Here is a 495,945-nt window from a genome sequence, read left to right on the forward strand (position 1 = left end):
AGAAATCAATGATATAAAAAGTTGAAAACCTATAGAGAAAAATGAATGAAATTGTGAGCTGGTTCTTCAAAAAGAACAATAGAACTGACTAACCTCTTACAAAACTGACAAAGCAAAAATAGACAAAATAGACAAAGACAAAAATTACCAATATCCAAAATGAAATAGTGATGTCATAACAGACCTGCAAGCATCAAAAGGATAATAAGAAAATATCACAAAGAACCCTGCCCACACAAACCTGACAATTTGGATAAAATGGTGCAATATCTCAAAAAACGCAAACTACCATAACTCATAATATGAAATAGATAATATCCAACATAATCATAATTACCTTAGACTGAATAACCCATCATTTAAAAAACTCCAAATGTAATAAATCTCCTGGCGCAGGAGTCTACCAAATGTTTAAATAAGAATTGACACAAACTCTGCACAACCTTTTCCAGAAAAGAGAAGAGGATGGAACACTTCACAATTTATTTAATGAAGTTAATAATAGCCTGACACCAAAATAAAAAAACAGTATATTGAAAGAAAACTACAGACCACTATCCCTCATGAGTATAGATGCAAACATCCTTAAAGTATTAGTAAATAGAATTCAGCAATATATAAAAAGGTTTTTTTCTCTATGATCAATGGGGTTTATTCCAGGGATACAAGTCTGGTTCAATATTTGAAAATCAATTTACTCCTTCATTATTAACAAGATAAAGAAAAATCACTAGATCATAATGGTCAATGCATAAAAAACATCTGGCAAAATTCAATACTCATTTTATAATTTAAAAAAACTCAGAAAAATGAGAATAGAAGGAGCTTCTTCAACTTGACAGAATATATACAAAAACCTACAGCCCACATTACAGTCAATGATAAAACAGAAGGGAGAAACAGTGAGAAATCCCTAAGACAGGGAACAAGTAAAGCAATGTCTTCTCTACACTACTTCTATTTAACATAGCCGGTGGAATGGTAGAAAAAACAAAATGCACAGAAACTAAAAAGAAAGAAAACTGTCTCTATTTCCAGATGATATGATTGTCTACATAGAAAAGCCCAAGGAATCCACAAAAAACTTCCAGAATAATTTCAGCAAGGTTGCAGGATATAAGATAAACACACAAAAACCAACTGTACTACTATATACTAGAGATAACCACATAGACACAAAATGTGAAAAGTACAGTACCTTTTATAACCATTCAAGAAAAATGTATAAACCTAACAAGTTATAAATCTAACAAGAATACAGTACTTGCATGCTGAAAATACAAAATGGTGATGAGATAAAAATCCTAAATAAATGCAGAAACACACTGTATTCATGTATTAGAAGACACAATATAGCAGCGATTTCAATAGTCTCCACACTGATATTCAAACTTAATTCAGTTCCTATCAAAAATCCCAGCAGGAATTTTTATAGATATAGGTGAGATTATTCTAAAATTTTTATGAAGAGTAAAGAAACTAGAAAAACTAAAACAACTTTGTAAAAATAAAGTGAGAGGAATAGAATGCCCATTTTCAAGGCATTATATAGACACAGTAATCAGGACGTTATGATATTAGATAAGGGATACACAGATAGATCAATGGAATACAAATAAGAACCAAGAAACATACCATACAAATGTGCACAACTGATTTTTGACTAAAACGTAAAAACAATTCCATGAAGCAAAGATAGCTGTTTCAGCAAATGATGCTGGACCAATTTGGTGTCCATTAACACCCCCTGACTCCCACCAGAAAAGAATTTATCTAAGTTTCACACCTCATACAAAAATTAAATCAAAATCAATCATGGGTTTCAGTGTAAAATATAAAGCTATAAAACTTCAGTGCCATTGAATAAACCAGATTTTACATTGTTTTGGAAACAACCCAGACGTCCTTCAATGGGTGAAAGGTTAAACAATCACAGTGGCACATCCATATTATGGAATACTAGTCAGCCATAAAAAGTAACAAACTACTGATACATGCAACAACTCTCTGGATGAATCCGGATGCTGGGTTATGCTGTGTGTGTGTGTTGGGGGGGGAGGGAACATTCCCAAAAGGTTACATACTGTATGATTCCATTTATATAACATTCTTTAAATGACAAAACTGAAGAAATGGAGAACAGATTAGCTGTTTGTTGTAGGGTTACGGGAAGGCGGTGGGAAACGAAGTAGCTGTGGCTGTGTCAGGTTAACATGAGGGATCCTTATAGTGATGGAAATGTTCTGTATCTTGACTGTTTTAACATCAATTGTTCTAGGTAGGATATTGTACTATATAGTTTCTCAACATGCTATAATTGATGGGAACTGGGTAAAAGTTACACTCTCTGGTAGTATTATTACTTAAAACTACATGTAAATCTACAATTATCTCAAAATAAATGTTCACTTCAAGAAATAAGAAAAAAAACCAAACGACAAAATACTTCTGCCTAAGAAATCTTTGTACTATATGAAATGATAATTTTATTGTTTATATTTTATTCTCTGTGTTGGATAATTAATTTTGATGGAGACAAAAAATAATTTGAATAAAATACCAATGTTGAATATAGCATAACTGATTAAATTTAGCAAAATATGTAAAATATTCATTTAAAACTGACAACATAAAAAATGGTATTTCATAGTCTTGTAGGCAAAAAGATATGTCTACGCTTCTTCTCATATTTCAGACTTTTATGCAAGAAGATTTTTCCCCTTAAAAACCACCTTATAATGGGCCTCTATTATATTAAGTTTCTTCCAGCAATACCTCATGACATTGCTGATCCTAGTTAATCTTATAAGCATTCTCATCAGTGTCAAGGGAAACTACATTGAAGTAACCATCTGTTAGAAATGGAAATCTTAAAACTCTCTACAAAAGTAATTAGCGGGACACTTTTAGATTTCTAGACTTTTTTTTTTTTTAATCAACTGCATACAAACACCATTTGCTAGCCTTGATCTTGACCAATTAATTTAAGTCCACTGAGTGAGTGTCAGTTTCTTCATACTATAATATGGGGTACTTCTTACGACAAATGACAAAAATAAACTACAAGTATAGAAGTGGTTAGTAATAATATCTCACAGGGAACAGTCATTTAATAAAGTTTAATAATAGCTGATACTTCTGGGGTAAGGCATAAATAATATAACATAGGTATAAATTATATCATGCTGCTTTTTAAAATCTCTTGAACCAAATAAAGTTTCCTTTTTGGGAAGGGGATCAGATTGTTGGAGTTGTCTTCACAAACTAGCCCAATTAGAGTAAAATCATAAGGAGGTATTTGTAAATCTTTTCTAGTGTAGACTATGTCACAATACCTGTGACACTCCTCATGATGTTCACTAGCACTGACACAGTCATCGTGTGGTAAGAAACCAAAAACTGGAACTCTTCCTCTTTCCATGCATGTTTTAGTTATGTCTTCTTTTTAGGCAAGAGGACTAAATGAGATAACTATCACTTTGGAGTACACACAGAGTGGCTTCAAAGAAAGGAACCAAAGTTTACTTTGCACATAATTTCCCTTCTATATAATGCTAGTGTTAGATGCTAAAGGCAGGCAAAATGCAAAGTTGTTAAGAACAAGAGGCCTGAGGGTGAAAATGCCTGGGTTTAAATCCAGTCTCCACCACTTCCCAGCTGTAAGATTTGATCAATTTACATCATATCTCTACAGTAGAATTTCCTCATCTACAAAAAGTGGCAAGAATACATAATATATATAAAGTTCTTTGCATAAATAAATACTTTCAGATATTAAGAGTAAAATTAATGTTATTAATAATAATAAAACAATCTTACCTAATACAACTGCTTAAGTATAAAAGTGATAATTACTACTGTGGCATCTAAAATATCTTTTCTGACAAGGTGAGATGTAAGGATTAAAACACAAACCACAAAAGGGTCACTAGAACTGAAATAATTTTCAGGGTGACTTTGCATGAATATGGTCATTATTCTAAGAAAGTATTATGTACTCTGCTCCATTTATATCTGATAAAAGAACCATAATTTCCTTTTTAGCTTATTGATGGCAATTTTCAAGCATAAAATTTAAAAAAATTGCTACTTATTTAATAATCATCTTCATATTCAACAATTTATTTAGAAAAACTTTTAAAAATTATTTATGCTACCTAGAATATTAGTCAATTCAGAGAGAGAGTAAGAATTTTATAAACATATGAATCTATGAATCAGTCTCCTTAACAGTCAAACTGAACTGATCTTTAGAAATCAAATTGTGATAAACAAACTACATTATGAATACTTTAAGATTAGAAATTAGATCTCATTTGGGCCTGGGAAGGAGAAATTAACTAAGAAATTCTATAATTGTAAGTAACAGCTGCACAGTCAATATTTAATCACTATATTGTGAGACAGTTCAGTAGTGGAAGACAGGATTAACATATTGCTTTAAAACATTCCATTACTTTCTGCATCTGTTTACTGATAATAAAAGACACAGCTGTTCTAAACGAAACACACTAACAGGTGTAAAGTGCCAATTTGGCATTTTACATAAAAGTTACTCCTCATTTCCTTTTGGAATACTCTAAAATTATACTGTAAGAACAGCTACCAATAACTTAGAGAATTTCTTATACTAACTTGGATCATTCTAGTCATTGTGGAAAAGATACACTTCTTTCTTCATGAATTCAAGATTATTTTTAAACAATACACATCCTGAACTAATTATAATTACCCCAGATGTTTTCCATAAAAATGGTCACACATCTGAACAGGGTTTCTTTAGCAACTGTTCTATATCAAATTTACTGCAAAGAGCATCAAAATTATGAAGTAACACTGTATCAGATTTGTTATGTTTAAACTACAAATGATAATGAAGCTTGAGCTTATAATTTATTTTGACAAGTATTCAGCTAATCTGTAGCCATATATATTTAATCCAAGGCCACATAAGGAAGTTCAGTATTTTTATAATAAATTCTCAATAATCACTCACCTAAAGCAAGTCAGAGTAACCAAAGTTTGTGAATACCACATAACATTAACCAAATAGTTTTTTTATTTTTTTGTTTGCTCGTTTTTAAAACATCATATGCCACAATCAACTTAAAATATCTCAAGTAAAAGAACTAACTTTATTCTAGGAATTTAATAAACATGGATAATTAATTTTTAGATTTTATAAACTATAACGGTGACATTATGGGACAATCACAAAATCAAGGTCAATGAAAATACTAACGTATTGGTGATAAGAAAGAACACTGAAATATTTTAATTTGGTTATTATATTTACTTTAATATATAAAACTTGGAGAGGAAATGTTAAGGTAGGATATCAAAGAAGTCCAAAGCATTCCAATCTCTTTCTTTTCTTTTCCTAAAATAAAGACATTTGTCAAATTAGCTTCAGAAAAAGAGGTTCACTAACATTTACAAATACTTAAGAGAGTCCTTGAGACTATGTCTATATTTTGAGATATACACCTAGGGAAAAACATGTAAGATATATACATTTTAATTATTTAAGATTATATAAAGACTTCAGCTCTTTCCCCAATAGTTCTGTTTCCTTGTTAGCTAAGTTACAAATTTAAACAAAATACTCTACAGCTTTGCCATAAAGTGTCCTCAGTCAGGTCATTTAGTTACAACTGCTTTATGGTCCTTCTGGAAACAAGTTATGCTCAGTGAAAATTCTATTAGTTTGCTGCTTAAGTTTTGAAAAGAAACACAGGAAGCAAAGTTTTACATCAAAAGAATACAGAAAAACATCAATTTTACTGCAGAATCTAACAAAGCTTAACTCTGTCTATAATGTGGTAAAATCATGTTACCGTAGAAACATACCACGGGATTTTCTGATTTGTAAAATAAATCAAAGTATATAGTCAATAATCCAAATCATATGATAATGATATTCGGGAGTTGTTTATATACATTTCATAAGGCTCTCAGTCTTCATAAATTTAGTTACTGTATATAATGATTTATCCAAGCTATCTTAATCTTTATCATATTTATCAAGAAAGGCTTTTATTATTTGGAATTTCATAGAAGTATATGCTGTGGTATACTAAATACAAAAGCACAATGTAGACCTTAAAGAATTTTTAAATTTCTTTCTCATACAAGATTATGTTAAATTGTTTAATTTTAATAATTTTAATTATTATATTCTAATAATTACATATTTATTTTGCAGTCTTATTATGTTCATAAGGAATTGTGGACCGACCAATTTGTGTTAATAAAAGAAGCAACTGATATAGATATAAAAGAAAAACTATGAGAGGAAAGAATCAAATAGAGCCTCCCTTAAGAAAACTGAGATTTTAAAGTACTTGCTAAAGCAGTTAGGTGACCTAACACCATTTTGTCTCTAACAAAATCACTTGTCAATTCATTAAAGACAGTAGGAATGACAGTTCAATGCCTTAAAAAGAATTAGCCTTTAAAGAAATTACAGAATGAGTGTTTCTAACAATGAAAAACTACTGCATTTTAAAAAGCCATATCGTATAAATTTAGTCAAATTTCTACATTAGGTATAGGTATGGGGAGAATCATGAGATCCCGGCATGGGGTTACATTACATAGCACTTGAGTAGCCACTGCACTTCACCTAACAATCAAGTAGTGAGTTACAGCTGTGGCTTGAAAAATTTCAGGATGGTAAGAAATCAATAAATTCTCTAAATCTCTTTCATAATTTAATAATCTTACTGCATGTATCTCCTACTTCAATCTTAAAAACTAATATATTTGCTCCCAAATTAGTTACAAATACATAATTAGAATCAGATGTTCAACTAGGTTCTAATAAAATGGTATGTTAAGACTAGCAAAGCTCAACTTCTTTGTTCTATACAATTTCTTTTAAAATATCCCTAAGTATTGATTGTTATTTCTAAAACTATGATGTGGTTATCCATTGTAAATTCTGAGAGCATTATTAAGTCTAACTAGTGTGCTTTCCGTCTACTTACTATGCCATTATTTCTTCAGATGAAGTAAATTCTTCCTCCCATTCATTCTCTGTTTTTCAAAGACTCAAAAGTTTGCATCAGTATATAAATCCATGTAGAGTAATACATAGAAGACTTCATTTTGGAAGGGTATATTAGAACCTTAACTTAAACGCATGGAATTAATTCTGCCTTTACTTGAGATGTGAACAGTGCTTAAAAAGGAAACAGAGATTGAGGTACATATAGTTTATGTCAGATTACCTCCAATCTTTAGTGAAAAGAGTAAATTACAAAATACTGCTTATAAGTACCATTCAAAAACTTACATATGTTACATATCACCTTGTTTTATATCCCAAAACAAAAGCCGTGTCTTTGTTTTCACTGAAAATTTAAATAAATAGCTTTATTTGCTCCCATATTAGCAATTTAGTTTCTGATTTGAATATTGATTAAATTAAATACTGATTAACAGTAAAGGAAATTTAATTATGCTTTAATTATTATAATTAAATAAAATAAGACACTCATAAATATAACAGACTACTGATACATATTAATCCAAAGAGAACTATTTTTAGTAGTAAATAAGTGAATTTTAAAGAACTAAAATTTCACTGTTAAGTGTACAGTATCAGAATAGGTGAAAATATTACCTACTAAAAATCAAAAGGGATTTTCAAATTGTTCTATGACTGTGTCATTTGAATTTTTCCAGGTTAAAAAAATCATATAAAATAAAAACAGAGAGGAAGACAAACCATAAAAGACTCTTAGATAGAACAAACTGAGGATTGTTGGAGGGGTATTGGGAGAGGGGATGAGCTAAATGGGTGGTGGGCATTAAGGAGGGCACTTGTTGGGATGAGCACTGGGTGTTATATGTAAGTGATGAATCACTAAATTCTACTCCTGAAACCATTATTACACTATATGTTAACTAACTAGGATTTAAATAAAAGAAAAAAAAATAAGGCATGACATTAAATAAGAGAAGGCATGACATAACTCAACAACAAAACTATAGGGTTGCTATTATGATGCACTTATGTAAATATTTTTATAATCATCAACTTCTTGACGTGGAGTGGTCTGCTGATCACAGAGTAATGCCTCCCCATTACCAACCTGTAGTACCAAAACAAGCTGAGGTGTCCTGACAGGTATTTAGTAGCTTTCTAAGGGCCTTTCTAAGGGCCTGTTTTGTGCCAGTGCTGCTCCAAATACTGTCATAACGATTCTTCTGACCAAAGCATATATTGTGGATAAATACTGAGCCTTTATTACTTCTGTAGACAGAACAATGAATAAAGTCATGAACATAGTATGCTAGTGTGGCTAAAAGTTTGGTTGATGTAAAATATCTTGCCCTGATGGTGATACATGGCCAAAATTAAGTGAAAATGTGTTTATGTTCTTACATACTTGTTAATATATAATGCCTTAAAATTTTTTTTAATGTTTATTTTTGAGAGAGAGAGACAGAGCATGAGCGGAGGAGGAACAGAGAGAGAGGGAGACACAGAATCCGAAGCAGGCTCCAGGCTCTGAGCTGTCAGCACAGAGCCTGATGCGGGGCTCGAACTCATGAACCGTGAGATCATGACCTGCGCTGAAGTCGGACACTTAACCAATGAGCCACCTAAGCGCTCCAATATATAATGCTTTTACAATTCAAAACAGATCAGCCTCCACTAAAATTTTTCTATATTAATACCTGTGATTCTTCATAAAGTATATCCTTAATTTTTTAAATTAGTAAGGTGGTTGTAATGACATGGATGGAGCTACAGAGTTATGCTAAGCGAAATAAGTCAGAGAAAGACAAATACCATATGATTTCACTCATATGTGGAATTTAAGAAACAAAACAAATCAGCAAAGGGACAGAGAGAGAGAGAGATAAACCAAGAGACAGACTCTTAATTAAAGAGAACACACTGATGGTTACCAGAGGGGAGGTGGGTGAGGGGCTGGGTGAAAGAGGTTATGGGGATATAGGAGGGCACTTGTAATGAGCACCAGGTGTTGTACGGAATTGTGGAATCACTATATTGTACACTTGAAATTAATATTACACTATGTCTTAACTAAGTGAAATTTCAATAAAAACTTTAGGGGTGCTTAGGTGGCTCAGTCGGTTAAGCATCCAGCTCTCAGTTTCAGCTCAGGCCATGATCTCATGGTTTTGGGAGTTTGAGCCCCACATCAGGCTCTGTGCTGACAGCATGGAACCCGCTTGGGATTTTCTCTCTCCCTCTCTCTCTACCCCTCCTCCACTCATGCTGTCTCTCTCTTTCAAAATACATAAATAAAACTAAAAAAAAACTTTTAAAAAAGCAATTAAAAATATAAACTCAGATGTCGTATATGACATATTTATTGCACAAACTGAAAGATCATCAATGCATTAGTCTGGGTGTCAAAGGGAGGGAATAGAGATAGATTAAGAGAGAGATCAACAGACAGATGGAGGGAACAGATACAGACCTTGGAGTAAACTTTTTTTGTTTGGTGATTTCTGAATACATTTCAAATTCTTATGATAGTACAATTTGGGAAAGTATAGTTCACTATGGAGCTATTGGCTTAAATTCAAATTGGCCTGCCTAGGTCCACTTTTAAGAGAGTATTCAGGTGAGTGTAACAACACTGTGAATCAAGACTTTTGTGATACTATGAAGCCAAAACAAACAAGCAAACAAACAAACAAAAAACAATAAAGAAATACACTGTAACCAATGCTGGGATAAGGCTGCAACTGTTAACTTTAACCTTGTTAAAATTAGTTACCAAAAACATTCTCTTATTCTCAAACATTCCCTATATAAAAAGTAGAGGTTATAAATTACCATGGCTTTTATGTAAACAGTGCCTCTAATGTTCTAAAGTCATTAAAATAGGGGCACCTGGGTGGCTAAGTTGGTTAAGCCTCCCACTTCAGTCCAGGTCATGATCTCATGGTTCCTGAGTGTGAGCCACGCATCAGGCTCTGTGCTAACAGCTCAGAGCCTGGAGCCTGCTTCAGATTCTGTGTCTCCCTCTCTCTCTGCCCCTCCCCTGTTCATGCTCTGTCTCTGTCTCTCTCTCTGTCTCAAAAGTAAATAAACCTTAAAAAAAATTTTAAGTCATTAAAATAGCTTTCATTTGTATATTGATTAATTTATTTTTTGAATGCTTATTTTTGAGAGAGACAGCAAGTGCGGGGAGGTGCAGAGAGATGGAGACAGACTCCAAAGCAGGCTCCAGGCTCTGAGCAGGCTCCAGAGCCAGATGCAGGGCTTGAAACATGAGCTGTGGGATCATGACCTGAGCTGAAGTCAGATGTTAAACCCACTGAGTCACCCAGGCGCCCCTGTAATATTTATTTAGCAAAATTTCATAATTCAAAGGTAAATGCCCTATCCATTTCAAATGATAAGTTCTTAAATGAATAAAATTTGTATCAGAAAGCTAAACTCAAAATATGCCCAATTTCAGAATAATTTATTCATAGGGGGCTAATTCAAACATAGAGCTAAAGCAAAACATATTTGTTCTAGCTAGACATTGGACCCGTGTCACAGAAAACATTTTTATACATGAAAAAACACCTTTAACACAACTCTAAATGTAAAAGTTTTATAACTATCACTACTGAAATCAGTAGCTTTCATAAAGGGTTTGAGGTACATACAAAACATATTAATAACCATTAATATCAATAATTTTTTGTATATAAATATCATTGCTTACCATGTCGATATTGACTTCTTGGCCTAAAAATAAAAGATAATTCAGATATCAAATGATATTAAATATTGTCAGATAGTGGATCCAATTTTAAAAACTGGAAGATGGGGGGATGGGTTAAATGGACGATGGGCATTAAGGAGGGCACCTGTTGGGATGAGTACTGAATGTTGTGTGATGAATTGCTAAATTCTATTCCTGAAATCATTATTACACTATATGTTAACTAACTTGGATTTCAATTAAAAAAAGAATAAATAAGTAAAAATAAAAACTGGAAGAAATACATCAATATTTACATAAGCAATCTAAGCTGTTCCTTACAGTAGCTATCATTATTGAGCACTATCTATGTGTGCCAAGTGCTGTGTATATAAGTCTTTACCTGGATTATTTGTAACCTTTAGGTTATCTCTGCAAGACTGGCATTTTCCAAAATTTATAAATAAGGGAACCATGAGATTAACTGAAAAAATTGGTACATTTCTCAGAATAAAGGCAAAAGGCATAGTTATGCTTGGAATACAGGTGTTTTAGGAAAACTACAATACGTGGTCACCATACCAATGAAGAAACTGCCTCAGACAGACTCATTCAAAATACATTCAATGGACATTTATTGAACAAATTTTGCACAGTGTGTTAGTTAATGGGAAGGGCACTCCGACTTTGCAGAGCAGGTAACTGTCATATTTGCTTTCGAAGCCTCACCTCTAATCACTATATATACTACCTACAACTCATAAATAATTTGTATCTCTAAGGCTTTATGTTTTTCCAAATATTTTCACATTCATATACCCTTTGATTTTAAAGGTATACTTATATATTACCTGTTCACTTCAACCAATAACTCTTATACTTAAAAAGTCCTCTTAGAAGTCTGATATACATTTTTATTTTCTACTAGTTTTGCTCTAGTTTGACATTATATATATATATAATTTAATACACCCAGAACTTTGAAACACAGTATGAGATAGGATTCTAAGCTTTTTTGTCCAAATTAATAATGTAATGCCTGAATATGGTTCTGAATAAATCATTACTTCACCAATGATTTATAGCACTTGCTTTTTCATTCTCGTAGGTTAAATCTGAGTCACCAATTTCATTCCATTGATATCTGTTTAATCCCATGTTATTAATATATTATCTTATCTACTGAAACTATGTTATTATTACTTGGCCCTACTACTCCTTCTATACTTGCTATTTTTGTCTATTTATTTTTGTAGATTAAAGTTTCAATCAAGATAATCAAATTTGAAGAAAAAAACAAAAATTGAAAAAAAAATGAGACAAAAAGACAGTTGTAAGTATGAATGGTAAACACAGAAGCTGATAAAATGTTGGTTAATTTAACAACTGATATAACATTACTAAGTTTTGTGTTAAAATACTGAAACAAATGCTAGATAAAATATTTTAACAAGAAACAGCCTTGGGGGCTCTATGGGTAAAGTTAAATTTATGTAATTCAGGGGGAGGAGAGATGTTGACTAATTTTGTTAAAAAAATGTATAGTCCAGGATATATTTTAAACATTTAAAGGTAACCATTAAAAATAAAAAAACAACAAACACCAAGAACAACAACCAAACAAAAAACAGAAATAAAGTCCATAGCTTCCAAACTAAGGGAAACTGAAAAAGGGAAAGTAAACTTAATTCTTTTAAGCAGAAAGCATTAATTGAGAGAAAGAACACACACACACACACACACACACACACACACAAAACAAAAAGCATAAAATAAGATAATGGCAATATGTCCAAATACATCAGTAATCCCAATAATTATTTATTATTTTTTGTAATTATTTATTTTTTATTTATTTAAAAAAATTTTAAATGTTTATCTAGTTTTGAAAAAGAGAAAGAGACCGCATAAACAGGGGAGGGGCAGAGAGAGAGGGAGACACAGAATCTGAAGCAGGCTCCAGGTTCTGAGTTGTCAGCACAGGGCCCAGTGCAGGGCTCAAATTCACAAACCGCGAGACTGTGACCTGAGCCAAAGTTAGACACTTAGTCTACTGAGCCACCCAAGTGCCCCATAAATGTAATTATTTAAATTCACCCATTAGCAATATCATATTGTCAAGGAGATTCACAAGTTATATCCCCAATATTGCTAAAAGACTGGAGATAGAGAGAAACCATGCTGCCACCTGGTTTCAATCTTTTATACAAAATAATTTAAGTATAAGATGGTACAGATGCTCTTCTAAGATATTATTATCCCCTCTTCTCCTCACCAAAACACTATCACCCAAACTGAATATAAAGATCTCTTATATTGGAAACTGGATTTCCAAAATGCTGGTAGCCAGGTTTACCCTTTAAGAAGGAAATTAAACTATTCTTCCTTGGGAATATAACCAGCCCAAAGAAAAGACCTGAATTCTGGCCTGGTCCACAAAGGAACAGTTGTCAAATAACCATTTAACGAAGCCTTCAATAAACAAGTCCCACCCAACCAGCTATTTAATGTGTCTTATTCTTAGTATAAACAGGCAGCCAAGGATAAGAAGACATCTGAGAAAAGACACTAACATAAAAGACTGAACTGCAAACTAAAAGAGGAACTCAGAAGGAACAAAGGGATATGAAACCTTCAAAAGAACTCAAATTGCCTATGAAGAAAGACGCTCATTCATTTATTATTGATGGAGGTGCAAAATGGTAGAACCCCTATTGATAGGGTTTGGCTAGATCTAACAAAATTTTAAATGTATTTACCCTTTGACCCAGTGTTCCTATTTCAAGGATCCATCCTGAATATACATCTCCACCAGTAAAAAATGACATAGGCACAAAGTTATTCATTAAGGCATTATTTGTAATAACAAAGACCAGAGCAATACAAATAAACATATTAGGGTACTAGTTGAATAAACTGTAAAATCTCGATATAATAATATGCAGCCATAAAAATAGAGTGAGGAAATGATGTGCTAATTTGGAGCCATTTCCATGATATATTGTTAAATGAAAAAAAGCAAGATGCAATACAAGCTTGTCTCAAGAAACAAAAAAAAAGCTCAAATAAACCTAGTCTTATACTTAAAAGAGCTAGAGAAAAAGAACAAAGCCCAAAGCTACTAGAAGGAGGGAATAATAAATATTACAACAGAAATAAATGAAAGACTAAAAAAAAAAAAAGAAAAGATCAATGAAACAAGAAGCTGGTTCTTTGAAAAGATAAGCAAAATTGATAAACTTTTAGCATAACTCATCAAGAAAAAAAAGAGAAAACTCAAATAAATAAAATCAGAAATGGAAAAAGAACAACTGACACCACAGAAATACAAAGAATTTTAAGAGATTGCTATAGATAAATGCCAACAAATTGGACAATCTAAAGGAAATGAATAAATTCCTAAAAACAGATCTTCCAACAGTGAAACAGGAAGAAATAGAAAATTTGAACAGATTATAAGAAATAATTTTGAAGTGATTGTAAGAAATGAAATTGAATTGGCAATTAAAAAACTACCAATAATAAAAAAATCCAGGACCACATGGTTTCACAGGTGAATTCTACCAAACATTTAAAAGAGTTAATACCTACTCTTCTCTAACTATTCCACAAATAGAAGAGGAAGGAAAACTTCCAAACTCATTCTACAAAGCCAGCATTACCCTGATACCAAAACCAAAGATGCTATGAAAAAAGAAAACTATGGGCTGATATCTCTAATGAACAAAGATGCAAAAATCCTCAACAAAATACTAGCAAACCAAAGTCAACAAAACATTAAAAAAAAAAAAAATTCACCATAATCAAACTGGATTTATTCTAGGGATGCAAAGGTGGTTTAATATTCACAAATCAATTGATGTGATATGTCACATTAAAAGAAAGCACTTACCAAATATAACATCCATTCATCTCAATAACGTGGGTCTAGATGGAACACACCTCAACATAGAGGTCATATATGAAAACCTCACAGCTAACATCATCCTCAATGGTAAAAAACTTAAACCTTTTCCTTTAAGATCAAAAATAAGACATGGATGTCTACCCTCACCACTTTTATTCAACTTAATACGGGAAGTCCTACTTTCAGCAATCAAACAAGAAAAAGAAATAAAAAGAATCCATACTGGGGCACCTGGGTGGCTCAGTCGGTTAAGCATCCAACTCTTGGTTTCGGCTCAGGTCATGATTGTGTAGTTTATGAGTTCAAGCCCTGCATTAGGCTCTGTGCTGACAGTGCAGAGCCTGTTGGGGTTTTCTCTCTGCCCCTCCTCCACTTGTACACACTCTCTCTCAAAATAAATAAATAAATGTAAAAAGAAAATAATCCTTACTGGTAAAAAGTAAGTAAAACAGTCACTATTTGCAGATGACATGATATTATGCATAGAAAATCCTAAAGACCACCAAAAAACTATTAGAACTAATAAATGAATTCAGTAAAGTCACAGGATACAAAATTAATAGAATTTTATTGCCTTTCTATACACTAATAATGACACAGCAGAAAGAGAAATTAAGAAAACAATCCCATTTGCAACTGCCCCCAAAAGAATAAAATACCTAGGAATAACTTAACCAAGGAGATGAAAGACTTGTACTTTGAAAATTGTAAAATATCAATGAAAGATGACACAAATTGAATAATAATCCACACTAATAGATTGGAAGAATACTGTTAAAATATACTACACAAAGCAAGCTATATTCAAAGCAATGCACATCAAAATACCAACAACATTCTTTACAGAACTAGAACAAATAAAAACTAACATTTGTATAGAACCATAAAATACCCTGAATACCCAAAGCAATCTTGAGAAAAAGGAACAAAACTGGAGGCATCACAATCCCAGATTTCAAGATATACTAGAAAGCTATAATAATCAAAAGAATATGATACTGTAACAAAAACACACACATAGATCAATGGAACACATAGAGAGCCCAGAAATAAGCCTATGATTATATGGTCAACTATATATGACAAAGAAGGCAAGAATATACAGTGGGGAAAAGACAATGTCTTTAATAAATGATGTTGGGAAAACTGGATAGCTACATGCAAAAGAATGAAATTGGACCATTTTCTTATACCATACATGAAAATAAATTCAAAATGGATTAAAGACCTAAATGTGAGACCTAAAGCCACAAAACTTTTAAAAAATATAGGCAGTAATTTCTTTGATGTAGTCCTTTGCAACATTTTTCTAGGTGTCTCCTCAGGCAAGGGAAACAAAAGCAAGAATAAACTACTGGGACTAAACCAAAATGAAAAGCTTTTGCACAGCAAAGGAGACCATCAACAAATGAAAAGACAATCTACAAAATGGGAGAAAATACTCGCAAAAGATATATCTGATAAATGACTAATATCCCAAAACACAGAGAACTTCTACAACTCAACATCAAAAATACAAATGACCCAATTAAAAAAATGGGCATAGGACCTGAATAGACATTTTTCCAAAGAACATATACAGATGACCCAACAGGCACATTAAATTTTTTTTTAATGTTTATTTATTTTTGACAGAGAGAGAGATAGAGACAGAGCATGAGTGGGGGAGGGGCAGAGGGAGACACAGAATCTGAAGCAGGCTCTAGGCTCCGAGCTGAGCTGTCAGCACAGAACCTCATGCGGGGCTCAAACTCAAAACTGTGAGATCACGACCTGAGCCGAAGTCGGATGCTCAAGTGACTGAGCCACCCAGGCATTCCTCACAGGCACATTAAAAGATGCTCACTATCGGGGCGCCTGGGTGGCGCAGTCGGTTAAGCGTCCGACTTCAGCCAGGTCACGATCTCGCGGTCCGTGAGCTCGAGCCCCGCGTCAGGCTCTGGGCTGATGGCTCAGAGCCTGGAGCCTGTTTCCGATTCTGTGTCTCCCTCTCTCTCTGCCCCTCCCCCGTTCATGCTCTGTCTCTCTCTGTCCCAAAAATAAATAAAAAAACGTTGAAAAGATGCTCACTATCACTACTCATCAGGGAAATGTAAATCAGGACTACAATGAGATATTACCTTATACCTGTCAGAATGACTAGAATCAAAAAGACAAAGACTAACTAGTGTTGGTAAGGATGTGGAGAAAGAGAAACACTTGTTCACCATGGGTGGGAATGTAAATTGGTAGAGCCACTGTGGAAAACACTATGGAGGTTTCTCAAAAAATTAAAAATAGAAATATCATATAATCCAGTAATTCCACTATGAGGTATTTACCCAAAGGGGGAAAAAACACTAATTCAAAAAGACATATATATATTCCTATGTTTATTGTAGCATTAGCTACAATAGCCAAGGATGCAAGCAACCCAAGTGTCAATGAATGGATAATGAAGATGTGGTAAACACACAGACACACACACACATATTCCTTAGCCATTAAAAACATGAGATCTTATCCTTTAAGACAACATGGATTAAGGATATTATAATAAGGGAAATAAGTCAAATAAAGACAGACAAATACTATTTAATTTCACTTATATGAGGAATCTAAAAACAAAATAAATGAACAAAGAAACAACAACAAAAACACTCTTTTTTTAAAAGCTATTTTTTATTTATTTTGAGAGAAAGAGAGAGCCTGCGAGCAGGGGAGGGGTAGAGAGAGGAGGAAAGAGAGAGAATCCCAAGCAAGCCCCGCACTGTCAACATGGAGCCTGACGTGGGGCTCGAACCCATGAACTATAAGATCATGACCTGAGCCAAAACCAAGAGTTGGATGCCTAACTGACTGAGCCACCCAGGTGCCCCCAAAACTTTCTTTCAAATACAGAGAAGAAACTAGTGGTTGCCAGAGGGGAGCTGGATGGAGGGATGGGTGAAATAAGTAAAGGGGAGTAAGAGGTACAAACTTGCAGTTATAAAATAAAGAAGTCATGGAGATGAAAAATACAGCATAGAAAATACAGTCAAAATTATTATAATAATGTATGGTGACAAATGGTGACTACACTTATCATGGTGAGCAATGTACAGAATTACTGAGTCAATAAGTTGTACACTTGAAACTAATATTGTATGTATATTATACTTCAATTAAAAAAATCAAGGTGCAGAACAGTGAATAAAATATGCTGCCTTTTACTCAGCAAGTAGGAATAAATTACACATATGTATATATGTATTTGGGTATTTTTGCAAAGAGAAACAATGGAAATATACAAAACTAATAAAAATGATTCTCTATAACAATGTCTATAAGAATGGGATGGTGGAGGGGAGGGAATGGAAGACTTCTTTAAATATATTTTTAATTTAGCTTTTGACTTTGAATATTAAAAAAATGTTTTATATAGCTTAAAATAAAATTAAACTGTGAAACTGAAAGCAAATTGAAGCAAAAAAACAAAAACAAAAAATCCCAAACTCTGTTACAAAACCACCCGTAAAACCACACAAAAGTCATATCAAATATTCTTACAATACTGACTTTCTTTTAGATATAAACAAAACATGTGAAAAAGTCTTAAATTTCCATCAGCACTTTCACAGTTGGCAATAACCTTGGTATTGACTTCTAAAAGTAATTTTACATACATTGTAAAATAAAACAAAATAACATGTTATGTTACAAGAACTCATATTTTTAGGGTAAGAAAAAAATTAAATATGAAAACAAAGCAGTAAAATAAAACCCTGAAATATTTTAGTTGAGTTAGAAATTATTTATTTGAACTCAAGAGTTTTTTTTTAAAAAAAGACATGGGTGGTATGTATCTCTACCCATCCTTGCCACTCAGGAAGTCAAAAATTATTAAGATCATCCCAGTGAAGGAGTACATCTAAAACACCTGCCATGAGGTTCCATATGCCATTCTGAACAAAAAGAACCAGGAAACATGGCTGATTTACAGGGGCGAGGGAAGTACAAGATGAGCCTGGGCATCATATATGTGAAAAAACAGTGATGTGCTCAAAGACTATATAACAGGACATGTCAGAAGGACATAAAACCAGCTTGAAAGGACTTTTAATGGCTAGGTTTGGGACCATTTTAGTTTAAAAGAGTATTTGTGGTTGGCGCTAAGATACTAAATTAATAAACATTCAAGAATCCATAGTACCAGTTAAAGGGAAAGGAAGAAAAAACCCCTCATCTGCCACCATAGAAGAGAAATATCATATGACTTTTATAGTGAAAATTGGTAAATGTTCCAGAATTAGACATTCATCCTGTTTTTTGTTTTTACCCTAGCTGATGAGGGAGAGCTCTACCTTACAGAAATAAAAGAAATCAGCTAATAAATATAAAAAGAACAATCCAATTAGAAATTGCTATTCTGGGGGCACCTGGGTGGCTCAGCCGGTTGAGCATCTGACTCTTGCTATTGGCTCAGATCATGATCCCACGGTTATGGGATTGAGCCCCATGTCAGGCTACACACTGAGCATGGAGTCTACTTAAGATTCTCTCTCTCTCTCTCTCTCTCTCTCTCTCTCTCTCTCTCTCTCTCATCCTCCTGCCCCTCCTCCTTGCTCATGCGCGCTCTGTCTCAAAGAAAAAAAAAGAAATTGCCAGTCTGTAACCTCCAGTGTAATAACCCATTTAGGAATATTTGCACAATACCAAAGTATCTTCCCACAGATTACTCACTAATTTCAAAGGGAAAGGCTATCTTTACAATGATGAGGTCAAGTAGTCACCACCTTCACCAAACGATCAAACTTAGCATCAAGTGGAACAACCTGGTATTACACCCTTTTGCTATATGTAAGATGAAATACCCAGTATCACCTATGAAGTATTCTTGCCAAAAAGATTTAACCTGAATCTAATCAAATTATTTGACCTTAGAAATACAAAGCATAGAACAAGTAGAAGAAAACCAAGAGAAAACAAACAAATCCAGGATATAATTCTTTCCTCAAGACAACTTTCTTGGTCTCCTTAAAAGGGCAAAGCCATATAAAAAAATGAGAGAACTGTTCAATATGAAATGAAACTAAGATAAAACAGCCAATGCAATAAATGAATCTAACTGGATATGAATCCTAAAAAATCAGTTCCACAAGACATTTTTGGATTGGGAAAATCTGAATATGGATGGATAATCGGTGATTTAAGACATTTATATTAATTTTCTTACATGTGACACCAATTTTATTTTTGAATAATGTTCTTATTTCTAGGAAATGCATTCTATTAGGAGACACATCTTGAAGTACTTCAAGATCAAGTGTCATGAGGATTACATCTTTCAAATAGTTTAGAAAAAAATACAAATGTGGATAAATATGGCAAATGTTAAAAACTGTAAGTCAAGAAGGTGAGAATATGGGTAATCATAGTACTGTTCTTTCAGTTTTTCTATATGTTTAAAAATGTTCATAAATTATTTGAAAAATTTGGATATGAACAGTTGATATTAATAATAGATTAGCACAAATCTTTTTAAAGTTGGAAAATAAAGTTGAGAAAATTTAGAAAATACAGCATAAAGGCAAAGAGACAGAAAATTATCCATATATATGCACATGTGTATATGTGTGCATGCATTATCTATCAATGTATACATCAATTGAAGAAAAATTTCATAAAACAAATTTAAGAGAATACACACAGAAAGAAACCAACTAAAAAATAAGGAAATATCTCAGACTAAAGAACATAAATTTAAAACTGAAAAGGCACATGGAGTGCTCAGCACAATGATAAAATCAAATCCTCACCAAGACACATTATCAGGAAATTCCAGAATAGTTAGGATAAAGAAAAGGTCCTACAAGTTTCAAGAGAGAATAAACAAGTCAGATACAAAAACGATTAAGACTTAAAATGGCTTCAGACAGCACCACTAAAAGCTAAGACAAAAAAAAAAAAGTAATGCCTTTAAAGTTCTGTGAGAATTTTTTTTTTCCATACTAGAATTCTATATCCTGCTGAGTAAAAGCAATCAGATGTAAGTGATTTCAGGCATGGGAGATCTGAAAAACTTTCTTATGTACCATTTCTCAAGAAATGACTGGAGGACATGCCTCACTAAAAAAGGTAGAAAACAGGAAAGAGAAAGACATTGGAATTCATGAAACTAGACCGAACTCCAGAGAGATGTAAAATGAAGCCCCAGATGATGTTAGATCCCTGGGAAACAGCTGGGTATGAGGCATAGAGAATGACCAATTCAAAGTACAGCAGGTCAGAAGCCTCCAGTGAGGTAACTTTAAGAAAATAAAAATGATAGATTACATAATATGTGTAAATGTACTGAAAAGCAATTTAGACACTTGGGAAGACTTGGGGAATAAGTGAATGACAGACGTAAAAACCCCAAAAGAAAAAAACACACAAAGAAAATATTTTTATATTTGATCTTCAAATAGGAAAAAGTTCTTTGAAAAAGAACTTATTATTTAATTTCTTCTTGGTCTATAGACCCCTTGATTATGATACAATGTCCTTCTTCATCTCTTGTTACAGCCTTTAAAGTCTAGTTTGTCTGAGTATGGCTACTCCAGCTTTCTTTTGACTTCCAGTAGCATGATAGATAGTTCTCCATCCCCTCACTTTCAATCTGAAGGTCTCCTCAGGTCTAAAATGAGTCTCTTGTAGACAGAAAATAGATGGGTCTTGTCTTTTGGTTGGAGCATTTAGTCCATTTACAGTGTTATTATTGAAAGATATGGGTTTAGAGTCATTGTGATGTCTGTAGGTTTCGGGCTTGTAGTGATGTCTCTGGTACTTTGTGGTCCTTGCAACGTTTTACTCACGGAGTCCCCCTTAGGATCTCTTGTAGGGCTGGTTTAGTGGTGATGAATTCCTTCAGTTTTTGTTTGTTTGGGAAAACCTTTATCTCTCCTTCTATTCTGAATGACAGACTTGCTGGATAAAGGATTCTTGGCTGCATATTTTTTTCTCTTCATCACATTGAAGATTTCCTGCCATTCTTTTCTGGCCTGCCAAGTTTCAGTAGATAGGTCTGCAACTACCCTTATGTGTCTACCTTTGTATGTTAGGACCTATTTACCCCTAGCTGCTTTCAGAATTCTCTCTTTATCCTTGTATTTTGCCAGTTTCACTATGATATGTCATGCTGAAGATCGATTCAAATTACATCTGAAGGAAGTTCTCTGTGCCTCTTGTATTTCAATGCCTGTGTCCTTCCCCCACATCAGGGAATTTCTCAGCTATGATTTGTTCAAGTACACCTTCAGCCCCTTTCTCTCTTCTGGAATTCCTATGATACGGATATTGTTCCGTTTGATTGCATCATTTAGTTCTCTATTTCTCCCCTCATACTCTATGATTTTTTTAATCTTTTTCTCAGCTTCCTCTTTTTCCATAATTTTATCTTCTAATTCACCTAGTCTCTGCCTCTTCAATCCGTGCTATGGATGCCTCCATTTTATTTTGAACCTCATTTATAGCATATTTTAGTTCCTCATGACTATTTTTTAGTCCCTTGATCTCTGTAGCAATAGATTCTCTGCTGTCCTCTATGCTTTTCTCAAGCCCAGCGATTAATTTTATGACTATTATTTTAAATTCCTGTTCCATTATATTGCTTAAATCGTTTTTGATCAATTTGTTAGCTGTTGCTACTTCCTGGAGTTTCTTTTGAGGAGAATTCTTCCGTTTTGTCATTTTGGGTGGTCCCTGCAGTAGTTCCAAACTGCAGGGCACTTCCCCTGTGCTGTCTGGAGAAACGTGTGTTGGTGGGCGGGGCCGCAGTCAGACCCAATATCTGCCCCCAGCCCACCTCTGGGGCCACAGTCAGACTCGTGTGTACCTTATCTCCCCCTCTCCCAGGGGCAGGACTCACTGTGGAGTGGTGTGGCCCCTGTCGGGGCTGCTTGCACACTGCCAGGCTTGTGGTGCTGCTTTGATGGGATGTGGCTAAGGGTGTATTAGATGGGGTGGATCCGCAAGGTGCACAGGGGCGGGAAAGGCAGGCTTAGAGCTAGCTTTACCACTGGTGGTCCCCTGTGGGAGGGGCCCTGCAGCACCAGGAGGGAAGCAGGCCCATTGGAGGGATGGATCCACAGAAGCACAGCGTTGGGCGTTTGCACGGTGCAAGCAAATTCGGTGACAGGAACTGGTTCCCTTTGGAATTTTGGCTGGGGGATGGGAGAGGGAAATGGCACTTGCCAGCGCCTTTGTTCCCCCATCAATCTCTGTCCTTTTGGGACTCAACAACCCTCCCTTCTGGTGTCCTCTTGCCCTCCCCGCTCTCTGAGAGCAGAGCTGTTGACTTTTAACATTCCAGATGTTAGTCCCACTGGCTGTCAGAACTCACGGAGTCTGGCCCCTCCGCTTTCGCAAGCCAGACTTTCGGGTCTCTGGCTTGCCTGGCTGGCTGCCCCTCCACTGCCCCAGCTCCCTCCTGCCAGTCCTTGTAGCACGCACTGCCTCTCTGCCCTTCCTATCCTCTTCTGTGGGCCTCTTGTCTACGCTTGGCTCCGGAGAGTCCGTTCTGCTAGACTTCTGGCGATTTTCTGGGTTATTCAGGCAGATGTGGGTGGAATCTAAGCAATCAGCAGGACGAGGTGAGCCCAGCGTCCTCCTACACTGCCATCTTCTCAGCTATATCTCCTGTTGGATTTCTGATAGGGATTGCATTAAATCAGAAGATTGCTTTGGGTATAGTATAGACATTTTAATAGTATTTTTCTAATCCATGAGCATGGAATATCTTTCCATTTCTTTGTGTCACCTTCAATTTCTTTCATTAATGTTTTATTACTTTCAGAATACAGGGTTTTGACTTCTTTAGTTAGGTTTATTCCTTTGGCTAGGTTTATTATTTTTGGTGCAATTATAAAGGGGATTATTTTCTTAATTTCTCTTTCTTCTTTTTCATTACTGGTAATAAATCTATTGGCAATAGATTTCTATACACTGATTTTGTATTGAGCAACTCTACTGAATTCATTTATCAGCTCTAGTTTTCTTGTGGTCTTTAGGTTTTCTGTGTATATTATGTCATCTGCAAATAGGGCAAGTTTTACTTCTTCCTTACCAATTTGTATGCCTTTTATTTCTTTTTGTTATCTGATTACTGTGGCTGGGTCTACTAGAACTATGTTGAATAAAAATGGTGAGAGTGGACAACCGTGTCTTATTGCTGACCTTAGGGGAAAAGCTGTTTTTTCTCATTAAGGATGATGTTAGCTGTAGGTTTTTTATGTATGGCCTTATGTTGAGGTATGTTTCCTCTAAACCTACTTTGTTGAGTGTTTTTCTTTTTTTTTTTTTTTTTTTATCATGAATGGATGTTGTACTTTGTCAAAAGCTTTTTCTGCATCTGCTGAAATGATCACATGGTTCTTACCCTTTCTTTCTTTTTTTTAAAACTTTATTATTTGAGAGAGAGAGAAAGAAAGAGAGTGAGAGAGCACACACATGGGGGAAGGGCAGAGAGACAGGGAGAGAATCCCAAGGAGGCTCCACATTGTCAGCACAAGCCTAGTGTGGGCCTTGATCTCACGAACCATGAGATCACGACCCAAGCAGAAATCAGGAGTCAGACGCCCAACTGACCTAGCCACCCAGTCGCCCCTCCTTTCTCATATTGATGCAATTGATGTATCACGTCGATTGATTTGAGAATACTAAACCATCCTTACAACCCAGGAATGAGTCCCATTTGATAGTGGTGAATGACTTTTTTAAGTGTATTGTTGAACATGGTTTGCCAGTATTTTGTTGAGGATTTTTCCATCTATATTCATCAGGGATACTGGTCCATAGTTCTCTTTTGTGGTGTCTTTATCTGGTTTTGATATCAAGGTAAGTTTGGCCTCATACAATGGATTTGAAAGTTTTCCTTCCTTTTCTATTTGTTAGACAAACTTAAAAAGAGTATTAACTCTTTTTGGTAGAATTTGCCTGTGAAGTCATCTGGTCCTGGACGTTTGTGTGTTAGGATTTTTTATTTTTAATCAATGATTCATTTTCTTTGCTGGTTATCCATCCATCTGTTCAAATTTTCTATTTCTTTTTATGTGTATTTTTCTGTTGTATTCTGCATTCTTCAAATTTTCTACAGTGAACTGGAATTAATTTTATAATTTAAAAAGTTTCATGTTTGCAAAAATTAAGAAACACACAGAATTGAAAGATAAATTCAAATGACTTATATGATACTAACCAGTTGTTTCTTAGACTAATTTCTCTCTTAAATATTCATTTCCTCCCTTTAAAAATGAGAATAATTTCACATTCAAAGAATGACTCGGAATAGTATATGCATGAGTGCACTCACATAATTCCTAACATATTCAATGCTTGATAAATATGTTGAAAGAAATACAAAAATCTAATGGTCTGAGAATGCATATTTCAAGTAAAATGCAAACTCTCCCATGAAGACCTGAATCAAAACAAGTGAAAAATGTTATTCATTCTTTCACTCTGTTCACTCTTACCTGCAATCCAGTTCAAATTGGACAAAAACATACCACTCTAAATTTAATATAAAAGGCAAACCAAATTGCTACCTTCCTTCCTTGGGGCATCTGTCTGTGTAAAGTCCTCCCTTATACTGGAAAGAAATTTTCAAATTTTGCTCTAAAATTCTCTCTTCCTAAAGTTGAATGTAAATGCTAGAGAGGACTTATTCAAATCCACATTTGTTCAAGCAGATGCTGAATGAAAGTCACTGAAGCACAATTTCCCACAGCTGATGAGAGCTTGGAAATTCATACACAGTACTGATTCAATTAAACAGATAATTATCAACTGACCATAGACTGGGATGGAAGCACTTTTAACATAATAAATACCTAAAATTTTAATAGTGGTCAAGGATTCAAGGTTTTTTAATTGTAGACTATAGATATTAAAGACAAAAGATAAGAATTTTCTTTCACTAGAAGAATCTAAAATTACCTTATGTGCTACAGGATTTTTTTCCCATTATGTCGAGTTTCAGATTTTATTGTGTGGCAGGTATGGGAATTGTGAATATCAGTTTTATGACAAATGCATGATTCTTGCTATATCCTTTATTCATTCAGCCCCTGAGCTAGGTAAATGTCTTCATTTTCACACTTCTAAAATAAATAATACAGTTCAAAATATTTCTCTAAGCACGGAGACAAATGGAAACCTGAGTCACGGTGTACTTACAACAAACCATCAACTTCTTAGGAAATACAACTGCAGCAGTCCTTAGCTTCACAAGACTAAAAATCCAGATTTAGAAGACAAATAAATTATGACATAATTGTATCTTACTCTTATCAAACACTTTATCAAACTTTCTTTTAGGTGAAAATTTTATTCCTGAATTTCTTTATTTGTAAATCTTACTTATTGGTGATAGAGTTTTAAAATCAGAGAGGAGTTTTAATCTCATCCTTTTGGAGAGAAAAATGACAGAGTCACAGAAGTATAGTTTTTAGAAGCAATAAATGAAAAAAAAAAAAACAACCCTATATAGTGTTTTGACATATATGATCTTGTTTCACCTGGACAATCCTATCAGATGATAGCAGTATTCGTTTTTTTAAGTAAGAAACTAAGGTTCAAAGAGGACAAATGACTTTCTTTAGGTCAATGAACTAGAAAGCACCGGAGCCATGATTTGAACACAGGTCTTTTCACTCTAAACAGTGTCCTTTGTAGTATACAAAATCATTTCTTCTGTGCCATATTTTCTCTCAGGGTAGTTTGTGTAAATGCAAGGATTAAATGCCAAAGTCTACTAATGTTAATAACTGCACCATCATTTAGAAAACCATTCCTTATTTTCAAATATCTTTTCCCAAAAGTGACTCTAAAAAACAGGTTCTGGCCTCAACATGGCCAAGATGACTCACTAGTAAATTGTTTTTGCATTTCTCATTAAGGAATCCAGTTAGGTAATCTTTTCCCATTCTGTGTTAACAACTTTCATATATTCAGAGATGACTAAAAGAAACAAATAACTTGTCCTTATAACAAAGTATAAATGTAACCATAATTTTGTAAACAACTCTGCAGAATGTTAGCATGGTGGGAAGGGAGGTGAATCAAGAGAAAAGAGATCTGCCGGGAAAAACCTTGGGTTAGTCACTTCCAACATGCTGTGCTTCATCTGCAAAACAGAGTAATGACCTATAGTATATCTGTGAGAATTACACAAAAATGTATATGATGGCAATTTGTAAGGCATCTAGCACTGTATAAATGTAAGAAAACAGAATTCATGATTTTTTCATGTATTGCCTAATGCAGATACTAACCACCATTTAATCAAAATATATAGTTGAACCTATTTGAAACTATACAAGAGTTACTAAAAAGTGTACAGAAATCAAAGAAAGCAAATCTTGAATAATCTTTTCACTTATATATATTACTTGTAAATTAAAATTTTTACATATTAAGAATGACTCTAAAATGCTAAGTTTACTTTCTATAAATAATATGCATTATCAGTCTCATCACTTATTATCTGAAGTGTGTCCTAACAGGCAATGTATCATCTCTTTTTCCAATATAGAATGATCTAAAAATTTGAATTAATCTAATGTTTACACATAAAAGGCATTCAAATATTTACTGACTCTAATGGTGATGTTAACTATCAATTCTCAAAGAATTAAAATATAATGAATGAGATATACTTAATACAAATTACAATAAAAAAACTTAATTTTCCTTAAATGATAGAAACTTCTCTTCAAGATCTTCCCTTGCTCTAAGAATTATTGCTATGTATACAAATTATTGTGCAGTATTTTAATAATAATTCAGCTATCTATGACTTGTGGTTAGAAATTTAATTTATAAGTGTGTTTAATATAAGTTAATAAATGCAATCATATTATTTTCCATATTGTTAATATTATTATTAAGTTTATTTTTTTTATTTTGAGAGAGAGAGTACAAGCAGGGGAAGGTAAGGGAGAGGGGGAGAGAATCCCAAGCAGGATTTGTGCTGTCAGCACAGAACTGGATGCAATCTCAGGAACTGTGAGATCACGACCTGAGCCAAGATCAAGAGTCGGATGCTTAACCATCTAAGCGACCCAGGCATCCCTCTTCTATTATTTTGGATTAAACTTATCCTATATAACCTCCCACAATAATTAAAATTAAACCCAGTAATATATTCTGTATGTAAAGTTTTTATATCTTTCAAAGAAAATTATGCAACACAATATATAGTTATGTAACATATGCAGCTATCTTGCTCAACTTTTATTTGCTGACCTTCCATTTATAAATATTTCCTCTATAGTTTACACTTCCAGTTTTTCTTATACTCAAGATCCTTAAAAAAACCTACTTTACAGTACCTTCTAATATAATTCTATTAAACCATGCTATTTCCTTCCTTCCTCATTCCCCAATTATTAGTTTCTTTCTCTTCAGTTTATCTTATCAACTCCTTAAGAGATAATTAACAAAGAATCATTTTTGTTTAATGCACTTGAACAAGGAAAAGGGAAGAGAATACGTGCTGCTAAGATGTGCAGGAAAACTGATATCCTTCCTATTGTTGGTCTTCCCTACTGACTAAATTCAAACAAAAATTTTGGGTCATGAAAAAAAGAGATAGCAAAAGTTGAACACCAAAGTATGGACTTTCCATGGCTGACCGAAGAAAAAGATAATTCTGATACCTATTACTTATAAATTGTGTTTATGTCCTACACATGTCTACTTTAACATTTTGAAAGCACTCACTTTTAATAGGGACAGTACATACCAGTTGACATATTGAATCCAAAGCTTTAAGGAAAAAATAAAGAAAAGCTTTTTGAGAAATTTCTAACTATGCAACTATCATGTAGCAAGTATTTCAGATTTTGCATTAAAAAAAGACTTTTTAGATTAGAAAGGCAGGAATTACCAAGAATTTTCTGGTGGTTTTCTGAATTCTTCATTTGTAATTATACCAAACTTCTTAATTCTCATATTAAGTCTCTGAAAATGAATAAAATATTTTATAAGTTTAAGAAACTGTAGTTACATTGGAAACAAAAGATAACTAAAGACAATATTCCTAGTAATAATTCTCAGGAAAAACAACAGATAAAATAATTAAGAACAGTATTTAGAATAGTCAGATATCTATATAATATGTAGAGAATAGTAAAGAAATATACGATTTTCATAGATTAAGATGAATATAATCTCTTAGACTTCAAAGAATCATAAAGATGGAAAATTTGGCCTACCATATATTAAAATTTCTCATATTGCAATAATTATAAAAAGTTTAGATCTGAAAACAAAATAGACTCAACATTATTAACCAAATAACATTAATTTGGTTAATAATAACATTATTAACCAAAAATAATAACTCATTTATTGGGCATATAGTATGAGTTAATCAATGTGTTAAATGGTATATATGTCTTATTCATATTTACATTTGATTTAATGACATATTTAGCTCTTGAAAAAAATTTATTATCTCCATTTTATGGATAAAAAAAAGCGCAGAGGTTAAGTAACTTAATCAAGGGCATAGAGCTAATATGCTTGAGTGCATAATAATTTAGCATATGATCTAGGCATTTCAGGTAAACATGAATTATTAAGAGACAAATGGCTAACATTTTAGAAAAGAAGATATCCATGTCATTTCTCATACCAAATGAATTTTCATAAAGATTTTCATTAATAATGTAAAAGTAGCAGAAAAAAAATAATATACATTTATATAATTTTTAATTGTGATTATTTTTGTTAGAATACCAAGGGAAAAAAATTTTAAAAAGCCTCTAAAATATTTGATTACATAAAACCTTAAAACATCTCTGTGGCAAAATATATTACCATCAAGTTAAATACAAATAATAAACTGGTAATATTATTTTCAACAAAATAGAACAAAGTTTTACTCTGTCCAGCAGAGTAGTTTTAGAAATAATAAAACTACTGGTACTCTAAATAGAAAAAGAAATTGGTAAAAAACAGAACAGGGCATTCACAAAAGAAGACACAGAATGCTCAATTAACATACAAAAATATTTCATATTCACTAGTAATCAATAAAATGCATACTAAAATAACAGCAAGATATTTTACTTGCCTGATGAGCAAAGATAACTGGCATTGGCAAAGGTGTGGTAAAATCTCCACTGACAATTACTGCTGATGTGAGAGTTAACTACTACCATCTTTTCTGGGAGTAAATGTGGTAACGTATAAAACATCTTTTTAAAATAGTCATATTCTTAGGTGTAAAATTGCACATCTTACAAATTTATCCTAAGCAAATAAATAGGCACATATTTTTATAAAAAAGTTTGTGGGCTGCATTGTTTATAATGGAGAGAAATAACTGGAAGCAAACAAAAATGCAACAATTCGATATTGTTTAAATAAGTTCACACAAATCTATATGATATACTATGCTATGATTTAAATGGTAACACAGATCTTTACTGATATGGTAAACACATATTTACTGAACTGGTAACTGAAATGGCAACACATATTTACTGATACGACAATGTGTTCATGATTACTGATCAGGGAAGCAAGACATAGACCCCCATGTTTAATATTATTTTAATTTCATGAATGCTGTCTATGTGCATACAAAAAAAAAAAAAAAAAAGACCTTTTAAAAGAACAGAAATTGGGCCTGGGTAGGAATTTAGGTAACCTTTTCCCTTTTGGTTTTGAATTTTTCACCTTCTCTAAAATGAATAGCAACACTTACACAAATTAATCTAAAAAACAAACAGGAGGTAAAAAGGAGAGAAGCAAATACAGATAATGCTTTTATAATAACAGGTTATAAAGGAGAGAGAGAATGAAGGTGATAGACAATGGGGTAATAGATGAATAAAAAAGAGAGACAGTAGATTCACAGATACCAGAGTTGAGAAAGGACAATAGCCAAACAAAGGAAAACACACAGCTTGGACCATAGAAAAAAAATATTTCAAAATTATTATACAAATAGGTTTGAATCCATGGTCAAAGACCCTTGAACAATTATAGATAAAAAAAAAGAGTGGATGCAAAAAATCCACTTATTACCCTATTTCTGACAATATAGTTACCAATGATCTCAATAAAAATAATAATGTCATGGCTCAGGAAACATATGACTTAATATTTTCCAAGAATCTATATGAAGGACAGAAATGAACATAAAACAGAATGATTAAGCTCATTCATATGAAAGTACTTTGTAAACTGCTCAGATTTACAGCAGTGATACTACTAATCTGTAAAAACTGAGTCTTTGAAGTCAGCCCAGAATGAGAACTGATTTATGAAAACTATCGAGGCAATGTAAGAAACTTTTTAGATATGCTTAGAGCAGGAAGTGAACAAAAAAGACCTGTTTATTTCAAATGATATGTAACTCTGAGGAAGTTGACCTAGATAAAACAACATAGATAAGCTTCTGCTCTGCTTCCTTTTCCTTGCCATATTAAAAAAAAATTCAAATTGGAAAAGGTGGAACAATTATGCAAAACTGACACTGTAGATACAATGTAGATACATTACAGAATCCTATAAATTCTTTGAATTAAAAGTCTCCAAGTGGAGTACCTGGGTGGCTCAGTCGGTTAAGTGTCTGACTCTTGGTCTCAGCTCAGGTCTTGATCTCAGGGTTGTGATTCAAGCCCTGAACTGGGGCCCACAGTGGGCATGGAGCCTACTTAAAAAAAAAAAAAAAAAAAAAAAAAAAAAAGACAAAGGAAAAAGAAAAAAGTCTCCAAGGAAATCCCAGATCATCCTGACATGAAAAATAGGTGATGATAATACACTGGCAGCTCAGAAGATCTTTAACCCTTCAGAAGCAGGGATATATATATATATATATTATATCTCCATGCCCCAGTTCTCGACAAAGAAAAATCAGTAAATGGTATCCTCTAGAACTAATGTAACTTTCATGTACATGGGCACACTGAATCATGGTCTATGAGAAGAATATCCAAATTTCTTGGAACACTAAATGACTGAGGTCTAAAGGGAAGTCTCCATTCCTTGCAGTGAGAAATAGTTTCAAGTACTCACAAGAAGCTAGACAGACATGAAGAAAATGAAGAAAAGATGAAATCTGTTTTTCTTCTACCAGCAGTTAAAATGTTTCCCAAAATTAAAGTTACTAGATGATGTATATCACTCTGCAATTAAACAGAGCTAAGGTGTGTACCTGACCTCCACTAGAAAGTGGTCCTAATGCTCCATTCCCTCCATCAGTTCCTATCTTTATTTCCTCCTATCCTGCTGGATCCCATGTCTATCTTATTCTGTTAATGATTCCCTCTCTTCTGTACTTTTACACATTCTTCTCTATGCCTCTTCCTAATATATAAACATGTTCAAAGGGTTGGGTTTTTTTTTTCTTTTTAGTATATTTAAAACAAAAATTCTCACTTGGCTTCGTGTCCTACTTTGGCTAACACACTCTATCCTCATTATATTATGCTTCAGGTGTACACTCTTCTTTTCTCATAAACTTGTCAACCCTCTAAAATAAGATATACATTCTTTCTGGTCTACTGAAAGTACTCCTGCTAAGTTCACCAATGGTCTCTAACCTATTGAAACTAAAGGATATTCTGCAATCCTTGTCTTATTTGACCTCTCCTAAGCATTTAATACTGACTTTACCCTTCTTCCTGAAGTTATCATTTCCCTTGGCTTTTGGGATGACTGTTGCTTGATCTCCCCTGCCTCTGCAACATTTTTTTTTTGGTTGCCTCATCTCAACAATATAGATGGGCTCATCCTGTTCCTTAAAATATTAGTGTTGCTCAGGATTCCATTCTTATTTTCTAAATAAATGTATAAATAAATGTAGTTCTAAATTTTCTTCCTCTCAGTATGCTCTTTGAATAACTTATCTACACCAGAGGCTTCACTTACACGACAATTATTTCAAGTCTGCATTTTCAGCTACATCCTCTGCTCCAAGTCATATACATGGTTTACTAAATATCTAAATGTGCATGGTCCCTAGGCACTTAATGGGGATAAAACCAAAACAAAACCAGAGTGTAACTTTCAAATTAGTACAAAACAAATACACAAAAACCTTCCACTGGAACCAAAAGTAAAAACATCCACAATCACAGTAAAACATTTTAACATCCTCTTTCAGTACTCAATATCTAACAAAAAAGCAAAAGTTCATGCATGTTTGTGTTAACACAATTAACAAGCCTCAGCTGATCTAATGAAAGGGTGTATGTAGTGTGTGTGTATGTGTGTGTGTGTGTGTGTGTGTGTGTGTGTGTGTGTGTATAAATCCGCACTCAACAAATGGATGTTCTTTTCAAGAACATTTGTAACAAGTTTATTTTCTAAAGCTATAATAATTAAAAACTGTGTATTAACTCTAAGACAAACAAAACCAATGAAATAGAATAGGGAATTCAAAAATCAGTGGAGGTAGGATATGCCTCAGTAATAAATATCATTAGGATAACTGAAAACTGATAATCTGTATGATAAAAAATATTTGAATACATACAAAATAAATTCTAGATGAACTCAATTCTTAAGTGTGGCAATGTTGAACTTTAGCTGAACCCTGTGTTCTCTGAAAGGAGTGGTAGTTGAAAAATGCCTCCACTTTTTTTGTTTCCAGAACGAATTAACTACAAAAGATCACTCTGTTCTAACTTATTGCCAGATATGACCCACTTCTACCCCTCCTCAGTGACTATAACTTCCTTGTTTACCTGCCTTTATAAAATTCAGGTCCCCTTCTTTTGAGATGTTCCTAATGAATGTTGTCACTCCTGCAATACCCTCAATAAAATCATCTTTTTAATTTCTGGTGACTCTAACAAGTATGAAAAACAAAGTAGAAGAACTGTTGAAAGAAAACATGAGAGAAAATCTTATTAACACTGGGGCAAGTAAGAATTTCCTGACTGACGTGGATAAACTTCAAAAATACCGTTCAAGTGAAAAAAGTTGCAGAAAAAACTCTGCATTTATATATTATATAAAGTTTAAAAAGTCTGTGTGCATGTGTGTAATTAGTGATACAAAACTATGTGATAAAAATTTAAACTATGGACAAAAAGGATACATATCAACTTTAGAATAGTTATTAACTGTTGTGAGAGAGGGAAGTGAATAGCATGGGAGGGGAGCAAGTTTTGCTGGATATATATCTTCCTCTTTTTTTAAATATGAAACTTATTGTCAAATTGGTTTCCATACAACACCCAGTGCTCGTCCCAACAGGTTCCCTCCTCAATGCCCATCACCCACTTTCCCCTCCCTCTCACCCCCCATCAACTCTCAGTTTATTCTCTGTTTTTAAGAGTCTCTTATGGTTTGCCTCCCTCCCTCCCTCCCTCTTTTTTTTCCTTCCCCTCCCCCATGGCTTAAAGTTTCTCAGGATCCACATAAGAGTGAAAACATATGGTATCTGTCTTTCTCTGTATGACTTATTTCACTTAGCATAACACTCTCCAGTCCCATCCACATTGCTACAAAACGCCATATTTCATTCTTTCTCATTGCCAAATAGTATTCCACTGTATATACAAACCACAACTTTTTTTTTTTTTTTTTTTAATATATGAAATTTACTGTCAAATTGGTTTCCATACAACACCCAGTGCTCATCCCAAAAGGTGCCCTCCTCAGTACCCATCACCCACCCTGCCCTCCCTCCCACCCTGCCCTCCCTCCCACCCCCCATCAACCCTCAGTTTGTTCTCAGTTTTTAACAGTCTCTTATGCTTTGGCTCTCTCCCACTCTAACCTCTTTTTTTTTTTTTTTTTTTTTTTTTTTTTTTTTTTCCCTTCCCCTCCCCCATGGGTTTCTGTTATGTTTCTCAGGATCCACATAAGAGTGAAACCATATGGTATCTGTCTTTCTCTGTATGGCTTATTTCACTTAGCATCACACTCTCCAGTTCCATCCATGTTGCTACAAAAGGCCATATTTCATTTTTTCTCATTGCCACGTAGTATTCCATTGTGTATATAAACCACAATTTCTTTATCCATTCATCAGTTGATGGACATTTAGGCTCTTTCCATAATTTGGCTATTGTTGAGAGTGCTGCTGTAAACATTGGGGTACAAGTGCCCCTATGCATCAGCACTCCTGTATGCCTTGGGTAAATTCCTAGCAGTGCTATTGCTGGGTCATAGGGTAGATCTATTTTTAATTTTTTGAGGAACCTCCACACTGTTTTCCAGAGTGGCTGCACCAATTTGCATTCCCACCAACAGTGCAAGAGGGTTCCTGTTTCTCCACATCCTTGCCAGCATCTACAGTCTCCTGATTTGTTCATTTTAGCCACTCTGACTGGCGTGAGGTGGTATCTGAGTGTGGTTTTGATTTGTATTTCCCTGACGAGGAGTGACGTTGAGCATCTGTTCCTGTGCCTGTTGGCCATCTGGATGTCTTCTTTAGAGAAGTGTTTATTCATGTCTTCTGCCCATTTCTTCACTGGATTATTTGGTTTTTGGGTGTGGAGTTTGGTGAGTTCCTTATAGATTTTGGATACTAGCCCTCTGTCTGATATATCATTTGCAAATATCTTTTTTTGATTCCCAAACCAGACAGAGACCAAGCAAAAAAAGAGAACTACAGGCCAAAATCCCTGATGAATATGGATGCAAAAATTCTCAACAAGATACTAGCAAATCAAATTCAATAGCATATAAAAAGAATTATTCACCATGATCAAGTGGGATTCATTCCTGGGCTGCAGGGCTGATTCAATATTCGCAAATCAATCAATGTGATATATCACATTAATAAAAGAAAAGATAAGAACCATATGATCTTGTCACTGATGCAGAAAAAGCATTTGACAAAATTCAGCATCCTTTCTTAATAAAAACCCTCGAGGAAGTCGGGATAGAAGGAACATACTGAAACATCATAAAAGCCATTTATGAAAAGCCCAAAGCTAGTATCATCCTCAATGGGGAAAAACTGAGAACTTTCCCCTGAGATCAGGAACACGACAGGGATGTCCACTCTCACCGCTGTTGCTTAATGTAGTGTTGGAAGTTCTAGCATCAGCAATCAGACAACAAAAGGAAATAAAAGGCATCAAAATTGGCAAAGATGAAGTCAAGCTTTCACTTTTTGCAGATGACATGATATTATACATAGAAAACCCGACAGGCTCTACCAAAAGTCTGCTAGAACTGATACATGAATTCAGCAAAGTCGCAGGATACAAAATTAATGTACAGAAATCAGTTGCATTCTTATATGCTAATATTATGAAGCAATAGAAAGACAAATAAAGAAACTGATCCCATTCACAATTGCACCAAGAATCATAAACTACCTGGGAAGAAACCTAACCAAAGAGGTAAAAGATCTGTATGCTGAAAACTATAGAAAGCTTATGAAGGAAATTGAAGAAGATACAAAGAAATGGAGAAACATTCTGTGCTCATGGATTGCAAGAATAAATATTGTTAAAATGTCAATACTACCCAAAGCAATCTACACGTTCAATGCAATCCCTATCAAGCATTCTTCTCGAGGCTAGAACAAGCAGTCCTAAAATTTGTATGAAACCACAGAAGACCCCGAATAGCCAAAGTAATATTGAAGAAGAAGACCAAAGCGGGAGGCATCACAATCCCAGGCTTTAGCCTCTACTACAAAGCTGTAATCATCAAGACAGCATGGTATCGGCACAAAAACAGACACATAGACCAATGGAATAGAACAGAGACTCCAGAACTGAACCCACAAAAGTATGGCTAACTAATCATTGACAAAGCAGGGAAGAATATCCATGGAAAAAAGACAATCTCTTTAACAAATGGTGCTGGGAAAACTGGACAGCAACATGCAGAAGAATGAAACCAGACCACTTTCTTACACCATTCACAAAAATAAACTCAAAATGGATGAAGGACCTGAATGTGAGACAGGAAACCATCGAAACCCTAGAGGAGAAAGCAGGAAAAAGCCTCTCTGACCTCAGCCGCAGCAATTTCTTAACTTGACACATCCCCAAAGGCAAGGGAATTAAAACCAAAAATGAACTATTGGGACCTCATGAAGATAAAAAGCTTCTGCACTGCAAAGGAAACCATCAACAAAACTATATCTTCCTTTTAAAAAGGATTTACAGAAGAGACACCTGGGTGGCTCAGTCAGCTGAGTGTCTCACTTTGGCTCAAGTCATGATGTCACAGTTCTGAGTCTGAGCCCTGCATTGGGCTCTGCGCTGACAGCATGGAGCCCACTTTGTATCCTCTGCCCCTGACCTCTCTGCACCTCCCGCACTCTCTCTCTCTCTCAAAATTAAATAAACCTTTTTTAAAAAAGGGTTTACAGGGAGTCTGGGTGGCTCAGTTGGGTAAGCGTCCGACTTGGTTAAGCATCCGACTTCAGCTCAGGTCATGATCTCGTGGTTTGTGAGTTCGAGCCCCACGTTGGGCTCTGTGCTGACAGCTCAGAACCTGGAGCCTGCTTCAGATTCTCTCTCCATCTCTCGGCCCCTCCCCTGCTCATGCTCTGTGTCTCTCTGCCTCTCAATAATAAATAAACGTTGAAAAATAATTTAAAAAGTTAAAAAAAAAAGGATTTACAGCAAAGTTTCAAATAGCTAAGGAATTTTGTTAAAACACAGAATTGTGATTCAATAGGTTGGGAATGGGGGGTAGGCTGAGATTCTGCATTTCTAATAAACTCCCAGGTGATATGTTAATGCTGCTAGGCCAAGGACCACACTTTAGATCCTTGAATTTAAAGAAAATACGGCTAACTTGATTAAACCTAAACGGTGAGCATAAAAGTCTATTATATTCTGGTATGTTTGAATTAACTCATAAATAAATATGAAGTTGAAGAGAACTTCTGGCAGCCTCCTTGAGGCACCACAACACAGTAGTAAATAATCCCTGTCTCAACTGTATATACATACATTTAAGGCTGTTCTCATTTTGTGACACAGACAATATGTTTACAAATACACAAACACATAAAAAAAGGAAATTACCTGAGATTCTAAAAAAATGTCAGGAGAGTAGCTTAAATTCTTATAACACTAATTATTAATAAAATCATTAATATGTTATTAATAATTAATTAGTGGTAAAATTTTACTTTTTTTTCATTTAGTTACTAAAGTTGACAAATTTCTTAGTTAATTTAATCCTAACCTCTTCATCTGTCATTGATGAGATACTCCTGAGGGACACTTTTTGAGGTGTTCTTACACTATTAAAAAAATGGAATAGCATTAATTCAGATTAACATTTAGAATATAATAATTCAGATTAATTTGTAAAGTGACATAAGTAAATGACTTCACTAAAATCTCTGCTTAATAATTGTATATTTTCTTTACTTGAAGATGTGGGTTTAGGAAGTTTACATCAATTGATTAAGACGATCATTAAGCATAGAGTATAAAGTCTCTGAAGGCCAGAGCTTTGGTGTGGTTTGTTCTCTATTTCTTAGCATCTAAAACACTCCTGGTATATAAAAGCCCTTAACAAATAACTGTAAAATAAATAAATAAATTTCATTTAGTGATTCCAGTGTACCAGGATGTTTTAAAGGCTCTAAAGATAAAAACAAAATATGGCTTGTCCTTCAGGTGTCAAAATTTGGTGGGGATGATGGACACATAATTTTTATCTTATATATTATAAAATTATACATGTAAACAATATTGATGTATTTAGAAACCTATATATTTTTATACAGTAGGGAAAAAAAGGAAGGTCATGTAAAAAAGGAGGAAATATATATTCAGAGAGAGGAACTATATATAAAGAAGTGTATAATGTGAAAATAGGTGAGGTGGTAAGGATGGTAAAATAGGTACAAGATGCTATGAAAACATAATAGGGAGAGAATGCTCAATTTGCTCAAGAAGATCAAGAATTAATTCTCAAGAATTAACATTAATTTTGAGTGTTGCAGGATAAATCAAAGTTTGATGGGTGACTCTGAACTGACCTGGGATAGAGTGGAGCAGGAGGTAGCAGGTAGCAGAAAGTAGGGAGACAGATATTCTAAAGAGAGGAATGTGTAGAAAAGCAGGAAAACCAAGGAGTATTTTAGAAAATGTCAAGCAATTTAGCATGTCAAAACTTGGGGTAGAAGAGAAAAAAATGATTGGAAATGAACTGAAAATATAGAAGCCAGGCTATGACGTGCTTGATACATCATACTAAGAATTTTGATTTATAACAATGATTATAAGCAAGAAGAATGGTTTGATTAGATTTGTATTTGAGAGTCTTTGGTAGCAACAGGAAATATGAATAAGTAGGTAGGACTAAAGAAAAAAAGAGGTCTTTCAATATGGTTGAGGCCAAAAGTGATTAGAGTTTGGACTAGGACAGTAGTTTTGATGAGTGAAGCAATTCAAGAGCTTTTTGGAGGTAGAATGGACAAGATGATCATGGAGATGTTAAAACAGCTGCCATATTCCTGACTTGGGAGATTGAGCGCAGTGTGCAATAGTGATTATATGTATACAGATGCATGTGTGCTAAAAGCATATATATACATTAAGACAAAACATGTGAACAGAGAAGCGTGTGGGCACACAAGAAAGATGGAGAAGACAACATATAAAATGAAGTATATATAATGTGTATGTGAGAGAAAAGATGGAAACAGATGGAAAAATATGTTTGTGGGGATGCCTCTTTTTTTTTTCTTTTTAAGCAGTCCTCATTTTCACTTCAAATCACCTAAAAGCTGTACTTACAATTCAGGCAATGTCTAGTTCTCTAAATGAGTTAACATATATAAAGGGCTTGGAGTGCCTGGGAGGATCAGTTGGTTGAGCGTCTAACTTCAGCTCAGGTCATGATCTCATGGTTTGTGAGTTTGAGCCCCACATGAGGCTCGCTGCTGTCAGTGCAGAGTCCGCTTTGGATCTTCTGTCCCCCTCTCTCTGTGCCCCTTCCCTGCTTGTGCTCTCTCTAAAATAAATAAATCTTAAAAAAAAACATATGCAAAGGGATTAGAATAGTATCTAGTAAATATAAGTTTTGAATTAATTTTAACTATTTTATTATTACCCTGAACCCTTGGAGAGCTTTAGTCCCTACTCTCACTTTTCTACTTCATTCCATTCTGAGTTCAAAAGATTTGGTACAATCTCTAGGTTACATGTAACTTTTAAATTCTTCAATACTGTCACCCAATTAAAGCATTTTGTTGAAATAAAGATGATCTGCTTATTCAAAACACGGAGAAGCTGGAAGAAGAGCTTTCATGAATTGTCGATTTGCTCCCGGAAATATATAAAACTTATGCACCCCAAGTAGGTTATTACAGTGACAGTGGTTTCAGATCTGGCTTAGAAAGATACTTTATGTCATTGAGAGTTGATGCAATCTGTTTCTAAAATGGAGTTATCAGTAAGAGAAAAATTTGAGAAGAAAAAGATAAAGAAATTCAATACATTTCCAGAGATGCTTGAAATGGACCTTCAAAATGTTCTCTTCTTTTCTTTGAAGAGTTAGGAATAATCAGACCAAAAATATCCATATAGTACAGCAAACTTCAATGAAAATATAAATTATTTTTAACTACACAGGAGCTCTCTTTCATTAGCTTAGTAGAAAATTAACTGTAAATTCATACTATCAAATTATTGTCAGCATCTAATCATTAATGGTTTCTGACTCTAAGATACTGTCATGATGAGTTACTTACCAAAAATGATACACATTTGTTATACTTCGGTGCACAGTGAAAGATTAAGCATTTTTAAAATACTTTTTAAAAAAAGGAAGGAAGGAAGGAAGGAAGGAAGGAAGGAAGGAAGGAAGGGCAAGGCAAGCAGGCAAAAAATAAATAAAATGCTTTGGTTTTTAACTGTTATATTCCCTTAAGAAATAGGACAAAAGAATAAGGGATGTGAACTCATATTCACTGAGTATCTACTATGTCCTAGGTATTGTACTAGTTGCTTTACATTTCCCTTATTTTGTCTTTACAAAACTTGGCAAAGTAAATTATTTTCCCCATACAACACAGAGGATACACATAGAAGTTGAATAGTCTACAGTAACAGCTAATAAAAGATAAAGCTGGAATTTAAACCTGAAGCTTTCCAACTCAAAGGCCCACATTCTACTCTACTGGTGATTCGTAAATATAGGACATACATGTCTTATATTTGAATAAAGTTATAGATTTTAAAGAAATTTGTGTATTTCACTGACATATCATGTGCTTCTTTTGAACTACCATCTTCACTTATAGTTTCTGTTTCTTCCTCCTTTGGGGAAAAGAAAAATGCGTATTAGGATCAGGGTTAACATGTATATGAGAGTATGCAATTCTCTCCCAAAATGTATATCCCTAAATTGCCTGAAATTCAATTATTTATAGAGATTAATTTCAGGGCAACTGATTCATTTTAAAATCCAAATATCCTAGTCATCCACACCATAGTTTTTCTCCCGTTATGATAGAATGTATCTTTATATCATTCACATTAATACAAGTCCCTTTCAACCTAATTCTTTTTAACAATTGGCCAAGATCAACCAAATTAAGAGAGAGTAAGTATAATTGGTAGTTGGGAAAGAAAAGAACAAACAAGAGGTGATCTGGAAATATTCAGGCCTCTGTAGAACGCAGGAGAAAGTATAGAGACTACAATAAGAATATGGAGCCCAGAAAGGCTATAGAGAAGGATAATAAAATATACATTTCCCCCAGGCAAAACATCAGAAATTTGCTATTATGAAAATCAAGGTAAATTAAATGAATTTAAAGCATCTTTTTGTCCATGTGCACCATGAACTCGACATTCTTGTTAAGTATGGTTTGATCATCATCCAGAGTCACTAATTAACACATTTTACTGGCTGAAAAATGAAGGGGTCCCTGGCTGGCTCAGTCAGAAGAACATGCAACTCTTGACCTCGGGTCATGAGTTCAAGCTCCACATTGGGTATAGAGATTACTAAAAAAAAATAAAATAAAGTTTTGAAAAAAAAAAGAATGATTTAGAACTGAAAAATACAAAATAAAAATATATGCCTTAAAATTTACTTTGATTGAATTTAAGTTTTGAATAATGTATTTTTATACCTCAAGAATGTCAAATTCTTCAAGCTCTTCTAAAGAAACTTCTTCTATGTTGAATGAACACAATGAACATGAGATTACTAAGACACTTAAGATATAATGTAAATGGAATTTTGCAGTGTGATTTTTTTCAACTAACCTCATCTCTATTCTTATCCATTCCAATTCATTTTCAACATGTTTTAAATTAATATTCTTAACACACAGTTCTGATTATGTTACTTCCCTGCTTAAAAATTTTTAGCTGCTCTTACTAAAGTTGAAAATATTTAGCCTGATATTCAAGGCCCTTCAAAATTTGCTTCCAAATGAACCTCTAATCTTATTTCCTAGGACTCTCCTTTGGATGGGGAGTAAGAATAGTATTGGTTTGTCAATACCTCCAGATTTGAAATTAAAGGGAGAGTGTGCTAAATAAAATGTCATCATTCAAATATACAGATAATTATAGATTGTTTTGTGGGTTAGGCACCATGCTAGGTGATAAAGATAAGCAGAGATAAAATTATACCCAAGAAAAATTACAATACTAAGTGACTTTAATACTAAGTATACTAAGCATTAAATAAATGGCAAACAAAATAAGTGCTAGGGTTTAGAGTTTACCTCACTGTTTTGGAAAACACACACACACACACACACACACACACACACACACACACACACACAGGAGATTTTGGCCAGCTGAAGGATGTCCAGGCACTGGGATTAATTATTAGTGCAGAGTCCTATAAGGTATGGGTGAGGAGGAGAAAGGGAAGAACTTTGGCAGTGATCAAACAATACAGGTTCCCTCCAACCCGAGGGCCTCTTCCTTTCTTCCTATTGACTCTGGCTGTGCTCTCCACCCAGAGAGCATTTTCATCTTGTCTTTTCTGTATTCTTTCACTTTCTTTTTCCTTTACTATTTAATTTGAATGTCTTCATCTATGTTAATGGTTTTGATCTCATTTTATTTGTTCTTTAATGGTAATCATTGCAAGTCCTTTTTGGAAATAAACAGTGTTCAAGTCACCTTTTCTTTCCTGTTCCAATTTTTTTTCCTTTAAAAAGCAAACAAACCAATTAAAAAATGGGCAGGGTATCTGAACAGACATTTTTCCAAAGAAGACATACAGATGCTCACGTGTACATGAAAAGATGCTCAACACCATTAATCATCAGGGAAATGCAAATAAAAACCACAATGAGATATCACCTCACACCTATTAGAATAGCTGTTGTCAAAAAGACAAGAAATAACAAGTGTAGGCAAGGATGTGGAGAGAAGGGGACCCTTGTGCACTGCTGATGGGAATGTAAATTGGTACAACCACATGCAAACAGTATAGAGATTCCTCAAAAAATTAAAAATATAATTACCATATGGTCCAACAATCCCTATTCTGGGTATATATCCCCTCAAAAATAAAACTCTTATTTGAAAAGATATATGCACCCCCATGTTCACTGTAGCATTATTTACCAAGCCAAAATATGTAAGCAACCTAAGTGTCTACTAATGAATGAATGGATAAAAAAATTGTGGTTTATATATATAATGGAATATTATTTAGCCATAAAAAACATTTGTAACATTTGTCAGTTGTAATAACATGGACGGACCTAGAAGGTATTATGCTAAGTGAAATAAGTCAGAGAATGATAAATACCATGTGATCTCTTACATGTGGAATCTAAAAAACTAATAGGTACAGATTGCAAATTGGTGGTTGTAGAGGCTAGGGGTGGGGAGTTGGAAAAATGGGTGAACTGCTTTTTTAAAATTTAAATAAATGGAATAAAAATTATGTTAAAAGTATACTCAACATAATATAACCCATGATGAAAGAATGTGAAAATATTTCATTAAAAGTGAGAAGTGGGAAAAAATAAAGCAAACAAAAAACCATGCCTACAAGATAAATTCCCAGCCCACAGCCCAGCTGTGCAATTTTCTTTGTGAAGCTGATCACCCTTACTGATGTGATTTTCATTTATTCTGAACTTCCCTGCATTTTTATTCCTCTCATTCAAAAATACTGATTCTAATAGAGTTATTTGTGGACTATTCTCTTTTAATAGACTAAATCTTCCTAAAGGCAGAGATTATGTTTTATTTAATTTTGACTCCCTCTGGGTCTTGAATTCCCTAAGGTGGTTTATGACAGATGTCTGATAAAAATGGAGTGAGTGAATAAATTTTAAAATGTCACTAAAATCATTCTTTATGAAAGTGGTAAAGTGCCCAAAGGAGATTCCTTTAAGAAACTATTGTGGAGAGCAATATATAGACAAATCATAGCATGAATCAAAGAAAAAAGAAAAGTTAATATTCAGTAAACAATATTAATCTTTTTCTCACTCATAGTTTGATCCCATGGATAGGTGACAACATGGACAGGTGAAAATGGAAAATTCTCATGATATGTGGAAGAGCTGAAAATCAGATATTTAAATAATCCTCAAAAGTAGTATTATCTCCAATCTCAAAAGCATGATCACAAAACATAAATATAAATTCCTTAATGCTAGAACATTTTTATGAGAAGAAATTAAAATGCCAGATATTTCATAAATAAATTTATATTAAAAAAGACAATATTTTGTATGAAAATTTCAGATGAATTTGCAACTCCTATATTGATCATTTTCTGAAAGATCAACAGAACATTTTAATAATAAGTCTCCTCAAACTGGCATAATATAAGTGTTCTGTCTCTGTATAATAAACCACTTCAGGGGCGCTTGGGTGGCTCAGTCGGCTAAGTGTCTAACTTAGGCTCAGGTCAGGATCTCACATTTCATGAGTTCCAGTCCCGCGCGGGCTCTGTGCTGACAGCTCAGTCTGGAGCCTGCTTCAGATTTTGTCTCCCTGTCTCTCTGCCCCTCCCCTGCTCGCACTCTGTCTCTCTCTCCCTCAAAATAAATAAACATTAAAAAAATTTTAAAAACCACCTCAAAACTTAGTGGTTTAACAATTTATCTTTTGTGGTTCTGAGGGCTGAAGAGCTCAGCTGGGCAGTTCTCACTGGGGGTGTTTCATATAGTTGTAAACAGATGATAGCTGAGGCTAGAGACATCTGAAGGCATCTTCCCTCAATGTCTGACACCTGAGCTTAGGATGGTTCAACAACTGGGAAAAAAGTAGTCAAGCATCTTTTCTCCACCTGGCTAGCTTGTGTTTTCTAAAACAGACTCAACATAGAAAGAATGACTTCTTCTGAGTTCCCCAGGGAAGCTGTTTCAAGCGAGCCTGCAGGAAAGCTACGAAGCTTCTATGACTTCGTCTTAGAAGGCATATAGTGTCACTTATAATCTAATGGTCAAAGTAATCATAAACTAGCTCAGATTCAAAGAAGTGGAGGAACATTCTTCACCTCTTAATGGGGGAATGGCTTGTGGGTACAAGAAGGTAAGAATTGATGGGGGCCATTTTGGAGCCAGCTACCTCAGTAACATTTCTGAGAATATAGAAGTCCAACTTCTTAAATAAAGAATGATGTCCCGTAAGAAAATCTAAATCTAACTTCCCAATGGAAATTGAGCATAGAGAACCATAAACAGAGTCATAATTCTGATTATTTGATTTTCAGTATATGTTTGTATTAAAAAATGTATCTGTATTCTATTTCAAGAATCTAGCATTTAGCCAAAGGATTATATGCACTCTTATTAACCCAGTGCACATAAATTGTGTTAACAAATAGAAATGTGAGAAATGCAGAATATCAGATCCTACTCCAGACTATCTGAGCCAGTAGAAATGTCAGAATATCAGATCCTACTCCAGAACTACTGAATCAGACATGAATTTTCAGAAGATGTCCAAAAGATTCAAATGCACAGTAAAGTTTTGAGAAGTGTTGACTTGGGGCCATACTCTTACACTAGTATATACAGGGCATCCTCAAACTTCTCATCTGAAGAAATCTAGAAAATATGAAGTATCCTTCTTCCAACTTGGAAGCAGAGAAGTGCTGTACATTCAATTTTGGTTTTAAGTGGAAAAAATAGCTACAATCTGATTGTGCCTATAAAAAATCTTTGACAAATTAGAAACTACATGTATGGAGGGGAATCTTACTTTTTATGTGGGACATCAAGGATCGTCACTATGTATGTGGGAAAATGTTTGATCTATGATAGTTCTTTTTATGTAATTAGGGAAGCTAAGGAAGTGCAAGGAACTTAAAAATAGGTAATAAGGAACTTATGTACATTTAGCTATTTATATATAAAGACACACAGAAATGTTTTTTGATATTATTATTAGTGAATTACTTAAAATATATTTTGGGGCAGAATAGGATCATTGTCCTGCAAGTTAACTTGCTGTTATTTATCAACATCTTTAGATAAAATGAAAGCAAATTTAAAACCAAAAATGTCTTTTAAAGGAATAAACTTTTGAAAACATACCATTTTCTTCCAAAAATATATTCAATCCATTCACAATTTCTTGTTTGCTTCTTAACTCATCACTCATTTCTATGATCTAAATTATAAAACATAAAATGCCTATGAGAGAGTTCTTCAAAATCAAATCAGTTCAGCATGACATATAATTTTAAATTTGACAACTATTATTTTGTTTTGCTAATCATCTGAACGTAAATTTTCTAGGAAATTATATTTGAATTATTGAAGTCCTTTATAAGTAAAACTATTTAAGGAACAACTAGAAACTTTAGGTTGATTTCCAAAAGGCCCCAGATACAAGCCTAGATTACAACTTAAACACCTGATCTAATAATTTTTTTAAAAAGGGGGGTGCCTGGGTGGCTCATTTGGTTAAGCATCCAACTTTGGCTCAGGTCATGATCTCACAGCTCGTGAGTTTTAGTCCCTGCATCAGGCTCTGTGCTGACAGCTTAGAGCCTGGAGCCTGCTTCGGATTTTGCGTCTCCCCCTCTCTCTTTCCCTCCCCTGCTCCCATTCTTTCTTCTGCTCTCAAAAATAAATAAAACATTAATTTTTTTTTTTCCTTTTTATAAGATACTGAATGATTTTCCTAGTCCGTGAGAAACTCAGAACGATTAGCTGAAATTACTCTGACTTCTTAGTGTAGGAAGGAAAGCCAAAGGAGCCTCCATTCTTCTAGTAATGTTATCACCATAAATTAGCCAAATGAGAGACTTCTTTTCCACTTTAATTCTATTATGGTATCATCCCATGTGGGGGCAAACTGAAAACCCCCACAAGGCTATGAGGGCCTAATACCTGTCAAATAGACTCTGTTAGCCTCCACAGAACCTTTATCTCTTTTCATTTGGATCACTCACATTGTCTGAATTCTGAAGTAGCCCGCTAACTTGCTCTATCTGGTTTTAACTTGGCTAAAGTCTTCTGAACCTTACTGTGTACTTACCTGCTCTGAAATTTTAATGGATTTTCACAACACTTATGATAAAATTTCCCAAATCCTTAGAGGCCTCAGACCCTTTATGATCAAGGTACTGCCTATTATTCTAATCAAATCTCCATTTACTCCTCAAGATCCAATGATGTAGAATTCCTTGCATTCATCAATGCACTGGCACATGCTGTACCGTCTGCCTGAAATACCCTTCTTTTCTTTCTTCTCCCAGCTAATTCTTTATCAAGGCTCAGCTTACTAGTTTCTCCAAGTTGAAATGGGTGCCCCTTTAAACTCCTGTAGTATATACTACATATCCTCCTAACATTCATCATATTAGATTGCAATAGTTTTTCTCCTCTAGAGGGCAAAGAATGTCTTCTCTTTTCAGCACTGAGCATGACACTTGGTAAATGTTATTGAAAAAACAAGGAAATGAATATACAATTAGAGATGGAGGAATTTGTTGAGTGATTTCTAGTCCACTTTGAGTAGGGTGGAAGAAATCTATTCCACTCACCCCTGCCACTGATTAATTTAAAATATTTTATGGAAAAAGTGGGCTAGTTCAGAGGTACTTAAATATGGTCAGTAGTAACACAGGGATTAACTCAATTAAATAACTGCAACAAGGTTATTCCAGGTCCTGCTAATGAACATTCAAGACAACATAGAAAGAAACAAAATCATAGAATGTTAGAAATGATTGTGTACTTGGGGGTCAAGTTCAACATCTTTACTACAGAGATGAAAAAATAAGGAGCTAAAAGGAATGAACTTGAGATTGTTGGGAGAGCTCTGATATAGGATAGGGTAGTGGTTCCAATTTGTATGGCTCAAATTTGATAACCACTGGGACAGGAGTTTAAAAACTAGAGAAAGTATCCTTACATGAATCTGTAGTGGTTTAAGGAGTAATAAAAAGTGTAATAAAAAATAAGCAGAGAAAACAATCTCAAGGCAATAGTGGTGAGAGTTAAGTGGTGTGTTGTTAGTATTACTGGAAACAGTAAAGGTTTAGAATATTAAAAAATTTTTAAGTTTAGGTTGAGATCAACCAACAGATCTAGACCAAGGTAACAGTTAATTCTTAATCATTGATGCTTATGATAGGAAGTAATTGACAATATCAAATCAGTTTTTATTTGGCTTTGCAGTACAAATTTATTTTTTCTTTCACTACTTACCTTTCTTTGTTTTGTTTATGGTAATGACATTTGAGGTAGAACTAGTACAGTACTAGATCATCTGTGGACACTCAGGCAAATCATTTAATTATTTGTCTGCAAAATTGGGTTGGATTAGACCACCTCAAAGATTCTTTTTATTAACTATGAATCCACCAATACTGGTTTGCCATAGTCAATCTAGAACGCTCCAATTCCAAGAATAAGTCTAATTCATTTAAATACCTTAATATTATTGGTATTTTAATTTGCCCGGCAACTTTGGTTTTTAAGTTAGTGGGTCAAAATTTGGGGGCCCAATAAATAGGTCATATTTACATTTTTACTTAAGAAATGCAGGCTGCTGGTGAGATAGTTGGCAATTTCTAGGCAGAAAATGTGCATAAGATCACAGAGAATCAAATAGCCAGTGAAAATAACAACAAAAACCTGTCCATCTGAATTAGGGCCTAACATTTTTCAGGTTAAACTAAACGTCGTAGGCACTGCCGGACCACGCGTGGCTACCCTCAAAGCAAAAGGGCCAAGCAAGAGAGGCCTGCAAGCCTCGCCTCTGCATGGCTTTGGCGTCACTTCTGCGCTCCAGCTATGGGTGGGATCTTAAACTAAGCCCTTGGGTCTCAAGAGCACTTTAAGAATTCACTCCCTGAGGGTCGTCCCTCTCCCGGGCCAAACCGCAAGCTAGTGAGAAAAATGGGCAATTTGGGGTGGGCTTTTCTTTCTCTCTAGATCTCCTCCCCTTGCCCGTAATGCCTAGCGCCAGCTGACCAAAATGCATCAGCCGTTACCTCCATCCTGGGAGCCAGGGCTTGGCCATCGCTGCCACCCGCTCCCGCCATTTTGTCCGGTGGGGCCACGGCAGCCGCAAGGGCTTGTGGGGGATGGGGAAGGAAGCCCGGCAGTGCGTTGGGGCGGGGCTTCCGCAGACTCCTAAGATGCCCAGAGAAGGGGCCTCTTCTGGACCAACCGCGATCCCACCCACCAGACTCGCTGAGAAAGCGTTGCAGCCCAAAGGTGATGTAGCATTCCTTACAGCGGCGCCAGGAAATGTTTTGTAGTTTTCATTTTACCCCTTATGTTTTTGTTGCCCCTAATGACTCTTGAGGGCCATTTCTCATGGCAGGATGTGTAATAGCGATAGGATTAGAGTCTCAATAGTACTTACAATCTTAAATTTGTTGTGAAGATTAAATGAGATCATACAAGGTAAGTGCGTAGTGTATCTAGCAAATAGGTAATAAATACCTGCCGTCATTACTACTAGTCTCATCGGGCGTGACCCATAAGTGCAAAGAAAAAGCTTTGTTTTAGAGGCCATTGTAGGACCTTTTGCAACAACTGACTGTTATCAGCTACAAAATGAGTACTAAATTTTGCTTACATACATTTGCTGGTACAAATGTATGATGCAAATTTCATCTTTTATGTCTCTGTAGGCTTCTCTCTTTCTTCAATTTACCCAGTGTTTTAAAAAGGATTACTGGGGCGCCTGGGTGGCTCAGTCGGTTAAGCGTCCGACTTCAGCTCAGGTCACGATCTCGCGGTCCGTGAGTTCGAGCCCCGCGTCGGGCTCTGGGTTGATGGCTCCGGAGCCTGGAGCCTGCTTCCGATTCTGTCTCCCTCTCTCTTTGCCCCTCCCCCGTTCATGCTCTGCCTCTCTCTGTCTCAAAAATAAATAAAACGTTAAAAACAAAAAAAAATTTAAAAAGGATTACTACCGGGGCGCCTGGGTGGCTCAGTCGGTTAAGCGTCCGACTTCAGCTCAGGTCATGATCTCACAGTCCGTGAGTTCGAGCCCTGCGTCAGGCTCTGTGCTAACAGCTCAGAGCCTGGAGCCTGTTTCAGATTCTGTGTCTCCCTCTCTCTCTGAACCTCCCCCCGTTCATGCTCTCTGTCTCAAAGATCAATAAAGGTTAAAAAATTTAAAAAAATTAAAAAAAAAAAAAAAAGATTACTACCAGAAATGTCTCCAAGAGAGGGGCCCCAAACTTTGAAAGGAGGTAATGGAAAAAATACATACTATTTAGGTTATGGGTAAGAGGACTGTGCTGGCAGGAAAAAAGGACCCTCTACAGGTAGATTTCTAGGGTATCACAATTTGTACCTCTTAACACAAGGGTCTTAAGAATTTAAAACTTCTTGGGGCGCCTGGGTGGCTCAGTCGGTTGAGCAGCCGACTTCGGTTCAGGTCATGATCTCGTGGTCTGTGAGTTCGAGCCCCACGTCGGGCTCTGTGCTGACAGCTCAGAGCCTGAAGCCTGTTTCGGATTCTGTGTCTCCTTCTCTCTGACCCTCCCCTGTTCATGCTCTGTCTCTTCCTGTCTCAAAAATAAATAAAAGGTTAAAAAAAATATATAGAATAAAACATGAGGAAAGGTCTTTGTGATCTTTGCTTAGAAAAATAATTTAAAAAAAAAATTTAAAACTTTTTGGGGCGCCTGGGTGGCTCCATTGGTTAAGCGTCTGACTTCAGCTCAGGTCATGATCTTACGGTTTGTGAGTTGGAGCCCCGCACCTGGCTCTGTGCTGACCGCTCAGAGCCTGGAGCCTGCTTTGTGTCTCCTCTCTCTCTCAAAAAAAAAAAAAAATTAAAAAAAAGTTTTTTAGGGGCACCTGGGTGGCTCAGTCGGTTGAGCGTCCGACTTCGGCTCAGGTCATTATCTCATGGTCTGTGAGTTCGAGGCCCACGTCGGGCTCTGTGCCGACAGCTGGGAGCCTGGAGCCTGTTTCGGATTCTGTGTCTCCCTCTCTCGCTGACCCACCCCATTCATGCTCTGTCTCTGTCTCAAAAAAAAAAATAAATAAACGTTAAAAAAAATTTTTTAAAAATTAAAAAAAAAATTTAAACTTGAGATGATATGGAATACGGAGATAATGTATCCAGTATAGAACATTTTACTTTATAAAACAAACTTTTTGCAAATTAAGTGTTTTGGTGCACTGGGGGATCTAGTTTTTGAAAGGACACAAACACAATGAATAACGTTAACCTAAATTTTGTTAAATCTCTGGATCTTCCCATGTTCTCTGACAAATGTTGACCCCCAAACCCAATAATTTCCATTTAAGAGACAGCAATTTCTAAACTGTTACCCCAAAATAGAGGTAAATGGCAGGATTTTGAAAGCTAAACTTCTTTTCCTCTAAACTTCATTTTCTCACTTTCTCCCACTCCCTGTCTCCCCATCACACTTTAAACAACATTGATAACTTCTATCAGATATGCCAGCTCAGTCTGTGTGATTTCTCTCTGCATGGGACTGACCCAGTGTAAAAGTCCACTCAGGCTGCCATAACAAAATACCACAGACTGGTGGCTTAAAAGCACAACATTTATTTTCTCACAGTTCTAGAGGCTAGAAGTCCAAGATCAAGGTGTCAGCATGGTTTGTGGTGAGATCTCTATTACTGGATCATGAAGGGCCACCTTCTCACTGTATCTTCACATGGGGGTTGGTAGGAGAAAAGGAGAGGGTGAGCAAAAGCTCTGGTGTCTCTTCTTATAAGGGCACTAATCCTACCATGAGGGCCCTTACTCTTATGACTTCATCTAAACCTAATTACCTCCTAAAAGACCCTATTTCCAAATACCATCACACTAGGGGTTAGGACTTCAACATATAAATTTTAGGGACATGATTTAGTCCACAGCCCTTAGTAAATCAACCACCCAAGAATACTAGGTATTTGGAGTTCGGGGTTTACAACCAATAATTATTATGACAGCTGGTTCTTCAGAATAAAATGAACAGTCAATGTTAGTTTATTTAAGTTTTCCAGTTTTTGAATCCTTTTTCAAAATGCAAGTCAGTAAATCCTCACTTATAAAATAACCATTTAATACATGATAATACAAAGATGGTTTAAAACTGACTCGTTTTATTATCAATTTTAATAGGAACAAATTTCTTAAACATATTTAATTAGGTAGCTTCTGGAATATGGATTAAATGATGAAAAAATGGGCGACCATGAACACACCCTTTAATTTCATTTCTAAATTCGTGCTTCATTCTGTACATAATGTCTTGGATGTCCTCTTTTGACAAGTACATCGGCAACTGTCTAGATAGACGCACTGCTTCTCCCTGTGAAGAGAAAGCCATACATTTTACCATGATACACCCTGAAGCAGAAAACCTGTTATTTCTGGCAAGAGAGAAGGCAGAAAACTGATTATATTCTTTTTATTACTCATTTACATATGAAGCACAAATTATGTTAGTCATTATTGTAGGTTCTACACATAGAGAAGAATAAGACAAACAACATCCTTGTTCTTGTGAAATTTATATTCTATTCTAGTGCAGAGAAACAAAACATAAAAAGACAAAGAAAATTTCAGTAAGTAATAGTGTGCAAAATTAAACTGGGCAACAAGATAGAGAGTGATTGTGTGGTTACGGAAAGCTTCTTCAAGGTGACATTTAAGTTTCAATTTAAATAAGAAATAATGCAAAGATCATGGGGTAAGAAAAGCATTTCAGGCAGAAGTAACAGAAAGAACTGAATGGTCACTGTGGGTGTAGCATAGTTACTAAGTAGAAAAGGGAAACAAGAAAGGGAGTTAAGTAGGGGCCAGATCACCCTTTAGGACAGGATGAATGCACAGGGAAATAACCAGGGGGTTTTAAAGCAAGAGCCTAATATTTGCTTCACATTTTAAAACAATCAGTTTTGCTGTTCTGTGAAGTATGGTTTGAGGCAGGTCAAGAAGAGAAGCAGTCTTGCAGGCAATTACTACAGTCCTGGTGAGTCTTTGACAAAGGTGATAGCAGTGGAGATGGAAGGAGGTTTAAAGACTCCTGACACGAGCAGGAGGTAGAGTCAAGACTTGCTGGTGGACTAGTTATGATGGATATAGATCCAAGGATAATGTTTGCATTTTCAGTATGGTGATGCTGTTTTCTGAGATAGGAAAAACTGAGCGTTTAGGGGTAAATAGTATTAGCAAAGCTAGCTTTTTTTAAGATTTATTTAAAAAAAATTCTTGGGGGCGCCTGGGTGGCGCAGTCGGTTAAGCGTCCGACTTCAGCCAGGTCACGATCTCGCGGTCCGTGAGTTCGAGCCCCGCGTCAGGCTCTGGGCTGATGGCTCGGAGCCTGGAGCCTGTTTCCGATTCTGTGTCTCCCTCTCTCTCTGCCCCTCCCCTGTTCATGCTCTGTCTCTCTCTGTCCCAAAAATAAATAAAAAACGTTGAAAAAAAAAAAAATTAAAAAAAAAAATTCTTGTACTTCAAAGAACTTGAGCCTAAGGGTACCTGGGTAGCTCAGCTGATTAAGCGTCCAACTTCAGCTCAGGTCATGATCTCAAGGCTCATGGGTTTGAGCCCTGAGTCTGGCTGGCAGTTTGGAGCGTGGAGCCTGCTTTGGATTCTGTGTCTCCCTCTTCTCTCTGCCCCTCCTCATCTCACACTCTTTCTCTCTCTCTCAAAAATAAACATTAAAATTTTTTTTTCAAAGAAGGTGAGCCTAATATTATTCTCTGCAACCACACACCCTCTTCCCTTTATCTTTCCAACCATCCTATTCCTTTCTAACTAAACCTATTCTTTTCTTTAATTTGACCTGTAATCTCCTCAATCCCTCCTTAATTTTCTGCCTCACCAGCACCTTTCTTATCTTTCCCTACTTAAGGTCCTGAATAGTTAGTGAGACATTAAGGATATTATCTCCAGCTTCCTGCATTCATTTTTGATTCCTACTAGAACCTAATTCATCTTTAGGTTCCTCTAGGAACCATATTTATTCCTCTAGGACATAACACAGTTTCTTGTATATACACTATGGGTTCAAATTTGCTCACTCACCCCCTTGTTCTACATATTCATCTTGCTAATTGCTACAGCTGGATAAATTGTACCAAGCACTGTTAGAAAATTTCCAAACTGTCCTGGCTGGATCCAATACCAGTGTTAACTCTTATGAGTCCTCAATGCCATTTGGACATCTTATTCTTCTCTAATCAACCTTCTCTTACAGTACCTACAACTCTTATTTTCAGATATTCTCTACTACAATCAAATCCCCATTGCCTCCCCAGCCTCTTCACTCTCAGCAGATAACTTTTCCTACTCCTTCCCCACATGGATCACATACATCACTTCTCTCAAGTTTACCTCAAAATATTTTTACTTTTATTTTCCCTCTCTTCTGCTCTTAAGAGAACAGTTTCTCCTTTCTAAAGCTTATATCTTTTATCCCATCTTCCTTCCTGCCTCTTTTGGAACATCCGCTCTCTAATCTTTTATGTCAGTCTTTCCCATCAACAACACAGAAACACAGACAAGCTAATCTCTCTTTTTTTAACACCATGTGACTTGCAGCCTACACTTTTTCACCACTGCTCCACTGTTCGGCCATTGGCAAGTCTTCTCCTGACTATTTTTCTATTATTACTGCTATCTAGCAGCCATACCTGATGGTCTTCTAGCAACTATTACCCTATAGAGAATATGATACTAATTACTCATTTTTAAATTTCTTTCGTTCCTTAACTTTTATATGTACCTCTGTTTGGTTTTTCTTTTATTCTCCTATCTTTTATTTCTGATTCATCTTATTCAGCTTGACCTTAAATGTTAATATGCCTGTAGATCTTATGGAAGTTCTTTTTTTCCCAGGCTCTCTTCCTTAACAATCAATCCACAATTGCCTCAATGTAATGAGAAGTATAATATTAGTAAAAATATTTATATCTAAATATCCAACCATTTTTGTTATTTTTGAAATCGTATTTCTTTCCACATGGTTCTTCAATACCCAAAACATGCCCCTCAACTCCTTCAACCTTCGTTTAAGTTTATACTACCTCTTTCGTAAGAAAAGATTCCTTTGAAGCCATTAGAAACTATCCGTGTTAAATTGCTCCCACAATAGGCTAGGAAGTTCCACAAGGCAAAGCTCTTGAAGGACTCAATGAATACTATTGAATAAAATCTTCAGAAAGGGTAAAAAGTGGACTTTCCAAAAGTCTGACCCTCAGAATGCAATGGGCACACACCATGGTAAAAGTCTAACCAAAAATGGCCCATTTTTTTTTTAAAGGGAGAAAACAGATTTTATTTACATTCAGGTTTGTTTTTAAAATACCAAACTTAAGGGATAGAACTTCAAACACAGACAATCACTATTGTTTTCCCACTACTATCATATACTTGAACATTTAAAACCTTATAAGCTTCTTCCATCCTCTATTACTTTAGAATTCATTTTTTAACCCACTGTTTTATTTCTTATTTGTGGTAAATATTCCTAAAAAACTAAAATTTCCATTTATTCAATAATCTACATCTTTCACTTACTCTCCCTTTTTGCTTTTGAAGAGATCAGGGCTTAAAATCCTTTATAGACAGGTATTTGGTGTAAAAGTGGAGAAATTTTGAATCCTTTCTTAAAAATCAGAAAAACTACTCCAAACAAAAAACAAAAACAAACAAACAAAAAACCTCAGAAAAACCATCACTATAAAGGGTGTCATTCATAGGGCTCTTCCTCAATATGTACTCAGGAAATAATGTTATGGTAAGGATCCATGATAGAGTTTACTACAACCAGTTTATGATGTCAAACTTTTAATGAAGTTTTCTTTTTTTGGTAGTATTTCTTCTTGCAAACATATAATAAACCTAATAGAAACTTTACTATTTTGGATGTTTACTATTTTATTGATAAACAGTTAAGTATCTTAAAACCTAAACAACCTACATAATCTAATAATGCATACCTCCAAATAACTTATCACTTTACGAGGTCTACATTCATAAACTTCCTTTGCATTTTTGTTTAATATGGCATTAAGAATTTCTTTTAAGTCCATCACTCCATAGAATGGGAGACAATTAGCCATTTCTTCTATTTCCAAGTAGTCTTCAGCAATGGAAACACCTAAAAGAAAAATAAATAAAACCACATGTAGATATAGTTAGTTTTGTTTGAATTATATTCCAGAAAATGCCTATTAAAAACAAAATCACTGTGAAAACATTTAGTGAACCTTCCTTAGAATTTAATATAGTCAGGACAAAGTTTTGTTCCTTAGTTGGAGAACAAATGATAATTTCCCATAGGATTTCACATTAAGTCATAAGTGCTCATAGACACCACATGTGCTTTGTATCTCTGTTATTGCACTTCTGTTCTCTCCATTTGTGTAGAACACTTCCTACTTTGGAGAGAAAATGGAGTCCCATGATATTTATTAAAATAAAATTGATTTAAGTGTTTTAACAACTGTTGCTGTTCAAATTCTATTCTATTAGGTTAATATCTAGCTTAAAGGCCTGAATTATCTCTGTGACTATTTTAACTTAATTATAAAAATATTCATAGTAATTTATTTTTTCCAACTTTATTGAGATATAATTGATAAACACTATACAAATTTATGGTTTACAAAGTATTGACTTGATACACTTATATATTACAAATGATTACCACTATACTAACTTATTAATATATCACTAACTTGAGAAAATGAAATACTAATGTTTTAAATGTTTTAAAATATTTTAGTGAAACAATATTTAAAGCTGACATTATTTATTAAACTACTTTAATTTAGTGATTAAAATAAAACTAAAAACTAGATTGGATATATAATGGGGTAAAATACCCATAACAATGTAAATTCCAAAGGATCAAATTTGGCTTTAGAATGCATTTTAAAATGCTGCAAAATAGCAGAGATTGTCTTCTTTGGCTCTGTGTAACACTGTTAATATTGAATTTCATACCATGGTTAGCTAGAAGTAAAGAAAATGAGACAGTCCAATGTTGGATAAGTGGTAGCTATCAATAGATGAAAAAAAAAGGAGTGATGTAGCTTGAAGAGTTTCAGATCCTGAGATGTCAGTGATCCTATACCCAATCTGTTTCCAGTTACAGATCAGTTCCTTGACCTGGATAAGATGCAGTGGTGGTATAATAGAGGAGGCATCCTATGTTCCTCCTTGGAAACAACTATAGAGTAACAGAAGAATATCTATAATTAAACATTAAGGGATAAAACACAAGAGTTGAATGAAGGGAAATAAAAGGGGAATTTAAATGGGACTTGATACAGGGTTTAGGTAGGCAAAGAGGAAGAAGCAGAATATTCTAGTTCACATATTTTTACACATATATACAGATAAGTAAATTACAAAAACATCAGCTAAGAGACTTCACTATGCTGGTTCTATACTTTTTATGCTATGATTAGACTGAAAAGTCTAATACTACATTTGCCCTGGAAAATAATACACATTTCACACAATTACTTGTGGATGTGAATAAAGTATTTGGCAACAGATGAGGAAATTAAGCAATATTTTAATTTCTAGATTTGAAACATTCAGATATAGGAAACTTAGCCCATCTTGGGACTCAAACCCACGAATTGTGAGATCATAACCTGAGCTGAAATCAAGAGTCAGATGGATGCTTAACCAACTGAGCCACCCAGGTGCCCCGACAAGTTTCCACCTCCTACAATATGGAATTCTTGTTGATGTAAAACAAAACGCTATTCCCATTAACAAGCAAAATTCTTAGGATCACATTCAGAACCTTCCCTCAAAGCCAGATGTATTATTCTTCCTCTTTTTTAAATGTCTTTATTCAACGATGTTTTCTGACAACTGGCAAACTGTTTATCCAAAGTTAGTCTAAGACAACAAACTCTAAAAAAAAAGTGGTCTTTAGGAAAACATGACATAAAAATTAATGAAGGGAAAAAAAGGGCTTAAAAAAGAAAAGAACATGAGAGTTTTTAATCTGATGTGTTTGTTATTGGTAAGATAAATAATGCTGATGACAATCTAAGTAAAGTTAATTCTAATCAAATCAAGTCAGTTTGCAGATAAGTCTTATTCATTTTTATCTCTGGTGCCATGCAAGGTACCTGGTATTCCAAAGGCCTTAAAAAACACTTCCACAAAGCTAAGAGCTGAAAGCATCTGTCAGATAGAAACTTACTGGGTAACTCAAAAATAAAAAAATAAAAAGTTAGCTATCCTAACTTAAAAAAAAATTGCTGTGAACCTGCGGAATTCTGTGGTTCAAGTTGTGCAGATTGCTGTGTTAATCCTCAAATCAGTTTTATAGGTGTGCAAGATGGCTTGGTGTTTGGTGTTGATTTGGCTGCATTCAGGGATGAGAAATGCAAAAAAAAAAAAAAAAAAAAATTGCTGTGATAACATCTTTCATGAAAAAAAAAAAAAAAATGGCACCTGCCAGCAATACCACATTGTTAATCAGAAAAATAGATTAAGAAAAAAATATTTAACTACATATATACATACACACACCCCTAGCTTCACACTTCAAATAAATTAAAAAGATGTTAGGGGTCCCAAGGAAGAAAGATTTCTATGACTAAAAGAAATGAGGACAAGTCCTTTCAGAAAGGGGTACTGGAAGATGGGAAGAAAAGAGAATATTCAAACACCTACCACTGTCAAATACTATGCGTATTGATTTCTGTAAGTACCTAGTTAAGTGCTAACTACTTTATAAAGTAAATATCTCCACTTTATTTATTTATTTTTTTAACATTTTTATTCATTCTTGAGACAGAGAGAGACAGAGCATGAACGGGGGAGGGGCAGAGAGAGAGGGAGACACAGAATCGGAAGCAGGCTCCAGGCTCTGAGCCATCAGCCCAGGGCCGGACGCGGGGCTTGAACTCGCAGACCGCGAGATCGTGACCTGAGCTGAAGTCGGATGCTTAACCGACTGAGCCACCCAGGCGCCCCAATATCTCCACTTTAAAAGAAGCAATATAATAAATTAGTTAAAAGGTAGCCTATAAAGATGCTTGGGTTTAAATCCTTGTTCTACCACTAACCGTGTATCCTTAAGCAAACTTCGTTGTGCCTTGATTTTTCCATCTATAAGATGGAGACAGCAATAGAACATACTTAATAGGGCTATTAGGAAGATTAAATTAATACATTTATATTTAGAATCGTGCCCTGTACATTATAATTATTCAATAATTATTAGTTGTTATAATGAGAAAATATTGAGGCCAAATGACTTTCCCAAGAAAACCCTTTAAATGGCAGAGTTGAGATTTGGACTAGCTTTTCACTCCAAATCTAAATATCCAGACTGAGGTAGGAGGTAAGAAATTTCACGGTAGGTGTTCCTAAAACTGCAAAAGTCAATGAAGTTAAAGTTTGTTGCACCAAAACATTTTCTGTATATATCTAATTTCATAGTTTTGTACATTGTTTTTACTTATTTTCTTTTTATGTCTCAGTAAAACATTCCTGTAAAAATTTTCAACACTGTTTTGGTTGAACTTTATTTTTCTACACCTTGGTCATGACAGCTTTAGGGACAAACAGGAGAGGGGACAGTGGGATGACTCTATGCAGCACCTCTGATACCAGATGAAGGGAAAGTAGTAGGACAAGACCAACATAGGAAGTTAGGGCAGAAAAGAGTTAAATATGGAAGCTATGAAAGAAGAGAGAAAGGGCCAACCAGGAAAACTGAAGTCTCCTAGCCAGAAGGATTTACTTTTCTCTCCACCCAGTGAATTGCCATACAAAGTAAATAGTTTTATCACAGTCTTTTTAGCAAAGCAATGGAATCAAATCACTCACTCTCCAAATAGTAAGATTGCTGATGTTACAAACCCAACTGGCAAAACAAGTAAAAATCCTTTTAAAAAGGTAAGAGAGGTCCACTTTTGTTAGACCTTTCCAATATACTATGTATATCTTTCCCATCTAAAGGAGTATTAAATAATTTAAACAAAGTAGGCAGTTTGCATTTTGTGACAAAAGAGGTCAAACATTACACTTTTGTAAGGTCCACTTTTGTTAGACCTTTCCAATATACTATGTATATCTTTCCCATCTAAAGGAGTGTTAAATAATTTAAACAAAGTAGGCAGTTTGCATTTTGTGACAAAAGAGGTCAAACATTACAATGAAACTACTCGATTAGTTATGAAAACACAAATGCCAGGTAATATACTGAAAGAGATGCCAAGGTTGCTTGTTTCCAACAGAAGTGACCTTTTTGAAATATGACTTTTTACATACATAGCTGATGCTGTACTTTTCATGAAATAAAAATATACCATGATATGTACATTATGAAACTCAAATGTAACTTCTGGAACAAGACTTATTTCCAAGTCAGGAAATATTAAATCACATTATCATACCTGGTATTAATTTTATCTTGAAACCATTTGCTGTAAGACGAGGATCAGACAGGTAAGTTGATCCACTGTGTCTCTGATCATCTGTGGTCATTTTACATAAAATCTCTAAGTAATGAGATCCATTAAAAAGACTGAAAAAGAAATTAATGGTCTTTTAACTTATTAAATATGTAAAATTAAATAAGAGGATTTATGGGAAAAAGTTAACCCAAGGGCCCTCTAAAAATCATCAGTAACCAAAATACAAAGATATAACTAACCCCTAACCCTGTAAGAAACTTTATTTTTTTACATTTCTGTATCTTTAGAAGACCTACTGTATACAGGGAACAGAAAGGAGGAAGACTAGTCATAAAAGACAGTTTCTATCTTTCAGAACATGACAAACTAAATGTGAAATCAAAAACTGTGCTCTCTCAAATCATATAATTGAAAACTTTATAAATAATGCCATAGCTATATTATTGTATCATAAGGTTGTTGTGAAAATCAAAGGGTTTAGTAAAGCTCTTGTAAGTCCTCAACAAACATTAGCCATTGTTATTGCTATTATTGAGCTCTTATTTTTTATTTATAGAAATCTAAATTACTCCATTCCTGCATTACAACCATAGTGAGAGGGGTGCCTGGGTGGCTCAGTCGGTTGAGCAGCTGACTTCGGCTCAGGTCATGATCTCACAGCTCCTGGGTCTGAGCCCCGTGTTAGGCTCTGTGCTGACAGCTCAGAGCCTGGAGCCTGCTTTGGATTCTGTGTCTCCCTCTCTCTCTGCCCCTCCCCTGCTCGAGCTCTGGCTCTCTCTCTCTCTCGCTCTCAAAAAATAAACATAAAAAAAAAAAAAAAAAAGAAAAAAAAAAAAAAAAGAACCATAGTGAGAAAACTAAGCCCAGCCCATAACTACCCTGTCTTTGACACAGTTATGAAAAACTTACATTCATTGTGGTGGGGATGTCACATTTGATAAGAAGGGTGAAAACAATTTTGAATTCAGCTTTGTTGCAGTTCATGTTCAAATAAGAAAGCTTTTTTTCAGGGTAGTATGGGCCTCCAAAAATAATTTTTAATGTATTTGGTTTTGAAAAACAGAATGTAACAGGAAAATATTTTTTAAAACATATAATTTGTACAAGCACACAAAATGAATTTTGAACTTTAAATGAAAGTTCACAAATACCATTTAGAAAAGCAATCAAGTTTAAAATTTCAGATACACTCTAGCTCTTTTTAAGGGGAGAAAAGAGAAAGTACGATCAGATTTCTGAACTGTTTAATATACCCCAAATCTGTATTAATTCTTTTTCTAATTCTTCAACAGTTTCCTAAGCCAATCTTAAAAGAATACTACAAAAGGATTCTACTACGAAAGAATACTATGCTGGATTTTAGTGAATGTGATTACCATTGCCTTAATTAAAAAGGTAGCCTTGGGACAAATGTTTTCCTGTGCCCTGGCCCTATTTTTTATTCTGGTGGCAGGGTTTTTAACACAAGTGTTTTAATATATTGTATAAAAGATTTTGTTGTAATTTATTCTTGGGAGTTCTGAAACAATTACCTAGTGATGTGTCCTAGAGAACAAATCCTCAATATCTTTCTAATTTCAGGTTTTTAATCTCCTTTATCATACATAAGATTCTCTCCTGTGTCAGACTAAAAAAGAAGTATTAAATATAAAAAAGGCAAATGTTAATAGTTATTAGTCTCTTTTACAGAAAATACTTTGCTCATGTAGGATAAAAGGGAAATACCCCATTTTGCAAAGTATAATAAAATCAGTTCAGGAAACAATCATCAATGGATGAATCCATTAAATGGAAAGGTTGATAGGGAATTTTAAGGTATAAGAGTAGGCTGTCAATGGCTGAACCCAGTGATAAGTGCCTTTTGATGTGATGAAATACAAAGCACATAGCACAACCTATTGAACTGTGATACTAAAAAGGATAATTTAAATCTATTCAATCCTCTCGAGCTGTCTTCGGTTTAAATATGGGAGAGGGAGAAACAAGTTAAACACCACCTTAAGAAGCAAAGGGTCAAACTGAGATAACAGGATATTCTAATGAACAAATGACTGTTATCAACAATAAGTTAATGGTGTGATATTTAGAAGAGATTTAAGAGACATAACAAAATGTGATGGCTGGACCTTGTTTAGATAAAAATTAAACTTGATAAATTAAAAACTATAAAAAAGAGGGGTGTTTGGGTGGCTCAGTCAGTTGGGTGTCTGACTTCGGCTCAGGGCACGATCTTGCAGTTACTGAGTTGGAGCCCTGTGTTGGGCTCTATGCTTGGAGCCTGGAGCCTGCTTCAGATTCTGTTTCCTTCTCTCTCTGCCCCTCCCCCACTCACACTGTCTTTCTCTCTCAAAATAAATAAGCATTAAAAAAAATTAAAAAAAAAAACTATAAAAAAAGACATTTTGAGACCATGAAGAACGCTTTCAAGGAATTAATATTGTGAAAGATAGGAACTGTAGTTAGGTAAGTCATTTTTATATTTTTTTGGCTTTGTCTGTAAGACAATAACACGGAACTTGTAAACATGTCTATTCATATCTCAATGGTCCAGTTCAATTACCTGGGCTCAAAGAGACAGAGTTTGGAAACATATTCTCTGACTGGGCAGCCATGCATACAGCTAAGAAGGGGAAGGGGAAGGAGAAAGTGTAAGTAGAGAAGGGAGACTGGATCCTGAACAGGGGTATTGGTCTCCTCTCGATGCTGGATACCTGTTATGTACTGTTTTGAGCAGTACATAACAAAGCATGACCATTCCAGCCAGTTATCATGTCTTTGCAGAGGCCAAAGAAAGCAGCTGATCATCCCTTGTCTCTTTCCAAAGCCCTTTAGGTAAGTCATTTTTAAGAGAAAGATACTGAAAGATGTTTGGGTGGGAACTGTCTAAAAAATACTTAGGAAAGAAAATATGTATGTACACACACACACAACATACATACATATACACACAGCATACATATATATTTGAAAGGATAAGTAGACAAATGTGGGAAAATCTTGATAATTGTTCATCAAGGCATTCATTGTATAATTCAATTTTGGTATATGTTTAAAATGTTAGAAGAGTGTACAATGAAAGAGAGTCATGGCAACCTAACTTCAAAATTACCCTTAGGAAAGTCACTGTGTACAGAAGAATTGAGGTTATTTATTAATTGCAGAAGTAAACTATCTAGCATACTCTAAAATTAGTAATTTAAAAACAATTCCATTAAAGATTAGAAAATCAAATTTTAAAAAGATTTCTTTAAATAAATCTTTTCCCTACTAGGAAACTTTTCCCTACTAGAAACACTTCCAACTTGTTACTTTCAATTTCTAATCTAGTATGGATTGATAAATGTTTTGAGAGTTAAAAAAAAAGAATTATATTATTTCACCATACCTCTCTGTTAATATAATGGGCTTTTCCAGTGGCTCTGCAGGAAGTTTATGATTCTCAATAAGTCTTTTAAATAGGAGGGCTTCTTCTACTCTGTAAGGATTTAATAACATTACCTCTGTTTTGGATGTAATTAGCCACCCATCAGGAAACTTGAGATTGTGGATCAAGCAAAATTCGTCCTTCTCTTCTAAGTCAAATTTATGTTTCTCAAAATTTTTTTTTAAGTTTTCCATAGAAAAGGGGATCTGAACTATTTTAACATTTTGGTTCTTTCTTTTTTCAATTTGGCACTGAAAAAGGTCTTCAAGTTTTGGCTGATTCGATAATGAAGTTTTCAGTTTGTGCTTCTGTGCCAAATGCCATGCACTGGTGGGCTTTATCTTTTTTCTGCCATCTTTTAATGATATTTGTGACTCTTGTTCAATGGCTCTCTTGATTTGCTTATTGTATCGTTCCAAATCTTTAGTAGCCTTCTCTTCATATCTATGAATAAAGATAAAATATAACTAATGAGGCCATAATCAGGAATATATTAATCATCTGAAGTAAATTTTATAAAAAGTAAAGATCTGGTATTCTAAATCTGATAATGATGAAAGAACTTCTATTGGACTAACCCTCCCATACATAACTATGATAAACTCTGCACAAAATACAGAAAACAACTATTTAAAATAGGCATGAAGAGCAACCAAAAACAGGCAGATATTGGAATAAATTTGACATTTGAAAAAAGAGATCCAGGGGTGCCTGGGTGGCTCAATTGGTCAAGTGTCCAACTTTGACTCAGGTCATGATCTCATGGTTTGGGGTTTGAGCCTCATGTTGGGCTCTGCAAGTGGGGAGCCTGCTTGGGATTCTCTCTCTCTGCCCCTCCCCAGCTTATGCTTTCTCTATTTCCCAAAATAAAGTTAAAAAAAAAAAAGATATCCATATTTATACAGATGTTACACAGAAGACAGCCCCCAGCATTAAGGGGAAGTGGCAAAAACTCAAGAAATAAGCTGCACTTTAAAAAAATTTTTTATGATTTTTATTATTTATTTTTATATCACATAATATTATAAGTTGCACTCTTATTAGCTTGAATCACCAGAACAGAGTTCCTTGCTTCCAAAACAAATGGAAATTGAAGGAGAAAATCCCGTTTGTGGCAACCCAGAGGAAAACAACTGCTAGAATGTTAAATGAGCTAAAAAGAGATTTTAGTGACTACCACTCCAGGGTAAATGGAGTTTTGAGTTTGAATTCTACATAATTAGATAGCTTAGTAAACACTTTGGATTTTAAATTAAAACTGGAGTAGGGCCAGGGTAAGGAAAAAATTATGTCTTAGAACTAAGGAAGCTAGGATTTGCCCTAGGATTAAGGGGGAAATTTAAACACTCTAAGGATATATAAAACAGCCTCCACAAGCTCAACATGATCTGTCAGTAATTTAAATGCTTGGTAGAAAAAAACATGAATACGTTTCAGAAGAAGATAACAAAACCTACAGTTTCTTCAACAGATCACCCACAACGTCCATTATATAATCAAAAGTTACCATTCAAGCAATAAGACGAGAAAATGAGAGTCACAGTCAAGAGAAAAAGTGGTCAGTAAAACCAACCTCAAGATCATTCACTCAGATGTTGGAATTTGCAAAAAAGAAAAAAATTTTTTTAAAAATAGGTTTTAATAAATATTTAAGGACTTAGGGCAAAAGAAGATCATAATGAGAGAAAAGAAGGGGAATCTAAACAGAGAAGGGACGTTACAAAGAACCAAATGGAAACGGAAATTCTAGAACTAAAAAATACAGTATTTGAAATGAAAAACTCCCTGGGTAGGCTTAGCAGATCAGGGATGGCAAAAGAAGGGTTAGCAAACTTGAAGACAGATTAGTAGAAATGATCCAATCTGAACAATGGAAAGAAATAATGAAGATTAAAAAAAAAAAATCTCAGTGGCCTATGGCACAACAACCTCACATATATGTAATTGGGAGTCCCAGATAAAAACCGTAATAGTGAGGGAAAAAAAAATTGAAGAAATTATAGCATGGATGTTGTAATTTATATAAATGAAACCTTTTACAGATCCAAAAAGGTCAGTGAACCCCAAGCAGAATAAATACAAAGTCCACAGCTAGGCATATGAAAATGAAATTGCTCAGAACCAAAGATAAACACGAAATTCTGAAAGCACTGAGAGGGGGAAAAAAAGACAATACAAAAAAGAATACCACAAAAGATGGATATAAATTCTCATCAGAAGCAATGTAAAGCCAAATGACAGTGAAAAACATCTTTTAAGTGCCAACAGAATACAGATTTCAATGCTACAAAGCCAAAGGTCTTTCGAAAATGAAGATGATACAAACATTTTCAGATAAAAGCTTAGAATCTTTTGCCAACAATAACTGCACTGTTAAGGGCTGATACCAGATAGAAATTCTGATCTATAGGAAAAAATGATGAGCCCCAAAAAATGGTAACTATGTAGGTAAAAAAGAAAAAGGATCTTTTAATATGATTCTCAGGGCTTCTGGGTGGCTCAGTCAATTGAGCGTCTGACACTTGATCTTGGCTCAGGTCATGATCGCAGGGTCGCCGGTACAAGTCTTCCATCAGGCTCTGCGCTGACCATGGAGCCTACTTAAGATTCTGTCTGTCTGTCTCTCCCTCTGCCCCCCTCCTCGTTGTTCTCCCTCTCTCTCTCTCTCTCTCTCTCTCTTACTCTCTAAAAAAAGTTTTTTTTAGGGGGTGCCTGGGTGGCTCAGTTGGTTAAGCATCCACCTTCGGCTCAGGTCATGATTTCATGGTTTGTGTCAAGCCCCATGTTGTGCTCTGGGCTGACAGCTCAGAGCCTGGAGCCTGTTTCAGATTCTGTGTCTCCTGCTCTCTGTGTCCCTCCTCCCCTGCTCATGCTCTCTCTCTCTCAAAATATAAAATAAACATTAAAACAATTTTTTTAAAGATGTAACTAAATAAAATAGTCAATTCTACATCTGAAGAGTTCCTTACACATTTACTGTAATATCAACATGGAATAAACAATTCCCTGAGCACTATGTAAGAAAATGCATACACTTTAATACTCCATGTACTAAATAGATACTAGTAAAATTAAAAGTCACTATGATAGCATGCAAAATAAAAATTTTATGATTAAATTTATAATGATTCATACTTAAATATTAATTTTTTCAGTTGCTATTTGTTTCTCATTTTAGAGTCATCAGTGAAAAAATAAATTCAAATAAACTCAACACATCCAAACCATTTAATTTAGTTCATTTCAAAGGTACAAGATAATGAATATTTTAAAATTATACTGGGTAAAATGTCTAGAGATCTTTTCTTTTGGCGGGGGGGGGGGGTGGTTAATGATAGCAGGAATAAAATGAAACTTCTAGAGCAAATCAAAGGCAGCCTAACATTATGATTATATAACCCTTTCCTAAAAAAATGAGATGCCAGAGTCCTACTCTCAGATTTTCTAATTGTCCAGGCCTAGGTTGAGGTTGAACAGCACTGTTTTTAAAAGGCTCCATGGGTGCTTGCTTCGGCAGCACATATACTAAAATTGGAACTATACAGAGAAGATTAGCATGGCCCCTGCGCAAGGATGACACGCAAATTTGTGAAGCGTTCCATATTTTAAAAAAAAAAAAAAAGGCTCCATAGGTGATTCTAATGCATACCCAGACCGAACTGAACTTTGGTGTCCAGCAAAGTGTAATAGTCAAGAGCACAGACCCTGGAGACAGACTCTCTGGTCTGGTTCTGCCACTTGGTAGCTCTGTAAACCTACGCAAATTATTTAATTTTTCTGTGCCTCAGGATAATTGCCTGTAATATATAATTAACCTACATCTACTTTACAGTTTTGATGTGAGCAATAAAATGAGTTACAATGTGTCGAGTACTTACAAAGTAATGCTTGGCACCACAGTAAAGGATTACAAATGTTTGCTATCATTTTCTATCAAGAAATACATCTTATAATGAATGGGGGAACATGACTGACTACAGTTTGGTAATTATTTAAGCAACTTTACTAAAAAAATTTTAAATGCAGTTTTAAATTTGAGACTGGAAAATTAACATTATTTCTAATCTTAAGTAACTCTTAAGAAACTAAGTTCTATTGTAGGTAATATACATGAAACATTTTAAAGGAGAAATTTAGATATGTGTTAGCAAGTAATGATATTTTGGGAGAACTATATTAAATGTTAAAGGTGAGACTAAGAGATAAGAGACTACAACATATCGTGCAGTTTGTACTCAGTACATGTTTGTTAAATGCAGGAATGTTAGCTGGATAGGAAGTTAAGAAAGACCTTGTTTCGCTGTAAACTAGATTAAAAAAAAAATTATCTCTGGTTACTTACCAGGCTATACTCATAAAATTTTGTACCTAATTTTCTCCTACTTCTACTTAGAATCTGAAGTTCTGGATTAGCTATACAAAACACACAATTTTTGACAGTTTATTTTCAATAAGTACTATAAAAATAAGTATTTTTAGCTCTTGGATATTCGAATGCAAGATTTTTCCCTTACAGTGAAAAATGAGTTCAAGATGAAGGTCACCATTTGTAATTAATTATAATGTGCAAATTTTCACATATGGTACTAATCTTGTGATTTACTCAAGAAGTCAATTTAATTAGTTCCTTGGGAAATATAAAAAGCTATGTCCAAAGGAATATTAAGTAAATGTTAAGTAAAAACAGCTGCTACCTTTGACTTAATGTCATTAAGGGATTCAGTAACCTGAATGGAAAATATTAATTCTGATTTGACCAGTAATCAATTCAAATGTTTTTGTAACTACAGGTTACCTGTAATTATGTATATCATCTTCAATACTCCAACTAAATATTATTATTTTTTATTTTAGGTAAAAATATGTTCATAGTTACTATAAATGAAAAGTTCAAATTAACATCAATTGACTGAAACCCCGGTGACAGGGCACATGGTCTAAATATGGTTTCTAATTCATATTTAGAAATGAAAGGAGAAGAAAGGAAAGGAAAAGAAAGCAAAGGAAAATATATCCAGAAAGGAAGAACTAAAAAATGAAGTACCCCTACTCCAAAGTCTGTCCTATGCTCTCAGCAGAAAAACCCTGATCCTAGACCTTATCAAACTCTGTTATGGCTTACAGAACCTTCCATAATCTGGCCTGCCTTCCCTCCACTTACTTTACTATACTCTCTCATATTCTGTTCTTGTCAAAGTGGCATCTTTTATTTCCTCAATAACACTACTTTCCTTCTAGCTTCTGAGCCTTATGTACCATTTTATCTAGAAAATTCCCTACACCTTTCTGATTAATTTCTATTCAGGGAATCATTCATTTCCTGTCTCGTAGATGACATTAAGTCCAACTGCTAAGTATTTTCATAACTCCTTGTGTTTATTTTAAAACTCATTGTCTTCTATGATTACTGTTAGTTTGTGTCTTCCTCACTATACTGCATCATTTAGGAGAAAGTATATTTTATTTATCACTGTATCTGAAATGATTAGCTAGAGTACATAGGTCCTTGTATGCAGAATGTCTTTAATAAATACTCTAACTGAAGACAGGAAGGAAAGGAGGGAAGGAGGAAGAAGAAAAGGAGAAGGGAAAAGGAAGGGAAAAGGAAGGGAAAGGAGGAGGAGAAGGAAGAAGGGAAAGAAACAATTAAGAAAAAGAAGGGAAGGGAAAGGAGGAAGAGAAGAAGAAGGGAAAGAAACAGAAGGAATAGGACAAAAAATGAAGGGAGGATAGATGGAAAGTCCATAGAAGTCTCTTATCCATAGAAGAGGAGTCTACTCTGATATCCCTTAGCACTTCTTACAGAATTTAGGATCACGCAAAGAATTCCAAAGTAAATACTACAAAAAAGTGGTAGTTACTGTGATTGCTGAGTGTGATCTCATTTTTGCTCTACTTTCTCACTAATCATAATTGGACACAGCCCTCATGGTCCCAAAACCCCTGGCCCTGGAAGATTCTAACACAACATTTTGTGACACACTGTAGCTCTCTGATTCCAAAATACCTGTATTTTCTTCTATTTCTGGCCTCCAAATTAATCTTGATTAAGCAAGCGAAAAATATTGTCAGTAACAAGTTTTCTGTTCACAGATTAAAAACTGAGTAAGATCATGAACAATTATTTACTATGTGCCATTTTTCTTTAACACACAAAATCTTATTTAATCCTTCCAACAACCCAAGAGATACTGCCCACACATTTTTAGAAAAAGTCAGCAGAGAAAGAAACTCAAATTAAAACCTGGTGTAGTTCCAGAGGTCTGCTCTTGACCAACACTGCCTCTTTTGTCTACCTGATGGCAGTAAGACAGAGAAGATTCTGGATTCGAGAATACTGTCTGATGATAAACATATTTTTAGATGAGTTCTATTAACCATAATCTTCTACCTTGAGGCCTACAAAAAGAAACAATGGTGACACACACTCCCCAAAAGTCAACAGGAATAATACCTGCTGTTGGGTTGTAAGGGAATGGCTATTCTAAGCTGTTATACTGTCACTACCTTCCAGGAAAGGGAAGCATCTATGCCTTTTTTTCCCTATTCTCAGATAATACTCAACTCATCATCTCTCTGCTGGTCAATGCAATTCAACTTTTGTGGGCCTGCTGTACTAAAAGTTAAAAGCACTGATCTTTAAAGTGCCTGTATCACTTAGATAAAACTAAAGACAATCACAATGTGTGAACCTTATTTGCAGCCTGATTTAAATAAACAAACTTAAAAATTTGATATTTATGAAGTAATCAGAAATCCAAACACTGAATATTTGAGGATATTAAGCAATTCTTGTTTTAAAAATTATCATGACTGTAGTAGGGCTATATTTAAAATAAGAGTATCTTATTATACATGCTAAAATGTTTATGAAATATATGATACTATCCTAGGATGTGCTTCAGAATAATAATGGTAAAAAGGAAAAGTGAAGTGCATAGAGGTACAGATGAAACGAAACTGACCACAAGATGATGGTTCGTGAAACAAGGTATGGGTTCATTGTCTGCTTAGTCTATTTTTGTGTATGTCTGGGAAAAGAAAAATACAACCATCCCCACCAAAAAAGAAAGAAAAATAAATAAAAAGTAAAGAGAGAAGATAATTTATGGAGGCTTTGCCTACTGGTGTTAATCATTATTCTTTTAAATTGAGGGTGTGTAAGATTGAATAAGTTAATGAAAAAGTAAACAAAACAAAACAAAAAACTGATCTAGTATCCACGTAATTTGTCAGTCTAAATGGTAAGTTGCATTTAAATTGTTTTCCAGATGTTTCATGTAATATTGATATGCCCCAAATAAGAATACATAATTGGAAGTATAATTCCACTCTTTCATTTTCTGGTGGGCTAGATCACTTAAGACATAGTACTTTGTATTTATAGTAAGTGCCCTCAGTCAACTATAAACACTCATCATATTATTTTATGATATTTATTTAGATCATCTGATCTAAAGATGGCACGTAATATGTAGTTATTTTAATCAAAGACAGATCAAACCACCTATTTACCTACCAAAAAACTCACCATAGTTTATTAGTTGCCAACGAATAAATAAAAGATTTTAGAAGGAATCCTTGAGTTGTACTGAAGAGGGATAGCATTAACCGCACTAAACCGAATCTGCAAAAATATTGTAATTTTTATACTGTGTTACATATTTTGAAGACCAATTTAAAAAGGGGAATGGTCAAGATATTTCTTAAAACTGCCACTGCTATAGCTGTTTTAATGCATAAGCTTTAAAAAGAGAAAATCCTGTCATAGAAAGATTGTTTAAGATAAAATAAGAAACAGAAGAAAACAGTAGTTTTAAATTAAGAAGAATGGAAAACCTTGAACTTCAAATTTCAATAATAAGACAGTAGTTAAGGCTTGTACCAAAAACAAAAAACAAAACAAAAAACTAAAAACCTCTAAATTTAAAAAAGTGATGCCAAAATAGGTACTCTAGCCAAACCAAAAGGTATTTTCCATTCTGCTTTTCCATAAATAAGAAGTTTAATTTTTTTTTTTTTTAACCCAGTGAGTCATATAGAATGGAAATATCTCAGCATCAGGTCACATGCAAGCTCTGGAAACTTACTTCAGTTTTTCCTCTTCACTCAATGTCTTCCACAGTTCTTCAATTTGTACTGTTGCATCCTCCAGCTTTTCTGTGAGAAACTGAGCACGATGATCTTGAACAAAAAGGGCACTTGCTGACATGGGTTTCTTGATTACTCGATTGCTAATTAAATCATAAGCTGTAAGCTGTCCAGATTTGTTGTCTACCACATTTGATTTTTTGTTACAGGAACCTTCACTGAGATTCTTTTGTTCAGGGCTTGGAGAAGTATTATTACTTAATTTACACGCTGAACTTTCTTGAGGCACTAAAATTTTCACGGGTTCAATGTTTTCTCCCATTGAATTTTTAAGTGTATTTCCCTTGCTCCAGTCATCTGCACAGATTTCCAAAGACTTCTCAGGACCTGCTGCTTCCTTATTGTTCCCACTCTCATCTCTATTGCTTTTATTGCCATTTTCTGATTGGGTGTGCTTAACAGAATCTACAAAACAAATTTCACTACATTCCTTCTGAGCATCCTCACATGATAAATTATTCACTGGGATCTCCTGAAATGTATTTCTAGTGTTCTTATCAATGTTAGAATTTTCACTATTAAAATGATCATCATAATGGTCATCAACATGTAGCTGATGACTTAAACAATAATTAGTGTTTTTCCCAGATTTATCATTATGCACATCATTTTGGAAAGGAATGGCTGAAGTATCAACATTTGGATAATTATTTCCAGATGATTCCATCTTATTAAAAAGCACATCTGTTTCTGTTGTATTACTAACAACCATGTCAGCTGAGGAAACATCTGTTTTATTATTTTCATTTGTACCAGGTAGTGATCCGTAACAAGTCGTCATCAGATTTTCAAGAGCAATTAAAACAGATTCCTAAAAATATAAATTAACAAATGTTACAGAAAATTATAAAAATAATAAATAAGTTAGATTTAAAATATTTAAAAATACATAAAAACTCTCACACATGAAAATGGTTAGAGCTGCATAAGATTATAAATAACATAAATTTTAAAAAATCATCCAAAATTACCTTATTCTGTAATAATACTTGACTTTTATCTGGTGTTAAATTTACATCCACATCAGCTGTAGGAACATCAATTTTCAGAAAGAAAATGGGATACAAACGAGTGGATTCCTTTAGGCACTTCAGATTGTAATAATGTCGGATTAGCTAGAAATAAAAATACCATGTATATAAGTATAGTATTGCCATCCTTAAATACAACCAAAAGAAGTATAGTCAGCTGAGAAACTGAGTGGATGTAACTTCTTGTTAGGAAAAGCAGTATCTAAATGGTAATACTCATTTAGAGCCCTTGAACTTGCATGAAATACAAGTATATTCATTAGGAAGTACAAATATTCAATGTAACTGGCCTCATGGTTAAAAGATCATAGTGTCATGGATGTTATCAAAATCCAGGCTTCAAATCCAAACTCTGTTACTTCCTGGCTACAGTGGGCTACGAAAGTCACTAACATTTCAGTTTCTTCACTATAAATAAGGATAACAGTTCATCACAGAATTGTTGTGAAGTCCTATGTAAGACACCTAGCACAATGCTTAAAAAATATTACTGTATCTCTTTTTCTTTTCCTTATATTTTAGAGCAAATCCTTAGAAGTAGTCCTCATAATAAGCTGACAAATGACAGAGCTAGTTTTCATTTCTGATTCCAAGCAATATTTTTTTCCCAAAGTAGATTACCTTTAATATGTCTTTTTGATGTATTGGTCGACTGTTTATAAAGATAAAACTCCTTTCTGGGGTTGAAAGACTTGTAAAAGAGTGGTCTGCATCTTGCTTTGGAAGAAATCCACTTAGATAAATCTGCAATTATAATAAATAATTACAGAATTAATGTGCATTGTCAACAATGACTGTGGTTCCAGGGGTCTGGCTATATATAAGAGATATAAAAAAACAAAATGGATTTTCATCTTACGGTCTCAAGAGTTATATACTTGCTGATAACCATGCCTTGAACATTAACCTTAAATGAAATACTGAAGCATATATTACATTGATGTTCTCAGTCTCTCTTTCGACAACTCTATTTTAAGGAAAAATTAGCATTCATAAAAGCTTCATGAATGAGCATATGCCTTACTGTCACAGACATACAGCATAAATACTGATCTCTGTTCAACCCTATCTTCTTTAGACTTTTAAAAATTTCTTTTAACATTTAAAAATTCTTCATATTGTGACTTTCTTTTAGCTATTTGTCCTTTTTAGCCAGCTCTTCATGTAGAGAAGTGACTGGTTTATATCTTTATTCTGAGTGGGCTGTGAAGTCAATCTGAGTTTTCATTTCTCAATTAAAAAACGTCTTTTACTCTTTGACACTGATTGCAATACTTTATTTCCATTCTTGTTTAGAGAACCTATCTACAATCAAACCAATTATTTTTATGCTTTCTCTATTTTACAAATGTATGAAGAGGAGACAGAAAATGATGAAGGATCCTAGAAAAAAAATACCAGAGAGAAGAGAGAGATTGAGGAGATAGAAGGCAAGGAAAATGCTCCTACTTTTTACCTTTAAAGATAATATAGAGAATTGTTAAGAATACAGGATAGAGCCAGACTGACATGATTTAAATCCCAGCTCCACTACTAACTACGGGACCTTGGTCAAGTTATTTAAAATACAAGCCCTATACTCTCTTATATGGAACAACTAGTAACAGATGTATTTATATTAACCTGTTTAAAAAAAACCCACTAATAGTAAAATTTCAGCTTAGGTTTAGGAAAGTGAGACTGTCAGTGGAGATGCTATTTTTAGGTAAGCAGAAACCACGAGGCTCTTCACTAACATAGTGAGTAGGCTGCCATCTAAGTCTATGGCTATCCCTCCCCTTGGAAGTAAGTGTTTAAGGAGCTGCATTACCAACTTTAGAACACTAAGTGCATTACTGTCACAGTGCCAAACTGTGCCAATTTAAAAAATAAATTAATAAAGCTGGATAATCCATTACAAAATACTACTTAATTAACTGTAAAACTTCACAGCATTTATAAATGGTTGTATCATATACCAGGTAACTTGAGACCCTTCTTTAAGTACCTGCTGAGCATCAGAAAGCACCTGTTTAGTCTCTGAAAGACTTACTGGGTTTGTGGACTTAAAACAAAAAAACCTTCCCCAAATAGGTAAGAATAAAAAATAAAATGAAGAAAAAACTGGTGATATTACTAATGTTTTATTTTTATACCATCTTAGCTGTCCACTGAATAATTATTATTATTACCAAATACTGAGCTTTAAAAATGGCTTAGGATAACCTTAAGAACTAACGAAGTATTATTTAAGTTATACAAAAAAAGTAAAATCAAAGAGTAGTCTTAAAGTGCTCCAAAAATGAAAATCATGGTAGTTTATGGAAAAAGAATGACTGTTAGACCAAATCAGTGCAACCAAATAAAAAATCTGACTATACAGGACTCTCTGCCTAAGTATTCCTCAACCTAGAAAGCAAAAAAAAAGAAAAAGAAAAGCAAAACATAAATACTTCTCCCCTGATTACTCTTCAACTGTAGACCTCTCCCTCTTTACCCTCATCTCCAACCTCCTATAATCTGGCTACTACTACATCTCCAATGGACACTCAGTCCACTTTTTGACTCTCTGCAGATCTTGACACCATAATTCTTTAATTTGGGAAGCATCACTCTGCTTCAGCCTTCTCTTTTCATCTTTCTGCTTCCCCCCAACACTTCCTCTTAGTCTGGTTTGCTGATTTCTCTCCCTTTGCTTACCGCCTATAAATGATGATGGGCCTGAGTTCTATCATCAGAGCCTTTTTTCTTGGTCTCTACTCTCCAAGTAATATCATTCACATCTATATAGATACACCAGCGATACTAAGATAAAGATGTACAGCCTGTATTTCTTTCACCCCCAAATGCTTTCTATTTTTAACTAGCTGTCACAAAAATCTTCTCAATCTCACCACATTCAAAACTTGATAAAATACTTCACCCCATTGCTTTCCTGCTGCACAACTGGTTTCTCCTATATTCCCTTAGCATGATAATGAGCCCTGCCACCTATCCAATCTGTCAAACCTATCTCCTTTCCTCTACTCTGATTCTGTTCAAGTAACCCTGACTGGTGTCCTAACAGTAGTCTCCTCTTTCAGTAAGCCTCAAGAACACCAAGGAGTTCTATTTCTAAAGTAATAATTTAAGTATTTCTGCTCAGGACACTGGAATAAGTTCATGAAGGAACTCCCTTCTCCCCACCCCATCACAACTGCAAATATATAGCAGTGATAGATAAAATCAACTTATACAAAAATTTCAAAAGACTGAACCATTTAAAAGTAAGACAAATACAAAGATGTTATGGATGCAAACCATAACAGAAAGTGATGGCTGAAATCAAAAGCCCTATGTGCTCTAGGATCACAAACCAGCTGTCAGAAAAAAAAAATTTTTGTAACTATGTGTAGTAATGGATGTAACTAGACTTACTGTGGTGATCATTTTGTAATACATACGTATTTTGTTGTACACTTGAAACTAATATAATGTTATATGTCAACTATATCTCAACTTAAGAAAGAAACCATTTATGCCAGTTAGAATTTAAATTCTGATGTGGAAACAGGGACAGAAAATACAAGGCAAGAGATCAAAATCAGTCTTTCCATATGAAATGGGCTGCTGAGACACCGCCCTTTCGCCCCTTCAAAAATGCTTAAAAATACTGTGACCACGGTTTGTGGAGCTGCTTGCAAGGATTATAGGAAAGAGTGTGGATAACTCCAAAATCAAAAAATAAAGCTAAGCCAAGTCAGCTAGGAAAAGAGGTCTGTAAAATCTTGGCAGGATGAAAGACATGAACTACCTGGTTTTAAAATGGGGCCTGGAGGTTGGTGGTATCTGCCAAACCACAGGGAGGAAGAAGGTCGAGTGGGTAAAAACAAAATAACAAAAACAATAAATTTGCATTCATGATGACTGTGCAAATTAAAATTTCAAAGCATATAAAACAGCAGAGAATGAAAGAACATTCTCCCACGAAAGTAGAAACAGTACAGCAATATGAAAAGAACTTTGAAATTAGTATGTGTACCATACTTTTAAGAGTGAAGAAAAAGCAGGGGTACCATCCAGGTATCAAAAGCGTCCAACTTTTGATCTCAGCTCAAGTCTTTTTTTTTTTTTATTTTTAAAAATACTTATTCATTTTTGAAAGACAGAGAGAGATAGAGCACAAGCAGCGGGGGTGTCAAAGAGAAAGGGAGACACAGAATCTGAAGCAGGGTCCAGGCTCTGAGCTGTCAGCACAGATCCCAATGTGGGGCTCGAACTCACAGACTCGAGATCATGACCTGAGCCGAAGTCAGATGCTCAACCGACTGAGCCACCCAGGAACCCCACAGTTATAATTAAGTTTAAAAGAGAAGAGGAAAATGAATAAATTCTAAATCCTGGAAATACACAGACTTGGGAATAAAAATCAGACAGCACTGAGGAATTCACCAAGAACTTGGCATGGAACAATGCAGAGATAAAAAATATCCAGAGAAGACAGATGCCAAAAAACAAACATGAAACAAAATAAAGCTTTAGGAGCTCCCTTAAGCCAACAAAGCCACACTGGGAAACTCCTAATAAATGCTACCACAGCAGCAGTATAGCTGGGATAACCACCCATAATTAAGAGACTGTACAACATGGAGTGGCTGTAGTTAAGAAACGGACCTTCAACATTGTAGGAAGAGATATATAAAGATTCTCTATACCCAAGGTTCCCAATGACCAATGTGTTTGCCATCCCAGTACAGTGAAGGGGCCTTGGTGGTAAGTGTCACAACTTGAAGGTATGTAATGGGATAGAAGTGAGGTGAGGGGGGACAACTATTAGCAGTTGACAAGCAACTTAAGATTGATTTTGGGCAGGAATGAGAAGAGGCCAAAGAAACTCTGATATAGGACAACCCTCCTTACAAGCCCAGGAAGCATGGAGTGGTGATGGGTGGCTACTGGCAACATAAATATAGCACCTATTTAAATACGCAGTACACAAATAGAACAGGGATTTGGTTAGATGATCACTCACTAGAGACACACTTAAAAGGTTATTATTCTGACAACTCATGGAACTGGAACGATTCAGCAACACATGCTTTCTAAATTACCCTATTCCTCCATGCAAGAATAACCACATGAAGGTGTAGCAAAAGTTTTGATATCCAAGATGGATTACCAGCAGTCCGCACACAATTCTATCTCAAGAGAAAATTAAGGGGCGCCTGGGTGGCTCAGTCAGTTAAGCGTCTGACTTTGGCTCAGGTCATGATCTCACGGTTCGTGGGTTCGAGCCCGGCGTCGGACTCTGTGCTGACAGCTCAGAGCCTGGAGCTTACTTCGGATTCTGTGTCTCCTCCTCTCACTCTGCCCCTCCCCTGCTCATGCTCTGTCTCTATCTCTCAAGAATAAATAAACTTTAAAAAAAAAAAAAAGAGAGAATTAAAAAAAAGAGAAAATTAAAAAAAACAATGGGCAAGCACAGATATGGCAATACATCTCAATACAGATCAGGGGAAAAAATTCTCAATTGCAAAACTAATGGGATAGTTCCAATCACACATGAAATCATAACTGACCAAGGTCTAAATCTGTTTTTCATACTTGAATGTGCACCTGGGAACCTTGTTAAAATGCATGTCCTGATTCAGTATTCTGGGACGAGGCCAGAGATCCTTCACTTCTAACAAGCATACAAGTAACGCCAATGCTGCTGGTCTTCAGACCAAACTATGGCAGCTAGAATCTCTAGAGCACAATACCAAAGACCTGGAGTCTGGATCTCCTGTCATAAGCTTCCTGGGTTACCAGTGTCAACAACAAAGTCCCACGAAGCCACGAGGAACACAGGGGAATTTACTAGCCCAAGACAGTACCTTTACTATCCCAAGTCAGCCACCATAACCAGACTAAGGTGGCACTAGGTTATATTGAAACCACTGAACAACTATTAAGGGAGCTCTGAAAAACAGAACACATGTCAGATCATGGCCATGCTCCAGGTACTATAGCTGGCCGGTAAGGATGGCCTGAATTGTTCCTCAGGCAGAGAACATTAACTGAGTATAAACTCCCACCTAAGGCTAATAAAATGATAATAATTAAGAACTCAATACTGCAAGAAAAATAGAAGAACTAGTAGTAGAAAAGAGATTTCAACAAATTATGAAAAAAGAAGAATAGAACAGAGAAACCAACTGCCTAGCACAACAGAGAGCCTTCAGGTTTAAGGTCAACAGACCAGCAAAAACAAACAGATTCTATTTTATAGACTCTTCTGTAAAGAAACTAAGAATAATTATAGACTCTTCTATAAAGACACTGAATAAGGACAACTGATCTAATTTTGTGCTAGAAAGGAAAAAAAAAAGAGAGAAAAAGAAGAAGAAAGGGAATGGAGGGGGCAGGGAAGGGAAAGAAATGAAATGAATTTCCTGAGAACTAGAACAGTGAGTATGAGTGCAGTGGGGTAAGCCCCCACCCCATGATGGTATTTGTGACTCCCCCAGAGTCTGGGAACAGGAACAGGATCTTGATTAATTAATAGTCAAGTAAAGCCTAATAGTCAATAAGTCTAGCCACAAACACTGAGTTCCCAATTAGATTTCTTATTCACACAAAAAGATGGCTTGGAGGTAAAAGACCTGAAAAGCAAAACAAAATTGACCTCCTAAGCAATAGATAGTTTAAGAAACAACTTTAAAATAGAAACAAAACTTAGCATCTCTAAAGATTCAAGATTTTGTATCCACAAAACAGTAAGAAGTTGTGAAAAAACGGTAGATTTAAAAATGCTCTTGGAAATTAAACATAAAGGTTTCAAAATATTCAGAAGGGGCAAGAGAGGGTCAGACATCTCCAAAAACTTACAGAAAAAAGATGAAAACCTGAGAAAAATAGTAAGAGAAAAATAAGAGGAAGTCCTAAATCAATAATAAGGAGTTTAATTAAAAGACACAAATTATCGAGGTGCCTGAGTGGCTCAGTTGGTTCAGCGCCTGACTTCGGGTCAGGTCACGATCCCACAGCTTGTGGTTTGAGCCCCGTGTCAGGCTCTGTGCTGAGAGCTCAGAGCCTGGAGCCTGCTTTGGATTCTGTGTCTCCCTCTCTCTCTCTGCCCCTCCCCCACTCATGCTCTGTCTCTCAAAAAAAAGAGAAAAATTATCAAAGTTATGACAGCTAGAAGTATATAACCCAGAGCTGAAAAAGATATAGGAGTATTCAGACTCAAGAAGTCTCAAACCAAGTGTTCAGCATAAAAAGCAAATGAGTAATAAAAGACACATCTATAGACATGCTTAAAAAACTGAACACAAAGATCCTAAAAAAAGTTCAGAAAAAAAAAAAATACAGATCAGCTAGAAAGAAAGAATTGGAATGCATACATCTTCCCATCAGCCACAGTGAATGGTCAAAGACATTAAATGCCTTTAAACTTATTTTCTCTGCTAGAACTGATACATGAATTTAGCAAAGTTGCAGGATACAAAATCAATGTACAGAAATCAGTTGCATTCTTATACACTAATAATGAAACAACAGAAAGACAAATAAAGAAACTGATCCCGGGGCACCTGAGTGGCTCAGTCGGTTAAGTGTCCGACTTCAGCTCAGGTCACGATCTCCCGGTCCGTGAGTTCAAGCCCCGCGTCGGGCTCTGGGCTGATGGCTCAGAGCCTGGAGCCTGCTTCAGATTCTGTGTCTCCCCTCTGCCCCTCCCCTGTTCATGCTCTGTCTCTCTCTGTCTCAAAAATAAATTTAAAAAAACGTTAAAAAAAAATTAAAAAAAAAAAAAAAGAAAGAAACTGATCCCATTCACAATTGCACCAAGAAGCATAAAATACCTAGGAATAAATCTAACCAAAGATGTAAAAGATCTGTATGCTGAAAACTATAGAAAGCTTATGAAGGAAATTGAAGAAGATATAAAGAAATGGAAAGACATTTCGTGCTCATGGATTGGAAGAATAAATATTGTCAAAATGTCAATACCACCCAAAGCTATCTACACATTCAATGCGATCCCAATCAAAATTGCACCAGCATTCTTCTCGAAACTAGAACAAGCAATCCTAAAATTCATATGGAACCACAAAAGGCCCCAAATAGCCAAAGTAATATTGAAGAAGACCACCAAAGCAGGAGGCATCACAATCCCAGACTTTAGCCTCTACTACAAAGCTGTAATCATCAAGACAGCATGGTATTGGCACAAAAACAGACACATAGACCAATGGAATAGAATAGAAACCCCAGAACTAGACCCACAAACGTATGGCCAACTAATCTTTGACAAAGCAGGAAAGAACATCCAATGGAAAAAAGTCTCTTTAACAAATGGGGCTGGGAGAACTGGACAGCAACATGCAGAAGATTGAAACTAGACCACTTTCTCACACCATTCACAAAAATAAACTCAAAATGGATAAAGGACCTGAATGTGAGGAAACTATCAAAACCCTAGAGGAGAAAGCAGGAAAAGACCTCTCTGACCTCAGCCGTAGCAATCTCTTACTTGACACATCCCCAAAGGCAAGGGAATTAAAAGCAAAAATGAACTACTGGGACCTTGTGAAAATAAAAAGCTTCTGCACAGCAAAGGAAACAACCAACAAAACTAAAAGGCAACCAATGGAATGGGAAAAGATATTTGCAAATGACATATCGGACAAAGGGCTAGTATCCAAAATCTATAAAGAGCTCACCAAACTCTACACCCGAAAAACAACCCAGTGAAGAAATGGGCAGAAAACATGAATAGACACTTCTCTAAAGAAGACATCCAGATGGCCAACAGGCACATGAAAAGATGCTCAACGTCGCTCCTCATCAGGGAAATACAAATCAAAACCACACTCAGATATCACCTCACGCCAGTCAGATTGGCCAAAATGAACAAATCAGGGGACTATAGATGCTGGCGAGGATGTGGAGAAACGGGAACCCTTTTGCACTGTTGGTGGGAATGCAAACTGGTGCAGCCACTCTGGAAAACAGTGTGGAGGTTCCTCAAAAAATTAAAAATAGACCTACCCTATGACCCAGCAATAGCACGGCTAGGAATTTACCCAAGGGATACAGGAGTGCTGATGCATAGGGGCACTTGTACCCCAATGTTTATAGCAGCACTCTCAACAATAGCCAAATTATGGAAAGAGACTAAATGTCCATCAACTGATGAATGGATAAAGAAATTGTGGTTTATATACACAATGGAGTACTACGTGGCAATGAGAAAGAATGAAATATGGCCCTTTGTAACAACATGGATGGAACTGAAGAGTGTTATGCTGAGTGAAATAAGCCATACAGAGAAAGACAGATACCATATGTTTTCACTCTTATGTGGATCCTGAGAAACTTAACAGAAACCCATGGGGGAGGGGAAGGAAAAAAAAAAAAGAGGTTAGAGTGGAAGAGAGCCAAAGCATAAGAGACTCTTAAAAACTGAGAACAAACTGAGGGTTGATGGGGAGTGGGAGGGAGGGGAGGGTGGGTGATGGGTATTGAGGAGGGCACCTTTTGGGATGAATACTGGGTGTTATGGAAACCAATTTGACAATAAACTTCATATATTGAAAAAAAAAAACCATAAAAAAAAACTTATTTTCAACCTAGAATTCTAACTCTACCAGACTATCAAGAGAAGTACAAAATAAAGTCATTCTTGTATATAAAAGTCTACCTCTCATATCCCCTTTCTGTGGAAGTTAACTAAAGATGTATATGAGAAAAATGATAACAAAGACTAAGAAAGAAAAAGGCATGGGATATAAGAAATAGTGGAAACAACTAGTACTCCTATGAAAAAAAAATTCCATTCCAGGATAAGATCTGTGCAGAATGCCTGATATGTGATCAGTCCAAATAAGAAATTGGGTTCTAAATCTAATTATTTAAAAAAAAAAAATGGAACTCTAGCTATAGTTGGAGTAAGTAAAAGTGCTGGATTTTATTGCTGACAAGATGAAGAAAAGTTTCTTCACTTAAAAAAGGGAAAAAACCCAGATCTTAGAAACTCCAGCAAGAAAACAAGAAACTATATAAGAGTTCACAGATAAAGAAAAACATGACATTTTGAGCAATAAATAGGACAACAAGAAAGGATATTCTATTTAATTGGGACAATAGAAATAGTCTCATTTGTATGGCATGGATATATAACGTGGATTCTTAAGAAATGTGATCCTAGAACAATACTAGGCTTTACAATGTAAATTATTTGTAGCCATAGTAATATACTCCATATAAGTTTTCAACTTTTAGAATCAATTTTCAAACAAAAGATGGAAAACTTAAAAATGGTTATAAAAGAAAACAAATTGCTTGACAACATAAAAGTAGAGTGGACACAATTGAGAGAGGGAAGAGCAAGTAAGAGTTGGAGTGTTCGTAACCTCATCTAACATTATAAGAACTCAAAAAGCACTGTCTGAAGCTAGAGATCAAGAAAAGAAAGATGCAGAATCTATTTAGAATAGGAAAGGGAAAACAAAGGTAAGAGAACTCAACTCTTCTTTAATACTGAAATGTAAACAGATAAGATACTCAATTGAAAATCATTATAAAAAAAATAATGGAACCACAATGCTTAAAATTAAAAACAAATAACAAAGATAAAAACAGGAAGTAGGGATAGGGAGAGAGGGTTAAATATAAGCTGTAAATGTTATGTTCTTTTTTTACCTATACATATATTTAAGTAAAATGTTACAAGAACTTATTGCCACCTCAACTCCCCAGAAGAAAAATAATTGAGTTTCATTGGTAAACCAGAATTATTAAAGAACACTTTGTTGTATACCTGAGATTCTTCACAGTGGTACTGAAAGGATTCCATGTTGCCCATAACAGCAGTCCCCAGAACAGACATGAGAGCCATCTTATGATCAGATACTCTAGTTTTCTGCCAAATAACCGCCTAAGGACAAAAGACACAGACAACTTTGAATACAATTTAGATTTACTTAACTCAAGTACTACACCATTTATTTCTGTATTTAGCATTCATCCCCAGCTTGTATTTTCAATATCATTTAGAAGAGAAGCATGGGCTATACAGTCAGTCAGAACTCTGGTTCTGAATTTTAGTAACTGTATATGTTACAGCATAAAATCTATTTAACTTCCCCTAACCTCGGTGTTCTCTCTACAAGATGACTAACAATATTTATCTCCCAGAATTGTTGAAAGATGAAAATATACAATGTAGGCAAACACAAAGGCCAGTACCTAATCCTAAACTTTAGAATATATAATTCAAAGTACATTTAAATTGTTAAGCTAAATGATTTCTGTAAAGAAACTCCTATAAAAATTTGAGATAATGCATGCTCTTTAAAATTATCTTTGGGGCGCCTGGGTGGCTCAGTCAGTTAAGCGTCCAACTTCAGCTCAGGTCATGATCTCACAGTTTGTGGGTTTGAGCCCCACGTCGGGCTCTGTGCTGACAGCTCAGAGCCGGGTGGCTGTTTCAGATTCTGGGTCTTCCTCTCTCTCTGCCCCTCCCCTGTTCATGCTCTGTCTCTGTCTCAAGAATAAATGTTAAAAAAATTTTTTTTAAATAAAAAAAAAAATAAAATAAAATTATCTTTCTATGTTACTTCTCTCCCGACTTTCTCCAGGGTTTTTATTAAGAAAGGATGCTGAATTTTGTCAAATGCTTTTTCTGCATCGATTGACAGGATCATATAGTTCTTATCTTTTCTTTTATTAATGTGATGTATCACATTGGTTGATTTGCAAATATTGAACTAGCCCTGCAGCCCAGGAATGAATCCCACTTGATCACGGTGAATAATTTTTTTTATATGCTGTTGAATTCGATTTGCTAGCATCTTGTTGAGAATTTTTGCATCCATATTCATCAGGGATATTGGCCTATAGTTCTCTTTTTTTGCTGGGTCTCTGTCTGGTTTGGGAATCAAACTAATGCTGGCTTCATAAAATAAGCCTGGAAGTTTCCCTTCCCTTTCTAATGAAAAGCCCACAGCTAATATCATCCTCAATGGGGAAAAACTGAGAACTTTTCCCCGGAGATCAGGAACATGACAGGGATGTCCACTCTCACCGCTGTTGTTTAATGTAGTGTTGGAAATTCTAGCATCAGCAATCAGACAACAAAATGAAATCAAAGGCATCAAATTTGGCAAAGATGAAGTCAAGCTTTCACTTTTTGCAGATGACATGATATTATACATGGAAAACCTGACAGACTCCACCAAAAGTCTGCTAGAACTGATACATGAATTCAGCAAAGTCGCAGGATACAAAATTAACGTACAGAAATCAGGTGCATTCTTATACACTAATAATGAAGCAACAGAAAGACAAATAAAGAAACTGATCCCATTCACAATTGTACCAAGAAGCATAAACTACCCGGAATAAACCTAACCAAAGAGGTAAAAGATCTGTATGTTGAAAACTATAGAAAGCTTATGAAGAAAACTGAAGAAGATACAAAGAAATGGAAAAACAGTCTGTGCTCATGGATTGGAAGAATAATATTGTTAAAATGTCAATACTACCCAAAGCAATCTACACGTTCAATGCAATCCCTATCAAAATTGCACCAGCATTCTTCTTGAGGCTAGAACAAGCAGTCCTAAATTTTTTTTTTTTAACGTTTATTTATTTTTGAGACAGAGAGAGACAGAGCGAGACAGAGCATGAACGGGGGAGGGTCAGAGAGAGAGGGAGACACAGAATCGGAAGCAGGCTCCAGGCTCTGAGCCATCGGCCCAGAGTCTGACGCGGGGCTCGAACTCACGGACCGTGACATCGTGACCTGAGCTGAAGTCGGACGCTTAACCGACTGAGCCACCCAGGCACCCCAAGCAGTCCTAAAATTTGTATGGAACCACAAAAGACCCCGAATAGCCAAAGTAATACTGAAGAAGACCACCAAAGCAGAAGGTATCACAATCCCAGGCTTTAGCCTCTACCACAAAGCTGTAATCATCAAGACAGCATGGTACTGGCACAAAAACAGACACATAGACCAATGGAATAGAACAGAGACTCCAGAACTGAACCCACAAAAGTATGGACAACTAATCTTTGACAAACCAGGAAAGAACATCCAATGGAAAAAAAGACAATCTCTTTAACAAATGGTGCTGGGAGAACTGGACAGCAACATGCAGAAGGATGAAACTAGATCACTTTCTTACACCATTCACAAAATAAACTCAAAATGGATAAAGGACCTGAATGTGAGACAGGAAACCATCAAAACCCTAGAGGAGAAAGCAGGAAAAAACCTCTCTGACCTCAGCCACGGCAATTTCTTGCTTGACACATCTCCAAAGGCAAGGGACTTAATACCAAAAATGAACTATTGGGACCTCATGAAAATAAAAAGCTTCTGCAAAGCAAAGGAAACAACCAACAAAACTAAAAGGCAACCAATGGAATGGGAAAAGATATTTGCAAATGACATATCGGACAAAGGGCTAGTATCTAAAATCTGTAAGGAACTCACCAAACTCCACACCCAAAAACCAAATAATCCAGTGAAGAAATGGGCAGAAAACATGAATAGACACTTCTCTAAAGAAGACATCCAGATGGCCAACAGGCACAAGAACAAATGCTCAATGTCACTCCTCATTAGGGAAATACAAATCAAAACCACACTCAGATATCACCTCACGTCAGTCAGATTGGCCAAAATGAACAAATCAGGAGACTATAGATGCTGGCGAGGATGTGGAGAAATGGGAACCCTCCTGCGCTGTTGGTGGGAATGCAAATTGGTGCAGCCACTCTGGAAAACAGTGTGGAGGTTCCTCAAAAAATTAAAAATAGATCTACTCTATGACCCAGCAATAATACTGCTAGGAATTTACCCAAGGCACACAGGAGTGCTGATGCATAGGGGCACTTGTACCCCAATGTTTATAGCAGCACTTTCAACAATAGCCAAATTATGGGAAGAGCCTAAATGTCAACTGATGAATGGATAAAGAAGTTGTGGTTTATATATACAATGGAATACTATTTGGCAATGAGAAAGAATGAAATATGGCCTTTTGTAGCAACGTGGATGGAACTGGAGAGTGTGATGCTAAGTGAAATAAGTCATTACAGAGAAAGATAGATACCATGTTTTCACTCTTATGTGGATCCTGAGAAACTTAACAGAAGACCATGGGGGAGGGGAAGGGGAAAAAAAAAAGTTAGCGAGGGATGGAGGCAAACCATAAGACACTCTTAAAAACTGAGAATAAACTGAGGTTTGATGGGAGGGAGGGGAAAGTGGGTGATGGGCACTGAGGAGGGCACCTGTTGGGATGAGCATTGGGTGTTGTATGGAAACCAATCTGACAATAAATTTCATATTAAAAAAATGAAATAAAATAAAATTGTCTTTGTAATTACCTTTTATATACAGAACACTTACAAAAAGCTAAGTGAACCTCACAGACATAAAAGCTGAATAACGAGCCCAGATTTTTTCCACTGCAAATATGTAGTAGGGTAGTTTAAAAGAATCATGGTCCCAAGAGACTAACCAAAGTTTGACTGTGAAGTGCACCATCAGGTATGATATACTGCAATTTCTTCAGTTAACAAGATCCAATTATAGTCAAATCTCTGGAGACCATCAATACAGTCATAAGTTGTTCACTCAACAAATATTTACATGGCACTTCCTAAATCCTGAGAAAAATGTGTAAAGGGGCTAGGAGAAAACATTAACATTCAAGGGACCTGCAGAGGAAAAACAGACTGAAAAGGAGTGGCCACAAAGGCAGGAAGAGCTACCAAACAGTATGGTACACAGAACAAGAAAAATTTTTAAGAAGAAAGCAGTCATATTTGACCAATGTCAAGAGTCCAATGTCAAGAGTATGCAAAGATGTGGCCACAGGATTTAGCAATCAGTTCCAGGAAAGGAGAGTAAATAAAGCCAAATTTCAATGGCTGGATAGTGATTAAAGTGAGGACATTAAAAAAAAAAATGAACCTAGATAGTATTTCAGAAAGTTTGGCTGTAGGGGTTTCTGGGTGGCTCAGTTGGTTAAGTGTCCACCTCTTGATTTCAGCTCAGGTCACGATCTTACAGCTCAAGAGACTGAGTCCCATGTCAGGCTCTGCACTGACAGCGTGGAGCCTGTTGGGATTCTCTGTCTCTCTCTCTCTCTGCCCACCCCCCCACTCATGCATACACTCTCTCTCATTCTCTATCAAAATAAATAAACATTTAGACAGTTTGGCTATAAACTGAAAGCAGAGGAATAATTGAGGCAAGTGTGGATCAAGGGTGGGTCTTAATATGACACACTTGAATCAGAAGCAATGAAGAAGAATGGGTCACACACAGGTAGGTTTATAGATTCAATGACTGGAGGTTGATAAGTTCCTCTTTGTTCTATTTTTTTTTTTCCCCTGTAATGTAGAAAAGTTACTGGTTGTGAGTGAAAACATACCGATTTAAATATCTGATTGCAGAGAAGGCTTGAGAGAGAGAGAGAGAGAGAGAGAGAGAGAGAGAGAGAGAGAGAGAGAGACAGAGAAAGAGAGGTTCTGACTTGACCAAAAGAGAGACCTTCTGACTGGCCAAACAAGCTCCTTAACATGACCAGGAACTTACACAGGCAGTTTTAAGTACTAACAATATTATATATACTAAAATGAAAGGTGAAGTAAATAGATTCATGTTGTCCTCTAACTGGCAGGTTAGGGGATAGTAATGAAGGAAAGTGCTCTTCTGGACATAACAATTAGCACTGACTCTGCATGTTGATGTTTATCATCTGTAAAGCACTGTTTTTAGAATCTTAAAGACAAACCTGCTTGGGAAAACACAGGTAGTACTCAATAAGACAAACTACCTGATATTTAACAGGAAAAACTTATTCCTAGCATTTTATTAATACTAATTCAACAGGAGTTATGATTTAGGAAAAACTTAATTGACACTACTATCATAGAAACTACTGTTAATTTTCACAACTATTTCATGTAGGTATTATTATCTCATTATGTAAATGAGGAAACTGAAGCTGATACTGACTGATTTACCCAAAGAAACTTAGATAGCAGGTCACGGAACCATGATTTATACCCAACTTTTATGGCTACAAACTCACTGTTTTTACTTTGCTAACATCCCTCCCCTCTCTAGTTAAAAACAGTAATAAGCTAGAGCCGATGCCAGACCCTAATTGGGAATTCTTAAAGAGAAATGCATTTTCATGTATAATTACCCTCCATGGCTATGTGATAACTATCTGTCTAATTAACTTGAGGGTATTAATGTATTCTCAAACCAAAATTATTTTTAATCTATTCACTTAAAGGTAAATAATTGGGGTCCCCCCCCAAAAAAGAACACATACCAGAATAATGAAATCCAAAAAGATAGGGAACTACTATCCTATAATCCTAAAATCACAGTATTTTTCAGACTACAGCTGTCAGTACCAACCTTAATCTTATTATAACAGAGCCTTATACCTAAGGATTTCTAAATTTCCAATAATTTTCATTCATTAATATACATATAAATATAGATGTGCAGTAATTAGGCCCAAAGTGCACAGCAAAATGACAGAATGAGGAAGACAATTTAGGTATTGTTCCATCCTAAATTTCAACATCTCACTGTTATGTATTGCTTTGAAAGTGACCTGAATTAGAAAAAAATATACAAACTACATGAAATCTAAGTATTAAAAAATAGTAAACAATTAAAAACTGAGGTATAGGTTTAATGTGTATATTTCTAAATAAAAAATTATGTCTTGGTAACTACATTTATACTTAAAGGACAATACACTGGACTATTTAAAACTGTCACTGCTCCAGGAAACATGGGATGAAGAATCACAAGAACATTTTTAATCTTTAATTTCATTACATACAAAATATACTTATCCCAATTAATTAGAGAAACTGATTTTGAATTTTTTCAGCAAATATTTAGTGAGCATTAACTTCATACCAGATTCCATGCTAAAAGCTGGGAATACAAAGATGAAAGGATAAGGAACTGGCTCTCAACAAGCTAAAAATATAAAAGGAAAACAAAATATTAAAATAATTATAATGCATAATACCTCCCAAAAAACAAAAATCCAGGGCTGGATGGTTTTCCAGGGGAATTCTCAAACATTTAAAGAAGAGTTAACACCTATTCTTTTGAAGCTGTTCCAGAAAATAGAAATGGAAGGAAAACTTCAAACTCATTCTATGAGGCCAGCATTACCTTGATTCCAAAACCAGACAAGGACCCCACTAAAAAGGAGAACTATAGACCAATTTCCCTGATGAACATGAATGCAAAAATTCTCAACAAGATACTAGCTAACCAGATCCAACAGTACATTAAAAGAATTATTCACCACAATCAAGTGGGACTTATACCTGGGATGCAAGGTTGGTTTAATGTCCGCAAATCAATGTGATATATTGCGTTAATAAAATAAAGAGTAAGAACCACATGATCCTCTCAATAGATGCAGAGAAAGCATTCAACAAAATACAGCATCCTTTCTTGATAAAAACCCTCAAGAAAGTAGGGATAGAAGGATCATACCTCAAGATCACAGAAGCCATATATGAGAGACCCACTGCTAATATCATCCTCAATGGGGAAAAACTGACAGCTTCCCCCTTAGGTCAGGAACATGACAGGGATGTCCACTCATACCACTGTTATTCAATACAGTATTGGAAGTCTTAGCCTCAGCAATCAGACAACACAAAGGAATAAAAGATACCCAAACTGGCAAGGAGGAAGTCAAACTTGCACTCTTCGCAGATGACATGATATTCTATACAGAAAACCCAAAAGATTCTACCAAAAAACTGAGCTAGAATTGATTCATGAATTCAGCAAAGTTGTAGGATATAAAATCAATGCACAGAAATCAGTTGCATTTCTATACACCAATAATGAAGCAACAGAAGGAGAATTCAAAGAATTGATCCCATTTACAATTGCACCAAAACTCATAAAATACCTACAAATAAACCTAACCAAAGAGGTGAAAAATCTATACACTGAAAACTATAGAAAGCTTGTAAAAGAAACTTAAGAAGACACACACACACACACACACACACACACAAAGGAAAAATATTCCATGCTCATGGATTGGAAGAACAAATATTGTTAAAATGTCAATACTACCCAAAGCAATCTACATATTTAATGCCATACCTATGAAAACAACACCAGCATTCTTCACAGAGCTAGAACAAACAATCCTAAAATTTGTATGGGATCAGAAAAGCCAAAGCAATCCTGAAAAAGAAAACCAAAGCTGGAGGCATCACAATTCTGGTTTTCAAGCTGTATTACAAAGCTATAATCATCAAGACAGTATATAGTGGCACAGAAACAGACACTCAGATCGATGGAACAGAATAGAGAACCCAGAAATGGACCCACAAACATATGCCCAACTAATCTTTGACAAAGCTGGAAAGAATACCCAATGGAATAAAGACAGTCTCTTCAGCAAATGGTGTTGGGGAAACGGGACAGCCAAATGCAGAATGAACCTGGACCATTTTCTTACACCATACACAAAAATAAACTCAAAATGGATGAAAGACCTAAAAATAAAACAGGAAGTCATCAAAATCCTCGAGGAGAAAGCAGGCAAAAACCTCTTTGACTTCGGCCACAGCAACTTCTTACTCAACACATCTCTGGAGGAAAGGGAAACAAAAGCAAAAATGAACTATTGGGACCTCATCAAAATAAAAAGCTTCTGCACAGCGAAAGAAACAATCAGCAAAACTAAAAGGCAACCAACAGAATGGGAGAAGATATTTGCAAATGACATATCAGATAAAAGGTTAGTATCCAAAATCTATAAAGAACTTACAAAACTCAACACCTGAAAAACAAAGAATTCAGTGAAGAAATGGGCAAAAGACATGAACAGACACTGTTCAAAATAAGACATCCATATGGCTAACAGACACATGAAAAAATGCTCAACATCACTCATCATCTGGGAAATACAAATCAAAACCACAATGAGATAACACCTCACACCTGTCAGAATGGCTAACGTTAACAACTCTGGCAACAACAGATGTTGGTGAGGATGCAGAGAAAGAAGATCTCTTTTGCACTGCTAGTGGGAATGCAAACTGATGCAGCCATTCTGGAAAAGAGTATGGAGGTTCCTCAAAAAATTAAAAATAGAACTACCCAACGACCCAGCAATTACACTACTAGGTATTTATCCAAAGGATAAAGGTGTGCTGTTTCGAAGGGACACATGCACCCCAATGTTTGTAGCAGTGCTCTCAACAATAGCCAAAGTATGGAAAGAGCCCAAATGTCCATCAACAGATGACTGGATAAAGAAGATGTGGTATATGTATAAAATGGAGTAGGGGCGCCTGGGTGGCTCAGTCGGTTAAGTGGCTGACTTCGGCTCAGGTCACGATCTCGCGGTCCGTGAGTTCGAGCCCCGCGTCGGACTCTGTGCTGACCGCTCAGAGCCTGGAGCCTGTTTCGGATTCTGTGTCTCCCTCTCTCTCTGATCCTCCCCCGTTCATGCTCTGTCTCTCTCTGTCTCAAAAATAAATAAACGTTAAAAAAAAAATTTTAAAAAAAAGGGAGTATTACTCGGCAATCAAAAAGAATGAAATCTTGCCATTTGCAACTATGTGGATGGAACTAGAGGGTATTATGCTAAGTGAAATTAGTCAAAGACAAGTATCATATGACTTCACTCATATGTGGAATTTAAATACAAAACAGATGAACACAGGAGAAGGGAAGCAAAAATGATATAAAAACAGGGAGGGGGACAAAACATAAGAGACTCTTAAATACAGAGAACTGAGGGTTGCTGGAGGGGTTGTGGACAAGAGGCATAGAAGAAGACACTTGTTGGGATGAGCAATGGGTGTTATACGTAGGGGGTGAATCACTGCATTCCACTCCTGAAATCATTATTGCACTATATGCTAACTAACTTTGATGTAAATTAAATAAAAATAAATAAAAATTATAATGCATTATAAAAACTGCTATTACAAAACACAGAGGAGGCATTGTAGAAGAAACCTAGGTCTACTTCACAGAGCCAAATGCATGTGCAGTGAGACCTGAAAGGAGCTGGCCATCCACAAATCATGGGAAGGGCAATGCTGACAGACAGAAGGGCACATGCAACACATGGAAGCATAGAGAATATGCCTTTGCTGGGGATGGAAGCTGGACAGAAAGGAGCAAGATCCTGAATGAACTATCATATCATGGAAGCAAGTTTATAGTTTATCTTACATGCAACGCAGAGTCACTGGAGAAACACATCTAGTTGGGAAAATGCCTGATCACACATAGATATCAGAAAAAGATCTTTGGATTTTAAGGACATTATGTTAAGTGAGAGAAGTCAGACAAAGATAAATACTGTATGATATCATTCATATATGGAATGTAAAGACAAACTTGTAGAAATCAGAGAATAAAATGGTAGTTACTAGGGGATGGGGAAATAGGACAGATGTTGTTTAAAGGTACAAACTTGCAACAAGTAGTAAATAAGTCCTAGAGATCTAATGCATAATATAGCAAATACTGACAACAGTATTGCATAATAATCATTAAACTTATTATGAGAGCAGAACCTAATTATCCCAACCACTAAAGAAAATTATGTAATATGACAGAAATACTTATTATTGCTACAATGGTAACTATATTACAATATATAAATGTATCATTTAACATGCTGTACATCTTTCTTTTTAATTAAAAAAAATTTTTTTTTACATTTCATTTTTGAGAGAGAGACAGACAGACCACAAGTGGGGGAGGGGCAGAGAGAGAGAGAGAGGGAGACACAGAATCCAAAGCAGGCTCCAGGCTCTGAGCTGTCAGCACAGAGCCCGATGCGGGGCTTGACCCACAGACCGTGAGATCATGACCTGAGCCGAAGTCAGATGCTCAACCAACTGAGCCACCTAGGTGCCCCATAACATGCTGTATATATCTTAAATTTATGTAATAGGTAAATTGTATTTAAATCAAAATGATCTTTTATAACAATGATTTATTGAGAACTGAAACTAAAGTAATATGGATTTTTAAAAATGTGATTGTATTAATCCAACTCAAAGTGTCTCAACTTATACTGAGGACATGCAAAATTGATGAAGTCCACATTCATAAAATATTCCCATTAAGCCCTGAGGACTGTGTGTGATTCCTGGCACACTAGCTGTAAAGCTACCAATTTTTCTTCCACTTACCAAAAAACAAAGTGGAATACAAGTTAGTGAAAATGACATTTACAGGATTATTCCTCTAGTTTTTTTTTTTTAAGGTAAAACAATTGCAATCTCTGGTATTTTACTAATATTAATACTGTGGTTGAGACTGGTCTAGGTAATAGAACCACACATATTGCTAAGAGGGGAAGAGAACACGGATAAACTAAAGGACATGAAATAGACTTAATGTGACTTGGTGACTGACTGCATGTGGAGAGGAAGAAAAGAAGAATCAGGAATGTAATGGTGTCCCTGGTATCAAGAACACTGTCATATACCCAATAGGGCACAACAAACAATTTGTTGAAGGAGTGAACATTTGTAGAATACATTTTTCTAGAGAAAAGTAACCTGAGTGGAATTGAAAACTACTTCTTTATTTTTAAAAATTAAGACTGTGGGTTGTCATCTCACTACATGGGTTAGAAATTATAGTCTTTGGGGCACCTGGATGGTTCAGTAGGTTAAGCATCTGACTCATGATCTCAGCTCAGGTCTTGAACTCAGGGTAGTGAGTTCAAGCCCCAAGTTAAGCTCCATGCTGGGTGTGGGGGCTTAAAAAAAAAAAAAAAGGAAAGAAATTATAGTCTTTGTTTACTAATTTACTTTAGGAAATCCAAAGGCACCTCTATTTTTCTTTCATTTTTTAAATATTACACTTTTATTGAGATACAATTCATAAATCATACAAATTCTCCCATTTTAAGTGTATAAGACAATGGTTTTCAGTATATTTACAAGGTTATGCAACTATCACAACTAATTTTAGAACAATTTTATCATTCCAAAGAGAAACCCTGTACCCATTAACACCCTCCATTCTCTGCCACCTTTACCCAAGGTGATCACTAATTTACCTTCTGTCTCTATAAATTTGCCTACTTGGGGTTATTCATATAAATGGAATCATACAATACATAGTTTTTTGTGAGTGGTTTCTTTCACTTAATGTAACATTTTCAAGGCTTATCCATGTTGTACCAGTGCCCCCCTGTTGTTGTTGTTTTGAAGGAGATTTCACGATGTTTGGCTTTAGATGTCTGTGAGATTTTTCCCTAGATCACATGAGATTTGTCAATAGGGAATGGGGGGAGGATTAGGGGGAGAGGGAGAGAGAATTTTAAGCAGGTTCCATACCCACTGCAGAGCAGAGCCCAGCATGGGGCTCAATCTCACAAACCATGAAACGATGACCTGAGTTGAAATCAAGAGTCAGACACTTAATCAACTGAGCCATCCAGGTGGCACTCTCCTTCCTTTTTTAATGATCAAGTAATATTCCATTGTATGGATATATTTTTCAACTATCCTTTCACTGGATGATATATGTTTGGATTATTTCTACCTTTTGGCTATTATGAATGATGTGGATATGAACATTCATGTGCAAGTTTTTGTGTGAAATACGTTTCCATTTCTCTTGGGTATGTTCCTAGAAGTGAAATTGCTGGGTAATATGGTAACTATTTTTTGAGGAAATGCCAGACTGCAATCTTTACATTTCCTGTATGTTTGCACGTAAAAAGACAAAGAACTGCTGGATTCTTTTTCTTTTTTTTTTTAATGTTTCTTTATTCATTTTTGAGAGAGAGAGAGAGAGAGAGCAGAGGAGGGGCAGAGAGAGAGAGGGAGAGAGAGAATCCAAGCAGGCTGTCTGTGCAGAGCCTGTTGCGGGGCTCCAACTCACAAACTGTGAGATCATGACCTGAGCTGACATTAAGAGTCGGCCGCTTAAACAACTGAGCCACCCCAGTGCCCCTGCTGGCTTTCTGAATTATAGCTGTTATTTTAAGCCAGCTATTAGCTGGTGTTTTAAGGAATATTCAAAATAACAGAAAGTAGGTAAAGTTCTGAATAATGTACGGGAATGAAGTGCCCCTGCTTCAAACTTTCCATATCACAAGTTACTCTAAACAAGGAACAGTTGAGCAATAACAATTTATTCACAAAAAGTTTCTCTCTTTAAAGCTACATCTCTGATATATACATGTAAAGATGTTTTAAAAAGTAGTCAAGAAAATATTTCAAGAAAATTAATGTTTTAAGATTTCTAAATTTCCTGCACTGAATACACATAAAACTTGTAATACTTCTAATGTAAATATATTATTTTAGTTTGTATTAGAGTGCTGCCTCAGGTGATGCCTAAAGATATAATTCTTAGCTGCTGATTAATCCAAACATGTTATTTCACTGCCTGACCTGATAAATAGCTAGTGCACAGGATTGCAAAAAGATCACTTGAAGAAATGGGTTCTAAAAAAGCTATCAAACATAAGAATCATTAAATGTAGAATTTCTTTTCTTAAAGTGAACATGGCTAGTAGTTCTGGAACAACATTTCACAGTAGGCGATTATTGCATCAGATCAATGGGGCTAATTTAGGAGCATTTTCTAAATGAGTTACAGTTGGGATAGCAATAAATGATAAAGAGGTCTGCCAACAAATTAAATCTTCACTTCAACTTAGGCAAAGTAAAATTCATTTTCAAAAAAAAGAACCCATTGTGAAAACAATGGATGAAAAATTTTTTAAACGTGGTAATTAAAAATTAAGGATCTTTGTTTTTAAAGAAACTCAATTTTTAAATACTGTATTTTCTACAGCAAATAGTTTTTAGTTTAGTTTTCTCCACCATTTCATCAATCCTGTATTCTTTTCTAAAAGAGATTTTCTTTTCACTTCTTGAAGTTTTGCATATATTTTGCCCTAAGGCTGAAAGCTTAACATGTGCTAAAAATACACACACATACCCCCATATGTTTTCTATCTAGGTCACACAAAGTTGGAGCATCTGGATGTGCCAAGTAAGAATCTGACTCTAGTCAGTACGATGACAGTGCAAAAACACCTCAATAAAAAATATATTATTACATGCACATTAAGTAATTGATTGACATTAGCCAAATATATCTTGTCACTCTTCCTATTTCATTGACATACACTATTTGAAGGAAGTGATTAGATGAGATACTCAGTATTAAAGTAGTAAGCCTCAACTGTGAAGTCAATTTGCAATAGCAGGAAAAAGGAGGCTGCACACAGGTGATGTACAATTAACTAAAAAATGCATTGCTACTAACACTGCCTGACCAAAGGTGACTCATTCTAGAATATGAAATAAAAAGTATACATATTGGCCTAGACTGCAATCAAACCTTTGAAACAGATAATATGCACAGATATACTAATAAGTTCCCATCTGAATTTCTTTAAAAAAGCTTTAACTACTTCCAATATAATTATCACTACTGCTAAAAGAATATCACATTGTATTAACATCATAAACATTCATATGACTTGATTCTTGCTAAGTACCCACAGACTAAAATAGGAAGAGTAAAATTTATTCAACACAAGTCTGAATTTAGTATCTCTTATCCTTACTTTTACTCAGCTTCAATGTCTCTTATTTTATATTCATTTTTTGAAATAGAGTATACATAATAATTTTTCCTGAAGATTACAAAGAAATTAGTACCAGTAACTTCACCTATGGGAGGGGAGGCTTATAGGAGCTAATTAAGAGTAATTTTTTCACTGTACCTTTTCTTATTATTTTTTGGTTTTTGAACCCTGTAAAGATAGGATTTTTCAAAAAGTTAAATAAAAATTTAAAAACATGAAATTAATCTTTACATAACTTTCAAAGGAAGATTGTAGACACTCTTTGTGGTCTTTAAAACAAGGAGGATTATTTCCAAGATTTGATTAATCTTATTAGAAATGTTTTTCTAATAATCTTTCAGATTAGCCTTTCTGAAAGCGCTTTCATCTTGGAACCCTGAACCATCACTTCCATCCATATTTAACTTTACAGAAAAGGTTATGTGCAAATCAAGTTGCTTTTGCTTTGTAACTATTTGATTTCAGCTTTTCCTCTTTATTCTCACTGAATAGAATACCTTTTCTATTACAATTGATTTTTCACGAGATATTTCTTCTCCAAACTTGCTGATACTTCTAAGTGAAGCTATCCCAGCCATCTCGTCTGCAATGCAACTCCATCCTCCACATGGTTCTCTAGGTCTCTTTGCAGATAAAGACCAATAATGAATAGAAAATCCAGACAGAAGATCAATAAGGAAATGGAAGACCTGAACATTACAGACCAAACAGACCTAACAGACCTATACAGAACAATCCACTCAACAGCAGAATACATCATCTTCTCAAGGTCACATGGATCTTTCTCCAGGACAGATCAAGTGTTAAGACAAAACAAGTCTTAACAAATTTAGGCAGACTGAAACATATCAAGGAATTTTTTCTGACCACAATGGAATGAAACTAGAAATCAACAGGAAGAAAAGTAGAAAAGTCACAGTATGTGGAAATTAAATAACACACTCCTATACAACCACTGAGTCAAAGACACAAGAATATCAGAAAATACTTTAAGGTAAATGAAAGACAATGTACCAAAACTTATGGGATGCAGTAAAAGCAGTACAGTTTATCCAGAGCAATAACACATTAAAAAAGAAAGATGTCAAATAAACAACCTAACTAGCCCAACCAACCAACTTTTCTAGCACCTGAAGGAGCTAGAAAAACAATAAACTAAGAGCAAAGTTAGCAGAAGGAAGGAAATAAAGATTAGAACAGAGCAGAAATAAATTAAAGAGAAAATAGAAAAACAGCAGAAAAAAAACCTAAGAGTTGGTTTTTTTGATACAGTATATTAACAAAATAAAGAATAAAAATTGCATGATTGTCTCAACAGGTGCAGAAAAAGCATTTGATAGAACTCAACACCATTTCATGATTAAAAATTTAATAAACTAGGAATAGGAGGAAAGTACCTCAACATAATAAAAGCCATCTATGAAAATCCCATAGCAGCCATTACACTCCATGGTAAAAAACTAAGTTTGTTTTTTTTTTTTTGAGATCAGGAACAAGACAAGGATGCCTGTTTCTGCCACTTCTATTCATCATACAACTTAAAGTCCTGGCTAAAGCAATTAGGCAAGAAAAAGAAATAAAAGGCATCCAAACCAGAAAGGAAGAAGTAAAATTGTCCATGTTTGCAGACGACATGATCCTATACATAGAAAACCCTGAAGACTCCATCAAAAACCTGTTAGGGGGTACGTAAGTGGGTCAGTTGGGTTAGCATCTGACTCTTAATTTCAGCCCAGGTCATGATCTCATGGTTCATGGGTTTGAGACCCATGTTGGGCTCTGCACTGACAGCACAGAGCCTACTTGGAATTCTCTCTCCCTTTCTCTTTGCCTCTCCTCTGCTCTTTCTCTCTCTCAAAATAACAAAAATATCATATTAAAAAAAAACTTAGAACTAATAAATTCAGTAAAGTTGCGAGATACAAAATCAACATACAAAACCAGCTACGTTCCTATCCACTAACAATGAGCTATCTGAAAAAGAATTAGAAAAGCAATACCATTTGCAAGAGCACCAAAAAGGAAAAAAATACTTAGGAATAAATTTAAAAGGTGAAAGACTTGTAGGCTGAGAACTACAAAACACTGACAAAAGAAATTAAAGATGACAAATGGGAAGGCATCCTGTGTTCATGGATCAGAAGATTTAGTGTTATTAAAATGTCCATATTACCCAAAGCACTCTACAAATTCAATGCAAATCCTACCAAAAATCCTAATGTCATTCTTTATAGAAATAGAAAAACACAATTCTAAAACTCATGGAACCACAAAAGACCACAAAGTCATATCAATCCAGAGGTAAAGAACAAAACTGGAGACATCACACTACCTACTTTCAAAATATATTACTACAGTAAACACAACAGTATGGTACTGGCATAAAGACAATCATAAAGGCAGATGGAAAAGAGTAGAAAGCCCAGAAATAAATCCATGCATATATGGTCAACTGATATCTGATGAGGGTGTCAAGAACACACAATGCAGAAAGGAGAGTCTCTTCAACCAACAGGGCTGGAAAAATGATATCCATATACGAAAGAACGAAGTTGGACCCTTATCTTACATTATACACAGAAATCAATTTAAAATGAATTAAAGACTTAAATATAAGACCAAAAATTGTAAAACTCCTAAAAGAGAAGACAGGAGAAAATCTTCATGATGCTGATCTTGGCAATGATTTCTTTGATATTACACCAAAAGCACAAGCAACAAAGAAAAACAGACAAGAGGGACTAATCAAACTAAAATGCTTCTGCACAGCTAAGGAAGCTATCAACAGAATGAAAAGGCAACCCATGGAATGGTAGAAAACATGTATAAACTATATATCTAATGATTAATCTCCAAAGTATGTAAGGCACTCCTACAACTCCCTAACAAAAACACTAATACCAACAAAAAAATGGGTGAAGACCTTGAACAGACATTTCTCCAAAGAAGAAAATATAAAAGGCCATCAGATATGTGAAAAAATGCTCAATCTCACTAATCATCAGGTAAATGCAAATTAAAACCACAATGAGGTATCACCTCACACCTGTCAGGATGGCTATTATCAAAAACTGAAAAGATAAATATTGAGGAAGATGTGGAAAAACTGGAGCCCTTGTATACTATTCATGAGGATGCAAATACTATGGAAATAGTATGGAGGTACCTCAAAATATTAAAAACAGAACTACTATATGATCTAGGAATCCAATCTCATGACAGAGTATTTATTCAAAGGAATTGAAAGCAGGCTCTGAAAGTGGTATTAGCACTCACATTCAGTGCAGTATTACATACAACAGCCAGGATGTGGAAACAACTTAAATGTCCACTGACAGATCAATGGTTAAAGAAAATGTTGTATATCCATTTGATAGAATATTATTCAGCCTTAAAAAAGGAAATTCTGTAATATGTGACAACATGGAGGATTCTTGGGGATATTATGCCAAGTGAAATAAGCCAGTCACAGAAAGACAAATACATGATTCTGCTTATATGAGGCATTTAAAATAGTTAAGTTCATTAAATCAAAGAATGGAATGGTAGTTATCCAGGGGATGGGGGGGGAGGGGAAAATAGGGAGTTACTAATGAATGGGCATCAAATTTCAGTTAAACACAATTAAGTTCTAAAGATCTGCTGTGTAACATTGTACCTCTAGTCAACAATATTGCACTGTATACTAAAAAGATTAAGAGGTAGCTCTCATGTTAAGTGTTCTTGACAAAATAATGCTTAGAAAGAAAGAGATAAACACCAAATCCAGAGATTCTGAGCTTCTAATACTCCCATCAGCTGGCTCCTGGTGTTTCCCTGATGGTACTTCTCTTCCCAAGCATCCTGTTTTATTCAGGCAAATGTCCTGGTGATAGATAACCTTATTTTCTAATTTTATGCCTTTTGAGAGAGGGAGGGAGACAGAAATTGTATGCCCGCATAGGGGTGGGACAGGTAGGGGGGAGAGGGAGAGACAGAGAGAGAGACAGAGAGAGAGAGAGAGAGAGAGAGAGAGAGAGAGAGAGAGAGAGAGAAAATATCTTAAGCAGGATCCATGCCCATGCCCATAACACAGTGCAACACGGGGCTTGATCTCACAACCGTGAGGTCATGATCTGAGCCAAAATCAAGAGTTGGAGGCTTAACCAACTGAGCACCCAGGTGCCCCTTGTGCCTCTTTTTAAAAACAAGCAGTAAGTTTTGGGGCACCTGGGTGGCTCAGTCGGTTGAGCGTCTGACTTTGACTCAGGTCATGATCTCGCGGTTTGTGAGCTCGAGCCCCGCATCGGGCTCTGTGCTGACAGCTCAAAGCCTGGAGCCTGCTTCAGATTCTATGTCTCACTCTCTCTCTGCCCCTCCCCTGCTCATGCTCTGTCTCTGTCTCAAAAATAAAAAAACACTTAAAAAAAAAAAAAAAAAAGCAGTAAGGTTTAAAGCTAACAACGAACATCCAACTTGGAGATGATTAACTTTCCTTTCTTAATTGACTAGTTACCAAAACCTTTATTGATGAGGTAACAATAACTTCACTTCAAAACCTCATTTTTTGTTTGTATTAGATTCTTTTTTTTTTTTAATTTTTTTAATGTTTATTTATTTCTGAGACAGAGCATGAGTTGGGGAAGGGTGGAGAGAGAGGGAGAAACAGGATCCGAAGCAGGCTCCGGGCTCTGAGCTGTCTGCACAGAGCCTGATGTGGGGCTCGAACTCACAGACCGCAGACCGCGAGGTCATGACCTGAGCCAAAGTCGGACGCTCAACCAACTGAGCCACCCAGGCGCCCCAGTATTAGATTCTTTTTAAAGTGAAATCAAAATTATGTCAGAGTAATACATGAAGGTAACTACATATTAAAAGTGAAAGTCAGATACACCCATCCAGGGATATAAAAGGGATGTAGCATTATCATTTTCCTAGGCATGTAAGTTAAATAAATCAGATACCCTCAGATCTTTTGTGTTCATTTTCCACATGCAGTCAACCAGTCTCATTGATTCTTCCTTATAATTGCTATCACAGACACCCTTTGCTTTCTTTGTCAATGTATTTATCCTTATTCAGGCCCAAGGTGCCTGGACTTTTGTTACAGCTTAAAGCTGTAACACTTACTGCTCAAAGCCTCCTACAATTCTTTCCTGCACACTACTGCCAAACTAATGTCAGAGTTAACACCTTGATCATTTCCCTATTCCCAATTTTCTATTAAAAAGAAACAAAAAAGACTCAGCCTAGCATTCTTTTATATTCTTTTTATATTCTTTTATAATCTAGCCTCAAATTATCTTTCACTTATCTATCTTCCTCTACTTCTCTATATAAAATACCTGACTCACCTAAACTGATTTAACTGCCTCTAAATGTGCTCTGTACTTACCTACCTATACCTTTTATCTTCACACTATTTCTCTACCTAGAATGACTTGATCCATTTATCCATATTAGCAAATTCTATAATATAGACTCACCCACCTGGGGCGGGGGGGGGGGGCCTAGATGAAATTACAAGTTGTGTCTACTTCACTACAGGTTGTGTCTACTTCAATAATATCCACATCGCCTAGAGACCAAAGTCAGCCCTCCCTTTTCTCAGACTTTCTATGAGTTCCCCAGAAGGAAAAGGAAGTGTTTCAGGTCTAAGAGCCGATACTTGCTATTTTGCTACCTCTCTGTTCCAGTTGCTGTCTTTAATCTTTAGTGACCTCATCAGCCTGTATCATAAGTGCTTAACTACCTACATTCACAATTTAGTATGCACTAGTGCCACTCATGTGATGGAGCACTCCTGTCCTCCATGCTCTGAACCCTTGATTACATTCATTTACCACCTATTTTTTTTGAGCACCTACATGAAATACTACTGTAGGCTCTAGGAGTACAGCAGTGAGACAGTAGTAAAACACCTTTCCTCTCATGGAAATTATATTCTAGAGAAGAGAAAGAATAAATCAAGATAAGTACAATATATAGCATATTAGATGGTTATGAGTTTTAAGAAGAAAAATAGAGCAGGAAAATGTGTGTGGGACAGGGGAAATGACTGCAATTTTAGGGTGGCTAAAGAAAGCCTGAGAAGTTTTAAAAGATGAGATTGAGCCAAATGTATACAAAAATGTTCTAGGCAAAGGAACTACAAACACAAAGGTCCTGAATTGGAAGTATGACTAACAAGTTCAAGGAACAACAAGGAGGCTAGTTCAACTGAAACAAAGTGAGTAAGAGGAAAGAAATAAATGACATCAGATGAAATGGTGAATCAGATCATCTACAAAAGGGAAGCAAACTACAGGCCAAGGGGTTGATTGCCTTTAAATTTTCCTTTTGAAGTTTTCCAGTCTGTGGCTGCTTTCATGCTACAAAGGCAAAGCTGAAGAGTTGTAAGAGACTGTATAGCCCCCAAACCCCAAAATATTTACTATATAATTCTTTTTTTTAAACAAAGTTTACTGACCTAGATGTAAAATTGATAGGCCATTTACAAAGGCTTTGATTTTACTCTGATATGGAAACTCATTAAAGAGGAGTTGCATGATCTGACTTACATTTTTACAGAATCACTCTAGTTATTGGGCAGTAAACAGACTTAAAACAGCAAAGAAGGAAGTGGAGAGATCCAATTAGGATACTATTAAAAAAACCCAGGTGAGAGATGATGGTGGCTTGAACCACAGTGGTAGTCACTGACATAGTGAAATCTGGTTAGGTTTTACATATATTTTGAAGGTAGGCCTACAGAATTTACTCTTCAATCAAAGTGAAAGAGAATCAATAGTCAAGGATAATCTTAAGGCATTTGGTTTGCCACCTAGAAATACAGAATTCTCATATATTGATGGGAAAGGCTGTGGAAAAAGTTCCAGAAGAGGAGATACAAAGCTCAGTTTTTGACAAGTTAAATGTGTCAAATTATCATTACCAAATACACAGAGGATTTCTGGGTGGTAATCGGAGTTTGGAGTTCAGGGGAGAGTTATAGAATGGAAATAAAAATTTAGGAGTCATCAATGGATAAATGATATGTAAAGTCATTTGAATAAGAACACTATGAAAATGTGTATATATACACATACACATATATACAAGAGAGTAAATTGTAGGACACTAAAAGTTTAGAAGTTAGGATATGAAATGCAACTAGAGGACTGATGTAGAAAGAGAGATAGGAAAAAAACAAGTTGTGCAGACTTAGAAGCCAAGTTAAAAAGTGTTTCAAGGATGGGAAGATCAACTGTGGCAAATGCTAACTAAGATAAGGACTGAGAAGTGACTACTGGATTTAGCAATGTGGAGGTAAATGGTCCCTGACAAGAGCAGTTTTGGGAGAGTGGTAGAGAAAAACTGAGAGAAAATAGGTTCAAGAGAGAATGGGAGGACAGTAACTGGAGAAAATGAATAAAGACAACTATTTCTAGAAGAGGTGCCCAAGTCAGCTTTTCCTAGGAACGTGGGGAGTACATCTATAGTGATGGAAAGGAAGGCTGATGTATGGACACAGCTGCAGATAGGTGGATAGATTTGTGGAAGTCCTTTCCTGATTGCCTCAATTTTCTCACTAAAATAGGATGTAAGGTCAGATGACAGTGAAGATGGAAAAGAAGGTGTTGGCTGTCTGAGGACAGGATAGATGAAATGGCCATTTGGGACCTTGCCAATCAATGTGTAGTTCATGGACAGCAGCAACCACATCATTTGGAGGCTTGTTGAGAATGTACAATCTCAGGCCCTTTCTAACTTACTAAATCAGAATCTGCATCCTGAAATCCCAGGTGATCTACATACACATTACAGTCTGTTTAAAGCACTGATGTAGGAGATCAGGAGAGAAAAATGCACTAGAGAAACACAGTATGACTGCCAGGCAGCACTAAAATTAGTGATCATGAATTTAAAGTCATGATGGGTGTGTATTTTCTTCTACAACATTCAGCTTGGTTCAGGCACCAAGAGGACAAAAAGATGGCTTTCACCAGGATTTGGTTAGTCAAACAAGCACAGTTCAGTGAGAGAGAAGCAAGAAACTAAGGGAGTACCCAAGGACAGCATGGTAATTATGGACCTTATAATTTAAGCAGAGAAATGAGGAAAAAATGGATAAAAAACAATTAAAAGATGGTAGGATCAATGGATCCAGTAGAGTCTGAAGGTTGCTGGATGGAATAAGCTGGGGACACAGGAGGTCATGGTCAGAGAGTGAAATACTTAACAATGAAATTATGGAGGAAGTGGTTTTTGGCAATAACAAAGTCTATGGTATAGCCACTGATTTAATAGCTACAGTAGGGTGGAAAGAACAATCACTGGAGAAAAGGTAAAAAATTTGAGAAGCTAGAAAGGACTATGAGGATACTGAAATCACAGAGTGATAGTGATCTAGGGATCTAAAGACATGAAATTAAAATCTGAATGAGATTTTGGGTTGGAGAGAAAAAGGAATGGTCTGGAAGTTGCAATGAGGAACAAGGAAGTGAGAAACAGATGAGAGAAATCAGTCACCATTTGAAAGGGCTGCAGAGGATATAGTGTTCTCAGGGAAAGTCAGATTCCAGAGCAAGAAAAGGCTAAGGACACAGAGGATTTTACTTGTGACTAATCATGAAATGGGACATTTCAGGACATGGGGATGTGTAAGAGACAAATGATTTGGATGAGAAAAAGAGTCCAGGGTGATAAAGAATGAGTTGAGAGACTCAGCCTTCTTGAGTTGATTGACATAAAAGGGAATAGAAACATGATGAGATTAGGGCTGGCAGTCCCAAAGCACTTCACAGTTGCAAGACTTTGACTCTTAAGGGAAAGACTAGAGAGGTCTTGCCAGGATTGAGAGTTCTGGAAATACCATCTGACACATACAGATAAAAGCATGGAGGAGAGAGAGATGGTCTTAAAGATTCCCTGTTGGTAACTACCAATGGACATCTACACCTCACTGCTCTGGGCTCTCATCTGGCTCCTATCAATAAAAAAACCTAAGGAGAAGTTTTGCTTTCTGTCCAGATCAGATACCTTCACTTACTCATAGGGTTTTTTTCAGAAATTCTGCTGACCCTCTCCTGCCTCACCATCTACATTTAGTATGGAGCTGAATTCCAGCTATAAAGAGGTTTTAAGTTGATTTTCATGAAGCTCTTAGGCTTTAGGCAAGTTCTCTAAACATTTTGTTACAGGTAAAGTGACATTTTATCTATTCAGAGCAAGAAAGAACTCTTGTTCATGGGGGTCAGACCTATCTCCACACACACTGATCTACACCAGCATCAGCTCCAGTCCAGCCAAGACATTTGTTAAACATCCACAGAAAGATACAGATCAAAATACATCCACCATGAAGTCTTCCTTGACTATTCTAGCCTGAAGTAACCTTTCCCTTTTCATAGTATTTACCAATATCATTTGATAATCAGTAACTTTTCATTATTCTTTTCATCTATTTAAACGTTCATACACTTTCACATCTTCCTCACTTATTCTGTAAACTCCTATCATGTAATTATTCCATAGGCTATCACATAATTATTCCATAGCACATACTCAAAGCTCTGTATCTAGTAGCTGTGGAAAAGCTATAGCAAAGGAGAATAAATATTGCATTAAGAGCTAAGAGAATTGAACTTTAGCTCATCTTATGCTACATTAAACATTTAAGTTATTAGGCAATCCACTCACATGGTCACGTGAAGATAAAATGGGAAGGGATAGGGATAAAAATACTCTATTTGCTAAAAGGTTTAAGACAGGACAAAAAAGATTTTCAGTGGTCTTTTCTAGATGTAAAGACCTAAAAATCTAGGAGGCATAAATGCTTATATTTTGTGATTTGATATATAAATCACCTTCTTAGAACTTCTAAGTGATGGAAATGTGAAGCTCCAATTTTTTAAGAAATGAAGTGCTTAAGATTTATGTAGACATCCTTAAAAATCAAAGAGGTTTAGAGTTGAAAAGGACCTTAGAGATCATGTGATCAACTTTTACTGGCCTAAGCTCAAAAAGCTAGATTTGTGCAGAATTCTCTGGAAATTACTGATCAGAAGAGAAATCTACTGTTTTGAAGTAGAGAAATGTATTAGGATAAATAGTAACTGTAAGATGTATTTGGTTAGAGAATTTGTAAAGGAATAATCATATAGTTCCATTTAACTAAGTTAATAGAAACAAAATATATTAAATTGATAACTTAAAGACTATGTCCCTGTCAAGTGTTTCCCTCTCACTGTCCCTCCATGCAATCTTTATGTATTTCCTAACTAGTTCTAATGAAGACATATCAATGACTTACATGCCAAGAAAAGAGACTAGAACAGTATATATGAATACAAGTGAGAATATACTCTGTAAATATCTAAGAGGTCACTGAAGAATCTAAAAGGATGAATCCTCATATTTATAAAATGAATCCTTTTTTGAGGATTCATCCTATTGGATTCTCCAGTGACACCTGTTCTGAAAGAGGCCAGAGTGTTCAAAACTGGAGTTTTATAAATTTATGTGATTTTGATTTTAGCACCATGTATTTCATTTAGTATTTTACTGTGTGCTATGCACTGAGTATTAAGGGGAATATGAATTAGATGCAGTTCTCCCTCCCACAAGAGTCTGCTGAGAAGGAAAGACAGTACACAAATCATTGCCAACAAAGCAAAAATGACATAATAGAAATATGCAAATAATGTTACAGAAGAAGACGAAGAATAACTATGTCTTGCTGGGGATAGGGGAAGAATTCAGAGATTCCTTCAATATGGATAGTATGGATAAACATCGAGATAAAAAATAAACTACAGTAGGGGTGCCTGGGTGACTCATTCCACTGAATATCTGACTATTGATTTCGGCTCTGGTCCTGATCTTAACGGTTCGTGAGATCAAGCCCTGTGTTGGGCTCTGTGCTGACAGCACGGAGTCTGCTTGGGATTCCCTGTTTCCTTCTCTCTCTGCCCCTTTCCACTCATGTGTGTGTGTGTGTGTGTGTGTGTGTGTGTGTGTGCGCGCGCGCTCTCTCTTTCTCTCAAAATAAATAAAAAATAAAAATAATAAATAAGCTTAAAAAAAACTACTATAAAATGTGACTTATGTATGTCTTTCATCTTTTCTATATAATAGTTAACAGAAACTAGGTGAAAAGTAAAAGAATATAATAAAGAAAAAAACAGAACCATTTAAAGAATTTAGTTATCATTAATTTGCAGGCAGCAAAAAAACAAAACAAAACACAACATCACCAAAAAATCCCAACCAACCAATCAAGACTGATAATCAACCTCAAGCTAACCTGAAAACTATATCTGAATGGACCTCCACCTTCATTAATTAAAAACAAAACAAAACAAAAAACAAAACCCACTCAAACTTTCAAAGTTGGAACTAGAAGAAAGAAAGGGAATTTAAGGAAAGGGCATTTGAACTACAGTCTTGAACTGGAATTTCCTGTTGACTATACTGCCTCCATAACCTTGCTTGGGATGTGGGTAATACTGGCCCAACTGTGGACTTTTTCTTGATTCCTCATATAGTACAGCTGAAACAAAACTGAGACATTTAACAATATTTGTGTAAAAGGCTTAAGAGTTGAAAAAAAAATAATAATACAATGAACAAAGAGAATATCATGAATGTTGGGGATACATATTATAAACTACTACTTTTTAATCTTCAGTTTATAATCTAATAAACATGTCCCTTCTTTCTCATTCTTGGTCACCCCCTTCCTCCTACATCTTCAGCCACCACCACAAAAGAGTACCCTCCTAGCGACCCAGAAAACTATGTCAAGAGAGGAAGCCACTACACACACTACCAAATCTCTATGGCCAGTTTTCTGGGTTTCTGTTTCCAGCTAAGGTCCTGCCTCTTCCCAGATTGACTGATGCCAGAGATATTCAACTCTTCAAAGCTGTGTCATCATTCTTCCAGACCTTAAAAATAAACTGATCCCAATAAGCTTTTAGACTAATGTGACATGGAGGTAGGGTAGGTAGATGGAAAGTCACTCCTTAAATTACTATTCTCTTGTAACAGTTAAAACCTTCTCGTATCAATGATAATCCAATTCAGCTTTTCAATACTGTGGGCCTCTAATTATCAAAACAAAATTCAATTCAAAACAATTTTTACAACCATAAATAGTATTTTAGTCAGAAGAACACATTCACAAAAACCAACAACCATGAAATATGAAAGTACCCCTTATTTGAAATCACAATTTAACATTATATTCTAAACTAGTCGTCTACAGAACTATTCATGCATATATGAAAGAGCTAGAATACTAAATTGGTTTCATATAATCACACTGAGAAAATTTTTTAGTTCTAGGAAATAACTACATTATAAATGAAAATGTACACAGCAGGACTTCACAGGAATTCAGTTATTACAACTAAAGCTGAAGATTATAGTGCTTGTTTAAGGAATGGCTCTAACATTTCTCCAAATAATATCTACTTTAAATAAAGTCACTGAATCCACTTGTAAATTATTTCCCTTTGGCTGTCTCATTATTCAATACGCTTTCAAGGAACATGGTGATGAAAGAAGAAAAATACCTCTTTCTAACATAACCATACTGGCAAGAACATCAACATTATCAGTATTCAAAGAATGTCTTGGCAGGTTAAACCTTCATAAAAAGAAGGAACACTATCTAATCCAAGATGTCAAAATAGCAATAGTACTTCTCATATTATGTGCAATATGATTGTTTGTTTATAAAGCAGAAAAAAATTTCAAGAAAAGATGTCAATATAGTCATTTTTAAATTTCAAGCAGAGGCAAAAAATTCTTCCGAAAAGCACATAAATAATGATAAACATGTTTAAAAGAAAAAGGCTAAGAGGAGAGCAGGACTCAATGTTCAAAGAGATTTATGATATGTGCCACTGCCATTCTGGGAGGTTTAACAATATATTTCAGCATTTGAGGCACAACAGCACTACTAAGAAAGAAAAAAGTGGCACAATAATTTGTACTAAGAGAAGGAAGCTTGAAGACAGAGTGCTTGTTCTAATTCAGTCCTTGATCTTGTGTAATAATACTAATACTTAATTTTACTGTAAGATTTTTGATAATCTCACATTATTTTCATGGTAAAATACTCTCAGCATACTCTTTAGGATTTGAACTGAATCTGAAATTACTGAAGGCTATCAAGGGACTTGTGTTTATTCAATGTAAGTTCAGATGTGCTGTCCTCAAAAAATAATAAAATGCAGCATATTATAAAATACTACCTTCCATTCTCAAAAGATAATGCCTGTACTGGTGATCGTACAGTGGTTGGAAAATAATATAAACTTATCCAAAACTTAGAAAATATATATTTGACTTTAAATACTCATTTCTATTACATGAGGCAGAAATCTTGTTTTATTCTATTTTCTTATTGTTGCTTTTCTTTAAAAAAAAGAAGTTCCTATCTTCATATTTTACCTTTTTCATATGTTTTCCCTTCCCAATCACTTTCTTCTGTCCTTGATCTTTTCTTAACTTGGGTATATTCAGCTTTTAATTGCTAAATGTCCTTTGGATAAAGAGGTCATAGGGTTATTTATACTACCGGGATGAGCCTCCATCTATCAACATCCTGAGGAATCATAGCATGGTAGAGCAGGAAGAGATCTCAAGGTATCATGTGGTTGAGTTCTATGGTAGCAGGAATAGGTGGCTGACTAATCTTAATGTTTTTCTTTCTTTTCTGTTTTTTTTTTAAATGACCAAAGATTTTGATCATAAATATTCCACCATGGTTTGGTTTAAGACAGAATCATCTTAATAACAAGTAAAAAGACACAGAATAGAAAGAATGCTGGATGAAAAAGGATTCTGACCCCAGTACTACTAATTACTGTAAAGTATATAACAATTTCTTTGATTACTCTGAGCTTTAAGTTCCTCCTACAAATAGAAATAATGCTGCTTAACTTACAAAGTTATTAGTAAGTGTTCTGAAACCTGGAAAAGAACTATATATACAAAAGGTATTAAAATGAAAAGACAAGACAGCAGAGTGGAAATAGCCTGCAGTCTGTAGGCATGTTAAGTTTCAAATCCCATCTCAACAATTTACTAGCTGTGCAACACAGAGCAAAGTATTAAACCTCTCTTGAGTTCAGTCCAGAGGACAATGGTAAATTGATATGTCTACTTCACTCAGTTGTTGCTGTGGATCATAGGAGTTTAATGTACCTAGGATATGATGTTGTAGCATTGTGTAGGGCCTCAATAAATGTTAACTCTCAACTCCCCATTGGGTTTCCATACTTCTGCTTTCCTCTCTTAAATATTCAAGTGCACATGTGGAATTTTATGAAAAACAGAATAATCAGAAAATACCTTTCATTCTATCAAGATTCATCACGCAACAAGAATTTCTTAATCAGCCTCACTTGAAAACTGGGAAGAAATGAGGTAGTTTCCTTTAAAAAACAAAAAAAACTCTTCCAAAGGAGAAACAGTTTGTAATAGAAGGTGAAAAATGTCACTAAATTGTGAACTCCTTAAAGGAAAAGAACAAGTCTTATACATCTGCATATTTAGGTAGCACTCAAATATTTCTTGGATGTCTACTGGCAAAATCCCTGATCTCAGAAATTATGAAAGGTTCAATCAGATTTCATCTAGATGTCAGATAAGAAAGTAAAGAGGTTCTTTATATAATAAACTAAACAAATTGTGGACAAATTTTTGCAAGAAGACTTTACATATCTGATTTTGATAAAATTGTGCCTTTATAATATCATATACCAAAAAATCTTATAGAAACATAATAATACTTACCTTGTTATGTATAAAAACAATCCTTAAGTCAGGTTTAAGTATACCATAGCTTATGAGGAGATCCTGGATCTTTTTTATTTCATCTTTACATTTTTTAGCAGTTGAGTAAAACTGCTTTCTTACAGGTAGATTCTTAAACAATCTTAAAGCAGTTACAGTTGTACCTGTTGGCAGATAAGAGGAAAGCACATTTAGATGTGAAAAGAACTTCACACATCTTCAAATCTGTATACAATATATTCAACCCCTTCTATCACTGAAGGCCAGTCCTCTCCCAACTCCGGGAACCCAAGGTGGCTCAACTTTGCAACTTATTCTGATCCTCTGCTAGACTCCTCTATTTGTAACTGGACTGACTTGGCTAAGTATTATCTCTTCTGTGTGATCTAAACAAGAATAATCTGATTTCTACCACCACACAGAAACATGGGCTCACCAGAATGCAGTATCTTAATAATTTGCTGGTATTCAAACCACCTGGAATGATGCTTAGTCTGCACCTTAAAATACAATATATAGGTGGTATAAGGCTAAAATATAGCAAATGTGATAACCTTAATTACTACACTAAAAATTCTTATCTGAAATAATGTCTAATTGTCTGGTTTAATTTCATCTTCTGAACAACAAATATTCAAAACACAGTATAATCTAACACAAAGATTTTCTTTTTACTAGTGTAGTAACTAAAAAGTTGAATTAAAGTATAAATATTATAATGCTTACATATCAGATTAATAACCAGCTTTTGTTAAACACACACACACACACACACACACACACACACACACACACAATTAGGCCTGGATATTTTCTCATTACTATACCATAAATCTTTGTTTTTTAAACATTGAGGAACTTTTAAAACTACCAGTCATGAGCTAATCTCAACTTAGTAAATCAATCCTCTCATGTGATTCTAATGGCTGTACTGCCAGGGTTGAGAAACAAAGCACTGAGAAGTAAAAAAATCAATTTAGTGTACAGTTTTCAACTTGGCATTACTGACATTTGTTGAGGGGGCTGTCCTGTGCATTGTAGGATGTGTAATTGTATCTCCGGCCTCTACCCATTAGATGCCAGCAGTATCCAACTCAGTCATGACAATAAAAATGTCTCCACACAATGCCAAATGTCTCTTGGGAGGCAAAACTGTCCTTGATTGAGAATCACTGATTTAGTATATATAGCAACTAGTATTTTTTTAAAATTAAATAAAGTCTAGAATATACTAAACAAGAGCAGAAAATAGAGTGCATCACACATAGTAAGAGTATATACTGCATCAAGAATTTTTTGCTTTGATTAGATTTGTATGATTAAAATGTACTATGTGAACGAAAGTCAGAAAGGCTAAAAGTTGCTGCAATAGGTCAATCTTTGACCTACCGCTCACAAAAAAGAACAAAACAGAATGGCAATCATGAGGAAAATATAAGACTTAGAAACCCTAGCATAAAATCAGGAGTTCCAGGAAGAGAAAAAGAAACAAATACAGGTTTAACTAAACAGAAGAAAATTTTCTTGAGTTAAAGTCTTTAGTACAAATTTCAAGAGCTTACTACAAGCAGGAATATTTGTGTGTGTGTGTGTGTGTGTGTGTGTGTGTGTGTGTGTGTGTGTGTGTGTATGGAGAAAGAGACACCACACTTCCACTGGAAATCCTAAATTTTAGGATTAATTTAAGGGCAAGGAAAAAATTTTAGAAACTTTCAGAGACAGTAAGTTCCTTATGAGGAAATGTTAGCATCAAATTTCTTAACTATAACACTAGAAGACAATCTACAAATGATTGAGGGGTAATTAAGAAACTTACACCCAGTAGGGCTATGTATAAGGATAAAATGAAGACACTGCAAGGATTCAGAAGTTCATTCCCCAAGTACATTTTATTAAAACAGTGGTGGATGAGCACTAGCCAAATGAGAATTATATCAAAATAGAAATTTTATGACAGAAGAAGATGAGAAAATAAAATTGATAAGCAAAGAGTTTTAGCCAAATGTAAACATAATATGGCAACCTGGCTGGCATTTGCAATGTAACTGTGAAATAGGAATTATTGAAATGAAAGAGATGTAGGGGAGGGCCTAACAGTAGCATGAAACTGTTTTACACTATTATTAATAACACTGGATAACTGGAGTAAAGGGGTTGGGAATGAAAAGGGCTAAAGCTTATATGGACCTATATATTCTTGACTATGGCAAGTTCCTTTCCTACCAATGTTCTCCTTCTGGTGTGTCCTCCAACACATCATACTTATTTGCACCTCAGAACTTTTGCATATGGTGTTTCCCCTACTACCTTTTGCATGGCTAACTCCTTTATCAACTTTCAGATCCTAACCTAAGTATCACCTCTTTAAAGAATCCATCCCTGAATGCCCTATCAAAGACTGGTTCTCCCAAAGTGAAACCATGTTTTATTTCTTCCTAGAAATTATCAATATTTGAAAAAATTTGTGTCCACCTCCCCTTTTAGAATACAACAAGAAGCATAAGAGCAAATGATTATGTACCATGTATGACATTACAGCCCCAGCACCTCAATGACTAATAACCTACAGGCATTTAACAAAAAAGTTTTGAATAACAAATAGAAATGCATGCACAGAAATGAATGCATAGAAGAAAAAAATACAAATGTGGTAATAAGAATAAACCCCAAATTTGTTTGGACTGTTTTCTTAGTTATAAGGAACACATGGTGTTTTTATAATTTTTGAAACTTTATTTTATAAATATATACAATTTTTTTTATCTTAGGAAAAAAAGATCTTTGAGGGAAAAAAAAAAAACAAGGGAAAAGCTGTATTTCTATTTTGCTCACATTTGATGTTTTCCTGCTTCTTTTCTGTTGATCAGGTAAGTTCATCAGCATATTACGTTACTAACAATTTAATTAAAAATTTTTTTTGCTTTCCTCCATTTTTAGGTAGGTATTTTTTTGGCCTAAATTTAACATGTCACCTTCACACACAGAATTAAAGTCCTTGGAACACCATGGTATTTCTCACTTGTAACACTGTGGTGCTACATTTTCTGCCTTAGGAAAGTAAACAGGCTACTACCAAATTCACATTGAGGTGAAGTCGACAGAGATCAAGGAGTGCACATGCCCAGCAATCACAACAGGTATGCACTCTGCCTTCCTGCTAAACAAAGGACACACTCAGAGCAGAGTGTATCAGACCCTATCATCAGAGACCTCTTATGCCTTTTTCTCATTTCACTCTATGTTCTTTCTAGATATTTCCTCCACGCCCAAAGTTTCAACTACTACATGTATGCCAATGATTCTTGATCAAAGTTATAAGAAACACTATACTTTTATGAATCTCTGAAAAAGAAAATATATGCCAAATAATTCATGATACAATGCCTTAACAACAGTCCTGTGCAATACATGAATTGGTCCACACCAGCCTCTCACTGCTTAGATATTTCTTTTATCTATCCTCACTGATATGGCAATTTCCTCTTGTGTCTTCAATTTCAGTGCCTGGCATGTGATAGCAAACCTTTTGAACTTAACCCAGCTTTTTTCACTTGTGGCTATATTCTCTTTTTAGGTCTCACAAAGCATTTGTTGTTTTGCAAAAAAAAATATGAAACTGTTGTTTATTCTTGCAATCAACACATGAATTATCAATAATGCACAAAACTTCCCATCCAAAAAGGATTTGGGGAGGCCATTAATTACAAGCCATGACCTGTTTTTAGAGACGTCAAAATGAGAGAAAACACACATCTTAGAATTTACTAAAGATATACATATGAAACTGACAGCATTCAAGTTATAAATAAATGCTCACTCAATATCACCTGAATGTCCCAAAGCCACCTCAAATCAACCACACCCAGACCTGAACTCATTCTTTTCCTTCTTACGTCTGATACTTACACTTAATCCTCTTTCTCATATAACACTAACATCCAACAGTTTCCAAAGGCAGATACTCTAGATTTAACTGATTCTTCCCTCTCCCTCTTACTGCCAATATTGTGTAAGTCTTTTAGGCCTGTTCTATCCTAAAAATCTGTTTCAGATCTATGTCAAGTCCCTTTCCCTCCTTCAAAACTTAGTTCAAGATAACATTTCTTATAATAAGACATAGTTTATGGTAGGAGTTACAGTGTTCTAATTAATTTTATAAATACCATGACATTCACCCTCTACCTAAAAAGGTTCAGTGGCTCACTGCTGGTTATAAGAAATAAACTTTTACTTTCAGTTTTAGAAATTTCACTTGGTTCTTTTTTAGAGTTCCATTTCTCTGCTGAAATTGTCTACCTTTTTAGCAATTTTGACCATCTTTTCCTCTAAATTCTTTAACATAGTTGTTTTAAGTTCTTGTCTGCTAATTCAAATATGAGGTCATGTTTGTTTTCTTATATCAACTATTTTTTTCTCTTATAGATCCCATTTTCCTTTGTTTCTTAATATTTTTATTTTTGCCAGATATTGCATAGATACATAAGTAAATGAAAGAAAAATAGATACGTAAGTAGATATTTTCCCCCAGAGAAGGCAGTTTATTTCCTCTGTCAAGTAGCTAAAGAGAGAATCTCTTCAATATAATTAGGAATGTATCTGGGTTGGAGCTGAGCTGTCCCTTTATTTAGCTCTAGTTCACTTCTCGTTTCAAATGTCTTAAAGATGGAATGGGGTCTTTTCTTCTAGCAAGGTTTTGGGATCTCTAGCACTGCAAAACTTTGTCTCTCTAGCTCAGTCCTAATTTTCTTTATCACTGCTTACTAAGCGTAAGTCCTGATGAGATCTGGCATCTGAGGTGAACCAACTCTGTCTGAGGACCCCATCCTCCAATATCTCATGTCAGCTTACATATGGCTGTTAAAGAAGTTCAGCTGGTTCCTCCTAGGGCCATAAAAGATGCCTTGTTCATGGCAGACTTGTTCCTTTGCCCACCTATGCCCCCAGACTCAGTTAATGCTCCCAGGGATGCAAGTACTTTTCTTGTCTACTCACCTTTCTCTTGAACCTAACTCATTTAACTTCCTTTTTTGCCCTCCAAGTTTTTATTAAATTTTATTTAGCTAAAATACAGTGTAATATTAGTTTCAGGTACAGGATTTGGTAATTCATCTCTTACATACCACACCCAGTGCTCATCACAAGTGCCTTCCTTAATACCCTTCACCCATTTCATCCCCCTGCCCACCTCCCTTCCAGCAACCCTCATTCGTTCTTCATAATTAGGAGTCTGTTTTATGGTTTGCCTCTCTTTTTTCTCCCCATGTTCATCTGTTTTGTTTCTTAAATTCCACATATGAGTGAAATCATATGGTATTTGTCTTCTTTGTGACATAGTTCTTCAATTGGTGCTTTTCCTCTTCATCTTTCTTCTCTTGCTACAAGGTTAAACCCCCACCCCTTCTTACCTACCATCTTCAAACTCAAATGATAACTTTTCTGAAAAACTCCCTAACCTTCCTCTAGGCAGCTGGTGGCTTCTTTTTACTGTCATTACTTAGTCATCTGTGTTCTCCACTACTCTGTGAGTTCCTTTAACTCATCTGTGTTCTCCACTAGCCTGTGACAAATATAATAGCATGTACTGTAGCTGTGGTGACAATATATCTGGGTATATCTGTGTATCTGTGGACAGATGGTGAGAAGGAAGGCAGGCAGAAATCAATAAAGCAAAATACAAATGTACGAAAAGGTACTTGTTGATTTTTAAATATGTTATACGTGAAAGACCACACTATAATTAATCCATATATTAACTGATAAATTATTGCTTCAGCAGTTAAAAATGTTCTCTTAGAGCAAACTGAGATTTAACAATAAGCCAAGAATTATATATGTTTGAATAAAACTTAATGATGGAAAACTATGTTGATTCTAAATGAAATGTGTATCCTTAAAAAAAGTACCAAGTAATATTGGCCAATAGGGAGGAGGCCCTAGTATACTATCATATTTTACAAGAGAACTGCTCAGCTCTCTAACTTTAGCACATTCTACAAACACCAGAATTAAACTGCAATCCTATAATATGTTCCCTGTTATATTTTTACATGACCCTATGTTATGCCACTTATAAAGGCAGCTAGCTATTTATATTCCTAATGTAAAGAGGTATGGTTGCTTGAATATATCAAACTTTTTAAAAACTATTTAATGAATAAAGTTTCAGTCTCAAGATGAAAAAAATCTTCCAATGCATGCACAATCATACTTAACAGGGATTTACAAAGAACACGATGCTCTACTCTAGTAACAGGGTAAGGAAAGGAATGACCCTGATCAGAGTACTTTAAATATACTATTTTTGATACCTGAGAAATTCCTACGGCAGAAGTACTAGGATATGTTAAAAGAATTTGCCAGGAGGGTAAATCAATTTAGAAAGCTTACTACTGATTATCTAGGGTAAAGGAAATGGAAGTAATAACAGAAAAAAGATATGATTACAACAAATAATTTAGTAAGTTATTGTAAGATAATTTAAAATTATTTTTACATTCCTTATAAATTTTTAAGTATCTTAAAACAGAAGTGAACAGAAGGGTAATTTAAAATGACACGCTATTAAGCACATACATCATTTTTTTTTTTTTTTTTAATATATGAAATTTACTGTCAAATTGGTTTCCATACAACACCCAGTGCTCATCCCAAAAGGTTCCCTCCTCAATACCCATCACCCACCCTGCCCTCCCTCCCACCCCCCATCAGCCCTCAGTTTGTTCTCAGTTTTTAACAGTCTCTTATGCTTTGGCTCTCTCCCACTCTAACCTCTTTTTTTTTTTTTTTTTTTCCCTTCCCCTCCCCCATGGGTTTCTGTTATGTTTCTCAGGATCCACATAAGAGTGAAACCATATGGTATCTGTCTTTCTCTGTATGGCTTATTTCACTTAGCATCACACTCTCCAGTTCCATCCACGTTGCTACAAAAGGCCATATTTCATTTTTTCTCATTGCCACGTAGTATTCCATTGTGTATATAAACCACAATTTCTTTATCCATTCATCAGTTGATGGACATTTAGGCTCTTTCCATAATTTGGCTATTGTTGAGAGTGCCGCTATAAACATTGGGGTACAGGTGCCCCTATGCATCAGTACTCCTGTATCCCTTGGATAAATTCCTAGCAAGCACATACATCATTTTAAAGGGCTAAATTAATCCACAAAACGAATACCTACACCCAGAAAAACCAGAATTGAAATCTCCAGTAAACTATTTTTAAACATCTTAAATATGGTTTTTAAAGGGGTAACAGGGGTGCCTGGGTGGCTCAGTTGGTTAAGCGTCTGACTTCAGCTCAGGTCATGATCTCACTGAGTTCCAGCCCCATGTCCAGCTCTGTGCTGACAGCTCGGAGCCTGGAGCTACTTCAGATTCTTTGTCTCCCTTTCTCTGGGCCCCTCCCCTACTCACACTCTGTCTCTCTCTCAAAAATGAATAAATGTTAAAAAAAAAAAAAAAATTAAAGGGGTAACAAATTTTCCAGTGTCTAAAAAAGATTTTGCTTTAAGTTGTCCCGGCACCTACAGTTAGGTGTCATCTTCTGATCAGATGATATGAAGAGTAACTGTGAAGCAAGGATGTTCACACCACTGCAGAAATTTATCTACAAGAACCCTAAATGCACAGGTACTAATTAGGATGGTTGTACTGTAGTTTTATCTTACACAGAAAATATTTAAATGGAAGTTGAATGACAGCTGGTAGTGAAATGTGAGTCTGTGATCCAATCACTCAAAAACTATCAGCACTAAGGCAATATAAATGTAAAAAGCTTTTAAAAGTGCTTGTAGATTTCTATAATATGTCCATATACAGAAATTTAAAAGTAAGAGCTTGATTCTTTGTTGTTTTCCTAGCCAACCAACTATAACTAGGAAATAAAAATGTATCATGAAAGGCAATTACTAGTTTCACAACTACTGACCTTCCAAGTATGTTGTTTCTTAAGATAAAAGGAATATGCTAAAGAAAATAAGGTTCATTTACTGACTACAGAAGTTCCTTAATATGCATACCTAGTCTCACTCAAAGTAGAAGACTTGGGTCAGCAAGAAAAGAAAAATCAATCAACAAATGGGCAGAGATCAGAAGGATTCCATATTTAAGTATTGCTATTTCATAGTTCCCATGGTGATGAACACAGAAAAGCATGAGAAGTATGAGTGATGCAGAGCAACAGGCCATCCAGATTAGACTGGCTACTACTAAGATAAAAATAAATACATTTAAGTTTTATAAGGTGACTAGATTACTTCAAAGTACTCTACTGGAGAGCCACCCAAATATCTCCTAATGGCCTCCTAATTTGAACTCCTCAGAATTGGGGTCAGAACATTTCTGGAAAGGGACTATACTAAAAAAAAAAAAAGCCTTCTCCTTTGTAACCTTCAGTACATAAAAAAGAAAAAGAATCACAGTCTATTATTTTTAAGTAAAATATGTACAATATTATCATACATCAAATTAAACAGCTACAAGATGAGCTCATTTTTATTAACTGAGTAAATGCCAAAAAAAAGTGTTTTCTTAGAAGTTCCAACTGACTCTTTCCTTTGTGTGGATATAAAAATATAAATTCTTAATATGCAAATTAATCAGCAATTTGAAGATTAAAAAATAAGAGAAAAAGTGAATTTGGTATCAGTATTAAGACGTAATAAATATATTTTAATGAAAAAAGATGGTAATTATTAAAAAGATAGATCTAATAATTTAATATTAAAATTAGAGGGAAGAAACTAACGAAAAAATATAGTACTTCAATAAATTACAATGAGGGACCACAAAATTAAAAAATGAATTTATAATTCAATTGGAAAAGAAGGGCAAACAGCAGCAAATCCTTTCAGATCAAATAATTCTTTTGGACATGACTAAAGAGGTCATACCTTCAACATTCTCTCAACTTTAAACACTCATTACCGGAAGTTAGCGGTATGGAAACAATTAAAGGAGATACATGAAACTCAAGCCTGAAGAGCTTTTCTTTTTTGTTGTAAGTGGACAGTAAAGGAACATAAAAACATAAGATGTCAACTAAAATGTAATAAAATTACTTAAGTGTATAAAACACGAAAGAACTGTAATAATAATTAATAGAGCAATATTATTAGATGAAGTAACATTAGCAATGAGCTAAGAGTTGTTGCAATTGAGTGATGGGTACATTATTCTATTTATTTGCACATACATTTCAAGTTTTCCATAAACAGATATATTTTAATTATTTAATCAAAGAATCTTAATTATATGGTTTATTACAATTACCAAATCAATAATGTTTTAGGCATTTCAATAAAATATCCTTCACATATTAAGAGGACACTAAGTGATCCAACAATAGCAAAATAATTGCTCTTACAGTTTTAACAGAAGAGTAATCCATGTTTTTGTCCATAGTCTGTTTTTAAAAATTAATTTATTTAAATTCAAGTTAGTTAGTATACAGTGTAGTATTGGTTTCAGGAGAACCCAGTGATTCATCTTTTACATATAATACTCAGTGCTCATCCCAACAAATGCCCTTCTTAAAGTCCATCACCCATTTAGCCCATCTTATCAAACACCTCCCCTCCAGCAATCCTCAGTTTGTTCCACAGCTAATATCATCCTCAATGGGGAAAAACCTGAGAGCTTTCCCCCTAAGGTCAGGAACACAACAGGGATGTCCATTCTCACCACTGTTGTTCAACACAGTACTGTGAGCCCTAGCCTCAGCAATCAGACAACAGAAAGAAATAAAAGGCATACAAACTGAAAAAGAAGTCAAACTTTCACTCTTAACAGATGACATGATACTCTATATGGATAACCCAAAAGACTCCACCAAAAAATTGCTAGAACTGATACGTGAATTCAGTAAAGTCATAGGATATAAGATCAACGTGCAGAAATCGATTACATTTCTATATACCAATAATAAAGCATCAGAAAAAGGAATCAAGGAATTGATCCCATTTACAACTGCACCAAAAACAATAAGATACCCAGGAATAAACCTAACCAAAGACATAAAAGATCTGTATACTGAAAACTATAGAAAGCTTATGAAAGAAATTAAAAAGACACAAAGAAATAGCAAAACATTCCATGCTCAAGATTGGAAGAACAAATACTGTTAAAATGTCTATACTCTCCATAGTCTTTTAACAGTCTCTCTTTAGAAAACTAAGTATTTAAGAGATTGGTGACTAAAGTAGGGGTTGAATATTCACTTGGAAGTTAACTACCCTTTATCATGAGCAAACCTGAAGTAATGCATCTGATTTTGAGGTGTAACAATTTTTAAAAAAATAAACAAGAAAAAATAAAATAAACAAGAAAGAAAAGGCAAAACTACAAAGCTACTCTCTTACCTTGACCAAGATGTGAAGGTTTTTGAGAAATTATGTGGCCGCTGCCATCCAAAACATACTGGGTGCTAAAATTATCAGAAGCTGTCCTTGTTGTAATCAAAACCTGGAATATAAAAAAACTAATAAAATTATGATTTTAGATTTTGCAGTGGACTCATTATCAAATTAAATTTAAAATGATTATACATTTACTTAAGATTGAAAAAAAGTTTGGGGCACCTGAGTGGCTCAGTTGGTTAAGCATCTAACTCTTGATTTCAGCTCAGGTCATGATCTCAGTTTGTGAGATCGAGCCCCATGTTGGGCTCCATACTCAGTGTGGAGCCTGCTGAAGATTCCAGCTCTCTTTCTCCCTCTGCCCCTCTCCCCTGCTTGCGCTTGCAGTCTCCCTCTCCCTCTTTAAAATTAAAAAAAAAGAAAAATTAAAGTTAGGGGCGCCTGGGTGGCTCAGTCGATTAAGCATCCGACTTCAGCTCAGATCATGATCTCAAGGTTTGGGAGTTCGAGCCCTGCGTCAGGCTCTGTGCTGACAGTTCAGAGCCTGGAGCCTGCTTCAGATTCTGTGTCTCCCTTTCTCTCTGCCCCTCTCCTGCTCCCATTCTGTCTCTCTCTCTCTCTCAAAAATAAACATTAAAAAAAAAAAATTTTTTTTAAATAGTAGGCTACTTTATATTTTTTATGTGGCAAATTACTGATTTTTGAGTATTTAACTTTAACTAAAATACTCATACACAAATCTATACATCTGAAATGTACTGGTTATTTGTATATATGACTGAAATGGCTATTTGTATTATATGACTTACATCTGTAAAATCAAATACTGTAACTGCATTAGGGAAACTTCTTTTTGTTTATTTACTTTGAGAGGGAGAGAGAGAGCACACGAGCAAGGGAGGGGCAGAAAGAGAGGGAGGGAAAGAATCCCAAGCAGGCTCTGCACTGTCAGTGCAGAGCCCAATGCAGGGTTCAATTTCACAAACCGTGAGATCATGACCTGAGCCAAAATGAGGAGTCGAACGCTCAAATGACTGAGCTACCCAGGCACTCTGGGAAACTTGCTTTTTAAAAGACAATTTCCATAAATTTGTTGGTAATGTGAAAAAGCCTTTTGTAAAATGATCGTTCTTTTTATAATCTGTATAAAACTGCACTTCTGTATTTCAAGGTAATGGTTCAAAAGAATAAAAAAATATAAATCATACACACGTATATTTGTGGACAATTTTTTCTTAAAACCAAGCTATTTAAATGTAATTTAAATGTAGTTTAAATGCTTAAAACCTGAACTATTTAAATGTAATTTTTTTGTTAAATGGAGAAGATATTAGCACTAAGACATTTATGTGTAAGAAAGGATTTCACTGAGCATGAAAATATTTCCTAAGGTGTTATAGTCACATAAATATAAATTTAAGAATGTCTGCATTCTTCTGAGGTACCCTCACCCTTGGCTTTCTGTTTACCTACTCTGTGAGATTAGTGGGAGAGCATGACAATAGAAAACCATTCCACTGTCAGAAAATAACAGGCAGGGAGTGGGCATATTTCTTCAGGAAAGCACAATGGATTCAGAAAAGGATGCCCTCCTTACACTTTTTGTGAGCAATAATGATCCAAAATTGGGAGCAATCTTTCTTGGCCATCTGTGAACTCAGGAGAGTTATCTGAAACTTATATTTAAGAAAGAAGCCACAAAGATCCAGCTCCACTGCTGGAACTCATCTAGGTCCAGTTGGATCTACATTGGATTTGATGGTTCTGACACCCCACCCTAAACATGCACTAATTTACAGCAGGCCATATGGCTATAAAACATGTAGATACCAGGCAGGGAATAGCAGAGTCACCATTACGTGCACAAACACACACAAACACACACACACACCTTCTCTAGCTCACAATATTAGAATCTATTAGACTCTAAGGGTAATGTCCATAAAATTCCTCACCAGAAGCACTGCCTTAAGCTGTTTTCCAAAAACATACAGCTAAATCAAAGTTGTGAGCCTCTGTATAACCTTAAGTGATTCTTCTACTTCTTCCAAAATTATATTCCGTGGTTCAAAAGTTGTATAACTTTAAAAGTTTTCCTGATAACCAATTTTAATCTTCCCTGCTACATCCCCAACTCTATTTTGTCCAGTAGTGATTTTCTCTAATAAACTCTGTTTAAAAACAAAGAGTACAGAAAATTTCTTTCCTGTCTCTTAATTTAATTACTCTATGATTGTCCCTGTAAAAACAATTCTACATTTAACCATTTTTCAAAAATGCCAAGGTCAACTGAATTCTATTTCTATTCTCCAAAGAGCTAGCCACCTGACCTAAAGTTGGTGTTATTAAGCAAAAGTAGTCCTAGAACTCTGACTTCTAGTACTAATTAAGCCAGTGGCTTGTTAGATGGTCCTGAATAAATGATTACTCTATCATCTTTAAGGAAGTGCAATGATAAGATGAAAATGATACTAATACTCCACAAGGTTATATGGATTTTTGTTTTAACTACTTTCAAAGCATTTTATAAATATTAACTTGTTCATCCTTTAAACATATTAGTTAATAGCAAAATACCCCAACTTAGATGAATAAACTGATGTGCTAAAAAGTAAAATAGGACCTTACTGGTCATAAATGTAACATTTGTATTAAAGTAAAAAAAAAATACACTATTGTTTTCCAATATTAATTTTTTTGAATTAGAATGTGTAAGGGTACTGTGAAAATTTATCTTGATAGGAAATGCTTCACAATTCACTGCTAAAGACAGTGAAGGACAACACAGGTTAGCATGTTTCACAAATTCGTTAAATACAATGTGCTCCTCAGAGGAAGGAACTGTATTTCAAGAGTTCATTTCATATGACCCTGTGTCCTGGACAGCAAACCTTTTTTTGGACCAGGCACAGGCTTAGAATGTGTTAGCTCTGCAGCAGTTAACATATTTGAACCTTCAGTAACTCCACCATCAGATGCATCTCTAATATTACAAATTTTTACTTGTGCTTCTTACTAGAGACACTAATGAACTATGGCAGAATGAATATAGTGGTGTCAAGGGAAGAACTAAAATTTATTTAAAGAATTTTAAAAGGAGAAGTTTATTTTAAAAGGTAAAGTTTTAAGAGTTCTCAGAGAACCTTACAGATTATATTGGCTATCAGTTATGAAAAACTGTCTTTTTGGTCTAGTTACTGAGTTTCAAAAATCATATAATACTAATACAAAGTTAAAATGCACAGAATTCATAAAAGCATCTAAACTTTAGATAAGCATAAGTTTTCTCAATGTTTTAGATAAAACTCAATTAAAACTTTAGGATACATCCTGTCAATTCATGCAAAAAAACCTTTCTTGACAAAAATTCATTTAAGACAATTATGTTAAAGTTTGTTCTTATTTTTTATTTTTATTTTTTGCTGATTTTTGGATGAACACCTTGGCACAGACACAGGAGTCTGAAAACTAAGGTAAATGGTCTTCATGATTCAGCTGAAATATCAATTTTGCCTGGACCACTGAAATGTCTTTCTTTCTGTGAGTCTGCCTGCCTATGCATAGTTGTACACTAATATAAGAGCTCTGACTTCATAACCTTCTCCCAGATACTTCACTGAGGGAGACTAGCAATAGGAAAATCTTGGCCCTGGCTTTTCTCCTTAGAACAGAGTTCTATTACCTGTGAGGAGGCTACACTTTAGAAAGCAGGATACCTACCCTACTCTTCAAAAGTTCCTGTGCCTATTTTAATTACAGCTCTGTCACCATGGCTCTAAAGAACATGAAAGGTACTCTATCTACACTGTGGAACAGGAGGCAGAAAACATCAAAATGATGCTAGCAGCTTCCTCCTACCTTTTTACAGCTACGGGGGCCCACAATTAAGGAAGTCCCAACCTTCATCTTTAAAACAGAATGACATAGCTTCTCATTCTGCCCCTTTTGAGCCATGGAGGTTTAATGAAATTTTAAAAAACAAACCCACACATGATGTCATCTCATCACAAAATTGTGTAAAATAAACTTGGTAGATCAGAGTAATACCCAGCACATTGTAACTAATTAAAAAATGGAGGAATGAATCCATAAACATTAGTGTTATACAAAGGATGGCTGGCACCTCTGTTAGTTCTTCGGAGGAATAAACAAGAGAAAATAATGAACTTAGGCTACAGAATAAAGACCTTTTGTGAGAAATAGAAGGAATTTATGTAGGAATGTCTGTTAAACTTTAGAAAGGATTTCCCAAAAATGTTGAGTTGTCTGCATAAACTTTGAAAGGGTGAAATACTGCTTGTCAACAAGAAAATGAGCAAGTATGATGATATTATCAACTTTATGATAAAGGTACATACTACTTTTCACATTCAAGTCCAGACTGAAAGTAACTTTCATTTGTATGGCACATGACCGTATTAAAGATACTTTAATATGTATTATTTCAATTGACTCTCAAATCATTATCCTCACACGACTCTCAGAAAAGTTAACCTGCTTTATGCCTTTGGCCAAGTCTCTTATGCAAAGACTTGAGAATTAGGGTTCTGACTTTTCATTGAGTTTGTTTTGATTTTAAGAAAACAAAACTGTTCTGTATTTCTCCTAAAACTGAAGTGTAACTTAGCCTCCACTTAAAATCCGGTTCAAAAAATGTATAACTTTCTTAAACATTTCTCTGGAAAGGAAAAAGATCATTTTTTAATAAATATATAAAATATCTACCTAAAAAGAAATAAAATCTTTTATTATGTGTTTTATTATGTGATAAGAATATATACAAAGTCTTCACAAAAGATTTTATGAACAGCTCAAAACAGAATTTTCACTACCTCTAGCTCATTTTAGTCAGTATGCTTTTTAATCAGTACCAGGAATTTAACACTGAAGAAAACAAGTATCTCCAAATTATTGCTCTACAAACAACAATAAATTTCAAGATTTTAAAGAAAACCGTACCAATTTGTGTCAGTAACTGATACATTCATCATGGATTTATCAAGCGTAATTACATTTTCAAACGCCAACAGGATACTCTGAAGGTATAAAAACAATGGTTTACTCCTTTGGACTGTTTAATTCTAAGACTGGAAGTCATTTTAAAATTGACAAATTAGGAAAACTGCCCATTCTTTTAAAGTGTGTCAATAAAGAATATAGAATAAGATATGTTTTAAATTCCTCCAATTTTGCTAAAAACCTACTTAATTTTGTTTTTGTAACTAAAATTATTAACATCTTTAATAAGAATACTTTCAATAATCAGAATTTTCGGTGATGGCCATTTAATAGTGTGACAAAACTATATTCCAGATACAAATTATCAATCTACTGAGCCTGAGATAATTTACATCTTTATGACTTTAAAATTGTCTGCATCAGTTAATCTGGCAGATAAAATAACCAAATTGCTAATTTTTATTATGTAACTATAATCTCTGTCCAAAGATTTTCAAAATAAATTGGAGCCTTTAAAAATAAACATGCAACTTCTATACATAAAACTTCAATTCTTTCTGAGTGGTAAAGAATACTCATTACATTTAAAAAGTAAGCTTTTTTCTCCAAGAAGCACTCATTAATAATTAATAACAATAAATCCTGAATAACAATTTTTTATATCTAATTGACCTTAACAAGCATATATTACTTTCTGTATTTCTGAAATACTGTTCAGAATCCTTTCACGTAAGTTTCAACTTGACTACTCTTTGATACCATCTACTGAGCCTACCACTGCAGGCCTGGATATATTTATTATTTTAATATGAAGTAATTTTAAACTAATAGATACCTCTCTAACCATGCTAGTAAGACGGAAGCATGACCTACTGTGGAAAATTCAGTACTGGGAGACATGATATTGGAAATGAATTCTTGGCTTTGCCATGGACACATTATATGTCCCTAAATAGGTCACAATTTTCATATTCCATTTACTGCACTGTGCACAGTTCTTCTAAAGTGAACTACTTAGCAAAGCACCCTGCAAACAACACACAATGAAACAGTAACTGACTGATTATTAGATTATATTTTGAAGTTGGAGTAAGAAGACCTAGCATTTGGCTACATAAGACCTCAGTTTCCTTATCAATAATATGAGAAGACAGATCCATAGAAGACCTACATTTTAGGGTGGCTACTCATGAAGCAGACTGAGACGGAGACTAGTGAGCAGGAAGTTCACTGGGGGTGCTCCAGAGATGATCAGCTGTGAGGGCAGGACAGAAAAAGAAGTGGGGCTCTGTAGTCACAAACAAGGACTTGGCTGACCCTGATGGGAGCTGGGGGGGGGGGGGGGGGGCGGGTAGCCACTCTGGACCAGAGATAGCATGGCAGAGTTGTTCTAAATTGGAATAGAATCTTTATAACCCCTCATTAGTCAGTCACTGGATGCAGGTTGCCCTGCACAATATGGGTAAGTTACCGCTGTACAAATGAGGTAAGGGCAATCGCCAGAGAGAGACACAGCTTTGAGCATTCAGTTACCAATGCTTGGCAGCTAGAGGGGTGAGTTTTCAGTCCTGTCATGGGGGATCTGCCAGTGAACCAGGGGCCACTACTACTACCAAGATCCCTTCCAGTTCTAGATTTTTTGGTGATGCTTTGGCTTTCAGAAACAAGCTCAAATCATCATCAAAACATCTGTGACAAAATAATATATACTGTAAGATTTCATTTAGATCAAGTTCAAGAACAGGTAGAACTAATCTATGTTGACAGAGGTCATAACAACTATTACCTCTGAGAAATACTAACTGGGACAGGGAATGAGAGAACCTTCAGGGGTGCTGATCATAGTATATACCTTGCCCTGGAGTATGTAAAATACACACACACACCTATGTGAGGGTTTCCCAAAGATTTACAAAAAAAGAGATTTACATAAAATGCTGTTAATATTCTATAAAATAAACACCTGACATTACAATGTGTAAACTGAATATAATTTTTAAAAAGTTTACAGTTTTAGATTATGCTGATAGTTGGACAATTCCTTTACTTCTCTTGTAATTTTGGTATACAAATTACTTCAAGTATTTATACTCAAGGCATTAAAATGCATCAAAAATGAAACAAAAGACAAAATGACAAACTTGGATATCAAGTGGGCCTAAGTCATCAAAAAAAGAAACAAAATAGAGAACACCACTGGACACAGACTTGCAAAACTGCCATTTAAAATCAGAACTACAGTAAAGATTTGAGTAAATCATATGGCTTATTACCATGTATTTTAAAAGACTAAGTATAGTGCTGCCACCTAGTAGACAAAGCTGATAATAACCAATTTCAGTTCTAAAAAGTTATATATATCTTATAGGAAATACAGAAATGCCTTTTTTTTCTGTTTATTCATTTGTGGGTTTTTTTATCCCTTAGATTCCACCTCTGAGTGAAAGGAGATAATGGCTTTCGATTATGGAATGATTAAGTCATAGGGAATAAAAGGCACAGCATAAGGAATATAGTCAATGATACTGTAATAGCGATATATTAAGACATGTTAGCTATAGTTGTAGTGAAGACAACATGATTTATAAACTTGTCAAATCACTATGCTGCATACCCGAAACTAATGTCATCAGCTATACTCAAATAAAAAAATCAATTAATTTTTAAAAACCCAGAAAAGCTGTATATTATTCAACAATACTCTGCCAAAATACACCTTAAAGACTACCACGTTTGGACAACAGCTAAAAAATCAAATAATTATGTTTTCAAATAAATTGTATGATTTCTAAAATAGCTACCAAAAGCTCAAACAATAGTATGTGCTAGTACTGGGAGTTTGAGAGGTTCCCCGATACAAATCTGACCCCATTCTAGAAACAAACACTTTCTACAAGATCCCAGGGCTATAGGTTCCCAGATACAGTCTCTAGGGAGGAAGAAGGGCAATGTCCAGTTAGTTGTACCCTCTAGTTGCTCTTCCCTAAAATATATTTGGAGACTCAGTGAACTCTAAATAAAGTGTTTTGGATAAAGGTTTTAAGCAGAATGCACGTAAGGAAGGACAAGGCCTTTTCTCCTCTACCAATGTGTGAACATCTAGATTCTAACACACAAGGGCCCCTAGTCTTACCCCTAGTACTAGAAGAGTAAACTCTCCCACTTTAAACTCTACCTTGTCCTCTACCCACAATTTTTCTTTGTTAGTTAGGTATCACTTTACAGAGCCCCAAAGTCAAAGAGAAAAGTAGATACTGTGCTGGGACTCTTCATAAAAAAATGGAGAAAATCTACACTATGCCAGCACTCTAAGGGCAGAAGGAAAAAGGGAAGACCACAATAAGCATGGAGATTATATGACTGCCAGGGAGATGAGGCTGGCTACCTAACAGATGCCCAAAGAATGGATGACAAGAGAGCAACATTATCTCATATACATGACACTTTTCTGGGACAAGAGGTACAAAGTCCTATCATTTAATTGTACCTGAGCATTCTCACCCAAATAGAGTCTACAAGCCAAAGCACAAATGGAGGGATACACAGCCAGTGAGCACACATGGGAAACATACCATCACACTATAAAACAGAGCCTGACATACAGAGTAACAGTAGAGCACAAAGAACCTAGTACAGAGTAGTGTGATCAAATGTAAGTGAGACACATGGAAATGAACAAATCAAAGTTTTAGATAGGTTTTGCCACAAACTAGTTATGAAATCTAGTGCAGAGGCAGAGAAGTATAAATGGTACTACGCAAACAAGTTGCTCAGGCACTGAAATGAGGGGTTACCAACACTGAAAGCACCCAACCAGGATCAGGAGAGCAAAGTCCTGGGATCCAGTCTGCCTCTGATTAGCTAGGGTTTAGAACAAGTCAATTCACATCTCTAGAATCAATCTATCTGTATTTACTAGAGAGGTATTTCCAGAGTGGGTTCCACAGTACAATAACAACAAAACAGTGAAATGCTTACCAATAAAAGGATTTCATAGTCAAGTACGCATAGGGAAATGTAACTACTATAAAGCCACCACTCTTAGAGATTCACAATGAACTTTACTACAGTAAAATCTCTAAGAAGAGCTTATAATTAAGATAGCGGTTTAATTTTAATACATTTTTTCAAAGTCAATGGGTCATTAAAGTACTTTTTCTTTTTATAAACATTAACATTGTAGCACTTCCTGGGTGGCTCAGTCCGTTAAGCGTCTGACTCTGGATTTCAGCTCAGGTCACGATCTCACAGTTCGTGAATTCGAGCCCTGCTTAGGATTCTCTCTCTGCCCCTCGTCTACTCGCACATGTGCTCTCTCTCAAAATAAATAAACTTAAAACAAAATATTAACGTTGCAAAACACACTTTGCCTTTCCTCAAAAGATCAGACAGAATTACCATGATACAGCAATTCCACTTCTGGATTTTTACTCAAAAGAAGTGAAAGCAGGGACTTCAACAGACATTTGCACACCCACATTCACAGTAGCATTATTCACAATGGCCAAAAGGTGGAAATAACCCAAATGTCCATCAACAAATAAAAGGATAAACAAAAACATGATTTAAACATACCACAGAGGATCATTCAGCCTTAAGAAGAAATAAAATTCCAATACATGTTATAAGATGTAGAAGACATTTTGCTAAATGAAATAAGCCAGACACAAAAGGTCAAATATTATATGACTCCATTAGTCAAATTCATGGAGACAGAAAGTAGAATAGTGGTTACAAGGGATTGGAGGTGGAGAAGGACAATGGGGACTAACCATTAAATGGGCACAGAGTTTTAGTTTGGAGTGATGTCAAAGTTCTGGAAATGGATGGCAATGATGGCTACACATGCTTAAAATCACTGAACTGTACACTTAAAAATGGCTTAAATGGTAAATTTTATGTTATGTATATTCTACTACAATAAAGAAAAACTACACTCTGCCAAATCCTGGGTTAGTTTTCTCTTAATGCTACCATTCTGAGTGTGAAATCACTAAAAAAAGTCAATATAAATTACCTTACCTCAGCTACACAACAAATTGACCCCAATGCTTCTCCACGAAAACCGTAAGTTGTCAAATTTTCAAGATCTTCATGACTATTTATTTTTGAAGTGTAGTATTTCATTGCCATTACAGGTGCATCAGTGGCCTTGATACCCTCACCATTGTCTCGCACCTCAATTTTATCAAATCCATAGTTCTCCTATAAAAAGTTAAAGAATACTTTTAGTACATACAGTAAACTGTTGTCACAGAAACAGAAAGCAACATAAGAGAAACAGTTGTGTCATTTATTTACCTTTTGTGGAATCTTAATATTAAGAAAGTAAGAGTTCAAATTGTTAACTCTATCAATTCCTAACTATGGTACAATGGGGAAGCCCCTTGTTTTCCCTGAACTCAGATTCAATTGTAAAATAAAGAAGTCAGTCTAATTGTAAAATAAAGAAGTCAGTTCCCTTGAAGTATTTCAGCACCATTGGATGTTTGTGTTTAAATTTACATTTAAACTTGACTAAGAAAATTCTACTAAATTATATACGCTTTTGCATATATAATCTCTCAAAAAAACAAAACTGAATACTATCACCTTCAAAAACAGCAGCTGATTCTACCCACCAAGAGTCTAGCAATTATCCTTATTCAACCTTTTAATACTTTTCAATACTTTCTCCCTTTAACTATTTACTGCTTTCATAAGAATTTTAAATATTTAGTATAACTTTCTAAAGTTCTTTTTGCAAATAGTCACTGAACAGAAAAATGCTGAGAAAATACATTAAATTTGGCAATCTCTGTGAGTTCTTTACTTGAAAAATGAGGAAAAAAACCGCAACTCAATTCATAGCTTAGTATTTGTAGGCTAATACTAAAAGTATGCATACATAACAAAAACAAAATCTAGGGACACCTGAGTGGCTCAGCTGGTTAAGTGTATGACTCTTGATCTCAGCTCAGGTCATGATTTCAGTTTGCAAGTTCCAGCCCCATGATGCGGCTCGGGATTCAGTCTCTCTCCCTTTCTCTGCCCCCCACCCCCCTCTCAAAATAAATTAAAATAAACATTTAAAAAAAGGTTCAAAAACAAAATCTAAATCCCTATAGAGATCTTCCTGCAATTACAATCACTCTAGTATTTTAAAATAATACAGTTTTTTAATAACCTGAATTTAAGTAATACTGTGTAAGTACTTTTTAGGTAAATTAGATGTCAGGTGTTGGAGGGAGACCCTTAAGAATTAGTTCCTCATCTCTCTCAATCCACAATTAACATCCTAGAAACAGTTTGGCTGCTTCATTTTATAGAAAAATCATTAACTACAGAAAACTAATCTTGCAATACAAATACAACTCCAGACATGTGAGTAAAATAATACAAAGATCTGTTTAAAATTTTAAAATAAGATCAACTTTAATTATGAAAACATTCCTAGTCAGGATAGTTATTATTGTATGAAATCATAATAAAACAAGTCTTATCATGTACAGCAACACAGTCATTTATTTTAAAACTCTACAAAGCAGAAACTGGTAAATATCAAGATACTAAAATATACAGCCAGATAAAAATGTGTACTTTACTTTTATCAGAAGACTTCTGTAGGCTGCCTAACACTATTTTTAAAAACGTGCTTTTCTTTCAGAGAGCTTTAAGAATAAAGTATGTCTGCCTAAGATTCAGGAGTGAAATATGTCAAATATAATTATCTAATCCTATTTATTATCAATTGTATTCTAATCAGAATCAGTCACTATAGTATACAAAATACCTTAAAAAACATAAATTGCCTTTCTTTGGGTTTAATAAATATTTTCCATGTTTATAAAGGTTACAATACGTTGACCCTTGAACACAAGAATTAGGGGTGCTGACTCCCACATTGTCAAAAATCCATGTATAATTTTTGACTTCTCAAGAACTTAATAGCCTATTTTTTAAAAAATTTTTAATTCTAGCAGAGTTAACATAGCATTATACGTTCAAGTGTACAATGTAGTGATTCAGTACTTTCATCTATTACTTGGTGCTCATCAAGACAAGTGTGCTGTTAATCCCCTTCACCTATTTCATCATAGGGTAGTCCTATTTTTAACTTTTTGATGAACCTCAATATTGTTTTCCACAGTGCCTGCACCAGTCTGCATTCCCACCAAGAGTGCAAGAGGGTTCCTTTTTCTCCACACCTTCAACACTTTGCTTCTTGTGTTGGTGATTTTAGCCATTCTAACAGGTGTGAGGTGATCTCTCATTGCAGTTTTGATTTGCGTTTCTCTGATGATGCTGAACATCATTTCATGTTTGTTAGTCATCTGTACTTCTTCTTTGGAAAAATGTTCATGTATTCTATTTTTTAAGTGGATTATTTGGGGTTTTGGTGTTGAGTTGTAGCAGTTCTCTATACATTTTGGATATGCCATTTGCAAATATCTTCACCCATTTGGTGGGTTGCCTTCTAGTTTTATTGTTTTCTTTGCTGTGCAGAAGCTTTTTATTATGATGTTGTGCTAATAGCTTATTTTTGCTTTTACTTCACTGGTCTGATAAGACGTATCTAGAAAAATGTTACAGCCAAAGTCTGACAAATTATGTCTGACTTTGTGTGCTCTTACAAGAGTTTATGGTTTCAGGTCTCACATTTAGATCTTTAATCCATTTTTGAATTTATGGTTTAAGAAAGTGGTGCAGTTTCTTTCGCATGTAGCTGTCCAGTTTTCCCAGCACTATTTATTGAAGAGACTGTCTTTTTCCCATTGCATTTTTCTTGCTTCCTTTGTGGAAGATTAATTAACCATAAAATTATGGGTTTACTTCTGGGTTTTCTGTTCTGTTTTACTGATCTATGTGTCTATTTTTGTACTGGTACCATAGTGTTTTGATTACTACAGCTTTGTAATATAACTTGAAAGTTTGGGATTATGATCCTTCCAGTTTTGTATTTCTTTTTCAAGACTGCTTTGGCTATTCAGGGTCTTTGTGATTCCATACAAATTTTAGGACTGTTTATTCCCGTTCTGTGAAAAATGGTGTTGTTATTTTGATGGGGATTGTATTAAATTTGTAGATTGCTTTGGGTAGCATGAACATTTTAACATTTGTTCTCCTAACCCATAAACATGGACTGTCTCTCCACTTCTTCATGTCTTCAATTTCTTCCAACAGAGTTTATAGTTTTCAGAGTATAGATCTTTCACTTCCTTGGTTAACTTTATTCTTAGGTACCTTATTATTTTAGGTGCGGTTGTAGATGGGATTTTTTGAAATTTCTTTCTGCTACTTCATTATTAGTATACAGAAGTGAAACAGATTTCTGTATGTTGATTTTGTATTGTGTGACTTTACTGAATTCATTTATGGTAGTTCTAGCAGTTTTTGGAGGAGTCTTTAGGGTTTTTAAAATATAGTATCATGTCATCTGCAAATTGTGAAAGTTTTATTTCCTCTTTACCAATTTGGATGCCTTTTATTATTTTCTGTTGTCTGACTACCTATTGTCTGATACCTAGGACTTCCAGCAACATGTGAATAAAGGTGGTGAGAGTGGACATCCTTGTCTTGTTCCTGACCTTAGGGGAAAAGCTCTCAGTTCTTCTCCATTACTATGTCAGTGGTATTATATTGAGTTATGTTCTGTCTAAACCTACTCTAGTGATGGTTTGTTGTTGCTGTTGAAGGCTTTTATCATGAATGGATATTGTATTTTGTCAAATACTTTTCCTGCATCTATTGAAATAATACGGTTTTTATCCTCTCATTGATTTATCACATTGACTGATTCTCAAATATTGAAAAACCCTTGCAACCCAAGAATAAATCCCACTTGATCATGGTGAATAAATTTTTTAAATGTTGCCCCTCCCCTGCTCATACTCTCTGTCTCAAAAATAAATAAAACATTAAAAAAAATAAAAATAATAAAGGGGGGGGGTGCGCCTGGGTGGCTCAGTCGGTTGGGCTTCCAACTTTGGTTGGCTCAGGTTATGATCTCGCAGTTTGTGAGTTCAAGCCCCGGGTTGGACTGTGTGCTGACGGCTCAGAGCCTGGAGCCTGCTTCAGATTCTGTGTCTCCTCTCTCTCTGCCCCTCCCCTGCTCATGCTCTGTCTCTCTCTGTCTCAAAAATAAATAAAACATTAAAAAAAATTTTTTTTAATGTTTATTTATTCTTGAGGTCAGGGAAGGGGCAGAGAGGGACAGAGGATCCAAAGTGGGCTCTGTGCTGACAGCAGCAGATAGCCTGATGTGGTGCTTGAACTCACAAAGTGGAGATCATGACCTGAGCTGAAGTCAGATGCTTAACCAACTGAACTACCCAGGCATCTCCCATGGTGAATGATTTTTTTAAATGTACTGTTGGATTCTCTTTGCTAATATTTTGTTGAGGATTTTGGCATCTATGTTCATCAGAGATTTTGGCTTGCAGTTCTCTTTAATTGTGATGTCTTTATCTGGCTTTGGTGACAGGGTAATGCTGACCTCATATAATAAATTTGGAAGTTTTCCTTCCTCTATTTTTGTGGAATAGTTTGAGAGTAGGTATTAACTCCTAAAATGTTTAGAAGAATTCCCCTGTAAAGCCAGTTCATTTGCAATTTTTGTCTGTTGGGAGTTTTTTGATTACTGATTCAATTTCACTGCTGGTAATCAGTCTATTCAAATTTTTTATATCTTCCTTTTTGCAGTTTTTGGTAGTTCATAAATTTCTAGGAATTTATGTTTCTTCTAGGTTCTACAATTTGTTGGCATATACTTTTTCATAATATTCTAATTGTATTTCTGTGGTGTTTGTTATTTCTCTTCATTTGTGATTTTATTTTTTTTTTCTTTTTTGATGAGTCTAACTAGAGGCTTACCAATCTTTTTGATCCTTTCTAAAAACCAGCTCCTAAACTGACATTTTATTACTTTTTTAGTTTGTGTCATTTATTTCTGCTCTAATCTTTATATCTCCTTTCTTCTACTCATTTTGGGTTTTGTTTGTTCTTTTTCTAGCTCCTTTAGGTATAAGGTTAGGTTGTTTGAAATTTTTCTTGCTTCTTGAGGTAAGCCTGTATTGCTATAAACTTCCATCTTAGATCCACTTTTGCTGCATCCCAAAGATTTTAGACTGCTGCATTTTCATTTGTCTCCATGGTTTTTTTTGTTTTTTTTTTTTTGTTTTGTTTTGTTTTTAATTTCTTTGATTTCTTGGCTGACCTATTCATTGTTTGGTAGCATGTTATTTAACTTCTATGTATTTGTGCTCTTTCCAGATTCTTTGTGTTTATTTGGTTTCATTATGGTCAGAAAAGATGCATGGTATGACTTTGTTCTTTCTGAATGTTGACACTTGTCTTGTGGCCTAATATGTGATCCATTCTGGAGAATGTGTGATGAACACTTGAAAAGAAAGTGTATTCTGCTGTTTTAGGATGGAATATGAAAAGAAAGTCTATTCTGCTGTTTTAGAATGGACTGTCCTAAATATATCTGTTAAATCCATCTGGTCCAGTGTGTCATTCAAAGCTACTGTTTCCCTGTTGATTTTCCTAGATTATCTGTCCACTGATGTAAGTGAAGTGTTAAAGTCCTCTATGTTATTTTATTACTATCAATTAGTTCCTGTTTCTTTTTAACTATTTTACTCATTTAAGTGCTATGTTGGGTGCGTAAATATTTACAGTTGTTACACCTTCTTGCTGGATTGTCCTCTTTACAATTATAGAGTGCCCTTGTCTCTTGTTACTGTCTTGGTTTTAAAGTCTATTTTGTCCGACATAAATCATTGCTACCCCTGCTTTCTTTTGACATCATATACATGAAATATGTTTCTCCATCCCCCACTTCCAATCTGCAGATGTTTTTAGATCTGAAATGAGTCTCTTGTTGGCAGAAAATAGACTGGTCTTGGGTTTTTATCAATTCCGTCACCCTACATCTTTTGATTTGAACATTTAGTCCATTTATATTCAAAGTAATTATTGATATTTATTGCCATTTTGTTACTTGTTTTGTGGCTGTTTTTGTAGTTCTCTGATACTTTCTTCTCTTGCTCTCTTTCAAGGTTTGCTGGCTTTCTTTAAAATTATATACCTGGATTCTTATCTCTTTATTTTTTGCATTTTTATTACTGGCTTTTTGGGTTTTTGCATATAGCAGTCTATATTAAGCTGACTGATGGTCACTTAAGTCTGAACCATTTCTTCTCTCTCCAAATGTTTTAGGTATATGGTGTCATATTTTACATCCTTTTGTGAATCTCTTGACTGATTTTTATTTTATTTTTATTTAAATGTTTATTTATTTTTGAAAGACAGAATGCGAGCGGGGGTGGGGCAGAGAGGCAGAGAGACACAGAATCTGAAGCAGGCTCCAGGCTCTGAGCTGTCAGCACAGAGCCCCATGTGGAGCTTGAGCTCACAAGCTGTGAGATCATGACGTAAGCTGAAGTCAGCTGCCCAACCGGCTGAGCCACCCAGGCACCCCACTCTCGACCAATTTTTAAAGACATACTTATTTTTACTGCTTTAGTGCTTCTCAATTTTTTTACTCCTACTTTTGCTCTTCCCTTTCCACTCAAAGACTCCCCTTTAACATTTTTTTTTATTAAAAAAAAAATTTTTTAACGTTTATTTATTTTTGAGACAGAGAGAGACAGAGCATGAACAGGGGAGGGTCAGAGAGAGGGAGACACAGAATCTGAAACAGGCTCCAGGCTCTGAGCTGTCAGCACAGGGGCCCGATGCGGGGCTCAAACACATGGACCGTGAGATCGTGACCTGAGCCGAAGTCGGCCGCTCAACCGACTGAGCCACCCAGGTGCCCCATCCCCTTTAACATTTCTTATAGGAGGGTTGGTTTAGTGGTCATGAATTCCTTTTTCTCTCTCCTATTCTGAATGATTGCCTTGATGAATAGAGTACTCTTGGCTGTAGGTTTTTTCCTTTCAGCACTTTGACTATATCATGCCACTCTCTTCTGGCCTGCCAAGTTTCTACTGACAAACCTGCTGATAGCCTTATGGGGTTTCCCTTATATGGAACTGGCTTCTCTTACTGCTTTTAAAATTCTCTATCACTACTTTTTGCCATTTTAATTACTATATGTCTTTATGTATGCCTCCTTGGGTTGATTTTGTTGAGGGATCTCTGTGCCTCCTGCATGTGGACCTCTGTTTCCTTTCCCAGATTAAGGACATTTTCAGCTATTATTTCTTCAAATATATTTTCTTCCCCCTTTTCTCTTCTTCTAGGATCCCTATAGTACAAATATTATGCTTGATGGAGTCACTGACTTCTCTAAGTCCATTCTCATTTTGAATAATTTTTTCTCTCACCGTTTGGCTTGATTACTTTCTAAGATTCTGTGCTCCAGGTTGCTAATTTGCTCCTCTGCATCCTCTAGCCTGCTGTTATTCAATCTATTGTTTCTTAAACTTCATTTACTGTGTTATTTATAGCTGGTTCTTTTTTTCTCTCTTTGTTAAGGACCTCACTGATGTCCTCCACTCTTTTCTCAAGTCCAGGATCTTTATGATCATTACTTTAAATTCTCTATCAGGCATATTACTTGTATCTGTTTCTCCGAGGTTTCTTCCTGTGGTTTGGCCTTGCTCTTTCATTCAGTACATATATCCTGTCTCTTCATTGTGTCTAGCTCTCTGTGTCTGTTTCTGTGTGTTAGGAAAGTCAACCACAGTGCAGTGTCCCCTATTCACCAGAACGTGTCACTTCAGGAGTGTCTCCTATGTTGGCCTGCTGTTGTATCCTGGCTGCTTTTTCCTTTGCTGCAGTACCCTGCAGAGACTCTCCTTGACTGTTGTGGGCACTATTTGGTCCCTGGCTGCCGTGGGGCACACAGTTTTAACAAGATGAGTGCTGGTCTGCTTGCAAAACAAGACCTGCTGCCGCTGCTAGACTGAAGCCCCACATAGTGCATAGGCTGGAAGATATAGTGTTGGGAAGGTTTGCACTGGTCTTCTGGGAGAGGGGACTCAAAATGCCAGAACTGAGGCATATGTGACTGGGAAGTGTGGATCTGCTGAAGTGCAGTGTTGGGGCAGGGGCCATGGGGTAAGCAAGTTAGGTAGTGTCAGTGCCACGCTGGTTCTCACATGTGGCCATGTGTTTACACTGGGGCATATGGGAGAGAAATGGTATCTGCCCATTCCTTTTTTCCGGGAGGAGACCCACAGTGATCCCTGCTGTCCGGGACATGCTCTGAAATGAGTAAACTACTCTCCCTCCCATTTTCAAACTGCTGTTTCTATGCTGTAACTCCAAGGGCTGTTGGTTGTGCTCTCTTTAAGGGCAGGGACTCCACTTCCTATTGTTATCCAGGCTCTCCCAGAATGTGGCTTTTTAAAATTCCATGCTTTAGGTCCTGCTGGCTTTAAGAATTCATGGAATTCGGCCCCTCTGGCTTTCAAAGCCACATATTTGGGGCTTCATCTTCCCCATGCAGGTTGCCTAGTGCAATATAGTCTATTTCTCCTCCCTCTTCATATCTGCAGTTCTCTCCCCTCCATGGAGCACTCCCCACCACGTCTCTGCTCTTCCTACCCTCTTTGATGTGGCCTCTTGTCTACCACTTCTCTTTAGCTGTGGAGTTTGTTTTGCCAGCCTTCAAGTCTGCTCCGGGTTATTTACACTGATGTGAGTGTTACCTAGTTGTATCTGTGGAACTAGGTGAGCTTAGGGTCCTCTTACTCCGCCATGTTCCCAGCCTCCTCTTAATAGCCTCATATTGACTAGCAGCTTCACCAATAACACAAAAAGTCAATTAACACACATTTTGTATGTTACATATAGTATATGCTATATATTCTTACAATAAAATAAATTCAGAAAAAGACAATGTTATTAAAATCGTAAGGAAAAGAAAATATATTTGCGGTACTGTACTATATTTATCAAATAAAAAATCCACATCAAAGTGGACTCATGCAGTTCAAACCTGTGTTATTCAAGGGCCAACTGTATATTGTTGAAAACAAATACAGGTTTGGGGCACCTGGATGGCTCAGTCGGTTGAGCGTCCAACTTCGGCTCAGGTCACGATCTCACAGTTTGTGAGTTCGAGCCCCACGTTGGGCTCTGTGCTGACAACTCAGAGCCTGGAGCCTGCTTTGGATTCTGTCTGTCTGTCTGTCTCTCTCTCTCTCTGCCCCTCCCCCACTAGTGCTCTGTCTCTCAAAAATAAAGAAAGAAAGATCTGAACTGCAATCTGATTCACTACTTACTAATTATAGGACTTTGGGAAAAGTTCTCAGAACCTTAATTACTTGTAAAACAGGTATAGTAGTAGATAATTCAGAGTTTTTATTAGGAGCAATTACAACTACATGTATATGTAGTTCACATACAAACTATAAAATATATATATACATATACATATATGAAAAAAGGAAAGTCTTTGCTATAAAGATTTTTATCAGTATCATTTCTTATGCTGTCATACTAACTGTAAATACCTGATAATTAGAAGATTATAAAAATGTATTCCTACATTCACTCAAACAATTTATTCACCATTATGTACCAGGCAATGGCCAGGTATGAAGCACACAAAAAATGAAAAAATGTATACCTTACCTCTATGAGCTAGTAGTTTATAATAAGGGAGATAGACACGCAAACTAATTGTAATAAATCAATATCGTAAGTCATATTAACTCATGATTTAATATATAGCACTTAAAATTTTTTAATGTGACAACTATGACACAAGGGAAATAGTTTTGAAATTAGGTTTGTGGAAAAGATAAAATGCAAATGAGCATAAAACAAGTAAATAACCAAGCATAACCAAAGAATAATAGTAGAAAATACGGACAAATTAGATTCATGTTTTTGGTGATGGAGTCCTAAAGAATAACTTTTCTTTTAAAATTTCCTTTAGTGTTACTGTAATATTGACTTAAGTTAAAATTTATTTTTAAGAATTTACTCTTAAGAAAGTAAAACATGCAATGTCCTAAGAATAATTCACTAATACATAGAAAGAGAAAGATAACAGCTGTAAGGAGAACTCATCTGCCCAGCCCTTTTTTGCTTTAAAGGTATTTGGCTTTTCAGGGACACTCACCAGTTTAACATCTATGCTTGTGGCACCTGCATCCAAGGAGTTTTCAATGAGCTCTTTCACAACACTGACCACTGAAGTGATTATCTGAGAACTTGAAAGGAGGCGCACTGTTGCTGCAGGCAACTGTTTCATTCTAGCTTTTAGCAGAGTAGCTAAAGATAAAATGTAAGTTATAAAAATAAACATTATTAAACATTCCTAACAGATCTGATAGTAACAATAATTAATAGCAGCTCACATTTACTGAACTTCCCAGTATGCCAGGTTCTATTTTAAGCACACAGTATTAAATCATTTATTTCTTACAATATTCTTTAAAATAGAAATCTCACCTCCATCTTACAAGACTGAGGCACAGAGAAGTTAGCTAGTATATCACACTATGGTAATAATTAAACAACAATAAGAAGAATTGTGCTATAATGTGTGTAGTATATGATCTACCAAGCTAGGAATGACCAGGTGGATCCTTGGGATGTGGGTGACATCAGTCAGTCATAAGCCTTAATGGCATTCTCAAACATCATTAATCATCTATACATTATGATGAGTCCAATGCCTTTTTCAGTTACTGAGCTCTATTGCAATTAGGGTGCCTAGACCCTAGCATTACCATTAATATAAACTACTCAGATCTCAGACATATCAGATAGCTATCTTCTATACTACCGTGCCTAAAACATCATTCCAATCATGGAGCTTTCCAAGACAAAGCTCCAATCTCTATGCTGGCATTCAAGGTCCTTTACATGCAGTCGAACCTATATATCCAAAATCTCTTTGCCACTAAATGTTTTAGCTAAAAAAGCCTTTGTCTAGGGGCACCTGAGTGGCTCAGTTGAGTGCCTGACTCTTAATTTCAGCTCAGGTCATGATCACAGGCTCGTGAGATTGAGCCCCTTATCAAGGTCCACACTGAGCATGGAACCTGCTTGAGATTCTCTCTTCCCCACTCTGCCGCTGTCCCCTACTCACTAAAAAAATTTTTAAGTAAATTTAAAAAACCCTTTGTCTAATAAAACCCTTTCAAACAAAGAAACAAAAAAAAACCTCATATGGAAATCCCATATGTAAAGCATACAGGGAGTAAGGTTTGCATCTGCCTTAATGCTTAATTTCAGAAGAGATTTCAGGAAAAGAAAAAACAGTAACTTGAAAGAGTGCAATTCTTCTATTGCAAGACCCAAAAATGGGAAAGAGGGGAACCCTAGGTACTTCTTTAATTTACCATGATTCACATGCTCACATGATTTGATCCTATGGAATCTAAATCTAAATGAAAGCAATGCCAGCAATGCCAAACAAAATAAAAAGATATCCATTTAGGATCCTTTCTCAGGCAAATTAAAACATAAACAGCACAGTCACGTAAAGAATAGGTAAACAAGAAATGGAGAGTAGCCACTAGAACAATTACATAGGAATTTAGGGGATGCATTTATGGGAAGAGGCCAACATACTGAGTTCTGAGCAATATTAACTGATCACCGTTAATAAATAGAACTATATTATGCTTTGTACAAGGCAAATCTGATTAGCACAGCAGAAAAACATACCAGATTGGAGTCTTTAAAAAACGTGTTTGGAGGTTCATCTTTATTACATGTTAACTGAAATCACTTACCTTTCTGTATAAAATCAATTCATTACCTGTATCAATGGGGATAGTGTCTCACTGGTTTGTTGTGAGGATCAAATAAGCAAGCTATATGAAGTTTTCTGTAAATGACAAGGCTACAGAAAATGTACAGTATTGTGATATGGGGTCATTATGGAATGGAATGATGGGAATTTTTAATACTAACAATTAACTTCTAATTAAGCTGCATATTTGATTTAGTTTTGGGGTACATAGTTTTAGGGAGAGTGGCTTTGTAAACAACCATCTCTCAATTTTTTTTGTGGCTCTCAAGGGCTGGGAGGCTATTCTAGTCTGGAAAACAGTGTGGACAGTTAGGCCACTCCACTCTCATACCATTCAGACAAATTAGTGCTATCATAGCAAAAGGCACCCTCTGCACTCTACCCAAGGTTCTGACTGGACACAGGTCTGAGGATATAGAGCCGCACTATCCAACATGGTAGCCACTAGGCAAATGTGACTACTCAGCACTTGAAATGTGGCTACTCCAAATTAAGATATTCTAATACAATCTGGGTTTCAAACTCAATATAAAAAAAACATATACAATATACACTTTTATTAAGTTCTTATATGGACCTTAAGATAAAATGATGTTCTGAATATACTGGCTTACCTCAGTATTAAAATTAACTTCATTTTTAAAATTTGTTTTAATATGATTATGAGAACATCTAAAATTATACATGGCATACATTATAGTTCTATTGGACAGAGACATACAGAGTAGTGGTTAACAGAGCAGGCTCTGAAATCACACTACTTTCGTTATATCCTAGCTCGTATGCTAATAAAATTAAAATCTAGAACTCAATCACCTAATCTATAGAAACGGAGAGGATAATAATATATGGTTTTGGTGAGAAGTAAATAAGATAATGAATACAACTTATTACAACGTTTCACATACACATTTTAAAGATCCCAGGATACCTGGACTACATTGAGTTCCTCCAAACACCTAAATGAATACCGTCCCTACCCTCACCTTCGAATCCTTACTTCACAGAGGTTAATCCATGGCCTGGAATCAGGTCAGGCTTGGGTTCAAGAGGTCTTCTACTTTAGTTTGAGAATCCCAAGGATCTAAGAAAAACAAATCAAACTTTGGGGTATAACTTTAGCACCACCTCACCTTTTACTCTTTCTGGGAAATCTTATTAATCCTCAGCATCTTTGCCTCATTCTCTGCAATCTGTCTTACAAAATTTACTATTTTTCTCCCCAAGTCCCTAATTTCATCCTAATCTTCCAGTTTACTGAGGTCAAGGCAGACCACAGCATGCACTCTTCTATCTTCACACACATCTTACCTCCTCCACCCCACTATGTCCTCTGGTTTCTTAAAAATGTTTACACCTTTGCCCATACTCTACTTCCCTAACTCCCAAGTCAATGTCTCTTCCTCCTAAGAACTTTCATCTACTTTCTTTATCCAGTCCTCCCACAGGCATCTTGACCTTCAAAGCAAAAGCAAAAAAATTCTTACCTCAACCCTATTACCCCAATGATTATCTTGTTTCTTTATGATGCCAAACATCTAAATCTATAACCACAACAGAGATCTCTCTTCTCTTCCCACATTAAAACAGTCATTTTTTTTTCTTTAAGCTTATTTATTTTGAGGGGGAGAGAGAGAACGAGAGTGAGCAGGGGAGGAGCAGAGAGAGACAAAGAGGGAGAGAATCCTAAGCAGGCACCTCGCTGTCAGCACAGAGCCTAACATGGGGCTCAAACTCATGACCAGTGAGATCATGACCTGAGCCAAAATAAAAAGTCTGATGCTTAACTGACTGATACACCCAGGCACCCCCAAAACAGCCTTTTCTAATAATCAGTGTCAAAGTGACCTCAAGATAAGTACTTGTAAAACAGAATTTATCATCCTGCACCCCTTCCCATGCCCTCTACTTCACTTTGCTGTTTCTCTTAGTAACACACTGTTCTTAGTGACTCAAGTCAAAAACCTCAATCTTCTTTTGCCATCAATCCCATTATTTGCATCTCTACTTCCTAGTGCGATCCTATCTATCAATCTAGACTCAGTTCCAAAGTCATTTGTAACATGGTCCCTTCTGATCACTCAACCAAGAATGATCCTTTCCTCCCCCTACATTCTTAAAGAACTTGGCTTGCATCACTCACGGGATGTTTATCACACCTGTCTTGACCTGTACAACTTCTGAATGCAGGTAATCATATATTATGTATTTCTGGATGCAGCGCAGAACAATCATAGTACTTCACTCACAGCAAGCACTTGGAAGGATACTAATCAAGGGCCACAAAGAACAATTCGATCAGCAAGCCAATGTAAACATTAGGAAAAGTGTCCTCCTTCCTAGCAAGTCACACTCTGTTTTAACTGGCTTCCATATCATCCCCTACCTCACCCGTATCTCCTAATCAGACTTTTTTCTGGACTGAAGGACTTTATTTCCAAGAACTTTCTAAATATCATCATTTAGATAACATGTCCCAAATTGACCTCAGATCCTTCTCTAATTAACTATCTTCCCATAGACCTTATGAAGATAAAAAGCTTCTGCACAGCAAAGGAAACAACCAACAAAACTAAAAGGCAACCAATGGAATGGGAAAAGATATTTGCAAATGACATATCAGACAAAGGGCTAGTATCCAAAATCTATAAAGAGCTCACCAAACTCCACACCCGAAAAACAAATAATCCAGTGAAGAAATGGGCAGAAAACATGAATAGACACTTCTCTAAAGAAGACACCCAGATGGCCAACAGGCACATGAAAAGATGCTTAACATCACTCCTCATCAGGGAAATACAAATCAAAACCACACTCAGATATCACTTCACGCCAGTCAGAGTGGCTAAAATGAACAAATCAGGAGACTATAGATGCTGGCGAGGATGTGGAGAAACGGGAACCCTCTTGCACTGTTGGTGGGAATGCAAACTGGTGCAGCCACTCTGGAAAACAGTGTGGAGGTTCCTCAAAAAATTAAAAATAGACCTACCCTATGACCCAGCAATAGCACTGCTAGGAATTTACCCAAGGGATACAGGAGTGCTGATGCATAGGGGCACTTGTACCCCAATGTTTATAGCAGCACTCTCAACAATAGCCAAATTATGGAAAGAGACTAAATGTCCATCAACTGATGAATGGATAAAGAAATTGTGGTTTATATACACAATGGAGTACTACGTGGCAATGAGAAAGAATGAAATATGGCCCTTTGTAGCAACGTGGATGGAACTGGAGAGTGTGATGCTAAGTGAAATAAGCCATACAGAGAAAGACAGATACCATATGGTTTCACTCTTATGTGGATCCTGAGAAACTTAACAGAAACCCAAGGGGGAGGGGAAGAAAAAAAAAAAGAGGTTAGAGTGGGAGAGAGCTAAAGCATAAGAGACTCTTAAAAACTGAGAACAAACTGAGGGTTGGTGGGGGGTGGGAGGGAGGGGAGGGTAGGTGATGGGCATTGAAGAGGGCATCTTTTGGGATGAGCACTGGGTGTTGTATGGAAACAAATTTGACAATAAATTTCATATATTAAAAAAAAAACTCTCTTCCCATATTTGGTAATAAAAACAGCACCATAAGCAATTTCATATAGATATGTATATATATGTATATATCTATATACATACACACACACACCCACATAATTCCCATTAGTCCTTACAACAACCCTATCATTCCTCTATCACAAATGAAATTTGAAAGTTTTATGAGAACAAGATCAGAAGATTCATGATCACAAAACTAGTCTGTGATGGATACACACCTGCATATCTTGGCATGTTTCACTCAAAGGCAATGCTCAGCTCATCCACTCTCACATGTAAAAATTAAAAATCCTGAAATCATCCTAAAAATTCTACTTTTTCTATATTCTGCCACTCAGTCCTATCTATCCTACTACCTAAATATTTCTTACTAGTCCTCTCTATACCTATGACCTCTGTTTAGCCCTTAAACATTTCTCTCCTAATGCACTGCAATAACCACCTTATTGATATTCTGCCTCAATCTCAACCAATGATAGGGTTCTTTCTATATTTAAATTTCATCATGTTGCTACCCTACTTAAAATTTTATAAAGAGTTCCAACTGATGGGGCGCCTGGGTGGCTCAGTCGGTTGAGCATCCAACTTCGGCTCAGGTCATGATCTCCCAGCTCATGAGTTTGAGCCCTGAGTTGGGCTCTATGCTGACACCTCGGAGCCTGGAGCCTGCTTCGGATTCTGTGTCTCCCTCTCTCTCTCTCTGCCCCTAACCCACTCGCATTCTGTCTCTGTCTTTCAAAAATAAATAAACATTAAAAAAAAATTTTTTTTTAATTAAAAAAAAAAAAAAAAAAAGAGTTCCAACTGCTAACCAGGTAAGGTCCAAAATCCTTAGCTGGACCTTTATCTTTCTAACCTCATCCCACTGTTCTACAAATGCACAGTAAGCCTGTCATACTGCACAACCTGTCTCTCTTAATGTGGTGGCACTCACTGGTTCCTTAGCTCACAAGGTTCCCTTTCTATACGAATGACTTCTAATCATCCTTCCAGATTTAGTTCAGGTATCACCTCCTCAAGGAAGCCCTTCTTAACCACTCCAACATCAACCCTCTCCCACTGAACAGATTAGGCATTTCTTTGTACTCCCATAGCACCTTTTCCTTAGAGCTAACGGAAACTCATCATAGGCTATTCTAACCATTGTTTTTCTGTCTCTTCCTCCTGGCTCAGAGTTCTCTGAGGACAGAGATTTTATATTAATCTCATATCCTTAGCATAACCTGTTGAACACAGCCAGCATTCCACCATATATATGCTAAATGACACATTCTGAAAAGTGAAAGAGTTGCAGTCAGGCTTACATCACAGCATAGAATGTGTGAAATTATCAGGAATCAGTCTTCCATATTTGATGGGAAGGAAATCAAACACTCCTGAAAGTACTTCCAGGAAAGTCATTTAAGGACAACAAAGTACCTAAAAAAGAAGCAGAGAACTTAATAGGCTTTAGGGAAACACAGTGAAATAATTTACTTTGAAAACATGATAAATGTAGGGCACCTGGGGTCTCAGTCAGTTTGTCCTCCAACTCTTGATTTCAGCTCTGATCATCATCTCACTGGATTGGGATCTGGCCAGCGTGGGGCTCTGCACTGAGCACGGAGCCTGCTTGGCATTTTCCTCTCTCGGCTCCCTTCCCCCGCCCCCCCCCCCCCACTACAGCTCTCTCAAAATAAATAAATACACATTTTTAAAAACAAGGAAAAACTAAAGTGGAAAAAGAACCATAATAAATATAACCCAATAGTTTCATAGAACCAATAGAAATGCAAGACACATACATAGCTATAACCAACCTTCTTTTACACTAATTTTGAAATATTACTGAAAGTTACTTCAGGAATACAAATCACAAACTTTGTGAACTGACGAGGTAATGAAATTCGCTGTCAGAGATGATTTCAAATAATCTTAACTTTTCCTCTCCGTTCTCAAATAAGATAAATTTTTGAAATTCACATTTCCTCAGCAGGTATTACAAGTGCCTGTCTTCAACGTGTGGATACACCCAGAATGACACCAGTAAAAACCATGGTTAAGTGAGAGTTTGCTTGCCTCAGCTGTAGGACACCACAACATACAACCTAAACCACACTCACGAGTTACGGCTGTCCGGGGCTAAAATGTCTGCCTGGCAGACAACTTTAAGTCCTGCACTCAGAAGGATCTGGGAAATGGGCTGCAACAAAGGCCTAAACACGGTTTGGTCAGGAATGGCCACACCAGACATTAGCTAGCCCAGACCTGCTCAAAGACCGCCCTCCACGCGTGCGCGCCTAAGAGCCTGGCTTTGGGCCGCTTCCCGCCCCTCTGTTGGTGGAGGGGAGGAGGGCACACGGCGGCCAGTGGCGCTTGCACGCCGACCGGGACAAGTTGAGGAGAAGGGACTCCCGAGACTACGAGAAGATAAGAATGAATGCCCGTTAGTCACACAACACTACCTTCTTGCTCGCGGGAGGCAGGCAATTACCATCCACCGTCGGACCTGACAGCGCCCCGCAAGGTTCACGGGCCCAGCCTCGAGGATCTCGGACTCGCCCCCAGCGTGCACGGCGGGGTGGGCCCTAGGCGCGCAGCACTTAGTCCCGCCCTTCCCGAGGAACGTGGGATTGGCGCTGTCCGCGGCCAATCCCCTGACGGCGCGTTCGGCTCTGAAAGCTTCCGCAAGCTGCGCTGCGCTGCGCTGGGGTTGATCATTGGCATTCGGCTTGGGAGAGACGCCGTCGCCGCGGAGCTAGTTCTGCTCCCAGCTGGCCGCCAGGAGTAGGGCGGCGGGTGAGTGGTCAAGAACGGCTGTAGGGGATGTGCTGCTAGGTAGGGAGCTGCTAGCCGGCCAGGGTAGGCTTGAGGGGAGAGAGTGAACTACGGTTGCGTCCGGGGCTCCCAGTCTGGCCGTGCGGGTCTAGTGGCCACCGAGGCTTGCCCCCACATTCTCGTCGTCTTGCCGTGGTACTGGCGGGATGTGTAGCTCTGAGAAGGACGGGGAGGGTGGAGGAGGCCCTGCGGGGGGTAGCAGCAGCGGCTTTTGCTGAGCTTTCACTGGCCAGGCGCTCCAGCATTCGGGGAAAGCTGCCCGTGGTTGTCTGGCTGGCGATGGAGTCCCCAAGAGGGTCCTAGCGGGTCGCAGCCCTCGGGGCACTCGCGTAGGCAGACAATGTCGGAAGTCTTTGTCCTGAAGTGGCGCGGCTGCCTTCTTGCAAAGATTTTGTGAACCGGGGTAGGGTCCGTACCACACCAGCTTTGCCTTCCAGGCTAGATATAAATTTTAAGCCTTTTTCGAGCTTTATTTTTTCCCCCTCCATCCTGTAGAAAAATGGAAAAGTATCTTGAGTTGTGGTATCTTTTAAATATAACCTATAGCTCATGAAAATAATGTGCGATGCAAAGTAGATGTGTTTAGGTTAGAAGAAGTATTTACACACGTAAATTTGAGACTTTAGCTTCTTTAGTGCAACCAACTTTCATCACCATAAACCTTGATGCGTGCGTTTTCCATAGATTTTTGGAAAGAGAATGAGGCATTTTACTCTGGCAACACTTGTTGCATGCAGTTATGGGAAATTCCTCTCTCAGTGCCAACTCTGTTATGGAAAGGGTTCATTTATTTCTAAATCAGCTGTTCCAAATATACTTTCACCATGTCCCCCTTTCAGTCTCACTGGTTGGTTTTTACTGGGATGATAGGTGTTCTTCAAGACAGTTATACTTTGTTCAAGGGATTCTTAGAACCAAGCAAATGCCAGCATTAAATTAACTGGGAACCAGTAATCCATTTCTCCTTTGGTGTTCCACTTGAATGCAATAAAGGGAAAAACTTAGAAAACGAAAGAAAAAAAACACTAAAATTTAAGGAGAGTTGACAAGTTAAAGGAGGAAAGAATCACTGTTGTAACCTTACTGTACCAGGGGACAGAAACAAGCTTTATCCCTTGACCATATAAATTTTTCACCACATTATGTTCCTCCCAGGTTCAGTATTTAAAAAGAAGTGAATTGAACCTGACCACTCTTTTTGGAAACAACATTACATTATATGTAAGAGTCTGGCTACTCATAATAGACTAGCTGCATCTACTTTACTTGTTTTTTTTGTCATCTTTAATTCAAGTGTGTAATTAACATACAGTTTTCTATTTAGTTTCAGTGTACAATATAATGATTTAACAATTCTGTACATTTCTCAGTGATCATCAAAATAAGTGTACTTTTAATCCCCTCTATTTATTTCATCCATCTCCCCACAAACCTCCTCTCTGGCAACCACCACCAGTTTGTTCTCTGTGTTTATATGTCTTTTTTTTGGTTGTGTGTGTGTGTGTGTGTGTGTGTGTTTTGTTTCTTAAATTCCACATGTAAGTGAAACCATATGGCATTTGTCATTCTCTGACTTATTTCACTTAGCAGTATATTGTCTAGGTTCATCAATGTTGTTGCAAATGACAAGATTTCATTCTCTTTTATGGCTGAGTAATATTCTATTATATACATACATCACATCTTCTCTATACATTCATCTGTGGATAGACACTTGGGTTGGTTCCATATTTTGGCTGTTATAAATAATGCTGCAGATTTGGTCCTTTTTTTTTATATTGGTCTTTTCTGTTGGTATGTTTAGCTCCTGAGCTTTCACTTTGGTCTCATAAGAAAATGTAGGTTTTCTTTCAGTTGAGTTTTCCTGTCCGTTACTTCATTTAGTAAAACCAGCATGCTAGAAGACAAGCTTTAGGAAAGGGATTTTAATTGCTTATTTTATCAATAAGAACTGTAAAAATAAGTTGTTAGTCTTATCATGAAGTCAGATTTAAAAATTATTTACTGCTTTTATTAGCAGATCTGCAAATAGCATGTTTTGGTGAGCGTGTTTATTTTATTTCAGAACAACCAGAGGAAAATGATCCTAGTAACACACTTATTTTGTCATGTGAGAGTAGAGTATTTAAGTTTCCAGTTCTGTCAGTGTTGATTCATTTCATTGCTTTCCTGCAGAGCAAACATGAATGTTGGAGTTGCCCACAGTGAGGTGAATCCAAATACCCGTGTAATGAACAGCCGGGGTATGTGGCTGACATATGCCTTGGGAGTTGGCTTGCTTCATATTGTTCTACTTAGTATTCCCTTCTTCAGTGTTCCTGTTGCTTGGACCTTGACAAATGTGATACATAATCTGGTAAGAATTTCACCTTATATAAAGCGGTTAAAAGCCTATGCTTTAGTGCTTACCGGGGGCTGAGGGAGAAAGAAATGGGGAGTTGCTGTTTAATGAGTACAGTTTCAGTTTTGCAAGATGAAAAGAGTTCTAGAGATAGATGGTGGTGATAGTTGCATAACAGTGTGAATGTACTTAATGCCACTGAACTGTACACTTAAAAATGATTAAGATGATATATTTTATGTTATGTGTATTTAAAAACAATTTGCTAAAAGCTTAAATCTTTATGTTAAAGAAAAGAAAAACATGGGGCGCCTGGGTGGCCCAGTCGGTTGAGCTTCCGATTTCAGCTCAGGTCATGCTCTCACAGTTTGTGGGTTTGAGCCCCACATTGGGCCCAGTGCTGACAGCTCAGAACCTGGAGCCTGCTTCAGATTCTTTGTCTCCCTCTCTCTCTCTCTGCCCTTCTCCTCACACTGTCTCTCTGTTTCTCAAAAATAAATAAACATTAAAAAAAATTTTGTTTTTCTACCACAAAATTAAAAAAAAGAAAAACACCACTTAGTTTAAAAGTTTTATTGAGGTATAATTTTTAATGTATGTAACATAAAATTTGCTGACTTAAAAGTGTACAGTTCAGTAATTTTTAGCATATATGATAACTTTGAAGATATCCATATCTAATATGGGATAGATAGGGTTATCTATTAATTCTTTATATTTAAACATTGGCCCTTTCTCTAAGCCTTTTTTTCTCCTTTTGGTTTCATAGGATCTAGAAAATAGGCCATTTTAGCAACACTTCCAAGATACTGTAATTCAGGCTACTATAGTATTAAAGAGAATGCTTCAGAAGAAGTTATGGTTTTTGATTAACTGGAGTCTAATAAACATCTTCGGTTTCAATCCTTGTTAGAAACTTTTCTAAATTGTTTAAATATACTTTCCTGGTTCAGTATAGAAATTTTGAGCTTAATCATACGTTATTGAGGATCTTATAGTGCCTTAGCTTCTTCATGTTGACTGTGGGTCTTCTGTACTATAGGATAGCTCTACAAAGTATCAGAGATTCAGTTGACTCTATTGACCATATGACGCAGCCCTGGAAATTATCTGTTTAAAAAAAGAACAACTGATAGTGACTTTTCTTATCTTTAACAGCCTATGAAAGCAGAATGAAAGGGGAGAAATACAATTAATTCAAATTTTTAATTGAATCCAGATTAACTATGTATTTCTTTATTCCCTGTCTTCTGAAGAGTATTTGAATTTGACTGGAGGAGGACAGGATAATGTGGTAAAAATAAGTGAATGTCCATTTAGTACATTTTATGCAATGGACTTTGATAGGGCGAACACTAATTTTAAGTAGCAACTTCTCTGAAATATTTGACAAGAATTATATCTTTTACTAGAATTCCTTTCCTTTGGCTTCCATGGGATCACTTTTTCCTAGATACTTCTGATTTTTCCTTTTTTGTTTCTTGTACAGTCTTCTATTTTCGTCTCCTAAATATTGCTGTCTCCAAGGTTTGTTTTTTCATCTCTTTTTATTCTATGTATTGTGCCTAGGGTATTTCATCTATCCATATTTTCGGTTTCTACCCTAGAACAAACAAATATAAATTGAACTCATTCCTGATCTCTTACCACTCATGACCCGTTCCTCTGGCTTTATTCCTTATCTAATCTAAAGGCACCACTGTATGCCCAATAAGTCAAGCCAGATAGCTTCAAAGGTAAAGTGATTCATATAATGTATTATCGAAACTGAGTCTGTTTTGAGAGTAAAAGGGAACTCTAGTAATAACTAATCCAAGAAAATAGGTATAAATCAGGACCATCCGTGCCAACTAGGATATATGGTCACTCTAGTTTTAGGTTAACTGCTTTTCCTTTATCTTCCATATCCATATAGTCAAAGACCTGTCTGTTCTGCTTTACTGTCTCTCAACTTGGTCCCCACAGATATTACTGTAATTTATACCCTTACTTTTTTCTCAGGTGGATTACTCCAGTAGATCAAATGGTCTCCTTGATGTTCTTCTATTCTACTCTCCTCCATTCCAAGTTGGCACAGTTATTTTTAAAATGCATATATGCTTAAGTCATGCTCTTAAGTCCTTTTATGATTCCCCATTACATTCATAATAAAATAACAAGTTTATTATGTGGCATATAAGACCAGTTGAATAGTATAGAGGCAAGAAAAGGACTCAATCTTATATCAGCCCATCTCCAAACAGGAATTTTTCTCTAACAATAATGAAAATGATCTTGCTTTCACCTTTTTTTGCTTTGGCTTAGGCTCTTTTTCCACTATTTTAATACCCCTTCCTCCATCCCCCTCTGCCAGGCTGATTCTTGGTGCAGGAAAACTACTCAAATATCACCTCCAGAAAACTACAAAACTCCCATCCTACATTCTTTTATCCTTTATTTATCATAGTTTTATAATTAGGAATTTATCTTTTTATTTTCCATATCTCTAAAGACTTATGTAAATGTTTGCTGAATTAATTAGTCTGTATTGTCATGTAATTTTCTCTTCTCCAATGAGACATGTATTAAATGTACTTTAGAAGTCACCCCCTCCCCCGCCCTATGTTTTCAATTGGCTAACTGATATTAAAACACAATATATGGCCACATGGTAATTGACAACACGTAGGGAGGCAAACTTCTGACTTATTAGTTCACCACACTAAAGACCTAAGTACCAGCCATAGATGTAAGCAATTACATGACTCCAAATTTAAGTTTCTTTTGAAGATAGCCCACTTTAAACCAATTAAAAATGTGAAATATATTCTGAATGCTTTTAAATGGGAAAGTAGACCTGGTTGTTGTCCCTGGTTAGAAAAAACACAGTCTTTGCCTTTTGGGTCACATACTCTTCAGAATGTAAAAGCGTGTAATTTCTGTTTTATTGTCTCCCGTAAAGCCCATGTGAATATGGTTTCTTTGTGCTTACAGAATAAATATCCCTTAGCTTACCTTCATCTTGGCTTAATGTCTAATACTTGCTATATACCAGCCCTTGTTCCTGAGGTATTCAGGCTAATGGAAAAATAAACATGTAAACAATTCCAACAATATGTTGTGCTATAAATAAAGTATTTTCAATAAAATTCTATACAAGCACATAGGCTACTAACGAGGAGGGCCTCATTAAGGATTGTCATTTGAGCTGAACCTTCAAGAATGAGGTAGCTGACAAGGTAGCATCACAGCTTTTGCCTCAGCAACAAGGAACCTTTCCCTCTTTTGTATTTGCTGAATACTCTGATTGTACCTGTGATAGCAATTTCTGATCTACATTCTAATTGCTTATGCATATCTTTTTTTTTTTTCTCATTGTCTCTTAGAAGATTGAGTTTTTTTCAAGACTGTGGACATGTTTTACTCAATTTCATAAAATGCATACATGTCCTGTGTCCTATACACATAAGCCACTTGATAAATTTGTTGAGTTAATCCATTTGAACATGAGTGTTTCTATATAGTTTAGGTGTTATTGCAGCCAAACAACTTTGTAATTGCCTAGTGGAATAACTAGTAAGTAGGCTAAGCTTTGAGAAGGAGGGCTGTCTTAACCTAGTTAATAATATAAAATTTCAAATCACAAGTTTTTCTTTTCTTCCCATACATTTATTGAAAGTTGAAATAGAAAAAAATGATACCTCGTTATGACTTCTAGTGGGAAAAACTGTTTCATGATAATATTTAGGCAGGAATATTCTGTTACTGGTGCCTCAGACAGTGATCCTGCAATGTAGTACTACTAGTGATCTGAATGGATATCATAATCTCAAGGAAACCAAATCTAGTATATATTGGTTTTTACCTAATCACAAAATTAGATGTTCAAACATATCCCTGAACAGAATGGCTTTTAGTAAGACTTTTTACTTTAAAAAAGAAAACAAAACAAAAACAAAAAACACAACTACAAAAGAAACTCCATTGGGGCACAGTGGTGATTTTAAAAGCAAATTGAGTTGAAAATTATTCTTACTACATAACCATCTTTCTCGCTTTAGAAGAAAACCATTGAGACAAACACAGTCCTAATATTAAGTATTATCAAACCCATTTTCCCCTGATACAGAAATTTTGTTTATTATTATTTACCAATTTGTATGTTTTTGTCATTTTAGAAGTATCATCAGATTTACTAATGTGACACTGAACATTCCTATACATCAAGGATAAGATAATCCTATTTCCTAATAAGAAGGGAATTAGAAAATCTAAATGTAATGATGTAAAGCTATCCTCATTTTTTGTGTGTGTGCATTTCAATTTAATAGGAGATGAAAACAGGTTACTTTTTTTGGTTGACCTTTTACTGGTTTTCACCAAAGATTTTTTATATGCCCCTGAAAGTTTTATTTTACTATGAAGAAACTGGTCTTTCACAAATAGTATGAAAGCTTAAAACTTGAACTGTTAAATCACCCATGCTGCCATAAGCAGTATGGAACTATCTTAATGCTTACTGACAAGTACTAATTTTATGTTTGATATTGCTTGTTTTTCAGGGGATGTATGTATTTTTGCATGCAGTAAAAGGAACGCCTTTTGAAACTCCTGACCAGGGTAAAGCACGGCTCCTAACTCATTGGGAACAGCTGGACTATGGAGTACAGTTTACATCTTCACGGAAGTTTTTCACAATTTCTCCAATAATTCTGTAAGTGATGGAAATTTTTAGGTATGAAGAAGATTGGATAAGAGGAAGCTGTCCTTTTATTAGGTTGAATTTCAGTTAGAATATTTGTTGAAACCTCTACCAATAAATAGCTAACTCAGAGCATAAAATACAGGCAAATTTAACAAGCTGGTGATAAACTGTTTTTACGTCAGTCAGTAATACATGGAGACAACAACAATAATGTGCTCATCAGTATGTTTAGACCTAGGATACACAGATCAAATATGTTGTAGTTCGTATCCTTAAGTTGCTTACAAGAAAGCTAAATGCATAATCTTATTTTATATTCCACTATTAGATTAATCACCCTAACCAAGGATTTGGGTGATTTCAGATGAATTTCATTGACCACCCACCTCCCCCAGTTTGGATGTTCAAGCTCCTTGGGAGAGATTGCTGTATAGTTTATAGATAAAAGAAGTTAGGCTTTCATCATAGGACAGACCTGGGTTGAATCCTGTTTATCGCACCACCTACTTGGTTTGCTTATGGATAAAATTCTAGCCAATACTACATAATTCAATTGGATGCCTTAAGAAATAAATGAGATAATATCTGTCTGTAAAGCATTTAACCTTAAATTTCCTCCTATTGCCTGACATTCAGGGCCCTCCACAAAATGGTTCCTACCTTATTTTTCCTTTATGTGAATATTTTACCCCCACCCAACTCCCACCTGGTCAAGCTCTTCTAAGCAGCATTTTTTTTTTAATGCTTCGTGCATAGTCCTATTTCTATGCCTTTGTTCAAATCATTTCTCCTACCTGAAATACCTTCTCCATTCTTAATTTATCTTACTCTTCTTTCAGTATTTAAATTCTGCCTTCTCATGCGGTCTTCTCCTTAGCACCCAACCTTAAGAAATAATGCCTGTTTTGAACTCCTTTAGTAGTTATTACACATCCCTTATTTATGCCAGTTTGCATTATTTCTGTTATTATAAATGTTTTATTTCTGCAAAGAATTTATAAATGTGTAGATTGCTTTGAATTCCACACTCAGTATTGTTGCATGCATATAATGGATGTTTTACATCTACTTTAAGCAAACACTGTATACCATATAGCTCATTTATAATAACATATCCATGATTTAGAATCAGTGCAGTCTGGAGTAAGTGGAAAGACTCCTTGGAGACTAAATTAGGATTCCTTAAACTGAGACTTAGGGAAGGTAGATTTCAGGAAAAGGAAGGCATTTTTAAATGAAAAGAATAAATTGATCATAAAGTGGTAGTTTTTTTTTTTTTTTATGTTGTTAGGACTTTGAGGAAATTTTTTAAATTTTTGTTTGAGCCCTATATAAAATTAATGTCAAAAGAGAAATGATTTGTATGATCTAACAAAGATAAACACAGTAACAGGAATAATAGTTATTCAAACAGCCCTAAATTTGGACTGCTTTCTAGCTTTGTGACTTTTGGCCATTTCTTTGAAGCCTCATTTCCTCATCTGTAAAATGTTGAGGATTGCATTATAATTAATGTAAAAAGCCTGACATGTATACTGAATTTTCAATAACAGCTATCACAAAATTGTCAACTAAGATGTACCTGTGTACAACATCCATATTTCTAAAAATATATTTTTGACCCACAGGTATGATTTCAAATATTCTGTGATTAAATTCCTTATATAACTGAAGAAACAACACTAAAGCCATCTATATAGCACTGATACTTTTCAGAGTGCTTTCACGTTTTCTTATTTGATCATTTGTCAGGTAGGTAGGATATGCAGTGTTATCCCAAATTTTTGGATAAAGGAACAGACTCAAATGCATTACCTTGTTCCAGATCTTGCAACTGGTTGGAGTCAAGAGCCCAGATGAAATCCTAAACTTCTAGTGCCTAATACACGTCCCTTTCCAGTATATACTTCGGCATATAAATGCTATTACATGACTCCCACCTCGGTTTAGCATCCCCTCAGAGGGTTGTCTAGGTTTTTGTAAGAACCTGTAATTTTCATATAATTTACACATAAAATTAGTTTCTATTAAACGACAAAGGGGACAGTATGATGCATACAATATATGCTACAGTATGATGAGGAGGAGCCATTCCAAAAATACTTATTTCCAACACGTCAAGTTATGGGTTAACCCATATTGATTATAGGAAATCAAATGAGCTTACTAAATGCAAGTGGTAGGAAGTATAAACACAGTCTTCAAATATACGAAAGCTGGAAGAAAGGGTTTAAACTAAAGATTGAAGAATATGGTTTATTCTTGAAGAATTTTCTGATTATAGTTTGTGAAATAGGTGGAAGATTATAGAATTTCTCAATATAGATGGCTCTGAAAATGATGTATACAGCTCTGTGTGATGTTTTTAGTTATACTTCAAAATAGCTATTCTTTTCTAACCATATTACACAAGATAATTTATCTCCTCTTACTAGAAATTAATGACCATACTTAGAGGAAAGGCTATTAGAATACTTTACTGTGTACTCTAAAAGTACCAATTAGACAAACACCCATACATAGACTAACTTCTTAGTCGTGATCAAGTAAAGTATGATGTTTTATTCTTTTTAATTTTTTATTATTATTATTTTAATGTTTATTTTTGAGAGAGAAAGAGCATGAAGGGGGAGGGGCAGAGAGAGATGGAAACACAGAATCTGAAGCAGGCTCCAGGCACTGAGCTGTCAGCACAGAGCCCGATGTGGGGCTTGAACTCACGGACCGTGGGATCATGACCTGAGCTGAAGTCGGACGCTTAACCGACTGAGCCACCCAGATGCCCCAATGTTTTATTCTTAAATCCTGTCTATATTAGGATATTCTCAGTGTCCAAATGATGTGTCTGCACTCTGATGTGCACTTGGGTAAAACTAGACATTCTGACTTGATGCTTTATGGTCCTAAAGGTAGCTTAGGCTTGTTAAAACAAATTCTTAGATATTGGATGTCTTTGAATGTGTACATATGGTCAGTTACAGCAAAACAGCTGGAATGTTACAACAGTGGTTTCCAGATTTCCAGTTAAACTGGTTATCAACCTGTTTGGCTACAATAAACATCAAAAAAAGGCAACCAAGTACTTGTTTTCTTTCAAAGATACTGAATTGTATTAATCTACTAACACCCCATTTTTCACAACTTTATAGCAGTAGTTTTTAACCTTTTGGTGGGTCACAAACCCTTTAAGACTCTGATAGATGCTTTGGGTCTGGATCTTCTCTTCAGAAACATACACATAAATACAAAACTGTACCTGAAATTTCAGAGTATACGAACCCTAGTTTAAAGAAGAGTTAAACCCTTCTTTAAAGGATGCTAAGTAGCAAACACATTCTTTTAAATGCATTTCACATGATTGCAGAAATGCAAAATGTGCATATATGCCTCCATTAAATAAAATTTTAAATCCCGAATGAATTTAGACCCCCATCTGGTGCCTCCTGTTTTAGTGCTCAAAAGTGATCCTGTTTTTAGGTATTTATGTTTCAGTGGCTTTTTTTACCTTTAAATTTTTTAATAAATTCTAAGTAATTTCATTTTTAGATGTTATATATATTTTAACTTTTATTTCTACAGATATTTTCTGGCAAGTTTCTATACGAAGTATGATCCAACTCACTTCATCCTAAACACAGCTTCTCTCCTGAGTGTACTAATTCCCAAAATGCCACAGCTACATGGTGTTCGGATCTTTGGAATTAATAAGTATTGAAATGTTTTGAAATGGAACAGAAAATTTTTACAGCTACTGAATTTTCTGTAAGGAAGGAGTGGTTAGTAAACTGCACTGTTTCCGTGATATTGTGAAATGAGAAGTATTTACATTGAAGGGCCAGTTGCTGGTTCTTCACATGCTGTTTTGAAGTGCAGGTATTTACTAGAAGATGCCTCTGTTTAATGCATCTGGTATCTTTCTGAAGAGAGGTGTTATAGGCAGGCTGGGCAGGCCCAGCTTATAAGTTAAATGGCTGTACACTGAAGGATTAGTAGATGAATTCAAAGAAATGAGAGATTTATAAGAAAACAAGACCAGCTTAGCTTATAATGAATGGGCATTATGTTAGGAGAAGAAAATTTCCAATCATTCAGTCATGGTCAGTTTAAGCAGACTTAACCTGTAAACCAGAATCATCTCTTTACAAGTTTATTATAGATTGTTTTTATTACCATACATGTTCCTCTTGTGTTGTAGAGGAGGATATTTCTCTCTTGTTTTATACAATCCAATCCTTACCTTATGATTGTACTTTTTTTGCTTTTGCTGGCTCAACATTGTGTTGATAGATTGAGGTCATTTTTACATTTATTAATTAATGAGTTACATTTATTAGTTAATGAGTTCATGAAGGTCCACCTTCATGACTGGTGACAGAAGATAGCTAGGCATCTTACAAACAGCCTCTGAATCAACCTTCTAATTTTGGAACAGAATGAGTTTTGTTGCCTTTCCAGACACAAGGCTGCTAAACCAATTAAGAAAATAATTTATTTCACACAGTTAGAGTATATGGTAATTTAGAGGTCTCTGCTTATTTGGTTGATCAATCTAATTGTTAAAGTCTGCTGTTATTTAGAAAAGGAAACATAAAGTGGACAACTATATAGCCAACCTGTGGTCTGGCAGAAACTGCTTCTCTAGCAGTAGTACCATAGTAAATAATGGAGTCTTCTTTAGCAGGTCTACAGCAAAAGAAAACATCTTTCCTTAGTCCCCCTGCTCTCACTCCCCATATTTTGCTCATTAATGTTTGGCCTTTCAGTTCATGGGTCTTGGTGTAGATAACCCAAAGTGGTAACTCTTTCCAAAACAGCAACCATATTGAATTCTTGTGACTTAGAGAAGCTTCCTATAATTGATATTAATTAGTTGCAAAAAATAACTGCATACTACTTTGAGAAGTAAACATGTCAAAACCAAAGTTCTGATATGGGATGAGACTGAAATATCCAGTAACGTTTGTAAACAAAACTGAGTGACGAGTTATAGACCAACTGAAAAATCAATTTGTTTCAATAAACTGACTTATGGGGGTAATGATCATTGTTTTGTATTTCAAAAGTATTGAGTTTAGAACTCCATTGTATGATATGCGTTTGTATGTTTGTCTTTTACCCATGTATTTTTTAGTTAGTAATCTATACTTGAATAAAACTTTTCTTTGGTGTAAGATTATTGTAAATCTCCAAATTCAGTCAGCAATGTCACATTTTTCAAGTTGTGTTTAAGCAACTGAATTTCATTAAGGTAGTTAAAAATGTTGCTTTGTTTTTCTTCATTTTAATTTTTTTTTCATGTTTATTTATTTTTGAGAAAAAGAGTGTGAGCAGGAGAGAGAGAGAGAGGGAGACACAAAAGCTGAAGCAGGCTCCAGACTCTGAGGTGTCAGCACAGAGCCCGACACGGGGCTCAAACTCGTGAACCGTGAGATCATGACCTGAGCCAAAGTTGGGTGTTTAACCAACTGAGCCACCTAGGTGCTCCTCTTTTTCTTCATTTTAAAGTTTACCTCAAAAGGCTTACTTTTTGCACAGACTTCAGAGATAGAAATCTTCTGTTAATGCAGGCCTTCTGCTTCCCCCACTCTTCATCCTATAATGTTTTAAAAATATTTATTCAGAGGGCCCACTCTGTTGTGGGTATTGTTTTAGGTATTGTGGATACAGTTTGCAAGCAAGACATTATTTTTGACTCATTTATTATATGTTCTCCAATTTGAATATAAGCTTATTAAAATCTTTTCCCTTAATAAGCTTATATTCAAATTGGAGAACATAATAAATGAGTCAAAAATACATATCATTTCATGTAGTGATAAATGCCATGGGAAAAAAATTAAGCAGGTGAAAGGCAGGGAGTCTACCTCAGAAAGGTCTTCCCTAATGTTCGTAAGGTGATATTTAGACACAGAGCTTACTGACCTAAAGGAGCAAGCAGTACAAACATCTGGGGAAAGAGGCTTCCCAGTGTAGGTAATGATAATATTAAAAGCTCTGGGGCAGGAATAAGGGTGTGTTTTTAAGGAAAAACAAGACAGCCACTGGGACTAGCAAGGAGTGATAAACAAGGAGGATGAGAATGCTAACAAATGAGGTCAGAGAAGTAGGTGTGGGTCAGATCATATAGGGCTGTATTGACCAAGGTTATAAGCAAATTTTTTCTAAGCTTGACAAGGGCATTGGATGGTTTTATATTAGAGATTAAAGGGATCTGATTTTATTTTAAAGGTTACTGGCTAATGTTGAGAATAGAGGGTAAAGGAATAGGAAGCAGGAGGAATAGTTGGCAAACTACTACATACAACAGGTAGCTCAGACTAGGGGAATGGCTGATGAAGTGGTGAGTAGTGGTCAAATTTGGGATATGCTTTTTTGGTCTTAACACTAGGTGAATGGTTGTGTTAAATATGCAAACTTCCCAATTTCACAAGTTTAAACAGTTTAATATAAAAAACAAACTTTTTTAAAAAAATTCCATAATGACTTGTTATTTGGAACAAAACTAACTGCTAATGCTGTAATTGCTCCTAATTTCAAGTCAGGAAACGGTGGCAGTTTCTAAATATGCATGAGCTCAGAAGTACCACTAATTTCAGCGTTCATTGATGAATGTTTCCTGCAACATCTATTACTGTGGAGTTCCATGGTGATTTTCTATTTACCTCATTTCCCCTACATTTATTTATTGGATTCTGTAAGGAAGATTTTTCCCTTCTCCATTTATTTATTCAATTACTTATATAATTTTGGACCTACAGATATCTTATTCTTTGGTTTACAATCCATTATCATCATTATTAATTTGTTGTTTAAATTGTCCTCCATATTTGGCCTTTGGAAGTCAGAGTTTGCAATGATAATTTCCAGGTTGGCTTCTGTGTCTTTTTGACCTGCCCCACCTTCCCTCCCCTCTTTTTTTCTTAAGCATAGGACTGTATTTCTTAGGTTTATGGCACTATGGTCTATTAAACTATAAGGATCCTAAAGGGCATAATATCTCCTTAACTAATGTTTGCATGAATTACACTTGTGGAGTTACATGATGCTAAGAGTTGGAAAAGACCTAGGAGGCTATATAATTTCAACCCCTTACCATACCTTGAGTTTTCATTAACTGCCACACCACCATTCATTTCTGCATTAATGCTAATAAAAGAGGATTTAAACTTACAAGGCTGCATTTTTGTAATGGAATTTATAACTTGTTTTAAATTGAGCCAAAATCTATCCTTATTCTACATAAGGCTTCAATTGTTTAACTTTTTTCAACGTTTTTGTTTTTTTTTTTTTATTTTTGGGACAGAGAGAGACAGAGCATGAACGGGGGAGGGGCAGACAGAGAGGGAGACACAGAATCGGAAACAGGCTCCAGGCTCCGAGCCATCAGCCCAGAGCCTGACGCGGGGCTCGAACTCACGGACCGCGAGATCGTGACCTGGCTGGACGCTTAACCGACTGCGCCACCCAGGCACCCCCAATTGTTTAACTTTTAAACTGTTATCAGAAGCACTGAATAAACATTACCAGAGCCTTCACCATTTTCCAACTGATACTGTTTCAAATTTCTCCTGCTATCCTGGTAATGCTGTTCTGAGTTGCAGTTCATTATTATATGGCACTAGAGCTAACTACAGGAGGTGATAAGATGTGGTGTCACTACAACAGTACCTCTTTCCGTATTCTGGATTCTCTTCCTCCCCCTGCCCTTTTTTTTTTTTTTAATTTTTTTTTTAACATTTATTTATTTTTGAGAGAGAGAGCATGAACAGGGGAGGGTCAGGGAAAGAGGGAGACACAGAATCTGAAACAGGCTCCAGGCTCTGAGCTGTCAGCACAGAGCCCGACGCAGGGCTCGAACCCACGGACTGCGAGATCATGACCTGAGCCCAAGTCGGACGCTTAACCGACTGAGCCACCCAGGCGCCCCCCCCCCCACCCTTTTTAATATAACTTCATACTTTAGCTATTTTGACAGCCACATACCACTGATTCACCTTACAGTCACGAAAACCTCAACTCTCCAACATGTAGTATCATTAAATGATGGCTTTCCCTTCACATACTTAATGGATTTATTAAGCCAAGTCTAAGATTTCTTTTTCCTGTGGAACCCCATCTTGTTAGGTTTTAACCTGTTAATTTATCTTGTCTAGCTCAAGTTGAATCTTGACTGCCATGCAATATATTTCTCCTATATCTTCTTTATTAATATGTTACCAGTAAATATGATGCCAGAATACTCTCATACTAATCCTGAAGAAGACAAATACAGCAACCCAGTATAGACTAGGGCAGTTTTGTAATCCTCCTCATAGGACAGATATAAAAGTAATTTTAAAATTATTTTCATGGATATTACATGTTGATGTAGAAAATGTAAACAGGTGCAGTACTGGGAAGACAGGTCTAAGTAAAACAATCTAGAAGCGAGTTTGGAGTAGCACTGGGCAGGGAAAGAAGGTAGGTAAGAGAATAGCAAAGATAAACCTTCATTTTGCCTAATGTCAAAAAGAAAAGCTATGAAAGGCCTCGGGTTTTTATTTTAGTCCACAATTTCAGTTCCAGTTAAAAATGATTCAGCAGGTAGTTTGATATTTGGGGTTTAAAATTTTTCATTTCACTTCAAATGAACACAGGAGAATTATAAACTCAAATTTAGAATACTGAATATCTTAGGTAAATAGCATACAGAAGGCTTCAACTGCTTTGGGTGATGTTTTTTCTCTTGAATGAGGGTTGGGTTCACAGAAGTTGATTATAGTATTCTTGACACTTTCATAATCTGAAATATTTCATAACTAAAACAGTTTAGTAGAAATATATTCAGATTCTATGTTAAGCATAGTAGTTTAGTTCCATTTCTTAACTCGTTTAAGCCGTTAATAATCAACTAATCATTATGGAAGTGGCTCAGCCTGTAGCACTGAAGTTCTATATAATTCTAAGTTTAGCAGATAGGCCAAGTTTATCACTATGTTCACTCTTAACTGTATAATTATATTGATAAAAATAAATTCTCAATTATAAGAACTATAGTAAACTGCATTAGTACTGTACAATGAACTCTTCTTATGACAGGAATTTTATAGTATTTAAATCTCTGATTTTCCAAATAATGTATTAAAAAATTTCTATTGACAACACTTTTTGGAAAACATTCAGATTCTGAAAAAGAAAAACAAAACAAAAAGAAAAACTTGAGCATATTATCAAGAAGATAAGCATGCATTATTCATGTTACAATTTCTTAAATGGGAACAGAAAAGCCAGATGATTAACTGGCATTTCTGAGAAAATACCAGTATATACCAGAAAATACCTACTACATAAAAACCTTATACAGTGATTCTGCTTTGAAACATAGGTCCCTCCTATGAATTATCAAATCCTATGTTTCTGTTATGGCACTTAACATATGGGAGTAACAAAAAAATTTACCCTTTCCCTCCCCTGCCAAAAATATACATACCCCACACACTTGAAAACTGAGACCGTTTGGATCTGGCAATTTCTCAAAACATTGAACAGATTTACCATATGATCCAGTAGTTCCAATTCTGGATATGTACCCAAGAGAAGTGAAAGCAGGGATTTGAAAAGATATTTATACAACCCATGTCTGTAGAAGCATTATTCACTATAGTTAGAAGGTGAAAAGAACCGAAGTGACCATTGACAGATGAATGGATAAACAAAATGTGGTATATACAAACAATAGAATATTAGTCTACTTTAAAAGAAATTGTGACACATGCTACAACATTGGCTGAACCTTGACATTAATGCTAATAAGTGAAATAAGCCAGTCACAAAAGGACAAATATTGTATGATCCACTTATATGAGGTACTTGGTAGTCAGAGAGAAAGAACAGTGGTTTCCAGGGGCTGGCAAGAAGGGGAAATGGAGAATTCGTGGTTAATGGGTACAGTTTCAGTTGGGGAAGATGAAGAAGTTTTGTAGATGGATGGTAAAGACGGTTGCACAACAATGTGACTATACTTAATGCCATTGAACTGTACACCTAAAAATAGTTAAAATGATAAATTTTGTTGCATGTATTTCACCACAATAAAATAAATCAGCTGAGTAAACTTGTAAAATAAGCATAGTGGCTAAGCAACTAAGGTAAAAAGCAAAATATCTTCCAAGGATGAGACCTGATTGACAGTATTACCATTAATGAAAGAATGTTCCACATCAAAGATTTTTCAACAAAAAAAGCTCTTTAAAAAGGAAGAAAGCAAATGACAGCGTATTTTTAGCACAATCCAACCCATGAAGCATGTAAGACAGGTGATTCAAATGGAAACATGCATCGGGCCTGAAACATTAACCATTAGAAGCGCCAAACTCATTTCTATTGCATTCATTCCATATTTACCAAACAATCTGATTGTAATTTGATTCTGGCTTTCATTGTAATTTGCTCAATACAGAGAAGGTAAGGACCAGCAAGCTTAGGTAACCTAGCTCCATCATTACATTTCTCATACATTAACACATTAGTGTTATGGTTTTTACAATTTCTTAGCAGAGGGAGCATGTGACTCAGCACCCCAGAGTCCAGTCACTTCCAGATCTGATAAACCAATTTCAAGCCTAGAAGACAATGAGATGTTGAAACCCAGTAATCACACCCAGGTCCTGCTAGGCTGTGGATACATCTGTGGCAAGCTACACCATCTTCTCCCAGCAACTTCCCACTCTCAATGCATACAATAATGCTGTATTGTAATTACGCCATTAGACTCAGTTCCTTGAGGATAGGGAGTGAATCTTATCTTTTATCCCCAACAACTAATAAAGTTCCCAGCTGAAAGGGAAGAACCCAATAAATACATGGTAAATGAAAATAAAATCCAATTTAGTAATACATAATTAGGAAATGAATATTGTAAAGGTTCTTCTGTATGTAATTTTCCTCAAAAGCTTACAAATGAAAACGTGGGCAATAGCACTGACAAAATAGCATGTTTCAATTCAGTTGGAACTCTGGATTCAAGTGGAAGTTACAGTAGTTAGGTCATATTTTGTTGAGAATGTCCACCAGTGGCATTCAAACTATGAAATGATCTGTATGGAAGCTCAGATCTCAGAGAGCATAAATGCCTTTCCACCAATAATTTTTCCTCTAGTACAATAAAGAAGATGGAAAATGTATACCTTCACTTGCCAAATATGTGGTATTAGTATAAGTGCCTTTTCTTTCTGCTACTCACATGAAATCAATCAGAAGAATAAAATTCCTTCCTACTGTGTCCTAGAGCTCTGCTGTTTCACATAATGCAGCGTTAAGACTCAACACTAGCCAAAAGTTCCTGGGTGAGGAATCTACCAGTGATTCCAACACATACAAAAGGGATAACTCCTGACACATTCTTGCAAAGGAGGGCTTTGAGACACACTTGCTGAACATAATTCAAATTGCAAAAAAATGCCAGATGTGAAAGTTTTTATGTTCAGACTAGATTTCAGCATATAAAATAACCTCTAACAAATCATTTGCAATTAGGATAACATTTTTCTTCACTTTTTGGTCTTAATTTTTCTTTTTTCCTTTTTGTGGGTAAGCCACATATACTAGAGAAAATATGGGTTATTTTTTCTTCTAGAAATTAAGGAAACAAGTTTCCAGAACCGTATGGCCTAACTTCTTAGCTTTGCATTTACTAGCTGTGTGACCTGCAAATCATCAAATTCTCATCTATAAAATAAGGACAGTAGCTACCTCACCGGATTGTAGTGAGGATTAAATAATCTGCAACACTGCCTGGCACAACAACAGTGCCACTTTATTGTTAATTAGCTGCTATTATCATAAGTGAAATTTTTGAAAGCATCAGTTCCACCTAAAAAAAACCTCAATAACATTCTGGTAATTATGAATATATATATTTGTGTCTTATTGCTAGACTCTAACTGTGGCTTCCCAACCATGATTCACTTCTTTTATACCAAGAGCTTCTTGCCATTCAAGATGTAGATATACGTGACAGCCTATCGAACCTTGCATATATGAAGTCCTTGCTTAGTAAAACCTTAAGGTCTAGCAGGGAAGAAGAGAGCCTTTTGGGATAAATGTATTCATACAAATGACAACAAGTTCACGTACCAATAATATAATAATAATAATAATAATAATAATAATAGAGACTGAAAAAGGTCCAAGAATATGAGTACATATTACTCTGAATTCTGCATACATAGTAAGCAAAAACCATCCAATGCATTGCGAAAATAGGATAATTTTTTAATGTTAAATGAATATGTACCATATCCTCCTCCTCTTTTTAATCACAAAAACGGACTAGCCCCACACCTTTTACTCTAAAAAGCGGGAGTAGCGGTTTAGACTATCCGATCAGAAGCGCTTCCGTTCCCTCGGAACCTTGTACAATCAAGTCCTTGGTGTCGTCCCTACTTTCCACTCTGCTTCTGAAAGTACTAGCTGTTTCAGGCCACAACTTGTAGATTTGATGATAGTTCCTCTAAAATGGAATGACGAATAATCTCCATCCTTTTCTCACAGTGGCGTCCAAATTCCAGCCAAAGACAGACAAAATTGTCTTTTAGTGTAGCGTAGTGTTTAGAACTTAATGCTGTGTAGTCAGACAAATCTGCGTTCGGCCTCCGCTAGATCGGTCATTAGCCGTGTGATGTTGTAAAAGTCTTGTTACTACAAACCTAAGGGAAGCGCGTGAGTACACGCACTGAATCTTGGACAAAGACAGCATTTATACTTTTTTTTAACTGAATTAAGTGTAACGCCCTCTAGGTTTATAGCAGCTAGTCCTGGGGACGAGACGCGGGACTGTGTTGATGACATCACTTCCGGGGCGACAAGGTCGGTCTCTGCCTCCTGCTATAACGCAGCGACTGACTTTGCTAGGGAAAGGACGCCTCTACTAGCTACTGTCATTCACGAGGAAGGTGGGTGAAATTGCTCACCCCTCTCTTACTGGTTCTTTCGTGTGCCTGGAAGAAGGATTCCAGTAGAAGCCCTTCGCCTTCCTACAACAGAGATTTGTACTGGCCAAGTTCCCTGGGTTCACTTGGGAGTCTTCTTGGCCCAAAGACAAATGCTCAGCACAGGCAGCCTTGCGTGGGTTTTGTGACTGCAAAGTTCTCCAGGTGTGTCTTTCTGTGCTACCTTCCCCACAGCTCCCCTCTGCGAGGTTTTTCATCAGTCTCATCCCTGGATGCCGTTTGCCCCAGTGGAACAATAAAAATTCCAATATTCTCTCGTTTACCCATTTTGTCCATTAGTGTGTAGGGAAAGGACCTATTTAAGCATCCAGAAAGTTCTAGGACAGATGATTTAGAGTCATGAAACTAGATACTTGGAAGTGTGAAGATACCAGAGTGCTTTAGTGATGGACTGCTTTTATGTGAGGGGGGAAAAGGGATTTGGGGGAGATCCTTATGATAAACTTGTGGTGAAATGGAGATTGAGTTAGAGAAATTGAAATTAATGGATAAAATGGGTATTAGGTTGCAGTTGTTTTAGATAAGAAGTGGTTCTTTTAAGATGAGCTTCATAAGAACACTTGTTTCCAAAGTAGATGACTAAAATGTGTGTCTTTAATGTGAATTCTTGTTTTCAAACTAAATTATCAAATTTTATTTTGAAAGATATTTTCAGGAAATAGAATGCATTTATTTTTATCTGTTCTGTCTTGCCTTTATTATTTTTTAAAACCAATTCTATCTTAGTTAATAGCTATCAAACAATAAATAGCACTTTTCAGATAACTATCCATGCGACTATTAGCTGTTTTATAAAGAATAATGAATAGTTTGCTAAGAACAGCATGATAGTAATACTAAAAAATTTTATATCTGACTTCCCTGTTTTCCCCCTTAAAGAACATTATATTCATTCCTACTGTCATTGATATTAATGGGTTGCTACAGCCTTTAAAATTTTTTGCTAACTTTTCCAAAACTTTCCTATAATTTTACAAAATTATTATATTGAAAAATAAATCAAGTTTTTTAGAATTTTGCTTACCTAAATGGGTTAGTGGGCAATGTCCGTTCCCAATAATTGTTTCTTCATTTCTTTTCCAGGAATTATCTATAGAGTAAGTATGCTAATATTGAATAAGGCAGCAGGAGTTTTTTCTAAACCATCAAGAAGGGAAATTTTTGAATTTTTAAGAAGTTTTAATTTTCGTCCTGGAAACGTATTTCTTCATAAACTAGTATTGGGGATTGAAACCAGTTGTGATGATACGGCAGCTGCTGTGGTGGATGAAACTGGAAATGTTTTGGGAGAAGCAATACATTCCCAAACTGAAGTTCATTTAAAGTAAGTAGACATTATCTTTGTAGTTCCCAATTTTGGTGGGGGGGGGGGGGGAAGTAAAATAAAATAATTCTTTTCTAAAAGCTCAGTATATATAAAAGCTCAGTTTTAAGAGCTCATTTCTTTTGTGTGAAAACTTCTAATAACTGCTGTAGAAAACCTGAAGCCCTTCAACCTGGTTTCTAAGGCTCTCCACAATAAAGTCCAACTTTAGCTAATCCTGTTGCCAAAAAAAACTAAACTCATTCCCAACTCCGATATTTATCCATAATTTCTCCTCAGTAATTTCTCTTCTTTTGCTCACCTGTATGTTTCTTGGTCTCGACTGAAGTCCTTGGAGAGTATGACCCTACCTCTAACCTGTGTTGATCACTGGAAAAAAAAAATTCCTATTCACATGTATACATAAAACTCATGTTGACACTTAAATAAATAATATACTACTGTATTAAACCACAGAATGGTGCAAGGTTTATAAACTCATCTGTTTGCAGAGGACCACTAGTCGGGTTATATAGATAAGTGGGCTGGATATAAAGTGGAAGATATCTGGAGAGGGTCACTACTCACCTCCAGCCAATTGTTGCCATGCAGAAATGTAGGCCCTGTGTTATTTGATCATCAGAATTTTCTAGAGAAAATGGAAATCCAGAATGTAACTGTAATATCTCCAGATTTTTAAAATTAGTAGCTAGCTTGAACTATATTAAAATACTGAACAGATAAAATATGCCTTCAGGCCATCAATTTATAACATCTGCGTAGTGAAAAAGGTTGGTATTTTGAGATCACAGACTTGTATTTGAATTATGAATTAGGTGCTTGGTATTGGCTCTGATTTTAGGCAAGTTCCTTACCCTCTCTGATTATGTTTTCATATCTGTAAAATGGGAAAGATAATGCTTCCCTTACAGGATTGTGGGGAGCATAATCGAAATAATATATGTGAAGAGACAGAATAGGCCTCTAAGAGTTACACACTATGTAAAAGGGACTGCAGCAGGCATTAATAAGGCGTGGTGAAGTACTAGAAAGTCCTTACCTTCAAGGAGCCTCACCTAATCTCATCATATATAGACCTGAAAGGAAACATACAACATACAGTACAAGACAGCATAAAGTATGAAACCAGTGCAAACAGTAAGTGTTACTACCATGCCCCAGTTCCATGGTTCTTTCAGTATTTCCGAGAGTTCTGGACATTTGAACGTGGAAATGTTAACTGCACAGAAAGGCCTCTCCTAACCACTTTATCTAAATTAGGTACTCCTACCATGTTTATTGCATGTTATCTCACCCTGCTTATCTTCTTCATCATCCTTTTGATAATTTTTACATTTGTTTACTTATGTATACTCTTTCCCCCAATAGACTCTAAGCTCTATGGTGACAGGGGCTGTGTCTGTATTAATCACTATACCATGCCTTGATACCCAGAGTAGCATCTGATATGTTGCATCTGATATTAGTGGCCTTGAAAAATAGGCCTTCAATGAATGGAGATGAAAAAAATATTGTTGTATGAGTAAGCATCATAGTGAAGGCAAAGAGGTGAGAAAATACCAGACATTCAGTTTAGTTAGTGCATAGGTTACTTGAGAGGAATACACAGGCAAGCAAACTATGGTACCATCTGCACAGCTCATCTCTGCATTTATTGAAATCCTACAGTTTCCTGGCAGCATTTGGCTCCAGCTTTGAGGCCAGATGGTTTTCCTGCCTCTTTGTTAGCTTTTTGGTCACTCAGTTACCTACTCTCCATACTGTGTACAAATTAATTCTTTTGAGAATAAAGCCATGGTCTTATTCATCTCTTTTGTCTCTGGTCCTTAGCTAGCATAATCCTTTGAAGGTAAAATATATAGAAGATGCACAGAAAGGAAGGGAGGCAAGCAAGTGGGAGAAGGAAGAAAGAAGTGGGAGGGAGAGGATTTGCCCTTAAATCACCTAAATTTCAATAAAGTAAACACTTTTGAGTAGGAGAGTTATGGGGTCAGCATTGTGCTTTATTTTCTGGTAATACAATATAGAATAGACTCCAAGGATCAGAAAATCTGTCTGGGGGAACTGCAGTTAGTAGACTTTGAATAGACTGAGATAATGAGAGTTTTTGAACTTGGGAATGGTGATATATTTAATGTGGACAGTGAGATAAAGGAGATAAAGATGAAACCTGAAACCCAAGTGATTAGGAGGTTTGATGTCATTAACAGAGTTGAAGAATATAAGAGAAAAAGTACCTCTGAAGAACTGAGGCAAATATGGGGCGCCTGAGTGGCTCAGTCGGTTAAGTGTCTGACTCTTGATTTTGGCTCAGGTTATGATCTCAGAGTTCATGAGTTTGAGCCCCACGTCTGGCTCTGCACTGACAACGTGGAGTTTACTTGGGATTCTCTCTCTGCCTCTCTCCCTGTCTCTATCTCTCTCTAACAAAATAAATAAACTTAAAAACAAACAAACTGAAAACAACCAGCAAAAAAAAAAAAATTAAAATAGTATTACTATGTGGATGTGTTGAAATAAGATGGTTTCTTTTGTTTCCCTCATTACCTGACACGATACATATTATAACTGTTAAATAAATTAAAAAAAATTTTTTTAACGTTTATTCATTTTTGGGAGACAGAGAGAGACAGAGCATGAGGGGGAGGGGCAGAGAGAGGGGGAGACACAGAATCTGAAGCAGGCTCCAGGCTCTGAGCTGTCAGCACAGAGCCAGACGCGGGGCTTGAACTCATAGACCACGAAATCATGACCTGAGCTGAAGTCAGATGCTTAACTGACTGAGCCACCCAGGCATCCCAGTTAAATAAATATTAATTGAATGTTCTTACTGATGATTTTCTTTCTTTTTTTTTTAGTTTATTTATTTTAAGAGAAAGTGTGCACATGCAAGAGAGAGTGGGGGAGGGGCAGAGAGAGAATCCCAAGCAAGCTCCACACTGTCAGCACAGAGCCCAATGCAGCGCTTGATCCCATGAACCATGAGATCATGACCTGAGCTGAAACCAAGAGTCAGACACTTACCTGACTGACTCACCCAGGCACCCTAGGATTTTCACTTCTATGTCTAGAACTAGCAGCATCAAATATTCAAAGATTTTTTTGAGGTTAGAGGTATATTTTGTAGACCCTATATTTTATTGCTCTGCCTTTATGATTGTAAGTCAGTCTCATTCTGGCAAACTTTTTCTAGCAACTACTTATTTACTCTTGACATTTGGAGTGGTTATCCACTGTTTGTCCTGCATAGACCAAAAATCAAAATGATCAGCTGTAAGCACTAGATTCCCACACTGTATTTCAAGGTTGCAAGCTGTCTACTGTCCTGCCATGACCTTAATCAAGTGCAACGTGTTTAAAAATAAACTCACCTTCTTCACAAAACTGTCTTCATGTTTCTCTCTGTTAGTATTTCTTTTCTCCCAGTCATTCCAGCTCGATATCTGAATCATCTTGGATGCCTTGGTCCCCTTTCCCCTTATATCCAGTCTAACTTAACAGTTTTCAAGGCTCTCTTCCCCATTCTTTCACTTCCCATGATCACATAATATAAGATGTAATCATCTTACACAAATACTTTTATAATAACCTTAAAAAAAATCTCCCTGTCTTCAGAGAGATAATTTTTCTAAAATCCAATTTTATCCTGGCCTTTTCTTGTTCAAGACATCTTCATTAGAATGCTTCTTAAGATTATTTTGGTGATTCCGTATATTAACAAATCCATAGGAATTTGTTGTGTACAATTTTTTTTAAATTTTTTTTTAACGTTTATTTATTTTTGAGACAGAGAGAGACAGAGCATGAATGGGGGAGGGTCAGAGAGAGGGAGACACAGAATCTGAAACAGGCTCCAGGCCCTGAGCTGTCAGCACAGAGCCCGACGCGGGGCTCGAACTCACGGACCGCGAGATCATGACCTGAGCCGAAGTCGGCCGTTTAACCGACTGAGCCACCCAGGCGCCCCTGTTGTGTACAATTTTGAAGTCAGAGACATTACACCCTTAATCCCTGCATATTGAATTCTTATATTGTGTTGCATTATAAGGCACACATATTTGAATGTATGACTAACATTTTTAGCTATATAATGATTAATTTGAAAACATGCCTTCAGCCCTAATACAAAACTTTTCTTAGTCTATTTTCACAATCTTAAAATTACAAAAAGCTGTTTGTTTGTTTTTTCCCCAGAACAGGTGGAATTGTTCCTCCAGTAGCTCAACAGCTTCACAGAGAAAATATTCAACGAATAGTGCAAGAAGCTCTCTCTATCAGTAAAGTCTCTCCAAGTGAACTCTCAGCAATTGCAACTACCGTCAAACCAGGACTTGCTTTAAGCTTGGGCGTAGGCTTATCATTTAGCTTACAACTGGTAGACCAATTAAAAAAACCCTTTATTCCCATTCATCATATGGAGGCTCATGCACTTACTATTAGGTTATTAAATAAAGTAGAATTTCCCTTTTTAGTTCTTTTGATTTCTGGAGGTCATTGTCTATTGGCATTAGTTAGAGGAGTTTCAGATTTTCTGCTTCTGGGAAAATCTTTGGACATAGCACCAGGTGACATGCTTGACAAGGTAATTATTAAAGAATTAATTTCTCTTTTCTGTTATGGTGTCTGTTTCAATCAAATATTAAGAGATGCACTACACTACCATTTATCTAAATATTTCTGATAAACAGACTGAAAAAAATTTATATGCAATAAGAAAAAAGAAAAAGAGTAGTACATAGTTTTATAAAAGATTCTTACCCATTATTAATAAAATGGTAAGAGGTTTAGATTAGTACATAAAGGCTCAAATAGTTTGCAGATGCAGTTATGTTTTTAATCAAAAAAGACGTGAAAGAAATTGCCAAGTAAAGTACTATAAAAATGTGAAATAAGATATATAAAGATAACATAAAGACATTAAAGATGCACAAAGTTTTGTGATTAAACATCACAGTTGTTGACACCACTACCAAGCAGGTTTCTTTTTTCTTTGTTTCTGAATTGTACAGAGCCTACTGCTATATGCAAAAATCCTGCTGCCAACAGCAGAAATGATTAGAAGAAATGGGCAGGTTCTAATATTTGAAGTTTATCATTAAGCGGTCATTGTGAATTTCAAACTTATTTTTCATCCCCAGTAGAAGAGCAGGAGTAGATAGGGAAGCAGTGATTGGCCACTATTGATAAGGTTGTCAGGAGTAAGTCTGTCTTTACTGGCTTGCTAGCTATAGTCCATATTTGTACAAGTATAGCATGTCTTATTCATCCAGTTTTGTTTTGTTTTAGTAAATTTCATTTCCTTTGCACTTTGGTTTCAAAATGTGCCATTTTATGACTCATTACAAAATTTTTGTTTGTTTTTGAAAGGTAGCAAGAAGACTTTCTTTGATAAAACATCCAGAGTGCTCTACCATGAGTGGTGGGAAAGCTATAGAACATTTGGCCAAACAAGGAAATAAACTGCATTTTGATTTCAAACCTCCCATGCAACGAGCTAAAAATTGTGATTTTTCTTTTACTGGACTTCAACATGTTATTGATAAGATAATAACACAAAAGGAAAAAGAGGAAGGTATATTTCTAATTTGTAGAGTTGGAAAAATAAGTAATCCTGGATTGTGCCTAAAAACTCCTATGTTTCTGCAGGGATCCAGAAGGGGCAAATCCTGTCTTCGGCTGCACACATTGCTGCTGCAGTACAGCACACAACAGCGTGCCACATTGCAAAAAGAACACATCGTGCCATTCTGTTTTGCAAGCAGAGAGATTTGTTATCTCAAAGTAATGCAGTGCTGGTAAGTTTTGTTATTGCCTCTAACAATAATAGTAACACTTTATAGTATGTTATTTTTCTTCTAGGAACTTAATTGATCCTGTGCATAGAATATGATATCTTTATGTCCTGTGCTAGCCCTGACAGAATGAAATTATGCAGAATAAAAACTAACAGCCATTTCTCGTACAGCTTCTATGGCAGCTTTATGGGACATCTTTACAGACTGTGTCGCAAAAAACTCCAAGGCTGCCTCTTATTGAATTTAAAAGTGGGTTTGCAATAAGAAATGAAATACAGTAACTGTTACTGTTATTTTAGAAAAATAAGCTAGTTTCCTTGAAATTTGTGTTCCTTTGATGAAATCCATTTAAATCTGCATGTAAGCCTTGGTAAACTTCCTGTTTAACTGTATCTTAAAATTCATCCTTTTGAAACTTATAAAATGAGAAAATATTTAAATGATGGTAGATTCACAAAATAGAATATTATGTGAATATTAAAGGTAATAGCTTTTTAAGAATAATATAAAATGAAAAAATTGCTTATAAGTAAAAACAACAGGGTCTAACATATTGTTGTACTATGATTATAATTAGAAAAATGTTAGAAGAAAATGTATAAAAATAATAGTGATGCTGGTATTGAAATTATTGATTTTCTTTTCCTCCAATTTTTTATCATATAGCTATATCGCTTGCCTGTTCCCCACCTATCAAAATGTAATATTTTCTTATTGTATAATGCTTGTATTTTCCCCAGGTTTAGCTAACAGTTTGGCTCATATCCTTATGTAGTATTTGTTGATTTGGGTCTTCTCAATTCCTTCAGGTTGTATCTGGAGGCGTTGCAAGTAACCTATATATCCGAAAAGCTCTGGAAATTGTAACAAATGCAACACAATGCACTTTGTTATGTCCTCCTCCCAAACTGTGCACTGACAATGGCATTATGATTGCATGGTAAGCCACAGGATATATGTGCTTCACTCATAATTATGTAAATATTAATTTCTATTTCATCATGTTAAGTCTTCTTCCTTTAAACCCTGGTCTATTTATTTTATTTTAATGGTTCTTATTTAGGAATGGTATTGAAAGATTGCGTGCTGGCTTGGGCATTTTACACAACACAGAAGGCATCCGCTATGAACCAAAGTATGTAGTACCGTTTATAATCTCTATGCAAGTTGCAGTATAAAATTCAAAGCCTTTTATATATGAGGTTTTCATCAATATTCTGGTGGTACCTGAATAAAGATTATATTATTTCATGAAATTTCTTCTTAATAAATATTTTTGCTACAGTATCAAATCATAAACATTTTGACAAATCAGGTTAGAAATAGGTGGGTGGGTAGGGATGATGAATACCCTCATTTACTAGCAGAATGGAAACCATGTCCATGGCCTGGACTTTTGCAATATCAAAGCAATCTCAGGACCAGCTGGTATGCTGGGAAACTTCAGAAAAATGTGTAAAAAGCAGTCAGGCCTGAGACTGGGTTGTGAGTATGCTCCTCCACAGGCAGCTGAAAAATGGCCAAGAGTTAGCTACTTTCTGAAAGCCTTATTTCCTCTACCAAATCAGAGTTCCAAAGAATAGCACAGTGTTTCAATTAGTTATCAAGTTCTGGTCTAAGTTATTTCTGGAATAGTAAAAATAGTAAAGGATGATTATGTTTCATAATCTACTATAATTCTATTTTCCACATGATTTCATTTAATGTTTTAAAACTTTTCAGTATTTTAGTCCATAACTATTGCTACATGAACCACAGAGTATTAAGGCTATAAACGAACAGAGTTTAATTAGTTGTGTGAGAAGGAATCTCCTATGATGATGGCCTACCCTCAGGTAGAATATAATGTCTGATCCAGTGTTGCCTTCTTGTGGCAGTGTTGAGGCTGGAGGTGATGACTTTTTTCACATTAGGGTCCAGTTGAAGCCTTACGTTGGGCAACGTTGCTAAAAAGCAGAAATCTGAGGCCAAAATTATTTACTGGGAAAGCACAGAGAAAGAGGGTTGGATCTAAGACCTCTCCTGCCGGTAGCGACGGAGGAAGGTGGAAAAAGAAACAACCCAGCTTTTGAAACCTCAAAGAAGAATCAGTAAAAACCTGGAGAATTTCTAAAGTAGGAATGGCTGTAGATTTGACTTTAGCTGTATGGTGAACTGTTTTTACCCTTTCAGCTTTGTAGAGAATTATAAGGTATTTTTGTTGTTGTTTTTTTTTTATTTCAAGTTTTTATTTATTTACAGTATGAGAGCAGAACTATTTCTTTCAAAAACTTCTCAATCCTCAAACTCATTGAATTGTATACATTAAAGATGTATAGCTTTTCACATGTCAACTATACCTCAAAGTGGTTTAAAAAATTACGAAATTTAGAGTTCTTGTTAAAGGAACTGGCCTTTTCTTCACCCATTATTCCTGCTGTATTTATATTCAAGAACCATCATCACATATGATTAACTGTACATTAGATATGTATACTGTTTGTCAGAATTCAAAGCAAATAGTGACAGATCAGGATGCAAATATTTGAAATAATATGATTTGTCTGATTGTGATGCAGATGTCCTCTTGGAGTAGATATATCAAAAGAAGTTGGAGAAGCTGCCATAAAAGTACCACGATTAAAAATGAAGATTTGATTTTTGCTTTTCAAACAATCTCTTAAGGTAGGATTTCAACATTAAGTTGTGATTTTTTTTGTATATCAAATTGTGGAAGATACACAATATTAATTGTTCATCAAGACTTTCTTATGTTATTCCTTTTCTTATATTTGATGTTTAACCTGGTCTTCTGAGAGACAAATAATATGTTATAGTCTTATAAGGTAGTATAGGTTTTTTATTATCAAAAGTAAAATAAAACATCTTGTGGGGAGAAGAATGTACTGCTATTGGTAGGTAGAAAGAAAACCTTGGACTATATACAATGATTCTGTTAAATCCTGGCCCCATATTATACAGGCCTAGATCTTTCTATCTTCTCATATCAGGATACTAAAAGCTATTTTTTTACATTATCTTCTATTTATTTTATTTTATTAAATGTATTTATTTATTTAAGAGCACACGTGTGAGTTGGGGAGGGGCAGAGGGAGAGGGAGAGAGAGAATCTTAAGCAGGCTCCATATCCAGCACAGACCTCAACGTGGGTCTCGATCCCACAGCCCTAGGATCATGACCTGAGCCGAAATCAAGAGTTGAACGCTTAACCAGCTGAGCCACCCAGGTGCCCCTAAATTTATTTATTTTTAATTGAACTGTAATTGACGTACAATATTATGTTAATTTGAGGTGTACAACATAGTGATTCAACATCGATATGTATTATAACACCATGATAAGTATAGTTCTACCATCTGTACCATACAAAGTTATTACAGTATTATTGACTATATCCTCTAGGCTGTACTTTTCATCCCATGACAAATTTATCTTATAATTGGAAGTCTGTACCTCTTAATCACCTTCACTTATTTCACCCATTGCCTGTGTACCCCGCCCCTACCCTCACCCCTGGCAAAAAGGTGGTTACCAGTAGAAGCTATTTTTTTGACTCCTGCTGAAACATTAGCCTAACTTTACTAATGAGAGAGAAATTTTAGAAATGTAGCCAGGTCAAAGTCATGTCAAATCAGAGAATTCTAAATGAAGGCAAAAGGTGACTCTAACAGAATGCATGTTATTAATTATGACAATATATGTTATTAGGTATATTCCCTGGAGCAATTGGGATATCTATACATTTCTTAAAATCCATCTGAGATTTTAAATAATCCTTCTAGTATGTACTGTACTTTTTAGTTGACCACATATATTTATATCCATTATTTTAGAAATTGTATTTAATCAATGAAAGTAAATGAAATGTAAAGGTTTTCGGTTTTGTTTTTAGATAATTTCCTCTGATTTTGAATCTTTATACAAGTTTATCACTTTTTTTCTGCCTAGATTAAAGTAACTAAATGTACTGTGCTTTGAATATAAAGATGATGCTGCTGATTTTAATGTCCTTTGAGAGATTTTACCAGTAAAGAGTTATATCACATCATCCATACTGGACCAGGTTGTTAGCTTTCTACTCAATGACTTTCTTTGTTCAGAAAATAGGGGGTAAGGATAAAAATCGAAAATGAAAAGACTTCTTATTTTAATCCTGCCTTAAGGTGACCTCTTTCTTGGGAAATTCCATAAGTAATTCCTTTTTTTTTTTTTTTTTTAAGAATTGTAATCATAGAATACTGCTTTTGGATCATCCATTCGAGAATAAAAAAATATACTTTATATGAGGGAACATATAGAAACAGCCAATATTTATACAACTTTGCATTCTTTGCTGTTGAAGTATAGCTATGATAGAATTGGTTTGTAAATATTATTTAGAAGAAACTATTAGTTTGTGAATTCACAGTTTTCATTTAAATTTGTATTCTGTATCATATGAACCTGAATTCACAAAGAAGCAGTTATCAGTATTTCCTGTGGCTCACACAATCAGAGTGCATATAAACTATGGAAAGAAATTGACCAAAATTTCTTCCCGCTGTCACAAATATTATAAAATGGGGATATCTATAATCTAAGTTCTTAAAATTTTTAAGTATCAAAACTGCTACAGGTGCTTCAATACAAGCATACTTGTTAACATTGAGTTCATGATATAAATAAGAGAAACTACAGATAAAGAAAAAGCAATTTTTAGAAACATTCCATATCTGTAGGCCTCTCGATAAGTACTTGGCCAGAGGGAAGGAAGGAAGGGAAAGAAGGGAAAAGGTGAAAAGGAAAAGGAAGGGAAAAACGTTGAACTCTATATGGGCAAGCATATTTACCAAAGTTAGCTAATAGTACAGGTAAAAGGCAATTTGCTGAAATACTCTGTTACTCAGTTATATGTATTTTACCAGAATTAGATTAAAATTAAAGGTAAAAAAATTGGGGGGCATCTGGATGGCTCAGTCAGTAGAGCATGTGACTCTTGGTCTCAGGGTGGTGAGTTTGAGCCCCGTGTTGGATATAGAGATTACTTAAAATCTTAAAAAAAAAAAAAATTAAAAAGATTGCTCAGGAATTCTTCTATACGTTCATTCTAATGCTTTTATTAGCCTTCGGTAGGCTCTGGATTAGCTTTCTGCACATGTTTCCCTAGTTGGCTCAAGAACACTATTCTTGGTCTTGATACTTCTGTGATATCTGATGAAGTTGCAGATGAAAAGGAAAAAACATTGTGAGAAACAGTGGTCTTTTTTGTTGTGTTGAAGAGTCCCATGAAATTTGTTACAGGAGGTATCAAAGTCAAAGAATCTCTTGGTTGAATTTTAGGTTTTAATTTTCTTCGGTGCTCTTTCCCTAAAAATGAGAGAGGCACAATTAAATGTCTCTTTCTTGAGCCCAAAAGCCCTAGATACATTCTCATTGCTCTTGGTTCTGTATAGTTCTATTCTGTCCAAATCACTAAAACGTAATAAGAGAATGGCTCAGTAGCTTCCAGACTTGTAGACGTCAGAGTGCAAAAATTTGTGGGGGCCAAAATATGGTTCCAGCTTGTTATTATGCCAAGTTGAGACTAATAAAAGAACAAATGCCAACACAATTTTATAAAACAAGAGATATTTTAATACCCAAAAGAAACTATAAAAGGCGCTATCTCAAAATGACACATTTAATATTGAATGAAATTAACTTTATCAGAAACTTGCTATATTGTCCTTATGTTTTCTTATGTTATCATAAACCCGTGAAAACATTATCAGACCATTATTGGTAAACAGATTGCTATTTAGAAACCAATATTAAAGTGAAGAAAAAAATGGGATTGACTTTATTCCTTTATGTAAATTACTCTTACACTAAAGAAGCTATACAAAAAATATTCTTCTACCCATGATATTCAGAAATATAGCCTCCCCCACACATCTAGCTTTCCTCAGAAACTCCCTGAATAAGTGAAGTTCTCTCTTGTCCTTGTATTCTCTTTTTTTCTCTCCCTTTCCATTTGTGACACCTACAAACTGATTGTGACTTTTGAATGGTTCTATCCTTGCATTTGATTATAGGATAATATACCAAGGCTGATATTGGTCCTACACTAAACACACATGAACAAGCACTAAGTATATAAATGAAATAAAAAAGTAAATTTCTTTTCCCTCTTTCATATCTAATAGTAACCTTATAAGATCTGGGCTCTGATTTTACAGGCCTAAGTCACTCAGCCATCATCTGCCAAATATATATAAAACTATAGAGTATCAGTGGAAAAAATGTGATCTCTGCCCTAAGAACCCACAGACAAGTTGTACATGAAACAAAACAATAGAAATATTGTAATTTAAGCCATACTTACATGTTGTTTCAATAATGACCTATTTCTATGCATGGCTTATGAGAAAAAGCAAACAGAGAAGGATTTATGTCAAGTGATATAGTAGGAAAGGCCTTAAAAGAAATGATTAACATGGTCTTATAAATGGGAAGGTATTTTAAGTATACAGAATGACAAAAGCAGAGTTTACAGGTAAACTTTTTAGGGGGTAAACCTCTACAGTTTGAATTTTTAGAAATGGAACACAGAATTGTAAAGTGTCAGGTCTAGGAGGTACCTCAGAGATGAAAGAAAAATCAATTACCTTTCTTAAAGACAGGAGTTATGGATGGTCCTCCATTTTTCTCTAGACTAAAAGGAAAACATGTATCACAAAAACTAGGAATATATAAAGACTTTAGTACACCCAGGGAATAAATTCCATACCCATTGGCCTAATTTATATGTTACCTGTACTAACTATGCATGTTACCTGTAGGTATTTTATATTCAGTCACTCATTTACGCACTTATCACTCAAACATTTGGAACGTTAAATCTGCTTGAAGTGATCAGTGAAAACTTCATGGGAAAAGAGACACTTCAGCTAGGTTTTGAAGAAAATAGGTCTTCAAATGAATGAGACAGAGGGAATAGGATATGAAAAATTATAGTACTATAAAACAGCATGGCATGTTCAGAGAATACTAAGTAGTCTAGCATGGTTGGAATTAAAGGTATCTAGAGATATATGATGGAAGATAGGTTGGAGAAAGGTCATTTTAGGTATTAAGAATACAACAAAATTTAAACTTTATTTTCAAAGCAATGGTTTACCAATGAAGTGTTTCAAGCTAAACAAGGTGTACCTAGTTAATATAGGGGTGTGTGTGGGGGGGGGGGATTTAAAAGCAATTATTTTAAATCATCATCCTGTATGTGTAACATAGTTACAGAATTTCCTTGGTAATAATATTTAAGTCTTGCCTAAAGCTAATATATTAAAGGTGGTTATCACAAATGTGTAACTGGCTAATTTGATGAGGAACATTTGCTCTGTCCACTTTAATGAGGCATAGGCTTCAATCTGTCCATATGCCAACTTGATGGCTACAGGGTAACATTTAGGCTAGCATGTAGGCTCAGAGTGTTTCCATACAGGTTCAGTTAACACCAGTAAAATTATGTCTCTCCATATTTCAAAATTTCCATATACAAAGACTTTTCTAATCTGCTACTCTTGGGGCTGGATGGGGGCATGGGAATAGAGAAGTGATATGTACACCAAAAAAATGCTATGATGATCCCAACCACAATCATTCATTGTACTTTCCAGTAGTGGTATCAAGGAATATTTTGTGGAAGGGTATTGTTGTCTATCCCAAAGTTTCCAAACTGATTTTAATAATCTTTTAGCACATTTCCTATAGTTTCATTTAACCAAACTCATTCACTGAGTTGTTACGAAAATTAAAGGGAATAGTCCATATAAATACTCTAAGGAGAGTTCTTAACACTGTTAATTATGGGAGTAATTATTATTTGCTTACTAGCTTCACCTCACCTGGTAATCATTCTTACAAGTTTACTGACCACTGGTCACTACTTACAATCCTAAAAGTTGGGTGCTCGCTTCGGTAGCACATGTAGAATCCTAAAAGTTGGGTGTTCACAGCTCCAGGGGCTGCCATTCATCCTTGGTCACTGTAGATTGGTATAGTTTTTACACCTATTTTCCAGTAGATGACAGTAAAGTACCCAAGGAAGGGACATCTTTTTGTAATTCCCAAAAAGTTGCTATGTAGGCTAGTTGGGGGAGTGACTGTGTAAAATAATACTTTTCATTATTTATCCTAAATTGATTTTTGAGCCAGTAAATATTATTTTTAACAATGTGAATTATAGGGGTGCTTGGGTGGCTCAGTCGGTTAAGCATCCGACTTCGGCTCAGGTCATGATCTCACAGTCCGTGAGTTCGAGCCCTGCGTCGGGCTCTGTGCTGACAGCTCAGAGCCTGGAGCCTGCTTTGGATGCTGTGTCTCCCTTTCTCTAATCCTCCCCCGTTCATGTTCTCTGTCTCAAAAATAAATAAACATTAAAATTTTTTTTAAAAAATGTCAATTATAGCAATTTAATTTAGATTTCCCTGGCTTATTATATAAAATTAGGTACTCAGTTTTGGGTTATCAGTTTTTCAAAGACTTAAAATGAAGATGTACTAAAAATTGGTTTATAGAACCATGATGTATTGGATCTTATTCTTTTCTATTACTATAGAGTTAATACTGTACCTTGAATAGTTCTGTTTCCTACACATAAATAGTGCTAGTTGCAGAGACTTGTAATGCAGCTACATCTACTAAAGAAAAGAAAATGTGCCCATTCTAAGGAGATTCTCCTCTCCCTTTTGCAGATGCTTAAGCTAAATGAAACTATAACACTGAAGCAAAATCCTCCGAGTAAATAAATGCCTTTCAGACTTTGCCATAACTCCAGTCACCGAGTCTGATTTAGCTGTTTCTATCCTGGGAGTCTGGCCTAACTTTGAATCAGGTTCCAAAGTCCCATCTGATGCCAAGGGCATGGTGGCATTCCTGGTCAGCTCAAATCTCTCAAGTATATCCCCAAAATGGCTTCCTGGATCAGACTTGGAGGCAACCAGAATCCCAAAAAGCTTTCTGAAATGTGAATAATCTTGGCCAAACAGGATCCCCAAGATCTGGTTGTGTTCATGCCGGCACAAGAAGTTCTGTTGCAAAATCAGAATTAAAACAGGCTTTGGCAGTGGACATTTAGAATGAAGTTTATCTCTTGGTATACAAGGCACAAAAATAGTTCCCCTTGTTTGAGCTTCCTTAAACTTTCTTACAAGTTCCTTTATCGATAATTTCAACTTCACATATACAGACACAATACCTTAATGCAGGAAGTCCCACTCGCTGTTGCATCTGAAATTCCTTTAGAAATGCTGGGTTAATACTTGCATCTCTGCTGATATTATTTGTTAATCGAAGGAACTGATTAGGCTTATTTCTGCATTCCTTTAATAGGATGCGGAAAGCACTTGCGTTGTAAGTTAAGTAGCCAAGAGCACAGGAGCAAGCTGTGCGAACCTAAGTGAAGAAACAGTTCCTCCATTGAGCTAAAACATCTAACACATGTTCTCATTAAACATTTCCTAAGAAAGTCTTTGTAGCTATGTTTAACAAACGTGTGTCAACCAATGGCAATCTATACATGGACGCATAACAACGATGTTTTCAGAGAGAGAGATGTCCACTGCCACTAATTACTAGTAGTTGTTCTCAGTCCTGACTGCATTTTAGAATTGCCAGCAGTTAAAAACAACAACAAAAACCCACCAACTGAATCAGACTCGCTTGGGGGTAGAATCTGGGCATTTGTATTGTTTTTTAAAAGTGCCACAGGTGATTCTAATATGCAGCCAGAGTAAGAACCATTGAGTTTGAAGTAGGACAGTGGGTCTCAGTCTTGATTGTGCATTGGAATCCCCTTGATAGTTATGAAAATTACTTGTGCCTAGGTACCACCCCTAGAAGATCTGATTTAATTATTTTGGAGTGCAGTCTGGACACTGGAATTTTTCAAAACAGCTCAGTTGATTATAATAGGAAACCAGATAAGAGACGGTAAGATAAAAACAAGTTTAAAATAAGACACTCAGGAAAGCAATTCAATTTTCCACTGGCAAAAACAGAAAAAGTAGATCTTTCCTTTCTTAAAGGGAATACCCTCAGTCTGTGACCCTGAAGTAATTAAGTTACTCATATGATTAATTATATTCCTGGGCAGTTCTTAGAAAATCTGTTAGTGGTGGCCTAAGAACTGTCATAGAATGAACAAAAACCACACACATCCCGGGTAACAGAGGGTTCGTATACTGCTCTCTACATTGGCATCTGACTGCTTTATGTGCCCATATAACTTCCATACCTTGAACAGTGGTTCTCAGTGTATGGTCCCTATGCCATCAGTTTCAGCTTCTAGGAACTTGTTAGAAATGCACATTGTAGGGCCTATACGAGATATATTCAATCAGAAACCCTGGGAATGGAGCCCAGCAATCTATGGTGTAACAAGTCTTCCAAGTAATTCCTATATTCCCTGAAGTTGGAGAAACGCTACCTTAGACCTGGAGGGGGGAAGTGCAGGGGAATACTTAGAGGCAAACCGCTACTACAGCCAGCCCAGCCTTCTTCACACTGTCATCTCTAATCCTGTTTGGCAGATAAGGAAAACTCCAATGGATTCCATTTTCATGCATTCCAAATAATCATAGAAATGACTTAGTGACATCACTGGTTAGTAACTAACCAGTTTTTGTGAGAGAGTTTATAAATATTTTAATTACCAATTTCTATATCATCAGTGTACTTATTTGTAGATTGAATCTTAAGTTATTGAAGTTAAATGTGCACATGTTGTAGGAACAGAATTGTGGATGGCAGATACTGTACTAGAAAACTCCTCTAATTTTGTATTAGTAACATGAACTATTATATAACATACTTAACCTGTGGAGAAATTAGCCCACAAAAGTGAGAGGCAACTTACATTTTTAGAATATTCAATTATAGAAAGACTTTTGTTTTTACCTCTTCTTTTTCTGAATACAAATGATAGCAGAGCCGTTGGATTGTCCCTAATGTGGCAAATGCTTCTGGAATACCAGCTCTAGAATGAGCCAGGCTAGCTATTAAATTTCCTGCAAATAAGAAAAAAAATGCTTGTGTTATTTAAATGACATAAACTGATATACTGTACTTTTGTTCATTTGCACATATTGTTAAAAAGGGTTGAGTCACAAGACATCTCTGTTAATGAAGAAGATCTGAGAAAAAGCATGTATATATTAAATGTGGAAGTTTTTCCCCCAAATTGTGATTTGGTTTTCTGTCACAAACAGTAAAAATTAATTAGCTTTATCTAAGAGTGGGGAATTTTGAAAATCAGAGGTTTTTATCCCCATGGCTTCAGAATATATTTTGTTTTGAGCTTTAGCATTTTTACATTTTTTTAAGTTTATTTATTTATTTTAAGAGACAGAGAGAGCACATATGAGCAGGGGAGGGGCAGAGAGGGAGGGAGAGAGAGAATCCCAAGTAGCTCTGTGCTCAGAGCTCTCTGCTGTCAGCGCAGAGCCTGATGTGGGGCTCAATCTCATGAGCCATGGGATCATGACATGAGCTGAAAGCTTAACCAACTGAGCCACCCAGGCACCCCTGAGGTTTAGCACTTTTTTAATAACTATGAACATAATGATTGAACTACCATAAAAAGTTAGTATGTCCTCTTTGTAGTCCAGATTGCTTTGAGTTAAGAGCTTAATGGTATTTTAAAACCAAGCAATGTATTACTAACTTAAACTTAAAATCATTGAAGTTTTGCCATAAAAACAAATGTTTGGGGGTTGAAAATAAGGTAATTCAGTAATAAAATAAATGTGCAGCTACCAGCCTACAACCGTTTCATTCAAATATGTGTTTTATTTTTAAAGCATTCATGTGATATTGTTTCACAATATTGTTGCTGTGTTGGAAAAAGTGCAACACAAATTTTAATATATAAAGGCATCCACCCATATAAATGTGGATGGATACTTTATTGAGGTATTCACTGGGTTTTTGTTCTTGTATTTTTTTTTTTTTTTTCTGGCCTTCTTTATAAACCAAGGCCTTTGTATTTATTGTTTCAGGATGAGGAGGGATGGGTTGTATGGCTTGGAGCAAAAATTGTCTTAAGACAATCTTTTTTTCAGGCTTATATATTTTTAAAATCTATGTGTATAGAAGGCATTATTTTAGGTGAAAAGGACAAAGGAAGAGAGGTGTCTCTGAAGATGAGGAGCAAGAAATGGGGAACAAATGGAGGCAGTCAGAGACTCTAAGACTAAGAAGGAGATGATAGGAACAGGAGCTTTGAGTGGAGAATGGTTATGTAGTGCACATAGGAAAACTGGACAGTTGGCAATAGAAATCCTAGTCTTTGCAAAACTTCTGTGCCTTTGGAGCTTCTTCTGGGAACCATGTTGACGTAGACCTTTAGCACAACACTTATTTTACATTATATCTGCAGCCTGAATATCCTGCTTTGCTTGAGATACCCCAGACTCTGGAGATGCATATGACTCTGATGGTGGAGTGCAGAGAAAGGCCCAGTAATTTTTGAGTTTCAGTTCCTACCAGCCTGAGACAATATGTGAAAGCTAGTATAATATGGTATTTCTTGCACAAAAGAGTTTGTGGAGTAAAATTTAAACCCACTACAGTTGTTTCTCAGAGCCATAGAATTACTATGACTTGAATTAAGAATGCTATTTAGATAAAAAGTATTTAATAATTTCTTTTAAACATGTTTTTGTCCTAGTTTCCATCAGAAAGTTTTTGTTTGCATAAATTTTCCTCCCATCTCAAGTAAAAATATAATTCTATGGCAGCAAGTATGATTTCCTTTCCTACCTTCTATGATCCATTTCAGTTAAAAACAAACAAACAAACAAACAATTTATTTTTTGGTAGTAGTCACTCCACGTGGTTGTCATCCTGATACTGTTTCATGTTGTGTTGAGAGTGATATATCGGGGCGCCTGGGTGGCTCAGTCGGTTAAGCGTCCGACTTCGGCTCAGGTCATGATCTCACAGTCCGTGAGTTCAAGCCCCGCGTCGGGCTCTGTGCTGACAGCTCAGAGCCTGGAGCCTGTTTCAGATTCTGTGTCTCCCTCTCTCTATGCCCCTCCCCTGTTCATGCTCTGTCTCTCTCTGTCTCAAAAATAAATAAACGTTTAAAAAAAAAAAGTGATATATCAAGTCAATTAGCTTATTATTAATTTTGAAAGTTAGCTCTGGAGGAGATACAGTTACACAACTAGCATTAAGTGTGCCAAGAACTCTGTTGGACTATTTTGCTTTGCTATATTGCATAGCAACAAAGGGAACTCTTTAAATGTTAGCAAAATGTGAACAATTGATCAAAAGAAAACCAGACAGAAGTATAGCAGTATAAATCTGCCATTACTTTCATAAATCAGTGTGTAAACTTTGTTGTTGGTAGCTCATAGTTTAATTCTCATTTTCTTTCTGGAAAAAATAATTAGAGGTTTGAAAAAGTAAGAAATCAAAAAGGCCATGTTCAGAGTTACCCTGCTGCTTTTTGGGGTGCAGAGTAGACTCCCATTGTTCCATGTAGGCTTACTGTGGAGTTCATGTAGATTTATACCAGCTCATTCTTCAGACCATGTGACATAGTATCAGGCTTATTATTTTATTATTGCTCAGATTACAAAAAATTATTTTTGAAAATAGTTTTATGTAGTTGTTTTATATAACTACCTTCTAGTTATTTCTTACCTGTCAAGACAATAGTGGTAGAATGAACTGAATACAGACTGTCAACTAAAATAGTGATACCTCTTGCAGACAAAGTAATATGGTCCATGTCTATAATGACTTTAGCTAATATAATAATCTGAAAACATAAAGAAGCATAGAATCATTGAATGTTTTCTATTTGGCTTCTCTAATTAAGCTTTAATGTTTTTTGGCTACTTCTCAGGAAGGTTAGAGGGGTAATTTGGTATTATTCAGTAGAAGAAAAGCAAGTGGCAGGGGTGTGAGTTAGAGTGCTTGTCCCTATCTGATTACTGCAGTGAACATGGCAGGCCATTGCATTCTTCTTACAATATTTGCAGGTTTTCCATTCTTGAAGTATGGGTTCATAGAAAATATTTCTCCTAAATGTTATAGGATAGAAAAAGAAGAGAGAGAATAAGAAGAACCCATATACATCTAGTTGTCATGGGTTGAAGAACCAGTGTGATCAGGTAAAGATCTGCAGTTAGAAAACATGTCTTGGATACTACCATGTTTTTCTGCCTGTAATATGTGGATGATAAAAATAATACTATCTGCCCATCAACCTGACAGGGTTCTTATAAGCATCAGATAAGGTACAAAGGCAAAAAGTGCTGGTAAAATGAAGATATCCTCATAAATAACAGGGATTTTATGAGGTGGAAAGGGCTGGTGTGAAAAATACTGCAAATTTTACAAATCAGTAAACACTTTTCCAGATTAAAATTTTTTCTAATTTTCAAGTTTTTGACTAAAAAGACACTTATGGATTTGAAGTTTTAACTTCAGTTTTGTACCTGAAATGCTGCCATTGCCTTCTCAGTTTCAATTGTTGATTCAAGAAAAGGTTCAAAAATTGATATGGTCATTATTCCACTTTCCAATATTAAGTATTGTTGAAGGCGATTATTGAAGGCAAAAAGGGTTAATGCATAGCCTGCTCTTAAACAAACATCCTAGAAACAGGAGAAACATGTGTTATCTTTTTTTCTTTTTTTAACTCAAAAAGGCAGGTTTTAGGTTTATTTATTTTTATTTATTTTTAAGAGAGAGAGAGAGAGCCAGCAGAAAGAGAGGGAGAGAGAATCCCAAGTAAGCTCTGTGCTGTTAGTGCAAAGCTTGATGCAGAGCTCAAATTCACGAATGGTGAGACAATGACCTGAACTGAAATCAAGAGTCAGACACTTAACTGACTGAGCCACCCAAGCGCCCCACATGCATTATCTTTAACTTAGTTCGTTTATTATGTTACTCAAGGTAATAGATTTTGAATTCTCGCCCATCTAAATACATTACATTCTTATCTCTGGGAGTAAAACATGACATCATTGGGGAAAACAGGTAATAGAGTCAACCCAGGATGTCATTGAACAGATTAAATAGAGAAGTAAGTTGTGGCTTCAGGGAGAAGAGAGAAGTAATTTTCATATTCAGAGGGAATGTTAGTTAATAATTGTGCAAATAAATACCTAAACAGTAATAGGAAATTCCATAATTTCACTAACCCTCAACTTTTTTGTTTTAACATATTTTTATTTTCATTTCAACATTTCAAAGTAGAATGTTAGTTAATAATTGTGCAAATAAATACCTAAACAGTAATAGGAAATTCCATAATTTCACTAACCCTCAACTTTTTTGTTTTAACATATTTTTATTTTCATTTCAACATTTCAAAGTAGAATGTTAGTTAATAATTGTGCAAATAAATACCTAAACAGTAATAGGAAATTCCATAATTTCACTAACCCTCAACTTTTTTGTTTTAACATATTTTTATTTTCATTTCAACATTTCAAAGTAGAATTTGATAAGTCAAAACTTCCTTGTATAGCATACTATATATTACATGTTATGCATTGTGGGATGGTCTCTATCATCTCTCAAAATAAGTTCATTTGTAAAATTCTGTACTATATCCTAAGAGGGAAACGAAAGATGATTTAAAAATCACATTTTAATTTTCTGGGACTTGGCAAACAGAGCAAAAGCCAATTCTTAGAGTCTGTTCACTTGCCAAAGATGAACAAGTATGGTAGATCTTCCAGAAAGACCCAAAAGATAGAACTTTATCACTAAATCTTATTTTTAATATTTTGCTTGAACAGTATAGTACAGAGAGAACCATTAATCTTAGCAAGTTTTCTTCTTTCAGTGTTAATCATTACATAAAAGTGCTATATGTGCATACTAAAATATTTACCAATAAAATTATATGATGCCTGAGATTTTCTTGAAAAATAATATAGGAAGAGCAAGTGGATATATAGATGAAATAAAACTGGCCATGAATTGATAAGTGCTGAAACTGGGTCATAGGAATATTTAAGTTCATTGTGCTACTCTTTTATTCTGTATGTGTTTGAAATTTTCCATAATAAAAATTATGTACACACAAAGTAGTCACCTGGCCATAAGCAAGAAGAAAAGTATTAGGAATACACAAAAGAACAGGGTCCAATGAATGAAGCAGGTGGGAACAGGCTGAGAAGAAAAGGAGAATGATTAAGAGCAAAATGAGTAGTAGAAGAAAAAGGAGAAGGGTGTCCCTGAGGAATGATCAATGAGAATAAAATGTGGAATGAACAGAGAGAGAAGAAAGGTGGCTTAAAGAGTCAGTCAGACACAAATTCAGTCTCCTCACCCTATATTCCCCATATTATTACAGCAGCACATCTCCATTTTTTCATATACCACAGTACAGTAGAAATCTATATATTAATAAATAATGCTTTGAGTTCATTTCTCCCCTCATAACCCTCTTTTCTTCCTCCCAAATCTAAAACTGACAGTTGGCAGTTTTCTTCCCTAATTGCTAAATGCACTATAGACAACAAAAGTTCTCAAATTTCTCTAGGGTTAGTGGTATCCAAAGTATGGCCCATGGACCAATGACAGTCGACAAAATGGTTGACATCAGGATTACAAAAACTGGGAATTCGAATTTAAAAGGAACAGCTCTTCCTTATAGTTAAATACCAGCTAATAAATCTAGAAAGATGTTTATGGCAGCATTATCAACAATAGTCAAATTATGTAAAGATCCCAAATGTCCATTGCCTGATGAATGAATAAAGATGTGGTGTATATGTATATATATGATGGTATATTACTCAGCCGTAAAAAGAATGAATCTCGTCATTTGCAAGGATGTGGATGGAGCTAGAAAGTAGTATGCTAAGCAAAATAAATCAGTCAGAGAAAGGCAAATAACATATGATTTCACTCAGGTGGAATTTAAGAAGTAAAACAAACGTAGAGGGGAATAAAAGAGAGAGGAAAACCAAGAAACAGACTCTTAACTATAGAGAACAAACTGATTGTGATGAGAAGGGAAGTGGGTGGGGAGATGGGTTGAGTAGATGATGGGGATTAAGGAGGGCACTTGTAGTGAGGACCGGTGTTGTACGTAAGTAATGAATCACTACATTGTACACCTGAAACTAATAGTACACTGCATGTTAACTAACTGGAATTTAAGTATAAATTTGATTAAAAAAAAAAAAAAAAAGAGAGAACTTTCAAAAAAATTGTCGTTAGCCAAATACCACAGTAATCATTGCTGCATCAGTAGATGCTAAAATTGTTGAGCAAAAGTACATGCAAAACAGAATATTTGCACAGGCTCAAAATGTCTCACCTTAAGATACTTATTAAAAAAAGGAAGTACAGTGACTTTACAGTGGAGAAATATGGCAGATACTACCTTAACCAAGTACCCAAAGTTAACATTGCCAGTTATAAGACATAACAGCACCATGTACCTCCTGAAATGATGCACTGGGCAGGTGAATGAAGAAGACCACATCATTTCTATGGTATTCTTGCCAAAATGCATAACCTCAATTTAATCATGAGAAAACATCAGATAACTCAAATTGAAGGGCATTCTACAAAGTAACTGGTGTGGACTCATCAAAAATGTCAAAATCATGGAAGACATGTAAAATCATGAAAAACAAAAGACTGAGTTTCACAGATTGAAGGAAACTAAAGGGACATGACAAATAGATGTAATGTGAGATCCTAGATTGCATTCTGGGACAGAAAAAGGACACTGGTGGGAAAATTGGCAAAATTTAAATAAAGTTTGCAGATTAGTTAATAGTATGGTATCAATGTTAATTGCTGGTTGACATCCAGGAAAGCTGGATGAAGGATATGCTAGAACACTCTACTATTTTTGCAAAATTTTGGAAAACCTAAAATTATTGCAAAATTTAAAGTTTTTGTTGTTTTAATTATCCTACCCATTACAGATTGCTGGGGGAAGGCTTTCCTTTATCACAAAGTTTGAGAAGCACCACTAGAATAGTGGGTGACTGAGAGTTGAAAGGTCATAACATTTCAAGTATCATAAAATTTCAAAAAGAAAAATTTTGATGCGTCCAGGACAGAAGAGATTTGTTTATTGGCTCTCTAAGCGTTAAAATTGCTACCTTTCAACTGTATCAAGAGATGCAGAAGGGCATTATATCATAATCAAGGGGTCTATCCACTAAGAAGACCTAACAATTGTAAACGTTTATCCACCAAATGTGGAAGCACCCAAATATATAAATCAATTGATCACAATCACAAAGAAACTCATCAGTAGTAATACCATATTAGTAGGAGACTTCAGCACCCCACTCCCAGCAATGGACAGATATCTAATCAAAAAATCAACAAGGAAACAATGGCTTTGAATGACACACTGGACCAGATGGACTTAACATATATTCAGAACATTTCCTCCTAAAGCAGCAGAATATACATTCTTCTCCAGTGCACATGGAACGTTCTCCAGAATAGACCATATACTGGGACACAAATCAGCCCTAAGTAAGTACAAAAAGATCGAGATCATACCATGCATATTTTCAGACCACACCCCTATGAAACTCGAAATCAACCACAAGAAAAAATTTGGAAAGGTAACAAATACTTGGAGACTGAAGAGCATCCTACTAAAGAATGAATGGGCTAACCAAGCAGTTAAAGAGGAAATTAGAAAGTATATGGAAGTCAATGAAAATGATAACACCACAACCTAAAACCTCTGGGATGCAGCAAAGGTCATAAGAGGAAAGTATATAGCAATCCAGACCCTACTAAAGAAGGAAGAAAGATCTCAGATACACAACCTAACCTTACACCTTAAGGAGCTGGGAAAAGAACAGCAAATAAAACCCCAAATCAGCAGAAGACAGGAAATAACAAAGATTGGAGCAGAAATTAATGCTATTGAAACAAATAAACAACAACAACAACAACAACAAAAAAAAAAAACAGAACAGATCAATGAAATCAGAAGCTGGTTCTTTAAAAGAATTAAAATTGATAAACCACTAGCCAGTTTGATCAAAAAGAAAAAGGAAAGGACCCAAATGAATAAAATCAAGAATGAAAGAGGAGAGATCACAACCAACACAGCAGAAATAAAAACAATAATAAAAGAATATTGTAAGCAATTATATGCCAATAAAATGGGTAATCTGGAAGAAATGGATAACTTCCTAGAAACATATACACTACAAAAACTGAAACAGGAAGAAATAGAAAATTTGAACAGACCCATAACCAGTAAGGAAATCGAATTAGTAATCAAAAATCTGCCAAAAAACAAGAGTCCAGGGCCAGATGGCTTTCCAGGGGAATTCTACCAAACACTTAAGGAAGAGTTAACACCTATTCTCTTGAAGGTGTTCCAAAAAATAGAAATGGAAGGAAAACTTCCAAACTCTATGAAGCCAGCATTACCTTGATTCCAAAACCAGACAGAGACCCCACTAAAAAGGAAAACTATAGACCCATTTCCCTGATGAACATGGATGCAAAATCCTCAACAAGATATTAGCCAACCGGCTCCAAAAATACATTAAGAAAATTATTCACCACGACCAAGTGGGATTTATACCTGGGATGCAGGGCTGGTTCAATATCTGCAAAACAATTAAAGTGATTCATCACATCAATGAAAGAAAGGACAAGAACCATATGATCCTCTCAATAGATGCCTAGAAAGCATTTGACAAAATACAGCAGCCTTTCTTGATAAAAACCCTCAAGAAAGTAGGGATAGAAGAAACATACCTCGAGATCATAAACGCCATATATGAATGACCCAACGCTAATATCATCCTTAATGGGGAAAAACTGAGAGCTTTCCCCCTAAGGTCAGGAAGGGATGTCCATTCTCGTCACTGTTATTCAACATAGTATTGGAAGTCAGCCTCTGCAATCAGACAACACAAATAAAAGGCATACAGATCGGCCAGGAGGAGGTCGAACTTTCACTCTTTGCAGATGACATGATACTCTATATGGAAAACCCAAAAGATTACACCAAAAAACTGCTAGAACTGATTCATGAATTCAGCCAAGTTGCAGGATATAAAATCAACGCACAGAAATCAGTTGCATTCCTATACACCAACAATGAAGTGACAGAAAGAGAAATCAAGGAATTGATCCCATTTACAGTTGCACAAAAAAACCATAAAGTACCTAGGAATAAATCTAACCAAAATCTATATGCTGAAAACTATAGAAAGCTTATGAAAGAAATTGAAGAAGACACAAAAAAAATGGAAAAAGATTCCATGCTCCTGGATAGGAAGAACAAATATTGTTAAAATGTCGATACTACCCAAATCAATCTACATATTCAATTCAATGCCTATCAAAATAACACCAGCATTCTTCACAGAGCTAGAACAAATAATCCTAAAATTTGTATGGAACCAGACAAGACCCCGAATAGCCAAAGCAATCTTGAAAAAGAAAACCAAAGCAGGAGACATCACAATCCCAGACTTCAAGCTATACTACAAAGCTGTAATCATCAAGACAGTATGGTACTGGCACAAGAACAGACACTCAGATCAATGGAACAGAATAGAGAACCCAGAAATGGACCCACAAATGTATGGCCAACTAATCTTTGACAAAGCAGGAAATAATATCCAATGGAATAAAGACAGTCTCTTCAGCAAGTGGTACTGGGAAAACCGGACAGCGACATGCAGAAGAATGAACCTGGACCTCTTTCTTACACCATACATAAAAATAAACCCAAAATGATTGAAAAACCTCAATATAAGACAGGAAGCCATCAAAATCCTCGAGACGAAAGCAGGCAAAAACCTCTTTGATCTTGGCCATACCAACTTCTTACTCAACATGTCTCCGGAGGCAAGGGAAACAAAAGCAAAAATGAACTACTATGACCTCATCAAAATAAAAAGCTTCTGCACAACAAGGAAACAATCAGCAAAACTGAAAGGCAACCGACAGAATGGGAGAGGATATTTGTAAATGACATATCAGATAAAGGGTTAGTATCCAAAATCTATAAAGAACATATCAAACTCAACACCCGAAGAACAAATAATCCAGTGAAGAAATTTGAATGGAATGGAAATGGATGGAATTGGAGAGTATATTGCTGAGTGAAATTAGTCAGAGAAAGACAAAAACCATATGACTTCACTCATATGAGGTCTTTAAGAGACAAAACAGATGAACATAAGGGAAGGGAAACAAAAATAACATAAAAACAGGGAGGGGTACAAAACATAAGAGACTCATAAATATGTAGAACAAACTGAGGTTTACGGGAGGGGTTGTGGGAGGGGAGATGGGCTAAATGGGTAAGGGGCACTAAGGAATCTACTCCTGAAATCATTGTTGCACCATATGCTAATTTGGATGTAAATTTTTAAAAATAAAAAATAAAATATTAATTAATTAATTAATTAATTAAAAAAAGAAAAAAATTGCTACCTTTCAAAGATGAAATAAGTCAACTATGAAAAATATGGAACAATATTATTTCATTATTACAAACTAATGATCTACCAAAGAGATTTTACATTTCTTATGTAATATATTTAAATATTGCTGTGCAAAAGACATAATTTGAGGATATGGTCTAAAAACCATTCTACATGAGCTTTAACATTTTGTAAAGGCATTACCTTATCTTGTGAGTGAAGAAGATGAAGGACATCGGCATACTTAAATCCTTCATTTTCTTGTAATTCATTCTGTAACAGATCATTCCCTAGGACAATGCATGCCAAGGAAAATGCCACTTCAACCTAAGTATGTAGAAATTAGTTTATTTTTCACTCATGGTTTATCAAATCACATATTTCATTATACAAACATTTATATGGGATATACTAATTCAACTGTGTAATTCATTGATTCCAATTCTCTAATAATAGAGTGGCATTTACAATGTCCGAAGCAATGTCCCTAGCAATTTTTAACAGCTGGGAAAATATCCTTCCTAAGTGTGCCATCACCAACACAAAGCTCCGTTTGAGAGGGGGTTGGGGAGCAACCAGAGCCAGCAGGAAATGTGAGGAGGTATTATCTTAAGTGCATAGTTGTATCCTTTCCACATCTAAAAAAGAATTTTTTTTTTTTTAAATCCTGGCCTGGAATAAAAAACTTTTGAACTGCTTGTTAGCTGTTGACCGTTGAATTCTAAGGCTTCAATGGAAGGCCTATCAATTAAGGAAAAAATTCCCAAGACCGGGAAATAGTCCTGAAGAATAGTTTTGCTCTAGTTCCAGGGTCATTTAATTCACATTCTGAAGCCTTTTAGGAGGATGTAAATGAACTTTGTTTATTTTCGGGACTCAAGATAAGTTTTTTAAGATTACATTATGCACTTCTATGAAAAATGTTATGAATTTGAAAAGCATGCTTATTATTTCAAAAGTATTTTGTTTACTATAGCATCTTATTTGAAGTATTGAAATGTATTGATGCTATGTTTTTAACAAGTTGAAGAACTCATTGAAAGCATATACTGAAATATGGATGGACACAATAAAAGTAAACTTTGTTTAAAACATGAAAATGCATGTTTTAAAATAAAAATGTATTTTTATGTGGCAAATTCCATGGTCTTATGAAATTTATTTGTACTTTGAAAGTCAGTGTAGTTTTTCATATAATTCAAGCCAAAAAATTGCAAAAATATGCTCCTTCCTTCTGTTTCCCTAATTAACTCCTATAATAGAATAATCTCTTTCATAACCAGAAAAGCTGCATAACTTCTAACATCTTTTCTTTTTTCTTTTTTTAATTTTTTTTTTTTAATGTTTATTTATTTTTGAGACTGAGAGAGACAGAGCACAAATGGGGGAGGGGCAGAGAGAGAGGGAGACACAGAATCGGAAGCAGGCTCCAGGCTCTGAGCCATCAGCCCAGAGCCCGACGCGGGGCTTGAACTCACAGACCTTGAGATCGTGACCTGAGCTGAAGTCGGACGCTTGACCGACTGAGCCACCCAGGCGCCCCCTAACATCTTTTCTGGTAACACCTTCCTTAAAAGAAACAATTCTGTATTTGCTTACATACTTCTGTTTTCTCATTTCCAACAGAACTCATACCTAATTTTGAAGAGAAAAATGTATTTTTTGTTGTTATAATTTCCTGCCTGGCCAACTCTAGATGTCATAAATCTCCAAAGGATTTGAATATATGCGAATGTCATTTTATTAAAGGCAGTTCACCAGAAGTGAATAGAAGAGTGAATGACTCTTAAATAACTTGTAAGATATCTGTAATGTTCACACTGGTAGAGGTAGGGCTGTTTTGATGGTTAACATTGACAGGAATCACTTAAATTTGAGAATTTTTGCTACATAAATCACATATCCTCATTATCCCCACCCAGTTTTAGCAATCAGTATCTGATGAAGTAGGGAAGAAATTCTGTGAATAACCAAATATCTGAGGAATAAAATTTTGATGAGTAAGGACACAAGACTTAATTATTTGAAAATTTAATATTTTAATAAAATTTACTTTATCTTTACTACTATATTTATAAAGCAACTCTTTTAAACTTTTAGGATAGGTTAAATTTTTCTAGTATACTTGTGAACTTGCATGAAGATACAGTTTATTCTCAGAAAGTCATATTTCTGTTAATTTTTACTGTATCAGAAAAAATATTAAAACCATTTATATACCTTAATGTTAGGAGAAGGGTGATTTCTCAGTAAATGAATAAGTACTGGAAAGGCATTTTCCTCTACAACAAATTGTTGACTGATGGGATTACTTGTATGGGCAACACCTATAAGAACATACATGTCAATAAGATAATATTTCTTTCTATCTTAGAAATGGTAAAGTCAAAAATAGCTTGGTGTATTTGGCTGATAAAGTGTTCTAGCATAATATGGTTAATAAGTTACAAAAGGAAATGCTGTGTCAACACTATTTTACCTGAATTAATTTTTTTTTTTAAGTAGGCACCACACCTTGCATGGAGCCCAATGTGGGACTCAGACTTATAAACCTGAGATCAAGACCTGAGCCGAGATCAAGAGTTGGATGCTTACCGGACTGAGCCACCCAGGTGCCCCTTGAGTTAATTTTTTTAAAAGGCAGAATGAATAAACATGGAAAAATTACTATTAGAAGTGTGGATGTTTTTCTAATAGTCACAAAACAAAGAAATAAGAATGCTAGACTATCAAGGAATAAGAGTATAATAGCTATCACTTTTTGAAGATTTTTATTTGCAAAGTACTTTACAGGTGCTATTGTATTCCATAAAAAATTATTTTTATAAAAATGACTAGAGTAAATCACCTGGTTAAAAATTCTAGATTCCTTAAATACACATACTAAAAAGATAACCTTACTGTCTCCTTTTATAACATAATACTTTAAATTGTAGGCCTAATTTCAATTTAAAAGTCATCTCTGTCTAGTGAACATGTATAAATAATTGTAATTCTTTTATTTTGCCATCAAAAATCACAACACATATACTGAGGGTTTATATACTTAAATGTAAATACAAGATCAGACCTGTCTTTGAACAATGAAGGAAGTCACCTACTTAATATCATCTGGGGAAGTTTGAAGGAACTGCAGGTAATAGAAAGAGCAAAGAACATGTTTGTTTCCTTGTCCCTAGTCCCCCACTGACCACCCAGGAATATACACAGACACTGATTACATGAATATTCTCCCTTCCTTCCTTCCTTCCTTCCTTCCTTCCTTCCTTCCTTCCTCCCTCCCTTTCTTTCTTTCTTTCTTTCTTTCTTTCTTTCTTTCTTTCTTTCTTTCTTTTAGAGAGACAGAGCCCACTTGTGAGCAGAGTAGGGGGGAAGGTAGAGGGAGGGAAAGAGGGTGAGAGAGAGAGAGAATGAGAGAGAGAGAATCTTAAGCAGGTTCCCCACCCAGCATGGCGCCTGATGCAGGGCTAGATCTCACAACCCTGAGATCATGACCTGAGCCGAAACCAAGAGTCAGACACTTAACTGACTTAGCCACCCAGGGGCCCCACATGAATAGTCTTGATTCAGCTAACAGATATTGAATGCCTAATGTACCAGGAATTGAGGTAGGAATTAGGACTAAAAAGAGAAATTAGAATGTCTGCCCCCAAGGAGTTTATAGGGGAAGCAACTATATACATGCGGTAAGTGCTTTAACAGAGGTTTAGAAAAATACACTGGAATCACAGAAAGGGGATTGCTCACTTCAGAGTAGGTGGAAAAGGAGTAAGCAGGGAGATTTCCCAGCGTTAAGGTGCTGTAGGTAGGTCCCCTCAGAATGAATAGCTTTAATAATAATGATTATGATAAAATGATGGTGGTGTGAAAAGAAGAATACCCTCAAATCTTTGAATTTTCACATGTTAATAATGAGATGAAACTCCATTAGGTTGGGAAAAGAACCACTATAAGAAGTAAGCTGAACAATTCTCACAGCTCACACAGGGCTAAGAATGGTTTGTGCTCTATGGCCAGAGTTCAGATACATCATAACTCAAGGGATTATACAAGGAATTGAGTCCTTGGAACTATATCATCCTAATGGTGGAGTTAAGTTAGTTCCAGAGTAAAGGCTACTCTAGACTTGTGCTAACAAAGCTTGAAAGCTAGCTGAAAAAGGATCAAACTGATCCCAAGTAAGATAATCACATGCCAGAACAGAACCTAACTGTTTACAGGAAGACCATAAAATCCAGCATCTATCAGTTTACAACTCACAATGTCCAGCATTCACTCAAAGTTTATTATGCATGACTTAAAAATAATACCTAAGATAAAATGTGTACAAAAACTGTGTATTGGAAACTAGGAATCATTGCTGAGATACATTAAAGAAGACCTAAGCAAGTAGAGAGATATGCTGTGTTTATGGATTGGGAGACTTTGAAACAACTTTGAAAAAGAATAGCAAAGTTGAAGGACTTATACTTCCTGCTTTCCAGATTTACTGTAAACTTCCAATGATTAAGACAGTGAGTGAGTATAGCATAAAGATAGACAAATATGTAAATAGAATGGAATAAAAAGTCCAGAAATAGACCCACAAAAATTCAGTGGAGGAAAAGATAATCTTTTCAATAAATGGGCTAAAGCAATTGGATAGCCATATGCAAAAAAAAATAATAAATGTCAGCCATATGCAAAAATTAACTTATATGGATCATACATCTAAACATAGAGGAGAACAGAAAGCCTTTATGATCTTGAGTTTGGCAGAGGTTTCTTAAAGAGAACACAAAACTTATGAACTAAAAAATTTTAAATATCAATAAACTGGACTTAATCAAAATTAAAAACTTTTGCTCTTCAAAGGACCCTGTTACAGGGGCACCTGTGTGACTCAGTTGGTTAAGCGTCTGATTTCAGCTCAGGTAATGATCTCGCAGTTCATGAGTTTGAGCCCTTGCTTCAGGCTCTCTGCTGTTAGTGCTATCAGTGCAGAGCCCGCTTCTGATCCTCTGTCTCCCTCGCTCTCTGCCCTTCCCCCATCTCACATATGCGCTCTCTCTCTCTCTCTCTCTCTCTCTCTCTCTCTCAAAAATGAACATTAAAAAAAATAAAAAAATAAAAAGACCCTGTCCCAAAAATGGAAGAACCCACCCAGACTGGGAAAAATATATGCTAAACATACATCTAACAGAGAATTTGTATCTAGAATATATAAGGAATGCTTACAACTCAATAAGACATCACAATTTTTAAAATGGGCAAGATATCTGAACAGACACTTTACCAAAGAGGATATACAAATGGCAAATGAGCACATGAAAAGATGTTCTGCATCACTAATCATTAGGGAAATGCAAGTTAAAACCACAATGAGATTTACTGCACACCCACTAACTACAATGGCTAAAATCCTAATAGTAAGTGATGGTGAGTATGTGAAGCTCCTGGATTCTCACACACTGCTAGGAGGAATGCAAAGTTAAAACACAATGTTGAAAAACCATCTGGCAGTTTAAAAGTTAAACAAACACCTCCCATATGATCCAGCAATCCTACTTTTAGGTGTTTACCCCCCAAAGATGAAAATATTTGTGTCTGTACAAAAACTTAAACACAAATGTTCATAGCAGTTTTATTTACAATAGCAAGAAACTGTAAACAATCTAAATGTCCATCAATGGGTGCATGGATAAACAAATCACAGAATATCCATTTGTATTAATCAGGATTTTCCAGAAAAACAGAACCAACAAGATATGTATGTAGGTAGTTAGGTAGGTAGGTAATAAGTATGTATATCATAAGGCATAAAATTATCCATCATACCATACAATGGAATACTACTCAGCATTATAAAAGTGAACTATTGATATACAAAACAATATGCATAAATATCAAAATAACTGTTGAGTGAAAGAAGCAAGAAAAAAAGTATACCTGTATATCCATCTACATAAAATTCTAGAAAATACCAACTAATCTATAATGATAGAAAACAGATCAGTGGTTCTCTGGGAATGGGAGTATAAAGAGGGAGGGATTACAAAGGTACACAATGAAACCATTGGGGGTGATGGTTATGTTCATTTATTTGATTGTGGTGATGGATATACAGCTGAAAGCATATGTCAAAATTCATCAAATTGTACAGTTTAATGTATTTTTTAAGTTTATTTATTTTGAGACAGAGAGCATGCACAGGGGAAGGGCAGAGAGAGGGAAGAAGAATCCTAAGCAGTCTCTGTGCTGACAGCACGGAGCCTGATGTGGCATTCAATCTCACAAATTGTGAGATCATGACCTGAGTCAAAATCAAGAGTCATATGCTTAACCAACTGAGCCACCCAGACACCCCCAGTTGAATGTATGTTTATATTTTATGCTATTATATATTTTATTTAAATATTTTATTGTATGTAAATTATGTCAGTAAGTCTTTAAACACCCACATTTAAATTTTTCTAGGTATGTAAAGAAGTAGGAAAATATGGTTCATAATCAAGAAAAAAAAATCAACCAATAGAAAGAGACCCAGAGATTATATAGATGCTAGAACTAGTTACAGAGAAGTTAAAACAGCCATTTTAAATATGTTACATATGTTCAAGACCATAGAAGAAAACATGAACATGATAAGGAAGAAAAAAGAAGGTGTGTGTGTGTGTGTATAACCAGTCTAAACTAGTAAATTTGAAATGAGTTTTCTTCTGTAGTTCTACTGGAGAATCCTGTCTATGGCAAATGTAGACAGCTTTGAAGTGAACTAATGAGAAGCAATTGCACATGCGCGCACACACACAAGGTATCTTTGTATATATGTTATCATCTATTAAAATTTTAGAAAGATCTATAATTTATACCAGAGGTTTGGACTGAAAAAAGGCACATTATTTTGTCTGACTGATTGCCTTGGAGTTTAATGAATTTCTGCAAGGTAGTTTTTTCAAGTAAGGAGAAACAAATCTTTTTGGAACCAATTCCTACATTCTTCATTCAGCTAGACTATTTTTTGAGGAAATACAATCAACTAGAAAAAAAAAAAAGGGCTTTTTTTCTTATCTATAAGAAACAGTCTACAGTCAGCCCCACACATTCATGAAGGTCAGCAAAGAACCCAAATTTTTTATTTTTGGTTGATCAACCACTGACAGCACTTTTACAGATATCCCAAAAAGTTAACTCCTTTGCAATCAAAGGAACAACTAGACCTACTGGCCACTTTATAAAGAAAGAATCATTATGGAAAAAGACTGGAATTGAAAAATGTGCCCCAACATTAAAAATCCGTATAAAACATACAGTTCTTGAGATTCAAAAGAAGAAATGTTTTCCTCTTACACTCAAAAAAAAAAAAAAAAAATGAGATTCTTTTAACTCAAAATAGCCAAGGATCATTGTTCTCATTACCCTTTATAACCAGAGTTAAAGGGAAAAATGGATATAAAATTATTAATTATACCACTTTTACTCGTTAAGGTCTTGGAGAAATAAAAAAAATGGTAATCCTTGAATAAATTAAATATGATTTAAGGCTCTATCAATGGGGACAGAGAGGAAGGGAAGAATCTTATTGATATTTTAAAAATTGAGGAAATAATTACAAACCAATACAAATGGACCCCACTGCTCTGATGACACTCAGAAGTGTGCCTTCAGCTATTTTATTGATCCTTAGTAAGCGAACCAATGGTGCAATTCCATTTCCTTCACATATTTGATTTTGATGCATCCTGCTGTCCTTACTTAGAGCTATGACTGCTTCACCTCCTGGTAAAGAAAAGCAAGAAACACGTCCGACACTTCAGTGTGCTGCTTTACATTGTGCAAATGGATGCATAGAAAAGAACTCACCAACATACTGCATTTTAGCTGATGGTGACAAAAGCATATTTATTATAAAGTTGTATCCAATCTGTTCTGCCATATACTTCTGTTGTTTCAGGGTTTGTCCTGCCAAGGCCCAAAGGGCTACAGCTCCTTGTTCCTTAACATCTATTTGAAATGCCTATTAAAAAAATATATTCCATTCTTTCAATGAGCATTGATTGAACACTGTAGGAATGTTTTATAAAATGTTTATTCTAGAATTGGTTTTAGTTTTCTTTTCACTTTACAAAATTCAATATTGAATATTTTGTCTAAGAAAAATGACAAGTAATCATAAAAATTCCTACCTTGAGGAGTTTTAAAAGATATTTACTTAATGATTTTTCCAGAAATTCTCTCTGTATACATGGGTTGTAACTCGCCAGTGATTCCACAGCCATTGCACCCTTCACTTGGACACTAAGGTGTTTCCGTTTAAAAAGGGCCACAAGAGGAGGAATGGCTCCCTCTGAAGCCATAGCGTTCTGAACTTCCCTGTTGTCACGTGCCACCTCAGCAATCGTTGCACAAGATACAGCCTTCAACACATCTTCAAATCAATCCAAGGAACAGTTAAATAAATCTTTTAAAAATATTTTAAAAATGCAACTTATCATTGGATTCTCATAGAATCAAACTTATAGAGTGTGTAAAAATTTAGAAAATAAAGAAAAATAGAAATAAAACCATCCAGATTCTCACCACCCAAACACAAATATTTTGTTTAATCTCATTCACTTTTATTTTTTTAAAAAAAGCCTACTTATTTATTCTGAGAGAGAGAGAGAAAGAGAGAGAGAGAGAGCAGGGGAGGGGCAGAGAGAGTTTGATATGGGGATCGAACTCACAAACCCTGAGATCATGACCTGAGCAGAGTTCAAGAGTTGGACACTTAACCAACTGAGCCACCCAGGTGCCCTATTCTCATTCACTTTTTAAGTGAAAAGACATATTCAAATAATGTTCTGGACATATTTTATATAGTTGTACTATAAGCACAATATCCTGCATTTTAATTTACAAGTAAAACATGTTCCCTTTCTTTATGAACATCGTCTCCCAAATATTCATTAATGAATGTATTACATTTCCTTAGCCATTCACATTTTTTTAAGTTTATTTATTTATTTTGAGAGAGAACAAGTGTGAATGGGAGAGGGGCAGAGAGAAAGGAAGAGAGACAATCCCAAGCAGGCTCCTGACTGATAGCACATGGCTCAATCCTATGAACCATGAACCAAAATCAAGAGCCGGACCCCTAACTGACTGAGCCAGTCAGGCACACTGAGTGGTAGGAAAGCCTCACATTAAAAAAAAAAAAAAAAAAAAAAAAAAAAAAAAAAAAAAAAAAAAAAAAAAAAAAACATGGTGTTTCCAACTTTTCACTGTTTTAAACAATGTTTAGGAGAAATGTTGGCACATAAGGTATTTTTCCTTCCTGTTTCTTCCCTTAGTATAGTGTCCCAGGAATTCCTGGAGTAATTTAATATATCACATTAAATTACTTTCCAAAATTGACCATTGCATCTTAGCCTTTCATAATCAGAGTATGAGCGTTTCAATGTTGCTTTATCTTTTTAAATATAGATATTATCATTAAGAATAAATACATAAATTTAGCTAATTTGGTAGGCAAAAAATTGTATCTCCTATTTCATATTTTTGGTTACTGGTGAGACTACACAATTTCATATATGCTTTTTAACCAGTTGTACTTGTTCTCTTTAAAACTTACAGGAAAGTTTCAAGAATAAATCTGAGAACTCTCTCAAGATTTAGCAACAATTGATAGACATCCATCATTTTTTTAACTTTTTTTTTACTTTCTGTCACAGTATGTTTCAGACTCACCAATTCCTGCTCTGCTCTACCCCTGAAATAAACCATTTTTCCAAGAAGTTCTGGTTCCTTTTAATGAGGAATGGTACTTAGAAATCAAGATTTGAGTACTAGATGTGTTCATTGCTACTTAAGTATCATTTCTTCTAGACTCTTACTAGACAAGATTAGGAAAATGTATGTATTTCCAATGTTCCAATTCCAATCCAACCTCACAGGATTCTTTATTGCCTTCCTACATTCTTACAGTTCTTTTCACAGTGAGAACCCAAAACTATCAACATATTTATTCACATGTTCATTTCTACAATACTTTTAATACTTTAACAGTTCAGAGCTGTTTCATCTATATCACTATGAAATACAAATCCACTAAGAAGAATTCAAGATATGTTTGCAGGTTTTTTTTATTCCCCTAGACTGAGGCTATATAGTGAAGTGCTATGTCAAAATTCACTTGTATTCATTTTTTCTTCTTTTAAAATCTTTATGTCATCAATTTGAAATACAGTTGATTCTGTTTGGTTTCAATTTTAGTTTCCCCCTGGTAGACTTATAGATCCAGTGTGTGTGTGTGTGTGTGTGTGTGTGTGTGTGTGTGTGTGTGTTTTAATACGTAAGACATATGTTTCAAAAAGTCAAAAAATGTACAGAAGTCATTTTTGTATCCAAACAGGCAGATTCAATCCAGCATTTGTTCTTTCATAGACTATTTGGGTTAGTTTTCTCTCTCTAGCAAGCCCTTATTGTTCATATCAATTTATATATATCACTTATATCAAATATATTAACTTTTTGCTATGAATATTTTCATCATTCAGTCATTTGTTTTTTCAGCAAATACTTTATTGAGGAACTACTATATGCCAGGCACTGTCCTAGGCACTGGGAAACAGTGATGAACCAACAAGACAAAAGTTCTTGACCTTGTGGAGCAAGCCAAAAGCCAGAAGTATGAAATATCAATAGGTTCCATACTACTTTACAGTAAAATAAGACAGGAAGGGAGTGATAGGAAGATCATTTCCCTTTGGAGTTGGAAGGTTAGGACTTACAGACTATGATAGAAAGTTGAACTTTATCCTAGGTGACAAAGAGCTAGGGAATGACTTAAAGGAAGGTAAAGAGGGACAGGTGGCTCAGTCAATCAGTTAAGTGTCAGACTCTTGGTTTCAGCTCAGCTCATGATCTTACAGTTTCATGAGTTCGAGCCCCATATCAGGCTCTGTGCTGATGATGTGGAGCCTGCTTAGGATTCTCTGTGTTCCTCTCTCTCTCTGCCCCTCCCCCACTCATGCTGTCTCTCAAAATAAATAAATAAACTTAAAAAAAAATAAAGGAGGGAAAAGATATGATCAATTTGCATTTTACATACATCACTCTAGTAACACTTGGAATGTTGTTAAGCCCAATAGGTTATAAAATTAAGAGAATGTGGGGGGATCATTCTTTCTCTTACCCCTTACTGCTATGTCAGTTCAAAAAGTGGAAATTACTTCTCTCACATCCCACTCAGGCATGTTACTCATTTCCCCCATAAAAGGAATAGTGAGTTACATAATTTCTTAACTTGGAAAATGAGTCATTGCAAATGCATGCCTTGGGTTCTTTTGGGCACTGTTTTTATTTGTTTGCTATTTTCTCAAAGCAAGCAATAAGGCTAAAGTTTTGATCTCTATTTGATTCCTGTGTTTATTATCAATTCTTCTAAAGGAAGAAGGGCTGTTTTAGCTCCTCAATAATCCAAACTAGCTCTAAAGCTCAGAGGAGAGGTCAGGGATTTGGATACAGGACTAGAAAGAATAGATTCTAACCATAACAAAATTCTGAAGAGTAAATAGAATTGCTTGAGAGAATGTGCTGTGTGAAAAAAGAAAAGAGAAAAGAAAAAAAAGAAAAGAAAAAGGAAAAGCAGCAAACCAAGAACAGATGCCCAAGGAACTCCCAACTTTAACAGTTAGGTGCAAGAAGAGGTGCCTGGATGGCTCAGTTAAGTGTCTGACTTTGGCTCAAGTCATGATCTCATGAATTCGTGGGTTCAAGCCCCCCGTCTGGCTCTGTGCTGACAGCTTGGAGCCTGGAGCCTGCTTCAGATTGTCTGTCTCCCTCTCTCTCTGCCCCACCCCGCACCCCCACTCGTGCTCTGTCTCCCTCAAAAATAATAAGTAAACATTTTTAAAATATTTTAAAAAAAGAGGTGCAAGAGGCTTAATGGTAGAGGAAATCTTTATCTAAAACTCTTGCAAACAGAATTCCGAAATTTTCAGATTTTAGAAGATAATGAGTGCATATATTATGTATTATATAACATCCGGGAGAGTCTGGAGAAAACATTTCTGCAGTGAAATGTGTGAATAATCATTCTAAGAAGGATGAGGTGCTCTTTAAGTTTTGCTCAGATAGTTGGCAGTTGAAAAGTATTTTGTATACTTTCTGTTACATATTTCAATTGCCATGGTGGCCTTATAGCACAGAACAGGAAAACTGTGTGCCACAGAAAAGATGAAATCTGACACATTGTAGGAATGAGAATATGCATGGAGGCACACGCATATGTGGAAGAGTGTGAAATAAGCAGCTAAAGATGGGTGAAGCAAAGGCTTAAAACAAACCAAACTCAGCAAAGGTTGAGGAACTCCTGGAGGTAGGGGTCAAGACTAAGGAGATGTTAATGAATCCATAGTCTCAAGAAACTGCATGTGACTCCGCTTTGGGGCCATTTTACTTTAATGCATGAGATCTTAGAGTGGTTGAGAATGTTTAAGAGGATATTGGAATTAACAAAATTCCTTTGTGATCCCCTACAGCTTACCAAAACAGCTAACGGTCAGGAGAATTACTTGTTGAAGCACTAAAATTATAAATGAAGTACTTATAAGTTATAAACAAAGAGAAAAAATAATTTCCTTTTTTCCCCAAAAATTATCTTCCTTGGAATGAGGAGATAATATAGATTATAGTGTAGGATGAATTACTTTCATTTAGATAAGGCAAGAGCACCAAAAGAAACAATTTCAACAATTTATTTCTATAGGTTTCTTTCATGAATGTATTTATTATTCATTCAAATTCTCTCTACAGTTTGTGCTTTGTTCTAGCATCTGGGGTTGGGAAGATGAAAAAGGATAGGGAAAAGGTAGTCCCTGTATTTAAAGTTTAGGTGATAAAACAGAATAAACTAAAGAGTAATTATAAACAAGTAGAAATTCTATGGCTAAAATATGCATAAAAGCTGGCTCTCTTTAATGCTATTCTTTTTTAAATTGAAGTATAATTGGCATACCATGTTATATTAGTTGCAGATGTACAACATAGTGCATAGTGATTGGATGATTCTATACATAATCTCTAATGCTATTCTTAAAAATGATAAAGTAAAGCATAGTTACTGATGGAGGGCAAGCTGATGACCTTAGGAATTTGTGATGAAGGGAAAGGACTTTCAAATGATTTCCATATATGAGAGAGGTTCTTAGAAGATGATAATTCCTTAACTTTGAAGCTCTAAAGTAAAAGAAAGTCTTCTGCAACAACCCCTTTATCCATTTTCTTCTCCATTCTTTCTTCCCTTTATCCATATTTTTTTTTTCTGTATTTACTCCTAGAGAACTAGACCAGAAAGATGATAAACTAAGCAGGAAGACAAACGGGCAAGCTTGGCAGACAGTCTCTCCTTTGCTATCCTGTCCGCCACTCCTTTATGGTGTATTCAATAAACTTTTTTTTAAAGAGCTTTTTAAAGTTTATTTATTTTGAGAGAGACAGAGAGAGAGAGAGAGAGAGCAAGTGGGGAAGTGGCAGAGAGAGAGGGAGAGACAGAATCCCAAGCAGGTTCGGCACTGTCCGCACAGAGCCCCATGTGGGGCTCAAACTCACACACTGCGATTATGACCTGAGCCAAGATCAAGAGTCAGATGCTTAACCAGCTAAGCCACCCAGGCTCCCCAAGAAGCTCTATTTCCTTTAAAAAAAAAAAAAAAAAAAAAGGACAAGGTTATCCCCGATTTTTTATCCCCTCAAATTTGGGTAAAACCATGGATTTGAAGCTTACCCTGTTATGTGTATGCTCACTGGAATGAGATAATACTTATGGAACCTAAGAGATCATTTGCAGTACCTGCAAGAGTACCTGCAGTACATCATAGCCTGTGATGTTCTTAGAACTGATATGTACTTCAGAGTCTGATAATTAGCTTAAAGACATGATGACTTTGAATTTTGATACCAATATCTCACAGAAAACCTGAAGTTTTTGTTGTAACTTATAAAATGTTCCAATGATCAATATATGTATTATTCATACAAGGAGTCATCTACTCAAGTCCCTGGGCATATTAACTGCATGATTTTCATTATTTATGCCAGTATTTCCATTTATAGAGAAATCAAGTTAAAGTTTTTTTTTTATAAAAACTATACCTTTGAGAGTCAATTCCTTTTATAAATTTGGTGTTTGAATTTGAGTGTTTGAGATGTTTAGTTTATATTATATATGTCTGGATGCACTCTAAGATAACAGGACATGTCTTCATATAAGGCAAGTCCAACCTGTATTTGCTTCACTCAGTATATCCAGCCACTTAATATAGAAATCGAGGCTCACCTGAATCTGAACTCAGAAATGTGATAAGATATTGGATGCCTTTATGGTCTCTCACTGCTCTTTGATTTTGTTCATTTCCCATACATAATACCCGTATACAGTTCATTACATTTACTAGCACATTTTCTATGTTTAACTTCAAGAGACTTATCAGAGCTGGGATTCCATTCTAAAGATAAGGAAACAAAAAATTAATTACAATAGAATTATTTAAGATTTATGCAATCTTTATTTAAAAACATAAGTCTATAATCTTTCTTGCTATAAATATCTGCTTACATAGGAGAGAATGGTTGCCCATAAACAAATGTCTCTACTGGCATGTCACATTAAATGACAGTTAACTCTGAGCATAAAATATTCTCCTCTACAGCAAAATAAGTTAAGGCTACAAGTTCACTGTAACATTTAATAAATGTCTAAAAAGTAAAGCAATTGAGTAAGATCAACTAAATACACTGCCAATTTGGAAACATTTGCCATTGTAAACATTGTGCTGGTAATTGGTAATTATATTTGTGCAACACAAAATATTTTTAAATATAAATTCCTAATTTTAAATGGAATAAAGGTGGCATTTCGCTCTACTAACAGAAATAATGCAAGAATACTAAGGAAGATAAACAGAAATGTAACCTCATTTTCAATAAAGTTAGGAGACATCTGTAATATTGAGCCACAATAAGTTTGTGTGAATTACCAGCAAGAATTAGAGAGATCTCCCATGGCCACTGTCCATAGGAAATGCTGGCAGACCACAGTTGTCCAAAATGAGAGCCTTTACCTTGAGGGGCAGAAAAAGAAATACACAATTCCCTGTCTGAAATAATAGGAATGGGTATATACAGGATGGAAGCAGGCTCTTTCCTGGGTCAATTTGGCATAATGTTTCAAAAATGAAGGAAGGCAAGGATTGACAAGGAATCATACTGACAAGGTATGTTTGGAAGAAGTAGACTCTCGGTGAGGTAAAAAGGAAGAGATGGACTCCGCATTGTGGAGGAAATAGAGTCTTACATTGTGAGGTACTATGCACCAGTCTCTGTTGGCTTAGGGAAAAGTAAAGCTGGAAGAACCCATGCATACAACTCTGTGGCATAAGTCGTATGCTTGCTAGCCTAGAACTGGACCTTTTCCCACATATACTTCCTGCAAGTAGCAGGACGAGAAAGAACTTACCTAATTCAAAGATGAGTAATGATCAAAACAGAACTAGAACAGCATCTGTCCAAATATATTTAAGAAAAAAAGTAGAAAAACTTATGACAAATGGATAATGTTCATCAAAAAAAATATTTCCACAAAAATAGATGAGATTTTAACTTAATGTGGTACATTATTATCAATGAAAAAATTAATGAAACAATCACTTCTATAAAACAAGAGTGCACAGGAGATACATCAGAGCTCAGGGAAGATATTTTTGAAATAGGGGAGAAGAAATGGGAGCTGGAAAAGCTCAGGAAAGATGTGGAGAAATATAAAAGCCAAATTGTAATCCACACAAAAATAAACAATGCTGAAAAACATAGCAAGGGACAAGGACAGGATTAAGAAAAAAAATGAAATAAAATGAAACAATGAGTGGAAAAGGACGAGAGAAAAAATGATAGCTATGTAAGGCAGGAAAAGGTAATATAATATGCAAATAACTAGTGTTCCCAAAGAGAGCTGGTCATTTAATTCAGGCAAATAAATGCAATGGTCAGTATTTGACTTTCACCTTACAATAGCTTTGACACTGTTGATCATTCTTTCCTCTTTGAAACACTTTCTTCATTTGGCTGATACAGATTCTTCACGTTTCTTCCTACCTTGTTGGCCATTCCTTCTTAGTCTCCTTTGAGGTCCCTCCATATCTTTCAACTTTCCCACAGATCCTGGTGAACTTAACTTTCAAAATATAATACAGAGTGTAGGGGCGATTGGGTGGCTCAGTTGGTTGGGCGTCCGACTTTGCTCAAGTCATGATTTCACAGCTCTTGGGTTCAAGCCCCGCATTGGGATCTGTGCTGACAGCTCAGAGTCTGGAGCCTGCTTCAGATTCTGTCTCTCTCTCTCTCTCTCTCTCTGCCCCTCCCCTGCTCACACTCTGTCTCTCTCTCTCTCTCAAAAATAAATAAACATTAAAAAATATATAATACAGAATGTGATCACTTCTCACCATTTTCACTATTATTACCCTGGTTCAAGACACCTTTATCTGTCATCTGGATTACTATAATAGCTTTGAATTAGTCTTGACACATCCACTCTTGCCCACCTATTTCAATAGAGGGTAGATCTAAATCTCTTCATGGAACTTCCCAGAACAAAATCATTCAATGGCTTAACATACTCAGAACAAAAGCACGGTGTCTGGCAGTTGCCCACACAACCGTGATGTGGCCCACCATTACCCAACCCAGCTGAGCATCTCCTGTATCTCTCCCCTCAGCTACTTTTGGTTTCTTGTTGCTCCTTGAACATACCAGGCACATTCCAACTTCCATTAACTTTGCACTTGTTTCCTCAGCCTAGAATACTCTTTCCAGCAGAAAAACATGACACACTTTCTCATCTACTTTAAGTCTGCACTCAAATGCAAATACTTATTGAAGTATTTTTCACCACGCTCCCCTCTCCCCTTTCTCTGCTTTATTGCCCCCCTTATCACTTATTTTCACCTAACGTATATGTTTGTTTTATTTGCTTTGCTCATGGTCTTGCTACTCCCAAGTAGAATACAATTTCCATGAAACTGGGGTTTTATTTGTTTTGTTCACTGTTATAACCCCAACATCTAGAATAGAATCTGCCATCTAATAAACTTACAAAAAGTCCTCATGTGAATGGACTAAAAGAATATTACAGAAAAAAATACTTAAAGATATGAATTCAGGAAAGCATTCTAAAAATAAAAGAAGATGAATATACATGTTGAAAAGTTATACCAAGTCCCAGGAAATACAGGTAATGAATGTTGACATGTAAATCCTGCACTTTAAAGATAAAAAGAGAAGGAAAACACTGACCACACAATAGATTAAAGTTAAAAAGATAGTAATAACAAACTATGACAGAACTAAGATTAAACATGTCATGTCAATGAGTATAAATGAGCTCAATACATACACTCAACACAAAGTGAGTGGCAAAGCATAACCTAAATATGCTGATTCAAGGGACACATTTATCCCAATTCTGGGTAATTATTAGATTAACCGGAGATTATAAATTCTAAATAAGTAAAGACTAACTCTAGAGGTGAGTCTGGGGTGTCTATATTTCCAATATATTTCCCAAAGATAACAAACCAACCAACAGGAAATGACTCAGAAAAGTTAAAAAGGATGGGCAGAGCCAAATTAAACATCAGAGTGCAAAGGAAACATCACAAACATAATTCTGGACAATATAGAATTCAGGGAAAAAGTATTACACTCAACAAAAAAGGTACATTTTATGATGCTAAATTATTCAATCCATGGTGAAGAAGCATCTACTGAAGAAAACAATAAAAATAATCTTATAAATATCTCATAAAAGATCTTAAATCAAGCATAAGCAGACACAACATAGTGGGTTTCATTTGAGGAAATGCAGCATGGCAAAGCTTGCTTGGTGTTCACAAAAAATAACTTTCTGGTACAGTTGGACTGCATTTTCCAGCCAGGACAGAAATAGCCAAAGTGGTAGGATTTCTTGTAATACCCTCTCATAAACAAAAAGAAGCAACCACACCCTAGAGCTAAGTAGGCCCTTGCCCTGCCTTCTGTGTTATCTCAGGTGATCATTTCTGTTGAGAAACAGTCCTCCCTGGGCCTCTTGCATTCCTACCTGTGTTGGAGCATATCAAGACTATGCCAGCTCTTTCACCTAGGCCAAGCCTCAGGATTTTTATGTAGCTGGTAACCTTGAAAGGTGTGGTGATAACATTTCCCTTTAGACAAACAACAGGTTTGCTTACTGGTTGCTACCAAAGTGATAGGTTTCTCAGGCTCGAGGTTCTTCAGGTACATCAAAAACCCAATGTGTGGATAGCATCCATTGGGGCCTACTGTGTTGCTTGGGAGAAAGGGAGAGGGGACCCGGATACCTCTGCTGAAGCTCATGTCCTTTGCTGTGCTTGCTCTGGTACTATCTTGCTCTTGTTTACTTTTAGCACTCATGGGATTGTGGCAGGTTTGTTCTTTGCCATCTTCTTGAGATTGGATTTCTTCCCTGGGAATTTCACCACTGCATAATAAATGGGTATGTACCTTTCTAGCTTCTTTTTTTTAAATTTTTTTGATGTTTGTTTATTTTTGAGAGTCAGAGGGACAGAGGACTGGCAGGGGAGGAGCAGAGAGAGAAGGAGACACAGAACAGAAGCAGGCTGCAGACTCTGAGCTGTCAGCACAGAGCCCGACACAGGGCTGGAACTCACAAACCATGAGATCATGAACTGAGCCAAAGTCAGATGCTTAACCGACTGAGACACCCAGGGAATGTCAGTCAAAACGATATTCTATGAAAAGAACTTACACATGTGGCAATAACATCCTTGTTTTCAAGTTGAGCAATGTCATATAAAATGACAGCACAGCGAGAATGTAGTTCAGGTTCATCAGAAACCAGTAGGTTGATCAGAGCTGGAATGCCTCCCGCCTCTACTATAGCATGGACTATGTTTGCATGTGTTGAGATATTACTCAATAATCCAACTGTTTTGCACTGTAATTTTATTTTGGAACATTTTAATAGATTAATTAAGGCAGGAATTGTACCTGCAATAAAGAAATCAAGAAAAAGCATGAATTATTTGTAACCATTTATAGTTAATTTATCATGATAAGATTTAAATAATGGCTGTGGTCATCGCCATATGAACAATTAGCAAATAATTCTATAACATGTTTATAAAATTATAATTTGAAACCATATGAATTCACCTGTCTGTCTTTTCCATAATTCAAGCAGCTCTCATGTTCACACGTCTGATTTTCACACAGCACACAAGCCTATTATTTCATGTTGGTAACGCTAAGCCACCTTGGAACCATGGATTTTCAGCTTCAAATGATAGATGAATAAATTCTTTGAGCCACCACATGATACAGTTCAGTTTTGGATATTTCTTTACATTTGTGTGGCAGCATTTGTACAATTATTTGAGCATTTTATTATATTTTACCTATAGTTTTTACAAACAACTGAAAAACAAAAAGTGCTGAATCTAGTAAAAAGCAACCTTAGCTTCATTAATTATAATTGGTTCAAGGATGGAAATCACTGGGCATGGTGAAAAAAGAAAATTGGCTTCAGTCGGATGTTTGTTATATCAGTTCACTGTGAAAGAAAAGAGCACACTCTGGAGACACAAGAAATGTTGGAAAATATAACTGTATAATCAGGGCTTTATTTATTTATCTACCTGAAATGATACCTCCCTCACGACTTATTTATCTATGGTTTACCTTTTGGACACAGATTTTTGTACATGTTTTTAGGAATACTAAAGGTTAGTTTTAGGGTACTACTTGTAATTTTTTTATTCATTTATTTATTCATTCAACAAATATTTATGGAGCATCTTATGTATGCCCAATATCCACATTAGAGTAGTGGATACCATATTAGACAATGAAGATAGAACATTTCCATCATTTCAGAAAGTTATATTGGAAAGCGCTATTCTCAAAACAACCAAATGAGGTAGGAATCATTTGATTAACAAGGAAATTAGGGTTATAGAGGGCGAGCAATTAACTTAAATTCTAAATGCAGAGCTAGTGACAAACCCAGGGTTGACACAAAAACTGCTATTTTTTAAAGTTTTTATCTGAATTCCAGTTAGTTAATATAGAGTGTAATGTTAGTTTCAGTTGTAAATATAGTGAATGATTTAACACTTCCATACAATACCTGGTGCTCAGCACACACACACACACACACACACACACACACACACACACACAAAACCCTGCTATTTTTTTTAATGTTTATTTATCTTTGAGAGACAGAGACAGAGACAGATTGCATTGGGGGGAGGAGCAGAGAGAGAGGGAGACACAGAATCTAAAGCAGGCTCCAGGCTCTGAGCTGTCAGCACAGAGTCCGACGTGGGGCTCGAACTCACAAACCGCGGGATCATGACGTGAGCTGAAGTCAGACGCTTAACAGACTGAGCCATCCCAGCTGCCCCATTTTAATTTAAAAAATAAATTGTGTAGGGGCGCCTGGGTGGCGCAGTCGGTTGAGCGTCCGACTTCAGCCAGGTCACGATCTCGCGGTCCGTGAGTTCGAGCCCCGCGTCAGGCTCTGGGCTGATGGCTCGGAGCCTGGAGCCTGTTTCCGATTCTGTGTCTCCCTCTCTCTCTGCCCCTCCCCCGTTCATGCTCTGTCTCTCTCTGTCCCAAAAATAAGTAAAAAACGTTGAAAAAAAAAATTAAAAACAACAACAACAAAAAAAAAATAAATAAATAAATAAATAAATAGTGTAAATACAGAATAGGGATAATTTCTAATTGAAAGTAAATATAAAATGTAGTACAGTAATTTAGTATCATTTTTAAGTTTACAAAGTTTTAGAGAAGTAGAATTTATATAGTTTTTTGATTGTGTGCAGTTTCCACATGAGCAATAAAATATAAGTTTGTCAGAGAAAGACAAATACCATATGATCTCACTTATATGTAGAATCTAAAAAATAAAACAAACAAAAAGTAGAATCAGACCTATAAATACAAGGCCAAACTGATGGTTCCCAGAGGGGAAGGGGGTGGAGACATGGGTAAAATGGGTAAAGGTGTGAGTGAGTGACACAGACTTCCGGTTATGGAATGAATATGTCACAGGAATAAAAGCCACAGCGTAGGGAATTTAGTCAATGGTATTGTAATAGCATTGCACAATGACAGACGGTAGCTACACTTGTGGTAAGTATAGCATAATGTATAGAGTTGTTGAATCACTATGTTGTACACCTGAAACTAATGTAACACTGTGTGTCAACTATACTCGAATTAAAAATTTTACATATATCGTCAGGTAAAGGTAATAACCTTGGAAAAAAGAAAAATAGAAACTTAAAATCAACTAAAAAGTTTTCTCTACAATTAAAAATAGATTTTAAACCGATTGAATATAATTATAGCTCTACATAAAATAGTGTAAGCAAAAGACAGTAAATGGATTTTACGTCACCTGCATCCAAAATATATTTCCAGTATCCAGCATTTGCTAAGCAAATTACTTCCAAGGACATCACAGCCATCATCCTTCGTTTATAGCTTTCACACTGCAACATTCCTGGTAAGCATTCAACAGAAAAACGCATATTGTAATTTTAGAAGAGGGAAGGGAATGATTGATCTGCTTCTGTATAGGCCAAGTGAAGCTGTGAGTTGAGATAACGACCATTACACCAAATGCATTCATTAAATTCCCTCTGTGCATGGCCTTCTGAGGGGTGCTGAACAGGTTGCAAATGCCCATAATGTCTGAGGTTTATAATCTATACAGTTAGTAGAAAAATTCTGAAATGTTTAATACTTGGTCTGAATGACTTGATTGACTGGTCATATGGTTCAAATTTACTTGGGAAACAGTACACTTCTCTCTTGCCTGAAATCAGTTGTTCAATAAAATTTAAGCGTAAGCTTTCAAGAATGGCAAAGTAAACTACATTATTGTCAATAAAAATTTAATATCTATTAAAGCACATAGGAAGCTTTATACATTTCCTGAGTATGAAGAAGATAACTTCAAAAAATCCTAAATGCATTTATACTCTAAATTCATGTGGAGGTAATGCAAATAAACATATATCCTTCTAAACGTCTATCGTACAAGAAGAAGCCACATAGAAGTATCCTTTTCTGGTCTCTCTTTACCCTCCTCTTTTCTGAGTTCATCTCTCCAGATATAACCACTTTGGACTTTCAATATACCTCCATATTTCTAAATGCTTATATACACTATGACCATTTGCTCTGTCAATTTTGGACATCATCGACTGACTTCATGTTATGGTAAATGAGAAGTTAGCTCTTCCACCACTCTGCTGCCACCCCCTCTCCCTCCCCTTCCCCACATTTATAGTATTTAGTTAAATGAATATTCCATACTTATTATAATGCCTATGCAGGTATTATTCACAGGTAAGCATTGCAGCGTACTACAGTTTTGTCCTCTTTCTTACTTTTGTCTTTCTTGGGAACCTTATTTTATTCCATCTGCCTAGTTTTTCTTTGTACCTGTCGGTAATTCCTCCCACATCCCTTTGGCCCGGGTACACAGTTTCCATTAGGGGACTTCATTTGCTGTCATCTTTGAAATCACCTTTGCTTTTCTCTTGGTGCAGACTCCCAGTTTCCTGTTTGTTGAGGAGCATTCCTGCCTTGGCATCTGTCGGTCTTTCTGGCCTAGCCTGGTGCTCTCAGTCAGAGTGCCTAGTGAGGATTTATGGTGTAAGTCTGAGAGGTCCTCAGATTTCCCACTGTCAGCTTGGGATGATTTGTCTAGTCTGCTAAATTCTAAGACTTGCCTGTTTCCAACATTTTATTGCTATTTTCTCCTTTCCTGTTTTCTCTTGAAAGCTTATTTCCTGCTGTTGCTGATGTTATTAGTTAAATTCTGTGTAATTTAAGTGGGGTTTTGAAGGATAGTAAAATCAGATTTGTGCATTCAATTGACCTAGAGACCCTTATCCTTATAATATTTCAGGCTAGACCAAACAAAAATCTGGAGCAACATCTCAAGCAAAAATTTTCATAAAACATATATCAATATATGAGGGAAAATGTCGCTGAATCTATGTTTTATTTATTTATTTTATTTTATTTTATTTTATTTTATTTTATTTTATTTTATTTTATTTTAGAGTATGCACACACACGCATGCAAGCCAGGGAGGGGCAGAGAAAGAGGGAGAGGGAGAATCTTAAGCAGGCTCCACACTCAGCATGGAGCCTGATATAGGGCCTGATCTCATCACCCTGAGATCAGGACCTGAGCCAAAATCAAGGATCTGACACTTAACCAACTGAGCCACCCAGGCGCCCCTGAATCTGTCTTTTAAATTAGGAAGGAATAAATTGGAGGGAGTTTTCTTCACTTTAATTAATTTTCTTCCTCTTTCCTTGTTTTTTGCTTGTTTTAATTTGCTTTTTTGACAGAAAGGAGGATAGATGGACTTTTGGAGGAAGTTGGAAAATAAAAATAAATATAATTGTGTAAAGTACAGTGTGAGTTATTATTCTTTGATTTTAATTTAGAAATAAAAGTACTTTTGAACACACAAAATATAGTTCAGTATTATTTGTATTCTTGCTTTTAACTAAACAGTTTTTGATTTTAACTGCTTAAAATATGATGCATGTATTATTTTATTTGCTCTATTTCAGAGTATCAATGATTAAGCTGAATAATAATCAGAACATTTATTTATAAAGAGATTATGTGTTGTGCACTCACCTACCAAAGTTTTCCAAACCGGAAGTTCAGGAATATTTAACTCTATTATATGCTTGAGAACCTCTGTATGAAAGGTTAGCACTGATAAATGAATTATATTGTTTCCTTTAATATCTGTTTTTCTCCAGTTAGCACCAAGAGAAAATAGGTATTGAATAGTGTCCAGTGCTCCTGAAGTGGCAGCAAGCAACAGTGGAGTACACTGATTCCTAAAAATCAAGGAACATATTATGATAATCAAGCACACGTATAGTGTCAAATTTACTTCTTGCGAAGCCGTCCACATTGCTGTTGGAGGAAGGCTGATTTATATTGATTCATATCATCACCTTCTCTTCAGTACATGGTATTATTCTACATATTCCACATATAAATAGATTTGCCTCCCTTGCCTTGGCTGTCCTTAGTATTTGCCCCTACTTTTCCTCCCAACTTAATTATCACACCTTAGAATTTGTTTAGAAGTTGATAACGCTCAAAGTTCTTAGAATACACCACCTCATCTAATCCTTACAACTCTATGAGCGAAGGAAACAGCAAGGCAAGTATCATCAACCCATTGTACACATTGTGAAACTGAGCCCAGGGAGTGTTCCAAGCCACTTCTTTATTCTTCATGTCCAGTTCTCAAATCCCAGCTTCCTCATCATGGCAGAAACTAACAGATTTTCTCAAAAATCTCACTATCTGCTTCTTAGATACTGAAGATCTTTGGTTGGGCACATGACTGTCCAGCCAAATATTACATCCCAGCTTCCTTTATGGATACCTATTGGCCAATGACTAAGTTTGGCCAATGTGATGTTAGTAGAACTGACCTGGGCAATTCCCTAAAGAGAAAAGGAATGTGCCACTACTTTGCATTTCTGTTTCTCTTCATGGCTAAAATACAGGCATAACGATGAAAGCAAGAGTAGGCATTTTGAATCAGGATATGGAAGCCACATGTGAAGAAGCAACAGGAGGAAGGTTACATGTGTAGCTTGTTTAAACTACAATATTTTGGCATATGTTTGTCACAGTGGCTTTGATTGTATCTTAACAGATCTACTCACTAGCAGTGTGACCTTAAGCAAATTGGGTTATTGTCTTCATCTGTCGAGGAATGAGGATAACAACACTCAGCTCACAGTGTTAGTGTAAGGGATGAATAAGGTGCTTAGCACAGTCTCGATACATAGTTTCCCTCTCATTCTCTTTTCACTGTCACATGCCTACTTTTTATCCTTATACCCATGCCTCTCTCTTTGTGAAGCCCTCTTTCTCTTGCTGCCTGTCCTTGAACTTTCTTTCACCTTTGCCCAGTTAGCCCCCAAACTCTCTCTCTCCTCTATCTCATTTTCCCTGGTTCCCAGAGAAACTCTTGTCTTTTATGAGTAAACATCTCTTCACTTTCTCCCTTTTGTTCTTCAGTAAGACTGTTCTATTGCTTTATTTATCCTATTCAGTGGTAGGAATAAAGATTACTTCTACTTTAACACTATCACTCTGATTTTCCTCATGAAAAGCATACTACCCAATAAATTGTATTTCTCTTTTCAGGTCCATATTGCCATTCCCCCTGCCCTGCAGGGTGCTCTTCCAGCATCTTAGCTCCTGAACTGCCTCACCAACATGCCCCTTGGATTGTGACTTTAACATCCATGCTAATTACCATCTGTGTTCTGATCTCTCAGTTCCTTGTCATACCTTCATTTGGGCTCCATATTCATACACACCTGCATGGTCGCACTCTTCATTAGCTCCACACAGATCCCAACCTCGGTAATTGTCCTCTCTATGAACCCTTTCCTTTTTCCTTATGTTCACAGATAGCTTCTTACTTCCACCTCTGATATCCAATTGTTTGAGCTTTTACAACCCACTAATCATTGTGCCGCTCCACTCAAAGACATTGTCACAATATGACTGAGCAGAGCTGATTCGGGTCTCTATATTCCATGGCTCTTTCCAGAGTCTCTTAGAGAAACTATTAGCCAGAGACCATTGTTTCCTGAAAGCTTTCTTTACATACATCTTTGCCCCAACCTAGAGGGAGGATTAGTTTCTTCACTTAATCATAATGGCCAGGTTATCTGAAGACCCAGAAATATCTGAATGAAACTATGCCTAAATCATGTTCAGATTCAAAATGATAACTTTGTGTTTCAATTATAACCAAGAATGTACCCTTCAGGAGAAGTTACACCTCCATCTTAAAGTTTGGTCCTCTGCTAAATTATGAAAGAGAATTGTGAAATAGAAGCTAAATTGTGAAATTGTATTTGGGGTGTTTCTCTATTTCAAAGTTATTTTCTTCTTCTTAAAAAAAAAAAACGTTTTTTAAGATTTTATTTTTAAGTAATCTCTATACCCAATGTGGAGCTTGAACTCACAACCCCGAGATCAAGAGTCACATGCTCCACCAAATGAGCCAGCCAGGTGCCCCCATAGTTATTTTCTTCTTTTTAATGTGTTTCTCTTCTGTATACCATTAGATGTTTCTCCTGTTATCTGAGGCCTATCCACATTGGTCTGGATAATCTGGTAATCTACAGCCTTTGATAATCTTGTGCTGTTTCCTGGTTGGGTAGATTCCAATTTAGAGCAACTTTTCTCCTCCTTAGTCTCAGGCTTCTTCCAGAGCACTAAGTAATAACCTGATAAACTGCTCTGTGGAACCAAACCACTAATAAAAGTTTAGCAAAAACTTCCTAGGGTTTACTTCTTATTCTTTCAGATAGCATGGATAGGTCAATGGCAGTTCTCTCTTTATACATTGTAGACGTAAGTGGTAGATGAAGAAGATAGGGACCAGAGGGTAAGCCTTACATAGCCTTTCACATGGATCATATCAACCGTTCCTTTTACTGTCATTGTTTGGGGCAAGCCATGAAAGCAGAGGTTTATGTTTTTACAAATGCTTAATAACTTACTCAGCTGTCGCCTCTGCTTCTATCAAACTAGGATCCTTCCTGCAGAGAGCAATGATGATGCCAATATTGTCATAGAAAGCAGCAAAGTGAATCGGCATCCAACCTCTTTTTTCAGAAAGTGTGTAATCAGCTTTGAAACAGAGTAGACAGATGGTTGTTTCCAGTGAGCAAGCCTGTGCAGCCAGGTGTAGAGGTGTTGGACCTAAAATGTATGGACAATTATTTAGGCGGTCAAGGTCTAAAATGTCCATCTAAAAACATATCTTTTTGATATCCATCTGTGGAGCTTTTTAGTGCTTATCTGGAGCTTTTATATCATAAAAGATAAGCAAGATAAGCATTAAAAAGTATCATTTTAGGCAATTCTAGATTTCTTTAATTAAGGATGTCTGACCATTAAAAATTAGTACTTCTTTATAAATGAAGAACAAATAACATTGAAAATATTAAATATTTGAAAAATTCAGTCAATGTGTAAAATAGTTTTGTGATATCAAATAAGCTATTTCTTGTTTATTTTCCATTTTACTTAAATGTTTTGTAGTAAGAGGTAAAATCCTTTGAAATTCAAAGAAAAATATGTTCACAAAAGCCCTCCATGTCACTAAATCCAGTGGGTGTTTTTCAATTCTCATCTTACCTCTCAACAGTAAGGTTCTTCCTCTTTAAAATGTTTTTTCTCCCCCTTGGCTTTTGTGATACCATAACCTCCTATTTTTCTCCTACCTCTCTGGCTACTCCTTTAGAGTCTCCTCTGGGACGTTCTCATTATCCCGATGCCTACATGAGCCTTAGGGCTCTGTCTCTGGCCTTTTTATCTTCGCAGTGACTTCATTTACCACCTATAAGTCGGTGACTCCCAGGATTATGTCTCTAGATTTGTTTCTTCTCCAAGCTCCACATCTTTATCTCTAACCTCTTATGAGGTGTCTCCACACACCACATCAAACTTAACATGTTCTGAATTGAACTCCCCTCCAAACCTGGTCCTCTTTCACTGCTGCCTAAGTCAGTGAAGGATATCACTATCCAGCCAGTTCTACAAACCAGACACCTGAAAGACTTCTTAGTTTCTCCTCATTTCATCTCCATAACCAGTCCATTGCCAAGACTAAATATCTCTAGAACTTATCTTTATTGCCACCACCTCCCCACTCCAAGCCGCCCAACTGGTACCCCACCTTGTTCTTGCCCTTCGCCAATCCATTATTTCAAAATATAAATCTGATCTTTTTACCTCCTTGCTTAAAACGCTTCAGAGGTTTCAAAACATCATCGATCATGAATACAGGAAAAGGATCCACTGGTTCCAATTCACCTGAACCAACAGCTACCTCCCTCACCCCAAAACACAACTTGTTCTCTTCATCTGGGCCTGCTTCTTCTCTTCAAATGTGGGGTAATCAGCCACACGACCCAGCTTGCCCAGGAAAGTACTCATCTATGCCTGTTGCCTGAGCATAATGATTAACAGTGCCTCTTCCATTTTCAAGTCTCCCTTATTTGGATGATGAATGATCCAGTCACCTTGGGCTATTCCTGCTGTCTGAGAGCTTCCTTCTCCCACACGCTTTTCTGACCAGGGTCCAGCTAACTCCTATTTCTCAGCCTAAATGGTAATTCCTCAGTGAAGCACTGGTTTTCTCCCAACTCAGACACTTCCAATGACCTCTGGCCTGCCTTATTCATGTAAGCTTTACATCACAGCCTTTGGTAATCTACAGTATTTGCTCTGATCTATCTACCTAAGGTCGCTGCTTAGTCTTCCAGTTTCTGGTCAGGCATGGAAGGTGCATAAATCATCACTATGTCCTAAGAGCAAGTAAAAAGTTTAAACGGACTGAAAAATCAACAACGCTTCTTAGATCCGATAGAGAAGTGAGGTCTCAGGGCAAAAACGCTGCCTCCAAAAATGAAGATATGGACAGGCCGATACAGAGAATCAAAATTTACTGAAAAGAAACTTCCACAAGAACCAGTGAGTAGTAAAGCCCCCTGGGCCCTTCCAGCCAACCAAGTAGTCTTTAAGCTTTAGCAATCACCCTTACTTAGCCCATGTGAGTGATTGCCATTTCTTCGTAATCTATAGATCATGCATTCTTTCTTAGAAAAAACAGAGGCTTCTGCACATCACAAAACAGAAATCAGACCCTCCTGTACAACCCCTGAGCAGTTAGGAACCAGACCCCTTTGCACAACTACCTTGCACAACCTTCAAGCACTGAGGTAACATCTGTCACTAACACCATTGTGTCTGTGTGTAATTAAGAACTTTTATGGACAATTGTAGTTGATTTACTGATTAACTGCCATAGACTCCTTAAAAAAAAATCCCTGGGTGAGGCAGAAACCTCAGAGTTGGCCTTGGGGGACAAGAGTCTGCTTTCTTAGTGGCAGGCCTCCTGAATAAAGCTCAGATTCCTTTTCAATCAAAACTGTCTCTGAGTATTGGCTTTTTTTTTTTTCCTTTAAGCTTATTTACTTATTTTGAGAGAGAGAGAGAGAGAGAGAGAGAGAGCGAGAGAGAGAGAATCCCAAGCAGGCTCCATACTGTCAGCATGGAGCCCGATGTGTGGCTGGAACTCACAAGCCCTAAAATCATGACACAGCCCAAACCAAGAGTCAGATGCTTAACCAACTGAGCCACCCAGGTGCCCCTCAAGTATTGGCTTTTCGAGCAGCAGGCAGCTGAACTTGGGTTTCAGTAACAGTAGGGAAATCTGAACTATAATTGACGAATTGCTGGCAGCTCATTGTGATAAGTCTGAGAGTTTAAAACTCTGGGGGCCCCAGTCCCAGGAGGCCCCCATGCTTTAGTGAGTTTTAACTCCTGGAGTTTGACCAGGATCTCACAATGGATATTGGAGAAAAATCCCCTCATGCTTCTAGCAGGGGGAGGCAAAAAGGAACCATTTTGAGATATAGCAGAGCATTCCATTTTCCTTAACAAGGCTTGGCCTCAGGAGAAACTGTTATACCAGAGCCTAACCTGCTGGGTTTTATCAGAACCTGACCTACCTAGGGGAAGGGAAATACCCAACTCTAGCCACTCTTCATCCATCCTGACACAGCTAAGGTCAGGGAGAGGACTAACAAAGACATGTGAAGTTCACAGTCCAGGAGCACAGGCTCTCACAAAAGACTGAGACCTAATCATAGGACTATAGAATATGTTGGTTTATTTCAGTCAATGAAAGGCTGTTGGTTGCTCTCAGCAAGAGAAACACCAAGGGGCACCTGGGTAGTGCAGTTGGTTAAATATCTGACTCTTGGTTTCAGCTCAGGTCATGATCTCATGGTTTGTGGGTTTGAGCCCCACATGGGGCTCTGTGCTGAGGGTGTAGAGCTGCTTGGATTCTCTATCTCCCTTTCCCTCTGCCCCTCCCCTGCTTGTTCTCTCGCTCTCTCTCTCAAAATAAATAAATAAACTTAAAAAAATCAAGATGACCTCAACATTTTTTTTGTTTTTTTAAACACACACACACACACACACACACACACACACAGAAGTCTCCCCACTCACCCTCTCCTTCTCCTCTCCACCTCCCTCCAAAAAACATTTCAGCACAATCCAGGGGCAGGAGTACTATCCTATATCCCCCTCTTACTACTTGAAATTGTGTTTAATAGAAATGCTGAATCTTGGCACCCACCCAGGCTGCTAAAATAGAATCTTCATTTTAACAAGATCCCTGGATGATTCCTTTGTACTTGAAAGTTTATCCCAGAATAGTAGGATGAAGTGCCCTCCCCACAACATCTGCAATGTCTGATGACATTTTTGTTTGTAAGACCTGGGGTGGAGGTTGCTGCATTTAGTGGGTAGAGAAGTCAGGGATACTACAAAACATTTGGTAGTGCACAGGAAAGCCCCCAACAACAAAGAATTATCCAGCTCACAATGTCAACAGTGCTGAGGATGAGAAACACTGGCCTAAGACATACTAGAATTAGGGAAGTTCTGGAGGGGCTTATGTTGTCTGAAGAAACTATTGTCTGGTTGAAAACCCTCATCTAGGGGTTAATATACAGAATATATAAAGAACATATACAACTTAATACCAAGAAAACAAATAATCCAATCTAAAAATGGGCAGAAGACATGAACAGATATTTCTCCAAAGAAGACATACAGACGGCCAAAAGACACATGAAAAGATGCTCAACATCAGTAATTATGGGGGAAATGCAAATGAAAACCACAATGGACATTCCTCAAAAAATTAAAAATAGAATTACCATATAATACAGTTTTCACACTACAGGGTATTTACCCAAAGAATTCAAAAACACTAATTCAAAAGTATGCATGCATCCCTATGTTTATTGCAGCATTATATACAATAGCCAAAATATGGAAGCAGCCCAAGTCTCCACTGATAGATGAATGGGTAAAGAATATGTGGTATGCATATACAGTAAAACCTTGGATTGGGAGTAACTTGTTCCGTGAGTGTTCCACAAGACAAGCAAACATTTCTAGTAAATTTTAATTTGATAAACAAGTGATGTGTTGCAATACGAGTAGTATGTGATGTCAAATATCACATGATCACAACTAAGCCAATGGTTCTCTCTCGTTCTCTCTCTCTCTCTCTCCCTCTGTGGGATTGTGGGTGATCATCTCCCATGCTCGGATGTTCAGTCTCAGGCTGCAGTGTTTGGCAGAAATCAGTGATTTTTCAGAACGTTGGAAGGTGCCCACAACTGGCACCAGTGTATTTTTTTGTCACTTCAAAGCACCTATGGACAGTCCTTTGCTTTTCCATCCAATAGTAAGCTTATGGATACTTTGCTTCATTCTAGGTCAGCCTGCCTGCAGATATAGACCCTTTCCTCTGCTGCCTTATTGCCAGTTACATTAAATACAGTATATGACAAGTTTATTAATACTGTACTATATTCAACATCTGTGTAAGCATATACAATGGTCCCCGTGCGGAAAAATGTTGAAAAGAAAGGCGGTAAGAAGGAGATGATTGTGGTGGAAGTTAAGAAGGAAATCATCGCGGGGCTCCTGGGTGGCTTGGTTGGTTGAGCGTCCGACTTCAGCTCAGGTCATGATCTCATGGTCCGTGAGTTCGAGCCCCGCGTCGGGCTCTGTGCTGACAGCTCAGAGCCTGGAGCCTGTTTCAGATTCTGTGTCTCCCTCTCTCTCTGCCCCTCCCCTGTTCATGCTCTGTCTCTCTCTGTCTCAAAAATAAATGAACATTAAAAAAAAAATTTAAAAAAAAGAAGGAAATCATCGAAAAGTACGAATGAGGTATGTGAGTGGCCAAAATTGTAAGATTTTATAAGAAGTCTATGCCTGCATCTCATGTGAACAGGAAGAGAAAAAGGCAGAGGAATCCCTCACTTCAAATGAGATTAGGGAGATGTGTAAAGTGTTGGAAACAGTGCAAAATTATGTAGAAAAACACCACCTGAATAAGGCTGTAAGAGTACCAGCGATGAATCTGTTTAACAACAATGCAACGTCACATTTCCACAAAATTCTCAAAGGAGGCAAAATCAAGTGTCATTGGATAGGTTCCTTGTTAAAGTTGCATGGAAAGAAAAAGATTTCATTGAGTCAATAGATAGCAGTGATTCCATTAGTGATGGTAAAAGTTGTCCTACACAATAACTTTCCTCTCTCTTATCTCGCTTACACCAGCCACGATGGTTTTCAAACTAAGTGCAGGTTAATTTTATATTTTCTTTATTATTTTGTATTATATTACAGTATTGTAATCATTTTTGTATGAATATTTTTGGGTTGTGGAAAAATCATCTGAGTTTCCATTATTTCTTATGGGGAAATTTGCTTTTATATACAACTGCTTTGGATTACGAGCATGGTTCCAAAATGAATTATGTTTGCAAACCAAGGTTTTACTGTATACACAATGGAATACTATTCAGCCAGAAAAAGGAATGAAATCTTGCCATTTGCAACAACATGGATGGATTTAGAGGATATAATGCAAAGTGAAATTAGTAGATCGGAGAAACACAAGTACCATATGACTTCTCTCATACGTGGAATTTAAGAAACAAAACAAAGGAAAAAAGAGACAAAAGATAGACTCATATATTCAGAACAAACTGGTGGTTACAAGAGGGGATGTGGGGGGGGGGGATGGGTGAAATAGGTGATGGAGACTAAAGAGTACACTTATCATGATGAGCACTGAGTAATGTATAGAACTGTAGAATCACTGTATTGTACACCTGAAACTAATATAACACTGTACATTAAGTATACTGGAATTTTAAAAAAGATGTTAAACTCTCGACATGGAAGAATGGCTAAATCATGCTAGGATTCACCACTTTCATGTCAGGTTCATTGTGTTGCTAGCTGAATATTCTGGGGATAAATCAAGCTGAAGTTGGTTGTCGTTGATCTATTAAACATGCCTAAAACCTGAAAGAAAAAAAAAAAAACCCTCCTTGAATTATCCTATATAGAGTATGAAGGTATATAGTCTTTTAGATATAGATATGGAAGGTACACCCTTTAAAAATTTTTCTGATTTTCCATATTGAATACTTAGGTCAAGGGCACCTGAGTTGAATGACTCTGTCAGTTAAGTGTCTGACTCTTGATTTCTGCTCCAGTCATGATCTGTTTGTGAGATGGAGCCCTGTGTCCAGCTCTGTGCTGAAAGCGAGAAGCCTGCTTAGGATCCTTTCTCTCTCCCTCTCTCTCAGCACCAGACGCCCCCCCCTCCCCCCCCCACACACACTGAATAAACATTTAACAAAAACTACTTAGGTAAAATCTCTCGCCTCAGTCAAGAATGCCTCATTCCTCAGTCCTCATAAATTGTTACTGTCACTAGGTGGCAGCATATCTAAATAATATTAACTGCTTTTTTTTTTTTTTTTTTTGGCATAAAAACTACTTTGGGGATTGATTTTTAAAAAATAAGTAGAGGTAACTGTAAATTCCACAGTAAAAAAAAGAAAAAAGAAAAAAAAAACAAGACTTAAGAGGAATATGGATAAACAACCATGGGTAGAAAAAATTCAGACTTCAAAATATATAGAAAATATCATTATGTGACATTTTCATGTAACAGAACATTTTGGAGATTATATACTATAGAAGAGTTTTAATACATGCAATATCCTTTTCAAATGCACCAAATATTTTATTTATATCTTACCATTTCTTTCTTTTTTCACATCCATTTTTGATGACTCTGTTTTAAAGGGGAATACACACAGAAGTACGATTACTAACATATATGAGTTCCCTAGATTAGTCAAAATAGATTCATATGAATAAGAATACAATTGCTATATTTAGATATCAACGACAGGATTGAGTGGAGGTTTTGGTCAAGCCATCTGGGCTTGGTGCACACAGCCGGCATCATGGCAGAGCAGACCTGGAATGCTGCATCTCTAGAGTCTGGTCAAAACTGACAGTTGGTGCAGTTTTGTGTTGGGTAAGTCATCGTATGTGGATGTTGCCAGTAGAGTTATACATTTTCTGTATGTCAAAATCTATCCAATTCTTAGCAAATGGAAATCCAAGCAGTCACAGGATGAATGAGAGACTTTAATTTACCAAAGATTTATTTCACACCAAGAAAGGCTTAAAATATTATGTATCTTTAAACAATAAGCTACTTGTTATATTTAAATTTAACTGAATTTGTGCTATTTTAATCAAGTAATAGAAGCATCTTAATATGAAAACATATTAATTATACTGATAACAGTACATAATTTATTAGTAGCCAATAGGATTAAAGCAGAACATGTTTTGGTGTGTGAAAATATAACACAGCTTTTTAAGATATAAAATATTATAAGATACAATATAAGATATAAAATATAAGATAAAATATAAAATCACAATTTTCTTACTGGCCATTCCTGATATTTAATCTGTATTTCCCTTTTCAGTTATAGAGAACTTCTGCTTTCATTTTCAACATTATTATTTTTATACTGGTTAAATTTATTCCAGTGAATAGGAATATATATATATATATATATATATATATATATATATATATATATTCCTACCTAAGAATCAGGAAAAAGTGGCTTTTTAAAAGTCAAAATTAGGGTTAGCTTTAAAGGGGCCATTAATTAAAAACAATTATTATTATAAGAATTTTTTGTTATTAGATATTATTTAAGTTTATATATTGTGAAGAAGTTATTCCCTGCTTGAGAACTCTGGGATAAAAAAGGATCTTCTGCCGGGATCTCTACTTATCTACCTTTTCTGTGAATTTCTATAGTGCACCACTGTGTTTTAATTATGCCAGTGATTATCAAATGCTACCTTGTGTTCATCTAATCATGCATTCATCCAACAACTACTTCCTGAGCACCTACAATGCCAGGCTTTCTTCTAGGCGTTCAAATACCATAGCAAACAAAGTAAAGCAAATCATTGCCTTTTACAGAGCTTATGTTCAAGCGAGGGAGACACAATAAAGAAATAAATAATACTATATGAGAGAGCAATAAGTGATACTTAGAAAAGAGCCTCTCTGAAATAAGGGAAACACAAACCTCAACTATGCTCTAGATACAATACCAAATTTTTATCTTGCTCTATAATCAACATGTCTTCTTAACTCTGAGTAGGAGCAGGTAAAAGAAAAACAGTTTAGATGTTTTAAACTTCATGGTACCTTGGCTAGACATAACAAAGCGTCTTTGGTTGATGTTGAAGCTAGCATTGCACAGTTGACATATAATAGAAACTCTGTTGTGTAAAGCAGCATGATGGAAAATGGCATAGCCTGCCTCATCTGAAATATTGATGGTCAAGCTTGAGGTTTTACGGCTAAATGTATGGAAAACAGCAGATAATCCTCTTTCAACAGCAGACTTCATACCAAATGGGATGCTCTAAAAGGATTAAGAGCACCAGAATAAGTTTCTTTAAAATACACCTAAATTTTGGCTTAAGGAAAAAAAGGATGATAAACATATATTAATATATTTATAATAAATATAATACTAATATATAATTAATAAGTATGTATTGATATAATTACATGATTGGTGCTCAGTCATAGTAGAATTTTCACTTTCCATTTGAAGGTGTCTCACTGGGCAATGATTAAAGTTGTTAGAACTATTAAGAAACATTGAGAAGTTTAAAAAATATTTTTGGGAAGTTCCCCACCCACCCCCCACTTTTTAGGGAGAAATTATAGCTCCTTCTTTGTAGATGCTTAAAACGGGAAAATTTGCTTCCTGAAATACTTAAGCAAATGAAGATCCCTGGGTTCCTTTTCTGATTTAAGAACAATCTAATTTAGAAATGTAGAAACTAAAATTACATAGCTATAGAAATACAATTTGTCTTCTTTGTTCTAGTTCTCAGAATAGAGAGGTAAAAATATTACACTCTTCTTTGAAACATTCTGACCACTTAATATTTTAAAATTAAATGAACAGTTTATTCAATTCTTAAATTTATGGACATTGAAACAAATAAATGGTAAATAAATGCCAGTGTGTCCTTTGAAACTGGTGAGCTCACCACTTCATTTATCAGTTCCAGAAGCTGTGCATCAAGGTTTGTTGAAACAGATACAGAGATTTGATTCAGAATGCCAGGTTTTGTTCCTCAGGTTAGGTTCCCAGGACTGAAGCCAGACTCTGCCATTTACTAGCTGTGTAATTTGGGAAAGATCCTTAACTGGCTGCACCTCAAATTTCTCATTTGTAAAACCAGAATGACAACAGTAGTACTAGTACCTTGAAAAAGTTTGTTAAAAGGATTTATAAAGTGCCTGGCATATAAAATAAGCACTCAATAAATACTAACCTTTATTAAGATTGGTCACAATCCAGTTCATTAACAGATTGTTTTGGAACCCTACCAGAAATTTATTATCCAGAATTGTATGGCTTCTAAGCTGCTAAAATGTGGAATTTTTATTTCATATTGAAAACTTCATTTAACTCAATAGTTATCCCTAAAATAAAAATTTGAGACACATACTTACCTATAATAACATATTATCTATAATAGCCTCCTATACTAAATTATGTAATGATTACTGAAATACCTTGCATTTCATAGCTTTTTTGAAGCCAAATTTTTTCTTAAATTGCTCATGTAATTGAGCATCTGTTAGTGGAAGTCTTTTTGGTTTCAGATTATTCATGATTTCATTTATGGCTCCCCACCACTTTGTCTTATATAGTTGATGATAGAAAGTTTCAAGTTCAAAACAGACCACATAGTAGCTATAAAAAAAAAAAATAAAGAAAAAAGATCAATCTTTCTGACTTTGAAGTAATTTGCTACTTTTTTTCTATGCTAGCTAAACTTTATTTTTCTATAATAATTAAGTACAAAAATGTAGTTTAAATTGTATTGATTGAAAAAGAAAGTCTTAGGGAAATGCTATGTTATGAACTGGTCAGAGGCTAATATCCTCTCTTCCTTGACCTTTACTTCCACTTCAGTTTTCTGAATAATATAGACTTCTGCATGGATGAAGGCATGTTTGAGGACCTGTTTGCATTTATTTGAGGTTGTCATTCTTCCTGTCTACCATCTTCTCGCCCCAAGAGAAACTAGACCATAAAAATATAAACTAAAGGCCATCTTTACCCACACCTTGCAGAGACAGCGCCAGTCCAGGTGGTGGAACTTGTCACTGTCCATGGGCCTCAACTTGTACAGGTGCCAACTTCATCACTAGGGACTTGCTTCTAAAATCGAGGAGCAGGTATTCTGAATCTTACTCAGATTTGAAGGCTTTCACATCACAGCAATGATAGGCTCTAGGACCTTAAGGGGCTGTCTGAATCAGACCCGGATGCTTGATTCACATTGGATGACTAAACTAAATACCTAGAAGAAAACAGCTCACCTTCCCTTGGTGTCACACATGCTGCTAAGAGTGGACACCACAAACAGATACCCCAAGTCTCATAAGACTGCCTCCATGGATACAGGCCCAGGAGATCACACTAAGGATGTCCTTTGGTCTCTCAGTGGCCCAGCTCCACATCATAGAGCCCCAGTGCCAGCAACCTCTATCTTTTCATGTACTTCTCCAGGGAGCTGCCTCTGGCTGTGGTAACTTGCTATGGGGTCAGAAGCTGCTGACTACCTTTGGGGGCTCTGGTACTTAGTGATGTACTCTTAGATCACTGCTCAGGCAATGAAACAGATGTATAAATTTAACAAATACCAAAGGAATGTGGGTTGATTTCTTCTAGAAATTCAATTTACTTATCCAATACAAATCAAGCTTCCAGAACCAGCAGGGGGCTATCCTACCCTAGAAACTGGAGAAGCAAGAGGTGGTGAAGGTGGCTATACCCTGAGAAAGTCTTTGGCCACAGACTTTTGTGACCCCTTCCCCCCAAGATTGGATACACTATCTGCACTGGCCCCCTTTCTATGGAAGCATAGAAAGCCCAGATGGCCAGTGCTTTGAGGGAAAATTCATTCAAGTACTGCATAGGGACATATCACTGCTCTTACTCAAAACCTATGTGTAGATATTAGCAGGAACTATAAGGGGGCCTCACTTTTAAAACAGCTCCCTTCAGATTCTTCTACCTGGGAATCTGCAGATTTTGAGGAGCTTCTAGCTCCCTAGCTCTAGTTATAGCAGGAACTATAACAGCTCCCTTCAGATTCTTCTACCTGGGAATCTGCACCCAGTTTTTGAGGAGCTTCTAGGACCACATTTCCCTGATACACCATTGTCACATTAAGTTGATTTCTGACCTGCCTCCTAATAATCACAGCAACATCATGATGCTGGTATACTGTCCCCAAAATAGGACATTTTGGTACTGATATAAATTAATCTTTTTGCTCCAGTCATTGTCACCTTAATAATTCATGAGTTCTTGTACTTTAATGGAATGGCCAAATCCTGGGTATCTGACTGTGGCCCCTACTTTTTGATTCTGGTATGGTAGGAGGGCCCAACCTGAACCAAAATGAATCTAGGATTTAGATGTTTTCAGGCATGCCTGGAGGGCCAGTGGAACTGACCCTATTTTCATAATGGACCAGGGGTTTCCTAGGAGATAAACCATTCTGAGGAAAGAGAACATCAAGACTCAAGACCTCAGTCCACTAACAATGCCCCTAAAATCAAAGAGGGGAGATTTTAACATGGCATGTTTTCAATCATTCACCAAATGATCCCTACATCACAGAAAAGAACTGTTAGCAAAATGACTAAAAGAGCTGTTTTTGCATCAAATTATTAGGAGTTCAAGGTAGCACTTCCTTGAAACCAATAAAATTGGGAAAGAAATACTTACTTCACTGGGTTGGCTTCAACATGCCTCACAGTTGATACAAGGTATATAGCAGGCATCGGGAGAAGCCAGCTCCAGAAGTGACCCCAGATCCACAACCAGTAGAAATGATGTCAGAGACAACAATGGCATTAATGTTGAGTTGCCTTCATAGGGTCTGTTGAGCTCCAGGGGCCCAGGAGTGGATCATTACAGATTGCTCAGACAGGAAAGAGGAAAACTGAAGATATCTCACAGTACCTGAGAGCTGATCCATTGGCATATGAGATTCCTAAAATAACTATGTAGGGGTGGATATTATGGAACTGAAGGTTCTCTAGTAATTGTTACAGGAACCAAGAAAACACTGATTATTAGTCCACTTGTGGTTTTTACTTTTACTCCATGCTGCCTGGGTCTGGGAAACAAGCTCATGCTGCCTTTGCAAGTCTGCAAATTCAAATCCATCTATCTGCAATTCACCAACATTGATGACCAATGTTGTGCATTAGTCAGAAACTAGAGAACCATTCTACTATAGTATCCCATTGAAACAATTTGACTGGATCTCTTACTGTTCAAAGACAGTGGGCATATGCCAACCATACGCCTTTACCTATAACAACCTCTCACCAAGTACAGCTTTTATCTCAGCTGCCTCCCTGCATCCTCAGGATCATTAGTGTCCAGCTAGTCACTGGAGCCTGGGGGGATAAAGTGTTATTCAGAGGTGCTTCTGAAATACTATTTACTTTGGCAGGTGTTGTACATGGAATGTGTCAGCAGTTGCTGGATCCCTGAATGAGGGATTCCTTCTCGAGCGAGATCCACACCAACTGTCCATTCTAGAGGCATGAGGTCTACTACTTAATTCCCTCCAAAATCATGGAAGTCATTAGCCACATGGTCTTTGACTTCATCTCTAGTACTATGTGTGCATCCAGACAGTATTCAATGAAAAGATCCACCTTTCATTGTTTATCCTGATTCTCCCTTTGCCTCCTTTCTCTTATTTTCCTCACGACCATGCATCTTGGAGAAATGTGTAATCTTTGTCTTCTTCACATCACATGAACTCTCCCCAACTTCACCCTTCAGCTCACTAAACATAGCCTAAAGCCAGAACTAATCCTCTTCCCAAGTCACTGTCGAATTTAGAGTGCTGTCTTCAGTCTTAAGTTGACTTGGCCTTTTTCTCTGTTGAATTTGATGCTTTTAATCTATTTCCATATTTAAAAATTCCTCCCCATTTGGCTTCCATGCTATCGTACTTTCTTGGTCCTCCTCCTTATATCATTCCTTCTCAACTCCTTTGTTCTCTCTTCTGCATCTCCCTATTTAAAAGCTGCTATTCTCCAGAGTTCCAGACTTGGTCCTGGTCTCTAAACCACTTCCATGTGTTAAAAAAACAGAAAACAAAAAAACCTCTCCTATATGCTTTTAAATCTCAAGTCTCTACCTCCTAATAGTAATGCCCCTACTCTACTTTCCATAAACTTCAGTAACCAAGACATGGAAACCCAAGAACACAAGACATAAAGATCCTAGCAAAACTAAGAAAAACACACCGCTTCAAAAATTGGCAGGTGTAACAAGACCCAGCAGAGGAAGAGGATTTTAAATCATATCTGTTATGGAACTACAGGGGTATTTGCTGAGCCCACTGCTTTTCAGTAGGCTCATAGGATTTGATCCTCACCTCCATTCCCATTTAATAACGATGTTAATTATAAGAACTAATCACTATCTCTAAAGATTATTACACAGAATGTACCAAAGTGCATGAAGTAATAAATATATTATTTATTTTGTTGACTCTCTATTTCAGTCACAGGCGTTATTGTGCTAGGATCTCCATGCTGAGGTATTAAGTTAGCCTTTACATTTTGACACTTTCCTTGTTTTCTCGTAACTTTCAACAGGTTGTCACTACTGTGAATAATTACTGAAAAGTTCCTTACCTTTTTCCGTTAAGTTCCATGACTGGTATTGAGTAATGTTCTTTGTATCCTAAATCTTCTACAAATGTATTAGCAGCACAATCCCGTATTTTTTCTAAATTATTCTAAAATATGAGTTATATTATTAAAAATATATCTTTAAATAAGTCTAAACAATTATAGCTTTTTCTTTTTAATTTGATACATAGAGAGAATGCATGGATGCACAAGTTGGGGATGGGGTGGGGGGTGGAGAGAGAGAGAGAGAGAGAGAGAGAGAGAGAGAACCTTAAGCAGACCCCACACCCAGCATGGGGCCTGACATGAGCTCTATCCCACGACCCTGGGATTACGTCCTGAGCCAAAAATCAAGGGTCAGGTGCTCAACTGACTGAGCCACCCAGGTGCCCCATCAATTATGGCTTATTTTAGATGAAATTTTGTACACGTAAATGATAAATTTTTAATATAATATCCCATAAAACCCTAATAATATTTGCATGTATCCAGTTCCTACTTCAGGAGGGAGGAAAAAATACAAAAGAAAATATAAAGAAGGTAGAAAAGCAATGACAATTCAAATGTATAATGTTTATATTAAATTCTAGATGAAATTATTGTTCTTAAACTCTAGAGGATCTCTGTTCTAATACTAATCTTCAAGGAAAATGGAAGATTTCTTCAAGGAAAGTGTATAGTGAATGTTGAGGGATTTCTACTGTATTCTTTGATCAACAATTTTAGGGCAAATATAGTCCATTTGAGATCTATAAATTCTATGAAGATAGCTGTACCTAGCTTATCTGTCATTTTATCTCTGACACCTCACATACTACCTTAGGGTAGTTGGACTTAATTCATGTGTGTTACATAATGTATGAAAAAACTAGTGAGTTAGGAAGATAATCATTTGGAGAGCTGCCTAGTGCCTGTGCCAGCAAGAGACCCTTTGTGGATGGAGAATGAGATAAAAGCGCTGGGAAATGACAAACCATTTCAGGAACAATAATAATTTAAACCTTAAAGTCTTCCAAAGCATTCTCAACTGAAGGTGTGCTGATATCAAATTCAATTCCTCCATGAACATGAAAATATTGATCCTCTTTGTAGTGAAAATGCTGGCATTTAAAATCTCGCCCATAAATAAATGGAGGCAGTTCTCGCTCTGTCTTGACCTTGTCATCTCCAAAATAAAAAGAAACTTTTATTTAAAAAGTGAAAACAGCATATAAACAATCATATTTTGGAGATCTGGATTCTCATTTACATAAACCAACTGAAGAAAACTCCATATTAACTGAAAATCTTGGCAGTTACAGTCTATAAAATCATAGTCTTAGTATATATTTTAAACATGAAAATATATCATACATTTTGGGCATTTTCCGTAGTTTCATTGTACAGACATTTCAAGAGACTAGTTAAAACATTATTCTATGTGTGAGCTTAAGACTAGTATCTTACCTCCAATTGTCAGAAAAGATTTGAAACTCTGCCTCAGAGAATCTTTGGCTAAATAAATAAAAACTTAACCTGAGCTGGTTTAGGCAAAAAGAGACACTAATGAGAAATAGGTGGGTATCTCTCACTGACAAAAAAAAAAAAAAAAAAAAAAAAAATCAAACCAGCTCACTTTTTTGGAAAGTAATAAAATCCACATATAACATTTATTTAAAAAAAAATAATTTTCTAAAAGTCCAGTAAGGATTAGATTTGTTCAATATTTTGACTTGTTAGCAGAATATGGTTTCATTAATGAAAAGTATATAATGCATTTTGAGAAAGGTAAAAGGTACAGAAAAGTACAAGGAATAATATAACACCCTAATACCACCTCCTAGATTTAACTATTAACAGTCATATTTGCTTCCAATAATCTAAGTAATAAAACATTACAGATATGGCTGACATCCTCCCATAATTCTCCTGCCATAATAAACCTACACGTTTGGGCACCAATGAAAATATATAAATTGTGTGTAAATCTGGGTGGGAAGAACAGTATGCCCTGCAGTCCTGTTAAATTCCATGTAAGTATGGTCCTATTTCAGCTTTCTTCTCTTACATTGGTTTATTTGTGTATAATAGTGCTGACACATTAGTAAAGTTTTAAAATATGTTTTCAGCTCCTTTTCAGAAATGTAAGACCATTCATGATCCTGTACTGCTCCATATTAATTACAGAATCAATTTCTAAACTTTCGTGAAAAACACAATAGGGATTTTGAAAAGAAGTACATTGAATTGATAGAGTAATTTGAATCAGATATGATACATTCACAGTGTTGTTCCATCATGAACATGGCCTATTTCCCTATTTTTCTCAGAACATGTTTAAAGTCTTCCAATAGCCCTTATAATTAGTATAAATGTATACCAAGTACTATGTACATATACCAAATATTTTTAACTACTTAGGAGACATTAAATTTTGTTTTTCTTTCTAACAGGCTACAGCTAGGTTACATGAGTGGACTCCAATACTACAGACAAAATTGAATTTAAATATAAATTTAACATATATATATGTATATATATATATATACACATATAATTATTTTATATTTGATCTGTGGTGATACTTTTACCTGAAAAAAGTGGAAGCAGACTATCTAAATATGGAACTTTCATCTTCTTTTTCAAACTCAGTAGAAATGGAGTCAGAAAACATATTAACTTTAGGTATCCTATCCCTTTTCTGAGGTCTGTTTTCTTCTCAAAGTGTTTTTGAATAACCTTTTTCTGAAGATATAATCTTTGCTGTAGTCTCTGATAGGTACAAATATCAAGATAATCCTGATTACATTTTATAGCATTAGTAAGCCAATAGGCTGTTTCAAATATAAAAACATTTTCACACTGTTGAACTTGTATGGTACTGAATGTCAATTTTAGCATAATGTTTTCAGCATATTTCATAAAAACAGCTTTTTCTTCAGGGCTGTTGGGATCATATGTTGGATCTTCATTCATGTCTTCATCATAGATTCCATTAAAGTCCGGATCCTTTGTAATATCAACCAAACCTTAACAGTAAAAAAGAAAAATTTTGGATAGTGAAAACATCATATGTGGCTTCTGGATAAATAGAGTGTATTGAACACTGGGTTTTATCTTGAAATCCTACTAAAGTGACAAAGTGATGATGAGATGCCAAAAAAATTATTAAAGATGAAAAGCAGGTTGATGAGTGCTAACTAAGCAGAGTAAAGAAAGATGGAAGCTTGTAGAATTAGAATAGATTTCCGTTGTCTTTGGAGGAAAGAAACACCATACCATGGAAACAACCTAAGTCCCATATTTAATCAGGGTTAACTAATGAAGAACAAGAAAATGTGATTTCCCTTTAAACAGGGCATCAGTTTCTCACTTGGCCAAAAGTATAATTTGCTTTTCCAAGCCTTATATTATTACACATTTCTTGTTTTTGCTGATAACAGAAGCTAAACATATACAATAAGAACTTTCCTGCTAACTAATCGTGATGAAATAAATAAGAATTAAAACTCGATTTTTCTCTATTATAAACGACAAATTTCCTGGTACATTTTCTTCCCATTTATGATGAAATTAAGGACTTCCTTGCTGCCAAATTGTCTTCTTAAAGACAATTACACTTAGAATGTTACCCTTAATCTAAGCTTGAGAAAACTGCTTAGAATCACAAAATGAGTTCACAGAAAATGTGGCGTTTGTAACATACGTGCTTTAGACGTGTAAATGAGACATCAATTTGCCGCCTTCTTTTTCCTTCCTCAAATCTATTAAAAAAAAAAAACCTCCAAAAAAAGCAGAATACACTTAGATTTTTATTTTTATTTTTTAAAAATATTTATTTATTTTTCAGAGAGAGAGAGAGAGAGAGAGAGAGCGCGCGAGCCCGCGCAGGGAGGGACAGAGAGAGAGGCAGAGGGAGACAGAAGATCCGAAAGTGCGGAGCCCAATGCAGAGCTGGAAGTCACGAACTGCGAGATCATGACTGGAGCCAAAATCAAGAGTCACACACTTAACCAACTCAGCCACCCAGGCACCCCTCACTTGGATTTTTAAATGGCCACTATGATTCACCTCGTTTTTGCAAAATTTAAGAAATTATAAAGAAATTAAAGTATTTCTGACAGCTTAAAAAAAAAATCTAAACATAAGCCAGAGTATTGTTGACACGCCTAAAACTTTGTAGCCTGAGGTGGCTGGGGGCCAACAGGTAGCAAGTCAGTTCTCCCTACAGAAAGTCAGGAAGGCTTAGAAATTGGAAGCCTGTAGAATCTCTAACAGATCTTCATGTCAGATTTACGGGGGGGAGGGGGAGAACGGGGGAGGAGGAGGGGAGGGGGAGGGCCCCCCCCCCCCCCCCCGAGCAGAAACAGAAGCAGCAGCAGCAGCAGAAAAAAAAAAAAAAAAAAAAAAGATTGGTTCGAAGTCTGAATTGGTGCAGTGAAACTCCCAGTTCGTCTTCCCCAGGCAGCACAGCCCCTCCCCTTCCTCTCAAAAAGGTTTGAGCAGCACCGCTAAAGGCCGGGAGGAGAGGCTGAGCTGGAAACCCGGCAAAGTGAGTCTGCGCGCTGAAAGGGGGACATCTTCAGCCCCTCCCCCTCCTCTGGCCCCAGTCTCGCCCTCCTTCCAGGCGGGAGTCTGCGGGAAACCCACGGATCAAAGAGAAAAGACCTACTGATACAACATTTGGGAGAGGCTGCCCAGTGAAGGGGCAGGGTTTCTTCCCGATCACTACAGTGCAGTGGTAGCAGTCAGCAAGCCCTGTTCCTGCCCCACTTCTAAATGAGAACAAATTGCAAGTGTTTCCACACAGATGAGGAAAATCTCTCAAGTGAAAGACCCAGACTGGGAGCGGAAAGGGGGAGGGGAGGAGGAAAGGCGGAAGGGCGGGCGGGCAGGGCTGCGAGGGTGGAGAAAGGGAGAAAGGATTTTGGAGAACCGGAAGAGAAATTGCCTGGAAAAGATACCAGTCAGTTCACGCGAACACAGGAGAATGAAGGAAGGTGTGGACTGAGACATCGCTAAGGGAAAAAATGGAATTGCTGCGCTACCTGATATTTCGCTGTACTGAGAGGAGTTCGATATTGCTGTTCAAAAGTTTGGGGCTGAATCGGAAAACTGAACTAATTTGTTTTAATGACACAGTTGTGCATGTCACAAAAAATAAAAAGTTATTAGAGGAAGTGTGATCACAGCATGTTATACAAATCAGATATGTACAAAGTCATAATAATGTAGAAAATGAAAAAGGATTTAATAGAAAAATTGGATATAACTGAATTTGGAGGACAGGGAGGGGAAACACAAGATTCCATTGTTTTAACCTCTATACTATGCTAATTTAATCTTATCTCCTGCCCTGCTTTTTGCTCCTGAACTCAATTCTTTTTCAATGCCTAGTACTTATCTTTATCTGAACGTCACAGAAGCACTCCCAAACTAAATTCATCCTTGATCTCCCCCCAATCTGCTTTTCTTTTCATTCTCTGTCATGGTTAATCATTCTATTTATCAGTTCCTCAAACTAGAAGCCCAAGAGTCTCCTTCAGTACCTTTTCTTTCACATTCTATTGTTATTAACCACTTAATTTCCACAAGTATTCAGAGTTTACTATCTGCAAGCACGCTATAAGGTGCTGAGAATTTAAAAGCAAAAAAGACATTTTTCTGTGCTCTTGAGGAGCTTAAGGGCTAATACAGGAGACAGAGATGAAATCAGTAATTTCAATACAAAATGATACAGTGTGCATAGGACAGAGGAGGCTGTGTCTGAATCAAGTCTTGAGAAGGGGGAAACAATGACCTAGGGAAGAATGGGGAAGGGTGAGGAGGTAAAGTGGCAGGAGGAGGGCATTACAGATAAAAGGGCAGGGAATAAGCAGAGGCATAAAAAACAAACAAAACCAAAAAACAAACAAACCCAATTCACTTCCAGTTGTAGTATTAAACAAGGTCTTTTGTGTGTGTGTGTGTGTGTGTGTGTGTGTGTGTGTGAACTAAAAGTCACTCCCACATTTTTCTATCACAAAAATATGTTTTTCCTTTCCTCTCATCCTACAAACTTTATGTAATACATTGAAGAATCCAAGAATTATTCAGATTAAGAAATTAAAATCCCCTACAGAAAACTAGATAATATGACCGGAGTTTGGTATTCTCCTTCTCTATTGCTGTTGCTATCGTTTTCTTTTCTTTTTTTTTTTAATTTTTATTTATTTTTGAGACAGAGAGAGGCAGAGCATGAACGGGGGAGGGGCAGAGAGAGAGGGAGACACAGAATTGGAAGCAGGCTCCAGGCTCTGAGCCATCAGCCCAGAGCCCGACGCGGGGCTCGAACTCACGGACCGCGAGATCGTGACCTGAGCTGAAGTCGGCCGCTTAACCGACTGAGCCACCCAGGCGCCCCTGTTGCTATCGTTTTCTGAGTGCAGTGACATGGGCAGTTGCAAGACTTGAACTCAGTCTCTCAGTCATGCCAAGAGAGGAGGTGCCACTTCCCCAAATATGAATGATATAGAAATTCTTGCTGCTAGCTTGCCCTTGCATAGCCACAACTACAAGGCTTGGACCCCAGTTTCCTGGTTAAGTCAGTGGAGGAGTGGCATTCCCTCTCTACCTCAAACAAAACACTGAGGATAGAGCTGGGGCCAAGGTTCCATGAGTCACTCTGTTTATCAGACACTTCTACCTCACTTCCTCCCAGACTGTATTTTTCACTCTAGCTGTTGTTGCACTAACCAGCTTCACAAAGATGTAACTGTGCTTTGCTTCAGATGCACCACATGGCTCTTATTTTTACCCTGGGACTTCTCTACCACTGCTGTGTTAGACTTCTGATGGAACCCATCCGGTCATTCCAATGCAAGAACAAATCTGGAGAGTGAGGGAGCAACCTTTGACCAATCCAGGAGGGGGAGTCGGGGGATACACACTGCCCTCTTCCTTCCCTTGGGCTGACAATTCTGAAGTGTATTCTATGGGATTCCTCAGAGTCCTTACAAAATGGATCTTAATGAAAGCTCAGCAGCACATCCTTGGATTGATGTTTCCTCCTTTTCTATTCACTTTTCCTGCCCCCCACTTCTGTTCCTTAGATTTATTTCCTATAATCTACCCTGATTTAAGCCCCCATTTCAGGCTCTAATTTGGGGGTAATATAGGCTAATACACATTGCCTTTGTACCTGGCCTCTGACCTGCTGTTTCCCTGATCATGAAGTATAAAAAGCCCCACAGTCTAAGAGTCTGGGTTCCTTTCCCCAAGTCTGACACTTGGGCCGTGCAAGATTTCACAGCGATGTTCCAAATGTGGTGCATGATGGGGAGCCCGTACCTGTTCCTGTTCCCGTAAAGGTCTGGTGTGCATTCTGCTTGGTCATATACCGTTGTTTGCACTACACCATTGTTACAGTGCCTGAAGCATGCTGATGCTGCTGGTGCTTCAGCAGACTCCCAAGCATAGTAAGGGAGAAAAAAATCTCCGTCTTGGTAGGATGCTCATCTTTGATTGCCTGACAGCCAATATTACAAAGTGCTTTAACGTAACAGTACTTTCCCCAAGGGCACATGGTGGTGGAGTGACTGAATTTGGAAAGGTTTCCAGCTTCAGTCATATACAGTGAAAAAGGGATCAGAGTCACAAATAGTCTAGACATGGGTTCCCAGCCAGGAAAGGAGAATTAAGTAGAACTGTCTGGAGCTGATATTTAGCTGACATGTATCAGTATGGCCACATCGGTTGTAAAAATATTGATCCCTTTCTTATTGTTTGGTAAACTGAATTGCTATAGCCCCAAGCTGTTTGAATACCTCCCTCCCCCGGGATCTCCTGGAAAGCTTCATGATCCAGCAAAGGCTACCTATGACAAACAAGAGGTCTCTGAGATCCTACTCCAACATTATGGCTGATGTCTGTTCTTATTGCTCAGTGATCATGCTGTACTGGTGGTTAAGTATTTTTAATATCATCCCTGAAAATGTAGGCAGTTAGTCTCTGGGTGCTCCCCCACTCCCCCTACAACTTGATTAGAATGTTCCTACCTGTCTCCGATCCTGTTAACCAGGAGCATCACTGTGAGAGGATCCTTACTGGGGTAGCCTCAGATACAATAGTTGGGCTGAAGAGACCAGTGGTGGGCCATGAAGTCACATGATATAGTCAATTTTGTCATCCACTAACCAGAAGCCCTCTGTTCGTAATTACACAGTAGGACACATGCTCCCTCCTATCATGGCCTTGTCCCTTATTATTATTGATATTCTCACCAAATGATCCAAAGGCTTTTCAGACTTTCATATGTGGATGACTCCTTAGTATGTACCTCTAACCCAGATCACTCTCCAGAATTTGACTTCTATGATGAAAGTTTCCACCTAAATACGTGACTCTCAAAAGGGCTTGCTGTTTCTTTACCAGTCAAATCTCTCAGCTCTGGCCCTTGCCTTGCTTGACAAATGCCAGGTGGGAATGATGATTCCAAGTAATCTTTGTGAAAAGGGAAGAAAAGCAAACCCAATTTTTGTCAGAATTGTCAAGTCTCAAACATCATTGGAAACCATTATCAATATCTGCTTATCCTTAACATCTGTAGAGCTCAAATTCTTCATAAAGCTCTTGCCATCATCTCGATCAGGAAAGGCAAACCATGCAACTTAGTTTCCCAGACACATCTTGGCCAATTCAATTACAGAGAAACATCATCTGGCTTGTGCAATGTTCCCTGCTGTCTTCCAGTGATTAGCAAATGGATTAGTGGACAACTTCCAGGATAGAAGTGTCATCAACCACCAAAATGACATCTTAATTTATTTACATTACCTGATCTAGCCTTGGAGATTGTAAACTACCAGCAATGATAGTACTTCTAGGAAAACACTGAAATATGTTTTTAAGACTTTGACCATGTCATATTCTCTTCAACAATGCAGCTACGTCATGCCAAAGTGTCAGTGTCCTTTAAGAGGGAACTGTCAAGGGAATGCAGAAATGAATGGAATTCACTAGCTATTACTGGCAATATTTTTCATTGCTTCAGGCTTCTCACTTCAAATACTTGAACAACAAGAAGGGATTTGTTAGTTACAGTTATAGCTATAATCTTTTAGAAGCCAGTGACCCTCCAATCCTATGGTACTCTGCACCAAAGCCAGGTGGCATTAGTCCTTACTCCACCAATGCCACAGATTGAATAATTCTCACCCACAGGAGGAGAATTTCTGCCTTATACTCACTACTCTTGGAGACTGCTCTCAACAGAAGTTGATTACCCTGCATGGAAATGAGAGCTATTAGCTATCTAAACTACCTTTGAGACACAGAAATACCATCTTCAAGAGACTGTACTGCTTGCTAGTACAGTAAGGCTACAGAGCCTGAAACATCTCTGAAAACCCAACCCAGAGCAGGTGAGTCAGGCTGCCTCACTGCCATCAAGCAAATCTTATTCTCAGGCACTTGAACTTCACAGCAGTCCAGTGGTAGATACAGTAAATAGCATAAGTAGCAAACAAGCACTTCTGTGGTTTAAGTCTTAGCCCAAATTCAGAAGTGTTCAGTGGTGTATAGTTCTGCATGTGGTGGTTGGGGAATGACCATCCAATTGTAGTCATTGTACATCATCCTGATTGGACACTTTAGTCAAAACTTTGAGCTGATCTATATCTGTGACATGCTTGCTGAGGACTTGCTCCCTCAGTTCAGTTATTAAATCCCTCTGGGACATCCATGCTAGACTTAATTTCCAATCTGAACAACTGGTAATGGTAGAAATCCCCTCAAGCTGTGTAACACCCCTGTTCCCATTTAATTCTTCATTGATTCAATTCAACTCAATTCATTTAATTCAATTTAACAAATATCTGTTGATGCCTACTTTTTTTAAAATTTTTTTTAATGTTTATTTATTTTTGAGACAGAGAGAGACAGAGCGTGAACAGGGGAGGGGCAGAGAGAGAAGGAGACACAGAATCTGAAACAGGCTCCAGGCTGAGCTGTCAGCACAGAGCCTGACGCGGGGCTCGAACTCACAGACTATGAGATCATGACCTGAGCCGAAGTCGGACGCTTAACCGACCGAGCCACCCAGGCGCCCCTGTTGATGCCTACTTTGTATCAGGGACTATCTTAGGCACAAAACATATAGGGATAAACAGGGCAGGTAAGGGTCTTCTTTTTCATGGAGCTTATGTGTATGTAAGCTTCCTGTTTACCTGTTCTTGACATCAGACTTACTTTTGTGTCTAAGCTAGAAATAAAAACTCAGTGAATATTTGTAAAACGAATAAATCAAACTAGAGTCCTTTATGAACATATATATGTATATTTTGTATGTGTATGTATAATTTTTTATCTAGCTATCAATGACAGAAGGAAAAATAAGAAAACTCCATGAAACTACCTTACCATTAACTGTATTAAATATTCAAGTGATCACAATTCTTCCACATTTTATTGAGACACTAAGAAACAATAAATTTTGTTTTCAGGGCATTTGCTTTAGTAACCAGATTTATATTGACAAACTAAAGTCTTTTTCAGGTAATTTTCTCCTCAATTACATGTACAATAGAGATAAAAAGTGGTTCTTTTCCACCTAATTGACCATTAAAAGCTTCTGTTATTAGATCTATTTAGCCAAGGGAAATCTGGCTAATTAGGGGAGAATATTAATTCTTTTCTTCCTTAGTAAGGTTATGCAGAAACTTATTGCCATATTAAGATTATGTATAAAAACACACTGAATAAAGATTGAAAATCTTATATTTTGAATATCAACCCCATAAAGTGCAGACAATTACATGCAATACACAAATCAACAAATTTGTTCTCAGAATAGTCAAGAAAGGAAGCGTCTGAGTGACATTTTATTCCTGAAGACAAATTGTCATCCTTTTCCAGTTTCCAATGAGATTAAAATCTATATAAAATCTATTGCTGTGCTCTCTCCTCCAGTCAAGTGAAATTCTAGTACATTTTTAACTAAATTGAGACTTCTCTTTAAGCCTGTGCCCACAAACTGGAAATCTATTTAGAAAATGATTAGATATATTTAATCAGCGAAAGTAGTTGGGAATACTGTCTGGAGCACACATTTTCCATTTTACTCTCCATTCCATCTGGCCTGCTACAAAGGAACTTACAGGAATTTTTTTTTTTTTTAAGAATAAAAAATTTACATATGCTGAGGAGATGCACAGGATTTAGTGGTACCTATTGTGAATATACAGGCTTTAGAGAAGTCAGGCCCTAAGAAGGAAGGAATTTAAGGGGCGCCTGGGTGGCTCAGTCCATTAAGCACCCTACCTCTGTTCAGCTCATGATCTCAAGGTTCGTGAGCTAACAGCTCAGAACCTGGATCCCACTTCAGACTCTGTCTCCCTCTTGCTCTGTCTCTCTCCCCCTCCCCCTGCCTCTCTTGGTCTCAAAAATAACTACACATTTTAAAAAATAAAAAAAAAAGAAGGAATTTAAAAATTAGGTGAACCAAAAATACTTACTAAACCAAATGCTACTAAAATACCAAAGCTTAGATCATTGATGCACATTGATCCTTAACTTCAACTTTCATATCATTCATTTTTGAGATTTACAAAAATGGCATTATAGATGACTAACCAAACTGGCAATCATTTTGTTTTCAAGTTCAGAGATTTTTCTCATTGCATTCCAATTCTACTCTTGACTCTATTACTGATTTTCCTACTTAGGCTGTGTTAAGAAAAGGTATAAACTGAAAACTCTTTATCAAGTATTTGAAATCTGATCTGTTCTGCAGAAGTTGGAGGTTAAGATGAAAGATGCAAGACTTAAACATAATTTTGGTGCCATTGAAAAAAATGAAAGGTTTATTGAAAAGATTCTTTGGAGTTCAAAATATCTCTTTTAAGAAATGTGACTAAATATGTAAAACTGAGCCAAAGATAAATTACTAAATTAAAAAGATGGCTTCTAATAAAACATATTAAATTCTCTTACCTGCTGCACTAAACTCTGCAAAAATATCTTTATTTGTTTGAGGCTTCCCATCTGGATCAATGTCCATGATAGTACGCCATAATTCAGAGAATCTGGCTCGTTTTTCTTTGGGCATGTATATTCCATGCCACAGTGCTTTCAGCATGTAGTCAATATTGATCAGAATTTGCCCAATTCTGGTATCATAATAAGCTGGTGGTAATTGACAAGAAGAACTCTGATCATAATTAGCTTCTAAACTGATTGAGGGAATTTGATTAAAGCAATAAATTCCAACAGCCAACTCCCTTATAATTTGATGAACTTCTCTATAGTCTAAGAGGGCAACAGGGTCCACAGGAGTCAGAAGGATTGCAGTGGAGAAACTGACATTATTCATTTGACTCATAATTCCACATGGGATGTCCAACTGAGAGCGGACATCATCTTTGGCAGACAACCAGCTGACTAAGGCAGTAGTTAGCAACTCTTGTACTTCACTCCGATCATATTTTTCAAAAAAAACAGAAGCATTTCTCTGTACGGATAAGTTTTCCAGGTAGGTTTCTTCATCTTGAATTTGATCAAATCTAGGTAATCCTTTTTTGGGCAATCTTAACATTTCTAATTAATTGCAGGTGTCCTTTCTGAAGTTTCTGCAATGACTAAAAAGAAAAAGGCAATGAAATTTGTCATGGTAATGAAGCTAGATTTCTCAAGAAATAAATCTGCACCTTTATTAGGTTGTTTCATGATCAACCATTACATTTTCAGTCTTTTTTTAATAACATTTTTAACAATTGAGGTACAGTTGTCATACAATAATAGTTTGAGGTCTACAACACAACGATTCAATATTTGTAGATATTTTTAAATGATCACAATAAGTCTAGCTAACATCAACACCATACATAGTTACAAAATTGTTTTTTGTGATACCTACTTTTAAGATTTGCTATCTCAACAACTTTTCAAATATGCAATGCAGTATTAACTGTAGTCGCCATGCTTTACATTACATCCCCATGACTCATTTATTTTATAATTGGAGATCTGTACTTTTGACTCCCTTCAAACTTCACCTACCCCCCAACCCTCTCCTCTGGCAACCACCAATCTGTTCCCTGTATTTATGAACTTGTGTGTGTGTGTGTATGTGTGTGTGTGTTTTAATTCTACATATAAGTGAGATCATACAGTATTTGTCTTTCTGTCTTATTTCATTTAGCATAATGCCCTAAAAGTCCATCCATGTTGTTGCAAATAGCAATATTTCATTCTTTTTTATGGCTGAATATTCTGTTGTACACATTACCCACATTTTCTTTATCCATTCATCTCCTGATGGACACTTACATTGTCTCCATATCTGGACTATTGTAAATAATGCTACAGTGAAGATGGGGGTGCATATATCATTTTGAGTTAGTGTTTTACTTTTCTGCAGTTAAATACCCAGAGGTGGAATTGCTGGGTCATATGGTAGTTCTATTACAATTTTCAATCTTAAGCTAATTACACCATAAGAAAGTTGAAATTTGAGTTAAAATAAAATAATAAAACTTTTAACCTTGAGGCACCTGCGAGGCTCAGTTAAGCATCCTACTCTTGATTTCTGTTCAGGTCATGATCTCATGGTTTGGGAGATTGAGCCCCATGTAGGGCTCTGTGCTATCAGAGCAGAGCCTGCTTGGGATTCTCTCTCCATTATCTCTCTGCCCCTTCCCACGCATTCTCTCTCTCTCTCTCAAAACAAACATTAAAAGAAAATGCCTTTAACATTAATCATATTCTGCTTTTCAAAAGAAGTCAAAAGACACTAAGAAGTATGTCAAAAAGAAATGATAGAGAAGCTACTGTTGTGTATCTATTCCTTTTTTGTTGGAGAAGGCTTTTTGTAGATTTGTTTTGTTTTCAGTTTTGTTTTTTTTTTAAAGCAAGAAAATAAAGACCTGCTTAAAAGAAAAGGAAAGACAAGAAGAGCCTGCTTAACTTTCTGCTTCTATGTAACTAAATGCCTTTCTGTTCCTGGAAAAATAATGATCCTAAGCACTATTTTTTGAGCATCTACTATTTGTCCAGTTCTTTCTACATAGTATTTTATTTATTTCATTTAATTGGCCCTTCTTATATAGTGATTCTCAACATTTAGCCTGTATCGAAACCTCTAGGGCTTGTTAAAACAGGTTGTTGGAACTTGCTGTAGAATTTCTGATTCAGTCGGTTGGAGTGAGCCAGGGAATCTGCGTTTCTGAAAGATTAGAGATGATGTCGATACTGCTAATTCGGGCAGGACACTTGGAGAACCCAGCTCTTTGAGATAGGCGTTGGTATCCCCACTAGGTAGACGCAGAAATGGAGACTAGGAAGTTTACAGAATGTGCCTATGGTTTCATACCTTCGGAATTAGAGCCAAGCCAGGTTTGTCCAAGACCTATGCCCACATGGACGCGAGAAAAAGGCAAGGACAAGGGAAGGGAAGAAACCTACTTTGAAATGATTGTTTTCTTGTCCAGGAGAGGGAGACTGCGTCCACACTGGTCCTTAGAATATTCCTGGAGGCCAGGGAGGGTGGCCGTCTCGAATGGCTTCTCCCTGGGCCAGAATCCACCGTCCGGAGCCCCGCGTGGGCGAGAGCAGGGGGGAACCGCTGCGGGTGGGATCTGAAGGCAGTCTCCCTGAAGAGACTCCCTGCGGAGGGCTGCTTGTCCAGCGCACTCTGTCGACCCTCCCGGGCGTCCTCTGCTTCTAGCGGGAGATCTGCGTGTGGAAGCCGGTAGTTCTGGCGCGAGGATAGCCCGGCCGCGCCTCAAGGGGGCGCCCGCGCGTAGGGCCTCCCTCCGCTCGGCGGTCACTCGGCACTGCCTAAATTTTCCGTACAGGTGTCCCGGCCCCTCCCTTCTTTAAAAGTCAGTCCCGCTGCGTGTTCTGGGCACCGTGCTTCCCCATTACTTTTCCCTTTCACGATTTGTCTCCGTGAAAACACAAAACCAGAGTGGCAGAGATGAAGGCTCCAGGCCCCGAAGGAGTCCTGAGTTGGAATCCTACCTCCATCATCATTCTTTCAGTCAGCAAATATTTATGGAACGTTTATTATGAGCCAGGCACTGTGCCAGGAGTTGGAGACCGCTGGAGGGCAGGACACACAAAACCTCAAGGTGCTTCCAGTTACACAGATGATCATACAAGTATTTTGAAACAGGGTGATAATGTGAGATGTAATGATAGCACATGAAGGAAGGCTAACCAAGACCAGGGGCTCGGAAGGGGTGCCCAGAGGAAGTGATATTTTAAGCTGAGCCCGGAAGATGAAAAAGAGCTATCCAAGTGGAGTTGGAGAAATAGCTTTCCAGATACGGGGCACAACAGGTGATGAAGAATCCAGTTGAGAAGAAAGTTGAACTTTTTGAGAAACCAAACAAAACCTTGGGTAAAGAACTAGAGAGACGTGGGCACAAAACTGGCCATAGAGGCAGATGAGAGCCAGATCACCCGGGTCGCTGAGTTGATGATCCTGAGCTTCATTGTCAAAGTTTAGGCTGGGTTGGTGGCAGTAGATGCTAGGTACAGACTAGCGCGGTGGCAGCGGAGATGCAGCGCTGTGGATGGATTCGAGAAATAGTGAAGTGGCAACAGACTGAATGGGGGTTGAGTGTTCAAAAAGAGAGTGGTTGTCCAGGTGGCACCCAAATTTGTCAGGAGAAATGGGAGATCAAGGCAAGATTAAGAGTTCAGCTGTGGACATACTGACCTTGATATATTTGTAAGAGAACCCAAGTAGAGATGCCATATATGCTGTAGATATACAACTCGGGTTAGAACGGCAGCCTGCAGCAGATGCATACATTTGGGCAGTCTTACGGTGACAAAAGCCAAGGGGGTGGCTGAAACTGAGGGAAAGAACTGAGAAAAAAAGCTCAGAACCTAGGATGGGAGACCTGAGAAATTTAATATTTAAAGGTTGGGTGGAGAGGATGGAGTTACCAAAGAACACAGAGACAGCGGTCATGAAAACCAAGATTAGTCACAGAAGCCAAGAGAAGTGTTTTGTGACTAGGGGAATGCCCAACTTCACTGGCTGTTGCTGCTACCTCAAGGGGGATAACTTCAACTTTCCCACAGTTTGCCAACAAGGTGGTTTTATAACATTTGGGGGCAGAATTTCTTAGTCCAACCATGTCACTATTTCAGCTGCTATGGAGGTAGTACTAAAAATTTATGATTGCTGTTCAGGGCAGGGGATGTGAAAAAATCACTGCTTCTTTAAGAGATTTGCATGTTTGCACTTATGAACAATGTAGGTAAATTCTTCTACTTAAAAGTTTTTTTGCTCAGGTACCTAGATGGTTTGTTCCAACTGTTTCAAATCTTGGGAAAAATTGTTTAAGGACTAACACAGATCCTCATCCCAGGTTTATGGAATTTAGTAGTAAGAAGGTTCTAAAAAGAAATCAGGCCCTCTGAGGAATAAACAAAACAAAACACCTACACACAAGTATTCTGCTGGAGATGACCTGGAAATTCCCTACAGATTCAACTGGATCAATACATGTAAAGCTCATAAAGTAGTGCCTGCTTACATAGTCATCACAATATAGATGATAGATGTTTTTAGTGTTGAACTATATTGTTATTATTAAAAATTGTTACTATATTCAAATCTAGGCCGCTAGGCAAACCTCTTAGTTTATCTACTTCTGATAAAGAGCAATGTCCGTTTGGTGCTCAGGACCACATAGATACTGGAAGTTGTCTGCCTTCAGGTAAAGGGATGAAAGCCATTAAAGTAGTATTTAAATATGGTTTAGACATTGCATTTACCAGAGGATAAATTCAGGGCATGTGAAAGTGTCCAACAGACTTCTGCTTGTCAGTATCCTGAAACTGCTTTCCCACTAAGATTAAAAGAATCAAAGTACTCTGAACAGATCCAGAAAGGGTGTCAGCCCTAATTGGGGATAGACGCCAGTGACCTTGGTATGGTGGTCACAACTGACTAATGTGGGTGGATGTAAGGCTGGAGTGGAGCTGAAAAGGTGGAGAGGGTGGAGTATGGATAGGAGGCAAGAGATGGTAAGCAGAGCAAAATATAGAACTAGGTATGTGCATTTTACATTGGTTAGACCAGACCCCTTTAAACGTTGATAGGAAGGATCCTATAAAAGAGGGGCTGACGAGACACGCAAGGGTTGAGATACAGAAAACAGGTGGAGGCACAGCTTTTTGGTGGGTGGATGGACACATTTCTTGTCCTGATGACTTTGATCTGTGAAAAGCTCAGGTCATGAGCTGAGAATGGGGCAAAGAGAGGAAGGCACAGATGTGTGGGACAGGAGAATGCTTAAGACAGTCACAAGTTCTGACTGAGAAAATGAGCTGCCTAAAGAGATGTAACAGAAGTACCAAGTATTGCTCAGGAGTGTGAATCTCAAGCAAATTGCTTAGCTTCTGTAAACCTGAGTTCTCTCTTCTGCCAAAGAAGGCCCTGTTTAAGCCAGGCCCCTGACAACAATGACAAATTGAGTTATTTCTGGGTGTAGCTACCATGACAAGAGTCAGTAAAAGCTGCCTTCTTTTGTTGCTGGTGGGACATTACCATGTAAGAGCTCAAAGCAATGTTGATATCACAGTTTAAAACATCCCAATTATTCTTTCAAGTATTCTCTTTTTCTCGTCAATTTGACTAACTTGGTTATATTAAGCTATATAGTTAAATATAAATTCATGTAACGAACCTTAAAACCATTACATTATATAATAATAAAGCAGCTGAGTGTTTTATTTTTACATAATCATCATTCAGTAAATGTTTATATTGTGAAATATTATGTTTTAATCTCCTTTTCAATAGAAAGGTTTTCTAAGGAAATGACCTGGAGCCTTTCACATTTATCAGATGCCTTTTCGTTATTCTTTTCCATTTTTGCAATTCTGGATCCAAACTGCATGGCCCGTTTCGGCAGAAGAGGAGAGGTTGTTAAGCCAAGTTCCACTGCTGCAAGACGCAAAATTAGTTTTTCACCAATTCCACGGGGCAAAGTCAAGTTTGCCTTCTCCCAAACTGGTAGGGAATTTAGAAAGGAGACGACATTTTCATCCAGGAAAGGAAATCTAAAATAAACAGATAAACATAACCACTACATAAAAAAACCCAATTTGTTATGATTATTTCTTTTGCATTTTATTCAATGTTAAAATTTATAGCATCAAATTAATTTTTTATGGCACTATTTTTCTCAACTAAAAATATTCTGGTTATTTACACAATTTCACACCTAAAATTTAATCACACTGACTAATGTTTCATGTGACTAATTTTAATACATATACTACAAAATAAATTTTGCCTGAAAAAATAAATACATTAGGCCTATGGTAAGAAATAATCTCAAATTGTTTCACAAGGAATCTTTAGCAGTGCCTTGAAAACAAGTATGGTCTTAGGTCAATTATTCCATCTGTGTTTGTTCTTTATCATATAAAAAGAGAATGAATATGAGATCAATATAGAAACACTCTATAATCCTGAAATTGTGAAACGTTTACTTATGGTAAAATCTTACAGTATCAAAATTATTTAATTACATTCAACCCATTTAAATGGTGACAAATCAGTATAACAGAATAAAGTATTAGATTTAAAAAACTAACTTTCTGCCCTTTGGCTTCCCTGATTTCCTAGAAAATTCTGTGTTGTTTTGTTTGTTTACTTTTTTTTTCTAAAAAAATTTTTTTTAACATTTATTCATTTTTGAAAGACAGAGAAAGATAGACCATGAGTGGAAGAAGGGCACAGAGAAAGGGAGACACAGAATCTGAAGCAGGCCCAGACTTTGAGCTGTCAGCACAGAGCCTGACAAGGGGCCTTGAACTCACGAACTGAGATCATGACCTGAGCTGAAGTCAGATGGTTAACCTACTGAGCCATCTAGGCGCCCCTAAAATACTTTAATACTCTCCTGCCAATTCCTTAATATGCAATACTGTTACAGTAGTGTTTCTGTTTTATTAAATTTTATCTTAGCTCCAGGAGAGACTGGAAAAGGTAAGGCATTCGTCATATGAAATATTTTATAAAAATGAATCGCAAAAGCAAATCTATATATAGCATAATCTAATCAATTGATCGCTGAATTAACAGCATGCCAAATGCATAATAAATAAATAAATAAATAATAAATAAGGTATAATAATTTAGTAATAAATTATTTATATCCACCCACTATCAGGGTATTTGTTAAATCACAATTCTCTATTAGCTGTTTAAACATTCCTCATATGCACTTTTACCTGAGGGTATCATATGGGGCCTTTAGAATTAACTGTTCTACTAAATAAAATAAATTCCCTTTTCTCTGACCTACCTGAAATAAAGGACTGAATATTGCTCTCTCTCAAATATACACACCCTTCAAAAGGAAAATATTTTTATAGTTTTTATACTGTGGTATATATTTAAATTATATAATATATATAAGAAACTGAAATAGAGGTAAGAAATGGTGAAGTGTTAGAGTAGGTGTATTATGATGTTCTCACAAAGCTGATTTGGACTCCCTGTTCTCGCATGCTGTACCCTTTTAATAAACTACCACTTAATAAATTAACCCACTTGAACAAACTTATGCTTTTTATAACTATAACACATTTTTCTTTATCCTTAATAATTTAAAAAGTTATTCTCAAGCACTTGTTCACTACGACCATAAATATACTGTTAGGTAAAAATAAACCCCTGAATTAAAAAAAAAAGTATACATATGTAAATGCCTTGATCTCTTGGCAAGTTTTAGGTAACCTGCAACATATGACCAAACTGAGTTCAAAACACACATAGCAGAGGGGAATCCAGTTCTGGAACCAGCATTTACATCAGCATGGATCTAGCATGCATATATGTCCCTAGAGACAAAGCTGGGTTCTCTAACACTGGAGGGCAAAACGTGGGGGTAGGGCCTATGGTCTTGCTGGGAGGAAAGTAAACATTTACAACAAAACCAAACCCGTTAAATACTTTCTCTCAGCATTTCACTACCTCGGTTTTATAGTCTTTTTCGCTGTGGTACTAATAACAGTCATGCCAAGACATTCCTTACAGAATGAGCTCTGGACAACAAGTGCTCTTCTGGCTGCCCCGCCCACCCCACTCTCCCTCTGACTGACGGTGTTTGTAATATAAAGCCAACATATTATTGTTGCTACTGTTACTCATTTGAGTGGTCTCCAAAGAAAGGAACCTAAAATTCTCCACAGGCTAATGTTTTGTTTGTTTGTTTGTTTACAAAATTACCCACAACACTTAATCTGAATTACCTTGCTTCTTTTCCATGATCACCAATAACTCTGTCATCACGACCAAGATTTCTAGAGGAAATTCGACCCAGTTCCATCTCGATTTCCTTATTTAATCCTTCCATTCCATGGGTCTGAAAGCGGACACGGTGACGAGAATAACCTGCAAGTTGCTCATCAGCACCGATTCCAGTAAGAACCACCTGTAACAGTTTACAGAAATCCATATTTATGACATATGATAAAGACAAAAGAAAAGCTTAAAAAATTATCTCAAAAATAACATCTTCAGACAAAAAACACATGGCAAGTCATAAAGTAGTAAAATATGCCCAATTTTTAAAAAAGTCTTCTATGTTGCATTGCAGATTAAATGCAATTAAAATATGCTATGTTCTTGCAATCTAAATGCTAATAGCTTTAAAGGGTAAAAATTAGGTCTCAGAAATTCTTCGAGTAGACATTCTGTGCCATACCTTTGCGCTGCTCTGATATGATTTTGCTTCGTCCTGGGTCACTAACCAACCAATTCCTCTAGAAGCAAACCAGACTGCACAGCCAATGCTATCGTCCAACACTGTATCCAAGGGCTGAACCAGGTGGCATATTCGAGTTCTTCTTAATTCTTGCAGTTCTTCCAGAGAAACATTAATTTCAACAAAATTCCAAGTCCGGGAAGGGTTAGCAGCCTGTAGTTCCTTCAGTCCCATTCTTCCTGAGATACGATCTGGTACGCTGAATTGTTTATCAGAACTATCATCATCGTTACCAGCAGCAGCAGCAGCAGCAGCAGCAGCAGCAGCAGCAGCATTTTTAGAGGATTCTTCAGAAGGCATTTCACACTGATTTTTCTGTTTTTTCTTCTTTTTGTTAAAACCAGTTGGTATGGTCTTTTCTTTAGTCATGAATGCCACATTAAGAAGGTCAATGGGTTCATCTAAAGGTACATGATGGTCAGCAAGGGCCGCAATAACCATGGAATCAATACCCCCAGAAAACAGGATTGCAACATTTGCTTTCCTATCACAACTTTTCAAAACCTCACTTTGTGTCAGGTTTTCACCCCTAGGTAAACATAAGACACGTCTCTTCACTGCGATACTCAGGACATCAATGAACTGCTGAACTACTTCCTTCATGTGTCCATCAGTAAGAAAGACCTGAAGCGTTTCCCTGGTAGGTGGGACACTAGCAATGTTACTGCAATGAATCTCAAATGGAGATTGTGGCAATGTCATATTTAAAGGAACAACAGGTTCTTTAAGATAGAGTTTGGCTTCATTTGCTACCACTGATACAAATGTTGGCAAGTCTGCTGAAATTTGAGTCAGGCTATTAACACATTCTTTGATAACATTCTCCCTAGAAATACATTTCCAAGGGTACAATTTTAAAACCACAGATTCGGAAATGGAAGGAGACTTGAGATCAATTCTAAAAATTCCAGATGCTGGAACTTCTTGCCAGTTGGCCAACATCTGGTTGGCCACTCCAGATGTTTGGGCACCAACTGAAGAGAGGCAGAAACTCTTGCCCAAATTACTAAAATGCCAAAGCAAGCTACGGCGACCAAAAAAATCCCTACCAAACCATAAATTATGACTAGATGCTTGGTAATATATAAAAGACCAAGGACCCTGGACTTCTGAGAACAGTGACAAAATATCAGATTCAGTCTTACAAGAGGAAAGATAATTAAACATTACTTGGGTATCATTTTCTTCAGCTTCAACCTTTATGCCACTAAAGACTTCTCCATTCCACAGGAACACATTGCCTCTTTCATCTTCCACAGGCTGGGCAGTCAAAACACCTCTTAAGTGAAGGACATGACCAGAAAATAAACACTGGTAGCTAACATCAGACTTTAACAACTGTTTACTACTGTTGGGTCCCCGTCGGTTAAGATTATACAGTAAATCCCCTTTCAAATCTTTGCTGAAATGCTCAACAGAAAAGCTTACAGAACAGCAAATGCCACACATTGTTATGTGAAATCAAGTTATTTCTTGATAAAATAAAATATTATTTCTTGATTTTGGTCTTCTCTGAGTTTTCTATTTCTTGGTATTCTTTTTTCAGTTCATCCAATATATCTGTGGGGGGAGGGGAGAAGATACGTCAAGTAAAATAAAAATTCTTGGACCTTCACCTAGTAATTCATGGAGGAACATAGGCTACTTACCAAGATCAAAGCACTTGAGTGTATGCACTGTGTTAGTGTGAATAATCATTTACAACAGGCTTCTGATGACAATGTTTAACTTTTAGGAAAATAATTTCCATTTATTAAATGCTTACTTTGGCCTAGGCACTGGACTATGAACTCTATACATCCCTTCCTATTTATTTTTTTAATTAAAATTTTTTTTAACTTTTATTATTTATTTTTGAGAGACAGAAAGAGAGTGAGGGAGAGGGGCAGAGAGACAGAGAGAGGGAGACAGAATCCAAAGCAGGCTCTAGGCTCCAAGATGTCAGCACAGAGCCCCACGCAGGCTTGAACTCAGGGGCCATGAGATCACGACCTGAGGCAAAGTTGGATGCTTAACCAAAATGAGTCACCCAGGTTCTCTTTTCAGTTTCTTGTTTAAATCCCACAAAACTTTTGAGTCCCAAAGTAATTCACTCAAAGTCATAAAAGGAGAAAGTTGTAGAAAATTTTCATACCTAGATCTATCTAAAATTCTAAAGCACACATTAATAATTATAGCTTTCTAACACTCTTAGGCTAACTTGAAGAAAACCAAACCACAGCATTAATCTTACTTATATCTATATCACCATCCAATCTTCAGATATAAACATTCAGATAGACAATATAATTTAGGCACTACTATTATTTTCTACAGAAAGCCTAGAAAAGACTTTCCATGCATTTCTATATAATATACCAAATAAACTTACTTTTGCTTTCAGAAAGCATTTCGGTTCGGTCTGCAAGAAAGAATATGTTGCTGTTCTGTTGCTGCCTATATACTTTCTGCAAAACATAATTTAGGCTAATATTATGATTTGATCTAAAAAGTGTTATGTCGAAACTCTGAACCCTTTTAGTATATACTCCTGAACTTCAGTAACATATATTCAGAACAATACCTGAGCAAATTACAGGTAAACAAAAGTCACCCATTATTCTACCATCTAGAAATTGCTACCATTAACACCGAAGTGAAATATTTTTTCTGTATATACCATATCAGTTTTCTTGAACAAAAAAGGCTCTTATTATAAATACAGATTTATTACTTGCTTTTATCAAGGAACAACATATTGGGAACAGTTTCTGTTATCAATAAACATTCTTTTACAACATTATTGTATGGGTATAACATTACAGTTTATTTGGTTAAGTCTTCATGTTTTAGACATTTAAGGTATAACCAACTTTAGAAATCAAAGTTGTAATGAATTTCTCTGTAACTAAATCTTTGTATAATCCCATGGTTCATAAGTATCAATTCCTATAAGGGGAACTACTGGGTCAAAATGCTACATAGTTGTAAGGCTTTGATATACTCTGCCAACTTGCCCTCTAGAAAGTTTGTATCAGGTGTGACTTAAGTTCTAAAATTCCTTTAAGTGACAATATCAGAAAGGGCTAACCAACCTGTCAGTATCAAATATTTTAAAGGGCTCAAAATAATTTCTTCCTGAACTTTAAAATGTAATGTTTGACAGTATTACTACACATAAAGCAGTAGCTTGCTTGTTTATAGATACATTAATGGAATTGTCATTAAATAACCATGTTAAATATTTGGCAGATTTGTGTAAAAAATGTGAGGAAGAGAGAAGCAATTTATCCTTTTTGTTTTTCAACAACTATCCACGTTCACTTAAAGGCATAGTCTCCTTAATATATTTTAAGGTTATTTATTTCAAAAGAAAACACCAAATTCAAGTATAAAATAAATACCATTAGTGATTACATTGTATAATTAGTACCTTTTGGTTCACAGGTTATGTGAATTGTATATGATGGGAATAAAATATTATCAACTATAATTAACATATAAGTATGTATGTGTATAAAATCTTGGACACTTTTCACTTTTGCAATGTAACTAAAAAGAATGCTGACATCTTGCAAATTTTAATGTAAATATAAATCTTAGATATAATTCTTGTAACTTTAGTATATAGTTAATATAATCAAACTCTCCCACATACAATTCAGAATTACTCTAATAACTCACCCTGTTCTTCTTCAGGTTAGAAAGTTCATCCACAACAATTTTTTGTTCTTTAATCTATTGAAATAAAAGAAAAACTTCTTAAATCAGAGGCTATCAAGTATGTTCAACTGAGGGCCCTTTAAAATTGGAGATGGGATATGGGATTATAATTTACTGACTATCCAGGTGGGCAGTCTGTGAACATATAGATTCTTTCCAACAGCAGTGTGTGAGGGTGCGCCTGGGGGAAAGTTGAAAAAGGAAACAGTGATTATACTTGATAGGTGTCAGAAAGCCCACTGAACCCAGACAGAGGGTTTAGTGTTGGTAACCAGCATTCATGCAAAGACCAGAGTTACTAAACTAAGTTTGCACCTTTTATTTAAAATAGACAATAAGCACCAAGAGTATTTTTAATGACTTCTTTTAAGTTATGTTTTATTTTTATTATTATTATTTTTTACAAATAGCAAATGTCATAAGGAATAGGCTACTTTTCTTCCCTCTCAAATATCAATGGTTTCCATGATTCATGTATAAATAGTGCAGCCACACATGCAGAACAAACAAGCAGTACTAAATGACCTACCTGGGGCTGTTAAGGTGTTATCACTTTCCATCTTGGCTTTATTCCTCTTTACATTTCAAAGACTAGCACAGTGCTGGCACTGCTGAACTAGGCCTCACTTTTTATTAGTAGCCTAGGGCACAACTAAGTGGAAGTGAATTTCTAACTCTTTTCAGTAAGGGCAGTTATACTGTGAACATGACTGATTACATTGTATTATCAGTGCCTCTAAAAGCAGGTTTTATAAACTCTGTCCTACCTTACACACCTCACAGATCTGTCACACATCAGCATAAATGGCTTGCTATGGTAGTAATTGGAGTAAGTTGTATGTGGTTTGAAAATTCACTCCCTACTATGTGGCAATGAGAAAGAATGAAATATGGCCCTTTGTAGCAACATGGATGGAACTGGAGAGTGTTATGCTAAGTGAAATAAGCCATACAGAGAAAGACAGATACCATATGTTTTCACTCTTATGTGGATCCTGAGAAACGTAACAGAAACCCATGGGGGAGGGGAAGGAAAAAAAAAAGAGGTTAGAGTGGGAGAGAGCCAAAGCATAAGAGACTCTTAAAAACTGAGAACAAACTGAGGGTTGATGGGGGGTGGGAGGGAGGGGAGGGTGGATGATGGGTATTGAAGAGGGCATCTTTAGGATAAGCACTGGGTGTTGTATGGAAACCAATTTGACAATAAATTTCATATATTAAAAAAAAAAAAAAAAAAAAGAAAATTCACTCCCTATGGGTGTGTACCCTTCTGTCTCTCCAGTCAGTGTAGTAACTGGCTAGATTTGAGTTGAATTCCAAGATCAAATTTGTATAACCTTCAGACTTACGTTTGAACAGTGCTTCCCCATTCATTTTAGGAATGACAGGTGTACATTATACATTTCACTTTACTTCAAACAAGGAAACGGATACGGAGAGATGAGTGACTTGACTGAGATGTTACTGTTAGTTTAGGACAAAACTAAAGTAAAATCTAGGACATCTAATACCTGAATGGCTATAACCATTCCCATCTCCAGCATATTTTTAAAGATTTTGTTTGTTTATGGCAGTTAAGATTTACAATGCTTAGCACCCCCCAACCCCCCCCCCCCCGCCCCGCCCCGACCTTTTTGGGGAGAACAGTGACCATCAGATACGTTTCAGGATCATTGCTCTAGCTACAGTGGAGGATAGATAGGAAGAAGGTAAGGATGGATGCGGAGAGACTGGTTAGGAAACCTATGGAAGATTCCCGATGGTGGATGAAGATGGCTCGTTTAGGATGGTGAGCGTACACTGTGATGAAGGGATCTATTTGAAATGAACTTCAGAAGTAGAACTGGTAGGTGATGGGCGTCAAAAATGGCTTCCAGGTTATTGGCATGGACAACTGAATGGATAGTGGTGACATTTTCTGAGATGGGAAATACTGTAGCATCCGGATCTGGGGTGGGCCGTATTTCTAATGGTTTACAAAGAGTAGAGAGAAAAGACCTCAACCAAGCCTCTGTCCCACTGCCAAATGGGTCTACTCTTGGGGCAAATTTCACGATCTCCCTTTAACTGTGGCTGCCAAGTGCTAAGACTCAGGGCAAAGTCGAGGGCGGGCCATGTGGCGCGGTGGATCTTCTTTGGAGTCAAGCAGAGCCCAGTCCGAAGCTTCGCGACTCGTCCTACACTCACCTTGCTGCTAAGATCCTCCTTGTGCGGGGTCGAGTTATCTGCAGAGGACAGCGCAGCGCCGTCCTCGGGTTGAGACCCACGGCTGGGCATCTCCACAGAGAGCGGTGAACTCAGGATACGCCACCCCACTAGCTCCCACTACCCAACAGGCTCCAATTCAGCGCATGCGCGCTCCCAGCGGCCCCCACCCCCTTCCTTTCACTTTCCCATCAGTCTTACCGATAGCGGCTGCGCATTTGCTAGAGCGCCTGCGCAAACCCGCTCTGTCTTGGGAGCAGTTGTGCGCGTGCGCACAGTTGCTTAGGACGTTCGCGAAATGTGAGTGGTATCTGAACGGTCCCCTAGCGGATCCGACGTGGAAACGCTCCTGTGGTCATCACACGACCTGGAATCCAGTGGATTGTGAGTTATATGCGCCCCCCAGTGGTAAATAGAAAGAATAGAAGAGCGGTAAAAATACCACTTCCTATTTATTATCTAGGCAAAGAAGGATATGAAACTAGGCATAGATTTAATAGGTAACATTTTTGGCAACAGAACCCTACAGACTTGGTAAAATTTTTGCTAACTGCTTATTAGGGTTAAAAGATAAATATAGGATGCCTAGTTAAATATAAATTTCTGATAAATGAATAAATTTTTAGTATAAGTATGTTGCATGCAATATTTACAGTGTCTCCTATGAGAAAAATTATCCAAACCTTGTAAACAGGCAAGAGATTAAGAGGTGTTCTTTAATATCTTTTCTGAACTTTATTTTCTATTGACTGGGCTATTTTACAATTATGCAGGAGCAGAGGTTAACTTGTAAATTTTGTGGCAGAGATGCAAATAATTTCTATCTGGTGGACCAGATAATGCTGCAGGTTGTGATTGATTGTTCTGTAAGAAATTAATCAGTTTTACATCTAACTTTGCAGTTAATGATTTATTTATTAATATATGCCTAATTTTTAATAAACTCTGTTGTTTTGACATGTTCCTTCATTAATTGGATTGAATAAAATGAATAAAATTGAATAATATGACATATGTTCATATTATACTTGCATGAGAGACATGATTTTGTATATTTGAAAATTATACTTCAACATAGGAACTCTCAAGCTTCCATGGAGATGCCAACTGTTGTGTATTCAACCGAGGGAGTGAAATTGTATGGCTAAGGAAGTGCACCTCAGAGTTATTTAGGCCCAGGCGTATCTTTTATTGGCTCTTAGAGTAAATTCAAAGTGGTTATAGAACTAAGTTAACTGTCTACTTTTACTTTTTACTGATTTTTTAAAATTTGTTTTTGTTTCTAATTAATGCATGTCTGGTAAGTTATTATACATTGGTAGCAGCAGTGATTGGGAATTTGAGTTTATGGTATAAACATTTGAAGATACCTGTTGCATGATGGAGATCTAGTCTCTATTAGAAGAGAGATGAAAGAGAATCCAGTTTTTTGGTCTTTTTGTCTTTTGTGAGCTCAAATTAATTAAGAACTTTGTGCCCACTGGGAAATAGAACTGCTTTTTGAGATCTGGGCTGGTGAAGGTTTATATTTCTGTTTTGCTTTCAACCTGGGATTGAGATGTAAAACTGAAGCTATAAGCTTTCTATGTGTACATGTGTCTATATTTAAGAATAGCCTTTCTATGTTGCTGAGTGTAAAATGTTTTCATACTTCTGGAGAGTATTAATAAATTCCATTATAATGTCTCTTATATTAAAGAAATTCTGGTTCCATACAAATTTTAGGACTGTTTGTTCTAGCTCTATGAAAAATGCTGGTGGTATTTTGATACAGATTGCATTAAATGTGTAGATTGCTTTGAGTAGTATAGACATTTTAACACTATTTGTTCTTCCAATCCATGAGCATGGAATGTTTTTCCATTCTTTTGTGTCTTCTTCAATTTCTTTCCTAAGTGTTCTATAGTTTACAAGGCACAGAACATTTACCTCTTAGGTTAGGTTTATTCCTAGGTATTTTATAGTTTTTGGTACAGTTGTAAATCTTATGGATTTTGGTGTGATTTCTCTTTCTGCTCCTTCATTATTGGTGTATATAGAAATGCAATATATTTCTGTATATTGATTTTGTATCCTGTGACTTTGCTGAATTTGTGTATCAGTTTTAGCAACTTTTTGGTGGAATTTCAGTCAATAGCCAAAGCAATCTTGAAAAAGCAAAGCAAAGCTGGAGACATCAAATTTCAGACTTCAAGCTACATTATAAAGCTATAGTCATCAAGATGGTATGGCACTGGCACAAAAACAGACACATAGATCAATGGAACAGGATAGAAAACCCAGAAATGGACCCACAACTATATGGTCAACTAATCTTCGACAAAGCAGGAAAGAATATCCAGTGGAAAAAATACAGTCTCTTCAACAAATGGTGTTGGGAAAACTAGACAGCTACATGCAAAAGAATGAAGCTGGATTACTTTCATATACCATACACAAAAATGAATTCAAAATAGGTGAAAGACCTAAATGTGAGACAGGAAACCATCAAAATCCTAGAGGAGAACACAGGCAGCAACCTCTTTGACCTTGGCTGTAGAGACTTCTTATTAGACATGTCTCTGGAGGCAAGGAAAACAAAGCAAAAATGAACTATTAGGACCTTATCAAGATAAAAAGTTTTGCACAGCAAAGGAAACAGTCAACAAAACTAAAAGGCAGCCTACAGAATGGGAGAAGATACTTGCAAATGATATAGCTGATAAAGGGTTAGTATCCAAAATCTATAAAGAACTTATCAAACTCAACACCCAAAAAACAAATAATCTAGTTAAGAAATGAGCGGAAGACATGAACACTTTTCCAAAGAAGACATCCAAATGGCTAACAGACACATGAAAAGATGGTCAACATAATTCATCATCAGTGAAATACAAATCAAAACCAGGAGGAGACAGCACCTCACACCTGTCAACATGGCTAAAATTAACAACATGGGAAACAACAGATGTTGGTGAGGATGTGGAGAAAGGAGAACCCTCTTGCATTGTTGGTGGGAACAGAAACTGGTACAGCCACTTTGGAAAACAGTATGGAGTTTCCTCAAAAAGTGAAAAATAGAACTACCCTATGATTCAGCAATTTCACTACTACGTATTTACCCAAAGGATACAAAAATTTTGATTTGAAGAGGCACATGCACCCTGATATTTATAACAGCATTATGAGCAATGGCCACATTATGGAAAGAGCCTAAATGGCCATTGACTAATGAATTCATAAAGGAGATATGGTACACACACACACACACTGGAATATTACTCAGCTATCAAAAAGAATGAAATCTTGCCATTTGCAATGACATGGATGGAGGTGAGGTGTATTATGCTAAGTGAAATAAGTCAGTCAGAGAAATATAAATACCATATGATTTCACTCATATGTGGAATTTAAGAAATGAAACATGAACATAGGGGAAGGGGAAAAAAGGGGCATATTCACAAGATAATAGTTTTTAAATTTTTTTAATGTTTGCTTGTTTTTGAGAGAGAGAGACAGAGCATGAGCAGGGGAGGATCAGAGAGAGAGGGAGACATAGAGTAAGAAGCAAGCTCCAGGTTCTGAGCTGTCAGCACAGAGCCTGATGTGGGGCTCAAACCCATGGACCATAAGATCATGACCTGAGCCAAAGTCGGACACTTAACCAACTGAACCACCCAGGTGCTCCAGATAATAGTTTTTAAAATTTTTATTACCAAATATTATATTAATTAAAAACTGAAATTTGGCATTCTTTTAACTCACCTCCTGGCTGGTTCTCCAACACTTTTAGGGTTTAATACAGCTGAGATGGTGGGAACCTGGGAACACACCTTTCCTGACACATGGGATGTGATTTTAATTTGTGCTTGCAGGGAAAAGTGAAGCTTTTCTATAATGCTAGGAACCAAGTTCTCAGTATATTGGGCTTCTTTGTACTCCACCTTCTATGGCAGTGGCTGAGAGTAGAAGTTCTGGTTCAGGTTTGAGTTTACTCTTTGACTCAATTATTTCCATACTGAGTAGTCAGAAATACTGCTGATTGGTCTACAGCTGCTCACTCCCTTTTGGTGGTGGATTGTTGCTTATGGCTCTGCCTGGTTTGGATATTTCTGTTGTTTTGGTTTCGTTGTTGTTGTGTGTGTTCTATTCCTGGGGGCCACTTAAGATGACATACCACTAAACAAAGTGGTGATAGTTATATTAGTATGGTGCTAAACTGCTTTCAAAGTTCTTTCACATTTTATCTCATTTTTTCATATATATCCAGTCGTGTCTATTTCCCCCCTCAGCTGCTATAATTACTGCATTGCTTAAAATCACACTTTGGGGTTACCTGGTATCATTTGTCTTGCCTGACTGGTGGTTCAGGACTATCTGTATCTCACCATGCAACCAGCAAGGCTGTTCTTCCTTCATTTAAGTCCATTGCTGTCATGTATCTACTTAACAAGATAATTTCATGTTTATTAATGCTATTCTACTCTTCTTCTGATGCTACATTCATAATATATTTTATTCCATTTAACAATACATAGTTCACTGTTGACTATTTTATGAAAGTGAGGTGTATTATTACCTTGTCTTCCAAGGTTTTGAATGAATAGTGCCCCCAACCACTGTTTTTCTTTGCTTTCTTGGTATATTATAACACACATTTCTAGCCACATAAGTCTCCTTTCTGTCTCTCCCCAATGAGGTGTGGAATAGTGCTTTGGTTCTCAAACACCAGTTAGTAGGTGGGTGCCCTTCTAACTATACAAAGTCACCTCAAAATTTTGTTCATATTGCATACAGATATCTCAGTTCTTTCCCTAGATTTACTGAAACAAGTCTTTAGGAATGGGATATGGTTGTCTGCTGCATAACATAGTGTTTACCACTTACCCTATAACCCAAAGGGCTGAGCTTGAATTTAGGCTTATATTTATTAGATGTGTGTGACTTTGGGTAAATTAGTCATTAACCCCTCAAGCCTCAGTTTCCTAATCTGTAGAATGGGAATAATAATAGTGCCTAACTCAAAGGGTTGTTATGAGGATTGAATGAGTTAATGTTTGTCAGGTGTTTAAAATAGTTTAAGACACATAGTAAACACTATTTAAGTGTGTGTTAAAAGGGTAAGTTAGAAGCTCCCCCAGATGAATGCCCGGGTGGATCAGTTGGTTGAGTGTCTGACTCTTGATTTTGGCTCAGGTCATGATCCCAGGGCCGGGGGATCAACATTCTCTCTCTCTCTCCCTCTGCCCCTCTCCACTGCTCACATACACTCTCTCCCCCCACCCCCTCTCTCTCTCAAAAAATAAAAAACAATAAAAAGAGAAGTTCCCCTAGATGAATTTGACACAAGCAAGATCAAGATTCTCTCTCTCTGGGGCTCCTGGGTGGCTCAGTCAGTTAAGTGGCCGACTTCAGCTCAGGTCATGATCTCATGGTTCATGGGTTCCAGCCCCGCGTCGGGCTCTGTGCTGACAGCTCAGAGCCTAGAGCCTGCTTTGGATTCTGTGTCCCCCCCTCTCTCTGCCCCTCCCCTGCTCGTGCTCTGTCTCTCTGTCTCTAAAAAATGAATAAAACTGTTAAAAAATTTTTAAAAAAGATTCTCTCTCTCCCTTTGCCTCTCTCCACTCCTCACATGCACCCTCTCCCAAAAACTAAAAAATAATAAAAAGAGAAGTTCCCAAAAAGGAATTTGACACAAGCAAGATTTATGAACCAATGGATTGGAAAGAACCAGGTTCCAAAATGCTTGGCCTGTTCCTTATTGAAGATAGGTCCTATCTTCTACTTCCAGTGATTCTCAACAGGGCTAAGGCTGGAGGCATTTTTGGTTGTCACAATAAATAGATAGTTCTGTTCACTCTGCTGGGGTAGGGTTACTGGAAGCCAACTGAAAGGTGACACATCGAGCCACAGACTTATAAGAAGCCTACATCAGCCACCTAGAGGGTGGTCTCAGCAGCAGACAGAACTGGAAATTGCATGGAGTGGGATTTGGACCAGGCTCTAGAGTCAAGTAACAAGGAGGTAAAATCAAGGAAGAGGTAATACTGTAATCTAAGTAGGTGTGTTGCATCAGGAATTCTGTCAGAAGGTGACAAGGCCTGAGATCTTGGACTAGTGTTTATAAGCAGGGCTCTGGTATCTGGAAGGGGGACTCCTGGGTCTTATCATACAGGCACTGTGGGGGGTGGGGGAGGAGGCAGTGTCTTAGCTTAGTTGAAAAGCATACCAGGCTGATCTCCGTCACTTAAGGGAAATGGCTGAGTCTCCCAAGCACTGTGCTGAAGATGAGTAAACCCTTTCTACCAGAGATAAGATTGGTTCTACAGTTTAGTTTCAGCTATGGAATGTGGAGATCGGGCACCCTTGGTTCCTACAGCCAACATCACTTTGGGGATCTTGTGTAGGGCAGGGACTGGAGTAAGACAAATGAGACACATAGGTGCAGATTTTAAGGATGCACACACTCTCAGGGTGCTGCAATGAGCACCTCTTTAGATTTTCCACTCTAGGTATCTCATACACCTCACTCTGGTCTCGGCCCTGCTCTTGTATTAACTGGATCTGAACACTTCATTATTAGTGATACTATCTTACAATCTAGGTAGGGGTCAGTGTGGCTTGTGAATGACACCAGTGAAAAATGCTTCTTATACTGCCCATGCATCTTTACTTGTCTGACAGTTAAGAAAAAGGTTGGTTAAAATTATCTTAGCTTTTTCCATGACTTCTGTCACATATTCACATGTTCTCAAAGACTAAGGATATGCTTGGGGCACCTGGGTGGCCCAGTCAGTTGAGCATCTGACTTCAGCTCAGCTCATGATCTCAAAGCTCATGAGTTCAATCCACATGTTGGCTCTGTGCTGACAGCTCAGAGCCTGGGGTCTGCTTCGGATTCTGTGTCTTCCTCTCTCTCTGCCCCTCCCCTGCTCGTGCTCTCTCTCTCTCTCTCAGAAATAAATAAACATTAAAAAAATTTTTTTTTTAATTTTTTTTTTCAACGTTTTTTATTTATTTTTGGGACAGAGAGAGACAGAGCATGAACGGGGGAGGGGCAGAGAGAGAGGGAGACACAGAATCGGAAACAGGCTCCAGGCTCTGAGCCATCAGCCCAGAGCCTGATGCGGGGCTCGAACTCACAGACCGCGAGATCGTGACCTGGCTGAAGTCGGACGCTTAACCGACTGCGCCACCCAGGCGCCCCTAAAAAATTTTTAAGAAAGACTAAGGATGTGCTTAAAAAGTTCTGTTCCACATTAATGAAGAAGCAAAGTTAAACATAACCATCTCTGTGAGCTAGACTACAGTGAATGGTAGTCAATGAAATAAAGTTATGAAATGCTTAATATCTAAAGAGTCTCAAAGTGATTAGGCATTTATTGTTACCAAATTTGCATTTAGGTGCTTCTAAAACATGCAGAAATGTGTCCATCTGAGTGAATCAACAGGAACAAATAAAATCTAAATGATGTATTAGTGAAGCACATTTGTAGAGAATGCCTTCTTTATAATGCAGAGCTCTTCATAGCTGGGTATTTTTATCCTAGTTCTGACTATTAGCTATAATAAGGTTTTACAAAGCTGTACTAAAAATTTATTTATGGTAACAATGTAACTCTACCTTGGTGTTTTTTTCTTTCTTTGTGAAGCAACTACCAGGAAAATTCTATTTGTATTATCATAATGTAAACAAGCAAACAAGTTAGTTCAAGGTAGTTCAATTTACAAGTTAGCTTGTAGGTTCTGTTGTTTTAGTATTAAAAGCGCTGCTATGCTGTGGTTATTGGCTTGCCCTAGGAAAACAAAACAAAACAACACATGGATATGTGTCCATAGCTCCCAATGGTTTATAGTGGAAGTGGAGTACACAAGGCTGAGATTAAATTCCGGATGACTAAAGCCTTACTGCTGATGCTGCTGTCATCATAGGTATGGCTGCCACTGCAGTCCAGCCTGGTGGTTTAGGCCTCTTGAAAGAAGGGGTAGGGGCACCTGGGTGGCGAAGTTGAGTGTTCGCCTTTGGCTCGGGTCATGATCTTGCGGTTTGTGAGTTCAAGCCCCACGTTAGGCTCACTGCTGTCAGCCTGTCAATGCGGAGCCCGCTTCAGATCCTCTGTCCCCCTCTCTCTGCCCCTCTCCCACTTGCGCTTTCCCCAAAATAAGTAATAATAAAAAGAGAAGGGGCAGAGGATGGCTTTTGCAGAAGAATATATATAGGGGACAGGGAAAGAGGGAGGAGGAGAAAGAGTATGAAGTCAGGCAGTTAGAACTTGGGAGACTGTGTTGTTCAAATAACTGAAATTTGATCATACCACTGGTACTAATATTTGAACTAATTGTAATTTTACTTAGAGTCATGTAGATGAAGATAAAATATAACTAGGTGGGGTTCTCCATGAATATAAGCCGGTAACTGGGCTATTTTTCTATAAGGCACATGGTTTAATTAAAATGTTTAGTTCAACTAAAGAAATTTTTATCTCGGCATTTTCTGTTTGTTTGCTTTTTGTTTACTTTCTTTTTTATGTAATTTCAAGTTTTTATTTAAATTTCACTTAGTAAACATATAAGGTAATATTAGTTTCAGGAGTAGAATTTAGTGGTTCATCACTTACATGTAACACTCAGTGCTCATCACAACTAGTGCCTCCTTTATATCTGTCACCCATTTAATCCAACCCCCCACCCACTGTCGTGTCCAGCAACCCTTAGTTTGTTCTCTATAGTTAAGAGTCTGTTTTATGGTTGCCTTTCTCTTTCTCTGACCGCCCCCCCCCCATATTCACCTGTTTCATTTCTTAAATTCCACATGAGTGAGATCATATGCTATTTGTCTTTCTCTGACTGACTTGTTTGGCTTAGCATAATACACTCTAGCTCTAGCTCCATCCACTTTGTTACAAATGGCAAGATTTCATTCTTTTTGATAGCTAATATTATATATATCTATATCTATATATATACATATATATATGCACGCACACATTATATATATATGCACACATACCACGTCTTCTTTATCCATTCATCAGTCAATGGATACTTGGGCTCTTTGCATAGTTTGGCTGTTGTCGTTAATGCCGCTATAAACATCGGGGTGCATGTACCCCTTTGAATCCGTATTTTTGTATCCCTTGGGTAAATACCTAGTAGTGCAATTGCTGGATTGTAGGTAGTTGTGGTTTTTTTTTTATTTTTTGAGGAACCTCCACACTGTTTTCCACAGTGGCTGGACCAGTTTACATTCCCACCAACAGTACAAGAGGCTTCCTCTTTCTCTGCATCCTCGCCAACACCTCTTGTTTCTTGTGTTTTTGATTTTAGCCATTCTGACAGATATGAGGTGATATCTCATTGTAGTTTTGATTTGTATTTCACTGATGATGAGTGATGTTGAGTACCTTTTCATGTGTCTGTTGGCCATCTGAATGTCTTCTTTGGAGAATGTCTGTTCCTGTCTTCTACCCATTTTTAATTGGATTATTTGTTTTTTGGGTGTTGAGTTGTAAAAGTTCTTTATATATTTTGGATAGTAACCTTTTATATGATATGTCATTTCCAAATATTTTCTCCCATTCAGTAGGTTGCCTTTTTGTTTTGTTGATGGTTTCCCTTGCAGTGCTGAAGCTTTTTATTTTGATGTAGTCCCAATAGTTCATTTTTGCTTTTAATTCCCTTGCCTCCAGTGACATGTCTAATAAGAAGTTGCTATGGCTGAGGTCAAAGAGATTGCTGACTGTATTCTCCGCTAGGATTTTGATGGTTTCCTGTCTCATACATAGGTCTTTCACCCATTTTGAATTTCTTTGTGTGTATGGTGTAAGAAAGTGGTCCAGTTTCAGCATGTAGCTGTTTAGTTTCCCAGCATCAGTTGTTGAAGAGACTGTATTTTTTCCATTGGATATTCTTTCCTGCTTTGTCAAAGATTAGTTGACCATGTAGTTGTGGGTCCATTTCTGGGGTTTCTATTCTGTCCATTGATCTATGTGTCGGTTTTTGCGCCAGTAACATAGTCTTGATGAATACAGCTTTGTAACATAGCTTAAAGTCTGGAATCATGATGTTTCCACCTTTGCTTTTCTTTTTCCAGATTGCTTTGGCTGTCTGGGGTCTTTTGTGGTTCCATACAAATTTTAGGATTGTTTGTTCTAGCTCTGTGAAAAACACTGGTAGTATTTTGATACAGATTGCATTAAATGTGTAGATTGCTTTGAGTAGTATAGACATTTTAACACTATTTGTTCTTCCAATCCATAAGCATGGAATGTTTTTCCATTTCTTTGTGTCTTCTTCAGTTTCTTTCTGAAGTGTTCTATAGTTTACAAGGTACAGAACTTTCACTTCTTAGGTTAGGTTTATTCCTAGGTATCCTATGGTTTGGGGTGCAGTTGTAAATGGGATTGATTTTTTTATTTCTCTTTCTACTGCTTCATTATTGGTGTATAGAAATGCAACAGATTTCTGTATATTGGTTTTGTATCATGCGACTTTACTGAATTTGTGTATCAGTTCCAGCAATTTTTTGGTGGAGTCCTTCAGGTTTTTTATATAGAGTATCGTGTCATCTGGAAATAGTGAAAGTTTGACTCTTCCTTGCTAATTTGTATGCCTTTTATTTCATTTTGTTGTCTGATTGCTGAGGCTAGTTCTTCCAGTACTAAGTTAAATAACAGTGGTGGTGAGAATGGACATCCTGTTTTGTTCCTGACTGTAGAGGAAAAGCTCTCAGTTCTTCCCCCACTGAGAATGATATTAATTGTGGGTCTTTAGTATATGTCTTTTATGATATTGAGGTATGTTCCCCTATCCTTATTTTCTTGAGAGCTTTTATCAAGAATGGATGCTGTACTTTCTCTAATGCTTTTTCTGCATCTGTTGGCCTGTTTTTGTTGATTTCGATGGGGTCCTCTGTGCCTCCTGGATTTGGATGTCTGTTTCCTTCCCCAGATTAAGGAAATTTTCAGCTATAATTTTCTCAAATAAACCTGTCCACTTTTTTTCTCTCTTCTTCTGGGACTTCGATGATATAAATATTATTATGCTTTACGGAGTTGCTGAGTTCCTTAGCAACTCCATATTTGTGATCTTTTTCTTTCCTTCTTCTTTTTAGCTTCATTATTTTCCATAATTTTATCTTTGTTTCACTTATTGGTTCCTATGTTTCTTCCATCCTTTTGGTAATTACATTCAGTCAGTTTCAAATCTCAGTTACTGCATTTTTCATTTTGGCATGATGAGGTTTTAGGTCTTTTATCTTTGTGGTAAGGGACTCCCTGGTATCTTCTATGCCTTTCTCAAGCTCAGCTGCCTTATGATTGTTGCTTTAAATTCTGGATCAGTTGGGGCAGCTGAGTGGCTCAGTCAGTTAAGCGACCGACTTCGGCTCAGGTCATTATCTCATGGTCTGTGAGTCTGAGCCATGCATCGGGCTCTGTGCTGATAGCTCGGAGCTTGGAGCCTGCTTTGGATTCTCTGTGTCTCCCTCTCTCTCTCTCTCTGCCCCTACCCTGCTCATGCTGTGTCTCTCTCTCTCTCTCAAAAATGAATAAACATTAAAATAAAATTAAAACAATAAATTCTGGATCAGGCATATTACTTATATCTGTCTTGATGAGCTCCCTGGCTGTGACCTTTTTTGTTCTTTCTTTTGGGATGAATTCCTCTGTCTTGGCATTTTGTCTGGGTCTCTGTCTTCTTCTGTGTGTTAGGAAAACCTGTAATGTTTCCTGCTACTGAGAGTAATGGCTATATTAAGAAGAGATAATGTACTGTCCGGGGCCTGGTACTTCAGGAAACGTCCCTGGTGTGTGCTGTGTGCACTCTGCTGCTGTGTTTTGACTGTTCTTTCCCTCAGGTTAGTCATCTGCAGAGTTTCTCCTTTTCTGCATTGGGGAATGTTTGGACCTTGGCCAGAGTGTGGCAAATTTTAACTAGGTGTTCTCTGGTCTATTTGTTAAAAGAGACGTGATACTATCTCCACTAGAGCTAAAGCTTTGCAGAACTCTATTGTCAGTAGATGTGATGTGTGCAGGTTGGGAGGTGGAGAGGGGGTTTGTGCTCGTCCTCTAGGGGAGGGCCCCACTTCTCTGGTTCTCAGGCACACTTGTCCTACTAAAGAAGCAACAGCAGAGTGCAGGGGGGCGGAGCTTCATGTAAGTGGTTTAAGCCACCAGTGCTGCTTGCTGAAGTTAGTTTATGTTGAGGGATGGGGGAGAGAAATGATGCCAGCCCCTTCCCTCATCCCCGGAGAGGGGAGGTCATACCTGCCCCTGTCCGAAAACCCTCCCAAAAGAGTGAACAGTCTTCCCTCCTGTGTTCCAGGTTTCCCTCAGATCCCTGCCTTCACCCTGCGTCCGGGCTGTCTGGTCATGTAGCAGTGCAGTGCACTTTGGGCTCTATCTCAGGCAGGCGAGCTGAGTTTTAAAACTCCATACTTTAGGAACCTGGTTTTGTGGGGGCCTGTGCTGATCCTTTGAGGGAGGCTCTCCCTGCAGTAGGTTTGTTGTTCCAGAACAACAGGTTTGTTCCAGAAAGGCAGTCGCACCAAAGCTCAAAGGGGTGGATTTGGAGTAAAGCACAGTCAGAGATCAGTGTACAGGTTAGCCATCCTCAGCAGGTGTCTGTGCACCTGTGCTGAGGGGCGGGGAAGGAAATGGAACCTGCCAGCTCTTTTGTCCTCAGAGAGGCAATGCCACCTCTCCCAGATGCTCTCCAAGAAGAGGGAGCCCTCTCTCCTAGTGCATCCCAGGGGATCCTCAGATCACGTCATCTGCCCCTTGGGCTATTTGCCTTCCTTCTCCACAGGAGCACTGCTCTGCCAGCCTCCACACCTGCTACAGCACGGACTTCTAAAACTCCAGTCTTTGGAGTTTAAGCTGGTTGTAAAAATTCGTGAAAATCAACCCCTTTCATTTTCCTAGTCAGTGGCTTTGGGGAAGTGTTTTCCTTGTGCCATCCCCTGCGGGCTTCTCTCTCTCTCTCTCTCTCTCTCTCTCTCTCTCTCTCTCTCCCATCTGTGACCAGAACTCCTTCCCCTCCACAGCACCCGTTATCTGTTTCTCCCTCAAACTATATCTCTGCACTTCCTACCTTCCACAATGTTGCCTCTTCTCTCTCTCTCTAGTTGTGCAGTTTGTTCTGTCAGTCTTCAGATGGATTTCATAGGTATTGAGGATGATTTGATACTTAGCTGTGTTTGAGGGACAAGGCAAGCCTAGGGTTCTTCTACTACTTTGCCATCTTAGCTTGGCGTGAAAATTTCTATCATGAGACTAATAAGACCCTGAACCATTCTTTCATTTATTCAATTCAGGAATTCTTTTATTAACAAATTTTGTTTTTTTGAAAAACATAAAATATTTCATAAACTTCCTAAGCATAGTAACTTAAATATTATATCCCTTGTGATATATGAAGAAGGTTACATATTAAGGAAAGAACCAGAAAGGAACCAGAAAGGAACTGGTGGGAAAAGGGTGTCCTCACTGAGAACTAAATCCTCCTGAAACCAAATATTTGAAGCTGGGGTAATATTTTATAGCCCTTTATTGGAGTGATAACCCCTGTTTCTGAGCTCTACAGTATCTCTCTCTCTCTCTCTCCTTTTTTACTTTTAATGCTTAGTTATTTCTGATCTTAAAATTATAAATTCTGATTAAAGGTCCTCATCATAAAAGTTTATCTGTTTCTGATTGATAAACTAAACAGAATGCAACAGCATTAACAAAAATCCTATGGCATTTCATTGTTTCTTCTTTCATGTAAATAGGAAATATTCAACACCCCAGGATAAGTAAATTCTGGTCTAAAAATGTGGAATCCTATCTTCCAAATCTGAGATAGTTCTGATTTGCTAATTCACTAGATAGTTCTAATTCATTGAGCAAGTTTCAAGAGCTCTGTGCCTCAGTTTCCTCATCTGCAAAATAAGGGTAATAATAAGCACTGTCATTGTAAGATTGTTATGAAGCTCCCTAAAAGGATTACTTTAACTATAATTTGGATTAAAGGAAGAAACATAAACTAACATTGAAACTTTCTTGGATGTGGAATACTCAAAGAGAAGTTATTAATAAACTTTCCAGGAATTAGAGTTTTAAAAGCTCTTCTGTAATTTAGGGCCTAGTTCATCTAAGTTCATCTTGTGTCTAAGGACACAATCCTACATGCCACCTGGTAAGGCAAGTTTTAATATCTCCATCTCTACCTATCTCTCTCTCTCTCTCTCTCTCTCTCTCTCGCTCTCTCTCTCTCTCTCTTGCTCTCGCTATCTCTTTCTCTATCTCTATCTCTATCTCTATCTCTATCTCTATCTCTATCTCTGAAGCATCAAGCATCATGGAAGCAAAAAACCCAAAAGTGAACATATACAGTTCCCAAATAAATTCATGACTATAGGGTTTTAACTTAACCTCATTATTCTTATAGTCTCAGAATAAAAGTACCAACACTATTATCAACAATATGAGTTATATTTGCATTTGGGGAATATCTCACTAAATGTGTAGAGTTAAATTACTATGCTTTAAAGTAATTTCAAATAGTTTCTCTTGACAGATTTTTAGATAATGCTTTATGCAACTTAAAATTTTTTTATTTCCCCTTTCCTTCCCCCATGGAGGAAGGCAAACCATAAGAGACTCTGTTTAATACAGAGAACAAACTGAGGGTTCATGGGGGGTGGGGGAGAGAGGAAAGTGGGTGATGGGCATTGAGGATGGCACTAGTTGGGATGAGCACTGGGTTTGTATGGAAGCCAATTTGACAATAAATTATATTTAAAAAATAATAAAATAAATTTTTTTTATTAAAAAAAATTTTAATGTTTTTCCGAGAGAGAGAGAGAGACAGAGCATGAGCATGGGAGGGACAGAGAGAGAGAGAGGGAGACACAGACTCCAAAGCAGGCTCCAAGCTCCGAGCTATCAGCACAGAGCCTGACATGGAGCTCGAACTCACGAACCATGAGATCATGACCTGAGCCGAAGTCAGAGGCTTAACTGACTGAGCCACTCAGGTGCCCCTAAAATTTTTTTTATATTTATGTAAAAATTTACATGGTTCCAAAGTAAATACACAAAATAAGTTATATTCAGGGAAGTTTAGCTGCTTCTATTCCTGCTTTTTCCATTTTATTTCCCACCTCACTCTATCGACAATAATTACTTTTTTTATTAAAAAATTAAAGTATAATTTTACAATTTTTAGTGGCCTGTCCTATGAATTTAAACAAATGTGTGTAGTCATATGACCACTTCAATCAAGATACACAAAAATTCATTTACTCTAGTGAATTCCCTGCGCTCCATCACCAGCTTGTGGCAACCACTTGTCTATTTTTTGTCCTTCTAGTTTTGCCTTTGAAGAATGTCCCATAAATGGAGTTGTTCATATAGTCTTTTGAGTCTGCCTTCTTTCACTTAGAAAAGACATTTAAGATTTACTCATGATGTTGTGTGTATCAGTAAAGTGTTTTTTTTATTGATGAGTCATATTTCATTGTATGAATGTAATATAGCTTATTTATGTATTCCTAGTTGAGTGAGATTTGGGTTATTTTCAGTTTTAGGTGATTACAAATAAAGCTTCTGTAAATATTCACAAAAAGGTTTTTGTGTGAATATAGATTTCATTTCACTTGAGTAAATATTTCGTTGTGGTATTTGCTAGGTTATATGGTAATTGTGTCTTTAACCTTATAAGAAACCATTTTCCAAAGTGGCTGTAACATTTTATGTTCTTACCAGCAATGTATGAGAGTCCCAGGTGCTCAGCATCCTTGTCAACAATTGATATTATTTTTTATTTTAGCCATTTATTACTTATTTATAGCCATTTATTGTTTATATTAGCAATTCTAATAAGTATGTGGTAGTATGCCATTGTGGTTTAATTTGCATTTCTTTAATGGATAGTGATGTCCAATATATTTTTCCATATTTTTATAGGTCATCTGTATATCTTTTTCGGTATTGTGCCTATTCTAATCTTTTGTTTATTTTATGTTGGGTTGTATGTGTCTTATTATTGAGTTTTGAGTGTTTTTTTTTTTTTTTATATGTTCTGAATACAAGACCTGTGTCAGATATGTGATTTGAAAATACTTTCTCCCGGTTTAAGATTTACTTTTTCATTCTTAAAAATGTCTTTCAAAGAGTTCAAGGTCTTAATTTTAATTAAGTCCAATTTTCAACTTATTTTTTCTAGAAATGTAATAGTTTGAGATTTTACATTTGTCTTATAATTCATTTTGAGTCAGTTTTTTGTAATGGGCATGAAGTATGAATCAAGCTTCTTCTTTTTTTTTTTGGTATGGATATCCAAATGTTCCAGTACCATTTGTTGAAAACTATCTGTATTCTGAATTACCTTTAAAATCTTGTAAAAAATCAATTGTTCATATACATGTGAATCTATTACTGATTCTCAATTTTATTCCATTAATCTAAATATACTTCCTCTGGTACCACCCTGTTCTTTCTTCTTCAGAAACCACTCAGACTGCATCCTCTCCCTCTTACTACCCCAAAGGAAGAGAGAAGAACAGACATCAGTGGCAGAAGACAGTTGCAGAAACTAACACCTAGAGCTGCTCAGGAGTAAACACTACACCTTCTCCTTGTGTCCCACTGTCTTGATTACTGTAGGTCTATAGCAAGACTTGAAGTGGCCTTGCTATAAGATGAGTTCTCTAATTTTATTCTTCTTTATTAAAATCATCTTGGGGTTGCCTGGGTGGCTCAGTCAGTTAAGCATCTAACTTCGGCTCAGGTCATGATGTCACGGTTTCTGAGTTTGAGCCCCGTGTTGGGCTCTGTGCTGACAGCTCAGAGCCTGGAACCTGCTTCAGATTCTGTGTCTCCCCCTCTCTCTTCCCCTCCCATGCTCATGCTCTGTCTCTCAATAGTAAATAAATGTTAAAAAAAATTTTTACATTGTCTTGGCTATTGTAATTTATTTGCTTTTCCATATATATTTTAAAACCAACTTGTTGATCTTTACCAAAACCTCTACTGGGATTTTGATTAGAATTGCTTTGAATCTATAGATCCTGAACAAGATTAAGAATTGACGTATTGCCAATATTGAGTCTTCAATTCCATAATCACAGTGTATATTTCCATTGACTTAGGTCTTTTTTACTTATGTCATCAGTATTTTCTGTTTTTCCATATACATAGCTTGTACCTATTTAGCAATTCATACCTTTGCACCTATTTATGCCTAGATATCTTATGGTTTTTGGTGGCATTGTAAATGGTAGTTTTTGGTTGATATTTTACTTTCCAATTGATCATTGCTAGTATATGGAAATATGGTCGATTTTGTAAATTAATCTTGTGTTTTCTGACCTTACTAAACTCACTTATTGGTTCTAGAAATATTTTTGTAGCTACTTCAGGATTTTTTACATAGAAAATTATTTTGTCTGTCTGTGAATAAACAGTTTTATTTCTTTTTCTTGTCTTTTTTTTTTTTTTTTTTTTGAGAGAAACACAGAATGAGCAGGCAAGGGACAGAGAGAGAGAGGGAGAGAGAGAATCCAAAGCAATTTGGGGCTTGAACTTATGAATTGTGAGATCATAACCTAAGCCAAAACCAAGAGACGGACATTTAACCGACTGAGCCACCCAGGTGCCCCATTTCTTTTTCTTGTCTTATGGCACTGGCTAGAACCTCTAGTGTGGTGTTGACTAGGAGTGGTGGGAACACACATCTTTGCCTTGTTCCTAATCTTAGTGGGGGAAACAGTCATTTACCATTAAATGTGATATTAACTGTAGGAATTTTTGTAGATTTTTTTTATCAGATTGAGAAAGTTGAAAGTTTGTTGAATGGATATTGAATTTTATCAGATTCTTTCTTTGAGGGGATCATATGGTGTTTCTTTAGACTGTTATGATGAATTACATTTCTAAATGTTAAGCCAGTCTTATATCCCTGGGATAAGTTCTACTTGGTTATGATGTATTACCTTTTAATATGCTTTTAATGCAATTTACTAGTATTTTTTTAAGATTAAAAAAAACTAGGTTCATGAGTGCTGCTGGCCTGAAGCTATATTTTCTTTGCAATGTATTTTTTTCCTGATTTTAGTATCAAGGTAATGCTGGCCTCATAATATCAGTTGGGAAGTATTCCTTCCTTTCTGTATTTTGGAAGAGTTTGTATAATATTAATATTATTTCTCCTATTAATGCTATGTAGAATTTGCCAGTGATGTTATCTATGCCTGGAGTTTTCTTTGTTAGACAGTTTAAAAAAACTATTATTTCAATTTCTTTAATATATATAGGACTGTTCAAATTATATATTTCTTCTTGAGTTTTGTCTTTTCTTTTCAAGGAGTTTCATCCCTTAGGCCTTTGTCTTTCCCCCAGGCCTGCACCATGAGGAATGCTTGCTCAGATCTCTTGCCTTGCATCAAATCTTACTTGTGAGCGCTGGTGGTTGTGAACTTCCCTTGTATTTATGGCTTCCAGAGGTTCTATACTCTCATTCTAGATCACATTTGCCTTTTAGCAATTCATTGACATTTTAGCTGGATTCTTCATCTTGACTTGAATGGTGTCTGGTGTGGTCTCTTCTTGTTCTTCATTGATTTTCACTAGATACTTGTTCTTTATCCTAGCAACCACCAAAAACAACTTTGCAAAGAAATAGCATCATCAAACAAAATATAGTATGACCTAATGTTGAAATGGAATACCTTGAGTGACTAATTCAAGCCATGTCCCCAACAGATGTCATGTATCACCATTTTCCTCAAAAAAAGGAAAATATCCTACAATGTCCCTGTGAGTTCACTTTGACACCCTGGGGCACCTTGGGAATCCTAGGCCTTGACTATAGTCATCATGAACAATTAAAAAATCTATTACCTATAATCACCTCCATTTCCAGGTTAACCTTCTTCAAATTTAACAACCATGTTCTACTTTTTGAACACATCAGTATAGTCACACATCATTTCTCATTTTCTCCTTTTTTTATTTCAAGTTGTTATTTAAATTCTAGTTGGTTAACATATAGTATAATATTAGTTTTAGGAGTAGAATTTGGTGATTCATCACTTAAGTATAACACCTGAACACAGACAGCAACCTCTATGACATTGGCTATAGTAGCTTCTTCCTAGACATGTGTCTGGAGGCAAGGGAAACAAAAGCAAAAATGACCTATTGGAACTTCATCAAGATAAAAAGCTCTACACATCAAAGGAAACAATCAACAAAACTAAAGGCAGCCTATGAATGGGAGACGATACTTGCAAATGATAAAGGGTTAGTATCCAGAATCTAAGAACTTATAAAACTCAACACCCAAAAAATAAATAATCCAGTTAAGAACTGGGCAGAAGACATGAATAGACACTTTTTTTCCAAAGAAGACATCCACATGGCTAACAGACACATGAAAAGACGCTCAACATCATTCATCTTCAGGGAAATGCAAATCAAAACCACAATGAGATAGCACCTCACACCTGTCAGAATGGCTAAAATTAACACATGAAACATTTCTTTTTTTAATTACCATTCTTCTACCATTTTGTGCCCCCAAAAGTCAACTCTGAGTCTATTCTATTAGGTTACAAAATCACCAACCATCTTCTTAGTTCCTTAACTGTGTAATCACTTTTTTGGTCCAGTGGAAAACAGTACTTTTCTTATCTCTATTGACAGGTCTCAAAACTTCTAAACTTAACATTTGAAATACTAAATTAAAAAAAATGTTAATACCTTGTTCCATATAACCAGCATGACAGCACTGAATGCAAATTTGGGAAGAAATGTGCAGTTGCACACTATAGATATAAAAAGCCAAAGGGCATAGATAGTAGTAAAATATAGTTAAAAAATTAGGATGTGATGAATTTTTAGTACTTACTGACTATTTTAAATGTAATTTATTTAATGGTAAATTTACATACATTAATTTTAAATAATGGTCATATTTAAAAACCAGCTTATGAAAGTCCAGAAAATTTAACAATCAGATAGATTGAACTGGCTCCAGCCCCTGATCTTCCTGAGCAAAATTTTTAGTTATAAAATTAAAGGCTTGGGGCGCCTGGGTGGCTCAGTCGGTTAAGCGTCCGACTTCAGCTCAGGTCATGATCTCGTGGTTCACGAGTTCGAGCCCCGCGTCGGGCTCTGTGCTGACAGCTCGGAGCCTGGAGCCTGCTTCCGATTCTGTGTCTCCCTCTCTCTCTGACCCTCCCCGCATTCATGCTCTGTCTCTCTCTGTCTCAAAAATAAATAAACGTTAAAAAAAAAATTAAAAAAAATTAAATTAAATTAAATTAAAGGCTCAAAGGGCATGGGAATTTTTTGATTCATATTCATTTTGTCAGGTTGTTGTTACTTCTTAAATTTTACTTTATGGTTATTATTGCTCTGGATTTCTATTTTATTTATTTATTTTTATTAAAAAATTTTTAAATATTTATTTATTTTTGAAGGAGAGACAGAGTGTGAACAAGGGAGGGGCAGAGAGAGAGGGAGACACAGAATCTGAAGCAGGTTCCAGGCTCTGAGCTGTCAGCACAGAGCCCAACGCGAAGCCTCTAACTCATGAGCCGTGAGATCATGACCAGAGCCAAAGTCAGATGTTTAACCAGCTGAGCCACCCAGGCACCCCTCTTGATTTATATTTTAATGTTTGATTGCCTGTTGGAGTTTCAAGTTGGCCATAGTTAGACTACACTACATATATTGGTAAATGAGAGAAATTATAGCTTTTTCCACTCCTTCCCCCACCCCACAGAGGAAAGTTTTTAAACATTATTAATACATCACTGTCTATCTAGGATAAAATTTAAAAGTGAAATAAAAAGCTATGCCTAAAGAAATGTTTGTGACCGAATTATTAATTGCAAAAAACTCCTAAAAATACTTTAAATTATAAGTCAGGGCTAGTTAATAATTTATGGTTTTATCTCTGTGAAACACTATCAGTCATCGTAATACACATAAAGTGTCTAGAAACATGGACTAGTGTAGAGACATAAAACAATGTTGAATGAAAGTTTTGTAATTATGTGAAAATTTTACATAGAGAGGGATAAAAATTGGTATTGTCACAGAAAAATTTTAAATGTTTTTTAGGTGAGGGCACATTATATCCAGAAATTATTTTAGTTTCAATGATTATTTATTTATTTATTGAATGTTTATTTATTTATTTTGAGAGAGAGAGAGTGTGCATGATCAGGGGAGGGGTAGAGAGAGAGTGAGAGAGAGAATCCCAAGCAAGCTGTATGCTCAGTGCGCATCCCGATGTAAGGCTTGATCTCATGACCGTGAAATCATGACCTGATTCAAAATCAAGAGTCAGATGCTTAACTGAGCCACCCAGGCACCCCACTCATTTATTTTATATATTGAATCCAACATATTTTCTTGAACTCTAGGTAAAGTCTTTTGTATTCATATCTTGTTACAATGCTCTTTTGAAGAGGTCAATTGTGAGACTAAGAAAACTTAGGTGATCTTGGCAGAAACAGTATATAGTGATCTTGAAAACTAAAATACTAACTCTAATAATAGTAAATTTAAAAAATGTTTATTTATTTGTAGAGAGGGAGGGCAGCAAGCAGGGAGGGGCAGAGAGAGAGAGAATCCCAAGCAGACTCCATGCTCTCAGGAGGAATTATTTATTATTATTTGTAAATGTCCATATCAAGGCATGCAAGATGTAGTCTTGTTAACGAGACTAAAGTCATAATGTAAGCATAATGTATGAAGTCAAGGGGAATGTACACATTGATAAAAGAGCATTTGCAGACAGCCTTAAATTAGCAGTTGGGAAAGCAAGTAACTTAAGTGGCAGCATGTATGGCATTATGGAATAGGAAAGGAGTGGAGCTGTGGCACCAAAAAGACCTAGTTTTGCATCTAACCTCCCTACTGACTTTCTTGCTGTGTGAACTTAGGCAAGTTAAACTCTTTAAATGTAAGTCTTCTCCTCTGGGAAATGGGCATAATACCTCCTACTTAATAGTGTATTTTTAAACATTGAAAATATCTCAAAGAACCCAGCACTGAATAATTCCTCAATTATTGTCAACATGTTTTGAATTATTTTATTAATTTTTTGTGTAAGATTTTAAGAAATAATTTATATATTTAGCACTTAGAACATTTAATTAACATTTTAAGTAATATGCCCTACCCATATATGCATGTATATACAAACACAGTTATGTAATATATAAATTAGGTATCCATAGATAATTTGTACACATTATTTTATGTTCAGCCTTTTAAAAAAACAAAACTATTTAAATATAGGGTTTTCATGTACCAACAATGTCTACATATATATGTATTTCATATAATTATGATTTTTCTTGCTTATATGTCTGCCACTAGGTTGATATATCACAGTTTCCTTAATCATTTTAGGCATGTTTTGCTTTCATGAACAATACTACTTTATCATTCATGGGATTATTGACTACTATACACCCACATATGGTACCTAATATAGCCATATACCCCATGAGTTATTTTCAACTTAGGCTTGAATTCCAGCTGAGTTATTTACTGGACAAATCACCAAATCCTTTGAAACTTCAGTTTCACCTGTAAAATGGAGGTGAAAATAGCCTTACCACATAGAGTTGGGTGAGAACTAATCATTCAAAGCCCTTAACATGGCAACTGGAAAATGGTTGCCATTGCTGTCATCATCATTCTTGTTTTTGCTCAAAACCATTTAATGACTTTGATAAAATAAGAAATCCTTTACATGACCTACAAGATCCCACCTATGGCTGTAGACTCACTTCCACCACTCGTTTCCTTCTATATACTCTTGTTTAATTGTTTTTTTTCTTACAACAAAGCAATCTGCTCAGCACCCCAAGACCTTTACTCATCCTGGTGCAGAGTACTCTGTCTTTCTTTTCAGTGTTAACTCCTATTCCTTTCTTTAGATTTTGGTTTAAATGTAAGATCCAGAGATATTTTTCCTGACCTTTTGATTTAAATTAGGCTCCCTTTATCTTTTTCCCATTTACAGTGGTTGGTAACTATGCATTTATTTGTGTGATTACTTGTTTAGCTTACCTCCATGAGGGCAGAGACTGTGCCTATTTCTTCTGGCACATAGATCACTATTAAATGTTTGCCAAAAGTACAAGTAAATAGTTCTATTTTCTAACCAACCAGAATATTATACTTGTAACAGCGGGGATTTGGAAAAAAGACAGGTTGGTGGGGAAAGAAGGCATATATTTAAAAAATAAAATTCTCCAGGGAGAACCTAGAGCCTCCAAAACAAATTATGAGTGTGGGTTTTTAAATAATCAACCAAAGTGTTTCAGGTACAATGGAGGAGATTTGATACACCAATATGACTTCTAGGAAAATATAACCTAGATTTTAAAAGCAACTTAAAAACTTTCTTAAAAAAATTCTGTGTTGCTGTAATTAATGTATTTGAAAAACACAATATGTAGAAGGGACAAGAAAAGTCAGAAAGAATAGACTAGTCCACACAATTGCAAATGTATTTGTCATTTTTATTGTGCAACTGGAAAGCGGTTGAATTCTAGTGTTTCTGTACTTAATAGCAAAGGATCATGTGTATGTAATAAGATTTCAGGGTCTTTTTTTATAGCAGAGAGAGTGAGATAACATAATTTTGCCAGGCATTTCTATTATTTATTGGAATTATTGGTTTTTCTAATATAAAATTAAGTTGAATAACAAATTGAAGGTAATAAGGATGATGTCATTGGAATAGAAAAAAGATTTATCTATAATCTTTATTTTCAAGATCAATTGTTTATTATAATCTATTTTTATTACCAAATGAATGTAATTGGAAATGTTATGTGTAGTGTTAATTTTTCTTCCTAGTAACCAAAATATGATGAGACACTTAAGCAATGATTATAATGAGTTCTCATTTATCTACTCCAATGAAACCACTCAAAAGCAATCAGGAATGATTAATCCAACTGCACCACTAAAGTAACTTGCTTTCATATTTTGCATTTGAATGTGTGCATGTAAATAACAACAGCTAAATTTACTGGTACTTAACACTATAGACCAGGCACTGATGTAAGAACTTTACATATTTTAACTCACTTAATCCTTACAACAATGCTGTGAGGGGTAAGTGCAATTAGTATTTTTAAGAGAATATTACTTGCAACTCAATAGCAATAAATTGAAGATTTGTGAAGCTAGTATGGCCAAATACTAAAACCTGATTTAAAAAAATATAGATACAAACATTTAACTAAATATTAACAAATTGATTCCATCACCAAACTGGAAGAAAACCATAGCAAAACAGAATTTATTCCAAGTTTACAAGGATGAGTTTCCTTGTTGATAACGTAAATGACAACTAGATAAAGCCAAGATGTTATAGAAAGAGAATTAAGCAACTATCTTCAGAGGTTTAAAGCAAGTCATTAAATTAATTCCTTTAATACACTCACAACCAAAAATTAGAATGAATAAAATGCAATTAATATAAACTCACCAAGGATATTTAGAAAAATTGCCTGTAAAAACTGAAAATTTGCTATTTAGTTACAGGTGAACATTTAAAAGCCACACGACCATATAATGGTAATAACAGATATCAAAATCTGGCCCTTTAAGGAAATAATGTATTTCAGTTTTTAGCTTTAAATTATAATAAAAATAAATAAGATTATTTTTGGAAAAAATTTGGTAATGGATTTAATATATATTTCTTAAAGTCAAAATTATTTTTTTATTAAGTATAATTATGTTTTAGAGAATTTTTAATGACTTATTTTTTACATTGATCAAATACTCAGTTTAGAATTTTGAAATTAAGAAAACATGCCCACACAGATGTAACCATATTTGAGTCATGAATATGAGAAAAGTGGAATGAAAGTAATTGTGTTTTTCACTTAGAACTTAAGGGAAGTTCCTCAGGCATTAAAGTGATAAAACTTAAGCCCTCCAATATCACAATTCCAGGCCAAGTAATATTACAAAACAGTATGATACTAGTCCAAAAATAGACACATAGATCTATGGAACACTACAGACAAAATAAACCCACAATTATATGGTCAATTAATCTATGACAAAGGAGGAAAGAACATTTGAAAGAAGAAAGATAGTCTCTTCAACAAATGGTGCTGGAAAAACTAGACAACTATATACAAAAGAATGAAACTGCATTACTTTCTTAGACCATACACAAAAATTCAAAATGTATTAAAAACCTAACTGAAACCTGAAAGCATAAAAATCCTAGAAGAGAGCACAGGCAATAGTTTCTCTGACATTAACTATAGCAACATTTTTCTAGATATGTCTCTGGATGTAAGGGAAACAAAAGAAAACATAAACAACATCAAAATAAAAAGATTCTGCACAGTGAAGGAAACAATAAAACTAATAAAGCAACTTTCTGAATGAGAGAAGATATTTGCAAATGGCATACCTGGTAAAGGGTTAGTATCCAAAATCTATAAAGAATGTACGCAATTCAACACTCAAAAAACCCAAATAACCCAGTTAAAAAATGGGCAGAAGACATGAACAGATATTTTCTAAAGAAAATGAGACAATGGCCAACAGACACATGACAAGATGATCAACATCACTCATCATCAGGGAAATGCAAACCAAAACTACATTGAGGTATCACCTCACACCTGTCAGAATAGCTAAAAAGAAAACACAAGAAACAACAAGAGTTGGTAAAAAGGGGGGGAAAAAGGAACCCTCTTGCACTATTGGTGGGAATGCAAACTAGTGCAGCCATTGTGGAAAACAGTGTAGAGATTCTTCAGGAAGTTAAAAATACAACCACCCAGGGGTGCCAGGGTGGTTCATTTGGTTGAGCGTCCGACTTAGCTCAGGTCATGATCTCATGGGTGGTGGGTTTGAGCCCTGTGTCAGGCTCTGCGCTAACAGCTCAGAGCCTGGAGCCTGCTTTGGATTCTGTGTCTCCCTCTGTCTCTGCCCCTCCCCCATTCACACTCTGTCTCTGTCTCTGTCTCTCTCTCTCAATAAATAAATAAATAAATAAATGACTACCCTACCATCCAGTAATCACATTACTGATCATTTACCCCCCCCCCCCCCGGTACAAAAACACTAATTCATATATATATGAATATATATAATTCATAATATATATGAATATATATACATTCCATTTATATGTATATATCGAATATTATTCCATTTGAATATTATGCAGCCATATAGAAGAATGAAATCTTGCCATTTGTAACAACATGGATAGAGCTAGAGAGTAAAATGCTAAGTGAAATAGCTCTGTCAGAGAAAGACAATACAATGATTTCACTCATATGTGCAATTTAAGAAACAAAACACATGATCAAAGGAAAAAAAGAAAGAGAGAGAGAGACAAACCAAGAAACAGACACTTAGCTACAGAGAACAAACTGATGGTTACCAGAGGGGAGGTGGGTGCAGGGAAGAGTATACATATGGTGAGGATTGAAAAACATAAGGAATTGTTGAATCACTATATTGTGCACCTGAAACTAATATAGCACTGTATGTTTTTTTTTTCTTTTTTTTTTTTTCAACGTTTTTTTTTTTTTTTTTTTTTATTTATTTTTGGGACAGAGAGAGACATAGCATGAACGGGGGAGGGGCAGAGAGAGAGGGAGACACAGAATTGGAAACAGGCTCCAAGCCATCAGCCCAGAGCCTGACGTGGGGCTCGAACTCACAGACCGCGAGATCGTGACCTGGCTGAAGTCGGACGCTTAACCGACTGCGCCACCCAGGCGCCCCTAGCACTGTATGTTAACTCTACTGGATTTAAAATAAAAAAACAATTTAAGAAACAACTTAAGCCCTTCAATCTGCCTACCACAATGCCTGGCACTTATAAGACATTCAAATATTTGTTCAATTCAACTGAAATCAGTTTTGCAGCCTTTAAAAACCATTTCATAATTTTGTTCATTGAACTGTTCTATGATAAAAGGTCAACAAGCAAATAATGCTGGGTCCTGGTATCATCTCTGTACTAATCAGTTATGTGACCTTGGACAAATCATTAAATTCTTTGGCCTTATTGAGCTAGTAAATTCTCCGCATGGGCCCCCTAGGATGTGTGATCTACTTTTTTTTTTGTTTGTGAATGAATTTTTTTATCTATAAATGTTGGATAAACTTAGGAACTTATAGTATTAGGCCTGAAATATTAGCTAACCAGTAAACAACCTTATATGAGATAGGCACTGTTATTCTAGAACAGCTCTGTTCAAGAGAACTTTAAGAGTCGCAAATGTGAGCTATACAATTAATAGAAAATTTTCTAGTAGTCACATTAAAAAAAGTGAACAGAAACAAGGTAAAATTAATTTTAATAGTATATTTCATTTAACCCAATATATTCAAAACATGTACTCAGTATGAACATTGTTAATGAGATATTTTACATCTTTTAAAAAGCATATTGTCTTTATTTTTATTTATTTTTTTTAACATTTATTTATTTATTTTGAGACAGAGAGAGACAGAGCATGAACAGGGGAGGAACAGAGAGAGAGGGAGACATAGAATCCGAAGCAGGCTCCGGGCTCTGAGCTGTCAGCACAGACAGAGCCCGACGCGGGGCTCGAACTCACAGACCGTGAGATCATGACCTGAGCTGAAGTCGGATGCTCAACCGACCAAGCCACCCAGGCGCCCCAAAAAGCATAGTCTTTAAATCCATTGTGTATTTTACAGCGTATCTGAATTAAGACTTGGCACATTTCAAGGGCTCAATTGCCACGTGTCCAGTGGCTAAATGTATTGGTCGGTATAGTTCTAGACTTGCTGACTTCATAAAATAATACAAAAGAATGTCTGTCATTGTTGTGTGAAGCCTAACATGATGACCAAATAAACCTTAAGATGATTTTCAACCACATCCGAGGAACAGAAGTTTCCCCTTTCTTGATTTGTTTAATGGGTGAATTAATTGGAGAGGGTCTCTTTCATGTCTTATACCAGTCTGTGGTTCTGTCAAAGTGCCTTGCATAGAGGAGCTACTTAACGTTGTTGTATGTGGTGTGCAGATTATATATGTATGCCTTGTCTCATTCCATAAAAGCTTTGAGGCAGAAACTATTTGTGGAAAGAAAGACAACTGAAAAAAAGAGAGAGAAAAGGGAAGAAAGGGAGGGAGGATTAAAAGGATGAAGAGACAGAGAGAGAAGGGAGGAGGGAAAAGTGGGGGAAGAAAGAGAAAGGAAGGGAGGGAGGAAAGAAAAAATCGGAGAAGGGTCAGATCTCAGAAATGTCAATCTCCATTATGTTTATTGGTAATTATTCCTGGTATCAAGTGAACTTTCAAACAGAAGGCTTAGCTATTGGGTGCAGTGCTCTTTTAAGCTACAAAGTACATTTTAAAAGCAGAACCCCTTAGACTGTGGACTTATCTGCATGTGGCACAGGCCTAACAGACCTTGGCTTTGTGATCATAGCCCTGTAAACTGTAAAGTTCACATTACCATGAGATTGACCAAGCACAAAATCTGCAATTTGCTCCCTGGATTTTCATGTTCAGTAGTATTTAAAAGGGTGTGATGTTAATATAAATGTATTTCAACTTGTAAATTTTAATTTTAAGATTTAAATGATCTCCTAGTGGAGATCAAGAGACACTCTTGGTTGAAGCCCACTTGATTAGGATAAAGTATAGACTAATCTACTTTTAGATGAATTTCTAGTTTTGATTTGAATTGGGACATAAACTTCCAGAGTAGAACAGAGAAAGTTATACCTACTAGGATTAGTAATAGGGATTTTCAGGATAGTTTTCATGGAAGTTGAATTAAATTCATGCCTTGGTCTTTCATGTTTGCATTGGTTGGACTCTGAGTCACTTGAATGCAGTGAATCTATTGCCCTAACACCTGCCATAGTCCCTGACACAGTTGATGACTTCATCTACCTCTGTGACTTCTGTTATCATCTGTATGCTAACAACTCTCAGTTTGTAACTTCAGTATGGGTTTCTCTTTTAAGTTGCAGACCCATTTTAATCAAGACCTCCACTTAGTTGACTCACAGGTGTTTCACACTCACTCCCATTTCCCACTGAACCTGCTCCTCCTCCAGGGTTGATTATCTCAGTAAATGGTATGGCCATTCACCCAGTTACTTAAGCCTGAAACCTTGACTCATTGATTCCTTACCTCCTACCGCCCATCAATCACCAAACCCTTCGGAGTCTCCTCAGATGGATATCTTCAATCTATTCACCTCTCTCCCTCTCTGCAAACACCATTTTAGTCCATCATATTTTCCCTGACTACTAGAGTAGCCTGTATTCTCCATATTCACTCAAGTATCTCTACCATCTATGCATTCCAAGCACTTTCAAATGCGTAAATCAGATCACTTCAGCCCCCTGCTTGAAATATCCAATGCCCTCAGAATAAAGTCTAAACTCTCATACTTTGGTATTTTAGAATAATTTCTAATCTTTCTTACATGACCTTTCACTTGTGCCACTTTCCCCTTGGCTTACTAGTTCTAGCCTCTTTGATCTTCTTTCTGTTTCTAGGGCACTCCAAGCTCCTTCTACCTTAGTCCCTTCCAACATGCCTTCACCCTGCTCCGACACATGCACGTAATTCTAGTTCATTTATCAGGTTTCACCTTAACTCTCACTTCTTCTTTCAAGGCTTTGTCTGTACAGAATAGGTTAAATCCTCTTTATGCACTCTTGTAGCTCTCTGTATGCCCTTGTAATTCTAATCACATTTGTAACATTTGTAACAATGTTTATCTTTCCACTTGGGTTTGGACTGTGTTTCTTGTATCCTGCTGTATCCCCCAGTAACTAGCACAGGGGTTGATAGAGATCAGGCACTCAATGATGAACATCACTTGAGGGGCACCTGGGTGGCTCAGTTGGTTGAGCCTCTGACTCTTGGTTTTAGCTCAGGTCATGATCTCATGGTTTGTGGGTTGGAGCCTCGTGTCGGGTTCTGTGCTGGCAGCGTGGAGCCAGCTTGGGATGCTCTCTCTCTCTCTCTCTCTCTCTCTCTCTTTGTGTCTCTCTGCTCCTCCCCTACTCTCTCTCTCTTAAAATAAGTAAACATTAAAAAAGTTTTAAAAACTATTACTTGAAATGCTGAAGGAATGGATAGGTATACCTTGATCTTTGATTTAATTAGCAGCTTAGGTTGTTGCTCTGCACATATCCCTACAGATGTTAAAAGACTTTATTACACTCCTGAATATTTTTACATGGTAGCAATAATTCATAAGAATATGTTATAATTATTCAGTCTCTTTCCTACATGAACATCAAATACCTAACAAAGATGTTATTGAAAGAAATGTGGAATAAAGAGTGTATATGTTTTTACATACAGCATGAAATAAATGTCGAGAGTTGGCACAAGAATTAAAAAATGAGGGAGTTATTAAATCAGAGTTATTTCAGAGCTGGAAGTCATCTTAAGAATCACCCAGTTCACTTTATTTTAACCTCAGTTAAATAACATAATCACTTGGATCAATTAAATTAGAATCCCTGGGGATACGATGTTCTAAAAACTCCTGAAGTGATTCTTATGTATATCCATCAAAGAGAGCTACTGGTCTGACCCAACCCTCTCTTTTTTCTATAAGAGGACAATTGAAGCTCAGAGGTCTTAAGTGACTTGCTCAAGGTCACACAGTTAGTGTCTATATTAGAGGTCCATTTAGTAGAACACACTTGCTTATATTAATAGCTGGAAAAATGGGAATTGATAAGGAAGAATGATGCTAAGCTCCTGAAATCAGTGATTTCTTTCTTCAGGATGCCTAATTCCTGATCGGCAATTTAGCCTGAATTTCTCATTAGATCACTTGGTAAAACATTACTCAGTAGTTTAGACCAGTGTTTCCTCGATTCTTCTAATGTAAGAATCGCCTAGTATGCATGTTAAACATTCCAGTTCCTGGACCTATATGCTGGACATTCTGATGCAATAGGTCTGGAGCAGGGTCCAGGAATCCGAATGTTTTATAACCTCGTAAGTGATCTTATCTTCAGTTATGTCTGGGAATCATTGGCTTAAATGATGCCAGAATTTCCATTTCTAGAGATGCCAGTAATAAGGCCATAAAGAGCTAACTTCAGAATAGTGATATGGGTTTACTCCCAAGGAAGAAGGTCAGTATCAAACACCATGATGCAGAAGTAAGTTAAGGTGTGCTGATAAGAAAAGGAGATCAGGAGTCTTGAAAGCTAAGGGCCAACAGAGGACTCAGGCTGAAAATGAGTCGGCAAAAAGCTGGTGTGCTTGTGATTGTGCCTCCAAGGAGCAGTGGACCATATGAGGTGACCTCATGTAGGGTGGAGCCCGAGATGTAAAGTTACGATCAGGAGTATGTATTTCTGTGAAGGACTGTCTTTAGTCCTCCACCAGCAGGAGGCTTCCATGGAGTTAATTTGTAGGGACTCACTGAGGGCCTTCTGTGAGCACAGCCCATATGGTTAAGATATGGTAACAGCATGCAGCAGAATTATAATCCACTGGGGCAAATATGAAACTCCAGCAGATCCCAGAGAGTTAAATTAAGTGCTAGATGTTGTAGGATAGACTGCCAGGGCTGTGAACATCTTTAATTTTTTAAAAATGTTTATCTTTATTTTTGAGATAGAGACAGAGCATGAGCAGGGGAGAGGCAGAGAGAGAGGGAGACACAGAATTGGAAGCAGGCTCCAGGCTCTGAGCTGTCAGTACAGAGCGGGGCACAGGGCTTGAACTTGTCAACTGCGAGATCATGACCTGAGCTGAAGTCGGACGCTCAACCGACTGAGCCACCCAGGTGCCCCAAGGGCTGTGAACATCTTTAAAGAGAAAGGTCTTGATGAAACTGCAATAGTCAGAGAATGCTTTGTGGAAGGGCTTTAGCCTGAGCTAGACCTAAAAGAATGATCAGGATTCTGACAGAGGCATAGAGAAGGGAGAGCATCGCTAAACATGGAAGGCACAGGATGAGGAGCAGGAGAAGCAAGGGTTGCCCTTGGTCGATTGGTAGGGTAGTGAGGAGTTTGGGGGAGATGTAGGGGGTTCTGGAGGGAGAGCATATCAAGGGGTACAGAGAGATAGTGTTTCAAAGGCTTTGAATGTCAACTCATGAAATTTAAACTTCATGCTTCAGAAAACAAAGATTTATTAGTAGTGCTTTTGTAGTGGGGCAGTAACTTGGTGAAGTTAATTACTGTGGAAGATTTGTCTGGCAGCAGGATGATGAATGAACTGGAGTTCATTTTACAGGTACACGGAGGGCCATTGAAACATTTTGAGCAAGGGCTATCTATAGTGACAGCCAGGGATAAGATGGAATTCATAGGAACAAAAAGAAGCTGAGAGGAAGAGTGTCTGTATCACTTGGAGAGGGACTTGACAGGGAAACTAAGGTGGGGGGGATTAAAGATGAGTCTATATATATATATATATATATATATATATATATATATATATATATTTAGTTCACATTCTTGAGCATGTTTTTAGAATAATACCATTTTTACTTATTTACCCACTACCGGGATTTACTAAAACTTTTTGCTCTGCATAGAAATACTGTGGCTCAAGGGTTATGGGTATGAGATGAGGATTCCTGAGATCATCTCATGACTCTGTAGAAGTGAGCTTCACTTCTGACGGTCCTCCTGTGACCTCTGCCTACAGCTAGTGCCTTTGTGGGTGAGAAGCCAAGGGAGAGGCATGAAGACAAGTATCACTTACATAAGGGAGATGTAATGCAGTCAACACTGTGGGGTCAGCTGAACCTCAGCAGGTTGGGTCACCTTGAGCAAGTTGGTAACATCTTTGAGCTGCCATTTCTTATTTTTTTTCTCCAAATTTTTATTTAAATTCCAGTTAGTTACCATACAGTGTAATATTTGTTTTAGAACTACAATTTAGTGATTCATCACTTACATACAAGACCCAGTGCTCATCACACCAATTGCCCTCCTTGATGCCCATCACCCATTTAATTCATGCCCCACACACCTCCCCTCCACCATTTCTTCACTTGTAGAGGTAGTAGCATTGACATACTACCTTGTCAGAGTATTTTGAGGGTTAATATAACATTTGTTAAGAGCTCAGTTTTGTGTACTAGCTTCAACCAGGGCTGATTTTGCTCCCCTGTCATGACTGGGGGGTGCTACTGGTATCTGATGGGTAGAGGCCAGGCATGTGTTACAATGCACAGGACAACTCACAACAAAGAATTATCTGGCCCAAAATGTCAATCATGATAAGATTGAGAATAACTGGTATAATGCCTGACATAGAGTAGGCACTCAAAAATAGCTACAGTTTTTAAAGTACTTAATATGTGGAAGATTATACTAAGTATGTAACATTTATTTTCTACTTTGATCCTTTCAAAAGTCCCGTGGAAGGTAGTTACTTTTCTTAGGCCCATTTTACAGGTAAAGAAGCCAGGACTCTAAAAAGTTGAGTAGAGTAACTCTCCCAAAGACAAGCAGCAGGTGTGTGGATTCAGATAGTTGACTGTAAAGACCTGGTTTTAACCACTTAAATAGTCAATCTAATGTAGATAGATAGTAATATCAGTAATAAATATCAGTAATATCAGTAATAAATTTATAAATAAATAATATCAGTAGTAAATTTCTGAACCCATCAATTTAACAAATTGAATGTGTATGAGCCAGGTCTGTTCTAGGTTCACAGATGGACAAATAGCAAATTATTATTTTTTTAAAAAAATTTTTAAATGTTTATTTATTTATTTATTTATTTTTTAATGTTTATTTATTTTTGAGACAGAGAGAGACAGAGCATGAATGGGGGAGGGTCAGAGAGAGGGAGACACAGAATCTGAAACAGGGTCCAGGCTCTGAGCTGTCAGCACAGAGCCCGACGTGGGGCTCGAACTCACGGACCGTGAGATCATGACCTGAGCCGAAGTTGGCCGCTTAACCAACTGAGCCACCCAGGCGCCCCAATGTTTATTTATTTTTGACAGAGACAGAGACAGAATGCGAGTGGGTTAGGAGCAGAGAGAGAGGGAGACGCAGAAGCAAAAGCACACTCCAGGCTCTGAGCTGTCAGCACTGAGCCAGACACGGGGCTCGAACTCATGAGCTGTGAGATCATGACCTGAGCCAAAGTCGGACGCTCAACCGACTGAGCCACCCAGATGCCCCGACAAGTAGCAAATTATTAAAGCAATGAACAAGCCTGAGCTTACGTTAATTAGTAAGCTAAGCCTCTTGTGTGTTGCCCTTTTCTGAAGATGGACAAGCCAAACCAAAGACCTATGATAATGACTTATTGTGGTTGTTATACCAATTAAAGATTTCTAAATGGGACCCATGTCAGTGATAGTTGGTACTGAGTGGGGCAAGGTGTTAGTCTCTATTCTCTCCAGCACTCTTGTTCGAAGTCTGCTATTTTACAAAAATAAGAACTATCCACCACTACTTACTTCCAATCTAGGCTGCAGTTTCAGTGTCATATGGAACTGAAAGAATTGGGAACTTCTATGCTCCAAGCTGGGCAGTATTCTGAAATGACTAGGCCAGTTTTACTAATTGGGAGAATAAAGTCTTTTATTTTTCAGCCTCTATATTTTGAATTAACAAGTTAAGCTTTTTAAAATTTGTGCTGTTTTCAGGATCTCCAAATCTAGCTTGCTTTGATTTTCTGTTAGAAAATCTTCAATTTGATTTTTTTATATTTGTAATATCTAGAATAAGGTATTCACCTATATTCATTGTATGTCTTACGTGAAAAGGGTTTTCATGTAAGTAATTAAAAGATTAGTCCTAAAGCACTTAACACTCATGGGTGTTATACCAGGTATTTTGGAAGAATGTAGAAGAATAACAAAGCTCTTAACTGAAGCCTAGGTGAAGAGACAAAAATATAAATGAATGGAGCTACTTGAGGACAATTGCAAAACAATTCACTGCCACATACAAAATAAAATAAAGGTGACTAGCCTCTTACATGCACAAGTGATACAGAAAGACAAAATAAGTTGAGTTCATAGGACCCGGTTATAGGGACTGTGGCCTCATGGTATATGGATGTAGGACTTACCAAGACTTGAGTAATAACAGGCTGGAGGATGGGCAGTGTGTATAGTGGTTAGAGCTCAGGCTGTGGAGTCAGACTGGGACCAAACCCTGGCTTAGTGCTTAATAGATGTGTGACCTTGGGCAAGTGATTTCCACCCTCTACTCTCTGTTTTCTCATTTATTTTTTAGTTTTTAGTTTAGAGAGAGAAAGAGAGAGAGCAAGTGGGGTAGAGGGGCAGAGAGAGAGAGAGAAAATCTTAGGTAAGCTCCACATTCAGCATGGAGCCCAACGTAGGGCTCAGTCTTTTGTCCCTGGGATCATGACCTGAGCCAAAATCAAGAGTCGATGCTCAACCAACTAAGCCACCCAGGTGCCCCTGTTTTTTCATTTTTAAAATAGGGGGTAATGAAAGTAGCTACTTCACTGGGTTGTTATAAACATTAAATGACTTACATACTTGAGTGCTTGAAATTCAGGCAATCTGACCTCAAACCTTCAGCTGTTAACACCCAAGCTACAACAGCCTAGAATTGTCATTAGTACCGTTGTGGTTGTTGCTCTTACAATATCATATGAAAGAGAGGGATCGGGGAAGCACTAAAGGTAAGAGACCGTCTGAGGCTGTAACAGAAATCTAGGCATAGGTAATTTGGATCTGTATTAAGGTAGTGGCTTTTTTTTTTGAATTTTTTTAAATGTTTATTTATTTTTGAGACAGAGAGAGACACAGCATGAGCAGGGAAGGGGCAGAGAGAGAGGGAGACACAGAATGTGAAGCAGGCTCCAGGCTCTGAGCTGTCAACACAGAGCCCGATGTGGGGCTCGAGCTCATGAACTGTGAGATCATGATCTGAGCTGAAGTCGGACGCTTAACTGACTGAGCCACCCAGGTGCCCCTAAGGTAGTGGCTTTAAAATCAGACATAAAAGGGAATAAATGGAACAAAGGACCAAATTTAAAAGACATTGCATGATACAAATCCAGAAGGTAGTTTGATAGTGAGGCTGAAATATAGACAAAGAAATGTAGGATAACAGGATTTTGAGCCCAGGTGTTCAGAAGTTGGGTGATGCCGTTGAAAATGATGCAGATGTTTCCTCTTATGATGGGAAAATGATAAGCTCAGTTTTTGAAATGTTAGATTTTTGTATAGGCAAAGGGAAATCTAAGTGAAGATCACCTCTAGATAGTCAAAATACTGTCAATAAGAAGCTGGAGACAGAAGTGGAAATTTGCTTTTTATCATATTGCTATTGTGTCACTGAAATAAAAGTAGGTATGGTTGGATTATTGTCCCCTTCATCAGATTACTGATGTATTTCTGGGGTCTGGGTGACTAGGTATCCTTAGGTGTCTTCATTTAGAATACTTTTATATTTTCTGATTCTGCTTTGATGTATTTCCTGGTTTTTAAACTATAGCCTTGTATGCATTGCCAAAATGTTACAAAGGTTGGTAATCTTGTAATCTTGCTAAGTGGTTTAGTGAGTCTTTCCAAAGTCGTCATCCATTTTATCAGCATTAATACTTTAATTGATGTTTATTAATAGTTCATCAAAATGTTTCTGAGATTGAGTATAATGATTATTATCACATAATTGTTTTAGCAGAGTTCAAATTGCTCCTGATCAAATGTGGAACACAAAAACCCAGCCCTTCTCTTTTCCCTGAGATTGACATTTCCCTCAGGTCAGAGTACAATGTTTTGTAATTATACACAGAAGTTGTACTTTCCTAGTACATAGGTACTAGGTATATAGGTATATATATATACCTAGTATATAGGTACCTATATATTAGGTATATATATATATATATATATATATATATATATGTATATACATACATACTTTCTTAGGGTAAAAGGGTTAGAACAGAGTCTCTCAACTTCAGCATCACTGATATTTAGGGCTGGGTAATTACTTGTTGTGAGGGGCCATTGTGTTCTTTGTGGGATGTTTAATATCCCCTGCCCTCTACCCTCTAGGTGATAGTAGTAGCTCCATCTCCCAAATTGTGACAACAAAAAATGACTCCTGACAGTGCCAAATGTCCTTAAGTAACTGTTAAAGCCACTTAATTTCTTCCATTTAGCTGTTCACATTGCTAAGTTTGAATGTGTTTTAAATATTTAACATCATATGAAATAGCATGTGCTACATACACGTTTTACCACCAGAGATTCCAGAGATCCTTATGCATCTTAATAAATAATGTGCCTGGTTTAGACTTGTATGCTCTTGGAATATAAGCCACATTATTCAATATGCAGAATGGTATATAGGAAAAAGTCCACTGGAGGCTTGTTTTCTTGTATTCTCTCTGATAGTTTCTTGCTGGATGTTGTTAAGCAAATATTTACAATCTACTGGACATTCACTCATCTGAGACTTATTAAGTAACTCCTACATGCCTGGTACTGTTGTTATCCACAAAGATGAATAAGATGGTGGTCTCTAACTTCAAAGAACTCTCAGTCAAGTGGAGAAGCCAGATGAGAAAATGGTTACACCACGATGTAATAAATATTGTAACTAAGGATTGGAAAATGGGAGCTCAGAGGAAAGAGTAAACTCTACCTGGGGAAATAAAGGAAGGCTTTTCAGAGTAAGTAAAACTAGAACAGAGTCTTAAGAGCAGTAGGAATTTGCCAGACACGGGAGGAGAACAAGAACTTCAGGCAAAGGAAACAGCCTCTGCAGAAGCTCAGAGACTTGGCTCTGGAGAAATAAGCATGTTTGCATGACTGGAATGGGGAGATGTGGGGCAGTGGTGGGAGTGGAAGCTGGGAAAGTGGGCAAGGGAGAGCCACTGCAGGCCTTGAATGCCTACTTAAGTTCTCTGAGCACTTCTTTCCTGGTGGCTATGAGAAGCTTTCAATTGGTTTATAGGCAGAAAATACCTTATTCTCTGGTTTGGGGATAGTCTAGCCAATATTGAGATATGTGTTTTATAGTTGTGTTTACTGTTAATTATTTGGGCATGGGTATCTTTTCAGTTAAAAAAAAAGTTGAGGGATGTCTGAGTGGCTCAGTTGGTTAAGCGCCCAACCCCGGCTCAGGTCATGAGTTCCAGCCCCGCATTAGTCTCTGTACTGTCAGCACAGAGCCTGCTTTGGATCCTGTGTCCGTATCTCTGCCCCTACCCCCCTCTCAAAAATAAACATTAAAAAAAATTGAGTTTCTGTAATAAGTCCTTCTGTAGTGAATAAGTCAAAAAAAAAAAAAAAAAAAAAAAAAAAAAAAAAAAAAAAGAAAGAAAAGAAACTCCAAGGAGAATGAACTTTACTAGGGAAGAAAGCATGGTACTCACAGAGAGAGTGAGTTTGATATGAATGAACATGATTTTTTATAATGCAGCTATTTTTAAGTTAATTTTTGTTTAAATTTGAGTTAGTTAACATACAGTGCAATATTGGTTTCAGGAGTAGAATTCAGTGATTCCTCACTTACATACAATACCCAGTGTGCATCAAAATAAGTGTCCTTCTTAATGCCCATCACCTGTTTAACCCATTTCCCTATCCACCTCCCCTCCAGCAACCCTCTGTTCTCTGTAGTTAAGAGTCTTTTATGGTTTGTTTCCCTCTCTCTCTCTCTTTTTATCCTTCCCCTATGTTCATCTGTTTTATTTCTTTTTTTTTTCTTTTTCTTTTTTTACATTTATTTATTTTTGAGAAATAGAGTGAGACAAAGTGTGAGTGGGGGAGGGGCAGAGAGAGGAGACACAGAATCTGAAGCAGTCTCCAGGCTCTGAGCAAAATGTCAGCATAGAGCCTGATGCGGGGGTCGAACCCACGAACTGTGAGATCATGACCTGAGCCGAAGTCGGACGCTCAACTGACTGAGCCACCCAGGTGCCCCTCATCTGTTTTATTTTTTAAATTCCACATATGAGTGAAATCATATGGTATTTGTCTTTTTCTGACTGACTGATTTCACTTAGCATAATATACTCTAGTTCCATCCCACAATGTTGCAAATGGCAAGATTTCATTCTTTTTGATGGCTTGGTAATAGAGTTCTTTTTTTTACTATCTTGATTTGTACTTAAATTCAAAATTCATGGATATTTTCATAATGGCTAACTGATGTAGTACATTTCTTTACTGAGGCTGTGGAAACCCATTTTAGAAATTTCAAGGCCAGTAAATTGCTTTGTAGTACATATTTTCAGTATCTATAAATTTTCAATCCCAATAACAAGATTTGACTTTCAATAGGTCAAAATGTTTTGAATCACTTTGGGAACACATCGAGGGTTAATGTACATTTATTTCAACTCTGTAAATCCTTAGTATGTTTCTTTTTCCCCTCCTTCACTCCTCCTGCAGCCCCATTTCTTTCTTTCTTTGCTATGTCGCAATGTGCTTAAATTAGTGATTTGAACAGCAAAAATTTATTCTGGCCATAAATGGGGATGAATTAAAGCCACATTAACTTCAGTGTCTGTTACTTCAAGTTGAGAGGTTATATTTGATTGATATAGTGGGGGGAGATGTTGACCTTGATTCAGTCAACTATGGCCAGGAAAGGAACATCACGTGCTGCCTGAGATTCGTCTTTTCAATGGGGACTATGGTGGTAACAAGTTGTGTGTGTGTGTGTGTGTGTGTGTGTGTGTGTGTGTGTGTGTGCGCGCGCGCGCGCGCACGTGTGCGTATGGGAGGGGTGGGTAGGGAGAGAGTGGGAAGGGGTCAACAATACAGATACCCCTGAAGTACTTATAGTATTAACTGCTCAGCTTGAGTAAAGAAGGACCATTTTCCTTCTAAAATCATTGAAAACATTTAAAAAATCATTAAGATTAACAGCCAAAGGTTTTCTTTTTATTCTGAAGCTGGTAGTCTGTTCATCCAATCTTTTCACAGTTTCCTAGCATTTATATTTAGTCTGTATAGCATAATCTTATTAAAGAAAACTAAATTTCAAGATTTTCTCTTTTCTTCCTCTCCTCTCTTCTCCTTCCCCTTTCCCTTCCCTCCTTCCCTCTTCCTTCCTCTCTGTCTCCCTCTCCTTCCCTCTCTCTTTCTGCCTCCCTCCTCCCCCCCTCTCCTGAGATCCCTGCTGAGGAAAAAGAAAGGTAGTATTTTGTTTTGTTTGAGAGTTAAGAAAAAGTCTAGATTCAAATCAAGAAGTTGCTTTTATTTTTTTCTCTTGAAGTTCAATAAACTTGTGAAATGTTTTACATCTTAAGAACAAGTCAGATAGCTTCCTGTTGTCTCAGAATAAGACTATGTTTTGAAATGGTGTTTTACTCAGTTTATTTTTACTGCTTTTTTCTATTTCCATCTCTTCCTCCCTGCCCCCACCCCTTGATGTTGTTTAGCAGTTTGTGTTCCATGTTAGCATTTTGATTCCTTTTCAAGTAGAAACAAAATAAATAAACAATAAGAGGAACATGGATAATTCTCTGGAATGAAAATTGAGCTCTCCCTAGCTAACAAGGAGACAGATTCAAATGACCACATGTTTGTTTTCATAGTTGTCCGTATTTCTGTTGGAGACATAGGCCATATTACTGCCCAACCAGAGGCATTTCTTGGCTCAGTATGGAAGAAAACTTTTAATCCAGCATGCCTTCTAAATTCCTGTGCGGAATGAAAATGTGAGACAGATGCAGTACTTACTATAGAGCCATACACACATTACTTATTTATGCCACAAATGAATATTAGCTTCTACTTTGTGTTAGGCTATGTGCTGGGAATATAATTGTGAACGAGATAGGCAGCTGTCTTTGCCTCAAGTAGCATGTGATGTAGTTAGGGAGGTAGATAGGTGAATAGATGGTTATCTTCTGAAGTGATAAATGCTGTGACGTGGAAAATGCAATTTGCTATGGGAACATGTGAGGAGCAACAAAACAGATGGGATGTGGGTGACAAGGAGAGGTCAGGGAAAGCTTAAAGGAAGTCTTAAGATGTGACTGGAAGGAGTACAAATTAGCTAGGCAAAAGGTGAAAGAGTGGGTATACAAGGGAGGGAGAATACAGGTATTTACTCATAATCGGCACAAACAGATAAGGCAATTTCATCATTTCTGGGGATATTTACTGGTGAGCTTCCTTCATGTTGCTCCACCTGCTATACTGAGCATCAAGGTTGGACAAACAACAAGTACCTCTCCACAAAGTGGACACGTGAGGAATGGCCAGTCCCAACTGGGGCAAGTAACATCTTCCTTTTAGTCATTCAAGGTTCCTTTTAGAGCTGCAGTATGCTTTCGAAGAATCAAGCCCAGCATGACTGTGCACAACCTTCCATCAAGGATGTGACCAAAGCTCTTGGAGCACGTGAAAACCTGCTCAGCCATGTTCATAATTTAGGAGTTTTCTCCCTTTGTTTAAATACATAATTTTTGCCTACTATGAAAAAGTTGCTTTCCAGTTTACCCAGTCCTCTCCTGGACTATTTCACTTATTTGTGTGATCTGTCTGGTGTTCAAAACTATCTGAATTTTTAACCTTGCCAAAAAGATATGTTTGGCAGAATTGACACATAAAAATGTGAAGTTTTTACATGGCAAAATACTGCAGAAACAAAATTAAACCACAAATGACACTGAGAAAAATATTTGAAACATAGAAGAGACAAAAAGTTAAAATTCTAAAACTCTTGCCAATCAACAGTAAAAAGCAAGCAAGCAAGCAAACAAGTAACTCTATAGAAAAATAGGCTAAAGGTAATAAACAAGAAATTAGTTTAAAAATACAAATGACTAGGGGCACCTGGATGGCTCAGTCGGTTAAGTGTCTGACTTCAGCTCAAGTCATGATCTTGCAGTTCGTGAGTTCTAGCCTTGTGTCAGGCTCTGTGCTGACAGCTCAGAGCCTGGATCCTGCTTCAGATTCTGTGTCTCCCTCTCTTTCTGCCCCTCCCCTGCTCATACTCTGTCTCCCTCTCTCTCTCTCAAAAATAAATAAGCACTAAAAAATACAAATGACTAATAAACTTATGAGAACTATAAATTAATACAGCAACATACTTTTGACAAGTTATACATTACAACATAACTTTTGACAAGTTACAACATACCTTTTGACAAGTTATAACGTTAAAACACCAGCCTCCAAAAATGTGTAGACCAGAGCCACTCCTTCTAAGCTACCAATCCATTCGTGCATTTTGATTGACCTTTTATTAGGTGTAGGGTTTAGGGCGTGGGATTCTGTCACTCTAAGGACCTCATTCTCATTGTATTCTATATCAATAGCACCTCCAGGAGCACAACTCTAGACAAAGTGAACAATGACCCTTGGAAACACTGGGGAACACTGTGAGCCCTAGGTGTAGGCACAAAGAATTTGAAAACATGATTCTAAAAGAGCAGTAGCTCCTTCATTATTCAGCTAATGAGTTTTGCCCTCCTGCTTTTTCATATGGGATAGATCCTGGAAAGGAGAAACATAGTGATGTTTCTCCTTAGAAGCAGAGTAAGAGTAGGGGATCCCTTCTTACTAGCCTCCTGTGTTTTTCAGTCATGTCTGATTGCTTCATCTCCTGTGTATCTCTAGAGATAATTAAAAACCTGGGAACCAGAGATAAATTTTGGATACGTCCCCAGACTAGTCATTTAGCCCTTGGTTAGGTGTCGTTGGTCTGTGGATTCATGGCAAAGATCCCCAGACTGACAGTCACATCTGAGTTTCCCTAGTACTAGATTTTTCATTCATTGGACAACTCAGGCTCTCTGAACTTTAAGTTATGAGAATCAAATAAACGAGGGGTGTCAAATATTCTTTGCTATGTTATTAAGAGTTGAAATTAATTTTGCCCATTTGTAGGCTTTGCTTCCTCTATAAGACTGGTACTCTTTGTAACAGATAAAGTTTGCTGTTCTAGGCCCATGAATTGAGTGCTTGGGTAGGGTGATGGGACTGTGTTGGAGACAGGATCAGCCACACGGTTCTACCTTCTCATCCCAGGCCTGTAGTTTGGTGGTGGTACAGCAGGTGGCTCAAAATGTTCCTTTCACTTTACCTCTCGTTGGGCCCCATGAGTCACCTTTGCCTCCTTCTTTGCGGTCTCATCCTTTTGATAGCTTCTTTGCTTGCAGACACTCCTTATGCAAGTCTGTGGCTTTGATCCAGATGAAATGGATATACATGAAGATGATGACCTGTTTGGTATCCTTGACTACTTGGGCTTCAAAGCATTGGATCAGGGTCCAAGGCAATTTGTAGAACCACTGCACTTGGGGAGCAAAGTGCAGGATTCACCTATGTTGCCTGAACTATAGGTGTCTCTAGAGATCTACCAGGGATCTACCAAGAGCTTGAAAATCACAAGGCAGTGCCTCAACCCTGATCATGACTGTGTGCATATCCTACACATTGTTATCAAGTGTGGCCAGAAGGAATACATTAAGTTTGCCTTCCTCAGATTGAGGAAAGAGCCATGCATGCTTGACAATATTTCTATAAACATTATCTTGTGCTCAGAGGCAGGATCCTTGTACATTTCCTCTAGGATGGCATCAGTGTGCTCACAGTGCTTAAATGAGCCTCAGGAAGATGGGACCTGGATCAGGATATGTGTGTGTGTGTGTGTGTGTGTGTGTGTGTGTGTGTGTGTGTAGGAACACAGTTGAGGATAATGGGAACATTCCCATTCCTTCCAACCAGCTGGATCATTCTCCCTTTTTATTCTTTCTTCCTCCTTGTTTGCTGAAGTCCAAACTAGTTTCTCACTTTCTGCCTCATTTTTTCCCAGGCAGAGAGGTTGCACCATGAATACTTCTGCCATTGATAGCAGGGTAATACCTTAGCTTAGCAATGTGTCATCAAATTGGGTACCTTGAAGAGACTTGGTTGGGAGGGGCTTTCCTTTCCTAGCATGCCCACTTCAAAGGGAGATCTATTTGTCTTGTTTAAAGTTTGCTTTCCAGACAGGTTAATAACACAGAACAAGACAGATTCTTAAGTGAGTTTACCCTAATCTTAAATTGTGCTCTGAACCAGCCCAGAATCCAGCACAGCAATATTACCTACCATACAAACTCTCACCTAGTGTGTATATTGCTCTGGGTTCAGTGATACTGGAGACCATCTCTAAAATTCAAAAAGCCATGTCCTGTCCTTCACCGACTTTAGAGCTGGGATGTTGGGGAAGTGGAGAGGAGGTAGGGAGAGCTGGCCCAGGCCAGGAGTCAATTTTATGCATCAAGCTTGGAATCCATTTCACACTCCAGTGGTGGAAAGTAACTTGAGTACTACATGACAACATATACAAATTGCTTTTCCAGGTCTTCTTTTGCCTCCCAGACTGCTTTCCCATCTTGTTGGTTTCTTCCCGATGAGAGAGGAAAGGAGACAAGACAATGGATATTGATTAACCGCCCTCATTCCACCTTGACTACACAGAATCCTATAGCCAGGTGACCAATATTATTATGTACATACTTCCACACCTGTACCTCTCACATAACTCTTCTCTCCCTCTGTGGGGTGAGAAAACAAGGGAAATTTTTTAAGCTGTGAACAGAGCTATTGAGAACTATTAACCTTTCATTTTATCCAGGAGGGTGAACAAGACCCAGCAGCCTCCCTGCTGCCTACTCCTCTGTCTACATACCTCTGAGCTGGCAGGAAGAGCAAAGCCAGAGTCAACTTCCTTCCCAGCCCCTGGCCACTTCTAAGGACTGAAGAGGACTCCTTCCTTCCTCTAAGCCCAAACTTCAGACATTCCCTGAACAAAACTACAAACACAGCACCAACAGAGGGGAATTAGAAGAGTAAATATGTTTGGAAATAATACCTTTGGTTATGATAAACAGAGAACAGAGACCATCTTCTTCAGAGGACGTGGTAGCATGTGGACTAATTAATTTTCTCTAATTGTACAGAAACAGTTCTTTGGTAAAAATTTTCCTTCTCAGAGGAGACAGAAGACTATCTTGCTGATTTGATGAAATGCATTTTGTTCTTAAAGACAAAGCCTGGGACAGTGGAGAGGGTGGCCTGAGGAAAATGGCCTTCTTCTCCCATGCTGGCAGGACATGACCACGGCCACAGGAGCAATAGATGGGGATGATCCAGGCACAGTGGCTGATCCATGATTCTGACAATTTTGTGATGATGCCTAGAAAGTTGGAAACCAAATACAAGTATCCTACTGGGTCATGTTCTGGATGGCAAAGAAAATACCTTCATGGACATTGGTGTAAAAGTTGACATTAGATATTATCCTGAGGCAATGTTAAATTTATTGTAGTTTATGTGTACTGTATGTATATAAGACAATATCGTTTTTAAAACTATAGAAACTGTAGTATTTATAGGTAAACAGCTTTGTTATATGCAACCTGCCCTTATGTGTTCGAAAAAAAAATCTATTTCTCTATTCATTTTCTGTACATAGAGAGCTTGAGTGAGCAAGGGAGGCCGAGGGACAAATGATTAAAAGAGGGCAGATCTGGTCATAGGTATATTCATGCAACTCTTCTTTAGAATTTTTATTATTCTCAAATTAAAACAATGATAAGTTTACCCTGTCTTCCTCTCATCAAGAGGCACACATCATCTTTTAACTACTTTAATATTTTATTATGAAACATTTTAAACATGCACATCAGAGGAAAAATATAGTGAATTCTTATGACCCACCTTCTACCTTAAAAATTATTGTCGTTTGTGACAATACCTTTAAAAAAACATAGAGGAGCAGTGCCTTAAAAATTATTGTTATTTGTGACAATACCTTTAAAAAAAAGCATAGAGGAGCAGTGCAGTTGAAGTTTGTGTTCTCCATCTCTTAGAGCCAGTGCTAATCCCCCTTTCCCTCCCTGGGCCAAGCTCTCTGACACTTTAGAGCTCTCCCAGTCCTTCAAAACTTGAGGAACATACTTTTCACAGCAGATTGCCATAACGTTGGTGCCTGGCATTCAGCTTCTGAGGCTCTGGGCATGGGTTTGCCTTCTCTAGTCAGCTCCTGGATCTATTTTTATTTATTTATTTAAAAATTTTTTTAACATTTATTTATTTATTTATTTATTTATTTATTTATTTATTTATTTTTGAGAGAGAGAGAGAGAGAGAGAGAGAGAGCATGAAGAGGAGAGGGAGTCACAGAATCTGAAGCAGGCTCCAGGCTCTGAGCTGTCAGCACAGAGCCCGACACGGGCCTCGAACTCACAAATTGCGAGATCATGACCTGAGCCAAAGGTGGTCACTTAACCGACTGAGTCACCCAGACACCCCTCCTGGATCTATTTTTAATGAGTTCCATTCTCATAACATACAAGGAAGTCATCTGAGAGGCTTAATTTCAGTGCACAATGGTATAATCCTTTAGTCACCTAATAACTTCAAACATATAAAAACAAGCAAGCAACTGGAAATGCAGTTAAAACTTCAGATCTCTATATAAATACTTTCTAATGTTGACAAGAAAATGGATCAGTCCTGACACATATCTAAAATAAGAATTTGGGATTCCAGTTAAACATCATTGGTGGAACACATATTTTTTTTTTCTTTTCTAACATACCACTAAAAATAAATGAAAAATAAGAAGCCAATAAGAGTGGTAGAAGATAGAAGAGATTTCACCAATTTGGGGAGATGGAAGTCAGATTGAGGAATGGTAACTCATTCAGCAGAGTGGCCTACTTAGGTTCCTGAAGAGAAGGATTCAAGAAGCAAATCATATCACTCTGCAAATCTCAGCAGACTCAGGATTTGCAGGCCCCAGAGAAGGAGAAGGGAAAATGTGGGGTAAGGCATGAACTGGTACTGAGAGATTGATTGAGAGTCTGTATGATCCCACCCCTTGCCGTTTGCAGCCTGTACTTTGAGCAGCCAAATTGCCTTCTTCATCTTTACCGTCTCCTTATCAGCTCTCTTTACCCATGTCCGCTTTACTAGTGAAAGCGGGATCAGTAGTGCTCTCAAAGTTAATCAGATTAGAGAACCAATTCCAGAAAACCCAGGACTGATTCAGAGAACTACACCTTAAATTCTGTTCCTCTGGAACCATCTCTGCTACTAAATTCTGTATCATTCAGCATTTGGCCAGAGAAGCATGACTTGTAGTGTGTATATTTATGTATGTATATGGATATACATATGTAGAGACTTTTACACGACTGTAGGAACAGGCTAAGCATGCCCAAAAGCTGTAGGGCAGAAGTGGAAGATCATGAGCAGACTGGAGCTCCATGGGCATGAGCAAAACTTGCTGTCTACAAGCAGTTGGGAACAGAAGAATATGAGTATGGCTTGAGCTGAATGAAGCTTGTAGCTTGTAATCGTAGACATCCTCAACTATGTCACTTGACTAAACAGTTCTAAGCTGAGAATTATTGCAGAAGGCCAGTGTCAGGCAAGAAGCCACTATTAATATGGTAAGCATTATCTGTTGACTCTAAATCTGGGATCTCCTAGATTTTATTTTCAACCAAAATGTATACCTCTCAATAGAATGATGAATTTGAATGAAAGCAGATGAGAAGGAACATTCCTTCAAAATCCTTAATTCTTTCCCTGGAATGAATAAATGCCCTAATTCAAGGCTAATCTTAGACAAGAATGTCTTTGACAATAGTGACTACTCTGCTGAACACCTACTATATGCTATCTAACTGCTCATACTTCTTCATGTCTTGTGAGAAGAGGCACTGCTTGCTTTTGTTCCTATTTTCAAGGGTATTTGTACATACACTTACCATATGACCCAACAATCCTACTGCAAGGTCCTTACCCAAGAGAAATGGAAAGAAATGTTCATACAGAAACCTGAGCAGAAGTCAGGTTTACTGCTCATTATAAAATAGTTGGGTTCACTAAATTTAAGGTTCCTCTCTTGTAGTACAGCCTACTGCATGTGTAGGTGACATCTAGCCTTCTTGGCATCACCCTGCAGTATCAGGACTCGGAACTGTTGGAAATGCTGATATACTGGTGCTGTTAACTGCTGTGAATAATAAAGTGTCCTTTGCTCTGACTCGAGAGTCCATGTCTTCTGCTGGCATCCATGACTAACTTGTTAACTTGTAAGTAGAGTAAAATCTCAGATTCTTTAAAGCTCTAGATAGGATGCATGATCAGTGATTATTATAATAACCCCATGAGGGAAGAATTATTTTTTGGTATTGGAAACTGAGATTTAGGGAGGTGAAAGTTGCAAAGTCACCAGTTGTAAGTTGAAAGAGAAGGTAATAGTTAGTAGTTAAGAGCTGTGTCTTTGGAGTTGGCCTATCTGGATTTAAGTCCTGACTCCATCACCAAATAGCTTTGGTAAGAGGGGGATATGGTTAGGAATGCTACAGGCTCAGTTGTTTTGCTCTATAATCTCAAGCATAAAGGCTAACGAGGAAATATGATTCAATACACTTAATATAAGCCAAATTCTCTTCTTAAATGAATGTGAAAATTATCAGGATCTCTGTTATTTGTAGGTCTTCTTATATAGAAAGTGAAAAACTGGAACTACCTGATTTAAAAAATTTTTTTCTTAGTGTTTACTCATTTTTTAAGAGAGAGACAGAAAGAGACAGAGAACAAGCTGGGGAGGGGCAGAGAGAGAGGGAGACAGAGAATCTGAACCAGGCTCCAGGCTCTGAGCTGTCAGCACAGAGCCCAGTGTGGGGCTTGAACCTACAAACTGTGAGATCATGACCTGAGCCACAGTCAGACACCTAACCAACTGAGCCACCCAGGCACCCCAGAACTACCTGATTTTTAAAAATATCTCTTCTAGCTCTGAAGTTCTGCAGTTCAAGTGTTTTAACTTTTTACACTGTGCTTCCTTTCTTATTTGTCTCTAGAATTCAAAGGTGGACCAGGAAATCCTATGACAAGTGAGGTCTATGAGCTAGGAGTGTTGCAATGGATCTGCCCTATCTACTCCCCCTGCTGACCTTTCAGTTGGGGAAAAGTGGTTATAAAACAGGATAAATTTGCTCCTGGATGGGGGATATGCAAGATGACAAATTCTGAGGATCTATGCCAGTGGTTTTGTTAGATTCCTGATTGATATTTGGGTCTCAGAGGAAATTTTCTTTTTCTAAACTATATTGGCCCACATCAGGCAAGAATAAACTTAAGGTTCCTGAAGTCAACAAAACAAAATTTACATAATGGCAAAATCAAGTCATCAGTTTGAATTTTAACAATGCATTGTATTAGTTATAAAGATTTAGTGATCTAAATGTATGTGTGTTCTGCATGCCTAGAATAGCACCTAGCGTGTAGTAGGAGCTCAATAAATTTTTGGTAAATAATTAATTAATAAATACTGATACACAAGAATATCTTTGTTAAGTGGGAAAATGTAGGCTGAAGTACAGTTTGGTCTCCTTATAACTATGCATTTTGTATTTATTTTATCTAGCTATCTATCATCCATCATTTTATGATATTCATAGTAAAAAGACCAAAAAGTTTTGCCTCACATAGATTTTTCTGGGGGTGAGATTAGGTAGGACTCTAACTTTCTACTTCAAATGCTTATGCTTTTGGTGGGGGTGTAGGGGAGATGCATTTTTAATAAAATTTTTTTTAAAAAAGAAGGAAAAGAAATAAAGCCATGCCCTCTCTTCATGCAGCCTGAATGGAAATGGATGATGGGTTGGCTAAAAGCAACGAGAAGGCAATTTTCTAGGTTGATGAGGAGAGAGAGAGGTCTTCTTCCTCTCTCTTCCTTTCTCCATTTTTCCTTGTCTCATCCTGCCTTTTGAGAGGCTTCTAGTGAAGGCTGGTTCTCAAAAGGTTTGGTGAGAGGTGGGAAGGAGGGCTATTTAACCAAGATCCAGAAGTGATGTATTTCCAGCAGTTAACTGAAAGCCTTAATCTGCTTTCTTCCAGCATTACACTTTCAGTAATCTCAATCAGAGCTCTGAGGAACTCACTTTCTTCCAAAAAGTACAAGAATTAATACCTATTTTTTTTTCTTTTATCCACTGTTCTCTCTCTCCCTCTCTCTCTCTTTTAAAGACACAGCCTTTGTGGGTTTTTGTTATCATTGTAGGAAATAACTCAGATTATTGTAATTTAAAATCTACTTCTCAGGATGGGTCATTAAGGCCTTAATACATCCCAGCACCAATTACATTAGTATAACTGATGCTGAAAATTGCTAGAGCCAAATACTTGTATGTTGTTACTTGGGAAATTCATCAGTACATACCCTGAAAACTAAGTTGTTCTTAAAACTATACAATAATTAATATCTTCTTGCCAGAAAAAAGCACATTTTACTTAGTTTAGTTTTCCTTATTCAGTAACTATTATTTCAACCTAAGATTCCCAAAGAAAGGAAGAAGAGGAAACTGTCATAGTTACTATGTTCTGTTGAGCATATTTTACTGGATACTGTCATGTGCATTATGTCATTAATCCTCAAAACACTTCTGAGGAGTGGGTATTGATATACTATTTTACAGATGATCAAACTGAGGCTCTGACAGCTTTACCTCTTTGCTTAGACTCAAACAACCACTAAGTGGCTGAAACTGAGGTCCCATCTGATTTCAAAATATGTCCAACTCTTTCCATTGAGCTACACCAGATTCTCATATAAGGCAATTTTTGAAGTCAACTAAATAATAATTGAAAATACTCAATTTCAGCTTAACACACAATATAGCATTTAAGTGAAAATTTGGCCTGCTGTTTATTCTCAGCTTACCACACATTGTAGAAGAGCAATCATATTAGCTGCTACTAACCCCATAATTCAAGCAAATCTTCACCAAGTAACTAAAGGAAAATTTTCTCACTCAGACATACTCCCTAATTTTACCTGAAAAACTGTCAAATTTGAAATTTATATAGAATTATTTAATAATGCCACGTGTGACCTTTTGTGTCATATGATGGTCTTATATTGTTAAAATATCTCATGTAAAGCTATTTATTATACTAGGGAAAATATCTGAATATGGAAAAGCAGGCCAAAGATAGACAGGTCACCCTGGAATTGACATGTTTCCACTCAGTTATCTTCTGTACTTAGAAAAGAGTTATTGATTAAATTATCAGAGCTTGGTAATGATCTGTTTTATAAATATCTATACTTCTCTGTCCCTTGAACATGCCAAGCTCTTTTCTGTCTTGGACCTTTTCACTTGCAATTTCCAGTGCATGGATCCCTGCTTCACTGACTTATCACATGGCTAGCTTCTTCAGTTTTCAGATTAAATGTCATCTCCTTATAGAGTCATGCGTTGTTTTGCACCCAACCTCCATGTATTTTTCTTTTGGCAAAAGAGGGACCAAATTTTCCTCTAGAGTCCCATGCTTACCCCACTTTTAAGCTTGTGGGTTTTGGTGGAATGGATGCTAGGTGAGGTCTTAACTGGCTTGAGACAATAAGCATATTCCATTGCCCTGGCCACAGTGATTTGTTCAGGAATGGGCCTATAACCTAGTTAGAGCTAGGGAGAGGTAAGAAGACATTCATTAGGATTTCTGAGAAAGAAAAGCTCCTTTCTGTTCATTGAGAGCTTTTAGAAGAAACCTCTCTGTTTCCCTAGATTTTTGGACAGTAGTTATGTTCATGAATGGGAGTTTATTTGCAGATATGTATGTGTAGGGGGGTGGGTGATGAGGAGTTCAGAGTAGCCACTGTGTAGAGCCTATGGATGACTCCACCTGTGAGGAAATCAGAGATGGGAGGTGGGCTGAAGAAAATTTTCTGGAATGACTTTGAGCTCTTAGACTAAACCCTTCAGAAAATTTGACCTATTCCAAGATAAGTCATTAACTTCTCTTTATTGTTTAAGCCAGTTTTGTTGTTGTTGTTGCTATTGTTATTTATAATATAAGAAATGCTAATCAATGCCATTATTCAGAGAGGATTTTCCTGATAAACTTATTTCAGGTGGTTCCCTCTCCTCCACTACTACTTATCATGAACTATTTTTATTTCCTTCATGTTACTTATCATAATCTATAAAAATACTTTTGATTTATTTGCTTATTTTTTGTTTGTCTCAGCTACAAGGCTATAAAGTCTTTGGGGCTGGGAACTTGTGTATCTAGTTCACTAATTATGACCAGCATCTGGAACAGTGTCTTAGAAAGATGGAAATAGCATTTATTGGATGATCGAATTAAGAACTTTTCTAGAGATCCAAAAATACATTTTATCCAGTTCCCTGCTCTATACCCCCTTGCAAAAGCAAGAAAAGAGAGAGTACAATTTCACTGCATGTGCCCATCAGCATGAATTCTGGCAGCCTCTTTCCATGCAAAATGGAATAATTTTCCTGGAAGTCAGCTTTTAACATGAGATGTTGTTATTTTTCCTAACCGCAGTTAGACTGCCAGCAGTTTTATGGTTTGGTGTCTGACAAAGAACTTTGTCACCATCTGCTTTTAATTTTGAAAGGGCTCTCCAAAAAGCACATTTGAGAACATGTTGAAACAGAACTTAAATAACTTAAAAGAGTTTAAAAGTTTTTTCCAAAAGTGGTGACCCAAAGGGTTAGAAATTAATTATTTATTACTTTTTGGCAACAAAAAACAAAAGCAGAACAACAAAAAGTTTCATTATTTTGTGATAGTTGCAGATAATGACCAGAAAGAAATGAGATATAAACTTAGTAAAAAATAATTTAGATACTCTGAAAGATGCTGAAGAAACATCTTAATGAATACTATAGACTTCTAATCTTGTCAATAATATTTGGGTCATTGCTTTACCAGTGATACAGCAATTAATAGCAAAAGATTCTGTTTTCTGTTTTTTTCTTTTTCATATTATAAAACATAAACTATTCTCAAATGGGAAAAGGTATGTTTTAAAAATATTTTCACAGAGTGTTTTTCAGTTTTGGATAGACCAACACAATTTTACTAATTTTTCCAATCAGAATCTCTCTCTGTTGATATTTAACAATACTCATCTCATTCAATCAAAGAAACATTTATTGAGCAGCAACTATATGCTAAGCACCTTGTTAGACTTATATTTGGACAAGATGGCAGGACCCCAGCTCTTAAGGTGCCTATAATTCAGTTGGCAGAGTATGGTAAGTGTTCTAACACATATTTTAAATTTTAAAATGTATTAATGACAGGAAATTTAAAAGATGAATTGCTGAAATTTGCCACAATGTTTAACTTTCAATGACCTGTCACTGAAATATGTTATATGAGCATTTGGGAAATCTAGTTACTGTAGAATCTTGGGACTATAGTAAATGGATCATAGAGGTCACCTAATCCATTCCCTGTGTCAAATAATAGCAGAAGAAAACAATCCTAGAAAATAAAAATCCATTCCATTTTGATGTCCTGAGAAATGTGACTTCCTAAAAATGAAGACACTTTTGTTTTAGGATAATAAAGTTATAATGGTGCTTTTAAAACAAATGTTAGAATTCTGCTGCTTTGTCCTTTTATCATAGGACTTAAAAGACAAAAAATTGATTTTTAGGAATTTCAAAGACTAAAGAGCTGAGAAAGCAAAATGCTCTCTATTTCTAGAAAGAAACGTAAGTCTAAATATTACGTTAATAGGCAGTAAACATTGTGTGGCATGAGACACACACCAAGGATATTTAATCAACTAAAATATCTTGAAAAAATGAAATTATTCTAATATGTAACCCACACAAGCCAGTTGGTGTCTTCTTTATTCATGAAGTACACACTGTGGCTTGTCACCACTACACATAGTAATTGTGGTTTTTCTTTAAAGAAACCTGGCATAGGAACTCCCTGTATAAAGGAAGGCCTCCCCTTCTGTCACCTGCCACCGGGCAGAGACCTTTTCTACCTGTGATATCCTCACCGTCAGAGCCCACCCCTTGCCACTTTTTTGCTGAGTCCTTCTGCTGATCCCCTTGTTAAGAAAAATTATCTGGACTTGGAAATAAAGCCAAGAGAGCGTATCATGTCTCCTCTTCATCATACAGGGCAGTGCCTAACAAGCCCTCACCCACCGTCAGAGATTCCTCACAATCATCTTTGGGAAATGCACCTGTGTTGGAGGCTCATAGTACTTGCTATTGACTTAAGGCTCAGACATTGGAGAGTTACATTTTAATTTATGGACTTGTTTCCAGTTGAGATACAAATATTTCTGTGGTATAAAAAGCAGCCCAGAGGTTATGGTGATTATAGTTTTATTTTCCTGTAAGACATTCACCAGTTTAATATCTAACCTAAGAATCATACTCTAACACTCTTCCTCAAAATGCTTAGAAATATCCACTTCCTCAAAATGCTCTCTATACCGGGTTTACCATTTTCCTGTTTTTTTTCTTTAATTAATAAGTTGGACAAAAGCTTTGATATATATTCATTTCTTATTTGTATGAGTCAAGTTTTAATTTTTTGAAAACTTCATATATATTTTTTGGAAGCTTCTATTACTTTTTCCATGGAAGCACAGAATTCAGCCTTGCTCACCCCCTCCTTTGTGGGGCGGAAGGGCATTATTTGCTTGCTATATCAATATGGAATTAATATGGCCAGCCTCCAGTACCTTCATGTGGTCTATAAGCTCCCCAGCCTGTTTTCCTCAATACTTACACAGAGTTGAAAGGGAAGGTCTTAGATTTAAGGTCAAGCTTAAGAATCCTTGGGGAGCTTGGGCTGGAGAATATTATTAATGTTTTTGTCACGTTGTGAATTAAACTGGCATCCTTTGGGGGCTAGCCAGAGGACTTTATCACACACATCTTGGTATCTGTGGCAAAATGGAAACAGATTCCAACCAACTTTTGTATAAAAGACTATTTTGAATATAACCAGATGGTAAGATGGTGGACAGCTGCCCTCTTTGCCTGCCTAGCATGGATTCTCCATCTTGTAATAGTGCCCTGATTTTACTCACTTACCCTTGGAGTCTTAGTGAGAGTTTCAACTAGAATGTCTCATTATCTCCTAGGCAAGGAATGGGCACATGACCCCCAACCCAGCCGATAGATGCTCTGGAATTTAAACCGTAAGTGAGTAACATACCATCTGAAATAATGTTGTGACTCATTCATCCCTAGGACCAGGCCCTGAAGAGACTGCCAACTAGCACCTGACACCTAAATCTTGATAGCTGCCTGGATTCTGTCCTTACTGAGACCTGGTTCTTCAGGTTTTCTTTGTATCCTGTGAGCTATCCTGTGATTTCCAATCAATTCACTTTTCGGCTTTTGTTAGCCAGAGTAAATCTCTAGTGTTTGTAACCAGAGAACACTAATTGACAGATTTGGTGATTATATGTATCTTGTTAAAATTGAAGCATCAGGTATTATATTGTTCTTTCATTGCCTTTTAGAACTAAAGATAGTAATTGTAATAGGTAATAAATAACATTTATTAAGTGCCTGCCACTGGTCTAGATTAGCTCATTTAATCTTCACAAAAACGCTATGACATGGAGAAACTGAGAGTCAGAGAGGTAAAATACCCTCATCTAGTTTGCAAACTATTAAGTCATGGTACCACGATTTGAACCCAGACTGTCTGGTACCACATCCCTTGTTCTTTATCAAATTTCTCCTTGGGACTAAAGACATCCTGTGCATTGATGGGAAAAGCCATCTTGCAGGTGGTTTCCTGCTGCTGAGTGCTGTTTATTCTCAGCATTAACCTTTGCGTTTCACATCTAACACAAGCCAACAGCTGGTTTGAAATTTTATGTTGGTTAAAACATTGGCACGAAGAAGAACATTCTGTGCTCTGCAGATAATAAGTGGCTCCACAGTGGACCAAAGGAGAGCTTTCAGTCCTCCAGGGTGCCCCTCTGGGTTTCTGGAAGGGATGGCTCCCCCAGCTTTTCTACAATAGCTCTGTGTACAGGATCAACATGGTCAGCAGCAACTCTGGACTCCTCCTTTGGTGTACTGGGGGAATCTGAATTAATGTTTTTATAAACAGAACTCTAGACTAGAAATTTGGAATTAATATTCAGTTTTCTGCTCCTTCCCCAAATCTGCATTCTCTGCTTTCTTTATATTTCTATTCTACCCCTTCTACGTCTGGGTTCTTTTGAGGACCTCGTCCAGTTGAACACATTACCAATTGAAGGGATGATCACAGGAGACACCATGCTATGTCAACATTTCCTCTGCTTACCTGCCTAGTTATTAATACCTGGTTAGGGTGAACCTGTCTGAGCACCAGAATCACTAGTGAACCCTTTACAAGCGTGCAGATTCCCAGGCCTATGCAGACCTCTTAGAGGTAGGATCTAAGAATCTGATTCTGATGTCATGTTTGGAAACCACTGGTGCGAAGGAAAGACTTCTGAGAATACTCGGGATCTTTGACCCTTAACACAGTCCTCAACTTCTCTGGGCATTGATTTCACAATCTGTACAATTGGGAAACAAGGTCACCTGTGTCCACTTCACAGGTTGTTGTGAGGCTGACGGCTATAAAAATATTTTTGTGAAATGATTTATTATTATTATTTTAAAGAAAAGGCAATTTACTAGGTGTTTGTACTTTGCTACAGAAATGGGGCTTGCAAAGTACAAGTGTCACAAACACATAAAATTCTTTCAAATGCAGATTGTATGGGACATGTTTACACAGACCCGTTGCCATTGCTGGGCCTGGATCTAAAAACTAATCCTAGAAGTCAGTCTTGAGAGTAGTATAGGGAACTCTCTGCCTGTACCACCACTACAGTCCTAACCCCATGTGAGGATGCCTAAATTCATTTAACAAAGGAAATTCTTTTTATTCCACAAAGAAAAGACCCATCTTCAAAATATGCTCATGAGATTAATGAATTTACTTGGACTAACCCAATAGTGGCATTGAGTGCAAGCTTCTGTGATCCCTACTTGAGAACAGCTTTGGAGAGGGCTGAGTGGTGTGCAGGAAACTGGTGCAGCCTCTGGGCAGCAGGGTGGGGCTGTTACAAGTGGGTTAGAAAGTGCAGACCAGAAACAATAGGGAAATACGCACAAATACACACACTTCAAAATCTTTTCTAGGACCAGCTCCTGGTTTGATACCTTACTTATTTCTAAGTGGGCAGCAACCTCATCTTTCTCACATCAGATTTGCCTATCTTTTCTGGTGAAATTTAAACTATCCTTGAGATTTTACTTGAGGAGATAGGCATTTATAAGTTTCTTATTTTACAACTGGCTCGTATGTGAGGAGAGGGGGAGTCGGGAAGGAAGGGTAGAAATCTAACTTCTAACTCAACCTAGAAGCGGTGAACTTGGTATTTGTCAATTGGCTGATTTAACTGAGTCTTTCTCAAATTATAATTTTGATTCCCCAATAAAGCATACATAACATTTGTGCTGGGTTGTTCTTTCAAGATAGCTATTATTCCCTGGGAAGAAAAAATGTATAAAAAAAGTTTGCCATCGGGGCGCCTGGGTGGCGCAGTCGGTTAGGCGTCTGACTTCAGCCAGGTCACGATCTCGCGGTCCGTGAGTTCGAGCCCCGCGTCAGGCTCTGGGCTGATGGCTCAGAACCTGGAGCCTGCTTCCGGTTCTGTGTCTCCCTCTCTCTCTGCCCCTCCCCCGTTCATGCTCTGTCTCTCTCTGTCCCAAAAATAAAAAAACGTTGAAAAAAAAAATTAAAAAAAAAAAAAGTTTGCCATCGATTCTACGATTTCCCTTTTAGAAATCATGTATGTTCTGTTCAAGGTCATGGATATTTTGGGATTGAGATAGCAAGCAATCTTGACAAAAGGGCAAAAAAGCACATTAGAGAAGAATTGCAGGAAGGGGAGCTCGGCTGGTAGAAAGCAAAGAGGAGATACGACCTCGCATGCTTCAGCCTTCCACAAGCCTGGGACTCTCGCTATCTAGTGCCTCCAGTGACGTGTCTCAGATATCAGTGTCAGCGCTAAAGGACTGCAGACTCATACCCGTCAAAAACAAACACACCCCAGACTGAAAACAGCTCAGTCACTGACTGGAGTTTTGTATTAAGGGAAAAAACATTTTGTCAGCTTCTTTTTTTTTTTAACTAAATAGCACAATCATTTATTTGGAAAGCAAGTTTATTGTTTAGGCTTCTATTAGAAAGAAAAGGAGGAGGGAAGGAAAAAAATGAGGAAGGGAGGGGAGGAAAGAAATACTAGCTATAATTTTTTCTTTTCTTTTCTTTTTTTTTTTTTTTTGTAAATTGCTCTTCCGGAGCTTACAAGAGATGAAATGGCATATAGGATTAATTTAATGTTCATTCTTTTCCCTAGCAAGAAGTCAGAGAATCATGTATAACCCAAACTTTTTTTTTTCCAGTTTTAATCATTTAGTGACATTTCCAGTGTTAACATGTCAATCAATACAACTTGAAAGCCAGTGATAGCATCTGCAGGCATGTGCAAACCTTGACACCACTCCTTCTCTCCCACATACTTGTGTGCTTCTTGCTTCCCGGCCCAAGCAGGCACATGAGAACAGCTGGCTCAGCTCTTACTAGTGAGAGAAAAAATATATACAGCCTGGATTTAATGTTTTGCTGACACCATATATTTGAACTGGTGTGTTTAGACATTTTGGGTGGAAAAGGACCTCCTAAGTCAGAAGGTCAGTCTTTCAATAATGCAGAGAAAGCAATTGAAAACACTCTTGGGGAGGGGGGGTGGGGGCTATGAACCATAGTTCCCATTTTGCTATGAAAGCCTCACATTTCTAGTTTCATAACTAGCTCTTTCATATTGGAAAATTGCAGCTTAGATTTTCCTCTCCCTCCTTTTTTTTTTTCCTCACATGCATTTTTATTATATACTCACTCTTGTAGTAATCTAAGATCCATGGTGAGTCCTTACTCTCACAGTGCTGGTCCCCACTGTTGTCACAAAGCAGCGATACTCCAAGGAAGTCAGTCCCGAGGACTCAGGGAGGGGGTCAGTGAGTCCTTCCACATCACTTTTTGCCACCTCTCCAAACTGCAATAACCAAATATCTAATCTAAGAACAGTGTGCTTCCTGTGTATAGTTTAAGACAAGCCCATAGTTCTCCTATATTGTGGCTCCTGAGGCCCTCTAACATAGAGATTCGAGAGGCCCCACTGCCCTGCAGTATTTGATTGTCTGGGTGAAAATGTAGTTTTTAGGATTGCATAGCAATAACTGCCTCATGGGATTACTAAGGATTTGATGAGATAAGTAGGTAAAGCGTCCAGTATAGTCCCTGACAGGCAGTAAGTGCTCATTGAAAATGTTAATTCTCTAGTTTAGTTCACCTACTTTCTCTATAATCCACTTGAATTAATTATATTATCTAAAAGGGCAGCAAATGAAATCCCTATTGGGAAAGGGGCTGGGTTCCCAATCAGAAATAATTCTCATTGTGTGATGTTTAGTGAGATTTAACCTCTACGTGTCATAGATCTTAAAACAATTATTAATGAAAGTCTGTAAAATAAATTGAAGATAAAGTCTGAATGACTAAGAAAAATGCACTGATCATGACCTGGTGCATGACTTCCACAATGTATTTTCCATCTATACTTGTAGATCTTTTGCTTTTACCTGTGATATCTATCTCTAGCACTACAAAGAGGGATCCTAATGGAGTCCTGGAAGACTGCCAAATCACATCCTTGTTGAAGTGGTTGGTGCAGTTTCTGAGATGAAGGAAATTCCTGCTTAAAAAGACCCATTTATTTTTAGACTTAAGTTTGTGTCATGTGAGTTGAAACCTGGAATTTGTATATGAAATTGCTCTTGAAGGGTAAGACATATAGAGAGCAGTTATAACCGGTTTGTTTAAACTGAGCCTAGAGCAAGGCTGGGCTCTGAGGGGGAGGGACAGATCAACTTGCTGAGTCTCGAGTGTTCAAACCAGTTGAACATGCTAGTGGAAGCAGGATGCACCCTGGGGGAAACCAGATCCAAAAATAATGGACTTAAATGGTGTAAGGTGTCATAGCTTTGATCTTCTGAGGCTGACCCATTTTGACAAAGCTTTGCAAAGGCACAACTCTACATTGTGGAAGTTTGTATACAAATTAGAAATCAGGAATATGGGTTTTCATAGCAGACAGTAAGCTTAAAAATGAGTTCCAACAATCTAACATTGTACATTGATATAGAGGACTGTTTAGCCCTTTTGTTCATGCCTGAAATGATGAGTATGGTAAAATTGTAATTTTTTCAAGAGTCTGTGGACACGTAGGGGACTGAAGACATTGCTTTCAGTTCCCTCTATTTTGAGGTGGTGTGTGTATTTTCAATTCAATGATGATATTTTACATTATTTTTTACTCTTACATAAATTAAGGTTTTCATTTTGCAGTGGCAATTTATAACTAGAAGTTGCTTTCATAACTTATTATCTTAGATCAATGTGCTTTAAAGCAAGGACTTGACATATTCTTGGTGATTCTTATGAAGGGGTCTGTTCTTTTTACTCAAGCATGAAAAACACTGTAACCTTGGCAAGTGATTTAACCTTGAGCCCTAATTTCTTAATTTATATATTGTGCCTCCTTCAGAAGGTTGCTATGGATTAAATGAGAACAATGTTTATACAGCACTTGGGACTTAGTAGTTCCTTGATAAAATGTTAGTTCTCTTCTCTTCTGAACTCCTTTTCCATTCCATGGGGATATACAGCGGTACAAAATAGATATAATAAGGATTCCAATTATAGACATTTAGCTCCAATTCTTCAAGTAAAGAAGGTAGAATGGTTTGAACCAGTTGTTGCCATATGTCAGGCTTTTAGAAAGTTAAATGTAGTCATGATGTAACTCCAGATTAGTTGAGAAGGAATCTCATAATTGTGAGTAGAATGTTCTATAATCCAAGTGTAATTGGAGTGCCTTATATTCCAGCCTTCTGCGATTGTCCTTTTCATTAATATCCAAATAAAAATTGTGCAAACTCCCATTTGTTTGCCCACAAGAAACCCATTTCCCTTCTGGGTAATTTTGAGAGTTCCTTAGAGTCTTGCCTGTCCAGTTATCATTTGCCACTTTTTATTTAACTGCCCTCTCAGTTCTTGATTGTCACCAACAATCTGGTCACCACACTCCATGTCAATCCTTGTTTCTCTTCTTTATAGCCCCCAAATGAGGACAGAGCCCTTTTTTTCATATTCTAAGGCAGTGGTAAGAGACACAGATACTACATTATGGTAGTTAATAAGAATTAAAGGACTTGAAAGCTGCTTGTCAAAAATCTCAGCCCCTGGATTCCCTCTCCAAACTCCATCAGAAAGCTTTTCCAGTTGGCTCTCTCTCCTTGGGTCCCAGCTGAAGGACTTAGCTGGTCTTCAGATTCTATATGTTTTCCTGTGCTTTCTTTTCCCCAAGTCCCTGGGCCTCGATCCCCATTAATCAGTCACAATGCTCAAACAAGGTAGTTATATAAAGACTGTTGTGTTTTTCCTCACATCTTTAAAGCTGAAACATCCCAAAACGAAATATCAGTTATGAAAATCTAGTTCTCAATCCTGTTAATGTCAATTAGTTGCCAGATTTTAGTCAATAATTATTTTTGTATCGTAATTTTATTGAATTTGAGCTTGATTTGCTCAAGAGTTGGGCATTGGAGAAGATGGAGGTGTGTGAGGGAATATAAAATGACTCCACTTATATGAGAAATCTAAAATAGTCCAACTCCTAGACGTAGGGCATAGAATGGTAGATGTCAGGGGCTGGGAGGAGGGCAAAATGGGGAAGCATTAGTCAAAAGGTACAAGGTTCCAGTTATAAAAGATCAATAAGACCTAGAGATCTGCTATACAACATAGGGCCTATAGTTAAAAATACTATATTTTTGTATAGTTAAAAATACATTTTGCTGAGAAGGTAGATCTTATGTTGAGTGTTTTATCTAAACAAACAAACAAATAAATAATAAATAAATAAATAAATAAATAAATCTCTTGAAGGTGACATATTTATGGCAAAGTTTGTGGTGATAGTGAAACTATTAACCAGCAGGTTAATGGGACTACTAAGTGCAGCTGCAGACGAATAAGCACAACAGCAACTTTTTACCCAGACCTTTTTCATTTGCCCTTAAATCTCCCTTAGTCTTCTCTTTTGGGGAGGCAGATTTTAGCCCTTTGCTAAATAAGCCCTTTGCATGCTGCATACATGTCTTAGTGAGAATGTCTCAGTAATTGTTTTTGTGCATCAGGCAGAAGAACTTGGGTTTGGTTGCAGTGGTTTCTCAGATGTACACTTCCCTCCAAACTAATGAAGTGCTGTACATCAAACATGTACAGCTTTTTGCATGTCAGTCATACTTCAGTAAAGTGATTATTTGAAAGATATAAAAGATCTCCATGGTTCCTTTAGATCAGATTCTATTTTATTCTAAAAGCACCTTTTTAGTATTAAAAAACCACATGCATTAAATGATCTTTATGTACTTATGTAAATTTAATAATGAAATTAATAAAATTTAAGGTTCGTGGGTTTGAGCCCCACATGGGGCTCTGTGCTGACAGTTCAGAGCCTAGAGCCTGCTTTGGTTTCTATGTCTCCTCTCTTTCTGTTTCCTCCCCCGCTTGCACTCTCTCTCTCTCTCTCTCAAAAATGAATAAACATTAAAAAATTGAATATATCAGGCTTTAAAAGAAAAGTCACAAATCATCTCTTTAAATGCTGCATATTGACCCCTCATCTTCCTCTAAGTATTGGTGATTCTCATGTCTTTTAAACTCTACCATTTAGAAAGAATTGAAAGAAAACCCACCTTATATCAGACTCCTTAGGCCTGCTGACCTGCCAATGCAGGCTTGAAGATGAATTACAAATCATAAAGTAGCTAGAAGAAAAACACTCCTCTTAGTTACGTGGTGGTGTATTTTGGTTCTTTTTAATTACAAAACTTCATTTTTCATGGTTGGCGAAGTTGCTGCTTCTGGATAGAATATTATGTAAATAAAGAGGTATATAAGTTATGTACCTATTTATTTCTTGCTTACTGTGATAGGGACAGCAATCATGTTAGCCACAGAGGTGGAACAAATACATATATGCAAGACAAGCCCTATGGTAACACTGCTGTCACCCTTTACAAACCTTTCTGTGCTCTTGAATAGGAGGAAAAAGGGCCAAGATGCTGCCTCCAGCTCTGGGGTTGCCCATGGGACTGTGAGGTGTATGTTAATGCCATCTTTCTTGTGCTTAAGAACCACTGTGCTAAAATAGTAGGTTTTCAATTTTTAAAGCAACAGAATCTTTTTCTCAAAAGAAATCTTACATGGCCCTGAAATAAAATAGGTAAAAACACAGATGCAGTGGAGAAATGGTGGGAGATGGGATGGGAAAGTTACAGAGCTCTGATGGCTGGCTTCCTTTTTGGGTTTCCTTACCCCGGAGAGTCCTGAGGCACCCTATTGAACTCCAGGGCCAAGAAGAACATAGTTTGGATTGCTTTGTAGCTGATTCTGTTGCAACATAATAATTGTGTCACCAAAGAAGGTGCAAATACACAGAATATTATAGACTTTTTGGAGGAACAGCTGAGAGATCACAATTATCCTTGAACTCTCTGATGGCTCAGTGGCCATCAAAGAGATGGAGGAAGGGACCAGCGGATAAGGCTCTGCTCCCTTTCATTCTAGCGTCCCTACACATGCACAGTTACTCTTATATCTGTTTACCCTATTGGGGTTCACACATAAGATTTTTTTTTTTTTTTTTTTAAATTTTTTTTTTCAACCTTTTTTATTTATTTTTGGGACAGAGAGAGACAGAGCATGAACGGGGGAGGGGCAGAGAGAGAGGGAGACACAGAATCGGAAACAGGCTCCAGGCTCCGAGCCATCAGCCCAGAGCCTGACGCGGGGCTTGAACTCACGGACCGCGAGATCGTGACCTGGCTGAAGTCGGACGCTTAACCGACGGCGCCACCCAGGCGCCCCAAGATTTTTTTTTGATGAAATGATTCAAAGTCTGAAAAAGAAAAATGGCTTTTATTTTCACATCTTTTTATTTTATGAGGACTCAGATTATCGAAGTTGTGGTTCTTGTGTAGGTTGAGTCAGTTAGTGAATAGCAGAGTCAAGACCACAACCAGGGTCAACTGAACAATTCATCCTAAACTGGATGAGTGTATGGTCTGTGACAAGCACAGTCCTATGTGGGAGCAACATTATAATGCCAGTCTTTCTCTGATACTAACTTTCTCTTTTTTCTATTTTGGCTTTACTTGGATGAGCACTTTCTTCCAGAATGACAGTGGCATGAAAATGATTCTTCCACTCAGCATGAGCACAAAGAGGACTTTCCACTGAGAGCCCTCAATCTATATCCACTTTTGACTAAAAGTATAGAGAATTGGATTGGTTCGGTGTCTGCTGGTACCTGGCATGGTTTTATATACATTATGACAAAAGGGAAATATATATGGTTCTAGTTTAATAGACTTCAGATATTCTAGGGTTTTTTTTTGAGAAGAGGTGGGGTCGAGGTAGTATAGTGAGGAGGGAAATTGCAAACGAGCATCTCTAATTGAACGTATGACATGAGACTGAGGGGGGAAAATAGGGCCAGGGTAGATCCTATGCCACACCAGCCTTTCTCAGTATTGCTGTTATAGGTAGAATCAGGACATCACCTTTCCCAAGAGCAATCTGCAGAATGTCTGTGGGCAGGAAGAGATATCGTCTGGTTTTTCCTTGCTATTTGTATGAGCCTTTGTTCTGATAGTACCTGTTGCAGAGTTGCCATCTTCTCTCCCACTGGCGGCCCCCTGGGGCCATTACGGATGCTGGAAACACAGGACTGCCGCAGTGTGGAGGCCCAGGGTTGCCACTCTGAGCTGGGATGTCCTGGGGCTGCCCCTGTTGCAGAGCTTCTGTCAGTCATGTAGTATCTGTGGATAGAAGAATCCAGCTAAAGTATTAAATGAAGTGTCAACAAAGTAGGGAGTGGATTTATCTGAGTAATATGGAGTTGTTTTATGTAAATGTGGGCTTTCTTTTTAATTTATTTCTTTTAACTTTTTTATTCATTCTTGAGAGACAGAGGCAGATCACTAGCTGGGGAGGGGGCAGATAGAGAGGGAGACACAGAATCCAAAGCAGGCTCCAGGCTCTGAGCTGACAGCACAGAGCCTGACGTGGAATTAGAACCCAGAACTGTGAGATCATGATCTGAGCTGAAGTTCAACACTTAACCATGAGCCACTAGGCATCCCTTTTTTTTTTAAAGTTTATTTATTTATTTTTCAGAGAGAGAGAACTCACGATCAAGGGAGGGGCAGAGAGAGGGAGAGAGCGACCCCGACCCAAGAACTGTGAGATCATGACCTGAGTGGCAACCAAGAGTCAGATGCTTAACCAACTGAGCCACCCAGGTGCCTCTGTAATTGTGTGCTTTCTATACTATTTCTATAACAACATTTTCCTGCATATTTAGGAATTATCCGTTGTTCTTTAGGGACATTAGGGGAATATTTACCCTTGTTTCTTCCTTAGTTCTTTCTTCTTCAGTCCCTCTGTCCCTCCCTTTTCTTTCTCTCTTACTTCTCCCTCCCTTTTTTCCTGCTGTCCTGGGGGGTAAATATACAAAACTGTACCTGAATTCTTATTTCTTGGTGTCTTACTACAGCTAGATACTCAATGATTTATATATATTTATTTATATATATTTAATTTCATTTAATATAGAAATGTGTTATAGATAATATAAATTATTATATAAGTATATAATAAACACAGTAATATGTAAATATAATATATATTTACATATTATATGTAAATATAATATATATTTACATATTATATAGATATAAAAATTTATATTTATATAAATTATACATAAATTTAATCCTCAAATTTACCCACATTTGTAAGTAAAGAAATTAAGTCACAGAGACTTCTGCCTTCAAGGAGCTTATATAGATATTGGGCTATAGGTCCCAAGTCTCACCAGCCTATGAATAAACTAAGTTCACAATTCTTCCTTCCTATGTAAATTATTATGATACAAACTTCCAACCTACTTGACTGCCCCAAGTCTAATCTTTTACCAAGTATCTTCCTGCAGGTACCACTGGCAGAATCTCAAAGCACTATATCATGCAGGTATGCCCCAAAGCAGCAATTCAGGCTCTCCCAGTTTGGCTTGGTACCACAGTCTTGGTGTTGTTTCTCCACCAATGGCCCTTGGTCACTGTCCACCAGCCTCAGCTGACTTCAACCACTGCTCTATCCATATTGTGGTCTTGGAAAGGAACACTGCTGTTTCTTCCTTCAGCTATTCTCTGAGAAACACATTCAGGCTTTCAGTTCATTGACCTAAACGTGAACCCAAAGTTGGTTAAATGATTTGGTCTCAGGTTCCTCAGAGCAGGGACCTGTTTACCCTCTCCCCTTGGCATATCCATGCCTCAAAATCTAGATCCTAGAGAAAGATGAAGGACATTTCTTCCTATTATCATATAGTTATGTAAGTAAAAGTCTATTGGGAGTGCATCCTTTTGCATAGAAACAAGTTCTAGGTCTTCAACCTAGACGGCAGAAAATTATTGGGAGTTTAAAATAGCAAGATTGAGAGGTTTCGAAGTAATATTAACATCCAGATACCTGGGGCTCATGATCACAGTGAATTCCTGCAGTCTTAACCACATCCTCACAGTGGGATCCCAAACCCACACCCAGATTCAGCATTGTTCCCATAAAAACGGTGTTGATGCCCTTTGGAGGGAGTTGGGACATTTGTATTTGATTAGGATATGCAATCTTAGCCTGTTAGAGTGTTGTGCAATCCTCCCATATAATGAATGAACTGTAATTTTATTTTTTATACTATATCTATCTATCTATAGATATATTTAAAGTTTATTTATTTTGTGTGTGTGTGTGTGTGTGTGTGTATGTGTGTGTGTGTGTGAGAGAGAGAGAGAGAGAGAGGGGGAGAGAGAGAGAGAGAGAGAGAGAGAGAGAGAGAGAGAGAGAAAGGCAGTGAGAGAATTCAAGCAGGTTCCACTATGTCAGCACAGAGCCCAGCTTGGGGCTTGAACCACAAACTGTGAGATCATGACCTGAGCCAAAATCAAGAGCCAGACACTTAACTGACCAAGCCACCCAGGCGCCCTGAAGTATGATTTTAAATGACATCACAGTCACTGGATGACTGGAAGAGAACATCTGTCTTACATTTTCAGTTACCAATCTGTGAAGACATAGGCAAAGCGAACAGGAAGATGGAAGCGATTATCTACTCACCTAATACTGGTTAAAGCATGCCTCTGTCTCACATCATGTCTCACCACCAGCACAAATCTTTCCAACCTGGGAAGTTAGTTCATGGTTACTGCTTCCCCAACATCCATCCCTTTCTCTTTTTTTTCTCTTTTGTTTGAATTACCTGGGAAACTATTATATTTGTAATTTTTCTTGATTTTTCCTTTGAGACCTCATATGTTCATACTTTGTTCTATTTACTCATTAACATTGAATGCCAGACTGAAGCAGCTTGCAAGGGGAATATAGTCTTCCCATCTGCAGCATCAATCCTAACAGGGTGGTCTGTGTACATTTTTAAGCCTTACAAAATAGGGCAAAAGCAGAGGAAGTCAGTCATTTTGAATGAATTGGTAACCCCAATGATATAATTATGAAATGTTTGGAGATTGGGAAATAAAACTGTTGCCTTTTTCTTTATTATCTTAGAGCTGTTTTCTAGGCTTCTTTAAAGTGGTCAAGCCACAAGAGACTCTTAATTATAGAGAACAAACTGAGGGTTGCTAGAGGGGAAATGGGCAGGGAATGGGCTAAATGGGTGATGGGTATTAAGAAGGGCACTTGCGATGAGCACTGGGTGTTCTATGTAAATGATGAATCACTAAATTTTACTCTGAAACCAATATTACTCTATATGTTAACTAACTTGACTTTAAATACAACTTGAAACAGTGAACCCCCCCAAACCACAAAAAAGCAAGATTATTCTATTTTTCCAATAAGCATTGTCTGCCAGATTTTGTCAGTCTTTCCTTTTTATTTCCTCTGCATGTGTGTTTTTTTAATAAAATTTTAAATTTCAATTCCAGTATAGTTTTATCATACAGTGTTATATTCAATTAAGGTGTACAATATAGTAATTCACCAATTCTATACATTACTCACTGCTCATCATGATAAGTGCCCTCCTTAATCACCATCACCTTTTTATCCATCCCCCCACCCCCCTCTCCTCTGGTGACCGTCAGTTTGTTCTCTATAGTTAATAGTCTGTTTCTTGGTCTGTCTCTTTTTTTCTTTGTTTTATTTCTCAAATTCCACATATGAGTAAAATCATATGGTATTTGTCTTTCTGTGATGGACTTAATTTCACTTAGCATAATACTCTCTAGCCCCATCCATGTCATCACATATAGCAAGATTTCATTATTTTTTATGACTCATAATGCCATTGTATATATATACTACCTCATCTTTATCTATTCATCAGTTGGTGGACACTTAGGCTGTTTCTATAAATTGGCTATTATAGGTAGTGCTACTATAAACACTGTAGATAGTACTGCTATAAACTATCCCTTTGAATTAGTATTTTTGTATTGTTGGGGTAAATACCTAGTAGTACAATTGCTGGATCATAGGGTAGTTCTATTCTTAACTTTCTGAGGAACCTTTATACTGTTTTCCATACTGGCTGCACCAGTGTGCATTCCCACCAACACTGCAAGAGGGTTCCCCTTTCTCCACATCTTTGCCGACATCTGTTGTTTCTTATGTTTTTGATTTTAGCCATTCTGACAGATATGAGGTGATACCTCACTGTACTTTTGATTTGTATTTCCCTGATGATCAGTGATGTTGAACATCTTTTCATGTGTTTGTTGGCCATCTGGATGTCTTCTTTGGAGAATGTCTGTTTGTCTTCCACCCATTTTTAAATTAAAGATAATAATTTATTTTTTGGATATGGAGTTGTATAAATTCATTATATATTTTGGATGCTAACCTTTTATTGGATATGTTGTTTCCAAATATCTTCTTTCATTCAGTAGGTTGTCTTTTAGTTTTGTTGATTGTTTCCTTTGCTGTGCAGAAGCTTCTTATTTTGAGGTAGTCCCAATAGTTTATTTTTATTTTATTTCCCTTGCATCTGGAGACATTTCTAGAAAGATGTCACTACGGCTGATGTCAGAGAAATTACTGCCTGTGCTTTCTTCTAGGATTTTTATGTTTTCAAGTCTCACATGTGGTCCCTAATCAGTTTCGAGTTTTATTTTTCTGTATTGTGAAAGAAAGTGATCTAGTTTCATTCTTTTGCATGTAGCTGTCCAGTTTCCCAGCACCATTTGTTGAAGAGACTGTCTTTTCCTATTGTATATCCTTGCATCTTTAATTGAAGATTAATTAACCATATAATTGTGGGTTTATTTCCGGATTTTCTGTTCTGTTCCATTGATATGTATGTCTGTTTTTGTGCCAGCATCATACTGTTTTGATCACTACAGCTTTGTAATATAACTTGAAGCCTGGAATTGTGATACCTCTGGTTTTGTTTTTCTTTTTCAAGGTTGCTTTGGTTATCCGGGGTCTTTTATGGTTCCATACAAATTTCAGGATTGCTGGTTCTAGTACTGTGAGAAATGCTGTTGGTATTTTGATAGAAATTGCATTAAATCTATAGATTTATTTGGGTGTTATAGACATTTTAACAATATTTGTCCTTCCCATCCATGAACATGGAATGTCTTTCCATTTATTTGTGTCATCTTCAATTTCTTTCATCAGTGTTTTATAATTTTCAGGTCTTTCACCTCCTTGGTAAGTTTCTTCCTAGGTGTTTTATAATTTTAGTGCAATTGTAAATGGTAATGTTTTCTAAATTTCTCTCTCTGCTGCTTCATTATTAGTGTATAGAAATGCAATGGATTTCTGTACATTGGTTTTGTATCCTGCGACTTTACTGAATTCATGTACCAGTTCTAATAGTTTTGTGTTGTGTGTGTGTGTGTGTGTGTGTGTGTGTGTGTAGTCTTCAGGGTTTTCTCTATACAGTATCATGTCATCTACAAATAGTGAAAGTTTTACTTCTTCATTACCAATTAGTATGCCTTTTATTCCTTTTTGTTGTCTGATTGCTGTGGCTCAGATGTGTTATAGTATGTTGAATAAAAGTGATGAGAGTGGACATGCTTGTCTTGTTCCTGATCTTAGGGGAAAAACTCTCAGTTTTTCAACACCATTGAGTATGATGTTAGCTGTGGGTTTTTCATGTAAGACCTTTGCTATGTAGAGGTATGTTCCCTGTAAACCTACTTTGTTGAGGGTTTTTATCGTGAATGGATGTTGTATGATAATGATCACATAAGTCGAACCAATCCCTATCCCATTTTTTTCTCCTTGATTACATTACTCTATCTTGCAGGTCATTAATTTGTTCTTCTGCATCCTCTAGCCTGCTATTTATTCCATCAAGCTATTTTTAATTTCATTTACCGTGTTCTTCACCTCTGATTGGTTCTTTTTTATCTCTTTGTTAAAGATCTCACTGATATCCTCCACTCTTTTCTTTTTATTCTTTGAAGTTTATTTATTTATTAAAAAATTTTTTTTTTGTAATGTTTATTTATTTTTGAGAGAGACAGAGACAGAGCATGAGCAGGGGAGGGGCAGAGAGAGAGGGAGACACAGAATCCAGAACAGGCTCCAGGCTCTGAGCTGCCAGCACAGAGCCCGATGTGGAGCTCGAGCTCACAAACCGTGAGATCATGACCTGAGCCGAAGTTGGGCGCTTAACCCACCGAGCCACCCAGGCGCCCCCCCCCCCTTAAGTTTATTTATTTTTGAGACAGACAGAGACAGTGTGAGCAGGGGAGAGGCAGAGAGAGAGAGAGGGAGAGAGAGAATCCCAAGCAGGCTCTACACTGTTAGCACAGAGCCCAGTGCAGGTCTTGAACTCACAAAACTGTGAGATCATGACCTGAGCCAAAACCAAGAGTCAGACACTTTAACTGACTGAGCCACCCAGGCATGCCAAGTCCAGTGAGTTCTTTATGATTATTACTTTAAATTCCCTTTCAGGCATATTGCTTATATTTGTTTTGCTTAGGTCTCTTGCTGTGGTTTTGTCCTGTTCTTTCATTTGGCATATATTCTTCTGTCTCCTTGTTTTTTCTAACTCTGTGAGTCTGTTTCTCTGTGTTAAGAAAGTCAGCCATGTCTCCTGCTCTTGAAAGTAGTGGACAGTGTGCCCACTTTTATCAAAGTGGCACTGGGCCTCTACTACAGGGGATGCACAGCTGCTGCAGATTGTGGGGCCAGCCAGGGCTGTTCTACAAAGTGCCCATGCCCACAGGCTCTGTGCCCTGATCTTCTTCCACAAGGGACACACAGCTGCTGTGAAGAGCAGAGCTCTGCAAAATGTGCAGGTTGAGAGATGCAGTGTTGATGAGGTTAATGCTGGTCTTCCGGGGGAAGGGACCTGCAGCGCTGGGACTGAGGCAAGCATGACTGGAAAATGCAGATCTGCCGAACATGGGGGTGTGGGGCTTGGTGTAAGCAAGTTACTTAGTAAGGATTGGTGCTGTGCTGGTTCCTGCAGGTGGCTGTGTGTGTTTATGCTGAGAGGTGGGGGATGGAAATAGTGCCTACCAGCTCGTTTGTTCCTGGAAGGGTCTCCCTGTGATCCCTTCCATTCTGGGACAGGGAGATGAGTAAATAACTCTCCCTCCTGTGTGCCCCAGGTGTTTTTCAAGCTGCTGCTTCTAGGCTGGTTCTCCACAGGCTGTCTGCCAGTGCTGTCTTTTTAAGGGCAGGGACTCAGCTTCCTAACATCTTCTGGGCTCTCCCAGAACAGAACTTGCTGATTTTTTAAATTCCAGGTTTTAAAGTCCTGTTGATTATGAGAACTCATGAAATTCAGTCCCTTTCATTTTCAAAGCCAGATGTTATGGGGATTTGTCTTCTCCCTACGGGCTCCCCAGTGTCAAAATCTGTCTCTTGCCTTTTTTGGTGCCCCTGGCTCCCTCCCAATCAAAGATGGCTCAGGGCTCCTCACCATGTCTCTGCCCTTCCTATCCTCTTAGATGAGGCCTCTTCTCTACTTTAGTTGTGGCAGTTTATCCTGCCAGTGTGTGGGTTGCTTTCTGGGTTATTTACACCAATGTGAGTGTTATCTAGTTGCATCTGGGATGAGGTGAGCTTGGGGTCCTCCTACTCTGCCATCTTCTCAGCCTCTCTCCCTCCTGTGTTTTTATAATGTCTATTATTTATGTCAAACCACAGTAATATCTTCAAGTAGAAAGCCAAATTTAATAGTTTTATCTTTGACTAACCTACCCTTGGTTGTTTCTGACTGTTCTAATCTCAAGTGAATTAAGCATAAGCAAATTGAAGGATACTTCTTTTAGGATAACATTTCTTTAATTCACATGGATGCTAGGGAATCCATAAAAAATTAAAAATGATTAATTTACTATTAAGTAATTTTAATTAACTTTCTATTATTATTACTTTAATTAGAATATCATGCAATGTTTTATTTTTTAAATAGTTATTTTATTATTTTTGAGAGATAGAGAGAGCACAAGTGGGGGAAAGGCAGAGAGAGAGTGGGACAGAGGATCTGAAGCAGGCTCCACACTGACAGCAGCCAGCCTGATACAGGGTTCGAACTCATGAATCGTGAGATCATGACCTGAGCTGAAGTCAGATGCTCAACTGACTAAGCCACCCAGGCCCCCCTCATGCAGTGTCTTAATATGGACTATAAATGACCTCAAATAATGTAATTTTATAAAGGAAAGACAAAAATAACATGGTATATGGAATTACTTTGAAGTGCTATCTATATAGGTGACATGTTACTACTGGAAAATTAGCAGACTCTTGAAGCCTTCTAGACAGCCATTATCCAAGTTCATTGGCATCCAAATTGGTAAATCTCTTTTCTGTCTTATCAGATTATTTCTGTGGGTTGTATAAAAGAAAGTTTTATTCTATATTGCCAGAATTTCAAACTGGGTAGCTGTGGTATAAGGAGCTTTTAGAATATGATATGGATAACTAAAACAACTACTCTTCCTTTGGCCCAGGTGTTTATTATTCAGGTGATAAGATCTGATTAGTCTGAAAGACAAATGTCAGCACTATAAATGTCAGGACTATTGATGGGAAGACAGAATAATTGCAGAGGAATAGGATGAACCACCCTTGCTGTTACTGTTGTTGGTGGTAATTTCCCTTTTTTTTCTACAGGTGTTGTGATTAGTTGGACAGACTTTTGCTGAGTAACACAACTCACTAGTTACCCTTTTATAGAACTTTATAGATTGGTGGAACCCATAGGTTTCAAAAATTTTAATATTGGGGAGGACTTTGGAAGTCACCTAGCTAAACTCTATCATTTTATAGATAAGTAAAATGAGGCTCAAAGCAAATAAACGATGCTCTAAATAGCTGTATTTGCAGAAGAATTAGGTCTAGAATTTAGATCTCCTGGCTGCTGGACCAATGTTCCTTTCACCTCCAGTGCTACCTCCAGTGCATATCAAAGATGGAAATAGCTGATTTTAGGAGTTTCTAATAAAGAAGAGGTGTTTCCTCCTAATTCCTGAATCCTTGCCTTCTGTATATCTTGATGGAAAGCATATGAGTTCTTCTTAAATATCTTTGCCTCACCAGATATTTAGACTCAGAGCAGGGGCTCCCTCAATGGAAACAATTGCTGTTGAGTTGATCAAATAAGATAGTGGTCTCCAAAAAGCTGGGCATGAATAGGTGACAATTATTGATAAAGCTATCATTCATCCATGGCAATTAGAAATTAAGGACAATAAAGAATTAAGGAAAATATAGTAAAATTATCAGATAGCCAACTTTATTCTACTTCTAAAAATTTAAGTTTGGCTTTTGCATTTTTTCTTCATTTTATATTTATGACATTAGGCACTATTAGATATACAGTGATTTGTCCTCATAATGTTACATTCTAGTGGAGGACACAGACTTTAAACAATAAAACACACATTTTACACATCAGTAAGTTCCATGAAGAAAATAAAACTGAGTAGCAAGACAGAGAATGCCTGGAGTGGTGCAACAGTTAGCTAAATAAGGTAGAGTGATTAGAGAAGGTCTTTGAGGAGGTGGCATTTGAGCAGGGAATGGATGAGGAGATGGAACCAACAGGTAAAGATCTGAGGGAAGAACATTTCTGTCAGAAGAAAGAATGCATGCGAAGGTCCTGAGGTAGGAGTGGGCTTGGTTGATAGCAGAAGTAGAGTGATAAAGGGGAAGAGCAGTAGGAAATGAGATCACAGAAGAGGTCAGGAGCCAGGTCATGTGAGTAAGGTGGTAAGCTAATAGAGCAAGAGTAGACAGAGGGAGACAAGTTAAGAGATTATTGGAGTAGTGTAAGTGAGAGACAATAATGGCAGACTAGGGAGTCTGGGGTGGAAATGGAGGTGATGAAAAGAGGCAGATCTGGAGTATATCTTAAAGGGTAGCTGATCGTGTCTGCTAAAGGACTGAGTATAGGAAAAAAATATGCAAATGTGGCAGACAGGCTTTTAGATGGCCCCCGTAACCCACTGCCTCCTGGTGTTCGTGTCCTGTGTAATCCCCTCCCACCCTTGGTCACGGGTGGGACCTGCAGATAACTTCTAAGGAACAGAACATGGCAAAGGTAATGGGATGTTGTTACATTTGTGATTATTTTATGTAAGACTCCATCTTGCTGCCAGGCTCTTTCTTTCTCTGTTCTAGCTTTGAAAAAGCAAGCTGCCATATTATCAGGGGGCCCATGGAGAGGACCATGTGACAAAGAGTTGTGGGTGGCTTCTAGTAGCTGACAGTGAGAGCTAGCAAGAAGCCTGCGCCCTCAGTTCTTCAACCACAGGAACTGAATGCTGCCAACAACCTCATGAGATTGGAAGTGGATCACCAGCCAGCTTTTAAGATAAGAACAAAATACTGGTCAACACCTTGATTGCAACCTTGCAGAGCCTTGCAGAACTCCTGACCTGTGAAAACTATGAGATAATAAGTGTGTGTTGTTTTAAACTGCTGTGTGGTAATTTGTTATACACAACAGTAGACATGTGACACACATAGGATGTTTAATTCAACTCTTCTAGTATTAGTGCCGCAAAGTGTTAAAACAGTAAGAAAGTCACGATTCTCACTGATTGCTTTACATATTGGGCCACAGAGAGTCAAGTGACTTGTCTGAGGCCTCATGGGTCACTAGCAGTTAGAACCCCTCCTCCTGCTTCCCCATCTGTAGCTCTTCCTGGACTATGCTGCATTCTAGGTGTTACACATGTTAAATTCTTTGTTTTTGTTTATTTTGTTGTTGCTTATTTTTTTTTTTTTCTGTTAGTCTGTTTTCTGTTAGCTGTGTGAAGCACTTTATTCTAACTTATGGAGATTTAGTATTTTTCTCCTTTTGATCCATGAAGGTGTGAGTTAGAATCTCTATCTCAGATCAGAAAAAAGATGTCTTTCTTTACGTCATCTTGGGAGATCTGCCCCATGTGTGATTCACATGAATTCCTAACCTGTAACCTCTGGTAATTTCCACCGTGAAAATGCACTGGCATGGGGTTAGGGAGAACTCTTTAGAGTCCCCCGCAGATGACTCATTTTAAAAATTCCTGTCCAATCACAGCAACTCTTCTCTATCCTGTAAGTCCTCTGGATCTCAGGAAACTCTTGTCCCTGTTTATGTGGCCTCTCCTTGGTAACATAATCACAGTACAGGTCACTGAGGATCCACTGGGTTGAAGTGATAGAAAGCAAGAAAAAAGAAAATATTTTAAAAACAGAAAGAAAGAAAGAAGGAAAATGAAAGAAAGAAAGAAAAGGAGAGGGAGGGAGGGAGGAAGGAAGAAAGGGAGAAAGAAAGAAAAAGAAAGAAAAGAAAAGAAAGAGAGAAAGAAAAGGGGAATAAGGGAGGAAGGAAGAGAAAGAAAGAGAAAAGAGAAAGAAAGAAAAGGGGAGTGAAGGATAAAGAGAGAAAGAGAGAAAGAAAGAAAGAAAGAAAGAAAGAAAGAAAGAAAGAAAGAAAAGAAAACCATGTGAAAACAACACAACCTAAAATGCCAGTAACCCTTGGTGCTCATGATTGAAAACATGGACCTTGAGTAGCCCTGAGATAAAAACATCTCTTACTAATTGCACAGCTGCTGTCATGGTGCATTCATCTTACACTGCTCCTGTGACCATTGTCAGAGGCAGAAACTGGAATTTTAGCTAATGTTACTTTGGAAGTTGTTCTTTATTCAGTTGATGGAGTATTGGAAGAATTTAGCAAGCAGCTTCATCATATTGGGATACTTTAATATGTTCATGGTAACTGTCCTCCTTTTTTCCTGCCCTTTTTTTCACATCATGTTCCTATAAAAATCACTATACTATAAATTACTATTTTCATTCTTTTAATATTGGGATGAGAAAGTTGAATTCTTTTCTTTTGTGTATGAGCCAAGGAATAATCTGTGTCAAGGCTGATGGAGTGAAAGATGACAGATCAACATCCATGAGCAGTGGACAACCAAATATTTTTCTATAGAATAAAGTAACTCAGAGGTGACTCTGGATGAAATGAATCTTGTAAATAATTATGGCTTAAGTTATCAAACTGTAAGTTGGGCTGCTATTCTGCTACTTGATACAAGCAAATACTAGCAGTCACATTTTATGTGGAAATGTTTCACCTGGTCTAAGTATATGTGAATATTTATAGCAATTCTGAAAATAATTTGAAGTTACTAAATTTCTCTCATCCCTTTTGCTTGGAACATTTCTGCTTCCCACTCCATTCCCTGCCATCCTGCAAGAAATACTATCTTTACTTGCCAAGATCCTGACATTAGAAAATTAAATACTTTATTCTTTGCTTGTTGTTTAGCTAAAATTTAAATAACTCAGGAATGATAATAAATGAAGTTTTGTCAGCTATTTATACATGGACGTGACTCTATCCCATCATTTCCTGGAGCAGGTTTAGCTAAGGGATGGGAGCGTTTGCTAGTGGGGGAAGTTAGTTATATAGGGCATATTTGGAGGGCATATTGGGGGAGATACACTTAAGGAAGGTCAGGCAGAGGGAAGAGGAGTTCTGAAGACCACCTGAGCCCAGTTGACAGTCAGCCTGGCCAGGCAGCAGACTGCCATAATCTCAGCCTGGCTTCTCTCCTGATCCTTATAAAAATGGCAGATGTCTGAATAAGCTGAAAAACCCAAATAACAATTATGGATGCCACTCAAGAGCGACACCTTCTTACACATTGTTTTGTAGCATAGATATTATTCTTCATAGTTCATGTATTCAAAGCTTTCAAAAGCACAGGATAGTTTTGGGTAACTCAAGCATGCCCTAAGGTACTACCTTCTTGTCTGATGAAGGTTTTTACTGGTGATGTGTATATTTTGCTACATGTAGACAATGCATAAATGTAGTTATATTTTCTTAATTTCCATATTTCTGAGAAAATTTAATTTTCAATCTGGGCACTTTATGTTGTATTTGATAACATGGTCATGATTGAGTTGGTCAGTTGGTTCAATTAAACAAAAAATTTAGTAAAATATTATTTCAACTTGTGTACTTTTATTCCATTGCTTAAAAGAAAATATAGAGAAAATTAACCAAAACCAAAACAAAATCCCAAATACCAAGGCTGCCAGTTAACTGTCAAAAAAGTTGAGGCATTAAAAAGCAGATTATTGACAATAGCCATGTGAGTTTTTATGAATCTATGAAGAATTGAAGGAAACTTGATAATGATTAACTTGACTTTAAGAATTAGTTCCTCAGGGACTGGGTGGCTTAGTCAGTTAAGCATCCGATTTCAGCTCAGGTCATGATCTCACAGGTTCGTGTGTTTAAATCCCACACTGGTCTCTGTGCTGACAGCTCAGAGCCTGGAGCCTGCTTCGGATTCTGTGTGTGTCTCTCTCTCTGCCCCCTTCACGTTCTGTCTTTCTCCCTCTCAAAAATAAACATTAAAAAATTAAAAAAAGAATTAGTTTCTCCAATATGTATTTATAAAGATTTCCCTCTGTGATAGGGAATAACTTGTACAGTTATGAAAGTTAAAATGTCACTTTATATTTTGTACAATACCAAGAATGAACCTTAATATAAACCATAGACTTTGGGTGATAATGATACATTAATGTAGGTTCAGTTTTAACGCACATGTACTACTCAGGTGGAGGATATTGATAATGGCAGAGACTAGCATGTGTGGTGCAGAGGGTATATGGAAAATCTCTACCTTCTGCTCAATTTTGCTGTGAACCTAAAACTGCTCTAAAAAGTAGTCTATTTAAAAAAGAAAGAAAGAAAATAAGCCTGGACTTAAGAATGTGGACTTTTCACTAAGGAGACAGTAATGATGAAAATGCCAAAAAAAAAAAAAAAAAAAAAAAAAAACCAAAAAAACAAAAAACCAACACCCAAAAACCGGTATAGTGTATGAACGTAAACAGAAAAGTAATGATTCCAATTGACAAGGAAACCCTTAGAAATGTTTGGCTAAACTCTTTAGGTATCAAAGCTTAATTCATGAATTAAGTTCTCTTTCATTTACACAGAGATCAGTTTAATTCATGGACCAAATTGTTAGAGCCAGATGGCCACCCAAAAGAAAGAGAGGGGGATGTGTGTACATGGGTGTGTGCATGCATGGATATTTCAGATCCTACTTTTGACTATTTCTGCCTGGCCTCACACATACCTATCAGCCAGGGGTGGGGAGAAAAGCCACTACTTCTATCATGGAGGCAGAAGACTCTGCCATTGGCTAACTTGTCAAGAGGTGTGCCAGCTTTACTCCAGAACGTGGGCCGTTTGTTTTTGTTTGCAAAGAAAGTTTGCAAACAACAAGCTATGATTTCTTGGTTTTGTAAAAATATGTGTGTGTGGTGGTGGTTAAGGTTGGGAGTCAGGGAGGCTTGAGAATGATATGTATGTATGGGACAGACCCTTGTTCTCAGGGGTGCAGGGTTTGCTGAATAGGATTCAACATGTAACACACAAAATAATACTGATAATCTTTGGAAGCTTAAAGATATTTTAACAAGTAAAATAAGTTAGTTTTTCACCCCAGGAGAGCCACGAATACTTACAGAACCCCAGAGCACTAGTGTGTTTTAGCCATAAGTAGATCAGCTTCTTAAAAAGCTATGAAGGGACAATACAACCAATGTGTGTGTGTGTGTGTGTGTGTGTGTGTGTGTGTGTGTTTTGTGTGTATACACATATATATCTATCTATGTTCCATATATACATATTTACATGTACATTTGTATATATACACATTCTATGAGTTAAGTATTTTAAATAAATACTAGTTAAAAATGACAAAATCAAATGCATATTTGATTTTGTTTTAGATTTCCATTAGCTAACATAGTAAACATCTTTCAAGCAAGTACTCCTTTAGAGAGATAGTTTTGTTTATTAAAAATAACTTCACATATCACTGGGGTTCTTGCGTGGCTCAGTCGGTTAAGTGTCCAACTCTTGATTTCAGCTCAGGTCATGATCCCCAGTCGTGAGATGGAGCCCCACATCAGGCTCTGCGCTGGGCGTGGAGCCTGCTTTAGATTTTCTCTCTCTTCCTCTGCTTCCTCTGCACCTGTGTGCGCTCATGCACACATGTGCATGCTCTCTCTCAAAAAAACTTTTTACGTATCATTTTGTAAGTCTACTCTGCCCAAGGAATTTATGTTAAAATGTTTAATCTGTCATTCCTGTTTTGAACTATTCAGAATATTAAAAATACATAGTTATAGTAGAGACCTTTATGCATCAGTTTATTTTTCTTACATAACTTACCTTAGCATTTAAGTCCATACTAAAATAACTTAAAACTATTTAATTCCCTTGGGAAAACTGAGATACATAATAGATTTTTTGGTCTTAATACTTTGGCACAGAGTACCCATAGTTATTATGACTGCAGAATTAACCATACTTTCAGAAAACTGACAATGTATGATTGAAAAAATTCCAAAATTATCTGTTTAAGCATTGTTTGAGAGGATAAAACTAAAGCTCCCTCTAACACCAATTATCTAGTGTTCTTACTCTAAATAAATAACTAGGTTAATCACCCTCACCCTTAAATTAAATTTGGAGAGTTCTCATTTTTTACAAGAATATCTGGCTTTCATTAGCATCTTTTAATGAACTTACCTATGCTGAGCAAAAATATTTGAATCTAATAAACAGTTGGTCACAATGCATTCCCCTGCAATGGGATAGGATTCTTTTGTGTGTGGGTATTTAGTTTCATGTTTTAATCAGCAGCTTCGTCCTGGTCTGGTTAAGATCAGAGATCTGACCTACTGCTTTGACCTTAAGACTGCGCAATCCTATAATTATGATGCCCATATATATGCAGAAGCAAAGAGCTCATTATTGTATTTATTTTTAGAATATATATAATAATCAGGTTTATGAAGGTTGCAATGAATCACTGGCTACCTCTAGTTTCATTTATTAGTAAATAATAATTTATCATGATTAAATGGGATTGGATGTTTTTGTTTCCATTGTTTAAAAAAACAGTAAAGAAAGAAAAACAAAATAAAGATAAAATAAACTTTAATAAATATAAGTTACTCAAACAACATTTAAAATACAATTTTGTGTGGAGCTTAAAATTGCAAAATGCTTCATTATTTATACCTTTTGGGGGAATTTTTCCCAAAATAGCAAAATCATTTGTTGTATTTATTGTATCATTTATTGTATCATATGTATCGTTGGAAATGTGTTACTATTTGGTAGTAATAAATATATAAATCAGATATTTGCCTTAAATGAAACTGTAATCAAAATGACTTTGTGAACAGATGGCTTAATAAAAGTAACAATAATTTGGACATTTTTCTCAGAGATTTTCCTGGTAGCATAATTATACCTAAAATTCACTCTACTTTCGTATCCCAACATTTCATGACCATCACAGATGACAAATCTTCCTCAGGGCCTTTCCTAATTCTTTCTACTTCATGTAATTTCCTTCTTTGGACTTCCATTGGTTGTGTACTTAAAAAATACTTTTAGAGTCAGTTGGTTAAGCATTTGGCTCTTGATTTTGTGTCAGAGCATGATCCCATGGTTTGTGAAATTGAGCCCCGCATCAGGCTCTGCACTGACAGCATGGAGTCTGCTTGGAATTCTCTCTTCCTCTCCCTCCCTCACTTGCTGTCTCTAAAAATAAATAAATAAACAGTAAAAACATTTAAAAATGTTTTTATTAATTCTTTGTCAGTTACAAAGGCTTTTCAGTTTTAAGCAACAGAGACTCTGACAGTGGCTTAAAAAGATAAAGTTTAACTTTTTTTCACATGACACAAAATCTGGGAGGAGGTAGCTCGTATATGTCAGCAGCTTAGTGTTATCAAGACCAGCATCATTGTGATTCTCTTGTTCTTTCCCATTTGATTTCAAGATGGCAGCTCTATCTGATCTTGCTAAGTTTCTCCTTACTGCTTCCCTCCTTTGGGAAGCCGGGAAAAAAGAAGCAATCATAAGAGGGGATGAAGCATCCATGTCTTTTTTTTTTTTCCTGAATAAGTGTATGTGTAACAAAAGTAAAATATTTTAATTCAGCAAAGTGCATTTTAATCCATTAATAATGAGCAGTATAAGAAAATATGCACTCCATTTGTAAATAAAAAATTTATTTTTTTATTTAAACCTATGAGGTGCACACTTATTAATTGGAAGTGCTTTCAAGTATTTGGATGATATGTGATATGTGAAGTTATTTTTAATAAACAAAACTATCTCTCTAAAGGAGTACTTGCTTGAAAGATGTTTACTATGTTAGCTAATGGAAATCTAAAACAAAATCAAAACCATACAAATGGTCTGTATTTTGGAATGATTTATCCTTTGGGGGGCTTTGTTAATTCTATTGTGTAAGATGAGAGAAAGAGGTTGATTTATAATTTTGTCAATTATACAATTTTCTACATTTTACAGCTGTTATGAAATGAAGATCTATATTTAGCCTTTTTCAAATTTCCAACAAAAGTCCCTTCCAACTTTTCCAATGCAAGTCTTCATGTTATATGCTTTAAATATAAGTGTTTTAGTTTCAAAATGATCATTGTTTTATGTTAAATACAGACACTGGAAAACAATACTAATATACTTCTATGTAAAGGGACTTGTTAGACACAACCATTTCTTAAAACTATCATTGGCTCCTGCCTTCGTTGTTTTTGTCTTAGCATTTTTTTCTCTTTTTGGCAGTGAACATAGGTAGGTTTGCACCAGTTGTAGAACTGGACCACAGTGCACTAACAAATGGCCCTCAGAAGGATGTCTACAAATGCCTGAGGTCCTAGTAGCCAAGCCTGGCCTGGATTTAAGCAGCAGAAATGCAAGGGGTCCTTGAGGTGCCCTGTTGGTAGGCACCCCTGCCTTCTTTGGCGCTAGAAGAACTTAATGAGTGTCAGTGATTCCTGAGGACTCACGTTCCTTTCATGGAATGTGGCTGCTCCTTGGTGACTCTGGGCTACTTAAATCCCGGAGTTGACTTATGCCTCCAGCGCTGGTGATGATTCAGAGATTGTGGGTCTCTGGATAATGGCAAAAGATTTCTTCAGATTTATCTGAATCTGTCCACAGTGAACAGAGTAAAAGTCATATTGCCCTTGGGTGAAATAGTGAGTCTAAGGGCCTACTAAATTATTTCTTTTTAGCTGGTAGCCCATTCAATGTAAATATGTCATTAATTCTGAAAAATTTGAGAGACCAAAGAAAGCCTTTAAAAACTGTCATTACAGTGAAGCCATCTGGACTGAGTAAAAATAATAATTATAAATGAAAGCTATAGATATGTTTTCAGTCCTTAAAATGTGTTAAGGTTTTAGAAAAGTATTAGGAGTAATTTGCCATAATTGGAAGTGCTTTCAAGTATTTGGTTGAAAGGCATTTCGGTAAATATAAAGGATGAGCTCTTTAGTTAATAATAATGGTAATTACTTGGTACTTTTATATGAGGAGTTCAATGCACATAAGATACATTAAACATTCCACCAGGCAGCCTCTTTCCTAGATGACCAAATAGACAGGAACTGACTCATAAAAGTTCATAGGACAAGTTACCAACATAATTTGAATTTCAGTCTGTGACTTCTTCCCAATCCAGGTAGCTACCTATGGTTTAAACCTATGAGGTGCACACTTATTAATCAACATTTATCCAATAGTGACTATGTACCAAGCACTGTAATAAGTGCCATGTCTAAAGATGAATAATACCTAGTTCTGCTTACCAGAAGCTCATAGCCATTCTATGTTCACCTAATCATCCTGAAGCTTCCCACATGGTTATTCTGGAAGGGGCAGTAGCCTCTTGGGTTTTACCCTGCCTCCAGCCTGGGGATTTGTCATGAAATAAATATGAGAAATATGTTTTAGAAGTAGAGTTGCTTAAGCTGTTTTGTATCATACACTAAAAATACAATGTACATGGATATTTGGGGTGGGAACATGACTTTTTTGATGTGAATGTGTAGAAATGTCCTTTTTGGAAATTTTCAAAAATTATTAACAAATAAAATATTATATCACTGTCCTTTTAAAGTTATCTTCTTCTTGAGGTGCCGGGTGGCTCCGTTGGTTAAGCATCTGACTTTGACTCAGGTCGTAATCTCACGGTTTGTGGGTTCGAGCCCCACATCGGGCTCTGTACTGACAGCTCAGAGCCTGAAGCCTGCTTCAGATTCTCTGTCTCCCTCTCTCTCTGCCCCTCCCCTACTCATGCTCTTTTTCTCTCTCTCTCAAAAATAAATAAATAAAGTTATTTTCTTCTTTTCAATGAAACAATAAATGTTACTCTGCTCTTGGGCCAGTTGGTTCTAAGCCAGTTGGTTCTTGCCACCTGGTATGCTCCCCACGTTGGTTTCCTGTCATAAATTTATTTTATGTTCATTTCTGACTTTGAAGATCAAAGGTTCTTAGAAAACTCTTCTTCCCTTCTCTATGTGATAGGTAATCCAGTGATCATCTGTTAACTTCCTTGTCTTTCAGACACAGATTCCTAAATGTTAGATAAGAAGAGACATATAAATGGATACTTCTCAACTTTCATATTCCTTCAGGCCCTAATTTATTCCTGGAGATGCATTATGACTCTTCAGTTTCCATCAACACTGGGCATAAACTCCTTGAAAGAATGAAATGGCTACCAACAACAATCTGCTACCAACAACAATGGCTACCAACAAGAATTAAGTAATTCTTAATGTTCATCAACTTTTCATAATACATCTTGATACTATAGTATATTCATAGCCCAGTTAAATGGTTTTTAAAAAGATATTGGGAACAGACTGGTGGTTGCCAGAGGTGGGGCTTGGGCAGTGGGCAAAATTGATGAGAGGAGTCAAAAGGTACAAACTTCCAGTTATAAAATAAGTAAGTCACAGAGATGTAATATACAGCATGGTGACTATAGTTAATAATACTGTATTGCATATTTGAAAGTTGCTAAGAAAGTAGATGTTAAAACTTCTCATCACAAGAAAGATAAATTCAGTAACTGTGTTTGGTGACAGGTTTTAACTAGACTTATGGTGGTGATCATTTCACAATATATATAAATATCAAAGCATTATGTTGTATGCCTAAAACTAAGGTATGTAAACTATACCTCAATAAAAAAATTTAAATGTGAAATGAAAAGGTGTCCAACCCCCCCCCCCCCCCACACACACACACAGATATTTGGAGTTATTTTTACCACTGTTCCATTTTTTTTAATGTTTATTTATTTTTGACAGAGAGAGAGAGAGACAGAGCATGAGTGGGGGAGGGGCAGAGAGAGAGGGAGACACAGAATCCGAAGCAGGCTGCAGGCTCCGAGCTGTCAGCACAGAGCCTGATGCGGGCTCGAGCTCACAGACTGTGAGATCATGACCTGAGCCAAAGTTGGATGCTCAACCTCACCACTGTTCCAACAGGGATAATTAAGAGACGATTGTATGGTTGCATGTGTCTCAGGAACGAGCGCAGATATCTTAATGTGGGTGTGTCATGCTAGAAATTTCCAATAATTCTCTTAAAACAATGAAGCTTTACCACAAAGCTGAGGCTCTAAAAGACAGAAGCTGCCCAACTTTCCATCTCCTGGGTTTGCTTATCTCTTTGCTCTCTAGCTCACGTTGGGAGTTGACCAGCATCTTCACTTGGTTTACAAAAACATCAGCCTAAGCGGAGAGGATTTCCTCCACTCTCATCCAGATGACTTGATATTGGTTTTTCCCTTCCATGTTTGTTAGGAAGGTTAATTAAAATTTTTACTCTAGGGGCGCCTGGGTGGTTCTGTCGGGTAAGCGTCTAACTCCTGGTTTTGGCTTGGGTCATGATCACACAGTTGTGGGTTCAAGCCTGGCATCAGGCTCTGCACTGATGGCATGGAACCCACTTGGGACTCTCTCTCTCCCTCTCTCTCTCTGCCCATCCCTTGCTCATTTGCTCAAAATAAGTGAATAAACTTAAAAAAAATAAAATAAAGAGGTAAGCATTAATTTTTTTTTACTCTAAATAGAAATAATAAAATCTTTTCCCCCTCACCTCTTGCTAGGCTCTAAGTGGACTGTTAAGGAAGCAGTTAAGCAGGAAGACAATATTGTAAGATACTGTACTGCTATCAATAATAGGAATGTACATTTATTCATATTCTTTAACTTGCCAAAAATTTGTTATATTTGAGTATTCTTCATATTTGACAGAGAATTATGCAATTACATTTTTTAAAAATATTTTTTATTGTTTATTCATTTTTGAGAGGTGGGGAAGGGCAGAGAGAGAGGGACACAGAATCTGAAGCAGGCTCCAGGCTCTGAGCTGTCAACACAGAGCCTGACATGGGGCTTGAACTCACGAACTGTGAGATCATGACCTGAGCTGAATGAAGTCGGACGTTTAACTGACTGAGCCACCCAGGGGCCCCTGCAATTGCATTTCTTTCCCTCAATATTGAATTTCTTCCAATGAAATTAGCCAATCAACAAATGGCATACTTAATCTGTTCAGAATGCAAATCCACTGGACGATTTCTCTTGTTTTCACTAAGCAAACTAAATGTTTCCCCTTTTTTTCTGCTCCTCAAAGTGTATGTCCTATGAGTTCAGAAAGGAGAACAATCTGCATTGTTTACTTTTCGGGTTCTCAACATCATTCATTTTGAAGATAAGGGTCAGCCAGCCCCCCTGGAATGCATGCTATAATAATAGGTGCTGCTCAGGTGGAGGACCTTTTGTGACTTGAAGTTGTTGGCTTGTTTATAAAGAATTCTCATGGGTATAAGAAGTTGGAGTACTTGCCTAAAATAGCTCTTCATCCTATCTTAAGTTCTCTAAGCATTTTCTTTATTTAGGCAATGTTCAGGCTATTTATTTACACAATGTTCCCTTTAAGAGGTTAAGACAAACACTTTTATAGTGTCAAATAACTTCATGTCATGCAATAAATTCTTGGGGTGCCTGGATAGCTCAGTTGGTTAAGCCTCTGACTCTTGATTTTCGCTCAGGTCACGCTCTCCCAGTTCATGAGATTGAGTCCCGCATCCAGGCTCTGTGCTGACAGAATGGAGCCTGCTTGTGATTCTCTCTCTCCCTCTGTCTCTGCCCCTTCCCACCCCCAACACTCACTCTCTCTCTTTCTCTGTCTTTTTCAAAAATAAATAAGTAAACTCAAAAAAACACAATAAATTCTTAAATAATGAAACTGATTTTTGACAGTTTTAAAAATTATTAATCATGCATTCATTCTAAAAATATTTATTAAGTGTCTTCCACGTGCCCACACTGTCCCAATTTGCGGATTCTAAGTATTTCTATGATTGCTATTTTTATAGACCACTGATTATGTAGTCCATAATGTAGTCTGGTCTATTTAGGATCTGAAGCAGGGAGGACATCAGGATTTTTCAGCAGCTCTTCAAGTCTTATGTGTTAGATCCACAAGTCAGCGGGGTACAAGAAGGTCCAGAGCCTTGTACAAAGTGAGCACTCAGTAGATGTCAGTTCTCTATCCACCCCTCCACAGCTTTTCTTCTCCTGTAGTATAAAGGAGTAATATGCCCAACCATGAGTTTGTCAAAGTGGATGTAAGCCTCACGGGGTAGACATCTTGTCTTTCTGTTCACTTGCGTGTTTCTGCTTTTTTGGCGAGTGCCTGCCACCTCGTAGGAGTGTCTAGAGGCAGCAAAGATGTGCCCTCTTCCAGCTCTGCTGAGACTCTGTGAAAGGCACTTCTCTCCATACCCCCTTAGGGTAAGCACCACTTTCTCTCCTCTCTTCTCCCAGCCTCTCTGGTAATCTTGAAGTTAGTTAATGGGGGGCAGGAGGGAATTACTCTTTTTACAGAGATTGATAAGCCATACCTCATGTTTTTCCTCTGTTTACCTCTTCTTTCGTTGCTCTCTAATTTGATTAATATATGTTCATTTCTTTAATATTGATAATATAACTGAATACTTGAGGCCCAATTCCATAGTCTTAACTCCTAAAAAGTCTTATTCTCAGCAGAATAAGAAAATTTAAATGTCTTGTTGGTCCAAGGTAAAAGGTAACCGTAGGGAATCGCCTGTGCCTATATTTTATTGGTGTTTATTTCAGTTCATCAATTGAAGATCTGGAGAATTATTAAAGAAAAGCAGACAACTCAAACTGAAGTTTTGGCCATACATTTTTAAGGATTATAGTGGTTCCAAGGAATGCATGAAGTCTCTTACCACACGGTGTGGGTAAGGTTTCATTACTTGCAGTCTGAATATCTAGTACTTGCAAAAGAAATTCACCCTTACAAAACTGCCAAATGGTTTTACAGTACAACTTCTAGACCAGCAATGTAATAGTGTCCACACAAAATTGCAGCTAACCTGTACACCCAAAATATTCAAGCTGTTTCATACTATCTCTACAACTTGGAGAATCACTCAGCCATGATTGATCTGAGAAGATACAATAGATTTGTTTGGAATTCTTTACTGCTATCTTCATTCTCAAGAGGGAACTGAGCTGTGTACAGAGTTGCTGAGATAGTGCAGGTACTACCTTGTATGGTAACATGATTGATGAAGCTGTCTACCTTAAGCTGGGTATAAGAAGGTAGAGTACATTAGGGGATTACTACTGGTCGAGGTTTTTGTTTCTTAACTCTCAGATCTAGAGGCTCAGTAAAACACTTCCCCAGAGGTCTAATCCTTAATTTCTTTGTCTGTAAAATGGGCTTAATAATTACACTTACTTCAAGGGTTTTCTGTGAGAATTAAATGAACAAGTAAAGTGCTTAAAGCTATGTGAGGCACAGGGGTGCCTGGGTGGCTTAGTCGGTTGAGTGACTTTGGCTCAGGTCATGATCTCACTGTTTGTGGGTTCAAGCCCCACATTGGGGTCTGTGCTGACAGCTCAGAGCCTGGAGCCTGTTTTGCATTCTGTATCTCCCTCTCTCTCTGCCCCTCCCTCACTTTCTCTCTGTGTCTCAAAAATAAATAAACTTTAAAAAAAAATTAAAAAAGATATGTCAGGCACATAGCAAATACTCCATAAGTGTTAGCCATTATTTTTCTTTTAACTGTTACAGCTAGATTATATTTGCTAAAAGTAAAGAATCTGATTTATACTACTATTTTAATTTGCAGAGGGGCATATTCCTTTCTAGGGAAAAGAATACTCCCTAACACTCCCTCTGTCCAGCATCATGTGGCCTGCAAAACTAAATGAATAAATACCAGATTACCTGGTGGAAATTAAATGGAAGAAAGTGAATTAGATGGCTTTAAAGGAGTTTTAAGTAAGTGTGGCAAAGCCAAATAAATGATCCTTCTGTTTACTATGAGTTTTCTAGGGCTACCTGTCAGGTAGTTCTGTTTTCCTTGGATGGTATTGACAACTTTCTCTCTGTCTCTGTTTCCCTCTCCCTTCCTCCCCTGGTTCCTCCCTCCTCAATAGGAACCATCTTTTTCCAAGGTTTAATCTTGTTAGAGAGGCTTAACATACCTTAAGACAGCCACAGGTATTTCTTGGCTCTGGGTCTAGATTTTAGAATATCACTACTTTGGGTCCTCTAGTTACCTGCCAAATGACCACATATTGTTCCATATTATATCCAAATCTTTAACTCAGAGGGCAGGAAAGAAAGTGTGAAATTTGCCCTTAATGACTTCATGAAAAGGGAAAGAAAAATACATAAATTACTTTTCAACCACTTCTTTTTTTTTTTATTATTGAAGTTGAATCATACCTTTTTCATCTTAGATATAAGTTTCTAATGTTGTTTTTGCTTATGAAAATGTTTAACTCTAATTGTAATGCTGAAATGTATTTACATTTTTGGATGTTATAAACTTTTCCTTACGTACACTCTGTATCAGTGTCACATAATGCTCTGCTTCTGCTATATCTGACATTAACATTAAGTATATATACCGGATAACCAAAATTTAATCGGTTTCCAAAGAATTTTTATTATAAAGTATTGCCTGTAAGGACAGTAGTGGAAATTAGAAGTTTGGTTTGCTTTAGCCATCACAACCACTTTGATTGTTTGATCCTGAAAAAAATCAATGCCTGGGAGGGGTCAAATGTTATTATTTTCTGATGAAAGAAGCTAAACTATGATTAATTATAAGACTGCAGTAACAAAATACCACAAACTGGGTGGCTTAGAACAACAGCAATTCATTGTCCCATGGTTCTGGATGCTTGAAGTCCGAAATCAGTGTTGACCAGGTTGGTTCCTTCTGAAGGCTGTAAGGTCGAGTTTGTTCCAGGTTTTTCTCCTAGGTTCCGGTGTTTTGTTAGCAATATTTGGTGGTCCTTGACTTATAGGATCTCTACTTTCATCTTCACATGGCATTCTTCTTGGGTGTGTGTCCATGTCCATACTTACCTTTACCAGTCATATTGAAGTAAAGGCCTACCCCGCTCCAACATTACCTCATCTTAATTAATTAATTAATTACGTCTGTAAGGATCCTATTGCAAATAAGGTCAGTTCTGTGGTCCTGGGGGTTAGGATTCAACATATGATTTTTAGGGCGGGGGGACACAATTCAGCCTATAGTAATTATAATCTTCAAATCCTATTTTTTAAATGCTCATGAGCCATGGGACCTATCCCTTGGGTTTGTATCTTACTTAAAATATATATAAATAGGGGCGCCTGGGTGGCTCGGTCGGTTAAGCGTCCGACTTCGGCTCAGGTCATGATCTCACGGTCCGTGAGTTCGAGCCCCGCGTCGGGCTCTGTGCTGACAGCTCAGAGCCTGGAGCCTGTTTCGGATTCTGTTTCTCCCTCTCTCTCTCTGCCCCTCCCTGTTCATGCTCTGTCTCTCTCTGTCTCAAAAATAAATAAACGTTAAAAAAAATTAAAAAAATATATATATATATATAAAATATTACAAAACAAAAACAAACAAATGAACCTCCCCCAGCCAACAACTCACTGCTGGCCAGAGATTTCATTGCTCAGTTGACCAGTTGATCAAGATAGGCTTCATTTCATAAGCACCCATTCAGAAATGATGTTCTCTTACATCCTCACAAGAATCTAACACCCAATAAATTATAATGTGGAAAATAAATTCTAAACAAGAAAAATAAAAAGTAAACAGATAAAATAGAAAATATCAAACTTGGAAATCTTCAGATTTTATATATAATCTACTTACTAAGAAACCGTAAGGCTGCCACCCCTTCTGCATTCTGTGGAATTGTTCCAATCCCACCAAGAAAATCTTATACCTCATTAACTTCACTTTCATATCTTTTTTTTTTTTTTTAATTTTTTTTTTTTAACGTTTATTTATTTTTGAGACAGGGAGAGACAGCATGAATGGGGGAGGGTCAGAGAGAGGGAGACACAGAATCAGAAACAGGCTCCGGCTCTGAGCTGTCAGCACAGAGCCTGATGTGGGGCTCGAACTCACGGACTGCGAGATCATGGCCTGAGCCAAAGTCGGATGCTTAACCAACTGAGCCACCCAGGCGCCCCACTTCACTTTCATATCTAATGCTTATTATTTACTAGAGTGATAAAACAAGTTATTGGTTGATGATGACTTATCACATTACCATCTCATTTTTGCCTGGCACATGCTGTAAAAAGTGTGGAAAACCTATCCATGGATAACTGAAGATATTTTTAGCAGTTACCTTTTACAGGATACAACGTTTAAAAGGAAATGACTTTTATTTTTATTTTTATTTTTTTAGAGAGAGAAAGAGAGAGAGGATCTTAAGCAGGGTTTGCACTGGGCACAGGGCTTGATCCCATGATCCTGGGATCATGATCTGACCTGAAATCAAAAGTCAGATATTCAACTGACTGAGCCACCGAGGCACCCCTAAAAGTAAACTTTTAATTTTACTGTATTAGCTATTTTTTAAAAGAGATGAGATAAGTGTTTTGGTTTGATAGCCAGGTTTACTCTGATAGGTCTTGTCTTTAGTAAAATATAAGTACAGATATGTTTGGAAGTTCATTTATAATGGGAAATGGAAAAATTGTGTTTTTATCTTTTTATCCAAATTATAGTCTTTAATAATCATTTAAAAATTACTGGAAATGGATGCTTTTTTTTTGGAGGAGACATCTTACTATGATGTGGACAATTTTTAGTATTCTTGATGTTTGGTGACTATCATCTAAAAAAGTATATCTAAAAAACTGTGCAAAGTTATTCTTACTAATAATAACAGTCTGGAGAATTTCCCAAAGCAGTGATACCCTATTAATTCATAGCCACCACACGAACTACTACTTCCTAAAACCTGTACTTCCTCATTTAAACTGAAAACAGTATTTTGAGACCAAGCTTGTGTTTTCATAAACAAGTAGTTTAACTAAATTAAATTTCGGAAATTTGGTTTCAACTTTTTGGAAGGCTTCTGTGATATATAGACTAGATGTAGTATCTATGACTTCAATGACACTTGAAAGCAGTTTGAATTTTTCACTTTTTGATTCATGATTTTGTTCTTGTGAGTAGTAGGACAAACACAAACTCAAAGTATTCTTTCATTTTAATGTTTATTTTTGAGAGAGGGAGAGAGAGAGAGAGAGAAAGTGAGTGGAGGCGGGGCAGAGAGAGAGGGAGACAGAGGGTCTGAAGCTGGCACCGTGCTGACAGCAAAGAGCCTGATGCGGAGCTCGAACCCATGAACCCTGAGAACATGATGTGAGCTTAAGTTGGACTCTTAACTGACTGAGCCATCCAGGTTCCCCAAACTCAAAATATACTTATAGCCACAATAAAATACATGTTTTCAAAAACAGTCCAGATCATAATCTATTTCTATTTGAATAGATTTTATTCTCTTTTTGAGGGTAAAACTTCATTCAAATACAGTTCTTCAAAAATTCTGGCAAAATCACAGGTACTAACACAAATTTAGAAGGATAATTAGTTCTTTTCCTTGAATTATATACCACATTTTTTAAAAGTTTATTTACTTTGAGAGAGAGAGAGAGAGAGAAAGGGGCAGAGAGAGAGAGAATCCTAAGCAGGCTCCACGAGCCTGACCTAGGACTCAGTCTCATGAACCATGAGATCATGACCTGGGCTGAAATCAAGAGTCTGATGCTTAACCAACTGAGCTACCCAGGCACACACCATTTTAATTAAACATTTCCTTAGTTCTGCATTCAACCTTAGCAGTGGTACCTAAGAGTACCAATGTTGTGTCTAGTTATAGTCAAGGAGTATCAACAGAACACTGACTTTTAGCAAGCTTCCGTGCTATTCTAATAACATAATAAGTTTGAGGGTAGCTAAAACCATTCTTATCCTGTTCCTTCTTTCTTGCTAACAGAACCCCTATTTAGATATTCATTGGAGATATTATGATCTCAGGGAAAGTGGCTCCAGTTTTTGGCCTAAGAGCAAGCATGTGACCCAGTTCTGACCAATGAAGTGTAAGAGGAAATCCTCTTTGGATATCCTAGGGAATATTTTCCTTTCTGATAAGAGACAGGGTACTAAGAGCTCTTGGCCCTGTACCGCTAGCTATTTCTGTCTTTGAATATGGTTACAGAAGGACATGGTGTGTGGGACCCCTGCAATGATCTTGAAACCCGGAAAAGTCCAAGAGACTTCTTTTTTTAATAAAGATTTTAATTCCAATGTAGTTAACATACATTGTTATATTACTTTCGGATATACAACATAGTGATTCAACAGTTCCATATATTACTCAGTGCTCATCAAGACAAGTGTATTCTTAATCCCTTTCACTTATTTCATCCATCTCCCACCTCGTAATCCTCCCCTCCTCTGGTAACCACCAGTTTGTTTTCTATAGTCTGTTTTAATTTGTCTGTTTCTTTTTTTCCTTTGTTTATTTCTTTTGTTTCTTAGATTCCACGAATGAGTGAAATCATATGGAATGATTTTCTCTGGCCTATTTCCCTTAGCATTCTACTCTCTAGATCCATCCATGTTGTTGCAAATGGCAAGATTTCATTCCTTGTTATGGCTGAATAATATTTCCATATATATCTGCCACTTTATCTGTTCATTTATTTATTTTTTATTTTATATATATATATTTTTTTAATGTTTATTTATTTTTGAGACAGAGAGAGACAGAGCATGAACGGGGGAGGGTCAGAGAGAGAGGGAGACACAGAATCTGAAGCAGGCTCCAGGCTCTGAGCTGTCAGCACAGAGCCTGACACAGGGCTCGAACTCACGGACCATGAGATCATGACCTGAGCCGAAGTCGGATGCTTAACCGACTGAGCCACCCAGGCGCCCCTATTTTTTAATATTTATTTATTTTTGAGAGAGGGAGAGAGAGGGAGAGAGAATGAGTGGGGGAGGGGCAGAAAGATAGGCAAGCAGAGGATCCAAAGCAAGCTCTGTGCTGACAGCAGAGAGCCTGATGAGGGGCTCAAACTCACAAACTGTGAGATCATGACCTGAGCCAAAGTTGGATGCTTAACCAACTGAGCCACCCAGGTGCCCCCCATTCATTTATTGATGACACTTGGGCTACTTCCATAATTTGGTTATTGTAAATAATGCTGCAATAAACATAGGGGTGCATATATCCCTTTGAATTAATGTTTTCATATTTTTGGGGTAAATACCTAGTAGTGCAATTACTGGATCACAGGTTAATTCTATTTTTAATTTTTTGAGGAGCCTCCATAGTGTCTTCCACGGTGGCTGTACTGGTTTGCATTCCCACCAACAGTACAAGAGGGTTCCTTTTTCTCCATGTCATCACCAACACTTCTTTCTTGTGTTTTTTATTTTAGCCATCTGACAGATATGAGGTAGTATCTCATTGTGGATTTGATTTACATTGACCTGATGATGAATAATGTTGAAAATCTTTTCATGTGCCTGTTGACCATCTGTGTGTCTTCCTTGGAGAATTGTCTGTTCATGTCTTCTACCCATTTTTAATTGTATTATTTGTTTTTTTGGTGTCAAGTTATATATGTTCATTATAGATTTTGGATACTAACCTTTTATTGGATATGTTGCTTCCAAATATCTTCTCTCATTCAGTAGTTTGTCTTTTAGTTTTGTTTATTGTTTCCTTTGCTGTGCAGAAAGTTTTTATTTTGATGTAGTCCCAATAGTTTATTTTTTCTTTTGTTTCCCTTGACTTGGGGAACATATCTAGAAAGATGTTGCTATTGCCAATGTCAAGGAAATTACTGTCTGTGCTCTCTTCTAGGATTTTGTATGGTTTCAGGTCTCATATATATGTCCTTAATCCATTTTGAGTGTATTTTTGTGTATGGTGAGAGAAAGTGGTCCAGTTTCATTCTTTTGCATGTGGCTGCCCAGTTTTCCCAACACCATTTGTTGAAGAGACTTTTTCCCATTGCATATTTTTGCCTCCTTTCTGGAAGATTAATTGACCATATAATTATGGGTTTATTTATTTTATTTATTGTGGGCTTTCTATTCTGTTCTATTGATCTGTGTGTCTATTTTTGTGTTAGCGCCTTACTGTTTTGATTATTGCAGCTTTGTAATGTAACTTGAAGCCTGGAATTGTGATGCCTCTGGTTTTGTTTATTTTTTCAAGATTGCTTTGGCTATCTGGGGTCTTTTGTGGTTCCATACAAATTTTAGGATTGCTGGTTCTAGTACTGTGAGAAATGCTGTTGGTATTTTGACAGGGATTGCATTAAATCTATAGATTTCTTTGGGTGTTATAAACATTTTAACAATATTTGTCCTTCTAATCCATTAGCATGGAATGTGTTTCCATTTCTTTGTGTCATCTTCAATTTATTTCATCAATGTTTTATAGTTTTCAGAGTACGGGTCTTTCACCTTCTTGGTAAAGTTTATTCCTAGGTATTTAATTATTTTTAGTGCATTTGTAGATGGTATTGTTTTCTTAATTTCTCTTTCAGCCACTTAATTATTAGTGTATAGAAATGCAATGGACTTGTGTACATTGATTTTGTATCCTGCGACTTACTGAATTCATGTATCATTTTCTAATTGTGTGTGTGTGTGTGTGTGTGTGTGTGTGTGTGTGTGTGTGTAGTCTTTAGGGTTTTCTCTATATAGTATCATGTCATCTACAAATAGTGAAAATTTTACTTCTTCCTTACCAATTAGTAGGCCTTTTATTCCTTTTTGTTGTCTGATTGCTGTGGCCCAGACTTCCTGTACTATGTTTAATAAAAGTGGTGAGAATGGGCATCCTTATCTTATTCCTGATCTTAGGTAACAAAAAAAACTCAGTTTTTCATCATTGAATATGATGTTAGCTGTGGGTTTTTCATATAAGGCCTTTATTATTTAGAGGTATGTTCCCTGTAAACCTTCTTTGTTGAAAGCTTCTTATCATGAATGGATGTTGTCCTTTGTCAAATGCTTTTTCTGCATCCAAATGATCATGCAGTTGTTACCTTTTCTCTTATTGATGTGATGTATCACGATGATTGATTTATGAGCATTAAAGCACACTTGCATCATGGGAATAAAACCCACTCGTGGTGAATGTTTTTTTTAAATATATTGTTGGATTCAGTTTGCTAGTATTTTGTTGAGGATTTTTGCATTTATGATTTTCAGAGATATTGGCTTGTAGTTCTCCTTTTTTTGTTGTTGTTGTATCTTTATCTGGTTTTGGTATCAAGGCAATGCTGACCTTACAGAATGAATTTGGAACTTTTCCTCCCTCTTCTATTTTTTGGAAAAGTTTGAGAAGAATGGATATTAACTCTTCTTTAAATGTCTTCTTTAAGTAGGGGCATCTGGGTTAAGCGTCAGTCAGTTAAGCATCTGACTTCAGCTCAGGTCATGGTCTCATGGCTTGTGAGCCTGAGCCCTGTGTCAGGCTCTGTGCTGACAGCTCAGAGCCTGGAGCCTGCTTTGGATTCTGTGTCTCCCTCTCTCTCTCTGTCTCTGCCCCTCCCCTGCTCACACTTTGTCTCTCTCTCCCCAAAATAAATAAACATTAAAAAAATGTCTTCTTTAAGTGATAGAATTCACCTATGAAGCCATCTGGTCCTGGACTTTTGTTTGTTGAGAGTTTTTTGGTTATTGATTCAATTTCATTGCTGGTAAATGCTGTTCAAATTTTCCTATTTCTTCCTGCTTCAGTTTTGCTATTTTCTTATGTTTCTAAGAATTTATCCATTTCTTCTAGGTTGTCCACTTTGTTGGCATATAGTTTTTCATGATATTCTCTGACAATCCTTTGCATTTCTGTGATGTCAATTGTTATTTATCCTCTTTCATTTCTGATTTTATTTGAGTCATCTCTCCTTTTTGTTTCATGAATATGCCTAGAAGTTTATCAATTTTGTTAACTTTTTCAGAGAACCAGCTCCTGGTTTCATTGATCGTTCTACTTTTTTTTTTGTTTCTATATCATTTATTTACGCTCTAATATTTATTATTTCTTTCCTTCTGCTGGTTTGGGTTTTGTTTGTTATGGGTTTTCTAGTTCTGATAGGTGTAAGGTTAGGTTGTTTATTTGAGATTTTTTTCTTGCTTCTTTCGGTATGCCTGTATTGCTATAAACTTCCCTCTTACAACAGATTTTGCTGCCTCTCAAAGGTTTTGGACCACTGTGTTTTCATTTTCATTTGTCTCCATGCATTTTTTGATTTCTTCTTTGATTTATTGGTTGCCCCATTCATCATGTAGTAGCATGTTATTTAACCTCCATGTATTTGTGCTCCTTCCAGGTTTTTTTCTTGTGGTTGATTTCTAGTTTCATAGTGTTATGGTCCAAAAAGATGCATGATATGATTTTGATCTTTTTTAATTTGTTGAGACTTGTTTTGTGACCTAATATGTGATCTGTTCTGGAGAATGTTACGTATGCACTTGAAAAGAATGTGCATTATGCTGTTTTAGGTTGGAATGTTCTGAATATATCTGTTAAATCCATCTGTTTAGTGTGTCATTCAAAGCTACTCTTTCCTTGTTGATTTTCTGTTTAGATTATCTGTCCGTTCGTGTAAGTGAGGTGTTAAAGTTCCCTACTATTATTGTATTACTATATTATTTCCTTAATGTTGGTTATTAACTGTTTTGTGTATATAGGTATTGCCATGTTGGATGCATAAATACTTACAATTGTTAGATCTTCTTGTTGAATTGTCTTCTTCATGATTATATTGTGTCCTTTGTTGTCTCTTGTTACTACAAGAGACTAACTTCTTAACAGCAGAGCCAGCAAATAAAATTTAAGTTTAGAGAATCTAGACTAAATTGCAGGAGGATATTCTTCCACTTTTTAATTATAAAAAGGATTCCAGTAGATAAATTTTCTTTCCCTTGAAGAGGCAATTGTTATACGTGGATAATTTGAGTAATATTTACACAGTATTTACCTCCAGAGTTAACCTGGATATATATCAGAAATATATTTTTACCAGTAGCCTTCTAAACACCTCAGAAATGCTTATCGACTCCTCTGTTGGTTGAGCCAACAGTTTATATACATGGATGGACTTTTAGGTTTAGTTGTGTGAGCTTAATCGTCTTTCTACAGACATGTTTGACAGAGAACTGAAAGCAGTTTGAACTGCAAATATCAAAACAACTGGAAGTTATTTTTTCTATATGATTTTTTCTACATTTTCTCTATTTTTTTCTATAGTGTTGTTTGAGCTGGTCGACTGCTTTAAAAATAAGGCTTTTTTAGTAGACAGAAGAGATTCTTGTGACACAAATATGAATCTTTCCTAAACCATTTTATCATCAGCATTTGGCATTGGCTTCGAGGGCTCACCCTATGAAGAGCTGACACACAATCATTATTCTGCATCAGTCCACTTTACCTTAAAGGGCAACTGATTGCATATATAAAGAAAAACAAAATAGACCTGTCTAAAGTAATTGGTACTAAGAAGAAGCAACCAAACTCATTTAATGATACCCTACATCCACATAAACTGATAATTGTAGTCGAGGTGTTTTTCATTTGCAGTTTTAAATTAGTCAAAACATTTATGTTTTCTAATGTGACTTCCTAAGGATGGATTATTATTTTTTTCAAAGGATGGAACCATCTTAATGCTGACGAGAACACAAAGTAGATTATACAAAAAGTACACACCTTGTGACCACAAGAAACAGGAGGCTGTGCTTGCTACAGCACAGTAATTGGTTAGTACTCTAGCAGAAGGAAAGGGTGGGGATGGGCAAGGAAAGACTCACAGCCAGTATAGATGGAGGGTGAGGTAAATGTCAGGTAAACCTAAGTAAGCAAACCCCAGCCTAAGCTGGGCTTCCCAAATCAAATGAAACCTAGAAGTTGACGGACACATTCTCTGAGATTGGTAGCCTTGAAAATACTTTTGCCAATCAGTTCTAGCATCATAGTTTATGTATCTTTGGAAACTCTATAGAAATGTATTAAAAATCAATCTCACACGTAAAAAGGCAGTGTTCTTCAGGAAGCAAAGCTTCAAATATCCTTTGTTACATTTCAGATAACAGATGGACTGAACAATTCAATTCAAACAATTATTTAAGTATAGAAGCACCAAAATAGTTAGCAAACCAATGTCCTTTATTTGTTGATACTATTTTTTCAGGTTATGAATATTTGGATCCAGTAGACAGTCTAAAAATAAGCCAGGATTCTATGTTGCCTTAAAGAATAACTCAAAATTCCTTACAGGGGTAATAATGGAATCAATTCAAGTGCAAAATCAAGTATAGAACACAATCACCCATTCTCCTCTTAAAGGAAATAAAACCCTTATATGTAGTAGAAATGTTTATTGAGATTTCTTTCAAAACTATTATTGCAACTCAAATTTTTAAAAAGTTTAGTTTACTTAGTATTTTAGGGATCCATGTTTTTTTAAGCTTATTTGTGGGGGCGGGACAGAGAGAGAGAGGGAGAGAGAGAATCTCTGGCAGGCTTTGCACTGTTTATGCACAGCCCTACATGGGGCTTGATTTCACAAACCATGCGATCATGACCTGAGCTGAAATCAAGAGTTGGCCACTTAACCAACTGAGCCACCCAGGTGCCCCTTAGGGATCCATGTTTTTGAAGAGAATTTGCAGTTAGCAAATACCAAGTCTCAGTTCTTTTATATGTACAATAGGCATAGTAACAGTATTATTTCACAGAGGTGGTGTGAAGATGAAATGAGATAATATCTTACAAGCACCTTGTGTAACATCTGCCACTTATATTGTGCTCCAAATATATAGTGCCATTTGTTACATACATGGCTCAATGCAGATAACAGTGTAACAAAACGTATCTGACAGACAGCCTTGGGAGGGACCTTCTTACTGTGTTTTTAACTATACTTAAATGTTGAAATAATCACTCTAGTCAATACTTTATAACTGCATCAGAGAGGAAGGCTTTGTCCAGGAAACATGATGAGGGGTCTTCTTTATTGTATTAGGATCTTCCTTATTACACTGTTAGTCTGTGTGAGTGCCAATTCAGGGACCCAGGATGAAGAATATCATCTAATCAGGATTTTGTGGCTGTGAGACACAATTATCTTCCACTCTGCTGCACTTGTAATTAATTGACATGTTAATTAGGCATTTTATAAGATATGAGGTACAAATCAGCAGTATGGAAATAATATTTCTAAAAACAAACAAAATAAAAGAGCAGACACAATGACCACATCACTAAGATGTTGGGGTCAGGAGGGAACTGGAAAACAGGGACTCTTGCACTGGACATGTGAACTGTGTCCCAAAGGGAACATTAAGGAACTCTGAAAGTTTTGCCAAGAGCCCAGAATGCAAACTTCATGCATAAGTGCATGTCCAACTTGGTGGGACTCAGCTTCAAGATGCTGCTTAGAAACAGGTATTCCGTGTGGGGTGTTTGAGACAGAAGATTGAGGCTATCAGAATGTATAACACAGGAGCTCTTTGCTTAGATGGGTGAGGCCCTCTGTGCTGTCTTCTGTGAGGGGCTCGCAGGTGAACGGTGCTACTGGAAAAAAGGGTGCCAAGAAGACCAACTAAAATAACTGAATGCTGAGAAAGCCATTCCTATTCATGTAGCCTGGGGAAGGTAAGGCCGGGAAAGCTGTTGAGAATGTGAATATTGTGATGATGTTGTGACCGTCTTCTGTTACTTCAGAATACAAGAGAGCGTATGTTACCTTGTAACATGAGAGAGTTAGGTTAGGCAGCAAAAGAAACTACCTGTGGCCAAAGTTGAGTGATTGAAACATTTATTAAATGAAATTTGTATGTGTTTTCTGGCTGTACATGGAGAAAACTAAGCAGTTAACTCAGTTCCATGTTTTATTTCCAGTATGATGGGCAAGGTGTCCCTTTTCCTCCTTCCAAATTCTTTTTTAAGATCTCTTAAGACAACATCTGGCTTACATTTATACCAATGGACACTATGACTGAAAAATGGCAAAATTCCCATATTAGAACAGATTTTGTGAGAGAGACAGAGAGAGAGAGCAAGTGAGTGAGGGGCAGAGAGAGAGGGGAGGAAGAGAGAGAGGGCAGCAGCAGCAGGGCTCACCCGATGTGGGGCTTGACCTCACCCAAAGTGGGGTCCTTGCTCACCTGATGCAGGGCACAAGCTCAGCAGCAGTGGGCACGAGCTCACCCGAGGTGGGGCTCAAACTACAAACCTTGAGATCACCTCCTGAGCCGAAATCAGATGCTTAACAACTGAGCCACTCAGATGCCCAAGAATAGATTTTTTTTTTTTTGAGGTAAACTTCACATAATGTACATTTCACCATTTTAACCATTTTAAAGTATACATTTCAGTGACTTTTAGTAAATTCACAATGTTGCACAACCATGATCATTGTCTTGTTTCAGAACATTTTCATCACCCCCAAAGGAAACCCTGTAACAGTAAGCAGTCCTTACCCATCCTTCCCTCCTCCCAGTCCCAGCCCCTGACAACATCTAACATGCTTTCTGTCTCTATGGATTTGCCTTAGTAATGTATTTCTTTTGGGATCTTCTGAATTCTGCATTTACTTTTCCAACTAGAAACTGTAGACTACAGAGTGTATGTATGTGTGTGTATGTGAGTGAGAGTGAGAGAGACAGAGAGAGAGAGAGGAACAAGAGTCAGCATTCATGAGAAGTTTTGCAAGGTCAAGTCTATTTAAAATAACTGAACAAAGTGAAAACCTGGGAGGATACTTATTTTTCATCTAGATGTCTGTAACTTAAATTACGTGTCTAAACTTAAATTTCCCAAGGGTTCAGGCAGTTATAGGTTATAGAAACGTCAAACAGTTCTTGAAATATGTCTGTAACATTGAAAAAGCCTTTTGAATGGCAATGTGGCCTTAAAGCTCCTAAGTTAGGCTAAAAAGTTTCACACCCATCAGAAGCTCTGTTCTGGATCTGAGTTCTTCCTGTAATAGTTGATGATAACCCTATTACTTTTCTTTAGAGCAGTGTAGTGGTGACCATTCTTTACCCTGCATTTGTCTTGGGAAGCACATCAGATACAGCAGAGGAAACAGGATGCTGGCGGTAAGTGAAAAAGCAACTTAAAAATAATTAAACTCCTTTATTTACCCCAAATAAATACTTACCAATTTTAAATTAAAATGTACATTTTATTCTGGCTGGAATTGATTAAAAGTTAGTTAAACTATTCATAAACTTAAAGACTTTGAAAATGAACTAGAAAATTGTTCTTAGGGCATCTTTTGTTTTGTAAACTGATTTAAAATTCGCATGACTTTCGTAGTTATGATTACTTATAAAGAAGTTATATTTTCTGCGTTCTGGGGGAAAAAAGCCTATTTTTAAAAGAAATCTTAATTTTCAGCCAGTCAAATAATTCCTCGGAAGGAAGAATAGCCAGTTGGGTCTTGTGGTTTAAGCTGTGCTTTATAAACTCCAATGTCAATGTCAGGAGATCATTGTTATTTGCAGTTTGCACACATTTTGAGGATTTTCCTTCCATTTTTATTTTCAATTCCTTTTCACTTCATGAGCTCCAACTAATATATCTTGATTATTTCCATTAATAATTTCCTAATAATCCATTAGGATTCCCCTGCCAAAGCTCAAACACCTCACTGGTTTTGATGTTATGGATCTTACTTGTTTTCTTTCCAGAGGATCTTTCCTATGTGCTTCACTGTAGTCTCCCACCTTTTTGTTTTGTTTTGTTTTGTTCTCTCAGTTTTGGCTTCTGGGGACTCCTTGATGACAATGGAAAACAGTCTCCATGTCACATTTTGAGCTCTACACTGACTTACCTACTGTTCCCACAAACATTTTTCACGCAGTGTCAACCGGAAGTAATTTTTTTAAAAGCAACTGAACCGGGGCTGAGTGCCAACTTCGGCTCAGGCCATGATCTCCCGGTTCCTGAGTTCCAGTCCCGTGTGGGGCTCTGTGCTGACAGCTCAGAGCCTGGAGCCTGCTTCGGATTCTGTCTCTCCCTCTCTCTCAAAAATAAGTAAACATAAAAAAAGAACAGAAACAATGTTTAAAAACAATAAAAGCAACTGAACCTCCTTTAAGCCACCTGGAAGTTGAAGACAGAACAGCACTTCTCATGGCATGTAAAAATTAACATAATGCACTTGAAGGTCCTCGTTGCTGAGAAACCCTGTGGCAAAATGTGCAAAGTATCATTATCTTTTCTTTTCCTTGCTTGAGGATCTATCAACAAAATTCATCTCCAGTTAAGAGCTCTCCACAACGTGGAGGGTTTAATTGGCGAGTCCCCTTCTTCTTCAGGTCCCTCATATTGTGTGTCTACATGAATTTACGCTCCAACTTAAGAAGACAAACGACGACTTCTCTTCAAGTTAAGTCAAAGGACTTGAAAGTACTGTGGGAAAGGGGCTTGAAAGGGGGAACAAAGCAGTTAGCAGCAGTAGCTAAACTGCAAATCCCCTATCTCTGCCCTCCAGACCACATCCCAACGAATCCAGCTGTGCCCCACCCGCCAGTAGACCTGTGAGGCTCCTGATTGATAGTCCAGATACAGGGCATATATTTATCCGAGTCTCCCTTCACTGCTGGGTGTCAGTCTGGCCTGTGCTCAGGGTGTGGAATTTGGTTGGAGTTTCAGTATGTAGGATCCACTCCCAGGGTTTTGGCAAGATTGAGAAACGTAAGGTAACTCTCTGGCAGTAGGGGTTGGTATGCACCGGGGCTTCAGCTCAGAAGGGGAAAAAAGTGTAAAATTCATGGAAGCCTGGTGTTCTCTAGAGTCATTCATCTGCTACTTCAGGAGGCCACCGAATGGCTTTATCTGGACAGGTACAGACCCAGGGACGCAACTGGGATAACCGGTATTCCTGGTAACTGCTTGTCAGATACTGGGACATTTGGAGGAGAGGTGGGGAAGGGACGGGGCGGAGGGCGGGGGTTGGAGTGGGGGTTGGGAAGTGGTGATAAAGAAGAAGGAAGGATGGTGAAGGGAAACGGTTGGGCTGGTTCCTCCTTGCTGCATCTCCAGGAAGGATTTGGAGACCTAAGTTCTGGGCTGGGGGTGGGTCTCTAACACGCTGCGAGTCTTGACCTTTACAAGCCTCCCTTTAGTCCTCTGGAGAGGGCTCAACTCTGGTCTTTGTGCCCTTTCCTGCCTTTTGATTCTTGTTCTTTGAGAGAAGCCCGGTTCCGTAGTCCCGGGAAGAAAAGGTACTCTCTGCCACAGGTGGGCCGGAATGGAAAGGCCAGGAAAGTGGCCTCCGTGGTATGAATTATGTTTATTTAGTTCCTATATTAAAAATGATTTTCTTTTTAAAAAGTAATAACCCCCCACTCCCAAGCCCGGGTTGGGGCTTTGCACAGGGAAGGTCCGGCGGCTTCCCTCTCCCCCAAACTGCAGGCACCGGGTGCTTTCCTCCGGCACCGGCCGGCTCGCTTGGCGCTGGGCCTCTCTCCGTCGGCCCCGCGGGGTCCACGCTCCTCTTCCCCTTCGCCGCCGCCCTGCGGCCTTCCCGACCCCCTCCCGCGGCCTCCCGGACGGCGGACACCCCGGCCCGAGCAGTTCGCGGGGCGAGGGTCCTCGCAGGCCGCGCCGGTTGTTTGTGGCCAGGTGGCCACTCGCGCCCAGGGGTGGCGACTCCTCCTGGGAAGGGCGTGGAGGGCGGCACGGCGCGTGAGGGCGGCGGGCGCCTGGCCCCGCGCCGCGCCCCGGGGACGCCCGGCAGGCCCTGAGCGAGAGGGGGCGGCCCCGAGCCTGCGGCCGAAGGGAGCTCCGCCCCGGCCCCGTATAAGTGTGCAGGGCTGCGCCGCGCGAGCTGTGGCGGCGGCGGCGGCGGCGGCGGCGGCGGCGGCGCGGGGTGCCGGATCCGGCTCGCACGGCCTGTGAAGCCTCCCACCCGCTTGCATAAGGCTTTGCCTTTCCAACTTCAGCTACAGTGTTAGCTAAGTTTGGAAAGAAGACTAAAAGAAGACCCCGGGGCCGTTACTCTTGTTCTTTGCCCTAGTAGACGTCGGGGTCTTTTTGCGTAAGGCTGTGGTGTTTTTAGCGGTGCTCTCCTCGGTTCCTTGCACTCCTGTTAACAAGCACCTCATCGAGGGCAGCTGCAGCAGCAGAAGAGCAAGCGGGGGGCGCCTGGGGTCATGACCAAGGCAAGAGAGCAAAACCACCAGGGAGGATGCTGCGGTGAGTTGACCTAACGCGGGTGGTGGGCGGTGGAGGCCAGCAGCTCTGCGCAGTTTTGGAGGAATGTGGCTCAGCTGTTGATCGGAGTCCTCGGACTCCTTTTGGTGAGGGTCGAGGAAGAAGGGAATTGCAAGATGCGGGGAAAGGGCTTACACGCCGACAAGGAGGAGTAGACCTGGAAGTTTGGATTGTCTTGTCTTTTTTAAAAAAAAAAAAAGGCGGAGTTAAAGAATGTTGAAACAAGAGCTTTCTTAACCGTAGGTGAGGTTTTGCAGTTATTGACCAATAGGTCGTGGTGACTTGAAGCGAGTGGTATTAAGCAAACTGGACACATCGATTCCTCCGTGACTTGATAAAATGTATGTGGTTTGTCCCACAAATTAGTTTTTAATGATCGTGTTTATTAGGAGAAAACGGGCAAGTATTCCAACCTCAGCTCACTTAAGTGACCTAAATACGCTTTTTATCCACCGCCCCTCCTGTGTGTCTTTGCAGGATCCTTAACAAACTACCTGACCTCGGCAAAATTCCTTCTCTACCTTGGTCATTCTCTGTCTACTTGGGTAAGTGACAATGTACAGTAATTCTTCGACATACTTGCATAATTTCTTGTTTCCTTTCATTTGGACCAATTTTATTAAGTCACCTTCCAGGTTTTCTGTGCTGCTAAATAAATCATCCGAACACACATGTTCTAACCAGAAAGTTATTTTCACCCAAGATATTTTCCCATAGGTGTTAGTAAAAGTTATTTAATTGTCATACTTTACGTAGATGAACAACTACCCAAAGATAGAAGGACAGGAATATTTGCATTGCTTATAAATTGTATTTTGTGCTACTAGGCTTATGGTAATATTTGCTACTAAAAACGGATGAATGTCTCATGTATCTTCTATTTCACATTTAAGCTATTTCTCCCTTTTCCTCTTTTGTTAAAATGATAAATTCCAGCATACTGCACTATGAAAATACAGTAGAATAGTGGAGTGACTGATTCAGGCTAAAAATAGCATTCTGTGATTAATTTAAATATAAATTGGCATCCAAAACAAATATCTGAGTGATAAAAATTCTTGGCTTTAAAATGTTTTCTGCTGGGGGTACCTGGGTGGCTCAGTTGGTTAAGTGTCCAGTTTCGGCTCAGGTCGTGATCTCAGGGTTAGTAAGTTCAAGCCTCCCATGGGACTTTCTGCTGTCAGCATAGAGCTTGCTTCAGATCCTCTGTCTTCCTCTCTCTCTGCCCCTCCCTCACTCTTGTGTGTGCACTCCCTCTCCCTGTCTCTCAAAAATAAATAAACTTAAAAAAAATGTTACCTGGGGTGCCCAGGTGGCTCAGTTGGTTGAGCTCAGGTCAGGATCTCACAGTTTGTTGGGCTCTGTGCTGACAGCTCAGAGCCTGGAGCCTGTTTTGGATTCTGTGTCTCCCTCTCTCTGCCCCTTCCCTGCTCATGCTCTGTCTCTCCTTGTCTCTCAAAAATGAATAAACGTTAAAAAATTTTTTAAAAATGTTATCTGTTGGTAGATATTTGTTGAGCATCTCAGGCTGTCTTAAAAACCATCATCCATTGAAAATCAGCAAATGATTCATAATTCTCTCTCCAAATTCCTATGCGGTCCTAGAAGAGGGCCAGTGTTTCTGTTGGCTTGGCTAGCTTCATCAACATCCCAAAAAAGAATAATCCCAAAAGGATGCTGTATGTGTGTGTTTGATTAATGATTAGAATCTTTCGAATTAAACAATTCTTCTTACTGTTTAAAAGCAGTATTTGAGTAAATTCTATGTATGCCTCCTATGATTTTTAATTTTAAAAAATCAAAAGGAGAGAGAATTTTTAAGGTAAATTTTGTGAATAGTATTTTCTTTTTAAATTGGAAACTTCTGTTGGATCATCCTTAAAACATGAATGCAAACTATTGTATGAGGAAATCTGGACCCATGCCCTTGGGAAATTATTAAGCTAGGTTATCAGCTCTTTAAGAAATAGCAGTTCAAAGATGGCTTTTTAGAAAGGCTAGCTCCTATCTTCTCAGAGGCTTAGACAAGGATGATTCTGCAAATACATGTAAACAAAGTTGAATTGGTGTGAGTTTGTTTTGTTTTCAATAGCTGATGATTCTAAGTAGAAATCTAGTGAAACTACTCTTAATTATACCTAAACCTATAGTTTTCCTTCCATTTAATTCAGTACTTTTTAAAAATACTTTTAAGTATTTTAAATTTTTTTTTAAATGTTTTCATTTTTGAGAGGACAGAGACAGAATGCGAGTGGGTTAGGGGCAGAGAGAGAGGGAGACACAGATACGAGGCAGGCTCTAGGCTCTGAGCTGTCAGCACAGAGCCCAACGCGGGGCTCAAACGCACCAGCTGTGAGATCATGACCTGAGCCGAAGTCGGACCCTGAACCGACTGAGCCACCCAGGTGCCCCTACTTTTAAGTATTTTAAAAACCAATAACAAGGAATAGAGGTAGCATCTGATAGTCCCATCCTGTGGTCTGGACCTATCTCTTAGGAGAATGAGATATCTCACTTCTAAATACTCATTACCTTTAATGTTTATGTGACCTTTTGTTGTTAGGTTGTGAGGTCAGATTTGCCAAAAGGGTGTAACTATAGTTGTTCCAGGAGGATTTTTTTGTCATGTTAATTAAAAGTCCCATATGAAAAGTGGCAGACACTTACCCCAGTAAGTTGAGCTAAGGGAGTTCTTGTGGAAAGTTGGATTAAAACAAAACAAAAAAAATCCCCCCAAACCAGGATCTACAACCATATAAGGTTTAGTGGAGTTTTACTCCTTATTGCAAAAGAGTACAAAAGAGGAATGCTCAGTAACTCTAGATAAGTCTGCCTTTGAGTTTTGTCTCCTGTTTGACACTGCCTAATTTTATTAGAACAAAATAAATGTGTTTGTGTGTGTGTGTATACATTATATATGTATACACACACGCACACACGTACACATCTATCCATTCCCCTGAAAACTGTGAAATCATGGTTTCCTGTACACTGAAAATAGAAGTATTAGGGTAGAAGGTTATATCTGTGTGGGGTTGGGTGCTTTTTATTTCTGGCTTTATTTCTATCTGCCAGTAGATCAGTACATTTTACTCTATGCTATCAGAATGCAAAGTACTGTAAGAAATGGGTCTTGTTGTCAAGGAGCTTAGAATTTGATTTAGTATGGGCTTTAAAAAATGTGTCTAGTCACAAAAAGGTAACCAACAGTGGAAAAGGGTGGCCAGTTGCTTATATCTTGTGTCATTATCCTCTGGATTGTCTTCATTCATATCCCAGATGTGTGTATGACTCCAGCCCTTACTTCCTTTAGGTCTCTGCTCAGAGAGGTCTCTGACTACTTAATGCAAAATGCCACCTTCCTGCTCATGCTGCTTTATTTTTCCTTGTAGCATTTATACCATTTGACCTGTTTTAGGTTTGTGTTTGGTCTCTGCTCACTGAGATGCAAGCTGTGGGAAAGTATGGACTTTGATTTTTGTGTACCGTGGAGTTTCTCGTGCCTGCCGTAGGATTGGGTTTATAGTAGCTTCCCAATAAGTAGTAAGTGGATTAATGACTGTGATCATTTATTCACAGATACTCAGTTGTCCCTCAGCTCTCAGCCCACTGGGGGTAGATGGACATGTAAACAAATCATCAAAGTACAGTGAGAGCACATGGGAGGGCAGGAAATGGATGTAAGGAAGGAATGGGTGGGCTCAAGATTGTACTACTTTGGGCTTCATGAGTGTGGAATCTGTTGCCTCTTAAAGCTTAAAGCCTTTAGAAATTGGGATAATCGGAGCAGTTTTATTCCTCTCCATCAGGGAGGCGTCATGGATACAAGGATAAGCAAGAAAGAAAATTTTCATTTGGTAGCACTTGTTTTGATGGCCTGCTGTAGAAGAGTCTAAAATTCTTTTGGGTAAAAAGTAGGAGTTTAAAAAAAAAAAAAAAGGAAAGAAAGAAGCCACAGTCATGGAGTATTATTTTTTATTCCTTATGGTAAGAAAAAGGAAATTCACTCCTGGAGGCCACCTATCATTTAGGGCATTTATGTATTTCTTGTCTTTTCCTTGGGAGCTATTCAGACGGATGGAGAGGAAGATAAAGTGCCTCTCCTCACCCCCTCCCATTGTATGCTAATCCAATCTACACTTGCTTCTCCTGTTAAAGATTAAGGAAGCAGTTTGTTATTCTTATTGATCTCTTTATCTTAATATAAATTTGTCTTTTTATGGGTTTCAAACAAATTGTATGTGTATCATACAGTTTTAATCATTTAGTACATTGGTATTTGAAACTTAATTCCTACTTAATTTAAGTGGAAAAACTTTCCATTATCAATGCAAACAAAAGCTGTGTCAGACATGTGAATTATGGTACTGATTAATCCTCAAACTTTTGAACAGTCACGGAACAAATCTAATGTACCAGAACAATGTTATTGATAAATCAGTGTAGGTTTTTGCCACTTATTCTATATTGACTCATTCACAACTGGGATTCACTGCAGATCCACTCCTTTGTTGATTCCGTAGTTATTTGTTGTGTATGTAACCTGGGCCATGCAGTGGGCTGAGGTTTGAGAACACAGAATGTTCTAGAGCTCACATTCCAGACCATCAGGTTAGAATCAGTCTTGCAGACATAGTGCTTCCACTGTTTGTTTTAAGATTTACTTGACCATATTCACCCCGTTCGACAAGGCCCTAATCTTATGTTAATTTTGAATTGCCTTCCTAAATTATGTTCACAATCCTCTACTCCATGGTAGAGGTTTCTCTTAAGTTGGCACTGTTGCCATCTTGGGCTGGATACTTTGTTGTAGGGGACGGCGCTATGCATTGTAGATGCCAGTAGTACTCCTACCCCTGCCCCAGAGTTGTGGCAATCCAAAACAGTTCCAGACACTGCCAGGTGATCCCTGGAGGATAAAATCATTCCTGCAGAGAAATACTGGTCTACATGAAGTTTATTGTAAAGGATTGCTATTGTGTATGTGCATCAATTTAAAATTTTGTTTTTATTTTTAATTTTTTTTTTAACGTTTATTTATTTTTGAGACAGAGAGAGACAGAGCATGAACGGGGGAGGTTCAGAGAGAGGGAGACACAGAATCTGAAGCAGGCTCCAGGCTCTGAGCTGTCAGCACAGAGCCCAACGCGGGACTCGAACTCACGGACCGCGAGATCATGACCTGAGCCGAAGTCGGCCGCTCAACCGACTGAGCCACCCAGGCGCCCTGACTCAATTTAAAATTTTGAATGCATAGAATTGTTGTCTTGGCTTTATGAAATAAAAAAAAAATCATTTGATATACCAGGATAATACTTTGGTCCTAATATGTTGAATTTATCAAGCAGGTGTTAAGAAACTTTGGAAAGAATTAGGACTCTAGTACTTCCAGATAGTGTCAAATGCATAAGGAGCCTAGACTGGGAATTTAGTTTCCTGTAGTGATTTCCAGGGATAGGTTATGATAAAACATTGTTGTCCTGTTTTATGTTAAGTCAGAGGTCAGAGGTCAGGGATGGAGCCAAAAATCTCATGATAAGGTCCATTATAGATTTCTTATGCATTAATTTACCTGACTCATTTAAAAAATTTTCATTATTCTATATTTTGCCATAATGAATTCATTTCCTGTATACTCTACAGTGAAAAAATAAGTAGTCTTTTCACCCTTTCCAAACCCATCCATATTAAAATGTTCAAATAAAAAGCTGCTTATGCATTTATTTCTGAAATTTTTGTAAATGTGGTACCAGAATTTGCCCATATTAATTTTTTCCCCATATTAATTTCATTTTTCTGAGCCTGCCTTTTTTTGACTTTGAAATTTATTGGTGAAATAGAGCATATATTTTAGAATGTTTAGGTGAAAGAAACTTTAAGGATCATATAGTTCATTCTTATCAGTTTACAAATTGGGAAACTGGCTTTTTCTTGACATTCAAAGCATATGAATGTTTGTAAACTGTACTGTAGTTTCATTCTGGTTCAGTAGCACACTACTTTGTGCGTCTCAAATCACGATAGGTAAATTCTAGACCCAGGTAGAAACTTGACACAAAGGGAAGAAGTTTTGTCTCAAAAAACCTTCTTTGGTGTTGAAACTACATTTGTTTTTTTCTAGAATGATAAGGAGTATGTGTGTTTCATTAATATCATGCTTTTTTTGGGTTTACTTAGTAAATGGCCCAGAATATTTTCCATTGGACCGGGATGGATGATTTTAACACTTGACCAATATTCAATTCAAAGAGTAATTGTTGACTTGGAAAAATCTCATGGTGTAGCCAGAAAGTACATTTTGATAAGGGAGCAACTTCCTGAGTGTAATTGCCTGGGAAATAAAAATAATTTCATCAAAACATTTTCTCTTTTCTTATTCAAGGGAGATCGGATGTGGCACTTTGCAGTGTCTGTGTTTTTGGTAGAGCTCTATGGAAACAGCCTCCTCTTGACTGCAGTCTACGGGCTGGTGGTGGCAGGGTCTGTTCTGGTCCTAGGAGCCATCATTGGTGATTGGGTGGATAAGAATTCCAGACTTAAAGGTGAGAAGTGGTAAACTAAGGCTTTGTATTCATGGGACCTAGGCTTGAGCTAAAGAGAAACCGCTGTGACTGACCCACTGTGTATCTGCTGCCATACTTGAGCAATGGGATGATCAGTGTCAGCACTTCTACATGGAAGGTCCTGGGGCTTCTGCACAAAATTGGAATGCCAAGATATTAAGCTTATAGATTTTTTTGGATCTTTGGCTAGTCATAAATTCCAGATGTTAATAATTAACACCATAGTTCTTTTCTGGGAGCCATGTTAAACATTAAAAGTTTGCTTAACTCTGGCATTCTTTCTAACCATGACTCGCACTGGAGTCAGTCAGTGTGATGTTCCTGGGACAGCTTTAACATCTGTCCTCTGGGTTACAGTGTTTTCTATAGAGGCAGGTGTAGGGTAATTGAAAACTATATTGAAGAGGGAATATCTGAGTCAGGATCATGGAGAGCTGAATTATAAATTTTTGAGGGGAAAAGAAGAAATGGTAATATATTGACATTTATTCTAGAGCATTAGTACTGAAATCATTGCAGTTTTATGTGTAGGAAAGAGAGAAAGTGATGGAACAGTTCAGCTATGCAGAATATAAGGGCAATCCAGATAATAAGCCAGGTCACAGTTTTCCTGGGTTGTGCAGTTGATGATGCCAAGACCTGGCCAAGTCTATTTTAGACATTGGAGAAAGATTGAAATATGTTTCTTTCAGTGAAGGATGACTGCCCCTGGATAGAGAGCAATTTGGATTATCAAATTCTAGGACTTGATTCTATTAGTGAAATGGTCAAGATGGACATTTGTCTGTTTTGAGAATGGATATACCAGAACACATATAGAACTAAGTTTTGTATACAAGAAAACAAAAAACATTCCTGGTTGTTCACATCGTTATTTGTAGGAACACAGGGATATTATATATCTTGGAGACCTTTTAACCTTATGATTGTTGAGCATTGGAATCCTAGGTTGGGAAAGAATGTTGAGTTAGATGAAAAAGTGTGTGGTAGGATAGCAATCTCCCATTTATCCCATGAAATCAGCTCACATGTCACTTTCTGTGAAAATGTCCGATGTCTCTGGGCTGATTTAATCATTTCTTCCTCTGCTCTCAGGAGTCTTTGTCAACACCTCTGCTATTGTACTTCTACTCTTACAATTATCTGTTCCCATATCTTTCCTTCCTCTGGTCGGTGGGGTTCTAAAAGTTAGAAACTTCATGCAGCTGGTATTTAATCCTTGTGCAATAGAAGAATGAGTTATATGTTGGGATTTTACTACAAACTAATTTCAGAAAGCAGTTTGTTTGAGGCTTTTATATGACCTTCTAAGCCAGAATGAGCTTTACTGCCCTTAAAGACCAGGGCTATAATTATGCCTTACGCATACAACTCCCTGTATATTTTTCAGAGTACTTTTCATGAGTATTTTATTTGAGCATCATACTGACCTTGTAAAGAAGGCACATATGTATCATCATCCTCACCTTATAGACACAGACGTAAGAGACATTACGTATCCTGTCCTAGATCACCTACCCTGGTGAGTGGCAGGGAAAAGATTACAAATAAGACTGTGGGTGTCCTTACTTGGTGTACCTAGTCCTTACTCCAATACATTATCTACATGGGTGCCGGACTCCAAGGAAACTGGCATTTTCTGTGAGGGAAGGTGTTACTTAGAATTTCATAGCAGCAGCATACAGCATTAGAATGCCCAGTGGAACACACTGCTGCTTTATTCTTGGTGAATTTTACATATCTTTCCTATGTATTCATACTATCTTATCAGATTCAGCCTATTCTGTAGGGGCTTATGGATTCCATGACTTCTTAACCTCTTCTGTAACTTCCTGCATGTTATGATTTTAGCTTCAGCAACAAAGAGCTGAAAGATGGATCTTGTCTATGTAATATAGTTCTGTTTATGACAGTAAACTTTCAAGAGAATAAGCTAAATGAAAATGTGGTCATTATGAATGGCTTTAATTAATAGGAAAATGGTGAATACTTCACTCTTCCTGTAAGTTTTACTGGTCTGGTGTTATCTGGTGGGTCCTACTGGAAATAGTTGATTCAGGATTTACTTCAGGAATTTTTTTTTTCATATAGTAATTTGCATATGCATTAATGTGTGGACAAAAATGGGGCCATTGTGATATTTTGGTATAGTGAACACTTTGTTTCTCCCTCTGTACAGTGGCTCAGACTGCGCTGGTGGTACAGAATGTTTCAGTCATCTTGTGTGGAATCATTCTGATGATGGTTTTCTTACATAAAAACGAGCTTCTGACCATGTATCATGGATGGGTTCTTGTAAGTTCTCAGTGATATTCTTGATGGCAGAAAATAGAACATCTGGTAGTGGTAAAAAATGAAAACCCTTTGAGACTAGGGGGTATCTTTTCACGAAGACAACTGTTGACCCTCTGTGTCCATTTAATATCCTCTACCGTTTGTATTATATTGTTTTTGCTTGTTTGCCCATAGTGGGCACTCATTAAATATTGTTTGAATTTTAATTTTGTCCTATTTTTTTCCCTTATTTGTTTTTAGTGATATTTCTAAAAGTTTATTGTATAATTCAGTTGTCAATTAGTTTTCAGCTACTAACCTGTAATTTGTTCACATTACATAAGAAATGTAATCCATATATTTATTAATTTGTCATAATTGTATTCCTCCAATAGTAATTGGTATGTATGGGGTCATGGACTACATAACTTCTCACACTATGGTCTCATGATAGCTTGATGGAAAAGGGGAAAGATGGGGTGGTGGCAAATAATGGATTTGATGTAACTATTGAATCTTCTTATATATTTAGACTGATACTGTAGGGTTTCAAAGCCAGGGAGAACATTAGAAATCTTCTGGTATATTCCCTTTATTTTGTTAATGAAAAAATTAGACAAAGTGATGTTATCTGATTGACCATTGTCGTGCAACTAGGAAGTATCATAATTCTGACTTAAATGCAGGTCTTCTCACTTCCCCTTTATTGTTTTTTCCAAAAGAGGTATTTTGGGAAGAAATTAAAAACTACTGCTATGTTAACACTTTATGATAACTATGTCACATAAATGTGCACATGATTTTTATAATTTTTGTACTATGTGTATTACAGATGATGTGGATTAGGAAGATATTACGCCCTTTAGCTTGACTACTGGTATTTATGGTTTCATGTCTACAAAGTAAAATTATTTCTTACGATTTTATGAAATGAACTTAAAATTTTATTATTATGCCATCAAAGACCATTTCAAACTACACCGTACAGTGAGGTGTAGGTACTATGTGGTAAAACTGACATTTTTAACTCAACTTTTTCCTATAATTCCTTAGACTTCCTGTTACATCTTGATCATTACTATTGCAAATATCGCAAATTTGGCCAGTACTGCTACTGCAATCACGATCCAAAGGGACTGGATTGTCGTTGTTGCAGGAGGAGACAGAAGCAAATTAGCAGGTAATTTGGCTTTCTCTTTTAATGTAAGGGGTTACATGAGGATTCACTTTACGTCAGAGGTAGTAAATGAGGGTTAAACCTTTTCTTCTGGGTATTTAATTGAAAATTATTTTCCATAAATTGAAAATATAGTCTTTGTCTTATCACATTGTCAGTTTCAGTGCAATGATTTATCTCACTGTTATGAAATTAATTTATAGGATAGTGAACTTTTATTGTATGCAAACCTGGCAAATGGAAGAACGTTTCTTTTGAACTCTTTCTTTTAAATTCTGTTCATGGTCTCTGTATGTTTACTTAATACTTAGAGCAGTGAAAATCTGACATGAGATTGATTCATTCATACCATGGTAGTATGACTAGTATTTACTGGATTTTATTTTTCTCCAATCCAAGTGGAAACACTTTATTTCCAAAAGGGACTCTAGTAGTTAATTCCTTCAAGTTTAAAGTTATAATCTATAACTTTTATTATATTATCTGCAATGCAATAGAATTGCTGTTACAAATACTAGAGAAATTGAGGACAAATACTAGAGAAATATGGTTTTCAAGAAGCTCATAATCTTAGTTGTCCATTGGAAACATATATAAGAGGCCAGAGACAGACTAAAGAATGCTTACAAAGCAACATGTCCTATTACATCAGCATCACTTGTACTCAGAATAACTCACCTCACTCAATATTCCCTACCTGCCCCCTGACACAGACACACATCAGATTCATAGCTACACAGGGTTAAGGATGAAGGGTACACCTATCCACTGATTAGATCAGGTCAATCAGTTGTGCTGGTCATTGAGATAATGGGTATCACAAACCTATTGCCCAACCATCCTGACAGACCAGAAAACTATTGCTGATGATTTAAATGGCTTATTCTAGTTCACAGAAGGCAAGATTAGTGTTGGGGATAGCAGGCAACTTTGTTTGGGCCATGTGGCTAAAAAAAGGAAAGGAGGTGGTGAGAGAAAGAAAATGTGTGAAAGGTCTAAAGGAAGAAAGAGAAGAATTTGCTTAAATCATCACTTTGTTGTAGCAGTGTTATTTATAATTGAGACAAATACCACAGTGATTTTAGAGAATGGTGTCCATATAGGATGAATTTATAGCACATGTGAATATACCACAGGATATTCTTTCTAGAGGTAAAGTAGTGATTCTCGTTGATTTTTTTCTTCCTGTAATCATTTACCAATAGGAAATAATTCCATGTCTCTTCTTGTCACATTGAACTATATGATTAGGCTTTGTCCTTTTTTGTATGTTTTTTTCCTTATTTACTTTCTCTTTTTAATATGCTATTTTAAGTATGTAATACATGTCCATGTTTTAAAATTCAAAAGGTACAAAAAGACCTGTTTTGAAAATAGAGCACATATGTATCTGGTAGAATATATTTGGGGGGAAAGTTGTCTTTTAAAATGATTTTCTTTCTCTTAATATGAATTTTATTTTATTTTTTTAACGTTTATTTATTTTTGAGACAGAGAGAGACAGAGCATGAACGGGGGAGGGTCAGAGAGAGAGAGGGAGACACAGAATCTGAAACAGGCTCCAGGCTCTGAGCTGTCAGCACAGAGCCTGACGCGGGCCTCGAACTCATGAACCGTGAGATCATCACCTGAGCTGAAGTCGGACGCTTAACCGACTGAGCCACCCAGGCGCCCCTCTTAATATGAATTTTAAACTCATTTTGACTCTTGTGAAGTCTGTACAGTCTGGGGGGAAAAAAGCCCTGTGTAAAGTGAAAATTCCTCAGAACTTATCATTTATTCTAAATACAAATATAAATAAATAAGAAAAACCAAAGATTCCATATAACTTTGTGGGCTTTTTGACGTCCCAGAACAACAAGAAGAATATGAATGACTGTTTCTCAGCTGCCTTTCTTTATTATCAGGAATAATTGCAGAGGAATAATTGCAGTCTCTTTTCTAACTTTCTGGAATTTCTCAAGTTTAGGAAAGGAAGTAAGCTGCCTATTGAAGTTTCATCCACTGTGAATTAGCTTTTAGCAAGTGGTGCTTTTTAGCAAGTGAAGTCAAATTTCTCAAGTTTAGGAAAGGAAGCAAGCTGCTTATTGAAGTTTCATCCACTGTGAATTAGCTTTTAGCAAGTGGTGCTTTTCTGCATTCAACTAGTATTGCAGGTTAGTAGCCTAGTGAGGGAAAACCTCCGTGTTGTCTTTCTTCAGCATTTGTTAAAAGATTAACTAAAACCATGCTTCAAAATAGGATAGAAACTTTCTTAGTTCAGAAGGTCAGCAAGGGTCTATCTAACCATTGATTTTTTGGTGCTATTTCTGCTATAAGGCAGAATTATAGAACAGGTAGAGAGGAGGAGAGAGGAAAACTGGAGAAGTGTATGTCAAGAAGTACACCTTAGTCACCTCTGAGGTTGAGTCTCTGCACACAGATGCACGTCCTCCAGTCAGGAATTGTGTGTGTTTGTGCAGGGCACATTTTGAAGTCGAAACGAAAACTTTAGAAACCCAGCGAAAACTGTTAGAAACCCGAGCAGGGGACTGGACAGGGATGCTGAACCTGTGTGTGCCTTGTGTGTGTGTGCCTGTGAAGGGCAAAAGCTGTGTGCACTAGGAGGAGAGGTGGTGAGCCAGATGCTAATTGCTCCCCTTCCCTTAATGCAGTGTTTCTTGATTTCAGAATAGGTTTAAAAACTGGAAGTTGTATCACTGAGGGTAAACAAATAGAGACATTTTCCCTGGAAGGTTAAAAAATTTTAGAATTTCAGTGGCATCAGACCAAAATACAGCTGTTACCATCTAGTTTGGAGATCACCAGAAAAGGAATTGTTTTTCTACATAAATACTGGTAATTAATCTGTCGGCTAATTTGCCTAGGTACTTAGTTTAGTGTTTTATTAAAGCAGTCTGTTGTGCTATGACCCTTAGCCTGTCAAACCTGTTTGAAGCTCACTTCCTTTTCCCAGACTTTTTATCCCTTCTGTTTTATTTCCTTCCCTATTTTCTTTGTTAACCACTCTATTTATAGCTTCTGAGGTGTTTTGTTTTGTTTTGTTTTGATCCTCCTTCCTAAAGACACATCTGCTGGTTACCGTGATCAAGATGACCGATAAATTTCTTATTTGAACTCTATTGACTAAAAATTGATTTCATATTTAAGGTAGACAAACCTGCTGCCTGCTATTTGCTCAGCAGGTCTGCTTATTATTATTATCCTATGAGATTTAATATACCCTTTTTAATAGCAAGTCTTTATTTAATGTCATGGTCTGTGCCTCAGCTGCAGCTGAAAATAGTTAAATTGGAATTAAATGAGCACATATATGTGTGTTTACATAAGAATAAATGGAAATTTGTGAAAAGGATGGGTTTGCGTATTCAGAGGACAGATTCTTCTCTAGCCTGTTACCAGTGAAATGATGCGGTCTTTTCCCCAAATCATTATATAGTTCATTCTGCTTCCAAAACATAAAAGCTGGTTACTGATACTGCATCACACACAAACATTATTAGCTTCCTAAGTATAATAAAGATTGCAATTGGTGGCATTAGGAAGCTTCAGGAGCACTTAAAAACCGAGGAAGTGAAAATACAACAAATCATTTTAACTAAATTAATTTTTCTCTTGTTGTGGGACTTTCAGAACATGGGTATATTTTCACTCGTACTCAATTTTGGGAATCAAAATATTGAGTTACCTGAATCTATTCTATACTTCTCTGTTAGCACCTGAGTTGGAAACTTTTTGAGGGTGGGATGAAAGTTAGCGAAGCCTCTGCAAAAAAGGGTCATGTGTGAGATCAATGAAAACTGCCTTTGCCTCTCAAGTGAAAGGTGAAACGTGTCAAAGTTCTTCTGTTATCATGTAAGCATTATACACTCATGGGACTAATTGGAAGGCAGTTGAGGACCAGGAAGAATTAGAGAAGGAATAAAGGCAATTTTCTGCTAATGCACTTATTAGTCACCTATTGCTTTTCTCTTAAGGTGCCCCACATGATTGATAAGGATTTGTCTCATTGGTTCCACTCTACTCTGTGAGATAGAGAATAAGAAAATTGGTCATTTTCTTGACTTCCTCTCTTTTATTCATGTTGTCCTCTGCTCTGATTTTGCTGTGTTCCCATGGTCATGTCCTAGACTTGGTCATCACCACTAAATCCTCCCCTTCCATAATCTTAATCTTAGGCATTCATGTCTTGAATTGGCACCTCCTGTCTTCCCAGCTCATTCCTTCTCATACCCTAGCCACAACAGTCTTCCAGTCTGGTTGTCACCCCATTTTCACTGTCTGTGACCCCTCTTGTCTCCCTTCCTTACTCAGCTGAAATTCCAGGTCAGACGTTCTGATCACATATGATCACCTCCTAGCTTATACTCTCAGCTCACTTGGCCTCCTCTCCTTCTGTCACTCTCCAGTAGAACATGGCTGGAGAAAAATGCACAGTTTTGCTCTCTGTTTTCACTGTTTTACAGTTCGTAACCATTGGGTTCATGTTCGCCCTTTTGTGCTGCCAGGTGATCATACTAATTTCTGTGGCCCTTTCCTCCTTCCTGTTTCCTTAGAGGAGTAGGTTTCACGTTCTCCTTTCTCCTCATACATTCCATACCTCCTCTCCCATCCTCACTTTCACTGATGACCTTGCTTTGTGCTTTACTGAGAGAGTAGAAGAAATGAGAAGTTACACATGCTGTCCCCATTACATCCACCTGCAGCTGCGTATGTGGTCTGCACTCTTGTGCATGTTGATGGTTTTGCTCCCGTCTAAGAGTAGCTCTCCCATTTGTGTGTTGGTTCAGATTCCATCCCTTCTCATCTATGGTGTCATCCCCAACAGCATATAAATGTGCAATAATATTTCTCTTAAACATTTTTACCTCTTTTTACCCTTCTACCACCTCATTTCTTTGTTTCTGTTTTCAGAAAATCTTAAAAAAAAAGATGTCTATGCTGTTTCTAGTTCCTGTCCCTGGTCAGGGCTTTGCTTTTCATGATGCCAGGGGGGCAACATTTACATTGTGAGTCCAGGGAGTGCCACTCACTTAGAAATATAATATAAATGGTATATCTCCTGGAGTTGACGCCAATCTCTTAAACCAGCTTCAGTCAGGCATTTGCCCTTTCTGGTCTACCAGAACTACTCTCTTTGAAGCCCCCAATACCTTCCCTGTGACCAATCTAGAGCTTCCTCTTAGTACTCATCTTCCTTGACCTATCAGCAGCACTTGCCAGTTGATGACCCCTCCTCTTAGAAACAGTGTTGCCCCATGGCTTCTAGGATGCCACACTCCTCTGGGGTTTCTCCTCTTTCACTAGTTCTTCTTCATCTTCCTGACCTCTAAACATTGACATGCCCAGGACTGGGTCCTCAGATCTTGCCTCTTCTGGATCTACACTCAGTCCCTTGGTTGACCTCATCCAGTCTCACTGCTTTAAAACTCAACTGGCTGATGACTACCAAATCTGGCACAGACTTCTTTCCTAAACTGCAGACATATTTAACTGTCTACTTGATACACCCTTGTGCTTCTCAGTAGCCTATCAAAATCAGCATCTCTAAACTAAATACTCGTTCTTTTGCTGCAAATCTGATTCTTTTGAATTCTTTCCTTTCTCAGTAAATGGCCGCTCTTTCCTTCTAATAGTTGCTTAGAAAACAGCAACAGTGAACTTCAGAGTCCTCCTTAATTCTTCTCTTTCTCTCACACCCCATATCTAATCTACTTGCACATCTTTCTGATTCTACCTTTGAAGTGTATCCAACATCTGTTTCCCCATTTCCATTATTACTGTCCTGGTTTATGCTACATCATCTTCTACCTGTCTTCTTGCCTCTGCTCTTATCTACCAACTCCCTCACCCTCATGCTACAGTCTTCACAACACAGCAGCCAAAATGAACCTTTAAAAACATAAGTTAGACTGTGTCACCTCTCTGTTCAAAAGCTCCAAAAGGCTTCCTCACCCATTCATCGACAAAGTTGGCATCCATATAATGTTCACAAGACCCTAGGTGATTAGACCAGTCTACCCTCCCTCTCTGACCTCTTCCCTTCCTCCCTCTGCTGTAGCCCTGCCAGCCTCCTTGTTGTTCCTCTAACATTGTAGGTGTGCTCCTCCTGCCCCAGGACATTTTTACATCCCTTGGTCTGGAATTCTCTTTTCACTGATATCTACAGGACTGACTCTTTTTCCTCCTACTCCTTTCTCTCTCTCTCTCTCTCTCTCTTTTTTTTTTTTTTTCAGGGAGTCCTTTCCTGACCTTGCCATATTGAAAACTGAAATCTTTTGGGGCACCTGGGTGGCTCAGTCAGCTAAGCGTCTGACTTCAGCTCAGGTCGTGATCTCATGGTTTGTGGGTTCAAGCCCCATGTCGGGCTCTGTGCTGACAGCTCAGAGCCTGGATCCTGCTTGGGATTCTGTGTCTCCCTCTCTCTCTGCCCCTCCCCTGCTTGTGCTCTCTTTCAAAAATAAACAAACATAAAAAAAAAAAAAGAAAACTGAAATTTCTCTTTTCCCTGCACCCTTTTTCTGCTTTATTTTTCACCGTAATATTTAATTGACATATGACGTTCTGTGTGTGTGTGTATATATATATACATATACATACATATATATATATATATATATATATTGATTGATTTACTCTTTCTTTTCCCATGGGAAGGTAAACTTCCTGAAGACGGGGCAGGATATTATTTATTTTTTTTATAGTGATAAAATAATGCCTAGCCCATAATAGGCATTTAATAAATTTTTGTTGAAAACATGTTTGTAGGGTCACTCACTATTGTATTCATCTTAAAAGCTAATATTAGACTTATTTATATAACCCCAGGGAATCATGATTTTTGAGGCAAATTTAATATGACTTGTTCCAAATGACAAATTATATCCTAACAAAATGGTTTGTTCACAGAGTGCTTTTAGAAATTTACATTCTAGGAATCTATACTCTTGGATTATGAGTTTGTATTATGTAAGTGGGCAGTCTCTCTTTGATAGATTTGCACACTTATCTTCCTCCTTTACCTACCTCTATAGATATGAATGCTACAGTACGAAGGATTGACCAGTTAACCAACATCTTGGCCCCTATGGCTGTTGGTCAGATTATGACGTTTGGCTCTGCAGTCATTGGCTGTGGTTTCATTTCGGGGTGGAATTTCATGTCCATGTGTGTGGAGTACTTTCTGCTCTGGAAGGTTTACCAAAAAACACCTGCTCTGGCTGTGAAAGCTCTTCCTAAAATAGAGGGAGCTGAATTGAAACAGCTGAATTTACATAAAGGTAAGCTCAATACAGTGATCAATCCTTTTATTCTTATGTTCAGACCTTAAAAGTTGGTGAAGACGAAAGTTCATCCAGTTTATTACTGCTGAAGGCATGCATGAGGTTAAATATGTCACTTTGGTATGGATGAGTCAATACCCAGGCTTTTGACAGCCTGAGGAACAACTTGGGATTGGACCTCAGGGAGCTGGAATGAGGCCTCGGGCCCTTTTCCTTAACGTGAGCAGCAGACATGGAGGGGAAATCAACTGAGGGATGGCTGGGAAAAATTGAGCCATAAGAATGGGAAGAACAAGGGGGGAAAAAAAGAATAAGAGAATTCCTGAGTCTATGAAGAGAAGAGTTACATAGCCATTTGTACAACAGTAGAAGGGAATGAGGACTGAAGGTGGGCATTTCCCAAGAAGAGAGAGCAAGTTGGGCTTTTGGGCTAATGGAATCCTAACAGGGCCCCAGAAAAGCAGATGCTGTGTTTTTCCAGACAATTATTATATTTTTACTTGATGAGTTTTCCTGTTATTTACTTTTACTTTGGTGGGAGTATAATTTTCTTTTTCTTTCTTTCTTTCTTTCTTTCTTTCTTTCTTTCTTTCTTTCTTTCCTTCCTTCCTTCCTTCCTTCCTTCCTTCCTTCCTTCCTTCCTTCCTTCATTTCTGGAGTATAATTTCTAAGGGGGGCAATGGAGAGAGGGAGACAGACCATGTGAGAGACAGCGATATCCATAGTATTTTGTTTATTTAACATAAATGCTACTTGGAGATTGTTTCTTAGCTGAAATTCTTAGGTTAGTAAAAGAAAATACATATTATACTGATACATATAATAATGTCTTTTATTAACAGAAACTGAGCCAAAATCCTTGGAGGGAACTCATCTAATGGGTGCGAAAGACCCTAACATCCATGAGCTTGAAGATGAGCAAGAGCCAAGCTGTGCCTCCCAGATGGCTGAGCCCTTCCGCACCTTCCGAGATGGATGGGTCTCCTATTACAACCAGCCAGTGTTTCTGGCGGGCATGGGTCTTGCTTTCCTCTATATGACTGTCCTGGGCTTTGACTGTATCACCACAGGGTACGCCTACACTCAGGGGCTGAGCGGGTCCATCCTCAGTATTCTAATGGGAACATCAGCCATAACTGGAATAATGGGAACCATGGCTTTTACTTGGCTACGTAGAAAATGTGGCCTGGTTCGGACTGGTCTGATCTCAGGATTTGCACAGCTTTCCTGTTTGATCTTGTGTGTGATCTCCGTGTTCATGCCTGGAAGCCCCTTGGACTTGTCTGTTTCTCCTTTTGAAGATATCCATTCTAGGTTGATTCAAGCAGAGCCGCTGTCCACAATTAGACCTACAGATATACCTGAAATCATTTTTACACCTGAAATGCACATGTCAAATGTGTCTGACCCTGCTACTATTGTCCCAGAGATGAGTCCTAAATCTGTGCCCATAGTGTCTGTCAGTCTGCTGTTTGCAGGCGTCATTGCTGCTAGAATTGGTAAGTCATCTCTCTGAATGTTAATGAGCTAAAGTGTCTTTTTTGCAGTGTGGGTTCAGAAGATTCAATGATAAATGATCTGAAATCTTCCCTTAATTTAAGCAAAACCCACTCTGTATCCTTACATACATATGAAATTTTTATTTTATAGTTTAAAATACAGTTTGTATATATGCACATATGCTTAAAATATGATTAGGGCTTGAAACTTAAAAATTTTTTTTAACGTTTATTTATTTTTGAGACAGAGAGAGACAGAGCATGAACAGGGGAGGGGCAGAGAGAGAGGGAGACACAGAATCTGAAACAGGCTCCAGGATCCAAGTTGTCAGCACAGAGCCCAATGCGGGGCTCGAACTCAGTCCATGAGATCATGACCTGAGCCGAAGTCAGATGCTCAACTGACTGAGCCACCCAGGCACCCTGATGCAACTTATTTTTTGAAAATATATTAGTTATAATGATGCCATTTAGTAATTTAGTGTCTTTATATTGCTATAACTCTACTAAAAGGACTATGAGTTAGAAAATATTTGTATAGGACAAGGTAAAAAAGGTAGTGTTTTTGTTTTCAAAAAAAAAAAAAAATCCTTCAAAAGTCCTCTCTAGCTTATGTGTATTTATAGTATACTTTGCCAAACAAGTGGATTTTATAGCTCTGGAAGGAAACACAATGTAATGACTTCTTACAAAGCAAAATTTAAGTAATTATTAATAGAGTACTGATGAATTATCTCTGCTTGAATTTTTTTCTTTAAATGAAACCATATTTATCTTGTGATACAAAGCAGTTCATTAATTTATCAAAGACAATTAATATTCAAGCAAGACAGCTTTATTACAGGGGCTTTAGAAACCAAGCAGTAAATGTAATAATCACTTAAAGTCCTTAAACTTTAACCACAACAGTATATTAGTACATTCACTGTAGGCTTTAAAAACACTAGTACTTACAGTAAGATTTATTGTCTCTGATTTCGGAGTTTTGCTTTTGTAGTATAATAATCACAAAAAATGGAATTAAGAAGTTTGTAGATTAGACTTACTTTTGTATGGTGGCTATAAAAAATCATTTCTTGAAGCCACTAGCAACCCAGTATTTTATTTATTTTATTTTATTTTATTTTATTTATTGTATTTTTATTTTTCAAGTTTTTATTTAAATTCCAGTTAATTAACATTCAGTGTAATATTAGTTTGAGGTATATACAACACCAAGTATTTATTAATGAAAAAGAATTCTGAAAGGCAAGGCTCTGATGAATATATGCATGGCGACTTCAAGATAATAGGGATGAATATATATTTTGTACACGTCAACAGATTTTTAAAATGTAAATGTGAAATGTAAAGCTATAAATTAAAATTCAGTGTTTAACAGATATCTTCTATTAATAGGTCTTTGGTCCTTTGATTTAACTGTGACACAATTGCTGCAAGAAAATGTAATTGAATCTGAAAGAGGCGTTATAAATGGTGTTCAGAACTCCATGAACTATCTTCTTGATCTTCTGCATTTCATCATGGTTATCCTGGCTCCGAATCCTGAAGCTTTTGGCTTGCTTGTACTGATTTCAGTCTCCTTTGTGGCAATGGGCCACATCATGTATTTTCGATTTGCCCAGAAAACTCTGGGCAGCAAGATGTTTGCCTGTTGTCCTGAGGAAAAAGAAGTTACGAATGAAAATCAAACTAATACATCTGTTGTGTGAGACCATTTAACTGTTGCTATCCCTGTTACTAGATTACACAGAGCACATATGCTTATTTTGTACTTTAGAATTCCAATAAACAGCTAGGTGTTTCTCTCTGGTTTTACCCCAGTTGTACCCTGAGGGCTAGAAGCTATTTACAAGACTTAAGTCAGAGGAAATGAACTGGTTAATTTCCCTTACACTTAAGGATGGGGAAAAAAATCAAAAAAGGAAAAGAAAAACTCAGTTTAAATGTGGAGAAAGGTAACACTGATTTTTCCCTATTTCTCAGGAGTAGATAAAATTTTACACGAAGAGCAGTTAGTCACGTGATTTAAGTTATTCTTTGGGAGATATTTATTATCTGTGCAAGCATTCAGATATGTCATTTTTCCTTAAAACTCATTCTTGTCCAAGTCTAGCTAATTTATTTTCTTTTAGCATGTTCTTCACATTATAAAAAAAACAAATTCTGCTTCAAGTATGAAGAGGAGAGTTTGATAACCAGTGTTATTCTTATTGATCCTGTTGATCATAAGGGATTTACATATATGTGGAAAATGAAATACTTAACTAGAATTCTCAAATAGGATTTACGGTATAACTTTAGAGAGCACCTTTGTATCTTTATTATCATGGTGAAATACTGTAGTAAGCATATATAACACTTCAGAAAATGGCTCTCCTGTAAGCTGCAGATAGAAACAAAGCTGTAGATTTATAACAGTAAATGCATAAGGACTTCAAATACGCTGATAGTTTGGCCATAGAAACTAGAAGCTCAAAGTCACCCAGGAGAGCAAGATCTGAATTCAACTCCGCTATCGTTAATGATCTCTGTCTTGGAACAGGAGGGAGCACGCTTTTAGCCTGGTAGATTAAATGTAGAAAGCAAGCTCACACTTGGAAAGGTTTTGTTTTAAAATCATCAGATTGACTTTTGAACGTGCTCAGGTAGAGCATTTTTACTTTCACTGTTTTGTACCCAAGGAGTTATTTTTACACAGTTGTAGAGCAAGACGGTTTATAAATGTATCCCGTTCAAATGTCTTTGAGAAGAATGGAAGAAAAGAAATACTTTTGTATGTATTTTAAAAAACTGTTTTCCGAGTCATTTTGCAACATGTCAGTACCAACATGGTACTTTGCCTTAACTGTTTATGCACTTTCATGGAGACTGCAATCCGTTACTATGAGCACTTTCTTCTTTTTTCTTAAGGTTTCATCTTCTTTCTATGGTATGACATAATGATTTACTATGTTGTAAAATCTTTGTAACATATTTCTATATAAAAAACGTTTTTAAAATCTTGAGTCCTTTTTCCTGAGTTGCGTTCCCCAGTTATTTAATACTAGTTTTGTTATAGAACATCTGTTTTGGATAAGGTATTTTCTTCCTCTGCAATTTCATAATAATTCATAATTTTTAGTGTTATCCCACTGTTCATATGTACAGTTTATGGTGGTTTGGATACAAATATAGTAAACATGAACTCAGTACTCCTTCCTTGACCTTGAAGAAGTCACATGAAGCCTTCTGAATTCTGTCTCATCTTCTGTAAATTGGAGATGATACTATAAAGCCAACTCCACCCACCTCACAGCTTTTCCTGACCAAGTCAAATAAGAGAAGTCATGTGGAAGTGCTTTGTGGACAGATGAGGTGGTATCAGTACTAGGAATTGGGCCTAACGACAGAGTTCTAGGTTCCTGCTGTAGTCCAAAAAAAAAAAGCCGCATTCTGTACTTGACGAATGTTAATGAAGACTTGATCTGTACCCCAGACAGCTTCTTCCTGGGATGCAGATTTGACTCTGACATGGTTAATCAGAGGCTCCTTTTCTTTCCCCTAAAATTGGGGCCTTGAGAACCTTTGCCTGCACCCCGAAGCTCCAGACCTGCTTGTGGCCTTTGGACAGACGGGAGATGCCTCCGTAAGGTTTGGCTGCTGTCTTGAACAGGCCCTCTGCTCCCTCCCACAGGGGTCAGCTGTGGTCTGAATTCTGCCCTGAGTTTGGCAGCCTTAATGGAAGGCCTGTGACCTTGTAAGATGAATAGAACCATATTAGCAAAGGAAGTTCGCAGCTCTTCATGTGGGCATTTTGACAAATTGAGGGTCTGGAGAGAGAGGGGCCTGTGTAGGAGGAAGGAGCATGGAGCTGGAGAGCCGAAAGGAATTTTTACAGCCGCCTTGCTTATCTTTGCAGAGTGCTGTGGAGAGCAGGAAGAGGAGGGGAGGGGAGGGGTGTCACCGCTGGCCTGGCAGCCTTTGCTGTTTACAGCCCCGGGCATAGAAGTAGGGCAGGGGCAGATGAACTGAGCCTGTGTCTGGGTGTATTTCTAAATAGGGGGACAAACTCAAATATCTACAGGGACAATCAGGTGATACCAATGAGTGAAGCGGATTAGAGACAGGAGAATTGTCCTTCACTTAGCTTGTAATTACATTTCATAAAAGAGTCACTTATTTTGCTCCCAGTTAAAAACAAATTATTACATTTTTTTAATGCTTTATTCCATGCAGGTTTCCTACCATGGTTTTTAAGTTCCTTTTTTCAACATAGGCATTCTTTGCTTACTAAATGCAGAAAGCCATCTTCATTACCCTAAAGAACTATGCATTTCCCCATTTTTTTTTCTTGAAACAGGTGGCTTGCTTGATATACCTTTCATTGCTCCCCACCTCCAACCCCCCAAAAAGAAAGATAAGGTATAAGAAAAATTTTTCCTGTTTATGATAAGACAGAAAAACAGTGCAGGAGGCGTGCTAAATGGAGCATTGGTCCTGGAAGGACTATTGAGAAGTAATGGTGTGGTCCGGCTATGGTGGGCTGGGGAAGAGGGGCAGCTGGAAGCAATCCCATTGCCATGCAGGTATGTGGGCCCTGTGTTATGTCTTTTGATCTTTCAAGAGAAGCTGGGAATCTGAAATTTTGTGTGGACTCTCCAAATTCTTAAATACCGGCAACTAATTTGAAAATGCTAGAACATCTTTCTAGTCAAACAATATATATCTACGAGCTACCTCTGAGCCCCTTTGGGAGATTTTCTCTAAGAGGATAGCTTGCAAACAGGAGAATGGTACTTGAATAAAGTCATAAAGAGGAGAGGAGCTGCATATAAAAAAAAACATGTAGAGTACAGGGAGCAAGAAAACTGGGCAAACACGTATTTATGATGAAAAATATTAAGCTTTTAGACATCCTTTTTTGGAGATCATTTAAGGTCAAGTCATCTATGCATTTATTTCCTGACATGTTGATGTCAATGAGCATTCTGCCCCAAAGCTCTTTATTCCATGTGTTGCTTACACTGTTGGGTTAAAGGATAAGGATGATTAAAAAAAAAAAAGCTTTTAAAGTTTTTCTGAATTATAAATATAGTGTGCTTCTGTTTTGAAAAAGAAACAGTAAGCACAAAATTTTATATTGACAAAGTCCTCTTTTCCCATCACACTCCGTAAATCCTCAAGAGTGCCAGCCGAAAAGAATTCAGGGTGTATCCTTTCAATGTCTTTGTAATGAAGTTTAAAAAATAACTCTTCATGTCATCAGTTGGTTTGTTCACCAAGATTATGTCGATATCTATATCTGTTCATTTTTAAGTGTATATTCCCCCCCCCCCCCAAATTCTGAGTTAAAGTCATGTCTGCATTAAGATTGTTGATAGAGTAATTAAAAAATTTCAACACATAGAACAGAGTAATTAAAAACTTCAATAACATAGAAGTAGTCTAATACCTAGTCTAATATATTTATTATGATTGAGAAATAAATTTACTCTCAGATTCCTTTCAGCCAAGACAAAAGGCCACTGAGTTTTACCTTTTATCCCTAAATGATACTTACTTGAAACTCTTCATTAACTTCAGTTAAACATTGCTGCTTCTTTTATGTCTCCTTTTTTCTCCTCTTAATCCACCTTTCAGAATAATCTTTGCTATCGGAACATTTTTGTTTTACAACATAGCAATTCAAGAGTAGAGTTGAAATGTTGGAATAACCTTCTGACAACACGTACACATTTGTCACAAACAAGTCTGAACCGGCTACATGTAAGTCACACTTTAGAACTTAAGTGACTATTTTCCTTATATGGATACTTGTTTACATTTTCCAAGTCCAAAAGGGAGCAAACATTTTATCTAAAGGATGGACAAGTGAGAGATCAAAGTACAAGTAAGTGCTTTCTTCCACGTTCTTCACTCTGGCCTTTATGTGAATTGGTATATATTTTTCCATTTGAACATTTTCCTTATTGCATTTTACTGGGAGAAAAGTGCACCACAAAGTTCCTGGTTATGTTCCAAGTGTCTTAGAAAAGGGTTGTCTTTAGTTATAGTGACCATAATACAAATGTTAATCTAATTAAATTGACCAAAGATGTAGGAGGATAAATATGTTAAATTAAAACACTGCAGGAGAAATATATATTTTGAAGAACTGATTTTCAAAGACCTTACAATAAATGATCCTATTAAGCAGTATACAGTCACATAGTAAATCATACCTAAAGGAATATTTGAACTTAACATATACATATATATTCTAGAAAGAATGTTTATTCAATGATAGGGTTTTTATTTACTACTATGTATATGACCAAATATCTTACCTGTAAATTATAAGGTATTTAAATAAAAGACACTACAGTGGAAAGGAACTACCATTTAAACATCTATTATTTGCCAGCATTTTGTTCATTTAATCTTCACCATAACTCAGTGAAGAAGATATTATCATCTCCGTTTTAGAGATGAGAGCACTGAGTCTTGGAAATAAATGTCATGCACTTATGCAGCTAGGAAGTGGCAAAAGAATCGAAAACCATTTCTGTCTGTCTCCCAAGGCCATTTCTGTCTGTTCTTCCAAGAACTCTCAAGGTTCTTCTCTCCACACCACACACCTCTAGCTTGAGCTTTTTCTATGGGAAGTGTTGGAAAATCCTTACCATCCTTAAGGGGTCTATTTGTTTATGGCAAACACATTTTAACTTACACAGTGAAAATGGGTGTAACTTAATTAACTGACTCATTGAACACAAGGATTTCGAATTGCATTTCCAGGGAGCTGAAGTTTTTCTAATTCATAGCTGCCACACCCATTTTAAATGTCTTGGTTGGTCCTCGGGCAGCATTTACAATACTGTGGGATATATGAATAAGGTATATAAGGGTATATTTCTTAATACCTCTGAGGTATAATAGGAAAATGATTAGGAACAGCACAGAGATCTGGGTTTAAATTTTGGCTTTGTCATTTACTAGCTTCTGTGTTCCTGGGTAAATTGTTTAACTTCCCTGAATTTTTATTTGCACAATAGGAATATTAATACCTATCTCATAGGGGATTAGCATTTCTAGCCCAATATCTGATATATAACTCAGTAAAGTATTTCCTAAATTCATGTAAGAAAGAATTAAGGATATTCTTTGTTTCAATATAATTTTTATCTGAATTTTTCTTATGTCAGTGTGGCATGTTCAATGAACTATTCAGTTAAATATACCAATTAATTGTACCTGTCCATTTTTTTTCTTCAAATATACATATTCATGTTCACAGTAGAAATCTACAAACAGATTTGTCTAGAAGAAAAGTACACTGAATTTACATTTAGTTTTAGGTCTCTGGAAAACAAATAGCTGATATTTCTTTTGTGGACATTATAAAGAACCTCTATTTTTTAAAAAAGGAAAATTCTCATCACTGTTTTTAATTCTAATGTTTCCTTAACTTCTAGTCACTTCTCTGTAAATGAAAAGGAGAGAGGAACAGAAGAATAGAAGGATGAAGAGAGGAAGGGTGAAAGGAAAGAAGGTAAGATATTGAGCAGAGGGGGGAGGGAATTCACAACGCAAGTTTTTAGACAAGGATAGTCGGGGCACCAGGGTGGCTCAGTCAGTTAAGCGTCTGACCCTTTATTTCCACTCATGATCTCACAGTTGTGAGATTGAGCCCCACATCCGGTTCTGTGCTGAGTGTGGAGACTGCTTGGGATTCTCTCTCCCTCTCTCTGCCCCTCCCCTCTTCTCTCTCTCTCTCTCTCTCTGTCTCTCTCTCTCTCTCTCTCTCTCTCAATAAAAAGATAGTTGGGCTCTGTGCTGACAGCTCAGAGCCTGGGGCCTGCTTCAGAGTCTGTATCTCCCTCTGTCTCTGCACCTCCCCAGCTTGCAGTCTGTCTCTCTCTGCCTCATAAAAAAATTAAAAATTAAATTAAATTAACCACTAAGTGAAGATCAGAAGCTTTTAAATAAAGCTATAAGACACGGACAACATGGCTGTAAATGTAAATGTTACAAATACTTATAAATTAAAAGTCCTGGTGTAGTTGACAAAAGCTGGGAGTTGGGGATAGAAAAGAGGTGAAGGACCATGTAGGGTTGTTATGTCCTCATTTTATAGAGAGGGAATTAATAGTATCTAAAAATGATGAACCAATAAAGGGAATTTGAGCATTTTATATGAAATTATATAAATTATATCATTTGAAAGCAGGAGACAGCAAGATGTAATGTGACATGAAGTGTCTGTCACAGTATGTCACTGAGAGAGTGTCTCAGGTTGCTAAATCAAGAAATAGTTATCAGTAGTATTGAAAATTAGATGTAGCTGGCTTACTGTGAGCTACTCTAGTAGATTCTAATAGTCACATAAGTCTTTTATTTATATATTTTTATTCTATACCTAAGTCTTTATCTATATATTTTTATTCTGTACCTAAGTCTTTTATCTATATCTTTTTATTCTATATATTTATTAACAGCTCATTCTTCTCCAATACAATTCTTAATGAGTCCAGTGATTGAATTATCAAAAGAACAACTTGTCCTGCTTATTTGGAAATTCAAGTTTAGGGAGGCATGAACAGACTTTTTCAAAAAAGAAGTCTAAATGGTCACTGACTTGATTGAATATATAACAGATTGCCTTACTTTGAAAGTGAATACTATATTTGTGTAAAGTGGGAAAAAAAGACCGTGTGGTCCTAGAACTGTATCTAAGTTAATTACAGTGTTTATCATATAAAAATGTTATAATGTTCTATGTTATACGATTTATGTGCAGTTGTTTTGATGACAGCTTGTAGGTTATTTGCATCTGGTTCTAATTTTTTTTTAAGTTTTTAAATTTATTTTGGGAAAGAATAAGCACGATTGGGGGAGGGGCAGAGGAGAGGGAAAGAGAAAATCCCAAGCAGGCTCTGCACTGACAGCGAGGAGCCTGATGTGCGGCTTGACCTCACAAATGGTGAGATCATGACCTGAGCAGCTGAAATGAAGAGTCAGATGCTGACTTAACTGACTGACTCACCCAAGTGCCCATCACTCTTCTAGTTTCTAATCATCCTTTAATTCTTCCTCTATCCTTCTTTTTCCTGGCAGTATTTCATTCATATACTCCAACATTTTACATTTCTTAAAAATTTTGGTCCATTGATTTTAAATAAACAAATGCTTAGCCACGCATTACAGGTCTTGCAAACAGTCTTATGTAATATGGCAAGTTCACAATGATGACACGTGCTTAAAGTAACATGTTGTGGAAATGCTAAACTTCACTGACAAAAGATTAAGTAAATAAACACTCAGAAAGACACTGACTGACCTAGCAGTGTCAATATTTATAAAATAAGAGTCACAGCTTTCACATGATCACTAAAGGCTGGTGCTTTCACTGGCTGGAGGAGCGTGTGAAAATCACACCCACCTAAACATAGGCAGACAAGCATAATGATGAAGTAACTACCTGAAAAACCCAAGAATAATAAGAAGGCATTCTCTCTAGTTGGTGTAATGAGGGGTAAAGCTGTAACTTTTCATTTACTGCCATTGTATCATGTTTGAATTTAAGCAGTAATAGCACCATTAACATCACAAAACCAACACTGTCTTCAGGCAGATGTTTATACATACATTAACAGTTTGGATATTGGGTACAGGTCTTTAGGTTTTTAACTAATTTCACTCAGAGGGCTCCTTTTTACTCTTGGGGTATCTGATATGTTACCTACTCCCCTTTTCATGTATTGTATATTTCATGTGACTCTAATAATAGCTACTAATTAGAGACCATTTCTCTTATTTTTAATTTTTTTTAATATTCATTTATTCTTGAGAGAGAGAGAGAGCACGAGTGGGAGTGGACAGAGGGAGAGGGAGACACAGAATGTGAAGCAGGCTCCAGGCTCTGAGCTGTCAGTACAGAGCCTGACATGGGGCTTGAACCCATGAACCATGAGATCATGATCTGAGTCATGGTCGGACGCTTAACTGACTGAGCCACCCAGACACTCCTTTTAGAGACCATTTCTACCTGCAATTCGTATCTGTTTTTATAATTCAAAAGCACTATCCCTGGAATATAATTTGTAATCTGGCTAAAGGCAAACCTCACATGATGAAGTCAACAAACAGATAAGAGGAGTTTATTGTGAAACATTTTTGAGTGTCCCTCAGTGCTGAAACATTGTTTTCAATGTCAAAATAGAGACAGAGTTCACTGGAAAATTTGGAGCTGAAATAAAGCATGCCAAAAGCAGGGCCCTAGAGCAAATACTCTTAGCTATTCCTCATCACCAGTCATTGAAGGTTAAATGGCTGTTGCTGGGTGAAACATTCCATTTCCAGTCTGCAGATCCAGAAAGTGAGAGTTCCAGAAAAAGTAGACATGTTCCCTGTAATAAGACAGTGTCCGTCACTGTCAAGATTTAAACAGTAGTACTCAAAAGATTTTGAAGAATGTTAATTCGTTGAGACCCTGTATCTTGCTTGAAGGCAGACAGAGCCATAAAAAGAAAAAGGCCATTACTTTGCCTTTTCCCATGTTTTATTTATCTCATTGAAACTCTTGAAAAAAAATCACATCCTAATCTCATAAAACTTGACACCTATGATCTCTTAGAATATATCACTTTATAGGATGTTGTTTGAGTTCCCAGACAGTTTGAGTCATGGACTGCCTGCTACGTGCCTGTCTCTGAGCTTCGCACAGGAAAAACAAAATAAATAGGATAGTAGGGTATTCAAAGCTTGTGAGTTAATGGCAAGTGATGTCTTTACATTATAATATGGTTTTGCTGTGGTTGAGATGTGCACAGGGTGCTATGGGAGGTCAGAGAGCAACACTTAGACCAGCCTAGAGTTAGGGAAGGCTTCCTGAAAAGGCAATGCTTCAGCTGGATCTCTTATGTTTCTTTGTTTAGTTGTATTTATTTGCTTATTTAAAAATTCCAAATAATACATGAAAATATAAACAGAGTAAAATTCACCCCAAGTCTCTTCACCCAGAGATGATCACAGGTTGATATTTTGGTGACAAAAGATTAAGTAAATCTTCTGGGCGCGCGCGCGCGCGCGTGTGTGTGTGTGTGTGTGTAGCTATAATTTTATATAAATGTGGCTGTGCTCCACGTGTTCTTCTGTATCTTGATTTTCTTCATTCAACAATATATCCTGGATTATTCCATATCAATAAATTTGAAATTATATCACTTTTCACAGGTATATAGTTTCCTCCTATTGGGCCTTTATTTAGCTAGTCTCTTATCAAACTACAGTTAGGTTGTTTCCCCTATCAAGTGATAGGGGAAATTTAAATAATTTTAAATAATTCTATACTTAATATTATTGTATATATATCTGTGGATACTCAGGCAGTGATCTTTACAGATAAGTCTCTGGATGAATTGCTAGACCATAAGTTACACACATAAGAAATTTGATTTACAAATGCGAATTGCTCTCCAGAAAAGTTGAACAAATTCAAGTTTCCATGTTTTCCTGTGCCTTTGTCAACATTGAATTTTATCTATCAAATCTTTTCCAATCTGATAAATGAAAATTCTTTTTATTCTAATGTGCATTTCTTTAATAATTAATAAATTTAAGCATTTTTTCACATTTTTTTCTATTTTTAAAATTTTTATGAGTTATTTATGTATGTATTCATTGGCATGCTTATCACCACCTGGTTGGTTTGTAAAAGATCTTTTGATGCTAGGAATGTTAATGTTTGCCTGTCATATGTACTGCGATTATTATTTCACTTATTCGTTTGACTTTATGTTTTTAAAATGTTTGAGTCAGATCTATCAGTGTTTTCTATTTTGATTTTGACTTTTGTATGGGCTGTAAAAAGGCCTCTCTACATCAAGATTTCTAAAAGCCCATATTTTCTTCAGTTACATTTATTCTACAAGTTTATTTATTTATTTTGAGAGAGAGAGAGAGAGAGAGAGAGAGCATGTGCATGAGTCGGGAAGGGGCAGAGAGAGAGAGGGAGAGAGAGAGAATCCCAAGCAGGCTCCGCACTGTCAGCACAGAGCCCAATGCAGTGCTCGATCCCATGAACCATGAGATCATGACCTGAGCTGAATCCAGGAGACAGACACTTAACCCACTGAACCACCCGGGTGCCCCTTCAGTTACTTTTATAGTTTTATTTTTATATTTAAATATTTAAGCCATCTAGAATAAGCTGTGATATAAAAAGTGAGGTAGGGTTTCAGTGAGCCACCTATCTGGAGTGATATTTTCTCCTTGTTGATTTAAAATACTATATAGAATAGTGATTAAGAGAGTGGGTCTTGGAGGTAGGCTGTGTGGGTCCAACTTCTGGCTCCACTGCTTACACACTGGACCTGGTTTCTTACATATAAAACGGAGATGCATATCTACCTCTTGGAGTTGTCAGGACTGCATACATGACTGTATGTAAAGGGCTTAGAAGATTACAGGGCACATTATCAGGGCTCACAAAATCGTAACTATTATTGAGTGCCGATTTCATGTATCATGTGGGATTATTTATAGGCCCTATTCTGTTGCACTCACTGGAGTCTAGGAGTTCATGGGTCAGTACAGATTCTAGCTTTATAACATGTGTAGACAAGTTCTCTCATTGTTTTTCAGAATTTTCCTAATTTTCTAGCATTAAAAAAAACTGCTTATTTATTTATTTTTGAGAGAGAGAGAAACATAGAGACAGAGACAGAGAGAGAGAAGAGAGAGAATCTCTAGCAGGCTCTGCACTGACAGTGAAGAGCCCAATGCAGGGCTCTAACTCACAAACCTGTGAGATCATGACCTGCACTGATATCAAGAGTTAGACACTTGAGAAACTGAACCACCCAGCCTCCCCTTAGCATTTAAATTTTTCTAGATAAACTTTAGAGTCATGTTGTCAACTCCTAACAAGCTCATTGAGATTTTGACTGTTATTATAGAGAATAAATACTATTAGGAAAAATTGATTTCTTCGTAATTTTGAATTTTTCTTTCCATTAAATAGATATATCTTCCCATTTATTTGAGTGTTTCTTTCTGTTACTTACTAAAGGTTTAGAGTTTTATTGTTTGATCCTTATCATTACTTGATACTGAATGTTCTAAGCTAAGTCTTGAAGGATGAATAGGAATAAACCAGACGGAGAAAGAGAAAAATTGGTAGTGTCTGTTTAGCTTCCAGTAGTTATGTCTGGAACACTCCTAGTTTTAGAAATAATGTTCTTCAAGTCAATCTGCACAAGATACAAGTAGTAAACTGAACTGCCAAAAAAAAAAAATCTTTCTGCAAAGCTCTTTCCTACAAAGAAGTGGAGTAAGGCAGGCAGCCAATGTAAGAAATATTTATGCAGCTGTTGCCTGAACTAATCCAGGAAACTTCTGGGACTGGCAGCAATAGACATGCTTGGCTTTTTCTGAACCTACTGCCTTGTTTGCAAAAACCAATCTGTGTGTCTGAACCAAGGGATTTCAGTGCAGATTGATGTGTGTTGGGTGTTTTGAACACAGTTGGACAAGGCAAGTTTGTGAAGTGGTTCCAGTTTTTCTTCATTGGTTATTTGACCTCATTTTCAGCCCATCCCACCTCAACTTCAGAACCATGGCTCTGGAATACCATCGTTAGGGTTTAATTTCCTGCGCAGGTACTTACATTCTATGCCCTGTTCAAGCTGACACTGAACAGGCCCTGTCCTTCAGATGCCCAGTCATATATTGCTGGTCCTAGTCCATCTGGGCTTAGCCAAGTGATGAAATAAGCAATATACTCCTCTTCCCCCTCAGAATGTACCTATCCAGCCCATGATATAACGTTTTATTACTACTCTCTATACCACTTAGAGGTATAGGATTGCATTTTCCCCTTCCCCAGACCCTTAAAAATTACAATGTATACTTGGATAAGGGAATTCATTTCATTCTCAGGGCATGAGTTCAACCTCCAATCCCACTGTTGAAAAAAATAATTAGGCCATTGCTTTTTTTCCTCTGTCCTACCAGCCTAATTTTAGGAACTTAGACCTTTTGTGAGACAGCCAGGAAAATAGAGTTCATCCAGTACTATCCTCACGTTAATTAAAATTTGTGTCCCTCCCCAACTTAAAAAACTTAATTTGTGTACCTCCTCCATTAATAAAGTGGTTTCTTCTATTATTCAACATAGCCTGTACAGGGACTGTAGGAAGAATTCTAAAAAGGCAATTAGAATACAGCAAATGAAAAAAAAAAAAAGAGTTGGTAATTTATTATGCAAAAAACACAGATCAAAAATGTCCTAAAATTAGATTATGGTGATGGTTGCACCATTCTGTGACTATACTAAAAACTATCTTATTGTATACTTTAAATGGGTGAAATGTATGGTATATGAATTACATCTCAATAAAGCCATTTTTAAAAAGCCATAGATATCCAAATGCCTTAGAGCCAAAAGGGAGGGAGGGAGGGAGGGAGGAAAGAAGGAAGGAAGGAAGGAAGGAAGGGAGAGAAAGAAAGAAAGAAAGAAAGAAAGAAAGAAAGAAAGAAAGAAAGAAAGAAAGAAAAAGTTATCAGCTTAATTTGATATAGTAACTGACTAGTGTAAATAATAATCATAGCATAACAGATGCAGTCAGTAGGATGGAGACCAGGCATCTTTCTCCGGAGCTCAGCCTCTGAAACGCTAACCTCACCCAAACACCGCAGACTAGCTTGCTTTTCACTGTCCTTTGTTGGAAACAGCAATTTTCCTGAATGCTAATACCATCTCCACAAGACTTGGACAAGTTTTTTCATCTAAGTGGTTCTAGTGACTTGATTTTATGCAATAGACTGTATAAAATTTATTTACGTATAGTAAATTCTCTATAACATTTAATAGACATTTTCTGAAAAAAAAGTCTATTATATTTTTCAGTTTGAATTATATTTTAAGGTATTCAGGACTAGACTAACTTTCTGTGGAGAGGGATCTGTATTTGTCTCATATAAACAAAAATAGCAAATAGTTTCCGTATCTGTAAACCCGTAGTTTTAGACTGCATTTGTTTCATCATGGTGTCAAATTTCTCTGTGTTTTCAGAAATTCCAGCATCACTATCACTCAATATGTATCCACAAGCTCAGGGAAACCAAGGTTATTGTGTTAGAGGAGAAAGCAGACTCTCACTCTTCTTTTGGAGAACTCAGCCTCCAAGATAAACCAAAAATAGACTTGGATGGTTTACTTTGAGCTTGTGAGAAAGTACAGGGAAGAACAACTATTATTATTATTATTATTATTATTATTATTATTATTGAATGTTCAGTGTAAGTAATTAGGAGGCAAAACTAAAGTTCTGTCTTTTGCAGGAAATCTCACACTAAAGCACAATAGGAAGAGCTGCATATGAAAATGTTGTCACGGGGACACTCTTGAGATTAAGATTTGGGGTCATTTCTTTCCCATCACTTTCACTAGCACTCATGGGTGCATGAAGTTTCCTTCTGCTGTTCCTCACCCCACTCCTTCAAGTATCCAACCATTAGCAGCCCATGGGATATTCATAAGAGGGTTGTTATGATGTTTCAAAGATAAGGTTACATAATCTAGTGAATGATGTACATTTAACAAAATATTTAGATCAAATAATAATTTTGACCTTCTTGTCCATTGGCTGGGAAGTTTATAACATTTTTTTTGGTGTGTCATGTCGATTGTCTAATATCATTTTTGGCTTCAATCAGTAGTTTTGATTAGTTGTCTATCAAAGGCCCAGAATAAAATGATTGGAAGAGCATTTAGGGGTATAAAGAAATAAATGAAATAGAATCCTTCCTTTCTGGGATCCTTCCTAGAATCCTTACTTTCTTTGCAATCTAGTAGACAAGGTAAGACAAGAATGTCAGTAACTCTAAAGCAAGGCATCCTGGCAAAGGTAGTCAGTTAAGACATTTGTTGAGCATATACCATGGGCCTATCATTCTGTTAAGGCTTGTGTTAAGTGGAATGAAACACAAACAAAATGCTAAACATCAGAGATATTGTTTGGTTATCAGAAATGACTTAATGGAGAACATGGAATAAATAAGTCTCTAGCCTTAAAGAATACACTATTTGGAAAAATCCATTTCTTTCAAATCCATTGGAAGAAAAAAAGCAAGCAGTCTACTCTGGCCAAAGAGGGGGTACCTGTATAGAACTGGAAGGAGATAAGGAAAACCAGAAGAGTATATCCATATCACAGAGGTCAGAAATGCCAGTTTAAAACTGATGTCTCAGTTTAAAATTTACAGAAAATGGAGAATCAGTTATGTTTTCCAGCTGAACTCTTGGGAGTGGGAAAAGCAGGGTATAATTTAGAATGGAGCAGAGAGAGGCTGAGATAACAGGAAACAATTTAGACTCTGGTGAAAAATAATAAGGGCTTTGGACTAAGACAACTTAAAGACAGATCACATACATATCAGAGACAGAGACAACAGAATTTCTAGAATGACTGAATAATGGAAACAATAAGAAACACATATGTGATGATTGCAAGGTTCTGAGCCTGGTGGAGTGGAAGAATAATAAATTAACAGAAACAACATAATAGAGAGGAGAAAATAGCAGAGGGAGTGGAGGATATGATGCTCTCAGTTTTAGTTTTATTGAGTTTCAGGTGCAAACAACTGGAAATATGAGTCTGTAGCTAGAGAAGTAAAGGATAGAATATCAACTTAGGAATCAGGTGCCTAAAAATGATAATTGGATCCAGGAAGTAACTACAATCACAGGATAGAGCAGGGAAAGAGGATAGGATTGGAGTATAATTTGGAGGAAATTCTACATTTAGCAGTTGGAAGGCAACGTGTGATACCCTGAAGTGGCAAAGAGTGAGAATAAGGCAGGAAAAGAATAAAAAAATGAAGAGCTAGGCATAAGAGCCAACATAGTTTAAGGAAGAAGGCCAACAATGGCAAAGTTTGCATGGTGATGAGGGGAAGTTCTCTTGGTTTCTTGTAAAAACAAACAAACAAACAAACAAACAAACAAACACAAAAAACAAACCTACCCCGAGCCAAGTGATTTCCAACTTAAGAAATAAATTTAGCTATCATACTTAAAATGCTCCCATTATTTTACTTTTAGCTCTTAAAATTTTTAAATGTTTTATTTATTTTTGAGAGAGAGCACGCACACAAGTGGGAGAAGGGCAGAGAGAGAGGGAGACACAGCATCTGAAGCAGGCTCCAAGCTGTCAGCACAGAGCCTGACACAGGGCTCGAACTCACAAACTATGAGATCATGTCCTGAGCCAAAGTCAGCTGCTTAACCGACTGAGCCACCCAGGCACCCCTACTTCTAGCTCTTAAAATAAAGCCTAACAATATTACTTTACTCGTTTCCAGTCTTGGAAATTAGTCTCTGGTAAAATTTAATTCTAATGTCTAAGTATGGATCAAAACTTTCCACAGCTTTTTACCCTGATAAAAGCCTATCATTCATAAATATGCATCCCTCCTTCAAAAGCCAAGAACGGAGAGGTGGCATATAAGAGAAAAGTGAAAGGAAAGCATTAGTTTACAACTGAATTCTTTTTCTTTTAGGATGATTTTCTGGAAGTTGGTCCAATAGATACCGAACATGGATTTGGTTCTGTTATGAGTTGAATTGTGCCCCCTTGAAATTCATATGTTGAAGTCTTAACCCCAGTAGCTCAGAATGCAAGCTTATTTGGAAACAGAGTTGTTGCAGATGTAATTAGTTAAGATGCGGTCCCATTGAAATAGAGTGGGATCCTAATCCAATATGACTGGGGTCCTTATAAAAAGGGGTGATTGGGACACAGATACACAGAGGAAGAATACCATGTGAAGATAAAGGCAGAGATTGGGGTGATGTAGCCGAACCTAAGGAATGACAAAAATTGCCAGCAAACCACCAGAAGCTAAGAGAGAGGCATGGAATGGATTCTCTTTCACAGCCTTTGGAAGGAACTAACCATGTCAACAACTTGATGTTGAACTTCTTGCTTCTAGAACTGTGAGATAATAAGTTTCTTTTTAAGTCACCCAGGTTTTGGTACTTTGTCACCGTAAGCCTAGTAAACTACAGGTCCATAAACAAGTAAGCCAACAATGTGTTTCCTCAGTGGTACAGACTGAAATCTCTTGTACTACGGAGAGAACAGTGACTTAGTCAACTCTTAAAAAATGTATTCACATAAGCAGTTTAAAACCGCCTTATTTTCCAAATCCGCTTCATTTCCCAGAGACAGAAGTTCTTTGACTAGAGTTTATATTGTGAAGGAACAGCCAGTTTTGGAGAATAAATCTTTTCACTCTTTGGGATTATAGACTCTTCTAAACCAATCTAATAATAGAACTGGCCTGTTCACAATGGCTGGCCCATTGCACAGTTGAACCATTAGAAGTGTTATAAAAATAAAGCCAGATGAAGTTGCTCGTCACAAGGGAAGGCTCTGAGTAGATGTTTTTAATGGAGGAAGTGATTATGATCTCTGGAAATGTACTGTTGGTGCTGTCTTTTGATATTCAGTGTTATTGGAAAAATATCCAACCACTATTTTATAAAGAGGCTTTTTGTACAACTTTAGACATTTACAGTTTGTCATGGTTGCACCTGGCTTGGCACAAGATTCTCTCTGTACAGTGGAAATATTTTTTGATAGTCAAATTGCTGAGTGGGTGGCTTCCATGGCAGAGATACTTTACTTTGGGTACCCTTTAAGAAAATTCAGCATTATATATTTCTATTTACGAGACCCTTTAGCAGCTGTTCTGTGCCCGAAGTTTTTCTTCCCAGATTCTGGCTGACATTTACTGGATTTAAAACATGATTTTGTAAAACATGATATAAATCCATCCATCCAAATATTGTTATAATCTAATTTAGGCTCTTCTTCTCTCAACCTAAAAATAAGCCAGACCTTTCAAGTGATCATAATTTGAAGAATTGATGTGTGTATGTGATTACTACAAATCACCCAGGGAATAGCATTATCAAAACAAACCTGTCTGAACTCAAGAGGATATGGTGCATCACTGGTGACACTTACCATACTGATCCTGTCCCTCCTTTCAACTTGCCTGTGGACACATTACCCTATTTCCTTAGTTCATTCCAATTCTCTGTCCAGTGCTTTCTACAGATGAAGATAAGAGTGGTAGCTTTCCATTGGAGGTATTTAAAATTAGAATGACTGTCCATTTAGGGAATTGTTCAAGTCAATAAAAGGGTAGAGGAACAATGATATGGCCACTGTGCTGCCTGAGCATTGATTGAAGAACCCAGCCATAAATCACAAAGGCCAACTTGCTTGTAATAATCCACATGTGGCTCTTAGCCTCAGCATTTGGGAACACAGGGAAGGTAGGGATGGTAGAGAACCGTACTGTTCTCCTTCTAAAAGAGACAACTGTTGGGGCACCTGGGTGGCTCAGTCGGTTAAGCGTCCGACTTCAGCTCAGGTCACGATCTTGCAGTCCGTGTGTTCGAGCCCCGCGTTGGGCTCTGGGCTGATGGCTCAGAGCCTGGAGCTTGCTTCTGATTCTGTGTCTCCCTCTCTCTCTGCCCCTCCCCCGTTCATGCTGTGTCTCTCTCTGTCTCAAAAATAAATAAACGTTAAAAAAAAAAAATTAAAAGAGACAACTGCTCCCCAGCTGATTTCTGCCATGGAAAGAGAGCCAAGTGTAGACAGATTTCCTGATTCTCCAAGAGAAGCCCAAAATATTTTCTTTTTAATGTCAAATCTTCCGGTTTTTAAATGTTGGAAACTGTGTTAGCTTCCTATTTGCTGCTATAACAAATTACTATATACTTAGTGGCTTAAACAATATGAATTTACGATCTTACAGTTCGGAAAGTCTGAAGTGTGAAATGAATTTCACTGGGTGAAAATCAGGGTGTTGGCAAGGCTCTGCTCCCTCTAGGAGCTCTAGAGGCAAATCCATTTCCTACCTTTTCTAGTTTCTAGATGCTGCCTACATTCCTTGGCTTATGGCTTCCTCCATCTTCAAAGCCAGCTGCATAGCATCTTCTAATCTCTCTCTGACCTGACCTTCTGCTTCCTTCATCACATCTCCTTTTCTGACTCTGACTCTCCTGCCTTCCTCTTTCTCTTATAAAGACTATTGTGATTATGCTGGGCCTACCTGAGTAATCCAAGATAACCTTCCCATCTCAAGGTCCAGATCTTTAACTTGATCACATCTGCAAAGTCCCTTTGCCTTGAACGGTAACATATTCACAGGTTCTGGGGATTATGACATGGACATCTTCAGAGGGGAACATTATTCTGTCCACCTCAGAGACAGATTCATTTCTTTTGTATTTTATTTTTTAAATTTATTTATTTTTGAGAGAGAGAGCGCACATGCACTCACAAGTCAGGGAGGGGCAGTGAGAAAGGGAGAGAGAATCCCAAGCAGGCTCCACACTGTCAGCACAGAGCCTGACACTGGGCTCAATCTAACAAACTGCAAGATCATGACCTGAGCCGAAATCAAGAATTGGATGACTAACCCACTGAGCCACCCAGGTACCTCTCATTTCTTTTTTAAAGTGGAGGCCCAAATAAAACATGTCTATTTTGTGATTTCTGGTTACACTCTAGCTGTACCATCTCTGAGAGTGAATGTTTGTCCTTTAGAGATGTGTGTATCCAAGTCAATTGTTATTCTCTGGATAGCTGAAGAAAGAGGAATGTTTGCAGCTCACACCGATGTGAAGTTCTCAGAAGGCAACTGGACATGATAGCCCATATCCACCCTGGACTGCTTTGCATGAGACAAAATTCTGCAAACCACCACTGAGCAGAATTTATTCCAGATGGAATGACTTGGGGGTAATAATCAGCAAGGAAAGGGCAACCACTGCTGTTAAGAATGTGGTTTCTCAAAGGTCAAGATTTGTGTGGCAGAGATCACATACTATGCAGAGATCACCACAAGAAAGGTGGAGACGGCAACGGGCTGAGGGTTTTGGTGGGAGGGTGGTGCAGGTAGGCACTGCTGCACAGGCTTAAACATGTTGGCTGCTTCGCCTCTGTACTATTTCTACTGAACTAAATTATTCCTTTCTTGGCCCAGTTCTTTGGCCAAGTTACCTCAGCCATTTGGTAAAGGCTCTTATATCATACAGCTTTTTGGAGTGATACTGTGGAAAACAAATGGTTTGAGCAGAGAAAACAATGGCCTGTCTTGTCTGCTGGTCCCATGTGAAGGAGTGGCAGCTTCCCCCAAAAGGGACTATGATTGCAAGTTCTAGAGGATTCCCAGCTGCAAAATGAGCCATGCCAGATGCCAGATCTCAAAGGACTAGGGAGGAGTAACTCCTGGGTGAATAATAGTTCAGGAGAGAAATAGGGGACAAAGCCTAAATATACCAGAGGGAAGCCTTTCAGTGCAGAGAGAAGGATGGGTGCAGGAGGTGGAGGGAGGCGGGGTAGGGGCAGACTGCTGACACAGGCTATGGCCATTTGTAACATTTTGCATGTCTCCAGTAACCAGACCACTAACTTTGTCTTTGGCCAATAGTTTGACAGTTTTATATAATGACGTTCTGACAATGTTTCAGTATAATTTAGGGGACATCAGAGTGAATAATATTTCATGTCACTCTATTCCATTTCAGCTATCAGCAGATACTTTTTCATTCACTTCTAGCTGTGGTCATGTTGAACCTTTTTCAGGTCACAGTTTCTTCTTAGTTACTGCAACTTCCAGACTTGCCCCTACTTTTTCCTAGGGAGTAACCTGGGCACAGATGCAGGTTGGCACAATGAATGTGACATTAATGGCTCTCATAACAATGATCTGATAAATCGGGTTGCTTTTCAGCTTTTAGGCAACTTGTATGAATCTCAGCAAAGACAGAATCGGCACAATGACCGAGCAATCTTTTCACATGATTTATGACCTATCCAGGTCAAAGCTGAAACAGGGCAGATAGACTCAACTGGAATGGTGCCTGGCTTGGGTTTTCTTGTCTATTAGCAAAAAGACTGCCTTCTCGCTCATTCCAGGAGGCATTAGACATTTTACTGAGAATATGTGTACACACACTGCAAACACATTGTAAAGAAAGACACTGTCTTACTCATTGTTTTTGCCCCAGCACCTCACTTAGTATGGACACCAGGATTGTCCTCAGTGAAGGAGTAATATATAGAGTTGGCTTTGATCACATAGCACCTGTGTCACCTCAGGCAAGTTACTCAACTTGGTAAATAAGAGAATAACATCTACCTCACATTAATCTTATAGGGACTAAATGAAGTAATAGATGTGAAGGTACTCTGTAATTCTAAAGTGTCACACAAATGTATTGAGTTATTATTTGTGTAATTTGAATTAGATTTTACCTTTTCTGCATACTGTATTCTTTGGGAGAAAACACTAATAATCTCACTGATTATCTGGCCAAGGTACCTTCTAAATGTTTATAATACTTATCTAAGGGTATCTCAGCTAACTAAGCTGCCTGGGGCCCAGCCCAAACGCTGTTGGTTTAAAAAAAATTGTTTTTGAACTTATTTTCCTGGGGGGAAAAAAGGCAGAACTAACCCAGAACATACATATCAAACAAAGTGTGCCACACGAAGTAGGAAAGCTCATAAATAGCTTCTAGAGTCTCAGATGATGGAGGTTTTGAATCCTTTCATACATTGATAATTGTATGGAAGGATTGATCTTATTAATCTCTGATCTGGCAAACTTCTCTTTATGAGATCAGAGTTAATTGGTTTGAAGGTAACATGTTGGAAGGAGAAGCAGATTTGGTCATTGACAAAATATTTCCCATGCACAAAGGCACTGGTTTACTGGTTGCTGAAAACAATTGGAAGACTTCAAGCTTCACCTTATTATGAGCTAGAATAATGGAGGTGTATAAAATTCCAACTGATTATGAAGCTGGTAACCCATGGGCTGCCTGGGCCATGGACTGTCTCTGAGTTTGGCAGAGCATAGACCATTGTTTCTTAACTCAAGTTTGGCTTCTTTGTCAATCTTCCACAAGTAACTCATATTCTTCAGGTCACGCATCTCTACCTGTTATTAAACTGATCATTTGATTCAACTGAATGGTTTGTATTTGCTCATCTTATCCTGCTGCTTGTCAGGAGGGAGTTAGCTTTATATCCTCCTATGGATAAAGAAGAGATAAGCCTCCTTGTTGACAGGTTGACCTTCACAGGGTCCTTAAACTGCCTAGGGCACAGTCTGCTGCTGGGAGAGGTGCACTCTTCCTTATGGGGCCTCAGATTCAGTGAGGATAAAAATCATTGCTGCAGTTCTATCCCCAGCATTAGAAGGAATCTCAGTGGGTGAACTAAGGACGAACATGAATTTTTGAGTCTAGAAAAATGGTCTTGAATCCTAGTTTGCTATTTTTTTTCCTGGGTCAGCATTGCTGCATTATATTATGTCTTTTATAAGAGACCCTTGAAATAATCAAGGGGTACTCTTGAGACATGAAATCCTTAGATCCAAGAATGATGCTGGAGCTACAAAAGATGGGAGCTGAGAGAGATGAGAAAATCAAGTTGAAACAGAGATGCTCACCAATAAATCCTATCTCATTCACTGCTTAATCACTTGTTCCCCTATTTCAATCTTTAGTGGGCCTCAGATTCAAGTGAAAACTTTAGAAAAATTACAAGTCCTATACTTTGGCGGTTACTGGAAAATAGTGAAACCCTCCAATGTTAAATCTTTAAATGACAAGAATCTCATGTAATATCTACTTCTTAAGTTTGCTGTGACCATGAAAAAAAAATGTAACATAGGTGAAAGAGTTAGAAAATGATAGGATCAATATCATTTGATGATATTTAATCATCATTTAATGAGACTCCTTCCTTCCCAAATATGTGCTAGTTGAGTGAATGAATTTGGTAAGAGAATTGTTTCTCTTTAGGTAAAGGTGTGATAAATGTAGATAGTCTTTGGATATTTTTTCCTAGAATTCTCCAGGATCAATCCCTTTTAGGCAATGTTGGCTGGTTTAATACATTGGCTCTGTGGCCCTACAACAGGGAAGTCAGGTCACAGTTGTTCATTCACCTTCCCCCACCCCATCCTTCCTCAACTCCACTGTCTATGAGGTAGGATTTTGCTCATCCACAGTGTGTGTGTGGGAAGGGAGGGGATGTTGTTTTTCAAATATATATATATATATTTGTTTTAGCTGAATTTTGTAAAAAGGAAGAAAAGATTTTAATGTGGCTTAAAAGATGTATCACAGAATTAACATAAATCTCAGACTGAAATTAAAAACAAGAAAAACTAAGAGAATCAGCAATCACCTATTGACTATATTATGGTTCATATGGGAAGTCAAACTCAGCAGGAAAAGCAAAAGGAAGTTGTCCATAACAAATCATGTGTGTCTCTTGATTCCTTCACATGCACACACATATTAAACAAAGTATTAAAAATATTATTGTGAACACCTGTGGTTTAAGATGGCAAATGAGGTATGAGGTGTCATTTTAACATCTACTGAAATAAAGGAGAGAAGCACAAAAAGAAAGAAATCAATAACGTTAAAGAAAATGAGGATGGGAATGAATTAACAAACAGATGATTTTAACACATTCCTGGGAGATTGGGACTGACTGGGAGTGGCTTGTGAATCAAACATGCTGAAGGAGCCTAAGTTTTATAGATCACAGGAGCTTCAGGGAGACAAGAGCCAATCTGTTCGGCAGATTCCCGGAAAGTCTCTGGCCCGAGTCAAGAGCAAGCTAATGGGACTGGTGTTAAAATCAAGGGATTCACTTGATGTCTGAGTAAAGCTGCTGCCACCAGTGGACACCTCCAGCCCCCTTCCCCAAACCAACATGCAGGCAGATGGCATGCAGGGCTGTGTCTAAATAAACTACACAACATTTGGGGAAAGCAAAGACAACTAGCCTTGAGTGACCTATGGACGCAACACAGCAAGTTTTTCTGTGCTTATGGAACAACAGGCAAAAATTAACAACCTTATAATGTGAAAAAGTAAAAATGTAGCTGATAGGGGGAGGAAAGGGACACGTAGAAGGAAGTAAGAATGCTGATACACTGATATCACCAGTGTAGTCACTCATTCATTGACTTGCCAAATATTTACTCTGAATCCACTGGGTGCAGGTGCTGTTCCCAGGCACTTGGCATATAGAGAAAGGGAAAAATCACACAAAGCTCGTTACCTTCATGGAGCTTACATTACATTATGCCATTGTTACTAGTGCATGTTTTATATTGATTAATATATATATTTAAAATTAAGTACTCTAAGAACTGTTATAAGCAAAGAATGAGACTCATTTTTCATCCACTAAATGTCATGGGATTAAGCACAGATCATTAGAAATGGATTTTCCTTTATCTTTCAGCAAGTGTTTAACAATTGATACCATTTCATTGTCTTTCTTGGCTGTAATAAATGGTGGGGTCCCAATGACAAGCTTGTGCAGGTAAGTGCTGGAAATGAAAGATAGTTTGGGTACAGTTCATTTGAACAAAATCATGCTTTCATTTCCCCATTGTTTACCTGTGCTTAGCCAGCAGTATTTAGGAAAGTGGTGCTAGCATTTGCTGAATGCTTATTTTGTATAAAGCACTTTGCATATGATAAATCACTTAACACACTCAGCAACCTTATGGTATTGACATTAATTTTCACATCTGAGAGTTGAGGAAATTGAAGATGAGACAAACAGGGAAGCTTGCTAATGGCAATTCACGGGGTAGGTGAAGAGTTAGATTTCCATCCTAGGTATGTCTGACTCCAAAAGCTGTGCTCTTTCTTCCCCAACCCTTGGTTTCGCCAGAGCAGACTTTTTTAGAAAAAGGCCAGATTTCAGTAAAATTAGTAAAGTTAGACTTCCCATGATAAGTCAATGTTTTGTAGGATGTAAATTTCTGTAGGTAGCCTATTTTTCTAGGTACCTAAGACATTTAGCTAATATTTCAGCATCAAATTGATAGTAAAAGTACACATCTATTAGTTGCCTAACATTTGAATAAAAAGAAATTGCAAAGTTTTATTTTCAAGCTCAACCAATAGTATCCTATCTATTCCCTATGCTGTCTTTTAAAATATCCTTTAATGTTAGATTATTCTTGGACAACTCTTTTGCTCCATTTTATGACCAATTTTGCATACATGATTTCTTGTGTTGCTATTATCTGCTGGAATGAGGCAATGGTCCTCCCATGAACCTACCAGGTTATCAAAAAAGAGATATGCTCCAGTACCAAGTTAGATGCACATAAATTGGGGGGCAATAGTGGTAATAATAACACAAAAATAAACTAGCTCCTATTTTGTGTACATATTAGGTGCCCAATGCTTTGCATGCATCACCTCATGTAATCCTCTCTGCAGGTCTGTGGGGAAGATACTGTGACCAATAGTCTACAAATGGAAATCATAAGCCAGAGAGTTTAAGCAATGTGTTCAAACTTGTCACAAACCAAGGAACTGATAGAATAGGGACTTGAACGGTAGGTTTAGGAGTACTCTTGTCATATTTCTAAAGTTACCTGATAAATAAATAATTTTACACATTCTGTCATGCTGTCCTTGGGAGACAAAATGGGCTGTTGAATAGTAAAGTTGGTTGCTGTGGTTGATCTGAAGTGGATTTGCCTCTACCAATGCCACTGGAGGGAAGTCCCAAGTGGGATACATTCTCTATCTTGTTTGGTTCCACGCTGTTCTTGATGAACATCTAGAGATGACTTGCCATGCTGTTGCTGCTGCTGCTGCTGCTGCTGATTATTATTATTATTATTATTATTACAGAATATAAAAAACTGAAAAGAGGAGAGGGAAAATAAGTGAGGATGATAATCTTAAAAAATTATAACAGGTTATAGCAAGATGAAACTAAATGAGAATAAATTATAATCGTGCTTTTGTCTAAAAAGTTATTTCTTCCATTACAGAGAAGAAAAGATGCAGCTTAGTAAGAACTCATGCAAAAATTTGGCCATCTTATCAATCTCAAGGCTTCATTAAGCATCTTTACAATGATTGCTCCCAAATACTTGTTTCCAGTCCAGACCTCTACATGGCTCCAGTCTGCTATGTCCAAAAGCTCTACCAATTCCTCCTTTTGGTGTGAAAAAGGCTGCTCAGACTCAGGATGTCCAAGAATAAACTCTTAAGCCATCCTCTCCAAGTCAAGTCCTCTTCCAATATGCCAAATCAGTGAATATTACCACCATCTGTTATGTTAGTAAATTCAAGCATCATTGCTGGTATCTCTTTCTCCCTCATCCTCTCTTCCCCATCTTTAATTCCTCTCCAGACCCTGTCCATTTTAACTCCTAGAATCTCAGAATTTGTCACTCCTTCATCTCCGCCATTATCTTATTGTCCATGGAACTATCATTTCGTGCCTATAGTATGCTGTGGTCCATCTGGTCTCAGTATTTCTACTCGAGTCCTCTTCATCCCATTTAACATACCAGCATGAATGATATTTGCATTACGAAAATGGGAACAGGTCATACACACATCTACTCCCAAGATTAAGTTCCTCTAATGCCTTTTTATTTTTCTCCAATACAGACAGAAATCATGCCCCTGTATACATCCTCAATCTCATCTCAGCAATCTCCTCTTGCTCTCTGTACTCCAGTAGCACAGGTTGTTTTTAAGTTCCTTGATCACACTGTAGAATCTCTAGCCATAAAGCCTTTACATACCTTCTTCCTTCTGTTTGATATATTCCTTTGTCCTCTTTATTTGTCAATGCCTACTCACCCTTCAGATCCCTCTGTTCAGGTGGCATTTAGAAAATTCTCCCTACTCTCTAGGTTGAGATTCTTTTGTTACATGTTCTTATAGTTACATGTTCTGTTCCTGCCCTTTGGAGCTCTTGTCTCAATTTATAATTCATTCATTGGTTTACATAACACATACTTATTGAATATTTATTATATAGCAAGCTCTTTTAAGTGCTGGGGATATAGTGATAAATAAAATAGTTCCCTCTTAAGGATCTTCATTTGGTGGTAGAGGAGATATACAATAATCAAATCAACAATAAAATATAAATTGTGTCCTTTGGTGAACATGCTACAGAGAAAAATACATCACACAAAGAGGATAGGAAGTGTGTATGTGTGTGCACAAATACATACTATTTTAAATAGGGAAAACTGATGAGGTAACATTTAAACTAGATGAGAGAGTGAACCTTGCATATATCAGGTAGAGGGAGGAGTAAGGGCAGAAGCCTTCTGATAAAAGTATGTTTGCCATGTCTAACGAGCAACAGGAAGGAAGGCCAGTATGTTTGAAGCAGATTAATAGGAATGAAAATAGCAGGAGATGATGACAGAGATAGGGGTCAGGTGAGGAAGGACCTAGAAGGTTGATACAAGAACTTTGGCTTTGAGTCTGAGTAAGTGGGAAATAATTATGAAATTTAAGCAAAGGATGTGATCTGATGTATGTTTCTTTTTAAAGGATTGCATGGGCTGCTGTGTGGAGAATAAAATCTGTGTATGGATAGGGTTGAGGAAAGGTAGAAGAAGGGATATCAGTTATGAACTTGTCTGCACTGATTCAGGTAAGATATTATGGTGGCTTAGTTGAGGTGGTAACAGTAGAAGTAGGGGAACTGGTCAGATTTTGGATATTTTGGAAAGAAAGCCAACAGAATATGTTGACAGGTTGGGTGTGTGTTACAGAAGAAATAAAAAGAATCGTGGGTTCCATAAAGGTTTATGGCATAAGCCACTAGAAAGAAGGATGGAGTCATGATATACTGAGATGGGCAAGTCCATGAGAGAAGCAGATTTGAGGAGAAAGATCAGGAGTCTGTCTGGACATATTAACTTTAGGATGCCTATTACATATTCAAGCGGAATTAGAGAGTAGTCAGATTTATAAATCTAGAGGTTGGGAAAGAAGTCTGGGTAAGGTGATTAATGATCATGGTTTGCCTGGGACTGAGGAGGTTCATGGAACATGGAATTTCTGGTTCTAAAACCAAGAAAATCCCAGGGCAAACTGGTGTGAATTTTTATCCTAGGTCTGGGGTATAGATGTGAATGTGTGAGTCTTTTTGGCATATAGAAGATCCCACTTACATGAAGTATCTAGAGTCAAATTCATAGAATCACAAATTGAAATGGTGATTGCCAGGGGCTGGAAAGAGGAGAAATGGGGATTTGCTAATCAATAGGAAAAAAGTTTCAGCAAAGCAAAATGAATTAAGTTTTAGAGATCTGCTATACAACATTGTACCTATAATCAACACTACCGTGTTTAGCACTTAACAATGGATCTCACTTTTCATGTTCTCACCACAATAAAAATAAATAAAAATTTAAAAAGAAGTTCATACTGATTTCCCCTTCATGCCTTTCCAAGTTTCTACTTCAGCTAATTTTACCACCACCTGGCCAGGAACAAAAGCCCCAAATCTGGTGTCCATCTTCCGTTACTTCTACCTAGCCTTCACTCTACACATTTAATCAGTTGGCTAATATAAAACATTTCTCAAATATACCTCCTCCACTCCATTCCCATTGCCATTTCTTCAGTTTAGGTTCCTACCATCACACATGAACCAATATAGTAACTTTCTTACTAGAAATCCTACTTGACTCTCCTCTTATGCCAGGGATGTCTGGGTGGCTCAGTTGGTTAAGTGTCCGACTTGGGCTCAGGTCATGATCTTGTGGTCCGTGAGTTCAAGACCTGTGTTGGTCTCTGTGCTAACAGCTCAGAGCCTGGAGCCTGCTTTGGATTCTGTGTCTCCCTCTCTCTCTGCCCCTCCCCTACCCCTGCTTGGCGCTCTCTCTCTCTCTCAAAAATAAATAAACATTAAAAAAAAAACAAAAACCAAACCTCTTATGGCATATAAAATCCTTCATAATTTAGCCCCTCTTCCTATTCTGGCTTCATCTCCCCAGTCCTAATCCATTCCATTACACCCTTATTGTATCAATAACAAACTATTAGCAGATACCCAGGTTTGCCAGGCCCTTTCATACCTCCCTGTGTTTGTCATGTCGTTACATCTGCCATTATGCTATTCTCTGTGGCAAAGTCCTATTCCTCTATCTTGACTCAACTAAAAATGGTTCTTTTTTTTTTTTTAATTTATTTTTGAGACAGAGAGAGACAGAGTGTGAGTAGGGAGAGAGAGAGGGAGACACAGAATCCGAAGCAGGCTCCAGGCTCTGAGCTGTCAGCACAGACCACGGGGCTTGAACTCAGAAACTGCGAGATCATGACCTGAGCTGAAGTTGAAGGTTCAACTGACTGAGTCACCCAGGTGCCCCTAAAAATAGCTCTTATTCATGAATGTTTTCTTGATATGTCTATTGGTAGAATGAGACCTTTTAATCCATGCTTACTGTTTTCATAGCACTTGTTACAGTGCAGTACAAAGACTAGTTTTCATGTCTACTCCCCATTAGACTGAAGATATCTGAGGGCAGGATCTATGTTTTATTATCCTTGTGTCTCATGTACCTAACAGAGCACCTGACCCATTGTAGGTATTCCGTGAATGGTTGCAAAGTGAATGAAACTCATCTATATTTCCTAATTTCTTCTCATCAAAATTTCTTAAACAGAAAAAAAGGAGGGAGAATTCTAGAGATTCACTTTTGTCCTCACCTAGCCTGTGATATGAGGGTTCAAAGGACTGTGGAATCCAAAAGGTGAAGAGAGATGGTATGTGGTATGCTTTTGGCAAATTAAAATATTTGTGAGGCTCAAGATTAAAAGGATGTAGAGAGCCTAGTTTGGCCTTTGTTTTTGCCTTGCTATTTCAACAGGAAGTAAGTAAGTTGCCAAATGCTGAGGAAGAGAAGTTAGCAAATTACAGGGAAGGAAAGAAGAGGCAACGAAACATGGTTCAAAATCCTCATGTGCACCCTGCTCCTGGCTTGTTCTATCAGGATCCCTGCTTTTTTTCATCAGATAGTTGGAGTGTACTGAGTCATGTGAAGATTACAGAACCAGTTCCATGGCCACTTCACACAAATCTTTATACTTTCTTCCTTAAAGTCCATGCAGTTAAAGAAAAGTGCTTACTCTTCCTGTCTTACTATTCACATTGGAATGAACTCAAAAATAATTTCCAGGCGACAGCTGTTAATAATTACAGAGAAAGCATTTTATGACTGCACAGCCAGAGCATGTTTTGTGTCTCAGACAATGACGTGGTAGCTAACAGCTTCTTCCCCTACTTTACCCATTTTAATTTTCTTACCTTCAGTTGCATTTCTTTCTATGACAGACACCACACCTATCCCACTAACCATCACATGTTCTTTTCTTGTTAGCTAAAGTCTCCACCAAGTCCAATTCAGACTCTGATCTTTGGTCTCTGAGCTGTTGACTAGTTTGTCATTAGCTGTCTAGGACTTAGCAGGTCAGTCTGAAATTCAGAAGATAGACAATTGTCTATAAAATTGTCTATTGTGCCCCCTCGATTCTGTGGGGTGTCTTGAAAATAAGTTATCTGGGTATATGTCATTAAATATACTCGAATTGTGCCTCTGGTGGTCTGTCCTGTATTTTTGTTTGAAGGAATAAAGAAAACAAATATTTAGTTGTCTCCTTTGTGTCAGAAAATATGTTAAGCATGTCCATATATCCTAACTTATCAAGCTTCATAAAAAAGGCATTATTATCAGATTGTACAGATACAGAAAACAGCACAGATACAGAAACACAACTAGACAGAAACACAACCAAGGGCTAAGAACCTGGCCTGGCTGCTGTCAAAACCCATGCCTCTTACAACATACGTATCAAGCTGTAAGCTCATGGTGATTTGCCAGGAAGGAAGAAATGGCTGGAGATGTGACTGCCTCATCCTACCCCTTGTCCCTGTCTTCATTCTCAGCCTTCAGTTTTGTGGCCACCAGAGTATGGCATCTCTACTGACACTTTGGCATTTGATGACCTGTGCCTGCTCTTTTACTCTTTGGTTGCTTCAATTTTTAAATCCTGGAAGAGAAGAATGTTCAATAGTCATAGTATCAGAAAACAGAACTTAGATTGGCTCTAGGCTCTGCTGCTTCTTCAAGGCATGAACTTTAATAAGTTCTCAATCTCCTTGGGACTCAGTTTCTTTATATGTAGAATGAGTAGATTGAATTAGATGGTTTAAGGCTACTTCATCCTCTGTTAATAATTTTTTCTGAAAATAATTTTTAACCCTAATTGAGAGTTCATGAAATTTTCATGTTAGGATGCAGAAATTATTTAAGCTTTCATGAAGGAAATTAAAAATATATACTTTCACTGAGGAAATTGAGGCTCCAGAAGTTTATGTAACTTATCCAAAGTCACAGAACTAACAGGTGATTGATCTTAGATTTGAACCAAGATAGTTACTGGAATATATGGTAAAACCTTAAAACAGCCCCCAAGTTCTTCATGAACATGATGTGTCTTCCTCTCCAAACTTAACTCTCCCGCTCCAATTTTGTATTCTAGTAGCTGAAGTGTTTGTCGTTTCTCCATGGGCAGGTGTGTACAGGGTTTTAATGTTTCCCAGCAATCTGGGCCTTTGTTTACATTCATAAGTTCCTTCTGTGGTATCTCTATACTTCCTTTTACCACCCAGCTAGTTCCTATTTGTTCCTTCACAGCTTAGTTCAAATTTCCCAGTTGGGGTAAATGGTCCTCTTCCTTTCTGCCATAGCACATTGTGCATATTTTCATCTTCAAATGTACTGCACTTTCTTAAATGTATATGCTTTGTCTGTCTTCTCCATTAAATCATTAGCTGTTGGCAAGAATGCGCCTTGTTCTATTCATCTTTGTTCTTTGTCCCAGCTTCTATCATGTGCTCAAGAAATATTATTTGAACAAAACTGAATGGAATGATCCCCAAAACGGGGCTTTACCCTTGTATTTCTCAAGATATTTTCTGAGTGTGATTATATTCACATCATCATTTCACAAATAGGGAAATGCAGGCTCAAAATTCTGCCCATGATCAGTCTTCTGGGAAGAGTTATCTATGCACATTTTCCTAATGCCTTATTTGCCTTTCACAGTTAAGTTCTCTTCAACCTACCGTGCCACTCCAGCTGTTCTGGCTTAGATTTCAATGGTGGCCATATTGTAAAATCTGAAATATGGCTCCAGTCTTCCCCTAACTTGCATTCCTTGACTGATCACTTTCTCCACTTGAAAGTCTCTCCTTCCTTGGCTTCTGTAATATACAACACAGTGTAATACACACTCTAGTGTTCTTTCTGCCCCACGTGGCTAACCCTCTCTTTCCCCTTTGGTGGTGCCTCCTCCTCTACTTAGCAGTTGGAGTTTCCTCAAAAATCAGTCTTGGATCCTTGTTTCTTTCTGAGTCTACATCCTTTCCTATGATGGCTCATCCACTCCCACAATGTATAAAGAAATACTATGTATACACCAGCAACTCAGAGATTGGTTTCTCCAACATCGATTTCCCTTCTCAGCTACCAAATCATATATACATTTATTTGCTGTCCCCTCTTGGTCGCCTCTCATGCATCTTGATTTAAACATAGCAAAATCCAGACTCATTTTCTTATCCTTCAAACATACTCTTTATCTAGTATTCTCAGTCTCTCATCCTCATCTTCCCAATTGTTCATGACAGAAATGCTGATGTTACCCTTGACTATTGTACTTTTTGTAAGCATGTGTTGATGCCACCTTGTAGGTGAATCTTGAGTCTGTCCATTTCTCAACCTTGAATCTGCCACTCTTCAGGCTCAACTGCCACTATCTCTCGGCTGGACTACAGCAATAGCTTCCCAACTGGACCTTTACTCCTACCCACTCCTGCCATCATCTTGTTTTTTCATTTCCTCCAATCCTTTCTACTCATAAATCACTAGAGTTTTCTTTTCAAAATGAAATTGTAATCATGTTGTAGCCCTCCTTTACACTTTAAAATGTTCCACATTTCTCTCAAGGTAAAACAGAAAATTCTAACATGGCCTATAATGGCTCTGCATAATCAGCTCTCACTTTTCCATTTCTCCAAACTCTTCCCATTTGGACCCTAATCACAATCATAGCTATACCATTATTTGTTTGCTCCTTTTTAATTTTTTAAAAAACATCTTTCCCTCTAAAATGTAAATTCTATGAGACCAGTGTCCAAGCCTGTTCTGTTGATCCCTGAATCATAGAAACCTAGGACAATAGGTGTGCAAAAGATAGTCAATAAATATTTGTTGAATAAATTAATGGATCCATTAATTAACAATAACTTCTTTTGGTACATAAAAATAGGCCATTGGGGCACCTGGGTGGCCCAGTCAGTTAAACATCTGACTTCAGCTCAGGTCATGATCTTGTGGTTACTGGGTTTGAGCCCTGCATCTGGCCCTGTGCTGACAGTGCAGAGCCTGGAGCCTGCTTCAGATTCTGTGTCTCCTTCCTTCTCTGTTTCTCTCCCACTTATGAGCACGCACACGTGTACACACACACACACTCTCTCTCTCTCTCTCTCTCTCTCTCAGAAATAATAAATAAACATTAAAAATTAAAAAAAAACCCAGATCAACCTTGAGGGATCCCATTCTGGGCAATTCTCCCAAGTCAAGCATTCTTAAGAATTCTTATTTTAAGAATTAGATTCAGCCATATTATATTCCATATTATTAACTTTTCTATCATTTGTTTATTAGTGCATAGCATTCAACTATATGCCAAACACAAGGCTAACAGAAGTAAAAGTATAACAAGTACAGTCAGCAAAAAAGACCTGTAAGTATATAGGAAACTGTTTTTAATGTTTTAGAACAAAATTTACTAGTCTGAGTATCAGTGTGCTGGGATGTCTTTCTGAGGTTTGAAAGATTATTGCTGTGCCTACCGCTTGGGAGGAGGTGAGTCTGCCCAATTTTTTCTGCTGTGTCATGATGTTTGGACTACAATCAGGCTGCATATGCCCTAAGTGGCTCTGCTGAGTGTTAGTCCATTTTTATTGTGACGATGCTAAGAAACTAGTCCAATACTTTTAGGAAAGCATTGTTATTTTGATTATTGTCTTCAGCTTGGCTGTCTTGGCTGTCTCCCATGGATTTTTTGTTATACTGTAAGTCCCAGTTTAATATTGTAAGGAATCTGACCTGTATTTTTGTGAAGCCAATTATTTCCTCATGCCTGAGGCAGTATAAGCTTACAGAACTCAGCTCAAGAAAGAGTGAAAGGTAGCCAATAGTAGTCATGGACTAAATTCCTTCTTGGTCATTACTTAGCTCACCACTATTGAGCTTTCTTCATTAGGTAATCCTAAACAGGAGATGGCACGAATGCCTCACATGACTGTGACTCAGCATTTTCAGTGAGTGTGCACCACTACCCTATTGAAAGGAAGTGGGAGTATTATGCTAAGTGAAATAAGTCAGGCAGAGAAAGACAGATACCGTATGTTTTCACTCATGTGGATCCTGAGAAACTTAACAGAAGACCATGGGGGAGGGGAAGGGGGAAAAAAGTTACAGAGAGGGAAGGAGTCAAACCATAAGAGACTCTTAAATACTGAGAACAAACTGAGGGTTGATGGGGGGGAGAGAGGGGAAAGTGGGTGATGGGCATTGAGGAGGGCACCTGTTGGGATGAGCACTGGGTGTTGTATGGAAACCAATGTGACAATGAATTATATATTTAAAAAAAGAAAAGAAAAGAAAAGAAAAGAGAAAAGAAAGGAAGTGAATGGCCAGGGTTGTCTTGATGGGTAGGAGAGTATCAGGGTTTATATATATATATATATATATATATATATATATATATATATATATATATATAATAGACTATCTCAGTCTCTAATATATATATAGTAGACTCTAATATATATATATATAGTAGACTCTGATATATATATATCATATATATCATATGTGTATATATATATATATATATATATATATATATATATATATATAGTAGACTATCTCTGTCTCTAATATATATATATTAGAGAGAGAGGGCACAAGTGAGCAAGGCTCAGAGAGAGAGAGAGAGGGAAAAGAAGAGGGAGAGAGAAAAGTGGGGCTCACCTGAAGCGGGACTCAAACTCATGAACTGTGAGATTATGACCTGAGCTAAAGTCAGATGCTTAACCGACTGAGCCACTCAGGTACCCATCAGGGCATGTATATTTAACTAAAAGTGATTATATGTCAAAATTTTTAGAACTGTCAGGAATTCACAGGATTCGGTTATTATTTGTACACTGTTTTTGTTTTTTTTTTTCTTCCCAGAGATATATACCAGTACCCTGGTGCTAAATTATTACCGACGAGCTAGCAAATGGCAGGCATGAAAAATATCTAGGGTTACATGTTTAGCTATAATTTTATTTATTTTAATTACTAAATCTTTTACATGCAGGAAATCAGTACAGTTTGCTTCTGAATATATGAAAACTTGTGATGTTAGCACAGCATTAATGTTTTATTATACTAAGAATATTTACTGGGAAGTTGGCTCTCCTAGGCTTCCATAAACATTGTGGGTTTTTGTAGGTTGAACAAAATATGTAGCATTAAACTACTGCAAATTCCTAGACTGAAATCTAAGGCAAAGTTCAAATTGTTTATTCTTTTTTCTTGGCAGACTGTGTGTGTTTCTATTCAACTACAATGTTGATCCTGTCCGGGACTCTCCTTTAAATGCTGCTTTATTAAAATCTTTATTTAAATCTGATTTGAATTGTTAGAAGGTTTTCTGGGAGGAAAATTAAGAGACCATACCATGCTAACTTTTTAAAAACATTTTCCAGAATCACCAGTTAATATTACTTAATCGAGGAAAAGGCTTGATAACTAAAATATTCAGTGACTGAGATAGTCTACTTAATTATGCCTCCTAGATAAATTTCTAAGTATTGTAGTTCTCCGAGCTTACGCCCACATTATTGAAATCTTGGTAAAATAAACATTTGCCCTTTTCTATATTGTGTGGGTAGTTTAGAGCTGACACAGTGGAATCTTTAATTCATGGCTGAACTCCTGAAATCAGCCCTGACTAATTAACAAACACTTCTGACCCAGGCTGTATGGTTGTGTGCATGTGTATAATGTAGACCTTGGGTGACATTATTGCGCTTTCTGCATAGCTCCGCCTGATGTTAGAACTCCAGGTGCACTAAACCACATGTAGTGAAAAGAGAAACCATGTTCCGGTGGTGGTGCTTGTTGTTTTTGTTTTGTTTTGTTTTGTTTTTTTAACATTTTCCGGTGTCTATTTTGGCCACATCTCCAGTGGGAAAAGCACTGCTTGCAAGGTTAGTCCGGAGCCATTGCCACAAATCTTCCCTTTCTTCCTTTTGGGGCACTCATGCCAAAAAGGCTCAAGATAAAAGAGGTTTTCAGTATTTTGTGTGTGTGGGTGGGTGGGTGTGTGTGTTTCTTGTTCCTTTGGTCAAGGAATGGAAATTTATGAGAGAGAGACTACTAAATGAGACCATAACTGTGGCAAGTGCTGAGTGTGCTCATGGGTGGCAGGAAGGGATCTGAGGAGCAGGAGAAGGGTGGGTGGTTGAAATGAGAGAGGAGGCTGGGAGAGTTCCAGAGTTCTCCAAGGTTAAGAACCTTCTCCATGGTTGAGGAAAAGGAGCAAAATTGTAGGGGAAAGAACATTTTGAGAGAAAAGGAATAGCTGGAAGATCTTACCTGATAAACTGTGTCACCCTTGGAATAACGACACGGTCATCAGAAATGAAGGAGAAGGCTGTGGAGAGATGGCAAGGAACAGCTGAAGCTGAAAGGCTGAGTGTTGATGAAAGAGGGTTAAAAGACAACCAGGAAGGGTACCAAAGGCCTTGCAGTGGTTAGCAGGACACTAGGACTTAGTAATAATGAGCCAGAGGCAGGAGGGGACACATATTCCATACTTAAGGTAAAGATTATAAAATTACCGATACAGAGTCCATACAAAAGTAAATATTCAGAATGAACAGGAAAATTACAACAAATAACAATAATTTACATTTGGTATTTGACAAAAACATATGATCAAAGGAACTGATTGCCCACACTCCTCTTAAGGCTTGGAAAGAAACTTTACAAGAGAAAGGCTTAAGGCTTCAAGCTTCATTAGCCTCATGGCCATAAGGCTATAAATGTCACTAAAGTAAATACAGCACAGCATTGCATTTCAAATAGTATCTCAAAGGAGATATGTGGGAGATGATGGATGCCTGTACCATACTGACTTCAAAATGTTCAGAATGTACTCAGAACAGCTCTAACTTCTTATAACTTATAATGTTTTATAAAATTTAAATAAGACCATGCATAAGAAGATGCTTTAAAAATTTGTAAAGTTCTTTCCCAATTTAGGTATTTATTTTTTTGCTTTCTGAAAAACCCATTATATCTCAATTATTTATCAAATTTATCTAGGACATCAATGACCCTGTTTATTTTTACCCTGCACAAGCTCCTTAGAATTTTGTTTTATAATTACTCTGTAGTAGTAACTCTCATTTTTTTCTAAAACTGTTCTTTCAGCTTCTATGTTTCATGTTTGAGAAAATAACAGTGTTTTAGTCACCATTTAAAAATGATTTATGCTTTCATCTTTCCAGACTAAAGTTCTAATCTTTGCTATCATTTTCTTTTGGTAAGTCCTTAATTCCTTTGATAATTTACGGTTCTCATCTTTGTGCTTTCTCAAGACTAATCCTTCTATTTGTTAAGGTGCCTGGCCAGAACTGAAACAAATGTGGAATGGAAAAAAGTGCCACAGTTTTATAAGTCATTCATGTGTGCGTGTGTGTTTTCCAATTCTCTTGCTGTATAAGCCTAGCATTTGATTGATTGCTGGCAATAATTGGCAGATTTGTTTCAGTTTGGTATCTCTTTTAGATTCCCTTCAGTAGTAGTTAGTTGGGATCATAGGAGAAATTTGATCAGGATAATCCAGGATGCAGAGAAAGTTTGGAATAGAGAGCAAAAGTATTCCATGTAAAGGGAGAATTGATGAACAAAGCATATCGAAATTAAGAAATGGGACTACAATCTGAAAGAAACATTTGGGAGACCATTGAATGGCAAGTATGGCCACAGAACAGGGAGCAGTGGTTAACTGACAAGATAAGAGGTTATGGTCTAGCGGACAAGCAGGAAATTGCGGCTGCTCTAGGTTGATATAATGGAGGTGGAGCTGTACCTTGTAATTAGATCAAAGGTTTTTCATTTGATGAGTGGCCAGTGTGGGATGGAATAGGAGGTCAGCATGATCAAATAGAAAGAACTTGTGTGGTAGAGATTAGAGAAGTAGTTCCCAGCCCTGTCTTCCTGTGACAATCACCTTTTAAAACATGTTGACGCCCTGGTGTCATAAGCCAATGGAATTAGAATGTGGAAGTGGACCTAGGCATTGGCACGTTTTGAAAAATTATCAGGTGACGCTGGCATGCATTGAGAATTGAGAGCTATGGGTGGGAGCGCTGGTTCTAAACTGAAGAAGGTTTTATAATCCTATTGGTGTAGGTAGCCTTACTCCTTACCAATTAAATTAGAAGTTTTAGGAGTGGGATCTAGGCATCATCAGATTTTAAAACTCCCTGGGTGTTTCCAATGCACAACCAAATTTAAGAACTGTTAAGTTAGAGGGATTGTATCGTGTGATCTACTGTGCATTACTGATACAATGAAATTATGTTGTGTAATAGCCCTCGTGTATTAAGATCATACTTGCAGCCTTGAAGTTTAAGGCACAGAAAAGAATCCAGGTACTGCTGTTTGACTTTGTTCTGATTCTTCAGTGCGTCCTTCTAATTTAATGGAATTAGAATAACAAAATTTTGAAAACCAGAGGAGACCTTAGAGAAGTAACCCAGATCCCTCCTTTTCTACATGAGGAGTAAGAGTCCCAGAAAGGGTAGTACAATTGTTCATGATCACTTGGGCAGTTAATGACAGGGTGGATCCTCTGGCTCAAATATATTCAATCTTCTTCCACGATGCTGGCTACATTAAAGCACTTAGTTCTGAAATGCTAAGTGCTAGAAGGGATATGATTTAATTTATAAAATCTAGAAAGTAGATGAAAAAGCTTATTGTGCACCTGTCCACAAAACTTTAGAACACTAGAAGTAAAAGCTACCCTTGAAGCATAAAAAAAAAAAAATTTCAAAACAAGTAAATTAAATTAATAAACTAGGTTTAAAAAAACTTAATCCCCAACATGGCATTTGTAAAGTTACTGGCCGTGAGAATCCTTCAAGCCATAGAGACAGTTACTGGATGGTCACTCTGTTTATTTAGAAGGCTAGAATTTGGAGGCACTTTAGACTTGGAACCCAAATACTTGGGTTTCCTAAGGTTATATCCTAAACCATAAAAAAAAAAAAAAGTTTTGCAATCAGTACCTAGACCCTCAATCATGTGGCTTTCATGTGTTTCCATATCCTCTGAGTTTGTCCAATTCCTGAACTAATCCTAACCTTGGAGAAATCAGAACAAAAGCAAATCTCTTTGGGGCATAAAGTTAACTGCATCTGTTTTATATTCTGTTTGTTAAATGTGCTCACTTTCTTGTGCATTTGTGGACTTAAGTTCCAGTATACAATCTTTGCAAAAAATACAGTGGTCCCTCCCCCCACTTCCCTCAGGTGATATCCTTTGGTTGGTGCTCTGTCTCCAGCTTTCCTGGCTGATATCTCTGTCACTGACTATGGTGAAAACACTGGGGCATGCTGATGAAGCCTAAAAGTAACTTTAAGGAAGGCAAGTGAATACATTAGATCATAGAACTGGGATTCAGAAAGGTCTCCATGGACTGAAATGAATGGCAAGTGTCTAAGCAGATATAATTCAGTGGGGAGAGAAGAGCGCAAGTCTCTGTACTTGGACATATTACATGGTACAGAAGGGAAGAGTACTCTTTCCTTTAAAGCACTTGAAGGGCTGTTATTGAAGGGTTTCTAAGCCTAAGGCCCATAGACCATCATACACCTTGGGCAATGCCCCAGAAATTGCCCATAAGCCATATTTTCTGGGGATGGAGTCTGTAATGTTGATTAAATGCTCAAAATAAGAAAAAAACAAAACAGATTAGACCTAAAGGTTTTAACTGGAAAAAATAAAAGGAAGCTACAAACAGATTTTATCTCCATGTGAGAAAGAAATTTCTCTGTTAAAGTTGTCCAAAGACAGATGAGCTATCATGGGAAGTTTCAAATTTCCAGAACATTTGGCAAGACTATCATAGAGAGGATTTAAGCAACAGATGGATACTTGAAATGTGTTATTATGTTTCTGTAAAACAAACAACTGTGTACATGGAGAGAATGCCTGAATACAACTAACACGAAGGCTGGTGGAGTCAGGAAGCCTCAGGAGCATTGAGGCCCTAGACCACAAAGGCTATGGAATTGTGGGTAATGGGGCTGTCTTCTCTAGGCAGATCCTGGGTCACAGATTGTTCCACCAAAAAGCATCCTGATGGTTTTGTTTTGCTTCTGAGGGAGGACTAGAGGGAGGACTTATTCTATAATGAGTTCATTTATGGTGTCTGATAGACAAAATGTCTATCAACTGTTACTATGAGGAGGTCGATCGAGAAATAAAGTGTGAAGGTATAGTAGTTCTGATTATGGGCTGTGAAGTTAGGCTGACTGCATTTCATTTCTGCCTATTTACTAGCTGTGTATGACTTTGCAGAAGTTATATAGGCACTCTGTGCTTCCTTTCTTCATATGTAAAGTAAAAACAATAGTAGTACCTACAACCTACATGTAGGTAGGAGAATCAAATAAACATAAAAGTCATGTAAAGAATTAAAAATGGTGATCAAGGGGCACCTGGGTGCCCCAGTTGGTTAAGCATCTCTCTCTTGATTTCCATTCAGGTAGTGATCTCACAGTTCAGGAGTTCAAGCTCCACATCTGGCTATGAGATAAGCTTGGAGCCTGCTTGGGATTTTCTCTCTCTCTCTCTCTCTCTCTGCCCCTCCCCTGCTTATGCTCTTTCTCTCTCTCTCTCAAAATAAGTAAACATTTAAAAAGTGGTGATCAAAATTGTTAGCTATAGTATTGTTATTTTTTCTGGTTATTGGTTGAAGATATTTGAATTTTATTTAAACTGTCATTTATTTGCTGTGTGATATAAGGAAAACTCCTTACCTCTCTGGCTTCATGTTTCCACCTATAAAATAGTGACTACCTTTATTTTGGACAAAGACAATGTCTTACTAAGGTAGCAGAGTACAACAATAATTTTACAAATTTATGTTTGTATTAGAATATTAATTCTTAATTTGGAGGCAATGCTTTAGATTAGGTTTTGAAATCATGAGCAAGATATACTGATCTACTCCATTATCAAGCTTTGTTCAAGTCTCTCCCATGTATGAGTCTGCTGTCTCTAGAACTCAATGCAGAACTTTTAATTTGGAATATCTGAGAGAGATTTTTTTTTTTTTTTTTTTGGATCTGTAGATTTCAAGTGCTTCATAGCAATTCGCTCCCATCCAGAGCTGGGATTCCCAGACCCAGCAAGGAGCTCTGCCTCCTCAGCAGTCAGAACCCTGGACGCTTCCTAACATGACTGACTCTTCACTGCTGGAATGTTTTTGCAACAGGGACTGCCTGTTGCAAAATTGGCTAGAGAGGTTCATCATGCTTTTTAGTCTATTTATAAAGTGGTTTTTTGTTTGTTGGTTTTAAAGTGAGCCCTTATATGTATTTATGTGTAAGCCTGTATAATCTTTCGTTAATAACTGATGAAGCCTGATAAAAAGGGTGATAGGTTTTTGCTTTTAAATTTAGCTTCAAATGCTAAGTGAGTAGTGGAGTAAACACACATCAGTATAGCTTTTTTGTTTTGGACTCTACTAATTCTGGGTTTGTGATAATTGAATGGACCTATGTGTACATTTCTAAGTCAGTCATCTTCTTTATAACAGAAATTAATATCATGGTCAAACTTTTAAAGACTTAAAAGAATAGCTCTGAAGCACCTTTAAGTACTTTATAAGCAACTACTGAAATGTTCATTATAAATTACTCTTATCTATTCATCACATCTTTTCTTGAGAGGAATTAGAGACTTGAGAAGTTGACAAGACCAACCTTCAACTCTGAGTTCTTGGCATTCTTTGAAAAAATGATTTTATCAGGTTTTTATCTTCAGCCCGAGATTCTGGTTTTGCTTTTTCTTTTTCCCCCTCCTTCTTCACTAGCCTATTCTCCTTTCAGTTTATTACTCATGCAAAGTATATGACAGCTAGTTTACACTGATTTGCAGATATCATATTTTCCTCAGGCAGTTTAGCTTCTTTTGGGGTATCTTGGAATCTGATTTCTATTTGTTGAGTTAAAAGTAAGAGAATCAAGAAGGAAAGAGCCCCTCATATGCCTTTCCTTCATTACAAGGAAACATTTCTGGGACAGCCTTCCCAAATCATACCAGACTTGAGCTATACAAGAAAGTCCTTCTTAGTCCTGAACGCCATCCCCTTCTCTCTCAACCCATAAGCTCACTGAACCTCTGTTTCCTCTGGTATATATTCTATTTCTCCTCAAAAGGGCCCCACAGTTTAAAATTTTGCTCTATGAACTTTTCCTTTCCCAAAATGAATGAACTATTTGGACACCATTTCTCATCTTGTAGTCAAGAATAGAGGTGCTGTGACTTCAGTCAAATTCTTAGATGCAAACTTTTAAATATTGAAGCAATTTGAATTTAGGACTAAAGTCCAGTCTTCAGATAACTATAAAGTCAGGGAGAATGAGCCCCTCCCCTTCTCTTGCACACCTGAACATCTAGTCATATGACTCTAGTCACATCCCCTGATCACATCCCCATGATTTTGCCTGCCCTGGAAGGTCTCTCCCCTCCCTCACAGATCCCAGCTCCACATGTGAGGGATCTTCAAGGCCTTTTCTTTTGGACTCAGCTCAGCCTTACCCATCCCCCCACCCCCCTGAAAACAGTCCTGTATGCTGTCCTCACAACACTTTGGTAGGTCCTCCCCTTACCACCACCTACCTGTATTCTCATATAGTCACCTTGCTTCACGCAGAATCTGGTTCCCTGATTTGATCCTTTACCCCCATGTAGTGTCCTCCAGAGCAGAGACATTTCTGGATTATTGCATCTAACACAGTACACGGCTAGATATACCATGTCTTGAATGTAAATTTGTGGCATGAATACATTTGTGGCATGACTGAGAGAATTATAAGCATCAGACCATTCTATAAAAAATAAAAATTAGTGAAGATTCCAGAAATTATAAATTTAGAGAGGTCATTGTTAGGCAATTACACTGAAATAAAAGGGAAAGTTAAGATTATTTAAAGTAAGGACAACATACAATTTTATTTAACATTTCTATATGTCAATAAATAACTTAGATACCTAGTCAGAATTAATACAAAATATAAATAGTAAACAATATTTTTAAGCAGATGCAGTTTTTTTACTTTTAAATAGACAGAATATCTCATAATAGGCCTTAAAAATGCTATCTGGTAGAGATTTTTCTTCATTTTCACTCAGCTATGTGACAAGAATTGTCATGGCTTTTGAAAATAGTTCCTTTTGAAACATTACCTCTGATCTGAAACAAAAGAAAGCATTTTTTTTTCTTTTTTGAAAATTTTTATTTATTTTTTAAATTTATTCATTGTTTAATTTGCATCCAAGTTAGTTAGCATATAGTGCAACAATGATTTCAGGAGTAGATTCCTTAATGACACCCATTTAGCCCATCCTCCCTCCCACAACCCCTCCAGCAGCCCTCTGTTTGTTCTCTATATATGAGTCTCTTATGTTTTGTCCCCCTCCCTGTTGTTATATTCTTTTTGCTTCCCTTCCCTTATGTTCATCTGTTTTGTATTTTAAATTCCTCATATGAGGGAAGTCATATGATACTTGTTTTTCTCTAATTTCGCTTAGCATAATACCCTCCAGTTCCATCCACATAGTTGCAAATGGCAAGATTTCATTCTTTTTGATTGTCGAGTAATACTCCATTGTGTACATATATACCACTTCTTCTTTATCTATTCATCGGTTGATGGCCATTTGGGCTCTTTCCATTCTTTGGCTATTGTCGATAGCGCTGCTATAAACATTGAGGTGCACGTGCCCCTTCAAAACAGCACACTTGTATCCCGTGGATAAATGCCTAGTAGTGCAATTGCTGGGTTGTAGGGTAGTTCTATTTTTAGTTTTTTGAGGAACCTCCATACTGTTTTCCAGAATGGCTGCACCAGCTTGCATTTCCACCAACAATGCAAAAGAGATCCCCTTTCTCCTCATCCTTGCCAACATCTGTTGTTGCCTGAGATGTTAATTTTAGCCATTCTGACAAGTGTGAGGTGGTATCTCATTGTGGTATTCCCCTGATGAGTGATGTTGAGCATTTTTTCCTGTGTCAGTTGGCCATCTGGATGTCTTCTTTGGAGAAGTGTCTATTCATGTCTTTTGCCCATTTCTTCACTCAATTATTTGTTTTGTGGGTGTTGAGTTTGATAAGTTCTTTATAGATTTTGGATACTAATCATTTATCTGATATTTGCTATTATCTTCTCCCATTCTGTCGATTGCCTTTTAGTTTTGCTGATTGTTTCCTTGGCTGTGCAGAAGCTTTTTATTTATTTTGATGAGGTCCCAATAGTTCATTTTTGCTTTTGTTTCCCTTACTTCTGGAGACGTGTTGAGTAAGAAGTTGCTGCGGCCGAGATCAAAGAATTTTTTACTTGCTTTCTCTTCAAGAATTTTGATAGCTTCCTGTCTTATATTGAGGTCTTTCATCCATTTTGGGTTTACTTTTATGTATGGTGTAAGAAAGTGGTCCAGGTTCATTCTTCTGCATGTCACTGTCCAGTTTTCCCAGCACCACTTGCTGAAGAGACTGTCTTTATTCCATTGGATATTCTTTCCTGCTTTGTCAAAGATTAGTTGGCCATTCGTTTGTGGGTCCATTTCTGGGTTCTCTATTTTGTTCCATTGATCTGAGTGTCTGTTCTTGTGCCAGTACCATACTGTCTTGATGATTACAGCTTTGCAGTACAGCTTGAAGTCTGGGATTATGATGTCTCCAGCTTGGGTTTTCTTTTTCAAGATTGCTTTGGCTTTTCGGGGTCTTTTCTGGTTTCATGCAAATTTTAGGATTGTTTGTTCTAGCCTGTGAAGAACGCTGGTGTTATTTTGATAGGGATTGCAAAAGAAAGCATTGTAGATTGACACTGGTGAAATAAATTTTTATTTTCAGGAAGATCATAGGAATACAATTAATTTATACTTGAAAAGACAAGAGTAAAATAAACATGAACTTACAGTTGGCTCTTGAACATCAAGGGGGTTAGGGGCTTTGACACCTGCACAGTCAAAAATCTGTATATAATTTTTGACTCCTCCACAACTTAACTACTAATAGCCTACTGCTGACTGGAAGCCTCACTGATAACATAAAGAGCAATTAACACACATTTTGTATGTTATATGTATTACATACTGTATTCCTACAATCAAGTAAGCTAGAGAAAAGAAAATCATAAAAAGAAAAAGCATTTGCTGTACTAGCCTGTATTTATTGAAAAATATTCACGTATAAGTGGACTCATGCAGTTCAAACCTGTGTTGTTCAAGAGTCAACTGTACGGTAAAACACTAATTGTGACCAAGACTGATTAGAATTGGTGAACTGCTTGAATCAATAAAATATTTAATCATTATGTTGTACACCTGAAACTAATATAACATATCATAATTTTACTTCAATAATAAAAATTTAAAAATAAAATAAAATAAATATTTACATAGGAATGCAGATACAGACAGGACCTGGGTCTAGGTTAACATGTGTTCTATTGGAGGGCCTGCTTTAAGGAATATAGGAAGATAATCAGCAGCTCTGTGGGTTAGGCAACGTTGCACTGAGTCACCTCCCCGTAGAAATATTTCCACTGGCATATATTCACTCCAAACTTTTATACAGTTTACACATTCAAAGAGAAAATGCCCTTGAAATTGTGTTGACTCTATTAATTTCCTTAATATGCAAAAGGAAAGATTTAAATTTAGCCCATATGTGAATTACCCCAAATTGTCAGCGGCAAGATTGAATTAATGAGAATTTGGTCATTTGAAAAGTTAAATGTGGGGGCGCCTGTGGCTCAATCGATTAAGCGTCTGACTTCAGCTCAGGTCATGATCTCACAGTTTGTGGGTTCGAGTGTGACCTTGGTCTCCACACTGATAGTGCAGAACCTTCTTGGGATACTCTGTCTCCCTCTTTCTCTGCCCCCCCCTGCACTCACACTTTCTCTCTCCCTCTCTCTCAAAAATAAATAAATAAGTCTTTTAAAAAAGTTAAATGAGTGTATGAGTGGGGGGAGGATACTTGAAAACCTAACTTTCCATTTCATTCAAAATGTAAGTTTATGTAAAATGATTTTTAACCCATATATAGAGATAGATAGGAGTGCTAGAGTATGGAATTTTAATTCCAAGGGAAATTCTTCAAAAATTGTAAGTTCTGATCAGTAACTCCATCAAGTCACAAGGTGCTTCCTCATTGTCAGCATTCCTGTCACAGGACTCCTTGCTCTGCAGTCCTCAGGAGTGCATGCGGACTTGTGCCTGGCTTAATAACTTGGCACACTGACGTCAAAGTGGAATAAAAAGAAAGTATTCTCCACTCACGTGTGTTTGGATTTGAAGAGGACACATACGCCTTTTTCAGCTGTGATTTTTATAAATGGTGTAACATGGGTAGGGTTTGAGAAAAGTAGGTGGGGAGAAAGAAAAGAAAAATGAAGGATGTACATCCTCTGGGAGGAAGAAGGAGTAGATGAAGTAGGAGAGGGTAATGATACAGGGAGGGCCTTACTTTGCCTCACAACTTAAGGACTGCACCGGCTTTTGAAACTACTGTTGTATGTTGAGTGTAGCTGATATTGCCGCCTCTCGATCTGGCCAATCTGCGCTTCTCATCTTCAACATTCTCTTACAAGAGTGTTTGATTCGAAGAGCCATGGTGGGCAGGGAACTTCCTGCCCTGAGTTCTGTTAGGGAAAGTGTGGAATTTATTGTGAGTCCCACCCACCCTCCGGGCACTTAATGCTTCCAGGCAACTCTTGCTTTTAGTTTCCTTTCTTGTTCCCTACAGGGATGGCCCCAAATATTGTCAGATTTTCTGCGACTCTTTATCCTATACATCTTTTCTTTTTTCAACGTTTTTTTATTTTATTTTTGGGACAGAGAGAGACAGAGCATGAACGGGGGAGGGGCAGTGAGAGAGGGAGACACAGAATCCGAAACAGGCTCCAGGCTCCGAGCCATCAGCCCAGAGCCCGACGCGGGGCTCGAACTCACAGACCGCGAGATCGTGACCTGGCTGAAGTCGGACGCTTAACCGACTGCGCCACCCAGGCGCCCCCATCTTTTCTTTATAAGTGTGTGACTATATGTCTTCAGTCAGGGATAAAATTAATCTCATTTATTTCCTTTCCCTATCCTTTAACATCAGTAACTTCACCCACCACCCCCTTCTCTCATCCTGTCTCCCTAAGGGAATCCTTCCCTTCCCCCTTGAGGACTTTGTTCAGTTAGTGGTGGCCTCACATTCTACACTTTGTCCCTTCCCTCGAGCCAAAAGAGACTAAAAGAATTTTCCTTGATTCTGCTTCCACCTCAAACTTGTGCTTTATTTCTCTCCATCCTTTTGACACAAAATTCATGTAAGATCTATATTGTGTATATTTGCTCTCCTTAACTTCCTGATTTCTCCTTTGCAAATTGACTTCTATCTCCACAACTACTTAGCAAATGCGTTGGTTAGGATTACTAGTAACTTGATAATTAACAAATACAGAACCTATTTTTTTTTTCAGTTTTCGTTTTCCTTGATTTCTTTATAACAACTACACTATTGACCTTTTGTTTTTTCCTTAGTCTCTTACCTATTTTACTGTTCCTTCTTGGTTTCTCTCATTCTTTCTGCTTCTTCATAGTAAGAATTTTTAATCACTGCGGATTCACCCGGGATTTACTTGTCATTCTTTCTTCTCCACGTTTTCTCCCTTAGCTAGTCATTCCATGCATTCCCATGGTGTCAACAATTATCAGTGATCCATCAGCTACCAATATCAAATCTATTTCTCTATATCAACCCCTCTTTTGAGCTCCATTTATGTATTAGTGACAGCAGCTTTGTCATATATATGACTCTGGGCAATTTATGTAAGTTTCTGAACTTTCAGTTTTTTTCATGTGTAAAATGTTTCTGTAAGATTACATAACAGCATTTCTTGTCATGTTTTAGGAATAATAAAGGCCAATGGAAATTTTTTTATTACTAGTAAAAGTTTTTTTGCACAGTAAAGGTGAAAAACAATTTGAGTGGTTATGGTGGGGTGGTTGTGGAGGAAGCTAATAGATGTCAAGTAGCGGAAGCACCACATTTTGTTTCAGGATGAACTAATGCTGTGGAATAAATACACAGTGTGACTATGCCCATGACAAACATGAAGCTTAGTAAAGATGAGAAAGCAGAACTAATCCTCAACTAAGCAATTTAAAATGCTGAGTTTTGTTCCATTTAAATATCAAGATACTCCAAATAAGAAGACGCTGTCTTACATTTTCTGTTGGTGAATTAGGGTTTTCCTTAAACATATGCATTTAGAAGTATTAACCAAGTAACAGATTGTATATTATCTATCATCTAAATAGTGCAAACTGTCTTGAAGATATATACTTTTCTCAGTAATTTGTTACACTGAACAAGTATTGTAAAAATTTATGTATTCATCAATTTAATAAATCTTTTCTGCTAATTGCTCTGTGCCAGGCATAGTAGCATGGTGGTTATTTTAAGATTATTTTAAGATACAGATGCTTGCCTCAAGAAACTTAAAAAGAAAGCTATATAGCTAGATAATGCACATGACAGACACGTGCAACAGGTAAGAAGGATCATTTTGCTCAAAGCAATCAGCAGAATAACCCATGACTGGGACTTGTCCCCTGTGGTCAAGTGGCTCCAACAACTCAGGAATGTTGATGACTTAACCTGCCCCAGACATCTCTCTCTGGGTCAATGTCCTAACATAATCTATGGTTCATTACAAGACTAGAGTCTACCCTATTTTCTTCCTCCTCACCATTAACACTTCTCCTTTCTATACCTTGTTCCCATGGGACAGATCTTGTGACTTCACCAAGCCATCCCCACTCCCTACACCCACTTTTATTATACTGCTGTTGAGTTAGGCACATTCTAGAATCTTATAACTGATTGGACAATTTTAAGATCTGTAGTTTGAATGTTCTGATCTCGGGTCTCAGGACAGTCTTTGACCACCTGAAGATGTTGAAGGAAATTTAAGTATTTGCTTGGGTAGTTGCTCTGATTAATAATAAAAATAATAATGATAAAAAAATTAAAATTAAAATTAATAATAAAAAATAATAAAAAAGGTAATCTGGAGTTTTGAAGTTAGAGGTTAAAAAGGACTATTATTTCTTTCATTTTTAAAAGGTTTAAGAATGAAATGGTATATCTTCAAATGTTTGATTAACTGACTCTATTAATTAGATAGGATAAACTCAAAATCAAACTTGGAGAAAAAATTAGTATTTTACTCTTTGAACAGGTTTGGAAACTTCTGGAGTGCTTGAGACCCATTTGATATAGAAATCTCATAAAAAAAATGAATCAGTGACCCTTAAATTTGGGCAAGACTTACTGCTGGGATTTGTTCCCATGAACAAACATCCTCTTGTGAAGGAAAGGCCAATGTTTCCTTCCTTTCCAAGGGAACTGATTATGGTGACTGTTTCTATTTTAGTAAGATATATAAACACATTTCAATGACAGCAAAAAGCAAAGCATAGCATGGCTGGTGATTCAGCAAAAATGAGGATGGCTTTGGTCAGCAAAAACAATTTAGACTTTTCTCATTAGTGCCATTTCCACTAACTCTCAAAAACATTGCTTTTAAAGTTGCCTTAAGAAAAAAAAATAGATTGTTTATGAAAATCCCCTCAATTTCAAGCTAATGGTAGAATCATAACAAAAATGACTCAGAGGGAGGACATTTCCTGGGAATGAGATAATAATTCAGTATTTGGTCAGGCATTGCCTTCCAGATAACATTCTCTGCCAACTTTGAGGTTTCTGCGTTTTGGACTATAAACTGTCGAAGTCAACGTTTTCATACATAAGAATAAAGAATGGAATGGATTTTCAAATACCTTTCATTTGAAGCCTGCATGCTTAGTCTGTGAATATGGCAATGTATTTGCTGTCTGAGATTGTTTTTTTTTTTAATTTCAGAAAATGAATTTAATAAAAACTAAGGCAACTTCATTTTACTTCTCACTCTCAAAATAAGTAAAACCCACCTGTAACACTGATACAGGGAGACAGGGTCAGGCAACGCTGGCAGAATAGGCTTTCCGTGTTCACAAGAGTAAATATGCCCATAGTGTAACCAATCTAAGTAGAAGTGAGACACTTCACTGGGAAGATTTATTGGAAAGTTATAGTTTGATTATTCCTTCATTCAACAAATATGCATTGACCATTTACCATATTGACATAGCCTCTGCCCTCACAAAGCTTTCAGGGCAGTTGCAGAGATAATCAAATAAACAGGTATAACCAGGATAACATTTTAAAAATTCTAAACAGATGTAACTTTAATTCCCATTAAATCATGATACTCTGAAGGTCCCTACCATGCATGCATGCAGATGGACCATCCAATCCAAACTTGGGCTATGGAGGTAATGTTATAAGGATGAATAAGAGCTGGGGGCTAAATAATATTAGGCAAAAGCACAAATAAGTGTGAAATCCTGGATCCCAGTGAGAGCATTCGAGGAACTAAAAGAAGTTGAGCATGGCTGGAGAGAGGAAGGAAATGGCAAAAGATAGGGGTGGTGAGCAGAGGCTAGATCATACAATGCCTAATAAGCCCTATTACCACATATTTAGTGTATTTGAAGAATTGAAGGAAGGCTATTGTGACTGGACCATCTAAGTGGAATATTTAAAATCATCAGTATAAGTGGGGTGCAATTTGAACATTAGAATTTAATGAATTTAACCAGCTTGGGGAGCTGTGAAATAGCCAAGGATGTTCGTTCCTATGATCCAATTTGAATGAGTGCCTTGCATGAGCAGGAAAAATGAAAAAGAATTCGGGTGTTTGGTCAAGTTGCCTGCATATTTGAATTGGATATAGGGAAGTGATGGGCCCTACACATCATCGCCTGGGTGGACAGTCTCAAATATTCTGAGGCCTTATTTGTGATAAGAGTAGGCTTATGTGCTGGCTCAGGAAAGAGCAGGAGAAAGTCTGTGAGGCAGCTCTGAGGACTTTCCTCCCTGCTCTTCCTAGGGGCAGCTTCCCTAGAGGAATAGGAATTAGCATTCATAAGAGGCTTTGAATATGTCCCCTGAAAGAGCTATAAAGCCCAAAAGTGGGGTTGATGGGAAAGTGAGACAGGCGTGCAGAAGGTAGTTAACTATTTAACTATAGAAGTCAGAGGCATCCAGGAAGCTAGTCTATAGTATATGTCTAAGAAAGAGTGTTTAGTTTTAGAAAAACTAAATCACTTACAGTTCCAAAAGTCAAGCAGAAATCCAGGAATAAGATGAGGAGGAGCAAAAAGCTCATGAGTGAAGGAATCTAGGTCTGGAATTTTCACAATGAGCAGAGTAATGATGCTTGGGTTCTCCTTTACTGGGCATCAGCTATATTTGTATGAGTAAGTCAGCCTCAGTTAAGACACAGGGTCATGGTAGACATGTATGGAAATGAGGGTCACTGCTGACAAGATGGTCATCTTTGATTGGAACCATCACCTGCAAGAGCACTCATTAAAGAAAGTTATGGTAAATCAGAAAAGTTACTAAGATCTACTACCTGGAATTGTTGACATTGGACTTACTGAACTACTGTCAAAAGAAACCAAGGGAAACCACAGTAGAGAGTCCCAAGATGGAAGTATCTCTTGGAAAGAGGATCACACTTGGAGGCCATACAGCATCCAGGGTTCTCTGAAATTCCAATAGAAGATGTTTTTGATATAAAAGAAGGGAACAGAGATGGGGAATTGGGAAACAGAAAATTCCTGACAGGGGCTTAGACCAGCTAGTATAGAATTATAACCTATCCTGGGACTTGTGGTAGAAGGTAAGAGAAAGGATGGCTTTATAATGCCAAGAAATGTGTGATGGGTGCCCTTTGTCACTGGTTTTTGGTTTGCAAACTGGCAGGTCAGAAATAAGATTTCTTTCATGGTGACCTGATGAACTTTTATATGCTCATCAATTTTTTGTTAATATGTCACCTTTTAGTGAACCTAGGTTATACGTGAGCAAAATATACTTTTATAAAGCAGTCACTTCTTTTATTTAGGACCAGAAACTATTTGGGAGAATCTCTGGCAGGGTGTTTTTTTTTTTTTTTTTCCTAAGGTCTACTATATGAGTTATACTTGGTGATTTGAATTTAGACCCAAAGAATGAATTTATTTTTTAAAAAATGTTTATTTATTTATTTTTTGAGAGAGAGAGAATGAGTGTACAAACAGGGGAGAGGCAGAGAGAGAGAATCCCAAGCAGGCTCTGCACTGTCAGCATAGAGTCTGATGTGGGACTTGATCCCATGAACCATGAGATCATGACCTGAGACGAAATCAAGAGTCAAATACCCAACCGAATGAGCCACCCAGATGCCCCCCAATTTCTTTTAAATCAAGAGACATCTGTGAAGTTGTTAAAACAGGGAACTAAACATCCCTGAGTCTTAAGTTTTAAGTAAATGGGAACACAAACACATTAAATAATCTTTCACGTGTACTTTTTTCCTTTCAGTAGGTCTATTTCCTTCAAATATATTGTTTTTCCTTTGGAAAAAGAATTGAAGTAAATAGTATTATAAAAATAGCATTATAAACTAGTATTATAAAAGTAGTATTATAAAAATGAATTTGTTATTAAATTATTGGAATTAAATGAATTTAAGTTGGTTAAAATCTTTAGTAAAATTTTAAAAATACAATTTTTAAGACAAATTTTTAAAATTTAAGACAAAAATTTTTATTTTTGAGAAATAGGATAGGGGGAAGGAGAAAATGTCTATATCTAGTTTCAAACTAGTAAATGAGCAGAACGCTTACATCTGAGTTTCTTGGTTTTTACAACAAAAGTAAATCATGTTGGGTTGTATATATTTTATTATCTAGTGTAAGGAATTATACACCTTTGTATCTAAAAGAACATTTTCTTGTTCTCTACACTCTAAGAGCAATTTATCACAAAAATAATTACACATGAGACATTTGATAATATGGTAGGCAGCACATTTAATTCATAGTTTAAGAAATGCAGAAACAGTCTTCATATGGCTATTTCTTATAATAATCCTTTCTAAAACAGAAGGCAAAATGTTCAGTCAAACTGGTGAAAGTATGTCTGTCTATGCTAGAGTAAATGAGTAATGGGATTTTTATGTTATCTGATTGTAGCGATGGTAAACTGTTGAGCAGCTGGGGTGATGAGCTTCCCACTCACGATTCAAATGTCCCAGATGAACCTGTGAGAAAAGGAGCAGAGGAGAGAATTCAAAACAAAGCTTGCTCCTGAAATCTTGGGATTCTGACTTGTAAATTGACAGGCGATCCCCATGGAGCTACTACTTGTGTAGGAAACAAAGTCAAAGATCTGTTAAGCAAGTTAAAGAGCCTTTTTCAAAGTCCTGCCCAGATGGAAGTTCCTGTTTACATTTTCATAGAAGTGGATTGCCATGAAAACAGGTTTGGGGAAAATTAATGGTGTGGTTTTCACATAGTAAACTGGCTACTGGCATGTTAATTGAAAAGAATATAAACAGTTCATTGGCTAACTGAATAAAAAACTGCTTAAACTATCATTTTCCAGCTCATGTGGTCAATGTTCTATTGAGACAGCTGTCTTAACCTACATGTGGCAACATATTGCCTTATTAATGATCATTATTTTCATCACCATTTTGCTTAGAGGAGTACCTCACAAAGAAAACAAACCCATGGTGATAAAGACTATGGCAAGAAAACTGCTTGGTATTCTTTTTTGCTTGAAATTTTTTTACCAAGATAGTTATGAGTCACATGCAATCATAAGAGGTAATACAGAGAGATCCTGTTTTTACACTTCCCAGCTTCTCTCAGTGGTAACACTTTGCAAACTATAGTATATCAGCACAACCAGTATATTGACATTAATATAATCCACTGATCTTGTTCGGATGTCCCCAGTTTTACTTGTACCTGTGTGTGTGTTGTGTGTGTGTGTGTGCTTCGTTCTATACAATTTTACCACATATAGGTTCCTGTATCACCTTAGTCAAGATACTGAACAATTCCATCCCACAAGGATCCCTCCTGTTACCATTTTATAACCATATCCTTGTATCTCCCCCCTTGCCTCTCTCACCGCCACTCAAACCCCTAACAACTACTAATCTGCCCTTCATTCTTAAAATTTGTCATTTCAAAAACCCATGCTGGAGATATACTAGTTTGTTTAACCATTCATCTGTTGAAGGACATCTGAACTGTTTCAAGTTTTGGCTATTACAATAAAGCTGCTATGAAAATCCAGGTACAGCTTTTGGTGTGGACAGAGGTTTTAATTTCTCTGGGATAAATTCCCAAGAGTGCATCTGCTGGGTTGAATAGCAATTGCATGTTTAGTTGTATAAGAAACCATCAAGCTGTTTTTCAGAGTGGCTATATCTTCTTACTTCCCACCAGCAATGCATGATCTTGTTTTTGCACATCTCCAGCATTTGCTGTTGTTACTCTTTTTGTTTCAGCCATTCTGTTAGGTGTATAGTGATATTTCACTGTCATTTTAATTTGCATTTATCTGATGACTAATGATGTGCTTATTTACCATCCACATACCTTGTTTAGTGAATTGTCTGTTCATGCCTTCTGCCTTTTTTTTTTTTTTTTAAAGAGAGAGATTGAGAGAGAGAGAGAGCAAGCAGGGGAGAGGTGCAGAGGGAGAGAGAGAATCTTAAGCAGTCTCCACGCTCAGTGCATAGCCTGACTCGGGGCTTGAGTCCACCACTCCAGGATCATGACCTGAGCCAAAATCAAGTCTGTCGTTCAACTGACGGAGTCACCCAGGTGCCCCTACGCTATTTTGCATTTTCAAGTGTACAGCTTTCTAACTTCAGTTGTGGATTCTTTTTTAATTGAAACATACATTGATACCGTGTACAGACCTTCCTTGACTTACAGTAGGGTTACATCCTGATAAACCTATCATAATTTGAAAATATCATATCAAAATGCATTAATATACCTGCCTACAGAACATGATAGCTTAGCCTAGCTCACATTAAATGTGCTTGGAACAATTACATTAGCCTACAGTTGGGCCAAATCATCTAACATAAAGCTTACTTGATAATAAAGTGTTGAATATCCATGTAATGTATTGAATACTGACAGCATGATTGTCTGGGTATAGAAGGCTTATAAGCGTATGGATTGTTACCCTTATGATTGAGGGGCTGACCCGGAGCTATGGCTCATGATGCTGCCTAGCATCATGAAAGAGTATCATACCACACATCACTAGCTGGGAAACTACCAAATTCAAAATTTGAAGCATCGTTTGTATTGAATACTATCACTTCTGCACCATTGTAAATTAGTAAAGTCTTAGGTTGAACCATTGTAAGTTGGGAACTATCTGTAGAAATTTTTTTCACTGTTTCATTTCAAACAGGGATGCCAACATATTTCCCACAGATATAAGCCTTATATTTGTACTCAAGATTCGCTTGAGAGCTCAGCAACGAATCAGGGAAATGGCTTCCAGAAAACTCTTATTTTTTTTTTAATTTCATAAAATATTTGTGACCCTTAGGGATTCTGATTGTTTCAGTTAACTAGCTAATAAATTAGGTCAGGTAATGGAAAATAAATTTACATTTTAAAAAATACATCTGAGTTGTAGGATATCCTACACTCCCCATCAACAGATGGTTTCAGCTAGAAAGAAACTTCCTAGAAGAGATATCAGGGTCCATAAGATGTTGAACCTTTGTTGAGGAGCTGGGCTCAGCAGGGCCTGCAAGACAGGCACAACTGCCAATCCTTGACGTGTGGTTTATTATCAGTGAGGGTCAGTAGAGAACTGACAGGGTGGCAAGAGGGGCTGAAATCTCATTTCGGCCAGCCACAGCACATACCATCGACACCAATGGCTGGGTGCTTGGTGGAAGTCTCTACAGTGAGAGGAGGGGTGAGTAATGATGACTGGGATAGAGAAAGCAATGGTGCCCCCCAGAGCCCCTACCTGCCTAGGGCTCAGTATAGAAGGGAAAGTTTCCAAGCCAGTGAAGACAGAGATGGGTGAAATAGACCTACAAGAGATGTTAGGAGCAAACAAAACATGGCATTGCATAATTGTTTGGGGAAAGTGGGAAAGAAGACTTTGAATGAGAAGGAAGCCCCAGACCTAAGGGGAGAAATATTACATCTTATTTTCTCTTTTCTTTCAGGACCACAACACTGAGAGTAGATTTTAGAAACTATAAAACCTGGTGTGGGCCTTGTTGGTAGTGGATAGTGAGTGACTGAATAACCTGCTTATTTATTTATTTATTTATTTATTTATTTAAATTTTGGAGTCTACATACATTAGTCCAATCTCCATTCTCCTCACCCTCTAAGGCTATAGTCTGGATAGAACAATACCAGCTCCAAATTGCGGAAAGAAATTCTAGACCAAGTCTAAAGGATTAACTCTTACAATTTGAGCAGTGAATAAAATAACCCCCAATATTTCCCTATTCCCTCAGCTACCATGATCTTTTACTTGTAATTTCCACAACCAAAAAAATTAAAGTTTTATTTATTTAAGTAATCTCTACATGCCATATGGGGCTTGAACTCACAACCCCAAGATCAAGAGTCATGTGTTCTTCTAACTGAGCCAGCCAGGCTCCCTTTCACAAATTTCTTAAACAAGTTGGCCCCATTTCCTTATTTCCTCTCACTCTTTGACCTGACTTTTGTCCCCTTCTCTCCCCCAATATAGTTCTTGCTGATGACCTCTATGTCATTAAATCAATCAGCATTTTTTCAGTTTCATCTCACTTGGCTACAAGGCAGGATTTTTTTTCTGTGACTCCTAATGTCGCTCTGACTTTCTTACCCCTCCTTTTAGACTTACCCTTCTCTAATGGGATCGTAAAGCTGGAGCCCCTCAAGACTTATTCCTAAACCCTTTCTCTCAGTCTACACCCATAGACATGGGATATCACCTATACCTCTTTTGAAGCTATCAGAGTCTTTCCATTGAATCAAACTTACTGTCAGTCATTCTTGTTCCCTGTCCCCCAATTCACTCTCTATAGTGTAATTAAAAAAAAAATCTTGTCACTTCTCTGCTCTCAGATAAAGACTGGCTCTTGTGTGCTTCTCCTCAGGCTCTGTCAACACATCCTCCTTTCAGTTCTTTCGGTCTCAAAGTCTTTGCTAAGGCAGTTTCCTCTGCCTAAAATATTTCTGCCTCCCCTCTGCTCCAACTTCATCTAATTGTTGACTAGATGTTTTACCCAAATGTTACTTCCTCAGAAAAGCTTCCTGACAACACCAAAATATATCAAGTCTATCTCTCACGTGCTTCAGAGACCCCTGAACTCTTCTTTTAAAGGCCTTTCACTGTTTTTATGTATTTGAGTGATTATTTGATTAATCTGTGTCTCTCTTACTAGACTTTAAGCTCCAGAAAAGGAGGTACCTTGACTATTAGTCCTCTCTGTATCTCCAGAACCCAGTATAGGGAATGAGTGAAGAGATCAACTAGTCATAAGTGCTCAAAAGCCTGAAAAATATCTCCTTGGCCCCTGGGTCTCCAGGGAGCAGGTCTTCCACAGTCAGAGGGCATGAGGATCCTGGAATAGGTGCAGTGGCCCCAGATGTAAGCATGGATTGGAACTGCCTCATGCTTTATTGTGCCAAGTTCAATTTCTGGTGATCTTTCCTGACTATTTGAATACTTCCTGAAAGATTTGCTCATCCAGAAAAATTGTCTCAGTTTTTATTGTTAAAATGTCTTAAAATAACATTTTTAGAACATTTTATAAAGCATATACATTTTCATATGTCATTTGAATCTCCAAACACCTTCTGAAAGAACGAATTATTCTCAACTGACAGATGTGGAAAATGAGGCTTAGAGGGATTAGTGACTAACCCAAATTCTCTTAGCTAATAAGGGACTAAGCAGGGACTTCATTCCAGATTTTGCAGTGCCAAGTTCTGTCTTTTCCCACTACTAGATAATTGCTCATGGCTTCTTTTTACTTGGTCAAGTCTGAATTTGGACTTTTAGGGTTAATAACAATAACCCAAGAATGATGTAGCTTGCATCGTAGCTACATATATAGCACATACAACATATATTATGGCACTTACATATCGATCTCCTAATCTGGGAGAATACCTCAATCTGTATTAGTTTTTCTTGTACTATAAGGGGGACATGTGACTTATATAGCTGTCTTTGTCAAATGGCCATGTTTTCCTTCCTTTCTTCCTCCCTCCCTCCCTTCCTCTTTCTTTCTTTCTTTCTTTCTTTCTTTCTTTCTTTCTTTCTTTTAATGATAGTGCTTGGAAAATTGTTCACTGGGTTTACAAAGTAATAGGACAAACCCTCAAATCTATGGAAAGATGAATTATTATTCATCTATTTGAATCATTACTTTTTCATGATATTATCCAGCCATATTTATATCATTTCAGATAAAATCCAAAATATAAAATAATTATTAGATGCAGAATCTCTTATAACAGCTGGTTAGGCATCCTAAAGTGGGGCAAAACCTTATACTTTCCAGCATAAAAAAAGAAGTGCACATAATAATAATTTAGGTTTGCAGTTACAGCCAGGTCCTTTATTGCTGGTCATTTAGTTGCACAAAAATTTGGATGTCCATTTCTGAATTCAAAGTTTGTTAGTCCTGAATAAGCAACTTACTTGCTACTGAAAACAGAAAAATAATTGCAGTGTAGAAAATCTGACTCTTTCACTTGGGCTAATTTACACTTTCATCAAATGTCTTCCTCTTAAGGCAAGCTTCATGGTGGCAGTTAAAGTTTAATTCTTGGTTCCATAAATATTTATTTGAAGAGCACTGTAAATTTAGATCATGGTTCTAGGGTCACTATGTTAATGGAATTAACACATTCACTGTAGGGTCTCAGAAAAAAAAAAAAAAAAAAAGGAAAGGCAGGCACTTGTGTAGACACCATAGATTGTAAGATTCACCAGGAATTTGAAAACAACCTCTTTCCTCTTTCAGGAAAGGAAAGACAACCGGCAGGAGGCCATGGTCCTGAGGACCCCAGCAGTACCAGGCCACGTCAACTCTCTCTGAAAGCAGAGGGGTTAATAGAAACAAACGAATGAACAAACACCTCCCAGTTCATGGAAAAGCACGTTAAATACAAGCACGTTAATATAAAAACATTTTGATTCCAGAAAAGTTAAAGTGGAAAAAAGTGCATCTTAGGATAGAGGAAGCCTGGTAGCCAATTCTGTGTGGTCAATTATTTTCTCATTTACATTCGTCAGCCTGGGTCATTGGAGAAAGGCATTTTCAAAATATCTCAGTTCAGGGAACTTTAGGACTGTGAGCTTCAAAACTGCTTGCCAAACATCCCCTGATAGTGCAACTAAAGGGATCTTAAAAATGGAGATTTTACATGGTGGGTAAATACTGGCAACTAGATATTTCTTTCTTTCTGTTTTTAATGTTTATCTATTTATTTAGAGAGAGAGAGAGAGAGAAGCAGCAGAGGGGCAGAGAGAGAGAGAGAGAGAGAGAGAGGATCCAAACAGGCTCCACACCATTGGCTCAGAGCCAGGTACAGGGCTCAATCCCATGAACCGTGGGATCATGACCTGAGCTGAAATCAAGAGTTGGAGGCTTAACCGACTGAGCCACCCAGGCAACCCTACACATTTCCTTTTTAAAGAAAAATCCTCAAACATTTTAGATTCTTTAATTTAGGTTCTTTCTGCATGAATAGAAAGGAATACAAAGCAAAAACTTTTGTATTTTGTATATGAATTTCTGAAAATTTGAAACATTTGCTTCAAGAAACTAAAATAAGCAATCGATTTCTTTCCATATTAAATAATGTGATTTCATATAGATGACTTGAAAATGGACTCATGAAATGTCGAAGGTTAATTCACTTATACTGAAATGGCATCTATAAAATCTATAACATCTGTAATCATAGGAAAACGTACTGTAACAAATTATATGGGCTTTATTTACAAGACTGAGAAAGTTATTTCCTATTTACCTCCTGACTATAGTGGAATGTGTTACTGAAAAGCGAACCTGGTGAACTCATGCTGGGGACTGACCCCTTCAGCTTTCAGTGGAGCATCTAGTGCAGATTATATGACAGGTGTTGCCTCATAAAGAAGTTTAAATGCTTTGAAATAACGGTGATGAAAGTTCTCTAGTCTAAATATAGGACAAAGTGTTATATTACTAAGAAAAGTCAATAGTCTAAAATTTAGAAAGTTTTTGTGAATAGCTCCTGTAGATAAAAAATTATAAGAAAGCAAGTGTGATGATTTTAATTCAGAATCATTCTAGAAAAAGCTTTAGTCTTTTTTTTTTCTGTAAATTTCTACTGAATTATTTCTTCCCTAAAATCACCTTGTTCCATAGCCAGTGATTTAGAGAAATCATTCCTTTCTATGGAACCTCTAAAAATATATTCTGTTGTATGCAGGGTAGAGTTTGTAAACAGAATTTACATTATAGGTAGTCATTCTTTTTTAAAGCCCCGATCTATAATCTGTAGTGTGTGTATACTGAATGATGAAAATAACAAGTTAGATTTCTTTTTGCCACTGATAAATTATTGAAAAGTCAAACTTGTTCAAACAAATGATTTGTTGCTTTTGCAATCTGCCTCCTAATGGAAAAATGGTCAAATATTAAACACTTAGCTTCAACTGGGTCAAGGATAGTTTTTTGGTTTTTTTTAACCGACTCTACAATTGGTCAGCTTGTCATTGTTGGATCCATTTTTAGATGCCCAGAAATAGATTCTTACTATGAGGGAAATCATATGGTTGGATTGGAAGTTTCCAGTTACATCTCCGGAGGGGATGCCAGTGTGTGGCTTTACATGAGATACTGGGGAGGAAGAACATAATTGATTCTGGTTGATGGTAATCTGAGTTCTTCCCTGGAAGAAAGAGGCACAGAAGTATACAGTAATATTTAAGAAGCATATAGTACTTTTTGTCTCAGAATAAGACTGGAAGAGTTCAGTTGAGGCTTCTGTGAGGAGAATCCTTCAATGAAGAGAAACTGCCTTCAAAAATCTTAGTCCCGGGGCGCCTGGGTGGCGCAGTCGGTTAAGCGTCCGACTTCAGCCAGGTCACGATCTCGCGGTCCGTGAGTTCGAGCCCCGCGTCAGGCTCTGGGCTGATGGCTCGGAGCCTGGAGCCTGTTTCCGATTCTGTGTCTCCCTCTCTCTCTGCCCCTCCCCCGTTCATGCTCTGTCTCTCTCTGTCCCAAAAATAAAAAAATAAAAAAAAAAAAAAAAAAAAAAATCTTAGTCCCTTTTGTGCCGTTTATGTTTTTCCAACAAAGAACTCAAACTTGGTACTTCTACAAATGCATATATGTTAGCTGTATGTGTGACACAATGTGTCCTGAATTCAACTAAGGAAAATGTCCTTTAATTCTATAATGTTAATACTCCTTCCTTTCTTCATAGCATTTACCATCCGTTACAACACCTCAATCTCAATTGAAAATAAATTTTCTGTATTATATGACCACAGTTAACGATGCGTTATTACATTCACATGATCTGTACAAATGTTTTATGAGAATTGTGGATATTCTGGAAGGTAAGTAATCAGAAAGGCAGCCTTTTGGCTTCCCTCAAATATCAGAGGCAGACCTTGCCTCTTAGACTGAGAAATCTTTCAGTGAGTCAGAAGAACAGGTAATTACATTTAATCTTATGTAAACCAGCCACGAGGAAACATTTGCTACTTACTCCATAATCCATTCTCCCTACTTCCCTATCACCCTCCATATTCTACCTATACAGCAAGACTCCTCTGAGAAGAAATCACTGCCGGCAGTATTTACTTTCTGCTCACATTAGAACATTTGTCTTTGTGCAGTGAATATATCCACTGATAAGCTGGCAGAGTAATACCCTGAAAAAAATTGTATGTTAATGAGCCATTGTCCACACTAAATACTATTGTCTTTTCCTTACAAATAAGATTTGATTGCTTCATTGACACCAGACCAGGAATTTGTTTTCCATTAGCGATGATGGATTTTCACAGATCCACCCCCACCTTGCCTCACTTGCCTCATTGCTGGAGATCTTATAAGGCATTTGAGAGGCAGTTGACAGGAAGCTGAGAATGTAAGTCAAGCTGGAGTCTTCAATCTTGTCCAGATATGTTCTTATGAGGTGATGTAAACTGGTAAAACAGCAGCCACATCATTGCTGCTTTTAGGAACCATAATCATTTACAGTGAACCAGAACAAACCACACTTAACAAGGCTGTAGGAACTGGTCACACTCCCCACTAAGGGCTCCTAGTTTACTTTTGCTACCCTCTCCTTCTTAAATTTCTTCCCACACTCTTTTACTTCCACCTTGAGAATGCTAGTTTTCTTCTTTCTGTTGCCCTAATGTTCCCTGCATACCCGTTCAGCTTATCCCTTGAATAAAAGGATGCATTTGGGGTGGCTGTGCTTTGTAGGCTAATTTACTTTGTTTCAGCCCCTTTCATGACTAAACTAAATACTGTGTGAGCTAACTGCTCCCACTTCAATTTTGCCATATTTTCATTCTTTCATTAGCTTGAGATCTGCAACACACTATTTTTTTCAGAATAATACATGTCTACTGTACATAAAACAAGAGGACTCTTAGTACCAGGGGTGTTTCAAATACAGTGAGTGAACCTTGAGACCAATGTCCAGCAATCCTTTTTGACTCTATAACAGTGGTCGTGCTTCCTATTGAAGTTAAGAGAAACTTCTGTTGCTGGTGTCCCACATCAGTACCATATCAGAAGTTTCCAATTCATGCTTATTCAATGAAATGGAGGTATAATTGAAAAAGGACCACCAGCATCATGGTTCAAGTAAGTTACAGATTAAAAAGTTTTAGTGGTCTGGCATGGAAGCCCAACCATAATTTTCTAATCTGACAAGAACACATCTTCCCATTGAAACAGTAGGTTTAACACTCAACCTAATGCTTTTAAGTTATAAACAAACAGTAACACATGCACAACAGAAAAGCAAGAGAGGGTCAGAATAAGCCCAATACATGAATAGACAGAATATATACTGTGTACAAGGATACATTAATTTTAGGGATCAGGAGTGAGGATATGCATTAATGGGTTAAGAGAGTTGACCAGGATATAGTGATTCCAGACATACTTTGGGGGAGAATAATAAGAGGTGTCTTTTGGGAGAAGGTGATTGAGCAGTAATTCAGAAAAGCTGGACGAACTAAATATAGGAAGGATCACTTTCCAATGCTACATACAGTGTCCAAAGGCTTGGGTTCAAAGTTTAAAAAAAATCATTTTATTTCCCTTGAACGACCAGCCAAAATGCCATGGGGGACTTGATATGATTCCCTGGGAAGAACCATGAACCTAGATGATCTTCTTGTAAGGTCTATTCCAGTTCTCTAACCTGAATTTTCCTTGAAAAGATATTCTAATTATACAGCTAAGAAGATTTAGTTCTTGGTTCTTGATTTTCTAGAGAAAAGTTACTCAGGAAGTAAAGTTACAATAGAGAAACTATTCACCCATAGTCTTTTATTGGTGCAAAAACTATTCTAGCGAATTTTATTCCCAATCCTGGCTACAGAATCAAGAAGTTAGGGTTGGACCACAGCGCCCTCTAGCCTGCATGCCTATACAGCCAGAGGCGGGGCTTTCCAGGATTCTGTAGGAAATCATTGGGCTTTGTTAGCAGGAGATTTTCTTCATACAATACATTTTCTTATCATTTGTTTATGTAATTTATAGACTTCAAAAGTGTTGCTCCCTCTTCAAGTTAAAGGACACTGTTATTCATTTTAGGGAAATGAATAACACCACACCCAAGACCTCCTCTAGTCCACTTATCTAACATTCCTTGGAGTCCTAATTTTTAAAATCTGACTTTCAGGTATTTTGTTCCCACTAAGGAAAGAAGTTTATAGCAAAACATCCTCATATATATGACAAAGTCACTGAGTATTTTAGGATCATATATTTGGATAATACAAGGTGGAGCCCTACTGCATTTCTCTAAACCATGTTGCATCTACAAAAATGGCTGTTTTGTATGGTTTACCCTAATATTTAAAAGGATAAATAAGAAACCAGGGAGAGAACTGGGATCTTGGAGACATATGAGAAGCAGAATTTTTTTTACACATATATTCTTTGAAATCCAAGGATCTTTTCACACTATATTCAAAAAATAAAACATTTTAAGAGGAGAAAAAAGAAAAATATGTAGTCATAAATTTTCCTCAACTGACTCACTTTCTCCTCTTCCCATACCTCCCCATACTCTAATTCCCTTCTTTGCTAGAGTTGCTTATTAAACTATCTGATGATCTATTATTTTCAATGTTCTGACAAATACATTTTAGAAATATATTCTAAGGAAAATTATCATTTGATTACATAACTATATGCGTGTAGGATTTTTATTGTTTTAGGATAGTGGAAAACTTAAAAAACATAGGTGGGAGATTGTATAAATAAAATATGATGCATTCATTTATTAGAATACCTATGGAGGTACTGTTTTTAAATTTGCTTTTAGTTTGCATTGTAACTTTTTGCGGGGGGAGATAGCTGGATTTGATGTACTGGGTAAAGGGAACTGCTGTAAATGGGCCTTTAGTAATGTGGCAGTGAGGTATGTGTGTGGGGGGAAGCAGTTTATTGTTATATGATCGGGTCTCAGTCTTTTAGTGAGCCTGTGCTTCTGGATTCTAAATGGTACAAGTCTTTCTTAGTTTTTCTTTCTCCCCCTTTAGGTGGGACAAGATGGCTAGAGTGGGCTGGTGTCGCATATTTCCCTTCCCCTACATGGAAGGCCAAGTGCTGACTGGGCTGGGTATTTCCCTTCCCAAGGTGTGTTGGGCTCTAATAATACTCCGTTCAGCAGGCTAGGCTCTGGTTAAGTGGTTTCTCCTGAGGGCAGGCCTTATTAAGAACAGACTGCTCTGGTCTCTCAAAATGGATCCTTTTTCCTTCCCAGCCAGAAGCTGGTGGGGATTTTTCTCCTTACTGCGGGAACTTGCTCAAGCTCCTGGAGGTCAATTCTACAAAATTGCGGAGGTCCACTAGGATTACATCCCCCGGAGTTCTTAACTTTCAGAATTGGATACCCTGAGCCTCCAGCAAGTCATCAAGTGCAGTTCAAGTTTTCTGACCCTGGTTCCTGAGGTGGTTTCCACTAAGTGAGTTTCTGCCCTGGTAAGCCATGACTCTCTGTGTTTGCCTATCAGTCTTTCCAATCCTGGAGACAGAGATTTGCCCAGTGTCCTCTCCTCCCTTATGAACCTGGGGAGAGTTATGAATTTTTTTAGTGTGTTTAGCTTTTTACTTGTTAGGATGGAGTGGCTACTGCTAAGCTCTTTAAATGCAGAACAATAAATGGTTTGAAATGAGTTTTTTAAGGAGACACTGAGGTTCTTCCTAATGAACATTAAAGGATGTTATAAGAGAAATGGAAGAAGCTATAGGGCAAAAGGAGAGCAGAGCAGGGAAGCCAGGGGAGGAGTAGGAAAGGAAAGTAAAATATCAGGAGCCCATAAAAACTGTGGTCCAAGGTGTAAGGTTAGTGAGTCTGATGAATGACTGTTGGGAGGTGCCAACACTCACATTGGATCAGAGACCTTGCCAGCCAGAAAACTGCTTAGAGTTCTTATGAAAGAGAACTTCACATTGCCTGCACTCAGGACCTGTGCCTGTCCATTGTCTAATCTGCACTCTGGGGAAACTGTCCCTTCTCTGTACCATGTTCTCACTAGCTGGTTATCCAACATGACAATGCCCAGTCCATGCCACCAGTCTTTGCTATCTCCCACTGCACTGCTGCCCACTGTAAATATCTCTTTGCAATGCCCTAGGGCATTGATTAGCCCAAGGGGACCTATTAGTGTGGTGGTGGTAGTACAGGAGGGATGGGGTTGACAAACTAATTATGCTTGGAGACACTAAGCTTGAGCAATGGGGAGTAGACCCCACTGTTCTGTCTGAATACATTAAAAAGAAAAAGGATATTTTGACCTCTCTGTTGGGCAATTTTCCCCAATATTGTTATATGAGATTGTTTTGACTTTGTTTCTAAATATCAGCACTTTAATGGCCATTTATAGTCTTGATTGTGTTGAAAAAAAAAAAAAAAAAAGAAGAAGAGACAACAGCCCCAAAGGGAGTCTTGTGTGCTCAGCCCCACGTCAGCAAACAAGACTTAATATCTAATTTGATTGCAATCTCAGCCTCTCCAGGGAATATGACCTTTAACCCGTTAAGTGGAATTACCTGATCAGCACTGGTGAGGTAATCTGTAAGATAGACCCCTGCCTTTCACCAAAAGGAAGGCAATCTTGCCTGAAACAATTAACTTTTTATTAGAAACTTCCGTTTCAGTCCTCTGCCTATAAAAGCCTTTCATTTCAGCTCCTCAGAACTCTTTTCCACTTGCTAGATGGGATGCTCCCCAACTCATGAATTGTTGAATAAAGCCACTTAGAATTTCAAATTTACTCAGTTGAATTTTGTTTAACAATTGATTTTCAGAGTTAAAATATACTAACTTTCCATTTTTATTTTTATTTTGCTAAAATGATTTTCTTTGGGGGGACAGCTTTTGTGTGTAAATTCCATAATGAACATTTTTACTGATGATGGCACATCGTATTTGACCTTTATTAGGGTGCATTATTACTACTAAATCCAATTTTCCCAGGTCAAATTTGCAAATCTAGTTTTTTCAAGGAGATGGAATTCTTCTATGATTTCTAATCAAATTTTATTGTGTATAATTTTAGCAATTTATTTCTCCCAAAGAAAGCCAACATTTTTCTGGGTTCACAGTGCAGTTATCCTTCAGCTGGTTTCCTAACTATTATAATAAAGAAGGGTCCACGCCACTTGGAGATACATAAGAAGGTAGGTGCTCAAAAGCAGGGAGATTTGGTGGTGAGAAGATGAAAGAACATTATCGAGAAGTTTCTATTTTCCCATGTGATGTATGAGGCAAGGTGAATAACTACAAGCGAAGGAGAAGAAAGACATGAGTGAGTTTTTGGAGAGAGGAGAACGTGTGATGTAGTCATTTTGGAGAGAGGAGAAGCTGACATATTAAGCAAATATAGTAGGATTGTTGGTTAGTGTGAAGTGCTCTTTTGAAATCTGTGGTCATAGATCTTAAGTGAGGCCAGCTGTGTATGCTTCTCCCACTATCTTTAGCGCTTGAATTTAGGACCATGGCAGACAGTTGAGCTTCACCTGAGTTGGGGTTTGGCGAAGTGTTGACGGCTGAGGGAGAAAGCATTGCTCCCATAAATATCTTTTCTCTGCCACGTCATCAAACTTTTATTCACTGATTATTTTCTTTGGTATAAAATATGTTTCAATATCTACCGTCCTTAAACAACAACAATCAATACAAAACAAAATACTAAACCAAACCTTTCTTCTACGTAGACTCTTCCTAAAAGAGCTATTTCCATTTCCTCACTTTATATTTTCTCTTAACCCATTCCAATCCAGCTTCTCTCCATGAATCCACTGACACCGACACTGTATTTATCACAGAACCAGTGACTGTCATCGTGCTGCATTAACAGTCAATCCTTCATCCTTCTCTTACTTGAAACTGCCTTCTTCTCTTGGGTACCTTGATACCAGACATCCCTCATTTCCACCTTCACCCCCATTTCATTGGCTGCTTCTTTGGGATCTCTTCTGTATAAAGGTTCAAATGTTGGAGATCACATTGCTGGGAATCACTCTTTGTTATCTAATTTCTTTTTTCCTAGGGAATCTTCTTTACTAACAAGTATTTAACTATTATTTGCATGCCAATGACTTCCATAAGTAGATTTTCCAATGTTGAAAAATCCTTGCATTCCTATATCCACCACTGATTATAATGTAGTGTTATTTTTTTGTGTACTGACAGTGAAATTTGCTAATGCTTGATTTAGGAGTTTTGCAACTGTGTTTACCAGGAAGGTTACCTATAACATTTTTTTTTTTTGTATTTGAACTAAACTCAGTGTTTCAAAATAAGCTGTATTTAAAAAGATACTCTATATTCCAACTAAAACTATTTTAGTAGAACTTTACTTTCTAGAAACACTAACAAAGGAAGCAAGGCATTTTGTAAAATGTGGTCCTGAACAAGCCACAGTAAAAAGTAAATGTTTACTTAACTTTCACTTCCTCAAAACAGAGGCTACTTTCTGTTCCTCAGATTTGGAAACAAGGTCAAAAATAGCCCCTAAGCAACTTCGAGCAAGGGGGTTGCTAAAACAAAACTCAAGCAGTTGAATATGGACACTTCATAAAAGAATTTGGGGGAACCTAACCAAAGGGTCCCAGTTCTATTTGTAATAACTAAGACAGGGGTGAAGTGGTTCCTCCAAAGCAGCAATGCTGCTGGAGCCTGACCTAGCCGGTTGCTCATGTAAGCTGTCGTCCCCAAGCAAAGTCTGATACTTGTATTCCAGGGGAGACTTTTCGTTTTAGAGGTTCAGTGTCCAGGGAGCTCTTCATGTGAATTATGTGAGTGCAGACTGCATGTGGGTATGTTAAGGGTTGGAGTCAAAAGTATTTTTCTAACATGGCTGGGCAGAGTCCAGGTGCCCAATGGCCCATTTCCAGTTTGTCCTAATCCCTTGCTACGCACCCAAGACCTAGGACCAGGGTCCTCTGCTATGTCATCATAATCATACCTAATGTCTGTCCTAGCTTATGATTCATGTTCCCTGCCTGACCACAGTTCCCACATTTAACAAATAATACCTACACGTAAAACAATCCACTGTTACCAGGCAATGGTCACAAAATACTAATAATCTTCTGCAGACCGAACAGATGTTTTTAACCATAACTGGTCATGCATCAAATTCACAGCCAGAATCCCTAAGTTCGAAAAACATCTGCACAATACAAATAAAATACCCATACACACACAGAACTGTGCTTGTTGACTGCCACTGAAGGCATACTTTGCTAAACTGTTACTTCAGGTATTTTTGTTTGGAAAATCTAACCCAGTAGGGCACAGCTGTTTATTAGATGAAGAGAAAAGAAAGAGATGCTTTGGGCAACCAGACAGTTTTTTTTTTTAAACGTTTATTTATTATTGAGAGACAGAGAGACACAGAGCGTGAGCAGGGGAGGGGTAGATAGAGGGGGAGACACAGCATCTGACAGCAGGCTCCAGGCTCTGAGCTTCAGCACAGAGCCTGACGTGGGGCTCAAACTCACAAACTATGAGATCGTGACCTGAGCCGAAGTCGGTTGCTCAACCAACTGAGTCACCCAGGTGCCCCTGGCAACCAGACAGTTTTAAGGTCCTTTGAAGTTGTAAAAAATGGACCTAAAGAAGCATTTATGCGTTGTCAGGATGGAAAGCTGGAGCTGAAATGTGATAGCATGTCTTGTGGTCAAACCTGGTCCCCATATATGCAAAAAAGTTTCAGGACACATAGCTTGTTGGCCTCATCCCATATCGTTGCATAATGTGATCAATCATGTATGAATTTCACAGAAGATTCATATTCTGCTAGACTGGTATAGAGGATTTGCTTATACCCCTCCCAAATTTGATCTTTCTAATCTTTTAAGAGATGCTTTCGTGTTACTCCAAATTGTAGAAGGGTACAGGGGGCTGGTTCTTCTTCAGAAGGAACCTTCAGAAGAACTAGGCAGTATGCACGCTGAGTAGTCAGGCTGAGTCTCTAAAGTACAAGCTTCACTTTGATTAAGGACGACTTCAGAACGTTTCCACCTCTGATAATGACTATATTCGTGTCGTATAATCTGAAAATTTTGCTCTGGAGTTGGAAGGCTGGCAGCTGGGCACAGCAGGCTGCAGCACACTGGGCTGAGGTGGCCTGGCCACGGGGGCGGGAAGGGGTGCCGGGGTGTGGCATGGTGGAAACCCGGGCTCAGCAGTGTCCCCTGGCCCCTGGCCGGGTCATGGGCTTCACTGCAGCTAAGCAGAAGGGCCTGGAGTGGAAGCCGTGGCAACTGTGGCCCAAGCCTGCGGACCAGGCCTCTCCAGTGGCGCTGCCAGCATTCCACACAGAGAGATTTGAATAAAAATGTGCACAATTATCCCTAGAACGTACTATGATTGACTAGCGATTGTGAAGTATTAGGTAAATATCAAACACCCATTAAAAAAAAGAATAACTGAAATCCAGTGTCTGAGTTTTAAGGAAAAAGACATGACACTTGTTTTATATTTTAATATTTTCCCTCTTAGTTTATAATTTTAGATTTTAAAAATGCCAGACCCGTAATCCCAAGTTCGTCAAGTGTGAAGAACACTTTTAAAAAATGCTTATTTATATTTGAGAGAGAGAGAGAGAGAGAGAGAGCGCACATACGCATCCACACATGAGCAGGGGAGGGGCAAAGAGAGAGGGAGACATAAGATCTGATCATGACCTGAGCCCCAAGTCGGCTGCTTCACTTACTGAGACACAGGTGCCCCATGAGGAACACTTTTTAACATAAAATGTTTCATAGGTCTTTATATGATTAAAATTAGTTTTTATTAAGTTGTTAATTTTAATTCTAGTATAGTTAACATGCAGTGTCATTAGTTTCAGGTGTACAATATAATGATTTAACATTTCTATACATTATACAGTGCTCTTCATGATAAGTGTACTTTAAATCCCCATTAATTATTTCACTCAGGCTCCCACCCACCCCCCTCCGATAACCATCCATTTGTTCTCTACAGTTAAGTGTCTGTTTCTTGGTTTCTCTCTCTCTCTCCCTCTTTCTTTGTTTCCTTTGATCTTTTCTTTTTTTCCTTAAATTCCACATGTGAGTGAAATCATATGGTATTTGTCTTTCTCTAGCTGACTTATTTCACTTAATATTATGCTGTAGCTCCATCCATGTTGTTGCAAATGGCAAGATTTCATTCTTTTTTTGGCTGAATAATATTCTATTCTATGTGTGTGTGTGTGTGTGTGTGTGTGTGTGTATAGAATAGATATCTTCTTTTTTAATGTTTATATATATTATAACCTATATCTTCTTTTTTAATGTTTATTTTTGAGAGAGAGAGAGAACACAAGCTGGGGGGGGAGAGGGCAGAGAGAGAGGATCCCAAGCAGGCTACATGCTGTCAGTGCAGAGTCCATTGTGGGGCTTGAACCTGCAAATCGTGAGATCATGACCTGAGCCAAAATCAAGAGTAGGACGCTTAATTGACTGAACCACCCAGGCGCCCCTACATACCACATCTACTATATCCATTCATCAGTGGATGAACACTTAGGCTGCTTCCATAGATTGGCTACTGTAAATAATGCTGCGATAAACATAGGGATATGTGTATCCTTTTGAATTAACATCTTTCTATTTTTTGGGTAAATACCCAGTAGTGTGATTACAGGATCATATGGTAGTTCTATGTTTAATTTTTGAGGAACCTCCATACTGTTTTTCCACAGTGGCTGCACCAGTTTGTATTCCCACCAACAGTGGAAGAGGGTTCCTTTTTCTCTGCATCCTCATCAACACTTGCTGTTTCTTGGGTTTTTTATTTTAGTCATTCTGACAGCTATGAAGTGATATCTTATTATAGTTTTGATTTGTGTTTCCCTGATTATCATTAACGATGAGCATATTTTCATGTGTCTGTTGGCCATCTGGATGTCTTCTTTGGAGAATGTCTGTTCACATCTTCTGCCATTTTTAAATTAGATTATTTATTTATTTATTTTTTTATATCGTATAAGTTCTTTGTATATTTTGGATACTAACCCTTTTCCAGATATGTCATTTGCAAATATCTTTTCCCATTCAGAAAGTTGCCTTTTAGTTTTGTTGATCAGTTTCTTTGCTGTACAGCAGCTTTTTTATTTTGATGCAGTCCCTATAGTTTATTTTTGCTTTTATTCCCCTTGCCTCAGGAGACAGATTAAGAAAAATGTTGCAATGGCTGATGTCAGAGAAATTTCTCCCTGTGCTCTCTTCCAGGATTTTTATGTTTTCATGTCTCACATGGGGTCCTTAATCCATTTTTAGTTTCTTTTTGTATGTGGCATAAGAAAATGGCCCACTTTCACTCTTTTGCATGTAGCTGTCCATTTTTCCCAACACCATTTGTTGAAGGAACTATCTTTTTCCCATTGTATATTCTTGCCTCCTTTCAGAAAGATTAATTTACCAGATAATTGTGGGTTTATTTGTGGGTTTTCTATTCTGTTCTAGTAATCTATGTGTCTATTTTTATGCCAGTACCATACTATTTTGATTACTACAACTTTGTAATATAACTTGAAGTCCAGAATAGTAGTACCTCCAGTTTTGTTTTTCTTTTCCAAGATTGCTTTTGATATTTGGGGTCTTTTGTGGTTCCATACAAATTTTAGAATTGTTTGTTCTAGCTCTGCCAAAAAAATGGTGTTGGTACTTTGGTAGGGATTGCATTAAATCTGTAGATTTCTTTGGGTAGTATAAACATTTTAGCCATATATTTTTCTTCTAATCCATGAGCATGGGATGTCTTTCCATTTCTTTGTGTAGCCTTGAATTTCTTTTATGAATGTTTTACAGTTTTCAGAGTACAGGTCTTCCACCTCTTTGACTAAGCTTATCCCTAGACATTTTATTGCTCTTGGTGAAATTGTAAATGGAATTGTTTTCTTAATTCCTCTTTCTGCTCTTCATTATTAGTGTATAGGAATGCAAAAGATTTCTGTACATTGATTTAGTATTCTGTGACATCACTGAATTCCTTTATCAGTTCTAGTAGTTTTTTTGTGGAATCTTTAGGGTTTTCTATATATAGTATTATATCATCTGCAAATAATGAAAGTTTTATTTCTTCCTTATAAGTTTGGATGCCTTTTATTTCTTTTTGTTGTCTGATTGCTGTGGCTAGGTCTTCCAGTACTATGTTGAATAAAAGTGGAGAGAAAACATTCTCATCTTTTTCCTGACCTTATGGGAAAAGTTCTCAGTTTTTCACCATTGAGTATGATGTTAGTGGTGGGTTTTTTGTATAAGGCCTTTAATATGTTGAGGTATATTTCCTCTAACTTGTTTAAGAGTTTTTATCATGAATGGATATTGTCCTTTTTCAAATGCTTTTTCTCCATCTATTGAAATGATCATATGGTTTTTATGCTTTCTCTTATTGATGGGACATATCACATTTTTTTTTTTGCAAATATCAAACCACCTTGCATCCTAGGGATGAATTCTATTTGATTGTGGTGAATGATTTTTTTTAATGTATTGTTGTATTTGGTTTGCTAGTGTTTCATTGAGGTTTTTGTACCTATGTTAATCAGAGATATTGGTCTGTAGTTCCCTTCTTCATGTGGTGTTTTGGTATCAGGGTAATGTGGCTTCATAGAATGAATTTGGAAATTTTCCTTCCTTTTTTATTTTTTGGAAAATTTTGAGAAGAATAGGTGTTAACTCTTCTTAAAATGTTTTGTAGAATTCACCTGTGAAGCCATCTGGTCCTGGACTTTTAGTTTGTTGGTAGTTGTTGATTACTGATTCAATTTCTTTACTGGTTATTGGTCTGTTCAAACTTTCTATTCCTTCCTGTTTAAGTTTTGGTAGGTTATATGTTTCTAGGCATTTATCCACTTCTTCTAGGTTGTCCAATTTGTTGGCATATAATTTTTCATAATATTCTCTTAGAATTGTTTGTATTTCCGTGGTGTTGGTTGTTATTTCTCCTCTTTGTGATTTTGTTTACTTGGGTTCTCTCTCTCTCTACCCCTCTCTCTTTTGATGAGATTCTGTTGACTTTTCAAAGAAACAGCTCCTGGTTTTATTGATATTGATCTCTTCTATTGTTTTTATTTTCTACATCATTTCTTTCTGCTCTGATCTTTATTATTTCCTTCCTTCTGTTGTTTTTGGATTTTGTTCTTCTTTTCTATCTCCTTTAGGTGTAAGGTTAGGTTGGAGGTAAGGTTAGGTTTAGTTGTCAGGTTAGTTGAGATTTTTCTTGCTTCTTGAGGTAGGCCTGTATTGCTACAAACATCCCTCTTAGAAGTGCCTTTGCTGCATCCCAAAGACTTTGAACCATTGTGTTTACATTTTCATTTGTTTCCATTACTTTTTGACTTATTTTTTGATTTCTTAATTGACCCATTCATTGTGTTGTAGCATATATTCATCCTCTACGTATTTGTGCTCTTTTCCGATTTTTTCTTGTCATTCTAGTTTCATAGTGCTGTGGTTGGAAAAGATGTATGGTATGACTTCAATTCTTGATTTTTGAGGCTTGTTTTTGTGTGCTAATATATGATCTATTCTGAGAGCATTCCATGTGCACTTGAAAAGAATATGTATTCTGTTTTAGTATGGAATGTTCTGAATACATCTGTTAAATACATCTGGTTTAGTGTGTCATTCAAAGCCACTGTTTCCTTGTTGAAATGTTTGGATTATCTGTCCATCTATGTAAGTGGGCTGTTAATGTCCCCTATTATTGTATTACTATTGATTAGTTCCTTTACATTGGTTATTAACTGTTTTATGTATTTGGGTGCACCCATGTTGGCTGCATAAATGTTTACAATTGTTATATTCTCTTGTTGGATTGTCTCCTTTATTATTATATAGGGTCCTTCTGTGTCACCTATTATAATCTTTGTTTTAAAGTCTATTTTGTGGAATAGCAGTATTGCTACCCTAGCTTTCTTTTGACATCCATTGACATGATATATATTTCTCTATCCCCTTACTTTCAAGCTGCAGGTGGCTTTAGATCTAAAATGAATCTCTTGTAGACAGCATATAGATAGGTCTTAATTTTTATCTACTCTGACACCCCATGTCTTTTTATTGGAGAATTTAGTCCATTTACATTCAAAGTAATTTTTGATAGATATGTATTTATTGCCATTTTATTACTTGTTTTATGGTCGTTGGCTTTTTTCATTTTTTAAACATTTATTCATTTTTGAGAGACAGAGTATGAGTGGGAGAGGGGCAGAGAGAGAGGGAGACACAGAATCTGAAGCAAGCTGCAGGCTCTGGGCTGTCAGCACAGAGCCCAACATGGGGTTCAAACTCATGGACCATGAGATCATGACCTGAGCTGAAATTGGATGCTTAACCAACAGCCACTCAGGCATCCCTGTTTTGTGGTTGTGTTTGTAGTTTTTCTCTGATCGCTTCTTTCTGTCTTTCATGGTTTATTGCTTTCCTAATGTTATACTTGGATTTCTTTCTCTTTATTCTTTGTATATCTATTACTGCTTTTTGATTTGTGGTTACCATTAGGTTTGTATAGAACATCTTGTCTTCTGCATATAGCAGTCTATATTAAGTGGATGGTTGCTTAGGTTTAAATCCATTCTTTACTGTTCTCCTCATCACATTTTGGATATGTGGTATAATATTTTACATCCTTTTATTTTATGAATCCCTTGACTCATTTTTTCAGAAATACTTCTACTACTTTTTTTTTTTTTTTAACTTTTCATACTCTCTTTCCTTTCCACTCAAAGAGTTCTCTTTACTATTTCTTGTAGACCTGGTTTAGTGGTCATGAACTGCTTTAACTTTTGTTTGTATGAGAAACTATCTCTCCTTCTATTCTGAATGATTGCTTTGCTGGATAGACTACTGTTGGCTGCAGATTTTTTTCCTTTCAGCACTTTGAATAGATCCTGTCACTCTTGGCCTGCAAAGTTTCTGCTGAAAAACCCACTGATATTTTTATGGGACGTCTCCATAAGTATGTAATTGTCTTCCCTCTTCTTGCTGCTTTAAAATTTTTTTCTTTATCCCCACTTTTTGCCATTTTAATTACTATGTGTCTTGCTGTGGACTTCCTTGGGTTGGTTGGTGGGGGAGTGGAGATCTCTGCCTCCTGCATCTGGATATCTAGTTCCTTCTCCAAATTAGGGAAGTTTTCAGTTATTATTTCTTCAAAAAATTTTTCTTCCCCTCCTCTCTTCTTCTTCTTCTTCTTCTGGGATCCCTATAAAGTGAATGTTATTGTGCTTGATGGAGTCGCTGAATTCCCTAAGACTATTCTCAATTTGCATAATTTTTTCCCTCTCACTTTTTTCGGCTTGGTTACTTTTCATTACTCTTTTAGCCTGCTATTTAAACCATCAAGTGTATTTTTAATTTCATTTCTTGTGTTTTTCATCTGACTGGTTCTTTTTTATCTATTTATTAAGGGTTTCACTGGTGTACTCCCCTCTTTTCTCAAGTCCAGTGAGTATGTTTGTGATCATTACTTTAAATTCTCTATTAGGCATATTACTTGTGTCTGTTTGCTTAGGTCTCTTGCTGTGATTTGGTCCTATTCTTTTTTGGGGGGACATATTTCTCTGTCTCCTCATTTTGTCTCTCTGTGTCTGTTTCTGTGTTTTAGGAAAGTCAGCTACCTTTCTTGCTCTTGAAGATAACGGCCTTATGAAGAAGAGGTCCTGTATGCCCTGCAGTGCAGTGTTCCCTGTACCCCAGAGTCTGCTGCTTCAGGGAGTGTCTCCTATGTGTGTTGCATGGGCTCTGCTGTTGAGTCTTGATCTCTTTTTCCTTCAGTCTAGTTGTCTGGACAGGTTCTCTTTGCCTGTTGTGGCCATTGTTTGGTCCCCAGGAAGGATGGGGCATGCTTTGACAAGATTTGTGCTGTTCTGCTTGTGACATAAGACCCGCCACCTCTGGAACTGAGGTCTCATAAAATGCACAAGTCTGAGATAAGATGTTGAGGGGTTTGCACTTGTCTTCTGGGGGAGGGGGAGCATAGCACTGGGACTGAGGCAAGTGTGACTGGGAAGGGTGGATCCTTCCAAGCATGAGGGTCAGGCTTGGTGTAAGCAAGTTAGGTAGCAAGTGTTGTTGCAGTGCTGTTTCCCACAGGTGGCCCTGTGTTTACGGAGATGGCACTTGCCAACTCCTTTGTTCATTGTGGAGTCTCTCCATGATCTTTGCCTCTCTAGGCCACACTTTGAGATGAGTGAGTCACTCTCCCGCCTGTATGCCCCAGGCATTTTTCAACCTGCTGATTCTATGCTGTATCTGCAAGAGTTGTTTGTTATGCTGTTTCTTTATAGGTGGGGTCTCTGCTTCCTAATGCCCTTAGGCTCTCCCAGAGCCACCTGCTGAGTTTTATAATTCCAGGCTTTAAGTCCTGCTGGTTGTAACAACTCACACAATTTGTCCATTCTCACTTTCAAAGCCAAATGAATGTTATGGGGATTCATTTAACCTGTGCAGGCTAACTATAATGAGTATTTTTAAATGAGAAAATACATCAGAAAAAGCTATAGTGATGCATTAATATATTGAAGTAAGTCTGTATTAGTCATGGGCTGTGTATGGTGTTGTGAGAACATGAGCTCTAGAGCCAGACTGCCCATGTCCTAATCCTGTTCCTTCACTTCTGGTGTGTGACAAAGGTAACCTCTACATATATCAGCTTCCTAATATTTAAAATGGTGAACAACTGTACTTATTTCATAAAGTTGATGATGGTTCATTGGTATCCGACATCCAAAGCCCTTAGATTACCTAGCACATAGTATATTTATTTGAAAAATAACACACACACACACACACACACACATATATATACATATACATACCTACATATATAATGGATTCATTTTTTAGTTAACATGTAATAAATGTCCACTGGGCTGTATAGCTTAGAGACTAAGAATAAAGTCCTGGAGGGCAGGGGCTGTGTCTGTATCACTGGTCTGCATCTTCAGCACTATGCATGGTGCCTGGCAGGTAGTAGATGCCTGAGTTAATGAAATCAGACATATTTTGGTTCCCATTATAGTTCTGTCATCTATAGTCAGCTGCCTAGGTTACTTGACCTCTCAGCTATAAAATGAGGAGAACTTCATAGTTTTGTTGGGGGCGGGGGGGATAAAGTATTCATGTAAGTACTTTATAATATGTCACATACTGCATCACAGGTGTTTGTTGTTAGCAGGAATTCAAATGCTGACAGCTTATGGAATTGAAAGTTTGAGATGTTAAATTGTGTATGTCAGCCTATTCAACTGTCTGTCAAACTATAGCTAGAAAGCCCTGCCCAGGAAAGCAATCTGTATCACATCCATTTCATCACTTCCTCCTCTTCCTGCTAACTAAACAAAAAAAGTTTCTAAGTCTTCTTTTGATTGCTCTAGTGTGGAAGGCACTGTTGGATGGCTACTCACTAGCTATTCCTTTCTCTCTTGCTCTCAGAGCCCCAGTTTATTTGGAATGAAGGGAAAGATTACATTTTTGTTCCCAGTCCTTCATTCCCTTTCTGTAATAGAATTATACATCTAAACCTTTTGGTATGTGACTTTGTAGCAATTTCCACTGGAGCGGGCAGAATATATATCCTTGCCCAGTTTGTGTTGGAATTGGCCAGGGAATTTCTTTGGCAAATGGAATGTTACTGTACATGACATTAGCAGAGACTCTAAATGTGTGTGATTTTGTGATTTTTATCTGGCTTCTTGCACACCTACCATTTGCTATGAGACTATTCTAGGGTCATCAGTAGTGCCAGAATAAGAATATGCATGGGGCAGACATGAAAACACACACAGTCTGTATTCAAGCCCAGTTGATCCCAGCCAAACCCAGCAGAATTACAGATGACCTACGTGCCCATAAGTGAGGAACAGATGCCTGTTCTTATAAACCACTAAGATTTTGGGAGTTGCTTATTATGGAATATTATCACAGTGAAAGCTGGCTAATATAGGCACTGCCTGTATATAATATATATAATATTATATAATTATATACATATTAAATATAATATATACATATACATGTATACATACATATATAATATGTATATATTAATTATATACATACATATTAAATATAATATGTAATATAATACAGGCACTGCCTGTATATAATATAGTCTGTCTACCTCCAGAAGATTAATCATAATTAATCTAAGCTAATCCTGTTGCCCTTTTCCATACAAGAGAATTTTCCAGATTTGCATGGAGCTAAATGTGGCCAAATGACCCAGTCTTAGCCAGTGAAATATGTAACAACTACTGGAGCTTTTAGGAAAGCTTATGTCAGGGTGGCATTGTAGGGGCTGAAAGTGGTCTTTCCCTTTTCTTCTTTGCTTGAAGTTTCAGTGGTTATCTTGAGACCATAATTGGAAAACACAAAGATGGAAAACTAACAGCTAGCTACACATGATGGAGCAAACAAATAGAAAGTCTAGGCTCCTGATGACATGGCTTAGTGGTTGACCAACATCAGCAACCATCTATCTCTACACTTCTTATTTAGTCGGATTTTTTGCTTCTTGCTTTCCAAGTCATTCTTGACCTACTATCACTGAAATAATGTCAATTTCATCATCTTAGTCACTATTTCTCTGAGGTAAGTGATGAATACGAAAAGGGAGCTATGTGATCACAAGTCTCCTCACACAAACCTTAGGAAACCTTATTTGTTAAGTTATTAGAACCTGGTGTGTGTGTGTGTGTGTGTGTGTGTGTGTGTGTGTGTGTGTGTGTATGTGCGCGCGTGCGCGTACAGTTTTGTTTATTTGCTTGTTTTTCCTGTGTTGCCTCTTTGTAAGAAGGTTTGTAATAACAATGAACAATTAGCTGATGGTTACTTTTAACCAAAAATGTGGTGGCGACTGATTTGGATATCGTGTGCTGGCCAAAACTGGGGACCATGATGTCAAATTGTTATTTCTTAAAAAGAAGCTGGTTCAACCATGGAGTCACACTAAGAACAGCTCTTACAGAGTTGCTGGTGGGTGGGCTTCCAAAGATATTTAAGAAATATGTGATGTGTGCAATACTACCATCTTCAACTTGCACTGGGTGTATCCTCACTATAAATTTGGAGTATGTGCAGATTGCTACCAAATGAAAAGCAAAAATTGCCAAGAGAGTATTACCTACAAGGTTTTCCTCGGCTGGGATGAATGAAGAGTCAGGTATATGAAGCAAGGAACTTGATGCCTACACAGGTCAGTCTTGGAAAAGTTCTTTATAATGTTGGAGACTGTTCATTTTGTAAGATCAAATGTGGGATAGAGGCAAATTGTCCTTGTTAAAACAGTAAATTCAAGCTCTTTTCAAAGCTAGCCTCAGAAGAAGACATTAAACAGACAACTTTAATGAGAGGAAAAACCTATTCTTAGTGTTATGCTTCTGTAGAATCCCTCAGTCTTGGAAGCAGCAGCTGTGGGCAAGGGTGCAGCCTCCCAGCCAGCCAACAGCATAAAGCTGACCTGTCCAACCAGCACTTTTCCTTTACATTGGCCAGCAGACTCAACAAGAGGGAATGTCAACACAGAAAACAAAGACAAAATGGACAAAAGAATGCATAAAAAATCCTTGATATCTTTCCTTCTTTGGTAGAAAATAAGACTTCTCTGATTTATGGAAGAACCTCAAGGATTGATACTAAGCATGACATTCTGGTAACTCCTCACTACTGGCTGTGTGGTAATTGCTTACTGTGCTTGCAGGATCCCAAAAATAAGAGGAACTGGAATGTTTTCAAGGAGTACGGGAAACAGGGTAGCCAGTAATGGTGTCTGGATGCATCATAAATTGAAGGCTGAATTTTGAAAACTTTACTCCCTCATCAAAGAGTTTGATAACCAGTAAGTTGATCTAGTTAATTGTAGGACTATCTTAGTCTATTTGGGCTGCTATAATAAAATACCATAGACTGGATAGCTTAAAAAGCAAACATTTATTTATCACGGTTCTGGAGACTGAAAGTCCAAGTTCAAGGTATTGAAAGACTTGGTGTCTGGTGAGGGCCACTTCTTGGTTCATAGACGACTGTCTTCTTGCTGTGTGTTCCCAGGATAGAGGCAAGGGAACTTTCTGGGGTCTCTTTTATAAGGGCACTGATGTATTCATAAGGACAGAGTCTAATCACCTCCCAATGGCCCCACTTCAAAATATCACATTGGGGAGTTAGATTCAAAAAATGAATTTTGGGGGAGACACATTCAATCAATAGCAAGGACAAACGAAATTATCACTGAAGTCACAAAAGGAGACTTTTGAATTGTACTTGAAGTGTTCCAAATCTCTTGAAAAATGAAAAGGAATTAGTGATTTTGAAACTTAAGGTCTGGTTACCAGGAAGAAATTTTAGAGATATAATGCCTTACAGGTTTGATGATCTGGTGGCCAACATTCCATTGTTTGAGTACACGAGGTGAGATGGTGAACTGCATTTTTTCCTCTAGGCTACCAAAATACTTTGGCCAGATTGGGGTACCAAGATGTATGGTGCTTGTAGACTAATTATTCTGGAAGATCAAAAATGTGGAATAACATCTTTACTGAGATATATCTGTTGCAGCTGGTGTCATGGTCTATGTGGAAATTTCAAAAGGACAGTGACTGAGAAGTCCTTAAAACTTTCCAAGATAGAGATTTTCATGAACTCATAAAAAAGCAATTTATTGAAGGAAAAGAGAAGCCAAGAACCTTCTGGTACATACATACCACTAAAGACACAGAGAAGTTATTAGCATTTCTTTAAAAGTTATCAGAAAAGCAAATTCAGGAAAACCCAGCAACCACGATCTTACTAATCAGATCTGGTGTTTAGACCTATCACTAAGAAAACATCTTCATCAAGAGTATGAAGTTGAAGGCTGGGCAATTGTAAGTTTCTCAGAGATGTGGTAATTATCCCAACAGGAACTCCATATGAGGTTCATAACTTATTTAGCTGTATCAAGTGGTTGATGATTTTGTTTCTCAGAGCATTTTAAACAATGTTTCTGGCTTACTAAGGAATTCTCTTATCTGTCACAGACTCATACCAATCATGAAGATAAATTATAGGTGAAGGATATTATCTACCATGCAGTGAAAGATGCAGTAGCTATACTAAAAGCCAGCAAATCCATTTTCAACAAACCCTAAAGGCCCCAGAGATCTTGTAACCCTGGCACAATGGAAATGATTTATTGGTAGCTGCCAAAACTTTTCAGGAAGGATTCCTGGGGATGTTAAGAATCAAGTTACTTCATTTTTAAAAACTGTGCCTGACTTTTGAGGGTACACTGATAATGTACATCTCTAGTGTTTGCAGATGCTAAATGTGTATATGTAGTGAATATTTACAGAGCATGCATCCTTAAACTGTGACTTCTTACCTACTATACAAGTGCAGACCTTTTACCAAGCTGCAAAAACAAAACCCCTTACCAGCGTTGGATCAATACCTGTGGTTATCCCATAGCTACTTATTTGGATAGTTTAGACGAAATGCATTTATAACTATTAGGAATCACTTTGCACAGTTTATTTGGGTTGAATTTTTTTCATGTTTGTCTAAGTAACCCTCCTCTGCATTTTAAGATTCAAAAGAGCGATGGAGGAAATCAACAGCTAATGATGGAGTTTTTATTATATTGCGTAAGATTGACATTATATAGTAGAAATCAATCAACTGGGAGGTAATAATCTTTTTTTTTTTTAGTAGCCAACACTTTTTTAAAATGTTTATTTTTGAGAGAGAGAGGAGAGCATGCATGAGCAGGAAGGAGAGGGGCAGAGAGAGAGGGAGACAGAATCCTCAACAGGCTCTAGGCTCTGAGCTGTCAGCACAGAGCCCAATGCAGGGCTCAAACCCAAGAATTGTGAGATCATGACCTGAGCGAAAGTTGGATGCTTAACTGACTGAGCCACCCAGGCACCCCAATAATCTTTTTTTAAATAAAATTTTTTACTTAAATGAAGCTTTGCTGACTTTAAGTGTTAAGTGTTTTGCACTATTCATATAATAAAGTTTGCAAAATACCTTTGCTAAAAGTAATGTAGCATCAAACCATGTAAGGTAAAAACTAATATATTTGCAGAGAGAAATAAATTAATTCATTATCATGATTGGAGACTTCAATACCCCTCTGTCAGAATGGACAGATTCAGCAGGTGAAAATTAGTAAGGACATAGTTGAACTCAACATTATCAATCAACTGAATATAATCAACATCTACAGACCACTTTATCCAAAATAGCAAAATACATATTCTTCTTGGGCTCACATGGAACATTCACCAAGGTAGACCACATTCTGGATATAAAACACACCTTAACAAGCTTAAAAGAATAGAAATCAAACAATACCTTCTCTTAGACCACAATGGAGTTAACTAGAAACCAAGAACAGAAAAATATTAGGAAAATCCTCAAACATGTGGAAATTAAACAACATACTCTTAAATAACACACTGGTCAAAGAAGATATCTCAGGAGAAATTTAAAATTACTTTAAACTACATGAAAATGAAAATGCAATGTATCAAAATACATGGATGCAGTGAAAATAGCACTTAAAGTGGATTAATATATATACAGCATTAATATATATATTAGAAAAGAAGAAATTTCTACAATCAGTATTCTAAATTTCCACCTTAAACTAGAAAAAGAAGAGCAAATTAAATCCAAAGTAAAAAGAAGAAAATAATAAGAATTAGAGCAGAAGTCACTGAATGGAAAGCAGGAAATCAATAGAGAAAATTAATGAAACCAAAAGCTGTTTCTTTGGAATGATAAATGAAATTAATAAGCCTCTAGTCAGGCTAATAAAAAAGGACACAAATAACTGATATTAAAAATGAAAGAGAGGACATCATTATAGATTCCTTAGACATTAAGAGATAATCAAGGAATAGTATGAACAACTCTATGCCTACAAGTTTGATAACTTAGATTAAATGGATCAATTCCTTGAAAGGCATCATCTGCTAAAACTCACACAAAAAGAAATAAATGAAGCAAATAGGCCTATATTAATTAAAGAAATGAAATCAGTAGTTAATAGACTTCCAAAACAGAAAGCACCAAGTACATTTGTGTATTCTACCAAACATTTAGGGAAGAAACTATACCAACTCTCTACAATTTTTTTTCAGAGGAGAGAAGCAGAGGGAACACTTCATAACTCATTCTATGAGGCCAGCATTACTCTAACACTGAAACAAATAAATTGCAAGAAAATAAAACTACAGATTAATATCTCTTATGAACATAGAGGTAAAAATCTTCAACACAATATTAGCAAATCGAATCCAGTGATGTATAAAAAGAATTATATACCATCACCAAGTAAGATTTGTCTCAGGTATGCAAGGTGGTTTCAACATTTGAAAATCAATTGATGGAGAGCCAAAGCATAAGTGACTCTTAAAAACTGAGAACTGAGGGTTTATTGGGGGGGGGGGGGGTGGGAGGGAGGGAAGTGTAGGTGATGGGCATTGAAGAGGACATCTTTTAGGATGAGCACTGGGTGTTGTATTGAAACCAATTTGACAATAAATTTCATATATTAAAAAAAATAAATTGATGTAATCCATCACATCAATAGGTTAAAAAAGAACAATCTAATGATTGTATTAATAGATACAGAAAAAGCATGTGACAAAATCTAACACTAATTAATGATATAAACTCAGTAAATTAGGACTAGGGAACCCTTCCTCAACTTGATAAAGAATACTAAAAAAAAACCTCAAAAACCCAAAACTAAAAACAACAACAACAACAAAACCCAACAGCTAACATCATGCTTAATGGTGAGAAACTTGAAACTTTCGCACTAAGATCAGGTGCAAGGCAAGGATGAGGATGTTCCCTTAAACCATTCCTTTTCAACACTGTACTAGAAGTTCTAGCAAATGCAACATGACAAGAAAAGGAATCTGTACAAGATGGGAAAGGGAGAAATAAAACTGCCTTTGTTCACAGATGACATAACTGTCTATGTAGAAGATCTGAAAGAATCAACAAAAAACTCTTGGAACTAATAGTCAATTATAGCAAGTGTGCAGGGTCCAAGGTTAATATACAAAAGTCAACTGTTTTCCTATATACCATCAGAGGACAAGTTGAATTTGAAATGTAATTTCAAATTTACATAATACCATTTATATTAGTATTCAAAAAATGAAATAATTAGATATAAATGTAACAAAGTATGCACAAGATTTATATGAAGAAAACTACAAGCTATGAAGTGCATTCTTCTCATTTGATCTGTTAATTCAATGCAGTCCCAGTCAAAATCCCAGCTAGTTATTTTGTGATTATCAACGTCCTTAATCTAATGTGTATAAGGAGAGGCAATGATCCAGAATAGCCCACACAATATACAAGGAAAACAAAATTGGAGAATTGGCCCTACCTAACTTCAAGACTTACTATAAAGCTACATTAAGACTGTGTGATATTGGTTAAAGAACAGACATATAGACCAATAGAACAGAACAGAGAGCCAAAAAATAGATGTTAGCTGATTCTTGACAAAGGAGATAGTCTTTCTGACAAATGGTGCTGGAACAATTGGATTTCCACATACAAAAAAGATGAATCTAGACAGACCTTATACCCTTCACAAAATTAACTCAAAACGGATCACAGTCTTAAATGCGAAATGCCAAACTATAAAACGCCTAGAAGATCACATAGGTGAAAACCTAGATGAACTTGGGTATAGTAATGACTACTTAGATATAACACCAAAGGCACAATCCATAAAAAAAATATTTGACAAATTAGACTTTATTAAAATTAAAAACTCATGCTCTGGGAAAGACAATGCCAAAAGAATGAGAAAGCCATAGTCTGGGAGCAAAATATTTGCAAAAGACATATCTTATAAAAGACTGTTATCCAAAATATAAAATAACTCCTAAAAGTCAACCATAAGAAAACAACCTGATTAAAAAATAAGCCAAAAACCTAAACAGACACCTCATCAAAGAAGATATTCAGATGAAAGATAAGCATATGAAAAGATGTTTCACATAATAAGTCATCAGGGAATTTCAAATTAAAACTATGAAAGACCACTGCATTCTTGTTAGAGTGGCTAAAATCTGGAATACTGATAGCACAAAATGTTGGTGAGGATGTGGAATGATAGAACTCTCATTCATTACTACTGGGAATGCAAAATAGTACAGATACTTTGGGAAGTGAGTTTGGTAGTTTCTTACAAAACTAAACATACTTTTACCATATGATCAAGCAATTGAACTCCTTGGTATTTATCCAAAGGAGTTGAAAACTTATGCCTACCCAAAACCTGCACACAGATGTTTATAACAACTTTATTCATAATTGCCAAACGTGGAAGCAACCAAGATATCTTTAGTAGGTGAATAAACTGTTGTATTCCCAGACAATGGCATGGTATTCAGCACTAAAAATAAATGAACTATCAAGCCATAATAAGGCATGGAGATACCTTACATACATATTACTAAGTAAGAGGAGACAATCTGAAAAGGCTACATACTGTATGATTCCAACTGTATGACATTCTGGAAAAGAAAAAACTATGGAGACAGTAAAAAGATCAATGGTTGTTGGGTGCTGTGGGGGTGAGGATGGGAGAGATTAAAAAATGTCATCTTAGATTGTCACATACTCAATTAGCCTACCTGCTGCTGCCATTTCCCAGTATTCAGTTTATGCCATATGGCAACAAGTGGGGCTTCAGTGCATCCTTACACAATTTCTTCAACTAGACTGGTTTAAGAATCTTTAACATCCTCATATCCTAAGAAGTTGAATGAAAGATACAGCAACTATTACAATAATTGACATGACATTGGCAGTATTGGGTGCTTACATAAACTTATACAGAACTTATTTAGTGAAAAGGATTCTGGCTTTGTAATAAAAATATGAATTAGAATTTGAGTTGTATCATTTATTCATCATATGACTTTGAATAAGTTACTTAACTTCTTTTGGCCTATACTAACCATCCTTCTGCCTACTGTATAATTACAGATACCAGTGAGGTATTCAATGGGCATTGTATTTGGTAAACTGCAGAGGGGTCTGGATAGGTAAATCTCTATTAATAGTACATGTCCTCAGAACAGATGTGTGCACTGACAGAGTGAGGCAGCAATTTGTATGTGGCTGTTCTGGGGCAGGACATCTGGTTAGAATCTTCTCTATTTCACATGAAGCTTGCCTATATGTAATGATGATGGGCCTGCTCTAAAACTATAAACTGCAGTTTCAGATCCCACTGGCCTATAGTAAATTGACCATATGCACCGTTGCAACTCAGGGACAGGGACTGCATCTTACCTTTTCACAGAGTATAAACCCAAAGACTTGTTAAGTGAAATGAATTTTGGGGCACCAGAAATTTCCAAGCACTTTTGGTATAATTAGAACATTGTGGGTCTTTTCAGGTAAATAAAACTTCCCTGGATTTTGTTCTGCTCCAGTAGAAATCCCTAGCTTATTTGTACTCTTCACATACCATAAGAATTAGATCTGTATGTATTTGTCTGGTTAATCGCTCTTATCTGAAATGATAATAAAATTTCTTTTATATCCCTGAGAGAGCCAAATGGTTACACAACAGACAGGTCCCTAAGTTAGGCCACAGTGTGCAGATAAACCGATGGCAGTGCTATCTATCTTCATATGAAGATAAGGTATGAAGCCCAGACATTGGCAACACCTCTAGGTCATAAAATCTAAGATACATGGGGCTATATGGCCCTTGGAGATATTTTATTCACTCAGACTGATTACATTTCTAAGAAGAGTATTTCAGGAAGGCAGGAGACAGCTGCATTCTACACTTTTCATCACCACTCACCTATGGAGCATCCAGATATTTGTGTAAGACATTTGACTTTGCTCTCTTTTTGATACCCTTGGAGGGGGGTGAGGCTAGTATACTTATTATTCACTGGAAGGTAATTGACATGAACTCTGTCTCTGATCCAGAATACCTTATGTGCATATTCAGCATGAAATAATAAAGATAAATATTTAAAACACAGTGGTTTTGGCATAATTATAAAATAATACTGAATTTCTAGTGCAGGGGAATGATGGGCAAGATGTGGCCTGAACTGTATATGTCTCACCCAGCCCCACACTTAGTTTAGGAAAAAACTTTGAGTGTGGGGCAGAGCCTGCAGTGAGGGGAAAATTGAAAGGGTAGGAGATTACAGCACAGCTGGGACCTGGGGAGGGCCAGAGATCTCCACTCCCAGAAGGCACGTGGTAACAAGTTAAAGAGGACACAGGAGTGAGGGGTCACAAAACTTGAAGATGAGGTTTCTTTGGTAACTTATCTGCTGCTCTTCTAGGAGCTACACCTCTGGGTAGGGGTAGAGGAGTTCCAGAGGCCAGAGGGAAATTTGGGTGTGTGTCCCCTCAGGTCTAGGGAGGCTCCTCCCCCCAGCAGCAACAGGTCCTCCAGAGAAGAACTATCTTAGGAAGAGCCAGGAGGATGCCCAGGATTTGCACACCAGCTAAGGCTATGACAAGTTTGAGAAGAGGTAAGAAGGAGACCAAAGGGCCTCCATAGGGTGGAGATGGGGCAGAGGTAGCGACCATTCGACCACAGCACAGCTAGCTAGGAGAGGCAGAGGCCCCAGCGCTGACCCAGCCTGGTCAGAGGGAGGACCCTCCAGAGGGGTGCTGTGTTAGCTGGCTGTGGGAACTGCAGTGGATAAGGGTGCTGGTCCATTTGGCTCTAGGAGCCTCAAATGTATCTCAAACCTCCATTCTGTGACTTACTAGCACTGTGACCCCAAGCAACTCACCTAACCTTTCTGGGCCTCAGTCCTACCTGCAAAAGAGAGATAACAAGACTACATTTTAATGTGTAACTGAATCCTAAGGTGAGGATTAGATGGCACATGGTGAGCCCTAAATAAATGGTAGGTATTAATCTCATTGTTTAGTCATTATTGTACCTGTGGGGCCCTTAAGAAAATTGGAATTATTTCTGCAACGAGTTGTTTCATGTCTGACTGTCCCTCCACCCCCTTTCCCCAAACATGCACACACGTCTAGATGTAAACACCCAGAGAGCAGGACCAGGGCCAGTGTCATTGTGGCATGGGCAGAGATAGTTGTCAAATCTTGCTTCTTTCTTAATTGTATAAGGAATTCTGCACACCATAGAAGGCTTCCCTAGTCTATTAACATATTCAACAATGAATTATTGCTATCAAAATATTGCCATCTTTTAAAAAAAGTATCCCTGCTTTATTCAAGTGGAAATTGTCCTTAAAGAGAGGGTAAGATTGACCCAGGGTCACATAGCTGGTGAGTCACGGACTTCAGCCAAGGGCCTCTGTTTCCAGAGTCTATTCTCCCAAACATTATATTACATGGCTATACAAATAGATTTAAAGTAACATTTTTTTCTCATTACAGTAATTCAATTGAGAACAGATATAATGCTTCATGTATGAATCATACATGAATCATACTAATTTTGATTAGTCAAAAATCTGTCACGAGTAAACACCTTTTAAAATTATTTTTACTATCTTAATTGCAAAAGATATTATATAGTACTCTTGAAGTCAAGGACTATCAGAGCTGGAAGTCACCTCAGAGATGACAGTCTCCTTCCACTTTACTGATGAGGAAATGGATGCCATGGAAGTTTAAGTGAGTTTTTCAAGCAATTCAGTAGAGCCACTATGACTGAGTCAGGGGTTGAGCTATACTTTCTTTGCACTCCAAGAGCATCCTGGCAGTAGATTCCATAACATCCTGAATCAGAAATATGGACCCCTAGTAACTGGCATACAGATTGCTCATGCTAGAGTTCTTCCAAAAGATGTAGATATATTCAAGGTGACTTAATTTCCCATTAAAAGAGGACTTTGAAAGTGTTAGGAGACAAAGGCAAAATATGGAATAGCAATTATTCTTGGTTCAAGATACTCCCAATTATTGGACATACCAATTAAAGGTATATTTTCTGGGTAGTTTGATCTCTATAGCCAGTCATACATCTCTCTGCTCCTTTATTTAAGGGACCTGAACATATTGGTATATTTTGTAGTGTTCAATGTAATGTTCAACGTTTTCTTTAGGTTGTCTTATAAAGTCACTAGGATATTTTCTACCAAGGTTATGAATTGGGGGGATGAGAGGAGTGTTACACATTGGATATCCTGGAGGGTAGAGTGAAATGGATTTAGGTATATTAAGTTAGCAGGAATTCCAAAAATCTCCCCCATTATAGGGGAGACAGTGTAGAAAGGCAGAACAGATTATGTCACATAGTGGGAATCATTTGAGCAGGAGTGATTACTGCCTTGAATGCAGGAGAAAAGGAAATGCTAAATATCTTAGAATTCAACTTGGAGGACAAAAACTGGCTCAAAGGCAATAGAATAGAAAGGCGAGATAAACACAAAGGAGGATCAAGGAGCAGAGAGTAAGGATAAGCAAGGAGGGGTGTTATCAAAGTTGGAGCTAGATAAATTGCTTGAGAGGAGGTTGTAGCTGGGAAAGTTGAGGGTAGTTAATAGTTTAGGAGGAAAGAAGGAAGTCATCAAGAGGCATATCAGGTGAGGAATCTGGGCAGTTCTGATGACAAACCTGTCATCAGATAGCTAGACAGGTTGCAAAGCACTTAGTCCTGCAGCAATAGAGCAGAAGTAGAATTTTTATAAAATTTTTTGGAATTTAAAAAATTTTTATTTGGAAAACCTTCAGCCTATAGAAAATTTGCAAGGGAGCATTAAATATCCATGTACCCTTTACTTAGATTTACCAGTGGTTAACATTTTGCTAGATTTGCTGCTATCATCTCTATGCATCCTTATTTATTTTTTATTATTTTTAATTTTTTAATGTTCATTTATTTATTTTGAGAGAGAAATATAGAGAATGAGCAGGCGAGGGGCAGAGAGAGAGGGAGACAGAATCCCAAGCAGGACCCGCATTGTCAGCATGGAGCCCGATGCAGGGCTCGAACCCACGAACTGTGAGATCATGACCTGAGCCGAAATCAAGAGTCGGGCAGTTAACCGACTGAGCCATCTATGCATCTTTATTTAACAAAACATTTATATTACCTGTGAATTTTTAATGGTTTATATCACACTTCACACCTAAATATTTTATCATGTATTTTCCGAGAATAAGGGCACGACTACATTCACTAATCACCTTCAGGAAGTTTAACATTGATATAATCCTATATCTAAAATTTGTATATATGCAAATTTCCCCAGGTGTCTCCAAAATGTCCTTGATGGCTCTTTCCTCTCCTCCAATCCAGTATCCAACCAAGGATAACACATTGCAATCAGTTGTTATATCTATTGTCTCCTTTAGTCTATAATAGTTCCCTAACTTTATTTTCATTCAAAACTGCCATTTTTTACTCCACATCAGTTGGTTTGCAAAATGTCCCTCAATTTGCACTTGTCTGTTTTCTCATGGTTGAATTTAGATTAAATATTTTTTTGCAGCAGTACCATATAAATGGTACTATGGACAATAAACTATATGGTAAGTCACAATGCACCAAAGTCCTATAAGCCTGCTGCTGATTCTACTTTTCATCTTGAATATGTGTTTTGGGAAGAGCAAAAGGGATATGCTAAAAGCAGATCTAGACCTCCGTGACATAAATTGGATTCATGTCAAAATTCTACCTCACTCTGTGCTACGTATAGCTCAGGAATCGGAGGAGTGGTTTCTATTACTGAAAATCAAATCTTTTCCATTTTAGAGCTTATACTTTGTATTTTCCTTTGTCTTAAAGGAACCAATTTATAAAACAGATACAATATGTTTGTATTGTATCAAACAATATGTTTGTATTATATCAGATAAACATCAAGAATTAGCCTCAGCATAGATCTGAGTCTTGCTGTGATTCATCTTTAAGTGAAAGTGAAATCCTTCCACTTTCAAGGTAATACATTTTAGCTAGAGTGGCTAAATCTGCCAACTAGTTTGCTTAACGTTTATGTAAAAACTTATATTTTTGTGAAGAGCTTTATCATACATGATTGTATTTAATGCTCATAATGATCCTATGAGGCTGGGAGATGACTGGAGCCTCAGGAGATTCGGATGGTCCTAATTTCCAGTGAGACTCCCATCTTTGCTTATTGAGACTGGTTTGCAGCCACACACACACTACCTTCCCCTCTGCCTGCCTGAGAAAGGTTTTTGTTTCAGAATTGGTTACTGGAAAGATCAGATTACCAGAGAAATAAGGTTAACTGAGATCTTTCAATCCACAATTTTTGTAGAAAAAGGCCAGTTCTAAAACAAAAATCTCACTTTAATTTGTTTTTTTAACTGCATGCTACTTGATAAGTGAAGATATTCATTTGCTCATTCAGTTTTCAAACTTTCATTTGGAGCTCACTTTGCTAGATCTAGGTTGACAAGTCGGCTATGATACCTGTTAGGATACATGAATATTTGCATGTCCTGTATTCAGGTCTGTATCCAAAAAGATTTAATATCACTTACAGAAATACATGTGGCTTAACACAAAACAAAATAAGAAGAGAAAAAGTAAGTAAACACAGTTGGGGGTGAAAGGAAAAGAATGCCAACAAGATTCATAGGTAACACCATGTAAGCTGTGGGATTTTGTTTTAAAGGTTGAAGGTACTTCATGTAAGCATGTTCCTATCAAGGGGAAAGGAGAAAGTGAAAATTAGAAGAGTAAGGGGTAATGATTGCTGAAGTAAAGTCCCAAGCAGACTGGAAAGAATGGGATAAAACCAAGAGGGTGGGAGTGAGAATTAGTCCCTCATCAACTCAAAGGATGTGCTGGTATACAAGGATGAAGCAGCAATGGTTTTTGTCAGTGTGGAACACAAAGTAAGCCAACCCCTTCTCTTGGTACCGAGGAACATGGGGAGTGGAGAGCAGCCTCAAATATCCAGTGCGGCCCTATATTCTAAGATTGGAAAAACCCAATCTGTATTCAGGTTTCTTTAGCTACCCCACTGACAGACTAAAATTCATGGACTGTGTTGCCTATGTTGCAGAATATATAACTCCTCATTGATTTCTGGGAGTACTTGGAGCCTGGGACATAGATTTGATTAGATAGGACAAAAACTGTAAGCCTACCTTTTCATCATCTTTACCTTATGGTCTCCTTCATTCAACAAATATAGGTGCTGCTTGTGTGTCATACAGTCTGCTTCCTCATTCCATTTTTTGCTTTTGTTCAGTTTCTGTGGAAATTACTAATGAGGATCTCTAATTCTGTTTATCCAAAGGATACAGGAGTGCTGATTCATAGGGGCACATGCACCCCAATGTTTATAGCAGCACTTTCAACAATAGCCAAATTATGGAAAGAGCCCAAATGTCCATCAATGGATGATGAATGGATAAAGAAACTGTGGTTTATACACACAATGGAATACTACTTGGCAATGAGAAAGAATGAAATCCTGCCATTTGCAACAAAGTGGTTGGAACTGGAGGGTATTATTCTTAGTGAAATAAGTCAGTCAGAGAAAGACAGATATGTTTTCATTCATATGTGGAACCTGAGAAACTTAACAGAAGACCATGGAGGAAGAGAAGGGGAAAAAATAGTTTCAAACAGAGAGGGAGGCAAACCCTTGAGAGTCTTAAATACAGAGTACAAACTGAGGGTTGATTGTGGGGGGGGGGGCGCAGGGAAGAGGGGAAAATGGGTGATGGGCATTGAGGAGGGCACTTGTTGGGATGAGCACTGGGTATTGTATGTAAGCAATGAATCATGGGAATCTACTCCCAAAGCTAGGAGCACACTGTATACACTGTATATTAGCTAATTTGACAATAAATTATATTTAAAAATATAAAAATTATATATATTTTAAAAAAGGAGTTCTAATTCTAATCTGTTCTCTTGGGTAAGGTCTGCAGAGATTCAGGTCGAGTGCATCTCAAGCCTAAGTAGGTACAGGATCTTCTTTCTTATTCAGAAATGAAATAATCTTTTAAGCTGCTTGTTTGCTCTTGTCTCTAGCACCAAAGGAGGCTGTAATTAAATCAGCAAAGCCACACACACACACACACACACACACACACACACACACACATATATATATATATATATTTTTTTTTTTTTTTTTTTTGAGTAGGACTAAAAGAATTCTGGATATGTTTGAGAGCACAATTTGAGAGGGGGGAAAAAAGCCTTAGAGGACCATCTAATGAAACACAGCCCTCTTAGTTTACAGGTAAAAAATTAGGTCCTCAAATAAACTTAATACAAGCACATACCTAGAAAGAGGCAGGGCTGGAATTAGTAGTCTTCTGACTCCTAGACCAATGATCTTTCTGGCATGAGATACTGCTCACCAGATAAAGATTGGCTAGTGGACTCATATTTCAGAACTGCAAAGAGGCATTTCTGAGGGAACAAGAAGTTTAAATTTACCTTCCTATGTGAGCTAGAATATAATATCAATATTTACATTTAAAGTGATTGTTTTCAGAGCACTTATATTCGTCCTTCCGTTAAAGTAGGCAACCACTGTGTAGCAAGGATTATCAAAACTCCACACAACAATGGGAGGAACTGGTGCACTTTCATGTCTGATTATTTCATTTTGTGAACTAAGTGCTCTGATCTCTCAAGGAGTTTCCAAGGCAGAGGTATGTTATGCCTGAAGATGCAAAACTAAGATAGCTATAGCTCTATATATTTATATACAGATACCACAAACTTAGTACTTGTAAGATCAGATTCTTGGCATTTGGGGGGCATGCGGTGGGAATGGGTGCTGTAATATACCACTCTGGCTCTTAGTTTTGTGGTCACAGAGTATCTGAGCTGGAAGAGATCATTTTATTTAATTATGCAATTTAGATGAAGGAACTGTGATTCAGAGAATACGTGGTTTGCTCGTGGTTTTAGAAAAGCAAAAGCAATTTTAACAGTTCAGTCATTGCATCTCTCTGGTCGATTCTACTCTACTCACATTATCCCCTCTGTGGTATACTACTATCAACTTCCAGTTACTTCCACTTCACTTTTATTTCTCCTTAATCTCAATGATAAGTAATCTACCTGGGATCCTAAATCCTTTCTGGGTCTTATCTTTTACTCTTTCATTTAGGATTGTGTGATGTTACAGTATCTTGACTTTGGTGTTGTTAAGACAATTTTGCCATTTTCATGGCTGCCAAGAAATGCAGCTAACAGAAGAAAGCACAATTTTCAGAAGTTGTAGTTCAGATAAAGCAGCCTCATAGAAAAATCAGTGCCTTAGTTAATTTTAACCAAATGGTTATGCTTAACATAATAGGTTTCTTTCTGTTAAAGACTCCATTATAGTCATAGTACAAAGAACTGGAATTATTTAAGACACATTATTACAACATTATAACATATTTTATAGTCTCTTTACTGGTTGCTAGTTTATGAGAAGGAAAACAACAACAAAGAGGAACATTGTTCCAGCACAATAACAATGAGCTGATTCTAGGGTGCCTGGGGGGCTCAGTCTGTTAAGTATCCGACCTAGGCTCAGGTCATGGTCTCATGGTTTGTGCGTTGAAGCCCCGTGTCAGGCTTTGTGCTGACAGCTGAGAGCCTGGAGCCTGCTTCAGACTCTGTCTCTATCTCTCTCTGCCTTTCCCATGCTCACGCTCCATCTCTGTCTCTCTCTCAAAAGTAAACAAACATTTAAAAAAAATCAAAAAACAATGAGCTTATTCTAATTAATATGTAGGTGTTTAGTTAGCTTAGACTTTTCGTTAAAAATCTGCATATAATCAAGTACCTTGTGTGATACAATATCTAAATTTTATATACTTTTCCTATATTTGGAACATAATAGCACTAGTCAGATAATCAAAACCATTTGTATAGGGAGGGAGTGCTTCATTTTACAGATGAGGAAGCTAAAGTTCAGATTAAAGGACTTCAGCCAGGTCACAAAGCAAGCTAGCTAGTTCTTGTCTGGGGCTAGGACAGTCTAAATCTGAGCTCTCTATTCTGTTGGTTTCTTATCACAATTCCTCCAAAGTTACAGATTCATTTGTAATGCTAACTTGCTGTCTTAAGTGTCTGGGACACAATGTGCTATTCTAGAAAGAGCACAGGATTTGGGATTTGATGGGGAAGGGTTTGTGTCTTTGCTCCACTTCTTGAGAGGCCAGTGATTTAGATACAACTTACTTCCTGTCTCTGGAGTCAGTTTCCTCATTTGTCAAATTGGGGTGACTACCTGACATATGGAGTTGTCGTGGAGAAAGTGTGATGTGTGTGAAATGCGTGGCATGTAGTAAGTGGTTAACATGTTGTCCATCCCACAGTGGGGTGGAGATTGTCTACTTCCTGACGTACAGCCTGCTCTCATGAAAGCACCAAGTAATGGGTTCATGCTGGACAGATAAATTAGATACAATGAGGGAGGAGAGAATGTGAATAATCTTTATCGGTTCACTTATTATGATGGCACTAGTTTTCTGTGTGGGGGGGGGAAAACCCTAAGGGCCAGAACTATAAATCTGCTGGGTAGGTCCAGATTTTAATGACTAGAGTGGCCATTTTCCTTTTATTTGTAGAAATGCCTTTGGAAAAATAAACTTTTTTTTTTTTAATATTAGAGGAGGATTAATTAGAATAATTATTCACAACAGTGTTGTCATGTTTTAGTGTTAGAGTGATCAACTTTTTAGAAAAAGTAATGAAATCCACACTTACAAACCAACTATTCAGATTGTATAATCATTATTTTTAAAATACATGTTCCACATTTACTTTATTTGATTTGAAACTCTGGAATCTTTTATATATAACTGCAAAAATAAGTATTTCTTAAACTTGGAAGTACCATGTTAGTTCTGAATATAGCAAAATAATAAATTTATTTGTAACTATGCCAATATGTCCCATTCCCTAGGCTGGAGAGCAGGCTGGGAATACTGGAATCCTGGTCATCTTTACCCCAGCTTGCTTTGGACAGGTTCCAGAGATAAGCAAAGTCAAGGTTATTGTCTCTCCCAGTTTGTAAAGCAGGGTGTCACTATGAGAGAAGAGGCCATTGTGTCTACAAAAGGCAGTCCATAAGAATAGAGAGTTCTGACATTATTTGAGTAAAGTTCAAGTCTAAGGGTGTCCCTGCAAACAGTGGAGATTTTGGTGGTACACAATTAAAAGAGGGCTTGTAAGTAGCTCCATGAGCGCAATAAACTAAAACATAAACCAAATAGTTTACGAGAATCAGGAAAAGAGACAGCTAAAAAGAATCCTCCTGGGATCAGAATAAACCTCAAAATCTGACCTCAAAATTAACCCTGCAAACAGACCTAAATTCAATGGACTAGATTTTGGAAGAATGAATGCTCCACAGAATGTAAATAATATAAAATAGATTTGTGAGTCTTGTGATTCTTCAAAAAGTTAAACACAGGCTTACCGAGTAACCTAGCAATTCCACCCTTGGGTATATATCCAGGTGAAATGAAAAAAATGAAAAATGAAAAATGAAAAAAATGAAACAAATGCTATGGCATGAATGCTAAGTGGAAGAAACCAGCCAAGAAAGACCACATATATGATAGGATTCCATTTATATGAAATGTCCAGATATACAAGTCTATAAACACAGAAGTATTAATGGTTGCCGAGGGTGTGGGGTCGGGTAGGTTGGGAGAAATGGGAAGTGATTGCTAATGTACCGAGTTTTGGGGTGATGAAAATGTTCTGAAATTGTGGTGATGGTGTACAACCCTGTGAATATTCTAAAAAACTCCCGAATGTACACTTTAAATAAGTTGCATAGTGTGTGAGTTATATCTCAATCTAGCTGTTAGTTAAAAAAACTGTATAGGCCTTACTTGGATACTGATTCAAACACACTAAAAAGCCATTTATAGCAATTCTGTTAACATTCTTCGAAATGTGCTCTTATAATTTGTCTACTTGACTGTTCTGACGACACATAATGCTACATTAGTTTCAAGGGAATAACATGGTGATGTGACAACTCTATACATTACCTTATGCTCACCATAAGCAATCATCTGTCACCATACAAACCTTATAGTATCAGTGATTATATTCCCTAAGTGGCACCTTTTATCCTCATCATGATTTATTCTATAACTAAAAACATGTATCTCCCACTCCCCTTCACCCATTTCACCCATTCCCCCAACCTCTTTCCCTCTGACAACAATCAATTTGTATATTCTTGCCTCCTTTGTTATAGATTAATTGGCCATATAAGCATGGTTTTTTTGTTTTTTTTTTTTTTTTTTTTCTGGGCTCTCTACTCTGTTCCATTGATCTATGTGTCTTATTTTTGTGCCAGTTCCATATTGTTTTGATTATTACAGCTTTGTAGTATATCTTGAAATCTGGAAATGTGATACCTCCATGTGTTCTTTCTCAAGATTGTTTTGGCTATTTGGGGTCTCTTGAGCCTCCATATACATCTTATCATTTAGTCAAATTCTGTGAAAAATGCTGTTGGTACTTTGATAGGGATTGGATTAAATCTGTAGATTGCTTTGGATAGTGTGCACATCTTAATATTAATTCTGCTAATCCATGTGCATGGAATATCTTTCCATTTGTGTTGTCTTCAATCTCATAAGTGTTTTATAGTTTTCAGAGTACAGGTCTTTCACCTCCTTGGTTAGTTTATTCCTAGGAATTTTATTATTTTTGGTGCAACTGTAAATGGGATTGTTTTCTCAAGTTCTTTCTGCTACTTTGTTAGTGTATAAAAACACAGCTGATATATGTGTATTTTTTATCCTGCAACATTACTAAATTCATTTATTATTTCTAAAAGTTTTGTGGTGGAGTCTTTAGGTTCTATGCATAGTACTGTGTCATCTGCAAATAGTGATAGTTTAGCCTCTTCCTTACCCATTTGAATGCCTTTTCTTTTTCTTGTCTGGTTGCTGTGGCTAGGACTTCTAATACAATGTTGAATAAAAGTGGTGAGAGTGGACATCCTTATCTTATTCCTGTTCTTAGGAAAAAAGCTGTTTTTCACCAGAGTATGATCTTCACTGTTTTCCATATATGGCCTTAATTATGTTTAGGTATGTTCCCTCCATACCCACTTTGTTGAGATTTATCATGAATGGATGTTGAATTTTGTCAAATACTTTTTCTGCAACTATGGAGATTATATTTTTATCCTTCATTTTGATAATGTGGTGTATCCCATTGATTGATTTGTGAATACTGAATTTTCCTTACATCAGCCATAAACTCGATTGTGGTGAATACTCTTAATGCATTTTAAATACAGTTTGCTAATATTTTGTTGAGAATTTCTGCATCTATGTTCATCAGGGATGTTGGCGTGTAGCTTTCTTTTTGTAATGTCTTTGTCTGGTTTTGGTATCAGGATAATGATGACCTTGGAGAATTATTCTGGAATCTTTCTTTCCTCTTCTACTCTTTGGAATGGTTTGAGAATAGACGTTAACTGCTCTTTAAATGCTTGGTAGAATTCATTTTGGAACCCTGGACTTTTTTGGAAGTTTTCTGGTTACAAATTCAATTTGTAACTAGTAATTAGGTTTCAGGTTTTCTATTTCTTCCTGATTCAATTTTGGAAAATTGGTTCTAGGAATTCATTTCTTCTAGATTGTCTGATTTATTGGCATATAACTTTTCACAGTAGTCTCTTATAATCCTTTGTATTTTTGTGGTGTTGGTGGTTATGTCTTTTTTGTTTCTGATTTTGTGTCTCTTTTTCTTGAGGAGTCTGGTTAAAGGTTTATCAATTTTATATTCTGAAAGAATCAGCTCTTGGTTTCATTGGTATTTTCTATTTTGTTGTATTTCATGTATTTCTGCTTTGATCATTATTTCCTGTTTTCTACTACACTTTGTTTTTCTACTTCCTTTAGGTATAAGGATAGATTGAGATTTTTTTTTTTTTTTTTTTTTTTAGGTAGGTCTGTATTGCTGTAAATTTCCCTTCGAACTGCTTTCACTGTGTCCCAAGGATTTTGGACAGTTGTTTTCATTTTCACTTGCCTCCCTTGTACTTTCTGATTTCCTCATTAATCCATTAGTTATTTAGAAACGTGTTTAGATTACATGTTTGTTTTTTAGTTTTTTTTTTTTTTTTTTGGCGGGGGGGAGGATTTTTAGTTTACCATTGTGGTTGGAAAAGGTGTTATAGGACTCCAATCTTAAATTGATTAAAGTGTTGTTTTGTGGCCTAACATGTGAACTATCCTGGAGAATGTTCTAAGTGCACTTGAATATAATATGTTCTGGGGCGCCTGGGTGGCTCAGTCGGTTAAGCGGTCGACTTCCGTTCAGGTCATGATCTCGCGGTCCGTGAGTTCAAGCCCTGCGTCAGGCTCTGTGCTTACTGCTCAGAACCTGGAGCCTGTTTCAGATTCTGTGTCTCCCTCTCTCTCTGACTCTCCCCTGTTCATGCTCTGTCTCTGTCTCAAAAATAAACGTTAAAAAAAAAAATTAAAAAAAAAAGAAAATAATATGTTCTGAGGTTTTTGAATGGTATGTTCTGTACATATCTGTTATATCCATTTGGTCTAACATGTTGTTCAAAGACACTATTTCCTTATGGATTTTCTGCCTGGATGAACTATCCATTGATGTAACTGGGGTGTTAATATTCCCTACTATTTTATTGCTGTCAATTTCTCCATTTATGTCTGTTATTTGCTTTATGTATTTAGTTGCTCCAGTGTTGGGTGCATATTTACAAGTTTTGTATCTTTTGTTGGATTGATCCTTTTATCATTAGGTAATGTCCTTGTCTCTTGTCATAGTCTTTGTTTTAAAGTCTACTTTGTACGATATAAATATTTCTATCCCAGTTTTATTTTTTTATTTCTATTTGCATGAAGTATTTTTCTGCCTATTCACTTTTGGTCTGTGTATATCCTTAGGTTTGATAGAAGTCTCTTGCAGGTAACACATAAATATGTCCCCCCACTCCAATCCTGTATTTGGATTGACAAATTTAGACCATTTAAAGTAATTAATAGGTATGTACTTATTGTTGTTTTCTGGTTTTCTTAGTACTTCTTTGTTCCTTTCTTCTCCTGCTTGTTTCCTTGTGATTGATGATTTTTAGTGTTATGGTTGGCGTTCTACTTTTTTGTGTGTCTATTACAGGTTTTGGGTTTGTGGTTACTATGAGGTTCATCTATAACATCCTAAATATATAGCGGTCTACATTAAGTTGATAATCACTTAAGTTCGAACACATTCTAGAAGAACATTTTTACTCCCTGTTTTATGTATATTTTATATCTTTATTCCTGATTTTCCTATTTCTAATTATGTTCTTTTTCACTTAAAGGAGTCCCTTTAACATTTAAAAAAATATTTGAGAGAGTGCATGTGTGAGCAGGAGAGGGGCAGAGAGAATCCCAAGCAGACTCCATGCTCAGCGCAGAGCCTGACCTTATGACTGTGAGATCATGACCTGAACCAAAATCAAGAGTCACTTAACTGAGCTGTGCAGGCACCCCTTAGCATTTAAGGCCTGTTTAGTGGTGATGAATTCCTTGAACTTTTACTAGAATTTTGTTTTTTACACTTCTCCTATTTTGAATAGCCTCCCTAGGTAGAGTATACTTGGTTATAGGTTTTTTTCCCCTTCAGCACTTTATGGCATGCCACTCCCTTCTGAGCTGCAGTTTCTGAAAAATCAGCTTTTATCCTTATGGGGTTTCCCTTGTACTTAACTATTTGCTTCTCTCTCACTGCTTTTAAAATTGTTTTAATCTTTCACATTTTAATTATGTGTCTTGGTATGGACCTCTTCGGATTCATTTTATTTGGAACTCTTTGTGCTTCCTGAACCAGAGTTCTTCAGGTTAGGGAGTTTTCAGCTATTGTTTCTTCAAATAAGTTTTCTCTTTCTCTTTTCTTCTGGGGCCCCCAAGAATGTGAATGTTTTTGGTTTGATGTTGTCCAACATGTTCCTTAACCTATCCTCATTTTGTAATTTTTTTTCCTGTTTAGCTTGAGTGCTTTCCATTAGCCTGTCTTCCAGATGGCTGATCCGTTCTTCTGCATTTGCTAATCTGTTAATTCCATCTATTTTTCATTTTAGTTAATGCAACTCAGATACCACCTCACGCCAGTCAGAGTGGCCAAAATGAAGAAATCAGGAGACTATAGATGCTGGAGAGGATGTGGAGAAACAGGAACCCTCTTGCACTGTTGGTGGGAATGCAAATTGGTGCAGCCGCTCTGGAAAGCAGTGTGGAGGTTCCTCAGAAAATTAAAAATAGACCTACCCTATGACCCAGCAATAGCACTGCTAGGAATTTATCCAAGGGATACAGGAGTACTGATGCATAGGGGCACCTGTACCCCAATGTTTATAGCGGCACTCTCAACAATAGCCAAATTATGGAAAGAGCCTAAATGTCCATCAACTGATGAATGGATAAAGAAATTGTGGTTTATATACACAATGGAATACTACGTGGCAATGAGAAAAAATGAAATATGGCCTTTTGTAGCAACATGGATGGAACTGGAGAGTGTGATGCTAAGTGAAATAAGCCATACAGAGAAAGACAGATACCATATGGTTTCACTCTTATGTGGATCCTGAGAAACATAACAGAAACCCATGGGGGAGGGGAAGGAAAAAAAAAAAAAAAAAAAAAAAAAAAAAAAGAGGTTAGAGTGGGAGAGAGCCAAAACATAAGAGACTGTTAAAAACTGAGAACTGAGGGTTGATGGGGGGTGGGAGGGAGGGCAGGGTGGGTGATGGGTATTGAGGAGGGCACCTTTTGGGATGAGCACTGGGTGTTGTATGGAAACCAATTTGACAGTAAATTTCATATATTAAAAAATAAAAAAAAATAAAAAAAATAAAAAAAAAAGAAAAAAAAAACCAAAAAAAACCAAATAGAATTGGTTTTCTGGATTTTCTCTTTGTTGAAGTTCTGAGTTCTTCCACTCTTCTCTCCAGTCTGGTGAGCATCTTTATGATCATTACTTCAAATTCTATCAGATTATTGCCTATCACTATTTCACTTCTCTGAGGTTTCATCTTGTTCTTTCATTTGGATCATATTCTGCTGTGTCATTTTGCTTCATTTTGTGTTTGTTTCTATGAATTAAGTGGATCAGCTACTTCTAAACTTGAAGCAATGGTCCTGTGTATGGTCATTTTTTGTGTAAACTGTGAATGCCTGTTGACTTTGGCATGGGCTGGGGATGCCCTGGTGGGATGGCTGGGCCTCGAGTGTTCCAAGTACTTTGTACCTGTGTCACCTTGGCAAGATGCCTGCAGCTACAGGAGTACTGACCAGGGGTATTCAGTATCACACTAGGGCTACGGATCTGGGACTCATTAAAGTGCTAAGCTGGTTAGGGTGCTCTGACCTTGCTCCCATCCATGCTATCAATATGGAGGGAGAACATAAACCATGACAGTCACCAAGCCCTCACTTGGAGTGAGGGCAGCAGCTCTCCTACTGGTTGACAGAGTTCTAGGGCTGAACACTTTCTATTCTAGTTGCTCTTTTAAACCATGGCTTTTTTCCTGTGCTCCAGGGCAGACAAAACTGTTTGCATGCAATTCCTCAGTACTATTCCTCCACTGCAGTTTGCAGTGTGGGGAGTAGATGTTCTCTCCATTACTGTGTCTCTGTCTCTTTGGCTGTTGTGTACGTGGTTTATCTTTTGTTGTGCAGAAGCTGTTCAGTTAGTCCTCAGGAATTGCACCAGAAATATGTATAGATTTGGTGTGTCTGTGGAGAAGTGGAGTTCCGGGTCATCCTATGTCATGGTCTTGGACTGGAGAGCTGTATATTTTACTGTTTTTGTGTTAATTTTTTAATGTCAGTTTAATAGGGATAGAGTGGGAAAACTCCAAATGCTAAATGGTTAGAAAGTAGCCACTTCAGTACTTTAATATAAAACAGAGACTTGCATTCTCCTCTATTAGCAGTGGGACTTTTGGTTAAAAAGTAGTTGTTCTTAGGGCACCTGGGTGGCTCAGTTGGCTAAGCGTCTGACTTCAGGTCATGATTTCACGGTTTGTGAATTTGAGCCCCACGTCGGGCTCTGTGCTGACAGCTCAGAGCCTGGGGCCTACTTTGGATTCTGTGTTTTCCTCTCTCTCTGCCCCTCTCCCGTTCATGCTCTGTCTCTCTCGCAAGAATAAACAAACACTAAAAAAAAACAAAACAGAAAAAAGGTAGTTGTTCTTTGACTCAGTACACATAGTGAAAACACTGACAAAGTAATATCAGCTCTTCTTATTTTCCAAGGCTTTCCTAAAAATTGTGAGTAGATAAGCTTTTAGTCAACAGGCTCAGGGCCAAATGATTTGAATTTAGAATTTTTCAGATTGTAGGCAGCCCATGTTATTTAATACCCTCAGTGGGGTCTGTGGAACACCACATAAT

General features: G+C 37.0%; 7 protein-coding genes, 3 long non-coding RNA genes, 1 other non-coding gene and 2 pseudogenes across 25 annotated transcripts; 7 read left to right on the forward strand and 6 right to left on the reverse strand.

Annotated features, from left to right (window-relative positions):
- Positions 1 to 5,272: 5,272 nt before the first annotated feature.
- Positions 5,273 to 49,037, reverse strand: LOC144617143 (uncharacterized). Of its 3 annotated transcripts, none has more exons than XR_013557229.2 (7): positions 48,943 to 49,037; positions 46,031 to 46,106; positions 40,756 to 40,811; positions 37,723 to 37,780; positions 28,481 to 28,554; positions 10,707 to 10,729; positions 5,273 to 5,380 (listed from the first exon to the last, which is right to left on the reverse strand). It is a non-coding gene; the product is annotated as an uncharacterized LOC144617143 (long non-coding RNA). The 3 variants fall into 3 exon arrangements; XR_013557230.1 differs by lacking the exon at positions 48,943 to 49,037 and adding an exon at positions 48,155 to 48,240; XR_013557231.2 differs by lacking the exon at positions 40,756 to 40,811 and having other exon boundaries at positions 48,943 to 49,036.
- A 47-nt stretch (positions 49,038 to 49,084) lies between these two features.
- On the forward strand, positions 49,085 to 74,670 carry LOC132671511 (uncharacterized). Its single transcript, XR_009607123.2, has 3 exons — positions 49,085 to 49,168; positions 70,655 to 70,752; positions 74,240 to 74,670. It is a non-coding gene; the product is annotated as an uncharacterized LOC132671511 (long non-coding RNA).
- On the reverse strand, positions 51,900 to 150,471 carry PMS1 (PMS1 homolog 1, mismatch repair system component). 9 transcript variants are annotated; one of them, XM_078451097.2, is made up of 15 exons: positions 150,357 to 150,470; positions 145,348 to 145,445; positions 144,368 to 144,451; positions 142,718 to 142,869; positions 132,676 to 132,858; positions 122,698 to 122,800; positions 112,339 to 112,502; positions 83,706 to 83,822; positions 73,565 to 73,687; positions 72,884 to 73,027; positions 71,852 to 72,723; positions 63,723 to 64,205; positions 60,317 to 60,447; positions 55,880 to 56,040; positions 51,900 to 52,242 (listed from the first exon to the last, which is right to left on the reverse strand). In XM_078451097.2, the coding sequence occupies exons 4-15, from the start codon at positions 142,847 to 142,849 to the stop codon at positions 52,078 to 52,080; spliced, it is 2,778 nt and encodes a 925-aa protein (XP_078307223.1). In that variant the 5' UTR covers positions 142,850 to 142,869; positions 144,368 to 144,451; positions 145,348 to 145,445; positions 150,357 to 150,470; the 3' UTR covers positions 51,900 to 52,077. The 9 variants fall into 9 exon arrangements, with proteins under 9 accessions (XP_078307223.1, XP_060478339.1, XP_078307222.1 ...); XM_060622356.2 differs by lacking the exon at positions 144,368 to 144,451 and adding an exon at positions 149,217 to 149,331 and having other exon boundaries at positions 150,357 to 150,461; XM_078451096.2 differs by lacking the exons at positions 144,368 to 144,451; positions 150,357 to 150,470 and adding exons at positions 149,217 to 149,331; positions 149,416 to 149,539.
- LOC132673947 (U6 spliceosomal RNA) lies at positions 67,263 to 67,369 on the forward strand. Its single transcript, XR_009608281.2, has one exon. It is a non-coding gene; the product is annotated as a U6 spliceosomal RNA (small nuclear RNA).
- A 100-nt stretch (positions 150,472 to 150,571) lies between the features above and the next one.
- ORMDL1 (ORMDL sphingolipid biosynthesis regulator 1) lies at positions 150,572 to 171,915 on the forward strand. 3 transcript variants are annotated; one of them, XM_078451100.2, is made up of 4 exons: positions 150,572 to 150,690; positions 152,905 to 153,085; positions 157,612 to 157,763; positions 171,827 to 171,915. In XM_078451100.2, the coding sequence occupies exons 2-4, from the start codon at positions 152,912 to 152,914 to the stop codon at positions 171,837 to 171,839; spliced, it is 339 nt and encodes a 112-aa protein (XP_078307226.1). In that variant the 5' UTR covers positions 150,572 to 150,690; positions 152,905 to 152,911; the 3' UTR covers positions 171,840 to 171,915. The 3 variants fall into 3 exon arrangements, with proteins under 3 accessions (XP_078307226.1, XP_060478349.1, XP_060478351.1); XM_060622366.2 differs by lacking the exon at positions 171,827 to 171,915 and adding an exon at positions 161,334 to 164,216 and having other exon boundaries at positions 150,573 to 150,690; XM_060622368.2 differs by lacking the exon at positions 171,827 to 171,915 and adding an exon at positions 161,334 to 164,216 and having other exon boundaries at positions 150,628 to 150,729.
- Positions 170,150 to 201,957, forward strand: OSGEPL1 (O-sialoglycoprotein endopeptidase like 1). Its single transcript, XM_060622364.3, has 9 exons — positions 170,150 to 170,600; positions 171,827 to 172,067; positions 176,262 to 176,649; positions 177,435 to 177,639; positions 177,714 to 177,862; positions 178,672 to 178,802; positions 178,926 to 178,997; positions 180,421 to 180,526; positions 201,793 to 201,957. Exons 1-8 carry the CDS (start codon positions 170,576 to 170,578, stop codon positions 180,497 to 180,499), a joined length of 1,290 nt encoding a protein of 429 aa, XP_060478347.1. The 5' UTR covers positions 170,150 to 170,575; the 3' UTR covers positions 180,500 to 180,526; positions 201,793 to 201,957.
- On the reverse strand, positions 182,961 to 255,238 carry ANKAR (ankyrin and armadillo repeat containing). 3 transcript variants are annotated; one of them, XM_060622351.3, is made up of 24 exons: positions 254,562 to 255,238; positions 252,093 to 252,736; positions 242,714 to 243,151; positions 241,145 to 241,308; positions 240,147 to 240,250; positions 235,980 to 236,160; positions 234,588 to 234,807; positions 233,097 to 233,132; positions 225,943 to 226,144; positions 223,028 to 223,236; positions 220,757 to 220,861; positions 218,096 to 218,337; positions 213,590 to 213,758; positions 207,456 to 207,697; positions 207,133 to 207,286; positions 206,887 to 207,048; positions 201,511 to 201,617; positions 199,495 to 199,617; positions 192,331 to 192,489; positions 191,531 to 191,648; positions 188,780 to 188,889; positions 187,080 to 187,276; positions 184,489 to 184,535; positions 182,961 to 183,208 (listed from the first exon to the last, which is right to left on the reverse strand). In XM_060622351.3, the coding sequence occupies exons 2-24, from the start codon at positions 252,691 to 252,693 to the stop codon at positions 182,961 to 182,963; spliced, it is 4,338 nt and encodes a 1,445-aa protein (XP_060478334.1). In that variant the 5' UTR covers positions 252,694 to 252,736; positions 254,562 to 255,238. The 3 variants fall into 3 exon arrangements, with proteins under 3 accessions (XP_060478334.1, XP_060478337.1, XP_060478335.1); XM_060622354.3 differs by lacking the exon at positions 252,093 to 252,736; XM_060622352.3 differs by lacking the exon at positions 184,489 to 184,535 and having other exon boundaries at positions 183,069 to 183,208.
- A 2,578-nt stretch (positions 255,239 to 257,816) lies between these two features.
- Positions 257,817 to 262,348, reverse strand: ASNSD1 (asparagine synthetase domain containing 1). Its single transcript, XM_060622363.3, has 3 exons — positions 260,840 to 262,348; positions 260,385 to 260,566; positions 257,817 to 258,182 (listed from the first exon to the last, which is right to left on the reverse strand). Exons 1-3 carry the CDS (start codon positions 262,346 to 262,348, stop codon positions 257,897 to 257,899), a joined length of 1,977 nt encoding a protein of 658 aa, XP_060478346.3. The 3' UTR covers positions 257,817 to 257,896.
- On the reverse strand, positions 262,346 to 266,994 carry ASDURF (ASNSD1 upstream open reading frame). The gene is made up of 4 exons (XM_060622369.3): positions 266,789 to 266,994; positions 264,563 to 264,616; positions 263,271 to 263,346; positions 262,346 to 262,459 (listed from the first exon to the last, which is right to left on the reverse strand). The coding sequence occupies exons 1-4, from the start codon at positions 266,876 to 266,878 to the stop codon at positions 262,389 to 262,391; spliced, it is 291 nt and encodes a 96-aa protein (XP_060478352.1). The 5' UTR covers positions 266,879 to 266,994; the 3' UTR covers positions 262,346 to 262,388.
- Positions 266,995 to 283,278: 16,284 nt separating this feature from the next.
- Positions 283,279 to 283,461, reverse strand: LOC132673919 (small nucleolar RNA U3; annotated as a pseudogene).
- Positions 283,462 to 371,460: 87,999 nt separating this feature from the next.
- On the forward strand, positions 371,461 to 393,558 carry SLC40A1 (solute carrier family 40 member 1). The gene is made up of 8 exons (XM_060622331.3): positions 371,461 to 371,742; positions 372,238 to 372,305; positions 378,143 to 378,302; positions 380,503 to 380,618; positions 381,651 to 381,777; positions 388,809 to 389,054; positions 389,900 to 390,556; positions 391,955 to 393,558. Exons 1-8 carry the CDS (start codon positions 371,700 to 371,702, stop codon positions 392,266 to 392,268), a joined length of 1,731 nt encoding a protein of 576 aa, XP_060478314.1. The 5' UTR covers positions 371,461 to 371,699; the 3' UTR covers positions 392,269 to 393,558.
- Positions 393,559 to 429,715: 36,157 nt separating this feature from the next.
- LOC144617050 (uncharacterized) lies at positions 429,716 to 432,452 on the forward strand. Its single transcript, XR_013557043.1, has 3 exons — positions 429,716 to 429,882; positions 431,127 to 431,213; positions 432,337 to 432,452. It is a non-coding gene; the product is annotated as an uncharacterized LOC144617050 (long non-coding RNA).
- Positions 432,453 to 471,402: 38,950 nt separating this feature from the next.
- On the forward strand, positions 471,403 to 473,699 carry LOC132671029 (lysine-specific demethylase 3A pseudogene; annotated as a pseudogene).
- The last annotated feature ends 22,246 nt before the right edge of the window (positions 473,700 to 495,945 follow it).

This window comes from Panthera onca, chromosome C1 (genome assembly GCF_046562875.1).
Source record: "Panthera onca isolate mPanOnc1 chromosome C1, mPanOnc1 haplotype 2, whole genome shotgun sequence".
Lineage (NCBI taxonomy): Eukaryota > Metazoa > Chordata > Mammalia > Carnivora > Felidae > Panthera > Panthera onca.

Bases quoted from the DNA above. Each gene is read 5' to 3' on its own strand.
- ANKAR (XM_060622351.3), bottom strand. From the start codon at position 252,693: ATGTTAAGATTGCCCAAAAAAGGATTACCTAGATTTGATCAAATTCAA. The intron at 243,152-252,092 runs GTAAGAGAATTT...TTTACTGTTAAG, and splicing joins TGCAGAGTTTAGTGCAGCAG to GTTTGGTTGATATTACAAAG. The intron at 226,145-233,096 runs GTAAGATATAAA...CATACATTTTAG, and splicing joins TGTGAAAAAAGAAAGAAATG to GTCCAACACCTCTACACCTG.
- PMS1 (XM_060622355.3), bottom strand. From the start codon at position 142,849: ATGAAACAGTTGCCTGCAGCAACAGTGCGCCTCCTTTCAAGTTCTCAG. The intron at 83,823-112,338 runs GTAAGTATTATT...TTTTGTCCTTAG, and splicing joins TTGTTTTTATACATAACAAG to GCGGTTATTTGGCAGAAAAC. The intron at 60,448-63,722 runs GTATGGTGAAAT...TTTCTTTTTCAG, and splicing joins CCCATTATATTAACAGAGAG to TCTTTTTAATGGATCTCATT.
- ASNSD1 (XM_060622363.3), bottom strand. From the start codon at position 262,348: ATGTGTGGCATTTGCTGTTCTGTAAGCTTTTCTGTTGAGCATTTCAGC. The intron at 260,567-260,839 runs GTATGGCACAGA...AAACTGTTACAG, and splicing joins CATATCAGAGCAGCGCAAAG to GTGGTTCTTACTGGAATCGG. The intron at 258,183-260,384 runs GTAATTCAGATT...TGTTTATTTTAG, and splicing joins GATCATGGAAAAGAAGCAAG to ATTTCCTTTCCTGGATGAAA.
- SLC40A1 (XM_060622331.3), top strand. From the start codon at position 371,700: ATGACCAAGGCAAGAGAGCAAAACCACCAGGGAGGATGCTGCG. The intron at 371,743-372,237 runs GTGAGTTGACCT...GTGTCTTTGCAG, and splicing joins CCACCAGGGAGGATGCTGCG to GATCCTTAACAAACTACCTG. The intron at 380,619-381,650 runs GTAAGTTCTCAG...ATAATTCCTTAG, and splicing joins TGTATCATGGATGGGTTCTT to ACTTCCTGTTACATCTTGAT.
- ASDURF (XM_060622369.3), bottom strand. From the start codon at position 266,878: ATGCCCAGCCGTGGGTCTCAACCCGAGGACGGCGCTGCGCTGTCCTCT. The intron at 264,617-266,788 runs GTGAGTGTAGGA...TTATTTCAATAG, and splicing joins AGGAGGATCTTAGCAGCAAG to ATTAAAGAACAAAAAATTGT. The intron at 262,460-263,270 runs GTAAGTTTATTT...CTCCCCCCACAG, and splicing joins AATGCTTTCTGAAAGCAAAA to ATATATTGGATGAACTGAAA.
- ORMDL1 (XM_060622366.2), top strand. From the start codon at position 152,912: ATGAATGTTGGAGTTGCCCACAGTGAGGTGAATCCAAATACCCGTGTA. The intron at 153,086-157,611 runs GTAAGAATTTCA...CTTGTTTTTCAG, and splicing joins CAAATGTGATACATAATCTG to GGGATGTATGTATTTTTGCA. The intron at 157,764-161,333 runs GTAAGTGATGGA...TTATTTCTACAG, and splicing joins ACAATTTCTCCAATAATTCT to ATATTTTCTGGCAAGTTTCT.
- OSGEPL1 (XM_060622364.3), top strand. From the start codon at position 170,576: ATGACATCACTTCCGGGGCGACAAG. The intron at 177,640-177,713 runs GTATATTTCTAA...ATGTTTCTGCAG, and splicing joins ACAAAAGGAAAAAGAGGAAG to GGATCCAGAAGGGGCAAATC. The intron at 177,863-178,671 runs GTAAGTTTTGTT...CAATTCCTTCAG, and splicing joins CTCAAAGTAATGCAGTGCTG to GTTGTATCTGGAGGCGTTGC.